The 551,710-nt window shown below is 41.0% G+C and overlaps 5 protein-coding genes and 4 long non-coding RNA genes across 18 annotated transcripts; 4 read left to right on the forward strand and 5 right to left on the reverse strand.

Annotated features, from left to right (window-relative positions):
• Positions 1-24,630: 24,630 nt before the first annotated feature.
• CEP85L (centrosomal protein 85 like) lies at positions 24,631-167,734 on the forward strand. Of its 8 annotated transcripts, none has more exons than XM_061460041.1 (14): positions 55,839-56,097; positions 72,730-72,895; positions 88,974-89,021; positions 98,989-99,643; positions 135,877-135,998; positions 148,635-148,752; positions 150,821-150,997; positions 153,150-153,302; positions 153,563-153,717; positions 155,303-155,420; positions 155,749-155,799; positions 161,136-161,243; positions 161,582-161,795; positions 163,230-167,734. In XM_061460041.1, exons 1-14 carry the CDS (start codon positions 56,049-56,051, stop codon positions 163,391-163,393), a joined length of 2,298 nt encoding a protein of 765 aa, XP_061316025.1. In that variant the 5' UTR covers positions 55,839-56,048; the 3' UTR covers positions 163,394-167,734. The 8 variants fall into 8 exon arrangements, with proteins under 8 accessions (XP_061316024.1, XP_061316025.1, XP_061316023.1 ...); XM_061460045.1 differs by lacking the exon at positions 55,839-56,097 and adding an exon at positions 59,674-59,823 and having other exon boundaries at positions 98,877-99,643; XM_061460040.1 differs by lacking the exons at positions 55,839-56,097; positions 88,974-89,021 and adding an exon at positions 24,631-24,757 and having other exon boundaries at positions 72,730-72,891; positions 98,877-99,643.
• PLN (phospholamban) lies at positions 110,043-119,021 on the reverse strand. Of its 3 annotated transcripts, XR_009744506.1 has the most exons (4): positions 118,690-119,021; positions 118,081-118,126; positions 113,640-113,674; positions 110,387-110,500 (listed from the first exon to the last, which is right to left on the reverse strand). XR_009744506.1 is itself a non-coding variant. In XM_061460047.1 (3 exons), the coding sequence occupies exon 3, from the start codon at positions 110,375-110,377 to the stop codon at positions 110,219-110,221; it is 159 nt and encodes a 52-aa protein (XP_061316031.1). In that variant the 5' UTR covers positions 110,378-110,500; positions 113,640-113,674; positions 118,690-118,841; the 3' UTR covers positions 110,043-110,218. The 3 variants fall into 3 exon arrangements, 2 of the variants coding, with proteins under 2 accessions (XP_061316031.1, XP_061316033.1); XM_061460047.1 differs by lacking the exon at positions 118,081-118,126 and having other exon boundaries at positions 110,043-110,500; positions 118,690-118,841; XM_061460049.1 differs by lacking the exons at positions 113,640-113,674; positions 118,081-118,126 and having other exon boundaries at positions 110,043-110,500; positions 118,690-118,826.
• Positions 167,735-212,905: 45,171 nt separating the features above from the next.
• On the forward strand, positions 212,906-218,168 carry LOC133273409 (uncharacterized). The gene is made up of 3 exons (XR_009744777.1): positions 212,906-213,117; positions 214,477-214,512; positions 217,956-218,168. It is a non-coding gene; the product is annotated as an uncharacterized LOC133273409 (long non-coding RNA).
• A 576-nt stretch (positions 218,169-218,744) lies between these two features.
• On the reverse strand, positions 218,745-460,500 carry SLC35F1 (solute carrier family 35 member F1). The gene is made up of 8 exons (XM_061460050.1): positions 460,046-460,500; positions 323,104-323,279; positions 270,193-270,320; positions 256,778-256,937; positions 252,358-252,514; positions 248,231-248,283; positions 242,833-242,987; positions 218,745-222,864 (listed from the first exon to the last, which is right to left on the reverse strand). The coding sequence occupies exons 1-8, from the start codon at positions 460,249-460,251 to the stop codon at positions 222,640-222,642; spliced, it is 1,260 nt and encodes a 419-aa protein (XP_061316034.1). The 5' UTR covers positions 460,252-460,500; the 3' UTR covers positions 218,745-222,639.
• On the forward strand, positions 222,858-224,717 carry LOC133272659 (uncharacterized). The gene is made up of 2 exons (XR_009744507.1): positions 222,858-223,886; positions 224,509-224,717. It is a non-coding gene; the product is annotated as an uncharacterized LOC133272659 (long non-coding RNA).
• On the forward strand, positions 261,958-263,242 carry LOC133273410 (uncharacterized). Its single transcript, XR_009744778.1, has 2 exons — positions 261,958-262,108; positions 262,738-263,242. It is a non-coding gene; the product is annotated as an uncharacterized LOC133273410 (long non-coding RNA).
• Positions 460,501-469,646: 9,146 nt separating the features above from the next.
• LOC133273411 (uncharacterized) lies at positions 469,647-478,844 on the reverse strand. The gene is made up of 2 exons (XR_009744779.1): positions 478,721-478,844; positions 469,647-470,107 (listed from the first exon to the last, which is right to left on the reverse strand). It is a non-coding gene; the product is annotated as an uncharacterized LOC133273411 (long non-coding RNA).
• A 37,386-nt stretch (positions 478,845-516,230) lies between these two features.
• On the reverse strand, positions 516,231-532,299 carry NUS1 (NUS1 dehydrodolichyl diphosphate synthase subunit). The gene is made up of 5 exons (XM_061460051.1): positions 531,885-532,299; positions 522,144-522,266; positions 521,150-521,302; positions 517,182-517,281; positions 516,231-516,463 (listed from the first exon to the last, which is right to left on the reverse strand). Exons 1-5 carry the CDS (start codon positions 532,282-532,284, stop codon positions 516,373-516,375), a joined length of 867 nt encoding a protein of 288 aa, XP_061316035.1. The 5' UTR covers positions 532,285-532,299; the 3' UTR covers positions 516,231-516,372.
• Positions 532,300-534,336: 2,037 nt separating this feature from the next.
• On the reverse strand, positions 534,337-545,898 carry LOC133272661 (nephrocan-like). Its single transcript, XM_061460052.1, has 3 exons — positions 545,111-545,898; positions 538,483-539,384; positions 534,337-535,281 (listed from the first exon to the last, which is right to left on the reverse strand). The coding sequence occupies exons 1-3, from the start codon at positions 545,297-545,299 to the stop codon at positions 534,834-534,836; spliced, it is 1,539 nt and encodes a 512-aa protein (XP_061316036.1). The 5' UTR covers positions 545,300-545,898; the 3' UTR covers positions 534,337-534,833.
• Between the last annotated feature and the right edge of the window lie 5,812 nt (positions 545,899-551,710).

A 551,710-nucleotide genomic window follows, 5' to 3' on the forward strand; every position in this document is an offset into this window, starting at 1 on the left:
GAGCCTTTTAAAAGGCTTTAGAAGGCCATTACCCATAGTCTATGTCTCTACTAGAAAGCAGAACAGGACCAGGGCACTGACCTGCAATCATGCGTCTTGTTAAATGGTTACAATGCTCCATGGCATGGATTTTGTCCATGCCAGCTAGCGGTATTGCAGGAAAGAAAAAGGATTGTATGCCACAGACCTTTCCTAATGGGTGGTTCAGATAAGACCATCATGTCTGGAGGCAAAAGAGAACAGTTTAGCTTTGTGTACATGTGCCGGGCCATGTTGCATTGCTTCAGGCTACAAAAAAGTGTCTAGACTGTTTTATTTACTAGCAAAGATAGCCTAACAGTTTCACCCTTAGTGCTGCCACTGATTTTGGAGAATACTATCAGTGTGGGGCTTTGCACATCTATGATGCTGACCCAAGGCTGCTGGCAACATTTAATGCTAGGTTAGATATGTCTGCAGAAGATACAGTTATAGTAATGCTTGTGGTGTGGATTTAGCCTGGGGGGCAATCTTAAAAAAGTCATTTAATTTTTTTTTTATGCCTTTAAAAAAAAAGTCCCCAAAAGAAAACAAAAAAAAAACCAACCCTTCATAGAACTGTGAATACTGTGGTAGGGCTGTATTGTAATTCGGTCAGGCTGGTGAAGAGATTGTCCAGGTAGGAACAGCAGGTCTGCAGACAACAATGCAGCATCCACATGTTGTTCCAGACAAACCTGCCCGAAATCAGTCAGTTTGTTCTTGTTTCTTCCTGTAGCTTTACCAAAAATCAGGGAAATATGTTAAATTGTTTATACTAGTAAAACATTAACTACTCACTTGTCTTTTCACTAGTAGTGAAGAAAATATACCTTTCCTAACTGAGCTGCATTATAATCCCATCAGAGGCTCCCTGGTTAACAGTACTGAGATTTCAGGTTTGTGAAATAGGTTAACATGCAACTTTATTCTCCCTTCAAGGGCTTATAGAAAAAAGTTTCAGAAACTGTTATATCAGTGTTATTATGAAAAAGATTTTATTTTATGCCTAAGAAGAGCAAAGATGGTTGACTTTATATGAGCAGGTCATGAATCTCTCAGATCCTGTGGACTGGTGATTTACTTGTGAGAGAGATGTCAGAGCAGCCTCTGGCAGCCCGGTGTTTCCCTGCAGAGTTCTGGGCTCCACCTCCTGCAATGCCACTGCATTCAGAGCTCCTGATCACATGGGCATGGCCCTTGTTGGAGCCCTCAGCAGTGATAAAAGAGGCTTAGGAGGGAGGGTTTTGGCCTTGCCCGACCATGCTTCTTGGCACACACCTCTTCCTTCTGCAGAAGGGCAGCCAACTGGATCCCCAACACAAGCACTACTTCCAGAAGGGGTTATAGGAGTGCCGAAGAGAAAGTTAACTTTTAGCAGATGTGCTGTGAGACACCGAGGAAAGCAAACACCAGAATTTCTATACGCTTACTTGTTTTAACTTCTTGCGAGTATGCAGGTTTCTGGGGAAAAAGATGAAGGAACTTGGAAGGGTCAAGACAGATACGTATTAAAGCAGTAATAGTCTGACTGAAGGTCTATCTAGCCCACGTTTTGTGTATCATTGAGCTGAGCCAGGGCATTACAGAATGGGTAGGTGCTGAAGGAAACTGGAAGGGAAAGTGTTGTGAGATATCAACAAGAGCAACAAGGTCCTGAGGCAGTAGCGAGAGATCCCAGTTGCACTGAGTGCTTGCTTCAGCACGTAGGGACAGAGGCTAAGATGCTATGGAAAGACTAGAAAGGGCAGGACCCCAAATGGATGCTGCTTAGTCCAGAAGAGAGTCCTGCTGTGACAGGAAGCAAATGAACTGGAGGTAGTCCTCTGGAGAGAAGCAGATGAGAAGTTCTTGAGTTCTCAAGCATGGACCAGACCAAGTGTGAATCCTGGAGCAAGACTAATGAGGAAATGCAGCAGAAGGTCAAAGAGCAAGTGCCAAGCATCCCTGGTGTTGTGATAGCCAGCTTCAGGGTGCTCCAGGGCAATCAGAATTATCAGGAACTGAAGCCTGCTGTGTGAAAGAGACTGGCAGGTGTAGAGTCCTACTAGTTGAGTAACTATTTATTTAGTAAAGATAGATAGCTTGGTGTAAAAGGAAGAAGTAGCTGATGGAAGACCATAGCAGCAAGTCAAATGTCTGTGATGCTTCTCCCTAGCTGCTTCCCAGCCTTTCTGCATATTTGATAATATTTTGTGGATTTCCCATTCACTAATTTGTCCTTGAGCACATGTAGACGCTAAAAGTGAGAAGGGCACACAACTATAATGTGGAACTGGCAGCATGAGGAGTTAAGGGTGGCTACAGGAGTGGGAGAAGCAGGATGTAAAGGTGATTAAGATGATGAGATTTGAATACCTGAGACCCTTGGTCACCAGCAGCAATAGTCAGAGTACTTCATGTGCCGGTTGAGGGGATCCATCAATCAGATCTTTGATTCCTGTGAGAGATGTACATGCATAAGAAAACAGGTATTGTAACTATTGCATGCACATGCAGCTGTGCTGTGCAGGCAAGGAAGTTCTAACACTAGATAGCACATCAAGCACATAAACTTACTTGGCTTAGGCTTAAATGCCATCATTTGGTGATTACCTAATTGCTTTGGAGGTGTGGGCCTGGCTCATACCAGCAATAGTCCGCTGGAAAGTCCGAGTAGAGTAGAAATGAGACTGCACTTACTTCCTGCCCAAGTAAAGTGATGTGAGAATGATTATGGTGGGGTGGAGGTAGGAATCAGGACTTCCAGCCCCCTACTCTTGTAGTGTTTGTAGGAATTAACAGTTGGATAATATTCATTATAAAACCATAGACCTGCTTTTGTCAATAATATATTTGACAGCATTTTTAAATATGGACTCTGTGTTGGCCTTGTTAATCACCACTTTGAGAAATCCCTTGCATTTGGAATCTCTGCGATCTCTGGGTTTGCATGGCAACGTTTTGGTGGGGGGGGGGCTACAGGGTGGCTTCTATGACAAGCTGCTGGAGGCCTCCACCAGGCCCGATGCCAGATAGTTCCAAGAGGGACCCACTGCTGGCCAAGGCCAAGCCCATCAGCGTAGTGGTAGTGCCTCTGGGATAATGTATTTAAGAAGGAAGAAAACTTACTGTAAAACAGCAACTGCAGCCAAATAAAGGAGTGAGAATACGTGAAAGAAACAACCCTGCAGACACCAGGGTCAGTGCAGGAGGGGAAAAGGTGCTTCAGGTGCAGGAGCAGAGATTCCCATGGAGGATTGGACACCAGAGCTGGGGAATGCCTGAAGGAGGCTGTAACCCCATGGGAAACCAGCTTTGGAGCAGGCTTCTAGCAGGACCTGTAACCCTGTGGAGAGAGGGGCCCATGGTAGAGCAGGTTTGCTGCGGGACTTGTGACGCTTTAATCTTGAGATTAAAAGAAACTTTAGACCATGGATAAGAAACATGATATGTGGAAAAAAGTTCTCCCTAATTTTTTTTTGCATTTATTTGAAATGGTATAATGACCATCTGTTTCCCAGAACCTGTACACAAGATTTCTGTGCACCTGTTTTTATTGCAATTAATGTCTGTATGTTGTATCTCCTATTATGACAGCATCAGTCTCTATTATCTACTATTACTGCAAACTGATTTGTTCCTAATAATAGAAAATAGGTTAAAATGAATGTCCTAGATTTTTGCTGAATTAGGGCCCCAAAAAGTGGAGCAGATTTAAAGATACTTCTGAGGTTTAGATACTGCAGGGAAAGGTGACAATTATTATTTTTCAGACCAAAGCCTTCTTAAAGTGCTTGTTAGACTGTGTAATTTTTCAGTGCTACTAAAAATTTTCTTTCTCCTTGCTCGAAGTAAGGAAATAAAGAAAAAAGTGGTCCAGCTTTTAGGCTGATTGCATGGCTGCAGTCACGAGGATGTCAGCAAGGCTTTTTTTTCCTCACAGCCATCAGGACCTATCGCACAGCAAAGTAGCAGCCTCTGAAGCCCAGTCAAATTGAATTTTTGTACATGAAGAAGCACTAAATTGTTCAAGATTTCGCTGTCTGTCATTACTGACTCCGGATTGACATGAAATAGCAGCCAGCTGCTCACCAAAGGTTTTGTTAGACGTTATCATAGTTTTCAATAAAGTGGAAATCTACTCTTTAGAAAATCAATAATGGTAATTTTCAAGTGGCCACCCCAGCACTTCAGGCTCTCCTTCTCCTGTGCTGATTCAGAGGCAAGGAAAGTAACAGACAACGTGCAGCAGCTGAAGCCCAGTCAAAGTGAGTATTTGTACATGGAGAAGTATAACTGTTCAGTGAAACGTTTGTTTCCCCCTTTGTTTAAAATCTCAGAACGTTTCTGTTTCTCCACAGTTTGATGGAGATGGCTGTGAAGAGACAGGAGCCTGCTGGAGTGCAGCACAGTGTTGAAGTTCAGAGTGAGGACCTTGCTTGTTTGGTACGGTCACATTGAAAAGGAATCTGGGATGAATGGTTTTCTTTTCACAAGCCCCTTTCCCTGCCCGTATTTCACAGACAGAATTTTCAAGCCATTTGTGATACTCTGAAGCTGTTTTCCAGCTCCTTGGTTTCCTTCCAAGTATGATTGTCTGAAAGTTCTTCACTTGTTAGCATTTGTAGGCTGTGAAGTGTATGGTAGGTAGCAGAGAAAACAGGAAGTTTCAATGTAATTCCCAAAGGTTACGTGTGGGATTTAAACCAAAAACTGTTTTATGTTTGGTTTGGCCCACGTTGCTGGAACCTAGCACTGTGGAGTTATTAATGTTCAGCAAAACATCGCAGTGGGTATGTACCCATGAACCTGCTGACTTCTTGTTACTGTATTTAAAGAGATGCTGTAGAAAATAAAACCTACTTTATCTGGTGAACTTTAACAGCACAGCATCTGTTCAGGTGTTGTGGTTTCTAAGCATATGCCTTTTTTAGAGCTCCTGTTACTTTTTTGATCACTCCCTGGGCCAGGACACAGAAGCCTTCATTCAAATACAGTCTGTTTTGTACATTCCCTGTGGGTTATTTATCTGAGAGGAGGAAAAGGAAGGGAAGCAACTCTGTCAATTCACCTTCTTCAGTACACTGAAGATTTTTCTCCGCGGAGTTCTTCATGGAGTTACTTCCTGCAGTGTGGCATGTGTGGCTCTCCAGCACAGGTGGAAGCTTTTGTATGTTCCTTCATCCACTTTGAGCCTCCCTTTGCAAATGCTTATCACTGGCTCACCGTCTCTTGACCTATATACTTAACTTCTACCTTTGGTTTTACACCACAGAATGGAGTCGGTATCATGCATATGTTCAGTGATCAACTCTGTGACCAGCATGAATAAAAGAAGATAGGGGGTGTGGGGGGGGGGGGTGTGTGTTGAAATAGTGCATTAGCCAAGAACAAAACCAAAACTCATTCTGATCTGTGATGAAATAATCTTTAGAAGTTCTCTCCATACCCAGAATTAGAGGCTGTACTGTGTTTAAAGCATGAGGAGACCAAGGTATTATCCTGTAATTGTTAATGATGCTGTCGTGATTTAGGGTCTGCCTGAAACTGAACAGTGTGTATCAGCAGTTGGCTCCCCTGGGAAAGTAGCAATGTTTTGTGCCTGTCAATTGGAATTTCTGGTACTAAGGCCTCATACTGGATTTAATTAACACTCTCACTGGCCTACACCAGCTTCTGAGAAAGTTCTTGTGTGGGTCTTGTAATTATATCTCAGGGTATCTGTAAACACCCCATGCTGTGGAATGCTATTATTGCATAGCTTAACAGTTTGTTCTTTTGACTCCAGTGTGTCTTTCTCTCCTAACACAAGAGAAATTTAATGATAACATAAAGAAAAGATTTGTTAAAGCAAGATTTCAGGTAAGGTGACTGAATTGGAATCAAGCATCTACAAGACAGATACAAAAATCAATCCTTGTCTGCTTTAGCAACTAAATATTGTTCAGTTTCTTAGCTTCTCAAATTATTTTATCATTTCTGAATCATCTGTTTTCTTTTTCACATGCTGCCCCTTTGTATAATGCAACAAGAGAAATAAACTGACTTTTGTAACATCCCAATCATCCCAACTAACAATTCTTTCACATGAAACTGTACCCATTATGTATAATAACTTGTGTTCATTTTGCTACCCTCTCATGTATTTAGAGCTAGAAACCCATACTAGAACTTACCAGCCCAGTTAGAAATGACAGCAACACATTAAGGAAGGATACATTTTCACATTTCTTTCCCCCAGTTCAGCTCTATGCTAACACCTTGGGAAGGTGTGGAAGATAATTGTTTTATGGTAGGTGGTGGCTAGAAATTGTCTGCCTGTGTGGGTTCTTTCATCTTCATTGTACACTGAACAGATCTAGATAGTAATTTGTATGAGTAGTTCAGACTGGAAAAAGATATGCCCTACCACAGCTTACCTTAAAGTTTTTACCTACTAATTGAAATTTATCTTCCACTTAACTGCCTTCGAAGTCATTAGGATTACTCAGCCAGGGAAATTGTAACTGAGACTGATGGAATTAAGAGCCAAATGCAAGAAGCAATCAAGCTCTTTTTAGTAACTGAATACCCCAGGTATGTAGCAAAGTTTAAATACGTGCTGGGCTATGCTGTCCAATAATGAACAAGAAACAAAGCTTTTTGCTGTAGCAGTTGGCTTTCATGCTGTCCTCATTGAAGGTTTGTCTGAGTAACCTCAATTCTTGTCCTTGTTAGGTATTTCCTCATAGTTGATGTCACCTCTTACAACTCAGGGCATAGTCACAGCAGAAACCTCAGTGGAGACAGAATGTGGGTGGCTGCTGACATGTTACATACAGGCTCATCTATCCATGTTCCAATGGATATGAACAGTGACACGAATTTGTATCATTGGCGTATGGTTTCTGTGGTGGCTATACCCCCCTCTTCTCCTTTCTTTCTCTTTTAGAATCATAGAATAGTTAGGGTTGGAAAGGACCTCATCAAGTTCCAACCCCCCTGCCATGGGCAGGGACACCTCACACTAAACCACCTCACCCAAGGCTTCGTCCAACCTGGTCTTGAACACTGCCAGGAATGGAGCATTCACAACCTCCCTGGGAAACCCATTCCAGTGCCTCACCACCCTAACAGGAAAGAATTTCCTCCTTATATCCAACCTAAACTTCCCCTCTTTAAGTTTTAACCCATTACCCCTTGTCATGTCACTACAGTCCCTAATGAAGAGTCCTTCCCCAGCGTCCCTATAGGCCCCCTTCAGATACTGGAAGGCTGCTATGAGGTCTCCAGGCAGCTTTCCCTTCTCCAGGCTGAACAGCCCCAACTTTCTCAGCCTGTCTTCATATGGGAGGTGCTCCAGTCCCCTGATCATCCTCCTGGCCCTTCTCTGGACTTGTTTCAACAGTTCCATGTCCTTTTTATGTTGAGGACATCAGAACTGCACACAATACTCCAGGTGAGGTCTCACAAGAGCAGAGTAGAGGGGCAGGATCACCTCCTTCGACGTGCTGGTCACGTTCCTTTTGATGCAGCCCAGGATATGGTTGGCTTTCTGGGCTGCAAGTGCACACTGAAGCCAGCTCATGTTCATTTTCTCATCAACCAACACCCCCAAGTCCTTCTCCACAGGGCTGCTCTGAATCTCTTCTTTGCCCAACCTGTAGCTGTGCCTGGGATTGCTCCAACCCAGGTGTAGGACCTTGCACTTGTCAGGGTTAAACTTCATAAGGTTGGCATCAGCCCACCTCACAAGTGTGTCAAGGTCCCTCTGGATGGCATTCCTTCCCTCCACACAGCTTGGTGTCATCGGCAAACTTGCTGAGGGCGCACTCAATCCCACTGTCCATGTCAGTGACATAGATGTTGAACAAGACCGGTCCCAACACTGATCCCTGAGGGACACCACTCATTACTGGTCTCCAGCTGGACATTGAGCCATTGACCACAACTCTCTGTGTGCGGCCATCCAGCCAGTTCTTTATCCACCGAGTGGTCCATCCATCAAATTGATGTCTCCACAATTTAGAGACAAGGATGTCGTGTGGGACAGTGTCGAACGCTTTGCACAAGTCCAGGTAGATGACATTAACTGCTCTACCCCTGTCCATCAGTTCTGTAGCCCCATCATAGAAGGCCACCAAATTGGTCAGGCAGGATTTCCCCTTAGTGAAGCCATGCTGGCTGTCACCAAGCACCTTGTTGTTTTTCATGTGCCTTAGCATGCCTTCCAGGAGAATCCGCTCCAAGATTTTGCCAGGCACAGAGGTGAGACTGACTGGTCTGTAATTCCCTGGGTCATCCATTTTCCCCTTCTTGAAAATGGGGGTTATATTTCCCTTTTTCCAGTCATTGGGAACTTCACCTGACTGCCATGATTTCTCAAATATGATGGCTAGCGGCTTAGCAACTTCTTTTGCCAGCTCCTTCAGGACCCACAGACTGATTTCATCAGGACCCATGGAGTTGTGCACATTCAGGTTTTTAAGATGGTGTCGAACCAGATCGTCTCCTACAGTGGGCCTGAGGTCTTCTTTCTCACAGTCCCTGTGTCTGCCTTCCAAGACTTCCAAAACTTCCAAGACTTTTATTCATATTCAAATGAACCCTTTCATTTGTTCGCACTTTTTTACTTGTTTCAAGTATGCCAGAGCAGTAATGATTTACATAAAGGAGTTTGCAGAGTGTAACCTCTCCAGGTGTGACAGTTGTTAGTGATATGTCCTCTTAAAAATCCATTCTTATATCTGTAAGGAATTAAAACCAAATGCTGGAAAGTTTTGTTGCAACATGCATGTTTCAGTGAGACCTATCTGTGAGTTCTGTAACCAAAATGTATGGGTTATTAAAACACCCTACTCAGTTTCCTGCATTTTGCCTGTAGATCTTGCGCTATTATAGCATCTTTTCTCCTTTCCAACACTTTTTCCCTATGTTTAGGATGATAGCTAGCAGTGAACTGTGCTTCGCTGATGAGTTGGAGGAGAAAATCAAAGAACAGGAGTGATTTCTGTGGGAGCAGATTACCTGCAGCACTTGCCTTGAATAATCTGAGCTCAGAAATGCTTTCAGTGTAACCCTTGTTGCTCTGTCTCATTAAATTGAAGGGAAGAAAAAAATTCAGCTTCATGATCTAATTGTCAATATGTGGTTGAGTCATTAAAGGATTAAAGTTACAATACACGTTATATCACTCTCATCTTTTTTATCTGAGGAACAAGTGTATTTTTACAGCCTCATTTACAAAACTTGCTCATCCTCATTTATAAAATCTGCTTATCCCTATACAGGAAAAAAAATTAACTGCTTTTCATTACTATGGATTTTACTAAATAGTGCTCGTAAAGGAACTTTAAAACTGTACTCCAAATTCATCTCCCATGTAAATATGTATGACTCCTTCCAAAGCACCAGAGGGTGGACTTACCTGTAAGTAAACTTTCCCTATGAGGCTGATTTTGGCCAGAGATTTCTACATCCCTCGGCTTATTAGTTCAGGTTGTGCAGAGCCTTTTGAAGATCACTCCAGTGAAGTGTGAGCTGCAGCAGCCAACTCTGTGCTCCAGTTTTACATAGCCATGTAAAGCAGCAGGGGAAGCAAAGATGACAGATCACGCTCGCTGTCACTTCAGTGAAAAGATTAGTATTAATGGATTTGGAATCCAATTAGCCACTCCTCTTCTTTAGCAGAAGCTGGCATGTCAAAGGTTGCTGTCTCTTGAGAGAACAGTGGGGCGCAGATGGCTGAAATCCTGACATGCTTTGAAGCAAAATAAAATTTTGGCCTCATCGATTTGTTTCCAACTTTGGAGCTCCTGAGGAAAGCAATGCTGTCACTGACTGGCTGGGCTCCTCCACGCAGCCACTTCCATCTGTAGCCATCTTTCCACTTTAATCGAACAGATTTCTTACCCAGATTGGTAGCTGTTTGCCAGACAGTGTTACGGTGCTGTCAACAAATGGACTGCAAATCAGGCTTATATTTGTTTAAACAAAGTTTCCTTTCTTGTCTTTCACTCATCTTCAGTGAGGTTCAAGGTCAGCAGTTAGAAACTTCTAAAAAAAAAAAAGGTACAATACTGGTTTATTTTGGTTTTTTTTTTCACTTTGTGTCTCTTTGCAGTTAGTTTTGTTTTTTTTTTCAGATGCAGTTTAACACTGGAGTTATTTCGATATTGTATCCCCTATATAGCAGTGTTTCCTATTTACCTATTCTGAGAATTCACTTGTACCCTCTAATGAGGCATTCAGAAGTCTTTATATTTTGTTAAATCGTTAGATCAATATTGACCATAAAACTTGCAGAATTCCTAGATATTAATCTGTGCTCTGCTGGGCTTTGCAGTGACTGTAGAGGGATTTGTCAGAGTAGGTAGTGCTTTAGTTCATCTCACAGTGGCTCTGACATTTTGGTGCTCAAAAAGATGATGGACACTTCGGTGCTCCAAAAGATGATGGACATTTCTTAGCCATTGCAGGTCAGGTCCCATTTCACAAACTGCCCAGCTCACTGAAGATTTTTCTTCAGGTTTCTGGTGAAGAGGAGAAATGAGTCCATCCCAACCTGAAGTTTCAAGAGAATTCTTGAAACTCTGGGCTTTCAGTCTTGAATAAAAAATGAAATAGCAGTTACATACCCCATAGCAGGATTTTTAAGGGCGATTCCATTTTATTTTTTTTTTTTGGCAAAGAATAGGTCAAACTATTTCATTTTAACCAGAAAATAGCACCATTAAAAATAAGATGCAAAGCAGGGGACAGAGTAAAGCCAAACTTCCATTTTAAAGGAGCAGACTCATTTGAACACCTCAGATGGCCCTAGCAATGTGAATAAAGCTCTAGTAAACATCCATACTTTATCAGAATACCTTCCTAACCTGTGAAGGTTTGACTCCTTAGTGGATAACTAATGTTTTTCTATTATAACTCAAACTATGATAGGACAGAGGAACTTCAAGAAAAGCATATGGCAGGGAATGTTTGTATGTTGTAGGACAGTGTAGGGTTGACTTTTTTTTAGGCTGAATGAAAGGCAATGTCAGAGGGCATTGTTCTTGGGAGCAGTTACAGAATCTCTTTCTATTTTCTCAGTCTCTGAAGAACATACAACACTGAAAACTGTACTTCTGAATCTCTCTTTTGTTCTGAGCTTTGTTTGACTACTGTAATGAAAGGTTTAAGAAATACTTAGGTCTGACCAATCCACTTTCTGTACCTGGCATTAAAACTGACTTTGACTTTTGTGAAAGCAGATGCAAGTTGCTGTTGTTGTTCCTCAAAAGTTAATAAATCTAATGCCATTAGAAAGAGACCTATTATGTTACTAAAAATGGGATCCATTTTATAAATACCAGGCACCCATGTACTCCAGAAAGGTCTATCACCATGGAAGTGCTACGGAGCAGAATGCCTTCACACAAGCTGTGCTACCTGAAGCTTCTTAAGCCCTAGTCATCAGTACCCAAAGACTTAACGATGTCTTTTCCTGATGATTGTCACAAAAGTCCATCAGACTGTAAAAGTGGCAGAAGCATAAATCTTTGCAATGCTTGGAAACGTGTAAACAGCCCCTCCAGGGTAGCTACTAACAAAAAGCAATAAACAAAATAAGTTAGGATAAAAGGATAATATTTTACACCATTTTCTATTTTACTGTTTTGGTTAAATAAACTGTGCTGTAACTTGGACACATTCTGTATTGAACAGCCATCATGTCCTTCATAGAGTCTCTAAAATTGAAATAATTATGTATTCTTGTAATTGTAATTCAATATCTGTTAGCTTGTTACACTGCCTTTGGACACCCCAGACAAGAAATAAATAATGTATATTTCAAGCCTAATTTAACTTTCAGTGATTAAAAAGTAATTAACACCAGCTCAGGCAATCTGCACAATCACATTTCTTGCCATCACTTTAGTTTTCTTGGAACTGAGAATACTAACAGCTTTTTAAATTAAACAAAACAAATGTCGTTTTAGTCTTTCCAGACTGTTCACGGTAAATCCTGCTACCCTCATGCCTGAAAGTAGTTTCAGTAGTTTCAGTGAAATCCCTCACTTAATATTTAAGTGGAACTGAAACACAAGACCCTGAGCTGCAAGAGTAAGTACAAAGGAAGCTGTTTCAGAATTGTTGCTGGGCCTGACATCACAAGTAATCCTGCCAGCTGTGCTGCTGTGCCTCTGCTGACCCATGCTCTGCAGTGGAGTCATGGGCACCTGCTGGGTAGAGCCTGGCAGATGCAACACCCAGAAATACAAGCTCCAAACTGATATTTCTGCCTGTTTTATAAGCACAGCCTTTGGCTTATGGTTTCTTTTTGGTTGTTTTCTTGTCTGGCTCCAGTGTTTCCTACCTTCAAAGACATGGGTTATGGCGACCACTTTTATCTGATAATGTCTCCTTTCTTTCTTCATTTCTCTTCCTCTGTCTCTTCCTCTCTGTTTTTCTGTTCAGGCTTGCAACCAAGCTTCTGTGTACAATTCTTAGGTTAAGTTACTCCAGAACTGGTCAATTGCTACCAGATCCTCTGGAGGTAATTTTCTTTTTCATTTGTGTCATGCAGATTGAACTATTTTCTGTAGCACAAAGATGGTGCATTTTAAACAGCTGGTATATTTTCTAAAAGAGTCAGCGCTGTTTGTCATTGTAATGATGTGTGTACTTGCTGAGCGTTGTATCGGTACTAAAGCATGGTATTGCAGCTTATCTTTTCAGAACATTTGGAAGTATTAGTATTTATCTATCTATTACTGTTTATATTAAAATCTATGTAATTAATGGATTTTGTCAGTTTAAAAAAAAATAATCAGTTCTTCTGTAGAGGTCTAAAAGGGAATAAAGAGTATAGTACTATAAAGAGATCATTAAAGAAGAAGCTGTAAACATTCATTTACCAGTTCTTGAAGTGACAGTAATTGCTCTACAAGCAAACATCTTTGGTAATAAATCTTTCCATTCACGTGCTCTAGGAAACAAACAAGGAAGGGGACCAGCAGACCTGATTCCTGTCACAGCTTTTATCACTGCCCTGATAAATCATCTCTGGTAAGTTTGTTTCACAGATCTTTTCAGACCAAATCTTTATGAGTGCAGAACAAGAATTCCCAAATGATATTATTTTACTTATAATACTGCTAGTAAAATTGTTTACAGAGAAGGTCCTCACACTCAGATGATTCATGAAGCAGTAAGTATGACATTTACAGCTGTTAGATGTGGGGGTTTTGTCATCTGACTATTAATCCAGATGTTGAAAGGAGTATAACAATGTGTGACTCTAAAAGTTATTTGCATTTTATCCTGGTGGTATTCCTTGGCCTAATGCATAACATAGAAATCGGTCTGTTTGGAACGCCAACTGAATATTGCCATGCATGGAATCAAAGCAAAACAAGAATTCATTCACCACTTCCCATGGGCAGGCAGGTGCTCAGCCATCTCCAGGAAAGCAGAGCTCCATCATGCGTAATGGTTACTTGGGAAGAAAAATCCCATCACTCTGAACATGCCTCCCTTTCTTCTATCTCCAGCTTTATACACTGAGCATGATGCCATATGGTATGGGATATCCTGCGGTCAGTTGAGATCAGCTGTCCCAGCTGTGTCCCTTCCCAACTTCTTACCCACCACAGCCTGTTTGCTGGTGGAGTGGAGTGAGAGAAAGAAAAGGCCTCAATTCTGTGTAAGCCCTGCTCAGCAATACCAAAAGCATCCCTGTGTTATCAACACTGTCTCCAGCACAAATCCAAACCATAGCCACATACTACCTACTATAAAGAAAATTAACTCTAACCCAACCAAACCCAGTGCATTCTCCACCCCTTATTCCATACCACGATCAGGTCCCATATTATTCAGTGCATCCTTATTAACTACCACTCCTCTTCCCATCCTTTGATACAATACACAGATATCATTCCCTTAGGCTATGGACCACCCCTGTAAAACGTCTTTAAAATGTCCCCAGAGTTAATTTAGTCCATGACTTTGGGTTCCATCTGTTAACAGTAATCACTCAGGACAGGAGAAGTGATGTATTGCATGTAGTTATTTGTCACAAAGCCAGCTCAGGTGTGGTCACTGCTGCACTTGCACTGTTTCTTGGAAGGCTTGTACTCCACTGTTTCATGCGGACCCTGCTATAGGACATGCAACTCAAATCATGGACTAAAAACGTGTAAATGTACAGTCTCCAGCCCTGGTCCCATTGAACCAGGCTAGAGGGTTTAACATTACAATGAACTACAACTACTAAAACGTAAAAGTAAATGTCCATTTAATAGAATAGAATCATAGAATCATAGAATAGTTAGGGTTGGAAAGGACCTTAAGATCATCAAGTTCCAACCCCCCTGCCATGGGCAGGGACACCTCACACTAAACCACCTCACCCAAGGCTTCGTCCAACCTGGTCTTGAACACTGCCAGGAATGGAGCATTCACAACCTCCCTGGGAAACCCATTCCAGTGCCTCACCACCCTAACAGGAAAGAATTTCCTCCTTATATCCAACCTAAACTTCCCCTCTTTAAGTTTTAACCCATTACCCCTTGTCATGTCACTACAGTCCCTAATGAAGAGTCCTTCCCCAGCGTCCCTATAGGCCCCCTTCAGATACTGGAAGGCTGCTATGAGGTCTCCACGCACCCTTCTCTTCTCCGGGCTGAACAGTCCCAACTTTCTCAGCCTGTCTTCATATGGGAGGTGCTCCAGTCCCCTGATCATCCTCGTGGCCCTTCTCTGGACTTGTTCCAACAGTTCCCTGTCCTTTTTATGTTGAGGACATCAGAATTGCACCCAATACTCCAGGTGAGGTCTCACAAGAGCAGAGTAGAGGGGCAGGATCACCTCCTTCGACGTGCTGGTCACGTTCCTTTTGATGCAGCCCAGGATATGGTTGGCTTTCTGGGCTGCAAGTGCACACTGAAGCCAGCTCATGTTCATTTTCTCATCAACCAACACCCCCAAGTCCTTCTCCACAGGGCTGCTCTGAATCTCTTCTTTGCCCAACCTGTAGCTGTGCCTGGGATTGCTCCAACCCAGGTGTAGGACCTTGCACTTGTCAGGGTTAAACTTCATAAGGTTGGCATCAGCCCACCTCACAAGTGTGTCAAGGTCCCTCTGGATGGCATTCCTTCCCTCCACACAGCTTGGTGTCATCGGCAAACTTGCTGAGGGTGCACTCAATCCCACTGTCCATGTCACCAACAAAGATGTTAAACAAGACCGGTCCCAACATTGATCCCTGAGGGAGACCACTCATTACTGGTCTCCAGCTGGACATTGAGCCATTGACCACAACTCTTTGTGCGTGGACATCCAGCCAGTTCTTTATCCACCGAGTGGTCCATCCATCAAATTGATGTCTCTCCACAATTTAGAGACAAGGATGTCGTGTGGGACAGTGTCAAACGCTTTGCACAAGTCCAGGTAGATGACATCAACTGCTCTACCCCTGTCCATCAGTTCTGTAGCCCCATCATAGAAGGCCACCAAATTGGTCAGGCAGGATTTCCCCTTAGTGAAGCCATGCTGGCTGTCACCAAGCACCTTGTTGTTTTTCATGTGCCTTAGCATGCCTTCCAGGAGAATCCGCTCCAAGATTTTGCCAGGCACAGAGGTGAGACAGACTGGTCTGTAATTCCCTGGGTCATCCATTTTCCCCTTCTTGAAAATGGGGGTTATATTTCCCTTTTTCCAGTCGTTGGGAACTTCACCTGACTGCCATGATTTCTCAAACATGATGGCTAGCGGCTTAGCAACTTCTTTTGCCAGCTCCTTCAGGACCCACAGACTGATTTCATCAGGACCCATGGAGTTGTGCACATTCAGGTTTTTAAGATGGTGTCGAACCAGATCGTCTCCTACAGTGGGCCTGAGGTCTTCATTCTCACAGTTCCTGCGTCTACCTTCCAAGACTTGGGTGGTGCCGTCAGAGACTTTGCCAGTGAAGATCAAAGCAAAGAAGTTGTTAAGAACCTCAGCCTTCTCCACATCCTGTGTAGCCAGTTCTCCTGAGAGCTTCCTGAGGGGGCCTACATTCTCCCTAGTCTGTTTTTTATTTGTTATGTACCTGTAGAATCCCTTCCTGTTATCCTTAATACCCCTAGCCAAGTTTAATTCTAACTGGGCCTCAGCTTTCCTAACCTGGTCCCTAGCTTCCCAGCCAACATCCCTGTCTGTCCTTGCTTCCACCTTTTATAAGACTCTTTTTTCATTTGAATTTTCCTCAGCAGCTCCTTATCCATCCAAGGAGGTCTCCTGGCCCTCCTTCTGCACTTCCTTCTGGTTGGGATGCAACACTCCTGAGCTTGTAGCAGGTGATCCTTGAATATCAACCAACAGTCTTGGGCCCCCCTGCCCTCTAGGGCTATATCCCATGAAACCTTACTAAGTAGGTTCCTGAAGAGGCCAAAGTCTGCTCTTTTGAAGTCCAGGGCAGTGAGCTTGCTGCATGCTCTTCTCACTGTCCTGAGGATCTCAAATTCGAGCATCTCATGATCGCTGCATCCAAGGCTGCCCTGGAGCGTCACATTTCCAACGAGCCCTTCCCTGTTGGTGAGCATGAGGTCAAGAATGGCACCTCTCCTTGTTGGCTCCTCTATTACTTGCAGAAGGAAGTTGTCTTCCACACAATCGAGGAACCTCCTGGTTCCCAGCTTGTGCCGGGCCGTACCGTCCTTCCAACAGATGTCAGGGTGGTTGAAGTCGCCCATGAGAACAAGCGCCTGTGAGCATGAGGCTGTTCCTATCTGTCTATAGAGTGCTTCATCCACAGGTTCTTCTTGATCAGGCAGTCTGTAACAGATAATACCCAGGGTGCAGAAAGTAGTAAATTTTCCTGTCTTTCTGTGTATCTATAATTAGGCTTTTAAGACTTTGTTGCCCTCAGGCAACAGAGTGCCTGTCTCTAAGCAATTGCACATGCCACATTTCTTACTGTTTCCCTATCCTGCACTTTCTATTTTTTTTTGTTGGACCATTGCTTAACAATTGATTTTAATTCTCCCAGTGAATTCTCCAGAAATAAAAGGTTGGAATAACACTTAAACAGTCAGTTATTGTAATTCTTTGTTTATTCATTCCATCAACAGCTTACAGTTGGTAAAAAAAAAAAAACCACATTGGCTCCAAGACAACAGTCAGTTCATGCACTCCCAATGTGAATCCTTTCCCAGCAGTTGCAAAGACCCTACAACAAAGTATTAGTGATAGATTATCAGTGGAGGCACAACACCCCGTGTTTCTTTCTTTCTGAATTATTTCTACATTGAAAATATCAACTGGCAGGCCCAGAGGAAGTTGGTCTAGACAGGTATCCATTTATAGCAGGGAAATCATTATTTCAAAAGCCAGTCTCTTACACAAAACTAATGCAGTGGACAGTACTGGCATACCATACGTATGCTGAGGTACTGGCAGAGAGAAGCTGCTTCAGTGTGAAGCAAGTCTGCTTTCTAAGTAAGTTAATTGCTTCATCATTGTTATTGCAGGATCATGCGTATGCATAGCAATTTATGCAGTCATTTCATGTTGGTTATTATTACTAAAACTTCTGTCACTTTAATTAATAACTTTAATTAATAACTTTCACTTCATTGAAAGCATATTTTAACGAGTTTGAAATGCAAGGTGATTTAAAAATCAGAAATTACTGTCACTGAGGTAGGGGTTGAAGGAGGCAGGCTATTAATGCGAGAATTACAGTGATGTGAGCTTTAACTCCTTGGTGTGATCAACTTTTAGTACTCAAAATAACTTGCACAGTTCTGAAGCAGTAGTATCAATGCTGAATAAAATCTAAGGAAATGGTGATTAGGAGAATGTGACTGAGAAACTGCTACAAAAGACAGCAGGAGAAACATCGTAGTAGTTTATTAGTGTAAAATTTAGGGGACAAAAATCTTATCTGATACTGTTAACTGGCAAAAAGGTATCTGAAGTCCTAATTCTTCAAAAGCCATATAAAGAGAAATATAGAATATATCTGGGTTTAGAAATATAAAATACAAGTTTTAAGGTTTGAAATAAGTCTTAGTGTTTAGATTCTCTATGCCTGTAAATATGTAAACATTTACGGTATGGCTCTTCAGTGACCTATGTTCTGACAAAAGAAGTGCATTGAGAGATGATTTAACCAGAGGCTAAGCTGTTCACATTAAATTCTGCATTTCCTAGAAAGAAGTTTTTATGCATATGATAATAAATTCTATGTATATTTTCATGGGGTGTCCTGCACTGTGAAAAAATTCCAGAACCTAGATATGTCTTACCAGTAACGCTTAGTTTGCCATTAACTAAACCGGATTTGCATGATGAAACAAATTTGATGTCAACTCCTAATGTTACATTTACTGAATGAATGCAATACCCTTTCAGAAGTCTTTAAGGGGACCCATACGTGTGAAAAAAAAAAAAAAAGAAAAATCAGATGAATGAGCCAGTGCTGCTTAAAATGTGCCTTTTCTAAATTATTACTATACATTTTTAGGTTCTATGTTTGTCTCCCACTAAAGAGGAGCTCCTTTTACTGAGTCAGACATTCTAGGTTTACATATAGGAAGAAACGCAGGGTTGGGTGGCCAAACTTGTAAAATCAATTTGATACCTGAACTTTCAGTGAGTTTTTACAGACTGTGCACAACCAACATAAGATGTCTTTCAAGTGGAGTTTGGGAAAACTTCAGGAAACTTGGGGAATGCCGTGACTTGCACTGGTTTCTATAAATTGTAAGTGAAAAAGCCAAAGTAAGAATTTTTTCATCATACACAATGTGGAATAGGAACAATGGCTGTTCCTCCTCTCTTGTGTTGTTTCTGTAGGTCTCAAGGAATTCAGGAAAACACAGAAACTTATGATGTCAGTGAAAACAGTGAGCTTAGCTGAAAGTCTGCAAAGAGCAAACCACAGAAGTGTGACTCTTCCTGTCCGCTTTCTGTGTAAAGACACATTTTAAGGCAGTGGATTTTGAACTTGTGCACAGGCCTCATAAGGTCAAGATAAACAGAAACAGAACTGGCAAAGTGAAATGAATGTTCTTTGTGGTTAGGTAATTGCCTTGAGTGCTGAGAGGAGTTTCAGCCATGTAAGACCACAGCCAGAGATGCTAGAAATACAGCAGTCTGACAGGGATTTCAGGTTTTGTGTTCTTGCTGAGGTAAATAAAATAAATTGGATTAATTTTGTTTGTATTGTGCACATTTGCAGCACAATGTCAGTATGGCCACATTTCTAAAACTCACCTTAGACTGCCAACCATTCCTTTACAATGCTCTTAATCAATGTAGTGGATCAGGAACAGTCTTTCTGGTTTTCATTTTCTTTTTTTTTTTTTTCCTGTCAGATGCACCATGGGTATCCCTGCTGAATGAGTAATTATTTCCAGCTGTGTTAATATATTTTCTGAAAAGATGACAAGAAATTGTTTGGATGTTGTCATTTAACTGGCTAAAATCAATTCTGAATTTGAAAAGGAAGTGTCTAGTATTGATTTCAGACATAACACTTTGCAAAGAACTAGCAAGTATACTGTGGGGAGCAAATCTTTACAAGGAGTGGAGGAGGAGCAGCCCTGAAACATTTCTGTGATTCAGATATTCTTCAGAAGTTCTTCCTTAAAAAGGGCACTTTGAAATGAAAATGCTTCCCTTTTTAAAAAAGAGGAGGATTCAACACTAGTGCTTGATTTTAAACTTATCCTTGTTTCTTCCCACACAGTGAAGCCACATGGTTTGAATTAAAGAAACAAAGTAAGAAGCAATAACCATATTTTTAAAATGTTGCTCAGGAATGTGCCCATTAATGAGAATAGCTAACGTGAAGAAAGAGCTTTGCATAACTGAAAGGCTGAACTCCAAAACAATTCCTTATTCATTCAAAAAATAAACTTGCATAAACATCTGTTTACTATTGATGGTACTATCAGCTCCAGAGAACCACAATTATAATATGAATTGCTGTGGTTTGGTTTTGTTTCAGGCAGTGCTTATCAAAACAGACTCTTTAGAGTAATTATTTACCCTACAGGTATTTGTGTCTCCACTCAGTGAACCTCTACAGTCTTCATTTTCAGACATAAATTACAGACCTACATTACAGATCTGGTTTAGCAGATCTGATAATTCTGAAAACTGCAAGAATCTGTTCCACAGAGAAAATGGCTGTATTCGCAGTTATCTTTGGGTAAGGACAGCAAGGTGTCTCACCAAGTGAAAATAATTGCATCAATGCAGTGGAGGGATTTGCCAATTGGCAACTAATGGCCTAGTGTTACCCAAACACAATCAGTGGTAGCAAGTTCAATATTTGTCTCAACATTTGACTGGGTCCCAAGAGTAAATGGCAGTGGGTAAACCCCATTTAATCCCATGAGGAGATATATCTCCCAGCAAGGAAAAAGATTTCAATGTTTCATTTAGCTTCAAGAGTATTGCATCAGTAAAACAAAGACTTGAGCATCTGAGTTAAAAATTCTTATCTTCAGAACCCCTGAAGTGCTTCTGCACAGTGCAAATGGGAGTTTCTGTGTGCCAACTTTCCAGCAGTGAAGGTCCCTCAGGAGTTAAGTGCATGTTTTGTGTACAGTCTGTTGCTACCTAGTGTATGTAGCTAAGCTACAGTGAGATCTTCATTTTAAGCAAATGTCTACTGAGCTTATTGGTACGACTAGAAACATTCAGTACTCAGTGAATCAGGTTCAACGTATGAGACATTTTCCCCATTAAACAGTAGTTCAAACACTTGCGGAAGTTCTTGTGTTCATGACTTTTTGAACTCACCTCTATGATGACTGCTGAAATTAGCTACATAATGCTATAGGATGAGGCAGCTTTAATCTTTTTTTATTGCAAAATGGAAGACTTTTATTAAATAGTTAGAGAAAGACAATAACTTCATGACTAGACCACTTGTCTAGATTGGCAGAGGGAAAGAAGACACAGGTTCTTCTGTCTACTCTTGTGAATCATCGAATCATAGGATAGTTAGGGTTGGAAATGACCTTAAGATCATCTAGTTCCAACTCCCCTGTCATGGGCAGGGACACCTCACACTAAACCTTTTACCCAAGGCTCTGTTCAGCCTGGCCTTGAGCACTGCCAGGGATGGAGCATTCACAACTTCTTTGGGCAACCCATTCCAGTGCCTCACCGCCCTCACAGTAAAGAACTTCTTTCTTATATCCAATCTAAACTTCCCCTGTTTAAGTTTTAACCCATTACCCCTTGTCCTATCACTACAGTCCTAATGAATAGTCCCTCCCCAGCATCTTTGTAAGCCCCAAATACTTGACGTTAAGAATCTTATCAATAAATGGGCTTCCCAAAACCTAGGTGAATGCTCAAAAGTCAAGTCCAAGAAAACTCAATGTAAATGTGTAAACAGTCAATGCAAAGAGCAATACTTTCAACGCAGGGAACCAAGAGAACCCCATCCCATGCTGAAGTCAAAGTTGGTAGCTCCTCAGGACTGTGTTCGCTTCTTTTCCCTGTGAACTGAACTGCTTCCAGGGAAGTTGTATGTGACTTTTCAAATGAAAATTTTAATATGCACTTAAGGCCAGCAATATCTTGTTTCATAATCTGGTAGAGCATCTAGATAGGAAAACACATGTTTGCAATGCTCTATAAGGAGGTAAAAATGGAATCTGAATCTTCCATATACTGGTTCAAGTAGTGGATTATTAAGAACTGGAGGTCTTCTGAAGGTGGCACCTGCAATAATGTGTGTAAAGAAGCACTGCACAGGTGTTCTGGGTTCAGCAGTAGCAATCATTTTTCTCCTCCTTGGTAGCTGGTGCAGTGCAGTGTTTTGACTTTCGGCTTGAGAACAGAACTGATAACAATGATGTTTTAGTTTGGCCAAGGACTTTGTGAGCCTCATGCTCTGCCAGGGAGGAGGGGAAGCCAGGAGGAAGCAGAGACAGGACACCTGACCCAAGCTAGCCAAAGAGGTATTCCGTACCACAGCACGTCATGCCCAGGATGTAACTGGGAGTTACCTGGAAGGGCTGGTGGACTGCAGGTTTGGAGGAGGTATCGGTCGGAGCTTGGTCAGGCTGGGGGGGGCAAGTTATCGGTCGGCTGGTGGTGAGGTGTTGTATTCTCTTCCCTTGTTATTTCCTTAGTTACTAAACTGTTCTTATCTCAATCCATGGGAGTTGCATTCTTTTTGATTTTCCTCTCCATCCCTCCGGGAGCAGGGGGAGGGCAAGAAGGGGGGGAGTGAGTGAATGAGCTGGCTGGCTGGGTTTAAACCACAACAACGGGTGTCTAGTTTCAGGACAGAGTTCATGTCTGTGAGTGTAGAGAGGATGGAAGTGCTTGGATGCAGTGAAGAGCTTAACGTGTAATACCCTGTGTTTCAAAGGAATCTTACCAGCAGCTTGTCAGACAAGCAACCACCAGAATCTGCATTTGAGCCCCTCACAGAGCTTGGGCTAAAAGCATTCCTCCCTAGTAACCTTCAGGTGCCTCTCCCTTTTAGCTGTTAACCCCATGCAAGAGTTAGGGCTGTGAAGTTAAATAGAAAGCTGGTCACTTAAGAGCCAGGTATTGCAACATATGCATTCTTTTGTGAAGCATGTAGCAGCTGGGTCCTCTTTCTCCTCTCATACTGCTGTTCAGTTGCATGCATGCCGTACTGCTCTGAATAATTGGTGATCCTTGGCTAGAGTGGTGGGCTAAGGGAGAGAGGGCAGGACAGCTGGGTGAGCTTCTGTGGAGGAGTTCACAATGTTAAACTGAAGAAAGAGAAATGGTCAGGTTGAATGGGGCTCTAAGCAACCTGATCTGGTTGAAGATTGCTGGGGAAATTGGACTAGATGACCTTTAGAGGTCCCTTCTGACCCAAACTGTTCTGTAATTCCATGATTCTAGGAGTAAGAGGGAAGTTAAGGAACCGTAAGGTGAAGAGTCACTTGAAAAGGAAACAGTAAGAGGGTTAAGGCAATAAGAAGAACCCAGAGAGGAAACAGAATATGAAACTCAAGAGCAAAAGGACTTCTGGATCGACTGCAGAAATGTCTGACTTGTCAGGGGACAGCCTTTTCACTTCAGCTACTAATATCCACCATTCTTGTCAAATCATCTGGTGCATTTATCTGCTGATAAGACAGTAGTGGAGGTAGTGGGGTGGAGGAGGAGAAGGTGAAAGTGCTGCTTTTTGTCTATGTTTGCAGGTCCTTCAGAGAGTGGCAAAGTTACCTGGTGTATCAAATGACCCGCATGGCGGGTGCATTTGGTGCAGGCAGGTATTCCACAGAAGTGCTTTTCCAGACACTGCTGTTCAGATCATCTGCACATGCAGCGGTAAAAGACTGAATGTGTTTAATGGGAAAAAATGCAAAGAAACCAGATGCATTTCACTGAAGCTAGGGAAAACTTCTCCTTCAGGGAATCTCTATGCCCTTTTAGTTGTGTTAAGCAAGAGCGCATTGCTAACTTGCTTTAGCTGGTGGCACAGATGTTTCCCTTTGCATGTGCATCTCCAATGATTTCATAGCCTGCCACGTAGCTGCATAAGCAGGGCCTCCTGGAGTCTATGTCGTGGAGCTGACTCAGCATACAAATAAATACTTTTCCCTAATCACTAACCCTGCAGTCAGACTGATCCTAAAGGCATTCTGCAAGTTTTTTTGACTTGTGCCCAGAAACACAGGTTCTATAGGCTAGGTCTGCCCTACAGCAATCCTATACAACTGCTCATTTTGGTAATTCTGCTGTCTGTACCAACCATCCTGCAAGAGTTGTCAGGTGTCACAGAAGTGAGAATTTGTTCTTGCAGCTCCAACTTAGTTATCAGGATTTCATCCACTTGCATGAATATTTCATTGCTCTGCTGTTAGCCTCTACCTTTTCTAACCACCCAGTGGGTACTAAACTGTTCTTCACAAAAATGTAGATTTGAAAGTATAAACCTTGTTGAGGCAGTCTAGTTATTAAAGACATGCCAAACTGCCTGCAATATCTGATGTTATCAGAGCTTTTCCATGAGTTCACAGTCTTACATACATACTTCTGTGAACTGGATATTAATTGCAGTTTTCTGCATCTGTCAGATGCTAATTCAGAAACAAAGAAGAGATTGTAGTTCCTGTCTTTAAGGCTGTGGGATACTGGCATGGTTTCAGCTAGCTGTCTGTCCTACTATGAAACCCTCTTGTAAGAAGAAGATAGGAGCAGGGTCCTGATTCACTACAGACAACGTTCTGTCTCAACTCAGAAAGCAAAAGCATGTGGAGCTGTCTTTGGACCTCCTCAACCCATGAGTGTGCAACTCTCTTCTCAGTACCCTTTCTCCCACATTGCCACGGGAAACAGGACAAGAGGCGTCCAAGATCATCCCTGTGTGACAAAGAAGTAAAAGGTCAGTATTGCCTTTAAGAAAGTCAGTGAACACCTGTCCAGATAAAATCAGTAATAAATGATAGTACACCTAGGATGCTTTTCACCTGTAGGTCTCAGAGCACTTCACAGAGGTAACTTCTGAGCATAGAGCTGTCATGAATAATAAAGCCTTTTTGCTGATATATTTCATGTGGATCTTTGTTAAAGCCACTTCTCTCCACATGGAGCCTGTTTAAGATTTACGTGCAAAGTACAAGAAGAAGGGGAGGCGGCTGTAGTTGTTGCTTACCAATCCAGTGCTGACTGCCTTTGCACTTTGCAGCGGGTGGTTTGAGCTGCAAACACATAGCTTACCCGTAATTACCACAATTTCCTGTTGCACTCATTTGAAAAGACAATGTTCCTGAGGAAGTTATGAAGACGGCAAGTAAGTTGCTTCCTTAATTTCTGCATGTTTGACTAAGAGTTCTGTCTTAATTATGCCAGATAGAGCTTATTTACTGTGCTTCTCAAAGGGTGCTATCTTTTGGAGGGGTGAGAAGGTTTGTGCTTCCAGATAACAGATGGGGAAATTTGGGTATTCTGCAGTCCTCTCAGCTCAGAAACAGCTGCAGAAGGTCATGGCAATTCTTTCTTTTACTAGTGCTGAAACTGTGAGGAAAGTAACTTAAATATTCAGTTGCAAGATACTGCTGCAGCTGGGATGTCAGATAAGAAAATATAACTACTAGTAAATCTACTGTATGACAGTAAATGTTCCTTAAAAGCAGTAACTAAAAAAACAATTTCATGTGCTCAAACTAGCATTTTTTTTTTTAAAGTACTGAATTATTTATGTCGTCAGCTGGACTATCCTGATGGTTGTGAAGTGTGTGCTAGAGAGCTTTCTCACAGCTCACAGAGCAGGGTTTTCAATAGGAAGGATGTCTGTACCTTTTTGCTAAAAGCTGTGGCTTCCTGCCTTTGTTAGGGGAAATATGGTGGAGGGACACAGCAAGTTTGCTATCTGTCTGATGCACAGATAGATAACCTGTTCAGGGTGCACTGCGCTGCTGCGCAGCTTGCAGCACAGACAGGACTGCTTTGACTTTGCCCGCACTGTCTGTCATGACAGCACTTGCCTTGCTAGTTAGAGCTCCAGTGTATATGGAGTGCTAAATGTAGCTCTCAAAAAAGGAGATTATCCAGAGAGAATAGGTGCTATACTTTTCTTCTGGACACACAACATTTGTGAGGAAATGTTGTGGGAAAAGCTGGGTTGCTAGGCAGTTGTTTTGCTGGTAATGTGGGAATTAAGCCAATACAGAGCAAGCCGTAGGGGCTGTTCTTTTCAGGCCACAGAGGAGCAGAGAGCCTCAGCGTGTTCTTTGCACTCTGAGTTTTCCTCTGTGCCTGAACGTTTGGAAACCATTGATAGCACTGCTCTTTAAAACTGGTAAACCACCTGCAACAACTCTTGTCTCCACTCACCATGAAAGTTTTCATTTCTTTAATACATCTTACGAATTTTTAAGTTCCAGTTTCAGTTAAGTTCAGCATGTTGGACTAGACGACTTTTGAAGGTCCCTTCCAACCCAAACTATGATTCTATGTTTCTGTTGTCATTTCTGGAAAAAGTGAGATTTAGAGAAGAAAAGAAAGCTACTAACTTGAAAAGTTGTAAATGAAAAAAAAAAAGCAAAACCATTATGTTTTAGTGTATGAAATGGGTACTGGAGAAAATAAATTATTTAGCTGCATGCTCATCAGTGATACTTCAGGTTTCCTCTCATTGTCATTCCGCTTATGGTAGAGCAAACTAGAATGCTCCTCTATACACTTACACTAAGTTAAAACGTCATTAGCTGAATAGGAAGAGATGTGTGAAAACCCAGAAAGATCCCTGTAGTTTGTGGGAGGAATCGCAGGATCCAGAGACTTATGACAGTAGCCGTAATAAATGGGGACTAATTTCCATATCTGACATAGAAATGTACAGCCCTTGGGCACTGCACTGTATTTCAGTGAACTGTGCTGGGCAATCTTACGTACTTCAGCTGAAGAACTGGAAATTTAATGCCAGACAGTGGGAAGCCAGAAAGCTGCTCCCTGGGAGAGTCCCAGATACTGTACCGACACCCTGACTCTGAATTAAAGAAAAGAGAGGGTGAGAAAGGGTATTTTCCAGTATCGCTATTCATGTTGTCTCCATTGTCTCTTGTGACTCTGCAAAAGGCTTCAAGTCAGAGAGAGTACCATTAGACTTGGTGCTCATGGGTATCATGACTGATGATGCCAGCAGGGTGTCATGGCCAGACAAGTGTGGAGAACAGGATCTTCCATTCTGAATCATCTTCCTGCTGCCTGGTGGTAAATTTTATTTCAAAGGATTATTGTGGTGGTGCCATCCCAAATCTCTTTCAGTACCACGGCTGGCAGTGATGTGAATGGTTTGCCGTGAATGCTCAGGAGGAGGATGAGTTCATTTCTGCTGCCTGTAATGCAAAAACTCTTTGTTAGCCTGAGAAACCAGAAGCTAGGTGTCATCTTTCACAATTACTATATGCACCTTCCTTCATTTGCCTCATTGTATTTCCTTTAGTATTTCCCAAGTAGTGGCTAAGAACATTATGGCATCTTTTTGGCTTACGTTGTTAGTTTCAATTTTAGCTACCATATTAGCTGAATATAAACCCCTATTTTCTTCACACACAAATTCAGCTCTTTTCTTACTGCACTTCATAAATAAGTCAATGTACAGAATTGTATTACAGAAGCCCTACTGAATAATAAATAATGCATTTGTTTTGCCATATGATTCTGTTCTTGTCTGTTTGCCCAGTGCTCCTCTATTTCACAATTTTTTTTGTCATAGGGAATGTAAGTTAAGATTAGATCTTTCATTGTACCTTTCATAACTCATGCTTATTCTGAACTAGATGTTTCTGCAAAGAATTTATACAGGGCAATAATATACAGAGCAAAAACCTTTATTTATTTTATAAGTTAGAAAACTTCTCTTTGAAGTTTTAGTTGTGCTGGGTTGAGGCTTGTTTAACGTTTTTGTTATGAGTCAGTGAAGTTTGGAGTTGATAAGCAGAGTATTCTCCTAAACCCCCTTGACTCTTGCAAGACCAGGTTGGATGGGGCTTTGAGCAACCTGGTCTAGTGGGTGGTATTCCTGCCCACGGCAGGGGTCACAACAGGATTTGTTTTGCAAACACAGAGAAAATAAATTTGAAGAGTAAAGTCAACAGCTTCACCAGACTGGTGAATTGCCGGTCAGTGTGTAGAAGGCATGGCAAAAACAGTGGCCTGCAATGGAAATGACAAGAGTTACACAAGACAGTGGCATGGCTGATGGGCATAACACCTTCTGCGCAAAGGCAGCCTGATCACAGAGGATAGCAATGGTTGAAGAAAATCATGAGGGACTGCTCAGTGGAGAGGGTCTTAGCTTATGCAAGGTCTTTACAGAGAGAGAGATTAACAACTTTCAGCCTGTAGTTTACAAAACTGTGGGGAGGTATGGACTAAATCCATGAAATACCATGCAAAAAAGCAAACTTTGGTGTCAGTGAACTTAGTATTTGTGAAGAGTGTTGAGAGAGCAGGGAAGAGGATTAGTGGAAAGGACACAAGGAGTAGCATGTGTTGCCATTTAGTTCCACCTACGAATGACTGGACCAGACCTGTGAATCTCACAGCTCTCCCTGGCCCTGTAGCTGAAGTTGCTCTAATAATACAGACCTAGCATTTGCCTTGAATCTAAAATGTTGCTACCAGAGCTTTTAAAGAGAAGATATTTTCCAGTGTGCAGCATCAGTACCTAAATTGGGGCTGGACCGCACAGTGCCTTCATCATCCTCTGAGTCACTTCAGGCACTGCTCATGCCTCCATCTCCTTCTCAACAGTCTTCCAGAAAGCAGAGGATCTTATCCAAAGATTAGTGCACCTACTGCTGACTCTGATGGGAATACAATAGCCTTACCTTTAAAATACTGGTGACTTGTGTATGGCAGGATAGCATTTGTTAAAATATTCTTCTGCCTTGTTTATTTAATTTGTATTGCTTAGTTTTATTTTTTTCCATCTGCTGCCCTCAGATTTATGGCCAGTATCATGGTGTCCCCTCTGAAAGCACTCCTAGAAATAGTTTCTGCAGCAGTGTCTTGTGAGGGACAAGGACACAGGGTATTGAAATCTTATTAGCCCTCACATGAGCCGAAGTCCTTCCTGAGAGATTCTTAAAAGCATGTCAATAAAATGTCCATAAAGCAGATTGGTAGGAGGAGCTCATACAGCAATGAAATACAGAGGGAGAGAAGGTTGTATGGCAAAGATCTCACTAACAGTGCTAAGAAGAAAGTAGATGTAGCTACTACCTGCCTTTTAAGGTATTCACCTTGTTTACCCATTTTGTCTGTCACCATATACATTCAGAGCTGGTTGCTGCTAGTTATTACCATACCAACCTTTTCAAATGCTGATGACGCATTTCTGTTCTCATTTCCTCCTCTGCACACACGCATATGTCACACAAACACCATGCAGTCATATTCTGGTGAACCCTTTGAGACAAAAATGATAGGAGTTACACAAGGGAAGGGATAAAGTAAATGGCTCAGAGGGTGGGAGCCTAAAGTTTTAAACAACAGTGAGAATTAAGAAACTGATGGTATAGGGATGTGAAGACATTTTAGGGCATGAAAAACTGAGCCTTCATTTCTGATTGTGGTTTTCAAAGCAATAATGGTTTCCTTCCCCCACTCCTCCCAGCACATACGCACATCTTTCCCTCAAAATAGCAAGTTATAATGACCACAGTATAGAGAGAGAGCCAAAAGATTTGCTAATATATATTCTGTGCATACCAGTGGTGGTATGTCTATGTCATACAGAAAAAATGCGTGGGATTTTTTTTCCCACATTTTTAATAGCAGTAACCAACAGAGGTCAGGGCATTTCCTAAGGATTTATTGACTGTTTGGATTTAATATCCTTCACCTTACTTATGGACCACCATTTGCTTCTATCCAGCCATTAATCTTCAGGAAACACTCTGCACCATAGCCACTGTTTCCTGCATGACAGTAGAAAGGGTGTTTGAAGAGTGGGTAGAAGTGCTACCCTGCACCTAAAATGCATGACATGTGCAAGAATAAGGCCAAGATGTGAAAGCTTCTTGTGCACAGGACCAGACTGATTCTTGTGGGACATAACACTGTCCCTCAGCTGAACAGTCAGGGAAATAGGCTGACCTCTTCTGACCCTCTACACAGTAGCCTCATCACCCACAACCAAGTTCCAGCAGGAAGCATTACTTGACACAGCAGCACCTCAAGATGGGGAGACATAGAGTCTTTTCTGCCACCATTGCTTTTTATCCATTTTTTTATCCCTCTCTTGTATGGGATGTAATAATAAATCAGCTAATGTGTTGTCTTTGATGAATGACATTTCTTCATGCTTGCAGTTTGTTCAGTCTATGAATGAAATTACGCTCAGTCTCTGAAAAATTACAGGCAGAGAGTAAGTGCAGTGTAAGAAGGATGGTCTCAGGGAGAGCACAGATGGAGTCTGACAGAGCAGAGCCATGGCAACTATATAAATAAAGCAGAACTGTTTATAAATATTTCCCTTTTTTGGGAGTGGGTGTGAGCAATTGCATTATTTGAAGACACTTTTCTCTCATAACACTTTTTTCATCCCTGGCACTGCAGAAGGTTCCTATGGAACACACGGCAGCAGCAGTGGCCAGGATGGCAGTAGGGGGCCCCCTCAAGGAAGACAGCCCAGCAGAGGAGCCCCGGGAGCCCCCAGCTGGATCTGCAGTGGGAGCCCTGGCATGGGGCAGAGTCCTGCCTTGCCGAGTGCGCTCTGCTGAGCAGCAAAGACAAGAGGTTTGGACAGCCCCTTCGCTAACGTGACTTAGCTGCTTCCAGCAACCAAAATAGCTCTTGTACTGCCGCCAGCTGACTCTTGTAGCCAGTCCCATCTTGTCACTCAAGTGGTTGCAATTGGAGCTCTTAGCATGTAATTCAAAGCTGATGTGATGAGGAGGGTGTTACAGTTTCACATAACAGAATTTGGTTTTACTCGAATTTACAAAACAAAGGATTATAAGCAGCTAGGCTCAAAAATTTTCCTAAAAGAGCTTTGCTTCCAGGCCAGGAGGTGGCTTTGATCCTGTGAAAGTGCATGTTTCCACCTTATGTAAGCCACCTTAGACCTTTCAAATGCTGTCCATGCTCATTAATTCAGCCTTCCAAAGCTCCTGGGGCAAAGCTGAGGGGCAGCACCATGGAGGGGAGTAGAAGGGAATGGAGGGGACCCCCAGTGCAGAAGTCTCACAGCAAAGGAAGCTTCTCCTCTAAGCAAACACCCAGGCAAGGCAGATGATGATACGGTGAAGGCATGACCTCAGAAGAGGATACACAAGTAGAGCGAGGAGGAAGCTGAGAAGAGGATGTGATTGACCAGAGAAGGGTAGGTCACAGTGAAATAACAGCCAGGCTCATGAGAGAAACTGAGCAGAAAAAAAATAAAAGAGTTAGTCTCAAAAACACTCATGAAATATGTGCCTGTCCTGGGTTCAGCAGTAGCAGTCATTTTTCTCCTTCTTGGTAGCTGGTGCAGTGCAGTGTTTTGACTTTCGGCTTGGGAACAGAACTGATAACAATGATGTTTTAGTTTGGCCAAGGACTTTGTGAGCCTCATGCTCTGCCAGGGAGGAGGGGAAGCTGGGAGGAAGCAGAGACAGGACACCTGACCCAAGCTAGCCAAAGAGGTATTCCATACCACAGCACATCATGCCCAGTATGTAACTGGGAGTTACCCAGAAGGGCTGAGCCTGCAGGGTTGGAGGAGGTATCGGTCAGTGCTTGGTTGGGCTAGGGGGGGCAAGTTATCGGTCAGCTGATGCTGAGGTGTTATATTCTCTTCCGTTGTTATTTCCTTTATCATTGTTATTATTGGTGGTAGCAGCAGTGATTTGTGTTATACCTTAGTTATTAAACTGTTCTTATCTCAACCCGTGGGAGTTGCATTCTTTTCGATTCTCTTCTCTGTCTCTTAGGGAGTAGGGGGAGGGAAAGAAGAGGGGGGGACAGTGAGTGAAGGAGCTCTGCCTGGTTTTAAACCACGACAGAGCCCAAATGACAGAACTGCTGGTATGTGTCTGAATATTTCTGGCAGCTATTTCTTACAGTTTTGAACAGATATTTCTAAAACATAGTAGTATGATTTTACTACATTATTATATTATTTAAAAAGCTTTTGGTTAGTTCTTTTGCACAGTATCCAAGTGAGAATAGCAATGTGTATTTTGATGCTTTGTTTTGGAAATCTTTTTTACACTTCTGAAAGAAACACATCTCTGCAGAGTAGTATTGCTGGAGATGGTGAGGACGAGTAACCCTGCATTGGTATTCCTGCTGGAGCTACCCCTCTGGCCCCAGTCAAAAGGTTATACAGACACAGGGTAACAGAAAATTCTGCTTTGGAAAACTCACAAGGCTTTTATTCTCCTTTTATTCCCTTGCTTTTAAGCCTGGGAAGCAGAGCGGATGTCATGAGGGCCTGGCACTGGCATCAGGATGGGCATACATCCCAGGCTGGAGGCCAAATGATGGGTAACACCCACATGGGAGTCTCCATCTCAGCCCAGGGCACTCCTCCCACCCTGCTCCCACAGGGCCAGGAACTAGTGAGATCCCATGGCTGCGGCTTGGGGACATGTGGAAAACTGCATATCATGAATTAAAATCTGGGAGAAAATAGCATTATGAAAACTTTGAGGAGCATGCTCAAATGTGGCAATGTTTTCCAGGACTGTTCTGGCTGTTCACTATATCTGCGTCTCCAGCCAGGCCAAATGTCCACTCAGACTTTCCTCAGGTTTAACTGATAATTTCCTGGAATTTCCCATTAGCTACATCAGGAGGAAAAAGCCTTTGACAAGCCTTAAATCAAAGATAATGAAGTTCACTAAACTGGAAACTCCTTTGTTTGTCTATCTGTGATGATCATGGGGCAGCTTGGGGAAAGCTAGGAGGCGCACAGGAAACAGGCTGCTTTGCCGGGCCATGGCTGGGGCCGTCACTGGGCTGCAGTAAACCCTGAAAAAGCAGGAAAGTGGGTGACCAAACTGAGGAGCAGGGCTGGACACCTGAGCCATGGGGTAGGACACTGAACTTTGGAGCAGAAGATTGCGGGATGAAGTGGTTGGGTTGGGGAAAAGCTGAGAGCTGATCTTCATATAAATTGCTGGGGTACACAACCTTCCTCTCCTGTTCCTGCCTTAACCTATATCTGCTTTTGGCTTTTAATTTTGCTGAAGCACAAAAGGAGACATGGTTTGCACCAACTCTTATGGCTTCTGATTTAGGTTGTACATTGGCGTGTGGAAGAAATAAGTGAATACTTAGCCAGGGTGTGAATATAGTTCCTTAGTTACTCTGTACCCTATTCTTTATGGATATCCTTAGTATGCAGTAAATATTGTGTCAACTTACTCTGCTTTCACAGTGACCATATCAAAGCCTAGTACAGGTTAGCTGCAAATTCACATTGTAGCTACTGCACACTGCCTTATTCACTGTAGGCCGAACGTGACTTAAACCAGCATCACTTCTCCGCATGGATGAGGCTTATTTGCTTGTGCTTGTAATTCCTATATGATTAGACATCAACTGCAGCTGGAGCATCTAAATAGTTCTGTAATAGAAGCAGAATAACCAGAATAAATTTCCATTGGTAGACTTGGCAGCGTTAGGTGTACTCAAGGATCTTAAAAGTCTTTTCCGCCTTAAATAATTCCATGTCTATGATACTGTGATTCTAAATTGATTGTGTCACTGTAAGCACACTTTCAGATGAGGTAAAGAAAACCCTTCATTTGTAAGCTGTTAAATGGAGACATACATAGGCCCAGGTTGAGTCTTTTATTTCTCAGAGAATGGTTGTGGCTATTTCTTATACTTGCCAGCCTGTCACAGCTCGGGTACAGTTCTCCCACTGGTATTTCAAGCACTATTTTGTGTCTGGCTGGAAGAATCTGCCTTTTATATTTCCTAAGTCCTGTTTGCTTCCTGTGTGTCTGGGAGCTTTTGGCTCACACCACTGGGACTTGAGGAAGTAACTGTGAAGACAAGTGATGAGATGGAAGCATCTTCCTTCAGTCTATTCCTGTTTAGCCCAAGCTCCTGTACTTGCAGAGCTATTTGCAAAAGCCAAGAATGCTGCTGTGGAGACAGCCAGTCCCTCCTTCCTCGAGCTATGAGAGAGTCATCACTTGGAGGCATCATTGAGGGGAGCAGTTTTAATGTGATGAACAAGCACCTCAAAGAGTTCCCTGTATTGGACATGGAACGGAGATAAATGTTAAATAGTTGGAATTAATTCAGTTATAAAGGCAGAGGTAATTAACTCTGTGTTTAATTAGGACATCATGTATGTGAAAAGGGATGTTCCATGTATCAATAGTTTCCTGTGGTGTATAAATGCCAAGTCCAAATTAAATAGGTTGGTAAAAGCAAATGCTGAGGTGAAGGGGTAAAAACACACAGTAAGTAACACACATGGACTTGCAGTAGCAGAATTTATTTTGTCCTGGAAAAAGACAGAAAGAGCTTGAATATTATCATTTGAGTCTGGTAAGCGACACTTGACTGCTCTATCATTAATCAAGTGCCACATTTTGAGTTCATTTTTAAAAGGCCATTTATTTCTCTATAGCCTTACAATCATGAAATTCTCTTATTAAGGATCAGATAGTTTTAAAAGAACATTACTTGTAAATAATGCTAGCTCCCTAGAAGCACAGTAGACAGAATGACACTCTGTTTGGTATCATTACAAGATCATCACAACATCAGAGAAATTGGTCTTTTCACAGGGTTTCTGGAGCCACTTTTTGTGTTAGGAATATTGTATCAGGCTCCAATATCACCAGGTGAAGCTGTGAGAGGGATGTACTGCTCCATGACAGAGGTTATGGAGAGTGCTTTTCTAAGGGAAAACATTTGGGGTAGTGCAAAGCAATGAAATTCCAGAGGTGTTTGGTAGTATTGTCTCAGGTACATGTCAAGGGCCTGGTCATGGTTTAGGGTTTGAGGGGTTTTTTTGTTCCATTCAGAATGACGTGCTTTTTTCTAAGCACGTTGGATACTAGGACTAGGCTGTTATTTTACAGTCCCAAGGTCAGCAAACTCTGTCTGCGATCATGGCAAGAATGTAGACCAATTTCCTGAGAAGTGCCAGAAGCTGGATGGCTCAGGACATTGAGAGGATGCTGGAGAAAATAATGTTAAATAAAGAAATATCATGATATTTTGCAGGGGGATAAACTATGTCACTGAGGAAGTTTCTTCCAGATGTACGTTTTGTGATACTTTGAGCTAGAGAACAGGATCAGAAACCAAGATAATAAGGTAGAGCTTTCCAAAAAGGAAACCTCTTTTCTTTTTGTTCCAGCAATATTAAAGAAGATTGAGGAAAGAGAAACTAATTGTTGTCATCATTGGCTTTTAACTAAAGTCACGTATTGTTGCTAGCAAAAAGCTTATGTAATGCTGTCTAAAATGTCTTTGTGCTCAGGAAAGGTCATAAGTAAATGAAGCTTAATCAGTGGAAGTACAGGACAATTTTTGTATTTCTTTATAAATCAAATGAGGCCAGCAGAGGTACTTTGGATTTACAGTAGAGTAAGTGTGTGCAGAATATGGCTTCATGATTTTAGCTGTGCAGATATTACACGTTTGTTTGGAACTTCCATAGAGCAATTTTAAAGGAAAGACTCGATATGCCAAAGCATAAAATAATACCCATAGGACAAAAAGTGAAAAGTTTAATATTATTTAATATACAAAATGTTTTCTAGTGTTTCTACAGCAATTTGTAAAACTAGAGAATACTTTATGTAGAGATTACAGTGGCTAGTTTTGTATGTAGGATGTTTTAGAACAGGATTTTAAAGTATAGCCTTGCTGTCTTTATAGTTGTGTTTGTCTTCTTGACCCATTATCTATTTTCGTGATCTGTAGGCAAAGCCATAAAACCATTGTAGAATGAATCACAGAATCACAGAATCACAGAATCCTAAGGGTTGGAAGGGACCTCAAAAGATCATCTAGTCCAACCCTCCTGCAAGAGCAGGGTAGCCTAGAGTACATCACACAGGAACTTGTCCAGGTGGGCCTTGAATATCTCCAACGTAGGAGACTCCACAACCCCCCTGGGCAACCTGTTCCAGTGATCTGTCACTCTCACAGTAAAGAAATTTTTCCTGATGTTCACATGGAACCTCCTATGCTCCAGTTTACACCCATTGCCCCTTGTCCTATCACTGGACATCACTGAAAAAAACCTAGCTCCATCATTCTGACACTCACCCTTTACATATTTGTAAACACTGATGAGGTCACCCCTCAGTCTCCTCTTCTCCAAGCTAAAGAGTCCCAGCTCCCTCAGCCTCTCCTCATAAGAGAGATTTTCCATTCCCTTAATCATCTTAGTTGCTCTGCGCTGGACTCTTTCAAGCAATTCCCTGTCCTTCTTGAACTGAGGGGCCCAGAACTGAACACAATATTCCAGATGCAGCCTCACCAAGGCAGAGGAGAGGGGGAGGAGAACCTCTCTTGACCTACTAACCACACCCTTTCTAATGTACCTTAGGATGCCTTTGGCCTTCTTGGCCACAAGGGCACATTGCTGGCTCATGGTCGTCCTCCTATCCACCAGGATCCCCAGGTCCCTTTCCCCTTCACTGCTGTCCAGCAGGTCAGCCCCCAGCCTGTACTGGTACATGGGGTTGTTCTTCCCCAGATGCAAGACTCTACACTTGCCCTTGTTGAATTTCATCAAGTTCCTCTCCGCCCAGCTCTCCAGCCTGTCCAGGTCTCGCTGAATGGCAACACAGCCCTCTGGTGTGTCAGCCACTCCCCCCAGTTCAGTATCATCAGCAAACTTGCTGAGGGTACATTCAGTTCCCTCATCCAGGTCGTTGATGAAAATATTAAACAGCACTGGTCCCAGCACCGACCCCTGAGGGACTCCACTAGTCACAGACCTCCAGCTAGATTCTGCCCCATTGACCACAACTCTCTGCCTTCTTCCTTTCAACCAGTTCTTGATCCACCTCACTACCTGATCATCAAGCCCACACTTCCTTAGCTTATCTATGAGGATGCTGTGGGAAACGGTATCAAATGACTTACTGAAATCAAGAAAAAGCACATCTACCACTCTACCATCATCCATCCACCTAGTTACTTGCTCACAGAAGGCTATAAGGTTGGTCAAACATGACTTCCCCTTGGTAAAGCCATGTTGGCTGCTCTTAATGACCCCCTCATCCTTGATATGCCTAGAGATGGTGTCAAGAATAAGTTGTTCCATCACCTTTCCAGGGATGGAGGTAAGGCTGACTGGTCTATAATTACAATGAGATGAGAGCAGCTCTCAAGAAGAGCATGGTTTGTCAAGTTTCTTTTGAGGTAGTTTAGATCCCTGGGTTTGTTGAGTTTGGGCACTTACATAACAGAGCACTTTCACCATCTCAGATTGCACAGAGGAAATCAGTAGAGCCCTTTGCTTCAGGATATAAGTGTGCCGTTGGCTATGCTGGGGAAGCAAAGGCAGCAGGAGGAGAAGATTTTCAGCACAAGTAGTCTATCCATTTTTTGAAGCAGCTGAGAGTGAAATTTGATTTGAACCTGTAAAACAAATCCTGCACTTCTGTATAATAGCTTATGAAGAATCCACTAAAGGTGAGACTTCAACAGAGAATAAGAATCAGAAATAATAAAATAGAATCACATCTGGATTCACAAAGCTTATGTGCAGGTCTGGGTCAGCACTTTCATAGAAGTCCCTGCATTTTTATCCCAAGCCTCAAGCTGTTTCAGTACGAAGAGGAGTGATGGAAAATAGAGAAGAGGGGAAAGAAACCAGAAATCTTCTGGTGGAAGGCAAACATAGCTCATCTGAACCACTGCATCTTTCTTGGGATTCCAGTGTGTCTTTTTGCAGATGGGGCCTATAGGGCCTTACTAATGCTGAGAAGACTGCACCTGCTGCCTGCTTCCAGAGCCAGGGCACTTTCAGCATCTGGGACTAAGCTGGGACACAGAACATGGCCCTGGGAGTAAAAGATAAAATGTCAGGAAGGGTTTGCTCAGTGCTCTTGTTTTAGAGATGCATTAGGCCGTGCAAAATTCAAAGGGGTGGGTTTTCCTGTTTCTTTGCTAATGATGATTTTTACAGTGTGTAAATATGGGAGGTGCACAAACCTGCAGTCATTTTTCCTGCAGAAGCATCATGGAGCAGTCAGATAACACGATACAGCTAATTAATTTAGGAGGGGTATTTGAAGCTAAAAAGTTGAACAACACAAATGACTGTTAAATTCAGTGCCAAATGCAACAGCTTTTGTGAGTGCTCCAGAAAAATTATCATAAATGTGTCCACATAAAATCTCTTCTATGTTTTGCTATCTTGCTATAAATAAAAAAATTCCCTTCCTCCTGGGAAAATTTAGTGTGATAGTGACTTTTTGAGCAAGTCTGGTTGAGAAGTCAAGGTGCAGCTGCGCTGTCTCAGGAACAAAGGACAGTGTTCCTAGGCATTTCCTGGCCTGGGCAGAGTATGGCTCCCCTCAAGAAGCCTGATGCTCTGAGCATAAAGCTTGCACCTGTTTTGGCTGGCCACCTTGCTACATCACAGAAGCTCCCTGCCAGGTGCCAGAAGCAGTGCTTGTACACTTTCTGGCAGACCTACCCTGTAGAAGACCACTGGGTGCACTGGAATACAGGCTTTCTGCAGCAAGATGTCCTGTTTTCAAGTTCAGCAAAGAAGCAAGTGGGGAGGCAGCCTGGCTCAGAGTTGACTTCACGATGACATGCAGGCCTGTCACCTACCGGCTCAGCATACTGCCAGGCCATCCCAGCTCCAGGGGTGGCCAGACAGGACATGAAGCAACTGCACTTATCTACCGATCTCCACGGAGAACAAGGCCACATCTGAATTGATCTCGATTTATTCCCCCCAGGGAAAAAAAGGAAAGTTATCCTGCTGATGCTACACATGCGTAAGTGCACTAATAATGCCAATCTAGGAATGGGTGGTGTAACATTCGTACTTGTCTTCTCTTAGCTTAGTCTAGTCCCATGCATGCAATGCTTTCTCTATCAGTTACGTGATAAACTGTCATTATGAATTACCCAGTGATTGTGGATATGAGGTATATGCAGTGATTCCTCTGGTAAAACAAGACAAGAGAATTTATATTGGACAAGTTTCTGAATAAATAGCGATGGAGTGTCATTAGAGATGTATTCACATTGTGAAACAGGCAGATAAATTTTAAACAATCTTATTTTACTAGGCTTAATGCTGTACTGGCAGTGCCGATGTCGGTTGTGGAAATGAATTTACATTTCATGTAGACATCTGAGTGAGAAATTTGTTGATAGTGATCCTTTGTTTTAATTATAAGAATGTCAATCATACATCGTATGAAACAAAATAAATTCTGAAACCATTAGACATTTGGGTCTTGTCTGCATGTTCTGGTGGCAGGGCTGTGTATAGTGTGAAGAACGTGACCAGAGCAGCTGGTTTCCATCAAAAGGCATCATGATGGTATAAGGGAAGATAAACTGGGCCCTGCTGACTCTCTTGTTTATGCTCTGCAGACCAGCTGATGTAATTGTGCCTGATGGATCTCTCTCCCTCCCTGTAGTGTCCTGGGGAGTTGCACTGCAGCTGTCTACTCATGCTGTACATGACAGATAGTTAAGTGAATAAAGTGCACCATCCAAAAAGGCTTCCCATTAATATTCCTGTGTGTCCTTTCGGTAAGTTCTAAGGGTAAAAACATATGAGTCTGGAATCTGTTGAGCAGTTGTTATCTTACAGACATGGCAACATTGATGTAAGGTCATGTGATACAATGGGTTTCACAAAATAATGCCATGTCTGCTGGCCATCAAACTCAGATTTTATACTTCTCTCTTTATAGACCAGTGACTTTGTGTCAATGGCAACATTTTTTATTCGGTGACCTGGAACCTGATCTGTAAATGTGTTTGTCTGGCTTTATGTTCATGTGCATCCTTTTGTGTTTATTAGTATACTAGAACTGATATAAACATGCTTCATGAAGCAAGCGCCTTCATTAGATCTGGGCTTGTGTAAATATTTTGGTTTATGTACACTAAATTACTTCTTTCAGATAACCGCATTTTCTTGCTTGTCCAATATAAAAGCTTGCCAAGTGCCTTGCACTCTGTTGCTCTGTTGCCCAGCTACTACAGCTTTAACTCTCCCACAAAAACATTTCCATGCAGTAATGGTTTTGTGCACTGTTTTTGCACTGTGTAGTAAACACACTGCTAGGTGACTACTAAAATCTATTTAGTAAAAATGTGATGAAAGAATGTAAATATTGTTTAAGAGTCAAAGCCATACTTCACCATGATTTACCAGAAAACTTTTGCCTGACAAAAAGCTTATATGTAGTGGTAAACTGTAATAATGCTGTAAAAGAAAGAAAAGATTTTCATAAAAGAAATACAGTAACAATTTCTGGAAGTCAAATCCTTGACAGCTTCTGCTTAAATTAAGTCTTCTTTAAGAGCTGAAAAAATAAAAAAATAAAAAAAAATCACTAAATCGTTCTCTTTCCTTCCCTGATAACTTGAAACCATGCAGAAAAGTTTTTAGATATGTTTTCTCTAACCAAATAATTACATTCTTTAAGAATCTGCAAACAGCTAAAACATGACTTCTTTTTTAATCTACATTGCCAGCAATGATGAAGTTAAATAGAGATGCTGCAAGTAGCATTTATAATAGATGGTACTGCAAAAAAAGCAAAACTTTGAGTGTCACCTTAACTGGTTGGTTGTATTCTCTATTTTTCAATATGAAGAAAATGAGAACATACAGGGCAAAAATGCTCAACATGTCTTTTAGGCAGCAGCTTTCAACCTAATTGCATGAAGAATGATATGCAAGAGATCATTACACAACACTTAAGTCAGAAGAGTGTCACTCTCACTGCATGGCTAAGGGCAGGGAGATTACAACAACCATCTTGTTCCTTGGCCAAGCTCTTTATTTGGCCTCTGGCTTGAAAGAGGTGTGAGTTCTAGATTAGAAATCCAATGTATTACATTCTTTTGTGAGTAATCCAAGTTAGTTTTAAGTGACTTCATCTTCTGTATGTCCTCAGATGGTTACCTACAAATCCACTGCAAGGAAAATTGCTGTGGACTCCTATGCACTTGTGTCCTGGGTTCAGCAGTAGCGGTCATTTTTCTCCTCCTTGGTAGCTGGTGCAGTGCAGTGTTTTGACTTTCAGCTTGGGAACAGAGCTGATAGCGATGATGTTTTAGTTTGACCAAGGACTTTCTGAGCCTCATGCTCTGCCAGGGAGGAGGGGAAGCTGGGAGGAAGCAGAGACAGGACACCTGACCCAAGCTAGCCAAAGAGGTATTCCGTACCACAGCACGTCATGCTCAGGATGTAACTGAGGGTTACACAGAAGGTCTAGGACTGCAGGGTTGGAGGAGGTATCGGTCGGTGCTTGGTTGGACTGGGGGGGGCAAGTTATCGGTCGGCTGGTGGTGAGGTGTTGTATTCTCTTCCCTTGTTATTTCCTTTATCATTATTATTATTGGTGGTAGCAGTAGTGATTTGTGTTATACCTTAGTTACTAAACTGTTCTTATCTCAACCCGTGGGAGTTGCATTCTTGTCAATTCTCTTCTCCGTCCCTCTGGGAGCAGGGGGAGGGCAAGAAGGGGGGACAGTGAGTGAACGAGTTGTCTGGCTGGGCTTAAACCACAACAATTTGTCAAACCATGAGGGAGTCTGCAGCAGCCATAGTCTGGAATTGACTTCAGTCTCTTGCAGTGGCATTTGGAATGTGAAGTGGTCTGTGAATTACTTTTTAAAAGGCTGCATGGTGCATCAGCTGGAAAAGGATTTGCTGTCTCTCTACAGAGGACACTGATCAAGACAGACAGAAACACATTTTCTGGTGAAGTCTGTGATATAAAACCTGGTGAAATAGTAAGTGGATGCAACGCCTTAAAGCTGTGCCTGCCTATGTTGGCCCCTTGGGACCAAATCAGACATAGACCATGAACACCATTCTCAAGTGAGGTTATAAAAAGCTGGGGAGCTTCCGGTCAGATGACACTGCCCCGACCCAGGTGCAGGACCCTGCACTTGGCTGCATGTTTCTCAAGTAAGCTCCAGCTGGATTGCTGGGACTTTGCTGTCAGGAAGGTTTTCACTTGAGTGCCCTGAAAATCTGGAACCTGTCATATTCAGTACCCATACTCTGTTTTATAGCAAGGTTTTTCTTTCTTCAGTTGGAGCTGAGAACACGGACGTTCACCCAGCGTGTTTCCTCTGTGCTGAAATATTTTTTCTATGTTGAATGACTAATAAGACTGAGGAACACTGTGAAGATATCTTTTCATTACTAGTGCTCAGATTTTCCATTCATTGTAAGACACAGCATCCATTTCCAGCAGTAAATGTCATGCACACAATAGCTCTGCTGTCGGTGTGAAACCTAGCTTAACCAGAGGAGGAGGCATAAAAGATCAGAGCACAGCCTCTGTGTGCTAAACTGTACAGTCCAAAATATGTCTCATACTGGCAATTCAAAATAGATTGCTTAGATAAGGTTGTATCCTAAGGCTTCATTGTCTGCCTGCATCAAATGTTACTTTTCTTTTTATTTGAATCATCTTTACGTGTCTAGGCACTAAAACCGATTATGGTCCTTATGTGGCCAAAAGAAGGCAGCGTTTGAAGGAAGATTTGCAGACTACAAGCCTGACTGCACATGGTTTTCACCTGCGTGAACAGGGGTTGCGTGAACATTAGGAGACATTAGGCTGTTTGTTTTTATCCAGCTTGGAGCAGACAATATTCCAGGAGTCGTGTTTAAGCAAGCAGGAGATGTGAGAGACAGAAACAGAAGATGGTATAAGACAAAGGAAAGTAGAGCGAGCAAAGTCTCAGTGCAAGACAATGTTGAAAACAAACCCTGGGGAATGTGTTTGAGGTCAGTCACTGAATCAGTAGCAAGACCCAAATCAAAATCTGAATCTTCTGTCCTGTAGTTTGACCTTCACTGCATTGTCTGTAATTGATTTAAAAGTGGTATAATTCCTTAGTGCAGAAGTGTTTCATGTGTATGAGAATATTTCTCCAGCTTTATATAGTAAGCGACACATAAAATCCGATTTGGAAATAATATAGTGTGCAATGAATAAATGATATGCTCTGACATTTGGTGGTGTTTGTGAGATATAAGTCTATTTCTAGTGCACTCCAGGCTTAAATAGCCAACTGGTGTTTATAAGAGATGGGCTGCTGCATTCCTTTTCAGTTTGCTAATATGTGCTAGTCTACTGAAGTCAGCCCTACACTGAGTAAACACATGGGACTCTGCTCATCTATAGGACGATGTGAATAAACCATCATAGTTTCACTGGAGATCTATGCAAGCATCAGGTCATAAATTGTGAAAAATTTAAACAGAATTGGAACTAATTGACCATGCTCAGTGGATACACTCTCAGCCTGCATGCCTTAGTTTACCTAGCTGAACTAAAAATAATCCGTAGATGGAAAATCCTTGTGATGGACACTGTAAAAGTCCAGTGAGATGATTATGAAGCATAGTTTATTCTTGTAAAACACTTTAAGATCTTTGTTTTAAATGTGTTTAAACAATAAATGCTGCTACGTGTTTGGTTCACTGTGGTTCAGTACTTTCAATGTTGCATCGTTACATTAAGAAAAAGGGGGCATGTTTTCTTGACCGGATTACCGTGGAAAACTTTATTCTGTATACTCCACCAGCTGGAGCACAGAAACATGAGTTCTTGTGTACTGGCAAATGCACTAGACAGATGGGGATACTGGGATGTGTAGTGCTACCACCAAGTAGTAGAGGCAGGTAAAAGATCAGGTTTTATGACTGAACTCATGTGCAGCCACTGGAAAAAAATACAACCTAAGACAATGGGGCAAATGTTAATGATTCTTCCTTTTCAAGGTCATTTTGGCTTGTTACATTTGGCTACATCTAAAGTACTTTAGGAGATTGTAACAAATATTTGAATTTGCATGTAGATTCGGCTCCCAGTTTTACAGTGGTTCTTTTTCTCTACAGTGGCCTAAACAACCCCCCCAAAACTATGTCTGAACTTTTCTCAATGCAGTTGATGCAGTTGAGGTATCAGGTTTTATTCTGAATCCTGCTTTCAGCCTCCAAAAATTCAAAACCCATCTAGCTGAGGCAAAATCCTCTTCCATTTCTACTTGCATCTTGCTTGGGTAGTAGCTAAGTAAAAAGCTTCATCCAGTTCTGATAAAGCAGCTTCCTCCTCCCCTTTTACTGAGAATCATTTTAGCTGAGATAATTGCTGATCAGTTAATTAAGCCAGATAGAAGCATGCAGAGAGCCAAAGCATGATTTTCACTTGCAGCATCTATGTCTTGAGAAAATGTTAACATGTGGTACTTTCTTGCCACTTGGAAATACGTAATTGTGCTTGAACACTATTTCACTGGAGGGGAAATCTGTAAGTGGAATTGCAAACCTTCCTAATGGAAACAAGGACAGATCACGAACAAGGTAACTGAAGTGGCTGCTTGATTGATTATATTAATGCCCAGAAGGGAATGTGTCCATTATATTTCTACTGTGGCTTTCTATTGTGTCCTCTCATTTAACAATGATCCACATACAAGGAAGGGTAAGGACAATGCAAATTGGAGGAGGGAAATAATTGTTATTAAGCAATGCCCTTTTGCTTTCAGACTAGCTGGGATTGTTTTTCCTCTCTGCTAGAAACCCCTATGTATAGCCAGTGAGCAGGGCTAGCTGCTTGGTTTGAATTTCTCTTTGTCTATTTACTGTGACAAAAAAGACCTCAGCTTGTAAGCAGACTGCAAAGCACTGAGCAAGGATGTGTTCTGAAGGACAGGAACAGCTGAGCCTTGTGGAGGCTCTACAGTTTACTGGTTAGTGGTCTCCAGGCTGCTTTCACTTGCAGTTTTATGTATGTGAATGATATGCATATCCAATTTTATAAATTATTCCAAAGAGGAAATAATGCTGCTCTCCAAGCTTTCTTCTCCCCTCCCCAAGATGAAGGAATTGTGTCTCCAAAACCACATTATCAGAGTTTTTTTTCTCTTTCTCTCCTTTATTTTTTCCTCTCATTCTGTTTGTTGTTCTCTTTCTAAAAATCACTACATTCTTGTGGAGGGGACAAATAACATTTACGTTTTGTTTGCTGCTTTCTGAAACACTCTTAAGATCTAAATGATCTAAAAATGTATATCTTGCTGATGGGTCTTTTGACCCTATGTGACTGTAGCAAACCAGTCATCAGCTTGATTTGGAACAGGATTGAACCCCCAAAATGGATTTCAGTTCTGACTGCCCATACTGCATGAAAGTAAGCATTGAAAAGACTCATCCATCCACTTATTTGTCTGTCTAAAACTTTTACATCAAAGACAGCTTGAACAGTTTCTGAGCTGAAGAGTTTTTGAGGAAGACATGAAGACTCTAGAAGCTGACACTGACATATTTCTGAAAAGGCACTACTTCAGAGTACAGACATATGTTTCTTTGTAGCATTCAGAAAATTGTATTTGACTGTGAGAACCAAACTGTATTGACTTAGTGAGATCCAACAGCACACTTCATGCTGTTTGAGAGGCGAATGAAAATCCACGGCCTCCTACCAGGAGCCTGTTTCTTATTTCTGAAAAGCTAACTATGCTTTAATTGTGGTCTGGAAGTTAATGTTATTTCAGAATTGTCGTCTTAATTCCCATCATTCCAATTCTGCAGATGTGGAAAATCACCCTCTTTACTATATTGCCCATGATGCTCTTCATTACCATCTGCTAAGGTTTCAAAATCTGTTATGAACTTGTTGCTAATTTCAACTTCCTTTCCTTTTTCTGGGAAAAACAAAGAAAGCAAACCAAACAACCAAACCCCAAACAACATAGCAAAACAAAAAAAAATCCCAAACCAAAAAAACAACCCACAACAGAAGACAGCCCATCTGTATAGCTGCTGAACAGCTTACCCTGCTGTAATAAAGAACTCCTTTCAGAGACATAAGTCAATACTTCTGCTTAGGTCAGCCAAGAGGAATTGTCTTTTCTTGAGTACATCCTATACCCATCTCTTCTTTCCAAGGGAAAATGGTTTTCACCAGGCAAGCTGATACTCTGCCAGCCAGAAAAACCTTCAGCGTTTGAAAAACTAAAGCTGTCTCTAATAAAAACCTCTTTTCTAGTATAAGGATTCTTTTTTAGCCAGCTCTGTAGTATTAAAGTGTTCAGGAAATAGAATTTAACAGTATTATGAAAACAGAATTTTTAAAAAAAATGCATTAATTTTTCATTTATCTTTTTCACTTTTTTTTTTTCTGATAGCTAGGCACAGCATAGAAGTAATTGAACTGTTTGGATTCTCCCTGTATATTTTAAAGGATTATAATTTAAATGATAGTCTTGCAACTGCTGAGTAATAATGACATCATTGTTGCAGCAAAGTCAATTTTTAGCAAAACCCCAGCTTACTAGGTTATGAATACACAATTCTGTGGGTAGCAAGTACATTTGGCATTGTCTAACAGGAAAGCATTAAAACTGGAGAGCCCTGGGCTGTTGTGTAACCAGTTTTTGTCATCTTTGAAAGGGCCACAACAGGATTCACTCCCACCGGTTTGGAAGTGATGTCTGAAAATATAAGGTGGAATAACAGTGTAAGACTTTGAGGAGAGGCTATATATCACGAAGGCCTGGAGAGACAGATATATTGCACCATCTCTTTGAAAGCCTCACCAGACACGTATACACACACATACATACTATCATGAATAACTCTTATGATGCATTTGCCAGTTACTTCTGCAGATACTAACAACCCACTAAATGAGCTGCTTACTCACTTGCAGTAGTTGAACAGGACTGAAGCTGTGCCTGCATTGAAGCTGAAATTTGATGAAAGGATTTGTGTTGTACATTGAATGGGGACAGACCTGCATCACACTCATTCCTCATCCAGCAAATGCTGCTTCCTAACACTGTGATACGTTTACTGGGGCAGGTCTCTCTCTATTTTTGCTGAGCAGGAAGCCCATCCAAGTCTGCCACTCTTCTGTTAAATCAGTAACACTGTGACCAACTGTCAAATCTCAGGAAATTCTATGGAGCTAGCTTTGTATTTAAAAATAGAGCTGATAAGGGTGGGTGGGGGAAGAGCACATTCAGAAATCTGGCTTTTTGTTCTTTGCCAAACAGTCACACTGTCTTTCAAGTGTATTTTACAAAATAATAATATAATAATATTATATATAATTTTGTTCCCACATGGGCAACAAGGGCTTGGGAAAACCTGACCCTGAGTTCTTTTGAAACTGTGTTCTTCTGAGATGGTAAACTGTGTGATTAAGTGCTACAACTGATTGGATAATTTTTCATACAGTCCTCACATGCTTATTGGTCCTGCATACAATCACTGGAGTCAATACTGAGGTTCAGTCAGTCAACTACTTCTCAAGCTTTTGCAAGTTTGGGTACCCTGCAGGTGCACAGACCAGAGCCCTTGTCCTCTTCTGCACTGAACCAATAACTCTTGTCTCTTTTTTTTTTTTTTTTGTAAATCCAACCACAGTGCTTCAGGGAGCTTGTAAGTTTGTATTGTTCTGCTCTGCATGGAATAGTCACCAGACAGGGAGGCCCTGCTGTATGAACCCTATGCTGTGCGCTGTGGAAATGCTTGAAGTGGGTGAGATCCAGAGGCAGTAAATCCCTATATTGCAGTCACTGCTTGCATAATGAAAACGATTTCTGTGGGAAATCCTTGCAGCTATAGATATGGTTGATCAGGGTTCTGCAAGAAAGTCCATTTCAGTGACTGCTTGCTTACATCTTAAGTGAATGAGTCTTTAGTAAACTAGCCTCTTACCATATGGCCCGGTTTAAGTACCTATATATACTTAATGTAAAACTGTATTTGAAAATCATATGAAAGATTATGTTAAAAAACCCAGTGAGGAAAAATTAGACTTTATTAGATAAGGAAATAAGGAAACATAATTCATAGCCTCTCAAACTAGACAGCTGGATATGTTTGGTCCAACTCTGATCACAAATTGATGTGCTAACCCAATGAAAATTACTGTATTTACTAACTTACCTTCTTTTGTTAAAAAAGGAACTAATCTGCCAATATTTTCATCTGTGTTCATCCAGATTTGAATTAGCAATAGGTCATGTCTTGTTCATGATGGTGACCTTCATGAGCGTTATCTGAAGGAAACAAAATGTTGATAATTCATATGAATTTTAGAACCTTCTTGTGCTTCAGAATTGATGTGTAAATCTTTCAAGGTGAAGCTTTGTTTTAAACATTCAATGTGCCTCATGATGACATGATGAAAAAAAAAACATTTTTTGCAGTGAATTTTTAATGCTTCTCTAGAGGCAGTTTCAGCAACTAAAACACAGCGCAGCAAATGCTAAATATAGACTCAAGTAAAATGGTTGGTAGTTTTTGTTTCACACAGCTCAGGTTTCTTATCTCTGTGCAAGGAAGAATGGTTTACTTAAACTGAAATACATAAGCTCGAGGATATGGAGCACTGATTAGATATTACTGTTTGATTATGTTCTGCTTTTAGAGTTTGTTACATACTTCTGGGGTTTAGATCTTTCAGATTACCTTGGAGGTCTATTAGAGTCACCTTTCAGAGGTCACATTTGCATGCTTTAAACTTCTGTGTTCTTGCATATCAGTAACGTTTGAGAACAGTAACATATAACTGCAGCAAATGTGTTTTGGAATATGCCATCTAATTTATCATTTTTTAAATTAGTTCTTGAGTTCTATCCTTAATACAATGCAAAATACACAGTTTTCTCATGGCTTTAATCCAAATTTTGTGAGCTTATCCTTGCAGCAATTATCTTCAAACAGAGAAGTGAGAGACAAGTAATATTTGCATGTATTTAAAGAGCCTTTATTACAGCTGTCTGCTTCCTTTTCATGTCTTATTTTTTTGTTCTGTCTTTTAACTGCAGTGGCTGTGATAAGTAAAGATCTTGTCATGGTGACTGCTGGGGATGTGTTCCAGCAGGGCCAACATTGTGAAATGCTCATGTAATGTAAGCTCAGTAGTGTCTTTGAGCAAGGGCTTCCATGAATGAACTGACTTCATGGAGCATTTACTGGAGTAGTATACAGATGGGAGTGTTGTGTATGACTGCCCCTTGCACTTTCTTAATGTAATTTGTAACTGTCCATTTCAGCTTCCTGAACTGCTTGTTATGTACTGTTTCAGTTATTTTTTGTTCTTGATTTTCACTTTGGGGATACAGCTAGTTCTGAACAGACTATCTCTTACCATTAATGCATTTCATTTGATACTTACCTTGTGAAGAGATGGCAACCATCCTTCCTTCAGAAGCTAGGGGGGTGTTCCCATGTTCTGGATTGACCTTCTGATGCTTGGCACAGAAAACAGTAACACTAAGAACTAAATTACCGAAGTATAGAGCATATTTGTATTGTACTGCCCTGCATGAACCAGAAAACTAGAATTATGATTCTTCAATTTAATTTTAATTGGTTTAACCATATATTCTTATTTGAGGTATAAGAACGGTACAACAGTGCACTACATGATGTGCAAGTCTTAAACCATGGGATTCCTAAATTGGTGGGACAATACCCAACAATTTAAGCAGCAAAACTTAAACTTCTATGTTTCTTTTATTTATGTACATTTAAAGTTACATGCTCGTTTAGAAGCTCAGTTTCCTGTTTTCTCTGTGACCAAACATCAGGTTGCATATTTACTAAAATGCCTCCCAGATAAACTTCATCACTCAAGCAATATGTTAAAAGTAGAATGCTAGAGAATGATCTTACAGCCAAGCCAGAGTTTCAAAGTTACTTTTAATAAACAATCTTGTCTGTGTTACTTTTAAGTCAAAAGCAAAAACAGTCTAAGGATACTGTGGTGGTTTCATACATATGTCATATACTAACCCTGACATCCCGTGAAACAATTCTGATGGGCACTGTGGTCAGTACAAACTAGTACAGTCCATTTTTTGCATTTCAGTCATTTTCTATTGTCTTGGGTGAACTGGGTTTGTCTAAAAAAGTGTGTGCTAATATATATGTTTATTAGTTTAATGTGAGAATGTTGTTAAAAAGCCTGAGGGATATGAAACACAAGATACAAGCAAATGGTGCTTGGCAGTCTCAGGGATAACAAAACCAGAGAGTTTTCTAAACCTGCCTGTCCTGCACACTGGGAAGTTCCCAGCAGTGCCACAACTGATGGCTGCTGGCCCTCATGTATTGCACAGGGAGCAGGGCTGTTTCTGAAACATCTGCAGGGGGTGTGCTGGGTGGGTCTAAAAGTTTCCCTTTAAACTGGATTTTATTTTAACAGCATAGAATGCCACATCATTTTAGTCATGGATTGCTAAGAGAAAACAGAGTAGTATAGCTTTCAGTAGGATACTGATCCATGATTACAGTATATAGTTGTGAATTATTTTAGAATTGATGTCAGTAATTTTTGTAGAATTGGGAAAAAAATGGGGTGGGGAGCTTCCTGAATTGAATTGTATTTATAGTTAAAAGTATGAAATAAATTTTTCCATCCAACTTTTATATATGGGCATATGACAGCATTGAGCTGACTAAACTGAGCACTGGCATAACTCCACTGACTTTACTGAAATTTCATCCCTTTGCAGCAATACTGGGTTTGGCTCAAAAACAAGTGACCAGATAATTTTCTGACTGGTAATGTTCGTAGCTTGTATTTCTGACTTGGAGTAAACAAACTACATATTTCAGGCTATAAGAAGATAGTGATGGTCACTTGGAAGAAATTTCCATTTCCAAGTATTCAGACAATGTTGCATTGCTGGCTGGTTTGTGCTCTAGTGTGTTTGGCCTTCCTGTATACATTTGTTGTAATTTTGAATTCCGTGTTTCTCGAAAGTTACATAATTCACTGGGAATGTTAGTTGCAAGAGGAAAACAGCATTTACACCTTTCTGGGCTGAGGTAGACATAGAACAGGGATCCTCACTGTATGGTCTGATCCTTTGTTTCAGTGACAGCATACAAGGGGAATGCTTTTTGATTAACCTTCAAAGCAAGTAGGTTTTAAACACGTCAGGCTAAAGGCTGTTTTGTGCTTCTAATATGGCGGTTACTTCACATCTGAGGTGGAGTTTAACCTACATACAGAAGCTTAAAAAAAACTACAAATTATTGTATACCGATATCATTCAGTGCTTTACCCTTCCACACTCGTTTGTGTGTAACATAGAGTCAGACAAGACTGCCTTGAAATAAAAGGCCAACTGTAAAAACTCAAGCATGGCCAGTGGCAGTCAGATAGAAAACCTGAACTACAGCACTGCTGAGGCTTCTTAGGTTTTACCATAAATTTTAGGAAAGTAAAGAAAATGCAAAATGCTCAGTATTTTGATAATCCCGAAATGAAAGGGTTTTGATATAGACATTTTGAAACTGAAGTGTGCCTGCCTGGTCTGATGACTGGTAGCGGTTATTTTGTGCCTTCATTTTCTTAATTTGGTGGGTTTTCTCTGAAGAATACCAACAAATGCTATCAAGCACGAAATTATCATTTTTTATTAAATATTACAAAGAAGTTTCTAATCTGCAACAAGTCCCAGACATGGCCTTCATCAGATGTTTCAATGTCATAATATATGTAAAACATCACCAAGAGGTCTCAGTCCTCTCTCTTAAGAGAATTTACAGCTTGCTATTTCCTTTTGTCTTCAACCTACAGGGAAAAAAAGCATAATAATACTGGGTGCTCCTAAAATCAGATAGTGTGTTCACAGAACATAAAGGTGACTGAAGTGGGATCAAGAACAAGAGAACCACAAAGACTGTAAAAAAGTCATACAATGTGAGTAGGAGAAGCAATTTTTCAAAAACTTTAGCGGAACTCTTTAGTGGAAGCATAATGTCTTGCAAGGAAGCTGGATATGTTAGTGAGTCCCATCAGGGTTAGAGGAAGAGGCTAGCTGCTCTGGTACAGGCACATAAACTTTTCAGGAGCTGACCCTGGAAGGAAAAGGCGTGTTGCCAGCCCATGGGTTTTAATACATTCTCGCTATCTCCTTCCAAAGTATATATATTTCCCCTTCTTTCCCACTGCCTTTGGGAGAGAAGGGTATTCAGAGAAGGGAAGGTAGAACACCAGAACTCAAAAATTTCCCCTTGAGAAAAACATACCTGGGAAATTCCTGGTTCTCTCCATAAGCTGCTGGTTAGATGTCACTGGATCCCACCCCTGCATATATTCTGCTTCCTGTGGTATCAGAGTTGCTGACACAGAGTTGATCTAAATCCCCTAGACTTGTTTTAAAATCATATGACACACAAAAAAGTGTTTGATCTACCCACCTATAAGGAGCCATGTGAAACCTCTGACTCCCAAAGGTCTTCTAGCAATTATGTCAATAATTTTTCAGGTGAAAATCCAATTCTGAAATCTGGAACATTAAGAAGAACCTGAAATTTCAGGGACTGGTAATAAACCATAGCTATGGTAACAACAAGCTGCTTGGTTTGATTTAGTCCCATGGTATAAGCTATTACTGAAAACATGGCACAAAGCGATTCAAATCAGTATCAATTTGTGTTCCTTTGTGAAAGATGTGAGCTTTCATTACCTTGTAGAGTAGGCAAAAAAAACCCATGCTGCATGCACCGCGTTATTTCATGGTACCTGCTTGGCAGCCCTTAGGTGACACAGTTTATTGTTAATGTTGTGCACAATGCACACGATGTACTTTTAGTGGAACATTTCAGTGTTCTGTAGGCCAACCTGCCCCTACCAGAAGGGATGCAGTTTATTAGGGAAGCCAATCTGCTCTTAATTATAGTGCCACCCGATGCTGTTTAGCATCTTGCTTTGTAACATCCATAGTTACTTTTTTTTTTTTTTTCAAAACGGGAGGAATTTCTCAAAGGCTTCTCAAAGGCTTTGCTAGGACACAGTGTTCAACTGGAAAAGTTGTGGGTAGAGGAAAAGGATTTCTGTACTCAGTGAAACAACTCAAGAACTGAGAATTTGTGATTTTAATTTCAAAGTTATTTGCAATATAGATGTGCTTACAGAAATACCACTGTTGCTTTTTTGACAGAATGCACACATGCTTGATTTCTTAATTAGATAGGGGAAATAGTCTGCATTCTCTTAGAACAATGTTTAGCTATTTAACATTTGAAGTTTTTTTTTACTAATCTTTTAATTCTATTAAACGAAAAAGCAAGTGCATAGAATGAATATTGAACACATTTCTGGCTTTATTCACAGAAAAATGCGGTTTTCAGAGGTTATGCTTCCGCTTAATTCTATTTAGAGCATCATGTTTTTACTTGGGAGGAAAAAAAATGTGATTTCTGAACCTGGAAATAGACCACAAGCCCTTGGGTAAGATGTGCTGCAACTGACCTTAATGAGACAGCATCTGCCTAGTGCCAGTGCTTACTTAAACTGTTACTTTCAATTGTTATTTTTCTTCGTTGATTCTGCCAAGAGGGTGGAGTACGTGTCAGAAGAAAGAGGTGAGGAGAAAACTTTTCAGACAATAAGAACTTGAGTCCATTCCTTGTCTGGAGCATCACAGCTCCCAGTAATTACCTGGGGATGTGGGCTGTTTCCACTTAACATTGATTCACGTGTAAAATTACAGGACTTTTCTCTCATACCATTCTTCCCTTCTCTAGGAGTATCAAGACCTTTACACCCCTCTTGAGCAGCGCACAGACTGGAACAGTCCCAGACTCTGGAACACAGACTGCTACACTCCTGATTCTTAACCTAATTTAGTGTAAGGTGTCCCTGCCCACGGCAGGGGGGTTGGAATTAGATGATCTTAAGGTCCTTTCCAACCCTAACTATTCTATGATTCTATGTAAGAGGTGATAAGCCAATGTGACTCATCTTAGTGTAGCTTGGCTGTACTAGGTGCAGCGGGACAAATGGACAGAGAATGGACTGGAGCCAGTTACTACCCACCATCCCTGAACAGTGGAGCCTTGTAGGTGGGACAAGAGGATGAATGTGTCTTTGGTTCTCTCATCTGACCGCTTAAATCTGTTTGGTTTTTTTTCTGCTCTGAGCAGCAGCACTGTCAAAGCACAGATGCCCCAGCAGGGACACCTTAGGAGACATGGTGTTGCTGTCAGAGGTGATTCAGCCACACAGCTTTCATATGCTCTGCCACACTCATCTTGGCTTTTTTACCCATTTGTGTGTTTTGTTTTTTTTTCCTCTGTGGTATTATTCATGAGGAGTTACATAGGAAATTGTAAAGCTTCCATGAACATGTAATACTGAGGTACATAAAAACACTGCAGTGACATTTACTAGGAGATGGAAGAGCTGCTATCACACTCTTTCCAGACATGCCGCTTTCTGGGGTCATGATACGCCTTTAGATGCTTGCAGCTTCATTACAGGGCAGCATCACAAACTCCAGAGCTCAGCAGCTCCTCACCTGCTGCTAAACGGCTTCACCTTCTTGATATCCAGCTTCCTCACAGCTCACCGTGTCCCCGTGTAAATATTCAAAGTGCATATGCTTATCCAACAAACAGTATGCCACAAATGTTACACACAGACAGCTACTTTAAACAGGTCTTGAACTAGCCTGTTTACGTACGTCTTGGTCTTGACTGTTTTGCAATGTACTTTAGCTCTTTCTGTTCTTATATTGATGTTTACCTACCATGCTCTCTCTCACAATCATTGTTCAACATTGAAGCTGACTTCAGGATGGACAGCTTCATTGAGGTGTTATCAACACTAATCTAGATTCCTGGTCTTTTACTGTAAAACAGTAAAATGTAAACTATTATCATTCAAAGGACCTCTAGCAACAGCCTGAAGGTTTTGATGGGATCTCCAGGAGTTTTAGTATTTGTTTTTTTATTCAGGATTTACTAACTTCTAAAAGCCTGTATTTCTACAACTCACCTACAAAACACCTAGTGACAGCTACGCTGCATAGTTAAAACAAGCTGGTGAGGAATGTACATTGTGTCAGGTCTTCAGTGAGCATGTAAGGGCTTTATATGGATAAAAGAGAGGACAACATAACAATGTACAGCATTTCTACTTGCTCATGCAAGTACTTCTGCGGCCTGTCTTTTTACAGAGTACATTCTGAATACCTAGGCATAAATAAAATATGACCTGTGCTGAAACACAACATATAACTTTCCAAGGAGATAAAAGCTATTCTGTGATCATCAGCTACCAATTAAAAATGCATTGGGTCAGCAAGAAGTGTTTGAATACGAATTTATTGATTGTGAAGATTTCCACATGAACACAGAACTGCTCCTGTTTCACCTCACCTCCCTAAGTTGTCATGTCCATCACACTCTGCAATGCACCGCTTTTTGTATCTTGGTGGTGATGGCTTCTGTAATTTTTGTATAGTTACAGTGAAGCTGGAAGCTGTCCAAGTTATTTTCTCCTCTTCGTGTTTTTGTCTGATAATGTGGATTGCTGATTGAGTCAGGGTACACTTGTTCAGAAGTCAGTTTAGAATGGGGACCATTGGGCTGCATTGCAAACAACAGTAACATGAAGGCTGCTATTGCAGAGTATCACTTGAAGTACTTGGACCAAACTCAAAGCCGCTTGTGGTAAGGGGAGGGGGGAGCCTCTTACTGTGTTTGAATTATCGCTGACGGGAGCATTTTGTTTCCAGTTCTGTGGCTGGAGGCCTCCTGATGGCACTGAGGATATTTTGGTGGAACTGATCACTGAAATTAATGTTATGATACTTTTTTCTTTCCACTTCATTTTCTTACTAAAAGAAAGTACTGGTAAATTCTTGCTTTATGAACTCTGTTAAGTCTGTAACCTACTTGCCTTGTGAACCTCAAATGCCATAATTCTGGAGTAAGGCATCTCACTTTTCCTTACCAATTATACCAAATGAAGTGCCTTCCATTAGGCGTTTCCCTGATGACAGTTACACGCCGTTACTAACGGGTCCCTTCCCCGATCCGGCGGGCTGGAGGCTGGGGTCCCGCTGGACAGCCCTGGGGGAGCGCGGACGAGTAAGTGGACAAACCACACCTACAGCCCCACCGGGCCTGAGCGAGGGCCCGTGACCGCCCCACCGCCCACCGTGGGGCCGTGGTCTGGAGGCTGGGCAAGGCTGGGCCGATTAGCCCCCCGCCCCGGCCCCCTCCTCGTGGGCTGGGTTATGTAAGCGGCCTGTCCCCTAGCAGCGGCAGCAGCATTTTGCGGGGCTCCCGCCCCTGTCTCCGCCCCCCTCGAGAGGCAGGCGGTGGCAGCGCAGTAGAGCAAGTTTTGTCTCCTGCCAGGGGGCCGCTGGGTTTCACGGCCCTCAGCCGTCGTGGCCCGACCATGGCTGCGGCGTTTCTGGGGCAGGCAGCAGCCCCCACCGCGCCGGCGGCGCCCCGCTAACCTTCCTCGGCAGCGGGAGCGGCCGCCTCCGCCGGCCATCTGCGCCGGGGCCGCGTGAGAGCGCGCAGCTCCGCACCGCCGCTGCTGCCGCTGCCGAAGAACTGCGCCCCCCCCCTCCTTCCCCCCCCCCCCCCCCCAGCCCGGCGCGGCACCATGTGGGGCGGGTTGCACCCCCAGCTCGGCTTGCGCGGCTACAAGGCGGGTAAGTAGAGCCCCGCGGCCCCGCCGCCTCCCTTGCGTCCCGGCGGGGCGGGAAGGGATGGGACCGAGAGGACGTACAAGGATCCCGTCGCACTGGGGCAACGGCGGTGGCGCGGGCGGGCCGCGCCGTTTCCTCTAGCCGCAGCCCGGCTCCCCTCAGAAACGTGTGAGGAAGCGGCTTCCTCCTCGCACGGGCGGGAAGCGTTACGGCCCCCGCTGGCTCCATGAGGGGGACGTGGCGGTGGGGCCTCCCGGAGAGGGCGCGGGGGCCGGACTGCTGCCGCCGCCGCCCGGGTCCCGGCCGGGAACAGGCCGTCCGTCCGTCCGAGGGTTCGGTGTTTGCTTAGCTGGACCTCGCAGCGGAGGGTAAAAGCTGAGCTTAACCTCTATAATCCGTTTCCTTGTTTGGGTTTTATTTTTCCTCTCTCCGTTTTGTTAGTGTAGCTTTAGGCAGGGGCTGGAAGCGTGCTTTGCTTTATGCGTCTCGTTTTTAAACTGCAATAGATAAAGCCTTTTTTTTTTTTTTTATTCCCTCCCCCTTTTCTGTCTTAGCGTTAATTAGAGCGTAGTTCCTGCAGGTTTGCAGGAAGACATTGAAATGTTATGCTTGGAGTTAGGTTGTTACTGAGGAGACATGGATCTGTAAGCGAGGGGCTGATCCCTGCCGTAAAGGCTCTGTCAGAACTGCCAGAGGAGAACTGGTGGATTGATTGCACAACAGCATGAGCATTACTTTTAGGAGGGTAAGACTGGGTACCAATTGTCTGGGATGCCCTGTTGAGGATTTGGAAATGTTGTTATCTGCATCACCTGCTTTTACTCTGGCAGAGTTCTTTCCTGCAGATACTTTGTGGTATTTTAACTTACTGAAGCTAATCGATCACTGGTGAAGGTCTGTGGTTTGGCTTGTTGTTACAAGTTCAAAGTAGTGCTGTTGGAGTAATACCCTTTTTTTCCTTAAGAAATTTGGATTCATGTTTTAATTTTGGGATTACAAAAGAGGCTGTTTTATGCTTGTACAGTTCACTTATTTAAATGGCAGGATTGTTTTGCTTTCAGCTAACAGGGTTTTTCTTGCAAATACAAGAGCTGCTAAGACGTTCTCAGCAGCTGCCTGAATCTCTACAAGTAGTCTAATGTTTCGTCCCTTTAATGTGAAAGACGACGTTGTTCCTTTTTGTCTGTACTATTGTGAATTCCTATGTATAACACGTTTGCCTTGTTGAAGTGTTTCTTGTTGGGGTTTTTAATTGTTTTGTTCTGTTATTTTTTCAGTGCTTCCACAAAAGAATGGAGTGACATTATCTTTGTGCACCAGCTTGCAGAGATGCTGGGTGTTCTGAACATTAGGTGCAGAGATTTCAGTTAATTTGGTGTAAGCTGCAGCAATTCAGGGTGCTCTAGTTCTCGATTATTTGTGTCTGGGGCAGGAATATCAGAAGTGTTGTATCACAAGTGTGCACTGGCACTAGCTTCAAACTGTTGAAAAGATTGTTGGTGTTCATTTTTCATTTGTTTCAGAAAACTTTGGATTGTGGCATTCATGACACATCCCTTTTGCTTGGGATGAAATAAAGGGGGTTAGTACCATGCTGAATTTGTCAGCAATTCTGGTCAGTTATTGGATAGATGTTTCGCTTGGGTTTGTTTGTCAGAATTGTCTTTAAGATTTGAGAATTAATTTTGGGTATTGCTTTTCTTTCCTCCCCCATAATCTTTCTTTTAAATACTCAGGGTTAATATGAAGTTCAACACTTTATCTGTAACCAGTAGAAGTGTAAAGTAGCAAAATTTGGAGAAATATCTCAGAGATAAAACGGAGTAACAGAAGGTGGTGGTTAATTAGAAAGCAAGTAGATAAATGTTTAGGCTTGAGATATGATCTGTGCATTATAATTTCCAACATATATTTCAGTCCCTTCCTTCATCAGCCTTACTTTGAAAGAGTCAAGAAGCTGTTTCAAGAGGTCCATAATCCCTCTAAAGAAGAGGAAGTTAATTAGCTCCATGCAGGTTTTTAATGAAGGGATGATGGCTACTAAGATCTTGGCTGTTACATTATTGCTGGATTAGGTTTTTGGTGTGGTTTTCTTTTTTTTCTTCTGTAAGAGGAAGCTGTCCATGGGAAAAGTATTTTGTTGCAGAACGGTAGCCTCTTAGTAGAAGGCAGAAGTTTAGGCATTTATTTTTCAAGATGAAGGAAGTCTTAATTTGCCAAGATAAGTTTCATTCTTTAACGGCAACTACTTGCTATGGATTCTGATTGTCTTTTAAATATTGGCATGGGAGCATAACAGTTAGTGACTTGTTAATTCTTATTAAGCTGTGTTTATTACCAAAAGGCATTCTGTTTTGCTAGTTGTGTTCTAGTTGTCTATGGATATGGGTATCTAGAAGTCCTATGTTTTGTTGAAAATCTTGCAATCCCCTTACAAACCTAGGTGTCTACTGAAGAGTTACTAGATTTTCAGTAACAGATGCAGATTAATTCTGATTTTCTTAAAGTTTCTTAAAAGGTAATAAGCAGGAACACTTTTTAGGGAGTATTTGTGGCCTTCATTTTTATTCCTTCCTGACATTTCCAAATTGTTTGTTCTTTTCTATTCAATAGGAGTGCTTTCTCTGGGGGGAAAAAAAAAAACAAAACAAAACTAAACCCCAAGATAAGTCTTGTTTGAATCCTGCAGCGATTTAATGACTTATTTTGCAGGGGCAGCAAACTTTATTAGTAAGTTCAGCTTTTTACAGTCTAAGTATCTGTTCCAGAAAACTAAATTGCTGGTTTTGGAATGTATACGATTGACTTAGTCTTTCAGTCATTTTGTACATAAATGGTTTATAAAAACCTTGCAGCATAGTTTATACCTCTGTAAAGACAACAGCTGCTCACTGCGCTACAGGAATTTAAATAACTGCAGTGAAGGGCATACAGCATGTAAGTCCCTTTGCTTATTCACCTAGACCATCATTTAAGATGCACAGTTGGCTAATGACTTTTTTAAGACTATGAAAGTGTTCACCTAGATGTGTTGTCCCTCTAGGGCATGCAGTCATCCATTCAGGCTGTATGTGTCAAATGAATGCCTGGGGAAAGTGAAACAAACATGCTTTAAAATGGAATAACAAATATTACTTTCAGTAAACTGTACCACCTTCAGTCAAGCTTCTCTCCACCATCCAGTGTTAGCAATAGTTGGCTACTACTGAAATTTGGCTGGTAATAGATGTTTAGGTGACAAAAGTCAGAAGTGGTGAAAACTAGAAGTAAGGTGCTCAAAATGATGTGATTGACATTCCATAAAAATAGCCTGTATCCCTCTGCTCCTAGAGCCCTTGCAATGTGATTTGTTCCTCTGGCAAATCCCAGAAGACCCCTGTCTTCTCATACTTAACCCTTGTTAGCAGTGAACACGGCACATATGGATCTGAAGGGTTCTGTAATGGTGTCACAGTCAAAGTGCTAGCAACAGTAAGATCACAACACACTGTAAGGCCCACAGGATGCTGCCTCCTTTGAGTACCCATAGGCTGGATGTGCAGCTTCACAGCACAGGTGGGGAGGTGGGGCTGATGACACACTTCTTCATCCTTTGGGGTGGAGGAGGACAGAAATCCAGTGGTTTTATCTGTAACAAGGTTTATTGGTCTGCTGTTGGTCTGCAGCAGGGAATGTGCTAGCTCTTGGGACATCTTGAGAAGGCAGGTTTATATTTTCAGGCTAGGCAAGGTAAAAAATGGTGAGTTAGTTACCCTTACCAAGGGTAGACTTCAAATTGCTTGCCAGTTACAAGTGTGTGTGTGTATGTATATGTATGCACACTTATGTATATGGTGCACAATGAAGATTGATTGCCTGAGCCTAAAAATCTTGCATCTGCAAGACTGGCTGCTGGAGTGTCCTTTGCTATCTTCCGCAGATCACAGTGATGTGAATGACATTCTGTGTTTTAGTGCTAGTGAGCAGGAGTTAATTACTTCTCTTCAAAAGCCATGCCTATTTTTCCCCCCGCCCCTTCCCTCCAGGCAGCTCACTTTTATGGGCATAATATCCACTCTTTTTAATGCATATAAAAGATGAATGCCTTAATTGCTTATCAAGAAAAGTGTGGTAGATGTAAGAGTGTGTTAAATTGTTGGTCTTAGAGGTTATCAATTGTTCTGATCTCTTGTATGTTAAACATTTGCTGACTGAGTATAGACATGTGGTTTTGGTAATTTTGTGCTTGTAAAACTTTTTAATTAAAAGGAAGTAGTAAGTTTAATGATTTTTGAGAACAATGCTTTGATTTTAAGCGGGGTGCAGAAAAAGTACATAGTAAAAAGCAGTCTGAGCCATTGTGTGCAGTAGTGAATAGTGGTGAAAGATGTGCTAGTTAGGGTAAGAGCACCTGGAGTTTCTCCAAAGAACACCTAGGATTTATGTCCAGCAAATATTGCTTATTAAGGTTGCAAATTATTTATGCTCAGATTTTAACCACACATTTAATACTTGTTAAGAACCCCTGTGTTTCAAAATACGGAGAAGTTGCCAAACATATCAATAATGCATGGTGGTAAGAATAACTGAAAGCCTCCTAAATCAAACAGATCTTGCATAACTTGAGGTTGTAGCCAGAGGTGATTATCTATCATTGTTGGAAGTGGAGCCTGTTTGTTATAGACAGGTTAGTTAAGGAAAAGAGGGATGGTACTACATTTGTTCAGTATAAACTTTGCCTTTTGTATTCTTTGGACGCTTGTTCTTGTCATATAACTTGCCTGTGGTTTAAGAGTTGAAGAGTTAAACTAACAGCCAAAAAATAGCCAGCATGGGAATTGACAAAGTGCTGACTTGGTTGTAGTTGTTAGTAGTCTCTCAGATGCCCAAATGTGTCTTGAAATTGTACACTGACAATAAAACAGTCTCGTTGCGTTTGCGATTAGCTTTAAAACATGTTCAGTGTATTTGCTGTGTGATTCAAAAAGGGTCTTTTTCCAGCTGACTGATGCAGTGGGTTAACCTTGGCTGGCTACCAAATGCCCACCCAGCCGCTTGTTGCCCCTCAGCAAGACTGTAGAGAAAATAAGGTGGAAAAGAGATGAAGAAAGGGAGATGATTTACCAGATACTGTCATGGGCAAAGCAGACTTGATCCTCTGGTCCGCCCATGGCAGCTCCTCTCTGCTCCTTCCTCTATGCTGTTCCCCTGCTCCAGCCTTGTCTCTCTAGGGGCTGACAGGGAATCTTGGCTCAGGTGCCCATAGCTCCTTCTCCTCTCCTGCTCTCACATCTGGGCTTGCAGGCCTGTTTCTCATACTTCCCCCCCATCATTGCTCCCAGGCAGTGTTTCAGTGTACTGAAGTGTAATAAGGTTCTGGTTTCTGTCTTGGGCTCCCACATGAGAGTTTTCTTGCTGACTACTGCAACTTGAGGTTCTAAATGTGATACATGCGACACTGCAGATCAGCTTCAGAGGCTCAGGTGGATAGCTGGGGAACAGGAGGAGGACATGCAGCTGAGAATAACTTGTGTAAATATACTCACAAGTGTGCTTAGGTTTGTGTTAGTCCTGATGCATCTTCCCTCATGTGCCCTGAAACTGCTGACCCCTGTGGAATCACCCCTGAGCATGTGAGCTTTCCCTGGGCACTGTTCTCTGCAGCATCTGGCTTGGTTGCCTGTGCTTGAACATCCTATTGATTGCACAGCTTTGCTCAAGTGACCTTCTTCTCTGCGGCCAGGCATCCTGTAAGTGGCACTGCATCTTTCTCTCCTTGTTTTCCTTGGGTTCTTTTCTGTTTTTTTGAGACTCGGATGGCCCTCTGTAAAAGAAAGGCAAGTACTGAGATTTTATTGGGTTTTTTTTCTTTTTTCTTTCAAGGTATTGATAGTCCCTAAAATGTGGAAGGATGTGACAGGGAAACTCTCCCTTCAGGCAGAAGGGAAGAGCTTATGTGGGTGGGTTGCAGGGCATGATTTCATTTCGTGGTGAAGACTATCTAGTGGATAGTTACTCCCACCCTTCTGAGTACCCCTGTTCACTTATCCTTATCAATTCCCATGGGCTCACTCTAGCACTTGCTCAGCCTTATGGCAAGCTAATTGAGGATGCTTGTCCAGGAGAATACTAATGTTAAATAAATACTGAAGAAGAGATTTACAGGTGCCTGACCCTGGTGTGAGACACTGCTGCAGGAAAGTGTTGGGTGGGTGCGGAATACCTGGAGTCAAATGGGCTGACTCTTCAGCTATCTCCTGGATAGTGGAAAAATCTGGTGGAATCTTGCTTTACCACTCCTGATGACATCAGGAAGTATATAGCTAATCCACAGACGTACTGTGAAGGCCAAGGAAGATTAAGAGAGAGGATCAGGAAAAAGTGACATTAATTCCATTGGACAGTGTAGCTTCCACCAATTAGTGGCCTTGCGTACAGGTTTAAACAGGTCCAGAGTAATGGGTAATGACTGGAGAGGTAGGAGGAGACTATCTCAGTCTTGCTGAAGAAGAGCGGTGCCAGTAGTGTCAAGGAGAAGTCATGCTTTATTCATTAAAGTACCTGAAGTAGACTTACCAAACGTGAGTAGAAAAGCAAATGATGACTTCTTAATATGTTAAGAGACCTTTGATGTAGTACTTGGACAAGAAATGTCTTGAATCATCCTGGAGTCACATCTGAGATTCCTTATAAGGTATACTTATGTTTTTAATGTCTGCTTTATTCCTTTTGTAGCATAGTTTCCAGATGGTGTGAAAAGTGGCTTTTTCAAATGTTTCTGAATAAATAAGGCTTTTTTTTTTAGGCATTTTTTTTTCAGTATTTCTTTAAAAGATGGTATTTTCTCTCCTGAATGCCTGCTGTACAGCAAAGCTATTTATAAGTTTTGGCAATTCTTTGGAGATGTTCTTATAATTGAAAATTAATGCTTTGTATCAAAGTTTAGTGACCAGCACAGAGCAAAAGCCCCATGGTTCTGTGGGTAGTAAGAAAACAAAGTGGGAGTATAGTGACCCAGCTAGAGGCACTAAAAGGCATTGAAAATACTATTAGTTAAACCTTTATCACTCTAGCAAAAGAGATTTCACAGAAAACAAAGCCAACATTTGCAATCTCAACATCTTTCTGTTCACTTAATCATCTGAAATACCAAACTGATGCAACAAGGGCTTTGTGTGGTCAGTGGAATTATTGTAATGCCAAGTTTTGGTTTAAAACTGATGTAGGTGTGCTGATGGAAACACAAGAAGTACTGGTTTGAACTGGGAGTATCCTAGGTAGGGTTGGTGGTGTACAGTGTGAGGGATTTTTTTTTCTTCTTTCTTTAAGCTATTGCTCTCTCTTTTTAAATTCCAGAGTACTGTCTTTCCTTATATTGAATATGCGTGAGCTGAAGCTGAGGTTAGGGAGAAGTTGTCCTGTGACATGTGCACTGAAAGACCGTAAGAAAAATCCCCATACGACTTGAGTGAAGCCACTTAACCCAAACGTAACAATATGGGAACTCCCTTACATGATGTGCATACTTCTGTTTGTTAGCATGTACTCAAACTATAGTCTGGGTGCTCAGTCTCTGGTGCATCTGTATTAAAGTAGGTTCTGTTTTGTGTAATAATGCACATTAGACCTCTGAAAAATGGTGGAAAAAATTCTGTCATTGTTATACATGAGCGAAATATTTCGGTGATTATTTTTTTTGTGTGTGTGTGATGTTTGTCTTCATTTATTTTAGCATCAAGGATGTCTTCAGATCTGATACCTGATTACAAGGAGGGGAGAAATCATGTACTTTGAAATAAAAAAGACTGCTAGACTCCTTTATTTGATCCACTTTGGTACATGTGGGAACTGCTTAAACAATGTAGAATTTTTTGATGCATTCTAGCAGCTATGATTACTTCATTTTCCCCCATGCTTAGGGGAGCTTGAATTAACTCTTTAAAAAGAAAGAGGGAGGACAGAGGTAATTGTGTAAGAAAAAATGTTGGAATGAGAGAGTTTGGAGGGAAAAAAAACACAACTTACCAGGTTTTGAATACCAGTAAAACGTAACTGCAAGAAGGGCTATAAACCTAGATGGTAATCTGTGAATATTAGCTTTTTTTTTTTTGGTAGGAGGATTCAGCTGGTCACCTACAGGTACACAGCTTTTTAACAGACTAGGAACTGACTGCATGTCCTCAGGGCCTGCTGTTTGAAGTTTATATTATCTTTAAGCATAACTTAATATATTTATTTTCCTAGAGGTTCACCTCCTCATATTGTAAGTGATAAACTTTCCAAGTTTAAAAGGTAGCCTTCTTCTCTGCAGTTACTCTATGGAAGTGAATGGAAACTAAGAATATATTTTTGTGTTTCTGTGGGGTGAATAGTACATTGACTCCAAAGACAAACAGGCAAGCCAGCATAGCAGGCATGAGGTAATATATGTAGTCTGCATGCCAAATGTGAAATAATAAACATCTGCAGTTTGTATTTTGAAGTTCTGTTTTATGCAAATGCTCTGTCTGGAAGCAGAAAGCTCACAGGAGTGCCATCAACAATTGGACTGAATGCCTGGTCTTGCTTCTGTCAGTGATGCAATAAAGGCAGACTTCTTTCTTTCCTGACAAGGGTAGGTATTTCATTGTTAGCCTGACATTAAATAACTACAGCGAAGTTCTGTCTTGTATAAAAATTGTGAAGTGTGTTACAGATTTGAGTTTGTTTTGCATACTTTGTAGAATGGAGATCAGGAAAGTGAGTCCATTATTAGATATTGTGTCAGTCTGAGGATTTTGCTACTTACTTAGCTAGCAGAATGCTGTGTTGAACAGATTTTGTTCTCTGCAGCAAAGCCAGCAGAGATTTATGCCTATCTCACTCCAGTTTAGAATCTGCCTTAATGTGTGATTTGGCAGTAGGGATAAGCCTAGTTACTAGCTGGTTGCTGCTAGGCATCAGAAGTATGCCTGTATGTTCCCACTCCCTCCTTGGCAATGCTTCTAGTCTGACCCCTTGCTGAGCCAGTTTAAGAAATCAAATTAGCAGATAACCATTCTTGCAAGCGGGAACAGTTTGTTCCTGAACTGCTTTCTGTGAGGACTGGAGTGGCAGGGCTTATGCTGGGGAGGCAGCAGTGAGTATGTGTCTGAGAGGGGTGACCAGCCTCTGCATAGCAGCTGACCACTAGATCTGATTAGCTCTAATGTCAAATAGCATTCTCAACTCAAACCCATTTTAGCTGGGGGTGTTAGGTAGCTAGCTGGACTCTGATGGAAAGACAGAGCTGGGCACCTCTTACTTTCTATGGGCTTGGGGGTGGGGGTTGAGAGAGAGCAAGCTAGCTGATTATGTCCTCAACTGCCATGGCAAGGTTTTCTAAAGCTCATCTGTCAAACTGATGTATTTATTCTTCTTAGCTCTCCTTCTCCCATTCTTCCTTGCATGAGAAACCTTGTAACTTGTTGTAAAGTTGTAAGAAATTGCAACTTACGAAAGTTCACACTGAAGTAGTGTTTTGTATGGAAAACAAAGGTTTTATACCTATAATTATCATGGAGAGAAATGATATATTTAGCCACTTCTGGGGGATGTGGAACCAAAATAGTTTAACTGTTATTAGGAAATTGCAGAGGCAAAAGAAGTCTGAGGTTTTGTGACACTATTTACTTAAAATTTATCATTGTGAAGAAGTTGGAGCAGAAGTTTATATTCCTTAAAATAAGACCATAGTCGGGTTCATCTAATTGATACTGCCAATGAGGCATATGTTTACTTAGAGGATTGTATTTTTAGGAATTTCCTCTTCGGGTTTCTCTTCTTTTTTTCTCCTCTAATGTTTCAAGATTTTTCCCCTCCCCATAAGTGAATTCTTTGTATGGCCTTTGTATACCAGGCAGTATGTTACCAGGCTGTATAAATAAAAATATTGGTCTGTCTTAATATTCTTCTGCTTAAACTCTTGCATGCCTTTTCTTCTTTCATTGCCTCTCTATATCTGAACATTTTTATCTTTCTTCATATTTAGGATTTCTCTAATCAGTTTCCAACTGAAAAATGAAGAGAACTTAGTTAACTAGCTTGCAGGCTCTGTCAAGATAGCATGCTAATAAAGGATGAGAGTCCTCTGGATGAATCATACTTTAGCTATCTGATGCTATAAAGTGCAATTGAGAAACTGAAATGTAAAAATTCAGTAGTTAGGGCTGTCATTTCATCCCAGTTTGCCCTGCTCCTGTTTGCACTGTGATTAAGCTGTATCATCCACCTACTCTGCTGCATTCATGTGAGACGAGGGACTAGGACCTTCTGGTATGTCAGTTCATGGCCATCTGCTAGAACTTCCTGAAATTTCACCACCTCCAGAGTGTTTGTTGAAAAGGGCCCCAAAACTGTTACCTGGCTGCCTTCCTTAAAGCACCAGAAACCCTCTCTTACCAGTGTACTGCTCATCTCAGCAGAGAAGACGTTGCATTGTAAACCTGGAACTTGTGTTGGGCATGTGTATTAAGTTGCAACTTGTTTTGCAGGAGGATCACAGGGATGGAATGCATCTAGCAAATGTCTGTCTAGGTGTTAGGGTTGGATGCCAGTTCTTTAGCATTATTTCAGGAGTATTTATTTGATCATGTAAGTGTTTTTTTTTTTTTTTGTCTGTGTCTGCAAGGAACATTCATGTGCCTGGTTCTTTTTATTCAGTCAGGATATCAGATTGAATGAATCCAGCTAAAGTTTTTGCCTCACCTTCTGTTGAAGGAGCTTGCTGTTGCACCATTCCATCAGCTGACCATCACCTTTTTTTTAAAAAGAACCCTGCTATATAAATATGTTGGTGTGACATCTACTTTTTGGAAAGGATGTTTTGCGTTTTAAGTTCCCCTGCCTCCATTTCCTTTTCTCACTATTTGTGTCATCTTTCTGCAGTTGAAAAAAAAAAAAGCTTAATTATCAGCAAAGAATTGTTGTGCATGAAACATGCATCAAAGTAAGGTTTTATTTAATCTTTCAGCAGTAATGATCTCGCAGCTATGATTAGTAAACCTAAAATGGTTTTCCAGCTAAAGTATGTTTACTGCTACAATATGGCAAATAGTTTGCTGAGAGACCGTTTGTGGGTTTGTTTGTAGACTCTTCCCTTTTGAAGAGATTATGGTTATTTAGCCAGATTGGAGAGGGAGAGAGTGCAGAAGAGAGGCTGAAAAACCTTGAAGGATTTGTTTGGGGGCTGGGGAAGGGAGAAATTGCAACTGCAAAAGCTCAGCAGCATCAGGGGACTGCATGAGTAGGCATGGGGGAATCGATTTAAAGTGAGTTGTCTTCTTTCAAAACACTATTGTAGGATCTGCTAGCGTAACTAGTAGGGGTTTTGGTAAAGCTGTTGATGGTGAGGCTGAGCCAAGTAACTTTGGCAGTGCAGGTTGAAAGGACTTTTTCCTTGGAAAGAGCCTCAGGCAGTCTTCAATGCCATTGTGGCATGAAATATTATTGTACAGCCTGGTCATATCTTTGGGCTGGAATGAGCTTTGCATAGTTGTCAGGTTTGTTAGTAGCAGCATCATTTGACTGTATAAATTTACACTAGCTGTCACGGGTGATTCACTTCTGGTCACAATTTATGTCAAAATCATGGTGTGACTGTCAGGATACTTAAGTTAGGATGTATCTGCTGTGAAACCCACTTTTGCTATTGCTTTTCATTCAGTGTCTAGGTAAAATAACAGTATCATAGCTGTCACTTAAAATAATACTTCGCACCTGAAAGCATGTTAGAGGTATTTTGGGAACCAAATATAAAGACAGTGGTGTCTATTATTTTTGTATGTCATGTGGGATCTGTGCATGCCACTGAAATTAGAGTGGTAATGATTCAGAATTAACTATGTGCCTTTCTGCCAGCAGTAGCTGACAGCAAAACATTATTTTCTGTAATACACAGAAAAAGATACATGTTTTTGTGGAGTGAATTTCAACTACTGTTCTCTTTTAATAAGTAATCTACTTCCTGCACTTTACATACATAATTGTTAACTGGTCTGTTTTAAATACCTAGGCTGGAAACACAGCACTATGCCAATATACTTAACTGGCCACATCCAAGGACACAGTCAACTGTTTGTATAAACAAGGCTCCTCCTGAGATTTAAGATCTTGGATGTATTTTATTTGTCATTTTTGTCATTGAAAGTTACAGCCAGATACAATGAAACTTCTTTCTTTTCTATTAAGTCCCTTGAAGGGTAGATTTTCCTGACCCAGTAAGGAATGATCCTAGTCAGATGGCAGTATACAGTTGATCAGCACAAATATCTATCAGAAATCTTTGCTTTTCTTGCCCCACTCTGTGTTTTGGGCAGATGGACAATAGCTGTTGATTGGCAGATTTGAGGTTAGAGCCGCAGGGTACAGCAGGTGTGCTAGCTGAGCGGTGTAGGGGCTCCTGTGTATCTTTTCACGCTTGATTCTTTTAGTGTAGGCTGCTTGCTCTGTGAAAGTCTGTATATTTACAGAGAGCCGTTGAAAAGGAGATCGGGGAGCATAGAACAGGGTGCACAGCTATTGGTGATATTTCAGGATTTAGCTTGGGTGGGCAGTTTCAAATAATGAAACTAGTAAATGAATTATTAAATAATGACTTGGACTAATGGGGTCTATCAGGTCTTGTTTTATGGGTTAAGTTTCCTCACTGCAGTTTGTGTAATTGTCTTCCCTCAGCAATGGAGAAGGGGGTTTGCTCTCTGGCAATACGAATTTTGTACATATGACTTACTGTTGGGTGGTAATTATTGAGTCCATTTCTTCTGTCTTGTTGCTTTTAGTTGGCCTTTTGGCCTGTTACAAGAGTGGGTTCAGTTAGCTTTGAAAAGCTTGTTTTCATGTAGACAGTTTATTTTTGTAATGGCTTTTGTGAAAAATCACCATTATGTCTGCAAGGTAAAGCTGTGCGGATGCACAATGAAACATTAAAAGTTGTAGACTCCTCAGATATGCCTTTAGCTATCTAAAAAAACCAAACCAACCAAACCCCAAAACATCCAGCCATAAACCCCCAACCAGCAAAGCAGCATGTTTAACATCAGGGCTTCTATAGGAGGCAAGGAGAAAAGTGTGTCTTGAGGTGATTGTATGCAACCATGTTCTGATGGCATGTCTAAAATAGGCCAAAAAGCACGTACTGTTTATCTGTTTATATCTGAAACCAGTTCTCTCTCTTGGGACATATCCCTTTTAAATGCAGAGGCCACTCCTGAGCAGTAGAAGCCCAGTAAGGAAGAAAATTGGGCCATTTCACCCCATCCCAGCCCCCCTCCATGCCTCTGTGTACAGGATGGCTTTGAGGGAAAGGTGTGATCCTAGTGACATCACCGTAGGTGTGCTCCTGCTGCACACAACCAGCTGTGGATTACAAGGGGCAGTGAGAGGGGGCACCTGAGTGAAGAGACCCTTCTGGAGGCCAGAGACTTGAGTATTTCCTTGGGGAGCCAGGTGGGATCTGGCAGGCCTGTGCTGAGCCAAAGCTAACAAACTCTTGATGGCCTCATGGTGACCTGTGTAGCTATGGATGTGTACCAGCACTTACCTCGTCAGGCCTGCCAGCTTAGGAATCAATGTTCATGAGTTAACTCTGAAATGCTGAGATGTGCCTGAGTGCAAAGTTGCTTCAGGTAGTGTTGCATTAATTCTCTATTGTGCCAGCAAGTCCTCCTGGACCTGTGCTTCAGCACCACATGTGGAGCTTGGGATATTGCTAAGCTGGCTGCATGTAGGTGTATAATTGAGAATACATTATAGTGTGGTTTTTGTGACTTTTTTTTTTTTTTAATTTCCTCTGTTTACAGTACTTGTAGAGATCCCAATAGGGATGAATGTCTGCCCCCTCTGGTATGTTAATCGTTTTTATTGGGTCTAGTAGTCCTGTATTGTTGCATCTTTTGGGATATATTGCAGCAATATGTTTAGAACTTGAGAGGCTCTGATGAGATATTAGGAGAATCTTCTTTGCACAGAGGATGGTTAAATGCTGGAACAAGCTGTGCAGAGAGGTTGTGGAATTTGTGTCCCTGGAGGTGTTGAAGACTCAGCTGGATGGGGCCTTTAGCAGTCTGATCTAATGAGCCTTGCTTTGAGCAGGGGGTTAGAGTAAATGACCTCTGAACAGCCTTTCCTATGTAAATTGCTCTTGTTCTGTGGTATTTTTACCTTTTGCTGCTCAAAGTTTCACCACAGTGGAAAGTATCTCTCCTTTCTCAAGGACTGCATATGAATGGTTATAGGTTTACATACTGAGCATTTGTCTAACCAAGAGATCTGAAGAGTTTTGCACTTAATGCTGTGTTGATTTAATTTGCCCTAGTGGTAGCATATCTGATGTATTTCTTTTAACACTCTTTTAATGCCATAAAACCCGAAATGTCACTAAAGAATCATTTTGTGGCGAACATTATCATGAAGGGTAAATGAAACTAAATTTATCTTCTATAAATGTATTTTAAATGTCTCCTGAATAAGAACTGTCTCTGGCTTAATTAGTTTGGGCTCCCATAAGTCAACTTCACTCTTGCTGGAATACCTAGGTGCAGCTTTAGAAGTATGAAGGTGGAAGTCTTGTGGAAAATAGGCCTATTTAGAGGAATGGATGATTCCCAAAGCAGCCAGAGTGTTTAGTGAAAAATGTGCTGGATGGTAGGAGATGAAGTGTCCCAGTTTCCATTACCTGTATGTGAAACTATTGTGTTTCAGTATGTTAGATGATGACAGAGAGGATGGTATGAAGAATGACACCTGGAGTGGTATTCAGTTAGGATTTCTGGGACATCCTTACAGGGTGTGACTGGTGAGCCATGGGTGAACCACAGGCAGTTGTGTTCATGTCTGGCTCTCCTGGTCTCCTTTTCTACTGCCTTATCCTTGGATTTGAAAGCTACTCAATGGAATAATGAAGAGTTAAGTTACTTTTGGGGAGGAAAAGCAAAAAGTTTAAGGAAGACAAGGAAATACATTGCACAAGCTATGACTAAAGTGGAATGAAGGGGAAGGAGGATCAAATGATTTTAAAGACCAAGAAAAGATAGGAAAATATGTTAAAGGGAAGAAGAGGTGGTAACCTCAAAGGAGAATGAAGTTCAGACAAATGAGATGGACAGGCACACTTAAGACCTCCAAGAACCTACTTACAGAAAGTAGGGTCTGTTAGATGTCATGCTACATTTAAATAGTGCATACAGTAAGGAATTATATACTGTATTCTTCAATTTACAAGTGGTTTGGTGAGCAGCTGCTATCACTCTGGCTAGTAGGTGTAGTGATTTGGCTGCTATATGGGGAGTATGTATACATATATATGTGTGAGTTATAGATATACAGATGTGTTCATTTTTACATCCTTTTCTAAACCATTAAATTTATTGGGAAACAAGTACAGCTGGAAATAGCTATGATCTGCAGATGTCATTGCAGAGGCAAATTGCTGTTACAACTTTGGATGGATGTTGCTGAAAATGTTGAAATGACCTAAAAATAACCTCATGTAGCATAAGGGACATTGTATGTGCACTGATACTTCTTCATGAGTCATTTCCTGCTGAAAGTGTTATGCAAAGCTAACTGCTAGAGGGGGTGTATGTATGTGGTTATATATAAAATAAGGAGCAGGCTGTGCATTTTTACCAAGGTGCTTTATGTGGCTCTGCTGGCTTGGAGTGTGAATGTGATGAGTGGTATTCTGCCTATAAAGAATGCTCAGCTTTAGATATTGGCTATTGGAGATTGTGATGGCCCCTTGGGGTTGTACTCTGTGATGTCTTTTCCCTTGAGACTGACTATAAAGTAGGCCACACATCCTCAAAAATTCCTTGAACAGAGGAACTATTTGCTGCTCTAAATTGTGCTTTACAATTTAATAATTTAATGATTGTTTAAAATAAAATAACCCAAATTAAATCATTGGATGGATAGATGTATCACAAAGATAGCATGTGTGCAGCCACTGTGTTCCTGCTTGAGTTGGTAGTCTGTCTTTTAATAACTGAAAACTACAGATAACAGTGAAACATTATGAATGACTTTAGATATCGGTGTTAATGATGCAATTGCTCCTTCATTTAACCACTTAGGTCATGTGGTTTATGCATAGTTGGGCATGACTGCATTTCACTGGCCAAATCTTCAACTGCTTTCTCTCCAAAAATTCATTCATCTCTGACTGTATTTAAACACTTGCAATGCAAAATTCTGCTGTGAGTTGAGAATCAGTTTTAGAATAGGAATTGTGTTAAGTGTCCTGTTAAAGTTAGTGCAAGAACAGTTTGGAGGTCATGTTTTTTTAATAGCAAAAATGTATTTACTGGATTTTTTTTTTTTGGAAGCTTCCACCCTAGCAAAAAGGATTTTAATTAAAAACAACAAAACAAAACCAATCAAACACCAAACCAACCAGCCAGCCGAAGCCCACAGCATACACAGCTCCCCTCTCCAACAACAAAAAACAACCAAACACCAGCACCTCACACCCCACCTCCCCCCCCAAGCCTACAAAAAATCTCAACCCAAAACATTGGCACAGTCTGGCTCCAACCTGAACTATGAAACCTAAGATTCAGTTTTCATTTTGACCGCTATTTTATTGTTGATTTCTGTATTGTATCCATAATGACAGACTTCTGGCTTCCTTCTTTATAGGCTCAGATTATTCCTCAGTGGGATGGTTACCTGGTACTGAATCCCTGTGGCAGTCCACAACTATTTCATCAAGCAGTCAAAGCAATCCTGTCAGAAGACACAGTATAGCTTCCGACAGCGGTGACACTGGGATTGGTACCTCCTGTTCTGATAGTGTGGAAGGTGAGTTGACACTGTTTTGGATGTTTCCGAGAGAGAAACAATCCAAAATGTTTTAAAGGTACGTTTCCCAAAATAACAGTACTTTTGCAAACCTGTTGAGCGCATACAATTCTTTGTGTTCCTGGCTGGACCAAGTAATTGTTTTGGTGAGGTTTAATTAATTTACTTCTGCATGAGTTGTATGTATTAACTTGCATCTCTGCCACAAAGCCGGTATTTGTGTTGGATCTTTTGATAATCGCAGTTACAAAAAGTGCCAGATTTGTACAGAGAAGTAATATCCTGTACTAGAGCAGTTGATAAACAAGTGGTAAAAGCAGAACAACTTTTGAGAGAGTTGATGAAAGGACAGTGCTTTCTGGCATGTATTGTGTGTGTCAGGAAAGAAAGTTTGCTCATTGTGGTTGGGAGGAAAATGGGTGTGTTGCCTTCTCACTTCTTCTGGTGGGAGGTGTTTGCATTTTATGGCATGGCATTTGACACAGAGTCAAAGATCTTTAAGGAGAATTAGCAGTATCTATAGATTGTTGAAACTTGTTTTGGAGTAAATCATGATTACTCAAAGCTGATCATATCAGGGAGGGTTTCAGCCTCTAGGATAGCATCATCTCCGTAACATTGGCACCCTTCCTATGGAATGTGTCACTGAATTAAGCCAGAATGAGAAACACTAGACAGTAGTAAGGCTTGAGGTTCTTTTTGCACAGCCTTATTTCCCACTAAGATTTTCCAGACTAAGGTGATGACAGGAGGACTGTGGTGTATTTTTCTGTATCATCTTTCTATGCCTGGTAAATTTTCCAAAAGGGGTAGTTGAAGAAGAAAAGAGAAATTAATAGAAATCAAGTAAGGAATGCTGAATTAATGTAAGGGACAGAAGTCACTACAGGGGGGCTGAGAATTCCTGAAGAGAGGTTCATGATGCCTGAAGAGTTAAGTATGTCAGGCCTCTGTGCACATGAAGAAATCCTTTCCATGCTCTTCCTGCTGCATCTGTCAGTTGAAAAGGAACTCCACAGGAGATGCCTCATAGCTTGCTTGCTGTTTCCTTTAATTTCTAAATCTTTATCAGCTTTAGCAAAATAAAAATTTTACTCAAGTACTCAAATTCTTGGATGTAAAACTGAAATAGTAAATTGATATTAAAGAAAAAAGCAATAAATTTTCTGCATTAAGAGATGCAGGGGGAATAAAGCTCTCATGATGTATATGTGTGTGTGTGTATATATATATATATTTACAATCAGATTCGCCCATGTGTTGCACAATGCTATTTTAAGATGCAGAATTTGAATTAAAAACATGCTCTCCCATCCCCCCTTTGAGGGCTTCCCCATTTGAGGAGTGGGAGAGGAAATGAAACAGCACCTCCTCATCAGATGTTGTCCTGGCTAAGAGAACAGACCAGCTGTTCCTGGGGACAGGGAGAGAGGGGGATGGCACAGGAGTACAATCACAAGTTTGATAGGCAGTTGTTACTACTTAACTCTGATTTGCATGCTTTTCATAGATCATTGTTACGAGCTACATTTAGGGTTTGTCAAAGCAAAAGAAGGGAAAAGTTGCAACAACAGGTAGTTCATGAAGTTTATGCCTCTGGTGATGATTGACAGTGGTCAGTTCTGTTGTATCTTTACTGTTACCAATTTCCTGCCACCTTGTTTGTAAAACTTCCAGTAGCAGAAAATAAAATGTTGAAGAAAAAAGGGGAGGGAAACCTAAATGTAAATCGAAAGTTAACGGAAGGAGCATGTGGCAGATTTAGAAATGGAATGTGTCTGTACATTTTTAGTGGAAAGTGCATTTGCCTATGATACCTGCTTGTCTGCGTCTCTCATGCTGTCCCCACATCCACAAAAAGAGTATCATTGTGATTTGTGGGACTGCCAGGCCCCACTGGTAATTGCAGACTTGATGCTGGCCATCTGTTCTCAGTTTGGTGCTTGGTAAGAAGCCATTGGGGATTTTTTGGAGGGGAATTTTTTTCACAAGTCAGCAGATCATTACAATTTTTAACAATGCTTAGAGATGGAAACATGGCCTTGCTATTTCCTTTCTATCATGGCTACAAAAAATCTAAGCCTTACTTTTAGAATTAACATCTGCCTTAGTTCTGGAAGTGCAGGTGAATTCATTTGTGCAGATGTGTAGTTACTAGTGCAGGGAATTGAGCTCAGATGCATTTAAAATCCATTTTACTTGTTTTCTTTGTATGTTAAATGTTTCTTCAAATTAATCTCATCCTTCATTTCATGAACACATGTTCTTTCTGAAACTGCAGGGCCTAAAAAATAGGGCCAAGTAGCTGTTGTGTTAGGCTTGAACTTGCATGGTTTGGAGAGGAGATGGGCGTTAACAAAGACAAGAGGAAGATTTTCTGTTAAAATGTCTTCAGTTGGTTGTCATATGTTGTATTGTGCAAAGGTAGGAAAATCAGGAAATAAAATAACTAGTGGGGTTCCATTGTTGAAGTTGAGCAATGTTGATGTGCACTGGGGGAAACTGAGGAGAGAAATTTAGAAACTGTAAATGCAGGGATGTTTGTTTGGGTAGAGTAAGTCTAAATATTTTAATTTAGAGTGCTCTTAATGTAAGGATAAAAAAAGCATTTTATGTCTGTGTAAACTAAAGTTAATGTGGTTGCTTTTTTGTCTGTTTGTTTCCTGTTGGTAAGTGGTTCTGGATTCAGGTCAGCTTTAGAGTGAGATAAAAATAAACACTGTATTCTGTATGGAGCAAGAGGAAGAGATTTTAGTATGGGTTTTGCCAGATTCTTCTAAGTTCTTTTCTATTTAAAGTTACCTTTATCTGTAACTCAGCTCTGTTACTAGTGTTTTCAGCTTGTCCTGTGCAAGTCTGGCAGAAGAGTTTATGCTTGGGCATTGGTTGTAACTAAGTCTTCAGAAAAATCTCATTCTCTGTTTAGAAATATGGAGGAAGTGTAATGTAGAGCTCTATGAAACTGTTAAACTTCCTGCATTTCTGGTAAAATAGGAGGTTTGTGTTCAGGATAAGTTGTGTAGAAGAGAAGGTTTTAGTTGGTGATGGGCAGCTGATCAACAATCAGTAAAGACTATCTGAATGGGCTTGTTCTTGTTTTCCTGGCAACTCTAAAACTGGCAGACATAACATTTATGGCTTATGGTTACTGGGACAAAAGATGGCTCCCAACATCAGACAGCTGTAATGTGTGTAGTCCTGTAGGTTTAGGTTGTCTCTTGAACTTCAGGCTTTGACCAAAAGATTTGTTGTTACTACTTCAGACCTGAAGCTAAAAGAGGAAACAAGGTTAGGGACAGGTGGGTGTTAGGAAAGAAAGCCTCTCTTGTAATGAAAAAGTGAGGGTATAAAGTTGTGAAAACTTTGAGCTATGGGAGCTTGTGTCTTCAGGCAACTTAGACTTTCAAACGGGAGCAGATTGTGGTAAACGTCTAAATTATGACTTCTCTCATTCTCTACATTAAATACATGGTCTAGATTAAAGTGCTTCTCTTAGAATTTATAGTGCCTATTAGGAAAAGGTGTGGGATACAGTATGTAAATATGCAGTGCATTCACAAAGCATCATGTTTCCTATTCTCCATCAGTGGTAACAGAGTTTAATAACCAGTGTAACTCTTGTGCCAGTTGTCATCAGTCTCTGCATAACCATTTCTTTCCTTTTTTCATAAGAAACATGAAGTTCATATTTTCATATTTTTTTGAAACTGCTTTTATTTGGGTTACCTAATTAGAAAATCTGGTTCTTATCAGAAATCATATAGGCTGTAAACCCCAGCAGAGCTTTTCCTCCTGCACAGATTCTAAGTTTTGCCTTTTGGACAGGAGGGATAAGAGCTTGGCACTGATATGACAAGTTACAGGACTCATGACTTTGGCAGCCAAAATCTTTTCCACTGTCAGATATAAGCTTGCTATGCAGTCGGAAGTTCCTTGTAAAGCAGATATTTATCCCTGACTATTAAATACTATTCTTTATTTAACCATTTTGGGTTGCAAATTAATAGACATGACAATTCATAGAATATTGCTTTCTTGGAAAAGAGAGGGGATGCAGAGGCTCAGAGTTACTACTCTTTTTACTGGGGAGTTGATGTTCCACTAGTTTAATGTTTAAAAAACCCTTCTTGATTAACACCGCCACCCCTACCATTCCACCCCGGTAGAAATGTTGATGTAGGATGGATGGGTAATTGTGTCTCTTTGTTTAGAAACCTGAATAAGTGTGGTCTGTTTACAATATAAAACCCTGTTCCATAGCTTTGTATAGAGGCTGCCTCGGGGAGAGGAGTTGCCCCCTGAGCCACCACTTGTGTATAGGGAGCTAGGTATAGCATGCTGATACATTGTCACTGCATTTTGTGTAGTTTAGTCTTCCCTGGAACTCCTAACTGAATGTTTTAGTGTTATGGGACCCAGAGCGGTCTCTTGTCTCTAGTTTGAACCAAATATGTTACCTTTTTGACAGATTTAAAAAAAAATCTAATTAGTTCAGTTTAATTGTAGCGTTTCTTGGTACACCAGGGAACCCAGTACAGCCAGCTCCAAAGTTACTTGATTTTGCTGTTTCAAGCACTTTTCTTCCAGCAGGTCTCAATCATGGTATTTTGACACTTGTTTGGGTATTTTTTCTTTTTGCTGAAGGAAAAGAGAAAAGTTAATAAATGGAGCTAATGAATGTAGTGAAAGGCAGAATTGAATTTCAGGAGACAAAACCTATCTATGAATATCTTGGGGGGATTCTTTTGTTTAGCATGTCGCTAAAGATAATGTGATTGAGAATGTGTACAGGCAAATCAAGTTTGCACTTCTAGTTTTGATGTCAGAAAGGTAAAATAGCACAAGGATCCTAGATCTTGTGAGCTGGAAATGTAGTTTGTGTGCATTGTCTGCTGTACTCTGGAATTTTAGATGATGACAGATTTTTGGAGAAATCCCTGAGCTTAATCGAGTTGAGATAAATCTCTGTGCCTTTGGATCCTGGCAAGTACTTGCTTAAGTTTGAAGTAGGTTGGTTATTTGGAGGGTAGAAAATAGTTGTGTTTGAGGCATTCTTCCTTGGTTTCCTTCCTCCCTGCTTGCCAGATCTCACTTTGTGGAGCTGTGTCCAGCCCTCTCTGAGTCAGCCTTATTGTGTTACTTGGCTATTATCTATTCTGACAATCAGGAATGTGCACTTCACTTAGGCCTATATTAGATTCTCTTCTTTGTAGAAGAGGTATTGTCATCCCTTGCTAGAATGAAATGTCTATTTATGCATGAATGGAATAGAAATATTGTTTGGAACTTGGGTTTTTATTTTCTGAGGGTTTTTTATAGGATTTGGACAAAATTTAAACCTGGGTTCTTTCAGAATTCTAGTAACTTGTTTCCAGGATTTAGTGGATAGGGGAAAAATGGTGCTAATAAATTTCCACTAAAATAAGGCATGGAGAAGTTGCTTCAAATGAGAATGGTATACTCCCTCTGTGAACCTGTGTACTCTGAATTTAAAATCAGCTTGAGCTAAACTAAAGGCAGTCACTGCTTCCACATTTGAATGTTCTGCAAAGAGAAAGAGATGCTGCCTTAACTCATACTTTGCCTTCTTTTGCAATAGCCTCTCTGTCGAAACAAGCTCGGGGTGTGCACATGCTCAGATTGTCTCACATCAAACAATACTAGCAGGATGTTTCTCCAGCTAGCTAATAGTACTTTGTCTAGTGAACTTGGTGAATTTGGTCAATTTTGCTGTCAGCTAACATCAGTGCTTGGTTTTTAGGAAGATTACTTCTGGTCTAATAAGAAATAACTCGGTGAAAAGAAATTGTGATTACTTAGGATTTGGCAGCATTCACTTTGCTACTGTGCAAAAAGTTATTTCTATCATATCTATTTTGGAAGCCATGTTGGAGTTTATATTGGAATTAATGGGGTTTAGAAGGTGTGAGGGCTTGTCCCCTGCTGACAGGTAAGCCCCCATGCAATCTGACAAACTGACCCTTTCACCAGAGGGATGGGGGAGAGGGTCAGAAGAGCAAAACCAGGGAAAACCCCCAAGCCCCTGGGCTGAGATAAAGACAAGTTTAATAAGTGAAAGGAAGGGGGGGTGGGGGGTGGGGTGGAAATCAAGCGATGCATAAGCACCACCAGCAGACCTGTGTCCAGCCAGCCTCTGAGCAGCAAATACTTTGGAAAAAAACCTGCCCCAGTTATATATATAGTATGGAATCTCTTTGGTATTTCAGGTCAGCTGTCCCAGCTGTGTCCTCTCCCAACCCCTTATGCACCCCCTTGTTGGGGTGATAGGGGCTTTGATGCTGTGTAAGTACTCTTCAGTAATAGCTAAGATACTGGTATGTTACCAACATTGGTTTTGCTCACCAGTGTAAAACACAGCACTATAGGGGCTGCTGTGAAAAAAAATTAACTGTCCCAGTTATAAACCCAGTGCAGTCTCTGCCCCTTATTCCATATCATTTGTGTCATGCTCAGATGAAATCTTGGGGATCTGTTTTTAATATGTCCTGTAATCTACGTTTTTTTGGAGTGTCGTGGATATCTGACATTCTGATGGGATAACAAAGAGCCTCATAGAATAATCTTGTGTATATTTAGGCTACAATCATGAGACCTGAGTATATCAAGCATTTTACATCTTTGCTGAGAGATTTCATGAAGGACTTTGCACTTTTCCTTACTACTGCTACATCAAAGAAAACTCTTGGGCCTGCATTCAGCAGCTCTGTAACTTGGGATCTTGTGAATCAAACAGAAGTGAGATCAGTTTCAAAACAGTAAAAGAGGAATGTTTTGAGCCTTAAACTACCTTTGTATGAATACTGGGAACGTTCTATAGCTACCCAATATTTAGTGTACATATTCAAGTAGCATTTGTAGCCTTATCTGAAAAAATCACTGGCCTCCTTTTTAATCCTTTTCATTACAGACAAAGTAGTATGCTTTGTGGTAGACTGTAGTCACTTTGCATGTAGGCAGTGAGTTGCTTATAGCCTGCTGCAGAGTGAGAAAAGACCTGTTGCTGCTGCCTGGAGTTCTGGCTTGGGACCTGTCAGGCCAGACTGATTGTATCCACCCCCAGAAAGGTTTGTAAATCCCTCTTTCTTTTTTTTTTTTTTTAAAATTAACAGTTTTACAACAGCACCACCTATTTCTGGAGGTCTTATGCTTGCTTTAGTCTTTATTCAACAGACCTGTTTCTACCTTAAAATATTCTCAAAGAATGCTTTTTTTTCCCCTTAGTGTCAAGTCCAGTTAGTGTGTTTAATGTCATCCTTTATTTTAGCTGTGATTTCAGTGTACTGATAAGCAATTTTAGTAAAAAACCCTTTCAAGTAGAATGTAAAAGCTCCTTATTAAAGAGAGCCGTTTTCAGGGCCTCACTTGTGGTCCTATGAGCTTCTGTGTTAAGTAAGACTTTTTACATCAGTTTTAGCAATATAAAGGCAGCAGTGAGAAACAACATACAGAGACCGCTCTTACATGAAGCGTATTTACTCCCTTCTCATTTCCTTCATCACTGTCTTTGTTCAAGTTAGGGGAATGAAGTGTTGGTTTGAGAAAGTGAGAAACAGGCAGGAAATGACAAGTCTGACAAGCTAGCCTAGATTTTGGGTGGAACGAAACAGTTTGAATTGCGGGCACTGGTAAGGGGGAAAAACCAAACAACCCTGAAAGAATGCTTGCCCCTGTGCTCATGGTTTTGGAACTTGAGGATTTGTGTCATTCTTTAGGTACACTTACATACTTGTAATAGCTGACCTACCCAGGTTTACAGTTCTTCTGTATTTCCAGCAAGTGTAAAGGTAACGGCATTAATTCATAGTAAATACAAGAAGGAAATAGAAAGATGACTGGGTGCTGAAGTGTATTAATCATAGAATCCCAGAATCAACTAGGTTGGAAAAGACCTTCAAGATGAAGTCCAACCATTAGCCCAGGACTGCCAAAACCACCGCTAAACTGTATCGAGGCCCTCATTTTGGGTCTTAATGGAAGAAAAAAAAGATGTTCGAGTGCAGAAGTGTATAAGCAAATTTAATTTCTTTGTTAGGTTGTAATTTTGCTGTTCTTTGTTCTTACCATTAGCAAGGTTTTAGAGATGAGGTGAAAGAAGGTTCAAAATCTGTTTCAGAGGAACTGGTATGAAATACAGTCAGGAGATTGGAGGTGAGAACATCTCATGAGATGTTCCTCCATTTGAAATGTAGTTTTATAGCTGTGTACAAAAGATAATATTGTAGATGCTATTTTAAAATAACCTGGAAGAAGTCTGTATGTAGTCTGAAGAATGGTCTTGGTTACACAAAACTCAGACAAGTCCTTTCTCCAGTTTTTGCCAGTGCCATATAAACTGTTTACTGTGTTCATTTGGATGTGCCAGGTAGCACCACGTGACCTGTTGTGATGTGGTATTTGAATTGAGAGCTGCAGTGAATTTGGAACTGGGCTGAAATAAACTTGTTGCTTAGGATTTGTTTTCTTGCGGCTCTGTTAAGGTCTAGACAGTATCTGTAGTGTTGGTACTGCCAGGAGAAAATATAAAAGCTTAAAAACTGGAAGCCCTGTGTTCCCTTCTGGCTTCAGGATGGTCATTGAAATGTGGCAGTGCAATAGCCTTTTGATTGCAGGGCAAGTTGGGACCTTTGTCTGTTTCTCCCTTTTTTCATTTGAGAGAAACTCTTTTCACATCTAATTTCCCAATTAAAGAGCAAACGCACTATCCTGCAGATAGGACATCTGAATATGCTGCAGGTTTAAGCCAGAAAACGTTAGGGTATGTCTCAATAAAAAAACCTTTTCTTGCCTCGTGTTGTGGTGACTGATCAGGGATACTGAAAAAAGAACGTTTGAAGTTCAGAAGGGTAGGTTTTAAAATGTGGGGGGTTTAATATATATTTGTATTTGTACAATAAATCTTGCCTGCTGCTCTTCAAACTCCTCAGTTTTCTGCCTGTGACTTTCTTTTTATTGCACTTAAAATTTGGCTTAAATTTAGATCCTTTTTGTCTGGGTATAGATCCTGGACTTACTTTTGTCCAGAGTGATATTTACTTAGAAGGTAGAAGTTGAGCCTCATCCTGTGGATGGCAGAATGCTGGTTCCTGTGAGAGGAAGCTTGTCTTGATTCAGCTTCAGTTTGCTTTGTTTTGCTTTTTTCCTGTTGCTGGCAGTTGGTAAGTTTTTATTTTGCTCTTCTACAACCCCCAGGCAAACTCCACAGCTCTTCTCTTTACTGTGAACTGCTGTTCCCCACCACCACAGTTATAGCAAATCCTCTCCTGAAGTGACCACACGGAGTCTTTGGGAAGGTTTGATGGTTTATTTTAGTACCCTCTATTGATAATAAACATCTTAAAGTGTTTTCTCACCTGTTGACTACTTTGAAATTGTTGGAGGGGAAAAGTTTCCATTAAAGATAACTCTTCCACTGCAATTTTATGTTCTTGTAGTTTTCCTGTGTAATTGGCTGAAAAATTGATGCCTCATTCTGCTTATGAAAACAAGTACAACTGATATATAATGATTAGCTTTTTAGTGATAATTCAAGCTTTTTCTGCAGAAAAACACTTTGCGGCATTCCTGGTTGGAAGTGTTACTTGCACAGATTGAAAGAATACCTTCTGTTTATGTGTGTTCATTGTTTTAAAACTGGCTATTAACTAGCAAGATCAGGGAAAAAAATTCAAAAGGCAGTTTAGGTATACATGTAAGAATAAAATTACGTGTCGTCTGAGAGGGAAAAAGGTGATTAGCAAGAAAAAATGTGATGTGTTTTATTCTTTCTAATGCAAAGACTTAACATAAAGATGATATTTTAGTCTTTGGCTTGGTAAGGAGAATTGTGGGTTGGGTTTGAATTATTTTTTTCTTTAGCTTCATGCAGAATTGGTGTAGTTCTAAGAGAAACTGATCTGGTTTTGGAAACTGGAATGAGTGTTGTGATGGAGGACTAGACCAAAGATGCTGCTAGTGGTTGGATTCTGTCAGATTATTAGGAACTCGAGGGTTCTTGTAAAAGATACAGGAGTAACTTTCCTCATCTTAGGTCAATTTCTTCATGTTTAGTGTATGTCTGGTATTCCTCTGGCGTTCAAGAATTGCATCCTCTTCTGTGCACTGTTCCCCATGCTGCTCCTCCTCCATATACTTAATCCTTGGCATAGAAAAAGTGGTAAAATGTACTTGGCAGGTGTTAATAATCAGTTACATTTATGGATGACATAAACATAAACTAGCATTTTCCTCCTTGCTGATTGTCTCTACATTCCAATACATTTTTTGTTCCTTGAAATGACTGTGTGGATTTTTTTATTTTTTCCCGCTCCTGTCACAGCATCAAACAAAGTTTGTAAGGGTGTTGTGCTGCTAACAAATTGGATGAATTTTCTTTCCCCAGAAATCACATTCCCATTTTGAGATCACAACATATCCTCCTTGACAGTATGGTTCTGAAATAGGGATGGAAGTGAAAAAACCCAATTTTGCTCTCATATTGCTAGATAATAATGTAGCTGTGACATGACTATAACCCCTTAAATGTATGGCACACCTGGCACTGACTGCATGTGGGTTTAGGCTGGCTCCTTGTAACTCACTTGATGGTTGATAATTTAAATGCCAGAGTCTAGCTCATCTGAAAATAAGAAGCACATAATTTAGACTTTTTTCTTAAAATGCAAAATTAAGAACAGTTTTGTTTTCCTTGGGAGAATTTGCACTGGATATTTTAATGCTGACAAATCACAGAAATGTTGTTTGGGAAAGACTGCTGGAGATCAAAGATTCCAGCCCTCAGAATCAGAGCAGGACCATCACCAGCACAGATCAAGTCAGCCATGACTTTGTCTTGCTGATCCTTGAAAAAACCTTGACAGGTTCCTCAGCCTCTTTGGGTAACCTCTTCCAATACTACTTGCAAGTCTGTGTGTGTGTATATATATATATATATATATAGAGAGAGAGAGAGAGAGAGAGAGAGAGAGATAAACTTTGTTTCATAATATAAATATATGTATGTATAATTATGATGTATCTTTGAAGTACAGTTCTGTTGTTCTTCAGCATATTGGATGATTTTAATTCTTGATGTTCATCTTTGAATCAGAAGACTCAACGTCCTGTGCATGTTTCTTAAATTGTATGAACTATGGTAAATTCTTAGTGGCACATTCTTTTACAGCAAGGGTTAGCCCATCACTGTCAAAGGCTAAAAATATCTTGCATTTTCAAAAATAGGACAATCTTTATTAGGCTGATATAAGCAATGGCATTTTCTAAAAAGTGGCAGGAGGTTTTCAGTTTTACCATTTACAAGTTTTATTATAGGAGCAGCTAGAGATTCTGGACAGGATTGCAGTTTATTGTTCTGTCTTTTATATAGAAATTCTAAAGAAATAGACTTTTAACTGAGTGGGAGATGTTTTTGGAAGTAAGTTTTTCCTTTGAGAAGTGGTATGGTTAGAAGTACTCTTTATGTACTGTGTCAGCTGTCTGTATGCGCTCTGCTTTTGACAGTGATGGCAAGATCTTAATTCTAATGAGCTCAGCTTAAAAAATTAGCTAAAAATACATAGAGAGTGCATAGAAAGGGGCACCCAGAATCAATAGTTGTGGCTCTCCTCACATGTTAAAGAAATTTTAATAGGTAAAAGAAGACTAAAAATATTTTGAACACTATTAAGAATTCAAATGAGATGTGCTGAGATTCTTTTTCTTTTTTTTTCCCTTTTTTTACTTTTGGCAGTAATAAACTGAGAACTCACAAGTTCATGGTGCAGATATTTAGTAAAGGAAGCATGCAGGTAGAAGATTGTCTAGTATAATATTTATCGTTGTGTTTTAATGGGATAATTTTAAAGTCATTTAATAGGATAATTTTAAAATCAGACTTTATTTATTACTGTGTCAAATGTGTGTAATGCACACTAGTGGTTTGTGTAGATATCTAAATGTCATGATCTAAAATTAACTTGAATAGGTACTAAGCTGTGAATTAGGATGTTTAAATGCTGTATGACCTTATGTATATGCAGGTGCTGTTGGTATAGAGTGTAGCTATTTTCCATCTGGGAAGATAACTTATAATAAAACAAAAAAACATTAGTCTTCAGAGTACAAAGATCTGTCCCCCAAATGTGGTTATTTTCATGCTTATGTGAATCTGATGTCATAGATCCGTGAAAGATCATTATGGATTGGAACTGGATGGAAAGCCAAGCTGTTTGCAGGTTTGATGGACAACGAGGACTTGGAAATCATTGTTTTTCTGTAAGTTTGTGAGTTACGCTGGAAAAGTTTGTTCTGTTGAGTAATACTGCTTGTGGAAGAAAACTCTTACCTTATCTAAGCTAGGAGGAAAAAAATACTTGCGATGGAAAAATTCCCTTGTGAAGAAAACACTTTTTCTGTAGGTTGCTTTGATATCTGTTTAATATAGCTTCTAAAAAATCCTAAGTGAAGTGATTCATGGCTTCTGTAGAACTGGAAGCATGCTGACTCAGTGAAATGTGGTCTGAACTTGATCATATGTTACTTTCTCCTTGCAGTACCCATCAGGGTCACACCAGCTTCACTGTTCCTCGTCAGGTCTTGTTACTACCCCATCTTCTCTTCCCAAATGAGGTCGAGAGAGAAGAGAAGGAAAACTAAACCTACTTGAAGTAGCCCACAGCATAGGTATGCTTCCTGCATTCAGACCTTTCTCTTGCCTCCACTGGATGTTCAAATGATCTTATGCTTTGATGTTGAGGAGGGCTATGGTAGAAGACTTAAGTACAGGATATTCAACTGGGTTATATTTACATACACAACTATTTCAGTTTGTTACTATTCTATTCTTTCAGTGTCAGTTCCTTTAAAAAAAAAAGTAGTGAATGGTTAGTTCTGGCCAGAGTTCCTATTTTATGATCTTTGTCATAACTTCTGATGTTACTAATGGCTCAATTCTTGTAGAACTTGGGTTTTGAAAATCATCTTTTGGCGTAAAAAGAATAATACATGATATAAATTAGAGAAAAAATGACATTGATCTATACTGGTGGGGTTTCTGCTTTTAGAAAATGAGATGGTGCAGTAATACTTTCATACTTTTCTTACTGATGTTTTTTTTTTTTTTCTTTTTCATGTTTTCCTTTGTAAAATGAGGTCTGGGAGAGTTGCACTGCTTTTCTGTATCTTAAGACTTAATATCATGAAGTAATGTAATCAAACTCTTGCAGGATACAAAGGTGTGATATATATATATAGAGAGAGAGACATAATGAGTAAACAGGAAAAAAAATGAAGGTTTTGTGTTTACCCGTGAGTTTAATTTTTTAGTGGAAACTAAAATTTATTTAATCCTTAATGGAAATAGAGATGGAATATTTTGGAAAAGGATGAGGAATGTGAAAAAAATCAGAAGGTCTTAAATAAATAATTCTGGAATTTTGCAGTAAAATAGGAATTTGAGAGTAGGCATGAATATATATGAATATTTACTTTAGTTCTGGCAGGTAACATAATCCAGTAGAATTAATATAAGGTGACATACTGCCAAAAGTTCATGTCTGTATGGCTCTGGGAGTACTATCCTCTCATAGGAGTAATTTACTTAATTGCTGTATAAATTTACTGTAAAAGTTGAAGAACATTAATCAGTTGCTTGCATGAGTGGATATTATCCCAGCTGTTGGGAGGTAGGTGTGGAATTTGATGGAGAGTGTGACACACGTGGTGGTGTTCTGTATTTCAGAGGTCATATATCAGTCTTGGAGAAGTGTGGATTTTTTTTTTCCCTCTGATACTTGATGATTTGTGAGTCTGGTTAATTCATATTTTATGTGTACTTCTATAGATACTTTATCTGTGCTTATTTACACTTACATAGTTCAATTAATGTATTATATATGAGTTTTTATGGGTGTAGATACATAAAACACAGGTTAGCATGCTTGGTTTTCTAATGTAATTAATCTTTTTGGCCTATAATAAGTGAGAATAAAAATTGAAATCTAAAGAAAAATAAAAAATGTACAGAAAGATAGCATAAAGTATTTGGGGTTTCTGTTAAGAAGCTGTTCTTGCATTCAGTCTTTATAATTACATTATTGATATAGTTCTGTTTTCACTTCAATATTGTAATTGTGCCTAATCTGCATGCAAATGCTGCAACAAGATGCAAAAGGAAATTTAGCTGTGGTTGATTATAAAAAATATTTTATGGATGTGAAGCATGGTAGCTCTGATTTATCAAAAATCATTTATATCAACCTCTCTCCTGAATGCTGAAGTGCAACAATAGCCTTCTACCGCTTAAGTGATGATGTGGTTATCTGTATGTAGCTGCTGAAATTGCTACCCTTCGCAGGGTTTCATATTTCATGCTGGTAGCTCGGCTGTGGGCTGAATGCCTTTACAATTTGCTATGTTAGGGATTTACTGGTGCTATTAAGTAAGACTGAAGAGCACACTAAATATTGCATTGTGCAAAATGGTGCTCTCTTGTTTCTCAGGGGTGAGAGATGACTTCAGTTATTAACATCATTAGACAAATGTAACTTTTTTTAAATTTAAATACTTGCTGTAAGAAAGTTCAGGCTCTCTGAGCCTAGTGGTTATGGAGCTGACTTTATTTCAGAGCAGGTCTGGCTGTTTTCTCCTGTAACAGCTTTTATTATATGCTTTGTTCCCTGCTAGTTTTGATCAAAAAGTAAGATCTGAAATTGAGTTGAGCTTTTAAAGAGTTCTGTTTGAATTTCTGGCGCATGCTATGCTAGCAATACCACAGCTGAGGTGTTTCTTAATAGTTTAGAGCATGGAGAAGAACAGTTTTATATTGTTTTGCATGGGTCAAGGCACTGCTAATGTGCTTGGATACCATAGCAATGAGTACTGTAAATATTCAAATAACATGAGCCAACAACTGGAAATTAATTTATAAGCACTGAATTCTTTCCACTATCAAAGGCAGTAATTGAAACATTCTCTGCTCTCCCACCTCTGGCTCTGTACCCATAACTGCACATGGGAAAATAAAATGGACATATAGACTCTCAGTCTTCTAATTTTCATGGAGTGCAGAGAGAAGTCATTACTAAACTCTTTGAAAAAAATGTCATTCTGATTGTGTTGAAGCTTGTTAGGTGTTTGTAAACCTCTGTTTGAAACCCTCTTCTGTTTTACTATAAGAGTTAGTGCTCAGAAGACTGGATAGCATTACAGGTACTAGCACTTAAAATAAGACTGCAATTCTTATGTCATATGATAAGTTTAAACATGGAGGCTGTGCTAGTACTGCTGGACATTCACTGGATACTCAGGGAAGCACGTTGGCATGGCACTAGCATCCCATTTAGGTGCTAAGGAAATGACACTTTTGGGAATTTTGATGCCAAACTGATTTCTAGAATTATGGTGATCAACCCCCAAAACTTTACTAAGGAAGGATGTGTGGTGTTGTCTTTTTGTTTTGAATGCTTTAGTATGCTTTAATTTCTGTAGTCATTCAAGGTATCTCAAATGAGCAAGTTGGAGTTTGGTTACAGTTCTGTTCTCTACAGTGGATCAAGTCTTTCAAGCTGAGACTGTTTATATCATTTACAGCAAGCGTTGTGTTTCATGACAGGGAGGATGGGTTTGATGGACCAAATGGTGCCCAAAATATATAAATATATGTATAAGTTGGCAGAGGAACTTTTGGTCTTTGAGGGTGAGAAACATTCTTTTAAAGCATTTGTCATAATTAATGACTTAACATTCTCTTACTCCTCTGGTGTAGTTGGATTTGTCACTTTCATGTCATTAGTGTGCCAATTATAACATTTTCTAAATTATAGTAATGTCAGGGCACTATTCCCTTTTGCAGAGGCAGTGGGGAAGAAACAATAACATTTAGAAATAAATTGCCAATGAAATACTGAAGATACAATAAACTGTTCCTAATGGTTTGGGTTTTTTTTTTAGAAATTCTTCCAAATCTGAATATTTTCATTAGGAAAAGCTGGGATAAAAGGCTGTGCCAGCTGTTTAGTGTTTCTCTCCTAATTTGGCATCTGTTTGTTTAAATGTGGGTTATAGTTAAAATCTGATCTTTCCGGCAGCCTTTCCAAAGGACACAAATGGCCCTCAATTTTCAGAATACTTCTAAAGTAAGTAACATACATATTCAGATGATTAGTATATAATCATCATTACTTTATAGACAGACTACTAGGAGGTAAAGAAGAGCTGTTAAGCATTAAGGTCTGCATATATATTCCAGGAAAACATCAGAAAAACTTCAGTTACATTATTCAAGTGGTAACATGCATGAGTTTGGGGGTTCCCCCCCCCCCCCAGCTTTAATGTTATCTTTTGTAGCTTCTTTGATAGCAGACATCTAAGGAAGCATAGTTCCCTTGTGGGGGTGAGGGGAGCAGCCTTGTTTGTTACAGTACAGAAATCCTCCTAAGAGTGTGAGATTTAGTTCTAAATATAGCCTCTGAAATAACACTCCTAATTTTACTACTGTGTTTATTCACATTTGCTCAAACTATCAACTGTCCTCCAAAAAAAGTGAAATTAAGTCCTTCAGTATGTGTGGGGAAGATGGAGGTCTTGGAGTGAGGGTTGTTTGTGGGCATTAGGAAAATGTGAATCCCTCTGCATGCTGTAGAGACATGATGTGTTAGAAATTGAGCAACATTCAGTTATTATCAGTCTTGGTATCATGGCTTCAAGGTGTGTCTGAAAACAATCCTAGAAGCTAGAGTCAAAAGGGTAAAAGCCAGATGATGTAGGAAAACTGAGAGTTTTCCACATCTGTTTACTATATTGTCATCAGTTTAGTAGGATGGAATTCAGTAACTTTTTCATATCTTCTTCTTGCTGCTGTTGCTTTCAGAAATGTTTCTGTTAGTAACAGGATTGTCGAATTCCTTTGGCACATGTCAAGTTTTTGGTTGCTGTAGAAAATCTCTGAGAATTCCAGGTGGGTCTTACCCTCCCTTCCCCCCATTTTATTTCTTCTTGAATTGGCAAAGTTTGAAATACATACAATATACCAGGGTAGTCAGTATTGCTCAGTGTAGATATTAGTGGGAGGAAACAGGGAAGGTTTACTAAGTGACTTAAGGGTAGTTGGTGCAACATTTTGCCTCCTCTTTATTTGGGAAATAATGATGCTTAATTTTTGAAGTACAAAAAGTGATGACTTTTGTAGGATATAGAGCTATGCTCGAATCCAGTTTAAGGTTAATCTTCATGACATGAACTGGCTTCCAGATGGTGACCTACATATGGAGTAGGCTGTTGATTGGTTGAAGACCTAAAGTGCTCAAGAAATCTTAGTGGAAGAAGAGTGTCTTGTATAGTAAATGAAGGGTAACAAAGCAAAGAATGTAAAAGCTAGAAAATAAGAAGCTAGATCTACTTCTGCAATATTGTACTTTGCTCTTTTATTTCTTGCTTTGGTTGTGTGTCTTTTACCCGGGGGGGGGGGGGGTGGGGGGGTATGTTTATCTGGTTTTGGTTGTTTTTTTTTGTTTGGTTTGTTTGTATTTTTTTGCTTTTTATTATCTTGTCTTCTCCCAAGTCTTAGTAATTACATAGACAAAGACTTCTAGGTCCTCAGCAGAGCTATTCCAGTTGAATATAAGCTACTGTTACAATACTATTGTTACCATTTGGGGGTCAGTATCTAAAGAGAGGAGACTTTCCCAGTGAGCTAAATTATTCTTGAGGCAGCAGCTGAATTTTTCAGGATTCCTAGGGATGATTCTTGGCCCTTGAAAGGCATTACTGCTTGATGTAGGCATTCCCAAAGTTTATTAAGTAAATCGCTTGTGGTACATGAACCACTTACAAGTGGTACGTAGCAGCAGCAAACTGGCTGTGTTTGACGACCTGGCCTGACCTTCGCCTGCAGCAGAAGGAAGGAAACAGACAGTCTTGCTATGAAGTAATAGGAGAGTCATCAAGGAGTAACCTCCTGCCTCTCTGGACCAGTGGCAGCCTCACTCTTGTGCCTATGTACAGCACCTGCTTCTGCCTGTGAAAGGATTTCTTTTTCCATCAGAGTAAAAGCTCATACGCATGTGCTCTTACTGTAGGCAAGCCTGTGTGATGCTTGGAAGGGTCACCCTTTAAAGGGCTATCAGATGCTGGAACAGGCTGCCCAGGGAAGTGGCTGAATCACAACCCCTGGAGGTATTTAAAACACATGTAGATGTGGTGCTTAGGGACATCGTTTAGTGGTGGATTTGTCAATGTTAGGTTAACAGTTGGATTCAATTATCTTAAGGGTCTTTTCCAACCTAAATGATTCTACACTGTGATTATGACTTCGGGCTGAGGCTCCCAAAGTGAGAATGTAGAGGTAAACTAGGAGGATGGTGACTATGTAAGGCTCAACTGGGGGAAACCCATAGAAGAAATGGTGTTGAAGTATGAGATTGGACGAGAAAATAAAGATGGTGTGTCCTCTTGTCCACACTTGCACATAGCCTTCCATAAAGCTGAAAGCTGCTGCTCCTGTTAGAGCTGGTCTTGGGCTATGAACCAAGATGGAGATCTACTGCTTGCTGGTGAGCAGAATGCATACTAGATGAATCTAAATATATCATTAAGCTAAAGACCATCTTAGTAAGAGCAGAGATTAAACTTTCACTAATGGATAATGGTCTCAAAAACATAGGCAGGACCTCCAGTCTCCTTGGAAGAGGATAGTGGGATTTAACCTTCTAAAGTTATTTGACATCAAATTGCAGGCTCTGTTTCTGCCTTTACTTACGAATAAAATTTAAGTGGTTGATACACACCTCAGTGAGCAACAAAGTTGTAACTACATGGAATGATAGTGCTCTGTGAGAGCCCTCAGGTTTTGCTCTGGTCCCTCAAGTTGGAGTGTTCCTTGTGTGTGTCTCCTCACATGCACTGCACCTTCTTTTTCCTTCATGTTTTAAATGAGGTGGTTCTGCTGCTGAAAGGCATCAGGTTGGCTAGTCTGGGAATGCTCCTGGTGGTGATGGTACCTGGAGTAAGTTAGAGAGTTGGGATAATACAAGAAAGTTTCCTTTGGAGCCTGAGAAAGTATAGTTCCATCTGTCTTGGTGCAGAATGAAAATACCTAGCATTTCACCCTCTTTGGAGGGCAGGGCTGGATTTCTGTTTGGTGGGCCAACTTACTCTCAATTTTTGGGACTTATCCCTAGCTGGGGATGAAAGAAGTAACGTGAGCAAGAGGGAGTTCAAGCTGCTGAAATAGATGGTATCTGTGGGCTGGGTATCTTGCAGATTCAGAAAGGAAGGAGGACAGAAATTTTAACAGATGTAGTATTCCCCCCCCCCCCGGAGCCGTTATTTTTAATGAAGGTCCTAGGGGGATATTTGATTTCTGCATGTCTTCACTGTTAAGTGCTTGTTGGAAAATGGAATTGGAAGCTTTAGATGGCCTTCATAAAAAGGCAAATGCAAGTTTAAGATTGAGACTTTCAAAAAAAAAAAACAACCAACCACAAAGGAAAAAAAAAATTCCCTGTGGCAGTATAAGTTTTCACTCATCCTTTCATTTCAGCAAAATGAAGTTGCCTGATTACGTGGCTGCTGTTCTGGAATACTGCTTTATCCTCTTATTTGTGAGGGGAAAGTAGAACCTGTTAATCTAAAAATTGGTCTACTTAGTTATATAACTATTTCTTAAAAATAGCTCTAGATGGCTGAACAGAAGGATAGACGCTGCAGGCTACAAAGTTTCTCGTTTCCCCAGTTTTTGCTCTTAAATAAAACATCCATATTTATACATAGTTTATTTTTTACTACTTTGTGGTGGGCAGTTGAGTGCCATACAGCACACATACACTTGTACAGCAGCTTATGAACATTCTGTAGCACACGTATCAGATACTGTATATGTGTGGAAGTAGTAATAACACCAAAGCAGAGTGATGAAGAGCTGATAGGTAGGCAGAGAGGTATACAAACAGAAAGCATTGAAGGTGGGTTATCTCTTCATGTGTGTCTCAGTTACTGCTGTGAAACTTTAACTTTGAAAAAGATTGTTCGGAATATCCTTTATTATTTTGTATTTCTAAAAATCACAATTACAGGTGACTGTGGGCATGTGATATCCTTGGGATAAGGAGGTAAAATGCATAAATCAAAGGTTTTGTTGTATTCTGGTAAAAAAAGTTCATTTTTTAAAGATGTATTTCTATCTTAACATGCACAATTTTCTCATCTAAAGGGATTTTATTTAAGTTTGGTTACTCTTTGTAGATTAATTTAGCAGATGGCCATTGCAAGCTTGGACCAATAGCAGTGATAAATAATTTGTTCGCAGCAAACGATATGCAGTAAAGATTTGCTCTTGGGCTTATCTGCTATTTACTTTAGTCGCTGATCAGTTAGTGTTTGTGAAAACTTTCCTGCTTTAGTTTTATTTGCCTTGTGAGCTTTTAGTGAATCTGTACTTCCACATTTCTCTAACCATGGACATCTGTAGTAGTTGAATACAGTACGGAAAAGAAAATCTTGTAGCAGTTGACTCTGCTGTACTTATTTTTCTCTGCTAATATTTTCCTGTAAAGCATGTTTCACCTGCTGCTTTTGAAAGCTGTCCCTGTTGCACAGGACTGAGACCTGACTTCGTTCTGGAGTGGCAGCATCCCACCTCTATACAGTGCTTCTCTTTTTTACAGTCCCTTGTTAAATCATCTTCTGAATATGGGCTTCATGTAAGTGAGCTAATTTGACCCAGAGTAGGAAGTTATTAAATTTGCTTGAAGATGTTTCTCTTCTGGAGTTATGGATTCCCCATCTGAGTATTATTAGCCTAAATACTGCTGGGCAAATTGTCGCTTCACAGAAGTACTAGTAGGCAGCACTGTTTTGTATTAAATCTTAAAATATCAGTTATGTTAAGATCCCCTAAGCAGGATGGCTGTACTCTAGTGTCTATGTGATATGTTGGGGACTTGGACTTTTTTTCTCTTTCTTTCCTCATATTTCAATATAGTAAACTTGAAGTAGTATGAACAGGGCTTTTAAAAAGGATGGTGAAGATTTCTAGACAGTCAAAAAAAAAAAAGTAAATAAAAGAAGCCAAGCAAACCTGAGCAGTTCTGTGGCTGCTACTGCATTCTGGAGAGGCATGCTTTTGCTTCCAGAAGTTGATGAGTCAGTGTCTTAAGGGCTTTTTTGCTAGGGCTGGCCTCTTGCCTGTCCATTCTGAGATTTCTCGCCTCCTCTGATTATCTCTGCTGCATTAAGGCTATTTCAATTTGTAAGTAGGTAGTATGTGTAGCATAAATACTGCTGTCATGCCATGTCATCATGGTCTTTGTTTTTCCAGTAACTCCCAGGAGAGTTAGACCCTTCTGTTGTTGAAAATAGCTGTTTTGGAGAAGGTTTCTGGGAATCGACGACGTTTGTGTGGTAGAATGAAGACTCATGGCCTGTTCAGCAAACTGTACGTTGGATTCTGGAATTCTGGCTTGTTGCTGGGGTCCGTTCAGTTCATAGTTCATAGTTACAGAGCAGTCCAGAGAAGCATTCAGAAGAACTGGCATCCTGTAATAAATGTAAGAACTTTAGTACACTAAACTACAGCCAAATTCAAGGCCTTGAACTTGTATAATAGAGGCTTGACTTCCCCAGTTTATCTTCTGCTTGATTATTAAGAACAATTCAGCATATTTTCCTGGATTGGAGTAATCTATGTCAATGTTGTGGGAGGGCAGAAAGAGAAGGTCAGCTGTTTTTAATACTGGTGTTTTTCTCCTTGGCCAGGGCTTTCTAATTATACCCTGGATAAAATATCAAACTTCAAAGTCCTTCACACAAGGAGGGTTCTCTGTTTTCAGTGGCATTAGATACACATGCATCACATAAACATATGTATCATATGCATTTTGATTTGTATTGGGTAACTGTATTACCTGATTGCTCTGCTCTTGTTTGATAGTATCTTATTGGGAGCAATGAAGATATTGGTCACATACAGAAGTGTATCTTGTAGACTTAGTTGCATTTTGCAGCTGAAGAAGTTATTCAGGGTTACAGTGAACCTTCTCCATCTCTTATGTGTTATGACTGACTGCTGGACAAGAGATAAAGATTTTAAGAAGCTGAGTGGTGGTGTTATGTATCTGGCCTGAGAGATGGATTCAGAAATTTTCTTCTAGTTATGATAAAAACATAGTTCCTTCTACTGTTTTTTAAAAAGCGTAACACAGGAAAAGTAAATGAGTAGGTGTTCATTAACTTTATATTGGAAGCTTGCTTTCTTCTCTCCCTTAAAGTGTCTGCTGTGCTGTCTTCCTGCAATTAGCTTTTATTACGACCAAAACTTATTCTGTTACATTATTTTCTATGCCAGATATGCAGTAATGAAATAGTTCAGAAATGTAACACAACACTGTGAGAAAGCCATTATTCTGTCTGCTGCTATTATGTGGTAGAAATCTTGTAGTGTGTTTTATAAATATATTTTTTCAATTCTCATTTATGTGGTTTGGGAAGTATTGAAGGAGATATTAAAGTGTCATGACTACTAGAAAAGTGCTCTAGGGAGTTTTGTGGTGGTGTGCCCACCTTCCCCCCCCCCCCCCCCCCCCAAGTTATTGGGATAACTGGAAAGCAAAATTTGACATACAATCTTGATGCTGTTCAAAGAAAAGCCAGTAGTAACCAGCTATGTCTTTTTGCTTATCCTTTTCTACCACTCTGCTCCACTCTTATGAGACCCCACCACGAGTACTGTGTTCAGCCTAAGGGGCCCACAACATAAGAGGGATGTGGACCTGCTCAGTTGAGTCTAGAGGAGGGCCATGAGGGTGATCAGAGGGCGGGAGCAACTCTCCTATGAAGACCAGCTGAGAGAGCTGGGGTTCAACCTGGGGAAGGCTCAGGGAAGACTTTAGAGCAGCTTCCAGTTCCTAAAGGGGGCATGCAAGAAAGTTGGAGAGGGACTTTTTACAAGGACATGTAGTGATAGGAGAAGGGGCAATGGCTTTAAACTGACAGAGGATAGATTTAGATTAGACGTTAGGAAGGGAAGCCCAGGGAAGCTGCAGGTGCCTGATCCCTGGCAGTGTTCAAGGCCAGGTTGGACACAGCTTGGAGCAACCTGGTCTAGTAGAGGTTTCAACTGCCTGCCCACGGCAGGGGGGTTGGAACTAGATGAGCTTTAAGGTTATCCTTTCCAACTTTAACCATTCTACAATTCTTTTAAGTTTTCAGTGATTAGAGCAGTCTCAAGCATTGAAAGAGTCTGGATTCACACAAGCTATGTTTAAGAATGTAATCCTCATACACTAGCTCAATGACTATGTGATGCTGAGAGGAGAGCACTTTTAATCCTGAACTAGGCATTCCCTGGCTAAATGGAAGGGAAAATCTGCTTCTTGGTTAAAGTATTCTTTGGTCAGATGGAGGTTATTTCTGTGACTACAGAAGTAATGTCTTTCAACTTCCAGGGTACTTTCTGTATTCTTTCCTGTTGTCAGTGAAATTTCGGAATTTTATGCTTTTTATGCTGTGAGATGTTTCAGAGTGCAGACTAGCTCTTTTTCCAGCTGAGACTGCAGTCAAGGCAGACTGAAGCAATATGCTCTGAGAAGAAGTGTGAATTTTCTCATATATTTCAGTGAGCATTAATAGGAAGACTAATTAGGAGGACTTGAAGCCAAAATTGCTTCCATCAGCTGTAGTTGGATGTACGTGGCATTCCAAGTTTAAATCTGCTTGAAGAGTTTGGAATCGGGAAGAAAAGAAGTTTAAATCTAACTCGGGGCTTAAATTTACAGTAGAATCAGGAAAAATAAAAGTCTAACAGAGTTAGCATATGAATAACTCTGTACTCTAACAAAAATGGTGAAGGAGATCATATATTTGTAATTACTGGTTTCAATTCTAGTTTCAAGACCACATATAAAAATGGTACCTCGCAGTTATTAGCAACATGATCCATCAAGCAAAAAGCTGGTAGTATTCTACTCTCCATTTCTTTTTGTCTGATGTGAGCATCATGTTTGTATTTTATGGCCATCATCAGTACCCTGTCTTAAGTTATGTTGGTCCATTTCAACCAGTTCTGGCAGTTTGAAGTCTTGGAGAGATGGCTGTGTGCTGTAGCTACTATGAAAGTAGGTGGCTAGGTAGGGGCAAGAGACAATGTGGTGTCAGCTTGTCCCTTGAAATGGGAGTGTACATGGTGGAACAGGGACTCAATATGAGGCAGGAAGGCTTCTGCAAGAATTTCTACCTTCTTAGGAGCCCTGGCTCCTTTGGAGCTGGAAGACAAGTATGTAATAGACAGGTACCAGTCAAGGAACTCTTGTAATTTTTTGTGGACAATAATGCATTTTTTTTCCTTATTTTCTGTTGTCCTGCAAGTGCAAGGTGTGAGAAAGTCTGGTCCCAAATAGGGAGAAACGCTAAAGTTGAGGTAGAGGATCTTTATTTGGATGCGTAGAAAAAGAAGTGCTGCCATTTTAAAAAGTGGTTGCACCATTGGAAGCTCTCTTCTTTTTCCTACCTGAATTTTTTAATCAAAGCAATTTCATACTGTCTGCCATGAACCTAAATGAGCAATATGAGCTTGCTGAGGTGTAGCCGTGTGACTCAGTGAGAGCTGATCCTCTAATGAGAGGATTAGGTGTTTATTTCTGGTTGTCCAGAGCCTGTGATGCTCAGCACATGTCACTGGGTATATGAGAGCTCTCAGACAGTCCTCAGTAACCTCTCTTTTACCTCTCTCATTTTTGCTTTTCCATCCCCTCCTGAATATCGCCTCACAGATTTCTCTGTTCCTGATATTTGAGCTTGGGATACATATAATAAATCATGCTACATATGGTTTCTGAGTGCTGTTGTATTTGGTCTGCAAATAACATATAACCTAAATGGAACATGAAATTTTTGTCTTGTTTTTTAGTAAATCACCTGGGGGAAGTGTTGTGCTTTAAGCCCAGTTGACAACTAAGTGGCACCACATGGCAGCTCACTCTCTCCTGCCTCCCCCCAAGTGGGATGGAGGAGAGAGTTGGAATTATAAGCAAGAAAAAACTAGTGTGTTGAGATAAGACCAGTTTAGCAACTGGGGGTAGATGAAAGGAAAAAAAAAAGAGAAATTAAACCCAAGAAAGATGAATTATGCAAATGATTACAGTTGCTCACCACCAGCTGATTAATACCCAGCCAGTCCCCAAGCAGTGCCCTCTCCACCAACCTTCCCCCAGCTTTATATGCTGAGCATGACACCATATGGTATGGAATATCCCTTTGGTCAGTTGGGGTCATCTGTCCCAGCTGTGTCCCCTCCCAGCTACTTGTGCTGCACCCTCAGCCTCCTTGCTGGTGGGGTGGGTGACAGGCAGAAAAGGTCTGTCTGTGTAAGCCCTGCTCAGCAGTAACTAGAACATCCCTGTGTTATCAACACTGTTTCTAGCATAAACCCAAAGCATAGCCCTGTACTAGCTACAGTGAAGGAAGTTAACTCTGTTCCTGCCAAAACCAGTACAGGAAGTATATTCTGAATCGGTGAGATTCAAAAGAGATGAAGAGTTATGTCTGAGATGCCATCATTAAACTGGCTTGTTTCCAGCACTGCCATTTTAAAGTGTATTTAGTGTTAGTGATTTTTTTTTTCATTTTTTTAATTTTTTTCCTTTAGAAAATGAGAAGAGGGGAGATGTAAGAGGAATCAGTCCTGGGACTCGTGAATTGTGATACTTCTACCATTTGTGATATAGAAGCTACCTAATATTATGTAGGGAGCTGCTGTTGCCACTGCTTACTGCAGTTTTGTTTTTGTAATGATGGTGTCTGAGCAAAATAAATTTGAAAATCTCCCACTTAATGTTTCCATTCTCATAATCTTGAATGGTTTAGAAGATCTTATTTTGTCAAGAAACCTGTTACTTTCTTTTTCTGCATTTCGCCTTGAATTTGATGTTTTGCCCTCTGGGCAGTGGTGTTAGTATGAGTTCTGTGTTGTACTTAATGTGGTAAATCTTTCTTCGCAGATCATTCAACTTCAAGTGGTACATCCTCATTTAAGCCCAGCCGGTCACTGGTTTCTATTCCTACTGCCCATGTGATGCCGTCTAATGCCAGATCTTCATTTTCCAAACACAGGGAAGCTTTCAAGTCTGATGGTTCAAAATGGAGTACAAGCTTTGTACGGTCAGGAGGTGGCAGAAATCAGGGTGCCCTGGACAATTCTCTTGACATGAAAGATGCAAAACCTGTGAGAAGATGGTCTTCCTTGTCTAAACTCAGCTCACCAAATACCTTCAGCCAAGATGGCAGTAGTAGTCATTCAGTGGACTCCAGGGCTAGTACAGACAAATCTGTGTCACCACAATTAAGGACAAACGGGCCAAGTTGTTTGCATGATAGCATGGAGTTGCTAAAAATTGAGGACAAAGAAACAGGGAAAAAACGATCTTCTCTACTGGACTGCAAATACAAATTTGAAACATGCAGCAAAGACGATTTTTCAGATTCCTCAAGCAGGAGACATGCCTTAGACTTGACCTACAGTGCCTTACCTGAAAGCAAACCTATGGCAGCCAGCAGCGAAGCTTTTGGACAGAGATATGCAACTCTAGGACAACAGACTGTGAGTGGAGCTCCCATACAGCCAGCAGTGAGGACTCAGATGTGGCTGAAAGAGCAGTTACGTGCAAATCCCCTGGAGTGCAGGACTGCGGAGGAGCCCTACGGCGTAGCTGCATGGCACGTGCAGCAGCTTGAAGATTTTAGAACCGGAGGCGAGCAGCCTGTGCAGGTAAGGCTAAAGCTTGGTGTTCGCTGCCACCATGTGGCATCCCGAAGAAATAACATCAGGCAGGTTCTAATGAAATAGGAAAGGAAGTCCTTTTAACCAAGTGATAATGTTTTAAACTTTGATTAGGGATGCTGCTGCTGTTTCTCAATATTGCCTGAATGTCAGGGTTTTTTTTGGCATCCACTTATGGTTTATTCTGTTTGTTGTGCCATATCTGCATGAGACTAGCATCTCTTTTTGTGAAGCTGGACACAATAAGAGGTCCATCAAATAACATTTTCAGTAGTTCTTAAGAGAGTCTTTGGTCACAGTGTTGTAGGGAAGCAGGGGAGGAATGTGATTTTTTTTTTTTTTTTTTTTTTTATCTGAGTAGCTTTACAAAGATGATGCATGTTTCAGTCAGCAAAATAATAGGGTCTCCTGTGTGCTGCAAGGGTGAATATTCAGATTAAGTGCTAGGCATAGTGATATTGAATTCCATTTGAAATTACTGCATGTTTTTAACTAATTAGAATCAACTAATGGTAGTCAGTTAATGTGATTGCCTAAAATAATATATGTAAGTATTGTGTGTCATACTTGAAGTATTTTCATGTAGAAAATACCAAGTATGTGGTTTTGAGAGATGGAACCCTTTCTAATGTGACAATTTACAGTCTTTGTTTCCAGCTCTTCCCTTAACAGCAAAAGATACCTTATGAAGGAAGGCAGTATTTAAAATCTAAATGTTGCGATGTACCTATGTTAGGTAAACTTGGTTTGCCCAAAACTTCCCAAGCAGATTACAATAGCTAGGATATTATGTGAGCAGAGATAATCTAGCTCTGTGTGTAAACTACTTGTTTTCTCTAGCCTGAAGATATATGAAGTAATTTACTAAGAGCTTTACTTAAATTTTGTTGCTTCCTTCATTGTATATAGAAGGAAAGATAGACAAGTGTAGAGGTTCTTCAGGTCTAATTTTGCTCTTAATGGTGATCTGTGTTTTTTATTTTATAAAAAAAAGCCAACTAATTTGGCCAAAATTACAGTAATCCTTAAAAAAGCTCTCTAAAGACCTGATACTGTTCCAGGGAGCCACCCATTCCATTACCCTTACCACTACAAAACCCCCTCATCTTTCTTTAAGCTTTTTGAAGATTCAGTGTTGAAAAATTCCCCATGTAGAGGCAGAGGCTGATGGGGCTCTTTCAGAGCAAATGTGACAGAAACTGGCTTATTACCGAGGCTGGATCGGGGCACTGCCAGTGGGCTCTTGGCAACTCACAGCTACCAGTGGTGTCAAGGAGCACAGGAGGGGTTAGGATGTAAACCTCCAAGTGCTTGTCAGAAAATGGAAGCTTTAGATGGCCTTCCTTAGTTTAGGTAAATGTCTCTTCATCATTTCGTATGGACCTTTTGTTTGGGATGGGTGTTCTAGGAACTTATTTTTGGTTAAGTCACAACAACTCGCAGCTTTTTTGATGTCTGGCAAGGACTTTTTCACTGTTGATTATTATTAAATACAGTGTCTCTTTCTTGTATGAAGGCAAAGTTTCATGTTTGAAATGGCTGAAGCCCTGTATACGTTATGGTGGTTATTTAAAAACTTTTGTGCATGCAGGCATTGATACTGAGCTGTGTTTTAAGGGCAGAGCCAACAGAGGGAGCACAAGCATTAGTTATGTTTTTGGCTGAATTCATAAAATAAAAGGTGCTTTTCAGGTTTGTAAGACTAAAGCATGAAGTTTTGCCTAAACACTTTTTTTTTTTTCTTGTTATTTTTATATCTGTATCGGTAGCAATTATATATATTACAGGATCCATCTAGCCCTGGTTTAGGAAGCTGTCGGCTGTTTGGTCAGCCCTGGAAAACGGGGGAAGTCCTTGAATCTGTGGCCTTTGCTCTGCTTACCCTGACTTCCCACTTGAATGTGAGGGGGGCCCCCAGGGACTGTGACAGTGATTAAGGACACAAGGGGTGTGGAGGAGGCTTCAGGTGGCCTTAGCAGGTGGAACACCTCTTCAGAGAAGGTGCATCATTCCACTGTGGGTGTGATGTTTGTACCTTTGGAAATAGACTTCCAGGTGGAATCTGGTCTATAGTTGTTGTGCAATATCATGGAGTTGTATATGAAAATAGTTTTCCCTAGCTAATGTGTACTATTTAATGTATGCTTTTTGAAGATAAGCATTCTCCTATGTGTTTCCTAGGAACAGATTTTGACAGTAAAATAATTCCCATGCACTATTTTATATTTTACCATACACAATTTATATTTTAGCATACACTTAATTATTTATTCTCAGTATATGGCTGATCTTTCAGCGGGCATGACCGTTGTGATACCTTATTTACTTTTTTAAACTCTCAGATAACGCACAACAGCGGTTCCCATTTACTGAACTGGGAGGCTGTACAAATCTAGATATATGAAAATGCACAGTCTTTTTAAAGGCATTTCTCAAGGCCAGATCCTGTTATCTAGCTCATTATCTGAATGCACCTAGGTAAATACTGTGTGCTAGTCCACAAGTTGGGTTTAAAAAGAAAGCATGCTTTTAAAATTGTGGGAGATAATACAGTAAGAAGAAAGGTTTCAGAAGGTCACAGATCTACTCACTAGCTCTGTACAATGTTGTAGGCATCACTTTTCCATTGTATGGGGTATCTGTATGATTTCTTCATGGTGTGCTAACTTGTGTCAGAATTTAGCAGAGCAAATAGATGGAAATTGCTTAAGTGCATCTTTTTCCTTTAAGGTATATGGTTTACTATTTTTTCTTTCATGAGGAAAATACTGCTTTGTTAATGTATGTGGGGGTAAATATATACACACCGTGTATATAGAAGTTACTGGAAATCGAATTTTAATGCAGTGAGAGATATAGAGATACTACAACAATCTTCATTTCAAAACAGAAGTAAACTTCATGCATACACCTAAACACTGCAGAACAAAAGTTGTGAAACCTTACTTGAAAGAAAAAGGTAAAATCTTCTTCAAATGCTATTGTTGCCACAGAAAAGTTTATTCTGATATCAGCCGAAAGCTAGTTTTTCTTATGGTCCTGACAGTTAACTGAAAATTATTCATGTCAACATTTTTCCTGTGTCACATGTTGATAAACCGTACTTTTCAGCAAGATAAAACTTTTTAACATGAGCAGTTATCACCTTTGCTTAGTGGAGTGAACTTCTTCACTGCGAGCCACAATTAAGCTCTTCTGTTGGTTGTGAAGTTGGTAGTCCAACAACTGGGATTCTGTTTGTTACATTGTGTATGTGGGCTTAGTCTGGAGTCAGCGCTAGCAGATGATGGGAAGCCCAACTTGGACCATGCTTGATTGCAGAAAGAGACTTGGCACTAGTTAGCTGATAACCTTGCCAGTTTTATATGTCATCTTAAGAAAATGCGTATTTCGGTTTGAGTGACACATTTCAGCAGTTGTTGACTTCATTGATGGTTGAGAGGAGGCTGCTGGGGTTGTATATTCTTCTTTCTGCATGCTAGCAGCAGGGTTTCTTACGTGCTTCCTTTGTATGTAGTTTTGGATCTGGGAATACATGATTGTTGATGACAGTAGTAGTAAAAAGGAATGTATGACTTGGTTTTTGTCAGGACTACCTCATTTATCTCATTTTAGCTATTAAATTGTCACAGTGGTTTCCTTAAGATAGGGAAACCTTCGACTATGCCTACAGACAAATAAGCTTTGTACAGTCCTGAGCTGAGTATCAGTGAATAGCCATTTTGTTAGGAAAACATTTTTTATTCTTTAGATGAGAGTTGGCTTCATGTCAGTTTGTGTGGTTCTGGTATGCTTCAAGCCATGTATGTCAAGCATCAGCAGAAATCTTCCAAAGTGATAGATAACTCTGTAACTGTTAGGACGTATATCCCTTGTATATATTTTTTTTAAAGTAGAATATTTCAAGATTATCAGAGTATTTAGTAAAGTGCTTTCAGTGATGTAGCTATGCAAAGTTTTCTGCTTTAAATGCAAACAGGCAGGAACTGATATTGCTATGTCAATATTAAAAAGTTATAGATATGTAGTTTGCAGAAGCTGTTTTAAATGTTTATTGCACATAGAGCAGATGGGAGAAAAGCTTTTAACTGTCCATGCTGGCCTAGCTAATTGTGCTGGTTTGAATGGGCTGAATTTAATTTTCCTCACAGTAGCTAGTATGGGACTAGGTTTTGGATTTGTCTGAAAACTGTGTTTTCAGCCCAAACCAGCACACTAATGCTGTGTAAGCTTTGGAGCAGGTAGCATAGAGCGGAATGTGGATGCCTGTTAGGGGTAGGACTGGTATAAGCTGTGTTTTGCTAGGCATACTGCTGTTTCATAGAAGTCTTCTTGTAGCTCCAATGTAGATGAGTCTCTTCCAGATCACTGAACCACCCACAATATCCAGTAATCTGGAAATCCTGCGGATGAACAGGAGTCAATCAGCTCTGTAATATACTTGGGATTCTGAGAAGTGCTGGATCAACAGTGGATGTGCTGAATTGGGGATGTGCTGTTGGCAATAAAAAGCTGGAAACTGGGGCTTCCCCTCCCCATGAGCAACGTCGACCTCATTTGCATGTGTACAAAAGACTGTTAATGTGTGTATGTATGGCATTAAATTCACTGTACAATACATATGCGTTGGTATCTGTTCCCATGTTGTCCTTGGGAAAGAGGTGCTTGTTTGGCTCCAGTGTAATATGTAAAATGTACTTCTGGCCACCTTCTTTCCCAGAGTGTATCAAGTGTATAGAGCTGCCTGCCTTCTGGGCAAATAATTCTAGCAGAAGTGAGCTCTTGGTCACTGTCCTTCCAAGGAGCTGTGGGGAAACTGCATCCTGTGAAGGGCCATAGAAGGCCATGTAAGAAGCTTATGTTGCATGCTGAAAGTGAGGACAAGCTATGGACTGGATGATTGCACTGGCAGGTAACAAGTGGTGTGTCAAATATGGCTTGAGGGCTCCCACACTGCCCACTTGACGTGTGCTTGAGTGGTAAGTCTGGCTTATTGAGGCTGTAGGACACTTCCTGGGTTCATGCAGATGCACCTATTGCTTGAGTGCAGGTCAGTGTTAAGGGCTTCTAGGGAGTTATGATAACCCTTGCTAATGGTAGTTTACTTTCCAGTTGTTTTGACTGCTGCTTCTTTTTGATACTGTTGGATAACACTAATGTCTTCTGGCTTTTAAGGTGTTGCTGTGAGCTGTAGGTGGTCAAAAGAGGTAAAATAATTTTGTTTTCATATTTAAACTTAACTTATCCCCATGTCAGTTGCTGGAAGCTGCTTTTCATGGATACCCTTGTTTCCCTCTACAGCATCTGTGCTTTTGCTCTCCACAGATAACTTGGTGCGTGCTGTCAACCCAGTGTAGGTGTTTCATTCTGCCTTCCTGCTGTTTCTGTGTCATTTCCCATACAGAAACTCCATTTAAAAAAAATCGACTTCTGCTGTCCCTTCTTGCAGAAATGATGTTCTTTGAAGGCTGCATATCTTTTGCATATCTTTAAATACAAGTCGGCTGTAGCCGTGAGAAAACTACAGTAACTGGCACATACTTGGATTTCTTCAGGTACTCAGCAAGGCTCTAGATGCTTTCTTTACTCAGTGGCAAGCAGATGATGGTGGACAATTTTTAGGATTGCTTTCTGATAAAATAGGCATGTGGATACTTTGTCATGTATTCATTCTCTGCAGGATTTGCATATTTGTATTCAGATAGTTTGAAGTGTCTATATTATCATTGCAAAGCAAGACTTGAAGCAGAACTTCACAGAGGTTCACATCAGCTTCACAAGGATAAATGCGAGCACCAGAACCAAGACAATAAGCAGAAAATTGAGCAGCAGGTTGACACCTCTGTTGTTAGCAAGATCCATGATGTGCATCAGTCTGCCCTCTTGTGCTTGCTGCAGACTCTTGATGGTAGATTTGGGTTGTTCCTGCAGTAGTAAGCAGTGTAGAATCACACTTAATTTCATTGTGTCCTCTGCTGTTTGCTTGGTTTTAATTTCTACCACTTAAGAAAAAAGCTTTACAGTAACTGTTTCCCCCTCCCCCCCAACAAAGGAATGTGGATGTTCCTTCAAGTCTAATTTTCCAAATGCCTTGAAAGAAAAACAAAGTTAACGATAGCTTTCATCTTTGCAGGCCCATGTGATTTTTCAAAAAGAATAGCTGTTCTCAACACCTACTTGTTTCAGCAATGGACTGTTGAAAATTTGCTTCTAAAAGATCTCTGTAGGTGCAAAAACCACTCAACTTCCTCATCTGTGCAAAAAGTCCTGCTTTTAATAGGAGTGTTTCCTACCCTTCTAGGGTTTGGCATCATGCAGTGCAGTGGGTGATGTTTTGCCAGCAGTGTGCTGTTTGGGATTAATTGCAACTTTGCAAATGCCTTAAGAATCTAGATTGGGCTGGCAGAGGATGCATCCTTCGTGCTTTTAATAGCATATACACAATAGCTTATTTTAAAATAGTATTAATAACTTAGCAATTGTGTTTTATCTATAGAAAAAATAGATAAAAATTAAAGCAACGAATAGGATTGCTCAGCCCTAACAGTGAAATGTTGCCAAAATGTCCTTTTAATAACCAGCTGAAGTTTTAGGAAATGCCACAAGAGGGCAGTGTTTTATAGTTTTATATTTTATTAAAAAATCATTGTACTTCTGTATTCTTGTATCTTACAATACAGTGGGCTTAGAAAGCAATCTGTTTGACTGAACTGTCTGATATTACAGTAAATCTAGGGTCTGGTTTAAATAATTTATGTTACCAGGGCTCTTGCTGAGATGAGCAGCAGGTTTGAAGGAATCCTTATTTATAAAGTGCTCTGGTTTAGGCCTTGCAATGAGCAAGAGGCTTTGCCTGTATCCTTCCACAACTAAAACAGATTCTTTTTTCTACCACCCTGTTTTTAACATCTAGCTAAAATGAAAAGGAAAAACTACATTTGTGGTGAAATAAAAGATACCTGGATCTTGTTGGGCTTAACAAATATTTTCTAGTTGTATTCTGACAGATGCTGTTTATTAATAGCCATACGAATACAGGCATCTGGCCTGTAATCTATAGTATAGCAATATGCCTCTTGATATGAGCAAGAATACACCCTAAATGACTGCTTTTGTTACTCCTCTCTAATTTTGCCGGAGAAGATATAGGTAAAGTACATTTTGGCATGAGTGTGTGTGTCTGATGTGACTATTGCTCTGTGTGCAGTTGTAGCAAAACTTGCATTAAAGATCTTTATGCGGGGGGGGGGGGGGGGGGGCAAATATTTTGTGCAGGTTTTGTGAATAATTTTGTTTAAGCCTATTTTACACTTGTCTTTCCACTGAGTGGTTCGCTTCTGCTCGGAAGTGCAGTTGTTGGTGAATTGGTGCAGCAAAATTAAGAACGGCAAGCACCTGCTGCCCTCTAAAATGCCTCACTCTGGCTAGGGTTGGTTAGAGCAAAATTTCAATGCTGAAATGGGTTATGTCTTCACCTAGAGAAAAATGGGTAGATGTAGCAGTTTTTGCTGAAGAATGGCTGAGGAGACACATCTTTATAACCAGCATAATCTTGTTCCTGATTTGGCTCTTTTCCAGAGTAAAATAGCCACTGAAGTTTGTCTTTTGTGTTTTTTTTGGGTTTGTTTGTTTTTTTTTTTTTGACGAAGAGTAATACCAGATTGTTGCCTCTTTGGCTGTCTTTATTTACTGTCAGGATATAAGATAAATTTAGCCTTGGGTAGAGTGGAACAGAGAATTGAAAACTTAATCCAAACTACATGCTGTGTTTGGAATTTTTATTACAGCTTATAAAAGTAGTGAACAGTTTCATTACACTTACATTAAATTCATTAGGCTCTCATGTGCACTGGTTACTATGAATTATGTGTAAGTGATTTGGACATCGCAAAATAAGCAAGATTACTGTTGAAAACCAAAACAGAATAAACAGAAGTATCAAGAATTGTAAAGCTGGATGATGATTGGCTCTTTTTTACATAACTTTAAGTAGATGATAGAATGCTTCTAAATGGAATTGTATTTAAGCATCTTATTTCACACAATATATTTTCAAGCAGTCATTTTAATAAATAAAAATACAGTAGATGTTAGTTTTAACACCCATATAATTATACAAAGAAGACCGTACTATATACAAAAGGTTTTATGTTTGTAATCTCTGGCTTCAGTTGAAGAGATAGAGGATGGTAGTGAGGATGGTAGCAGATTTTGTGATCAGCAAAATCCTGAAGCACAAATGAACTATGCAGTACCTGCAATTTACTTGCATTGCTGTAGAACAGTAGGGTTTCCAGTTTATTTATACTTTGGTTTTGTTCTTAGTTGTTAATTGTTGGTTTATGTTTTTTTTTTTTTTTTAATAAATAATGGCCTTTAAGCTACCTATGAGGAAGCTGGTGGTTTTTTTATGAGAGAGGAATGGGAGTTTTATTTTCCTAGCAATATTTTACTTTGATTTTTGTGTATTACTGATTTATGAAACAAATAATCCCAGCGTGTCCTCAGAATGTATATACTGATATTTTACTCTAACACCTTTTTTCTTCAGGAAACTTTCAGTACTATAAATAGTTTCTTGAAACACCTCCACAACAAACTAAAACTGGAAACCCTATCTATCACAAAAACACAGATGTAAAAAACATAAGAAGGTAGCTTTATATTTTTCTGTTTCCTTCCCACCCCAAAGTGTGCTGTTTGTGGCTTTCCTTAAGAAGAAGAATTAATAGGAAACTGCGATTGCTAAAATCTCATGCATTTAGGAGAGTGGTCAGAATGAATGAAAGGGAAATTAAGATTATTTTGACAGTTTGAATCTGCAATAGTCATATACTAATTTGCAAGTGGGGATGTGTGTTGCCAATCTCATCAGCACTTGCCCTAATCCTCTTAGAGTAGCTAATTAATTTCCTCTAGTAATTAACCTTATTTCAGAAGTCTGGTCACTGAACATTTTGTTCGCCAAAGAGGAAGCGCATTGCCACTGGCCTTACTTGCATTCCATCAAACACAGAGGTTTTTTCCAAACACTTCTTCCCTTCCTGCTTAGGTGTTCAGCATCAACCTCCACTCATGGAATATTAAGTTTTAAAGTCAGAATGCAAGATTAAGGTAAACTTGTTTTAATTTCTGTATTTATCACTAGGGTTGCTTATGCAAAATGGTATAGAAAGATGCCTGTTTAAAAACTGGATTTCTCTTTGCCCTCTACCTTGAACTTTCTTGAAAATAGGAAACTGTATAAATTTTCTAGGAATTTAGCTTAATACCAGCAACTTATAGGAGGGTTAAAAGTCTGCTGCCCAGTCTTGTTACTGAAAACTGTTGGAGTAGAAACTTCATCTTTTATGGGTGTAGGCTGTGATTTATATGTTGAAAATATACTTCTGCAATGCTTTATGTCCTGTGCTTAACTGTTTATATGTATGATTTATTTTAGGGAAATACTTGCCTTTTTTTCCCCAAGAAGCGTTTGCAGGTGTAGGTGGTGGTGTTACTTGAATGATACACTTCAATACATTAGTAAGGTTGACCTAGACCTTCCTCATTACCATATCAGCTACAAGCTACCTTGTGTGACATTGGCAAATACCAAGTTCTCTGTAGCTTCAAGTTAAGGAAATTGTTAAGTTATAGCAGGCCATAATAAAGGTGTCTGAGACCAAATATTAAAAACTCTTGAGAATTATTTCTGGGTTATGCCAACTGTCATGTCAGTTAAATGACTATAGAAAATTGAATCTTTGATACCAGTGTGGAAGTCTCATTTTTTTTCTGCAAAACACAATGAAAAAACTTTTCAGATGTCACTTAGTTCTGTAAGGATGTATCGAGTGAAAAATACTGTAAATGAAGATGCCTTTTTATTTTTTTTCTTCCTTCTTTCTCAAATCCAGGTGTGTGGGTTATATATATATACACACATACAAGACTATATATATAAAAGATCCCTTAAACAGGGAGGAAAGCATATGAAATGGGATTTTATTTCAGGGTTAGAAGAGATTTTTGGTTTATTTTCATATTTCCTTAAAAAAAAAAACACTAAACCAATTTGAATGCCTTCAGTTGATAATGGAGAGATACAGCATCTTGGAGTAAGCAGAGCAGAAATTTCCCTAGGATGCATTGAGGGCTGTGTGCCTGTAAATGTTTTTCTGGCAGACACAGGTCAAATTTGGAACCCCACCAAGTTAAGGACTTTCAGAGAAACCTGAAAACACTCTGCTTGCCACAAAAGTGAAGTTCCTATCTGTGGGATGTAGCTGAAACATTGAGGAACTTACCAACTCCATGAAGAGCAGGTACTTTACCCCATTCAGAAAAGGCATCTCTTGAGACATAAGGTCATGCACAGCTTTGTAACAACAGGCTCTAAACATCGTTCTTTACAGAAGTAGTATGTTTTTAATACATGTAGCAAGTAGTAAGAGACAGTGCGATAGTTGGCATACAGCTCTAGTCCAGGTGCTAGCCCCTCTCACAAGAGGATCTTTGCATTGGGTGTCTTCCCTCTGGGGGCGACTCTCTTGGAGGACAGTGCAGAGAAGTGCTGGAACTTCAGAGGAGCATCACAATGATACAGATCAGCAAGAGGCAAATTAAAATCAGGCAGAAATTCACAAAGAGCTCTTGGAGCCTTTGGCGTGCTTGTGGGTTCACCTCAATAGTTGAGGCTCTCCTCAGAGCAGAGCGGGTTATGTATTGGACCTTCTCCATGGCAACAAGAAAGCAGAGGGCACAAATCAGAGGTTTTAAGAGGGCAGGAAAGAGGAAAAGTTGTCAGGAACAGTGCAAAGTGCCTATTATCTTCTCTTTTTGTTTTAGAGAGCCTTTGTGGAGCTGGGAAAGCAGGAAAGTGAAGAGTTAGAAATACAGAAGTGTTTTGATCAGTACAAATAGAGATTGTTTTAAAGTTCTAAAAATCCTGAAATTAATAGATTACCTTTACCATGTTTTTAGATTAGAACAGTATTTTTTATAATTTTATTTTTTAAGTTTAGGTCTGTGCTGTATTGTGCTGCTTCTCCTGAAGACTATGGAACACCTGCTTCTTAACAGTGCTGGGGAATTGTAAAATGGAAGTTGTGGATATGTGGGTTTTACCCACATCATTGATATAGGTCCTGACCATTTGTCCTGGGTTCAGCAGTAGCAGTCATGTTTCTCCTCCTTGGTAGCTGGTGCAGTGCAGTGTTTTGACTTTCGGCTCGGGAACAGAGCTGATAGAGATGTTTTGGTTTGGCCAAGGACTTTGTGAGCCTCATGCTCTGCCAGGGAGGAGGGGAAGCCAGGAGGAAGCAGAGACAGGACACCTGACCCAAACTGACCAAAGAGCTATTCCATACCACAGCACGTCATGCCCAGGATGTAACTGGGAGTTAGCCGGAAGGGCTGGGAGACTGCAGGGTTGGAGGAGGTATCGGTCGGAGCTTGGTCGGGCTGGGGGGGGCGAGTTATCGGTTGGCTGGTGGTGAGGTGTTGTATTCCCTTGTTATTTCCTTTATCATTATTATCATTGGTGGTAGCAGTAGTGATTTGTGTTATACCTTAGTTACTAAACTGTTCTTATCTCAACCCGTGGGAGTTGCATTCTTTTCAGTTCTCCTCTCCGTCCCTCCGGGAGCAGGGGGAGGGCAAGAAAGGGGGGGAAGTGAGTGAACGAATTACCTGACTGGGTTTAAACCACGACACCATTTCATCCTTTACAGTTTATAAAAAGGCCATGGCTGATTTCCCTCCCACCTCCACTTCATTTGTTCAAGCATAGATGAAAGCCTGATGAAATGGCTAGAGTCACAGATATTTCAGCAAGGAGATCTGGATATTACTGCTGGCTATTATTGACCTGGGCAGATAATCTGATTTACCAGTACCTTATTTTGGAAGGTGTTGGGGCAGGAAATCTTGTTGAAGCATTTGCATTCCAAATAAAAATTCTTTAGGGCGTGTAATTAAAAGCTAGTGCATCATTTTTATAGGGAATTTTTAGTAATACATTTCTCAACAGACACAACAGAGGAAGGACTAATGTGTATTTTGTAATACACATCTAGGACAGTGTGTTACTAAATGTAGGTGCAAAGGCAGAGCGCTGCCATGAGGAGCAAAATAAAACTTGTATATAACTTTGTCTCTGAATTGTTTTATTTTAAGTATATCTTAAATGCAGATGAAGCATGGGGTGCCAGTAATCTTAAAATTGTCAAAGAGTAGTTGCAGTGTAAAACCCTCCTGTATGAACTTTCTGTGACAAGAGGCTGGCTTGGACATATGCATGCTTAGTTTATAGTGAGGTGGAATCTGTAGGTGCTGCCACAATATGAAAATTTGGTTTTCAAGATGATGTTGAGACATGTCTCTCCCAAACCTTGCTCCTAAACCTGCACTGAAGCTATTCTGTGATTCTATGAATGTTTTGTAAATTTATATTGTGATCATCTCTTTCCCAGGCTTCTCCTTGTCAGATATCTGCTGCCCAAATAACATGATAAGCATGACTGAATCGGATACTGTGTTGTCCACGAATTTGTCTTTAGATGTAGCTAAAATGGAAAAACCTTAAAGTAAAACAGGAGCGTCTTTCAGACTCTTCTTTTTCTGTCCTTCCATGTAGGCCTGTAGGGTCAAATAGTACTGTATGAGCACAATATATGTGCTGCCAGTGCCAGTGTTGTATTTAAAAAGAGGCTTTCAAAGGAAACCAGATTACACATGGATATTTTAATAACTTTAGAGGATTCCATGTGATGACATCTCCTCCTAAAACTGAACTTCAGATTTTGTAACCATGCTTTGAGCTATAATTGATCTTAACTTTATTATGAGTAAGACACAAACCAAGAACTTACTTTTGTAGTGACTATAATTTTTCAGCTTTGTTTGACTTTATGCGGTGCCTGGTTTTGTCTGTTTAAGCAGTTAAAGTGCTTGCCAAGTATTCTGCTTAGCTTTTTGATTGTCACTGTCTGCCCCAAGTGCAGTAAAAGCAAAACATGCACAGTAATTCTCAGGTGGCTTGGCTGAAAGTACATTTGTTCTCCCAGCCCATGACGGGCAGGGGTGCATTAGGCTGTTTATCTTTTTCTAGACAAGGCATGTTAGATGAACCACTAATGCATTTACAGTAGTACATAAAAGTTTGTGTAACCAGCTTGTGTGACAGACACTGCACAGAGAACAGTATTTCTTGTGGATTACTTCAACAAAACTTGTTGCATCATTTTTTTTAATGCAGGGTGTATGCAACCTGTGGTCTTCTGGCAGTGTGTGACCTGTGACAGAAACATATCTGTCTTCTTCCTGACTTCTTGGGGCCTTGTAAGGATTGGAACAGCACAAGTTTTTCCCAGCATATATGCACAATAAGTCCATTTCTGTGTGCTGCATTAGATTTAAGTGCACACGTGCTGGCACCTGCACTGCTACATTGCTGCCTGTTTCACTTGGATGTTTCAAGGGGGAAGGACCTGGGTCTCTGAAGTACTTCCAGATAAAACAGTATTAGCCGATTGGGCATTGCAGATGCAAGGCCAAGACAGGTGAGGAGAAATAGTGAGATCTCTCTGTGAGGGGGAAAAAATACTCTTCCCTTTAGAATGGGTGAGAGATGTTGCTGAGGGAGCAGGCAGTAAGTCAGAAGGCTCAGTTGAGCTGAGCCGGCATTATCTGTTTGGACATACATGACCAGACAAGCAATACAAAAGGATCTTAAAAAAAGAAAGGTAGTGTAATTTAAAATACATACCTTTTACAGCTAGAAAGTGGTGTAGGGAAGAGATGAAGAAAAGTCAAAATAGAGTAACTTGGTTTTCTTGATTTAAAAGCTCATATAGGTATTTTGAAATGCCTGCCTGTTGTTTTACCCTACTCAGCCTGTCTGGGGGATTTGTTTTCTCATAAGCAAAGGAAGCAAATTCTGTGTCTGTATCACAAAAAGTTTGTTGTTACAAGCACATGGCTTTAACTAATAAACACATACCTTCCTTGTTAATCTTCCATGGCGCTGTCACCCACCTAAAGTACGCATAAAGAGAAACAGATTCAGTAATAGAGCTGCATATGGGTGGCTACCAAGGTCAAAATGGACAGTCTGAAAAATAATTACACAGAAATAAAGGCTGATCATTGCCACAAATAGTAGCTCTTCTCCCTTGTTTAGTCCCCTGACTGTGTTTTAGGTCACTGTTAGGAAGTATTATTCATGTACCTCTTCTTAAAAGTGCAGTGAAAGGACAAACTATATTTGACCTTTCTTTAAAGTTGTGTTACTCATGTGTGACAAGACTAAGTATTGCATAGAAGAAACTGTTGGCCGCACTGCTATGTAGCTATGTGTTCAATCCAGTTTGTTAGTGGATGTGAAAGGCTAGTCTTACGCGCAGTGTGAATCTGCAGGTAGAGATCATGGGGCTGACAAAGTCTGTTTCCATGTAAGGAGTCCTCTACACCTGGTGCCCTAGAGTGAGTCACGGATCACAATTGTTGTGTCCTCCTTCCCTGACATGTGACTGTTTCCCTGATTTGTATTAGGTTATTTTTATCTTTGTTCCTGGGTGTCCTTCACAGTGTGAGGAGGTATGTGACCAGAGAGAAAACTGTGGGCCACCCTCGTTCCTGGTACAACTACATTGACTCCATTGAAAGTCACACAGGATAAATTTGTCTCCTTTGGAAATGCCACAGCCATTTGGGACACAGATTGTTTCCTGTCATATGTTTACTAAATGCAGCAGTGATATCAGTGGAATGGAAGAGGTTTGACACACTTGATTTGTTGCTGTTCTATACAACCAAGTGAAGCCCTGAAAGGGCATTGTTAAAAAGTATTATTGTGTAACAGTCTATCCCATAGATTTTAAAATGAGATGTCCCCAAACCCCAGTAATTCAGCTTCATCCATTGAAAATAAATGTGTTAATAACCACAATGCAGTGATGCAAAGCATACCATCAAGTTACATGATCCTTGGTTGTGTTTAAAACTGTTACCAAAAATTACCTGGCCTAAGAAATTTCTATAGCAATTTGCAAGCAGTGTGATACTCCTAAATAGGAAGGGAATCTTCTACGTGTTCAGAGGAGGTAAGTTTAAGATTTGAGTATATAGTGACGAACAAAAAGGAACTCTGCATGCAGGGCTAAATGCTGTTGAACCTGAAGACCCTTGTCACCATTGTCTGTAGATTGTATGGCCCCCAAAGAGGACATTGCAGAGTTCTAAAGCTTTGCCTGGGCACAGCATCTGCAGTTGATGTGTAGGCATTGGTGACTGTCCTGTGTTCATGTATGTGTCTTACTCTAAGTTGCATTGCTTTGTTTTGAACCTTGGTGTAATATACCTCATCATTGGCAGTGTGGAGTCACTGTGGTTGAGACCTTCAGGTCTGAAAAATCTCATTTTTTTAGGGGGGGGGTGAGGAAGATGAGAAGTGGGAAAAGAGTGAAGCAGGAAGTGTTAATTAACTTGAGACCTCTGGAAGGTCTCACTGCTGTCACTTCAGTCAGTGAAAGTTCCCAGTGATAAAACAGAAGTTGCTTACAGGTTTTCAAGTACAGAAGTGATTTATAAAGATATGTCATAATTTTTTAGTTTTGTTCTTTTTACAAAGAAACCCCAAGAATTATGGAGGTGACTTGCTAGGATTTACCCCAGCAGCTTTATTTTGTATTTACCTATGCTAGGGGTACAGAATTCTGTTGCTTATTCTCATGCTAGGCTGAGAGTTGCCCTAGGCAGTTGTGTCAGTGAAGAAGGGTATTAAGGATATTAACAAATTCAATAGTTGGGTGAGGGCAAGAGTGCAGACACTAGTGCAGGAGAGGACAGGCTGAGGAAGGAAAGTATAAAAAGCTGAGCAGAGGAAGAGCATGGAAGTATAGAAAAAAACCCAAATAACTGTGTAAAGGAAAGAAGACTGCAGCTGGAGTACATTAAGTCATTGAAGAGTTAGTGTCTTGTACTGTATAATGTCATTTTCTCAGTCATCTGCAGAAAGCGCTTCCTTGGGATGGGGCAAGAAGCAACAATTAGTCTCGGAGTTTGGCAAGTGCTGGTAGCAGGAAAAGCAAACTCAGTTTTTCCTCCTTTTTACCTTTATGTTTTAAAGTCTCTTTTCTACTGAAGTGTCAGTACTTTTCATGTTTGGGAGAGGACAAGGGAAGGCTCACACTTAAAGTTGTTTTTCTCCTCCCCATCTCATTAATCCATTACTTTTACAGTCTTCCTTTTGACTAGCTTTGCTGTTTTCAGTGTCCTAGAAATAAGATCACCAGTAAGAACCTTTATCTGTATTTCAAGTCCCTGAGAATGTGGCAGGTGTAGATACCAAGGAATTACGCCGATGAAGAGTTGAACACACCAGGCTTGGTATCTTTCTTTTTGGAAGTTATCCACATACCTCATGGATAACCAAGACTTTTGTCTGTGTGCTGGTTCGTTAGAGTAGCTGGAAGCTAATGCTTTGGGCTAGTTTTCAACTGGGTTAAATTCCCTGCAACTGCTGCAGGACCAGGCAGTGGGATCTTGAGCAGGTGCTTCAGCCTCCATACTCATCAATTCCCCTCATCAAAATAAGACATTAAATAACCATGTTTTTCCCATCTGTTGGTATGATTTAGCTTTTAAAAAGTAACTTTCTTTTATGAAATTAACTCCTTCCACCTCTAGATGCACCAGGTGCCTAACACCTTGTTGTTAGGGAACATAACATTACTTTCCTGTGGAATTTGTTTCGTCAGTTGGGGTACTTTTCCTAAATCAAATTATTCTTAAAGCAAATAAAAAGCTGCTCTTGTAGCTGTGTAGTTATTTCCCATTTTTCTTGTTTGTAGTCTGAAAAAAGTCAGTGACAATCACCTTCAAGCTGATTACAGCCTGATTTTAGTGAGTTCCATATTGTCCAGTGAAGACACTATATTCCTAATGTATTCCAAGGATAAGAAATAAATGCAACTTTTAAAAATAGAAATGTGGTGTATATGTAAATCCAGATCTCTAAATGCAGGTAACATAGTTGTCATGGCAAATGAGTGGCAAAAAAAAAGGCAGAAAATTGTTACTTGCTGTGAATTAAATGGGGTATTTCACATCTGATTTGTAATACCACCTGCTATGTAGCACATGCTTCTGTCAGGACTGTCGACTGTTGTTACTCAGCATTTGGATTCCTGTGATACGGGATGTTATCAGTGTGAATTTTTTAGGTTTAACTTAACAGCTGAGCCACGCTGTCGTCTTCTTTAAATTACCTAACTCTGTGGCAGAACAGAATTCAGGTGAACAGGCGTCTAACCTCCTGCAGCTATCAGTGCAGTCCAGTAAAGGGCTGCCTGCAGGAGTCAAGTTTCTATGTATGTTCAATCTGTGTGTGTACACATAAACTACGTATTTTCAAAGGTGTGTGTAGGCACTGTTTGTGTTAGGAGAGAAGGATGCTCTGTGGGGCAGAGTAACCTCTCTCTTCACTGGAAAATATATTTTGTGTAACACTAACCCTGAAAAGAATCTGTCTATCTCTCAGGATCATCTTGCTCATTGTAGGCATTGGTTTGAAGGCACTGGGAGGTCTGAAGTGGTACTTCTGCCTACTGGAAACAGCTTCTAGAAAACTTGGTAATAGATTGTTTGCCTTGGGAGTAACAGGATGTCCAGAACTTCCAGTACTTGTCTATTCAAAACTGGCACAAGGCTGCTGAGCACAAGCCCAAGCACCTGCATGTGTTTTTGCCTGATGCCTACCAGTCATTAATAGGAAATGGAATTAGGTATGGCTGTTCAGTAACAGGGAAAACATGCCTCCCACAATTAAGGTCTATATTAAATCTGACTTTTCTAAAACCAGAACCTTAAGCGGACGTAACTAGTAAGGTGTGAATTGATAGAAGGGGGAACATGTTTGTATGGAGGAGGAATTCCTTGAAAACCGACATATTCATGAATCATAATCCTTTTAAAAATATCTGTATATCTACATATTAAAATTCTTTATGTGACATATTTCTGTTTGAGATGCACTCCAGTGATATTAAAACTGGGGTTATATTTTGTTGCATAGTGTGTTACATGCTTCCATTAGTTGAAAAAAATTACTTTGCATTTGAAATTAAGTTCATGTTACAAATCTTAGATAAATTATTTCTCTGTTACTAGAAGCATTCTATGACAAGTTTGGCAGTTACAATGACCAACAAGAGAAAATAAGCCTTTAAAAACATTCACAGCAAAAATGTAGTTTGAACTGCAATTCAAGCAATTCAATGCATGCTTGAACGTGACATAATTTCTGTTCCAGTACTGCTATACACTGCTTACATTTTTAAATTAAGGGTACTTTTTCATCATACAGCAAAAAATGTTTTCTCTCTTGATGTGTTAGATCAGAAAACTGGTCTTATGCATTAAATGTGGTGAAAGAGCTTTACCTTTGCTGGGCTGTGCTTGGGCAGCTTTGGGGAAACAAAAGTGTTTCTATAAAACTTTGAGTTACTCTCTTTGTGTATTTTGTATTTAAAACCAAGAATAATAATAAATAAAAAAAAAACACTAAACAAAAACCCCACCAAACAAGGGAAAAAAAAAATAAACACCCCAAACCAACAAGGCAAAGAAAAAAAAGCCAAAAAAAAACCACAACCCCACCCAAAACCAACGGAAAAAAAAAAGCCAAAACAGCCCCATAACCCCAAATCACACAACCTCAAACCCAAAACTTGATAAATTTAAAAGGAGACACGAAGGTCTGAGGAACATGTTAAAAGCTTCTCACCTTCTAGTGTAATGCTACTTGTGTGAATCATCTACCCAAGGAAAGCTGGTGTCCCACAAGCATGTAGAAAAGTCTCAGTTGCCTTTGTTGTTGTTAATATGTCTCCGCAGCACTACAGTTTTGACTCGGAGCTGCAGTGCCCACATTTCTATATTTTTGATAACCAATTGTAACCTGCCCTTAAGTACAGGCATTTTTGTACAAAAGTACAGCTACAGTGCCTTGCTGAAAGAACGAAAAGCATGAAAGAAGAGAGGTTCCTTACCTCTGGTGTGACTGCTAGTGAAGCACAGCAGAGCCTGTTCCAAGCTGTGGGAAGTATCTGTAGATCTCTGGCAACTTCTCTGAGTCTGTGACCAAGTTGTGGGAACAATTGAAGTAGGCTGAGGGGGGAAAAATAACAAAAGTTTCAGAGGCAGGACTGTCGGTGTCATTCAGCAGCTTGCAAGTTGTGATTGGTTCTGTTTCTGCCTGCTGGCAGAGGCAGTTGCTCCTTTAAACGTGTTCACAGTAATAATGTATTAAACATGGGTAATATTGTCCCTCCTTGAAGGGAGCTGTGTGCCAAGGAGACCACCTGCTCAGGCACAGAATTAAGGAATCTGGGAAGTGGTGTGCTCCAGTGGGGTAGCAAAGGGAGCTGCTTGTTCACACCATGCCTTTTCTTTAACAGGATCATAAATAGGAATTTTTTCAGGGGGCTCCTTTGGACATGTTACCTCTGCTACAGCAGTGTTTCTTCATCATTGAAAACCTACTCTCTAGTGTAGGTGATCACAATTCATGTGTTGTGTTTTTTTTTTCTACTTGGAATGATCTTCTTTTGTACAGGGGGTTTCTTAAACTATATTTCCTGTATACATAGTTCTGATAATCCTGTTACACAGCTGGTATTCAGTTTAGTGTATATTGTGCGTTTTCCAGTATAATCTTTCTTCTCACAATGCTTGAACTGAAATAATTCTGTATTTCAAGTCTCTTCCAACCTTTCAGTTGATCTGTGGGTTAGAGGATTTTTTTTTTCTCCAAATAAAATCCAGTGATAAATTACAGAGATAAACTTACCATTCCTATATAACTTGAAGTATTTACTTTTCCTTTAAAGCCCAAGCCTGCTCTTCCCCCTTACTCCCCCCCTATTTTTCTTTTTTTGTGGCTGGAAACTCTCCAAGTGATTTCTTAAGAACCTGTTCTGCTAGTTCGGACAGGAGCAGCAGTTGGATGCTACTTCCCAGGTTATCTTATGTATGTTATCCTGTGCTGGGAAATGACAAATGACACCACAGTGCGTATACGGGGTAGGTTTTGTGAATCCAGGAAGTAGAGGATTTACTGAATGTGAAAGGACTGAACTGTTGAGTGTGCAAGCATTCAGCGTAAGGCTTTGCATGTGGAGGCAACTGACAGCACATGCCTCTTTTTCTTTGGGAAATTGGAGGCAAAAGTACAGAAGCTCAGCCTAACTCTGAACACTTACAGGTCTATTTTTGACAATAATTATTTAGCATAGATTAGTGCTTGGCTTTGAGCAGGAAACCAGACATGGTGGCTTCTTTTTCTAATTTATTGGGTTTTTTGGGTTTTTTCATTCCCTTTAGGCCTTGCTGTGATACATGCTTCAAACCAGAGGCAAAAAGACCTTGGATATGATGTACCACCTTATTCCAAATTGAGCTCTATTTTTATTTTTGTAAATAAGATTTAGCTCTTCTGGAAAAGTGATAGTAACAGAGTTGAAGTTGGCAACTCAGTTTTAGTATAATAAATCTGCCTTTCTGTTATCTTTTAATATCAAACCCAGAAATATTGGGTCACATATTTCAGTTGAAAGTTAATTGAAAATCTCCACAGTGAGGAGTGATAGTTCTTTACCAGTGAAAATGGTTTCATAATTTACTTATAGTGGCATTGTTAACATTATAAATCTCTCACAGTCAAGCAAACTGTAGTTGGGCTTTTTGCAAGGGAAGCTTCACATTTTTATTGCATGCTGTCATCCAGCAAAAGTACTGCTATCATGGCATTGTTTGTTTCTTTTAAAGATGCAATATGAAACTTGTACTATTCAAATTCACTTCTGTACTTTGTTATTGAAGTCTAACTCCCAGCACTGCAGTAGCTGTGATGCAGGTTTCTCCCTTTTACCAAGTCTCTGTAAAATGATCGTGTTATTTAATTACTTCACCCCAAATTATCAGCTTTTTTTTTTCAGTGAATTGGACTGAAACATCATGTTAGAGCTTTTTAGGAAGAAGAAGCCTAAAAAGAATGCTGGTTTTGTTTGTGAGCTGCTGACACAGTCACAGCTTGGTCATCTTTTTAAAGAAAGGTGCTTAAATATGCAAGGAAATCAATAAAAATAGCACTATGTCATCAGAAATATAATACATGCCTTCAGTAAATGTCTAACTCCAGTAAGAAATTGTAAGATAGAAAATACATTTGTTAAATAGCAGTAGCATGTGCAAGTTCAGACCATGCAGATGTTGTAGACCTTGTATTGATGTTGTTTCTCTGACAACAAGCTTGTTTTGGGTACCCTCCCTGGAGAACAGTTTTCCAGTTTAGTATCACTCCTTCATGTAACTCATGGGGAGTTTGGTGGAATTCTGAGGCAGATGACAAAGTTGCTTATGGGACATGTCAGTCTGACAGGTACAGACAGGATATACGAGCACATGCTGTATTGTTTGATTCACCCCCTGCGTGAATGGGTCCAGACACCCCTGTATATCAGAAGGAGAAGCTTTCTAAACAGAATCTCTGTTGGAGGTTCTGGTCTGCTTTATTTTGTTCTGGGAAACAAAAATGTGCAGCTGTTGCTTGCTTGCCCCTAAATGGAGATGATCTGGGCTCTCTCCAGTGGGATTAGAAATCTGCCACGAGAGCATGTTTCTTATAAATTTATTTAGAGATCTGGATGATATTTGGGATGATGTCCAAAAAGAAGTGAGTTATATCGCAGCATACCAAGTCCTTTATTTAAATAACGGTAAAAATCCTCTTCACACTGGACTATGCTTGTCTTTCATATACCAGTTTTTAAATTTCCAGCTGTAGACATTGGGCACCTCTATAATCTATGTAGAGTTTGAGATGTCTGTATCTGGTCTGTTGGTAATCTGTGACCCTGCATAGAAATGAACCATAATCCAAGCACAGTTGTAACACACAGGTAAAAAAAAATCAGCAGTACGTCTGAGAAGTCAGGCTAGTGCATAATTTCATCGTGCTGCTGCAGTTTTCTCTCATACTGAATATATTACTGTGACACTACACTGCTGAGGTTCTTGGGTTGCACATGTTTGGTTTAAAAGTAACTGAAAATGAAGAGAAGGGAGAAATGGATGCTCCCGCAGACATGCATCAGTTTGTGTATGTGGGCCAGAATAACACGTTTTGGTATTGAAGCTGAACATTAAAATGAGAATTTCCCCTTGTGTAACCAGAATTTTTCTGGTCTGATTGCAAGATGTTTCCTGCAGCAGGTGTAATTGCTTTTAGCCATCCAGGTGTCAGCAAATGTGGCTTACAAGATGCTTTTTGTCAATCTCTGCTAGGGTAAAAGACTCTAGCTAATTGTGCATTTGTACTACAGGTCTAACACAACCTAAAGGGAGAGAGCAGTTTTTTCTTCCTTCTGAAAGAAAGTACAGGAAAAGCAGTTATTTTCAGCTGCTGTCAACAGCATTCCACATTTATACCAGATAAGGAGGTAGCCTAATCAATTCAGAGATAGCAACATTTTTTTTTATCACTTTGAGGTTTTTTACTTGAATTTAATAGATTTGGCTCATGTTTGCATGTTTTGCCTCATGCCTCCTTTGGTTATTTGACTTCATTGATTCTCATATCTGGAATCTCAGCAGTTTTTGGATGAAATTGTCTTTCTAAGGCTGAAGATTTTCCTCCTTGTATAGTGAGACTTGAAATCTCTGTTAGTGTTACAGGACAGAGCTCTGCTGAGAAATCTAGGTTTTGCATCATGTTATTCTCCTCTGGGACAAGAAGTGTTTACTTTTCCTAAGCATTGGACAATCATTAAATTAGTTTGATCTTCACATTCTGTTCTTTACTATAAACAAGGAGAACTTACTTTTTGAAGGTGCAACTTGTGAAGCATACCATTGCAAAGTGATTTAAAAACCTGTACTAAATAAATTAATGGAAAACTGTACAGCTGGGGCTGAAATGTTTCTCATTTTGGGAGTGCTGAAGGCTCTGGCAGGACTAGTCATCTGATTTGTTATTAAGCAAAGATGTTTTCAGAAAGGTCTTCTTGAATGTTTTCGTTTCAGTTGCTGTTACTGGCATGAACTTTAAACCATTAAAGTCGATCACGGGGCTCAGAAGTGTGTAACGCCTGTTTTTTTGTCTTTGGTGCTTTGACCCCATGTTAGGAGAGAAGCAGAGAAATAAGAGATTTTGCCTGGCTCTTCCTCTGAAAATCCACCTTACCCTTCCTCTTCCCATACCCCCGCAGGGAGCGCTTATTTCACTTGGAGCCAACACAGCAGAGACTTGACCTATGTAGCCTTTTTATTTTGAAGCAAAATATTGACAGCACAGAAAACCATGCTGTTTCAAATCCCTGGTTGCTTTCATATCAATGAAGTGTACTTTTTTTGCTAGATTAATGAAGGTCAAATAATTGAATAGTAACAATTAATTGCAGTGGTACAAAGTGTCTTCAAAATAGCAACATGCTAAAAGTTTGATCTTCATTGCAATGGAAATTTTATTTCTCTGAAATGCCTGGGAGAACTGTATTTTGGTGTTTACTGATGTCCTCAGTTGGTTAAGCTGAACAATGTGCTTTAGGTGGTGCGCTGAGATCCTTATACCTAAGAAACTGTGTTGAGTGTCATTGAGATAAACTGTTCTAGGAAGCACAGAGATTAGTTGTGTTATTTGACATGCTATGAGTGATGGATGAACAGTGGGACAAAGGCATATGAAGGAGAGATAAAGTTGGGAGACCATGTTCCAGTTGCCAAGTGGTGGTGCTGGATTATCTCCATTAAAACAGTAACTGCAGGATGGGGAGAAACAATTGGGGTTTAGACTTAGCTGCTACTTATTATCACCTGAAGGTTGTACTGAAAGGAATGCATGAAAAGAATGCTAAAGGAATGCATGGAAATTAGCAAAATGATGAACACATTCGCAGCATTTAGAAGCTGAAAGGTTCTCTCATGCAGGGTATTGCAGTGACTGTCCTCATGTAGTGTGGAGGGGGAGCTGCTAGGCGAGTGGCCTCGACGACTTTCCTCACTGGGATCTTCATTCGTATCAGCATGGAGATTGCATAGATCACATATTGAAAGTTTTTATGCTAATTTTCAATTGGTCCTACTTAAAGATGAGCAGATGGGAAATGTGGACCGGGAACACCTGTCATTCTCTTGGTTGGCATTAGAGTGGTGTCTTCTTCGACTTACTACTCACACCTATTGCCCTGCCCTTTTTGCTGGGTTTTTTTTTCTTCATTTCTATGGAGTGGCTATAAATAAGACTAGCGCAATTCCCATGGTGTATGTCAGCTATCTATCACTTCCTTTCTTTGTTACATGCCATTCATAGTGAAAACTCTAAGGGGTTTTTTTTTTGCTTGTTTTTTATCTTCATCAGAAATCACTGAAGTTTATTTAAATAACAGAATATCTTTTGCTTCTTCAGAAATTAAGTGCTGTTTTACAGTTAACGTATGTAGGAAAAAAATCCTTTAAGATTTTTTTTTCTGCTCTTAGCATTCCAGAAAATTAGGATCCTAAACACTATTACTTGAGAATTGGAGGTACAAAACTTTGTATTTTTCTTTATTCTATTGTAGAATGTGCAAAAACAGTAATGTTGATCTACTCCTCTGGTTTAAACCGTCTCTGAGTAGCAAAGAAACTACATAGAGATGTACATACAGCTTTTAACTAGTTGTTACTGAACCAGCTTATAGTTCTTTCCAAATGTTTGGTATTACGGATGCACTATTAGTATACAAGAAATGGTTTGCTGCAGATGCCCCACTTCTAGCAAAGTGGCACATCACTACTTTGGGAATCATCTTCCCCTCTCATTCTCTTAGTACTGGACACAAAAAGGAGTCTCCAGCTGGAGCACCAGGAGACCTGCCTCTGTGTGTGGTGTGTGACGTTTTCTAGCATGCTGAAAAATAGATTCAGATCCTCCCAAAGAGAGCATGAAGCTTCATCTCCATTTTGGCTCCAAGGATGTTCTGGGTGGATAAGGCCTTGTTTTACTTTATAATTCAATCAAAAACTTCATTCAACACATGTTTATATTTCTTTAGGTGGGGATAATCTCACTTGTTTCTGTTAAAACAAGTATTTTGCTTACGAAATGGTTTCCGTGCTAGAGAATCTGTTGTGATTTAATGCTCTTTTGAGAGCCTTGGGCAAATTGTCTTTTCTCTTGTCTCAGTTTTCCTTTCTGTAGAATGGGAATTATAAGGCTAGTTTCTTTTCAAGGTACTTTGAGACCTACAAGTGACAAGTACTAATTGCTGGTGATGGAAACGACATTTATTTTTCATGTGAACTTTTTCTACTCTTTCTGCTTATATTAAGAAGGTGCTAGGACTTCCCCCAGTTTATCTCCTAAGGAAGGAAAACACTTTCACACAGTGACACAGATGTTCAAATGCAGCCTTACATCATACTGCTACTTTTGTTAGAGACAAGTGCATTTCAAGTACCCCTCATAAACTCAAGTGGGAAAGGTTCATAGTCTGGATCGAAGCCAAACAGTTTAAATATCTGTCACTTACTCCACACACAAATTGTGTGACTATCTTCCATGCTTGTGTGATGCTCAGTTTTACAGACAGTCCAGTGTTAAACTGGCTGCCTTTCTTCTGTTCCTCAGTGGCACGGAGGTTTCAGGCTGGGATTTTCAAATGTCTGACTTTTGAGATTCCAGGACCTGATTTGTCAGAGGCGCAAAGCCTCTAATTCCCTCTGAAATTTAGAAAGTCATGTAGGTACATGGTATCTCCATGTGATTTTAAAATTATTATTTTTTTCCAAAATAATTATTGTTTACATGGTGATATATGATACATGTGATGCTGTAAAGGTGGCTTTACGAAATCCCCCACTGCTGTTTATAGAATATCCTTGTCCTTTTTTACTTTTTTAATCTGTGTTCATGGTAATGAGAGCTAGAGAGCAAAGGTTGGGAGTGGCATTGTTGGGGGCGTGTGTCTTTATGTCTGCTTACTATTTTGGTTTATCAGTCTAAAAGAGAGTGGGAAAACAGTATATTACCTAATCGTTCCTTCTCCATGTGCTGTCAGTTATAACATGTACAGAAGTTGCATCTTCAAAACTTGGCATGTGCAGGTTCCAGTAATTTGGCTAGGCTCCTTTCTTTTGGCAAGTGCCCTTAGAGACCAGTTGTGGATTGTCATTTTTTACACCAAGTGTGCCTTTGTGAGTTTGTGTGAATACTTGGGTTTGTTGTCATATAAGTATTTTGAACATTTCTGCTTTAATTTTGTGGGAGTGTTTTGTTTTTGAAGTTCAGTTAAATGTGATGAATATTGCACTCATGGCTCGTGTTTCTTTTAGTCATGAAAAGTTGACACAAACAGAAGCAGAATTGAGGCTCAGGTTTCTGATTCAGCGACCAACACCCTTCACAGAATCTACAGATCTTCCATTTGAAAAGTTGGGATCCTTGATAAAATGCAGAGCGTCATTTTCCCCCAAATGTGTACTACTGCTTCACACTAAGCTCAGAGTGACTTCTCTCTCTTTAAGTGTGTTTGCATGTTTTGATAAGAAGATCTGATGCTCTGTGCTTATTAGTCTCTCTTAAATCTTTTTTTTTTTTCCAATTACTGCACAGCAAGCATTCCCTCCCTCCCCCCAGTAATCACCAAAGTGGCACTCTCTTTTCCTTATCCTTATGGTTCAGAAGGGCTGCGGGCGGTTTCTGTGCAAGACTGACGACCAGCTCTGCTCATCCTTGCAGAGTTTGTGCAGGCTCGTAAAAAAGAGAAACCTTTTTGTTTTCTTTCTAGGGCACTTTTTCCATTCACTCTTTTTTTTGGCTTTGAGCAGGAGTAATAAGTAGTGAACGAACAACCAACACTAGCCCTTAGTATGCTGGTATTTGTAGATATTAGCAGTGTAAATTTTTGTAAATTATCAGAACTTGGTTGAAGATGCCCGAATGCAATGCTTGAGATATTTCAGTTTTAGGGGCACTTTCATTCATGGTTGATTTGTTCCTTCTCTTGTCTTCCCAAGTATTCATTTTTTTTAAATCTATTTCTGCCTTGTTTGTACAGCTCATAAATTTTTGTAGTGAATAATGTATGTCCTGCATTTGTACAGGACTTAAACCAGTGGTGTTTTTGTGATATCTGAGTAACTGGAGTTAGTTTTGGTCATGCTGCTTTCTATGCCAGAGCAGGAAACAAAAAAATAAAATCAATTTAACAGTGAAGCTTTCACTAAAAGCTTATAAAAAGGGGGGTGATGTTACAGTTGTTCTCCTTGTGGAAGCTCCCTTTCATCTCCACATTTATGTTAATTTTTTTTAGTAACAAACATTTGAATTTAAATGTAATGGGAAGATAAAATGAACACTTAATAAAACAAGTGCTTCTATACTTAGGAAACACCCAGTTGTTATCAGTGGAAAATTCCAGGCACTGTTGCTTTTAACATCATATTAAGTGGCATGTAGAAGTGTTTTGTGTTCATAACATTTGCCAGAATATAAATGGAAAGGATTTCTGACAAAAATAATGTTGGTGTTGTGTGGAGTATAAAGGAATGTTATAACATCACATAAAAGCAAGAGTAGTGTCATTGTTCATACGAAGATAAGCAGAGGAGGGTGTATAATCTAGCGTGCAGCTCTGGGAGTGCCAGTTTCACCCTTTAAGAGCATAGTAGAGTAAGGTGCCAGAGACGAGACGGTCATGAAGGACTGCTGAGTGGCTGCAGCCTCTTGTAATGAGACTATCCTTGACTCGTACAGTAGCAACGTGCATCCCTAAGGATGTCTTGCAGAGTCTCTCCAGAGTTAATATATTGACTTCATATTTAATTGTTTGAGGCTTTTGCACAATACCATCAAGGGTGCTGCAGGGAATGAAACCTTGCTAGTTAAGCAGTGGCCAGCATTCCAATTCACTTCCCTTACTAATGCCCTGTTAAATTCCTGTTTTATTCAGAAACCTCCGCTAGATGCGGATTTTGAGCACGTACAGATCTTTCACATTTAGTCTCTGACTATAAGCCAGGACTGTGCTGCTGGTCCTGTGTATGCACTTGTAATTCAGATAACCAGCACAGGCAGGATATTTCAAAAGAAAGTGCAGGAGGTTTTTGTTTTCATTCTCTCATGTCACCTTCATGTGGAAGTTCCACCTGATTGCATATCTAAATACCAGGACACTTGACAGTGTCACAGCAACTGCGTAGTAGTATTTTTTTCAGAAGCTTAGAAAATATCCAGTCTGCAAACTCATGGAGGGTTTGGCACTGTCTGGAGTTGAGATAATTCAGCTTGCAGTTGTGTGTTTGTACTAATCCAGCACAAAGATGTGCCACTGTAAAACGTGTTGTCTTGTATGCTGCTTTTCCACTTAACAATGTGTGCCAGCGCTAGATTTCACAGGGTCTTGTACAATGAATCTGGTAGGAGCCTGTCCCAGATACAAATAACCCTCGAGTATGGGATGACGGGAGAGTGTAGGACTAGGGCTGTCGGGAGGGAACTGAAAGGTATAGATGTTTGAAGTGGTGAGAAATGGCAGGAGAACAGCCCCCCGCCCCTTTAATAGCAATGTAAATTTTCATAGAAATGCCATGGTTAAGTGACCATGTGTTTGCTATCAAATCCCTGTAACTATGCCATCAGTAGCAAATCTCTGCTTGCTTTTTTAAAAGTTATTATTTTCTTCCCCTGCATGGTGAATTCTATACCTGACCGTAGCATTTGTTTTCTCCCATCTCTCTTAGTATCCCAGCAACCATGTAGCTGCTATGCTTTGCTCTTAATTCATCTGTAAGCTATTGTGCTAAGGGATCATGTCTTCGTCTCTTGCTGTGGTTATCAAACCTGACCTTGATAAAGTTCAGAAGCCTCAGCTGCAGTATAAACAGTGCTGGGGAAGGAGAAAATGTACAAAACCTGGTAACTTGTAAGACAGTCAAATTCTTCCCTGGCTTATGTGGGTCAAATTTGTGAGGTCTCTTAATAAAGCATGTAATGCCTTCTGTGCAATGGGGATTTCATTTGTGAAGGAGGCTTCAACATTCTTGTAGAAGTGTAGTGGGTAGAGGGAGTGCTGCTTTTAGGAAGCATTTTAATGCCATTACTGTTTATTGTTTTCCTTTTTTAAAGCTTTCTACTTTCTAAAAATGGTAGTATTGTCTGTAAATAGTCAGCATTAGCATTTTTTTTTAATTGGAAAAGCTTTAAAAAGTCATAAAACAAATGCAATAATACGATTCCATCTAACCAAAGAGAGGAATGTTGCCCCCCCACCTTGCAGAACAGAACAACTCATTATCATAGTTTTAAACGCTGCAAAGAGGAGAAGGAGCAGGTTAGTGCACTAGCAAAGGGTTTCATGTGCTTGCTTTGTAAAGACCTGTATGATATTGCAAAACTGAATGGGTCTGATTCTTACAATAGCAAAAACCCTGCATGAAAACAGCAGGTGTGGGGGAGTGGGAATTGTCCTTTATTTGTTGTAGTGTTTGCCAATTTTGAGGTTCCAAATTCCCAACACTAATTTAGGATACAGCAAACTGGGATAACGGTTTGTGTGTCTGTCATGCTGGCTGCTTATTCTGTGGAAATCTTTTGTGTAGCATTCATTCAGTAGAAGTGCAGCTATATATTTTTAAAGTGAACAGTTTCTTGAATGAGTTTTGATCTTGGTTTTCAATCTGTGAAGTTTGAGCATAACTGTGATTGACAGTTCTATCCTTAGTCACATGTACTTGGGCACAGCATAATTTAACACTAACACTGAGAAGTCCTGATGCATCATCAAGGACTGGCTTGCCCTTCAGTTCCTAAACTTTATTCAGTGTAGATCCTAAAATCTGAATCTTCTTTCAATTGTTTGTGAGATGCTACTTTTCTCCCAGTTTTTAATTTCCTTGGGGTTTTTTTGGTGTTTTTATCTTTTTCCTCCCATACTTGTACCCCAAATTGTCATATTGTTCTTCCATCAACCTTGGTTTGTGTGAACTTTCAGCCTAGGAAACAAAGTATTTGTTGGCAGATTTCATGTCTCTTTAGCCTTTGTGGTATTTAGCTCTTTACTTATCACTCTAAGGTTTTTAATCTTTAGAGTTGTTCTTCCTTGAACATGTTCCACTATTTCAGTGACTTTCTGGTAGTACAAGGCCAGAACCAAACATGTTTTTCCAGCTGGATGTATTTCAGAGCTATTTAAAGTCACTGTTTTTTCTTCACCCACTTTCTCCATGATGCGACATATTGTACATGGGCAATTCAGACTTGCATTAAGCTGATTTTCAGGCAGGTTAAATTGTGAACTCCTATCAAGTTTATTCCCCCTGTTAGTTGTGATCCCTCTTATATTAATTTGCAGGTTGCTTGTCTGTGTAAAGTATGTGTTAGGGATGTTTTTTTCCAAGCCTTACTCATTTTATTTATTTATGTATTTTCTGTGCTAGATTTCACCACTTCGGTTGGCAGAGCTGACCTCTCTGTGATTCAACTTTATTAATCAGTACCTCACAACTCAATGATGGCTCAATTTTGATTTTAATTATGTCCTCCATTTAAAAATTCCCTAAAGATTGCCACGTGTACCAATGGCTGGAATAAGGGTCCAAGGGCATGATTAAATGTTCTCTCCCTCATGACTGGTGGAGATTTGTGTAAGTACAGCAAAATGTGATGCAGCCTAGGTATTGCTGCCAAGAATTGCAGTGGTTATATCCTGCTGAGCAGAAACACTGTCTTCCCTAAATGGCAGCAGCGGAACAGAGTGGAGTGGTAGGTAGGTGGTGGTGAAATACAGATACCCCAAGTCAGGATTTTTTGTCTCTGTCCATTGCCTTGTTTTTACCCATCTGGGAATCTGTTGTGGTGCTGCTTTGTGGTTGTTCTTTCTAGTAGGCACTTTCTGTAGAAATGATTCCTTGCCTTCCTTTTAAAGTGATTTGCAATTAAGGCCTGATTCCATGGTTGCAGCCTCCTCTCAGCTTTCCTGCATGAGAGCCCCTAGCCCTGTCTTGTTTTGCTGGCAAGAAGATGGATGGTCCTCGGGGTTGTCTGAATTAACGTTGCTGTTGAACTGAATCACTTGGCCTGATGTTAGGAGGAAATCTGGGTGGGAAGGAAGCAATGGGTAAACCCTTCTTTCCTTACCCAGGGAAGGGAGCAGCTGCAGAGTTCATCAAGGATGTCTGCTCTGCCTTTACAGATCTAATCCTTTTCCCATCACAGGGAAGCAAAGAGCAAGAGGCTTCTCTGTGATAATACTCCATTTGGGCTTGCTGATGCCACATCCACCTCTTCTTTCTCCCTCATTGCTCAGTGAGGTGGTAGGGCAAGTGCTGTGTCCCTGAGGCACAACCTGTGAAGACACTTCTATACAAACACTCCTATTCCTTTCCTCCACTGTCAGATGAATAAAAGGAACCCTTTGTTCTCTTGCTGACGTTGGTTGTGCAATTTTTTTGCTTTGGATTAGCTGCTGCTAAGGAACTCTCTCTCTCCTGAATACTGAATGCCTGTAAAATGCAGAGAGAGAGAGGAATGATACCTGCAGAGGGGGGTTAATGATAGCAGGGCAGCACAGGCAGTTGGCCGAAAGGGATCATTTACTTTGCGTAACTTTTGTTGCTCTCCTCGCTGTTAGTAATGGGCTGTGAAAACTTTACAGCTGTAGTAGAGATAGTGCTAAATTATTTAAACTGCAACTTTCAAGGAAAAAAAAACGTTAAAATCCATTGCTGCTTTTGAGCAACCTGGTCTAGTGGAAGGTGTTTCTGCCCATGGCAGGAGGCTTGGAGCTAGATGAGCTTTAAGGTCCCTTCCAGTCTCAACCATTCTGTGATTCTATAATTCCACGATTCTGTGAGATTAGCTCTTACTTTGTCATTTTTGGACTACACCTTTACTTCGTAATACAGCACGCTACAGGGAGTGCTGTGCTACTCTGTGCTGAGACACTGAACTGCTTTAGGCTGAAACGACAAGCATGTTTGGAGGAGATTATTTTGATTAGCACAAGTAAAGCCGCAGCCATGATTGGCCTAACTTATTCAAATGTCATTGTCCAGAGACAAATTATTTTCCCACTGTTAAGAAACATGATGGAATCAGTCAGTAATATGTGTTCTGGTAATAAATATTTGCATATAGGCTAACATAGGAAAGATTTTCTTAATATATTTTTTCCCCCAGCAGCTAGCTGTGCCTCAGCAGTGACTTGAAGGCTTGCCAGGTTGTGAAAGTCAAGGCCAAGCCCTCGTCAAAAAACGAGCTAGTGTGGACCTTTGGACGCCACTGTGCAAAGGATACTGTTTTAACTGAACAGTAGGCTGATAACTCTTGGAAAAGGTGCCAGGTGACAAAAATAGTTGTATTTTATAGGGCAGATGGAAAAGAGTGCTGTTTTCAGGCTGGTATTTTGCTTTGTAGCTGTGGAGAATTCAAGTTGAGGACTTTAAGTTGTGTATGGCTTTCTGTATATTAGTCCTAAAAGTGTAGCTTGCTCTCATTATTTGGTTTGTGTACTTGGGAGAGAAAATACTTGAGTGTAAATGGACCACTTGTATGTTGCCACACCATTCAAAGCAGTTAGAAAGCTGTTTGGAGTAGTCAACACCACGTGCTCATAAATGAGTCAAGTGTCTTGTAATTCTTGGAAGTGCTAAGAAGTAATTTTAGCTTTTTTTTTTTTTATTTAATTGGCTGAAACATGATATCAGAAACAATTTTTTTTGTTCTTGTTTTCATCTGTTCAGAGTGACAAAGTGAAGCACACAGTTATAATACAAAATATTCTATTTGTTGTTACATATGTATATACTCCATAAGGTTAGCTATATTCCAAAGCCAAAAGCACCTCAATCAGCTAAGGAGGCCTTCTATAATAAGTTAAAAACCAAACCAACACCACTAGTAGCATTTAATGGACAAAATACTAGTCTGTTCTTAAATTTGCAAAACTTCTTGCCTTGGTTTTCAGCAGCTTTAATGTTTAATTGGCTTCTTGTATAAGCACTTATTGTACCAAAGTTGAAGAGTTTCTTTCTAATTTTAGGGCAAACTATTAAGTTTGCAAAGGTGCTAGATTGAAGTAAGGGGCTTCCTTTGAAGAATTTTGCTAGAGAACCACTGGTAACTTCTAGAATTCCAGTTAAGATGGGTTCATACTTAAATAGTTGTGTTTAATCTCTTCGTTTCTGTAGTTTAAAGACAAAATTCACCCTAAAAGGGTTGATTTGCTTTATAAAGCCATATATTTCTCGTTTATCATGTCAGACTCTTGTGGGATGTTTCTTTTGGGTAGAGATGGAATTTCTGGCTCTGAAACTTATCTAATCACAACTGCATTAAGGACTGTTTATCTTTTTTTTTTTTGGCTGTGGTGTAATGCTGTTGAGGGGGATATAGAAAAGCATTCTTCAGCACTGTAGTGGGAGAAGCAAAGGAAAAAAAATCATGACATAGTGTACAGTGATAGTTCCTGATGTTGTCACTTTATATTGCATGACATGGCATCTGTGACTAAGAGGCTTTCACTGAAATAGTTTTGAGCTGGTGTCTATTAATTCAGCCAGTCATGTGGATAACTGTAATACAAAAAAAATATGTGACTATCCTAAAGTATTCTGTAAGCACCAGACACAACTTTGAAGTTTATCTGGTCTGGATTGAGTGACCCAGGCAAGGTTAAATTTAGATTAATTGATCCTTAAAGACTCCACACAGGTCTTACTTACAGGAAGAGTCATGACTTGGTATCTTTCCTAAGTCTTATTAGACAGTTGCCCAAACAAAAAGGAGCTAAGGTGATGCCACCGAATTATGATTTTTTTAATGGTAATATTGGTCACTGTGCATGAAAGATGAAGCAAGACAGCTGTTACCTCCATCACAAACGAGTAGATCTTAATCCAGGCAGCACTTAGCTTCGCTATTCCTTGCCTCCTAGTAGAGCACAGTGCCATCTTTAACATAACTTCCTTGAACAACCATGAGTTTAATGAACTGACTTACCAGACATTGCAGATGCTACAAATTTTATTCCCACAAAACTTTCAAACCTAGAATGTGCTTGCAGTAAGCAGTTCTATAGGTGCTTTTCTTTAGGCACCATATTTGAGAGAATTTTCAAATGCTTTCTGTTAGTCTTATTGCTTGGGGGATGTAATTATGAATGAGTATGGAACAAGGAATATTAACCGTAGTCATGTGAGCCAGCAGCCTGTGCTTGCAGCCCAGAAAGCCAACCGTATCCTGGGCTGCATCAAAAGAAACGTGACCAGCAGGTCGAAGGAGGTGATCCTGCCCCTCTGCTCTGCACTCATGGGACCTCACCTGGAGTATTGTGTGCAGTTCTGGTGTCCTCAGCATAAGAAGGACATGGAACTGTTGGAACAAGTCCAGAGGAGGGACACGAGGATGATCTCCAGGAGACTGGAGCACCTCCCATTTGAAGATAGGCTGAGAAAGTTGGGGCTGTTCAGCATGGAGAAGAGAAAGCTGCATGGAGACCTCATAGCAGCCTTCCAGTATCTGAAGGGGGCCTATAGGGATGCTGGGGAGGGACTCTTCATTAGGGACTGTAGCGACAGGACAAGGGGCAATGTGTTCAAACTTAAAGAGGGGAAGTTTAGATTGGATATAAGGAAGAAGTTCTTTACTCTAAGGATGGTGAGGCACTGGAATGGGTTGCCCAGGGAAGTTGTGAATGCTCCGTCCCTGGTGGTGTTCAAGGCCAGGTTGGGCAGAGCCTTGGGTGCCATAGTTTAGTGTGAGGTGTCCCTGCCCGTGGCAGGGGGATTGGAACTAGATGATCTTAAGGTCCCTTCCAACCCAAACCATTCTATGATTTTATAAATCAGTGAACCACTTAAAGATAAAATTTCCCTTTAATATTATTTTACTTTTCCTCAAATGCACTGTTTATCCCAAGATTAGGGGAAGAGGAGTGTGTGTGTGACAGTCTTGAAAGATTTTAAAACTAGCAAGTCATGTCATTTTGTCTCTGATTCTAAGTTATGATGAAAAGATGGAAAATGTGTTTTGGTCCATTTTAGTAGTGGTTCCTGACCAGCACATTATGGTTTGGGGCTTTTATGCAATGAATTCTCTCCATTCAGTATTAAAATTCACAGGAAGAAGCATGGGCTGCTTGACAGTTGTTTACCTTAATTGCTGATGATATGTCTTGGTCTTAATACAGTTTATTGTAATTTCAAATTAAATTTAAAACATTTTAGAGCAGTACAAGTACAAACAGCCTAAAATCTATTTAAAATAATAAGAAAGGGATATTTTATTTTTCACCTTTTTCCTTCTGTTTTCTCCCAAAAACTTAAAAAGGCAAGATAGGCCAGGGTGCCTCCCAGAGAATAAAAAGATAAATCTTTTCTTCAGGATTAAAAAAACTGGTGGAGGATGGTGATACTTCGTGGTAGCTAATGCTGGGATCCCTCATTCTGATCACGAAAGGTCAAACTAAAACTTTCCCTTATGTGGATTCCTGATACAAATATTTGTAAGACTTTTTATGTTTGAGTATAAAAATTTTCTGGATAAAACGTCCTAGTTAGTTGTTTACTTTTCTTCCGAACCATAATGTTGTTGGTTCATATTAAGTTCAACTGTAGTCCTCCATCCGTTGTAAGGCACATAGCCTGGCTTTTGTGAAGATGAACGGAAAGCCTGAAACCTGTTACTTGTGAAACGTTTATTGTTGGAAACAGAATTTAACCAGAACTGTATTCCCATATTCTGTACTTTAAATGTACACACATCAAGGGGAATTTCTTTTTTTCTATATGCTAAAGTTACAGGTGGGAGTCAAGCAAGTGAACGTTAACAGCTGTCTGCAGCTACCAGCAGGTCTAAAGCTATCAAGCCAACTTGTTTGCAGTGCTTACAAGAACTGCAGCAGGATCTGAACATTTTTGTGATGTTTGTTGTAACTATGTAAAATGATTACAAAAAAAAAAAAAAATGTTTAAATCACTGGCACTGGGCTGAAGTTTGTTTCAAGAAACTTTTTTATAAATAAGATTGTTTTACATAAAGCAAATCTGAATTAAACTGAAAAACAGTTGTCAGGTTTCTGAAACAACAAACCGCTTGTTGTGTCAGAATCTAAATGCCGCATCTAAATGCCCAGATAGGTATCTAGGATATTATTTACCTCTGTTGTTTAGGAGGCTAATTTTACAATTATTTTATGCAGGTTCCAAGTGGAACATCTCGTCAGAGTTACCCAGCTACCAGCTATCAGGACTTCAGCAACTGGGAATCTCTAATGAAAATTAAAGAGGGTCTGCTAAGACAGAAGGAGATTGTGATTGATCGGTGAGTAACCTGCTCAGAGCTCCTGCTGCACTGATTAGATGATGTAAAAGCTATGATGTAGAAACTGACTTGCAGGAGAGGTGCTTACTCAGTAAAGTTGTTAGGTTCCGGTCCATGTATTTGTACAAAAATACGTGAGAGCTAATCCTTGTAGGAATTCTTGATGTTTGGATAAAATGAGGCCTTAACCCAGAAAATGTGCTTTTAATAAAGGGCTTGAGTTTGCTTGTAGGACATTTAAGAAGGGTGCTTATATATTTGACATAAGTGTCATTTGGCTCAGTCTGTGTTTCAATAATAAAGTCTTGGCTTGTGGCTGAGGGAAGAGTGGTTGATCTTGAAATAGTTGCGTCCTCTTATTGATAGTTTGCTCTACAGCATGAGGAGAGCTGTGTAAAGCAGGTGTGTGTTGATCACAGGAATGTCAGGCATTCATTATGAATGTTTTATACTTCATGTACCGGTTCCTTTCTTTTAATGGGTGGACATTTTGGGCATAATTTACTTTGGGATCGGGAGGATTATGTTTGTGCAAGATCTTTTCCTTCCTCTATTGTGACAGAGCAAGGAAATGCAGCAGTTTAAGGTGTTTCTGTCCCCTAGTAATCTGTTCAGTAACTCTGCTGGCAATGTAGCGATGATGCTTGGCATCAGCTTACTCAATTCGATGGGGCGTTTAGTGTGCGTTTATCTGCCTCTGCAGCTGAAGATGGTACACAAAGGTACAAGCTGCAGGACCTGTGGCATGGGCACGCCATCGCACTCTGCCAGCCCTCTTGGAGAGGTGGTGATCTTCCAAGCAGATGAGCAGTTAAAATGGAAATATCCTTTAACTGTTGCTTCGATCTCCCCCGTCAGAGCCTTTTGATCAGCTGCTTAAAGGCTATCTAAATTACAGTGGTTTTTTTCAGGCTTGCTGTATCAATATTAATGCTGTATAACCTGCAGCTCACCTCTCGGGGCCCAAGCTGTGAGCAGCATTTGGAAATATGTTGCCCGTGATGGCTAGCAGCAGTCTTTGGTGTCTCTGCAGAGCATATAATCCTCTGCACTCTGTATGAAGGCTTGTTATCCAGTGGCAGCTACAGAGGCAGTTCACATTATTCTTTTCACACTGGAAAGATGCTTACATTCAATGGTGAAGTTTCTGAAGTGACAGCTTATAACGTAGTTGCCTGCTAACATTACACAATACTGTCCGTGTTGAGGAAGAAAAGCTATTTCTTGATATCCACCAGCAGTGTGCTGCTTCTTTTTATGTACAAGTAATACATTTGTGTAACTTAACAATAATGAATATTGTACTTTCTGGATTTCTGACCAGAAGTTGGTTGAGATGATTCCTTTTCATTTCTCTGAAAAGGCAGAATACCCCCTAGAAGCTACTGAAGCAAAACGAAGACCACTTAGTGATGTTACAGGCATTTCCTTTAAATACACTTGGTGTCACAGTTAATCATGTTGTAAATTATAATAATGTTATATAGTAATACATCACAGAAAAAGCTCTTTTTTAATATGGAGTCTCCATTTAGGAAAAACATTTGCCTTAGAAGTTACTATTTTAGAGTTAAATAAAATCACATGAAATACATGATTTGTATTATTTAAAATTAGTATAAAACAATGTTTCATATTTAAAGAGATAATTTTTAATTTTAACAGGAGATAGTGTTTTCTATGACAAAATAATTTTGGTTTCACTCATGGAGAAAGCAGTACATTGCTGCTGCTCAAAATCCTACAAACAGAACCCCATTATAAAGTGATGGCGTTACATTTACTAGATGGATATTAATAAAAGTTAACTGTGAATACTACCTTTCTTCAAGGTAAATGAAGGGGAAAATTTGATATTACCCATATTTAACATCTGGGGACACAGGCTTTGCACTGAGAGTCAAGATGATGTTTGAGAGTAAATCTAGGTCTTCCAGCTCCTGGTCTTACTGTGCTTATAAACTTCTTTTCAGAATTTGAATTTATGGTGACTTAAAATAAAAATATCAAGTTTGCTAAAGTGTGGTTAATTAGGATTCAATATGGTGGTAGTTAAATTATAGAATTTATGCTTTCAGGAAGCGGAGGAGGAATTCTTCCGTTGACTGAGGTTTGGTAGTAGCTGTTTGCCGAGAAGACCCTTTCGTACCTGTGGTTTTCATGGAGTTTTAAAAGGTGTAGCCATATCCCATGGTGAATTTACAAACCGGTAACTGGAGGATGCCTACAAGACTTGTTTATTTGTGGCTAGACAGAAGCTGTCTGGAAGCTGTTGGAGCAGGTTAGCAGCCCACATGATGCTCCAGTCCCAGCTGTTTGCTGCTGACGGGTACAAGGAACAGCTGGATGAAAACAAGCATACGAAGAACACCTTTCTCTTGCCCTTGTCACCATCCTCACTTTTCAACCACAGGGACATTACCATTTTTTTTAAGCTTAAACTCTCTTCTGTTGGGAATTACAGTGGGGTGCTGCTAATCCAGGAGGTGGAGGAGATTAAAATCCAACCACACACCTTGTTCTGCATGGCAGTGCTTAAATCTGCTGATAAGTAAGCAAAGGGAGCTCCGTATGGGGCAGTATCCTTAAACTTTTCTACCTTTATCTTGTTGAGAAAGGGAGGAGGTGCCAGGGAAGGAAAAAGAAACCTGCTGCCTGCTTCCTTTCTTCCCACTCAATGATATAAAAGCAACAAAAATCCAGCCCTTCCGGACTAGATTTTTAAACATCCTTGCTTTGCATCAGAAATGTAGCAGTTTGGAACAGCTGCAAGCAAGTTTCAGATAGTTGTTAAAAACGATGCAACGATTCAAGGAATAATGCTTACAATGCAAGTCATCATTCTTGGGTACTTTGGTGTGTCACTGGAAGGTCAAAGCTGTGAATAGAATATTTAAAAAACGCAAACAGCCATTTGCTTCTCTGACTACAAGTGACTTGATTTTTATTGTATACACTTTGTTGAACAGCAGATTTAATAATAGATTAGTTAAAAAGATTTGTGTTGTGTTGTCTGTCCAGCATAGCAAATGCATATTTAAAATGTACAGAGTAGCATAAATGGGTGGTTTTAAAAGTGGGTTTGGGTTAGCTTTTTAAAACTGCTGTAGGAATCACAGCCAATCTAATGAATTATAGCCTGAGGATGGTTTTTAAGTCTGCTTGTAAAAAACAAGGTGGAAACTACTTTTAGGAAGCTAGAATGTGGCATGAGGAAGGGAGCCTGGTATGTGTGTGTATGGGGTCACTATCAGTGTGTGTATGGGATCAGTTCTTCAAGGTGTGTGTCTTATATTCTCCAGATAAGCACTATTGGTACAGGCTGTGAATAAGGACTTACGGATTTTACCTGCAGGAGGAAATCTGCTGCTGTAACACTTATTACTAGAATGTCTGTCACCTACTGTACAAAATAATTGGATTATATCCTTGCCTTACTTCTCTGGTGGTTCGTATGTAACACTACAGTATATTTAGCACCAGAGGGAGCCAACAGTGCTTGTATTGGTTTAGAAAATTACAGCATCACATTTTAATTCTTTGTGTGGCTCCTCTGTTCAGTACATTCACGACCGTGAAATTACAGTGTTTGGTACAATTGTGAACGTCTCTTGAGGCTGGCCAGCCACTGTGAATGTCTCTAGTGTGGTCCTGGCGCTGTTTGTTTGGCAGGAACCGTGTGTAGGGGGTACATGAATAAATGCCAAATATCTGAACATATGACATAAGCTGCTGAGAATAACGCTGCATGCAGTCCAGGCTTGTGCATGTGGAGCTGAGTGCTGTTCTCTTCCAGACAGCTTAAGGGCATTTGAACAGCTTTTTAAAGAAAGGTAGATACAGAAGTATAATTCTAGTGAGTGGCTGCCATTCCTCAGGGCATAATAATATTTGCATTCTTAAAACAGTTGCTAAATCATTAGCTTTCCATCCATAGGTGAACTGTGCTTGTTTTCACCAGGGCAAGAGAATTAGGTTTTCCTTGCCTTGTGTCAAACTGTCCTGACTTAAGTCACTGACATCAAACTGTATGTGCTCTAATAGTGCTCATGTTACTGATAGTGTAAAGCTATATTTTTTTTTTAATTTGGGATGGTCTGTTAAGATAATCAGCTTTCATATATCCACTTGAGTGATTTTTGAGAAGGCTTTGAAGCTGTATTCCACCAAGGGTCTGAGCATATGCATATATAACTGTGAGTCCTGTTCAGGGAGTAGGGCTGTGAGGAACCTTCTCAGAGTGCCTTGCTATGTGTAAAATGTTCTTTGCTTGCAATAAGCCTGGAAAGGGTACATTTATCTTTTTCTGACACTACCCATCACCCAGGTAACTTGTGATTGAAGCTTTTGTATCTTGGGCTGGTAAACTTTCAGGAAGATTTGGTACTGCATAGTTTTGTCATGAAATGGAATTTGTCAACATTCATTTTCACATAATAACCTTAAACTTGGCACTAATGAGAGGATGTAGGGCTACAAAGGACCTGTATGCCAGGCCCTAGGGAGAACATGCTGCGTAGTAGTGTCACTCCTGGTAGATGTCAGTGCTAATTGCTCTCTGCAGTAGTTAATATTCTGCCTTTCTGGGTTGGACAGTTTGGTGATTTATTAGCTAAAACTTTGAAAACTTTTTCTAATATGACTTAGTCTTTCCTCCTAGGTCATGTTTTCTAGACCTCTGTTGGCTTTCATCTTCCTTGAGACCTCTCCAGCTGATTAGTGAACCTTCCCTGCCTGCAGTGTCCAAACTGGCCAGTCCAGGCCTCCCTCTGGTTGGTCAGCTGTAATCCCAGATCTTTGTCTGTGGAACTGGTGCCAAGCTCTTTTCTGTTCTGTAGATAAAAATGCTTTTAGAAAGTTCTGATATTTGGCAGAGCTGAGAACAGCAGGGAGGTGCAAGGCTTACTCTGTATTCATCTTATTGGGAGACTGCAGAAGTGGAAAACTTCCCACCATGGGAAGGGAGGGTGCAGTCCTCTGAGCAGACAGTGTGTCCCACTCATGCCACACACCCCCTTGACAAAGTAGCCCACAGCATACTGTTGCTGACTGTGCTTTTGCCTGCCTTGATTCAGCACTAGCTACCTCCCATGGGTCAGGCTAGCATTTCAAACTTCCATCAATTCGGAAAAGTCATTTAAAAATAGCAGCTGAAACAGAAAAAAATCACTTCTTGACTCTCAGAGGTAGTGTTCCCCTCTTAAGTTGTTACTGGTGGAAAGGTAGTGTTCACTTTGAACTGCAGGCTCTTAAAACAGATGTTATTGCATAGGAAGTTTGAGATCATCTTTTCTCAAGAGCTTTGCTGGTATTGGAGTTCTTTGGCATTGTCTTCCAAATTATGAAAAACATATTCCCATTGTTTTTAGGACTTTTTTTACTACTGATCTCTTTCCCTGTCAGTACTCTGCACGTTTAGACTTGTGGTCCCAAGGGATCATGCCTTTAGAACAAAGGGATATAAAAGTTAGTGTCCAGCTTCTTAAGCAACGAAACAAAGCAGCATATCTCCAGCTGCCATGTGGAATAAATTGCAATACAGAAGGATCTATATTACATTCTACTTTCCATCCCAATTCTGAGGAAATCTGCTCAGGCGTTTTTATATAAAGCAGCTCCTTCTCACTAACTCATAATTTTTTAAGGTAAGCATCGATTGTCATTTGGTTTGTTATGAAGTCACTAGTGTTCCTTCTTTAGTGCTGGGGAAAATGCTGTTCTAATGTTCCTGAAGTCTTTGTAGATACTAGACCTATACAGGTCTATCTATAGAAGATAAAGGGATTTAGTAGTAGCGGGACTATGTAGTGTAGTGGGGCACCTAGATTTACAGTAATTTAAATCTCTTAAAAGTTGAGGGGAGGAAGTGTTTCTCTGACAGACATGGATTTCTAAAGGCTTTTTCATGTTAGAGTAAGTGAGGGGCAAGATGAGTTTATGGAGAATAGGTGAGTTAATGCCAGGTTGAAGAAAATGTAAGTTATTTCCAGATGAATGCATGTATGAGTGTCTGTAAGCATGTGTCCACAGTTGGCTTGTCCTGTGTGAATATGAGAAAATTATGTGAATGTCAGTTATGTCCTACTATTATTTTTGAGACATACAGAGAAGCAGTTTGTATATTAAGCAGTTTATTTATTATTGATGCTGGTCTCTGAAGACAGGCTTGTACATTGAGAGCTTTCAAAGGGGATTTTTTGAGCTCAAGGACAGAACTACAAATGAATCAAAATCAACATCTGCCTCCCCCATTGATACTTTACTCTTAACGGCTGTAGCTTCTTTTTTTACTCGTTTAAATGGATCCAGTTATTGTGAAGTGGCACCAGTGGTTTTCCTCTGGATTCTAGCCAGTTTTGTAAGTAGAGTCACAGTCATCCAGGATGAGGGAAGCTTGGCTGCCATGTTTGTCTGCAAATAGTGGCACAGGGAATATGCACCAGCAGAAGCAGCCCCTCGCTGTTTGTGGGCAGAGACTACAAATTTAGCAGACACGTAATTGAAACACATATGCAAAGCCTTTTTTTTGTCACTCCCTAGCCTGCCTTTAAGAGTTTTCTGAGTCTGACCTTTAAATACAAATGTCCTGATAAGGTGGTGCACTTATCACTGAGGCCATTATTTGGCTTGCCTTTCTCCCTTGACTGATGTGCAGAAGAGCACCAGATCTCTGGATTGCATAGCACTGCTGGGGAGGGCCGCGGCAGAAGTCCCTGTTCTAGTGATGGCAGCTTGGCTGCATGGTACCCACAATGTCCAGGGAGGGGAAGGAGAGCCACAGCAGTGTTGTTGCCTGGGCTCTTGTCTCTTCAGCATTATTGCAGGGCCCCAGCTCTAGGGACCAGCCCCACAGTTTTACTCTGAGCTAGCATTGTTCATATTCATAGAATCATCATAGAATGGTTTGGGTTGGAAGGGATGTTAAAGATTATCTAGTTCCAATCCCCTGCTGCAGGCTGGGACACCTCACACTAGACCAGATTGCTCAAAGCCCTGTCCAACTTGGCCTTGGACACTGCCAGGGATGGGGCAGCCACAGCTTCTCTGGACCATGTGTTCCAGTGTCTTACCACCCTCATAGGGAAGAATTCGTTCCATATCTAATCTGAATCTCCCCTCTTTCAGTTTAAAGCCATTCCCCCTGATTCTGTCACTACATGCCTTTGTAGAAAGTCCCTCTCCATGTTTCCTGTAAGCCCCCTTTAGGTACTGGAAAACTGTTACAAAGTCTTCCCTGAGTCTTTTTGTCTCCAGACTGAAAAATCCCAACTATCTCAGCTTGTCTTCATAGGAGAGGTGCTCCAGTGCTCTGAGCATCTTTGTGGCCCTCCTCTGGACTCACTCTAACAGGTCCACATATTACCACAAGCCTGTCCCTGATTTTTATCGTAGAGCTTCTTCAACCTCAGTAACTCCTCACTCTGCTCCCTCCCTTCCAGCCCCACAAGGGCCAGGGATTGCCAGGGAGCATGAATCCATTAGCCAGTGAGGTGCTGAGAGTGCCAGGACCCAGAAGGGATGCCAACAGCCTCTCTGCAAACAGACAGGGCAGCACAGTGTTAGTGCATTTTCTTCTTGTCATCTGCATATACCAACTGCAAGTGAGCTCCTTATTTACAGACCTGGATTTAGGCAAGCTAGAAACAGTTACTTAGTGTTAGGGCACAACTAATGCTCATTACAAGAAAATGGGATAGTTGATGGGCTCTTTTTTTGCAGTTTGCAAAGGCTCAGAAAGTGTTTTTTTCCTTAGATGTGTAATTGGTTGAAAGTATTCTGGGATTGACTTTTGTCCCCCCTTCCGTTAGCATCAGAAAGATAGAAGTTTGAGCTAGATTTAGTGAACCACCCTTTTTGTACACTTGATGCTCAGAATTTACTTTCTCCCCAAACACAGTGGCACTCAGGATCAAGGGCTTTTGCTTTCGTCAGCAGGACACTGGCAGAGACCTGTCAGAACTGTGCTGACATATGTCACTTCATTGCTTTCAGTCTTTTGAGTGTGGGCTTTTAGCAGCTTCCTGATGATTGACATGCTTCGGTTTGATTTAAATTGTTGGGCTCAGCACAAATTACTCTGTGGGAATGGAAGTATCTGTGGCAGGCAGGAAGTCAGATAAGGGGAACTGCTCTCCTTAAACACCATAAAAATAATTACTCAGATTCAACATCTTCATCAGGTGGCCTGTTCTCTACTGCCAACAGTTCCTGTAGGGATAATAGCTGGTAATGCTGGGAAAGGCAAGAGAATTGTACCATCCGCCATGACAGGTCTTTAACTTTTCCTTCCTTTACAAAGTATCATTGATCTGCAGTAGTGAAACACAGCTGAGCCTTGAAATTTTGTTTGCAAAAATAATGAATGTTTGAGGAAACAGAAGAAAAGAGAACAAAAGGTGTGTGTGTTTTACAACAACTGGAAGCCAAAGTTGTTACTTTGTAACCCTATGTGTAGGGTTTTGTGTAAATAACTTAGCTAGAATGTAAATGACTAACGTGGGAATTGAGACAAAAGAGCTGCCTATAGGGGACCATAGAGCAAGTAGCCTCCACTTAAGTCAAGTATGTTGGATAACCTGTCACTTCAGCTGCATTCCCTGGAAAAGAATGTATCTGGGAGCAGCGCAGGGAGGAGTTAAGTCTGTACACTTTTCATGACATGTTCCTCTGAAACATCAATTTAAATAAGGAATACTTGTAAGTATCCCTCCCAAAAAGATGTTTTTCATGAAAATGAAGATAGGCTGAGAAAGTTGGGGCTGTTTGGCCTGGAGAAGAGAAAGCTGCGTGGAGCATAGCCGCCTTCCAGTATCTGAGGGGGGCCTATAGGGATGCTGGGGAGGGACTCTTCATTAGGGACTGTAGTGATAGGACAAGGGGTAATGGGTTAAAACTTAAAGAGGGTAAGTTTAGATTGGATATAAGGAGGAAATTCTTTCCTGTTAGGGTGGTGAGGCACTGGAATGGGTTTCCCAGGGAGGTTGTGAATGCTCCATCCCTGGTGGTGTTCAAGGCCAGGTTGGATGAAGCCTTGGGTGACATGGTTTAGTGTGAGGTGTCCCTGCCCATGGCAAGGGGGATTGGAACTAGATGATCTTAAGGTCCTTTCCAACCCTAACTATTCTGTGTTTCTATTCTATGTTTCCTGCCTTTTGTGACTTTTTTGTTAACAGTTTTCTCCACCTTCTACATCCCTTTGATTGGCTGATGATGTTAGAGAAGGGTATCGCCTCCTTTTCTCTTTATGCCTGAGGGGAAGAGCTAGAGTTGTGTCAAGGCAGACATTTGAAGTAAAAGAGTGTTTTCTCTTTGAACAAAGTAGTTGAATGAAGCCATGTGAGAAGTGCCATGACATTTACATAATATGCCAATAACTCTTACTTTGCCATCAATATAGAATTGTAACATTCGTGGAAAAAAGATTTGCGAAGGAGAGCAATTTCTGTGGTACCTAGGCACAGTAATTTCACTGAACCTGGTTGTGTGAGCTACAGTCTGGTTTCTGTAAATGCAAATCTCAAGGTTGGGCTTCTGTCAGATTTTCCCATATCTTGAGCTCTGGCTGCAGCCTGTGCCCACTTGTATGCAGATGGCTTCTGGAATCACAAAAGATTGAGGAACTCAATGTCTGAAGACATCAGTCCTGTATGTAAGACTGGGTGATTGGAAATTCCTGTGTTGAGTTACAGGAAAAAGGGTAGGTGCAGTGTAAGTGCAGCTGCATAACACCAGTGTCAGAGGGAGGGAAGGTGGTGGTGGGGGAGTTAATCTAGGGTTTTTTTAATCTTCTTGAGCCCCTGGGGAGACTTGGTGATGCTAGCAGCAGAGAAAGGGAAGAGTGGAGGAGACTCTGGTCACAGCAGTTAGAGAATTTCAGTTTGCTCTACTCTGGCCCTCTGTGAACACAAAGGATGCATATGAGGTTATAAACACTGCATGTAGAAACATACAAAGTGAGAGCATCATTCTCATGAGAGTATACCTGTCTAGAAGGTAAAATACCTCAGTTTCAGGATCATTTATATCTGGCTTTGGCCTACTCAGAGGGGCAGTTGCCATGTATCTGAGCAGAATCTTGAAAGCACCTAAATGCTGAAGGTTGGTTGTTTTAGGTTTTTTTTTGAAAGTGTTGGGATGATTGACTGGTGCTAGGGAGGCTTCTGGGGATAGTGTTCCTGCTGTAATACGTGAGCTGTGTTTGTGAGAGCCATTTGAACTTTCCACATTCCCTTTAAATAGAGCTCACAGCCTGTGGTTATGCAGTGGATTAATAGTAACAGCAGTGGGCTAACAGAGGATTAAAACTGTCTTAGCATATGAGAACATCAGTGATAAAATGCATCTGGTATGAAGTCTCCAAAGACTTATGAGATTGTATGTAAATAGTAAATATGTTTCTATGGTGTTTATCTTCTGTTCTGCTTGTGACTGCTGGGCTGTTTTCAGAATTTTTGTTCCTGGGTGCCATGAGGTTAATGGTATTTTCAGAGAGGCAGTTATGTGAAGAAGTATTGTGTGGGATCTACACAGCCTTAAAATATTTCTGTGGTGTGTTTTGTTGGCAGGGTTTTGTAACAGTGGAGAGTTTCATGCTTTGCAGAGTGAAAAGAGGCAAGCTGGTTACACTCTGTGCTAGAGCAGCTCTGTTTCATCACGGATTAATTTGTCTCACCTTTTTTCCTGCAGGGATTTGGTAGGGTAGGAAAAGGATTATGAAAGGAAATATGGTAATGTAGTTCAAACTACACTGGAAGTTCAGAAATACTCTGAAACATTTACTCCAGGCTGTGGCGTTTAGTTCAAGCTATTGAAGTGAAGGAAGGTACTGCTGAGTTACAATCAGCCACAAACAGAAAATCACTTAGTGCCTTCAAGGGATAAGTGACAGATGGATAAGTGATTTTAAAGCACATGGGGCAAGGGTATTTTAATAGATCTGTCTAGTAAGTAATAAGGTGATAAAAAAATTAAAATTACTTCTGTTCATAGGTTAAGACAACTCACACTAAATAATTTTGATATCTGTGACCAAGCATGCACAAAGGTCATAAAGGTTTTCTCTTTTCACATACAAATATACAAATTATTGAGCTCATATAAGATCTGTTATAAGTTAAGAGCATATTCTTTTACATAATCTGCAATTCTGTTTCTTCCAAAGTAAGTTTGCAGCTTTTTGTTTGTAGTGCCACCATAGGGACACAAACCAAAACTGTACAGACTTTCAGTGTTAGATACTCCTTTTACATTTGTACAAGCTTGTTTCATCTAGATATTGGAACGGTGTCTTTTCAACTAATACATCTTTTGTGTTTGTTTATAGATTGTATAATATGTGTTCTGTATATTCATGGTATTTCCAAGATGTTCTTCCTCAACATGGTCCTCCCCAAATTTTTTAAAAAAAGCAAACTGACTTTTGGTCTTTTTCTCTACTTCAGGAGGATTTGCTTTTCCAGTGTGTGCACAGGCAGTTCTTTTCCCTTGAAGTTAACCTGTATTTGCTGTTTATCTCCTCTTAAGATTGGGTTTTCTCATTTTGGTTCAGCATCATTATTTCCATAAAAGCCAATCATACTGCATGCTTAGAGATGATGCTTTGAGAAACAGTTTGCATGCTTGCCTGTAAATACATCCTAGTATAAAACAAGAAGGAAAAAGGGAAAGTAAAGGAGTGCACAGAATTCGTTCTAAGTTCATTAAGAAAGTTGCTCTGTGTGTTTCTGATGGGTGCTGACAACTCCAGTCTGGAATCAGTTACTGAGGTACCTGTTGCTCTACAGAGAGTACAGCGCACCTCACAGGGCTCTCTGATTTGGGCATGGGCTGAGACCTGGCTTGTATTTGCCCTGCAGTCATGCTAGTTCAAATGCAGTCATGATTTAAATAGTGATATAATTTGTGATATAATTAAATAGTGAAGTAGTAGTGATACTGTTTCTGCTGCACACTGGCCAAGTGATTGCTGTAAGAGGTTAATTTTGGTTTAGTACGCAGTATGGTATTTTACCGTAGGGGTATGGTGCATCTTGTATAAAGCAGTTGTTTGAGAAAATCTTAAGCAAAGCAAAAAGAAAGATTTTCCTGGGAAGCTGTGTTGACTATCTTATATAATGACATTTTGTTCCCCTTGATTTAGAAACCTTTTAAACCTGTGTCAAAAGTCAGCTCTGGCAAGAGAGTGGTTAAACAGAAATCCAAGTAAAATGAAGGTGTGAGGGGTTTCTGTTTTCATTCTGTTTTCTCTGTACTTTTTCGTGTTTACACTTCTGGCCCTATGAGCAAATGACAACTAAAGCCTCCCACAAAATTGATAAAGCTTTCAAATCTGCAAGATTTGCTTATTATTGCCAATTGAGTACTGGTTCTCTGGGGTGTACTTAAGTGAAAGTTACATGGCAACTGTAGTTTAATAGCTCATAACCTGATGAGATTCCAGTTCTAGTGGTAAACTAGACTAGTTGCTGTCTGGCTCTGATGGGAAAATGCTCACAGTAATGTAGACCCAGGATAGTCAAATAGCATTGTTACAGTATTCTTAAGAATACTGTACATTGTTACAGTAGTCTTAAGATCTATGTCTTTTTAATCTCTGTTCCATTCTTTTTCTTTTCAAACAAAATCTCTGTATTACAGGCAAAAGCAGCAAATTAACAATTTGCATCAGAAGATAAGGGAGAATGAATTACGAGCTCAACATGCAAGACTGAGCCATCTTGTGAACTGCGAAGAACCTTACCTGACTAATTTGCAGGTAGAATGGGTATTTTTCTTTCAGCAAAGCTTTTCATTGCCCGGTAACTGACACCTAAAATCATGTTCACAACTTACTGCAGGCCAGAATGTGGAGGGTTTTTTATTATTGATGGCTGTGTAATTGTACAGCCATAAATTGTATGGAGGAGAATACTCCTGAGTGTTGTAGTTTACCTTACATTCACAGAAATCTAAGTTATGTTAACGTTTTGTACATACTTGTTTTGAAATCTGATAAAAATGGGGTAAGAATGAGGGATTGTGACACTGTACAAATAAGGATTTAACAGAGTGCATGTAGCACAGTTATACAGGGAGATATTAGGTGATAAAGTAATTTGAAAGGAGGATTATTTAAAACAATTGATAAAAAGTTTTCTGAAGAGGAGAAGGAGTTACTATCCAAAGGAGTGGTTAGGCTGTATCAGTAGACTAGATGGAAGTCTATTGAGAAGCTTGTGAGAAGGCAGACTGGTGGAATAACTTTGCACAAGATGCCTAAAAAGAATATGGATTAGTATTTCTAGGGAACACTTACTCTGAAAGGGAATGTGTGGTGGTATTTTGGGCATACCTGTCCCGCTTTTTACCTAACTAGTGCAAATAACAGAAAGTGTAAAGCATTTTTTATGGTTAGCATAGGCTAACCGTGAAATGCAGATTTTAGGACTGTGGCTGCTACTCTGTTTTCGTACACACTTTCCATCTCCAGACCTTGACATATCTAAAAGGCAGGGCAAAAAGAGAATGTTAGAGGCAGGTATGCAGAGAAATATCTTTTTTTCCCCATTTTATTACCGTATCTTTTTCTGTCAAAAATGCTGCACCAGGATCTCAGCTAGCATACTTCAGCGTGACATTAATTATGTCCTTGGAGTAGCACAGCTGTGCATCAGGTGAAAATCTGGTTTGTGTGAGACAGGAGAGAAATTTCAGTGAAGCCTCAGTGTGAAGTTAGGTACCTAGAAACATTTTTAGTTATATAGGAATGTGGCTTTTGGTGCTTTTGGAAGTCTTTTTTTTTTAGAAAATGCTTCAAAATTCTGTCAAGATAAAGGTTTGGGGGGGGGGGGGGGAATACTGCAGAAACTGAAATTTTAGTTTACATATCTTAGTATACTGTAGTAGACTTCAAATAAGCAGCAGATACATTCATCTTCCGTAGTTCAAAGAGTTTAAAAGTTTATAATGTAATAGGATTTCTGTTTGATTTGTGTGTCTCCTGTAAGATTAGCTTACAAATGCAAATCTCCTTTAATGGAGGTTTTAATCTCTTTTAATGCTTTGCTGGAGGAATTTTACTAGTTAAAAATACTGTCTATAACTTCTTTAAAGATACCAATTTATGTTACTTAAAGAATCTTGAAACTGAAGGCCTAATGGGATGCATCTCCTTTTTAATCCTACATGCAGCTGATTTCCATTTTGTCCTCTTCTGTGGGCAGTGGAGGTGGAAGAGTAATTTTGAACTTCGTGAAATGGAAAGGGAGGAGGGGTTTGGTATACAGGGCAGAAGGTAGGAGGCCTGCCTTCTGATAGCTGTAGCCTCAGGTTTGTCCCTGCACCATTCTGCACCTCAGATGTGATAGCTCTAGGGTTTGACTACTATTAATGTTCTGCTTTTGAAAGATCTTGAGATTGGAGTATCTTTTACTTTAATATATTCATAGCCATTTTATAGAGTGTTTTTCTTCCTAGGGTATGGTATGATAATGCAATGGCAGTGATTTGTTTTGAAAAGACTTTGTTTGGTTTTTCAAGGGGTTCATTTTGAAAAAGTCACATCTGTTCCAGAAATCTGAGGCGGAAAGTGGCCCCACACTGTTCATTTCCATGTGTTGTGAATGTAAATGTGTCCAGATTCTTTTTTTTTTCTTATTTCGTAATTTTTGCTCCAGGTCCCTGAAATACATGCTGTTACCCATGTGTTTCACTGTTTGAAAATCAAACCCCACCCTTCCTGGCAGTGGGAAAAAAAAGTGCAGGACTGTGTTCTGCTGTGCTGCTCAATTATATGGTGATTTGTGTGTGTTCATTTGTGTGATTATTTTCTTTCTTTTCATAAGCAACCACAGTATGAGAGTGCACCGCTGCAGTCTCATGTTTCAGAAAGATCAGCATCCTACCTTGAGGAGCTTGAGCGAAAGTTTGTAGCATCTGGAAATACGGAATTACAACTCAGTGAATTTATAAAACTAATTTCAAACAAATCCAGTGAGGACAAAAAGAAGATGGAGGAGAAAGTAAGTGTCTTTCATGTTCCAAATTTCCTTTTGTTAGAACACTGTTAAAGCAGTGTATGTTTTGTTTTGCTAGAAAGCAACTTAGTATGTGCATTGCTGAGCTATTTTCAAATGGTAGATAAACTACCTGTATCAAAAAATTGATAGATGGTGATTGTAGGTGTTGGCAATGGATAAATCTGAGCTTGTAGTTAATGTATTCCAAAAAGTGATACAAGATGAAATAGCAATCATGCTGACTGTTTTAACCAGGTATCAGTTAAACTTGCCTTGAAGAAAAGCTGCTCAGCTCTAAGAATTCATGTAGCTTGAAGTATAATTACAGTAAATATTGTTTAAAAACATAGAAAGTATGAAAATTAAATCCCTATTTTTAACATGGTTTGTAGATGTGGCTCTCATGATTTGAGATGCACTTACCAGCCTTTATGTGCCTACTCAGCAGGAGCAATTCTCTTGTAGCTTTGCTAGGATGTGCAAAGTAGACTTTAGTCTCATAGAAGGAAGGGGCTTAGATAGCTGTGTTCTTAGAACTCTGTTGACAAGGGTTTTTTTTTGGAGGCTGAAGCAATATCCAGTGGAAGTTTTGAATGTCTGACAACCTGCCTTTATTGCAAGCAAGAATATGCTATCGACCAAGTGGTTCCATTAAGTGGTCTAGGGATACATTGTCACTGTTACTCTCTCTTCTTTCATCACTGGGCCTTACTACTGGGCTTGTATTTATATTAATGTAGGTGCCAGGGGTAGGAGCAATGAAGTGACGTCTAACACACAGCTGCCTGTGTATGGAGGAGGAAGTTCAAACAAACAAAACAACAAAATCCAAAGCTTGTTTTCCCCTCATGAGAGTCAGCAAGAGTGAACAGCAAGGAAAAAAAAAAGGCAACAATTTTTTTTCATCTCAGCAGAAGGTGGAAAGAGTTCTAGGGGTGATGCTGGGGATTTAGAGAGGGTGGGAGGAATCCAAGGCAAACACGGTAGCTATTAGAAGGAGAGAAGTTGCAGATGAGGAAATTCCCTATGCTGTGTATGCAGGACAAGAAGATTTGGAAACCATGTAATCTTGTCACACAGTTACTGGAGTATTCTGACTGGTCAGCTTGTCATCCTTAGTGGTATGTGAGAAACAGAGAAAGGATTCACTTAGCTAACTGTCAGACTCCTGGCAATTCTGACCGTGCAACATTGTCTTATGTGTGTGTATTTATATCACTGCCTTAAGTTCAGTTTTGAGGTCTTGATAAAATAAAAGGTATAAAGATTCCCAGCCTTTTGGCAGTCCTGAGTTTTGGGCCCCACCTAGAAGGCTATCTCTGGAAAAAAATTCCACATATTACGGAGTTAAACTTTTCATTAGGCTCTGTTAGTGAGCTCTGACATTGACAGTGTCATACATTTGTTTCTCAGTGAGATGGATGTCTGAAGCACTGAAATAAAAGTACACTTAGCGCTTACTACAGTGACAAGTGTTTGTTATCTGTGAATTACTACACCTTAGTCAAGCAATAAAGATACTGTTTCTCATTAAATTTCATTATGACTGGAAAATACTCTTTTCTCCCCTGCCTTCCACATTTTTGACTTAGGTAATAAAGCAAAGTAAGTACCAGGAATGCAGGCAAAGATAACACAATATAAAAAACCTTTTGCAGGCTGGTGGACAGTTAAGATTTACGTAGGAAAGGTGTTAAAAAAGCCACTGTTCTGATGTCCTCTGATGTAGTTGTCAGACTGCATCAAAGTCAGGTTTTTGGCTCCAGTTCTTGTTGGGTGAAGTTCTTGGTCCCTGTCTTTTGTTTTCCTAGGCCAGAGGAAGAGGATGGACTAAAATATTTCCTGACCATTTGTTGCATATGAATGTCTCCATTGGTGGAAAAATTAAGAATATTTTTAATTGTTGAATTGTGTTTTCAGTTTACAAGGCAGGTGGAGTGCTCTGGAGAGAGGTGAAGCAACTGTGGTTTGAGGTTACACGTGCATCTATGACTTGGAGCTGCTGGGATTAATCATTGTTTGGTTTTGTTTTCTGTAGTAACCAACCCTTTCATGCAGCTGAGAGTACAATTCTTGAAGAATGACCAGGCTCTGCTTCCAAAGCAGGTTTATTTTTCACTGTAATCGTAAAATATGTACTCTTCATTTCTTCTAGCTTAAAACTAGAGACCGATACATTAATAGCCTGAAAAAAAAATGCCAGAAGGAGTCTGAGCAAAACAAAGAAAAACAGAAACGGATTGAAACCTTAGAAAAATACCTGGCGGACCTGCCAACGCTGGATGATATAGAAGGGCAGTCTAAACAGGTAAAGGGATTTTGGTATACTTTTTAAAAATACAATTAAGCTGCCTAGTATCTGTTATCAAACATTACTGTTTTAACATATTTTTCCCTCTGTTTAGGAAGAGAGGTATTTCAATGTTTTAGAAAGCACTTGTAGCTACTAGGGTTTCTCATGCTCAGAAATGGGCCTAAGATCATATAGAAGGTAACTGCAAGGCTGTGGCCTGCTGTAAGGCCTTCTGCAAATGTGGCATCATGTCTAACTAATGTAACCTATGTTAGCTGCAAATTCTAGAAGAGAAGAACAAGCAACTTCAAGAAACAATGACTGAGTTAGAAAAGAAGCTTGGAGAGGCTCGATCACAGTGCAGAGAGAGAGAATTGCAACTGGTGTGTCAGAAGAAAAAAGAAAAAGAGCTGGTCACAACAGTACAGAGGTATGAACAGCTGCTTGGCCTGTGCCTGGGAACAAATGAACTTTCCTACCTGATGTTATTTGCGCTCTTAATCTGTTACAATGCTAGTGATTTTTCAGGTATTGCTATGCAGAATGACAGTGTAACGCGGTAAAAAATTCAACAAGATTTTTATTTTTGTCAAGTTGCAAGTAATACCACAGAGAAGAAAGAGGCTGACTTAGACACTCTTCTCTACCTTTCTTTAAAGATGTGGAACACCACTGCAGTGGCATCCCTGCTGCCAAATAAAGGATGGAATAAACATGTGCAGCAAAGGGGCATTGCATAGGGGCTGTCAGCACTCCTATTTGATAACTAATCCTGTCACAGCTGTGGAAAAGCTCCCTGGAAATAGCTGACAGGTGTATCAGGGAAGGGTCAAAGATTTAAATAAATTGTAGCTGTTTCTTACCTTTTCACTGAGGATGCGGGTGTTTACAGGGAGAATCAGATGTAGCTGATCTGCTGCCATTGGACTTCCATAACTGCAAAAGAAATGGGACAGATATCCATGAGAAGATTTCAGATGAGGCATGGAGACATTTTAGATCAGGGGAGCTACTTAAACTCTTAACGTTTTTAGAGGGTGAAGGGAGAAGAAGGAGAGAGTCACTTTTAGTAATTTATGTGTGTGTTACTACAGTTCCCCCTCCCTCCATTGGTTAAAGGTGCATGCCACAAGAGACTGAAAGTGTTTCCATGATGAAAGGAAAGCTGGTTGGGACACCTTGCCAACCAAATTGTTGACACATTGTTTCCCTCTTACCAATGAAAGACCTTTTTTCTCCATGCCTTCATAATCTAGAGGGGGATCATTTCGATCTTTCTGAAAGCCAACAAATAGCTGAGGTGGCCTCTGGTTTCTAAATTAAACAGCAAGATAAACACTTATAAAATGTATTTCCTTTCTGAGACAAGGTGAGCAGGCAAAGGCTCTAGCTACACCTAGGAGCTTGAGTTAAACTGCAGAGGGTCTGAAGATTATGCTCCCTTGTGTGGGAGCAGCTGGCAAGAGCGGCCAGCTCTTAATGCTCCCTCTTAAAAGTCACAGGGGGCTTGAAGCATAGGCCACCGGTAGTCAGTGCAACATCTCATTCTGGACTCCGTTTTGAGTTGTGTATGCCCCTTTAAGAGAGTCTGGTTTTAAAGCACCTGTAAGTTTGGGAGGTTTGAAGATTCCATTGATCTATGCTGGTGCTGTCTTGCCTCCCAAAGTAGCGCAGAGCAGCCATGAAAACCACAAAGTTTCTTTGCTTCTGTCTGCTTTCTTTTTCTACACTGAACTGATGGAGCTGTGCCTTTTGGGAGATGTAGCACAAAATCTGGCCTATAAAACCTTTCCTGCATGAATCTATTCCTGACGGTGCCACAGACACTTCAGTAGTTCAGGATTTTTCAATCATTCATCCACTGTTGGTTTGCTCTTCTGTAAGTCTGGATTCTGCTAGGTGTGGTTTAACAGTTCTGGTTGGAAGATGGTGCAACTGTCTAATTTTTCCCTAGAATACACAGCTCTCCTCGTTTCTCTCAGCACACTTAATTTTTCTTTCATGTTAAATGACAGCTTACAACAAAAAGTAGAAAAATGCCTGGAAGATGGTATTCGCCTTCCCATGTTGGACACAAAACAGCTTCAGAGTGAGAATGAATGTCTCAAAGAAAAGAATGAGAAAGCCAGTAAGGTTAGTCTGCAAGTAATCCATTGTTGGCATCTTTAACCTTGAGTTCTTTATTTCTTTTTTTTTTTTTTTTACTTTAGAAATAAATTTCTCACTAAAGAATTACACATCTGTTGCTAATTCAGATTTCTTTTCAGTGTCTGTCTGTTTCTGTACACTGCATTTATTTTGCATGAATTTCCTGTTCTGACAGAGTTAAACTCTCCTGTCATTTACATTTTCAAATATTCCATTAAAATCTATGGCTACACACCTGTAAGCTGATTAAACAAACAAACAAAAAAGTATTTAGAGATTCCAGCCTTTTACATTACTCACTTTTATATTCTAGGTCATAGACAATCAACAAAATCAGATAGCTGGACTGATTTTAGACATGCAGGTAAGGAACAGTGTATATTCTGTTGTTTACTTTTGTACATTTTCAGTTTGTAAAGATAACATTACTGAAGTGTGAATTTCACCAAATATCTTCCCAAATAGGAGACAAAGGTAGAAATTCCAAGAACTTAATCTTACGGCCTGTAATTGACGTGTTTTCTTACAGGCTCATAATGTGGTGGGCACTGATGTTTGTATGGTTTAGTACTTCTGGTGCTCCTGATAAAGTGAAAAACTGTTGCTATGTAGTATCCTTATTCTGCTGGTCTAGTGGATATCGTATCAGAACTGCCTGTTTCAAATGTGAGGACTGTTTCTGTAAGTAACAGTAAAGCCTCTTATCCAGCTTTGGGGTTCAGATGATATCCAAAGTACAAAAGGTGATATTGATTAGGAGCTTCACTGTTGAGCCCGTGGTAGAGACAGGTACCTTTCTAAACTGTACCACTTTGCATTACACATCATTTAAGAAAGTCCCTGTTCAACTGGTTTCTGACACATCACTCACTCAGATATCTTAACTCTCTTGGCAGATCTTGGGCACCTAGCTTGGAGCCAAGGATTTTTCAAAACAGCAGAGGTTGTCAGCTAGGAGTCAGTTGCAGCTCTGTGGATCAGATTAACACCTTGGGCTCCTGAGACTTCAGAGTTACTTAGTGACCAGTGTTTGTTGTGGAGAAAAGGAAACATTATGCAGGTTATAGCTAAGAAGGTATGACTTGCTTTTGAAAAAGCTGAGCATTTAAAACACCAAGCATCTGTTTTCAGCCAATACTGAAGCCAAATTCAGTAAACTCTAGTTTCTGCATACTTCTAGATTGGCATTTGTCTCCACACTTTTTGCTTCCTTGCCCTCCAAAGGGACTGAAGTTACAGGGTTGTCCCTTGAGAATGAAGAAGGTGCTTCTGCTTTGGCTGAGTAGGTTAGCGTTGGAAGAACAGCAAAATGGTAGTAACCAACCAGCCGAATGCCTGCTCCTTCCAAAGTGGAAAGGAGCATTCTGTGGAGCTAGTATCCAGATAATCAAGATACCCAAAACAGCTTGCATAACACTCACTAAATGAATGTGCTTTCTTGTTTGCACACTAGCGCCAAGTTTGCTTATTTGTAGCTGTTGAAAGTAAGTTGCCTTCTACAATTAAATTGCTTCCATTCTCTACCATGCAGGTAAATAGCAGGCCTGATTCCTTCAACAATCATATTTTTGTTTGATGAAATTAATGTATTAAATACATTTTTAGAGAAGTAGTAGGGGAATTTAAGTTGTAGCATAGCATACACCAGTTAACTGAAAAGCAAAATCGATCATTTAAGCTTCTTTAGGTTTGAAGAATACAATTTATCAAACTGATGTTTTCATGGAGAAGCCTGTTACATGCAAAAATAAAGATTATTGACATATATACTGTGTGTATATGTTTATTAGAAATATGCTTTTAAGAAATATGCACAACTTGCCTAAATGTATTATCACGAATCTAAATTTTTTCCTAACCTTTCTGATCTTTTTCTAACCATCACCTTCATCTTGAAACTAGTGATCTTTGTGCACATTTATACAGTTAGCTGTTTTGTGTGCTTAGTCTGAAGTGACTTTGGGGAGCTGAGAGTAGGAAATGCTGAATAGTTGTGACAGTCTGTGAATAGTGTTCTGTTCCCCAGAACTTTCTTTTATTTTTTTTCTTCTGAGGTATTTTGTATAAGGACAGAAAATAAGATTTGAAAATGATGTTAGCCCTCAAATTACTTGTAGACTACAGCAGCTTCTTTGAATCCTTGACCTCCCTGGCCTTCCATGTTTATTCCTTGGGAAGCATTGAAAATTAAGTCATTAGAAACTGAAATCCTGTATCAGCAGAGAAGTACAATTTATCTTCAGCTCAGATCTCATTTTATTCCCTGTCGTCTTCTGCCACATTATAAACTTATGCTTGAGAATGTTAGTTCACTGTTTTTAACTTGCAAGCTGGAAACAAGTTCTGTTTCAGACAGCAGCGTATGAAGCAATGCTAGTTTCTATTTGCTCGTAATTGTGGTTGCATATATAGGGCATCTTCAGAAAAAGAAAAACTATAGATTGCAGTGGTGTTCAAAAAAAACCTGTATTTACACCATTAATTTCAATATCACAAAATAAACATTTTTTTGGTACAAAATAAAAGACAGTGGAAATAAATCAGATTAAACGATGTCTGTGTTACCCAAAGTACATCTGTCAATCCTTCAGCCACAATAAACCCAAACTGTGTCAGGCTGGGGGTAATGCCACCAAACTGTAACTTTGGAAAGCATATGGAAAAATTAAGGGTGAAGTACAAAGGACTTGTAATACTATGAGCAACTGGGAGGTCATAGCACTGTGGGCTCAGCCAGGCTGGTAAGCACATGCGCTTAAAATTAGGGTAGCAGAGAATGATAGATGCTAGGTTATCTTTTAGAAATAAACAGTGATTTCCACATCTAATAGTTCCTGTTAAAAAGTGCAACTCATGAGCTGAACATGTGCACATAATTAGGAATGCTCTACTTGGTTTTGGAGTAGTTTGCAAGTGATGTAAATTTAATGACAGGTGTAGTTCTGAAAATACACTAGAGGAGGTAATATTTCTGAGCCTGTCTTCCCAACCTGAGCCCATCCTCAGGAAGGCTGCACAGTCAAACCTATAATGTCTGGTGTTGACATGAACATTAGATGTGTAAGTGCTAGTACTAAGGCATGGATTGTAACTGGGGCTCTGGGTGTCCCTGAATGTGCTGTTCATCAAAGACTTAAAATTTTGAGGATACTTGTAAGCTGGGAGGGTGTTTTGGGCACTTGTGTTGCCCTGTTCTCCTTCCTAATCATTCAGTGCCACAGACAGAACTAGAGGGACCTTCAGTCTGAACTAGTGTGGCCATTTTTGTTAGTAGATAATTTTAAAAAACTAAAGACTGTTCAACACCACTTACAGGTTCTGCTCATCTGCAAGGACAACAAAGGAAATGCCTGAAGTAGAGCTACTTCCTGCCCTCTCCCTGCCCAGGGTGTTTCCTTTGACGTAGTTCTGGGCCTTCTTTCTTCCTCCCCGTCCTCCAGTTGGAGTGTGAACCTGCGCTTTCTCACACCGCTTATCTTTAGGATGCACATTACTTCAGCTCTTCCTTTTGAGGGGTGCGGTGTGGATGAACTGAGAAGCAGGTCATATGTTTCTTTAAAACAAGTAGTTGTTTCTGGCTTCTGCCTGCTGATTCTTATTATTTATATGAAAAGAGGGGGGGGTACTGTGTATTAAGTGAGTATATTTTAGCACCATTGTCGTACTCGTTGCAGAACTGGAAAAGAAAGTACTTTTTTTTTCTCACTGTTTGTGCAGTGCAGCATTGAATGTGCAGTAGTGAATGCATTGGGAAATTCTGTCAAGGCTGCACACCTCCCGTGAGTGGGAAGGCCATGAAAAACTCTGCTCTGAATTAGTCCTGCCTTGCCTCTTGACAGTTCTAATTCTTTCAGCTGGCAAATCAATTACATAGCTTCTCATCCACCCTCTAGGCCACAAACATGGTAAAGGGCAGGCCTGTACATAGACAATACAGTCCTCAGTACTGGTACCTGAAAGTTCTATTCTTTATAAATCTTAGGAACAACTCCCGCAAGAATAAATTCCACATATTTTCCAAAGCTAAATAGTTTTCCTAAGACCCCCAAACCAGCATTGATCGACAAAGTTTGTTGTAGTTCTGTCAAGAGGGGAGCTTGGTTTTTTTTTTCTGTCTCTGATTAAAGTTACAGAGTCATGGTGCAGTAATTTAAACATACTTTTTACTAAAGAGTTACTTTGATCTTTCTATAGCATTTTATTTAAGCTACCATCTAGAATTCCCCATGGGAGAGCTGTCTGCTTTGGAAGAACTTTTAGGATTGTTCCTACAAATATTCAAGGGAAAAAACAAAAAAACAGAAAACATTCTTCTGGGACAGTGTCATTCCATAAATTGGTTTATGAAATGCTTCTTTTCCTCCCCTCATTATGGTCTATGGTTTCACTCTTTGGAGGGTTACAATCAAAACTGTGCCAGGGTGTACACTGTTGTTACCAGTGCTTCAGCTGTATTTTGAGTGTGATGGGATCGGATTTGTATCTTATAATTGAGATTGGGCAACAGGTTTTACATATCAATGTGCTGAGTTAGAGACGGAGAGGACACTTTGTATGCACTGTGCTAGCACAACGTTGGATTTGTGAGCAATAACATTAACAACAAAAGAGGGTTTTTTTCTTCATGAAATCTGAAAAGATACCTCTGTTTTAAAGCCTCAGGAGTTTATATAATCACTATTCATTGTTATTAATATTCAGATAAGATGGTTTGACTATTCCTCTTTCTACATTTTGCCAGATGACCTTGAAAGACATATATATTGATCTAAAAGCCACTAGAGAAATAAATGCGAGTGCTTTTAACAGCAGACACCTGTGGCCATGCTGAATTCACCCCAAAAGAAAATCTACTTTGGAAATATCTCATGATTTCTTGGTTTCAGCTCTCTAGGCGAAAACTGTGGAATTGACAGCAGTTGATGCCATGCTGCAGTGCTTGTTCATTTGTTGCTGCTTGTGACTGGTCTGGAAGTCAGTCATGGAAAGCTCCAATACTTAAGTACAACAGCATCCTAGAAATTTGCTGTTTACATTACTTAAATAGTAATTATTGTATCTGTTAAAAATGACACTGTAAACTACAAATAAGTTACTTTTTTGTCTGCAGTTGTTTTTTCAACAGAGTTGTGTAGACTCTTTTATCTTGTATGTGAATGTTTTTAAAGATGCTGCTGCTGTGTATCAACTGTCAAAGGCTTTCTTCTCAGCTGTTTAGAAGGTGAATTCTGTATTACAAAAGGTTGAAGGAAGTCCTGCCATAGTCTGTGTTGAAATGAGAGGCAAAATAAAATCTCCAGTTCCAAAGCTGGAATTGCACAGTGAAGCTTAGCTGTCATCAATCTGCTGTTTATTTCAAAGGAAATTTTTTTGTTAAACAATATTGCATGGTTATTTTAGACTTCATGCATTCCATATTAGAGTAAGATTTTGCACACATACAGTTGTCTTGTTTCTAAACAGATGTTACTTATTTAAAGGGTTTTGCTGACACTTGGAATAGCTGTGTTAGTCTGCAGAGAGATGGCAGGGTCCATCTGACTATTACTAGGTGCAACATGATAGAAAATAAAAAAATAAGAATTAATACAAAACAATAAATACATGAAGCATACAAATTTACTATGGATGCTTTTTTGTCAGTGCTTGATATAAAGTACAAAAATTTAAAATCATTACCTGTGTTTTGATTCATTTTAGTCTATGCAAGAGAAGCTTCTGCAAGAAAAGCTGATTGTTCAGAAGATGACAAATGAGCTTGAAGAAAAAGAAAGGAATATAGAGCAGTTAAATAAAGCTCTCTCTGAAGTAAGTAAAAACTCCAGTAACCCAACCCCTCACCACAGCAGCTGGGAAGTGCCTTGTAGAATGGTTATAAAATCCCATGGTAGGGCTTTATGAGCTTAATTACATACTTAACTGTGCTGCAGTGTCTACCATGCAGATGTAACCTTAAGAAGTGAGAATTTCAAGCAATGGTAACATGAAATAGCCATGTAAAAGCTGTCTATCTGCCATTCTTTGAAGGGGTACAGAAATATGGATTACATGCATAGAAATTAAATATTTATTTTTTGTGTGGTTTGGAACAGAAAACTTATGGTGCAGACTAACTTTCCCCTTTTTCCCATTTACTTTTCTTGAAGAACCAAAGACTGATGGAAGAAAACGCCTGCCTGAAGGAGCAGGTGCGGCAGATAGAGCAGTCCAGGCAACCAGTATCTGAGAAGATGCCTATCGCAGACCAGTTGTTCAAGGAAATGTCCAATTGTTTATTTGACTTGAAAGCACTGTGCAGTATTCTTACCCAGAGAGCTCAGGGCAAGGAGCCTAACCTTTCCTTACTGCTGGGAATCAGATGTAAGTGATGTTGGCATTCCAGTGCTTAATAGTGTTTTGACACAAAGGAATAACAGTTTAGCTGAGTAGTGCTTGAACTTGCCAGCTGGACAGGCCAGTGTCCCCCTTTAATGCAACTGGAGCAGCTGGGTGTGAACTGTATGCCTGGAGCACTCTAGAAAAGCTGGGCTTACAGGGCACCTGGGCCATTAAATGCATATAACTACAGAGGTCCTTGCCAAGTCAGGAGAGCTGGTAGCTGGCTCTTCATATGGCCCAGTCATGGATATGTTCACCCATTAGAAAAGAATGGCATGTAGCCAGGTGTCCATCCCTCCCTCCTGAGACACACTGCAGTCACCTGAGGGCTAATGGATGCTTTTTTGTCAAATGCGTTCTGCTCTATCAACTCATTATGCTTGAGGTGAAGCATGTTGTGGCTATATCATGTGGGTTTGTTTTTTTTCAAAGCCTTTGGGGTCAAGTGATAGGAATATACATCCACTGTTGGAACATGTTCATGTCTAGTTTGGGGTAGGGGTGTCTATGTGTGTTAGATAAGTTTAGTGCCAGGCAACTCCATCTCCAGTACTATTAATGGCACATCTTGTATTCAGCACTTACTAAGCTGTTAAACTTAACCAAGGAAATGAGAAGCATACCAGTCAGACAAAGCTTCAGCATAGTGACTTTGTTGGGTCTTTTCTTTTAAGAAGCTTAATAGACAATTACATGGTGTTAACCTGAACGTATCATATTCTGTTGTTTCTGAATGTTAATTAGAATTAACCAGATGGTCCAGTTCAGCAGTGAATCTATCAGCAAGGTAGAAATGTAAAAGTACAGTGTCCTCTGCCACAAGAGCTACTACATACCACATAGACTTACTCATCTGCACTGTAGCCCCCTAAAGTACTGAGGAGTACAGCATATGCCCATCTCAAAGTCCCTGAAGCCATTGTCAGCCAGCAGGAAGAATAGTTTGCAACATGTCTGTAGTGCTGTCATCATCTTACATGGCCTCATTTCCAAAGCCCTCCTATCCCTCTTTTCTAACCGGCGTTAGTAACCTCCAAAATTTCTATGAAATCACAGTATCACAGTATGTTAGAGATTGGAAGGGACCTCGAAAGATCATCTAGTCCAATCCCCCTGCCGGAGCAGGAACACCTAGATAATGTTACACAGGAAATGGCAGTTCTACCCATTTTTTTCACTGCTGTTGAGATCCATCAGACTTCAGAAAAGTGTCTTTCAGAGGAGCACTGATGGGCTCTGAATTGACTTACAAGTTCACATGGTACCATGTTTTATTGGCTTTTTCATCATACTAAAGCCCGGTTTGTCTTGATGTAATTAAAGTGGCCTACCCCTTATGTCAAAGGGGACTGACTAGTTGAAGCATTCACCGAGTACAGTTACTACAGCTTTAACCTTGGGTGTTGTTTCTCGTAGCACTGAGCTGTTCAGCTGAAGAGAATGAAAATTACCACAGCACAGAAACTCTTTCAAAGAAGCTCTTGGATGTTTGTCAATTACGAAAAGATATTGATGAATTAAGGACTATAATGTCGGACCGTTATGCTCAGGATATGGGGGACAATTGCATCACTCAATGACAACATTTCATCTAGTAGTAAATGACTTATTAAATGCTGCTGTGTGACAGGTCTTTGCATTTCTATTAAGGAGCCATATTGGAAGACTGCAAATAACGCCTCATGTGCATCTGTCTGAGGACTGTGCGTATTTAATCTCCAGAATCTGCTGGGGAGGGGAGAGTCATTGTTTGAACAGAGTGGTACAAACTACAAGAAACCTTTTCTCCAAACTACTGAATGTAGGAAGAAGCTGTGAAGAATGATTCAGTTGGACACTGTTTCCTTCATTAGGGTTCATTTTATTAATTTACCTTATTTCTGGAATCGGAGCATCAAAACAGCCCTGCTGCTGCTACTCTCAGTCCTTTCCTTCATCAAAGGTTTGTATGGGATTATCTGTGTTCTGAGAGGAGAGTATCAAAGGACCTGTAGCTGTGTGTGGGGAAGCCAGAGTCTTCTGCAGCTGCACTTCACTCTAGGAACTGCAGTTGGAACAATCTTGGAGCACTACAAAATGTAGTTGCTCTTCAAGTTGCATAAAAAATTTGATACAGGGAAGATGTTGGTTTTAGGAATGGATGTCTAGCTTGTTTGTCCAAAAGCAGAAGACCCAAGTTTTAATTCCTTTATGCAAATGAAATCCATAAGATATAGTGCTTTCAAATTGTTTTAAGCACTTTCACATTGCTGTAAGAAGTTTTGATAATGTGAAGTCTGTGACAAACCCAGAGAAGTTGGAAGGCATGAAAATTCAGCATAGTATGTGGCTGTTGGGGAAAACACCCACTGTACTTTTTGGTGTTTGTACCATACTTACTTTTCCCTTAGGTCATCTCACTTTTAAAATATGGGTGGTCTGTGTTCCATCCCTGAAGGCCTCTCAGGTGGTTGTGAACCACCTCAAACCTTTTTTTTTACCACAGCTACAAAACGAATGTTTGGCACTTGGCAAAATTAGGGCTCAAGACAGAATGTTCCCACTTAGCAGTATTAAGTATTCGGTTATCTGAGGACTGCAAAATTTCCCACATTGTCTGGGAATTCTTTATTTCTCCATTTATGTAGGAAGCAATTATATTTAAACAATTAAGATCATATTCCATAGTTTATTCAGTGAGTGTCACTTGGCAGTGCTGTTTCACTCCTCTGCGACAGATGACATTAAGGCTTCTGATTTCCTGAAACGTTGCTGCAAGTTATGCATGGTGTAAAATAGTATTTAACTGAAGGAAACAAATACCTGCAAAGAGCAAAACCACTCTCAGATCACACTGTGTATGAGCATCAGCTACATAATGTGGTATTAAAAGAAAGTTTCAAATGACTAAGTTTCAAGTCAGTCAACTGACCCATAGTGTGGATAATGGCAGAAATCTCTTAGAATGTTTAGCAATTAGAACCAAGAAAATTCTAGGGCAAGATTTTTATGGCAGAAGTGTTAATATCTTCAGTTTTCTGATTATATTTGTGTTAACAGGAAAAAAAAAAAAGGCATAGCAGTGTAGACCGGCTACCAGTTTTAACTTGGTGATGTTTTGCTTTCTTTTCATTGTTGAACAGTTAATGTTGTTTTTATAATTTAGTGATTTGATTTTTTAGCTATATGGACTTATTTATTTGACAGTTTTCTCTATCCTGAAACATGGACTAATTTGTGAAAAAAAAAAAAAGTGTTGTTATTTATGTTATTGCTACAGGGTATTTTCAGATAGATTAATGTGACTGGTTCAGCGCCTGTGAGCAGTAAAACAGCATCTAGATGAAATCTCAAGTGAAATTGCCTAGTGTGTCTACTTCAGGGTAAAAGAAACCCAGGCCATCTTATTTTAAATTTCTGTGCTCTTTCTGTAGGTTTGAAGGTGTGCTTTTATACTAGAGTGCAAAACTGAAAACAAGGATCTTTCTTTGCACAAATGGGCTTGTACAGTTTCCTGTGCCTCTAACAGTACCGGCTTTTGTGAGTAGGGCCTCGGCTCGTTCCTTAGGTGTAGTTCATTGGTGGTGGTGGCCCTGCAGTGACATTATAGTCTCCAGTTCATGATACCTGTCTCATATCAGAATTCAACAATAGCATTTCAGAGAATAAACTAGAAGTGTTAGGGAGAGAGGCAACACCCAAGTTGCATGTTATTGTTTCCTTACATGGAAATGCTGTACCTATAAAAATTAACAAGCAACGTATTTTAGTAAATTTGGTGGAAATAATGAGTTTAACAGAGCAGTTAGGGAGGAGCACGAGTTTTTTTGAGTCCCTTTGAGCTTTTAAGATGGTACCTTGGCTGGTGTGCCTCCATCGTCCCTCCACTTACATGGTGATACTGTACTGCAGAGTTGAGATCAGTAATTTTAGATTTGCAAAGCACTTCAGGAGCTTTTATGCTCTTCAAGTATTAGTTGGAAAGTCCCTCAGAAAGGAGGACCCATTTTAGTTGTAATACTTTTATTACAGTGCTCTAATCTTGCACTGTCATATTTTTATTATGAACCCTGTAATATTTATGTTGACCTTAAAGCACTTGATTTTAAAAAACCCTGAGTTCATCTGCCTCAGTCAAATTAAAGTAGGGAGAGAAAGGATGGATGTATGAGCCAAAGATGCAGACTACCAACTGACTGTCTACAGTGATCCACTATTTTCCTTTGATTTCTTAAAATTTGGCCTGTTGTAGTAGTAGCAATTATTATATCTGCATCAGTTTATGGATGCCTCTAAATGGAATAAACTTTGTCTAAGATATGCATGGTTGTTGGTTAAAATGTAGTGTGTGTGGTCTCATTCAGCGTATTTAATACAGAGTTGATTAACGAAAGTTAACATTGGAATTGCTTAGATTTAGTCATGACAACTTCTTGCTGTAGCTATTAGACAATCTCAAGGGCTGAAAACCAACTGCTCATGAATGCATACTGTACTCTTCTGGCTGTCAGCAAATTTGTACAGTAATATTCTGCATAGTTTCAGATTGAATTTATACAATCCTTTAAAAGATATTTACAGTAACTACTGTATTCAAGAATGTATTTTGAAAAAGGCTTGGAAAGTAACTGTCTTCAGACAAGCTATAGGTGATGCTATGTATTTACTATATAGTATAGAAGTAACGCGGCTCAGTTGTGTAAGTGTGATTTAGGTTGCTCGCCCCTGCTCTGCAGCTTTGTAGTGTGATAGTTGTGTGAAATTGTGGAGATTGCTGTAACTATGCACTCGGGCTCCAGCATTTGAAACTGCTGGTGGCCATGAAGTCATTATAAGAGCTGAAATTTCGTCCATTTCACTTACAAAGGTTTCCTTCCTTTGCTCTTGTTGCCCACCTTTTGTTTGAAATGAAGGCAGGGGAGGGTTGACATTTCCCTTGCAGGGTAAGAGCACAAGGAAAAGAAGCAAACCCCTTTCTCTGTGACCTGCTGTCCTAGCACAGGCAGCAACGGCAAGCTGCAGTCTCTCTGCAGGGGCATAATTTGCTCCAGTTTTCCTTGTCCTTATCAGTGATGTTATGCAGGGGGAGCTGGAACTATAATTGGGCTCTTCTCATTGATCTGAGAAGTTCTGTCATGAGTGGGAAAAACATCATCTGAACTAATCTGCATTCTTAGACTGCAAACAAATCAGTGGTCATTATCTAAAGGAATGACTTCTTCTCATAGCTCATTAGCAATATTAATTCCACAGCTGCATACCTTTGTGCCTTTTTTTGCCTGAAGTGTATATTCCCTTGAACTTTAGAGGAGTTATTAGGATGCTGATGACTGCACCTTGTTTTCTTCTTACCTGCCGATATTTTGTTCATAAGCTTTTGTAGTCAGAACTCTCGCATGATGTCTAGAAACAGAAGTACTTAAACTGGGTACTAGGTGTACACTTTGAATGTTAGGCTGGTTGCAGTATGCAGCGTGAGCAGGAAACTCCAACCATAATGTGTTCATTTTGCTTATATAAATTGCAGTGTATCATTAGTTCAGTGGGGAGGAGCATCTGGAGCTATCTTTTAAAAGCACAGCTGACATATGTATTGGATCAGTCCCTGAAGACTGGTAGTTTTGTAAATTGGGTTCAGTTTGTGAACCGCTCAGAATACCTCAATATGTAAATAGAGTTGTCATGACTTAATCACAATGTGTTCATTGTAAAAAGTAAAGGAGCCACTGGCTGGCTCAGCTTTAGGCTTGTTGTTCTTGCCTCTTTTTGTAATTTTTTTTAAAGTAGGGTTTACAGCTAGAATTTTGAATGCCAAAGTTCTATTTATTAAATAATAATAAAAGTTTTCATTGTTGATGACTGGTATTTTTCCACTGGAATTTGTTTGTTGATGTTTGGGATTTATATCCACAGAGAAAAAATAAATTTTGTTACAAAACTGATTTCTTCATGTTTCTCATTTGTCCAATAGCTGGCATGTGACAGAAGTGACCAAAGCTGGACTTAAGGGCAGGAGACAAGAAAGTAATCATGAAAGATCTTCAGAAAGTCTTGGGAGCAAAACTACTGTTTCAGTGTAATGAAAGGGTTTTAGAGCAGAGGTCCTTGTAAGGTCCCTGATGCTTTTATAGGGAGTTGTACCTGTTATCCATTTTGGTTGCTGATTAAAGATGTTGCAGGTAGGAGTTTTTAAAAGACTAGTTTGGCACAGCATAATCAGTAGAAGTGTTATGAAAGCAAAGCTGATGAAAGATTCGTCAGCTTTGGAATAACATGGCAGCCCCAAAGCCAGTCACACAGGGCAAGAAATAAAATTGGATGGTGAATTGAAACCAGCAGTGGGCCTGGTACCAGGAAGAAAACTGGTGATCAGAAAGGACATGTGTTTTTAATTATTGCTTTTCAGTTAGCACAAGCAGATGGCTGGTCAGACTGAGCAGTAGTTAAGGCAGTCAGAAATCCCTGCTGCATGAAGTACTGCAGGTCAGTATAGTCCAACACAACCAAGCAACATTGATTTCCCTCCCGTGTCAAATTAGCACAGTCTGAGGAAAAGTCAGAGGTTAGGGGTTGTAATCAATGTGACAGGAGGCTTCACAAATGCCAAGTGAAGTGGGGTCACCCCAGAGTGGTTTCTTCTGACAGCTGCTTGTGAGAGAGTGTAGATAGAGCTTGTTTGAAGCATTGAGTGCTGAAGGAGCTTTGCGTGTAGAGTGGTGTTCCCCTTGTCCCCATCTGTACTACATCATGCAGAGCACAAAAGTTGACACTATGTAGTCTTTTCAAAGACACAGGGAAGTTCATTCCAATTAGCTAATGCATTATATATGGTAGAGATCACTTGCTTTTCTCCAGGCTTGTGACTGAACATTGAAAGATGGGCTTCTAACTCAATTAAAAACATTCTGTGCCCCGCATAAATGTATGTAAAGGGTTGCACACATGCCAACTTTCCGTAAGATTTCTGAGGGTGACCTTTTGTGAACTGCCCAAAGTCAGGTTTGGGTTTCAAAGTATCATGATTAAAGCACTGCTAACAATAGTAGTGGTAGAAAATGTTCTGTTGCCTTTATGCCACAAACAAAATACAACTCCAAATGTGGATGAAAGTGAAATGTTGAGCACGAACACTGCACATAACACCACTGCATCTTGAATGAGGACAACTTGCAACAGCTAAATCTGCAGCAGATAGCCTACATTATGTAAATTAAGCAACTGCAGGATGTGCTAACAGCACTGGGTCGTTTGTTTTGTAAATGAATGGGTTCAGTAGGCCCAAGGAGAAGGGCCAAGTGGCAAAGGAAAGCGTATACTGTTAACAGTGATGTTTAATTACACTTTGGTACATGCATATTTCTCTTCCTACTTAGTGTGAGTTAAGCCCCCTCTGGGGGCAGCTATTGCTTTTCTTTTTCTTTTCATGGTGTACAGGTGTGAATTCCATTGAGGTAAAGGCATGCCTCAAGTCCTGGAGTTGAAGCCTGCTCAGTTTGTGAGGAACCCGATAGGTTCAGCTAATGCTTCATGGAACTTTCATGAGCAGTTTGGCAGCTCCCCTGAAGAACACAACCCAGAGGTATTAATAGACAAGAAGGCTGATTTACTGGTGTATGTACCTGTGAAAGCATTTGCCTGGAGGAAGGAAAAAGGAAACCGTTGTCATGTTCTGGTTGAGAAAAACGGTATCTATTGCTGAGCAAGTGAATTGTAACACTGGAGGTTGTGGTAAGAGACTTTTCTAACTGAAAACTCCTCAAGGCGGAACCAAATAGAATCAAAAAAGCTTGTCTCATTTACACTAAAACTGAGAATACAGGTAGTTCCTGGCTGCCCAGAGATGCCACCCCCCTTCCTCCACCCCCCCACCAAATGGGTTGTATTGAGCTTTCTGGTGGCCTCAGGTGCCAAACTGGAGGGTACTGCAGAGCAGTACTTTTGTCAGCTGGCACTGGGGTGAGGGCCCAGCCATACCCTGGCCCGGTGCAGGTCTGGTTCCCCACTGCCCCTGCTCCCAGGGCTGAGCTCTTCCTCCTGGGATCAGGAGATGGCTCCAGTCACGGTGCTCCAGAGTGGGCTGAGCCAGGAGCCAGATTTTCCTGGTTTCTCAAGAACCTGTCTTGCCCTTTCCAGCACCAGCAAGACGCAGCTCATTAAGGATGTGGGCTAGCTGTGAGACAGGTGCTGCAGCCAGTTGCTTCAATCACAGAAGGCTTAAACCTTATCACTCGTATGTTAAAACACACTGGAGGAAACAGAGTGTGAGGCCACAACAGCCTTTTACCTGTTCCCAAGGCTGTTGTACTGAGCCAGCAGAGGAAAGTAGTTAAAAATGTCTGCATCTGCAAGCAACCACTTTCTCTAATGAGGCAACAGTTCTTTATCCTTATCAATTGTAATGACTTAAAGAAAAAAATCCCCTCTTTAATAACTACATTTGAATAGGTTAAAACATTTTCTATTGATCTTTGATGACAAATTAATTGTTATTCTTTTTTTCATGGCTGGTATTTGAGGCCTGTTGTGGAGCAGACATATTGCAGAAAACGATTTGGCTGAGATCTTTAAGCTAATGCAGTAATTGGAGCAAGGACTCATTATATCTCTGTAATAATATCCATTTCCATTAATTTACCAAATTATTTCCCAGGACTCTGCAATCACTTTCAGACTTTCTTTTAAAGTTTGGGTTTATGTTTCTAAGCACAGGGATCAGGTGCATTACAGCTGGGCTTGGGGCTGTCTGCTTAGACCTGTCTGTTCACGAGAGCAAGTCAGTATGCCTTTCTAAGGCAGTTTGGGCAATGGGACTTAATGGGCTGATATATTTTCTAACCTCCTACTATTTTTGATCTCATAGTGGCTAAATCCGACAATGCCAAATTCATTCGCAGTTAACCTGAGGGGGAACCCAGTGATCAGAGTGGGTGATGACATGAACTTTTCTAGATGAACCGTCTTTCCCCAGTGTGCAGACATTTGAGCTGTTCAAGAAGCTGGTCTTGTGTTGGTACATTTGAGCCTGGTGTTTTAATGTGGCCCAAAAGCAATGCTGGTGCGTGTGGCAAGTCTGGAGCAGTGGGGCAGCCATGCAGCAGGACAGGATGTACTGTTGAAGACCCTCTGTCTTAGTGCACACAAAACCAAGCTGTGAGGCAGGTTCTGGAGCATGACACTTGCACACTGCTCCAGTCTGTGAAAGCCCCACTCAGGCACCCTTGTGGGGCTCGAGCCTTGAGCACAGCCACCCAAATCTTTATTCAGTTCAGCCTCCTCCCATGGAATCTTCAAACCAAGCTTTCTCTTCTCGAAGCTCAGCTATGCCACAGCATGTCGATGGCCATCACCCTTCCATTAATCCAGACAACACCTTGTTGTCCTCTTTGTGCCAGAGCTGGGGTGGCAGGACGCTGTTTCTGGACCCTTCTTAGGTCGGTAACTCTGGTATGATAAATATGATTTACTGGCAGGTTAAAACTACTAACCAGCCACCTCCCAGAAAAATAGTCTCTGAAGTATCATAACAATGACCAGAGGATCATCATTCACAGCCTGCCTTTTGCTCCCCTCATAGGAGCTCTGGGGAGAGAAAATAAAGGTTACAGCTGGGAGGGAGCTGGTGCAGGCAAACACAGCCCTGCAGGGAGCTCTGCAGTAGGAGGGAATGCTGCAAAGGGGTTTGATTGATGTCATAATCTGGTCAACCCCCAGACATGCTTCATTATACAAGCCAGTGACAATCAGATCATTAGTTACATTATTGCCCACTGCCTCAGTGCCTATGAAATTGCAAAGATAAGTAATAGGATTTTTAAAGTTTAAATTATGGTTTGAAAATTTTTAATTAAAAGCCAATTCTAATCAATCTGTTTCTAACAGCCTTTCCCTTGCCCTCATTTATAAAAATTAATTACTGCCATGAAGAGCCAGTGAGTGAGTGTATCCTGCTCCTGACCAGTGTCAGCCTCAGAGCCCAGGTTTGCTGCTGGCCAGGTGGCTGTGAGCATGGAGGCAGCCCAGATTGTGTGCAGTGGTGAAAACAGTCATGCAGGGCAGGTTAACAGCCTTCCTCGAGCTGGGCATGGCCCAACATGGTGTGGAAGTCATTTACACAAAAGATATGATCTGCTCAGGCCCTAGCATCTCAGACATCCATCTGTGTCTTGGAGGTAAGAGGAGCAGAAAACAGCTAGATCTTGCACCAATTTAAAAAGAAAACTTTTCTGAAAGTGCTGGCATTTTCAAAAAGTCCCAAATATTCCCCAAAGTGCAGCTGCAGTGGCTATGAAGGTCAGCACACAAACTACCCCAAAGGGCTGAGAGAGCAGCTAACAGCATGGGGGTCCCAAGCAGCTGAAAACTGAGTGTGTGCAGCCTGACTCCAAAATACACTGGGAATGTAAGAATAAATACAAAACGGATCCTTTTTTAAGAAAATTAACCCCAAGTCATTGGCTAAACTTCACATTGACCTTCTCAAGGCTCATCACTGATCCCTGCCTGCATAAACAAACTGAGACTTTGTCCTTAGAATACCTCATTTGGGAATTAAACTCTACAGCAGCTCTGGAGTCCAAAGCAGAAACGCTTCCTCTGCCAAAGAGAAATCAGCAATTTTAACTGAGGACTTTTCTTAATTGTCAAAAAAAAAAAAAAAAGGATGCTACTGTCGTTTCCCTGTAAGGGGATCTGGTGTACTGCATCCATCAGCAGGGCTGGTGTGGGTTTGAAAGAAGGAAATGATTTGTGTCCTGCTGAAAGCAGTCTTGTGTCCTTGCTGCTATTTACAGCCCCATTTACAGGCTGATGTTTGGGCTATAGCTTGAACATGGTTGAGAAGGCCATCTATGCACATATATGCACCCAGAGCCCACTTTGCAGCTTGGTTCCCTGCAGGGCTTGCATTATTTGCATGCTGTTAGTGCTTAGCCTAACATTTCTCCGTGGTCACCTACAGCAGTCTGCGAGAAGGGCTTCGCACCGTGTGGCAAGGAATGGGGAGTCAGGATAGACACCCAAACACAGAGCGGGCGAGAGTAGAGGAGCTGGGAGGTCCACAGCAGGAGAAAAGGAATAGGGAAAGGCCTTCACCTAGTGACAGATGGGTTGCACCAGAGGCAAGCAGTCAAAGCTTAGCTCTGCTGTGGGTGTCTGGAGACAAACCATTTCTGTGGCCATTCAGTCTCAAGTGGTTGAAATGGGGATATAAAGGTGGTTTCATGGAGAGGCAGTCAGAAGCAGCAGCAGTGACATCTTCTATGTGTTAGGTTTAGGGCTGCACACAGATGCCCAGAAAGAATTCCCAAAAATCTCACAGCACCATAGTCCTGTTCTTTATATGCACATTAATGCACAGCACAACACAGGTTCTGTTTAATTATTACATAAACTGACCTTCTAATAAAAATACATTAATTAGCCCTGCACTTAGACATTCTAAATCTGACTTCTAAATGCATTTTGGATTGTTTCAGTGCACAGTAAAGAATTTGTTTCTTCTTCAAACAAACGGACAAGAAGATGTCACCCTTGCATCTGTGGCATGCCTGAAACGTGTTTCAGAGGCACCACGGCCTGGAAAATAGGCACAAAATGCCCAAATGTGATGCTGCCTGTTCTGTTTAGAGTGAGCTGGACAGCTCTGGGCAAGTCGCTCATCTCGGTGCCTCTGTGTATGTGTGTGTCAAGTGGAGATTACCCAGGCTCCTTTGACAAGCCCCTTGACACTCTGGATGAACATTTCCACGAGAACTGAACAGAATCTCCTCTAATCAGCATTCACACATGAGATTGTGTGCTAAAATAATGAGTGGTTTTCAGTGTACCCACAAAATTGGGATACTGCATCCTCTGTCTTGAATCCCATACCACCCTGTGGCAGTCAATAACCCAGGAATACTGTCTTGCTCCCAGAACTGAGATTAGTTGAACTGCACAAAACTAAATCCATTTACAATAGGGAAAAGAAAAGAAAACTAATCCCCAAAGCCCAAGCTTTTAAAAGCTTACTAATTAGTACCCAGAGAGTCAAATTCAGCCAAAAAGTTATCATTTCATTTACATACAGCATGATTTCCCTGGATCCACAGGTACTACTGCAGGAAGACATGAACTCTTTTCTCTCCTGTAGAGCTAGCACAGAAAGCAAGTTTTGTTTCATCAAGTACCAGAGCAATTTGTTAATTGCTGGATTCTCTGGGTTTGCTGGATTCCCCATGGTAGGTTCTGCTGGCCACTGTTTGGAGATTGTCACGCTGTGCCTGTATATTGCAGCAGTGTTGCTGCCTCACGTGCTTGCAGACGGATGATCAAGAGAGTGGAAAAAGCTAGCACATCGCTCAGGCATCTGGCTTTTTTGGGAAGTGATCCCTTGGGAAGTGAGTGCCACGGGAGAGCATCATTCAACATCGCAGGGCTGTTTGTAGCGCTGCAGGCAGCTGATGCCTCCTTTGCTGGTCTCTGTCTCAGTCTATCTGGCCCTGAATTTACACAGCAGCAGCTCCCAGCACCGCTTCCTTCCTGGTCCCTGGTGCTTTTCGTTCCCATTCTGCAGTGCTGGTAGCCCCCCTTCCAGCCTCTCCTGGTGCTGCTCACCACTTCAGGCCTGGACCTGGGTGGTGAGCACCACCATGGGAGTGATGGCTGTTGCACATCAGCATTAGTCCATGCTTTAATTCTCCTAATTGAAAGACCCATGCTCATATGTTCAGCAGCCTGTTGGTGCTTCAGGCTGTGCATGTGCGAAGTTAAATGGAAAACGAGCTCAAAACTATTATGAAAAACTTCAAAAGCTCAGGCTCAGGCACAGCTATTTGATCCCTTGACAAACAGCCAACAGATTATGCTCTCATTTCCAACCAGGAGAAGGAAAACCAGAATTACAGAAATAATGTAGTTTCACAAACAAACAGAGATTTGCAGCACTGATGAGACAAAACACACAGGACAAAATGTACAAGATCAGTTTAAGTGCAACTCCAGATTGCGTCGATCACAAGTGGTGTATTTATAGTGCTCTTACGTTCTGTCAGATTATAAAGAAAATAGCAGTCGACTTTGTTCCCTTGCTTTGCACCTGAATGTCAGCAGCATGGGATCTTAACTACAGTCTTAACCACGCTCCCATGGGAGCCTATCAGGAGGTCCTTCTATCTGCGTATCTAACCCCATTTTAGGGACCAGTCTTTAGCTGTGGCAAAGGAATAACTCTCTTTCTGCTATAAGCTACATTTCCTACACTCCCCATGTAACTGGCTGCTGATTCAATTGAAGAAAATGCTCCCAGATGCAGGTGAGGCCTTGCTGCACAGAAGCACTATGTTCAACAGGGGCTTGTCCCAAGGTACACGCAACTGGCACCACTCATCTGACTCCAACAGCCACTGTAAAAATACTCTCAGCCTTGACTCAAAGATTTTCATTATCACTTACAAAGCTTTTCCTAAGTGTTAACAACCCTCCACTCACTCATCACCGTTGTTACACAAGGGAGCACAGCAAAGCTTGAGTGCACATCCAGTGTCTCACCTCCTGCAGATCCTCCTTGGTTATACCTCATGCACTGGGGGTGCACCTCAGCATGTTCATTGCCTCTACTGAGCTGCAGCAGCTAAGGGGACAGCAGAAGGGATACTTCACTCAGTTTGCCTTGAGCCAAAGAGTGGAAGGGCCCTGGGAGAGCTCTTGTTGCCCATATCTTACACAGACAAACCAAAGCAAGGGTTGAAGCTGATCCTGACTTAAATTCCTGTGCATCCTGCTTGCCTGCACCTTTTTCTTGTCCCATCAATTGCTCTTCCATCCACTTGACATTTGCTAGCTAATGAATAATGTGTCTGACCTTCTTCAAAGGCAGATTCAACAGCACAACCCTTTGCAGGTACAGAGGCAAAAGGTGGCACAGTCCATTTTAAAAACATCCATTTGTCTCTGGCTGAAAGCAACATGGGCTCCATTCAAGTAACAGACTCTCCTTTACAGAGGGACAGCCTTGAGGAGCACAGCTACAGAAAGACTTACTAGCTAATATAGTGATGGCCCACATCTTCAGAGGTTTACTTTTGAATGCTTTTGGTTCAGCATTCAGTGATGGCACTCATCACTGAGCTGCCCAGCAAGGAGTCTGTCCTCACCATGGACTACACTTGTACCATCGCGAGTTACAATGGTAAGGGCATGCAAATACTGAGCAGGAAGAAGAAAACTTATTCTGCAAGTGAAATAGCAAGTTATTGTAAAACAAAACCTGGAGAAATTACTATGAAGTCTTTAAGACTCAGCAACTATTCTAATGCTGGTAGCACCAAGCGTCCTCCCATGTAAAAAACAAGCAAGGCTCAGCCTTTTGGCTCAGTTACCGGCTTTATTCCCAAGTTTCATTTCATAGCATCAACAGGGGTGAACCCTGAACAGCATAGGCATGCTCACAGTACAGCCTTCAGGAGAAGAGATGGATTTCTGGTCTCCTTTTCATTGTCAGCATAGACATGGCTGTAGACACATCTTTGGGAATAATAATAGTAAGACTCTTTCTGCAGCCTTCAGGCTTCATTTCTGCTCTGTAATTTTCTCTGAATACCCAACAGAACTGTTCAGATGCCTGGACCCTACAGCAAGAAAAGGAGGGCTTGGATTACCGTTTGTCTTGGATGAACATTTGTCTTTATTAGTGATTTATCACCAGTCACTATGTAATTGCCAGCAACATTCACCTTTGCAATGGGCACATGGGCTACATTATTAATGGAGTAAGGAATTAGGTTCCTCCGTTAGCTGTGCTGTTTCTCTTGCAAAGACAAAAAAAAAAGTGTTTAAACCCATCTTTGGGTCCTAATTCATCTCCATAACTACAGCTGCAAAACAGTTTTCCCTGATGGCAAACATGGGTGCAGGAGGCCAGAACCCTGTGCCACTCCCAGGCTCCCACTGGTGTTTGGCACTGGCTTGAACGGGGGGAAACACACAGCTACAGCTTCTTCATGGTGACACCAAATCAGCACTTAAGAAAACCTGCCCTGCTCCTGCTGGGGATTTCTCTTGGCTGGAGATGGGAGACACACGAGGTTTACACATTTTACCAAAACTTAGGTTCTTGTTCAGAGGAGAACGGTCACATCTCACTTCTCCGTAAGGAAGTACAGGAGCTACTAGAGATGTTTGGCACCAATCACCATCCATCTCACCCCCTGGCTCGCAGCTCTTTTTGAAGGGATGTTCAGGGACCTACTGAAAAAAATTCACATTTAGTTATAGTAGGCTATTTATAAACCTGCTCTCCAAAGCAAGTTGTGCAGGGAAGCAAAAGAAAAGGGGTCACTCCTGTTCCTGGAAGGGTTAAATCTCTTTTCCATTAAAATCCCAAAGACAAAGATTTAGAAAGAAGGCCACATAGGTGACCCTGGGAGGGCAGGAGCTGGGCACTCCACTGGGGGCTTGCACAGCTGCTCATGCTGCCCTGCTCCCCCCCTACCTTGTCCCAGCCTTCCTGCCCTCCTTGGGCTGAGGGGCAGAGCCCAGGTCCCTGACCGAACCACCACTGCTCTCCAGGAGACAGTGTACCTGGCCATGAGCACACACTGCCTTCTCTTTTCGTTTCCAGGAGGGGGTGTGGAGAAGGGAACAGAAGCAGCTTGTCACCTGTATGCATAACACATACACGATTTTATAGTGAACACCGCTTCTCCCTCACTGAGTTTTTGACCCTTTTGGTGAGGCAGAGGATACAGAGGGATGGTGAAAGGCAGGAAGCTGTTCCTCCCATGGGGGCGAGCACAGTGCTCTGCTCTCTCAGAGTAAAAAAGAATAAAATTCAACATTTGTGCAGGATGACCCAAATTTCTCCTCTAAAATACGCATGAAGTTTTATTCTTTTTCCTTCCCCTGACATATCATTGAAATTCAGAGCAATGGAGATGTCTATAACCTGGCAGACACTCAGCCCATTTCATTCAAGGTGCTCATAAAATATTTCACATGCTAAGCATGGCTGTCACTACAAAGAGCAATTCCTACATAACCGTAGAAGTTATTATGATAGCATTGACATTTACATATTATTTCACAATATATTTTTCTTCTTGCTAAAAGAAAAATCAAACAGGAGTACAAACGGCTTCACACCAAGTACCTAAGCCTTCACCCTGTAACTCATTGACAAAACATAATTCATTTGTGCTTCACAGCCGTGATGGACATTTCTGTTTTCAGCCACCACTTGAATAATCCTGCAGGTAGGGATGGGGTTTGTGGTTGCTCTCCTGCAGCAGCTGAGTGCAGAGACAGCCACCCCAATGCCAGCTCCCCTTCTGGACCTGGAAAACCTTGTCTCCTGCACCATACCCACAGCTCCTCCTGATCTTACCTAACCACTAGTTCACCTGGGAAACCAGGGTCATGATGGAGTCAAACTCCATCAGAGTCAAAGAGAAGCCGTAACCCAGATTTTCCAAGTCCAAAGCAAGCACTCTGGCACATACTTGTAGGTTATCACGGTGGAGGAGGAAAGAGAGAAAAATGCATAATGCCAAGCCCTTGTGTCCCAGCTATGGAACTAATCTGAAGACACTTAACAGACAGACATTGTGAGGCCTCCAGCCAGGCAACTGGTCAGATCTACTTCCATAGCTAGGACAAGGTTAGTGGAAGGCATCTGAGAAACCACAGCTTCAGATTAAGCAGGTTCATGTCACTCCCTCTATGGCCAGTGGGGACAATTATGCCCCTAATATGAGGCTTTCCATCACTCCTCACAGCCTTCAGGAGCTCCCACGTTTTTCCATGGATTACACACATTCCCTGGGCAGTATCCACATTTAAAATCAATGGAGAGAGGAGCTTCAAACTAGTAAGTGTATCTTGATAGGTCTGAGTCCAGTCCCTCTGGATTCCACAACCATGGTCAAAAAAGCCATCTAAAAATCCATTAGTTTTAAACCTCTTTGCCTCAATGTAATTGAAATGCAAATCTCAGCAAAACATCTTGGCTAAACTAATGAGTTTCTCTTTCACTCACACAACGATGCCTTTCTTACAGAACAATTTGTTTGACAAAAAGCACACAGGCTCTGGAGACCTCAAAATCTACCAGCACTTAAGCTTATAAGTGATAAAATTGCCACATCAAAACATGAGAAATTAATCGCTACTAACAGCAGGACTTGTCAGATGTACTCAGTTTAAACTGTACCTCTTTCAGAATAACATAAATTGCTCCTTTAACGGACTTTTTTACATGGGGCACAATTGTAGCAATGACTTTAAGACCTCAAACATTTGCAATAGCCTCAGAAAAAAACACACCAGAGCTGAAACAATGTTTGGGACATCAGCAACTTGGTGAGATGGAGTCATTTTAAATGAACTTCCCATTATAAAGAGAACCAGAAACAGCAGATTATTTTGTTTTTTTAACCCATTACACCAAAAGATTTAAGTGTCTGACTCACTCGATATCAGCTTTTCAAGAGTTCACTGCAGATAAGGATAAAAAAATCTGGCATATGCAGTTCACATTTATATACAATTTACATGTGATTTACAAGTGTAACTATGTAGTAGTATTATTAAGTAATTATTAAGTAGTATTATGTATTAATATGCTATATAAATACACAGATATGTACACATATATAATGCTAATTATGCATGCACAATAACGTTTAATTAAAAAAAAAACCAAACCAACAACTTGTGACACAATTCAGAGATTCCTGACGAAAAATTTAAAGATGCTTGAGTACCTATACAAAAGTCATAGTCCATTCGGATGTTGCATCATTCTGTATTATCTATATGGTTATAGCTAATAGTCTTCTTTCTTGTTTTAAGGCCAGCATCTAAAATGGTTTTGGGTTTCTTCAGTGCAGGTTCTTGCACCTTATCTGATACAGCACTGAACCACATTGAAGGAAACTAACCATAACGTCTCTAACCCAGTACAGTTTAAATCACTGTAGGCCTTGGAGTCCCCACTGCAGCTTCCCTTGTAAGTTACTGTGGAAACCTAGTTATGGCAGCTCCCAGGTAAAGAGTGAATACACCAAAGAGACAAGACAGTAAAAAAATGGGATTATGACAGAAGTGTTCATCATATACGGTAAGGGCAGAGGATGAATTCCTTAGCTGTTGCTTAGTGCATCCCTACTGCATTAACCACCATGAAACCACCTCCCCTACCTAGCTGAAAAAAGCACTTGCACTGATGTTCGGAGTATTTTGTGAGGAATACTGCCCAGATGGGAAATAATCCTTTGTCACATAGCATTAGAGATGTAGGTCAAAAGGCGTGACCTGTGCTGAAATTTAGAACATTGCCTGGTGCCCATGAAAAGGACTTTGAGGATGGAATCAAAAGAGGAAAAACAACCCTTAAGTAAGTTATACAGAAATCCTCAGCTGAAAAATTGTAGGATCCACATTGTTCAATATTAAGCTATCAGACTGCAATAAGCTAATAAAGTGTTGGAAAATACTACAAATGTGCCCTACAAGTGGGTTGTCTACTTGACCTAATGCTCCCAGTCCCTTTTTGTGAAAACAGGGATGGAGCAAGCAGGCAACAGCAATCCCAACCTCCATGAAGCAACCTGCTATGCCACGGAGAGCTTGTGAGTGGAACTGTTACAGTGCTAAAATACTAAACAAGAACAATGGAAATGCTGTTGTAGGCTTCCCACCTAACACCACCTATGTCTGTCAGGTGCTGATCTCTGACTAATGAGACATTCACATCTCATAGCAGAAGTGTGGTGTAATTCTTCAAGTTCCACTTCAAAACTTCTGGGACTCTTTTTTTGGCATCTGAAAGGCAGGAAATAGATCAGGGTCTAAGCCTATTTACTTAGCTTGATTTAGATGAGATATGAAATTGGTTCCTACTGAGGTTTTAAATTATGATTAAATTTGAAATGTCACTATCAGCCTTCAGAAAAGTGAGAGCTCCGGCAGGCGCTCACAGCCTCTGGAAGGGAGTGGTGCTGAGCCACCTGCAGAGCAGACATCCATCTTCCCAAAAGAAAATCATTACATTCTTCTACCAGAAGCTGATCAAGTTACAGGACTTTTAACAGAGAAACCTTCTAGGTGGCGTACTCTGTCTCCCTGAGAGAGAGTGGCAGAAGTTTCCAGATTTCATTAGGGCAGGGATGAGATGGTTGGACCTTGCATCCAATGAGCTGTAGCATCTGCACAATACCTTTAGCAACCGCTGCTCGAAAGAGGACAGCAATTTCTCTTTTAGGTGCTGAAGCCAACTGGAAAATTGGTGACACAGCTCCAGATGTTGGCAGGCAGATGGTTAGCAGTGTGCCAGGTGGTATAAAATGTAGAGCTTCTTGAGGCTTGAATCTTCTGCCCTCATGACAGCCTTTGTCCAGGCTCAGCCTGCTGGTTCTTGTGACCTCGGTGATGTTCATTAGTGGCACAGGTGGGAAGAAAATACAGATTTGACTTTATGTAGACAGTTATTCAGCATGATCTGGACTGGAACAACCTTCTTTGCATTGAAACTGAGTCTTATCAGGGCAAGGAAAATGCTAAGAACTAATAGATGTCTCTCTATACCCCAACCTTGCCTGCAAACAAAACCTTGCAGGAAATGAAAATAATGATAAATCTTTTAAAAATTAGATAAAGCTCCTTCATCTCTACTCAACCACTGCCAGCCCTGAGCTTTTCTGGCAGGCAGTATTAGAAACTTGGTTTTAGCAACTCCTTTTCCAGTATCAAAATTAATTACCTTTCTTATGTCAGGACATTTCTTTTTCCCTCCCACTGAAGATAAGAGTCACTTTGGTGTGAACACTTTTCTCCCAGGTGATGGTGTTGTGGATGTGCACTATGTTCTGTATTTCATTACAAGTACCCAGGCTCACTTGCAGTGCAAGATAGCTGAGTGCTTAACAGTGACCCACCTTGCCTTCTCTATGAAGTGAAGGCTTTAATGTTCTGTGTATTCAGATCCGAGCTTACTCGCAACTTGCTTGTGAGCAACAACATAGATGTTTTTCGTCTCTGAATGCTATTTTAACCTTGCTAAAGGCATATCAACAGCAGCTTGGGTGCTTCCTTTCCAAGTGCTGGGTTGCTGGTAATGAAAATGTTTTGGAGGCACGACTGCCCCAGAAGGCCCCCATTGCAAAATGGGTTGTCTGGGAAAAAGCACGCAAAGGGCAAATGGGAATGCTGGAGCGATGGCAGTAGAAGGGGAGAAATCGCTACAATAGAGTTTGGTCAAATATGTTTTCAAAATACATTTAGGGACTGACAAATGATAGGACTCGTACAAGGGGTACTTCAAGCACTTTGAATATGAGAGGTTTCCAAAGTGCTTGAAAGTCGGTCCAGTGTTGGATCTCATAAAAATGAGAGCTTTCCCATGAGCCATGACAGAAGTCTGAGCTCAATGCTTACTTAGTTCCTCTTGAAACAGTCCACCATAGACATCTGGTGCACTGAAGCAGTATTCCTGCACTCTCTCAAAGACAGTTACAGAAGCAGATAGAGAAGCAAGGCTAAATTTGTATTTGGAGACACATGCAACCTTCCAAGGTGGTAAGGAGATCAGTGGCAGAGTTAAAATCAAAACCACAGATGAAAGGCAATACTGTTCTTATTTTGCTTAATTTAAAGGATTAGTATTCAGACATTCACCCATAGAGGAAATTTTGTTAAGAAACAAGGTAGACGGCGTAACTGCGTTAAACCTTTAGAGGGGCATTGAGACAATTTAGATTGGCCACTTGGGGAGAATGGAGCAAATCAAAAATCACAACATGGTCAATTGCTGAAGTGAGCAGCTCGAGAGAGGACGCCTTCAACACCGGAGCGGGGGCAGATCAGCGTCCAGGAGCCTCAACCCAGAGCGACAAGAGCCACCGAGGGAGCCTCGAGTCCTCGACAGGACCTGCCCAGGAGCCGGCAGCTCAGCTGACGGGAGCGAGCAGCTGACTCACAGGGGGCGGAGCCAGGAGCAGCGGCACCAGCCCTGATTGGGTAAAAACCTGCCCCAGGGAGCGCGACGATCAGGGCGGGTGGGGGCAGGTTGGGCGTGGTGGGTGCTCGCTCTATGAGCAGGGCCCGGTCCGGGAGCTCTGCTGTGGCTGCTTGGGCGGTAGTCAGCATAGGCACCCAGACAGAGCCGATGAGAGGGGAGGCTGCAGTGCAGAGCTCGGGGTGCAGAGAGTGCCTGCACTGGTCTGGTGAGGGGAGGGTGCACAATGGGCAGGGCTGCGCTCGCTGCTCCCTGGTGGAGGTCCTCCTGCAGCAGGGGCTGAGTTGTTAGGATGCTGTTAATAGGCTGCAAGATGTCAGGGAAGCGGAGAGGAAGCAGGAATGCTTGCTCCAGGCCCAGACTGTGCAGGGGCCTCGAGCTTCCCCTCTACCTCATGAAGGAAAGAAGGAGGCCGTTAACCTGGGAAGCTGAGAATTAGTGACAAAAAAAAAAACAACAACAAAAAAAAAAACAACAACAAAAAAAAAGAAGGAAAAGGACAACCAAAAACAAGGGGCTTCCCCATAAATCTGTTGTCCCAACGCAGAACCGCTTTGCTGTCCTGCAGGGGGCTCATGAGGAAACGCACTCGTGCCAGAAACAGCCGGCTGATGCCCTGGTAAAGAAGATCTCTACTGGTGCTGCCAGGAAAAAGCAGCTGGTCGTAGTAGTAGGGGACTCTACACTGAAAGGGACAGAAGCACTTGTCTGTCGGCCTGACCCTGTCTCAAGGGAGGTGTGTTGCCTACCGGGGCCACGGATCAGGGATGTGGCAGAGAGGCTGCCTGCTCTAGTAAGTCCCACTGACTGTTACCCACTTCTGGTGATACATGTGGGTGCTAGGGATATAGATAGTAGTAGCCTGGGGAACATAAAGAAGGACTACAGAGCCCTGGGGGAGCTGTTTAGGGGCTCTGGAGCTCAGATATTCTTTTTGTCAATTCTCCAGGGTACAGGGGAGGACCCTAAAAAGGCTAGGAGGATCACCCAGGTTAATAAATGGTTAAAAGGGTGGTGCCATAGTCAGGGGTTTAGGTGTCTTGAACACAGGAGCCAAGTTAGCAGGCCAGGTCTAGTGGGGGCTGGTGGAGCTGGTCTGATAAAGAAGGGAAAGAGCAGTTTTGGCAGGAGGCTGGCCAGACTGGTCAAGGAGGCTTTAAACTAGATGTGTGGGGGGAGGGGGGCATCATTCCATCCCAACACACCCAGTCAGTTGCCAACACCTATAATAAATGCTCTGAGCAATGTAGAGATATCCCCCCCGCTCCACCCAATGAGCTGGCTTTATTTGGAGCTCAGCTCAGATGCCTCTATACAAATGCCTGTAGCATGGGGAACAAGAGGAATTAGTGATGTGTGCACATCTACGGGGGTATGATATAATAGGCGTCACAGAAACATGGTGGGATAGCTCCTATGACTGCAGTGTTGGAATGGAAGGTTACAGGCTTTTTAGAAAAGACAGGCCTGGTAGGCGGGGAGGGGGAGTTGCCCTTTATGTTAGGGATAGGCTGGAGAGTATGGAACTCTGTCTGGGGACAGGTGAGCAGTCCACAGAGAGTTTGTGGGTCAGGGTTAAAGGGAATATAGCTATTGGAGACATTACTGTGGGGAATCTGTTACAGGCCACCTGATCAAGGAGAATCTCCAGATGAAGCACTCTGTAGACAGGAACAGCCTCACGCTCTCAGGCCCTTGTTCTCATGGGTGACTTCAACCACCCTGACATCTGTTGGAAGGACGGTACGGCCCAGCACAAGCAATCCAGGAGGTTCCTCGATTGCTTAGAAGACAACTTCGTTCTGCAAGTAATAGAGGAGGTGACAAGGAGAGGTGCCATGCTTAACCTCGTGCTCACCAACAGGGAAGAGCTCATTGGAAATGTGACGCTCCAGGGCAGCCTTGGATGCAGCGATCATGAGATGCTCGAATTTGAGATCCTCAGGACAGTGAGAAGAGCGTGCAGCAAGCTCACTGCCCTGGACTTCAAAAGAGCAGACTTTGGCCTCTTCAGGAACCTGCTTAGTAAGGTTGCATGGGATATAGCCCTAGAGGGCAGCGGGGCCCAAGACTGTTGGTTGATATTCAAGGATAACCTGCTGCAAGCTCAGGAGTGTTGCATCCCAACCAGAAGGAAGTGCAGCAGGTGGGCCAGGAGACCTCCATGGATGGATAAGGAGCTGCTGAGGAAAATTCAAATGAAAAAAGAGGCTTATAAAAAGTGGAAGCAAGGACAGGTGGCATGAGAAGAGTACAGGGATGTTGTGCGGGAAGCTAGGGACCAGGTTAGGAAAGCTAAGGCCCAGTTAGAATTAAACTTGATTAGGGATGTTAAAGATAACCGGAAGGGATTCTACAGGTACATAGCAAATAAAAAACAGACTGGGGACAACATAGGCCCCTTCAGGAAGCTCTTGGGAGAACTAGCTGCACAGGATTTGGAGAAGGCTGAGGTTCTTAATGACTTCTTTGCCTTGGTCTTCACTGGCAAAGGCTCTGACCAAACCACCCAAGTCTTGGAAGGCAGGTGCAGGGACTGTGAGAATGAAGACCTTGTGCCCACTGTAGGAGAGTATCTGGTTCGAGACCATCTTAAAAACCTGAATGTACACAAGTCCATGGCTCCTGATGAAATCCATGCGTGGGTCCTGAAAGAACTGGCGAATGAAGTTGCTAAGCCACTGGCCATCATATTTGAGAAATCATGGCAGTCAGGTGAAGTTCCCAATGACTGGAAAAAGGGAAATATAACCCCCATTTTCAAGAAGGGGAAAATGGATGACCCAGGGAACTACAGACCAGTCAGTCTCACCTCTGTGCCTGGCAAAATCTTGGAGCAGATTCTCCTGGAAGGCATGCTAAGGCACATGAAAAACAACAAGGTGGTTGGTGACAGCCAGCATGGCTTCACTAAGGGGAAATCCTGCCTGACCCATTTGGTGGCCTTCTATGATGGGGCTACAGAACTGATGGACAGGGGTAGAGCAGTTGATGTCATCTACCTGGACTTGTCCAAAGCGTTCAACACTGTCCCACACGGCATCCTTGTCTCTAAATTGGAGAGACATCAATTTGATGGATGGACCACTCAGTGGATAAAGAACTGGCTGGATGGCTGCACACAAAGAGTTGTGGTCAATGGCTCAATGTCCGGCTGGAGACCAGTAACGAGTGGTGTCCCTCGGGTATCAGTGTTGGGACCAGTCTTGTTTAACATCTTTGTCGCTGACATGGACAGTGGGATTGAGTGCGCCCTCAGCAAGTTTGCCGATGACACCAAGCTATGTGGTTCGGTTGATACGCTGGAGGGAAGGAATGCCATCCAGAGGGAGCTTGATGCACTTGTGAGGTGGGCTGGTGCCAACCTTATGAAGTTTAACCAAGACAAGTGCAAGGTCCTACACCTGGGTCGGAGCAATCCCAGGCACAGCTACAGGTTGGGCAAAGAAGAGGTTCAGAGCAGCCCTGTGGAGAAGGACCTGGGGGTGTTGGTCAATGAGAAAATGAACATGAGCTGGCTTCAGTGTGTGCTTGCAGCCCAGAAAACCAACCGTATCCTGGGCTGCATCAAAAGGAGCGTGACCAGGAGGTCAAAGGAGGTGATCCTGCCCCTCTACTCTGCTTTTGTGAGACCTCACCTGGAGTATTGTGTGCAGTTCTGGTGTCCTGAACATAAAAAGGACATGGAACTGTTGAAACAAGTCCAGAGAAGGGCCAGGAGGATGATCAGGGGACTGGAGCACCTCCTGTATGAAGATAGGCTGAGGAAGTTGGGGCTGTTGAGCCTGGAGAAGAGAAAGCTGCGTGGAGACCTCATAGCAGCCTTCCAGTATCTGAAGGGGGCCTATAGGGATGCTGGGGAGGGACTCTTCATCAGGACTGTAGTGATAGGACAAGGGGTAACAGGTTAAAACTTAAAGAGGGTAAGTTTAGATTGGATATAAGGAGGAAATTCTTTCCTGTTAGGGTGGTGAGGCACTGGAATGGGTTTCCCAGGGAGGTTGTGAATGCTCCGTCCCTGGCAGTGTTCAAGGCCAGGTTGGACGAGGCCTTGGGTGATACGGTTTAGTGTGAGGTGTCCCTGCCCATGGCAGGGGGGTTGGAACTAGATGATCTTAAGGTCCTTTCCAACCCTAACGATTCTATGATTCTGTGATTCTATGATTCTAAACGATGGGAAAAATGAGGAACTTTGAAAGGAAATCAGCATGGCTGTGTGCCAAGCTAAAAATATTACTAAAAGCAAGAAAATACCCTTATGAACAAACAAAAAGCCCATGGTGTCCTTCTAATGAGGACTGCAAACTCTGGTAGTCTACAGGCCAAAAATGTGCAAGGAACAACTTGTAAAGTGTATTTAAAGAACCCAGACCAATACCTTTTTGAACACATTCAGGTTAGCATCTAAAAGATATGCAGTTGACCCATATGTGAAAGAATTTCCTAGGGAAAATACATGGTCAAATGCCTAAGTGAATCTCTGCAAGTACCATTAAGTAGCTTGAAGAAGTTCTGGTGCTGAACCTGCTCACTCTTGTCCATCCACCCTTATTTTAGTAGAAGATACAGAGGTTCTCTTTCCAGATGCAGAATTGGAAATAAAATTAGGGAATACTGGACAAAGTAAAGGGGAGGTAAATGGACAGAACAAGCAGTAGCAAAAAGCCAGGACCCAATTGTGTTCACTCTGGAGTTCTCAAAGAACTCCAAAATAAAACAGCTGAACTGCTGCCAGTGGTGTGCTCCCTCTCACCTGGCATCAGAGGGAAAGGGAAGGTGGAAATGTGATGACAGTATTCCTAAGAGATGCCAGGGAGGTTGGCCACTGCACACCAGGGATTCCCAACTGGCAACATCAATGTTCAGTGCTGTGAAAAAGAGCACTGCTGAGCCACTGCAGCAGTTTGTAGAAGACCCAGCCTGGGTTTTGCAAAGGGAAGCTATGCTCATGTATTGTCACTCAACCCAGACCTCCTTGTCCCAGAAACGTCCCTGGGACAGAGCCTGTTTTTCCAAAAAGCCTTCTCAAAGTCTCCATGGGTTCTTAAGGGACTCTGGTGCCCTGCTGGTGAATGGAAATGGTCTCACATAGACTGACAGCTTGTTAGAGGATTGGAAATGGGGCAGAATTGAAGAGAGTCATTTACAGAGTAGAGTCAGACCTCACAGGAGGAGAAGGAGAAGGAAGAAGGAGAAGGAGAAAAGAGAAGGAGAAGTCACTTGGAACAAGGTACAAACACAGATGTAAAGCTGTAAACCCTGCATACCTCTGTACCCTGAGTGCTGTAGGAAGTTCCACTGTCTTAGCGATGGTAAAGAAAAAATGGGTAAGTTTCTTAGAAGGTCAGCAGATGCATGGAGCTGCTTTCAGGTGAGCAAAAACTAAAGTCACTAAGACTCTTCAGTCTAACAAAAGAATACCAAATCCCCACAAAACTGTATTGTCTATAAAACTGCAAGTGTCACAGAAGAAACAAGTAGGGGTATTTTACATCCTTTCCAATACAAGTAAATGGGGCATCAAGTGACGCTAGCGAGTGTCAAGTTCAAAACAAAACCAAGGTTAAGACCTTGACTGCCACACAGCATGAAGAGAAGATGATAAACTTGTTGAACAATGTTATGGATGATGAGACATTTCTTGAGGCTCAAAATAGGAGCTGGAAAATTTCATCAAAGAAAAGTCCATCACAACCTATTCTATATAAGTCACCACCACTAGCTCAGAGCTCCCCCATGGCATTTCTGCCGGTGGCTAAAAATGCGTTTTGGAAATTGTTGCTCCTGGCTTACCTTGACCTTATTGTCTCCTCTAGGCATCTGCTGCTGATGGCAGAAAACTTGGTTATAAGTGTCTTTGGTCTGGCCAAGAACGGCCTTTCTTTTCTTTTAATCACTCTAGTCAACAGAAAACAGTACAGACCTGTCCTAACAGGAAGAATAGAGAAATGTCTAAGTGCAATTAAAGAAATATATTATCCAAGTGAAAGACAAAAGCTCTTATTGAATCCATATATGAAACAACATGTAAGCAGTTTCTGTCTGCATTTTTAATCAAATCCATTTTCATCTTTTCACTCTGGAGCCTCAAACCCGTTACTGAGTTTCATATAGGATGCTAATCCCTGGAACTGGCTACATGAGCACTTTTTTCCAAAATGGATCAGAAATAATCACAAAGAAGGCTAGAAGATTGGGTGCATTTATTATTCCTTCCAATGGCAACCTTATCCAGAAGATGTCACCCAAACACAAGCAGTGCTCAGAGTTCCTGGGACAAGGAATATGAATAGTAGGACTTCAGACTTGCATAAGAACCACTGAAAAATCATGAAGGATGTTGAAAGAACACTTCAAAACCTGTTGTGTAACAGCTGAACCCAAGACACACAGAAAAACTGGTGGTTAGTTAAGGTCTAACCAGTACCTGGAGCAAAGTCTCTCAGTGCTTCTGAGAGTTGGTCTAGCATGGCAGAAATGTTGTCACTGCTATGACCTCAAGCAGATCAGCAGCCCGTATCTGACAGGTAAATGTCATTGCACTTCTTTGTGACAGCTGAGTGCAGGTATGAGCAGCATGGATCATCTTAACTAACACACTGTGGTTCAGAAGAGAAGCCGTTGCTGGCACAAGTTCAATAGAAAGCACACAGACCAGGACATCAGCCAACAGGAATTGTCCTCAGTCTTGAGCTTTGGGTTTAAGGGTTCTCTTGACCCTCTCTGGTACCAGGAGATGAACCCCATGCCATCACACTTAACCTTCTCTAAGAATAAATCAAACCAAATCTACCTGGTGATGTTAAAATCCACAGATGCTTTAGGACTGACAACCTGTTAGGGTGTATCACCACCTAAGTATCACTTTCCAAAGACCTCCCAGTGAAGGTGTTCTAGGAGCAATAACAGTACAAATCACAGAGCTTTTAAACTCAACAGCTCTTTATTCAGGTCTTGTTTGTACACATGACTGCCCAAACAACACCATTTTGAGCATGCAGTTAACATTCACTCCAGTGATTTGCGCTGTCATGCAAAAAAGTTTTGTAAGAGGTGCTGCTAGGAGATTGTGCATAATAGTTGCGTGATATGAGATACCACTTTCTTACAATGTCAGTTGACAGATTTAGCCTAATCTGTAGGATTGATGGAAATCTCATCTTTGAGGCTGATGGAATGTGTGTCCTTTCTGATTCTGTGTTAATCAAAACAATGGAATGAGGCCAGGTCTGCACTAAGAAGAAAACAAAAAGTTACCTTGAAATCTGAAGGTATTTCAACATGAAGTTCCTGTGTCCAGAAGCTAGCTGTAGTCTAGACAGATTTTGATTGATATATATATATATTTACACATTATTTGGAACAGTCCATTTCCATAGTTAGTTTTGCAATCTACCCAACGCAATAAAGAATTAAATAAAGATTGATTCTACTTCAAAGGGTTGGCATCTTGCACCCACTAAACAAAAAATTTTTCAATTTCTAAAAATTCATAAAAAATCCTGCCAGTAATGAGGTGAAATGAAACCTCCTTTACACACAGAACTTGTTTGGGTTTCAAAAGACAAATAGCATGCTTCTTGGCTGAACAAGTTCATATTGTAGGCCTTAAAAAGAACCAGTACATTGAACCTAGCCTTGACGCTTGTGTCTGAACAATCAAAGCACTGTTTTGTTTCAAATAAAGAGAAGCAGTTTCCTTAGCAATATCTGGAAGCTAAAACAACCACAGCAAGAGAAAAATGGTTTAGCTGCATATACATGTTTAAATCAGTAATAAAAATGCTATTCTACTTTCCTAGCATGTTGGATCCCAAGTGATGACTAACAGATTAAATCAGTATGTGAGACACAACATAGTCCCGAGCTCCTGCACAGGGAAGAAACTCCACAAGGAGAGAGGGTCAAGAAGTTAAAAGCAGAAGTCAGCAGTGCTATAAATGTAATTCTCCAGTGTTTGTGGAGAGGAGCTGCCTGGTTCAGAGAGTCCTTTTCAGAAAGCTCTTCTGATTTTCCTCTTTCCATAAGAGGGGTTTGCTTTCTGTTTTTCTGAGTAAGAGTAAAGAGAGGTGGAAGGAGGGGGGCAGGTTATTGTTTCAGTGTGAGCTAGGACTGGACATCAGGTCGAGTTATTGACAAAGATTCTTCTTTTTGTCACACATTAAAAGGACCATATAGCTTTGTATAAGGGTAAGTCTACATCAAAATCTAATGCCTCATTAGATATAATTTGGGAGATCAGACAGTGAACAGGAATCTGGCCTTACAGGGTAGAACAAAATCAGAATTTCAGGCTCTAGAAAGCTCTGTTCACAGATCGACTAGGCAATAAATCACTGGGAAGGCACAGGCTGTTTTATGACAGAAATCCTCCTCCATTCCATTAAACCATTTCTTGCTCTCTTGGTCATAGCCTAAAAGACAATGCTTGATAATAAACACTCACAGGTCTGATTGATTAATTTTCTGCTGTTTGTAAAAACCTTCCTGGTTTCACATAGACCTGGACAACCAGTATGGTTAGGAAGTAAGATCTGAGACCAACCAGAACCAGGATGGTTATCAGTCAGGTAACCGATGAGATCTTTGCAATTTTCAAATTTAATAAGCTTCAGTGTATACTTCTATGAGCAAAGATACTTGCAGAGAAATGAAGACAACGCAAGGGATGCTGAAATCTTCTCCCCCTTTTGTTATTTTGTGAGCAGATCCTATTCTGTCACAGCTGGGCTTGCTCGTGGACCCCAAGAAGAGCATTTACCATCCTAACACACATTCTTTTTTTGGGGGAAATGCTTTCAAATGCAACAGTGAGGAACCTGAGCTACTGTCAGTGACATGTAATTGAAAAGTCACATTTTACTTCACATGCTGATCATTCAGTATTCTGTATTTTCAACCTGTGCTTAGCAGTATTCACAGGTTGTCATGTACACTGCAATTAAAGACATAGTTATGAGAAAACTACTAGTTCTTTAAATTTACTTTTATCTTTGATTCTTGCGCTGTTGTCTATATTGGTAGAGAATGTGACTGGGTGTTTCTTTTTTTTAATCTCTTTTCAGATGTCTCTTTTTTCTAATCTCTTTTCTGAATCTTTTATCATATTCCATCACGCAGTACTTGCTGGTTTGTATTTCTTGTACTCTAAGGAGCTACAGTCATGGAGTTTCTGTAGCCGGTCTACCAACAGTACTGATCACTTAAAAATGGGATGGAAAATGTGATTTAATAAGTGTACCTTCAATTTAATTCAGAGTCCTCCTTCTTGAGGCGGTTACATTGTATCTGACCTCTCAGTTTCTTCCCTTCACTGCTGGCAAGGAAACAGAAGCTTTAGTTCAGAATTCACAGTATTGCAGTGATGGTGATCCACTGCCAAATTTGGCACTGGTGCCAGGGACAGAGATTCTAGCTGACACGAAGTCTCAAGGTCTTTTAAATTAAATTGGCATCAAATACGAGAGGTTTGTCGCAAGTACAACAGGCTGGCAGACACAGTGAGGGCTGTGGTATTTTTCTCTGTCAGCCTGGTTTCTCAATATTCATTTTTCAAACATACCTCCTTTTCCTATGTTGCTCCGTTTGAGCACTTAGAGGATGTGGAGGTGGCTCCTACCCAAAATACAGTGGATATGAGACTGGGTGAGCTTCCCCTCCTGGTCTTGACTGTGCAATTTGCTTTCTTAGAAGAGACACTGCATCAGTGATTAGAAATAGCAGACTTGTGGGTAATATGAAAAGAATCTGTATTATTTCATGGGTTAAGAACATTGGCCACATCTGTGATGTTACGTGTCTCTAACAATTGCCACCCCGGCAGCAGTACTTCTTTTGTCCTTAAATCAAGATTTTCTCAGGGGAAGGTAGGTATCTCTTCTCGAAGATCAGAGAGGAAAAAGAATTCTGAACAGCACCGTAACTAATTATAAGATACTACTAGGGAAGATGGAAAAGGTTAACCTAGTCTCTGTGACCATTCAGATGTTTAAGGACTTGATAATTAAGAGGCAGGATAACTCACAGGCTTAACCTGAAGTACATAATTAAGTCCATGACTGCATGAAAGCCTGTATTGTCAGAGTGTATTGTCAACCACTCTGACAGCACTGGCAGCATCTGGTATTTACAATGTTTTGTGGTACAAGCTAATCTGAACCCTTAGTTTGTTTCATGAGTAAGGCCATGAAGAAACTTAGATTTTAATAGCTTTCTGTTAGCATGAATACTGGATGGTTTTAGATAAACCACAGTAAGCAGGAACATACTGGATAACCTATACACTCGACACCTCAACTCATGCATCTGTTTCATTATTTTTAAAACAAAACCTAAGCAAAGCAGAAATGGGGAGGATCATCACCTTTTGAAAGATCATTCTTTTTTATTTGATAAATGACAGCATCATTTCACATAAAAAAAAAAACCAAAAAAAATCATGCTGATCAGCCACCCACACACTTCCTTTAAAGCTCTCAGAAAATGGAGCAACATTTAGAAAGCACAGCAAGTAGTGTCATTTAGGTAATATGGTAACAGTCAAGCTGTGTTAGTGAATATGTATCCTTCCTTTGTGTGTTAGCTTCCCTATGCACATGGTGGTATAAGACACTGCTCAGCAATACAAGAACATGATTTTCATGGGAATTTCACAATTAGAAATCACCTCTTCCTTTATGCACACGAGCAATGTAGTTAAGCTCCCGCTGTCCCCAGCACCAGCTGTTAACAGAGCTGCTCCACCATCCTGCTGGTGATTACACAGTTATGCTCTGAGCCCAGCATCTGCATCTCTCAATGCAAGATGTTAGCCACAAGCTACCTGTGCACAGTGGACTTCTTGATCCTCCCACGCCTCAATTTAAACTGAATTGGAACCTGACATGCCTTGGGAACATCTACAGCTATTGCTGTGCCATATCCCTGCCTCATTCACAGTTCACTCCTGTATCAGAAATACGTATCCTGTTTCCAAGTAAAGACAGATTAAAGAAGATAGAAGTATTGTAGGGTTTGCTCAGCACCGAAACAGATGGTTGTTGTTTCATCCTTTTTCATATACAAGGCAGCTGCATGAACACAAGCTTTTTGTTGTTTTTTTGGCTCCCTATTTCAGGGAAGCCATTGTGAACAGACAGTGGTGGTCTCTCATTCTGCTGCTCTCGCCATTATTTAATGTTTGTGTAGTGTTTACATTCTTGCACACTAATTTTAACGTTGCTGTGTTTTGAAACACACGCACAAACTCAAATTGTAGGATGATCTCTTTATAATAAAGAGGCTGATCAGATGCATTATTATCCCTTAAAAGAGCGCCAAGTCTTTAATGTTTACCCTCTTTATTGCCAGCCCCTCCTTAGCACCAGTCTGATCTCCACTTGTTGGGATGTTTAGGGGAAGAGGGTGTCTTGAATTTTCAGGCTGAAAGTAGCAAGTTATTGTGATTTTGTTACTATTCCAGCTGAGCCCCTCCGAACCACCATGGGTAACTGTCAGAAGATACCTTGCGCAGGAATATGAGCTGGCTACCTGCTTCTGAGGCACCACAAGGAGAGCAGTCTTCCCAGGAGGCCACCCCACACTGGCCCCAAAACTGAGCATTTTTTGTGAATGGAAACCCCAACACATAAACTAATATTTGCATATGCAGGAAATACGTCAATCAACACGAGTCTTTAGCTAACCTGGATTTCAAAGCCAGGATACACACGTTGAAACAACAGACCTACTGCAGTTGGCTTTCCATTCATGTCCTTGCAGTCCCTTTTGGAGAACATTAGCTCCTAAAGGAGGGCAATCAGCAGTCTTTTGAGTGTAGTGAACGCTACTTTCTGGGGATGTAGAAGCTGAAAATGTTTATAATATTCTCTTTCAGCTTGAATACAACTGATGTTTGTGTCAGAGTTGTTGGGGAGTGATCATCACAAGCAGTAATTTTGATTTCTTTGATCTGTATTGTCTGCGTGCAAAATCTTCACAGGCTACGAGAGACAGGCAAACATGTGCTCTGTGAACAAGCAACCATTGCAGCAGGTTTATTTTACATTCCTTTGGGAATGCTGGGACAAGGGGACCAGCATGGGGCAAGGCAGAAAGAGCCCCTCACTCTGCACTCCCCAAGGGTAGATGGCAGCTCTGGGCAAGGCCATTCTTCTTCTCTGCCACCCAAAAAGTGCACAAAGGCTTACATGTCTTATAAACCCCATCTTATGAAAGTTAAGGAATGGCTTTGGCAATGGCACACTGTCTCTTTAAATAGAAGTCATGATGCCTGTGGTGGGATGCTGGGTCCTATCATCTGCACTCAAGGCAACATCTGCCCACTCACAAAGAAGCCCAACAAGTTTGATCTGCTTGGGCTAAGCAGGGAATATGCAATTAATTTCACTCACAAGTGAATTTAAAGCAGAGTTTAAAACTGGAGACCCAGAAAATTGATCTTAAAAACCCGCTCAACTCTGTGAAGAGCTCATAAACCTAAAATTAAAGCTCTAAACTAAATGCAAAAGCCATGAGCTACTGCATTATGTTTTTCAGTTATACCAATTTAAAATTTTCATACTGAGATAATCTGAGTAGCCCAACCCTGTGTCAGTAATATCACCTACACTAACACCGTGCAAGCACAGCAACAAACCCTCTCAGTCAGGAGGCCAGGTGCCAGCCCCAGCTACTGAACTCAAAATCAATTTTTTCTCTCAAGTGTAACTTTATTCATGTAGTCTATGAATATATCACTGTGTGCAGGGGTAGCTGTACACACATTTCACAGAGATAAGTAAGATGAAACCACTGACTTAATAAATTCATTTTTTATAGCTGTTTTGTACTTCTATGCAGCTGTGTAACATGGAGCAGGACTGAAGCAAAGTAATGCAAAGTAGGAAGAAAGTAAAGACAAGGAGATACTCCAGTACCTAGAGGGGGCCTACAAGAAAGTTGGAAATGGCCTTTTTATAAGAGCAAGTAGGGATAAAACAATGGGGGATGGCTTTAAACTGAAAGAGGGTAGATTTAGATTAGACCTTGGGAAGAAATTCTTCACTATGAGAAGAGTGGTGCAGCACTGGAACAGGTTCTCCAGAAAAGCTGTGGCAGCCTCACCTCTGGCAGTGTTCAAGGCCAGGTTGGATGGGGCTTGGAGCAACCTGGTGGAAGGTGTTACTGTGCATTGGTGGAAGGTGTTCCTGTGTTCTAGTGGAAGGTGTTCCTGTGAATTTTAGGTGGGTTGGAAGTACACAATCATTAAAATCCCTTGCAACTCAAACTATTCTGTAGTTCTATGTTTTTTAAGATCTGTTACATTTTCTTGCTCTGGAAAGGGTGCTTCTTTCCCGCAAGCTTTATTGTCTCAGTAAAGGATTGCTTTGAGGTTGAGGTTGACTACAGGCTTTATTTCTCATTCTCTTTTAACGCACACAAACAAGCTGGTATTTGCATCCCCAGTTCTCCTTCTCCCATGTCACAAAATTTTACATTTACCTGGCCTTTAAAGTGCCCCAGAATAAGCTGGATTTGGGATACCCTTTGCAGATTTAAAAAAAAAGGGGAAAAAAAAACCCCAGGTCAACCACATTATCCTCTCTGTTAATAAATGTAAATAATTATTTCCAATACTGAATTATAGCATATAAATTCACTCACCAAATATTTACTTGGAATTGGAGGGGAAGAGAATAAGGATGAAAAACCCATTCAGACTAAAGAGAGCTGACTGCAGAAGCTGGCAGTTAATGCTTTGCTGGCAGCAGGCTGAAGTATCTGCATTTATTCTAAAAGCCAGCAAAATGCAAAAAAAGCAAGGTCTAATGTACCACTGAAGCAGTGGAAAATGCCCTCTTATAACCTCCTGTTTGTAGTCATATCGTTAATAATATGAACACCTATTTTTCCACCCATATTAGTCCACTTGAGCCTGACCTGAAATTGTTTAATGTTCTTCTTTCACCACTAGAGTTAGTTAATGGTTCCCTCTAACTTCAGGGTCACACATCTCAGCATAGTTCAAGATGACGCTTTTGGCAGAGGTATCCCTCACAGGAGGCAGATCTGCTCACCGCTGTGACCATTTGATGATTTTAGAACAAACAGAGGTGTTTAGGCAGAAGTGCTGTGGTCGCCTTGCTCTAATGGCTTCATTATCTGGCACGGTGCCTGGCATCTTTTGATGCCTTGTTATCTTGTAAAAGCAGAACAGCTGCACACGTGGTACAGTTATTCCAATGAACAAGTCACAAGACTCTCAAAGATATAACTGGTGAAAGGCTGTTGAAATGCTTTTAGAATTATAATGACAACTTATCAATGCTTGGAACAAAATCATCCTTTTACCGATTAATTCACAGGCTCTGGGAATAGCGTTTGCCTGTGAAATCGCTTCTGCGTTTGTTTTTTTTTTTCCCCTTCCTTATTTTCTGCTGGTGATCTGTAAAAAGGGAATGTTAAGAACAGCACAGCCATGGACTCTTCTGAATTTAGCCCTGTTATCAGATAGCTTTCTTGGGAGACTAATAGATAAAACCAAAACATGACTTTTCTCACCAAATAACAACTGCTTTGACATGCACAGTTTGAGAGATAAGCGGCCTGTGCATGTCAGCATCTAGAGACCTGAGATCTTTATACTGCAGATGTGTTGCCCACTGGGTAACCAGCTCTTAAATGTGGGCATCAGCCCACCTGTGACCATGAAGAAAAGGAAACTCTTTAGGACTTTTCACATGAGTAGAGATTCCCTCACATGTGAGCTGGTGATACAGAAGAGCTCCAGATGAAACTGAATCAGGCTTTTATCAGTAAGCTATAGTGAGAGCCTATATTTCAACCAGTTGCCAGTAATTAAAGATCCCTTTTACTCAATGCACTCAGCCTTAGGCAAACATAAAGATCTGAACCTGCGCTACTTGTTAGCAGATATTCAGCTGATGGACTACAGACACTAAAAAATTACTCTCTAAGAAAACAGAGATGATAAGCAGTGGAGACTCAGTATTAGATAAATTTTCATGTGGAGGAGAACTTTCCTGACAGGCCTGAATCACACTCTCTGAGGGCAAGCAACTCCACATCATTCCAAAATAAGCCACAACACAGCTTGTTTCAAATAGAGGAATGACTCAGAGGGTGCCACTGTCACCACGTCTGGCTGTGAGTCCTTCAGAAGTCACAGTGACACCCTCTCTCACTTTGAACACTGGATGACAAAAGCCAGAGTGATCTTCACACTTCAGGCTGCAGAACAGCAGGTGGTTTGCATTTGTATTTAATCCAAGTGGTACAATAGCAGGGTTTATACAAGCTCACCCAGCTGATAATTACAACCAAAAAAAGCCCCAGAAGCCATCCCTCCCTGTCAAAACCCCGTGCTAGAGAGTCTGTGCAGAACAGCTCCTGTGCTATTACCCTGAGACCTGGCTCATGCTAAGGCTTATTCTGTCTGGAAGCAAATCACTGAGAGAAGAAAAGAACACCTTGGTATGTTTCTGAGAAGGCAGATAAGAGAAAACTAGGCCGATATTTGCCTTGGCTGAAAGAGGAAGTGTGCCATAAAGACAAGTCTCTGAGTTTTGTCTGTGGCACTCCAACCTATGTCCTGGAAGGGAAAGTCCCTCAGGGCAGTACTATATGATAACACTGTGGTTGCCATTAGGTTATCAGAAGTTTCTTAGTTTCAGTAGTGCTTTTCAAGTCCACCTACAAGGCAGGGGAGTACTGGCAAGATATCATGGCACCCAGAGGGACTCTTACCTCCTTGAGGAAAGGAGCCCAGTATGTGTTTGTCAGCCTTTTGAAGTTACATTTCTAAATGGAGAAAGAAAACACTTTGTACTGGCTCCCCAGGACAAGGATGAACACTTCTGTGTTGAAACCTCTGCTTTACTTGCTGCTCTGGTTATATTTCATTTTTTTACCCTGTCTGAACCTGAAATCATCTACTGTCCCCACTCACAGCAGAAGGTTTATGCAACGTCTTTCACAGTCCAGGCACTCGGTCCACAGAGAAATAAAGCAGAGATGCTGGCATCCATAAATAGCATCTGCAGGTCACAAACCAGAAAGCCCTCTGCTCTGTAACTGGTCACAAACTAGCCCTCATGTCCCTCATTTAATCTCTCTTGCTAAGCTCCCCGTCCTTTTTGTTTGGTTTCTCTTAGAAATTGACCTCACTTGTTATTTCAGTTACAAATACTGAACATCGCATTTGAGATTCTTTGCAGACAACCTTCTGCCTACTGACTGTTATTTATCAAGGGCAGATTGTCTGCAGATGCCCAATATGTGATTATGAAAGACTAAACAAACAGTATGGAAACAGCTTTAGGAATCCCAAATGCCAGTGCTGATGATGCATACAACCCCTGCTTTATTGTCAAAGAGAGCATGATACCAGTTGATCGGGTTTTTCCCTAAATTTAAAGGGCTAGTTTGATTTCTAAATTTCTAATATTAAAAAAGGCAACACCTTTCTCAGCTTCCAAGCAAAGTCCCCAGGCAGTGAATGGCATAGTCACAAAAAGCATCTATCCATTCATAGATTAAATAGCAAACAAGCAAACAACTCTCCCATGACTAGGATGAGTGACAGTAATCTCTCCCCGACTGGTTTGCTTGTTATCTTTTCCGACATCCATACAGTGTGGGAAACTGAGCACAATTGTGCTGCTTTTTGCTGGGTTGTTTTGGAATGTGCTGACTTACAGCTCACCTTTCATTGGCTCCTTTGACATTTTGGTGACATGCATTTTATGGAAGTCCTCTAAAATAATACGTAAAGACCAAGTCTGTAGATGTTGAATGGGAGGAAAAGAAGTTGCACGTTCTCTGGAGTGAGAGAGCTCACAGGAAGATAAGCCATGCTGACTCAAATGGGGTCATCTACAGCTTTGTGTTTGTTTTGCCTCGGGTTTTTCAGCATTCCCCCTCTCAAATCTTCTTTATGCAGCCTTTGAAAAGGCTGTCATAGACTGATACCACATTGATAAGAATTACAGAGTGTAAACAAACATAATGAACTCCATCTCAAAGCTGTTTCCAAGAAACTAGGGTACATATTGAGTAAGATCATAAATTGCACACTTCCATTTGAACACTGACTGTAGAGCTGAGAAGGCAAAGAAAGTACTTTTATGGGCTAAAGATCAATTTTGTTTGCTTGCACTGAAAAAAGACATCTTGCCAGACATCTTGAGTAGGATACTTAGGCTTTTAGTCCCATTAGATCAGCCACTGGTTTATTTCCAGTTTGAAGAGTCTGGAATGAAGGGACTCAGGTGTATAGATCCAGAAGCAGCTCTACATATTGAACAGATGGTCACTAGGGTCTATGTCTTTTTTATTGATGGCAATAATTAACCTCAATAAACTGCAGGAGTTTTCCAAATTGGTAAAGTTCAGGCAGCAGTGATGTGGCATTACTAATACAGGAAGGCAAATATTGTATTAGGGTATGAATTATAGTGAACATCATGCACATAATCTGAAAATCATGGCTCAGTGCTGACTTCTCATGAGGTTTTGCAATTTTGCCATAAGACGCTACCCAACCAGGGAGCAGAACTCTGAGCTCTTTATTGTTTGCTAATGCACACCACAACTGTTAGAGACAGCTTCTACAAAATCTAACACTGTAATATCTATTTTGACAGCCATAATCTTGGGATAAACAGCACTGAACATAATGTGATTAGCAGCTGTAATTTCCATTTGATGTGACTGCAATAACCCTCACTCAAATCTAAACCAGAAAATTAGTAACTGAAATTTTCAGTGAGTCAGCCCTGGAGATAAATTTAAACAGAAAGTACCCACCTCCATTGTGGAAACTGTCTTGAGGCTCTTGAGACCTGCTCAGCTGAGCCCCAAGGAATACCACTTCCAGTGAAGACAGTCTAAACACCTCATATCAATTTAACTGTTAGCAGAGTAGCAAAGAATTTTCCGAAGCTTCTGATATTTTTATACAGCATTAGTTAGCATAGGAAGAACTGCTTCCTGAGTAACAAATGTTATTATTGCCAAACGCCACTTTTGGAAATGAGGGACAACAAGCACCTGGTAGGCTATTGACAGTGTGCTCTAACCAAAGAGATTTTCTTATCATCTTTATTTTTATTTTTGACATTTTTTCTTACGTTGTTTTAAACACCTCAGGCAATGCAGCTTTCTCATCATGCTTTGTCATAGCCATTCTAATTTGATAAGTAATAATTAAAACTTTACCTGCAGGCTATTTTTTTTGTTAATTAGTTTAATATAACTGATTTCAGAATATCTCTCCCCACTTGACAGTCAAGCCTTCCAGACACTCAAGAAAACTCACAGTTATGGACAGATAGTGCTATTTCACCTACTTGTATAAAGCTTCTTTTTTTGCCAAACCCAATCTTTCCACATTTCAGACATTCCTGACAGTTTCTGAAGACTTCTGACCCTTCCTGCAATTACTCAGATTTGCCGGAGCCAATTCTTTGGAAGTCAGAGATCAAAGGCTAGGCTTGGTGCATCTGTACATAAACTAGCACCGGCTGAACTCTGCTTAATCACACAATACAGCAGACATCTGAGGAAGTAAAAAAATCTTTCAGATATTATTATTATTATTACTACTATTACTTTTATTACTATTACTATTATTATTATATCAAAGTGAATTCTGCTCACAGAGAAGACCTTTTTTTTTCTCCCTTGTTTTTCTCACAGTCTGAAACTGAACAGCAAATTTTTACTCTCTGAAAGATGTAGCTGCCATTATGGAGTGAAACTAAATAAACCTCAAAACTGAAATGTGTGTACTGGAAAAGAAGATAGAAGACAAACGTGAGGATTGTACAAAAGGTGTTCAGTGGTCTTATATGCTTCATTGTGCATGTAATATAAGACTGCAGGTAGCAGTTCAACCCTCAGCTTGAGAGGTCCTGTGTGTATCGTATCAGCAAAAGACAGTTGATCAATTGTCCTGAATATGCACTGTAGAAATCTGACACTGATGGCTATGACAAGTTGTTATTTAAGGAGACTGTCAAAAACTCTAACTCAGGACCGTAGCCTTACATAACCCTGCAATGTACTCTATATACATAGGATAAATTAATCTTTATTTAATAAAGTCAAGCAGACAGCTCCAGTAACACCCTATTTTTATGCTGCAGTCATTGAGCTCTTCAGCAAGCCACAAGCATCATTAATTAAAAGAGCACAAGCATTTAGCAAGAATTACTTTGAACAGTTCAGGAAACAGATGTGATGTCCTAGCTACTGCCACTGCTCCCAGAGCACACATCAGAGCCTTCTTCCTAACAGCAGCATGCATGTAGCTACAACTTCTGCCTTGTATGTTATGTTCAGCTCTTTCTCTTACTTGGATTATGCTATGTTTTGTGGACTCCATTCACTGTGACTGGGGACCTGTTGAAGTAAATTGTGTGGAAACCATAACCAGAGAGGACTGGTACATCTCCGAGCTTACATCATTTGATGTGTGGGTAGGGCACACAAGCAAACACAGCAATTCTGGCTTCCAGGTCAGATGGATCCTCCTTCCACCTTCCACTGCTAATTCCCTTCTGTCTCCTGCATTTTTATTCTTACCTCCCACCTCCTGTTATTGGCTCTTCATTATGTCTCTGCCCCTTCATGAACAGTAATGTGGTCTTTAAAGTGCACATGTTGAGTATATATCCATGTAGTTAGCTACTTCATATCTTTGCATAAATGAAGAGGAGAGATACGCGTGTATATACATATCCTTTTGTATAAAAGATATACTCCTAGCCTTATCCCATGACAGCCAAGATAAAAATCAGATGATAGATGCTGCATCTCATAGAAATGCAAAAGACCGTGCTTTCAAGATCTGCTGTGTTTTCCTGAGGCTTTCTTACACACTTAAATTTCAAAATCAGTTAGGAAAACAATTTTTTTTTTGACTCACATCTAAATGACAATTGTCAGAAAGGCTCTAGCTACTTACTTCACTACAAAAATATTCTGCACCAAAGTCTTTCAGTTTTCTATGGCATTTCTATTAAAACCAGTCGTATCTATAAGGCACTAAGGCACACATTCATAAATTTCTTAAGGAATAAATCCGTTGTTTGAATAATTGTAAACGAAAAGTTAAATGCTGAAATTCAATTTCAGTGTGAGTTTTCACTGCAGGCCACAATGTTCTAATAACCAAAACATTAGAAGAACTGAAAATCTACATAGCAATGTAATCTCCATGGAGAAAGAAAACTTCAGATTCAGCACAAGCATTTCTCTCTTACAAGTACCACATCTTGTTGGCATTTGTAATCTCCATTGTAGCCCTATGTTAGCTTAAAATGAATGGTGGATTACAAGCCATATGATTTTGACATCAAAACAAAAATATTCAACAACAAAACCAAAACAGATGAAAAGCCACCATTTGATCGCATAGTGAAGAATGGTCCCATCACAGCCACTGCATGGTAACCAGTGAAACACAAACTCACATCTAACCTTCACTTGCCTGCCTTTAATCCACAGACAATTTGAAAATGTTCCAGCTGATGGACAGAGGTTTACAGAAGGCTTTCATTAACCCACAGCAGTGTTCTCAATCTACACATTTTCCCATGGTCAGGTAAGAAGATGAACAGATATTAAAGTAAGGGAACTGAAAGCTGTTGCCAATTCCTTTGTGTAGCACGAGCAGGAAAGGTGTTTTTGATGCAGTAACTGCAAGGATTTATAATCTCAAATGCTGTTGTAGGAACTAGACAAACAGTAATGTAATTACAGCCACATCATGGCAATTTCCAGTTTCTTCCCCACCCCATAGACTGCAGCAGTCAATGCTGCAGATAGACCAAGCAGAAATAGAGAGTTCTGGGGAGAGAGGTAAACATGGAAAGATTTCCTGAATTAATGACTTTTGGTTTGAACTAGGTGAAAGATGTGCTATTGCTGTTGGGATTACAGTCTATTTCTTACATACATAGACTCCAAAACTGGTCAATAGAACTGTAAGATATTTTTTCATTGTTAAGCCAAAACCCAGCCTAGTAGATAGGAGCAGAGAAAGCTTTAAACTGGTGGGATAAAGCAAAGGTGGAAAGAACTTGTGACAAAAGAGACCTTAACTACTCTTGCTTTTAATGTTTCTCTGAATTTTAGGGCTTGTGTTAGTAGCTGGAACTTCAAGGTTGGATTTTAGTAAGGAGAAAAAAAATCAGGCCTTAAAACTCATGTAGACAAAATTCAAGACCTTGGGAGGTTTAGAACTAAGACATACAGGAAGGAGGAGTCTAAATGGTCTTTTAATCAGTGCTCTTCATACCTGCAGAACAATAATAAAAGTATTGGATTTGAGGGAAAGACTGTATTGTCAACTTGCAAAAAGATAGCATAAGAAAGTTGGGTTGGAAAGAGAAACTGTACATTTTTTTCTATCAAAATTGGTTTTGCTAATTGTGGAAAATAAGCTCAGAACCAGAGTTATTTCACTGGAGGGAATGGGGAAGTAATGCTGCACAGCACAGGACACTGGATAACGAACATCTCTCTCTTCTTCCACACATGAACACCTATCATATACTCTTTTGATGACAAATACGTCACCTATTTGAAACAGTGTAAGCTTTGGGAGAGCCATAAAGGCGACTCACAGGGAATCCACCCTCTGATCATCACTAAAACTACAGTCCTCTTCCTCAGGCAGACTCTCGGGGGCTCAGTCAGTATTGAGCAGCTACTTCATCAACACAGATGCAGCTGACCTTCTGCCAAAGGATACTAATCACTTCATTTTCCAAATTAGCTATCTGCATAAAATCACCAGTGTCCCTCTGCTTTTTTACTTCAGGAAAAAAGCACTTGAACTGGAAAATTATGAAACAGATGCTAGAATTATTTGTGCTGTAGAAAGAACTTCTGGCATTTTCAGTCTCTTGGCCACGGTGACTTGTTTAACGTTTGTGTTGCCATCCTGAGATTTTTTTATAGGCCCTCACAATAGGGGAAATATAAGCCAGTCATGTAAAACCCAAAACAGAACTGAAAGCCTGTACATCTGGTTTATGTCCTGTGGTATTAAATATTCATATTAGCAAAAGTCCAAATGACCAAAATAAACCATCATATTGAAAAATTTAGCTCTACTTTGCAGTAGACTGTAGGTATAGAAACAGCACGATTTGTCTGAATGTGTCTGCCTGTGTGTGAGTGCACCAGCAGAAAATTAAGGGTTAAAACAATAGCAGATAGCACTCGATAACTGAATACATGAGGGGACAGGAATCACAGGGAGGAATGTGTTGTTGTCAGGGTGCAGGTCTTCTCATCTAGATGTAAACAGGAGGATGGCAACAAGACTACATCACATGTGCCATTCCCGCCCCTGTCATCCAACCAGAAGTCAAGTTACAGCCAGAACCATAACCAAAACAAAGAAGTAAAGGCAATGGACAGGAACTGCTCCAAAGATTAGTAGAAAACAACATAAGTACAGTTCAGAGGCAAAAGCTTGTCCCATGGTAACGGTTGAGTCCTCACATCAAGTCTGTTCAGAAATGAATTTTCTCTCCTGACAGATGTGTTGAGGACTTGGAAGATGAAATCATAGTTCTTGGTGTTGTTTGCTGCTGATCTTGGATGGCTTGTGATGGGTGTGAATGATTACAATCTATGAGACAGTGAGTGTGACTGGTGGCAGCGGCTTAAGGTATCTCCTTACCTTCTGTAAGGTCTTACACAGACTTCTCTTACATGAATTTACTACAAGATTTCAGGTACTTGAGGACTGCTCTATCTGAAATGAAAGAAGTAACTAGTTTCCTTATACTGAGAAAACCTTTAAAAAGAACCCCAAAACAACATCCACTTGCCTGATGCCAGCTGAATGCACACTTCAGTGATAAAATAATGAGGAGCTTCTACTGCTGGAGACACTTGTGCTAATTACTTTTCCCCCTCCTTATCTGCAGCAGAAGCAGAACAGAAGTGGAATTGATCTCCTAAGCGCTGTGCCCAGAGAACAACCTTTAAGGAGAAACGACTTTAATTAAAACCTGGATGAGCAGCAGCATTTCTTCAGGACTGCACACCCATCGAAAGGAGCAGCTTCAGGACTAGAGTTCAATCTAATTAAGAACAGAGATGAGCAGATCCGATGGGAAAGGGCTGAACAAGGCTTAAGCCACACTGTCCCCCACAAAATGATGTCAGAGAGCTGCAGACAGTTTAGTCTGGCCAGAGAGGGCTGATCTGAACTTGAGAGGAAGGTTTGGGAGTCATTAGCATTCACCTGGCAGATGGTGTATGAACAAGTTTACTCATGTATAAGATGCAGAATGAAGAGAGAAAGCAACCAAGGAATTAAACTCTTCAAGACTTAGAAGAGAGCTGGAGGTGGCACAATTAAGAGCATTCAGTTGTGAAGCTGAGAAGAGGCAAACCAGAAGAATGACAAGTTTCGAGATCTCAGTGGAGCATGTGATTGCCAAAGAGACTTGCTGTATAATCTCAAAGTTATTGCCAGTTTGAATGAAGACAGAAAGTGCAGGATCAAACGTGTTCATGAAGATCTTCCCAAGGGCTGGGCAGGAGCCATCCTGAAGCTTCAGCAAGATCTGGCAGCTGGGCAGAAGGCAAAGGGATTAGCTGCTGCCTAGCCAGCATTTGCACAACGCACCTCCAGAAAAGGTCAGAATTTGCAGCTGTCTGTTATCAAACAGCTTTCTGCAGAAGTTGTTCCATATGCACAAATGCCTGAAGGCATCATCAGGGGATGGAGATTGGAGGGTGGCATCCAAAATGAGAAGCTAACAGCTTACGGGAGGAATGCATTTCAAGAATAATCTATATTTGCAGCAGTCCTCTTCTCTGCTTAAATGCAAAATCTATTAGGTTCCTCATATTTTCAAATACAACACATCAAACACCACCCATTCACTGGGGATAAAAGTAGAAACTTCAGTAAGAGCAATCCAGCGCTTATGGCATTAAACACAACAGCTATGCCATATAAAATGTGAGAAGGACAAATGTGTTTCAAATACTTAATTCCTTTGTCATTTTCAGTTGTGTCCTTTAAGGCTTTTAAGTATTTATAGAATCATAGAATCGTTAGGGTTGGAAAGGACCTTAAGATCATCTAGTTCCAACCCCCCTGCCATGGGCAGGGACACCTCACACTAAACCGTATCACCCAAGGCCTCATCCAACCTGGCCTTGAACACTGCCAGGGACGGAGCATTCACAACCTCCCTGGGCAACCTATTCCAGTGCCTCACCACCCCAACAGGAAAGAATTTCCTCCTTATATCCAACTCCAACCTAAACTTACCCTCTTTAAGTTTTAACCTGTTACCCCTTGTCCTATCACTACAGTCCTGATGAAGAGTCCCTCCCCAGCATCCCTATAGGCCCCCTTCAGATACTGGAAGGCTGCTATGGGGTATCCACGCACCCTTCTCTTCTCCAGGCTCAACAGCCCCAACTTCCTCAGCCTGTCTTCATACGGGAGGTGCTCCAGTCCCCTGATCATCCTCATGGCCCTTCTCTGGACTTGTTCCAACAGTTCCATGTCCTTTTTATGTTCAGGACACCAGAACTGCACACAATACTCCAGGTGAGGTCTCACAAGAGCAGAGTAGAGGGGCAGGATCACCTCCTTTGACCTCCTGGTCACGCTCCTTTTGATGCAGCCCAGGATACGGTTGGTTTTCTGGGCTGCAAGCACACACTGAAGCCAGCTCATGTTCATTTTCTCATCGACCAACACCCCCAGGTCCTTCTCCACAGGGCTGCTCTGAATCTCTTCTTTGCCCAACCTGTAGCTGTGCCTGGGATTGCTCCAAACCAGGTGTAGGACCTTGCACTTGTCTTAATTAAACTTCATAAGGTTGGCACCAGCCCACCTCACAAGTGCATCAAGCTCCCTCTGGATGGCATTCCTTCCCTCCAGCGTATCAACCGAACCACACAGCTTGGTGTCATCGGCAAACTTGCTGAGGGCGCACTCAATCCCACTGTCCATGTCACCAACAAAGATGTTAAACAAGACTGGTCCCAACACCGATCCCTGAGGGACGCCACTCATTACTGGTCTCCAGCCGGACATTGAGCCATTGACCACAACTCTTTGTGTGCGGCCATCCAGCCAGTTCTTTATCCACCGAGTGGTCCATCCATCAAATTGATGTCTCTCCAGTTTAGAGACAAGGATGTCATGTGGGACAGTGTTGAACACTTTACCCAAGTCCGGGTAGATGACATCAACTGCTCTACCCCCATCCATCAGTTCGGTAGCCCCATCATAGAAAGCCACCAAATTGGTCAGGCAGGATTTCCCCTTAGTGAAGCCATGCTGGCTGTCACCAAGCACCTTGTTGTTTTTCATGTGCCTTAGCATGCCTTCCAGGAGAATCTGCTCCAAGATTTTGCCAGGCACAGAGGTGAGACTGACTGGTCTGTAATTCCCCGGGTCATCCATTTTCCCCTTCTTGAAAATGGGGGTTATATTTCCCTTTTTCCAGTCATTGGGAACTTCACCTGACTGCCATGATTTCTCAAATATGATGGCCAGTGGCTTAGCAACTTCATTCGCCAGCTCCTTCAGGACCTGCACATGGATCTCATCAGGACGCATGGACTTGTGCACGTTCAGATTTTTAAGATGGTCTCAAACCAGATCCTCTCCTACAGTGGGCCAGAGGTCTTCATTCTCACAGTCCCTGCATCTGCCTTCCAAGACTTGTGTGGTTTGGTCAGAGCCTTTGCCAGTGAAGACCGAGGCAAAGAAGTCATTCAGAACCTCAGCCTTCTCCAAATCCTGTGTAGCCAGTTCTCCTAAGAGCTACCTTAGGGTGCCTACATTCTCCCTAGTCTGTTTTTTATTTGCTATGTACCTGTAGAATCCCTTCCTGTTATCTTTAATATCCCTAATCAAGTTTAATTCTAACTGGGCCTTAGCTTTCCTAACCTGGTCCCTAGCTTCCCGCACAACATCCCTGTACTCTTCTCATGCCACCTGTCCTTGCCTCCACCTTTTATAAGCCTCTTTTTTCATTTGAATTTTCCTCAGCAGCTCCTTATCCATCCATGGAGGTCTCCTGGCCCCCCTGCTGCAATTCCTTGGGATGCAACACTCCTGAGCTTGCAGCAGGTGATCCTTGAATATCAACCAACAGTCTTGGGCCCCTCTGCCCTCTAGGGCTGTATCCCATGGAACTTTCCGAAGCAGGTTCCTGAAGAGGCCAAAGTCTGCTCTTTTGAAGTCCAGGGCAATGAACTTGCTGCACGCTCTTCTCACTGTCCTGAGGATCTCAAATTCGAGCATCTCATGATCGCTGCATCCAAGGCTGCCCTGGAGCATCACACGTCCAACGAGCCCTGCCCTGTTGGCGAGCACGAGGTTAAGCATGGCACCTCTCCTTGTCAGCTCCTCTATTACTTGCAGAAGGAAGTTGTCTTCTACACAATCGAGGAACCTCCTGGATTGCTTGTGCTGGGCTGTACTGTCCTTCCAACAGATGTCAGGGTGGTTGAAGTCACCCATGAGAAACAAGGGCCTGCAAGTGTGAGGCTTTTCCTGACTGTCTACAGAGTGCTTCATCTGGAGGTTCTCCTTGATCAGGTGGTCTGTAACAGATCCCCACAGTAATGTCTCCAATAGCTATATTCCCTTTAACCCTGACCCACAAACTCTCTGTGGACTGCTCACCTGTCCCCAGACAGAGTTCCATACTCTCCAGCCTATCCCTAACATAAAGGGCAACTCCCCCCTCCCTGCCTGCCAGGCCTGTCTTTTCTAAAAAGCCTGTAACCTTCCATTCCAACACTCCAGTCATAGGAGCCATCCCACTATGTTTCTGTGACGCCTATTATATCATACCCTCGTAGATGTGCACACATCACTAATTCCTCTTGTTTGTTCCCCATGCCACGGGCATTTGTATAGAGGCATCTGAGCTGAGCTCCAACTGAAGCCAGCTCATTGGCTGGAGTGGCTGGGATATCTCTACATTGCTCCGACCATTTATTATAGGTTCTGGCAACTGACTGGGTGTGTTGGGATGGAATGATGCCCCCCTCCCCCAACACATCTAGTTTAAAGCCTCCTTGACCAGTCTGGCAAGACTCCTACCAAAACTGCTCTTTCCCTTCTTTATCAGACCAGCTCCACCAGCCCCCACTAGACCTGGCCTACAAGCTTGGGTCCCGTGTTCAAGACACCTAAACCCCTGACTATGGCGCGACCCTTTTAACCATTTATTAACCTGGGTGATCCTCCTAGCCTTTTTAGGGTCCTCCCCTGTACCCTGGAGAATTGACAAAAAGAATATCTGCGCTCCAGAGCCCCTAAACAGCTCTCTCAGGGCTCTGTAGTCCTTCTTTATGTTCCCCAGGCTACTACTATCTATATCCCTAGCACCCACATGGATCACCAGAAGTGGGTAACAGTCAGTGGGACTTACTAGAGCAGGCAGCCTCTCTGCCACATCCCTGATCCATGCCCCTGGTAGGCAACACACCTCCCTTGAGACGGGGTCTGGCCGGCAGACGGGTACTTCTGTCCCTTTCAGTGTAGAGTCCCCTACTACTACGACCCGCCGCTTTTTCCTGGCAGCACCAGTAGAGATCTTCTTTACCAGGGCATCAGCCGGCTGTTTCTGGCACGAGTGCGTTTCCTCATGAGCCCCCTGCAGGACAGCAAAGCGGTTCTGCGTTGGGACAGGGGATTTAGGGGGAAGCCCCTTGCTTTTAGCTGTCCTTTTCCTCCTTTTTTTTCTTTTGTATTTTTGTTTTGTTGTTTTTTTTTTTTTTTTTTTGTCAGTAATTCCCAGCTTCCCAGGTTAACGGCCTCCTTCTTTCTTTCATGAGGTACAGGCGAAGCTCGAGGCCCCTGCACAGTTTGGGCCAGGAGCAAGCATTCCTGCTTCCTCTCCGCTTCCCTGACATCTCGCAGCCTATTAACAGCACCCCGCAGCTCAGCCCCTGCTGCAGGAGGACCTCCACCAGGGAGCACCGAGTGCAGCCCTGCCCATTGCGCACCCCCTCCTCACGGGACCAGTGCAGGCACTCTCTACACCCCGAGCTCTGCACTGCAGCCTCCCCTCTCACCGGCTCTGTCTGGTGCATACCCTGGCCACCGCCGGGGCAGCCAGAGCAGAGCTCCCAGACCGGGCCCTGCTCATACAACGGGTGCTCACCACCCCGCTCTGTAACTGCCTCACTGCGCTCCCTGGGGCAGGTTTTTAACCGCTCAGGGCTGGTGCCACTGCTCCTGGCTCCGCCCCCTGTGAGTCAGCTGCTCGCTCCTGTCAGCTGAGCTGCCGGCTCCTGGGCAGGTCCTGTCGAGGACTTGAGGCTCCCTCAAGAGCTCTTCTATCCCAAGGATATTCAGAGCAGCGATGTAAATACAGCGGAAAAAGAAAAAAAAAGGATATAAAATCATGGCAGGTTAAATTATTAAATCATCACCGTGGCAAGACCCAGAAACAAGACTTAGCTCTGCCATCACTCAGAATTAGCACTGATCACTTGCTTCAGTAGGAAGTATGAAAGCCAAATGGGCATAGTACACGTGTCACCCACAAGATATATGGAGCAATATTGTGTGTACAGCTATGCTGTATACAAGCTCTTACATATAGCTTTGCAAGCACATAGAAACATTCAGATCTAGCGATAAGTAGCATGTTTCTCCAGGTGACAAGTCAAAGTCTTAGACTTTGTAAGAGACAAGTAAAATATTCTTTCTTTTGAAGCACTACTGGGTAGCACAAATACCTCCAGTATGCAAATGAGCATCACCTGTTACATCCTCAGCAGGCTGAAAAGAGTTTTGCTTGTGTCTAGGTAATATAATTACAAATAGTTGCATGTTAAACTGCTAAAGTGAAAATCAACTTTGTACATGCAAAGGCCAGGCTTAGATGACCAGCTGCAATTGAAAGGTCCTTACAGAAAAATCTATTCACTGGGGCTGTGGATTGATGGCTTTGCCTCAGAAGTACAGCAGCTCTCACAGAAGATGTGCTTTGATCCCTAGCAGGTGCTATTTCAATCTGAGGTCAATTCTGCATAGACATCCTCCATTTGGGGATCATTCCTTCTGCACTTGTCAATTGATGATGTGACCATCTGGTTTATTTCCTGAGCACCACACCTTTCATTTCATAGAAGTCAGAATTCCCAAGCATTTTAGCTGTGTTACTTCTTCAAAATGCATGAGTGACATTTACAGATTCAAAAAGGTCTTGGTCAGTGGTTGCCAGCTTCTGTTCAGCGTGCTCTCATAGGTGCTGCTTCGCTTTTTTTTCTTTATGGTGAATCAAAATGGACCCCTTTGGCTCTGCTATTAATGACTCTGGCACACCACTAGGCCTAGGGAGACGAAGAGCACAGGGTAGTCATAGCTTTCCTGCCTTATGAACCTGCAGTTACAGAGATGAAACTGTCACACAAGAGGCCCACAGAGCCAAAACAGTTTTTTCTCCCTTTATTTCTCTCCACTCATTATTCCTTCTTCCTGCAGAATGAGCAATGAAAGAAGTGACACCTTTATTTCCTAGCTCTGTTGCAAGCAAAGTAAGGAGATACGCAGGAGGGGAAACACTGAACATAAGATCTGGGAGTTGTTTTTGTCCAGAACTGCTGCTAACAACACTGAGTTATTTTAGAAGTCTTAAAATTCTTCCAAACAAAATATTTTGAAATAACTAACAGAAAGTAACCATCACTTCTCATTAAAGTGTCAGTGGCAAACTCCAGGCACTACTCTTACAGTACCTCAAACACACTCCCCAGTTGTCATTCAGCTTGTGCAAAGAACAGTCAGAAGACAGGCAGTATCAACAATGTGAAATGAAAAATAGCAGACTAGGGTGGGTTATTTTCCCTCTGCTCAGACATACTGGCCATCTCACAGGTTCACAAAGATGACCTCTCTCCAGAGGTCATCATACAAACACCTAGTACAGCAACAATATTTCCTCATACATCGACACACATTTTTAGGAGTTAGCTTGAGGTGGGGGCCATTGGTAGGAAAAAAATGCCAAAAAGCAGGGCAACAAGAATACCTCGTCTGACAACGAGGACAAAGTCCCTTGCCACACTGTCATTCTTGTTTGAGCAATTTTTCTTCTGACTTTGGCAACGTTTTTTGGTACGCACACATCCAACGCAAGCAGTTTAAGATACAGCTTCTAAAGAGGAGCCACCTACACATGCAGCTCATTTCTATTTCCACCTTGATTTCAGAAGAAGGTATGGTATGTATGCATATGGGAGCCCCGCAGGCAAAGCACTGCCATGTGATAAGGCAGGCCATGCCATAGCACCCGTAAAAGCCAGTTGGAACAGGTAAGAGTAGAACTCCCTACTTTCTAGTGTTAGTAGAAGTCAACAGAAGTGACATTGTGGTGTGGAAGAGACTCTCCGCTTTATAAAATCAAGAGACAGCTGCCTGAAGCAAGGAGCAGATGCTCCTGTGACAGGAGGAGGTGAGGATGAGGACAGAGCACGTTTCCCCTGCAGCCACTGCTGGTCAAGGGGAGAGCTAGAGCCTCAGATTTTTCAGTGTTCATAGCAGGCAGGATGATGAACTTCTCTACCACCCCTCTTCAGCCTCTTAAGTATGTCCCCAGACAAGATCCCCTCTGCCCCCAGCCTTTCTTTCCTTCACAATTCATGTTCATCCTACGACCTTTTCCATCCCAAGAGACCCCTCTCCCCCTCTGCCCATAATCACCACTTGCCTCTCTTCCCCACTGCCGTGCCTTTACCTTTCATGACGGTAAAGGTACCTCACCATCACAAGGAGCTGCAGGAGTCTGGACCTGGCCTTGCAGATGCCTTCTTGCCTGGAATGCTTACTATGCAAAGGAGGTGCAGGACTGAATTTCATGTGACTGAAAGTGTCTTGGGCTGCCAAAGATTTTTTTTTTTAGCCTTTCTGTATCTGCATTTTACCTTAAGTCTCCAACACCAACGTGGAAAAGATCTCCTGGTGCCATGTGTGGGCAAAAAGCATGGCAAACTCACAAGGAAAATGCACAAGTTAAAGTGGGAATGCTGCTGTTTTTCTAATGAACATGTGGCCTCTCCCTGATATTTCATGAGGCACGCTCAAAGCAAAGTCCATCAGTATTCCCTTGTCATGTTAGAATACCTGTGCTATAGCTGGCAGTGATGTTTCCCTTTCCACAGCAGTGGAGACAAGCCGTTGCTAGTGCAGCTGCTGCAATTACTTTCTTTAGCTCAGCAGCTTACAACAGTAATTCCAGCTAAAGTAAACCTGTGGAAGGTGCCAGGCTGCTGGCTGTGCTGAGCATGGCCCTGTGTCTAGACACAATTTGAAATCAAGCAGCTGTAGCAGCCCAAGGTTTCTCTCTCTGTCCTGAGCTCATGTCCTTCCCTCCCTCACCCAGGGGAAATAAAAAAAGCTCAGCTGCGTCTGTCTCCGCACCCTCTCTCATTAGTTGAGGTCTGAGGTAGAAGTGAAGATTTAGGTTTGGGGGCTGAGTATCCACAGTCCTGCTCCCAGCCTGCCATGACAAACACCAGCTCAGCCACAGTTCATGTTTGCACCAAATATGGCTCAAAGGAGTCACTTGTACAAGGAGAAAAAGAAGTTGTGAGCTTTCAAGCACAGTTATACCTTGGATAAATGCTGCCTTTTCTTGTAATTAATAGAATTAAGATTTTCCTTTATATGACCAGCTGCATAGAGGCTGGAGAGGAAAACACAAGCTGCAGGTGAGATGTGGGAAGAAGAAGCCAGTGAATGGATTGTCAATGTAATCTCTGTAAATAATTATAGTAATTACAAGGTGGAGAAGCATTTTGATTTTTATGCTTGTATTTTCAATCAGGAAAGGATAACCTAGGTTACCATCAGTTGCTTAGTCCAAATGTGTACAGCTTCCTTTGTTACTGACTTGTCAGTGACTTCAAGGATACCCATAGATCATCCTTCACCAGCCAACCCTCTTAACTTAAAAGTCAGAGACAGCTTTAGCAAACAAGTTTTCACCTTCACTGTAGGTCAAATGGCAGGCAAAAGGACATGAGTATTTTGAATCTCTTATGACTGGTTGCATACCATAAGGTAGATTGGAAGGAGGGGCATTATAAATTCAATCACACACACATCCCCCTTCCAAAAAAAACCCCTCCAGTTGCAATGGAGCAGGGCTGGAATTTGACATTCATATAGATATCAAAAGCTCCTATTCAAATATTCCATGGCCAAAAGCCCATTTGGCTGGACTACACAAGCAAGAAGGCAGAAAGATGTTTGTTTGAGGGGTCACAGAGCAGGCAGAGGACCCACACCATGGTGGCAGACTGTGAGGGAGAGACAGGACAGCTAAGGGTCTTGAGGATGTGTGTGAATTCATTTAGGACAGAGCTGCAAAAGGTAGCGTGACTAACTTGGAGCAAAAGGGCAGAGAAGATGAGCTTAGCAGTTGTCTTTGCCATGTGGAAATAGGCGGATGGTGATTGACTTGGGGAAAAAGTTTGTCAGATGAGGAAGCTAGGTGCTATCCTCTTCGTTTCATTCAATACATGCCTGTTCCACTTTAAAACCGTTTCCTTTTGGTTTTTGTTGTATTAAGGCTCAAGACTAAACTAAAGATAAAATTTTGGGTTTTCAAATGCTTTGCTGGCCAGTGTGGCCCACTTGCATGGTGCACCCTACCACAGGAGGTGGTGTGCTCCTAGGATGCAATGTCAAGGCAGGGCCTGCAGTGCTAATGTTCCTCATCAACTTGCTCATTAAATAAAGCTTGCTGAGCGAGGCTGAAGGGTGGAAGCGCTGAACTGCAACAGTTCAGGACTAATGTTGTCATCCTGTTTCGTGGGTACTCTCTTTTAATTAAAGTGTAGGCTCACAGAGGAAGTGTGGGGACATAAAGACTTCTGAAATACACTCCCCTGGTTGCATACATGTGTGACCTATTTACCATCTGCAAAGTTGTTTAATGCCAAGAACTACATCAGATAATTCAAGCTGAAGCTCAGAGGGAGTCACGTAATGAGACTTTTCAGACTGTTGTCGTGATTAGCCCATTCCCCTCCCCCTTCTCACTTAGGAAGCTCATTTAGGCAAGTAGTCATTTTAAGAATATGCATACGCCGATTGCCTGTTTCCTATGGATGTGGGAAAAAGCCAGGCTTCTGTGACAGTGGCCACTATAGTCAGTGTGAAGTTAAATATGTGTGACCTCACATAACATTGATCTGTGGGCTCACAGGCATTCTGCACCTGTAAAAGTCCAAGCTATTTTGTATGCAAAGCGTCTCTAGCATTTTAAGTTGAATCACATAGTGTTTCAGAGCTCAGTGATCACGTAAACTCAGCACATGTTCGTTATCTGTCTGCTTTGGTAAGGTGTGCGAATAAAAAAAGTCCTTTACTTATCCATGGTAAGTCAAATACTTTGTTCTTGACAAGCAAGTCTGTATTTCACTTGGCAAGGAGGGGAAGATTTCATATGGACAGCTTTGTAGTTATGTTCAGATTGGATGAGTCCACTGCTGTTGAGACATGGGGAGTAAAATGCAATAGTAAGTATAAATAATGTATTTTTTGCCAGTAAGGAATTAATAATGCATTGAGATCAGGGTAGCACTGGGCAATTGCCTGAGGGCATTGTACATAATAAGGAGGCACAAAAACTTAACTATAGATGAAGGTTATAAATCAGAACCTAAGTAGTATAAAATCTAGAAATCCACTAAAATCAGCTCTACCTAGTCTTGATTTAAAAATATTTGGATAGCATATATGATTACCTGTACTCTTACAGAGATTCTGCCAACATAAGACTATGCATAGAAGGGCAAATTCTAACCTGATGAATACCAGAGGAACTCAATACAAAATTTTCAATTAAAAATGGAACTTCTAAGAAAAAAAAAAAAAAAGCCTCTAAATAATAGCAAATGTGCACTTTTACAACAGAAAGGACTGCACAGAGTGCTGACATTTAATCATTTAATTCTGAGCCTCAAGAGTTACTCTGAGCCAAATTTTTTTCTTCCACCTGGTTGCTGTACAGTAGCAGTGGTAGCAGGGGGTCCTGCTTGCCAAGGGAAATGGGAGTGACAGGCAGTGCAGTGGTTCCTCCCTTCACCCAGCAGGGACCTGATGAGACCACAGGGCACCTATGGTGTTTTCCAAGGCTGTGGTGGCTGCTCCGTGCCAGCAATGTGGCCTGCAGAAACACTGTGGGCTTTTTACTGAAACTAAAATAGCAGCTGCAATGCAAGTAACAATGTCTGAGGGTTACAACTGCCTTTCTGTAGTCAATTTGTGGGGTTTTGTCTCCTGTTGGTGGCAACTAATCGCTGGTTAGTGATCCCAGCCCTATGGAACTAATGTCCTCCATATAGCAGGATTTTTTATTATTAAGTACCACAGTCAGTCCATGACCCTGCACTTAAAATTGGAGGAGGATGATGACATGGCCAACACTCTTATTCCAATATCATCATCACTGCTGTGTTGTTAACATTTGGTACCCACATTGCAACTGCTGTGAAACCCGTCTATGGCTGCATAAGTGTTCCCTTTTGCAAAGGTTTGGTGCATTTTTTTCGTCTTAAAATGGTGGAGCAGACTTAACAAAACAGTTCTTGAGACTGTAAAAAAGCATCACTTTCTTATTTGTATGCCATAGCATATTGCTGTTAAACATTCAGCTTCGGATTTGTAATATTTTGGAGAACTAGCTCTAAATAAACAAAAAACAAAAGGGAGATGGGTAGGTTTAAGCTGATTGAGTGTCCTTCAGTGTTGAAACATGTTTGATTTAAGCACAGAAGGATCCATTAATGCCTATTTATGATGTATTTTTAGAGTAATTCCAAGCAATTACTATTCATATGACTCAAGCACCCATGCTGAATTCCAGCCAGGCAACAGAAGGAGATTTTTGTAATGCCAGAGAGACTCCTGAGCAGATTCAGAGGAAAATACAAATCCAACTGTTAGGATGACAAAGCCATGCACACCAACTCAGTTTCTGGAGCTCTTGATAGCTTAGGAAACATTCCCACTGGAAAATCAGACATAAACCAGCCCATTTGTGCAGCACTGCTGGCTTTGTAATGTCAGGGGCTGCACGCAATTATGGTGCAGAGGAAGGCTAGAAATGAGCTCACCAGTCTCTGTTCCCTTTTTTCACTTTCAGCAATGAAGTATGTGAGAAATACCAATGAGAAACTTCTCGAGAGACATCAGGCAAGGAGAGATGGGCAAATGGGTGTGCTGGCAAACACTCTTAGAGGTGAATGCATGTTCACAAAATCCCTTGCTCTCACACTTAGGATCTTCCTTTCCTTTCTTCCCATCTGGACTTCAAATGAGCCAAAGTCTCATTTTCTTCCTTTCCTCAGTTCTGCGCCTCCTGACAATCCTCCCCCCCCCCCCCCCCCCAGTATCTAAGTTTTGTCTCTGTTTCAGGACTCTGCTGTGAAGAGTGCTGCAGTGCAGGGCAGGGCAGCCAGAAGGGAGGGCTGGGCAAGGCAGCCGTAGACACTCAATAACCTCTGCCAGATAAGCCCTTTAACATCATACACATGCATTGCCCCACATTAATTCTAGATTGATTAATCATTTCTGTAAGGCAGTGGGGGGAGTGCTTTTGTGTCCAAATGAGACCAACAAATATCAGGATACCTGAGCTAGCCATAGGGGAATGGCAGTTTACAACAGAGGGTGCACAGGAGACCTGTTATCCTGCACAGGAAACCTCTTAGCCTTCTGGAACAGCAACTGGAGGCCAGACAAGATACCTGACGGTGCCTAATGGCAGCAATGCCAAGACATCTTGGATGGAGTTGTAGGTGAACCGCATCACAACAAAAAGAAATCCTCAACGCAGCAAAAGATTATGTCCTGCAGTAAGATTTACCATCAGAAAAATTGTTTCAGGCTAAGAAAATACAAAGGAAACAGGCAAGGAAACCAATAACCCTGCTTTCATAAAGCATTTATTTTTTTTTATTTGAAAACATTATACAGGCATTACATTGCCACAGCCAGTCCATATAGGTGCATGCAAATATAAAAATGGAGAAAGGTTTGTTCAGCTTTTTGATGCAGGACTTGGGGTTGGGATTCTGTTTGCTCAGTTTTGGTTTTGATTCATATTTCCATCTGCGTTGTCAAGATTAGTGTGCTTTGTTATGGCATTTAACAATAAAATCCTACCCATGGGGTAAAATTTGTATTTGTAGCTAGCTCAGGAATACTAAACGGTTAAAAAAAAAAGGAAAGAAAACGTTACTACACGCTTGTCAAAGTGTTAATAGCACAAGTTAGCAATCTCTACACTATACATTGAAACTTCTTATGACACAGTGGTGCAAAATCTTCAATTGCTTGGTCTATCGTTGTGTGTTTCAAAACTTTATAGCTGGAACAAAGACAAGGTCTGTCTCCCAGTGAAGATTTTCATCCAGTAGCAGAAAATTACATCAGTCTTGCCAAAGGCTGCTCAAGGCCAGCAGTATAACAAGAGTTTCAGTTTGTTCAGGCAAGGAGCTATACAGAGATAGAGACGTCCTACGTGACACAGAGAGTAGATAGCTGCCGGTTAGATAGCAGAACCTTTGCTGGTGCACACAGGTCTTGAACTGCAGAAAACAAGCAGGTAGAAGTAATGTTTTCCTTTACTAGACCTCAGTTTTTCAGTCAACACAGTCACTGGTAAAGCTCTACTACCGTTTTCCTTTTACAGTTCATCCAGCACGAGCACACTGGTGCTAACTCAAGTATCCACCTTGTTCAACAGGAGACACAGACAGTGTAGCAGCCCCACTTTGCACATCAGACTCCTCCTGCATGAGTATCACAGGGGATGCTGGCTGGGTGCAGAGTACACACCGAATCATTCGTAACTTCTTTCCGTACAACAGAGCCTTTGAAGATAGCCTGTAAAAATTGCTTCAGATGGCACCTCTCAGCCACTTGTGGATCACAAACCCTTCTAAGTAGAAACTCCCAGCCCAGTGACCTGGTCGGCAGATGCCTCCTGCCCTGCTGTTTCTGAGAAGACTCTAACAAACATCTACAAGTTAGGGTCAGAAAAATGAGGAGGGGGAGGCAGAAGGACCACAAACATTTGGCTTAAAAATAAATACTAATAATGGAATAAACCAAAACAATTATGCAAAAGGAAGGAACTGTAAACATGAAACACACACACACACAATCCTCAAGGTTCTCAGACCAACACAGGGACAAACATTCAGAGAAAGGTATTTAATTGGTATAAAGGTAGCAAAAAAGACTGAAACGACAGGTTCCCATCAGTGTGGTTCTGAGTACCTGAGGGAGCCATAGTGGTTGTAACCAGAACCCCTGCTCCTGGGAAATGTGCAAAACCCACCTCAAGTCGAAGCTCTGCCAGGCTTGACTGGAGGATGCTTGCTGGCCCCTGTGCATCAGGGCTTCACCTCACTATGCACTTCCCACCTGGACTTTACCCTATGGACCTTAATGTTTCTCGTGTGTTTTTATTTATTTTTTTTTTAAATCCTGTAGGATTTAGACTTTCTTAGCATCGCCAAAACGTGGACTCTTGTTTCTCTATAGGAAGCTTTATTTGATTTGAATCCTCCACGATTTAAGAGAAAAAAGCTTAGAAACATCAGCGCTAAAAAGATTAAATAAACAGAAGGTTGGGTGGAAAAAAGTCATGTATTTGTTTAAATCCAAGCCATCTTAACTGAAGCTTTTGGGTCAGTTTTGGGCACAGTTTGTGAATGCTGCAGACCCTTCCCTCAGCTGCAGCAGGATGGTGTCAGGCAGCCTAAACACAGTGGGACAGAAATCTCCTCTTCTCCTCCACAGTGACAGTAAGATACAACATACTTCTGCTGTTCAATAGCATTCTGGCATTTGCCACTTCTTGTATATTATGCATACATACTTCTCCTAGTCTGCTTCAGGGAAGTCCCTTCTATATTAAAGCAGAGCAGGACTATAAAAGATGAATGTTACCTCAGCAGAAATTGATCCTGCTTGGTTGAACTGTGTGGCCTTTCTAATCTCCAGAGTACAGATAGCTTGATTTTCTTTTTAAAACAGAAATAGGTAAGTTGTATTTTTCAAACGTGAAGCCCTACATTTTCACTTCAGACAGGCTTCTTCAGCAGAACAGCATTCAAATCAAATTCATCTTCTATGCCCATAAGCTAAATATTCATCAACCCTGTCATAAACTCAATTTTCAAATACAATGAATGTATACACACTTTTACAGTGCTATTGTGTACTTAAACTCCTTCCTTCTGAAGATCCCGAAGCAGCTTAAAATAACTTGGTCCCATAGCACCCCTGTGAGGTAGGTAAAATATGATTATTCCCATCTATAGAGATTGGGAAACAGCCACACAGAAGGTAAGTCATGCCCAAGGATCATGCAGAGATGTGGCAGATCTGTGAACAAAACTGAGCTCTCCTGGATCCCTCTCCTATGTGTTAGACCTAAGATCACCTTTCCTTCCTTCCTTAATTTTAAATTGCAAATAAGTGATGGATATTGAAATAATAATTTCCTTTTATTGAGCTCTCGGAAGAGCAAACATACAGGCAGAGATGGATCCTTTGTGGTGGTGACTGATATCCCCCATTCTGATAAGGCTCTTGGGGTAGAAGTACAGTTGTGGAGCACACCGTTACAATTTTCACATGTCTCCAGGAATGTAAGTAAACTGGTGAATTCTTCTGCTAGTTTTGTAGTTGGTGAAAAATAACTGGCTGCACCCTGCTGGTATGACTGCCTTTGAGCTACTGCAGCAACACCAGCAGATGGTCCACACTTTCAGCTCATGAATTCCTTCCTTAATCTTCCTGATTTTTACAATTTGTGGGTTTTGGTAAAAAAAAGCAGACACATTTCTAAATAGCAATTGTTAGAATAGTGAACCACAGGAGATTCAGCAAACTGGAACAGCAGAAAGTGCCCTCGATGCACTGAGTATCTAAAATGAGTGCCCTGATCCACATGGTTTGTCATCTTACCATGGAGAGGTACAATACATAGGAAACTAGAAAATGTGTTTTTCTCTTTACAGATTAAAGTTTAAAAAGTAAGAAATCCGTGTTAAGTCACGACTACAGAGAAACTAACTCCCCATCACCTCATGCAGAACCTCAGCTGCTAGGAAATCTGCCATGGTTCACAGAGAGGTCAATGCTTGCGTACTTCACTTCTGCAAATATAGAAAGGCTAAAATGCTCGCCTTATACCTATTCCTAGAATAGAGACAGATATTGTAAGTTGTCCCTTCTCTGGATTCATGGAACAGATTACCTAGAAAGGTCAACTAGACAGATACTACAGATGAATTAATTGTCTTTTCTTCACCAGATCCAAGGAGCTAGTAAAAGTGTGTCAGGCTGTTGCTACCCTGACTAACCCATCTACTTTATGCAAACAACTCTTAGAGAGAAATTAACAGTGGACTGCACAAGTGTATTTGCTGTAAAAAGGCGGCTTTTCCACAACTGGTGTGGCTTAGACATAATATCGCTCAGTGGGTGCAGAAACACCCTTCTGTGAACTTCTTTATGTAATTTCATCTTAGATACCGAGTATCTTTCACAGGCAGTTTGACATTAACTGATTCATATACAGCAGTTTGTATTGCAAACATGCTGCTCACATCATAAATGAGGGACTGGCATCTCCTTGCAATGAACACTCTGGAACAAGTAATTTGTATTTTTATGAGCTTTCCTTATTTGCTACCTTGCAGCTCACCGGTGTAACTGCACCTGGTAAATACCTTTCTCTATGTACAATACAGAGATAGCGGATATACGAGCTCCACTGAATCATCAGTAGGTGATCAACGGCCCTGCGTTTAAGCAACTCTAACATGAGGCTCCTCTTCTGTCTCCTGCCCCAGGCTGGTGTATGTTACTGAAGGCTCCAGCTGGCCAGTCGCTGGCAGGTCTACAACAGGTCCTGAAGGGTTTCGAAACTGCTTGTACACCCGAGGATCCTGGGCTACATAGGTGGATGTGGAGGAGTAGAGCACCAGCCCAACAAGGATGGTGAAGAATGACAACAAGTAAAGTCCTGAAAACTAAGCAGAAATAAGAAGAGAGTCATTAGACACAGCACCAGTTATCTTGAGCTCACGAAGGCCCACAAGCAGAGGTACACACAGATTCTTGTTTTGGAATGCACTGCAAAGAACAAACCCCCTACCACAGCAATGATGACTTTTTATGGGAATGTCTCTCTGAAAGTTGTTTTGCTCCCATCAACTCTCCTGTCTTCCATAACCAACAGATAATCAATGCCTTGCCATGGTCCAGGCATACTAAGTAGATGGGACTTGGGAAAGCTGGATTCTGGTCACAGATCCAAAGCCAATTTTGTCATGCTTTTAGACAAAACTACTTCTCTGCCAACTATTTATCTGATTTCAAGTTTCTCTAGCTCCAGTGTGGGGTACTATTATCTACAGTTGTCTGACAGGTAGTAGACAAATCTGAAGTTGATCACCCCTAAACCACATGTCTGTGAAGTGTAACATGCTGTTGGTAATATAAGAATATAATTAAATAAACAATTAAACAAGCATTGAAAACCTATATACTTAAAAAAAATACCTATTTTCATAAAGGCAGGTTCTCTGGCTTGTAAAAAGAAAGCAGATGCTAGAAGATTTAATGTGAGTTTGGACAGGATGAATTTCAGCTGTGAAATATGCTGTAGGCTGACCTCAAGAGATTTGAAAGTATATATGGATGGCAGTTAACCAAAAGCTCAAGTACACATATATTGGCACACAGCTTCACTGGATCAGAGGTCAGCCGGAATTTTCTGACATGTACAGACTCATTGTGCCTGGACTAAAAATACAACACGAATAACGTTTCTGGCAGTACGTTAGTTCTTGAAGATAAAAGTAAAGGCAAAGGCAGGATTTCAAAAGCACAGACCACTGTATATTATCTTTCAATACTGGGTTCCTTCTATGGGGGACACATAAACAGCTTTAAAGACCATTTGACTTGTTTCCTGATCACAGACGAAAAGTTATTTCTTCTTGCATGCTGTGTGTGAGAAGCCATGAAGGACAAATTGCTTCACCAACAGGTTGGTAGGGATATAGAACTGATTTGTATTCAGTGGGAGTTTAAAACGTGTCTGTATTCTGCAACTATCAGGGATCTGTACTTGAAAATCAACAACCAGCTGCAACCTGTTACTAGCTGCTTCATGAAGTACCTCACTATTTTAAATGAAGGTATCTGCAAGTCTGTTTTTCAATCCTAAATGACTATGCTTTGATGGATGCTCCATGTATTTCTTCTGGATCACTTTAGCATGGCACAAAATGGATAGACTGGGTGGACTGTATTATCTTGGAAGCTTTTAGCAATTCTGCTTTTTGTATTTAAAGAAATAATCATGGTGGAGAAAGCAAATTTTACTTAAAACTTTACTTAAAAAGCTAACTTTTTAGTGATGCTAATTTGTTGTCATTTAATAACCTATAAAAGGAAGCGTTTGGCTTTTTTACAGAATCCACAGTATCTTTAAAAGCTTTGGACATAGAACCCATGGTGTTACACTGGATATGGAACCCATGGTGATATATCTGTATGTGGTTCTGTTTCCCACAGCTAGTATAGTAATGGGGAAAGTTTAAATTGTGTCATGATTGCAGGGTAGGAAGAGTGCTGCTTTTTATCAGCTCTTAATTGCTTTTTTCCAGGAGTGTCACTAGGTCTTCACGTGTCATCTGGCAGTATGATTTGATGTAATAACCATCCAGCTGTCCCATCAGGCACAAAGACAGTGTGGAACCTCACCCTGCTTCTGCTGAATTCCTCCCACATGACACTGCCCTGAAAGGCCTGTTTAGGCTTAGATCTCCCCCCTGTGGCAATCAAACCCAAGTCAATAATTTCAAAGCATTTTCCAGGTTTTTTTTTGTCCCCATTTTCAGTTCAATTTTGCTCTCAGCACTTTCCTCCCCATTTCCTCTTCGCATGTGAACTTGTGTACCACTTGGCAACAGTGGATTTGACTAAGCCATAGCAAAACTCAGAAGCCAACTGCATCTAGTCTCCCAAGCCAGGAACTAGTTCCCTAGTTTCCCACTGTCCCTCTTTCCCACCTTATGCCTGAATTTCTCACCCTGAACAGCCAGTTGGCTTTGCTTTACTGTATAACCAGAGTGCCAGCCAGATTTGTGATTGCCTTGTGTCCTGCTGTGAGGAATCTGTGGGGCTTTCAGCAGCTAAATGTGCTCTTCTTTCTTGCTCTAGTAGCTGCCTAGCCAAAACCAATTCACTTTGCTTTAGTTCATGGCTCCAGCTCTACCATATATCCTTCCTCCTGGCCATACTTCTCATTCCTCTCTGGGGCTTCCTGCCAGTGGGCTCTTTTGCCTGGTAATATTCCTTCCATGGCAGTGTCCCCCATAGTGGCAGCTCTCCAGCCTGGGAGAAAGGATTTGGACAAAGCCGGGGGAAATCTAAACAAAGGCCTGTGAATCATTTGTCTTTGGTATCTATGCACAGCTAGTGCAGAGACCTGCATCCTATAGCAAGTCCTACAACAATTCCATCTTTAGCTTCTTCAGAAACAAGGTTAAGGCTGAATTGTTTTCTCTAGCAGCTCTCCGCAGCACTGGTGTAGAAGGGCTGCTAGTAAGGTTAATACAGGAGTACATACTGTAGGTATATGAGAGATCTCTGGGTTTTCTCAATACTCTGTCAGATTGACTCAAAGCCCCTTGAAATCAATGGGTATTTTCCTCCTATTAGTATGGCAGTGAAGCCCGCAGTGTGATGGGAGGATGCAGACTTAGTTCATCAAATACAAAAACTGTTGTTCACTGTACTGTGTTCCTTGGCCTCTAGCTGAAATCTTCACAGTTTATTGAAGGTAAGGTTTACAGGCACACTGTACTGCTATGTCTACATGTACATTTTGAAGGGTTGACCTGGTAAGATTCACTATTAAGAGACAGCAAGAGAGAGACATTCAAAACCAGCAGAAAGAGCTATTCCTAAGAAACTGAGCAAGGGAAGATCAGTTTTTAATTGCTACCCTGCACAAAACTGCAGTATCAAACTGCAGGATCTCGGGAAGTGTGCAATTCCTTTCTTTGGCGAAAAAGCTACTTAAGAATAATATTGTGCTTCATTTTTCTGACTTGTTTCTTACTTTCAACAAATCATATTTCCTCTAAGAAAAGATGTTTTCAAAATATCCAAATCTGTACACCTCTCCAAATCCCACTTCCCTCCATGTTAAACAGGGTAACTCTAAGCTGTTCAAACAGTAGCATGGGTAGAAGTTGTTCAGCTCAGATAAGCTAAAGGGTCTCACACACCCTACAGTAGGCAACCAAATAATAACTCATATTTTTGTATCATTAAATAATTTTACTATAGATCCCATAGCTATATAGATAGGTACATATGTACATCAAAGAATCATAGAACAGTTTGAGTTGGAAGGGACATTAAAGTTCATCTGGTTCCAACCCCCCTGCCATGGGCAGGGACATCCTCTACTAGACCAGGTTACTCAAAGCCCCATCCAACCTGGCCTTGAACACTGCCAGTGATGGGGCAGCCACAGCTTCTCTGGGCAACCTGTGCCAGGGCCTCTCCATCCTCACAGTAAAGAATTTCTTCCCAATATCTAACCTAAATCTCCCTTCTGTCATCATAAAGCCATTATCCCTTGTCCTGTCACTACATGCCATTGTAAAAAGTCCCTCTCCTTCCTTATAGGGCCCCTTTAGATGCTGGAAGGCTTCTTTAAGGTCTTCCTGAGCCTTCTCTTCTCCAGGGTGAATAAGCCCAACTCTCTTGCTTATCATACAGTTTCTTGAGAGACTATGTGATTTATGATTAAACCAATGATCTAACACTCCCAGGTCCTGGGACTGTTTATCAGCCTATGAATTCTTTCTGTGAATCAAAATGATTTTAGATAACCCTCAGTTTCTTCTCCATTTAAAAGAGACAGTAACAGTTTGTTACTGAATAAAGATGGGATTACAGAATAAAAATGGGAAATAGGGATATCATCCTCTAAGGAGAAGGCAGAGACTTCCTTTTGCAGAGAAAACCTAAGGAAGTGTCCCAGTTACCATAACATTTCAGATTTCATCACTGATGTGAAAGGCATCTGACAAAACTTATGGAGTAGTCAAATCAAGCAGTTAAATCGGCCCTACACATCTCACGATGGATTCTCCACTCTGCTATCTGGGTGTCTATAAATGCTTTCCCAACTGGAAGTATTCAATATGGAACACACAATAATATTTACAAACATTAAAAAATTAGGAAAACATAAAAACCATCTCTTCTCTAGACATGTTATTACCTGCTGTGAAAATAGCTTACACTAAACTACCATTAATTTTAGGTGTATAACAAGACAATTTTAGGTGCCTGTCAGTTTGAAGATAAACAAAGCAAAACCCAGACAAATGCAACAAGATAACATCTGTAACAAGGACTTGTTCAGTGTATCAAAACCCGCACTGATTCTAGGTGAGTGGATGTTTCTGGTATTTATCTAAAAGACATTCTTTAGGGACCCAGTACTTGAATGTATTCGCCAGTCAGGCTTAGCAGAAGAGCTAATGGCATCTGGTAACTTTTAGCTGCAGGAGCAGGCGGCTCGCTCCTGCAGAACCCTGCCAGAAAACCACTGCTGCAGTAAGGTCTAGTTGACCACACTAAATACATGGTGAAATCATTTTGATTTTCTATTATCCATGCACAAAATCTTTTACATTAAAAAAGAGCAGAAACCAAACATATCTGCAGTGGCTTGTTGTGGTTTTTTATCTGTTTTTTTTTTTAATTTTTAATGAAATACCTTACAACAATGCTAGATACAATTGTGAATGAAGTTTACAAAACTCATTTGAAATTTAGTTTATACACAGCATTTTTGTTGCAAGTGGATCAAGATTGTGCATTCTGGAAGTCAAGCACCACAAGATGCCTAAAGTAAAGATGAATATGTAGGCATCTGAATGCTTACAATTTTAAAAATCTAGAATGAATTATTCAACTTTTCAAAACTGACTTCCCACTAGTTCTTGTCCTCTACTTCTTATTATATCTCCATTGAAAACTTGTATTTCGTATATCATCAAACCACTAGGCTAAAACACTTCTACTATTTCCACTTGACATTCTTATGCTTTAAAGTAATCCACCTGAGAAGGTGGGTGCAAAAGAAACTTCTTGATGGGGAGCAAAGAGTATTTGATTTCATCATCTTGAACAGTGATAAGACTGTAAGGATAGAAGGAAAAAGAAAGAAAAGCTGTTCAGAAAGCAGTAAATTCATGCCTGGGTCTTGAGAGAGAGAGTCGTGCTTCAGTACACAGGTCAGGAATTTAGAAGGGAAAGCCTGGGGAAAGGGCATAGAGGAATTACTGTTATCACAGCTAGGAAATGCTGCACTGACCATTGCCTGCTGCAGAGGGAATTTGCAGACAACTAGTTCTGACTGTCACAGATGTCCACATCCACATTACCACTGACACTAGGGCAAAACAATATTCAAAGTGACAAAAAGAGACAGATGCGAGTCTGCAGAAAAGCCCACACCGACAAAGAAACTCAGTGTTTTGCTAATTTTGGTTTATCACTCAGCTATCATGATCATGATCATGACCATTATTACAATGGTTATGAAAATGCAAATTCTTTTTTACACGGTCCATTGAACTGAAAATAGTCTACAGGAGCAGACTACTGGAGCTGCAGTGCTCCAGTTCTAGTTGTATTTGACAACAGCAGCCACAGAGTGCATCTCTTGGTTGGTAACATGAAGCCCAGCCCCTAGCCTACAGAAACCAACTGTGCTTTTTAAGACTTCAAAATTAATTTTGTTTTGTTATAGGACTAATGAAAATTTAGAATTGTCATGAAATGAATTAACTACCTTCTCCCTTAACCTTGTCTAGAAATTCTCCACATTTTAACAAAAAAAAAAAAAAATCAGGTCTATTAATTCAAATTTTAAATATTACAGAGAAGTGATCTCCTCAGAATTACACCGATGAAGAGGAACAAAATGTACGTATCAGGTGAAATTCACTTAGTTCCGTATTTCTGCTGACACTCCCCATGCTCTCCAGGCAGGCTGTTCCTATCACCTTCCTACTGCCATCAGTGGGTCTGTACAGTCTGATGAACTTCTCTGTTTTCTGAACTAATTCAGTTTGTAGCATATGCTGCGCAGCCCATCAAAGATAAGGCCAGTAGGGGTTCCTGCACTGACTTATACTTCTTCCCCCTGGGCAATTTCACACATGAGTACCTGGGCAGGATGAGCGAAGGGAGTTAAAACCAAATTTCTGTCATTATCTTTTGTACAGCACACAGATATTTCCACCCAGTTTGATGAATTGATTGCAAGACTCAGCTTCTTTTCACACTCTTTTCTATTTTCGCCTCTGGTATAGCAAATGAAGTTCACTGTGACCAAGCCCAGAAGCTGTGCTGTGGGATGCATACACTCTCCAGTCAGCAGCAGTACCAGGAAGGGTGAGGGCTCTGAGAGCTATAGATTTGCACAGTGCTTTCACTTGTGTAGCTGGATATTACAAACATATTATTTTATCAATAGAAATGGGAGCCAGCATCCTAGTCATAGCTCATCATGCTCTGGTAACTCCCTCGGCTCAGACCCATGAGGATCTGGACAAAATTATCTTAGGCTGGGATTGTGATTTACTGAAACTATGACAAACTGGTTTTGTCCCAGCCTTTGAGGAAGATGTCCCTTAGGGATTCAGGTCTGCCCTGCTTTTTATCAGGAGAACAATCTTCTGGTTCAGCCTCAGTTACTTCTGTCTGCTTTCAGGGATGAGAGACAAAGACCTGACCTTTGGCTGATCACTCATCCCAGGTGGGAGTTAACAGGCAGAACATTTCCTAGGAATAGGCAGACATTTTCCCAAGTGGACTGCAGAACTAAGCTCTAGGCAGGTGATGATACATCTTTGTCATAAACAGAAATTAGGGCAGCCATTCTGTAAAACCCAAATAGAACCAAACACCAGAAAAGCTGCTGAGTTTTCCAGACTGCATTTGAACAGATAAAACTCATCCACCAGAACCTTTATACATCCTGTTATATCTCTCAGATCTTTAATCTAGAGATCTCTGAAGGGACCCAAACCACTGAGGATACGGTTTAGCATGCCTTCCCAGCTCTCCAACTGCAGAACCTTGAATGCTTGAGTGTTGTTCCCCTGCTGAGAAGGGTACCAAGGGGCACTGGACAGCTTCAGTAACAATGATAATTTCTGGGCAGTGAGTCTGTATGCTACAGGCAGGATGGCATCACCTTCACACTTTAACAACCTCCATCTATTTCCAAAGAAAACTGTGAAGATACAATCTTAAGTGATGACTTAAGCTCCTATCTGGCCCTCCCAACGCAGCTGGGATTCAAGGTGAAATTTGTAGCTAGTTCTTCCACATCTTTTTTCTTTTCTTTCCTGCCCATTGGCAGTCACATAGAAAATTTTCACTGGATGAAGGAGGCTTGCACTGCAGGCATGTCTCAACACATCATTGTTACTCATGCCGGTCAGAACCCAAAGCAAGAAGCATCTGCCTTGCTTCAATGGCAGTGAAAACCTGACATTGGCCTCAGTGTCATTTAGTGAAAACAAAGAAGCTAAAGGAAGTTTTCTCTCTGTCATTTCATGCATGAGAGAAAGGCCATACTTCTCAATTCCTTCTGCCTGCTTGCATCCTCAGCATGCTCTAACTCAGATGAAATGCTATTACTATGACTTACGCTGAATCACAAATGTTGCATAGAAATCGTGATGTAAAGTAATTATATGGCACATTTTCTGTATTTTCCAGTTGAGTATCTAGGATTTTTGTCCTAGTGCGTTCATATTTTACTGTAGGTAAAAGATAGTGGTCCATGCCTTCTGTCATACAGCAGCACCCTCTATTTTAGTCCTTGCATGGTATTTGCTGATGGGCACAGTTCAACTGGTAAGACAGTGGTCAATGGGAAAGTCCTAACCTCTCAAATGATGAGGTTACCTATATAGGAGAAAAATGAGGTGGTTACCAGAAAACTGTCACCACATATTCTGTTAAAATTTGTGAAGCTTCATAGTACTCCTAGAGTTCATTGGTGGAATAAAAAACTGATAGCATTTGGAGAAAAATCTCTGAGCTGTAAGGCAAATACTGGTTTTACAACAAATCTGCATGATTTCACGCGTCTCAAAAGATACCATTAGAAAAAAAAACATAATTGTCTGTCCTTTCTAAATACGTGCCTGTTAGGGCAACATATTTGTGTGAAAAGCCTTATCTTCATTTCCTAGGTGCCAGGAGAGATGGGAATGCTGCTTTGTCTTCTGTTTTCCTTTGTTGCCTCTGCCATCAGATGTAGAGGCAAAATGAGCCCATGTTCAGTACCCCTGTGGTACCAGCAGTCTATCTAATTAAAAAGTGCAAGGTAGAACGAATCCTGCAATCTGTTTTAATCTTACCTACATAAGACAGAGATTTTTATGTGAAGTTAAAACACTCATATTACATTGCTCTAATTTCCTGTGAGCATCCTTACTGTGGGACGAGGTTATTTCTGGTTAACTTTTCTGGTTATTTCATACCAATCACTTGGCAAGAGAGTGGTAAAGCAGTTATCCTTTTAAATATTCTTAAAAAGGAGGAACACAATAGAAGAGATTATAAAAATAAAATCAATTTACCCTCTCCACTTTCAGCTTTCAATATTTTTTGCTGGTTTGCCCTATCGGCTCCCAGTTGCTCCATGTCCTTCTGGTTTTGTGTGCAAGTATTTAATATAGTAGCAGTTGTCTGCTCTACTTGATTCTCAAATAATGTGTATGTGGCTAATTGTGTTCAGTGTGCTCAAAACCAAGGTACAATAATTGATCCATCTTGGATTATTTATGCTTTCCTGCTGAATCTAACAATATATTCCTACAGCAGTCTTCCAGAATGTAATTGTTTTCTCTCAGCCATAAAACAGGGAGCACTCCTACCCTGAGAAATGAGGAATACACAGCTGCAGTTACCCTTACCATGAGTGACTTTGTAAGCTGTCTGAAGGGAGCGTGATGCGGCTGTTTCACACTGGGGTTCTCCATAGTCTAGCATGTTTGCTGCCAGCAACATGAGGCCAAACTTCAGGAGTTCCAAGAGCTCTCAACTGAGTCAACTCACAAGTCAGGCACACAAGGAAGCCATAACAGAGAGCGTGTCCTAAGCCACTGAATCCAACCCCACCCCCTCCTTACCACATAGTCAGATCACATATTCCACCCGCCAAATACCCCCTGCCCTCCTGCAAGCATTATAAGGGCTTTTGTCCACTCCCCTCTAATCTATTCGAAGTCTGCTCTGGAGCCTCTCTGCTAAAATAGCCAAAAAACCCTCCTAATTTCTAAATGTACGCATTCTCAGATTCCACCCACATATTCTTACATCTTTAGCTCGAATAATTTTGCTTTCATTCCTGTGAATTTACAATTCAATTTATATATGTTGAGGTACCATAGTCCCTCCCAGTTCATCAGAAATCAAAGCTATGCTATATACAACAAGCATTTTTTAGGATTTGCACATTCAATACATTCTTAGCAGACACAAACTCATTCTGTCAAGGCTTTGCGGCAGGTAAGACAAAAAGCTCTGTTTGGCCCTCTTGAACTTGACCAAAAAAAAAGTGTGTAGCTACAGTGAAAAAATGCTGTTCTTATATGGTAAGTTGTCCTGTTCTATGGCATTAGCACTTCTCTATCAATGCTAGAAATACCTAGATTGTCGCATTTGGAAACAGCTTTGCCACAATTGTGCTTAAATTCCTCTCCTCTGTTGCCACTGACATTACCTTGCACTTTGTGCTTCATTGCATTTCACTATACAAGGCGAATCTTCAGACCAACTCTTTGTGACTTCCATCAGCGAAGAGGTCCTTCAAGCAAGCTGTTTCTCTCTCAGCATGTTGCCTTGTCCTTTATCCTCATTAACAAGTTTCTCACCTAGCTTTCTATCATTACAGTGCTAATCCTGTTCCTTAGTTTAATTGATAATTTTCTACACTGCATTGTATAAAAGCCTTACAGATTAGATCTACATTTGCCTTTTGTCTACAAAAAATTGTTAAATTATCAGACACAAGATTTAGATTGGATGATTCACCTTCATGTGTACCAGGTCGCATTTTATCCAATTTTCCATTTCTCTCCATGTGCCTAATTATTTCTCCCTGGTGTCCAGTTCTGATTTTAGTTTATTGCCTACTTCATATACAACTCTTCCAACTGTCTATATTCCCACGCTTGAAAGAACTCAGATTATTGTGTTCTGTTTCTACTTCTGACTTAGTAATTTATATTTCTATTAACTACTGTGCATTGCTTTCCTATTTAACTCTTGTTCTTCCTGAATATGACCAAAAGTCCTGATTTCATTTTGGTTCCAAACTAAAGGTTGTTTAACTTTAGTCTCTGCTGTCTTTCCATAGTGAAAGTATTTCTTCATATACAAAAATAACTTTTAGCTGTTTGTTTCACTGTCACCTTCGTTGCCAAGCTTGGTTCATCTTTTACAGCAATTACTTCTTTTCCTTTTCACCTGGATAGTGTCAGTTTTCTTTTGTGATTAGTTTGTACTCACTGTTTTCTACTTATTTCTAGCTATTTTTTTAAAAAGGTGATTTGCCCAGTTGCATCTGGAACTCTCCCCTACAACTTCTGCTCTTGTACTTAAGATACAAAATCCATATTACTTTAGATCTTTTGATCTATTTTAAATCTCCTTCAGACTGATTATGATCCCTTGGAACACCTGAAAGAGCAGATACTCTTGCTTGCTAAACTTAACACATGCCAGTAGTGGAAATAATTCCAGAAGTTTAGTCCAGTTAATTAAGTTGCTTAGCAGCAGTTCTGATGACAAGCACCTATCCCATATTATGGGTTTGAAAGCTTACAGTTTAGTGGGAAGTGGGAGTTTAGGCACAAAGAAGATGCTTTTTGAAGATGTTCTAGCTGTTAATAAAATATCTTACTACTTAGATTGAAAGCATGTAGAAGCGATGACTTCTGACTGACATTATGTCTGCGTGTTGGCCCATTCTTTCTTTTTGGTAGGAAATAAGAGGTAATTTGGATGCTTTAACCCTTCATGTCTGTAACATTCATTAATTTGGCTGCTAGAAGGCACAACTGGAGTAAGCACTTCAATCCAGTTAGTTAATCAAAACAGAGAAATTAATTAATTTCCAATTTTATTTTTCTTTCTGGTGGCTCATAGAGCATGTGGATGGCAAGGCACAATTCTTAAGACACTTCCTAAATATTCTCTTCTTTTCTGGAAACAAGGACTTACTCAATACTGTGAGAAATCTCCAAATTTACAATGCAGCTATTGCATTTAACCCTACCATTTACTTTCCGCATCTCTGGGGAACTTCCAGGCTTTGTTTCCATATGCTAAGATAGAAATAGCATTCAACTTGAAGGATCATATTTTGAAAATCTTTGTAGATGCACAGTAACTGAGCCTTATTTAAGCTTTTGAATGCAGCTGCTGCTTTGCTAATTCATTACTTTTTTTTTTGTTGTCTCCATTGGGTTGCAAATTACTGCTGAGGTATGTAGCTCGACAGATTCATTGTACTCACTTGTCTTTAAAAGTATGCTTGACTCCGGAATGCTGAAGTCCTCATTTACTTTTTAATATTTCCCCACAAATAATTATGAAACTGAGCCTCCTGGTCTTTGTTTTCATATTCACTGAGTATCATTTAGAAAAAGTCTGTTGTGATAAGATCCAGCTTATTTAATAGCATATCTGTTATGTTTTTTTTTTGTCTGCACTTTTTCTTATAATGATGAAAAAGGCAGTATTTGTTACAATATTTTTTGCTTTCTGCACTTCATTCAAACCATTTTATTGTTCTCTGTTGTTACGCATTTCTCTTGCTCCACTCTCCCAAATTTCTCTTTTCAGCCCTGCTCAACAGCATCTTTAAGACCCATATGGTTTTGTTGAAGATTTATCATCCAAGAGTTAATTATTTCCAATAACAGGAAGATTTCTGTTAATATGTCTGTTTTCATATTGGGTAGGAATTATAAGCTCACTTTTACCTTTCCCATGACTCTTCACTACTTTATCCAAAACACTATTTCCTTCCTTCAGAGTCTAAGAATTAAACTTCATCATGTACTCTGTGGTATATTTAAGAGATCTCTGAATAACTTTTTCCTCATATTGAAATGAAAAACTAATTCAAACAAGGTAATGTGTGTTGACTGTTATTTGTCTCCAAGTTCTCAAAGGCCATTGTTACCATACCTGCCTTCTTGCATTTCTTCAAGTTAATAATATCCAAATATTAACTCCAAATGAAAACGATGGATGGAGGCCTTATGCTAAATGTAAGGTTACCATTGCATGTTCCACCAGTACAATGCCATTGCCTCCCTTTGGTCGCTATAGTGCCCATGTCTGGATCATTGTTGAGCCTGGGGGCAGAGGTGGGGACAGAAGAGACTAGTGGGATCACCTCTTCTGTCTGTGGGCAGAAGACTTCAAACTACATACAAAATAAAACAGTATCCTGAAATACAATTCCCTAACCATTTCTCACTAGTGAGAAACCTATTTCTCCCTTGTTCCTTAAACATCGCTCTCCCTTACCTACTCCTGTGAAAAAAGCAGTGAAGACTTAGGGATGATGGACTCAGCATTCTGCAAGGTGTTAAAAATTCAAGTCTCATGACAGTGATGTGAATTACCTTTTTCAAGTAGTCAAAGCATATTCTTATTTTTTTATCCATGTTCAAATCATTCTCTGAAGACAATTCTTTTTATTTCTTATTAGTATTTTATATTTATTATTATAGTGCATATTCTATTAGATTTATTTATTTTATATTAATTATATATTGTATATTATATATTTATTATCATAATATTATATATATTAGTATATAGAAAGAGTATTTTATAATAACTGAAAGCAATACTGAACCTCAGCATAACATTGTCTGTATTTAGAAATGTCAAGGATGGAAATCTGTAATCCTGTGGTTCCTCTTCATTTTGCATAAAATATTAGAGAAAACTAATAGACTCTATGCTAGGACTTAAAACTTTTGTTTATGATTTTGATTGAAAAATAACAACTTCTCACTATAAGGTAAGTAAACCACTTTCCTAGTGTCTTGTGGGTCAGAGCACGTAAGTGGTTCATTGCAAGCAAGTCTGAGAATCAATTTAAATAGATTACACAGGCAGATATACTGTCTCTTTTCTTTCTCTGGGGACTGTCTGTGAATGAGCTGATTTTACACATCTTTTTGCTACAGTTAACATTTACATTCTTTTTTCATTTCATGTTTTCTTTTGAGTAGTCAATATCCACTAGGCAATTTGCTATCCCATATGATGAAAGGCAGAACTCAGTCATGTAGTGGGGCTTTTTTTTTTCCCCTAGCTGGTTGGATTGTCAGTATAAACTACTTCAGTCTGAAATTGGTTCTATTCAATGATTACATGAGTTTCAACTGGCCTCAAACACATTTTCTACAAATGAAAATGTACTTGCATACCTACCTTATGCATGTTTTTAAAAAGAGTAGAAATACATCAAATTGAAAAGCTCTTTTGAAATCGCTAAGAAATCTTTTAACATTTTAATACTTAAGCTCTGCAGGAAGATGTGATACTGAGACATAAAAAGATTTGATTCAAACATTACACACAATATAAAGGGGGGAAAAGTGGAGAAAGAAAAGAAATATTATGACTATCTAAGCATTCATACAAAAAACCTAAAACCATACTCTGAGTTGACAACCAGGTGTTGAGTAGCAAAGCACAGAACAGCGGTGCTGTCAGTAAACCTTATCAACCAGGCATTCACTACGAATATTAAGAAATCTAAATTACATAGTTAGAGAATATAAACCCATGGACAGTTAGGTAGATAAGCTCCTTGCTGTAATTATGAACTAGTTCCTGGCTAGGAAACCAAACGGTATTGCCTACTGGAAACTCTGGCAACTGCTGACTGCAACTGACAGGATTATCTCCATGCTGGATGCCTGGAAGCCTTAAAAGCTCCTTCTTGGGGTTCTAGGCTGCCTAATACAGAACTGAGATTTGTTCTCCACCTTCCAGTATTCATGACCTGCATAACTTGTGTTTTCTGTGCCACAGATCTTCCAGTTCTAGAATACCTGTCTGAAAATGTTGGAAAATGTGCACTGCTGCAATCTCTTAGATGAGAGGGCAAAACAACAGTCAAGGTCTGAGAAATGCCAGCTTCTGTTTCCTTGGGAGCATCCTGAAAACAGGATTATTTCCACTTAGAATTTCTTTTGATAATTAGCCGTTTCCAACAAAAATGAATTTTGCTATAAAACTCCCAACCAGCTCTGGTGTGAGCTGTCTTTTAACATGAGACAAAATAAAAATCCCAAGCTAAGAGCCATTAAAACAATCTATGGAACTTGACATTTATGATGAGCTAGTGTCTGAAAAAATAAAATTGAAATTTAAGCTTTCATCATAACTTTTGCAGTATGAATGCCACATCCTTTATTCTCTTTCTGACAGCTTCAAAACAGTAAGTATCAATGTTTCACTATTCATGCTTTGTAACTAACGAATCTATTGCAAGATAACACTGTGAAAGGAAGAGATATCCTTTCAACAATGAAATATTTTCACAAAGCTGCCATATCTGTGCTGTTTTGTTAAAAATCTACTGCCAGACTGTGCAACATCTTGGTAGGAGTAATCTAATTTTCCAGCTTCTACTATTTCTCATCATTTACTTCATAGCTTTTTTGTTGTACAGCATCCTGCACCCTCAGACAAAGGGTGAGTGGATGTGGCCCTTTCTATCAGAGCAATATACATTCAAGTATGACCAAAGACAGACCTAACTCATTTCCACCTCAAGGCAGATCTGTAAACATACACAGCTAACTATTTTCTAATTTATTATTATAATATGGAGGAAGAAATGCAGATAAATAAAAGAAATAAATGTAAAGAAATATGAAAAAGAACACTTTAAAATGCCAGTTAGATGAAAGGCATATGGACAGTACAGCTTCATGGGAACACAGTTGTTGAGAGGGAGTCCCACTGTAGGAAATTTAGTATGCTGGAAAAGAAAGAGAAACATACAGATCGGTTTCTGCACATTAGCAATGGCATAAAGAATTAACTAGTAATATGATTTACCTTCATTATCAAAAGCTTAGAAGCCTTTACTAGGATAAAAGCCCAGTGAGATTAAATTCCATTCAAACAGAGTTTATGGGTCAAGCAGCTTGCATATCAAGTTTCATCAGGAAAATATCCAAAATCTTATGACTGAGGAAGTAATAATGTAAAAAATACATTTTTACAGTTCAGCCTGCACTGCCTGCTCTACTAGAAATAATGTTGTACCATTGTTTCTCAGTGAAGCTCACATAAATCCCCAATTCATGGACATTGCTTAGGATCTGTGCTGGCAAAAATTAAATTGGAAACTATTGCCTCCAACTTGTACCCTCTCTTCTCCATTATGCTGAAATCCAGTCTCCTTCACAGCCTGTTCCTTGATGTAGTCAGAAGGCTGTTATCTGCTCCCTTCCACTGGAGGGACTCTGCTGTTAGAATTAGCATTGAAAAGTCATTTTTAGAAGCGTCAGTATCAGCAAGTAGGGCTTCAGCTAGTATAATTTCAGATTTCTGGTGCTGAAAGGTTTTGAGTATCATGTTTGGCTGTGTATCCAAGTCTTTTGAACAGATACTCTGCATGAGTCTAAATCAAGTTATGAGACTTCCTTGATTTATTACAAAATATATGTTTTCTCCACTTAGAAATTGCTACTATAACCAGAAATTCTGAATTTTTATAGCTCATCTTGGATAAAATAATGAATGAATGTGCCAAGGCAGAACATAATTGATTGTGCTTGGCTTGTTAGGTAATGATATAATACAGTGTGACTCGACCTGCTGGTGCAGAACACCATCAGTATGCATGCTCTAGCTGGTGGAAAACTTAAAATAAACTGCTTAGATTATTTAGTGAGAACCCAATTTGCTTAGAATGACTAAAGCACAACATACAGCTTGCCAATGAAAAGTATGAACTTTAAAAATTCACATAAAAATGAAGCCAAGACTGAAACTAAAACGAAAAAAGGAACATGCCATAGGCAAAAACCAACTGAAATTGTACAGAAGTGTCAAACCATACACTCAGAGAACTGGCCCTGAGTTTCTCACCACCACTGGTGTCAGCATATGCATGACAAAGAACAGCTGTTGCAGTCTCTGACAGGGCAAGGCCAGTCCTGTTACTCAGAACATGAAATTTCTTCCGTGCTACGCTGAGACATCCCTCTACACAGCATATGTCACACTTATAAGGCATCCTTCTCGTTCCAAAGCTGTTTACCACCATGTCTATAGGCAAAAAGCATGGATGAAACCCGTCCAGCAAAGCAGCCCCTTGGGTCTTCTCTGCAGACTCATTTCCCACACCAGGGGAGGGCACTGTGGATTCCCTCCTGCTTGTGTAGGGTGGGAAAGAACCCTATGCAGACTGGCTTTAGTACTCCTGGGAACACTGAAGTTCACAGAAACCAAGAAACCAGGGCAAATCAAAACAAAAGATGAGTCTGAAAGACAGGAGTTGAAGATGAATGTAGAGGATAACAGCAGCAATAATAATAATAACAACAACATCAACAATAACAATAATAGTAAGTTTGTTTCTCAAAGCAGAAGATAATTTAATTAGAAGGTGAAAAGGTGAAAAGAAAACAGTTAGTTAGGAAAGTTTTGAATATCAAACCTCTATAAAATATATCAATACGGTGAGAATATTAACAAAGAATTGAAGATATGGAGGTTTATACTTAAATCCTACAGCAGCTGCAAATATTCAGCCACCAAAGAGGCCAGACACATTCCTTCATTCACTGGGGTATCTGGAGTCAGCTACTGATTACAGAAGAACTAAATAGAGAGCTTTTATTTGGGGGATGCAGATAATTTTAAGAATGATGCACTACAATTTAGTCATCTACCTCCAACTGAAAGTCATAAATCATTCCATTTAAATGCAATAAAAGCTTGAACAGTTAACATCTTGAATTATACGTTAACTGTATACCTGCCAAGTTAACATGCTGTATTTCTAGCTTCTGTGGGCCTGGGAAATGTACACTGCACTACAAAGATACCTGCATATGCGGTAAGAATATAAATATAAACTCATTGTCCTGCATGTCACGACGCTGCAAGTCTGTATGATAAAAAAATTAAATGCTAGCAAATCCAAACACTTCAAGCACAGTCTTTTCCCAGTTTGGTTTCAGAGGCTCTAAAGCCCAGTTAAAGTAATTTCTTGCATTTTCTATGGATTTTCACAGATTTCCTGTTATAGGTGCAATAAACCCACCTGGTGATAAAGGTAGCAGCACAGGGAAAAAATAATAACTGTTTCTTGAAAGACTCATAAAACTGTATTCTTCAAGGGGTACTAAACCACTCAGTTGATCCTAATTCAACATAAAGCCATTTGCTTCCCAGTGAAGTGGGGCTGTGCACATTGGCCAGAGCAGCAATAAGCAGAAAGAGCTGTGTGCCTAAAGGAGATGCACAGCTGAGCTGGGAACGCCACTGTTTTTTAGAAACTGGAAAACAAGCAAGTGTACAGAGTCTTAGGAGGGGAATTTAGAGCATTTAGGGATAGACTTCATTACTGACTGCAAGTTGCACATTTCACAGTTCTACTTCCTCACATGAAATGTTACCTGATAGTAAACCAGAAAGAAAAGGAGGAGGTAACCTAAGGATAAAAACATGGCAACTAAAGAAGGAACCACATAACTAAGTGGGTTTTTAAATCTCGATCATCTCTGAATATAGCCTCTCTTTCTTCTGCAATCGAAACTGTATGAAAGGAGATGCCGACAGCTTGAGAATTTGATACTACATTTCAGGTGAAGTCCCTTTCACAAAGTCCTGACAGAAGTCTTTTCTGTATCAGCGCTTCAGCTGGGAAGAACAAAGGGGAGCTCACGTGAGTTATATGAATTGCACAGTGAGTACAAACCATGAAGGAAAAGCAGTGATGAAAAATGTAAATATAGTTTTACTCTGGGGTAACAGGCTTCCTGGAGAAATGGAGAGACAAGAGCATTGCGCCAGGTGCTGGAGGGACCTTTCCTGCTCCTAGAGTTGAAGAAACTACCTCAGGAATGATGAAATACAACCAGATAGGTGCAGAGAAGGGTTTGCTCTGATTAGTGAACTAGGGGCGTGGAGAGGATACAACTGCTGCCTATTGGTGCGTCAATGGAGTAAAATGCTAAGGAGACAGGGGCATTCTTTATGCTGAGGGATACTCCTGGCAGAAAAATGAGTGGACCAAAAGCCACAAGTAAATTTATGCTGAAAATAAGAAGGTTTGTAACTGATGTAGTCATCGTGTACTGAAGTAAGAGTTTGATAAGAGTTCATGAAGAAGACTGCATGACACATACATTAACCATGGCAGAAAGATCTTCAGTTTTCTAATTAGATGAGTAAGTGGCAGAGGAGACCACCAGCTACTTCAGAGGTGGAACTCAACCAGTTATCAAGACAGATGATGAAACCTTGCTTTCAATCAGAAAACCTGCCAATTCTGAGTCTTCTCTTCTGGCCTGAAGTTTAAGGTTTGGGTTTTCTAAATTGCCGTTTTTGTTAGGTATGGGAAATGCTGAGCACAAAGCTGTCCAACCCCCACTGCCTTTGAGTCTCTCCCTCTAACAGAGTTTGACTTTGCTAGAACACCACCACCACCGTTTTCAGAATTAGATTTGCCTGTCTTTCACAGAGTAATATAGCCATTTTTCTTAGAAACAGTGAACTAGCACAGCTAAAAATATTTTGCTATGGGTATCAAATGAAATTATTAACAGGAGAAAACAATATTCAGCTAATACCTAATGTCAAACACTTTGGGTTCGAAGTGTCAGGCAGAAAGAACAAGGAATCAAATCACCATGAGAGACCCATGAAGCAGCAGACAACCTCTATATGGTTTTGTCAGTCAAATTTTTGTTTCTATACTTGCTTTTCCTGCCTCTGCAAAATTCTTAAAGCCATAAAAACAAAACAAAAGGCAATAGTGAAAAAAATTAATTTTGTATTGAACTCTGAAGCTTTGAACTTTCATTGTCTTATTCAGATTCACTCAGGTACCATTACTATCACAAAGTCTGATTTCAGTTGGTGAGATACTCAGAATTTTAAGGCTTTCCTTTACCTAACACTTCTCTGGACCACCATTTTATCTATCAAGTAACCTCCCTGTTATGAACAACTGATGGTGTAAACCAATCGCCTCCAGCATCCTGATGCTACTTGCATGCGATGGACACTCCGGGGATACTTGTGAATAATGAAGTGCCATTTCTTTTAATTGGAGACAAAATGTGTGCCAGATGTTTTAGATATTAGAACACCTAAGAGGTAAAAGTTCAACACAAATCTGCTGCACAATTTGGCATTTACACTAACAGGAAAGCCAGTGGTTTGGTTGACAGGAAAGGTGCAATTCATGGATAATTATGAGTTATATTTCAGAATTCAGCATGTCCCTTGTTCTCAGGAAAAAAAAAAAAATCCTATGGGATTTTTAGAAGAGTCCTTGCCTTCATGCTGCCACCCTGGGTCTGGTCACAGCAGTTGAAAGTTACCTCTGATAAGTAAAATAAAATTAGTGATACAGTTGCTGATGAACAGGTACTCAAAATTCACATCAATAAGACCAAATAAGCCCTCTTTAAAAAATGGGAATCATAAAATAAAATTCATTTTGGTGTGGGAAACCTCAAGTATAAAAGAAATCTGCACTTTTACCATGCAGATCCAACAGATCTTGGAGGCTTCTTTTGTTTCATTGTTCTGCATTGACATTTCTTCAGGCATACTGCTATTACCCAAATGCATCTGTCATTTCCACATACCTTGTAGTGGAAGAGGAATAATCCACAGAAGAGGCTGTACAGGTCAGCTGTGAGTAGGGAGAGGTTGACGGCAGTAGCACTAGTTTTCTTTATGACCACTGGCATAAAGCTGTAGAGGCCAAACATACAGGCACTGAAGCCAACATACAACAAGCCTGCAGAAGAGAAACAAGAAGCAGAGTGACCCTTCACAGCCTATAGAGATGACTTGTGTTGGTAGGAAGAAGGCTGTGTTTTTGAATAATGCATTTTCAAAGAAACACGGATTCAAATTATTAAGACACATATAGAGAGAGAGACTAAGAACATAATTCTAATTTTGTAAGAAAAATAGTGAAAACCATGTCAGCAGTGGACACGAAGTCCTTTCTCTATCCTCTCCATAACAGCAGTGCAGTTTTAAATTGGTGTTTTTCACTACTAGTGAATACCTCATTTCCAGCATAAATTTGAATGAAACTATGCATTCAGACATGTCAAATCTAGTCCCTGAAAGAGATGAGTGTCCACAACACCGACTGTGTTCAGCTGAGTTGGATGGAGCACATAATATTTTCTGGGAACGGACCCAAAAATTGAATTCAAAAGTATGTGCAGACAAATTAATGAGCCAATAGATGGATGCATGAGGACAGCACTCAAATGACAGAGGTCCTAGTTCTATTTTGCCACCAAACCTGACAAATCACTTCACAGTTTTGCACCTCTATTCCTCTATCTGGTTTTGTCTGCCTTCCTTAATAAAGCTTTCCAGAGCTGAGAGTCTTTCTTGTTACATGTTTACAGACTGCCTCACACAAATTAGATTGTTAGACACTAATATAATAAAAATACATTACAGCAGAAATCTAATTTCATTTAAAAACCTAAATAACTTACTGGGAAAGAATTCATTGCTTCAGTTATTACTTGATAAATCCCAAGGCAAATTAATCAATATGAAGTTAAGAAACCAGCAAACACTCCACTCATCTGCTCTCATGCAAATGATATTTCTTAGGCTGCTGTATGCTGCGGAATTCCCAGCTGATATGTGCACAAACCTAAATTTAGATTCACTCTGACTCTTCAGAGCATGTTGTTATCGACTAAAAGTTGCAGAAAATCTGATTGCTAAAGTCCTGAAAGGGATTAGAAGGGAAAAGAAACAAAAAAAAGCCCATATGATTTGTATCTGCTTGAAGATCCACTTAGTTAAAAACTCTTTAGAAAAGGTATCTAAAAGACAAAATCAGCTGTAACAGCTTAAGTCCCTTAGAAGCATCCAAGTGTACATTCATCTGAAAAAACCACAACAGAAACAAAATGTCAGTGTTCAAGTGTCTACGTATCAATTGTTACGGCATGATAAAGCATTTGAATTTATATTTATATTCAGAATGTGGATAATATAAGAACTGCTTTTACTAACAGGTAGCAATTTTTTCAGGTGTACAATGTATATGGGTAACAACAGAATCAGTCTTTGGCAGTGTTTGAAACAGTTGCTTTATGCAAAATCTGCAGTTCTTCTGTAGTAGGCAAACAATTGCATCAAATGGAGCGTAGTTTTGATAAATGAAAAATTGTCTGCATACATGAGCATTAAGTCAGCTTTTCTTCCAGGCTTAAATCAAGAACAGATCAGGCACAAAAGACCTTTTGGACCCAAAGTCAGCATTCTCAAAGTACAGTCTGCAAACCACCAGCTGGTCCACAGAGCTCCTGTTAGCCTGGTTTTAACACATATGTTCAAGTGCTCTGCTGGGTTGCCCTCTCAACCAACAGTATAATTTCATGGTACTGCCTTGATGTTCACATTATTTGCCAGCCAACTACATGCACTTCATGGGCTGCTTTTCCAAAGGGCATTTCAGTTCCAGTGGAAAATTGCTTAAACCATAGCTGTCCTGTCAGAGGTGAATATAAAGTGTCATTCATTTACATCTTAAATTACATGTAACATCCGCCAGCTGGACAGCATTTAGTGGTGACAACAGCAAACTGGAATGCAACATATGATTTTCAGATAATGCTTCTTAGACAGCCAGTTTTCAGACTTAAAATATGTTTGAAGTCAAAGGCTTGGAGCGTCAGCTTCCTTGAGAACTGCAAGTGGCAGCCTTGGGAATTGTTACTACTGCTGCAGTTCCAGGTGCTGGGGCCTGTCTACCCAGGCACTGAGTCACTGGTATCAAGTGACTCAGTGCTCAGACACTGAACAGAAGCAACGTGGTAAGTTAGGAGGTGCTTTTGTAATGACCTGCTGATCAGCTGGTCTGTCTTAAATGCTGAGAGGCTCATAATGCATAACTGTCTCCTTTCAGATGTCCTGGCATTGTCCTGAACTGGCTTAATGGGCATAAAGGCAGCTATGAGTGGGATTCGTTACACGCAACTCTGGACACATACTGAGGATTGGTGGTCAATGAAGCGACTGGGAAATTTTAGGGTGTAGACTGTCCAACCTCTTTTAGACGCCAGCTTTAGCATAGTATGATTTGTATCATGCCTGTTTATCGCTGCTGATGTAAAGGGAGACTATTAATTTAAGTAAGATGTCTACATCCCAGGCATCTAAAGTTGGTGGAAGGAATCCCGCCTTGTCTGTCAGTGCTCACCCTAGTAGGTAAGGTCACCAATTTTGCTTGGTTGGGTGTGAATGTCTCACAAGTGTCTGTATTGGGCACTTAGAAAAACGTGCGGTGATTCAGGCTGGAAGGAAGCCATAGCTCAAACCCTGCTCAAATCAGGCTCAGCTGTAACATCAGAACAAATTTCTCAAGACTTTGCTCAGCCTGGTCTTGAAACCTCTGAGGATGAAGACTACAAGACCTCTCGGAGCAAGCTGCTCTACTGCCTGCCTGTCCTCAAGGTAAAGATTTTCCTCTTATTCAGTCTGAATCTCTCATTTTGGCTTCCACCTGTTGTCCCTCATCCTCCTGCCATGCCCTGCTGTGAAGACCTTGTCTGTCCTTTTGATAACTGCTTTGTAGGTAACTCCTCAAAGACTTCTCTTTTGCAGGCTGAACAAGCCCCAGACCCTCAGTATTTCCCCACTTAAAACCAGGCATCTCCACACAGATGGGCAGGATCTGCCTGCAGGGACTGCTCTAAAGTAGCCCAAGTACCACCAAAATTAACCTGCCTTGGGAACTTTCGTTTAGTTCCTGAGCATGCTGGTTGAATGTCGCATGTTTTAGCTTTCACATTTTTACTCCAAAAGCTATCATTACATCGGGATAAAACAGAATCAGTTATGATTTTTCACTGTCTTCTTCAAATAAAGACCATCCAGAAATATTCAACAGCCCTGTAAAAAGGGACACTTCCTTGGAGATTCAAACTGCCTTTTCTCTTAAATAAAACTGATGTTAGTTTATTTGCTCTTATTTCACCTATCACTCTACAAAACACGTCATGGTCTCATATGAAACCACTCAGAGCAGTATAATCATTCTCCTTTCAGTCAGGTTGGCAGCAAGTATTAACACTTAAACCTTCAAGGTTTCAAACAGAGCTACCCTGATTTATACTAAGTGTGAAGATTATGCTATATATCAGAGGAATTTCAAAAATTAAAACCAGGAGGGCCACAGCCTGTTTTAAACATGACAGACATAACAGATCAGCTTTAGATCACTATATTAAAAAATAATTTGCATTTTACATCAGTTGAAAGGTAGCTCATCCATTCTTAATAGCACAATTATGGCAGATGGCAACAGGCCACCTTGAGTTATTTATTAGGTTGTCTGTTTATTAGGTAGTGACTTTACCATTCAGAAGGCTGATGATTTAACTCTGCTGGACTGCAGGTTTGAGTCTATCATAGTGGATAACTATTCAGGACAAGGCTGTGAACACCCTGACATAGATCTGTCAGTCACTACTGACAACCTCGTATCACTGCCAATGCAATGGAAAGCACACCAAGTGCAGTGGAAGCCAGGGAAGAACACACAACCGCACATAATTGTCACCATTTCATCCATATTCAACTACATTACATATCCAGTTATTGCTCTAACAAAACAAGTACATATCTATGATGCTCTTGCCAAGATGATCTCCTCCTTATAAAGCATAGGGACTCTTCAGAATTAGTGACTAACTTTCAATGACATTTTAATGGCATCACGGAACAAGTAAGACTTTAGTTTAATTGTACATTTAACTGATACTGAGTAACAACAGAACTCCCACGGAAGTTTACGTGAATAGCAGATTAATTCACTATGACCACTGCTACTTCCATCAGTACCAGATTAATTATGTCCCTGAGCTCCTTATCATGAAGTATAAATAAACACTGATGCAATTATGCTAATTATCTCAGATTAAAGACGGCCAATACACTTATAGTACACAGTTGAGTGTGTTTCTCCATGGATACTTTAAATTGATTTGTCATTTAGTTTTATAGCTCAACCATCAAATCTCCAAGACTTCTAGGTGCAGTGTTTTGCGAAAGATGCACTGTTTTTATTAAGGGTTATGACAATGAGAGGAAATTGTGAAATAAATTTAAAGAAAAGAACATGTATCTCCTGTCCTCAGGGATTCCCCACGTAACAAGTTGCCTTCTGAGGTGTCATTTTGATGCTCGTTCTGAAACTAGGTAACAAACTATTGTCAAGGTTTTACCAAAGCTTGAATCCTCTGCTAAGTACATAAGCCCTATACCATGAGTATTCTTTTATTTTTTCCATTGTTATAAATAGTAAAAAAGTGATTATAAGGACTGTCCTAAATGCTGATTTGCTTTTAAAGCAAGTAATTTGTAGGACTAATAAGAAGGGAGTCTTAGATCATAAACTCAGCTTCCAAACTGAAATGGGAAAATTCAATCCACTGCATAGCAGAACATTCTAAGAGCTTCATTGTGCACAATGCTGCCTAAACTTGTCTAAAAGACACATCTGCTATATTCCACTGAAACTACTTGGAAAGCAATTAACCATTTGCATACAGAAATGCTCCCCTTGGAAATGAGTTTATGAGGCTATAATATGCAATGGAAGTACTTTTTTAGGTTTTTTGTTAGGTTCCATTTTCTTTCTTTGACATTCATTGAAAAAGGTTTGGCTCTTAGTGACTACCTCGTTTACTCGTCCCATGTGTTGCACTGAATCTTAGAACTGGAACCCTTATTATTGTTTAACTTCACAGCTCTCTGCATAATTATCTTACGGCATACATATGCTTAACCTAATGGTGCAAGGAAGGCATAGGATGGCAGTGGGAGGACATATCATTTTAGAACAGTGATGAGGCATGTGGTTCAACCTTTGGCAGTAACTGGTGGAAAAGTGACAAACATCGGTTCCTGTGAAACTCTGTGCCTGCTTCCCCAAATGATGGATGTCTCCATGCCTCCTTCAGCAACTATCTGCAGTGAAGTGAAGTGTTTTCTTACCTATTTGCCAATCCCAGGGAACTTTCAACAGCTCTTTGTGTTCCATGATTGCACTATAAGAGAAGAGAAGGCAAAATTTGATGGAAGAGAACTGAAGTTAAATTACTTCCACTCATTCAATTCAAATGCTGGACAAAACAACATAAATAACCTTATTACAAAAAAATCTCAGTAGGAACCAAATGCAATCAGACTTTGCTAATCCACTCTGTCATTATCCCTGTGCCTATGTGTTTGAAAGATCTTCAGGGCAGTAATCAGATGTGATAGAATAAAACTTCCACAGGTTTATTTCCAGCTCTCTATACCTGCCCAAAGGGCCTATCCCCCTATATGTACAATCCTCATGTACTCTTCTGACTTAATATTCTGAAAGGTTTTGAACTTCAATAATTAATAATGTATCTGTCTGAGTTATTCACCCTTCAGAGCAGCTCTGCTGTGTCACATAAATAGATATTACAGGCTGGCTTTGGTGAGAATACTGTTACTTGTTACACACTGAGAGAGATCGAATAGTCACAGCAATGAAAGTCAGGAAACAAAGCAAAGGATAGGCCAAACCACAAAAGTCCACTTTCAACATCTTGCAAGTCTTGCATTATACGTTCACATCAAAATCCCAGATCCAGAAAATTCTAAGGTGGTAACAAGTCAGCTCTTCCCAATACAGGCAAATAGACCCTTGGAGATACGGTATCTCGTGATCTAGGTCTTCACTCAGCTAATCACTTTCTCTGATCTGTGGTTTCCAGGTAACTCCTGCTCTGCACAACTCTGCATGCTAGTCTGGACATCATTTTAAACAAGTATAAAACATGTAATTACTCATACTGAAAAACAAAGTACAGAAGATGGCATGTGGAAGACCAAGTCTAATGGTAAAACTGCAGGAACTCAGTGCTTTCCAGATTAATCCAGTCTACAGAGTTGCATACTGGAAATTTTAATTTGCTTGATGCTGATTTGTGGTGAATCTAATACTGTGTACAGAATAATAATATTATTTTGTATGAAAAATAACTAAATTGTAAGTGTCTTTGATGCGGAAGGCATATACTTCTCTTTTATCAGCAATTCCTGAAAACATACTGCAACGTCTCTTCTTCTGGCAAACAAGTTTTGTTATAACTTAAACGTAGGAACATTGCTTATCTGATACAAAAGAGATATAAAATAATACAGTATAGTCTGTGATTCATTATGCTCTGTGAAATAAAGAAGAGTAAGAGCAATTCACTGTAGAATTGGAACCACAATGATCTTTGAAAGGTTGTGGTGATTGGAGTAGGTCCCTGATGACTGAAAAGAGACAAATGCAACATCCAGTTTCAAAAGGAGCAAAAACTATAGCCTGGCCAGCCTTATGCTAACCTTTGGGAAGATTACGGAGCAAATCTCATCAGACGACTTTGCATGAAATGAAGAAGATATGACTGGAAACAGCCAACACAGACTTCTCAAAAGTAAACTGTACCTGACCAAGCTAACTGCCTTCTATGACTGGCTCAGTAAATAAAGGGGAGGGAATGACTGAGAGGATGAGATATAACCTCCCTGGACTTTAGCAAAGCTTCCAGCATGATTTCACGAAAGATCCTTAGAGATTAAAGAAGCATGGACTAGATGGGTGGACTACCCACAAGGTAGTCTGAAGAAAAGGGCCAAGAGAAACCTTGTGGGGTTCAATAAAAGCAAACATGAATGCCTGTACCTAGGAATAATCCTATTCAACAACACAGGCTGGGAGCTGACTGTACAGAAAGCTGCTTTTTAGAAATAAACCCTGGAGTCCTGGTGGACATCAACCTGAACATGAGTCAGTAACGTGTCCTTGGAGCAGAGAAGGCCTACAGCATCCTGGGCTGTGTTAGTAAGAGTCTGGACAGCAAGTTGAAGGACATGATTTGCGAGACAGCAGCTGGAGTACTGTAACCAGTTTTGGGCTGCCCAGAATAAGACAGACATTGACAAATTGGAGAGAGTAAAGCAGAGTGCCATCACAATGGTCAGGCAGCTGGAGCACATGATGTAAGAGGAGATGCTGAAACAGCAGGGTTTGTTAAGTGTGAAGAAGAGAAGGCTAAGCCAAGGGAAAGGCAGGTGAAACAGTAAATCTGCTATCTTTACTTTATGGGTAGTTACTGAAAAGATAGGATGGATGACAATGGACCCACGTTGCAATTTGGGAAACTCTGATTAGTTATAAGGAAAAAAATATTGGTCAAACACTTGAACAGGTTGCCCAGCAGGACTGGAATTTCAGTTCTTTGAGATATTAAGAAGTCAAATGCACAAGTTCCTGAGAAACCTGATGTAACTTTGAAGTTAGCTTTTAGTTGAGTAGTAGCTTGAACCAGATTACCTTCAGGGATCCATTACAAAGTAGGTTATTCTAAGATTATGTGATTCCATCAGACAGCATCATTTCCATTTGCTAGGTAGTTGCTATATCCCCAAATCCAGTCAACTAATTTCTACTCTTTTTTAATATACAGTTCTTCCCTGCTTTAATCACATTCAACCCACTAAACTTCTCTTTCCACCATGCCTGGGTAGTTAGCCAACTCCTTCCTCCACTGTTTGCCCTGACACCTTAGCCCTTCATTTGCTGTCCAACAGGCATTAACTGGGTTTATTTTGCCTTACGGTCTAATATTAAGCACTCTTGCTAAACTGGTCCAGGAAACAACAGCCTACTTGAAAGCCTTCATGGAGACATAACCCTGTACTAGGGTTGAAGCACGAACTATCATAAACCACCCACTCGTATGCAGATATTCGTAAATATACATGGAATAAAAGGCAAATACCACAGCTTTTTGCAATTATATATTTTGAGATCAGTGCGTGTCAATAAAAGGGACATTCACCTGTGGGTATCGTTTTGTGTTTCATACAAGCAGCATAGCCCTACATACTTTTTGATGCTTTCCCTTCTTCAGAATTGTACTGTTCCTTGTAAACATAAGACTTCAACCTCCAGTGATACTAGCACACATCTTCCCCATCCTCAATCACTTTGTGGATGCTAACCAAACTTTGCTGTGTCTAGCATGCTGGGAAATGGCCCTGTTTCTGAGACATTCCTTCCCTAGACTACTTCAGTTTATAGGACCTAAAGGTTCTATGTTGCATCAAAATGGCCAGTAGTGTTTCAGAGAAAGAGTCTGCTATTTTAACATGGGGAGCTGGATTCTCTTTCAAACAACTGATATATTTAGTTAGATTAAACAACTGTGAACACATAACTATGTGACATCTGCTCTCCATTATAGGTAAAAGTAAGGAAGTGTTGAATGGCTACATGGAACCAAGTGGGAATTGGTGGGCCATTGTTTTGATCAGTCTCTGTTCTTAGAAGCTGAATAGCTCAGATATGCAGAGGAGCAACTTGGTTTTGACTAATAATCAAAAGTTATTCTGTATGACAAGAACCAGTGAGAGATCTGCATAAAATGTGGCAATCTTGCATGGCGACATTTGCTATACTTTCATCAGTCACAGCATTACAGCACTGGGAACTACCTTTTAACTGTTAGGCTTGCAGGTGAGTTGCTCATTAGTTACGTGTCAGTATAGACAGGTCTCAGCGGTTCCTGGAATCTCTGCGACAATCACCTGAGTACTAAGCATTTTGAAGTGAAAAGGCCTGTTTCTTAAAGGCATTTTAATTATTTCTGCCATATCATAATGTAGTTACACAGAACAAGCCAATTAGTAAAATGCCTTCTGACTGGACATATTTTCTACCTGTTTAGAAATCTAAATGACTTTTTAGAACTATGAAAGAGAGAGCTGTGTATTTTGTTATTCACAGATCAGACCAACATGTGAAGTATCTACTTGTCCTCCATAAACAAGACGGTAGGATGTATCTTCTATTCCTCCTGCCACATGTGACTACTCAATGACACCAGTCCTTGAATTAGAGTACTTATGCAGAAATTTGTGTTATTATTCAAATCCATCAATCAGAAATATGAAAACTAATGAAAATTTCGGAATTACAGGACACCTATTCTCCACAGGTTATGGCTACCTTCAAAGAGAGGGTTACAGCACCTCATAGGAGGGTAAATCTGCTCTTATTTGAATGACCTTGGGGCTCAAACCTGCTCACTTACAGCTGAATTCCACTGAAGAAAGAGCCAAAGAGTCCGATCATGCCCAAGAATTCCACTCGACTCAGATTTCGGACGATATACTCTTCACAAACGTTTGAGATGCCGTAGAGTGTTGCTCCACCCAGTACTAAGAGATCTCCTATCAGTTTATTTTCACCTAGGAATAAACAGGGGAAAAAATCAGAATGCCTCAAAACAACCATGTGTTGTCTAGAACCATTGCAAAATCTTTGCTGGAGATTTCAATCCTCAGTCATTAAGTAGCACATATCTGGGTTATAAACTGAATGCAAATGTCCTATCAATTCACCAGCTGTCATTCAATACCCCAGCAAAATCTAGCAGAAGTGAAGGGAAAGCATCATTCTTGCTGTAGATAAGAGAATGTGAAAGAACCTGAAATATTTGTAAAAAAATATAGAAACCAAGTGGCACATTTCAGTGACTACTCTTTTTTATTTTACTACTATTATTTTCTTTTTGCAGGTAGAATGTGACTCACCTATATAGAGCAAAAAAACTTTTATTCCTTAAAAATACCTCTTGATTTATCGAGTTCCTGCCTTTTTTGTTATTATGGATTTGTAAAATACACACTGAAGTAAATAAAAATGGAAGCTTAACATTCCATTTGGTTCAAAATGACCTTTACAACATTTTTCCTTATGGTGTTCTTTTAAGCCTTCAGTTTTCATTCCAAGCTACAGTGCTGAAATTTCCAGTGAAAAGAAACTCATGAAAATAAGTACAGTTATAAGAGGGTAGACCAAGGGTTCATTTACCCAGTATCCTGTCTCTAAAAACGGCTATAAGAGCCAGAAAAGTGTAAGTTGTTTAGGGACAAATAGGAATGAGGTAAAGTTTAAAATACCCCCACTAATGATGTTTTAGTCTTCACCATTTTTAAGCTCAGAGGAGATGTGGCTTCTATGTATTTATCAAACATCACTAGATTTCTCTTTCACGTACTCATCCAGTCTCCCACTGAATTTCTGTTTCACATGTACCTCGACTGACAGCATGTTTATATTTGACAATTTATCTTTTTAAGATTTGGTAGCTATTTTCCTTTTAGCCTGCTTTTGCAGTCAGCCTCAGAAGATGCCCTTAATTTAAAATAAGCATCAGCACTTCACAAAACCTCTTCCTATCCCTGATGCATTTGATGTTCCAAAAGAGGCTCCAATCATCCCTCACTGAGCTCACTCATTTGGTATTTATTACAGCTGCTCACTGACACTTTGGGGAAGTAATGCTGAAAAAGCTTTTGACCTTACAGCTTGGATGTGCTGAACTGCTGAGACAAAAATATCATCCTTTTACATCTGTGAAACAAAGCTCAGAGGCTGAGCATTTTCATAGAAATGGGATGGCCCCAAGCACCACACCGTGATGGCCCTCTCCAAAGCACACTCATGATCAGAGTGTAAGCCTCAACCTCCAGGGCTCTCCCAGAAGAGGAAGCCAAGATCTGGTCAAAGCATGGGTCTGCCTAACACAGAACCCTCCTCTGGCAGCACAGGGTGGCTGAAGAAAGCATAAAGAAATAGGGAAACACAGGGAGATATTTATCAGCCAGTTCTCAGCAGATTAGGACTTTTCTAAGATGGAAGTTGCATTAAACCATTAAACGAAGTTGCATTAAACCATTAAACTTCACAGAAATTGAGGCACTCTTCACTAATTTGTGTGAAGTCTGTATATTTTTAGTCTATCATTAAAAAGGATTTCATGTGTTCAGCTTTTAAGCCTGGTACCTCAAAATTATATTGGTGATCCCATAATTTCCTGATTATGAGAAATATTTAAGAATCAGTCTTTATTGACCTTCTCCATACCAGTGAAAACTTCGTGTACCTTTATCTTATTCTCTTTGTTGCCTTTTCTGAGAGATAAAAGGTCACAGTCTGCTTATCGTCTCTTCACCCTGAAACCATTTTAGGCCCTTGAATAGCTTTTTCACTTTTCTCTATTGCTTCTATGGGCTTATTTTCTGGTCATTTCTTTTTGAGATGCAGTGACTAGAGCAATATATGGTACTCAGGAAGTCAGTGTATCAAAACTTTATATACTGGTATAAAAATGTTTTATATTTTTGGTTTCTTTACTAAAAGTTCCTAGCATCCTGCTTGTCAAATGTCTTTTCTTTGTTCCTCAAGGGGCTGACTTCAGAACTTTCCCCCAAACCTGACATATCCTAACAAACGTATTTTCATGGATGCAAGATCTACATGTGTCTACATTGCTAAGGACTGACTAGAGGCATTTTAAAGACTTTAAGGTTAATACAGTTGCACTTGACCAATTTAATGGTGTAGGTCATTCTTGTGAAGAAACACAAGGCATAGCTTGGCAAAACACATCTTGCATTAATCATTATTAGCATTTTTAATGTTCTCTGGAAGCAGAATTCATACAGTCCAGAGAGGAGTTAATGTTTTGTGGACTATAGTGTAGCATAAATAATTTCAATGTGAACTATGTTCTGACATGATTGCTTTTCATACTCTCACTTGGCCACTTTGCCACATTTTTACCTTAAAACCCAACATTATGAGGTGTTTCTCTTTGCTTTTCCTTGTAATTATCATAATATCAAAATATCAGACTCAATGTGTCTCATCTTAGACAAAACATACGCTAATATACCTATTAACAGGACTGAAGGGACTGTTTTTCAGAGACTGTGGTAAGCAAGAGCTACGAAGTGCTTTGCAAAATCTGGATGGAACACTCAGACCTCTGTATTTTAGACCCCTGTGCATTACAGGAGCACAAGTACCAATGGTATTATTTGAGGAAAGTGTTATTTTAAGGTATACTGGACACGTAAGGTCACAGAGCACAAAGTAATTGCTTTTCTTATTGAATAATGTGTAAAACATCAGTCAGGATACAATAAGATGAGGTAAGCTACCACAGATTTTTAATGTACAGTTTTACCCTTTCAGATAAATTATACCAGCTGATCTATTTTACTTTGCTAAGGACAACATTAATAACACTATTTTGCCACTTAAAGAAAGTTGCAGTCTCTCCACATAGTGATAAGCATGGATACAGTTTTTCATGTGTAGGTCTGAATTAAAAGGCAATAATGTATGTTAACAGATTTTTTTGGGCAAATTTACCTAACAGCTATACCTGTGCTTTACTAACCAATATATGGAAAATAATACCTAATTATTGCACTTTGATGGCAAAGTGTCAGTGTTCTTCAATCTGTTCCTTGTTTGCTGAGGTCCATTGGTCCACACACTCCTGCTGATCCAGAACTCACCTGCCCTACCATGTTACTCTCTAGATTACTGAGCACAGGATGTTTCCTCTGGAACCCAGGGTTGAAATCCCAGTTTCTCTGAAATCAGTCATTCCGAATGCAGCTTTGGCTGCCTGATTTCACAGTAGAGAGTATATTCTTTCCTTTTTAGCTGGGGCAGGATTATTTCTGGAGGAGACCAATGAACTGAAAGTCCCCTTTCAGGATAAAGGACAGGGATAAAAGGGGGCAGGGAGATATGTGAGTACTGCCACAAACTCCCTTGTTTTATTTAGTAGCATCCTGGCAAATGCAGTTCTTACAGCACTTGCATTTGTATTCAGAAAGCTGAGTCAAGAATTTTAAATCCCGGTGTATTATGCGCAGCTCACAATTCAGTGCTTTTAATTAAGAATGAAAACTGTGCCTAATTGACAATCTTTGAAAAGAATTTCCAGCCTTCCCACATCATTTGGGTTGGCACTAGAGAAATCAATCTGACAGGGAAAGTTGCTCAATGAAATCTAACTCTAGTCTGCATTAAAAGCTACACACACATTATTCATATGATGCTGCACATAAAAAAAAGAATATTTTACACACAAGAAGGTTCTCTTCAACAATGACAGAGGCAAATCCCAACCTTTTATTCTGGGACTGCTTGCAAAACCCAACTGGTACAGTCAGCATGCAGGTTCAGTGTCTCTTAGCATCTACCTAGTGACCCTGCCTCTGTACAAAAAACAGAGCAAAGTTGAGGAGAATTTAGGGTACACAGTAGACAAAAGAGGTGCTTATGACTCAAAGATGTAGCCAATTTGGAAAGGAAGCAACTGAGATTTGCAGTCAAACAACTAAGCCAAAACAGAATAAAACTACAAGTATTTAGCTTGTCCCCCCTGCCTGAACAGAGGATGACCTGTGTTGAAGACACAGAGCTCATGAAGTCCATTTGCAGCAGTGCTGACTTTTAAGTGTTGACCCATTTTTGTTCTCTGTCCCTCCTGACAAAGAAGGAACTTCAAATACTGCTTTGGATCCATGAAGGCACAGGCTTTCTTGCCGATTTCCCCCCCCCCCCCCCTTTTTTTTTTTGTTCCAGTCTGGTCAATGTTTTCTCTGAACAGTGCTTGGTCATACAACCCAACCATCCTTACTTACCTGCTCCTTGCTGTCTCCCAACGAGGACATCTGCTCCTGCCATGCAGCCCATGCCCAGAATGCAGACCACAATCCCAATGAAATGTACTGCCTTGTATCGTACCAGTAAGAAAAACCAGGAGAGCAGTATCACCACTGGGATGACAAAACAGTCTAGGAGCTGTCAAGAAAGAGAGGATAAACACCAACAAATCAACCTGCTAACACTTTGCTTAAAATACTAGGATAGATTCCAGCAGAGAGGAGCAGGGTTTTATTAGTTAGTAACGGCATTTTCTACCAGAGAGAAAGTATATTCAAGGATTGTATCATCCATCAGACAGGGCAGGGCTATAGTTCATGACCATTCCACAAATTCAGGAGACCTGTTGCTCTGCAGTAACACCCAAAAGCACTGCTTTACTCTTGGATTCAGAGGCATATTTCAAATCCATGGGAAGAAAACCTGGGCCAAAAGAGAGCCACACCACTCCATCTGGTCCTCACCTCTGGTGATTAACAGACAAAGACTGAGGGCAGTTTTCCTGCAGTTTAGACATATGCTTTAATTCAGTAATTTCACACCCAAATAGCAGGAATGTTCATAATGTGCAAGTTGACCAGAAATCAAGAAGGTTCTGCATGTAGAATATTTATGGAAAATCTGCCCCCTGTGGGGAGGGACTGTTAACTCCTTGAAAATATAGCCCCATATGCCTCTGAAGGAAAAAAAAAACAAAACAACACATTGCCTGCAGTACAAGAAGCAAAATCTTCTTGCCAATAGACTCTAGGAAAGAGATTTCTCAAAGTATTATGAAACAGTCTTTAATTGTGGTTTGTGGCTTTGGGTTTTATAAAGAGGCACTCATCAATAAACCCAGAGAACCCGTGATAAAAAAGAAAAGCACCAAATATTTGTGAGAGGTCCTTGAGACTTTAAAATTAAAAGATGTTTCAGAAACTACCAGTATGTTACCAGGAAATAAAAATCATGGGTAAGAAACATCCAAAGAAACTTGACTTTAATCTTACTTCCTAAAAAGGATACAGATAATTAGGAGTTGTGATTTTGTGGACTAACAATAGGATTTAATGAATTGTGCAGGGCACACTGCTGTTCAATGCCAACTGTACAGCAGGAACTAGAGCTATAGGATTGCATCTTTTTCCTAATGAAAATGTCTGGAATAGCCAAAGGAGAAGACTATGTTCATAGTTCTGGAAAACTGCCCCAGATGTTGCTACCTTGATTTTCGATGATGCAATTTGGTTTCTCTTCTTTTTGAGCCTATTACCTGTGACTTGCTCTCGCAATGCGATTCACCACTAAGCACACTAAATGGTATCAAATAATGATCGCATCCCTTTTAACTTCTTTGTCTGTTCACACATTGTCTGAAGAGAACAAGATTTTTGAATGATATGAAGAATTCCAGAATTCCAGTGCTTAGAAAATTATTATTTACATGTGAGATACCTATGTAACAAATATTAAATTTGGGGGATCTGCAAAAATATAAAAGCCAATTTTTGGACAGAGGAAAAATTGCCTGAAACTTTGTTTGAAAAACAAGAGTGTGCAGTGGAAAGCCACCCATTTCAAAGATTCTCCAGACAGTGAGTGGCAAAAGCCTTCAGAAGAGAACCAGTTCTGCAGCGGGACCATGCTGCTCTTGGGAGGCTCAAGCAGCTCTGAAGAGCTGCAGAACAGATGAAGGAAATTACAAATGGGAAAGATCCATGCCAAAAGCAAGTTCTGTTTTTAAGATGAGAGCTAATAATATAAAAGGCATGGACAGGCCTCTTTACAGTGAAATCTTCCTTCAGCAGTCCTCAAAATGCCATCATTCACAGACCAAAAGTGAAAAGGGAGAAGGTCTGACAGAACTGCCACAAGATCCTTCATCTGCACAGGACATCTGTTCTGCCCCTGAAAAGCCTGTAATGTGTACGGCATATAACACATCTAATAGCAACTAGTCTTTGCAAAACCATGCATACACAAGACACAAGAACAAATTCAGAAGCCACACTGCTGGCAGCAGCTGTCTCCTGGGGCAGGGAGAGATGATGGCAGGACTCCTGGGCATACTCATTAAATCCAGGCATATGGTGCAGGCGAGGTGGCACATGGCCTTCTCCTGGCATTGCAAGGAGGGACAGGGCCAATCTAGCCAGAACAGATGGTCACTGCTGCAAGGATAACATCCTCTGCACATTTCTCATTTGCTGTGGATTTCAGCACTTTACTAGTGCAGCCCCAGCATGCACAGGCAATAGATGGCACATCTGAGGGAAGCTCACTCTTCAGTGTAACCTATGGGATGTGGACAAAACTTAACACCACCCCTCTCAATCCACAGCTCATGTCATAATGCTGGATGTGTGCTCTTCATCAGCTGCACTGGAAGACAGAGCACCCATCCTCTGTGCTGAAGATGGAGGGAAGGTGGTACCAAACAGCGGGGGGGAGTTACTCCTTACACTGCTGACAGTTATCCCTAACAGTGTAAATACCTCCATCCCATTCCCCTACTGTGCAGCACTGAACAGGTGAGCTTAAATAACAGTTTTCTCACCTTATCATTGTTTTCCACTACTTAAAGAGTGGTTATGAGAAGATGAAGGCTCTTTCATCACTAGGAGCCTTCATGGGGAAGACAAGGAGAAATGGGTACACTGAGGAAGGTTTCATCTTGATGTAAGAAATAAATTTTTTACACTAGGAACAATCAATCATTGGAATAAACTCCCTAGGGATGTGGTAGAGTCCCCATCACCAGAGTTTCCACATCACCAAGATGTGATCTGACAGGGTGCTAAATAATCTCATCTTTCCAAGCAAAGGTTGGACCAGATGATCTTTGGAAGTCACTTCCAAGCTAGCCCATTCTACGAGTCTAACTTCACCAGCAGTTGGCACCAAAACAAGGTGGAGAAGTACATGAGCAGGCACTTGTATCTTCTTGGAGAAGGCAAACAAAATCTATCACCAGTAAGAGCCACTTGGCTCAGTGCACATGGTTTCCCTTCCACTGTCTTCCTGGAGTCACCAGTAACCAGCAGATTATACCAACTCTATTAACTTTGTACTGGAGAAGAGAAGCAGCACCTTTACCCTTGATTCAAAGCTGAAAATGAGTAAAGCAGGATGAGCCAGAAGTACTGCACAGTCTGCCATTGCCTTCCTCAGGCGAGTACCTAAGATTTGAGCACCCTCTTTCCCATACATGCATTACATACCACCTCAAAGACGACGCTGCACAAAACAGAGCAGAAAGCCTTACCAACAGTTAAGCACAGAGGTGTTTTAAGAAACCACTCATAAGTCAGACAGTAAGCAGCCGCATGCATCTTTCCAGTTCTTTTCTAAGCAAAGGCAAGTGAACCTTAACCATCACTGGATGATTTGATTTTGCAAAATCAGGAGCTCTGGTCACTCATGAAAAGAGTGTTTAAGAACATATTTAAAAGTATGAAGACGTCACCTTTCAGCCACTAACTGCTGTCTCTCAAGAAACACAAACTGACTCAGTGAACACTTTTAACATCTAACATCTGGAAACCCTGACTCATCTTTACACACAAGACATTACTCTGTATGTTCTTTGTGGGACAGGAGTTCTGTCGAGGGATGCTTTACTTACTCCAGACAAAGCCCATAAAAAGAAGATTTTATTGTGAATATATTAGAGTCCTAGTGTGATTTCAATAGCCAGTTTTAGATTGTTTGTACCTGCAGCATGTGTCCTTCAAGATGCAGATTCTCACAGTTTTTCAGTGGAAGATTTTTAAAATTCCTCTCATTCCATAAATATTTAAACATACCTGTGCTTTCAAGTACGTGAAGATGTGTCTTTTAGTGCTAACATGAAGGGATGCTTGAACAGAACCTGTCACAAACAAGCGACACTGACAGCAGCTGGAAAACGCCCTTTTGGGGCTGGTAGTCCAAGGTCTAATCCACAAATTGCTATTTGGAATACTGTAACATCAATAGATATAAATATTAAATGTAGGTAATATTCACTGACGTTATACAGTTCTTGAACTGTGCTTAGTTTAGACCTATAATTACACAATGGGATATAAGGAAATAAATTAGGTTGCTACAATATAAGCAATAAGATAACTTAGTATATCTTGCTTATGCATTTTTCAGTTATTGCTTTACATTTAATTTCTTTAGGACAAAATTCCTCCTGACTTTCTTTTTTTCCTGAGATAATCTGCCTAGTAGGAAGAAAAATGTGCATACATTCTACAGACAAAAGACGTGAGATTGTGATTTGCAGTCGGGCTTTTTTTTTTTCTTTTATTTCTTTTGTTTGTTATTAGTTATTTCAGCTATTTATAAAAACCCATTATACCTAATTGTCATTTTTCTCACTATAAAGCTTTTACAATAACAAAGGTAAATTATGCTTAGCTTGAATTTCATTGATAGTACATAAAGGTAAGTTGTCTACCAGTATTTCCCCAAGAATCACCTTTGATATTTTCCTTCTGACCTTGACAACCCTGTCATTATGTTAAATTAATGAGCTACTGTGTTTGTCTGTGGTTTTCTGCAGTTACAGCTCTAAATTGTGCTCCTTTATAAGGCAGGATAAAAAAATAGATAATCTATTCATGTATCACAGAAACTCCTTTCTGTTATAAAAATGCTGTGCTATTGTAGGAAATGAAGATTATTATTTGACTCTAAAAAATATCACACTGCATTTAAGTCTGTTGATGATACACAATGTAGAAATGTATTTCCTCCAATGACTTGTTTGTTAAATTACATTGACTTTATTATAGAATCACAGAATCATAGAATCACAGAATAGTTAGGGTTGGAAAGGACCTTAAGATCATCAAGTTCCAACTCCCCTCCCTGGGCAGGGACTCTCTTGCTACCAGTGAATATCCAGTCTCTGATCTCACAAATTCAGTATGCGTTTGCACATCTATAGCAAGAATGTTCTGTTAGTCAATGGGAAGGAGAGCTGGAAAGCTTTAAAAGGAAGGTCTGTAATACAGAGGTTGAACTGCTGATCTGAAGTAATACCAAAAAAAAAAAAAAAAAAAAAGCTGGGCAGCAAACTCCCTATGGGAGCAGCTGAACTGAATTTTCCTTTTTAAGGATTCATTGGATTTTTTTTTTCTCCCAGTTATAAGCCCCTTTTTTCACATTAGGGGTTTCTCATTAGTGCTGCCCTCCAGCAAATCATACAGAGAATCAGCTGCACCCTCTACTCAGCCTGCTTTCCATAGCAGAAGGATCAGTAATATCTGTCGCATTCATGCAGTGTTGCATGGTCAAGTACATGTGATGGATACTGAATTTCAGCATGCAATGTGGTAAGTTTAATACAACAGCAAGTGTTATATCCAGTAAGAGACACACCTTCTGACATTTAGTTTGTTTTTCAAAGGAAGAAAGGGTTTGCTGCCTATTTGAGGGCTTTCTGTTCCAATTTTCACACTACCTTCACAATACCACATACACTTGACTCAACTGTACAAAAGCAGCCATGATGTGAACCCTCACAGAGCTGGCTGCTGGCTGCCACGGGAACTGTGTGGCAATTACTCTACCCTGTGACTGAAACCTTCTGCAGCGAAGGTGTGGATGCTGGCAGCATTTCTGACAGTTATTTCAAGCAAGTCAAATAAAAAGGGAGCATTGTTTTTACCTTTCATGTTTCTATTCACTGTTTCATCAACACTTACTTTTTTGCATGGTTTTTATATAATCATTAAACTGATTTAAAAACTATTACTTTTTTCATTCAGCCAAAATACATGGTGTTCTGGGTAGGGAGATTGGTGAAAGAATCAGTTAGTGATGTCATTTGTTTAGGGAAAAAAAAACCAGGAAAATATTTAATTTCCATGACATGAAGGAAACAAAGCCAGAAGGCTGCTCCCAGTCTGAAGCCTCTTTAAAACAGTATTTTGCTCAAAATACCTCTATGTTTTTTTCTTAGGGCCACAGGACCAATGGTTCTATAACTGTTCCCATCATTCCTTTCATCTGTTCTCAGGATTTTCCCTGCAAACACAGAAACCTGTTCAAAATTTTTACTATTGAAAGACCTTCCCCTACCAATTATCTGCATGCACCAACACCTGAGATGGGGATTATCACAGCTCCAGCTTTCTCTGTACATACAAGGAATTCACCAACTTCCTGAAGTTACGTTAAATGAAAGGTGGCGGTCACATCCAACACACAGCTCCTCTGCTCTCAACTCTACACATGGACATGCTTTACTACCAACATGAGTAATCACACTGGCTCTTGACAAAAACCTTCCTTAGGACACAACTCTTCATCCTCTCCTCTCATTACATGCACTGCAGCTGTGCTTATGCAAGGTCTGCTCAAATACTTGTAAGATCTACCAGCAAACTGACCACTGAAATGGCCTTTCCTATAATTGCCTTCTTCCTCCGATTTTACATACTACTGTCAGAAACAGATCACCCTAAGACAGCAGACAGCTCTGCCAGCAGCCACATGTTTCTGCAGAACTATTTTCTGTTTGCTTCTCTCTAAGTAAGATGGCTGGATACGAGCTTTGAAGACCATTTTCTCAAGGTTACTTATTAGAAACTTCTCCCTTCTCTCCTGGCCAGGAAAAATTATGGATGTCTCCTGCAGAAAAACCTCTGCTTCTGCATTTCACCAGTAAGAATATGTGAAATAAGCAGAGAACACCAAAATCTCTGCTGTTGTAATGGTCCACTGACTTTAATGAGATTTTGCGTATTTTCATTAGCAAAAAGTTTGGCTCAGGGTGAATTTTACCATTAGAGGCAGGAGCTCTGGATACAGAGAGCTCAGTTGACTCCAAAAACACGTACAGAGACTGAGCATACTGAGGGGCTGGTTTGCGAACCACAGATGTGTTACACAGTTAAAAGACAGAACACCAACTCGAAGTGTGATACTTAACCAGATGCAAGATACACCCCACAGACTCCTACAGTATAAATGTATGGTATGCAAGACTTGTGCACAACGCTGATCTATCTGCAAACCTTAACATTACACTATTCTCTCACCACCCTGAAGCAAAACAGGAAACTATGGTCAATTTTACATGCATAGGATTGGGGAGAGGAAGGGAAGGAGTAAAATTTATCTCTGTTTTTGAGATATTGCCCACTTCAGTGGGCACTGGAAACGGTGGATCAACAACTTCAGTACTGCACATCCCCTGCTCCTCACCTACCAGATTTGCTTCAAAATTATCTCAAAACTTCTGCTTCAACGTATATTAGTCCATAGGGACTGAGCACAAAGCAAAATGTATTGCCATCCAGCACTCCTATAATAAGCACTTACTGCTGACTCCTTTCCTTTTCCAGTGGCAGTTGTTGAGGTACGAAAACTGCCAGAGGTAATTGGAAGTATGATGTACTGCCGAGCGTCACAGTGATATAAGAGCAGATGAAAACATTGGCATTGTAGTCTTTACTGTCTGTCTCCTGGTGTCTATAAATCCTAGCTTTTACTAACTTTGTTTTCATCATGCCAATCAAAGGCTTGATTGCTCAAAGCATCAATTACCAGATAAATCACTATTTGGGAACACAGCTCTCTCTCGGACAGTGCCTTACTAGTGACATCGTATGCATATTCTACAGTACCACTATGCAAGGCTCTGCAGAAATAGTCCCATTTTTATGTGGTATAACACAGAAAAAGGATAGTATTTCCTCTGGAGAGTGCAACACAACAGTGTAATATGGAGGTAGTAGAACAGTGGATTGCAGCAAGGAGAGCTAATTAATGGGACACTAAGGGAGAAAGGAGAGGGCAGTCTGCCTCATAATACAGCTTCGTACAATGAGAAAGCACTTAACTAGCAGCAAAGCTTATAAATGTTAGCATCATAATAGGCTTAATGGGAAGACATTATGGACTTGGTAGAATGTACGTGTGTGGTACATTGTAAATGCTGTACAGGGAAGTCATAACATAGTTTTAAAGAAATCAAACGTCTAGATCTAAATAACAGCAAAAATTTTGCAATCTTTAAATTCCCTCTGATTTTATCTGCTGTGTAGAACGTGTCCCTAACCGTGGTTAAGATGCCCTTATTGAATATTTATTAAATCTTCCACAGCTCTGCATCAGGGTTGTTTTAAAAACCATTTGCATTAATATGGAAAGTATTACCACAGGCAGTCCTGAAAGTTAAGCATATAGTCCATGGGATCAGGCGCTGGTGTACACACAAGGGTGTTTAATGTACTTTCTGCACCTGCTAGAACTGATGTGCAAGAAGGCTGTAAAATCTACATTACATTACATTACAAAGTCATATTAATGCACCAAAGAGAAACTAAAGAGAATTTTGTGAGTTTTTTGCCATCTGGGAATTGGGACATGTGTCAGAGCATGAAGTGTGACTGACCTCTTGCACTTCTGGCACTTCTTGAAATACATGGTTTTGAATATCAAATTGATCCATCTACAAACTACTGTGCCTTTTACCTGGCATATACTCACTTTTCAAATGTACCCTCTCGAGAACAGTCTTCACTTACTAGCCTGAGCATTTTCATGGCTGTGGGAAGCCTGAGTTTCAATCCCCACAGCTAAGGTGGAGCTAACTCAAGCCCTTTCTTTGGGCTACTGTTTTCACGGGTATGACTTCATGTAAAAGGTGGCTCCATCCTTGCAATTTGGAGAGCACTGCAGGCTTTTTGTAAGCACTTGAGGCATCCTAAGATCATAGCTAACAAACTGAGTTCCTTGGGGTACTCTGATGTAGGAATATGTGGCTTTTGAAATTTAAATTGGAGGCAGGTATTTAGGCATTTGTCTTCTTCAATACAGAAGCGCTCTGGGCAGGCAAAGAACCAGAACTTAAAGCTACCAAAGAAGGAGCAACCTGAGAGGCTGAAACACATGTTCTCATGTCCCTGGATTGTGCTCTGAGCAGCAGGTTAATATACATAGAACCAGGAAAATTAGATGTCTACAACATTCTAGATATGTAGACAAGCAGATGTGGTTTCTTGGATTGTTCTGTTAAATCTAGTTGCCCCCAGGCTGCACTGCAGGTACCTAAGGCTAACTTGGATTTTATCCTTAGCAATTAGCCTACACCTTGATGCCTGAAACATAAACACTGCATTGGTTTTCAATGTAATTTTTACGTCACCTAGTTTATATGGGAGGTCTTTCAGTTTGTTTCCTTTTTATTTTTTTCAGGGAAAATCACAAGTTTTAGGCTTCACAGTACTTTGATTTCATCTTACGATGGAGCTGAGCACCACATTCTCAGACAGTAATTATAGAGTCCACAAGGATTTGAAATAATCAAAAGCACGTCCAAAAGAAAAAGTACCATATTAACCTCTGATTTATGCCTCTGTGTCCTCATTCACTGTGGTTCTGAAAGCACCCAGTGAAAGACATATAGGAAGGTTTATTAAAAAATTCTGTTTTCCCAGACCCAAACCAAAAGGGAATTTTAAAGGAAAGTATATGAAAGATAGAGTGTGAAACAGTGGGGAAAAGTTGGGCACCATTTTCCATCTTTTCCTGGAATCATAATGAGATAATGTCCATTAAAAAAAGAAAACGGATGGAGTTTAAACTAGAAACTTCAACAGTCCTAAGATTTTAAAGCTGCTGAATCCCTGGAGCTTTTTTGTGAAAGCAGAAGAGCAAATCAATTGCAATAAAGGTATATTTTTACAGTTAAACTTCAGCTTTTTGCTGGGAGCAACTTAATGTTTTTTGCCTAAAAGCACCACAAACCCAACACACTTGCATATTAGTTTTGCATGATGGAGCAGATATCATGTGGAAAAAAATATATATGCTGTAAACCTGATTTCCTACTGAAATGGTCCATGTGCCACCACCATAAAAATACTGCAAGATTTCTCATTTACTGAAGTGAAAATTCTGAAACATCTTACATTTTCCCCATCAAAAATGCCTTGGTGTAAAGCCTGTTGAGAATAATATCCTACTAAATTGACTTGATTCTCAGCCAATGCATACACTGGGACAGCTCCCACAGCCTTCAGTCAAATCCATGCTGATTTGTGGTAGGCAGCAATGGATTCTCAGGTCTCAGTTCTGAAAGGATTTGAACTCTCCTTATTAAGTGTCAGCGTGCACTTATGGCCTCACAGGTAGTGCTCTTGCAGGACCAGGCCTTTCAGAAAATGCTTGAGAGATTGGTCCCGTCAGATTCTTCAGAAATCAGATTCTAGGAAAGTCTTTCTCTCTTCCATCTTTTACTTTCCATTTCCCCGGCAGGGGGGTTGGAACTAAGTGATCTTAAGGTTCTTTCCAACCCTAACTATTCTACAGTTCTATGATTCAGTCTTCCTTTCATACAATAACACACTTTGACCAATGCTGCTTAAGGCTGAATAATCCCCCGAGCTTTTTCGGTTTCATTGTTAAATATGGTGGTGTTTGGCTACATTTCATAAAAAGTGTCATTTGATTCAACATCTTAATGGATTACCTCATACTCATCCCATTCTCACCATATCTTTGTGCTTGTCTACGTTTAGAAGCTTATTCAAATTAAGGCATGAATTGAATTTAAAATGCAATAGGTATTCCCAGTCACTCCATGTATATCCAAGCAATCCAGGACAACTGTGGGAAAATGAGATACTCCTGAAAGCAAGCATTTGAGCTTCCACCTCTTCCTTCTTTCAAGCTACATAAGAAAGAGACCCAAACTCTGTTGTAACCTTTATGTGGAAGAGGTCTAAAATGGACATGATGCTGTCAATGCCCTATGACAGTTCTGTTCCACCCTTCCTCTCTTTCAATATGAAAAGAGACTGAGGTTCATTTCAGCTAACAAATTCCCTGCCAAGACACAGGTAATGCTGTTGAACTCTCCTGCCTGCTTCCTCCTCACACTGTAGGCTTTGATTGCTCACACTAATGGCTATGTTCATTGCAGAAGAACATCTTCTGGAATTGGAGTTTCATGGGTCTGGCCAAACAAACCTCTGATATGTGCTTGCTGGTGGCTGTAGGAGATGGGATTTAACGACCTGCATTGTCTTGCTCAGTCTGCTATTTCTACCTGCTATGAGTGAACATACAAAAGCAGCAAATCAGCTTTTGCTTTTCTCTTTGAGGCTTTTAATAGCTATAAAATCAGACAGTGTGAGACTTAGTGGATTTATGCTTTACTTTATACTGAGTAATCTGATTTGAAAAAGTGTTAAAAAGCAATATTACATTGTCTGGGCACATATCAGAATTCTCAAAACAACATTCTGATGGCAGAAGCATTTGTGAATATTTAGCATAAACCTCATACTCAGATTCCTTGAATTCATACTTTTCTTTTATTTTTGCTTCTTATTCAGCTAAACAAGCTCAATATTTTCCAGTATCACATTTCAGCTATGGAAGTGATAAAAACCTAAATTAGCTTTGTTTCTGCAGAACACTGACTGATGCTTCTCTGTTTTACTCACTCTAATACAAACTTCAGGAAAATAGGGTGTAAAATAAACTGAACACGATGCAGTGCTGCCTAGCTATGTAGAGACAATGTAAAAAGGGAGTAGGTTTGCTTTACAACAAGTAGCAATGAAGTATGCAATGTTTTCCCAAGGCAGACATTTTCCAGGCTCTTGAAAATGTCTCTATTATTCACTTCTCTGCTTAAATTGGAAGAAGCCTGATTCTTTTGTGTTTGTATTTAAAATATACAGGTTGGATCTTTGCAGAAATCGCTACCCTAGCTTTGGTTCACTGCATGTATAATTTTTTAAGGGAGAGTACACTTTTTGACAGCTGAAGTTAAGCTGTTATATAACATAAAACACCTAACACGTAGCATTAAAGTAAGAATTCTTCATCATAACTACATTCATTTTACTTAATGACAATTTTTGCACTCAGATATAATTATGGATTTCTAAAAGCCTGAATTGGGTTTGCATGGCAAGGGTTTGGGGGGGGGGGGCTACAGGTTGGCTTCTGTGAGAAGCTGCTAGAAGCCTCCCCCTGTGTCCATCAAAGCCAATGCCAGACAGCTCTAAGATGGACCCACCACCGGCCAAGGCCAAGCCCATCAGCAATGGTGGTAGCGCCTCTGGGATAACACAGTTAAGAAGAGGCAATAGCTACCATGCAACAGGAATTGCACCCAGAGTAAGAATATGCAAGAGAAACAGCCCTGCAGACCCCAAGGTCAGTGCAGGAGGGCAGGAAGTGCTTGAGATGCCAGAGCAGAAATTCCCCTGCAGCCTGTGGTGCAGCCCATGGTGAGGCAGCTGTGCCCCTGCAGCCCATGGAGGTCCATGGGGAAGCAGGTCTCTACCTGCAGCCCATGGAGGACCCCACGCCAGAGCAGGGAGATGCCTGAAGGAGGCTGTGACCCCATCGGAAGCCCACGCTGGAGCAGGCTCCTGGCAGAACCTGTGGCCCTGTGGAGAGAGAAGCCCATACTGGAGCAAGTTTGACCCCTCAATGGAATCCACGTTGGAGCAGCCTGTTCCTGAAGGACTGCACCCATGGAAGGGACCCACACTGGAGCAGCTCACGAAGAACTGCAGCAGCTCACGAAGAACTGCAGCAGCTCACGAAGAACTGCAGCCTGTGGGAAAGGCTCACGTTGGAGAATTTCATGGAGGAATGTCTCCTGTGGGAGGGACCCCATCCTGGAGCAGCGGAAGAGTGGGAGGAGTCCTTACCACAAGGAGGAAGGAGCAGCAGAGATGTGTGACCACAGCCCTCATTCCCTGTACCCCTGTGCCACTGGTAGAGAGGAGAATTTGGGAGTGAAGTTGAGCCCAGGAAGAAAAGAGGGGTGAGGGAAAGGTGTTTTTAAGATTTCGGTTTGTTTCTCATTGCCCTTCTCTGATTTGATTGGTAACAAATTGAGCTGATTTCCCTAAGATGAGTTTGTTTTGCACTTGATGGTAACTGGTGAGTAATCTCTCCTTGTCCTTATCTCAAGTCTTTCATGACACTCTCTCCTGTCCAGGGGAGGAGTGACAGAGCAGCTCTGGTGGGCACCTGGCTTCTACTCAGGGTCAACCCACCACACAACATTTGCACTCAGATCTAATTACGGAATCCTAAAAGAAGTCATTATATTTTCCTCAAGTACAATATAAAGTGAGAAAAACATTCCAGCCCATATGAAAATATTTCCTTAAAGGACCAAATTAAGTAGATAATGCTAAAAATGTGATCATTAATAGTTTAGCACAGGAAAATAAAATGAAAGCCAGTATGTTTTTGTACAGTTTGGAAAACACTGAGTAATAAAAATGGTCCAATATTAAAAAATGTGTTTTATAAAACAGCATTAAAAGGTATACAGAAGACATAGTAACTAACTGTTAGTGCACCACAGCAAATGGACACTGCACCAGTGACCTTATTATCTTACCTCAAAAGGGAGAATCCTTTGAGTTCTTACCTGTACACTAGTAAGAGTGGTGTATTGATAAGCTTTGACTACCAAGTAATTGGCTTCTATATCTATTATTCCCAGGATCATGTACTTCCACCATCTCCTTTTCAAAATTGCCAGCAAGTTTTCTTCTCCTGTGGTAAGAAACAAGAAGAATTATGTAAGAGTTAGGTTTCAATGCACAAAATATCCGCCTGTCAAGAAAAGTTATCTAGCACATCTCTTGCATTTACAATATGCATTTCAATAGCACCATAAACAAAGAGATACTGCAAGGACGTGAAGACTAACATGCCCTATTTGTCTTGCAGACATTAAAAAAGCCAGCTTGGTGAAGTAATACATGAGGGTCAGACTGACTCTTCACTTAAGATGTAAACAACACTGGGAAAAACAAGTGCAGTTTGGGATTACTGTAAATATGTTCTTAGTTTTATATATACACATATGAAATCACAGTATCACAGTATGTTAGAGATTGGAAGGGACCTCAAAAGATCATCTAGTCCAATCCCCCTGCAGGAGCAGGAACACCTAGATAATGTTACACAGGAATGCGTCCAGGCGGGTTTTGAATGTCTCCAGGGAAGGAGACTCCACAACCTCCCTGGGCAGCCTGTTCCAGTGTTCCGTCACCCTCATTGAGAAGAAGTTTCTTTTCAAGTTTAAGTGGAACCTCTTGTGTTCCAGTTTGTACCCATTACCCCTTGTCCTATCATTGTTTGCCACTGAGTAGAGCCTGGCTCCGTCCTCATGACACTCCCCCTTTATATATTTATAGACACTTATAAGGTCACCCCTCAGTCTCCTCTTCTCCAAACTATAGAGACCCAGCTCCCTCAGTCTTTCCTCATAAGGGAGATGTTCCACTCCCCTAATCATCTTCGTTGCCCTGCGCTGGACTCTCTCCAGCAGCTCCCTGTCCTTCTTGAACTGAGGGGCCCAGAACTGGACACAATACTCCAGATGCGGTCTCACCAGGGCAGAGTAGAGGGGAAGGAGGACCTCTCTCGACCTACTAACCACCGCCCTTCTAATACACCCCAGGATGCCATTGGCCTTCTTAGCCACAAGGGCACAGTGTTGGCTCATGGTCATCCTGTCGTCCACTAGGACCCCCAGGTCCCTCTCCCCTACACTGCTCTCTAACAGGTCGTTCCCCAACCTATACTGGAACCTGGGGTTGTTCCTGCCCAGATGCAGGACTCTACACTTTCCCTTGTTATATTTCATCAAGTTACTCCCTGCCCAACTCTCCACCTGTCCAGGTCTCGCTGGATGGCAGCACAGCCTTCTGGCGTGTCAGCCACTCCTCCCAGCTTAGTGTCATCAGCAAACTTGCTGATAGTACACTCAATTCCCTCATCTAAATCATTGATGAATATATTAAATAATACCGGTCCCAGTACTGACCCTTGAGGCACTCCACTAGTTACAGGCCTCCAACTAGACTCGGCCCCATAGACTACAACTCTCTGGCTTCTCTCCTTCAGCCAGTTCGCAGTCCACCTCACTACCTGATCATCCAGTCCACACTTCCTCATTTTAGCCGTGAGGATGCTGTGGGAGACTGTGTCAAATGCTTTGCTGAGGTCAAGGTAGACCACATCCACCGCTCTGCCATCATCCATCCACCGTGTTATTTCCTCATAAAAGGCTAAGAGATTGGTCAAACATGATTTCCCCCTGGTGAAGCCATGTTGACTGCCCCTCATAACCTTCTTATCCTTGATATGCCTTAAGATGGTACCAAGGATAAGGTGTTCCATCACTTTCCCAGGGATGGAGGTGAGGCTGACCGGTCTATAGTTACCCGGGTCCTCCTTCTTGCCCTTTTTGAAGACTGGAGTGACATTTGCTTTCCTCCAGTCCTCAGGCACCTCTCCCGTTTCCCAAGACTTGGTAAAGATGATGGAGAGTGGTCTAGCAATGACTTCCGCCAGTTCCCTCAGCACCCGCGGGTGCATCCCATCTGGACCCATGGATTTATGGATGTCCAGATTGCTCAACTGTTCTCTAACCCATTCCTCATCGACTAAGGCAAACCGCTCCGTCGACCTGACTTCATCTAAGGTCTCAGGGGTACAGGGCTCTTCAGGACTGCCCGCAGCAGAGTAGACAGAGACAAAGAAGGCATTCAGTAACTCTGCCATCTCTTTATCTTCTGTCACCAGGGCACCCATCTCGTTCATCAGTGGGCCTACATTGCCTCTGGTGTTAGTTTTGTCTACCATGTATTTGAAAAAGCTCTTTTTGCTGTCCTTGACCCTTCTTGCCAGGTTTAATTCTAAGGATGCCTTAGTCCTCCTAGCTGCCTTCCTACATCCTCTAGCAGCAGCCTTATATTCCTCCCAAGTGGCCAGCCCCTCCTTCCATGACCTGTAAACTCTCCTCTTCCACTTGAGCATACCCAGCAATTCCCTATTTAGCCACGCAGGTCTCTTGGCCCTCTTCCTTGACTTCCTACGTGTCGGGATGCTCCGATCTTGAGCACGGAAAAAGCAGTCCTTGAATGTCAACCAACTATCTTGGGCCCCTTTACCTTCAAGCAGCCCTGCCCATGGGACTTCCCCTAGCAATTGCTTGAAAAGGCCAAAGTTTGCCCTGCTAAAGTCCAGGGTTGCAATTCTACTTGGTATTCTACTAGTCCTGCCACACAAGATCCTGAACTCCACCATCTCGTGGTCGCTGCAACCAAGGCAGCCCTCAACCCTTACTGCTTCGACCAGATCCTCCTTGTTAGTGAGGATGAGATCCAGCAGCGCTCCTCTCCTGGTCGGCAAATTATTACATACATTTATACTTTCCATACACACTGACGAATGCTGTATCACACATGACACAGGAGGGTTTTTCCAGAGTGGCAGATTGTAGTATTTGCAAATATGATGGAATATTACAGCATCACCTTTGGTCAGATTACAGATCCTGTTCCAAAGATGGTTATTATCCTCTAGGACAATAACCATGTTCCAAGGATGGTTTTGATCCGAGAGGTTCAAACTATCAGACTTGTTTAGAGAAAGGTTGTACTGAGACAGATTCTCCGTGACAGATTGTTCTGCTACCAGGATCGATTTCTGAGGGAGGCATGTGTGCTACGTTCTATGGGGGCCATGTCAATCACCCAAGTACTTAATTTCCACCATGAAGACTGACAGTACAATACAGCCTGCAGATCAAACCTGCAACCTTCAAAAGGTCAAAGCATTCCTCATGCTAGGAATTATTACTGTTCTCTGTTCAAAAGAAACCAGCTCATTAGTGAGGGTGGGCAGACTGTTACTTATTTGCATTACAGTAAGCTCCAGACATGATGAGACCCCACTGGGAAAGGGGTTGGACATACCAACTGTGGCTGAATGCAGTACAACTGGAGGTCTGCAGCCTAAACAGGAATCCAAGTAGGGCTGACCTGTACCGCCGAAGTATCAGAAATGGAATTTGAACCATCTTTAAGTTTAAAAAAAAACCCACTATTTTCAGATTTGTTCATGTTGCTGCAGCCGTTCTAAGCTCCTGGGATCATCAAAACTAATGGTGAAGAAGAAAAGGAACGTTATTGTCAATTGCCACTAAAACTTACTCAGGCTTCTCAATTCTCTCTCATCATTTTCCTTCATCACAAGAGTGTTTGCTCTCTGGTTCAAACAGACCTGGTGATATAGGAGCTTCCATACTACTAGAAACGGCAGGCTCCCTATAGTACAGGAGTATCTCAGAACTTGTAAGATGTAGAAAAATAGGTAATTACTTCAAAAGCTGATTCAGAAATCTTACATGTTAAATCTTGGCCCCACTGAGTGACTTGAATTAGGATTTACCTAAACAGAAAATCCGAATCATTTGATGTTTGTTCATTAACAGGTGCTTACACAAATACGCTTCCAGTGGGATATTATTAGGCAACAACCTAATTATTTGTTAAAGTGAGAATGACACTGAGTGCAAAACCGTAAATGCTAAAAAGCTTTCCTTCCTTCCCTCCCCTCTCTCTTTCTTTCTCAATAAGCAGCAGAGAAATAGCAGAAATAATGTGGTGAGCGGGCTATTTAAGACCCTAAATAAGAAGTCGGTGCATTCAACCATAACAAACTTTACTGTTACCACCAACTTACAGCAGAACTCATGAAAAAGAAAATTCCACCCTTTGGATATTAATTATGGCTGCATTTACATATTTTTTATGATGATTTGAGCATGCAGAAATATTTTAGATCTTTTGTCTTGACACATTTAGGGAGGTATTTTCAAAAAAGCATTTGAGATTGGATGTCCTAATTCCTACTAAAACCAGTGTAAACCACACAGATCCTTTTGAGGTACTGAAACTATATCTCTAATTTTAATGCTGCACAGATAACACCTTTAAAACACCAACTGGAAACCAGCAGTTCAATCTAATAACATGGTCAACATTTCAGAGGAATTTTTTTTTTAATTGTAAAGAGAAAGTTTAAAAGATTTCAGACATCAAACTCTAGTCTCTATCTCAGTAGTGAATATCCTACCTGATTTTGTTACAGTAGGATCTTGGGGGTACCTACAAAGCAGAAAGTAACAGCAAGCTCAAGAAATGTACAGACATTAGGTTGCCTGAGCAAGGACTATTGACATACATCAAGGACTCTTTTGGTGCCTTTGGTTTGTTAGCACTATCTTTCTCCAGCTTCAGTTTCCAACCACAGATCACTGTACGGCTCAGACGTGGCCAAACAAGTTTGCTTTAAAAACAAATGTACGGCCATGACCTCTGGCTAGCAAGTAAAGCCAGAGTTTCCAGAGATGGAAACGAAATCCACAATTTTAACTGATGTATGGGGTTCTCTCTTTTGCTTTCTCCATCCATTCTTTGCTAATGACAGAAGAAAAATATTTGGCAAGCACTATTTTATCTTTGATTAACAGCTCTGAGATATTCCGAACTGCAGAAGATCAGTTTCAGCTGAGAAGGCTGGGCAGAGCAAAAAGCAATGCCAAAATAGATTTATGCAGGCATCCTTGTAGGCCCCCTTCAGATACTGGAAGGCTGCTATGAGGTCTCCACGCACCCTTCTCTTCTCCAAGATGAACAGCCCCAGCCTTCTCAGCCTGTCTTCATACGGGAGGTGCTCCAGCCCCTGATCATCCTCGTGGCCCTCCTCTGGACTTGTTCCAACAGTTCCATGCCCTTTTTATGTTGAGAACACCAGAACTGCACACAATACTCCAAGTGAGGTCTCACGAGAGCAGAGTAGAGGGGCAGGATCACCTCCTTCAACCTGCTGGTCATACCTAGACAAGGGGAAAGCCTTGACTTAACTTGCGAAGACTAAAATAAAAAACAGAGGAATCAAGAGCTTTATTCAAAAGTCTACATCCTGAATAGAAACATCACCTTTGCATAAAAACAAAGTGGGGGAAAAAAATCACACTTAATTAAGAACAAAACAAAAAGAGACAATCTGTTGTTTGTGGTGGTTTTTTATTTCCTTTGATGACAACTCAAAGCAAACTAACTACGCAAGTCGTCTGAGTTGTAAGCATCGTAGGCCAAATGGACTGAATGCAGATGCCTACACCTGAAATAGCTGGTAAGGCATTTTTAAACCTTTTTTCTCCTAACATCTTTCAGATTAATTGTTTAGGACAAGATAACCAGCATTTTGAAAAAAAATACCACTCCCACTAAATGTAAAGGGAAGAGGGATTACATCAGATCATGTGTTTTTGTTATTATCTCAATAGGACTCTGAGTAAGGCTACCAGCCAGTCATATAAACAAATATCAAACCATAAAGTGTGCAGGTTAGCTTAAAGAAAACATTTCCAGGGAGCCAAAGCACATACTAATGTCGGTGAACATGCATTTATATGAGTGCACAGAGTATTACCATCTTCAGACACTGCTATCTTTTGGTGGATATCCCCTTCAAAAAACAAACCCCTAACTTCTCAAGCTTTTGAAAATATAAGCCTTCCTATTCAGTCTAAACCAAATGTAATGCAGATTTAAAAGCAAATTGCGTATTAAGAATATTTTAAGATTCAGAAATCTAGCATGCTGTTAACACAGAGAAATATGAATCCCCCTCTTTGCCCTTTCTAGAAGGATAGGTTCAGGTTTTTACATTTTTTACTGATTTTGCACCAAGACACACTTGACAGTTATATATACAGAGGAGCTCTCAGTGTTTGGAAGAAAGCTACAGCTTTGCCTCAGCTGGCTGAAATTAGAAATCAACAAATAAGCTGCTTTATAGAAGAGTTGGTTCTACATCATATAATAAGGATTTACCCTTGGGGGGTTACAAAATTAAAAATAAATTAGAGAGAAAATTAAAAGAGGCTTTGGCTGTGCAGTGCCTACCAGAAATACATATATAAATGTGAAAAACCCTTTTCACATTCACCTGCACAGCTGCAGAGGTACAATAAAAAAACCCAACAACAGCTATTAAGACAGCATATTCCCAATTTTTTGTGTATGGGCTTGGGATACAGGCAGAATAATAGCACTGATAGACCTGAAAATAAGCATATTGCTTCTCTTTCAGCCCCTGCAGTCTCTCTCTTTTCATTCAGACAACAACTTGCTATTTAGATCCAGATCATTAAAGGAGCTGTGCTTTCCTTCTGTTTTACAGAGCTTGGATGAAGAGATCTAAATGTGTGCACGAGTTTTGCTAGGGGAAGGCAGCGAGGAGAGGGAGGGCTGCTGGGCACACTGGTCCTTCCCCTACCAATAGAAGTGCCAAAGTCAAGTGCTACATGGTAAAGAAGCAATAGTCTCACAGAAGATTAAAATTATACCAGAATTTACTTATTATCATTTCCTTTGAAACTCAGTTACAAAACACAATTATACGATAATTGTTTCTTTTCCATTTTCACCCATTGTAGCAAACTTCGCAGACACAGAACTACACCAGTACCAGTGTTGCTTCTCTACAGACTTTGTAGTCCTCCAGACCCTGCACAGGAGAAGCAGAAGGAGGCAGTCAAATGGGGCAATAACATGTAGGGGTAACAAAAATCTTCTCTGTATTACTATGCCAAGAGGCTCCCATGGCAGAAACAGAAAACTTTGCTTATCTCCTGCTTGGCCAAGTTTCTGGTTCAGGGGACTTAAAACCTGTGATAGAAAGCTTTCAGCTCTCCACAAAGCTCAAGAGACCTGTCCCTCTTCTGTGTGACTAGAAATCTTCTGGCCCAAACCTTCTGACCCTTCTTATTTCCTCATATCTGCTTGTATTACTGATAAATACTTTATGGTAATACTGTTGCCTAAAGGCAAAACAACATCACTGTTTAATTATTTATGCAATAGAGAAAATATTCTCCTACAGGAACGCTCCTCCAGTCTGGCTTCACAAAACACCTGAATATACTGTGTTCACCTTATGAATGACTGCTTATAGGCTGCACTGCTTTTGCTCTATACCATGTTTTCAGTAAATCTTTGGCTAGACTAGATAAACTCAGCTCCTTCTGCCTCCTCAAAACATCTGATTTTATCCAACCTGATCTTAACCAGACCTCCTTTCTGCTTCCTCTCCTGTGGTGGGAAAACTGTGCAACCCACAGACATGCTGCAAACAGTTCAGAGTCACTGCTGCCAAGTGCCTTCCAGCTGCTGGCCATGTGGTCCTGCTGCTTGTCCTTCGCCAGCATTGTTGCTTTTGGGGCTGCACAGTGAGCCAGAGCAAACAACTGACCGGAAACAAAGGCTCTGGGTTTTCAGATCAGTTTTCATACCATGTCCTGAGTGATCTGTGACCAAATTAATGTTAGTCCTGTAGGAGGTGAGAACTGAGTAACAGTGGACCCACACAAGGACAACTCACAGGATGTGAGCTGGCTACACACCTCACTGGTGGTGAGCTATGTCATGGCAATGTATTTTCAACTTTCTAGGAAGTAAATCTTATTTAACAGTCTCAATCAACAGAATTTTTCAGTTTTGAAGGGGTTCTTACTCTTGTCTGTTTCAACTCCATAGTGTTTGAACGTCTACCTATCACAGAATCACAGAATGATTTGGTTTGGAAAGGACCTTAAAGATCATCCAGTTCCAACCTCCTGCTATGGGCAGAGATACCTTCCACTAGACCAGGTTGCTCAAAGCCCCATCCAACCTGGACCTGAACACTGCCAGGGATGGGGCAGCCACAACTTTTCTGGTCAACCTGAGCCAGTGTCTCACCACCCTCACAGTAAAGAACTTCTTCCTTGTATCTAATCTAAAACTAACCCCTTTCAATTTAGGAGTTATCCTACTAACATTTATTTGGCTGGCATTCTGGAAAAAGGTATTTTATATAACCTCTGATCTCCAGATTACCACAGGAGTAGCACAAATTGAAGGTAAGGCTTATAACCCCTCTGTCTGCTACTTTTGTAATTTTGAGCCTCCTCCTTTCTATAATATGCTTAGACCATTAACAGGACATGCTTTCCAGTTACTAAATCACAAGCTTATCTGAGGTATTTAGACTTCTTAATTCTTTTTAGAGATTTTGCAGATGAATCTGGCTCGATTCTGGATGTAAATCATAATAGCTGAAGTCAGATCTAGGAACTTGAACGTGCATTTTCAAATAGCATGAAAGGATTAATTTCTCGTGCCTTGATTTTGATCCAGCCTAAGCTCTGTGGTAAGATCTGATAACCTTCAGACGTCTTCTTATTTCATGAGATTACTGGTCATACAATTTACTTTTATGAGTAAATTGCAACTAAAACTAAAACAATAAAGTAGTCAGTGATTTTGTTGATGCCTCAGTTTCTCTCTACCTGGCTGTTCACTTGATTACATACAGTTTTTCCTTTGGTGGCAGACACAGCGCTGTATATTACTGCCAGAGATTACTGCGAGAAACAGACGATGACAAGTACTGTTAGAAACCTGAAGAAAGCTCTGAACAACACTATTTTGAAAACCAGACATCTAAACTCCCAGCCCTTTAAAATGCCAAGATAAAAACCACTGATATTTCTTGTACAGTTTTCATTTAAGTTATCTCCCAGCCTAAATTTAGGCAAACACCTTTCCTGAAATGGCAGATTGTGTCCTGGGAGAAGCACTTACACCTCCGTAATGCAGGACAGGACCACACTGAGAAGCCAAAGTCTTCCCTTGAGTCTGAGATTCAACTACGTCCTTTTGTCTTCATGCATTAAATTTTCAAAATTAATTTCTGATCTACGTACTGTCAGATTTAAGTTGCCTCTTGAGCTAATACTGTAGTCTGTCAGCTTTTGGGATTCAATCTGGCTCCCTTTCATGCACAACTACTTCAAAACAAGTAGTTGGAAGAGATCATCGTTATAGGTTAGTCCTTCCAAAAGAAACAATATTCTCTGCTGTTCTAAAATAAACCTATCGTTTTACTCCATGAACTCCGCAGTTAGACCCTTTTTTTCATTGTTTATCCTATTTTATCTGCTATGAAGCTACTTACAGCACTGCAAAGAAAGATTCTGAGAAGAAAAAAAATCTCATTTTCAAATTTATCAGGGTATTAAGTGAAATTAAATAAATCCGTATGTATCTCTGCACATCATTTATAAATCTGAAATTTGCATGAATATTTTATCCTGCTGGATAATCTTGAGCATGTTAATCATATTCACAAGACTTACCTAAAATCAAATAATCTTAAAGAAATAATATTCATTGTTTAAGGCCAAGGAATAAGTTAGGGTCCATGAGCTTTTCTTTTCCCTTTCATCAACTGATTACAACTAAAGTTGGTTTAGGCACCTACTCACTCTGTGACATTTTTTCCCCCACCATACAGATATGAACAATGAATTATTACTTCTGATCCCTATACAGTTTATTTCCCAAAGCACAAGATTTGCCTGAGACAGTGAAAACAAACCAAAAAACAACCAACAAAAAAAAAAACAACCCCACAAAACCCCTCAAATAAAACAACAACAAAAAACCCCACCCCATGATGCAGATTGTTGTTACTATTAACCACCCAGAGATCAAGCAGATCCAGCTGAAACTGAATTTCTAGCCTTGCCTTTAGAAAATAGTAAGAAGAGAATAAGTAAATTAAGGAGCGTGTATCTTTCTCTGCTTTCCATCAGTAATGTTTGAACATATTGATCCAATTTAAAACTAATCTGATAGAGTGCAAAGATATTTGCTCCTAAGGTTTACTGTGAATAGGTGACTGAACAGAAGAAAGAAAACCTAACATCACTGACACTAAGTATAAGCTTGACGGTAAACCCAGTTAGATACCAGAGCCTGGACTCTGCATATTCTTAGGCACCAGCTCATTCAATAAGAGACATAAATTCCTAAGAGATCAGGTGACACCAGTTCTGGGACTCACCAACTACCTAGTAGCAGGTGCTGACATATGAGCAAGGACTGTACGCAACATGCAGTAAACATGAAGGAGAACCTGCCTTTTACAAGCTATGAAACCTAAAGATATCTAATAAAGAAATCTGTCTGCTGATGACTAAGAGGACAGAACTATTAAGAGGAAAGAGGCTACTGGTGAATAAATGAAAATGGGAGTGTTGTATTTTGTGTTATGAGCCCTAAAGGCACACACAAGCACTCCAATACTGTGACGATTTCTGTTAGCTTAGCAACAACTAAACTAACATTTAAAAGGGCTGTTTTAAGTAGAATAAGATGGGAAGCTGATGCTAAAGAAGCACTGCTGGCAGAATTAAAACTTCTGGAGTCAACAGTGTTAACCAATAATACATAAAATCCTAATACCCAGCATTATTTCACATCATTGCCCAGGGCCAAGAGGAGAGCCAAAGAGTTCAAAATAGATGAGGGCTGGCTGGCTCAAAATCATTATAGCTTTACAGACGCTTCATGATCTCTAGAGGGATTTCCTATTCTTCTGTGTTAAGAGGCTGCAAATATGTGCTAAGTCCTCTCGGAGTATCTATTTGTGGTAGCAGCCATGGGAAAAAACTAGCAGAGTGATTCCCCTTCTGGGACTTTCCTCACACCGCTGTTGGTGAACTGGAATAAGGCTTGATAAACTTCCAAATTAAATATTATCCCTTGAGGAATATACAAGTTTTGGGAACATGTTGCCATCATGGCTTATAGTAAAAGCCTCAGTCTGGAACAACCACAGATTATTCAAGAAATGCCACTAATAACACATGAAGCAGAAAATGTGGGAGCTGCCGCTTGATTAAAGCAATTGTGGGGCCTGCCCAGGACACTTGTCTCCAAGGTGACCAGCTGCAGAGGCTCAAGAGAAGCATGTAAGACACACCAACCCATTGTGGCTCCTTCATTGTTGGCCACAGCATGAGCACCTTGTTTTATGCATGGCAGTAATTCCAAAAGGCATGAATGAACCCAGTAAAGAAAGGAGAAAATGCAGGCATGAGCACATAGAAATACATGAAACAGAGTGGCTTCAAGTAACACTCAGAGCTGGTGTATTCAATAATTTGCCTATTTCATGATACTATCAGAGTCACGCACACCAGAAATCTCAGTGTTGCATCTATAATAATCAAAAGTACTTAATCCCCCTCCCTGTTTATATCCTTTGCAAATACAACTGACGTATGTCACTAAAAGCATAAAAAAAAAAATCACAAAACTATGCTAATTAATAGGAACAAGGCATCATAAAGGTACGGGGTCAAGTTGACATTTATAGGCAATTCTGCTGAAGATGCTGGGGATTCGTTATCACATAATCCTGAATGAGTCACCCAGAATGACAGTTAAGATAGAAATCAGGCCAGTTATTTTTTTTGGATGACAAGTTTTTGGAACAGGTGGTATTTCGTTGCATACCTGTTGTGTACCTAAAACAACGGGGTCTCAATGTGATCTTTGGAAATGTAGCAATGTCATTATCAGATAAACAGCATTACACATCCATGTATCTACATAACAGAGCAAGCAATCTGGAAGACAACAGGAATGCTGAAGAGCAGCCCTCCATTCAGGGTACCCATAGGGCATGCACTTCTCTCCTCCTGAGCTGGCAGAACTGGGCTAGAAAAACCTTACAATGAAGTCACATCCGTAGCATTTCTGAATGTTACAACACATTTTCTCCATGATTCAAACTGTAACAAGACAGCTTACAGGTTTATGAAGCACCTCTAGTACATGTACGGTCAGTAGTACATTTTCCTTGTCAGTACTACATCTTCCTGTATTTTTGCGGTTTTCACAAGCACAGTTGTCAGGACTAGCCCATAAGTGCACTTGTACCCAGAAAGGTAGAGAGCTATGCAAGATGATCCAATGCAGTTCAGACATTGTTTTGCTCTACATAGAACATTAAAAGTTAATTAAATGCTCAGTTTGTACCAGCTTAGCTTCAGTAAATCGGTCAAATCAGCTTCGTAGCAGGGATTGAACCTCACCTGGTCTCATTTTTGAGCAAAATAAAGACTGCCGTACAAAGTGACAACCAAGATCTATAAATAAAGGAAATTTTGTGTCCCTGCTTAGTGTAGTCTTAAGCTAGTTTATGAAGCCTGAAAAATATAGAATCTGATTATTGTAGCTGTGCAACTGAAATAATGAGGAGATTGAGAGTGGGACTAGTAAGCAGTTAGATGCTATGCTACCACGCTGGAGGTCTGCAGTCCCCTAAAAGTCTGGCAAAAATTACCTGCAGTGAGATGTACAAACTGGGAGATATTCAGTAGGTGTATAACCTGAAATACGCATCTAGTGCTACTGATGACTGGAGGTTGTGCACATGCTTAAGGTACTGAAAACGTAATTAATTTAACATGCCTTATCTTTCCATGGTAGAAGGCGATAGTCAATAAAAGTATGATAGAGAAATCCAGGATCTCGTCAAATATACACAATAAAGCAGTATAGTATGGATCCTCAGGTATCACGTAGCAGGAAAGCTAATGCCACTGTGCTGCTACTTAATCAGTGAAAGATGAACGTGACACTTACTACTCACTGTATTAGTGTAATAGAGAAACTCCATTAATTCAGCCAGTGTGAAGCTGAACTGTGAATCTCTTGGAAAAGCCAAGTGTGGTTTTAGGATGAGCTGGTGCTAGAGGCAGAATCTGGAACCAGCACATAAGCAGGGGCAGTTTGGTGCCCACTCGGGTCCAGTTCCCGTAGAGCTTTGAGTCCTGGGAGGGCACAAAGAGATCAGTGAGGGAGGCAGCCACTGAAAGAAGTGGTCAACACCCCCATTTTGGCTTCAGGATAAATGCAAGTAGATTGCAATGATGTATTAAGATCCCTTCTAAAACAATCAGCACTTGGTACTTGTAATCTCTGAAACTGTCACTTTCTGTAAACTCTCTGGTAACATGTGGTACTGAGTCATATAGTGCTCAGCAGGGCACACTCCTCCTCACCGACTCAACATCTATCTGAAAACACTACTGAGAGGTATGCAGACTTGACAGACCAGCTGTGAGGAGTGACCGCTCCTCTCCTGGTCCAAGCTGATTGCCACAAAGCTCAAAAAATCTCCAGGAATAAAAAAGAAGTGATACTCAGAATAAGCAACCTTATTCTACGCAAGTATTTCCTTTACAGGCATTCTGATTTATAAGAAAAATGCTGAATACGTCACTGTCATTTATCTTGCCATGTTGCCTGTGCTTTAACAGCAACTGACACTGTAGCCTTTCTGCAACATTAAGAAGACCTTACACCTATTTAGAAATATGCCCAAGTCCTTTTTTAGGATAAGAAATACTAATGTGTTAGGAAGATATTCTGCCTGATAACTGCAACATAAAGCTCTATAATGTGAAGCAGCAGGCTTAGAATAGGAGAAACTTGCATCATGTGCAATTAACAGCCAAGCAGAAATCCCATCAACTGATGAGGTATCCAACCATTAATGTGTGAATTACAACCATGTATTACAACAACAGGATGCCTCCTTGCACATCCAGCTGGTTAGTTACACCAACAAAACCTTTACTATTCTGCCACCTATCATTTTGTCCAGGAGTGCATCATCCTATGCTCTCAAGCATATGTATCTGACTCAAACACTACTGACATTCTTTGATAATTTAATCAATCCAGTTGAGAGAGAGTCATCATTTTTCTCCCTTTCTCCTATTCCACAGCTGAAGCCCGGGGGCAGTTCAGTCATGCAACAATTGTTCAGCGCATGAGAAAAGGGAGTCAATGCACCTTCCTAGCACAAGCTGCTGGGAAGTGACAGAGCACTGAAGGCTGCAAAGCACAGAAAGAGAGAGCATTTTGGTATTTTATATGTGAGAGTGTTGTATTGATGCATCCAATGCTGAACAATGCATCGGAACAATACTTCAGGGGAAGGAAACCATCCCCAGAGTAGGGGTCACGTTGGCAATCCCACCTCTCAGAAACCTCATCAGCACAGGCAGAATGAAGGTATACCACAAAAGGTGAGGCAGTCAGAAAGCCTGAGCAGGCTGTACAACCTTCTCAGAGAAGAGATGTTACCTCAGTGTACTTCATCATAAAGGCCATGATGGATAAGTATGAAATTGTTAGTAACAGTAAAACAGCCCCAGACTGTGAGAGAAGTGAAATAATAAGCTTTCAGGAAATTCAGTTAATATAATAATTCTCATAAAACACTGGGTGGCATCTAGCATCAATAAAACCCACTGGTTTTAAAGATAAACTGGATGGATTTTTTACCTTTTTTTTAATGGAAGCCAACTCACAGATGATGAACCTAAACATGAATTTGATGGGAAAAAGAGGTAGTACCTGCCACTGATCCCTGAACTATAGATGAGAAAGCCAAGGGTTCTGCAACCCCAGCACACAAGAATGAAGCCCCCTCTGAACATCAAGTACCTTTCCCCATTCTGTGATACTTAAATACATAGCCAGATTTTTTTTAAATTATGACCTTGATTTTCTGCTGTCTTGTGCCCAGTGAGTGCAACCTGGATAAGGATGAGTTACACCTGCTTTGTCCAGTGTGGTAGTGCACATGAAGCGCACAACAGCAGAGAGTTTGGGCTCTCTGTGGTGTGGAAGCAGCACTGGGTATCTCCAGCTCACATCCTCTACAGCAGATCTATAAACTGTAAAACGTATTCCTGCTGTGAAGGCTCAGCCCTCCAACAGTAAGACAAGCTGTGCAACGTGAGCACAGGTTTCAGGGGAAATTTATGCAGGGCAGCCCAAGTGAATTAAATCCTTTGGGATGTTCACACAGTTGTCAGTTTCTAGTTGCAAGCACCAAGCTGAGCTCTTCTAGTGAGAAACTCCCAAGAGGCAATTAATATTTGATGGCATAAAATTCAGCATGCCAGACAGATGGCAAAGGAAGAAAATGAAAGTAGCATTTAGACATAACTATTGTGCTTGGACATATGCATTCACCTGTTAAAACCATACATGCAATACCTGCATAATAAGGCGTACTTTGCTGGCAGTCACATTAGGCTTATGTAGGAAGTATAAACTTGTGAGCCCCTGAGATTTATAGGCTGATCATGAGATCTCTATCAATCCCCAAGCAAGTGCTGTAGCTAGTTGCAGTCTCAAGTGCACTAGTAGGAGTTCAAAAATCCCTTCTTTTTATTTCATTCTCCTGTTCTGTTTCTCTCTCTTGCTCTCTAGACTTTCATGGAAAACCACAAAAAGCCTTTCACGGTCTCATGGAATGGATCAGCTTATCATTATGCTTTTAATCATCTCCCATGCATAAGCAATAACACACACACACATATCTTCAGTCATTTCAGCCTGGCAATATGGATCATAAAAGACCTTTGCCACCCCTAAGTGAGCTAGAAGACAACACCAATGGGGTGATTAGGCCTGTTTATGGGATTAATTACAATTCAATTTAGTTTCAGACATATGATTTATATGGCTTTGATTTCTAGACAGGAATTAGTAACAAGCCATTTTTAGTTCAAAAATAGAAACCATCAGTTCTTTCTCATGTTGTGACAGCAAAAGACTACAGAGCTCTCCTGACAAACTCTCTTTCTATTTTTCAGCCCCAGATCCATAGTAACTATTCATGTCTGCTGTGATCTGTCTTACACATCTTCTCTAAAAAAAAAATCCTGCTTCAAAATAAATTATTGCATTTAGAATTACCTACCAGTTTATATAATTTGCAAATAAGGAAAGTTGAAAAAAATATTCCTGGGATTCAGACTTCTGCATAAATTTCACCAGTCAAAAAAGCAATAAAATTTGCTTAGACAAAATGAGAATTTTAATGAAAATTCAATGACAACTCCAGTGAGGAGAAAATATAAAAATTTCTGCATTAAAAATATTTGTTTTACAAGTTTGAGATTTCACTTTTTTTTAGTTAATTAATTTTTCATGGTTTTATTATTTACATACTTTTAGGAGAAGCAATGTGAACTGATTGATTCATGGTACCATCAACCTAATAGTTGGAATACTATTTTTATCACATGATCCTTTTTTAATAAAACAAAGACTAAATAGAGAAACTTTGATTTAAAAAAGAGCATAAGCTTCCCCTATGAGGTATCAAAATAAACAAATATGAAATAAAATAATATTGCAAATAATCACTAGGCACAATGAGTATATTCTGAGATGTGGCTGTACGTTCTCAGCTCCTGCTTCAAACCTGCCTTGAAATGTGCAGTCCTATGTCAGAGTAAAGGGCTAATGTGGATGGCTCTGCCTGGGCAGGAAGGGCATCAGTCACAGTATTATTTGTTATCATCTTACTCTGTGATATCATATATAACCTTACTTACTGCAAATACAGTGATAGGTAAATAATTAAGATTTATTAGAATTAGAAAAGACACTTTCTGGAAAGAGGGTTTGATACCAACAGGCCTTTAACAGCTCTTTCAATCAGAGTATTTTGTGAGCTGGAAACACACACACTGATGTTTCCAAGTGTTGGTTTGATTTGCATTCTGGGAAATTCAAGAATTCAAATGCAAAATATCCCTCAAAATGATTATACACTTTCCTTCATTTTCCTGTTCATACCACTTCCCCTCTTTGTACTTTTTGCCCTGCATGCCCACTGCAACTTTACTTTTGCTTTTCCAACCTATTTCAATTACTAGATTCAAATACGAATGTATCCTATATTCACATGGCTGCTGTTGCAGTCAGCCTGATGCAATTCAGACTAGCACCTTCCACCATGCCTCCCCTCAGCGAGTGACACCAGCCTGGAGCCAGACATTTTTCCTTCTGGGTCAGGAGCAGGCATGTCCTTAAGGTCATGCTCACAACTGTGGCAAAATTACCTTCCTCAGTCAGAAAAAAAATGCAGGGCCAGCAGCATCCAGCTTCTACAAGAAAAGCAGAATCTCCCCTTGCTCCTGAAAGGGGAAAGCAGCCACCAAGCTTCTCATTCAGAGGTCTAAAAGCAATGAATACCTCCTGGCCTGGTTCATACTGCATATGCACATGGTTTCATGCAAAGATTTATTTTCGTCCTAGTCACCTCTAATATAGTACCAGAACAGATTGTTTTGCCCTCCCACAAAAGATAGCAGGAATTATGCTGAGCACTAGTTGGTATTAATGGCAACTGCAGATTATGCCCCATATGATGTGATTACTTGTTTGATCCTCTACATGCTATATGTGTACACACACAAATAAGAGCAATAGGGACACAGTTACTCACCCAAAGAAAACAAGCACAACCTGCTTCAATTTCAGTATTTCTGTAATTCTAAGTCTCAACTCTTGGCTTGGAATCATTTAGTTTATGCTTTTGTCTTTTCCTCTCAAGACTAGCTGTAACAGAGCTGTTTCTTCTCTTGGCTGGTGTTCATCTGAGTAGCTGCAGCTGGCAGACAGGGAGGAATGAGTGCGTATATACTTCTGTGTGCATGCACATATGGGTTAGCACAGGCATGTTACTGCTCAGGGAGCTCTCCACACACATAATGCTGAGGGTGCCTTCACATCTGGTCCTTTTCTGTCCTCCTGCAATAGCACTCGTTCCTGTAACACAGTTGGTGCAGCCCAGAAGTAGAACGCAGAGACAGACCATACTTCATGCACTTTACTCTGCCAGGGCTGCCAGCTGCCACTTCTTCCCGTATCCCTCTTTCCTCCCCTCACTGCTATGCAGCTGATCCTCTCTTCTCTGACACTTGACAGCAATTCAGGGCTCTTTTCAAAAATCAATTAAAATGATAAAGTTTCCAGCCAGCAGGGGTCAAATGACTCAGCTACTCACAGTATCCTTTTCTCATAAACAGTATGCATGTTTAATTCCTCCTCCTTTGACAAGCAAGGCAGCTCTTGTGTCTCATCCACCAGACGAGCATCTTAGACCGCCAGACTAAGCTGTTTCTTGTCCGTCTCCATATCTAGCACTCCAATATGAGGCAGAAATACTCCCAAATATTGCTATCCCTTACTGTTTCACCTCCAATGTACCTTGTTAACCACCAGCCTGAGCATCAAGGTGCAATTTCAATGAACTTCTGTAATTTATAGACAAGCTACTACTACAGCTTAGCTGCTCTTTAGAGGGACACAGTTAGCTCTAACCACAAGAGTCATATTTAAAGAAAAAAAGGATTGTGATGAGTGTGTTAGCTTCCTTTAATAACATCTTTTAAAAAACCGCAGTGATATTGCTCTAAAAAAACTTCTGTACATAAAATTCTCATAAACTTTATTATTCCTAGAGCATTAGTCAAAGTTTAAGTAGTTCATCATCTCTTATGCAGTGATTCACTCACTATTGAGCTTGACACTGGATAATAAGGACTTATGCAGCAATACTTGACTTTTTAATCTGATAACTTTACTATAGGCCTTAAAGATACCATATCTCTTTTTTTTTCCTAGCAATTGCTTTTTTCTTGTAGCTTGCAGCATCACTGTTTTCCTAATGTAAAATTGTTACAGAAACACTGATCTTCAAGTTTTCAGTCTTCCCTCTCCAGTTGCCTTGACCAAAACCTCCCTCTCCAATACTGAAAGGACCTTCCTTCTGTTTCCTTCAGAGGTGGTGTGAAAGCTGTTGTAGGCACTATTTACTGGGTCTCAGATGTCAATCATATTTATAATGCTCAGTTTATTATCACCTAAAAAAGAGAAAACTGGCAATTGGACCAGATAAGATCCCAGGTCATGTTTTCCCACAGGGATTTACACCCATGTATGGATCCAATTTAGCAGCATGAACTCATCATGACACGTGTCCCCTCTGAGAAATGTTCACCTGAACCGTTAGACACATTTGTGATCTGCTTGCGTTAGGCAGGTGAGCTCATGTTGTGGGTATCACCAGTGCGAGGTTGTTTAGGCACTATAAATTAATTCGGTCGAAAATGGTACTGTTTTAGGCATATGGGCTAGGCATATGGGCATATGTCTGACATTCACTTCTCTCAAGATAAATAACCTAGAAACTATACAGAAGACAGTAAACAGCTTTCCTTTCTGTTTTATGGAAAACAAACTTACTTTACCATTACTGGAACTACTATAAAACATGTTTATAAAATGCACACCAGTATATTTAATAAAGATTGAGTGAAAGGCAACAGGCCATTAATCTAGCTAAATCTGCAAAATTAAAGTGCCAGCTTTTACTGGCACCACAGAAACACTGCGCTTGGACATGGGTATTAGTTATTTTTACTGCTACTAGTCTTCAGTGCCATTTGGGCAAACAAGAAGTAACTTGTGACCTTCTACAGGGCACTTTACTCATTTATCTGATTTTTAAGACCACACAAACACCACAGGTATCAGCTCTCCATCTTTCAAGAATGTGAGATCTCACAAAGACCTGCAATAGCAAGGAGTGGAGCAGAACTGCCAGGTGCGTGTGCTGAGCAGGAAAGCAGGGCAGTGGCAAGAGATCTAGATTCAACAGAGACCTTGGCCATTAAGACAAGTGTACAAACAGTCAAGTATGCAGATAAGAAGCAGCGACATATTTTCAAGTAGCATCAGCAGTATTCTACCCATGAATGACTGGAAGATAAAGTTGAATTAGGTACATATACAAGCAACGATGGCAGTTATCATCTCTACACTAAAACTTTTTCCACTTCGAGAACATTTTGCAATGCAGCTAATGATTCCATAACCAAGTAACTTCTCAATGCTCTAACATCATTAAGAGGAATACCAAGTTTAATGGCAGCTAAAAAACACACTTAAAACTCATCCAGGCAGAAGTGGGTCTTACTTCAGAGGCTTCCATATGCTAAAGCATTCAACATGGGATGTCACCCATGGCAGCTAAAGGTGCATGCTCTTTTTCAGTATGTTATATCCTGTACCTAGGTAGTAGCTTACAAAGTAATTTTACTGGTGCTTGACAGACTAACTGAGGGCAAAGGCAGGAATAAAGAGATTACTTTCTTCTGTTGCCCTGATACGGCTGCAAATGTGTCCTGGATTAAAATACATAGCACATGTATGTTACTGTATATGGATAAATACGGAGGAAGTCATCATACTGCTAACACAGGACTAAGGGTTCCTCACCTTAGTGCTCTTAACCTGACACTCATACCACAGAGATATGGGAGGGAGCTAGGCTTTTGAGGCACCTTCATCGTCTTTCTCCACAAGTATGTTTGAAGGAAATGAGAAAGTGACCCCACAGTGGTTACATGCTAGAATATAAAACTGAACAGTGGAGAAAATGATCTGGTCTTTATGCTTGCCTTTTCTTTTACAACCAAGAATTACAAATACATTTAAATTATTTCACATTTGGAACTGTTGTGCTAAAAAAAAAAAAAAAAAAGGGCAAATGAATTGCATCTGCTAGGTCAAGCTTCCCATCCCCCATCCCAGAAAATCACCAACCCAAATGTCAATTGTCTGCGTTGGTTCTCACAGCAAGCAAACCGTATATTACATTCCCAGTGTCCACGTATTTCTGCAGCTACTAAATAGCTGGCTTCCCCAGACTGCTGTTGGCCAGATTTTGGTTCTCTTCCAGTGCTGAAAGGCAGAGGGTAGGAGATGTCCTGCTGCTACTTTCTTTTCATTTAGAAAATGGAGAAGTTGTCTGGCTGCCAACCTGTCAGTGTAAATAAGTCCCCTCTGCAGACCTTATCAGAAGAATCCCAATGTGAAAACTTTTTACATATGAATTGCTTTACAAGGAGGGCTCAACTCTTTTCAGAACAAATAGGAAAAAGAACAAAATAAAGGAAATGAAAAAGTAAAGAACCTGCTCTGAAAGGTCACTTCAAAGGAACAAAAGTCCTTTTGGACATGGCTTCTTTCTTCTGTTCTCTTTCTTTCTTCACAGTTGGCTCCCCAGCATCTACATGCTGCTTCCCTAACTGCTGCAGGCTTAGTCACCACAAGCCTCATCAGTTGTACGATTAATTACTCCTGTTAATCAAAGCTGAAAGGCTGAAGGAACTAGAGTGCCCAGCAGATTGGTAATGCAATATTGTACTCTCATCAGTGCCAGAAGTCCACCAACAGCCTAGGTAAGTAAAGCCAAGAACAGCTCATAACTACCAGGTTTTCAGCAGCCTAGGCAGAATGGCTAGCTGAAGGGAGTGTCAGCCTGTAGGAGAAGTAATGCTTATCCTGGAAAATCACCAGCACTGCAAATGGTAGCCAGGACTGTTGGTTATATTAAATTAATATTGTTAGTCACTTTATTAAATATCAATCTGAGAGAAAAACAGAGGGTTTTTCTGTCTCTGCAAGAGACAGTGTAATCATACACAAATCAATTCAAATTCCCGTCTGTAAAACAGATGATAATAATATTTCCAACTGTCCACCTTTCGTAAGCTTGTATCTCTAGGCAGGCTTCTTAAGTCACCTCTCATGTTGCACACATATAGTATAGCCTCCTAGAGGCTCGTGCCTCTAGTAATGGTACAGATGAAGAGACACAGCATGGAAAGGTCACAGTGCTTGCGCTGAAGCTCTAGGGTCTCACCAGCTCTTGCTGGTTGAGAAGCAGGAAGAGCTTGAACAGGAACAGGAACAGTAGAACCACTCACAGTTGAACTGGACCTCCTTGAAGCAAGATGCGGCCATTAGATAATGAAACTCAACAGCCAGGAGCACAGATCCTATAATTCCAAGTGCATTACCCAGTCTTTGAAAGAAGACAGTAATTCTGATTAAGAGCTATGTGAACCAAATAGTTGAGAACTGACAGGTAATTCAATACCTCAGACTGGCACACCTACCCGGAACACCTGCAGTTGAAGGTGTTAATGAAGAGAACAGTTAATGCTACTGAGGTCCATCGGATGGATTGTCTCATTAGAGAAGTCAACTTGAAGTAACAGTGGGTCAAAATTAATGAAAGCACAGGGAAAAATTTCCTCTTCATAAACAGAATGCATTTGGAAAGAGCTAAGAAAGAAAGAGGTAACAATTTAATGTTAAAAACAAACATGAAAAAAAGAATGAGGAAAGGAGAAATCTTGGAGTAATTAACTCTGAAGGAGTTAATATTGAATTAAAGAGTTAAAAGTACAGGCCTCAGCTGAGGTGGCAGCTAAACTTTTGAGTGATATTTTGACCTGGGGACCCATATGTATGAACATACATACCTACATACATAGATGACAAATGTGATTAAAATACACAGAAATGCCACCTCTGCACATGAATCCTATTTCTGTCAACCGTACTTTAAGCACTCCAGAATACAACTGAAGCCTGAACTCCTGACTTAAGCTTAAGTACATACTTAAATGGCTTGCTGAATTGAGATGAGCTGATGAAATGTGATCCCAGAATACAGTAACTGAAGGATAGATGAACTCTAAGTCTAGCCAGTCACAGAGAAATTGTCTTTATTCTCCTGACAGATTCCTGTACCATGTTCATTTTTTTCTTCCTAAGTACAATTCTGTGATAATAGGAAAATAAAAAGCAGGACCACATTCAGACTCTGGGGCCACTCCCTTTCACTCAGTGAAAAGCCCCTGCATGTCAGTCTTTCAGGTCCCAGTAATTGAAATCACCCTTCCTGAATGGATGGTAAGCCAGGTGAAGTGACACTGGCTCAGCAGAAGGCCACTGGGTGAGGTAGTGCCCAGCACTGATTGCAGCATGGTGCTCTGTCCTGAGCTGTTTGACAGCTCAGAAGTACCAAAGCATCAGAACTCATTTAAGAGCGCAGTTTACCTGGAGGGCAGGTGTGGATTTTCTTGTACATCTCTGAAGAGCTTACTGTGTAGGAAGGAAATAGCAACATTTAACTAATAACAGGAGCTTGCTAATACTGAATATGAGGCAGCTGAATTTCACAACTGATTGAAGCCTCTCACCTATACTGAAGTCAAACATTAAGCCAGATTTTAGTACTATTACAACTCTAAAACACAAAATAGAAGGTACTGTGCATGGAACAGCCAGGCTTACAAGTTACTGTGCAGGAAGCAAAAGTCTTATACTGCTACACCAAAAAAAAAGAAAAAAATCAACTTCCCTTTAAGCTCAACAGCAGATAAAAGTGATTTGTGTTCCATCTAATTTGTTTTGGTTTTCTGAACATATTGCCATTTTGTATTTTTCTATTTGATCTTCATTCCCCTTTTAAGGTTGGTTTATTTCTTCTTGATGGTTCATGCTAATTTGTTACTCTGTATTTTACTGGGGTAATAGTTTCATAAGTTCTTTAAGAAGCTAGTGATAGACACAGATCATGGGCCTGTAGGGAGATCAGCTTCCTGCAGAAGTTATACGCTCACACTGACTTACCCCATGGTGGGGAAACTGCTCAAGCAGAGTCAAACCTGGATAGCTATAGCCAGCAGTAAAACTACAATAATGCCTGCTGATGGTGATAACTACAGGATTTTGTGATCTCATGGTGCATTCTTAGCCGTAAATTATTAAGAAGCTGTAGAAAAAAAAATCACGAGAAAAGGGACCCTGTTGATGGGTTACTGTTAACTTTCTTTACTCTGGACAGCCCTATGAAAATAGACTTGATGCTGAACAGAAATCAGCAAGGTGTTGTCTCCAATACAGTAATTACCAGCATGGCATACATTGCAACTTCATAAATCCATATGTAAGAGATCCAAATCATGAAAGAAAGATTAGTTTTCATTATATCCTTCCTAACATGATCATTTCAAGGGCTAATTGTTTTCTAACAAGTTTACCATAGGCATAATACAGAATTTGTTACTTTTTCAGACAAGGCTCTCACAAACAAGTATGTCAAGCTTCGTATATGTTACTACATCTCATCTGCACACCAGAATGGTGAGAACAAAGCCTTCAGAAATAGCTATTGATGTGGGTTGTGAAAGCATTAAAAAAAATAAGAGTCAGGTCAAATACTTGCAGGTCAATTAAAGAACATTTTGGCCACCAATACAAGAAGATGGAAAAAACAAACAAAACAAGCCTGAGTGCAGGACCTGAACTTCAACTGGAAGGTCTCAGTGATAACTCCACAGCAGATGGTGCCAGACTGTTCCTAGTCCCTCTCTGATGGAGAGTGAACTTCCTTTCTTTGGGAGGCCCCTATAAGGGACATGTGGGAGACGCAGGACTGATCTCTCAACGTAGGAAAAGACAACAGGGATGAGAAGGGCTGTGGCATGCTTACAATGATGTGAAGCTATGAGTATAGTATTCTAACACATGGTGGGGACCACTAACTAGGAAAACATTTGCGACACTGCCTTCACAAGAGGGCGACTCTCACTGCAAAGACTGTGCCATAGGATAAATAGTACCGTAACCTGGTTGCTGCCCAAACAGGGCCACCTGCATTACTGTCATCCCTGCTGTCACTCAGGGGCCAAGGCAACATTCCCACCTATTTTGGGATGTGACAGCAGCAAAGCAAAGGAGAAATAAAAACAAACAAGTTTTCTTTTGAGAGGTATTGGCTAGAGAGGTAGAGACTAGAGAGCACTAGCTGAAACACCTTCACATCAGGCCAGCAGCCAGCAGCCAGCCTGATTCAGCTCTGATTTTCTGAGTGGACCTCCACACACTTGCTCTATTTCTCTATAGAAAATTACAACCGTCTATCTGCTTACCTGACAACAGTGGCACCGTAAGCCCATGTAACTGAAGTGCAGAAGCAAGCCTGACACAGAGATAGGCTTTTTTGCTGGTCTCCATCAAGACAAACAACAGAACCAGAGACCTGTTTTGCAGCTAAGGACTAATGTAATTTATCCACAGATTCTGTTCTGCTCAGTGCTATGTCTCCTTAACCTGTATTAAATTGTTCAGCAGACTGACTTCTTGTCTGCCAGCTGCTGCCCAGACCAAGCTTCCCCTAGCAGAGCATCTCTATAATCTGTGTGAGCATTTAGTCTGTTCTGCAGCCCATAATGACAGAATATCATCAATTCTGATACCCTAAATCTGCTAGGTTTCTGAAATTAGAAAAACCTTATATATATCTTGCATTAAACATAAGCAGTGAGATCAAAAAGCTACTGTGCAGTTTTTCTCTCCATCTCCTTGTTATTCCCAACATGGAATGCTATGAAAAGCAACAGCTAAGTTGGCCTCATGTGGGACTGCAGTCTTTAATTGGGAATGGGACCGATTTCCTTCATAGCTGTTCTCAGAGGAGAGAAAGCCCCAATTCAACTCTTGCTTTTCCCCACATGAGCCACAGAGCAAAGGGAGGTAGGCTAAACAACAATAGCTTCAATCATCCACACATGCATAAAACAAAGGGATTTTTTTTTGCTGCACAGCCAGAAGAGGAGGGGTCTGATTGGCATTCAGACTTTGCAGCATCTCACTGTGGGAGACAGGTCTTCTGCAGTCATTACTCTCCTATGGTGCTTGTTATTGACAGCACTTTCGACTGACTCTGGCAGAGAATAAAAGTATACCTCTCAGTGATATCATTCACTTCTCCTGGTTGCTGTTCCCTCTCTCTGTGCCTCATCCAGAGCACATGTGCATCTGACAGACTGAACACAGAGACCTCTAAATAAGCAAAATGCTTAAGGACCATCTTTTTATTTGCTCTGCTGCCATAGCTGACTGAAGCAATAGCTTGGCCAGCATTTTGCTTATGAAAGAATGCACTAGTTTGCAGCAGTTAGCCCACAGATGGTCAACTGAGTCTGGCATCTAGACCTCCTATTTAGTCTCACAAGTAATCTAGAAAGCATGTAGTTTAAACTGATGAAATACTGATGTTCAAACAGTGTGCACCTGCTTCTACTTTCTTACAACAGTTTGGAACATATGTCAATGTGCTGAGCATGGAGTAGAGATGATTTAAGGGAAGAGTAATGTTATCAGATTACTTTTTAGAATTTAGGACTCTAGCACTTGGCAGTCAGAGTTTGCATGAGTGAAGTACAACTGATGTAAACACATATTAAAGAGCAAGCTTTACTCCTACTGTAGATCCAACACTGCTGAACTTCTGTAGGTCATACATGTGAAAAAGAAGGATTCACCATTTCCATTCCTTTAAAATCACAATGGGGACTCCTTGCAATAGTAAGAATAAACATAATTAACTATTGCTCATAATTGTTGAGCACAATGCTCTTTAGTTGCTTTCTGCTTTCTAACATTTATGATCTTAAAGCTCACTTTTTCATTTTAACACTAAACTGGCATGTTTTTTAAACTTCAAGACCATAATTTGCAAAATAGACATGAAAATGATTAAAATACCAGAAGAAACAGTACTGCAGAGTATGGAGGTAGGTCTGATGAGGCTTATTTGATTTGCTGCCAGTGATTGCTGGGAGGAAGACAAAGACAGTGCCATTGTCTGATGAGTGTGTTTACGCAGGGCTTGCTTCAAGGACCTTGTAACACAGAAATAAGATTCCAATTAATCACAGACAAAATTTAAAGAAATCAGTAAGTCAGTGAAGTATCTGGGCATGTCACTATACATTCACGGTTCATGCTGAGCCTTCCTTGTAGAGTTAAAATCATTCTTATTTCATCTTTACATTGCCATCCTTCCCCCTTTTCATTAGAGAAATTCCTACATTTCTTATACTCATTTAATCTATCCTTGTATTCCTACTAGTAAGCTCATACTATCTGTTGGCCAGTGACTTCTTGGCTGTTTTAGCTGGAATAATGCTTCCAGATAACTGTAATCACCAGTCCACTGACAAACAGAGCTGCAACAACTTCAGTGCTCTTGGGCCTGTGATGCTGATTGCTTGCAACAGATCTCCTGTAAACACCACAAAACACCCAATTCTCAGCTCATACAAACCACTGTAGCTAAATTAGGTTAAGTGTGTACTTAATTCCTACCTGTCCTGAAGTCCTAAACTTAAATCCTTCTGTAAGCAGTGAGAATAGTAACAAAACTTCCCTCTGCAGAAGCTTAAAAAAATATATATCTAGGTTTCCATTATAGTTTGTCATTACTGCTGAATCAAAACCTTGGAGCTTTTGTAATGACAATGAAACACAAGAATATCACAGCCCACAGCAGGGATGAAGATTCAGTAACTGTCTCTGGTTAGTATGACTGTTAATAACTGACATGTATCCTAAAGAAATTAAAAGTTGGCTGCCCAGTAAGAGGAGATAAATGAAGCAGGCAGATGGATAAAGTGAAGGGGGGAGGGCTGAGGGGTGGAAAAAGTCTTTTTAAGGGCTTGTGTCAGGAAAGGGAGGTAACGGATTGATCAGTGAGATTTTTAGTGAACTTTCAGCAAACCTGCTGCTCAATGAAAGAGAGTCACTGGCACAGCTTTGTTCGCCAGAGAGAAGTGAGGATTGGTTCTGCAACTGTGACCCCAAGAGACACTTGTTCTCTCAGAATCAGCCTTACAAGGTCCAGATTAGATGCTTGAAGTGTCAGCCATCACTTCTGAAAGACAGGAGCTTGGAAAACAAGAAAAAACCCAAACCCCTAACAATAAAAAGAAAAGCAGTAACCGGCAAAATCTTCACAGATAGGTGTGTTTGTTATCAGTGCTAAAAGTTACTGAAAACTTGAATAGAGAATTCAGTATGTGCGCTGCTTTAACCATCAGCTGCCTTAGAAACCTCTATGGTACAGCAGCCTTGTAGCATTTCCTCTTGTAGGAAATAAAGAAGTGTGTTAGTGCTGAATTCTGTAAATAATCACTGAGAAGTGATAAGAACTTAAATAATTCATGCTTTAGTCCATTGTTAAGTATGTAACCCAAGGACATGTGGTACTATATCATGCATGGCTTCACAGCATATGACTTCAAAGAACCTGCTTGCAATTTATATTTACGTAAAAATCATAGAATGGTTTGGGTTAGAAAGGATCTTAAAGATCATCCAGTTCCAACCCCCCCTGCCATGGGCAGGGACACAACATATTGCAATGCAAAAGGCTTAGAAAACAAATATTTTGCTTTGAAACTGCACTCTGAAGTTTCACCATTTTGATGTATCTCGTGATTTAAATAAGGCAATGAACAGTTTCTTCTAAAAAAATACGTGAGCAACCTTAGACAAGAACAAAAAAAGAATTTGTATTTAAGACACAAAAAATTCTAATGTCAGGAAAATGGTCTTGAGGGTATCTGCAATTGAGGAAAACGTTACTTAAAGTGCTTTGATTGTTTTCATCAAGTGTTTTAAAATACATGTAAACTATTTAAAAAAATAATGTCTGTCACATTTAAGAAAAAAATAGTTTCATTTTGAAAAATATTGAAAGTGTATTCTTGGACTTCTAAGGAATTACAGTGTGAAACACTTGAGAAAAATAACAAATTCCTAATACATTTCACTGCTGCTGACCAATATTTTCTTTGTAAAACACTGCATGAACAAAACCATCCCTCAGTTCTACTTACAGTATTTGCTATTTTCCTCAGCATACAGTTTCTGCCATCAATTCAACTTGCTTCTATTGGAATCTCCATTAAAACCTGAACCCAAGCACTCACTTCACACAGCAAAACTTGAAAGTATGGATTACATGTATTCTAGAAGTTAAAACTTGCCATCAGCCAAAAGGCATCTGGAAAGTATTATTCTTAGAATTCAGGGTTTTTCATTTGTTTGTTTGATTATTATTTTTTTAAGGTCAGCTGCATCGTATTTGAAAAGTAAAGACTGACAAATCTGGTACCATAAACACAACAGAAATATAAATCATGTTTCCCCAGGCTATAAATAAGAGTTACTGAATAAATGAATTATACCCTGAAGCTTGTAAGAGAAACAGAAATAAGCACTGCCTTCTAGAAATCATGACCTTTGGGAGCATTGGGAATGATCACGATAGTATCAATAAACTTTCTGTATGGTAAGAACTTTTTTTTGGGAAAAAAAAACTCTATTCAAACCCAAATACCTTTGAACTGAGGCAAAGTGAAAGTCCAATTTGTTCTTCAATTCAAATTTTAAGTAAAGAGCTCAATGAAATATAGAGAAGTGAAAACCAATTTATATGTATATAAATAAAATTTGAAATGTAATCTAACAAACAATACAAACCAACCAGATATATAAAATACTACTTCTCCTATACAGCTGCAAAAGCAATTTCGGTTTTCACCAGATGGAGATGAAGGAACTGCTATTTAAGGCAACACCTGCTTATATCTTCAAGTGCAATTTTTCATTTGAATTGTTTCTAGTCACAACTGATTGTACTCAAGCACACAGAAGTAAATTAAAGAGGTGAACAGAAGTAACTCAGCCTCCAAAAATCAGTATGTGCAAATTGTTCTTGTAATTAGTGTTAACTACAAAAAAAAAGGGGGTTGGCTGAAGGTGATTCTTAAATCAAGGGTCAAGACGATTTGTTGCCCAATGGAAAAAACAATCCTTATAGGAAAACTGTCATCACCTCTATGATGAACATGAGTAAGTCAAAGCTCTGAGTAATCTCTGTGGACAGAGAAGCTGCACAAAACTAGTATCAATAAATGATCATTTTAGTAAGAATGTTAAACAAACAAATCTAAGGCCTCTTTATTTTCTTACCTCAAAGGGACAGTTTCTTTGCTGAACAGGTGATTAAAGGACCTACCACTACAAGATGAAGGCTGCATTTGGTAAAGGATATGCAAAGCCAGGCCTGGACACAGTCTTGAGACTGTCTTTCCTGCTTCTAAATTGCAGGATCCCACTCACACATATATCAAAACAGAAGATGAAGCTTCTTCCTGATAAGAATAACCTTAACTGATCCAAGATTTCATGTGGGAAGGAAAGTTGCAAGCAACAGAAAAGATACTGCAATACTGAATTTGATGTGGGACAGCTTATCCTGAAAGGAAGGCATCATCTTCCTGTCCTCCAAATGCCTTAATGCTCCCTTATTGAACACTGCTTTGCTTGTATGGTGTTATGTGACTTATCACTCATGATGTGAAGAACCATATTGTGAATGATCTACTTATACAACCACATTATATAAATGTGCACTAAGACAGAAGTCAAAGTGTTTCACAGCATTATTTGAATGGGCGTCTTTGCATTTCAGACATACTTGCCTGAAGTATATTCATATTATCCCCTGTCTGCTATTCATACGTTCATACATATTCCCTGCCTGTTAGATTATGACATAATAATCTATTTTTGAATAGGATAGTTCCATTTTCTTGGTCAAACAAGCACTTCTGATATCTATTATAAAAACAAATGCACTTTTAAAAAATTTTGGTATGTATCTGCTGTTGGGCAATATTTCTTAGATGCCAATGATCTAAATTTTAAATGAGGATAGCAATTTTTATTGCTTTCGTCTCAGAGAGCCTTAACTGATGGGACATCTGTGAATGGAAACCTACCCACAGAATTTTATGCCCAGCTGAGTTAAGTATGTCCAATGATCCACTACACAGACAAACAGAAAATGCTTTCTTCTCTGTGCTCATAAAAATTCATAGTATATTAAGTAGCCATTCTACAACCAAACTCCAAAAAGAAGCTGCCAAACTGCAAACCACTAATAATGCTGAAGGAAAGTTTCAGAATATTTTTTGCAATGCAAATATGGATGAACCTTAAGTCAAGAGTAACTGTTTTTTGGAGTCTGTCCCTGCCTATTTGTAAATATACCGCAGCTGGTGCACTTATGTCAACAGGCTTCATGGAATACCTGTCTGAGAAACATATCTGGTTTTAATAAGCATTTTGTCTTGGAAAATTCAAACAGGACATCTATTTTGCTCTTCATTTAATCTCTCCTCCACTACATTTTTGTCTCTCAGGTGAGAGCAACTGCACCACCTAACAAGTGCGTGGACATAACTGACTGGCTCTCTCTCAACCACAATTGGTTGACTGCTTTGTTAGAGTGCACCAGGAACCCTAACCCTAACCCTAAAAGCAATTATGATATTGGCTACATCAGGAGGCCCTGAGCAGCTACAAGATGTCTTAGCATGAGGCCAATTTATGATGCTTAGGTTGTAATGAACTAGAAATTGTACAGAAAAGTAAACAATTTAAAAATATTAAAGCTTTTGGAGCTTGATTCAAAATGAGAAAATTTCTGTCCTATTTTCCAAGCAGCAGAGTACTCTGTGATTCAAGAATAGGCTTTTTCTTGAGAAACAGTAAAAATTGCTTTAAAATTAAATGGTCCCATGTAAGAGCCAAAAAGCAGGACTATATTAAGCTTGACAACAACAGGGGACTTAACCCTTCGTCCAGTACAGAACCAATACTCTGTAAGAGCTAGGAAGCTCTAGGTAATAGAAATGAAGGCCAAAATCTGATCTTTATCCAAGCTGTCAAATAAAATCTCCTTAAATCCACAAGCACTGAAAGAGCCTGAACAGTAGACACCATGGCAGAGGAAGAAATGGTGCTAACTGTAATCATTCAGCAAATGCACTGAAGTCAAAAGTTCAACTCCCCCTTACAAATTTTGTTGTGATAATACTGATTATGATGTTAAGAAAACTAGTTGCATCATGGTCAAATATATTTATGTTTTAAATACAGTTTTCTAATTTTTTGATCCAACTAGAGATGATGCTCTTAAGAAACATGTATCACTAGTTTCACATACCCACACAAAATTAAAGAACTGACTGGGAGGTTCTAAAAGGCCCTTAAGAATAGAAGATATCAGGCACATGGAGTGTTATGAAAGTATTGATGCAACTAAGCAATAACCTCAGAAGTCAGAAATCTGTAAAGGGCAGTGACTATGTTCTTTGATATTAATATTTATCACAACATTATGCAAAATACTGTAAAGATGGTGCTCTTAAATATAACAGAAATTGAACTCTCACACAGATCTGAGTTTTTTTTTCTGGTAGATTTAGAAGCAGTCCTGAGAGGACTGTGTCGGAAACTGTTAAATAAACAGCCAAAGATGAAAGTCAACTGCTTGTTTCTTCTGCTTCCTAACTTTCCTTCAATAAAAGCTTAAAGGAAGTTCTCATTGCTGAAATTTCCAGTGAACTAGCTAGAACTGGGCTGCTACTGGCAATTACGGCTTTAGCTCAAAAGCATTAAACAAAGATTACTAGAAATTGCTTAGGTTTTAAGAGACAATCTCCTCAGTGTGGATAAATCAAATATACTCCCTAAACATGAGTTTGCTGCTTAAGGCCATCTCACCCTGAGCTGTGAAGAAGAGCAGAAAAGACCATGGGTGCTTAGGGAGACTCCATGGGAGCTTAGTTTGGCTGTTTCATTTCCACCCCTCAACTAAAAGTGACCCCAGAGTGGAGCAGACTGGAGATGCCAGCAGCCAGCCAGCTCCCAGGGAGCAGGGGAGCCCTTCCCTTGGCCCCTCGGGAAGGGGGGTGGAGGAGGGGGTGGGGGGGTGGAAGGCAGCTCTTGTCCCCTAGGGTAGGGATGCAGAAAGCACCCTCGGAAACTGTGGCTCAGCCCTGCCCTGCCCTTACAGGGCTCATACAAAAGCTGGGGGAGGAGGGCACTACTGCCCTGCCACAGCAGGGAGTGATATCAAGGTTGGTGTAATAGATTGGGTCATTTTCTGCCTCTCACATTTCATTTTGTTTAAAACATGCCTTTAATTTCCTTTCAAATTGAGTCATCAGTAGTGACTTCTTTTTCCTCCCTAAAGTATTTAGATTCTTAATTTGGGAAGAATGCCCAAGAACAATATGCAGTAAGTCCAGGCTGCTTCATTAAATTTAATTTAATTCTGGTGGGATGATGAGTACTGACCAATTTGCTTGCAGTTAGCTCCTTGCCTATTTCACACCTTTCAAATACCTGCTCACTAGCACAATGAATCCTTCTTTTGGCTATTAACACTAAAAGGAAATATCCCATTTTGGTTTTGTGAACCCCAATCTCACTAGAGTTAAACAACAGAATTGATGTTGCACCAGCTGACTTACACTAGAGATCCAAAAACAGCAAGGAACATCATTAGATAGTAGTGCAGGCCCACTGAGAAGGATGCTAGAGATGGAGAGTGATACCCAACAGGAATAGCCATCCAGACTCCTTTCTACAGGACACAGAAGCAGCCTAGAAACATGTTGAATTGCCAAGTGGACTACGCTTTCCTTAACTGTGGGGCATTTCTTCTTTTTACTCATGAAGGTACAAATTACAAACAGGTTGAGTCTTTTCCTTCTCCAAAATATTGTTCATAAACTAATATTAATTCTATAAACCAGCATGAAACACAAGACAATAAGAAACTGATTTGAATAATCTGTTATTGAGAGCACCTTAACACTGTAAGAAGCAGCACACCTTTGATTTACAGAAACAGTCCCCAAACTCTTTGAATCCAGCTCTTTGTTGCCATTTATTGCCTAATTTACACCTGCATTAGCACAGTGGAATCAGATTAGAGAAGTGAGAGAAAAATAGGAGTTTTACAACCTTGTTTTCCATTAGAGAACCCTCTAAGGACAGCATGGAAGTTAAGTACCCACAGGAGATGAAAAGCTGTAGGACCCCTACTTTTGTTCACAAAGAGCACTCACTTGAGAGACTAAAATGCTTGGGTTTACACAGTGCCCTTAAGCATTATTACTTATTATCATTTATGTGCTTACAAGCTGTGTTCACAGCAATAAAATAAGGCTAAGCTTGGGTAGCATTAATAGCCCAACTAATTACACAGCTATAAAAGGTTTATGGGTGGTATAAATTTCAATATTATTACTACCATACCATGACACCGGCTTTGTCTAAAGGAAGCATTACAAAAGCCACCTCCATGTGCTCTATTTTCACTCAAATTCATAAACAATTAGTGAAGACAATAGGATATAGAAACATTCCCACCCAGCTGAAGTGCCAACTTAAGTCAGGTCTAATCCTGCAGCTACAGTAAAACACGTTATCACTCTGGATTCCTGTTTAGAGAGGGAAAAGACCAAAAGTTTTTTCTCATTTCTACAGTCATTTGAAATCCCAGCAGCATTACTTCAGCTGTGCCCAACCCTGTCAGACATCAAGAGATATTCAACTGGAAAATTAAAAACTCTCTAATCTCCTACTCTGTGATTTTGTTCTTATTAATAGACTTGACCCTACTTTTATCTAGACTCAGAAATGGCAGAAGATTCATTTAGGCAGGATATACACCACCTTTAATGATACTGCTTTGTTGAATACTTCATACGTTCTAGGCCATATTACAGATAAATTTGGAAATCACAAAATGATGCTATGTGGTTTCAGCAAATCAAAAAATCTTCCTTGAGATTATTTCAGCTTCTTGAGTAAAAGTAAGCAGGTGAAAGCAAAATATCATGGAACTGAATCTCAAAATTTCTATATGGTTAAGAAAGAAGGCTCTGAGTTCATTCAACACTGTTCTACCTTCTGTATCAAAACAAACCTACAAAAAATGGATAGTTGCTTTTTCATCAGTAGGGAAAACAACCTTCTAACAAGCTACCTGTAGTTGCCAATGGGGCATTTGAACCAAGCAGAAAAGTGTAAAATGGAAACATGGGAGTGCCTCTTGATCAGGTGGCTTTTCTTCCATGTTATCGCAACAACTGAGCTTTTTAATATGATGGATTTAACAAGGCAACTGGGAACAGCAGGGAATGAGGAGCTGCCAAGGCAGTCTGCCAAGGCCAGGCAGAAAAATATTGATGGTGATGATCCAGAATCAGGAAATGAGGATTCAACTGTTACTGGAAGGAACACATTGCCACATACTGTTGCTGAATGGGAGGGTGAGATGGTAAAGTCATTACAGCTGGCTTTAGAAATGAACAACTGGGGCCATTGCTGGGGCATCAGGCCACCAAAGACTGAAAGGGATCTTTTAAATTGGAGGGGAAGTGCATGTCATTCAGTGCATATCTGCATCCACATTACTCTTCGCAAGACGAAGGCTGCAAACCCACAGGGGCTTCTTGATACTGGATTCCAGCTGGAGTACCAAGCAACTCATAACAGTCATGTAGGAAAACAGAACTGCTTCAGTATGTTCCTAAGAGTTTGTTCTACAAGATAACCATCAAAAGTGGCAAATAGCACCTTGTCCTCCTTCATATTCTGTACTTGATGCCAGTAGGCTTTCTTTCCTTTACAAGCAGATGGAGCAGGTTGTGTGCTTTTTCAGGGGACTCCTCTGCACTCAGTGGAGGCTGTGCAGTCCATTATATTTCTAAAAGCTTGGATCAGAGGGCAAACTAATGGGTATGGGGTAATAGATCAGTGGGCATGGGTAAAATACCAATAGCATTGTTCAGTCTTTTCTCTGGTCTGACACTATTTTCTCATGCTTGGGCCAAGAAGAGCACAGGCAAATGTAGTCTCCGCTTTGGAGCGGCAAACTACTGAACAATCATTCAGGCAAGTACTGCTCTCAGTACAGCCAACCACAAGCATTCAAAAATTTCTTTGAATGAGATATCTTATTAAAAATTTTAGAGAGACCTTAAAGAACCACATTATTTTCTGAGATTAAAAAAAAAATAAATTGTGATTCCATGTTTGAACACTTTTCTTTGCCAACATGTAAGAAACATGCTTCTTTACTTCTTATAAAACTCAGAGGAGATGCACTCAGCTTACAAAACTAAATGAGGGTTTTAAGAAAAAAACAGACATGTTTATTATCATGAATCTCTTTAAATTACAAATTTGTTCTATAAAAGTTGGCAACATTACTTTACTTACAAAACACAGTCTTTGGCAGTTCACTTCATTGCCTCTGCTGATTTTCTTTTCCAGTCCACAGCAGACAAACAAGAATAAGATTATACTTTAAACAACTTGTTCACTGTAACACACAGAACAAAAGCTAGAAACAGAATTTTGCTATTTTAAATGCATTTTGTAATATATTTGAATATAAGGAGTCTAAAATAAAATAGCTTTTAAAGGCACTCAGGTGCTACAGTAATGGACAGGTGGACAGGCAGATACGCTGTGTGTTTTTGATGTGATTTACTGCCTTGCAGGAACCTGCCCTGTACAGCACTGACACTGAAAATTCCCTAACTCTGCTTGACTGAACTCTAACCACAAGGGGCATACCTTTCAAACGTAACTTCATTAATTTTACTACCATGGCAGCAGCTATGAAAAGGTTATCCTGCTCAGACTTAAATGGACCAATATTTGTGATATAAGGTTTAATCGTCAAATCTCTGTATTTATATTTATTATAGTTCAAAAAGACAGAGATACAGAGAGCTCAAAAGCTCTGTATCTTCTACATTAGTAAAATGCCTGACTTCAAAATAGTCTGTTTTCTCAAAATTCATTTTCTTGAGAAATTCTCATTACAGCTTAAACATAAATCAAATCCTTGTGAAATGTCATTCAACGTCTGTCTGTATTTCAGATGTGGATGTGATCCATTATTGGTATAGTGAAAAAGCACCTTTGTAACAAAGAAACATTATGTTCTAAAATGGAGGTTCTTTTCCTTTTTCTCTTGCTCTCCTCCATGCTATGATTCCTTAAAAGCCCCTGATAAATTGCCTCAGAATTTGGCCTTACTGTATCATCTCTTTTGATAACAGCGTGCCTTGTACAATCTGCTATAGCTGCTCTGATGTTCATTTCCCCTCCTAAAAACAGTAAACAAGTTGCATCCATATGAAAATGTGTTAGAATAAAAATTATTCCTGATATGTTAAACATGGAGTAGACAGTCTCACTCAGAATCAAATGCATCATTTGAGGATAATTTCAGCTATATGATCAGTTGAGAAGCATTTTCCATCTTAAGGCAATATTCACAGTAAATTACAAAAAGGCTTATAGGATAAGGCAGGGAAGCAGGGAGTGAAGCCTAACACTACTGAAAGGACTCAGAAAAAAGGAAATCAGAACATGAGAAATGAGAAAGAAAGCTTTGGATGTCACTGATAGTAGAGACAAGCAGCATTTTGGTATGATGGGGGAAAATGGAATCAACAGGGAATTCCTCTGATCACAGATGCAACACAAGGCTTCCAAATTAAGCAGAGGATGAGAACTGCTGCTCTCCAGGCATACTGACTCACTCAGCTTTCTGCAAGCCTACATCAATGTTTTGGTCTCAGTTCCCACTGCTTATTACAACTTTGTTTTCTTGTTTTATGTGTCTGTTTGTCTGTTCAGGCAAACCCTTTACAGATTTCTTTGTATGTAATCTCAAAAATTGCCCAGAAGGCTATTCTGTGATTCTATGAAGACCATATTGTATTTATGTTCTGAACGTAAGATAATAAATCACTTTCTGCTGTACTTCACTTTTGGTCCAGTCCAAACCCTAAACCTAGATCCCATGTTTAAACTCATGGCCACCTCTATCTCAGCCTCAATTTCATTTTGTCTTTTCAGCTGGAACTGGACAAGGTCAAAAGACAATTTTTCTCTGTACAACTATTCCCTTAGGGAGTCAGGGAGTTAGAAAGGAGTGCCATCAGCTCTTGCCCTCAAACTGAGCTACTGCCAAAACCACCCACAAATTTTCAGTTTGGATAGGGATGGTCTGCTTTTTAATAACATAAAACCCAATCCTGACTGTCCAAACAGCCAGCCACCATGTAACCATCTGGAGACTGTGCCATCAGCAAATTCTGACATCCAGAGCATAAGGTATCAGCCTGTGCCCAGTTGTTAGGTCTGACAGAGGTAAGCACAGACACATCATAGAATCAGATTTCTACTTCCACATGCTGGAATCACTACCCTTTCTGTTCCTCTTGGCCATTTCACTACTGGAAAGAGTGCCAGCATTTACAACAGATGAACACTGACCAATGTCACTTTGTGATTCTGGTGCTATTCTGAATTGGGAAAACAGAGATCAGTACTCTGGGAAGTGTCCTTGAGGAACTAGTCCACTTTTGTGCCCCTGTCTGCAGTCCGTTTCTATAGCAGTTTCCTCACAGAGTCTTTTTGTCAACCAAACCAGCAAAAGCAGAGTTCCAGCAGTCAGATTTCATATCCTCCTCATGGTGACATACAGCTAATTGAGTATTGCTTTCCCATGCTGGGAACACTTGACTAGTAGAGGGGAAGAATGACCTAGGCAGGTCTTGGGGAAGGACTTGGACAGTACTGATGGAAACACTTCTGTGTTTTCTTTATTTAAAAGAAAATGCTGACCACAGTCTGTGGGATACCTGTTTTGTGACTGTATAACCCAGCCAGGGATGACTGTCACAAACCTGTCAGCCTGGTGCTTAGGGCATAGCAAGTTAAGGATGCTCCTGTGATGCAAGGGCAGTCTCCAGAGCAAATATTTGCATTTCCTGAGCTTTCCAACCTTGTTGATGTCTGACAACTGTCCTAAAAACTCCTTCTCTGACCATGTCTCCCTGAAGTCTCATCAAACTCTCATGTTCATCAATTTCTCATGTTCTATTTTCCTTACCTACTAGATGATATCCTCCTTTGAGATGAAGCACTGTTTGTGTTTGGCCAAAGATTTACAGAAATATAAATCACCTAATCAATCCCCTTGCAAGATGATTTCCTGTATCTATGTATTATCTATAAAAGGTATTTTTCTGATATTGGTTCTTGAAACTAGTTGGTGATTGCTGATGCAGTGGTTCAGCTGGGTTGCATAATGTTCTCTGCAAGTTTAACTTTCAATTTTTTTTTTACTTTTTATGACCATATAACCATCAGTGATAGAATTTTGGAAGAAAGTGAAGAAAAAAAACCCTTCTTGCAATCATTTAAAGCTCTGAAATTCTTATTGTCAGTGTATCTATTAAAACAATTATAGTCCTTGTTTTGAAGTTAGCAATGTTAATAGGTAACAAAAATAACTTGTAATGACGAAATTAGATTACTAAATTCCATGAAAGGGAATGTTTCACTCTTCAATGCTACTTTGCAGCTAAACTGTTGATATGGGATATGATTCTCGGTTGAAAATCACCATCAATGATTTGCTCAAAACTGTTTGATATAGATATATTTTGGCTTCTACAACTCATTAGTTCCAACTAACAAATATGAAGCTTTGTCTGTAAGACTGCAAAAGGCAATGACAAACATCAGTGCTATTGATCCTATTACTTGCTACTTCTTAATTCTACATCTTTTCAGACCTGTCAATAATTTCTCTCTTAACACCTGGGTTTTAATGAAAAATTCTGCTTCTTTTCAGTGTTGCTTACATCTGTAACCAATAACCCATCAAGTCCATTAAATACTCTTCAGTACATAACAGATTAAATCCATAAAACATATTAAACAGAGATCAAGACAGTACAAAGCAAAAGCATCAGTGGGAAATATTAATACTATGATAGACCTATTTTTTTAAAGAAATATAGTAAAGCAGATTCTCTCTTAATATTATAATTAACAGAAAATAGACTGTTCCCCCACCTATGCAGGATTAGTGGAAATCAGGGAAATAAACACAAGCCTCATCAAATGCATGAGAAGGAATGCCTCTGCACCAAATATGACAGACAGGTGACAATGAATTTCCATTTTTATTCTACTGTTCAAAATATTAAGAAATAAGGAGATGACATTTCGTCACACTACTGACAAAATATGAAATACATTAGCAAGGACTAAAAAAATGAGTCTTCTGTGAAAACTGAGAAGGCAAGTTGATAGAACCTGACAATCTGCAGTAAGCATCTTCCAATTAGGAATGAGTTGCTGCTATACTATCAAGTGCACATGTAACAGAAATTGAAGGCAATTGTGAAACTTTTAGAAAGAAACATCCTGCTTAAAACTGAAATATGTGATTTTTTTTTTTTTCTTGTGTCATTTGGCTTGTGTTTATTTCACTTTAACCCAGGACTTAGGTGCACCTACTTATAAATGTCCACTTAAATGTTTGTTGTGTAGACTTGCTCAGAAATGGGCTTTAAACTGAAAGAGGACAGATTTAGATTAGGTATTAGGATGAAGTTCTTTACTGTGAGGGTGGTGAGACACTGGAACAGGTTGCTTGGAGAAGCTGTGGATGTCCCGTCCCTGGCTGCTCAAGGCAGGTTGGACAGGACTTTGAGCAACCTGGTCTAGTGGAAAGTGTCCCTGTCCATGTCAGCGGGGTTGGAACTCAATGATGTTTAAGGTCCCTTCCAACCCAAACCATTCTATGATTCAATCAAACAAATACTGAAACCAAGCATTCTGTGCTTTTCCATACAAGTATGTCGACACAGTACCTCTACATTTTAGACCCTCCTCCTTTTTCCATGGAGAGGGCTATCACTGTCTTTACTGCTTGAGAAATGAAACAAGCACCTTGCTTTTAAATAAAGATTGTTTTTACATCTAGATGATTTTAAATAAAAATCAATGCTCCATAAAGATTACATGTCTTTACGCAGCTTTAGGCATGGATACTATCCTTAGAGATAGAGACACTGAAATACAATCCACGTATGAAATAAGTCAGCCCTGCTAGAAGTGATTCTGTCAGCCCTGCTAGAAATGTTTCTAACATTAAGGCCATAAAGGCATAGTAATGGTGCAATTCTTTCACAGACATTCTAGGAGCTCTTCCTTACAATCATGTGTTTCTGTTAATGGAAAGACAAACATAAGCAGCAAGAAGTAGTTATGTAGACATGTCCAAACTTCTGTGTTACCTTGTATCTTATATTTATCTCAGTGGTTTGCATTATGAAAATATCTTGGTGAGTATGATCTCTATTTGGAAAACGGATCCTCTTCAGCAGTCGTTATAGCATTAGAAAAAAAAATAAATGTCATCATAAATACCACAGTCATTTGTCTTCTTAAAAGCAGGCTGTTCTGAGCTACGTCTTGAATTCCCTCACCTTGAAACACTATCACATTTCTTTTCTGCAGTATCCCATATCCTTTAAAGAACCCTAATTTCTTTTTCATGAGTTTCATTTCCCTTCATGCTTCAGAAAAATATTATTCTGATAAAGACTATTTTGTATTTACTAAGCAAATAACAATTGAAGACAACAAACACATTCAAAATCCTCACTAAATTAAAAGTGACTGGATTGCCACATTTCTAATACCCCATTCACCAGAGAAAAAGCAAGTAGTTTTGTGCATGCAGATCTCAGACCATCACACACTGCAGATCCACAAGGATTTTGAAGTAGCATTATCCATGCAATTTCAGTGTTACAGCTGCAGTGTGGAGAGAAAGGTTAAGTAAAGTTTTAGTCTTTCTTCAGCTCAGTAACTTTCCCCATACATCCTCAATAAGGCACTTTCCCACAGAGAGAGGCAATCTGCTGTAGGAAGAGAAAACACCACGTCACCTGGGATGTGATAGTGATATATACCAACCACATTATCATCTGAACAGGAGCTAAAATACCCAGGCATGTACTTGTTGGTACAATGTGCTTGTCCCTTAACAAGCACATGCGCCACCTTGCCCACCTGACATGCTGTGGTCCCTTGCGTACCAGCATTCAGGTGTGCACCATAGCCAGCCTCTACTTAAAAATGTGTTTCTCGCTCAGACTTCTGACTGTGAAGCTGCCCCTGTAACTTCAACTCCTGCCAACCTGCCACCCCCTCAGCCAGATGGTTTTCTAAGAAAGCGCTCAAACCAGTGATTGCAACCCAGTGACTGCTGGCTGACTAGCTCCACGGTCAAGTCCATTCTTCTTTAGGAGGGAGCAGATCGCAGCAAACATTTCTACAACATCAATTCTGCCTCAGTGATGAAGGCATCAGAAATTTACTAAAGTCCTTCAAATGTTTTTGCTGCTCTCTTCAGCTCTGGAACACAGTTCTTAACACAAGACATCTTTTAACACAAAATTTAATGCACAGTTTTAGTATGCTGTTGCAAAAGACTCCACAAGATCCTTCATCAGCGTCCATGCATTCAGGATTTGCTTGGGAAGAGCTCACTGTCAACTTGGTTTGCTTGGAAAACCTTGTTACTTGCAAGCTTCTGTCCCCTTCATGGCATTTTAGCTCTTTGAACTGTTATAAAAGCTGTGAGTGGACATGAGATGTTCCTCGTAACACCATGGCCTGCCTGTTATCGTACTCCTGCCTGAATAAGCATGAAGCCTAGCTCAGGAACACCAGAAGTTCACTGGGATCTTGAGATGATAAGCAATATAAAATAATACTAAAAATAAATTCTACTGATAATACATAGGGTTTTTTGGATATGTGCATATATATGTGTGTGTGTGCATGTATATAATTAACTATGTGTGCATGTACACACTCTCAGGATCACTCACACTAGGGCAAACCACTACAGATCCCTTAAAATGGAGCCAAACGTCTTACATGACAAACATAGGAAATAAGGGCACTAAGTAGTTGTCCCTCTTGAACACCAAGCAGCTGAAATCTTAATAGGACATTCAAGAACATGTTCAAACCAAAGATTTCAAATACCAATGAAAACAAACAGCATATCCTAATTTATGGTTAAAATATGATTGATTAATCATGATAGATATATATATAATAGATATATGAGATTATGTATCATATATACATTAGTTGATTATTTATAGCATACCTATATGTCATAAATTACGGCAACTCCTTCACTTATATCATCAATGGTGGAAATCAGTGCAGATCCATTTTATAAAAGCAGTAATAGCCCACCTCTACCCTGAGATATTAAAACCTCCTTTAGAATTAAACAAAACAAAGTATCAGACCACAGACAGATAATCAGAGAAGCAAAGATAAATGACACTGCTTAAACATTCTAGTAACTGCACAGAAGCAAAGTCATGAATATTTTAACTCAGAAAAGGTACAAATGCATAATTTTTCTTTGAAACCTCACTTGCTATATTTCTGCATCAGTTACAAAAATATCCCTATGAACTGACTGTTGCTGTCATATAACTGAAAACTAAAGGGTAAGTGTTCTTGTGAGACATGCACGTGGTCTCTCCCTCTCCTTATATTCGGAGCGCTCACTACTGCTGTCAGCAAAGCTCCCACCTTCCATCAAAAATTCCTTCTCCCATCAGGGAAATGTGTGCAAGAAATGGAGGAGGCTGCTAGACGGCATATGTTATCCTTCTCCTTTTCTCTAATGTTAATTCAGGGAAGCTGATGTAGGGATAAGTTCTAACAGAGCTGGTTGCTAATGATCCTGAGCTACTCTATTGAGTAGCAACCTGGCTCTAAAGCATCCCCGGTGTTTGTGAAGGAAAGCTGCAGCCAAAGGGAGACCTAAGTCAAGAGGTGATTCCCCAGGACCCTGAATTCTGAGCATCTTCCAGAAGTGACTTGCTGCTCCTGTCTGTGCTTGGATCTTACAAGAAGGGAGAGCATACAGCACAACTGCAGCTTGCATACAGAGTGCTAAATTTGTACACATTTCTTCAGATGAAGCTGTGATTAGTATTATAGCACTATCATCCAGAAATGCAACAGGAGTTCAAAGTAACCATATGCCAATGGCTAACAGCTCAGCTAAATATAAAAGAAAAAATATGCTTACAAAATGGTGGAAAACCTTACAGGACATTTGTATATTTTTGCCTTAAAGATGTATTTAATTGTAACAATAATTATTACCTGGTAATAAGGGAGATGAAGGAAGAGAAACTTACTGCTTGTGTTACAGCTTGGTATTAAGTGTGAGCCAAAAGAGTAAGTTGAAAGCAGAGTTTTTTCCTACTAGCATAACTTTTTATTTCCTTGATTCATGTTGTCTCATAGAGTGTATTTTAGAAAAGGTGGTTTACTTAGAGTAAGTTTTATAGCTTACTTTATAAGCTGTGGCTGTGAGTTACCTGAAACATCACATACTTCAGTTTGCTCTTTCCTCTGTCCCCGTACGTTGTTAACAGAAACTAATGAAATACAAAAAAGAAAATGGAGAGGTGGGATATTTCCCATGTGAGAGAAATATACTGTACTTCCAAGCCTTCGAAAAGGACTGTGCTGCAAGTCTTGTGTACAGTTTACAACTGGGGTCTGCAAAATGGGATGCTGGCGAGTCCTTAATTTAGTGAAAACTTCAGAAGGCAATCCAATTCACTGCAGGAACCACTTTGTTCTTTCATTATGATTCTTTTTTTAATGAGAAAGGCGATCACAAGGATAAACTCTATTCCTCTGAATTTTTACACTAATTACATACAAAGCACCATTCTGACAGAGTGGGACTTACCTCCTTCAGGCAATACAGTTATCATCTTTTAGCCACATTTCAAATTTCCCGTATGAATGTTGGAGCTACGTGCGCTGAATGTGGATCTTGCTACCCTGGCTAGCTGCTTGAATTGATGAATGTTTAAGTATTCAATAAGTCACAGGCAAATACTGATACTGCATGAAGTGGCAGAGACAACCCTGGTACTCTGCATACAGCTGTAGGATCAAGGGTATGCTATTTTATCAGAAACATTAACTTTCCTCATTGTGGTGGGAAGGGATGGTTGCTTTTGTAAACAGCACTTGAGATGTTTATGTATTAAGATGAATCAGACTCGTATACTAATACTACAAAGGACAGTTATCCTTTAATTCTACAGAAAATCAACTGCTTGTGATTCAGCTCACACCCTTAAGAGACAATTTCTTATTTGACAGACTGTGAGGCAATATGGGCTAGATAGGGAGCTGCTTTACCTTCAAATAAAATTACTGAGAGCCACATTCACCCCTGTGCAACACTCTGATACCGTGGACCAAATTACAAAGCTCAGTATATGCTCACTGCCATGGTATCTGAGCACTTCCAGGGCTGTACCATACAATGCCTGCCTCTCCACGTTTAAAAGACTTGATTCTTTTACCTGCAACATCTATGCCCCTACCTGAATGTGTGGTACAAATACATAATGGCAGCTGCAGAGATGGGGATGCAGATCAAGCAGCAACATGCTCGAGTATTCAAACTGTACTTCCTCAGAGTTTCCCTGAGCCTGCCTACTCATCCTCCTAGTAATGAGGTTTATCTTCCCAAACAGGTACTCACAGACTTGTGTTCAGATTACTCAGGGGTTTGAAGGGCTGGTATGGCTCCTGGAAAATTGTCAGAGGAGGGAGTTTCCTGGGGTCAGCAACAAAAATCTAAATGCTGATCCAAACATACATGCTTGCAAATATGTGTTGCCTATTTGACCCAAGTCTCAGATTTGGGTGCTGGAATCACCAAGAAAAGCATCACAGTATAAAACAGCACACTGTGATGATTTTTTGATTTTGCTAAATTCCACTCGCTACCTGTGATGTTGCAGCTGTGAGCTGAATAACTGCATGACCTCCATTTTATTGCATCTGTAGTTTCTATTTATGGGCTTACTGGCATGGAATGGCCACATCTGGCTAAGTGTTCCTAAACTGTATGTAGATCTACCTCCAGGGTAAAACTGACTTATTTTCAAGTAGTATATTCAGCACAGACATTGCCTCACAGTGATGATGCAGCATCTTGATGCAAATATGGTTCGTCCCCCACAGCTTCAGCCAGCCTAAAGCTTGGCAGCCTTTTTATGCTCATTACACTTAGTGCCTGTAAGGTTTTCTCTCATAAAACATGCACCAGTCTTTGAACCATGGTGCAAATCTGAATCTGTTTCTAGAAGAAACCGGGTAAGGACATAAACCTGGCAGCCAGAAACGTGACCAAAAAAAATTAGGTGCTCCAATCTTTTCACTTGATGCCCTTTTGCAGCTTTTGTCTCTGATGGCACAAAGGATACTTCTTTGAGCAGCAAAGCTATTTTGAAACCTAGCAAAACAAGAGGCACCTCTGGACTGAATGAGTTGCATCAGGGATCATGAGATGCTACTACAGAGAATGCTACAGCATGGATGCTTGATTACGCCTGGCCGTTACTCCTTTGGGGTCATCATGAGTGTATTAGTGTTTGCATCATTAAACCACGACACACAGAGCTCATGCTTAACTGCTGCCCCCTGCATCCTAAAGGAACAGTACTTTCCAATTTTCAGTTTGTATGTGCTGTGGGATGCACATCATTTATTCCAATGATATGATGCAATGACTGTGCTGCTTTGACCAGGATTAAAAGGACAGATATTTCCTAACACAGGACTATTGCTGTGGGTTTGGACAGCAGATGTCTGACCTAACAGGAGCACAGAACTGAGAAATGAAAACACATACAAAGAAAGGACTGAGGCTTCCTTTCAGTCTTTGCCTGCCAATGTATTTTCACTATGTTTGGGGCCAGGATTTCTCTCCATAAATGTTTATTTGTGCAGCTGGCAAAGCAAACGCACCTGATGAAAACGAAAACTGACTAAGCCCTGGGATGCCCTGAGATGCCTGGTCCCTTGTGTGTGTGGAGAGGAGCAGCGCGGCCAAAGCAGAAAGCATGTGTCTGCTGGTTAAGTGTAACAAGGACAGATGACAGCGAAAACCCCATAGGATTAAAATACCCCACCCAACCTCTCCACTAGGAATAGCAAAACAGAACAAAACAAAAGAGAAAGGTCAAGTCTGTGGGTTTTAACCCTGCCTTTGTATCACCAATATGGTCTACCAGATTTTCACCCTGTCTTCCTACCAGCTATGTGGAATAAATTGTACCCTGTAGAAATTTCACCTGTTTCTGTATTATGACTAAGAATGTGAGAAGACTTCACTGGACTGGGAAGAGAAATTCTATGGGTTTGGGAAACTGTCATAAAGAAGAAGATCCCAAGGTCCTGTGTTGAAACTATACACACAGGAGAAGTTTAACACCTCACTGAACTGTAACCACCTACGGAGTAAAGTAATAAAGGTTCATGCAGTATAGAGCACAGCAGCATTCAGCATTTTAGAGCAGGGAATTTTTAAAACTCGATTTAAAGTAGAGGGAAAATGCAAACATGCAAACACAAACACAGTGATTATGTAGATGGCACCTAACAGGAATCTGGCTCTGGTCATACTGTCTTTTTCTAGCTAGTTTGCTGCGGTGCCCATGATCTGATAGGCAAATCCTGAACACATAACACGTCATAATTCTTGCTCCTGTGAGCATGCTATCCAAACCAGAATATTGCATGTTACAGAAAGATCCCTGCAATTTGAAGCGCATATAAATATCCAGCATTCTAGTTTCATTTCTCCTAAAGCACAGAATTCCCTCTGAATATGAAAAGGGCGCTTCAAAACCCAGACAAAAGGACTGTTTGGCTCACCATTTTCATAATAAACATATTCCACACAGTTTGGCATCTCTAATTAGAAGCCCAGAGCAATTAGGAGAAAGTGCACTGCAGACTGCAAAGCACCACACAGCAGGGAGACTCTGCAGTGCTGTTATGAGAATACCAAAGACCTGAACGTCATTATTTTTCACTGGTCCCAAGCTATGCTTCTGCTTTGTTGCATTTTTACAACCCAGGGTTAGCCTGGCCCCTTGAAAGGATCTGGGCCACCTTGATGTGCCTTCCCCCATGCTTCAAGTGGAATGCTGTTGTTCTTTGCAACATCTGCCATGCATTTGCAGGCCAGCATGTGGTCACCTTGAGGGACTGAGGACCACTTCTGTCACAGGCAGAGAAGGCCATAAGGCTGCCTGGCTGCAGCTTATGCAGGTTATGTACACCACTGAAGGGATAACCAAGCTCTTTGTTGTACAGCAGAGGCATAAGACTATTTAGGAAATCAAACAATGATGAAATGCATCTTTTCTAATCAAAATAACACCCTGTCATCCTCAGTGAAGAGAAAGTGTCATATTCCTGGAGGCTTCTCACTGAATATGCTGATGGGATCAATGCCTTTTCAGAAGACACTTTATGTCAATGGTACAACACATATTGCCCAAAGTACATGACATCTAATACAGCATGATTACCTTAAATCATGTACTGTCTTTCTTTCCTAGGCATATTCTCATGGGCACTTGACAAAAAAAAGGTGTTAATAGTGAATAAATTCTGGTATGTCTACCTAAGTTAACTGTGTAGTACTGGTTTGTGCCAATATAACATTGCTAGTGGAATAAAACTGAGTAAAAATTTACCCTTCTGATCATTCAATAAATTTACTCCTATATAAAAACTCCTATATAATGCTTCACTTTCCTTCAAGAAGCCTCACTTAGTCGATTTTGAGTAAGTAGGAAGGATATTTGGAGTGGGGGGTCATGCATATAAATGAAGATACGTATTTGAATAGCAAATAAATCAGGAATTTATATATGAGTGTGATACCAATGTCATAAAACAATCCTAGACAAAAAAACATAAAAAATAATATTCCAGTAAAAGGACTTCAATCCTTAATAGTCCTACAGGATTCTCTGGCTGACTCAGGGGCACAGATCACATTTGATTATATGTCAAAACGAAGACATTTCAGTTACTCTAAGGAAAACCATATTTCCACTGACATATGCTACAACCTCATCACTTAGCTTAGAAGCAGAATTCATCCAGACAGATTCAAAAAAACTTTTCTGAACTAGCAAATTATTTCCAGCCCTCAGTAATGGTGGGCTGAAAATACTCGGTAACTTGTTACAGTAAAATTAAGGGAACAGTTGCCAATGTGGAGCCCTGCTTGCACAGAATCTGTCCCTTAAGGATTTATGGTTCCCTTCTGTTCAAAAGACATTTCTACTGCTCCTTCATTTCTGGTTTTCCAGAATAACAAAAAAATAGCAATTTCATATTTTTTTCCCTTTAATGATGTCTAGTAGATGCGTTGTTTTCATTCGTAGCATATGTGAGGTGTCTTTTAGACGTAATTCATTTTTGGTGGCAAGCTGTTGATGCTTGCACCCATGTTGACTACCAATAATTAACACCTTCTGGTCCACTGTGGACAATTTCCCACTTAATGCTTTTTAAGGTGTTAAAACTAATCTCTACCAGCTCTACTTCCCATAGCTCCATTTCACTGATAGGAGGCTTTTCTTCCTGGAAGCCAAGGTTTTTCTTTTCCTCAATGAGTAATAACAGGCAACTGAAAGCGTCCTGATAAGCTTTTGTTAACCAGCATCCTCTGTTGATGAGGGGACTGAGCTGTGATAATAAGTGTTAAAATCTTCTTCTCAACTCAGAGGTGTTACCATGGACAAATACAGGTTTTGGCTGTGAAAACAACAGGCATGAGAGGAAGTTACCTCAAGAGAAAGAACTGAGGGGATCCTTATTAGCTATTAAATTTTTGGCATATCAGCCAGATAAAACATAATGACGTTCAATGCCTTATAATGCTGCAGTAGTGACATTAATTTTGTAGCACTGTTCTCATACAAAAAACCCCTAATGAATTATATTCAGACGTCAGCACTGGTGTATTAATGAGCACTGGCCTGGAAGCTCTAGTGGATAGTCTTTATAGGTAAGTGGCTACTGGCATCTATATGCATGCCTGGGTGTGCGCATGCCTAACTAAAGAACCTCTGCACTCACCTCTTTGGGTAAACAGTAAGTTCACCTTAAATTTACATATAACAAAGGAAATCAAAATTAGCATTAAAAATATCCAGGACAAAAGAGAAAGTTTTCTAGATACCGAATTCACAAATTAACGGAAACTTTAGAATTCAACTGACTGATAGAAAATGTGGTTGGATTTTGCACCAGAAAAATCTCAGTTTGTCCAAATTCTTTTCCTTTTCATGCCCTTTACCTGAGTAGCACCTACATTTTAAGGCTTATATGAAAATCTCACAAGAACAGATCTTTCCTCCTTTATCACTTCCGCACTTTTACTGTCTTCAAACTGATTCCACATTTAGAACTACAGGACATGGGAATGAAGCTTAACAGTACTCACAGATTCTGGCACTAGCAGGACTTGTGCATGTCCTACACTGACTGATGACATGTAGATTTGTTACATAGTGGTAGTGCTAATCTTTGCACCCAGTAAAGGACTGTGATAAAATTATTTTAGTAAAAGCATCTTGATCCACAATATAAAAATGTAGTGGAAGCTGCTGGTTCCCATGGACTAATTTTAGGTGCTGGAAATTGGGCATTCACTGCAGAAGGCTTTAGTCAGGAGAGCTTAAGAATCAGGAGCTTTAATCATCTGCTAATGGTGATTTTCAGAGACCACTGCAAATTCTACCTTTTTGTTATCATTCAGGGAGCTTATATGGGGTGAGATGAACAGCAAGGGAAGATAAGTCAAAGGAGATCCACAGTAAATCAAAATTTGGTAGAAGCCTCTAGAGAAAGGGGAGTTCCTTATGTCTCAGAAAATTATAGTTTTCAGTTCTACAGTGAATTAAGGGTGTTTTTTCTGCTATCTCAAGTGACACCTCCTAAGCCAGTACATTTCTGAAAAAAAACCCAGAGATTAAGAAGAAAGCAAAGAAAAAGACAAAAGGATTCAGCTATTTTTGACTACAAGCCAGCTTATGATGGTTTGATTTCTAAAGGAGAAAGAGGATAATTTAAAGAATCTTAAATCTTGCACACAGGGTACAAGAACCACACTTGAAAAAAAAAAAAAGCGCTTCTGATGCTCTCAGCACTCAGAACAGAATTATCCCATATAAAATTAATAGCATTATTATGTGATTTCCATCTGCTAGCGATGCCAAATGACTAGAACTGCTAGAAAAGCCTTAGTGGAACAAACACAGATAATGAATTTGAATAAATACACAAGCAAAAAGACAATGTCAGGCTCAATCACTTGGCAATATTAAACGCCAAGTAAATGAGCTGGCTGTGTAATGCTATAGAATCCAGCAGCAATGTTATGCTGAGTGCCTGGATCACTGCTTTCATCGCTTCAGTAGCCGGTTTTGCTCTGGATTTTTCTTTTCTCCCCCCCTTTTTTTTTTCCTTACCAAACCATCTTTCTTTTTCTGACAGCTTCTTTCCCAGAGTATTTCATTGGCAAGCTTTATATTGTGCTGTGGTTGCTTGTAAGGTCAGTATTCAACCACAGGCCCATTCAAACACCTTCCCCAACCTTCCTCACTTGTCCAGAAAGTATTTTGCACGTATCCCTAACACTTTCCCCATTTGCTTCCTAGATATATCTTACTGACACAACAGAAAGCTCTGACACTAGCTCTGACAACCTCTCTTTAGTCCACCACTGTATTTTTAAACAGTCAGAAAATTATTTATAAAGTACAGTTTTCATATATATTTTTATATGTGTAAAACAGGACACTTCATAGCATTTTTGAAATGTCAATCTATATCAGATGTCAAACATTATTCTAAATAAACCCCTGTAATGCACAGCAGTATGCTGGCCCTTATATCCTCTCACAAGCTAGCAGTTTCAAAAAAGTAAAATCTATTTAAAAGTCACAGGAACTTGCCTTCCACAGCTTCAAAATCAATCCTGAGAAGGACATTTCTGGGACAGAACTTGGGAACATCTAGGCAATCCTACACTCAGAAGAATTATTTTTAAATCCAGTTCTCCAGAAAGATGCTACTAATACAAGTTTTAAACCTCTTGCAGAGCAAAGCATATGGTGATGTTCCCCCCTCCCCCCCCCAAAACTAAAATCCTAAGACAGCAAAACACTGCCTGAACAACCTCTCCTTATGTAAGAGCTGACATTTCCTCCACAGACTGAACTTCATTGCTTCCGAAAAATGTCAATGGAGACCAAGGTATATGAAACTTAAGTTGTAATACATTTAAGTGCTTTGTACTGGAGCACAGTGGTATATTTTTGACTGTTCATTGTTTGCATGGAAATTAAGTCCTTGCTGTTTTGGATCACTTTACAGTATTGTATCACAGACTGGACCATGAGTGAGGAACTTAAGCTTTAGGGTTCTCAAATCATTAAAAAATGTAACATCAAAGAACAATCCAAAATGTTTGTTCCCGTAAGAAAGTGTGAACCTCTCACTAAGCTGATAAATACATCATGGCCTAATACATTTTGTGGTTCTTCTCCTCCATAGAGCCCTTCCCTACTTATGTCAGGAGAGCCAAGTGAGGAAAGCACACAATATTTTTGTTCTTTTATTTTGCTTCTAATCCATGCGTTCTGTGAAGGTGAATAAATAAAACCATTACTAAAAATGAATGGGTAAGAAACGTATTTAAACATGTTCACCACCCACACCTTATCTAGACATGAAATCTCAAAGAAGGGAGGGATAGGCGGGAAAGGTACAATCCCCCTGTATTATACATTGACTGTCAAGCAGTTTCAAAGTGTACTATAATGCTTTTGTCACTTTGGAGGTCAGGCTGGTTACACAAAGCCTGTTGCAAAGCAGTGGCGGCTGTAGAGCTGCTCTGCCCACATAGCACCTCAGGGAGATGACACCCCAAATTCCCTCCCTTCATCTCCTACTTCCCAACAACTAAAAATTGGCTATTTTTTTCTAACAACAGGTGAACTACTGAATGGCTGTAACCAGAAACTACAACTAACAAGCTCTTCTTTGTTTGCATCTGTGATCTCCTTAACCTACACAAGATGTAAAGCATATTAGTATTTCCCAGCAAGGCATGCAGTGAAATCCAAAATGAACCCTGCGTGTGTGGTTCTGGTGTCACTGGTAGGTATAGGAGGAACATTCCCATAAGAACAGTTAGAAAGTCAAAAGTACTGATGTTTCTTTTTCCTTTCAGGTTGCATCACTATCCCCATCATCTACGGATTCATTCTTTGCTGATGAACATTTGTTGGTTTTTTTTTTTCAATTAATCAGATATGTATTACCAGGTAAACATGTAGCACATGTTAATGGGATATGAGTATAAATTACATTGTGTGCTGTTTTCCACAAAATAATTTCAGAGATGCACTTACCTTGTCTGACAGCTAGTGTTGTTGTGTAGACCAAGAACAGAAGAATATAATTGAGGAAGCTCTGAAAAACAGGTGTGTTGGCATGGAAATCTTCTGACAAATACTTGCTTGTGAGACCAATGCCACAGATAAGGAGGGAGAGTACTTGGCCAAGTGCCACAGACAGCAAGAGATCCCTAAAATGAATGAGAAAAACACAGACATAAAACACTCAGCCTCCTTGCCAAGGAAGAAACACTCATCCTCCTCCAGGAATCGTGCTCAATAGTGCTAAGACACAGGAAGAAACACTATGTTTCACTCAATGAGGGAGCTGTTGGGTGTAGCCGACATAACATTTCCATTATTTGTGCTCTTGTCATGAGCTTAAACATTACCCAAACACACTAACTTTTATTCACATATTAAACAACAGAAGATGGTACATCTCTACCATTTAATTTCACATTTCACAAAGGATAAATGATAGTTTAAATCAACCAAAATACAGCACTGCTTCCTTCAAGCATCTTCTCTAACAGAAAGACCCAGGAGAATCATTCAGACAGAGCAGTAATCACAGCTCTTCCAGGCCTTAGTAGCCACAGAGAAAAAGCAAAGAAAGGATTTCATTTTATTTTACTATCAACATGAATTTATCTTATAACTTCCTTCCCCTCATTTCATTTCCATTTCATCATATAAACTATTCTTTCCACTTACTGTGATACTGTATGTATCTTTTCAACTTTGTTACTGCTTAGTTCCTATTCTTTTTGCCAGGAGCAGGAGGTTCCACTTTCTCCTTTCCCAACTCCTTCTGTTTCTGAAAAATGTATCCCTGGTTTGGTTTCTTGCTTTGATATGCTTTTCTTGACTTCAATCTCCAGTCTCCTCTGCATTCCCTTCTTACAGTGTTCCCCCTCTCTCTTCCCACAGATCTCCAATAGTTGCTCCTTTCCTGCATGTTCTGTCTTCCTATAGTTTTCATCTCTTTATGCAAGAACCCGCTGTATCTGAAAGCCCTTTTCACTTCCAACTACCTTTATCTCTTTCACTCTTCTCACAGATTTATTATCTAACCGCACCACCCAACTCAGTCCAAGCAATACTCTTTTTCCAATTTTTGTCATAGATTTCCTACACCCACAGCACATAAATATGTGTATTTTTAAATAACTTAAGAGGTTATCCAGGTTCCCAATGTGTCAGTACTTTCATGCTGACCAGGCCTGCTTCAGAGCTACGTTGTCTCATGCAGAAGAATGATATGCAAAATTGCTGGCCTGGAAGAGGAGCAAGCACGACTGCAAGGGAAAGCAAGAGGACATCTAAAGGGGACATCTAGCCGAAGCCCTGCCAGCTGCTGCTATTGCGGTCACCAGCCCCCAGAAAAGAGGGGCTGCAGATCCCTGGGGAAACCACTGAAGGAGAAGGGAAGGTGGGAGAGGAGCACACTCTGCAATGTCTCATTAAAGCCTAGTAAGAGGAAAGGGGATTAGGCAATCCCAAGAGAGGAGAGGAAAGGGAGCACACTCTGCTCAGCTGTAACTGTATTTTATGTGTGTTCTCCTCTGCCAGATGGTTAAAAAAAATGCTTCAAGGCTGCTTTGCTTTCCCTGACACATTTCCCTGACCTCGGCTGCGCATATTCGGCAATGATGAGCATCTGTGCTCCCGCAATGACTTTCCTGGTAAACTCAAGTGTCAAATCTATTTTCACTTTTTTCATAAACAATCCTCCCACTGATGTGTGTTGGTGTCAGTCATGGCATGATTCAACCACACACTGTAAAACACAGGAGGCTGGGTAGTTATGTTCAGCTAACATATCTCACTGACAAACAGCCTAACACAGACAGTAAGAGAACAAACTTTATTGTGCTAAAACCCCATGTTTTGATGGGAGGCTGCTGGATAAATAGCAAGTAAAACTCCACAACTGCTGCCTCCCCTTTCACATTACTCACTCTACTGTGAAACATAACCATGGGAAACAAACACACTCAATGGAGATGATATCTGACACTATGATGCAAATGTTGCTAAAACTATATATCCTCAGTTCCTGCTGTTACCTGCTATACTGTTGACATGGAATAGGAAATTTGAATAGTGATTGAAATTTAAATCCACATATTAATCTTGTAAACATGCTTACAGCTATTCATTTAGTTGGATGGTGTTTCCTATGTCTTTCTCCTGCAATAAAGTTTCACGCAGGGCTGCCTTCTTACCTACTGCAGCTTTTGTAGGTTTATTTCATTAGTAAACTAAATGTTTGCAAATCTGTATCTCTAAATATGTTGCCTACTTTACATGGGATGTAAATAGTTATTAGCTGTTTTCTGTATCTCAGCTATGCCCATGAGCAAATGTTGTATTACAACCATTGTGGGACTGCACCTGTTCTGGAGAGAAGAATCTTGGATCCTACTTAGACTTACAGAAAGCTAAATGCATCCTCACTCGTGAAGGGATTTTTGCAATAATACATTCCATGCTCCGTGTGACAGCTAGCTGTTGGACATCACTAATCATTACATTTTTTTCAGACTGGTGGAAAGTTTGACGAGATCTTATAAAGGGCATAATGTTTTTATCTCAGCTGTTTGGTGTGTCACCAGGCCTAACCAGGCAGTATTGACCTATGTATTAAAAATCTAATCAACAAACAATGAAAAACACCAGGTAATTTTCCAAGGCTCTGTATGATAACTACAGCTCTCTTTGAAGTACATTTTCATTCTGTCATTGCCATTTTGCAATTTATAAATTGGACATACTTTTTATAGTTGATTCTTTGGCAAGTCACCACATCTAAAAGCGGCAGTTTTCCTAAAGAGTTCAAGCAGCTGTCTACAGCCTTACATATATAGGCTGTCCTCAGCTTCTGTATTTTACATTTCCTAAACATACAAATAAGAATGTAATTCAAGGTAATTCAAACTTTATGGTCTTCTTCCTATGAAGTCATTTACAACAGTTTTCTGTGTCTTCGACCAATTGCAAAATGTCAAAAATTCCATTCACTGTTGTCTTACTCAAGTCATCAATGAAGACAAAGGGTAAGTAGGAGTTCAGTAAAAACAGACATCAACAAGAATCACAACTATGAACCTGAACACCTTCAAGTATGTAGATAAAGGCTGGATATGGATCAAAGTATAACCCCTGTAGCTTGAATTGTGCTTTGGATAACAATAGAATACAAAAAATGCAGAAAATTACTTTGTGGAAGACCGGTGCCAGCAGTACTGTCAATGCCACCAGCTTTCAAAACAATGACTGCATAAATGATATTGAATACGTACTTCTTGTCTCTGATTTTTGCACACATTTGGTATTTTTAATTGTGTAAAAAAACTCATTCTGAAATCAAGCAGTTCTATTTCTCCTCCAGTCAGAACTTAGTTAAACGGTTCACAGATGATGTATGACATAAAAAGAGCCATCTTTTATTCTTATCTAGTCAGTGCAAAGAGTAGCATACATTAGATGCTTAAGCAGAACTAATTCAAACGTCCATGAAGTACTCAGACTTCAAGGAAAGAAGATACATTTTATACAGTATGGTTATTCCTAAAATTGTTCAATGTCCACGTTAAAATACCCTGCCATTACTAAAGATATGTCCACTACAGACATGAATGATATGTAATGGCAAAGGAGATTTGGTATGCTCCCCTTCTCTCATCAGTGTTGACTGCAACAGACAATAATGACTACCAAAGAAAATGGATGAAATGAACAGATAAGAGAAACCAAAGCAGAAGATCAGTAAAATGCTGATTGTTGCCTTGGGTGAATGGAAGAGAACAACTCAGCTCTCTCCAAGCAGAAAATGTAGAAAAAAATCTTAAATGATTTTTTTTTTCTTTTTTAATTAGTGACAAAGTCAGCAGCAAAGAATACACTGCTTGGATAACTTTAATAACTAATGTAAGATGCCTGAATTGTACAGAAAATGCCTGATAGCCTTATCTGTGTTTTGTTTTTCCTGCCAACAATGATCTAATAATACAAGAGTCTTAGCTCCTGAGCCCTTAATACCTGGATAAGAATAATAACATATCCATTCTTTTTCAAGAAAAAGCAGCAAGAAAACATTTAAAAGAAGTTTTCAATATCTGTGGAAAACCTACTACTTCCTTTGTACACAATAAAAAGCAACTAACTCACTGCTGTCATCTCCAGCACTGAGTATCTTTCCTAAATACCGTAATACCATTGAAGCATGCAACATAGCTCCTATCTACAACACTTTCCTTGTTGGTTTTCATACCCTTCACTACTCAAAGACTGGCACAAAGTATGATTTATTCCCTAAGCCTTTGGTCTATCATGCTGTATTCAGTAGTACATTCATTCACTGAGGCTGCAACATTCATTACTATTTTGAAGAAAAGCTGTATGGTTGAGGGCCTTCAAACAGAACATAAAAAAGTCTCACAAAAAGCTTCATAAAAGTGAGGTTTTCTGACTTTCAGAGTCAAATTTCTCTTTAGGTGAATGCTATTCTATTTCTCTACTTGTATTCTATTTAAATCAAATAAAGCAATTCTTCATAAATCCCACTTTCCCTTACTAAGATCAACAATGACTTTGAAAGCCAAGTTAAAATAGGAATCTTCAGCTTCTCTCTAAACTTCAGTCTCATGAATGCACAGAATAGTTTATGTTGCAAAAGACTTTAAGATCAAGTCCAACAATTAACCTAGCACTGCCAAGTCCACCACTAAACCATGTCACTAAGCACCACATCTACATGTCTACCTCCAAGGATGGTGACTCAACCACTTCCCTGGACAGCTTGTTCTCTTGGTGAGGAAACTTTTCCTAATATCCAGTCTGAACCTCCCCTGGCACAACTCGAGGTCGTTTCCTCTCATGCTGTTGACAGTCATTCACTAATACAGAGCAAATAGAAGACATTCTTCTGCAAAATATCAGTTTAAGGCCTGCTCTTTGAATTCTTTTGCTTCAATTAAAATCCTACATTGGAATCAATCAAATTCATCCCACTGCAGCCAAACTTGCTAGTTAATTTGTCCAATGCTTCCTATTACGTCAGATGAGTATTTTGAAGTAAGAAGTAGGTCAGAATTAGCTCTAGACCTCCAGGTGTTACACTGCTAGGCATCTATCATGGTTTTTCATGATATCCTAAAAGAAATTAAACAATACTTCTTTATTGCCTCTTTAGAAGTGGAGCCAGATGACAAAGTCTCACTTTCGCACTGGGAGCCATTTCATTCTGTTAAAATGCCTGGGCTGGTAGCTGCTGTGCATCATTTTTACTTACTCCTTCAGGCATATGGAAATTTCTGTCACTTGCATTTCTCCTTGTTTATCAGACACAGTAATGCCACTAAATTTCTGACATTCTTATATCAAAGAACTCTGAAGCTACTGCTTGGTTCTCAGCACATACACGCTGCTGTGATATGAAGTACTAAACAGCTATCTTCAGGTTCCCCTGTAATTACTTTCGATAAAGCTAAACATTTAGCTTTGACTATTAGTTCAGTTCCATGCCCCCCACCCTCAACAATGAAACACCATTCAGAACACAGAATCAACACAGTGCAACATTCAGAGGAGGCTGCACAATTACAGCTGCTGAATGCTTGAGAATAAGTAACATGCTGCCAGTGGCCAAGTGATTTAAACATACAGGCTTGTTTTCTTCTGACACTAAATCCTGTTTTAAAGTACTCTCCATGTCACTTTTTTTTTAACTTAATTGCCTTCTATCCTCTATTTTGCACTTTATTTGGTCTCTTTCCACTGATAGGTCCCCACTGCATCAATTAAAGAGTATCTCAGATGATAAAGAACAGAGGCTATGGCTACATTTTATCTCCAGCATGAGGCATCCTAATCCTTCAGCATGCTACAGGCTCCAGCAGATGAGAGATTAGCAGTCTGTTTCCTGAGTTGAGATTTCACTAGAGGAACACATCTGTAAAGCCTTCTCCATAGCACTGCTATGGGCCTGCAGGCAGGACCATGCTTTCTCTGTGATGGTAATGAACTGCTATACAAAGTTATAGCTCCAAATGTTCCAAGCTTGTATTTAAAAAAGAGAAAGAAAAGATACACTTCATTTAGAGACTGATTACTGCTATGTAATCACTAAACATAGTGAAGTTGATGATGTCTGTCACAGCACTGTGGGTTTGCCAAGCTTCTTCACTTGAGTGCAGTTTAGTGTGTTTCTATAAAAGCACAAGGAAAAATAAAACAAGGTCTTAAAAACTTTACTTTGATTCAAAGTGAGCTGAAGTTACACCCCTGTAAGAATCCAGTCAGGTTTATTTAAATATTTAAAGGTAGATGTGAAATCTATCTTAAACACCTACCAAGAAAGATGTTTAACACACATTACCATAGGAAAAGCAGGAATAGCACACATGTCAGAACCTCAAATATTAAGGGCTTTGAGCCCTTCCAGGTATGCCAGAAGTACAAAATTAATTTCTTCTTACTGCATTTAAAAGTCTTTATGCCTTAACTTGGGGAGAAGAGAAGAGCTCTGGACCTTCTTGTTCTCATCACCCTCTCTTGCCAACTCCCCAGCTCCCCACTGCCTCCTTTCTCACACTGCAGCCCTGAACTAAACTTTACAGATATTTTTCTCATTGGAGTGAAGCTCCCTATTACATGGTATGAGCTGTACTGGCATGTCCCAGTTATCCATGATGTCTCCAAAACATGTCACTGACTTGGATGAGTCCCAAAGGAGGGAAGTGGAGTTGTGGTCTCCTTCAATGGCCCCAGAGAGAAGGTTGTGGGGACATCAAGGCCTGAGTAGGCAGAAGAGGGACACTGCGCAAAGCCAAGGACTTCAGTTCACACAGCATCCCAGGGATGAATGGCCCTGAGAAGCAGAGAAGGGACAGCCAGACTTGGCCATGTGACTGGTGCTTCCCGAGAGCTGGAGAAGCCTCAGCAGTCACCATCCTGACTGGAAGGTCACACTGGCCAATGGGAGAGCTGTGTGCATTTCTTATCCTTCACCTTCTGGCTTTCCAAGTTGCTTTGAGCATTTTCTTTTTAAAGCATTAAGGTTCTAATTTCTATTCCAGTACAGCTGGACTTGAATTTAAAAGCTTTTTGGGGAGCTCACGAAAATTCAAGGCCTAGGTACATCTGCCTCAAAGCTGTGGCTGACTCAGGCTCTGCTACTTTTAAGTGACAGCTTGAGGGACCAGCAGAGATTGCTGGCTTTGGACGAAAACAAAGCAGAATCATATTCAGCAAGTCTTGGGAGTCTCTGGAGGAGTATTTAAGATGAGATCTTACCTAAAAAATTTCCTAGCTCTCGTATATTGCTGATTACAGCAATTCTTGAAATGGGTTTCATTTATAAGCTTTTACCCAGGCTTCACACACACATGCTCACGAATACTTGTGGTTTACAAGTCTTTAATATGAAAGGAACTGGAATTTTTTAAAGACTATTCTTAAACAGATAAAACACACCTCTGCACTTAACGTATAACTATATAGTGCTGAGACAATTCGCTGCACTGATTATAAGTGCAAAGAAGGCACCTTTTAAGGCACTTAAATAAATACATTAAAAAATAGCAAAGGAAAGTGTAGTGACAAAATTTCCACGCTATTATCTTGATGGAGTCCAGTGATAAATCATTACAGGTAAATTGGAGGGGTGGGGAAGTGTTGGTGCAACTTCCTAAAAGTCAGCTTCATCCTACCAGCGAGCAAACAAAGACAAAAAAAGGAAGTTTATCCTAAAAACATGCCTGTTTTGAAACAACCAGCTGCCTTCCAACCAGCTATTTCTCAGTGCTTTTTCAGCTACAATTCACAGGACTTGGAGCACCACAGGCTTTTTCTCTTTGAGAGTGAAGGTCTCTCCATATACAGTTCTTGACAGCTTACCAGGGAGCACCAGATAGACTGAAAATATTCCAATATTTCTGATGGAATCAAAAATATAGTTACAGATGACCATGCAATAAAATAATTGTATTTCAGGTCATTTTGGCCATATAAACTGACTGAAGCTAGCTGCAGCCCATAAATTTTTATAAATAGTCACTCTCTACCCAGCTATGACTAAAGAAATTAGGGCTCCTAGATCTAAAGATTTGATCTAGACTGGAATAATAAATTGCAGAATTAACTTCCATATGAGAGCTTACAAAACTAGTTAGAAACCCTAATTGAGGAACACAGTACTTTCAAACAAGTATCTCTTCTTCCACAGTTTTCCAGAAATTAATTCAAAAAGGGATACTTACAGTCTTAGAAACAGAATAAGGGATTCCAGGATGCATTAAGAGTGAGCTGTAATTTCTCAGGCTAGAGCTCCTTATGAAATATGACAGCTGCTGAAAATACATTTTAGCCTATGAAAGCTAGACAGTCATTGGGCTGCTGTTCACTTTTATTTTTATAAATCAAGAATAAAGTATACAATAGATGTCTTTTCACAAAATAGATATTTTTTTCTTATTCTGTTCCAATGCACCAGCTTGAGCTTTCAGTTGTTGGAAGAACCTGGGATGCGGAAGGACTGTCAGCTCTCTGTCTCGGAGAAAACAAAGTTCTCTGTCAAATTTCATTAGTTCATCTCACTTGCAGTGGTTTTTATGCCTGAGGCTCGGTACATTACAAATACAGTGATGAATATCTTTAGATAATATGAGAAACAGTTTTAAAAGTTTCAGGTCAGTTAAGATCATCATTAGCTCCCAGTTTTCTCAGAGGAGCTGAGAGCCTATAGTAATAGATCTGGATGATTCCCAGCATCAAGAAAAATGGCTCACTAGTGCCCTACGAAGTGCAACATCATTTCTTATTGCTCTCTTGCCATTACTGTACAGTACTAATACAGTTTAAACTGATGAGGTTTTATGGACCAAATCTTACAGCTATTGAGAGACATCTGATAAAGGATGTGGAAAGCATCACAGCTCCTGCGATACCCCTGCTACTGATATGCCAATTCTGACTGAATGCTGTGATGGAAAACAAGTTTAAACGACTCAAGATTCCTCAAGTAATAGATGCTACTGTAACTTAATTCAGTGGTATCAGAAACAAGACTCAGGGGCTTGGGAAATTAGGCAGTGTTCCTAGAAAATGGTATTTATGTGAGTCAGTATGATGGTATGATGGATGATTTCAGATTTATTCCTGATGATACTGAAAATTGCAAAAGTTGTTTTGGATTTATGTCCCTGTAAAATGCATAACTCTAAGCATACACCCTTCTGAGCACTGGTTGTGCATCCACAACTGGGCATCTAAAACAATTATAATTTATTTGTTTCCAAAGTAAAATTAGAAGTTAAAAGGCTACAGGTATGACTATTGAAAGTACAAAGGTGCATCTATGATGATCACGGCTGGCTTTTGGAGAACTAAAGCTACTAGTTCAATTATTACAAGATGTAGAATTATTTTTTTTTATATGAGCACATCTGCAAAATACAGATATTAAATAACAGTGAATGTTCATTCTAGAGAACATTTAATATCTAATGTAAAAGTTTAAAAATCAAATTGATCTGCTTGGATTTTGAAAAATTTTTTGCTTGACTAAAACTAACTCTGTATCTCTAAAGAAAGCTTCACAACCCAACTACTGTAAGAAAGACTGAAACAGAGAAGAAATGAAAAATCCCTGCTTCAGTGGGCCATGTTTTCTCCCCAAGTAGGCATGTGCAATTCCGATAAATTTGAATCTTCTTTACAGTAAGCTCCAGCTATCATCTACATGCTTAGAACACATAAAAGAAACATTAAAAAAATTAGTCCTGAAGTTGGCCCCTGCATATAGCCCCTTTAATTGAACCCCTTGTACAGAAAGACAAAGGATATCCACATTAGCATTTCACCATGGATGGCACTAAGCTGCTGCACACTTTCCCAAATCTCGAGCTACTTCAAAGGAGAGATGCTCATGTGCTTGTGGCTCATTCTGATTTTGACTCATCAAGGCCCTGACCTTCCTTCACTGTTTCCCACTGTGGGTTAGTGTTGTTGCTGCCTCATTCTGCAACCCCTCAGGCAGAAGTGATGCTTTAAAGTTGCTTGTTCATGGATATTATGACAAATGTAAGGACATTAAATTTTTATGCCTTTTTTTTTGCCCAGCAGTTCCTGAATGAATGGAGGACAGGGATTTCCCATTTTGGGTATCTTTCTCCACCCTCTTCTTTCCTGTGAAGCCTGCATATTTAGTTTCATGGTGGCACAACTTCATTAAGGAGGAACAGAAATCATCCACATCAGATCTACCATTAACCTGGTGATTAATACACCACATGACGTAGAATATGTGGGTTTGAGTCCTCAGAACGAGACCACTGAAGCCACTTAGGCAAACAATTTAAAGGTTTGGCTGTTTCACAGAGCTGGTTACCCCCTTCTGGAAGAGAACTCTGTGCTCCAGTGGAACTGTGGGGACACAGCTGGAGAGTGAATTCCTGGCTTATGTAGGTAACTACCTGGGGACTACAGCAATAAGGGTTTTCAGTAGAACTCAGCTGGATCAATTTTGAGGGCCCTGCTTACAGGACTTCAAAGGTATTGTGTTTTCTTCTATTTCTGCTACTGGTCCCTTCTAAAACAAGGTACCTCTAAGGCACTTCGAGTGTCCAGAACTGATACTGGGTGCCCAGTGATAACCCTGTATGTGCCTTCACAGATCCTCTCTGCCCCTCTACTTCTGTGATACAGCAACATACGTGCAGGAAGGCAGCCTCCTCAAAGGGATGTGGAGTACAGGTGCTTCCCCCTCTCCTTGCTTTTGCTCTTTGCTCATCACACAACGATAGCCATTACCCAGCCAAAACTACACAGGAGGTCCAAACTCCAGCACCTTTAAATTTCTATTCCATACAGCTAAAACCAGTATTTTGAGCATAAATTACAACAAAAGACAATTCACTTCCTGCTAACTGAAAATTCCAACTATCTGCAACACGAAGTTCATTTTTAGGTATGAGTGTGATGGCTCTGTCTTACTGCCCTACTCTTAGGCTCCATCCTTCCTCTCTTCCTTTCAATTCAGTGAAAGTGTGACTACCTCTGTCAGTGCTATAAATTTACTAAAGACCTGATACACAATGATGGAACAAGCTCAGCTGAAAAAACATAAGGGCACTGATCTCATTTTTGCTGGTTTAATATAGTGCTTGAAATAAGAAGAAAAAAAAAAAAAAGGAAAGTGATTTGGGAAGGTATCAGCTGCAGATATTTAGAAGGTCAGGACAGGCCTATAGGATCCTGATGCAGTGCTAAATGTATGACCAAAGCCACCAATGACCTAAAGGATGAGCATCATGACTCAAAGTAAAATGAAACTTGTGAAGAAAGGTCCTGTTGCAGGAGATCATCTGAGTCTGACATTTTGACATAGCACTGATCTGCCTATGCTCCCTGACTCCCAACTTGCTTTACTGCAATTTCTTCACAATATTGGCATCTATATTTCAGATAGGCAAGAAAAGAAAACTCACAATAGATTTTCTTAGTGAGATTTGGGTATAATTTTGCCTTCCCAGCACTGAACTATGGAGTCACAGAAAGGTGACAAGTGGCTATAACCAGGTGATTGAGGGTCTCCTCAGTGTATGTGGCTGATACGCCATCTCCTTCCCGTACAAAGTGTGATGACAGGCCAAAATGCACTCCTGAACCAGGAGAACATGGAATCAATGTCCAGCTGCAGTACATGAGATCAGCCTCATGATGCTTTCCCAGTTTATGCTGTGAAGTTAATCAGCACCACACTACCCTCCTGATGGTGGTGGGTACAGAGGAGGCATAGCTCTGTTCTTTCCTTAGCCTTCAGATGTACCAACCTCCCCATTACTGGTACTGGAAAACAGCACTCCTGTATTATCCCTTGGGTTGCTCTATGTGTAGTGCCTCATGGGTGGCACTTGTATTGGTTCACCTTCATGTGCACAGATTAGAGAGCTACCTACACATGCTGAAACTGCCCTCTGAAGAAGCTTGTCTCCTTTGAAGATAGCCATGCAGGATGATACTCCAGCTCCAGCATCTCTCCAAATGACAGCTTCTCAAAAACAGAATAAAAAGTCCATTGAGGCACAGGGAGGCTTCCTTACTGATCAGCTGCTTTTCTTCAGCAGAGGATCTTTTGCCTCCCAGCCATATACAAGTGTGGTCAGAACCTGCAGATGTTAAGCTTGTTTTATTTCCTCTCCCAGCACAGTTTAGATCTATGCTTGGAGCAAAGAGAGCAGGGGGTCAGTCTGACAGTTGAAATGAAAAGTGTGAGGAAAAATCAGGGATTAAATCATTTTCTGTGCACACATGACATTTGAGAAGCTCTGGTTTAAAGCTTTACACAGCTACTGTTAAAAAATACATGCATAAACCCACCGTTAGCATAAAAAAAAAGGAGGAAGAATTTCTGTGTTATTCAATAGCTTTTGTTCTCCAAAAATCACCCCTCTGAAATGTGTCTAAGGCTGTAGTTATCACTGAAGGATGAAATCCCAGCCTTAGCTCTTATTTCCTTGCCTTTCAGAACTTAAGTTAGCCATTAAATAGGATTTCACTGTAACAATATAAATTTCATTTTCCATTGATTTTTATTTTCCTTCTAGAAAGAAGAAACACAAATGGAGAAAAGACAGAAATTTTCTCGTAAGACACAAGAGTGAATCAAATGATATACCTATCATATACAGCACACACGCTGGGTTAAGGGATTATATTTATGTAGGCCATACTATGACATGATTGTAGGCATCTTACATGTTGCTTTTGAGCAACATGCACTTGTTAATTTATGTGTGGAAGGGATTATCTGACAAGGACCATAAAGGGCTGTAAGGCACCTAAACACTTCAGAGATATAAAAAAATAAATTAGCTTTTAAATTCCTTACTTAGTTTACTTACAGATTAAATTAAAATTTAACTCAATTGTAATTAAATTTTTCTGTATAAGTCAAATGTTTTTCTTTACAAAGCCCAGTTTGAACACACAGTTCCACGTTTTTGTTGAGTTAAGCAGATGCAACTTCTTTGGGAGCTTCCACCACTGGTGACCTGAGGCTGAAATGGGGCTCGTCGTGAGCTGGGAGCATGCTTCCACAATCATGTCACATTGCTGTTACAGCTTCCTTACTGCATGCATCTTAATATCATCAATGTTTTGCAGGAGCCTCTTGGACTGTGTGTGTTTAGCTGTGCTGCCTTTCCAGCAGGTATGAGGGTGTGTCATGGTTTAAAACCAGAGAGACAACTCGTTCACTCACTTCCCCCCTTCTTGCCCTTCCCCTACTCCCGGAGGGACAGAGAGGAGAACTGACAAGAATGCAACTCCCACGGGTTGAGATAAGAACAGTTTAGTAACTAGGGTATAACACAAATCACTACTGCTACCACCAATAATAATAATGATAAAGGAAATAACAAGGGAAGAGAACACAACACCTCAGCACCAGTCAACTGATAACTTGCCCCCCCCCCCCCAGCCCAACCAAGCACCAACCAATACCTCTTCCAACCCTGCAGTCTCAGCCCTTCCAGGTAACTCCCAGTTACACCCTGGGCATGACGTGCTGTGGTATGGAATACCTCTTTGGCTAGCTTGGGTCAGGTGTCCTGTCTCTGCTTCCTCCCAGCTTCCCCTCCTCCCTGGCAGAGCATGAGGCTCACAAAGTCCTTGCCCAAACCAAAACATCATTGTTATCAGCTCTGTTCCCAGGCCGAAAGTCAAAACACTGCACTGCACCAGCTACCGAGGAGAAAAATGACTGCTACTGCTGAACCCAGGACAGGGTGGTATCAGAGAAGGCCTCATATGCAAGAGTAGGTAGTACATGCCCTTCAAACGTAAGAGCAATCTGAGAACCAGATACTATTATCTCCTGGTTTTCAGTTTACACTGTTGGGAAGTTTCACACTTCACCTGTGTGTACTATACAACTAGTGAGGTGAGGAATATCACCAGTATCATATTACGGTATACATAGAAACGCTTGACTAATTCGATTATGCATATGCAGGCATACTTGAGAGAGATCATGGGTCCAGATGAGAGAGATTTATCTTGTAATTAATCGTGTGCTTGAATTTATCTGTTTTTATTATTTAGTACCTGTGTCAACCACTTAATTTGCCTGCAAATCATTTTTGTGTATAATATTAATGAAACATGCTATACCAAAATTCATAAAACTATGGAAATTAGAGATTAGGAAGAGTCATTACATCATCAATTTATTGTCTCCTAGTTCAAGAGCTCTGGCTTCAGAAACCACTCCTTCAAGAAGAGTATTTCAGTTCAAGAAAGAGCATTTGTGGCACAATGGACCCAGAATTAAAAATCTGATTTACGCTGTGGAGCAAACTATTTATGGGAGTCTAAATTTCATTTCTTTCCTCAAACAAGACTTCAAGAAGGAAGAAATAACAACAGTAATATTAATTTCAACACAAACCTTCCCCAAAGGTCAATGTTTTTACAGCTCTATACATATGATATTCCGAGCAAAAAAAGAACATGAGATTTACACAATAATACATCTACAAATTTCACTGCACCACCTACTCAAAATAATTCATGGCCAAACATGGAGATGGGATGCCTTGGGGTGCTGACGGCTGCTGACCGAGCATAGGGAGAGATGAGAAACATCAAAATAATTGCTGTTAAATCTCTCCTAAATTGCTTGCTTAATCTCTGGGTTAGTCTAATGGATGTTTAGGGCACCACTGAACTACTCAGCTGGGAGGGTGCACTGCTGTATTTCAGGAGTGTCTGGAATTGAGAATGGCTGGGAATTGGCACTGCTGTGAAAAGGGAAAGAAATTGCTAAAATGAGAACAACCTCTTGCGTCTTTGGGGGTCATACTGGGTCCAGTTGGGATAAAGTACCTTTATCTCAACCCCATAATTTTTCATCTTACTTTATCCCCCAGTCCTGCTGAGGAGGGCGGAGTGAGAGAGCAGCTTGGTGGAGAGCAGCCAGCCAAGGTCAGCCCGCCACAGGGGTGGGGGAGACTTTGTTGTGGATGGATGTGGGGGAACACCAGCAAGCCTCGCACAACCACAGGTGCAAAGAAGTCTCACCTTGAGACACTTCTGCCCTCCCTCTGCCTTCGTCCAACATCAGGAACTTGGAAGGTGCAGCAGCAACCATGCTAAGGCCCCACTTCCTGCTGAACTTGTATCATAACAGTGTCAAACAGTTAAGAAGAAAAGCAACCCTGCATCTTCTGACTTCCCTGGTGAGCTTGTTCGGCTTTCTATTGCGTCTATTTTTGCAAGGCTGGACAGAAGCAACACTCCTGTAGTCCAGCCTGGTTTGTGGGATGGAAAGTATGGTCCTTGGTCCAAAGGTCTTATGCTTGCAGTGGGGATCAGAAAAAAACAGGCAAAGGTTTAACTGTGGGATTTTTTCACTAAGTTCTATTCCCAGAGCTACGACAGAACTGCCATGGATATTTTTGTCTCTCCCTGCCTCTATTTCCTCTCCAGTAATGACTGTTGTGTCTGTTGAAGTCATAAAATCTCAGGGAAAGGACTCTCATACATTAAATGAGCACCTATCAGAAAGCCTTCCTTTCCCTAAGAAACAGACTAGAAACTGAGAGGCAACGCAAAAATGGTTTCCACAAGAAAACTCAGCAGAAGGTGCCCACCAGTGTCAGTGGTTCCACACCTCTTAACTCCCTGTGGACAAGGCTTTCTCATCCTTCAAAGATAAATGTATTATATTGTCTTTGTAACTACGGTTTATATTTCACAGTTACCTGGAAAAGCTAAAGCCTTAAACTTTCCTTGTTTCCATTTTCAGTGAACTTTTTGTTGTGTGACAGCTTTTGGTTCTTTGTAATAAAAATGCTTTCATTGACCAATTATATTGATCTTCAGTTTCCTGAAGCTTTATGCCTTCCTTCTTCTAAGGTTTTGCTGACACAGCTTAGGCTGAGTCTTACAAACCCATTTCCTTCCTGCTCCTGACTGAAGAAACAGTTCTGAGGAAACTGGATGAAACTCATCAGGCACTTAAAAATTATACCAGTTCAGCTCAAGCCTTCTATTTTGTCCATTCTTTTAATCTCTTCCATTTTTCTCCTGGTGTTTCATGAAAGGAACTGAATGAAATTCAGAATATGTGTTTTAAAAGCAAACCTCTTCCTTGGTGAACTTGTTTGCAGAAAATTGGCTTGTTGCAAAAGGATGAGGGGTAATGGTTTTAAACTAAAAGAGGGTAGATTCAGACTACAAAGAAGAAATTTTTTACAACTGAGGGTGTAGAAACATTAGAACAGGTTGCCCACAGACGTAGTGGATGCACCATTCCTGGAGAAATTCAAAGTCAAGGTGGACGGGCCTCTGAGCAACCTGATCTAGTTGAACATGTCCCTGCTCATTGCATGGGGGTTGAACTAGATGATATTAAAAGATTCCTTCTGACCACCAATAGGGCTTTTTATGTAATTTTCTTCCTTACAAATACACAGGTACTGAGGTTAGAATGTAACTCGCAGGAGAAATTCACACTGACAAAATTCAAAGATGGCCTGTCCAGTCTCACTGAAGGTGAACCTGGTGCTGTGTCTCTGTTTCTTACTTCGATCCATTTTTAAAGGACACAGAGAAAGCCAGACTCTTTAAAGAGAAATCTGAGTCAGGCTTGAAAGCCTCAGCAGCCAAGCATTTTTCTTGTCATTGAGAAATCCCTAGAGAAAGTGGCAATGCAAATTGTAAGGGTAAGTGCACTTCTATTTCATTATCAAGAAAACAAATGTCAGGCATAATTTCATATTAAAAGTACACAGGAATCACAATTTGAGAAGAAACACACAAAGAATAAAATTTTTCATATATCAGTTAACTTGCATCTATACCAAGAAGTAACATTTCCATATTTTCATATTGCAGTAGGTTTTCACTGTTACCTGGCTAGTAAGTCTTCTCAAACTCTCCTCCTGCACTAACTTTACAAACACAATGTAATATTTAATCCTAAAATCCCTTTTGAGAAGAGTAAACCATCACAGCATAGATGTAGGTAAGACCAAATGCAACCTTCAAATTATCCTAACATTATTTTTTCATAATTCCTGTCACTTCCTTAACAAGTTTAGTATTTGCCTGTTTGAATTCCTTTACTGATCCCAATGCTAGTATTCAGGTAGCTTCACATTAAACAGCTAACCTGAGTAGCACAAGGTATTTAGAAAAATACACAGCTCGGTACTTTTCATGCCATGATATTGACTTTAAAACGGAAACAATCCATTCATGCAATCTAACTCTGGGTTAACACTCTACAGAACAAATTCAGGATTGAAATCAGCACGTCTTGAACAAAAGCCTCTTTCAGAAAGATATCCATCTTTTATTTGACTTCAGGACATGGGAACCTGTCAAATTCCTAATTAAGCTGCTTGAAGAAATGCTTATTGAACCTTATTTATCGCATGAATTTTTGTAGTTTCAACTTTCTACCACAATATTTTGATTTTTGTCAGCTATTATACAAAAAGAAGTTAGAAAAAAAAGGAAAAAAAAACCCTAGCTATAAACTTCAAGTTCAGCTGAAAAATCTGAATATAGCTCAAAATACACTGCAGGAAAATCAGTTTCTCTGAAAAGCTTTATGAGGTACCAGGGGCTGGCTGGCCACATAACCAGTTGTGCTCAGTGCGATCTGGCATAATGGCTAAGCTGCTTCTGGTTGGGAAGCTACACCTTTTTTTCAAACAAAGGTTTTTCCTGTGAAACTGTCTGCTACAGTGACAGTTAACAGATATAAAATGAAACCTAAAATGAGTGTAATTATTGCAGGTACTTATTCTATCCTTTTTCTTTTTTTGCACTTGACTACTTTGAGCCGTGTGTAAGTTCCAACACATGAACATAGATATAATAAGCTAAAATGTCAGCAAGGATCCACATGACCGTTTAGTTTCACCTCCAGCATAACACAGGCCATGAGACCTCTCTGAATTAATTCCTGTTTGAATCAGAGTACATATTTTATAGAGGCATTCAATGTTGCCCTAAAAACGTCCAGCAACAGAGAGACTTGACAAGTTGCTCCAGAGATTAATTACCTATTAAAAATCTGCATCTATTATTTCTAGGTGGATTTTGTCTAGAATCAGCTTTCAATTTACCACTGCTTCCTGATGCTCTATTACCATTTTTTGCTTAACATATGCAAAACTCTACCAAGTCATCCTCTAGTCTTATTTCTGTTTAATTAAACAGGCTGAGTTTCTTCAATGCAGTCGTCCCCTATAAGCATTCTTCCTATTAGGGTTCATGTGGATCTTCTAGTAAACTTGTCTAGTTTATCACTATTCTTCAATCTTGAACAGAATGGGACACACTGTCCCCAAGCCAGTCACACTGTGCGCCAGTGTAGTATCTCTCCTCAAGATTCCCTTGTTCACATAGCAAAAAATCTCATTATCCCTTATGCACCACACACTCACAGTAGGCGGTTATGCCCTGCTAAATCCACATGCAATGTCTCAACTCTTACTGCTTCCCAAAACAGGTGGCCATAACAGAAGATCAGCAGGGGAGACGAAGGGTGGCCATGAGGGAGGAGGGGCAGTTGTGTGGGATCAGGAGGGGAAAGGAGGGGTGGTCATGAAGGGAGATCATGAGGGGAGAAGAAGAGCAGCCAGGAGGGGAAACTGTGAGGGGAGACAAGGGGTGGCCATGAGGGGTGAATAGCAGTCTTGAGGGGAGATAAGAGGTGGCCATGAGAAAAGATCATGAGGGGAGAAGAGGGAAGGCCATGAGGGAAAATCGTGACTGGAAAGGAGTGGTGGTCATTATTGGAGACCACGAGGGGAGAGGAGGGACAGCCATGAGGGGAGATTGTGAGGGAAAGGAGGGGCAGCCATGAGGGGAGATCATGAGGGGAAAGAAGGGGCAGCCATGACTGGAAATCATAAGGGAAGATCATGAGGGGAGAGGGGGAGCGGCCATGAGGGGAGATCGTGATGGGAGAGGAGGGGCGGACATAAAGGGAGATCATGAGGGGAAAGAAAGGGTGGACATGAGTGGATATAGTGTGCAGATGCAAGGTGTGGCCATGAGAGAAGATCGTGAGGAGAGAGGAGGGAGGCCATGAGGGAAGACAGTGAGGAGAAAAAAGGGATGACCATGAGGGGGAGATCATGAGGGGAGAGGAGGGGCAGTCATGAAGGAAGATCATGAGGGGAGAGGAGGGGCAGTCATGAAGGAAGATCATGAGGAGAGAGGAGGGGCAGCCATGAGGTAAGATCATGAGGGGAAAGGAAGGGTGGCCATGAGGGGAAAAGAGCAGCCGTGAGGGGAAACTGTGAGGGGAGATGAGAGGTGGCTATGAGGGGTGAATAGTGGTGGTGAGGGAAGATCATAAGGGTAGAGGAGGAGCAGCCATGAGAGAAGATCATGAGGGGAAAGGATGGGTGGCCATGAGGGAAAATCATGACGGGAGATCAAGGGCAGCAACTGGATGTGAGGGGTGGCCATGAGAGGTAAAGGCGGCCGCTATGCAGTGTGGACCACTATGGGGGGCAGGTGAGGGGTGACTGTGAGTGGAGATTATGAGGGACAGCCATAAGGGGAGATCAGTTTGCCTTTAGTGACATGGTTTAGTGTTGGTCTTGGCAGTCCCTGGGGTAACAGTTGGACTTGATGATCTTAAAGGTCTTTTTCAACATACTTGATTCTGTGATTCTGTTGTAGAGCCAACAATCCTATCAGCATGGCCCACAGTATTTATTGCTATATAATTCTTTTATTTGGCTTCATAGAAACTCCTACTGCTTTCTTTCATTTTGTACACAGCAATCAGGACAGACCACTCTGTACAGTAACTTGTTAACTATTATCACTCTCTTTAATTTTGCATCATCTGCAAATTTTATGTGGAATGATTTTCTGATTTCTTCCATATCCACTGAAAATATTGTAAAATAGCATGCAATTCATCATCCTGTTTGTTCAAGTAACACATTTAGGTTTAGAAATTGCCATTAAGCTGGTTTAAAAACCATTTAATGTATGCATGATTTAGATTTTGGATCATATGACTTCCTTAATCAAAAAATCGTGTAACACCAAGTTGAAAAGACTGAGATTTGAATACGCAACTTCAAGACCATCCTTAAACTAGCAACCACCTCAAAAAAGAGCATGAAGCTATTTTGACAAAAGGTATTAACTATAAATCCACATTGATTAGAACTAATTATTTTAACCTTTCCTTGATATTTGATTAATCAGATCCCAGTTGTGCTACCATTTCAGATCAGTAGCAAGGTGACAGGACAATGAATATCTGGATCACCTGTTAGGCCCTTAACAAACCAGTACAACACCAGCTTACCTACTCTTCTCTGGAACCTCCCTACTGCAAACCAGCATTAGTAGCATAGAGTGCTCTTATGGATGCAGACTGCATTAGCTTGCTCACTTACAAGCATCCACCTTCGGTTTTATATCTTCCTTAATTACTGCTGGAGCAGAAAGTATTTAATCATTGCCATACAGTACACCACCTAGTAAAATCCTTCTACTTTTCTAATGTTTCTCTTGAAACAAAATCAGAAAACAACTTCTATGTTCCCTACAGGACACCACCATCAACTCCCAAGCAAAGCAAAATCAGTTTTCCTCCTGTTTTCTGCCTTGCCACCCCTCACATACTTTCAACAGTGTTTGGCCTTTGCAGCATGTAAATTTCCATGTGCTTTCCTTTTCTTTCACTGGTCATCCATTTTAAGTCTTTTTTTGTTAAATTTTTTAATCTAATCATGAAAGCACAACTTATGGGAAGGAGGAGCATTTTGGGTGTTCTTTTAAGAAATACATTGAAGTACTTGTCAGGAAAACTAAAAAGAGGTACTCAAAGAATACCCAAAAAACATCTAGAGAATGTTTGTGCTCAATCAGAGAAATCCGTTCAAAGTGCAAGTAATGCACGTAAAAAAAAACAAACAACAAATGCAAGTAAAAATTTCTCAGCTCCACTAAATATCAAGAAACTTTCAACCTTCAAGTCTTCAAGTCAAATTTAGTTCCGTTACTCATTTGTCCTGATCTTTCACTATATGGACTGCATATTGTTTTCCAAACACAATTTGCATAGGGATGAATACTTTGCTATACTGATCAGTGAGGAATGAGCTTTTACACTGTGAAATTTTTCATGATAGGGAAGAATAACACTTTTTTAATAATTCCCCACAGCAGGTAAAGACTGCTACAACTGTGAGATAGCTTATTAGAGTTACATGAGTCTAATTGATCTGTTCTGGTAATAAAAGACTCATTTTCTTTTGCACCTGAACATGCAAGAAGTCTATACTTCTTCTAATCTATTACAAATGGAAAAAAAAATCATCTTTGCACAAAGAACCAGCATAATTAATTTTAAAATGCTGTTTGTGTCATCAAAGGAGGACTTAAAAAGAAATTAATTGCTGGAAAGTCCTTGTGAGGCTCTTCATGCCACAGAATGAAATCTTGATTTCCCTGAAATCAGTAAGAGAGAAATCAATACTGACTATTGAATCACAGGTTTTTAGCTCCTTATTATGGCCTGCATTACCATTTGAAATTCACTGTAACAACAGCTGGATTCAAATTAAAATCATTCTCCCTCCTGCTTCACTGAAATAACAGTTGTATTGCTCTTTAGTGATCCAAAGGAATAAACCTTATCTTCACTAGTAAAAAAGGCTGGCACTTTATCAAACAAAAAATACGTGTTGATTCTGGTTTACTTCTCCTGTAAAAATAATGGCTTATACTTTGAGAAAGCGTCTATAGTAAAGCCAAGAGCATAGTTCATATATTTTTACTGAGAAAGCCACAGAATCATAGAAATGTTGATTCAAGGGGATCTCTGGAGGGCGTCTAATCCAACCTCCTGCTCACAATAGGACTATCACCACCAGCAGATCAGACTGGCTTTACTTATCCTAGACTTAAAAACCTCCATGGATAAATAATCTGTAACTTCCCTAGATAACTAGTTCCTGTACTACAGTACTCTCCTGGCAAAGAAGCTTTCCCTAATGTCCAGTCCAAACCTGCCAAGCCACAACTTGTCCTACTGCTGCTTTTCATGTAGAAGCTCCAGCCAATTCACTCTACTAGAACCAAATACAGTGCCTGATGTCACAGGACACTGCTTGCCATACCCTCCCATAAATCAATGGGAATTTAAAACCACTCAGACTGTTAGCTGAGAGTGTTTGATTTCTCAGGGGCTTTTCCACGATCCAGCAGTACTTATTTAGCGTGAATAATGCAAAAGCCTATCGAGTCCATATTTACGCAACAGCTAGGTCTAAGCACTACATTCCCCAGACATGCAAGTCAAAGCTGCACTATGGGTAAGATGCAGGGCTGGTCTCCGTATTTGCTCTAAAATGGCTCAAGAGACTAACAGCAGTTTTCTTTCACTCAGGTTTCTATGAATATTATCAATTTCTTCAAGTACAAAAATGTTAAGAAATGTGTCATCTTTCAAAACACATGTTGTTCATGTTCAAAACGCAACATATATCCCACTTGCCTTACGTAAATAAATGCTCTTGATGGAAGTAAGTATGGCCCTATACACATCTTATTGTCTACTTTTCATCACTCTTAGTTCAGCTTGCTGGCATGCACTAAAGGAAAGAAATAGTATGCCAAGATGTGGAAACCCATAAACTTGATAAAGAGGACGTTGTTCAGCTTCTATGGGAAGTTTAGCTGATGGGAAGAGAAAAGAAAAAAGCTTCTTTATTCCCCTCCTTTTTTAAGAACTGTGACAGCTACAAGGGTATACAAGGCTAGCAGTAAATGGTGGAAAAAAAATAGCAAGGAAATGAACCAAACTGTGCCCATGCAAGTCTCATAATACTGTCATTTGGAATGTAATTAGAATTATTTATATTCCTGATTTCAGCTGTCCCAGGAAGCAAATATCCCCTCTAAACACTCTCAGCTACATGAAAGTCTACATATACATACATAGGATTTGTCACTGCCATCTGGGTTGATAGGCCTTCCTCAGCCATTACTTCCTGCTATATTTCGTGCTCCGTTTGTAATAAGTGTGCCATTTCTATCAGCCCTGAGCTGAACAAAGATAATGAAAAGAGATATGCCTGCAGGACAAGTTTAACAAACATTATATCTTTATCCTAGAAAAGGGGTGCTGAAAATGAAGGCAGCAAGAACTACGAAAGGATATTAAAATGCATGTGATGAAATGGGAACTCAGTCATCTGTGCTTCATCCATTTCAGTAACAACCTTTAGCACCAGAGGAGGATGAAGCCTGACTGGGTACATCCCTGTCCCGTGGGGTTATCTGCTCCAAGCCCTTTTTTAATTCAGGAACATTACCCTCCACTTCATGAGCATCACCGTGAAAAGGGGACGTGACCCATGCTTTCTAACGACAAGCAACGTGTTACTGCCTTTCCTCTTGACACTTGGTGTATAACTAAAAGCAAACATGAAGAGACTTACCAGACATAATGGAAAAGACAATTAATTAACCATGTCCTGAATGAATTAGCAGCAACAGTGAGTGAAACCCACCTGCATGCACAAAGTCTATAACCCAGCTGGACTTTTCAAGTGTGATTTGAATGGTGCCTAGGCTTCCTCTGTTTAGCTTTTTTAATGGATGCTCTAGACCACCTCAGAAAAAGTGAACAGACTTTTGAGGACACTGGCAGTTGGCAACTTGAATGAGCAAATGAAACCAAAACACTCCCTGCATGATGTGAATCCTACTCAGCCATAAAGCCCTCTCCTTTTGGGGAGCAACAATAGCTCTTTGTGTGGAACACAGCAATATTTCAGTGAGCAAAACTATAGGTTTTCCTTTTGTTCTTGGTGATTTTACCAGATGAAATTCCCTTTGACATTTTAATGTTTAAGAGAGAGAAGTATTTGCATATAGTGTTCCCCCCCATTTTCTCCCTGGTTGATGCTAAGCTCTGGCATCCCCTCCTCAGGCAATTCTTAGCACCCTTCTTCTGCCTCACCAAAGTGAATTTTCCCATGTTGTGATCTGCTCATCAAATCACGGTCTGAAAAGGGAATCTTTCCACTGAGGAAAAAGGGTGGTAATTATGTTAAATGAATGTTAACTTCTTGCTAATGAATGCATTACATCTCTCCTAAACATTTCTGGAAAAAGAAGCATGCAAAGAAACAAAAAATAATCAGACATGCCATTCATTTACCAGAAGTATTAATTACCAGTAATTAAAAAAGTGACTCATTTTTGAAGATACAAGATTCCTAAAAAGAAATGCAGAGGTTTCAGCAAGAGCTGAATAGAGCTATCTGTACCAAGTGGATAATACTGTATAAAAATACAGTATTACATATGTAAAGGTTTTAGTTTAAGGAAAAAAAAAATCCAGTCTTGAATTTTAAATTTCCAATGATAATAATTTATAACTGCCATGAACTGTATCAGTATCTGATTGTTTTCACTGTTCAAAAGATGTGCCCAAGATCTAATTTGCATTTACCTAGATTCACCTGATTTTGGATCTTGCCCACCTCTGGTAGACCAAAGATTTCCCCACTATTTATTTCCTGCTGTTTAGCCCTTTGTTGGTTACCATCTTTTCTCCCTATGGCTTTTCCCTTCCAGCATATATCAGCAAACATATGATATGAAATAAGGAAAAATCTTCTTCCCCTTTTTTCACCTTTTAATGATATTTCACACTCCCACAGATTTTTAGTAAGATCACTTTAGTTATACTATGAATTTCCACAGTTCTTGAGTCTAGGCAAAAATTAAGCTGAATGTATTGAATTGTATCATATAATAATTTGGGTTGGAAGGGACAAAACATCTTCAACTAGATCAGGTTGCCCAGAATCACATCCAGCCTGGCCTTGAATAACTCCAGGGATAGTGCGTCCTGTTCCAGTGTTTTACCATGCTCATTGTAAAAAAATTTTTTCTTCACACCCAGCCTGAATCCGCCCTGATTTAGTTTAAAACCATTACCCCTTGTCTTATTGCAACAGGCCCTGCTAAAAAGTCTCTTCCCATCTTTCTTATAGTTCCCTTTTAGGTACTGAAAGGCCACAACAAGGTTTCCCTGGAGTAGTCTTCAGGCTGAACAACCCCAATTCTCTGAGCCTTTCTTTTGGGTCTTTTCTGAGTCACCTTCCAAAAGCCTGTGTGAGATGTGGTGCAGCTCCCAGCAGGTGGGTGTGGCTCTGGGACTTGCAGCCTGGCCTGCTGTTCTGGCTTTTCCAAAATCCCTGTTTCACCAACATCCACAGACGTGCCAGGAAGCTCCAGGTCTCCCCATCCCCTACAGCATTTGACCAGCATACGCATCTTTTTTTTTTTAACCACCAGATCACCCTATTACTAAGGCCCGCATAGTTATTTTTTAATCCATTGGAACACAAAATACTTCCAGCAACAGCCCATGGAAACATACGTAAGTATTCATCACTTATTAAAAACCATTCACATTAGCCAGCTTCAATGTGAAACCCTGTGGCTACTGAACAGCTCTGGGGAGCACTACAAAACCAGGTAAGAAAGAAAACGTCCAGCTATGCATAATGGAAACGGTAGGGGAATTCAGCTGCAATGCAGGACAGGACATTTGTCGTGGTTTAAACCCAGTCAGGTAACTCATTCACTCACTCCCCCCCTTCTTTCCCTCCCCCTACTCCTGGAGGGACAGAGAGGAGAATTGAAAAGAATGCAACTCCCCCCGGGTTGAGATAAGAACAGTTTAGTAACTAAGGTATAACACAAATCACTACTGCTACCACCAATAATAACAATGATAAAGGAAATAACAAGGGAAGAGAATACAACACCTCACCACCAGCCAACCGATAACTCGCCCCCCCCAGCCCAACCAAGCACCGACCCATACCTCCTCCAACCCCACAGTCTACCAGCCCTTCCGGCTAACTCCCAGTTACATCCTGGGCATGATGTGCTGTGGTATGGAATACCTCTTTAGCTAGCTTGGGTCAGGTGTCCTGTCTCTGCTTCCTCCCAGCTTCCCCTCCTCCCTCGCAGAGCATGAGCCTCACAAAGTCCTTGGTCAGGGTAAACACCACTTAGCAACAACCAAAAACATCGGTATCACCAGCACTGTTCACAGGCTGGAAGTCAAAACACTGCACTGCACCAGCTACCATGAAGGAGAAACATGAGTGCTACTGCTGAACCCCGGACAACATTCCTGCCTGCCTTAGCCCCTGTGTCTTCTTCAGTAACAGAGGAGGAATTGGTCTAACTCCCTAAAAGGTGACACCAAGGCGCCCCTACTTATGCAAACCAATGAATCTTGGCTGTTCTCCCTTTATTGAATCTTTAATGCCAGTATATCTAGCATAACCAGAGAGCAGGAGCAAAGCTGCCAGGCTACTTTAATCTTTGCTGTGTGTGATTCTTGATACCCATCAAATAGTAACAGTTTATGTTCTAGTATTGTTGTACTTCAATTCCTATGTACAGGAGAGGGGAAAAAAAAGGAGGAGACTGGAGGAAAATTGCACTTACAAAACAAATTTGACTATTATTTTATTATAAGACACTGTTGCAGCCTAATTTTGTTGTGGATGTGACACCAAATAAAAAAAAAATAATATCACTGCCTGGCATTGAAAAGGGGAAGTAGGAGACCCTTCTATTGGCTCTGCAGTTCCTTAGAGCTTTATTCACTGTGTGAAGAACCTGCTTTAAAATGGAATCTCTCTTTTCCTCAGAGGTCCTAGTGGGAACAGTAAATCTCTTTTACAGAAGTGCAAGATGAATTCCCAGAAGTGTTAGAGACAGCACAGAAAATGCAGCAGGGTGCAGTAGCACATCTATTTTTTAAGTTCTTAAAATACGCATAGAGCAAAACACTACACAGCAATTCATTGCACATTCATATGCATACACTTAAAAATGAAAAAGAAATGTGGAAAACAGTGGATAATGTTAAATGCAAAAAGGAGGGAAATACTTTCTATGGAATCTTTGCTATCATTGATGGTTAGCTTAACCTCACCATTTATCTCGATACAAATGGTTTGTATATTAAATCAAGCATATGCTTCCAAACCATGTTATATTTAAATATGAGAGCCAGATTCAGTCAGGCTACTGACAGCATTGCATAGCGCTTGGCATTATGACTTCTATTTGGAAACATTTATTCTATCATGATTGCTCAAAGAGAATGGGAATGCATTATCTGACATAAAGAAAGATATCTACATTTGATCCTCAATAAATCTGAGGAATAGGGTTTCTCTTCATGCTTCATTGCCTTTATCTAGGAGGTTGGTTTTCCTACACACAGTTTTATTTGTTCAGCACTTTAGGATGAAAGAAACATGTTAAACCATCCCTAGAGAAAGATGCACGCAGTCCCTGAAAGGCTTCTCCTGTCATATGTTCTGCCCTGGAGGAGGCGTGAAGTATGTAGGATGAGGATTTGCTCTAGAATCTTACCGCATACAGAAGCTCTCCTTTGATAATTTGCCAGTATCAGACAGCATGCTTTGAAATAGTCTGCAAAACCACCCGTACTTGATGAGTGATCACAAGAGTTTATTAATAAACTTGACTGTCAATGCTCCCATCTTCCTACAACCATTCCATACATGTTGCACAGGGACACTGTTTTGAGAAGTCCACATAAAGAAATTTTGTCAGCTATACCACCACTAGTTTCCTACTTGTTCCTACCTTTTTACTCCTCAGCTTACCTGCTTTCTCCACTATCAGCTACTGTCAGCTTGGCTGCTTGAAAATTCTGTACTCAAAGCCTTGGAGAAATGAACAAATACTTGCATGTGCTATCAATAAAATTAAGTTCTGCTTTGTTGACCATTATTTATCAAGTTTTCTCCCTTACACTAATATAATCTCTCTGCTAATATTGTTGTGGGGTTACTTCCCAATCTTTTACAATCTCCAGATTTGTTTGGTCATGTTTCTCTGCTTGATATCGAATACAATATATATGTGTGTTTATGCATTTCTATATGTACACTACATGTAAATCCAATTTATTTTCCCCTGTTTTGCAGTCCAAATCTCATTATTAAAAAGACCAACATGAATGTCCTTTCACACTGGGACCAGAAAAGAAAAAAACAAACTACTAAATATAGAAAAAAAAGTAACTCTTAGTAGAAACATGCCAATAGCCCAAACTATGGTTTGAAAATTTCACCTTAAAAGAACTATTTCTAGAAAAAATGTTACCAATTTCATACTCTGGCAAAAATGATTGTGATATGTGTTATGTGCAGTTCACACACTGAAAATATATTCTTTTCTAGGGCACCCTCAGAGCAGTGCAGGGGTGGATTTCAATGGACAGCAAGGGTGTACGTTTGTTGGCAGATAGCACAGCTCCTACACAGCTGGCTTTTTTTTCCCACAATTTATAAACTGTAACACTGTAGGGCCAGGTTGTTAGGCTTCACATGCAAGTGATCCACTCCATTACAGGAGTACCATTATTGCAGGTACATTATTTCAACTTCAACCAACTTGAATATTGTACTTTCTTACTTTTGTTGACATAGTAATCAGCCTTGGGAGACACCATTTTTACCCTAAGCACAGAATAGAGGAACATAATGATACTTCTGTCATGCGCTTCAAATGTGCGTGTGCTCTGAAGGACTCACATGTGAATCTGGACTTCAGCAAGTGTACACTTGCTGCATAGACTATTTGAAAGAAACAGTCCATGTCAAATTCCCCATTTGCTAAGAAGGACAGTCTTTGTGTCTCTGGTGCCATCCATTCCCTTTAAATGTAAAGGTTAGAAAAAAATCAGTTTTTTTTTCTTCTGTAAGAAGGGAGCACAACTTCCCTGGTGACCTGTCCTATTAACAAGCATTGAATCTCTGCGTTAAGCTGTAAAGGCTCTGCCGTCACAGTGGGGCAGACGTTGCTGATTAGATCTACCCTGGGCACTAGCAAAGTAGAAGTAATTGTCTCAGTAGGCAGTCAGGGCAGCTGAGGGTCTTGGGAGAAATCCTTTGGGTCGGATACTTTAAGATGACAGTGTATGCAGTAAGGATGCTGTAGGACCTCCAGATCAGGCCTAAGGAGTGATATTTGTACGCCTAATAAGCAGGATTAGCCAAAAGTGAATGCTCTTATTCAAACTACTTTATGTCCTAGTCCACATCCCACCCTGTTTATGTGAAGTTCAACATCACGTCCCATCTCCTTGTTCATCTTCAAAGCTTTCTAGGCAACCTGAGTTCTGCACTTAGGTAATCCCTATTTACTAGCTGCACCTTCAATTCAAAATGTCAAAGGTCAGAGCACACATGTACGATGTGAAAGACTAGAGTACAATCCTCATCAGCATTCCTGCACTTCCTTTCCTGGACATGGGCTTCTACTATGCCATGTTGAGGCTGCGGCATAATACAGCAATTAAAGGCACACATAGGGAAAACTTGAAGAGAGAGTTTACAGTGATAGGAGACTAGGGTATTCACTTAGGTACATTAAAATTTCAGTCATACATGGGGTTATGTAGGTTATAAACCATATTTGATATTCCTTTTAATGTGATCATTATAACCCTTCCTCTCTGCAGGTAGCACTGCATGTACTGCACTGCTCTTACCAAAAACAAATATTTTTTTCTCCTTTCTAAATACGTATCTCAACCTGACGCATTCCAGGAAACTGAACCGCTTTTTTACTACCCAGCCTCCAAAATAATGTATTTTCTATAAGCTTAGACATGAAGACTTAAGCGATAACATGGAACAATAACGTAACAGAAGAACCAAGTATCGAGATCTTAAATTCTGTCTTGTATACTTGGTATATTACACAATAAATCTTATTTGTACATCCAGACCACTATACTTAACTATGAAAAAAAAAAATCTGCAGTTTGAAATATACTCGATAGGGAAGAAGATTTAACTTTAAAAATCTAGCATTCTGACAACTGTGCATAGTAGCCTCATTTAACTCACTTTTAAATTGTCATTTTACAGTCTCTGCCCTTTAGTTATCTGTGAGTGACCAGCTAGCTTTAGAAGAAGCTGAGCACCAACCTTATGCTTTTCTCTAGTCCTTTATCTATCTAAATTAAGAATTAAGTCTACGTCCGTTCTACTGCTTCTTTTGGCTGAGTCACAGCTGATATAATCAAGCAATAAGACATATCAGAAGTATACTCACGGGTATCAGTATCATACCATAAATGGCAGGATAAGATATTAAACTTTAACTATCCAAAAAGTGCTGCAATTGTCCAGAGATATTGTCTGAATTTCCTGTGCTATTATTAAGAAAATGAAACTACTAGACACAGAAAAAAGAAAGAAGACTGGAAGGTTTGCATGGTATACCTTCGCAATGGGTTAGAGATGCCTGGGTCAACACCTGCATAAGAGGCAACAGGTGGCCTGCTTTTCAGTTGTGCTCGGCTTAACATTTGAGAAATTGCTGCAGAAATCTTCTGCTTGCACCTTCCCAGAGAAGCTCCCTAGAAAGTCTCAAATCGGGTGATGAGACTGAAGGCATCACAGCGGTCAATAATCAAGTTTTAAACTCCAACCATTTCAGCTAAAGTATTAACAATGGGAAGTAAACAGTATTAATGATGTGAAGCTTCACAAGACACACTGCTTCAGTTAATCTTTCCTTGGAGTTTCACCCCTGTCTTCCCACATTGTCTGTAACAGTGGGGTTGTTGCAGTTTCAGCACTAGACAATACTAGGGGTGCTATGGGTACAGCATCACAGCTCGCAGCCAACAACCCAGTTTCTTCATCCCTGAATTATTTTCAACTGTGTAAAGAAGGGTAGCTAGGCTTGGATCTACTTTGGGCAATGACAAAATAAAGATGGTGGGAGGCATGTGGGTGCCGAACAGGAGTTACACACACACCTGCATACTGCCAAGCATGTTTATCAGTGGGCTATTGCTACATGGAAGTGCTGCAGGGGTCTGGCCGCAGCCCTGGGGCACCTGGGATAGCCCATTCAGAGGGCAGGTAGGCAGCCTGTGGTGGGTCTACAGGCAATAACACAACTTTAGGTAAAAGGAATCAGGAGAGAAACATTCATTTTTGCCCACTCATGCTGACAGGAAACCCAGAGTGGTTTTGCTTAAGAAAGCGAAGAGGTGGGCAGGCAGGAAAGGCCTGGAGTGTATGTCCTGACCTCTGTTACTTGTGGGGAGCAGATACCGGTCTCGGTCCATAAGCTGCTCTCATTTTCAGAGTGCAGTCATTAAGTAACCCTAAAGAACACCACTACACAGGTAACCACAACGAACAGGCACTTGTCACTGGCCCTTTATTTTCTAACTGAAAAAACCACCAACAATAGGAAAGCAAAGCCACTATGTCTTCTCAGACCAAAATTGTATCACGTTTGTTCTCATACAAAACCTTGGCTCCTCTCCACCACTTCAGTTTCTCCTGAAAGCAGCTATTTTTCAGAAATTCTTCCCTACTTCCAGTTTTACATTACAAGAGGTTTCATCACTTTTTAAACACAGCTACTGTTAAATTTCTAAAGCCCAAACCCTCTGGGGCCCTAAGATTCATGGCCAGTACACATTGCCACTATTCAGAAAGGGCTTCAAAAAAACAGCCCTCTATTTATTTCTCTGGTTATGCTATACAGGTGTGCAGTGAAAAGGGACCCACTTTCTTCCCCCTCCTGGTGGGCAGCTACTGTATCTACAAGCAGCTCTGGCAGTTGCAGCTTGACAGCCTCATCTACTCACTGCATCCCCCAAAGAAAAATCTTGCAATAGCATAGAAGATGGCACTTGTCAACACCAAGATAAAATATCATGACGAGGAGCCAGATTGTACTCGGGCATTCAGACTAGCCAGGAAAACAAAACAAAACAGCCCCAGAACACCCAAGAGACATTCCTTTTCAAGATCTCACAGTCAAAGCAAGCTACAGCAGTCAACACTGCAGAAATGTCTGATGAGCTGGTGTGCAGGCAGGCATGGGGGAGGGCCCTGATTTCTAATGAAATGAAGTAAATAAACAAAAAATACCACTTGATATTATTAGAGGAATAATTTTCATACTATACTATGGCAAAAAAAATTATACATTCATTAGAATTCAGGAAGCAAAACTCTTTTTCAAATACAGTAAGAGTTGGCCAAACATACCTGAATGAAAGCCACTAAACTGGTCATCTGCAGCATGTGGACTAAAAACAGTTTAATCAAATAGCTACAGATTGAAGGAAACCCCAAGCAGCTCTAAACAAACTAAGGCTTGTTTCAAGCGAATCCTGAGAAAAAAACATTTTCATTGTTTCCATATTACATGAGTTAGCAATATATGCAGGCTCAAATACATGGAATGCATTACTTTTTGTTTGGTAATTTTGTCTTCTCCCAGTGCATAAAGTAAGGGAAAAGAAAAGGAGGAAGAAGGATGAAAGGCATCCAAGCATCCAACATCCTCAACAGCATTTACAGGAAAGAAAAAGAAAGGGAAAATTGGAGGAAAAGAATCAAAAGCCTTATAAATGTATTGTGGTGCCCTTCCACTACTTGAGCTTGTGGCAACAGCACAACCCCACTGATGGACAATAGCCCTACTTATAAGCTACTAAGCTATGGACCCTGAATCAATTGATTGTACTATACCAGTGCCCAACAGAAGACAGGGTATCATGTACAGCATAGAAAATCCAGTAGTCACCAACTGACAGAAAACAGCAGGAATACAATGTCTAACAAGAGGACAAAGAAGTAAAGATGAACTAGGAAGGAAACACCCTGGGCTTCTGAAAGAGTATTAATCCTAACTGACTGGACACATTGGTCCCGAGAATCACAGCAGACTGCTAACGGACACACTAAAAGCCATGATATTTGTAGCTGCATTGCCCTTGTCAGGTGCCATCAGTCAAGTAGACAACAACAAAGAAACCACAGGCAACAGCACAGCTATTGGGTGGTTATGATGGGCACTGGCACATTTCTAATAGAATGCCTCTTGTGCCACTGCATATTAGGATTCTGTGGTTTTCTCACTGAGATACAGCGGCTGAACCTTGCTTTCGACAGCATATGGTGAACAATATGCATTGCTGGTATAACGAACAGTAGAACTGCATCAACTATGCTTCTGCCCTGCCCTACCATCCTACCCAAACAATGAGTCAAGCTGCTGTGCTGTTTTGCTCTCACAGCAACATTCCATGGGTCAGCAAAATTCATGATGGTGATGCCTCTTATTCTTAACTCTGTCCACACAACAGCTGCAGCAAATTTGTGACTAGGGTCTATTTTGTTTCTAGTGCCTTTATGTTACTCTGATGGCAACCAGGAACCATCTCAGGTCCCACCTTGTTGGAGCTCTCCTTAGGAACAGATGAGCCCTCTGCCCAGTGCTACTCTGCTAGCTCTTGATCTCTACCTTTGCCCCATGAGTGAGAATACAGTCTGTTCAAAAACACTGGCTCTCCTCCCCTTTATATTGTCTCCACATGGCTGTAACTTCCTCCAAGTTTTCACAAACAAAAGTCAGGGGATAATCTTATCAGTTACGGACCAAATTATGCAGAACATAAATGGCATTACTTACCCAACAACACTGAAGAAGCATCAGATTATGCTAACAGAGAATTTGGTTCTCTGTATGAAATTATAACTGTAATCAAGCATCTGCCCAGATTTTAGTAGGCTTTGATTTGGACTTGCATTGTATAAATGGACAAAACTGTAATCTGCAATCCTCTTACAGTTCAAATCATAATTTCCAGGCACAGAAATTAATTTCAAAGGAATCAGAGAAATGGTCTTTCTAAACACTTCTCTCACTATTTCTTTTTTTCAGGGGCTATTCAAACAGCCATTTCTTCTACCCTAATACCCACACTGCCTTTACAAAAGGAAGAGGTCTATGACGCAGGAAAGGGACTCTTCATCAGAGACTCTAGCTATAGGATGAGGGATAATGGGTTTAACCTTAAACAGTGGAAGTCCAGGTTAGATATAAGGAAGAAGTTCTTTACTGTGGGATGGTGAGGCACTAGGACAGGTTGCCCAAAGAAGTGGTAAATGCTCAATCCCTGGCAATGTTCAAGGCCAGGCTGGACATGGTTCTCTGTGAGGCATCCCTGCCTGTGGCAGGGCAGTAGGAACTAGATGATCTTAAGGTCTTTTCCAACCCAAACCGTTCTATAAGTCTATGAAAAGGGTTCAAAATAGCCAAGTATGAAGCCACTATAAAGCAAACCTAGAGATCATTAGGCAATGCAGATTCATTAGCACAATATATTTGCATTTTACTATCCAAAAGGGGGTCTTCTCACACCCCCTCAGACTCCCTGCCACACAGCCTCTCCTGTTCCACAGCTCAGTGAGCACCTCCCTTTCTGCTCTGTCTGGGCTTTACCCTGATGGTGCAGTGCACACTGTACCCCATCTTATATCTGCCCTTCTCAGATTTGCTAATGGCTGAGATGGACAGAATAAAAAATAACTACAAGTGGACCACTTCCTTGTTGAAATGATGAATGGGTTATTCTTTAACTAAAGAACAGTGCTTTGTTTAATTTGATTTTTTTTTTTTTTAAACGATGAAAACTTACTTAATCTTACTTGGTTATAAAGAACTTTCCTTTGGTAGATGCAACAACAGGAAAGGAGGTATAGAATATGTGAAGTAACTGGTGCTTACACTCAGAGGCAGTGGGAAGTTTCACACATAATGAATTTAGCATCCAGCACCACTTAATTTTCTTATTCTAGTTAACTGCAGACAAAAGCAATGTACAGGCAGCAGCAGATGCTCCAAGGACAGGCTTCAAATAGTAATGGTAACTGTGAACTGGAGTTGTGCAGGCTCTGAAAACAATTTGTCCAAGAGCTATTGCTAACTGCTCTGCAAGGTCCTCTTGCAGAGCTGTCGCTATTTTCTGCCTGAGAAATTAAAAGATTTTACCTGTGATCTCAAGCAGAGCTTTAAAAAAAAACCAAACAAGCTTCAATTCACAACCATAGTGTCATTTAAATGTTTTTTCTACTACACACTCATTTCAACTGTGCAGCTAGTATCACTAAATATATTTCCATTTCATAAGTAATTTCTTACAGCATTGCTATTGCAAAACCCAATCTGATGATAGCCAAAGGGATTACAAAGACCTCACAAGAAACCCATTATTTACCATAAACCCCATTTTTTTAATAACCATTTAATACAAGGACAAAGAAACAGAATAATCTGGGTCTGATCCCTGCTTCCAGAAGCAAAGCCTGCCTTCAAGTACATCTCACCCAGCATGGATGAAGAGACACTTCCCCAAAAAAAACACATCCCCCTTTTATTAAATTTTCCATGGATCATCCAGATCAGATGAATGAGATGTGCACAGCCAAGAGAAACAGATGTGGGTAATCTTCTTTAGAGCATTCTCTGTCTTGAAACAATAGAGTCTTAACTAAATATTGCAGCCCAAGGAAATAACTGTTTTAAAGCAATATTCAGCTTAGGCTCCACTCCTTTACTCCTGTCAGAAAGGAAGAAAGGCCATGTATATTAGGGTGGTCGAGAAACGGGTTTGTAGAACAGTGTGAAAGGACCAGAGGTGTTCAATAGCTTGGTAGATAAAGCTGTGTTTTGAAAGCTAAGAGAGTAATGGAGAGTAAAGAAGTCTGAATACTTCATCAGCTATTTCCTGCCCACCAAAAAAGAACAGAAGGGAGATACCATCTCTGGCAGTTTACACAAGACTAGAGTCTGGCATTGCACTGGATTTTGAGTACAGTCAGGTCAGACGCTGTGACGTGCCTGTTTGGCACTCAGTGCATTTCAGTTCAAGGAGGGACAGAGATAAGCATGTGCAACTGCTGTGGCTGAGATTCTGCATGCCCAGACACCCCCTGTCAGTCAAAGTACCTACAACTTCTTTATCCCATCAGCAGCTCCGGCCACCAGGAACACTGATCACCACCCTTCTCCTCTATAAATGCCTGAACTAGATGATCCGAGATGACCTTTTTTTTTTTTTCTTTAATCACATCAAAACCCTCCATTTGGATGACTGAGTGCTCACAGACAAAAGCACAACAGCGGCTGCTGGTGCTCCTAACTAGCCTAAAACTTGTGGTCCCCTGCTCCACTCTGGAGAACAGAGAAGAAAGGAAGAAGCAGGGTCCTAGCCCCAGAGCTTCCCCAAAAGGCAGCTTGTGGTCCTTCTGTGACACCCAGCTCAGCAGGAGGGTCACTGGACGTCTGTAATTCTTCCTGCTGTGCACTAGATGCCACTGCACAGACTGTTTTTAGCAGCCAAACAGCCATTGCCTTTTCTCAGGCAGCCACACTCCACCTGTTAGAAGTTCCTCATTACCACTGGCTTGGAAGTTCAACACGCTTAACCTAGCAAAGCTCCCATCAGTTAGGGCAGGACTATCATTATTTTATAGCACGGAAATTGGGGAAAAGAGACTAAAGTGCGATTTTGCTGTAGGTTGGGTATGGCAAAGCTGACAGAGCATGGACTTCAGCAGCAGTCACCTGCATTCACCACCAGACTGAATCCCATTGAGCAGGCTTCCTGGCTCTCTCCCCTGCCATTGCTGAAGCCAGATACAGGTAAAGAGATTAACATGGAGGTAAAGGAGAGAGGATGGGTAAAAATAGTCACAGTATTGTCAACAACAGCAGTGTGACCACCTAATCACAAATCAATTCAACCCTGCATAGAGGTTCCATGGCCAGCCTCAGTTTCTCAACCTCCTATTGCCTGCTTAAGCTCCTAGTCGTCTCCTCAGGAACCACCTTCACAGGTCTCACAGCCAGGCACCCCCTCCTCTTCCCTCTGGGCACATCTCCACTTTCCTTCAACAGCAAAACTTTCTGGTGATAAGCAAGGAGAGGCAGCTGAAGAGATTTCCTAGGAAGGCTAGAGAATCTTCATCATTCAAGGTTTTTAAGATTAAAGGCAACAGAAAGCATCCCCAAACAGTGACACTCCCCCCATTTCAAAGCAGCTGTATGGGATAAGGAGGAGCTGCTATTTCTGCTAGTGACTCCAAAAGGCAGATGAGGCATTGGGAACCTCTGCAGTACATGATCTCTTCCCACCCTGTTTTCCTTTTATTCTGGGGACAGATACACAGAACATGGAGGAACATCAGTTTCTTGTCCTCAAAACCAATTTCCTGAAGGACATTTAACGTGACCCAGACATGGCAGCTTCTCACAGATGTCATACAGCAATCCCAGACACCTTCCAGCACACCCTCCACTCTGATCCAGTCTGCTGGACTCTTTTGCACAAACCTGTTCCAGAAAGATACGCTAAACCACGCGCATCTCCATATCTTATGCTTGTCAGTCATTGGTGGAGCATGTTCACTACTAGCTGAAGGTTATGCAACATCTTATTAATAATCTTCACTGTAGCTCACTGGAAACAGTCGCATACAGCTGAGAGTTACAGTGCCACTGGTACTTGGAGGCCTGGTCCCATTCCTCCACCTGCTGCAGTGTGTGAGCCCTGGCTGAAGGGGGCACTTTTAGACACCCTAAGCCCTGCCTTCTACATTTCACCTCCCCACACAATCTAAGTTCCTAGTTTGTGGACAGGTCAGAAAACATGGCTAGGCCAAAAAATACCGCAGCATCCCAGCATCAGCCCTGAACATTTGCACACTTGCATGAGTTTTTTATGTTCACTCTGCCAAGTGAGCTGATTCGCAAATTCTGTTCCTACAGCAGATTTTACTGGCTTCCAAAAGCCAAGCAAATAAAATTAAGGACTCTCTGACAGAAGCACACTAAGCCGCATGAAACAGAAAACAGCCTCAGAGTCTAAATTGAGGTCTTCCTTGAGGTCTGAATCAATTAACCACAAGGGCTGTCAGAGCTGAAGCTGTTACAAAAGATTCAACTACGATAAATAGTCGTGTCGGCGGTTTCCTTCGCAAACAATGAGTTTTTAAAAGGTACTTTCGTGGCAATGGTAATCTGCAGTTCTGTTTTGGTTTTTTGCGTTTTATTTCCACTTGCCAGCTGAAGAGTCTTGATTACTGTTGTTGTTGTGTGAATTTTAAAGTATACCCTCACTTGGGCAGCCACTGGGTAGGTCTCTATAGTGGAAAGAAGGACAGTCCCAGAGGCTGAGGGATCAGCATCATGCATACAGCCACGTTAGTCCAGACGTGAGCAGCCACACAACCCAGCTCTGTGCTGCCGGTGGGGAAACGAGCCTTGTTGGTTATCACACCCAGTGTGGCTGCCACTCCCCATGTTGCCCACAGCGCTTCCTCAACCCAGTGTAATTGGTTACTCCCCCTGCCACTGCATTTCTCCCCCAGAGCCTGCACACAGCTTCCACCAGTGGGGACCCCCTGAGCTTCCCCCTTCCCTCCTGAGCCCACTGGAGCCAGCAGTCACATGCTGGAGCAAAGAAGTTGGCTGTGATGAGGCACATATTTGGCCACCTCACCAACAAGGACAGCCTGCGATGAGAGGCATGGCAGGAGCAGCTGGAGACAGTACTAGGTCACTGCTTCCAACCCACACCAGCCTGGAGCTATGCAACAACTTCCATTAGTGGTATATACATGAAGCCTCCATGCTGTCACAACAGGGTTTACATTTGCACTCTGCACTGTGTAATTGGTATTTTTTTTCCTGACGATTAGTAAAGCTTTTACATGGGGGTTATTTGTTTATTTTGTAGATTAGCATATTTTGCATAGCTGGTGTCAAGTATTCCTGTTGCAAGTTTATCAGCTATGACTTGCTGCCAGCTAAATAATTCCGTAAATGAGGTTTATACAAACTCTCCCATGTAAGTAAAACTACATACAGAAGTGTCACTCCATGAAAGCTATCACTTGTTTGGTAGGTGAACTGTGTGTGCACACCCATCTGACATTCAGGCCATAAACAAGGGATTAGTTAAAAATACAAAGCAGCCTGCAGGAATGCATGTAGTGGGCTTTTTTTAATGCATAGAAAAAAGGCAGCAAAGGAAACTATGAATGCTAGTAGGAAAATATTCTTAAATAAAACAAAGTGAGAGAAACAATAGCTACTAGAACAACATGGCTTTTCTTATTCTACAGTATTTCTAACACCAAGCATCCAAATTATGAGTTATACCCAAAATCAGGGTGACAAGTTTGGTGGGTCATTGCTTTGAGCCTTCATGTAAAATCTTTAATTCAAACTTCACAAAAAGAGATGAATCCAGACCTCAGAACCTCCAGACTGTGGACCTGCCACAAAATGAGTGGCATCAGTCTGACAATATAATGGCATTTCCTCTTTCACTTTGCTCTGTGAGAGCTCAGCAATTACTTTGCTTCTTTGCCACACCAAATAACTGGCACAATCAATTAGAGACCAGCTCAATTACAAAGAATGAGTGAAACATAATTTCAGGTACAGTGGTCCTTTTGTCCTCTATTAATTTGGGGGAGGGGGTGGGGGGTGGGGTGTCTACAATTTCTTCAGCCTTGTTAAAACAAAACAAAAAACCTACACAAATTAAAGGAAGAAATGGCTGAATATATCAAGGAAAAAAAATAAAAGTAGCAATACATATGGAGTGTAACTCACCCCCTACAAAAAGATTACCGTAAATATATCTCTCAAATTATGGCAAGTTATAAACTGCAGAACATTTTCTACTTATGTGTAGGGGTATGGAGTGATTGCTTTCCTGTCTGGTATTAAAACTTTTAATTTTCATTCTGTCAGACAAGTTGAAAAGCTATCTGTTACAGCAAGTATCTAAAATAAATAAATGTATTACATTGACTCAAGAGATGAGACAAGCAGTAGCATACTCACTCATCTGATTTAGGATGCTCAAAAAAATATGTAATTAACATCTGCCAATAATTTTGACAAATCCTGGCAGAGGCTGGAGAGAGATGTAAGAGATTTGGTATATTGTCTGTCATGGCAGATATCCCACTAATAAACGCTGTCTACTTTTCTCTCTCTTTTTTTTTTTAAAGAAAATTAGTTTTCTTTATAAACCAAACTTTACTCTTGGTTTTACTCTTGTTTCTACACCAAATGTTCAGGTATCCATACCATGTTTCGGTACAACTACTATTTCTTTAAATCACTGAGACTATTATTACAAATTATCAAGAATAAGAAAATATTCTTTGGTTAGTAATAGAACAAGGACTGTTGTGTATCAAGTCACCAATACATGGTGGCTCTATGGTATAACCGTAGATCCTCAAGGAAGTACCAGCAGTATCTACCAGCATTCATTGTTATTAAATTCAAGTGAATGACTACGGTTAAGTCCATGTTTAAGTCTTCTGCTGAGCAGGAAAGAGCTACCGAATGAGGATCCTTCAGAAAAACCAATTCACACAAAAGTTGTTGCTAAATTATAATTTTTTTGCTAATCAGATAAACAGTTTACAGATGCAGCAGAGATAAGTGCAACAGTTCACACTCAAGCTAATGCTTAGCACACTTAAGTAGTCTATGCATACCCAATATATCTGTTAAATAATTAAAGTATGTATATATTATAGAAAAAATACTGAAGGTGGAGAAGGGATGCTGTTTATGATCATGCAGTCCAGCCTATCTACTGCTTTTCCTTTTTTCAATGCTTGACTAACATAGTCAGTGAATAACTGCAGTTGGTCAACAAGAAGCATATTTATTCCCCAGAAAATGGTGAGATTTAGAAATTTTGAAAGCTCAGAATTTTCACACAGCAAATAACTGCAAAATAGTCAGTTCTGAATCCACAAGAGTGTTTCATTTGGATATTTTTCAGTATTTATTTTATAAAAAATACTACAGTATAATGTATCCAAACATTACAGCTTACGTGAGCTCACTGAATCTCAAGGAATTATTTGAGTAGTTTATTTCTACAAATCTAATTACCATCATTACATTTCTACAAAATGTTTTAGTAAGCTAGAATAAGGATTTTTTGTTGGTGAACCCCTCTCCAAAGCGGTTTGCAGGCAGCTGCAGATCACACCAGGCTGGCTCACATGGCCCAGGAGCAACACAATCACAGTACATGCAAACCTGAAGCTTCCTGACCATAACAGTGTCTCCAGACAAATGCATACAAGCAAATGTTTTAAGAATTCTGTTAACAGCCTGCTTGAAAACAAGCACTACCAAACCAAACACGCTCTCATACTTCCAGAGCTCAAAACTGATTTAACCCAAAGTTTCCAGTGGCAGTGTATCAGTGCTGTTCTGACTATCCCAGACACAGAGTGCCTTTTGTAACGTAACCCACTCTTACAGAAGTCTGTGTTTCACTGCGTGGCAATGCTTTTAGTCAATATACCACAAATGCTGGTAACAGCAGATCAGCTCCATGCTGGTAACAGCAGATCAGCTCCATTTGAGAAAAAAAAAAATGCTGCAAAGACCAAGTGGTAGACTTTGTATAAACCTTTGGCTACAGACTTACATTTTAAGCATGGAAATGATTAGGAACATAGGCAAAACTGAAGAGCTTCCCAACTTCTTAATCACCATTTCATACATAGAACAAGCATCAGCATATGCTGCACGCACTTCTGTGGTATTTCAAAGCTGGCTCAGTTTCTAACAGCTTAATTAGGACCAGAAAAGCCATTTTCCATCAGAAGGAAAACCAGCATAGACTTTGATAGCTCCCTCCAGTGGGTATCTGGTTTATTCTACTTCATAACGTTTTGTAGTCCAGCAAGGGCACAATACATAGGGATATGCACGTTTGGAATCATGGAATCATAGAATGGTTAGGGTAGGAAAGGATCTTAATACATCTAGCTACAATTCCCGTCATGGGCAGGGACACCTCACACTAGACCATGTTGCTCAAGGCTCTGTCCCCCTGGCCTTGAGCACTGCCAGGGATGGAGCATTTACCACTTCTTTGGGCAGCCTGTTCCAGTGCCTCACCACCCTCACAGTAAAGAACTTCCTGTTTGTATCTAAGCTCCTCACAATAAAGAATCATGTTCTAATGGTTGCATATAGATTCTGCAACATAAATAACAGCCCTGGTATGAGCAAGACTCAAAAGAGCGTGGTCCTCTAAGGTGAGACATGGTGGCCAGGTCATAGGTCAACATACCGTGTCTTCATAAAAACATTTTTGAGCGAGACCAGTTTTACAAGCTACAATGCAGTGCCTGCAGTTTCAACAAGACTTCCAAGTTACTGTAACAACAGCTTTGACAATTCTAGCACTCACTGCAATTTTATTCACTGATTGATCCATTTAGAGCCTAGGCTTACTTCTCCAAGGACTGTCTGTACTACAGTTTTCTTTTTGTTAATATCCTTATAGATATCTCTTACTTCTTTTTCTATCACTATTTAAGTGAAAATACCTTAAAAAGAAGCCTTCTAGGCTACTGACCTTGAAGAGACTTTTTGTATAACTATTTCACCTAAAAGAAAGGAAAGAGTGACAATGTAAAAAACAACCCTACCAAATAAAAAACCTGACATCTGATAACATCAATGAAATCCAACTTAGAGCTTTAAAATTCCCAGACATCATCTATCAGTGCTCCTCTGAACCCAGGTCAGTGCAGAAGCATATCTCTGCCTCTTCTAATTGCACGGGTCAAAACTGAACTAGAAATCCCTTTAAATGATCTACCAAGACTCATATAGAAGTATATTCACTCAGACAAAAAAAAAAAATAATTTATGCCATCAAACCCAATATACATTGTAGAACAAATTTCCACTTACGCCCTATGAAATGCAATGCAGCTATTTTATTCTGGGTAAGTATTGAAACATGGGGGCACAAAATCACAAAATGGAATATAGAAACCTTTAGAATTAGATTTAAGTAATGTTAAGTTTGATGGCTTTGTAACAGTAGCAATGGAAAATTACTGAGGTGCATGATACATAGAGAAAAAAATAGAGTACAGCTAGAGAACATACTGAGAATTCTCACAGGATAAATCATTATAGTTGTGACATAGTTTAAGAAAAACAGCCTAGAAGAACGGGACACAGGGATAAGGAGTATCTGGGAACCGCAGGTGTCCAGGGTGGGCTACAGTTAAACTAACTGATAAGTAGGAAGATAGGAGGATTATTATGTCTCTGGTGCTAACGAACCAATTAAACTGGTATGAGCATCTACTGCGTGTGCTTCAAAGGCTGCCAGAAGTGATGAAGATTGTTGGAAGAAGTAAACGACCCTCAGAGACCACCACCACAATTCTGTACACATGCGGGGAACTTTCTGGAAAATTATGTAATCCATACGTAGCCTCATGAATATGTATGTATGCCCAGTGGCTATAAAAGGATGGTTTGTGTGGCAATTGAGAGACACACATTAGGAGGAGCTATCCCCTCTGTCTCCCGGCGCCACAATAAAGTATACCTGCTTGCCAGCTTGAAAACTCTGTTGGCAACTTTGTTCCTGGAGTTTTCTCCGAATCAGTATGCCGCTGTGTAAAGAAGAAATGCATGTCCGTATACAGACCTCAGTTCACCACAATACTCAAGTACATACCTAGATTATAATAATATTTAGAAAATCCCCTAATTAGACTTTAAAAGCTTCATGCAACCAACCAAATATACAAATTAATATATATTATAAATGTACATACATCCACACAAACACACATACTCTATTAGCCAGAGTTTTCCTGTTGGTGTTATTCGCACACCTAATTATAGCATCAGTCAGTTTAACATTTTCATTACTCTTTCTAATACATACTGGGATGCAGTCATCTCACTCATACAGCTCCTACTGGAAAAATGTGGTTTATGGGACCACTGTCTCCAGTGTACAGTTTAATAACATTAAAAAAATACCAGCATAAAATTAATGACTAAATTTTTCATGAAGGGAGCATTACATTTCCACTTAATGGGGGTTCAAGCAATTATTTCTCTATTATTATTATGTTGCTGAAACTAACTTTCAGTAGCCCATTCTATGATCCAACAGAGAATCCAAATTACTATTGGTGCTAATGATAAATATCCTGAGAGAGTAAATGTTGAGCCAGTTCTAAACTGACTGTATTTCAGCCAGTGTAATGAAACCTCTTCTGGTGGTGTTTGATTAAATAAGACTTCAGTTACTTTTCTGTATCAAAAGGAGTATTTTCAGGCTCTGTAATTTCAACTCACTACAAAGTGAACACTTTCAAACTGGTGCTGGGCTTCAACATCAACACCTGGCATCAAAAAACCTCCCTCATCCCATTTAATTCCATACAGTGCAAAAACAGCTGACTGAAAAGCCTGAGGAAACAAGTGTTGTATCTCCCAAGAGGAGGCCCAGCTTGGAGAGCATGTGCAAAATGCTCTGGGGTGCTTCCACTGTGGAAGAGTACAGATACTCCCTTTTTACCTCCTCATTCTTTACCACAAAAGCAGGTTCCAACCTCCACAGCCACTTCAGTTCCAGTTGCTCCACACATCCCTGTCTTCTATTTACTGCTCATTCCTATATGCCTAAAATCTACTCTCTCTTCCCCTCACTGCTCACGTTTTTATTTCCAAATGCGACTTCTGTGACCTTATGGCCTTTCTAATTCTTGCCTACGTTATTCATAAAAATAGATTTTCTGCATAGACATCTTACTTCCTTTTTGCTTTATTCGCATTACGTCCTCTTTCTTCACCACTCACATTCCTTATCTTAAAATACCCTCCCTAAAATATTAAAAATAGATTCTGAACACCCCTTTTTCCTCCAAGTTTTCTTTTGCTCCCTGTCAGTCAGAGAGGGATGCTGTCTTATGCCTTTGTTCCGCCCAGTTGCCCTGCTGCAGTCAGTGTCTCTGGTGCTGCATAAGCTGCTTTAAGCCATTATCTGTTCTCTTCTAGAACTGCCCAACCTCCACCACCCCTAATGACCACAAAGCCTAGATGACCAGGCAGATCAATCATCCTGCTCTAGCTTCTCACTTGCACGCACACCCTTCAGAAAGAAAAAGTTTTCTTTCATTAACTGGGATAATAGCTTCTGGCACAAACACTTTGCTATCCATATCTCCTCCACCGCCATCCTGCCGCCATGGGACCTGCCCTGGTTGATCCACAGCACACACCAAACAGGGTTTAGTTTAGTGTTCTGGTCAAGGACATGGGTAAGAAATGATGCAACTACCATAGGTAAGGGACAGCCACCTGCAGCCAGGGTTGTGAAGAGTGGACATTCCTCCTCATTGAAAAGGGAAAGCCAGGCAATGGGAGTTCCTCAACCTGGCTGAATCCCAAAGGAAAAAAAAAAATAAAAAAATCAGAGCAGGGAACTGCTGCCTAAGCCACCAGCTCGGTTTTCCATGTAATTTCTGACACTATGATACTGGTGTTTACCCACAAGGCCAGTGTTGTGAAGCAGAGCTAGTGAAAGCATCTGGTTTCAAATAACTACAGCTGCAGACTGAAGCTGAACTGATTCTGATTTGAGAATGAACCCTTCCTTTTCTAACTTGAATGCAGCAGTTCAGCACTGCAGGCCAGGACCATGAAGCAGCACAAATCTAAGCTGGGATGTCACTTCTTTACTGGCAGTATTTTAGTTAATGCTATTTATACCTAATTTATACTCATTAAAAGTAAGTATTCACAAATTAAACTTAGAAGGATGGATGTGGAAAACTAACCTGATACTTAACTTCTGATAAGCTGAAATATTGGCTCATGGCAGTAAATGGATGACAATCTGTCATAAAGGCAAAAAACTGGACAGAGAGACTATGGGAAATGGTTTCTTGGCTTGTGCACACGTTTACAAAGGCCTAGTAGAAGGAAAAAACACAGAGGGAAGCTATTCCTACAGACAAATTTGTGAAGATTTACCACCTAGTTTACCACATATAAAGCCTGTGATTCCCCACTTAAATTTGTAAACAGCCCAAATGTTTTTCATGCCAACAAGAAAAATATTTCCTCCAAATTTGCATTCTATGTATATTTAGAGATACTTTTGAACAGTGACACTTCCCACTCTTCTTGTTAAATACTTGCTTTTACTGACTCATTTGGATGCATCACATTTCCCCACATGGATATTTACAATTTTCCCATCATTGGGAATCACAATTTATTTCAATGGTTTGGCCCGGCATAACACTGTCTGGAATCCAGTCTTGCAAGAATACAGAAAAGCCTTTACTCATATTGCTCATTCTTTTTCCAATGGGCAGAGGAGTACACATGAATAGCTACCCATTCATAGAAGAGCTTATATACTTCTGTCATTAATAACAAAATAGAAAGACACACCATCAACATGTTCTGGGCAAGTTGGCTTAAGAAGCAGAATACATCTTTTCCCTCCAATTCAAATTGGACTTGTTTCACTGACTTGATCATACTGGGCTGAAATGTACAGCTTCCCAGAGGCTGGGGAAGAGTGATGATGCTGACATGTACAGTTAGAAACTTGAGGAGGAAAATGGGCAGTAACATTGTACTTAGCGTACAGCCCCATTCAAAAGATGGCTCATAATCTTGCTTCACACTTTTCACTTTTGAAAATGAACATTTTCATATCAGAAATTAAAAGAAGCCCCAAGGCACTGCAGAAATCAGTCACTGTTCTTTTTTTTTTTTTTTTTAATTAAGTTATAAAAAAATAAAAATCTTTGTGGCCAATTCAGGATGCTTCAGATAGGCTCTAAAGCAAATGGTTCCCTGAGCTAATCCTTTGTCAATCGGATCATTTGCTTTGTGTAGGATTTTTCTTCCCAGCACAGAACATGCAGCCCAGATCCCCTTTAATTCTTCTCGACTAAACCCAGATCAGATCTTGCTCTGTGACAGAGCCATAGGAAGTATAAATCATTGCAGAAAACAAGTAATAATTATCTGGCAGCTTAGTTACTGGTGTAGATGTTAAGTTGCAACCCACTCCCGAAATGTCCCTCTGCCACTCACTATAAACACACATTCCTACAATAAAATCAAAAGACTTTTAAGTCCCATCAGAGCACTTGGAAAGCTGGCAAGCCATGCAAGACTGCCTGCAAAGTTTATGGGGGTCTGTGGGACAAACAGGAACTATAAGATGGAAGTTAAAATACCCATAAGGAATAAGGATAAAAATTTCCCCTGTAAACTAGTATAAACATTGCCACCCCGGTCTGAGCTCTGACCAAAAGTTCTGTATATCATAAAATTATATGTTCAGGATATCAAGACAATTCAAAATATTTCCTACGTTTCCCATCACTCTCTGTAGATACTTCCCATCCAGTTGTCAGAGCAGTGAAATGGGAAGCCAGCACAGCCATATCATGGGACAGACCAACAAATACTGTCTGTTGAATCAAGCATCAGCAGATGACTTTTTCTCCATCCTACACCATACAATCCCTGCTCCTAGAAGTTCAGACAGCAACTGCAAATTTTCTTTCCTAGATATCCTAGCGAGCCTCCACCAGTAATGACTGTCTGATTAGAAAGGGTGCCACTATTAACCAGACCAAAAGTATACCAAGCCAGCTGACAGCAAGGCAGGAAGAAAGAGCAACGTCCCAACCATGAAATAATACACCAACAAATTTTATGTATGGTTTCATTTGTTAAAGTCCTTTTGCCTGGTGACATTCAGACCTTTTTCTCCAGCTTGATTTCTCATAACATGAAAATATGTCTTCATATTTCAAGGTCAAGTGCAATATTGTCTATACATATTCTTTGTGCTGGGTTCAACTTGTAAAATTTCTCTGCTGCAGATATAATTACACAAATGTGGGTTACCCCTTTTTGTATGCTAAAACATACGAAACATATTTCTGTGGCAGTGTAGCTGAACTCACATTTAATCACATATCCACAGTATATATTACTGTGATGAACTTAATTTGTAATCACAATGCAAAGGAATAAATTGCAACCTTTTTTTTAAAGCCAGAACCACTTATGTGTAGAGACAAAACCTCTCAAAGCAATAACTATAGGGAAAGAACTGGATTATCAGCTTGAAAAAAAAATACTTCTAAATAAAATTACTGTCTACAGTTGTGTCCTGGGTTCAGCAGCAGCAGTCATTTTTCTCCTTCTTGGTAGCTGGTGCAGTGCTGTGTTTTGACTTTCAGCCTGGGAACAGAGCTGATAACAAGGATGTTTTGGTTTGGGCAAGGACTTTGTGAGCCTCATGCTCTGCCAGGGAGGAGGGGAAGCCGGGAGGAAGCAGAGACAGGACACCTGACCCAAACTGACCAAAGAGGTATTCCATACCACAGCACGTCATGCCCAGGAGGTAACTGGGAGTTACCCGGAAGGGCTGGGAGACTGCAGGGTTGGAGGAGGTATCGGTTGGTGCTTGGTTGGGCTGAGGGGGGCGAGTTATTGGTCGGCTGGTGCTGAGGTGTTGTATTCTCTTCCCTTGTTATTTCCTTTATCATTATTATCATTGGTGGTAGCAGTAGTGATCTCTGTTATACCTTAGTTATTAAACTGTTCTTATCTCAACCCGTGGGAGTTTCATTCTTTTCGATTCTCCTCTCCGTCCCCCCGGGAGTAGGGGGAGGGAAAGAAGGGGGGGAGTGAGTGAACAAGTTACCTGACTGGGTTTAAACCACGACAAGTTGCTTCTTTCTTCTACTTATTAGAAGTATGGTAAAGGGAGGAGCTGGGTGAGCAGTGTTTCTGGATGTAGCTCATCTCCTGTACCTCAGAGATGAGGGAAATAACCTGCAGAGAAGCAACCTGGAAGAAAATGAATCCTCAGGCTTTCTGTTTTGAAGGGACAAATAAAGTCACATCTTTTCTTAGGTGTACAGTTTGCCCTGACATCTTTCCACTCAAGGCCAACTAGCTGACATCTCAGTAATGGTTGCCTCCTCTCATCTGCACCTGCATCCTTGCGAGGGTCACTGCTCCTAGCACCTCCCTTCTGCAGCTCCACAGCCACACCATGCTGGCTGCACAGCTATGGCTTTGCAGTGGGAACAGAGGCTTTGACCTTACATTCGTAAAGCACATTAAAAGCTTGATAGTATACTCATGCAAGAGGAAGACCTTTAAACCTTGCCAAACTCCAGGTGAAGTGCTTTCCAGGTACCTGGCATACCTCTGTAAATATATTCACTGCCACCTGAGTGCCCTCTGCCTTGAGAGGAGTTATTATGAGATGACATTTAAGATTGATCATCTCAAATATAGCCAAGTACAGCTTAGGCAATTGACTATAAAATGGGAAACAGCTACAATAAAAAAGGAAAAGCAGCAAAAGTTATAAAGGCAATCAACCTGAAACTCAGATGCGAGGTGGTGGCTGCACAGATTTCTTTCTTGGGGCTTGTCTCTCTAGGGGATGAATCTCAGCACATACTCCATCTTTCCAAATGTAACCTCTGAAAGACAACCCCTTCCCATTTCCCATGGCCTCTCTTTATCAGTTACATCCCACTTTTTGAAGTGAGTGCTCAGTATGAAGACCCTCACAAGCATATCTGGGTCCCTGACTTTTCTCTTCCTTCTATTCCATTCATCAATATGAATGTGTACTATCATTCTCTGCCAGACAAAATGCCAGGGAAACGCTGTCTGACTTGACCAAAACAAAACCACTTGGAAACTCTTCTGGATGCAAATGATTCCTTTTCAGCTCGCTTCCCTGCCCATGAGCCTTAGTTTCACCCAACATCTCTCTTTCCCATACAATGTAAATATGTCACTTGAGGATCATCTGGAAGCTATAACCAGCTCCACTCAAAGCCATTCTTGCATAACTGCATTACAGTTAATCCCATCCCTGTACAAACCATATGACTTGGTAACCATTTAAGCACATCTTATAGACACACACTTCTTATTGGCCATACTGTTTTCAGTTTGTCCCTAGCAGTCCAAAAATTCAAAATGTGACAGAAACAGGGATCTGAGACTGGGGCAACAGGGACTGAGCAAATCCTTCCCTTCTTCTATGCACAGACAGGGTTAGGGCAGTCAGCACTAGTGTGAATGCTTTTTCCAAAAGACAAAAAAGATAAATATTCCAAGACAGTTTTGTTGTTCTCTCTCTCTAGAGGTTCCGTTCTTCCATAAAACCAACGGAAATCCTGATGAAATGCTAGAGCACTTAACTGAGTACCAAACATGACTTATCACCCTGGGGAAGTTTCTCCCAGGCGTTCCTTTTTTGCAGATAACATCTTCTGGGGATTTTATTAGTGCACGTTCTCACAGTTAAGTCTTTTTGCTTTAGAGATATTCCTGTTCACTCTTTGGGGATTTTCTTTTTTTTTATTTCAAATTAAATGACTGCCAATTAACTGAAGCTATTTGACATCTTTGAAAAAGCAAGTCAGAACTCTCCCCAAACATTTGTAATGCACTACAAATATATATAGTCTGGCTTAATCTGATCCCTAAAGTAAACTAGAAACGTTTGTAGCATACCTTTAAAGATTGCACTAATTCATGTTTGACAGAGGGGCTTTCACTTTCTGGAGAAGCTTAGCATCGAGCTGGGTTGCCCTCTGGCATTTTATACTGTGGGGTGTTTTTTTTTGTAAAAACACAGTTACAACTTCCAAAATTCCAGCTTTGGGGCCTAGGCCTACAGAGCTTCTTTTCACTAAATAACTTTTTCACTTTAAAAGTGCTGGAGTTTAACTGTAATGGAGCCCATAACTGCCCAAAGATAATTTAGCAACTCTTAAATACTAAAATTAAAATTAAAAGAGAAGTATTGTGCACCTGGACAGCGCAAGATGCAGGGAGTATTTTTAAAAGTACCCATAAGACAGAATACATTGTGTAAACAACCACAGAAGTATTTTTTGTGTTACTTGATTATATGCAACTTCTAATATGATTTTGAATCCCCATCTTAATTTTTTCTACAATTTAATAATGTCAAAGCAGGAATATACACAATCTCTTCTTTCATTAGAATTTCATTAGCATTTATACTCATTCAATCTACATGTATGTTTATTTACTTGACTGGAGAGAGACATCATGTTTATTGCAGCAATTAACTTTTATCATGTTAACTACAACTGTAAGAAATTCTTTCTCCATCCCAACATGAACAGGCTATTTTGTCAAGAAATTAATCTAAAAAGGTTCATAGTTATTTTTTTGCTTTCTTTTCCAATCAGAGGTTTACCTCTTCAACTATGGCTAATTTATAAAGTAACTTTTCCAAGTTGAGAGGCATAGCCACCTTCTTGAACGTAGTAAGTGTACAGAAGAACTGCCAGTTCAAGTTAACTCTGATGTCTCTAAATGGGTGGGATCCATCTTACCTTTGTAACATCTAAATGTAGTCATTTAAAACCTCAGTAGCTAGTTTAAGACCGCTGTTCAAGTGCTTTCTCTCTATATAGATAAACATATACATCCCTACCCTAGAAAGCAGCTGATGAGATGTAGCACAAACCAAGTAGAAAAGGATTTTCAGAGAACAGGTATTTACTCAGCTTTCATATAATGGTTTCCCCTAATCTCAAGACTCGATGTGCAATTTGATTAAATGAGGATTATTTACAGTAACTGGCAGAGTAGAAACAAACAAATCTCTAGATTTACACTAAAGATCACCAAAATTCAGTGTTGGGTTGACTTGCTGTTGCTTTGAGCTGGCAGAGTGATAGAAATCCATAATACTTGGAAAGATTAGACCAAGCTGCTTAATGGCTATAAACTAGGCTTCTGTATTTCCTAATGTTTTGTTTTTAAATTTCCCATGAATTCTAGCCTTGTGCTATTACTGACAGGCTTTAATCTGGAATGCTCAGAAGATACGTTAGAAACATGCAAACTATTGGCAAAACATCCATTTCAAGCCCAATCAGCCTTCCCAACAAGAGATTGCACATTTCCCCTCATATTTCATTTACTGTAGCCACCTGACAACCAAATCATACAGGTCTTCAGGGCTGCTTAAAATTTACATTCATATGTACCTTACGCGTTACTTATTTTAGCCCATAATGTCTTGGAGAAATGACTTTTCAGAGTCTGGAATATCTTCTTGCTAGCCCACCTGACTGACATAACGCATACCCAATATTCTCACTTCCTGACAATCCAGGATTACTTTGGATACAAATGTTAGCAAAGCCTTGGAGTTCCATTAAAGAACAGACACATGGAACTGTTTTCTCATGTGTTTCTGTAAATCTCTTCTGTCCAATGTTTTCTTTATTCCAGACAGAAGCAAAGCCCTGCAAGTGAACTAAGTGTATCTCAGTGTATAAAGTGAAAGCAGAGTCTGCAACTATCTCACTAAATTAATTGTAGAAACCTTTATATATCACAATTCTGCTATAATACAGGTCCATAACAAGTGCAAAGGTAAAGTTTTTTTCAACAGCAGGGAAAACATCGCTAGTTTCTTCTGCTACAGCCCAAGGAAGTTCCTGCCATAACTAAACAGCATCAACATCCTTCAAGAACCTACTAAAACCTCCTTAAAGAAGTGGTAAAATTCAGATGAAAGGTTTTCTGGCCCTGGAGGTCTATCATTGTTCACATGTAGCATAGCTTTGAAGAATTAGCCTCTCATAATTTTTCACAGAGATTTTGTAAATATTTGCAAACCTCCCATACTGAGATACGTTTGAATAACCTCTGGTGGGATATCTGAAATACACAGGTTTCCATCATGACCAGGACAACTTAGTGAACGTGTGTGCTTGACAGACGTATCTGCATTGATAAATGCATGCTATTACATTCAATTTAATAGACTTTCTGAATAAAACTGATGTATATAGGTTAAAAGAAAAAAAAATCACGCTTGTAACATGCTATTATTCCGCTAATTTCAGGAACTCAGATAAAAATCATCCACCGAATTACAATGCCAAGCTTCTATTTCTAATGGCTAGTTTTGCTTCTAATAATTACAAGCAACTTGTGAATATTATAAATTACACAAATAATTTATTTTTTTTGTAAAGATAATCTAGGAACTCAGACAAGGAGGAGACTCCTATGGTCTATTTGCTTTTCTTAAAAACTATCTGCAGACATTTAGGATTATCAGCATAACTTTTGTTGCAATCAGGAATTAAATAAGTCACCAGTTAGAAATAAAATTTTTTACTATTTACTAAGTCATGAAACAATTACATGGAATCATCTACAGCTGAAACATGCTGCAGATCTACTGCACGATACGTGATTCACAGCAAAATCTGTGACCCACGTGACCAATGCACTAGCCCATCATGAGCTCTGTCATACTGCTCCTCTTGCCTTCCACCTATCCAGCCCTGCAGCATTGCAGCCTTTGGAAATAAGCACTGAGCACCTGGTCAGACTGCATCCTTTGGTGCAGTGATTAACTGCTACGCTATAGGGGTTTCGGTGCACAGACATGTGCATCACTATCCCATAGCAGCTGTCCTTGTAGATCAGAAACATCTTCATGGAGATCTTCATGGGAGACATGAAGAAGGTTATTAACGGGGTTGCACAGACGGACCCACATACCTACTCTTCACTTCTTATCCACACGCACACATATCCCAGAGTTCAGCATAGAAAGGGTTATTTTGACAAACTACAAGTGAAAGGTTTACTAATATTAATTTGGGATAGTCTGAAAACAACCATAAAGCCAAGCTTTTTACGATGTCTGGACTGTCTTCTTCCATAGAAAAGTTCCATGGTGGTATTAAGAGTTGTGTTTTCTTGCATGTGGTTTCTTCTTATTTCTTAGACAAGAAGATGGTGAGTAAGCATCTGAAGAATATTGGTGGAATGTTCTTTTAACACACTGAAAGATAAATGGAGAAATGGGAAATGCTAAGGCTGATGATAAATACCTACCTTTTATGATAAAACAACCACTCACAGTATTGTATATGACCTTTATGAGACCCAAGAAGAGGACCTCAGAGATGGATGGTAGGAAGAAACAGGCAGATTAAGGTATTTCATACCTGGTGCACAGGGCATTTTTAATCCTACAATACATACTGGAAGATTAAGGCTATGAGGTTTGAGGCTGCGGCTTTCATGGAATATATGCTGTGATAGCCTCCAGTGTTTTCAAAATGGTACCCACGTGTTCTTTGACAGGTTGAAAAGATCTAAGTTCTTCCCTATTGGCACCATAGATGTTAATGACAACAGTGGCAGGACCTTCTATCAACATGCAGTCACACCTCCCATAGGAGCTGTGGAGCCTGAATGCACACATAAGCATCCTGTAACTACTCCTTACAGCGTTAACACTAACAAAGCTTTTTGGCTCTACAGAAAGGAAAGCTGGTGCAACATACAGCAGACAAATTTGCTTCAAGCTACTCCAGTATCTGGAAAGGCCACAACAGTCTCAGTCACAAGTTTTAAAGAAAATATAGATACATCACTTTTTTTAAATGAGAACATCTGGAGATGTCCAATATAATTCTCTTTTTGCTGGTGATGAAGCACATGGTTAAGCGGTGCAGCTTAACAGCTGATATGAGCAATTTGTGCAACCTGTAAGAATTGAGCATCCAAATGTGATAAACAATAGGATGGGAAAGGGCTACTTAAATGCCTGTGAAACAAGACAGACAGAAAATAAGTGATTCAAGAAGTGATTCTTTCTAACCAGGCCAAGTTAAGCAATGACAAGAACCAGGTATGTGAAAAAAAACATGTAAGTACTGATTTGTTTCTGATAACTGAAAAACATTATTTACCTCTGATTTCTGTACAAGTAAAACCTAATGTTTTCCCCGAAGCAGAGAAAACCTCTGTGAGGCAGAAATTCAGAGATCCCAGGTAGATCCGATCCTATCTCAGTGTAACTAGACAGCCACGAACAGCATTCTTATAACACAGCCAAAGCTCCTGGCCTCTATGAGGGCAGCACAGGTGGTCGTGGTGGTGTCAAGGCTTGCCGAATCTGGAGCCCAATAAAGGGGAGGCTGCTGAATATCTGTGTCCCCACACCCAGGCAGAAGCCAGGCTGAGCAGGTCTTCCCAATAAGGCAAGGGTGCACATATTCACGCAGTGTATAGATATATCTGTGTGCAGCCACACACATTGATCCAGCCCATGAATACAGTACTAACTCAAAGACACAGAGCATTTACAGCCTGTCCAGATACAAGCACTAACCACCCCTTGTTTACATGTGACCAGACCCCTTTAAATCCTCTTCCTCTAGTTTTCCATGCTGGTTTCTCTCCCAGTCACTCCCTTTTCCCACTTTTGATACTCTCCCCAGACATCCCACAGTAAGTTTTGTGCACCCCCTACATGCTGTTTCCCCAGAATGAGCCCACACCCCTGGCAGTGACCCCCACGCAGTCCACAGGTGATCTCAGCACAGGCTCTCCCGCTGACAGCAGGCAATGGCTGTCCACCCTGGCAGCCAGCACACAAGCAAGGAAGTGACATCCACCTAAAATCAGTCATGGAAACAGAGGACAAATAGCAAGTGGGAAGGCTGAATGAGCCACACAGTGAGGAAGGTATGGAGGCAGCAGATGCACAAAAGATTTGTCAGGAACAGGATGCATGACAGTTGCTGTGGATGGGAAACTCCCGTTTCGCCAGAACAGGGCTGACAAATCCATGATTGTTGCACAGAAAGAGGAAACACAACACATTATAACTTGAGCAAGCCTGTAACTAATTTTGACTGCACATGAGCTCTTGGTTGGAAAGAAGTAAACCCATTTCAAAAAAGCAGTTAATGAAAACAGAAACACAGCTCCAACCAAAACATACCAACAGGTTCACAGCCCAGTCCCCTAAAAAAAAAGTTAACAGAAGGGCTGCCAGCATGTCTAAGCTATCAGCAGCTTCCCTTAATTAAATCTAATTGCTACGCATTAACAATTCCAATTGACGCATAGATGATGAAGCCTCCAGCCAGTCTGGAGCAGAGGCAGATTCCAAGCACATACTTACACTCCCCTTTGAAATGGAAAAACTGGTCGCTGATAACATCAGCCTTCTCCCTACAAACTAGGCCAACTCCATACTGGTGGCAAATAAATACAAATTCTGTGTGTTCTTTGAATTTTAAGAGACAAACACCCTTCAGCCATGCTTTCCCAATGGAGCAACCGGTGATGCTTTAATAGCTGTTGGTTGATTTGACAGTTCACAAATGGATTGGGCAAGTAGATGAAAGAGCAATTCTTTCCGATTTTGCAAGCATGGGACAGGTTTGTAGACTATGCACGCTACACGTACAGACATTAAATTTACCTTTGAAGTAGTACCAATGACCTGACATTAGAAATACTTATCAAGAATCAACCAGCACTAATAAAGAACTGCTTATCTTAAATTTTTGATTCTTCTCCTTTGTGCATCTGGACAGTATGAGTTCAGGAAATTATTCCAGCATGTGCTTAAATCTCTCTGAAGTGAAAAGAATGTCAGTGCAAGCTTAGTTAAGTGAATACTTATGTAGCCTTCTGAGAGAGGGGAGCACATTGGGGCCATAACCTTTGAATCCTATATTCCTCCAGTGTTATGACATTTCTCTAAGGCTGATAAGCATCTTCTTGTCACAGGTACTTTTTGGCTGGAGTCAAGCATAATTCATGAAAGTAAATCTCATCCCACAGTAAATTTTACTTCCAGGTCCTTCTATAAATTAATGAAAATTAAAGTGTTAACTGCAGGCTTGTGGCACACATAACCCACTTGGGCTTGCACGCCCTGATTTATCACAGTTTTACAGACAGGGCGCTAGGACCCATTGATCAGCTCCTCTGAACTGGGAACTTCAGCTGTCAACAGACCTGTGGGTGCCCCTGGTCTGCTGAGAGAAATGTCAACTGGATCCACACACTGCAATAGCCTGCATGGTACTAGGGGATCACAAATGCTTGCAATCAATTTTCTGCAATCAACCCTTTTTTCAAGCTATCTTTTTGAACCCTGCTATCTCACCAAGAACACTATCTCTTCTGCCCTCTGTTCTAGAAAACTGATTTCCATTCTCTTTCGCCCCAACCTCTTAACTGCTCAGGAACAATGATCAGTCACACAAACAGTATCCTGCAAAACCTGCATACATATATATATACCTACATACACACACACACACACACACACACACACACACACACACACATATTATATAACCCAAAATAAAATCATATGAGGACCAAAAGATATTACTTAAATGGATCAACACTATTGTTGTATCTGCCTTTGGCGGAGAGATGATTAATTTCTATTCGTGAATCAAGGCACGAATGGATGCTTAACAAAGAAACTCAGGATATTAACAAGTGGGGAAATGGCACAAGCAGTCCTTGTACCTGGCCTGCTGCTATGGCCAGCTGAAAAAGATGAAGGAATGTTTCTAGGTCTACCTGGTGACTGCCAAGATAAATCCCACTGTTATGCAGACTGGAGGCAGCAGAAGCATCTTCAGAATTTCCAGGCATGGTAGGGCTTTCAGACCAGCTGGAACAGGGACACTTTCCCAGGCTGACATACTGACCACTGGTGAGTTCACAAGAACAAATAGTTTTCTTGAGTGTCTGACCTCATCTTTGCGTCTCTGGCTGAAGCTATACAAAAAGCAAGAAAAACAAAGAAAGATGGAAATAGCATGTGCCTTGCCACCATTCATCTTACTCAGGGACTACTTTCAAGCTTAACTAATAAGCATCATCAACTCCAAGCACTAACCCCTGCATCTTTTGGCAAAAGCTTTAACTGCTTGTAAAATGGGGCTGAGTACAGGTTACTAGTGAAGAATCCTTCCCCCCAAGACCTCCCTGTCACCTCCAGGAAGGTCTTGGACCAGGCCCAAGAGCAAGACTAGTTTTGGACTGTTCTCTTACGCCACAGTCATGCATGAATAGGGGCCAGATACAAAGGCAGCACTGTATCAGCTTCGTTAGGAAGGTTGTAGCCTCTCTCCCTTCCTCCAAGTCATCCTCCCGACACAGGAAGATTGCTGCAGCTGCACAGGAATGCTGTATTATGGACACAGTATTTTAAAAGTTCCAAAAATAATTCCTGTGAGAAGAGAGAAACTGTTTGAATCCTGACAGAGTAACAGACAGGCTGAAGCTGGATGGTGAACAAGTAGATCAGAGACAGAGCAGTCACGACTACTGTGCTGTTGAAAATCAGAGGAGCTAGACAAGGTAAAGTATCTGCAGTCTGGGGGAGAATAAGGCTTTTTTTCCCCTCCTACACAGAGCTAGGAAAGAGAAGAAAAAAGCAAAGCAGTCCTGATAATCAGAGATCTCTGAGTTATAGCTGCACCCAAAGCCCACAAGTGCTAAGTTTTTGATGAAGTTCTCAAAGCCTGTTGATAAACAGGCTCGGGGACAAAGAGCGCTGCTGTTAAATGAAAATGAAAGGCAGGCAGCCCATCAGTGAGGCAGACCCAAGGCATTTCACAGAAGCATCCCAAAAGGCATCTACTCAAAATTTAGAGATGACTTGAGAAAAACTTTGAAAAGTATGCCTCGTACTTGCGCTGCTAATTGCAGAGGTGCAGACCACACTGTAAAGAGCTGCTGGGCTTAGACCCCCATTCTGTTTTGAAAGATTGGTTGCAGATTCAGTAATGTTGACAGTGAATTTTCCTTGAATTGCATATGCTGGAGTTCAGCCTCCCATTGTATTTTCATTGCAGTGAAATTAAATTAAAACTGATCAAACGATAGCTGAGGATTACAGTCTATTTTAAGAGGCTGTTCTTTCACTTTGAGCTATGAAACATTGCCAAGGGCTGGCAGAAAAATAGCAAAGAGGGAACGCGATTAAAAAAGAAAGCATTATTACAAAGACAAATGGCACATTTTGCACATCAGCTATTAAAGATACTTACAGTCTTTACAAAAATAAGGCTCACAGCTACTGAAAAGGTGTTTTCAGGCAGGTGTATTGGATTACAAAAACGGCTCTGGGGCTGTTAAAAAGGGACAACCCCTCTCCTATAGGCAAGGGAAATTAGAGAAAGGCTTTGTACCATGCACTGCTGCCAATCCATCAGGGTATAAACAAATCCAAACAGCAGCTCTCACTGAGGTGGTCAAGATAAACATGTCTACGCTTCACTCCCCCTCTTAATTCTCACTGGCGTGACCCATATGCCAAGTGTCCATCTGTGCTACAACATGCACCGTCCCCAGTATCCCCATACTGGAAGAGAAATGAACAAAAGCCAGAGCTGGTGCAAAGGGCTGGAAAACTCTCTCTCTCAAAAAAAGGAAGAAGCAGAAGCAGCTTGCTTTATTTCCCTGCTTTATGAAGGGCTGCAAGTCAAAAATAGCATTAAGAATAATGGATTTTCCACTAATGCTTTAAAAAAGTTCATGAACACCTTGACCAGCATCTCTACTGATGGTATTTTCTCTGGGTGACAAATCCCAACAGAATTAAAGTATGGTTTGACCTTATTTTTTTCTAGTAGTTGGTGCATTTAAACCTAAAAATCAAGGTGCCATTCAGGTCAGGTAATAGGCCTGGTTGAAAACAGTGAAAACAGGCTTTCTGGAGGCAATTTTGCTGAGGCAGCTGAGTGTTTTTGACAGGGTGTGCAGATCTGCCCCTGGTTCGAGGGGGACACCAGGGCAGGCAGGGATGCCTCAGCACCTGGCTGGGATGGATGGCAGAGAGCAGAGCTGGAAACCACTGGATCACAATGCAGCACAGCTGTACTGTAGCCAACATGACATTACTTATTAAGAAAGCCTATTTAGCTGACATTTGCTCTGTGTGCCATTAAGACTTGCCTGCACTCACCCAGTTGGCACGTATGTAAACGCACAAAAGGGTACCCATGCTATGGCAGCCTTCCCGGGGTTTCAAAAGGAGCTGGGCCTGGCACTGCCACCCCAGGTCCTGCTTTATTCCAACTGTAAATGGCTTTTGCTGCATGCCCAATTGGCATATCCTTTAAAGTTGAGATGGGGTGGGATGGAGGGTGTTTGCTTTCCTAAGTGAATTAAGCAGTTTTGAAGAGGCCAAAACTTGCAACGCTAGAACCAGACTTGTGTTTAGCTGCAGCCCAAACAAGGGGAGCAGAAGGAAAGCAGCCTTTCCCACACCGTCTCCTGGGACGTTTTGACACCAGCCAGAGGCACCAGGCTGGCCAGGGCAAACGCTGCTTCTGACAACCAAGGTGGCAGTTCAGCACCAGCCATGGCAATGTTTTCTGTCATTTATGCAGCTGTCCTGGAGCAACTGGACTGCTGTCACCTACTCACTTGCCACCAGACCTTTACCAGCTGCCTAACAACAACCATCTTTGTTACTTACTGGTTTAAACCAGGAATTCAGAGCAGAAAGACAAATTGAATTACTACGCTCCTGAACTAGACTGCCTTCCCCTAATATTGTTAAAGCCTTATGTAAAATAATACAGGATGAATTGTGAACCTCTTCATCGGTTTCTGGGAAGATGGCTTTAAATGCTAATCATAGCTAATTAAATTACTTAACTTCATTTGCCTCTGCCAATGGGCCATGTGATAAGATGACTTCAGAAGACAGTGCTTTCGGAGGCTGTGGCTCTTATATTTTACACCAGGGCAATGTTAATCACCAGAAAATGTAATTACCACATTATTGCTAAATCCATCTGTATGAAATAAAATGAACTCCAGCAATGGGAAGACATGAAATATCAAACTTGTTGAATAATGAGAAGAACTGCTATTTAATCTCCTCAAACACTCAATTCTTGGATAGTAGGGAAGGCTCACAGCACAAGAGAAACATGTTTATGACCAAACTAATATTTAATATATGTATTAAAAGTCTCCTCCTCTCCACAGGAAGGGGAGTGCCTCATCACACAAAATATTTTTTCAGTTTCCACTCTACATCTGGAGAAGCTGAGGCAGACACATTGAAATCGCTTCTCCTAGCTATTGATACAAAGGCTCTAGACTGCAGCTCGTAAGATCTTGGGCCTTATTCTTCTTGCACCTTTCTCCCACATCACGCTGCTATCTTTCTGCAGATCAACATCATGTTCAAAGCCTGGAGGCTAACGTCTGTATCACCAGCCAGCTGCACTCGTCAGTTACTTTCATCTCTTCTATGCTTGCGGGCCTGTCATTTGAACTACAAGAGCGCAGGTGAAGCACTACCATCATTCTGTATTTATATTGGTATGAAAATGCTTACGGATGATGACTGTTGAAGCCAGGAATAGAAATTGTGCACAGATCATTGGCCAGAAAGCATAATTTGAAAACACTAGTGCCTGGCCATTGAAATTTATCACTCAATTTCCATCCCTTGCAAGAGCCTGCTAAAGAAAACTCCTTCCCATTGCTGCCTAGCACACTGGCTGGCTACAGCAGTTACGACAGCACAATATACTATTCAAATGGGGGAGGTTCAGTCTGTCCAGGGTCATCAGCATCTCCCTAAGACTGCCTGCTCTAACCACTTATTTTTAACATCAGCATTTGTTCACACTGCTCTCTTTTTCCAAATGTGGCATTTTTTACATAGTGGTCGTTTGTTCAGTCCTCTGCTCAACTTCTACTATCCACTGCTGGGCTTTTGCAGTTACACATTCATTTGCTCTGTCCTGTATCTGCTGCAATAACTCCCACCCTCACCATAATCTCATACACTTACTACAGCCTTGCAATGTGAAAGGCTGAGGCCTCAAGCTCTGCAAACGATGAGATCAGTTAGTACTTGGGCCTTCCCATGGTCACAGCAGGATTTGTGATGCTCTGACTCCACCAGCTTAAGAAAGCAACACAGAAACCTCCCACGTCTTTCTCCTAATGATGCAACTTCCCCAGCCAAAGCTAGCTCCTAATCACAATCGTATGTTACGTGGCAGCCAGGAAAGTGAGTGCACACATCCAGATTAACGTGGAAGACAAAAGGAGAGTTACTTGTGTGAAGAAGGTAAAAACTTGTGCTGAAAGCAAGACTTGGTGAATTCAGTGGTAGTGACACCCTCCATTGGCACAGCCTGAGACTCCCACCAGCTGCTGTATGGCAGCAGGGCTATGCCATAGCCTGCAACTGATGGGCTGCCAGGGATGTTTCTGTTCAAAGTATATGCAAACATACCCCTCCGAAAAGGGGTATATTGTGTATTTATATAATTGCACACAGACATCTCTAGGTTTCCCCTTGGGCCATTTTAGGAGGGCATGCAATCTTCCCAATACATTTCCCATGGAAAGAAGCAGACAAAATATCGAAGTGTTATTACTTTGTGATATTTTACTAGCCAAGATTGTGAAAAAAAAAAACAAAAACAACCTCCTGACAATATGTCACCATGAGGCACTTTTAATCAAGAGCAAACTGACTAAAACGTTCAGCCTGGATTAAAAACCACTCTTTTGCCTTAAATATGCAATCAATCAAAGCGACACAATTACCTGGCCTGAATAAAACCACTCGGTGATTTGTAGCTCAAACACAGGCAACTCCACAAATACAATTATCCCTTTAATATTCAGAACGAAAGCAAAACGCTTCTGAACACTTAATAAATCTTCAGACAGAAAATTTAACATTCAGTAACACGTTATATTGGTTTTGCTCCCAGTTTTATAAGTACCAATTTGTCTCTTCAAAAAGAAAGGCAAGACTGACAGCATTTCTTAATTGAGTCAGCAGCTTTGCCAAAATGCTCCACACTACTTCTTAACACAGAGGGGGAAGAAAACCCTGCTCCAAACAGAAAAAGTTGTGCCAGGCAGTCTTTGAACGTAATGTCTGCACTGAAAAGGCCAAGGAGAAATTCCAAGGTCCTTATGATCAGCTGAGAACTGACTGAAGACTGGAAGATCTGGTGCTATTTCATTTGCATACACGGATATTGTGCAGAGCATAGTAAGCTGACTTGACTTGGTTTTAATTATGTTGTCCCATGAAGCTGCAGAAGAGAGTTCCACGAATTAAGGTAATATTGAGATACATGCTAATTGTCTAAACTGCTTTATATAGGTTTTTTCTCCATCATTTGTTCCTGTTGTGAATTATAAAAAAACCAGCCATTGTTGCAAATAGCTGTAATTAGGGTAAAAAGAGGCATTCTTGCTTTCACCACGTAATTAACCAAATGTTCTTTCTCTGTTAGCTAGAAATGAAAACACAATCATGTAGACTACTAATAAGCATTAATAAAGAGATTTAACTGTACTTAAATCACTAAACTCAATATAAACATTAACTTCAGTTATACACCATGAACCATACATCCCCGTCCCAGGAAGACAACCAGTTTACAAGCTGCAGATTAGAGAATAGTGAACCAAATATTACTGTGATCAGATACAGTCCTCAGTCAGAATTCAGTGGGTTTATATCAGAAATGGGTTTTAACTGAGAGTATTTAAGTAAACTCATTTTCAATTTTGTAAAATTAAAGTTGTAGCACTTGACTGCAGCAGCAATAGAAAGGTATCTCTGCTTGTACTGCAAGATCATGCTTCTGTAGGAATACCAATGCCAGATGATGAGACATCAAAGTGTATTGGTCACATATTAAGATCTTCTTTAGAGTGAAATCTTACCAGGAGGGGTTTTTTTCACCAGCAAATACTCTGTCAACATCATGTTATGCCTCTAATGAGTGCACAAAATTTCTCAAGCAGTGGCAGCCAGGCAAAGCAAAAGGAAAACAGAGCATAACACACCTGTATCTCACATTTTTACCACACCATTTCAGAGTAAAAGCCAAAACTTCATTCCAACAGCTGCTGTTTCTAGCAAGTGAGAACTGGGGAAAAGGAGTCTTGGCTGCAGATGAAAGTAAATCAACTCCATCCATCAGTCTCAGGGGGCTGGGGGTGGGGTATCTATTTCATCTTGAAGGGATCAAACAAGACACTAGACTTCCTCTGCACAGCAGCAATGCTGTGACATTATTTGCATCATGATGCTGCAGGAGAAGTTACTGGGGGAAAAAGCTGGGTATGTACTAGGATGTAATTCAAACCAGTAATTTGTAAGGAGATTTACCAGATGCAATGCATTTGACAAATATCCAAGAGGAAGGGAACCCCAGAGTATTTGAAGACCTTTTTCTGTGGGTGTACAAAAATTCTCAATTTCGAACAATAACAGTATGATCAATGATCTTCATTTAGATTGACAACAGATCGCTTGGTATACACCGCTTAGAGGCAAAGTTGCATTGGACAATCTTCCCTCCCATTTTTCAAACCAAAATCTGACTTTGGATTTCAGCTTAGCTTTGTAATTAGTAACTTAGCTGAGCTGTAGAAAGATGATGATATATCCATCAAACCTTGACTTCCTTTACGCAGAGGACCTGCGTAAGACCTCACGGCATATATATATCTTAGAGTGCTTAGATGGCAGCTTTAGAGTTGTGGCAAATCTTTTCAAACTAAGAATTTTTGCTAAGTTAAATTAACATCCAGCATGTAAAATACTGAATTAGTGACCCTTGTAAAGGTATATTCTATTTAATGAGATATTTCACAATCCAGTGCTCTTGCACACATGTACTTACATAAATCCCTTACTTTCCAGAATTACAAGCATGTAATCATAATCTTTTCATTAATGGATCCTCTGGGATTAAAAACAAAAAGAGTTCACAGGTATAAATGCAGAAATAGCACCCTATTGCTACTACCCTATTTGAGAATCATAGACTGGCTTGGGTTGCAAGGGACATTAAATATCATCCAGCTCCAACCCTGCCATGGGTAAGGACACTTTCCACTAGACCGGGTTGCTCTAGGCCCCATCCAGCCTGGCCTTGAACACTGCCAGGGATGGGGCAGCCACAACTTCTCTGGGCAACCTGTGCCAGCGCTTCATTACCCTCATAGCAAAAAAGATTTTTTTGCTAATACCTAATCTAAATCTACCCTTTTTCAGTTTAAAGACATTCCTCCTTATTCTATCCTTACATGCTCTTGTAAAAAGTCTCTCTCCAGCTTTCTTTTCTAGTCCCCCTTTAGGCACTGGAAGCTGCTCTAAAGTCTCCCTGGAGCCTTCTCTTCTCCAGGCTGAACAAGCCTAACTCTCCCAGCCTATCTCCATAGGAGAGGTGTCCATCTCTCTGGTCATCTTCACGGCCCTTCTCTGACTCACTCCAACATATCCATCCTTCTTATGTTTGGGGGGGGGAAGGGAGAGTAGCCAGAATTGAACTGAGTACTTTGGTGGGGTCTCGCTGGAGTGGAATAGAGGGACAGAGTTCAAAATTTCACTCTGAGTATCTGTGTGCTTCTATTCACAAATGTTAGGAATTTTTCTTTAAATAGACTTCCTCTTACAGTTTTCAGAGGGTTGTTTTTTTTTATACTATGACCACTGTTAATAATTGTTATAATTTCTAGGAATAAGGAAGAACCTGAAAGTCTTAACGAGATTTCAAGCAAAGTAGCTGCTGTTCTGCATCAATTACAGCCTTATCACTGCTGGTATAATTGCCTTCACTCCTTTTTGTTCTGCTATCTACTATAACAGCTCTATGCTTCATTGACCCTCTCTTATTTTCATAAACTGTACCAACCATTTACCTTTATTTGCTCCTCTATTGCTACATTAAAACAGTTCAAGAAGATAAATCAGGCTCCCTTTGCAGAAGTCATGCTATTCTGACCTCATCTTAGCACGATTTTCCAGCTGCTTGATAGCCGTATTTTTTTAAATCTTTTTCAGTTTAATCAGTTTGCTGGTTACTGAGATGGGACACACTAATTTGTAATACCCTGGATCGGATCACCTTCAGTGCCTATAAAGAATACAAACACTAGTGTGCTCTTTGCCAGTGTTCCAGTATGTGTTGTTTAACCATAAATGATAAATTTTATCAGTTAGCAATCTATTTTCCCAAGTTCCATTGCTCCATGTGTCCATAGCAAACAGTACATCAACAGCTATCGCTGCAGTATGGAAAGACAGCACAGAGAAACCAAGGCTGGACCAGACTCAAAACGGAGGCTAGAGCCTCAGCAGCAGAGCACAACTCTGCTTCAGGTGGGCACCGCTGTTGATGCCTCTGTGCTGCCCAGCAGCTGCCTGCATGGCTCTGTACAATAGCCCATTGGTATTAGCTGGTGCGCTGCTTCAGGCTGCTGCCCTGAGTGGTCTGGAGAGTTAAAGAAGCTGTTGCTATCACGTTTCATAGCCCACTTTCCTTTAGAACTTAGCCAGGAGTTCAAGCCACAGGCAACAATGCAGGAGTCTTTGGACAGCGGTGCTACCACCTGGACCATGTAAACACTAGCGTCTTCTAAAAATGCAGGAGAAAAAGTCCCCTACTGCTTATCATTTTTAGAAGCTTCTAAAAATAAGCTCTGTGTGTTGCTGAGTTGGAGATCTACAGAAAGAAGAGCCCACCTGTTACTCACAAGTGAGCCTGCCAGACACCACACCATAGCATCTGCTTAGCACTACCTGTAGAAGGCAACATAGCGAATGTGCCTGAGCAACAAATACTTGTTAAATTTGCAAGGGCTTTTCAAAAACTGAAAGGCACCTGTAAAAGAAAATAAATTTTACTATTCTTTCCAACATTAAAAACATGACAGCTAAAGCACGGCAGGTTAAATTAAACATTTATCCAAAGCCATTTTCTTATCCAGCTTGCCAAGGAAATAAAACAGTATTCCATTTCTGACCTGACTTTTTTTCACACTTGGGTAAGCTAATTCACACCAAAAAGTAATTATTCACAGAGTATTACTTTAAAAAATTGTGTGCATGTGTGATATCCTTGCACAGCTTCAAGTTTCTAGCCCAGACCCTAGAATTACAAGAATTTTCAGTAACTGTGAAGTTTGGGGTTCTTTTCTAAATCTATTCTAAGATATAGCTGTATAGAATCATAGAATTGTTAGGGTTGGAAAGGACCTTAGGATCATCAAGTTCCAACCCCCTGCCGTGGGCAGGGACACCTCACACTAAACCACCTCACCCAAGGCTCTGCGCAACCTGCCCTTGAACACCGCCAGGGATGAAGCATTCACAACTTCCCTGGGCAACCTATTCCAGCACCTCACCACCCTCACAGTAAAGAACTTCTTCCTTATATCCAATCGAAACTTCCCCTGTTTAAGTTTTAAACCGTTACCCCTTGTCCTGTCACTACAGTCCTTAATGGAGAGTCCCTCCTCAGCATCCCCATAGGCCCCCTTCAGATACTGGAAGGCTGCTATGAGGTCTCCACGCACCCTTCTCTTCACCAGGCTGAACAGCCCCAACTTTCTCAGCCTGTCTTCATATGGGAGGTGCTTCAGTCCCCTGATCATCCTCGTGGCCCTCCTCTGGACTTGTTCCAACAGTTCCATGTCCTTTCTATGTTGAGGACACCAGAACTGCACACAATACTCCAAGTGAGGTCTCACAAGAGCAGAGTGGAGGGGCAGGATCACCTCCCTGAACCTGCTGGTCATGCTTCTTCTGATGCAGCCCAGGATACGGTTGGCTTTCTGGGCTGCGAGGGCACACTGCCAGCTCACAGAAGTGAGACTGACTGGTCTGTAGTATCTCGGGTCTTCCATTTTTCCCTTCATGATACAGATTTTGTAGAAGTAAAGCAAGCATGTATTCCTCTCCCAGGAACTCCCTCTTATCCCAGAAATAAGTCCTGCAGACAGAGGCAGTTAGATAGGAACACTTCAGCCTACCTGGTCAAAAAAATACACCCTAGTAGTTAAAACTAGCTTAAACAAGATCTTAAAATTTAAGCCATTAGGTAATATCAACTAGATTTGTCACGAGCCATGATATGTAAAAAAGCCCCAAAAGGCCGTAGCACAGCAATGGTTTCAGTGGAGTGGTACTGAATTACATGAGCCTGCAATCTACCCCAATGCACAAAGCAACTTTAAGTCATCTACCACCTGACTAACCTGTCACACAGTATTTCCACAGACATTACAGACTGGCATACCAGACAATCAACCAAAGACTCTAAGAAGGGCATGACAAAAATATTCCTGAAAGTAATAACAGCATATAATCACAGAATCACCGAAACGTTAGAATTGGAAGGGACCTTTGGTGATCATCCAGTCCAACCCTCCTGCTAAAGCAGGGCCACCTAGAACAGGTTACACAGGAACATGTCCAGGAGGGTTCTGAATTGGGCACCTCTTCTTAAAGGTGTTAACTTTCTTTTATTAAAAAAAACCCCACAGAATCTAAACCAACAGATAAACATTATTCTTTCAGGACACATTCCTAGATGGAAGCTATACAGACTACGCAGAGAAGAATGAATTAATACAGTCAGTAACATCTCATTTGTTTTATATAGCTTTTAAAGATGGTCAAATTTATTCTTCCTTCCCTTGTTCATCCATAAGACTTAGAGGATGATGCTGACTTTCCAAGAGATGTGTCATACCAGGGTTGTTAATACGCTTCTCCATTAAATGTGTGTAATGCCTGACTGATTCTAGCAATGCCATGGGTACATCTCAATACACAACAGCTCAGTAAAATCAGATGATGAACAAATGCAAATTGCCATGGTCAGGTTTCTAATGTGTAAATGTATTTGTTAACTGGACTCCATAATTTGCTAATAGCATGCAGACATTAATGACATAATCACAGGAAAAAATAGGCATACTAATTCATTATGTAATAGTCTGCAAAATAATCAGCTGCTTCATAGCAATTTACATTAATGCACTCAAAACTCCTTTAAAACCTACCAAACAAAAAAACCCAAAACTGAATCTTGCGTGCCTAACAGTTTGTATTTGGCTACAGCTTATTTAATTCAAGCAATGAATTGATATACCTTTGTACCATTAGAAAAGCATACCAAACACCTTCCTTACCGATCTCTTCAGACAACCGCTAAGTCACATTTTGAAAAGCATGGTCTCTCTTGCAGACACATTTTTCACCCACCACTCTGGACCACTGGTAAGCTGCAAGTGCAAACTGTTGCACCAGCAGCTATTATACCTGAGAAGGATCTGGTGACAAAAGCTCAACTGGGCTGTTTTGACCCTACAATTTATATATCAAGTTATCTGCACCAGTAACAGGGTTACAGTTTATACCTATAACCCTGTTTAAATACCTGCCTGCCTTGGAAAACCCTTCTTCCCATAGCGTCTAGCTGTGAGAGACCTAAACCGTCATCCCACATCCACGACAAAGCAAGGTACAGAGCAGAGCAAGATCAGTCACTGATATCAATTCTTCAGAAGAGGCCCTCATGAGAAGAGTGAAAAGGTCACTAGGGCATTATACCCTCTCCCTGCAGCTCTTCTAATGAATCTAACAGAAATACAGCATGAACAAGATAAGGAAGCACATTTTTTTCAAGACAGCGCTTGGAAAAATGATGTAATTCTGTGTCTCTGCAATTACAGTATCCGCACTGCAGACTGACAGAAGTTCACACCATCAAGCGTGGAACTAAAGCAATCCTTGAGATTTATGCTCTCATCTGAGTACCAGAAATACAAGCACATCTTTATTTCTCTACAGTGGAGAAATACATGTTAGGGGACAGGAGAGGAGAAATCAAGGGATCTTTGGGGTGGGAGTGCACACCAACCATCAGAGCCCATCTCCTATTGGAAAGGGAAGAATACATTTCCTGATGGGTCCGCTTTGAGTAGTAGCATCTGGAATTAGTAACGTGGAGGAGAGGGAAATCACAATCTCAATCCTAAACCCTGAATCTCTGCCCTATAGTTTATGCTCACATCTCAGAAGACTGCATTTTCACAGCTTTCTTTGCCACTCCTTATATGAAAATTAGTACAAAGTCACTGTGCTCAAGAGACGGGTGAAGTTATTTATTCTCATAACTTGTTTTTTATTGCAAATGTTCTGTGCAGAGAACACATGGCTTGGTTTTGTAAAGCTCAAGCTAATTTCTTACATATGCTCAGAATCTGCTCTAAGGCAGCAATTCTTTCAGGTGAGGTGGGCTATATGGGAAAGATGACAAAAGCCTCATGATGCCACAGACTGTTTCAAGTATTAGCTTTTAAAGCACTGGTGTACTTCAGGCACTCTTTTATTGTATGCTGGGAAAGTACATGCATTCATCAAAACACAGAAGGAGTCAGGTCTAAAGCAGGGTACCTGACATTTAATCCCACCAATAAAATGCTGCTGGCACCGTTTTTAGGGCAGCTAGGGCAGCCAATAAAGAGCCCTTTTCATCCTCTGCTGTCTGCAATTACTCTATCCCAGTCAGGAACAAGCAGCACAGATCCTGTCCTGCATATGTGTCAGTGCTAACAGGAAAGGGTAAATTTAGTAAAGAATATAGTTTAAAAGCAATCACCGACATCAGAGAAGCTATAAGGAAAACCATCTAATGTTACATATCAGCAAACATTATCACGCCTACTTAGGTGCAACTCTTCATCACCAGTAATTTAAATCTCTAGCAAAGCAGTTGCTTAATAGCACCTTCTAGCAGAAACAGAAAAGCGAAAGAGAAGGCAGAAAATGAAGCACAAATGCAGAGTTTGGCTCTTCTGCAGATGTGGTGCATGAGGAGGCTGCTGGCTCTGTTTCCAGACACCTCCATCACGCAGCTTCTCTCACACTTCTGCAGTGTACAAGGGTGGCTACAGAACTGAGCTTCATAGAGCTCATACAGGCAGCAACAGCCCCCAGAGACTCTAAAACGAAAGCGCTGAAGCATCATTCAAGAACTCTGGTCAATCGTTTACAGCCCCATCTGGTAAACACAAGATGGACAGAATTAGTCTGCTGCACATTAGAGAAATGAAGTGTAGAATAAACACCGTTGTGAAACTGCAACTTCAGTATTTTTGTGCCACGGAATATAGGAGCTATCGAGGACACAATGAAGTTAACGCACTCAACCAGTACCATTGCAAGAGTGACCCAGAAATCTGCTTCTGACCTATACAGGAGCATGAGTCACTTCTGCAACTTGCAAAGTCTGGGTCAAGAGGGTGGCGCTGCGGTGAATTTGTTAGTGACAGACAGGACACTGACTCAGATACAAACCAACAATCTCAATGTTTAGAAGTTTTAGAAGCATTTGACAGCCTTTTATTCAGACCTTCATAAACAGAGTCAATTGCCAGGCTTTCAGTTGAGCTGCATGGTCACTCGCTAATGGGTTACTTGAGATTTTAAGCACAAGAGCTTCTGGAACTCAGAGAAAAAAAGTGTCAAGCATCATAATGCGGCAGAACATACTGTCTTTTATAGTGGGCAGAAATGTATGGCACAGAAAAATGGAAAACATATGCCGGTAGTGAAAATTTGGTAAGCAGAAAGATAGAGTTTATCAGCAAATTAACCAGTGCCTGTTGACTCTCCTGTGTAATAGCATATTATGAAAACTTATCATCCTATGCCCAGGGCAGGTACCTCCACCCATGAGGCTCATCAACACCATCTTCCGCCTTCTTTCCTATCACCCTCAAGCAAGTTTGTATCTTGGGTCAGCAAGGTGTTACTGGTTTGAGACTTGTTAAAATGCAGACAACCAGCTGGGGCAGAAGAGCTGTCAGCCAGTATTTCTCCCAGTCCTAAGAAAAATAGCTTACTGATAAACTTTGCTTACAGCCTCTGAAATTTCATTCTAAAAGCACCTGAATTCCCATCTCCATCAAAGGAGACAGACATACTGAGGTCCTGGGATCTCTTAATGCTGTTCTGCAGTCTGCAGGCAGCTGAAGAGTCTGCTGGCGGACTCCAGTGGAGACATGAATGCATCATCCAAGATTTTCATGAAAACATAAATCACAGCTTCACCAATTTTAAATTCAAGGGAGACTAGGGAGTGGGAAGAAAGTGACCCAAGAAGACAGGCAGGCAAACAAACAAATGAGTATTTTAAATCTCACAGAAAACATGAACACTATGATATGATTTTATGAACACGTCAAGTAACCTCACATCATATGAAAATTCTTGCTTCAATGCCCATATATTGCTTTCATGAAGATTTGTCCTGACTTTTAGCTACCTTCAGCAACCCAAACAGTGATCCCTGCATAGGTTTTCCATCAAAGCACTACAGTGAAACATTTTTTCCTTCACTTGACAACATGGGTGGTGAGAACAGTAGCAAGACTCCATGCATATCAGTGATTTGATTCCTGAGGAGCCTTCCATCCATCACACACCTGCTTGGCTGAACCCCCACAACAAACAAGCTGCTTTAATCCATTTCTGTGACACCTCACGCTGAACAGCGCAGCACAGGCTCCAACACAGCGCCAGCTGTCTTTGCCAACTTCCATCACACTTGGCATTTTATGGATGCTTCTCTGACGGCAATCCGTCAAAACAATTTGATAAATAGGTAAGGAGTCTCAATACAGTAATGAGGGCCAAAAAAAAAACCCAAACATGTAAGTTGTACTTGTAGCCTTCAAGAAGATCTCTCAAAAAAAGTTATTTTAAGTGCCTAGCTAGTGGGAGTCGGGAGGTAATAAGTGCGTGTATCTGCCACCAGCAGAGTATACGATTTTATGCAAAGAAAAATTGGTACTGCCTTAGAATGCAATATATGAGAAAATTACCTGGTAATGTATGGGCCTTGAGAATGAGAAGGCAGAGGGAAAAAAATTGTTGCCTGAAGGAGGCCAAAACTAGAACTGCTCTGCTGCTTAGAATGAGAATGACAAAATTTCACAACAAGGACAAGCAGTATCATTTGCTTTAGCACTGTACTGTTAACCTGAAAAATAATTCCGCATCAGGCTCACTAATAGAAAGAATGCATTGCAAAGATATTATTCAAGTCTTTTACATGCTTATCTAATTCTAGCTCTGTCTACAGGAAACACTTGTAAAGATGATAAATAACATCAAAACAAAATTCAAACCTTAGGAAGGAACAATCTTATGAGTTGGATACCAACTCTACACAGCCTTAATGGTGGATGTTGACTGATCCCATGTGCCTCACCATGGAAACTTCACATTTTCTTGATGTAGGAAAGATTTTCTTTGGAGTTTTTTTATTCTTTTAAGATAGTAATGGACATATATACACTATATTGAAGAAAGCGTTTGGGAGTCTTAGCAGGATCAGAACCTTGATTTCTACTATTTATTTTTTTTGTCCTCTCAATTCACTACAACACTTTTCCTATTTCATGCACACACACCCCCAACTATATGCAAATAGTGAAGAGCACACTTCTAAATTGTCATTGATGCTCCTTCACCACAATCCATCAGTTTTAGCAGATAACCTCTATTTCTATCACAGCTTTCCTGAACATTCCAGCAACTTGGCTGATTTTCTCAGGCATGTGACAAAAACTACATCTACACACATTTTTACGTAAAGCAGTTTCTGAATGTTGACCAATTTTAAGCTTAAGGAATGCAAGTGCCATAACTTAACAGGTAACAGTCCCACAATCTCTGTGCATGTCCAGCCAGAGAAAAGTGTGAATTCAAAATTATTTCTTCTGGATGCACCATGTGAATGGAAGTTTCCTGTTCCAGCAGGTTCATCACTAATCTTCTCCTCTTTCAATTTCTCCATAACAATTTGAATGAAACTTAAGTGAGACATTCGCTATCACTTTCAGTAGGTATGACATTTACAAAGCAATTTCCATTAGGCGCTCCTACTCACACACTGGCAAATTTCAAAAAGAAATCTGTCTCAGCTTTAAAAATTTCCATGGTTAGTTTCTGCTCAGAATTGTATTCTTTATCTGCAGAGCGAAACTGCACAGGTAAGAGGTGGGGGGCTTTTCAACCCTTTAACACTTGGTGAAGAAAATATAACCATATTTCCTAACTGTAAATCTTCTGATTTATGAAGCTTGTCATGCTGAGGTTTTTCCTCAAAGTCAAACCTGTTAATCTTGCTACAGGCTTGTGTGACTGAAGCGTCCAGACATATCCCCCTATTACCACATCCTGAGTCTTGTGTGGCCTATGCACCACCCAGCAACACAAGGTCATGGATCCATCCTCTGAACTCATCGTGGAAAGAGAGAAATGACTGCAAAGCCTAGGAACTCCACATGACAGTTCAAATGGTCAGTCTGTCTGAAATCATCTGATTACTGCTCCAACTATTCAGGACGATGGAAAGAGTTAAGTCATGGTAAGCATTTCATGTCCTTCAAATGCTTGGATCATTACATGGCAGTTTGAGAATGTACAGCAGGGATAAACACATACGTTAATTAAAAAGGGATAAACACGTATGTTAATTAACAGGGATAAACATGTACGTTAATTAAAAAGGAGTGAGATACGTTGGGTTTGGGTTTTTTTTCCAATATTCTACTCATCAAATACATTATTGAGAACACTTGGGTTTTTTTACTGATTAGAAGTTAAATAGAAAAGGAAGTGTTAATATAATCTCATAAAAGTCAGAAATGCCAATACACTTTCAATAACTGTTCTCTTAGCAATACTAATTCAATCTTACTACTAGTATTTAATATTTTTCATCTTGCTTTTCTCTAATTATAAAGCTTAGCATTTTACACCATTTAACAAATACTGTAATATATGCAATACATACAATAAGACAATGTTAATACTCTTGCTGGAACTTTCACTTTTTGATGTTTGGTGATCTGCCTTTTCATCTCAGTGTTACATTAACAGTTTAATATCACTACTGCGTTGAGGCTGAGCGGGTCCAGCTTCAGCAGTTGTTTCTTGTAGAAAAAGCTTAATTTCTGACCCTTGACCAACGCTGGGCATTCCAGAGTCCTTAGTGTGAATGCTCAGCCACCAACAGAATAGGGCTACAGCCTGGACTGTGTGAAGATTTATGAATCCAAATTTTGCTGCATGCCTTCTTGTATTGGCACTATTCTCAAATAGGTAAGCATATAAGAGATCAAGACCAAGGGAAGGTAACACCAGTTTTGAGGCAGATCAAGTACTGACACCAACGCTGCTTATTTTTGTTAATTTTTTTTTCCAGTGAATCATCAAGTAAGCAATGTTTCCATAAAATCCTTGACAGAGTCATGTGGGAACCAATTTATCTATTATCTATGATTTGCTTTTTATTTCCAACGTACCCATGAAATTGATTTAAGAATCCATTTGAAAAATAATCCTTTGCAAACGTGCCACAGCAATAGTTTATGATCAAAGAGGACATCAAGCATTGAATGAGGGCTATGTGAAGCAGATGGATCCATTTCAAAAGAACAATAAGGATGAAGGAGAATACAGTAGCTTTAGAACAGCATGAAATGCTAATGATTTATACTGAAAATATGGTATATAAACTATTTTTCTAGGCTTGCACAAGAAAAAACAAATCTATTTGCTGCATCTAAGTGGCTAATGAAAAAACAAAATCAAGCTTATTTCAGATAAATTCCATTTTCGTTGTCACCTGGTGCCCAGCCCACTTAAGAGATGTCATTTTATTTCAAAGCCTGAGCTATTGAAGAAGCAGATGGGACAGGACCAGACCATTCCCAGCCCATTAAGTCTATGGGAGGTAGGCTGTGCCAGTTTATGGAGGGCTGTACTTAGTCTTACAGCTTTTTGCAAAATACTTATCTGCTAACAGCAGCTACTGTCTCTCATTAGGCTTGGTCCAAAGCTGCCTGCCTGCAGACAATGTCAGCCTTCCCAGCTTTCAATTCAAGATACCTAAAATGCCACATACTAAATGTAAAGGTAAGAAAGGTTTGTTACGTAGCAAGGCTTGGCATTCTCTCTTGTACACTGAAACACACAGGTATACAGTTGTAAGTTTTATAATGAGATGTTTCATTTCCCAATACCTGGAAGCAATTTTGGAAGTCATATGGCCCCTGTTTTGGAGGGGGAGAAGAAGGAACGGCCACCAACGTGCAAAGAACAACAGAAACAGCAGAGAAGCTGAAGAATCTGCAAAAAGCTTCACAACTGGCAATGCTGCCCATGAGAGAGTGTAAAACCAGCAAGTATGTATTAGATCCTGTCTATAAAGATCCCATCCAACAATTAGATACTAGAAGAGCAGTCCATACTCTGAGAACGAAGTGAAGAGAGTGACAGCAAGACCAGAAAGTGTAAGAGCTCATGGTAAGCGCTCATTATTTGACTTGGGCAGGAAGGAGGAGCCTTGCCACTGTCACAAGGCCAGCAAACCCTGTGTGGGGAAACCAACCAAACAAAAAACCCCCAAAACCCAACAAAACAACCTATAAAGGAGTCAGATTCCTGGGAAAGCTACTGCTACTAGCAGAACAAAACCAAAAGTCCTCTTGTAATTCCTCAGGGGTTTGCAACAAACATATGGACTTGCATTTGCTCACTTGTATTGTGAATCCCAGTTGAATATGCAGATTGTCTACAGATTTTTATGAAAGACCATCATTTCAGCCTAAGAATAAACAATCTGGGCTCTTTTCCAGTAGATTTGAATTGTTTATTTTTTGTAAGAAGCAGAGTCTCCTTCAGGGGAAGTCTGTCTTGGCCACAATAGCCATGGGCAAACCTTCTTAGAGGAGTTTGTGCCAAGCCTATCAATTTTACCCAAGGCAGTTCCAGGTAATTTACTAGAGAAAATTAGATTTTTCTGGAACTATATTTAATATTTTCACCGGCTAGAAACCATCCAGCACTGAGCAGTGGTTAATGAAATCCAACTATAAACTTCAATACAGCTTGTGGATGGCTGCAAAAATGCAACCACTCTTGTGACTGAACCTCCTATGGCCTCAAGCAGATTTCTAATCCTGAAGAACAGGTGATAGACTCAAGTCACAGTGTTTCAAACAGAGCTTTTCTTTCATTTCACACGAAGTGTTTCCCATCTACAGGATTGCAGGCAGCCACACCATGATGCTTCCTAAGGAGGAGCCAGCCCCGCGAAGTGCGGCTTTCATGGGTGCACAGTGCTATCAGCAGGAATGGAATCAAATTCCTGTGATTTAAATTGATATCTGTTTCTAAATTACGATTTGCAGATCCGTATGCTGTGACTCATTGAAAGCTTGCTAAGATATTATCAATGTTAATGAAACTTGAAGAGGCATACAATAACAGATCTAAGCTTCATGTGAGACCCAATTATCCTCTACACATAAGGGGAGGTAACTACTTTCAAGCCTACCTATGCATTCTTCTTTGCTATGCCAATAAAAGTACTTGATAATAAAGCTCCTGGAAACCTGCAAGTTCACTTTATGTCCCATTACTGGAAACAAATTTATTTTGTTTTCCAGTATTTGAAAAGCATTTAACACTATAACCTTTTAGTAATTCTGAACCACTACCAAGAAATGATATTGTATTATATGCTTTTTCAGTGGCATTAATTTGAACCATTTTGCTAGCAGCACAGTAAAATGCTTGAATGCCAAGTAGGTAGAAAAAAAGAGGACAAGTCTAAACAAACAAAATTGACTAAACCAGTCTGATCAACTGTTGCTTTAATTCTTTCACTTTGGTTCCACCCTCTTCATAATCATTGATGGCCCTCTGACTTGGCCTACTAAAGTATGTTGTTAGCTTTCTGTACTGAGAACAGCTGGAGAAGAACACCTTTATTAAAAAAGGAAACTAGTTGTTCCTTAAGTGGAATTAAGAGAAATAAAACAAACTTCCATAAAAAAATAATAGAGAGCAGCATTAGCGTTACTGATACTCTGAGAAGACGAGGAAAATGTGTGAAGATGGCCCAATAATCAGAACCAAAAAAAAAAAGAAAAAAAAGTATTTTCTTCTTCCTTTGCCCACCACTTTATATTATCTGTATCATTAAGAGTATTAAAGGGCCTTATGATGGATTCTGGTAATCTTGCACCTAAGTCAGATACTCCAATACACAGAAAACAGATAAAACATTCAATGTATCTTTAGGAAAATGTGGAAAGTGATTGTGAGCCAAGGGATTTTTTTGGGAGAGATATGCTATCCCCTTCTTCCCAAGCATTAACCATATGAAACCATCTACATAAACTGTGATAATCTGTGACCATCTTTTTAATAAACAGATAGAAGACAGACGTCACTGGATTGAAGAGTATAAATTAGCTTCAAGCAGTCTAGGTTGTAAAACTAAAAAGACAAACCCTTAACATCCCACCTCCCCGAAGCAACATTTAGCTCATCTTTCCCATCTTCATTTGCTAGCTCCATATGCTGGCGTTTGCTTTCCAGATTTCCCATTTTCACTACTTCACAAGCAGCATCTATAAATGCACACTAAAATCTATCTGAAGAAAAACCTTGAGTAGCTGTGTTTACAGAAGTCTCTCACTTGGGCTGAAGGGAGTAAGTGATGGCTTTGAAACTCCAACACACAACAGGAAAGGGAAGAGATCTGAGCTAGGTGGCACTACATTTGCCACGGATTAATTCATTTTGTTTTGTGCTAACCTTTATCTAGGTATTTTGGATTGGCATTCATAGCATGATCATTTAATAGGTGTAAGTTAAAGCAGAGAAATTTGCGAAATGACAGAACCAAGAAAAGAAGCTGGATGTTGGCTCCTCCATCCCAAACAAACATCTGTAACCATGAAGCTACAGAAGCAGCCTCTTCTGCAGGCTGTTGGGTGGCCCTACTCTGTAAAGGACTATCAGTTGTCAGGCTACACTCCTGTAAAATAGATCTAGGTCCCTCAGGCTGAAAACCACCCAGAAGCTTGTGAACCCAGAACCACCTGTGAGCTTCCTGGATCATCATCTCATTACCTTAATACCTGAATCCATGGCAGTCCAGTCTGAGCTGCTGCAACTGCTGCTCCACGTCACATCCTACTTGGCTGAGGGAAGCCAACAGGCCTTTCTAATACCTGCAGAAAAATAAGGTTGCATCCTGGATGGCTGGTTTTGCCTAATGCAGGATTGATGACTACTGAAGGACTGTTTGGAGCAGAGCGACACTGCTATGTGACACAATACCTACCTGTCACTTTTCATTTAAAGAAAGAGATTAGACAGAAATTTCACACACCCACAAGCTGCTTCAAAACTCATTAAAATTCTACAAATGCTCCTTTTGCCTAATTCTAGCATGCTTTACTCCATTATTCATGGGCATCAGTGCTCCTTTTAAATGTTCTATTAATTGGAAGTCCAAGCAATCATCAAGGAAACTGTAATTATGATTTGTGTGTTGTGGAAGTCACCAGTTCTCATTTTCATTTCAGCCTTTGATTTAGTGACAAAATAGGCATCTTTCTGCATGAAATGGAATAAAACAAAATAAATCTTTGTTAAAAATGACAAAACTCCAAGTCCTGTAGCTAGCATACTGCAAAAACAATAAGGTGATTTTAATGGCAGAAAAATCACCAAAAACCACAAAAACTAACAACCAAAAAAAAAAGCAAATTTCATTCAAAAGCAAAATCATAAAAATGTGGTTTAGATCTGCAGCATAAGATTAAAAATCTGCAATGAACTTAATGTCACAGCAATCTCATGCACCAAACTGATGTATCACTCCAGGCAAAGGAGGACAAGTACTGCTATTGAGGCAGGCACAGCTGAATGCCAAAGTCCATATTTAAACAGTGCCTAGTGGTCTTCTTCCTCCTCTGGGGTATTTATCAGGGTTTCTTCAGCATATTTGCAGCCTCCCTTTCCACTACCCAGCCCTGCCGGAAAACGGGAAACAACAGCCAGTGCTGCCTGCACATTCAAAGGAGTGCAACCACAAACCAACATGCTCCAGATCAGCGCTGTTGCTTATATTAAAGCCTACCAAGTTTGACTTGGCCTTAAGGGCAGCCTCTGACATTGAAAGGGCTGCGACAAAATTGACTCTGTGAATTAAGACATCCCCAGAATAGTGCCCTGCCCACCTCTGCCTTCTTAATAGTTGCCATTCCTTAAATTTCTCTTTTCAAGCTGTGGTTCCTGCTGCAAGTGCAAATATATTCAATATAACAGTACATTTGGATGAGGGATGCTACAGAGTGATAGCTACCCTTTGTTACAGCATCTTGCTTGAGGTACTGCTGCAGACAGCCCTAAAGATTCAGAGGCCTAGTTAAACTACTCCTGACTGCACAAAGTAACATTACAACTCAGGTAAGGATTAAACAGAACAGAATTCACCTCAGCAGAGATCTAAACCCCTCAGTTTCAAAGTTTTCCATGCAAACAGAAGTTTAACACAAGCACTGAATGTCCACAGTGCAGGGAGGAGGAAAGGACCTCCTCAGATGGCAAGGACAGGACTTGCACAGCTACAAACCTGAGAGTTACACTAGCATGAAGCCAAAGTAACCACACACAGAGCAACCTTACCAACCAGTTGGGCCAGCAAAGTAAACTAAACCTTCCCACCCTCTGAACCTTGAAGAGAATGGGGGAACACTACTGAAACCTTTGCTGGCTCTCCTGAAAACAGAAGCAGCAGCCTCCAGGCATCCAGCAATGCACAGGCATGGGAACAGTGAAAACAGCCCAAAAGCAAGGAGACCCTGACTGGACAGAGGGTAGGGTGTGAGAGACCACTTCCAGTCTTCCCCTCCAACGCTAACGTATCTTGGAAGCAAGATGGAAGGCTGTGTAGGATCTGAATAGCACAACTGGAAAGGTTCACCTAACAGGTTTTGAAGATTTCCATTTCAGTGAACACCTCCAGCTTTTCTCTTCTTTTTCTTTCCTTTAAAAAAAAAAAAAATAAATAAATCTGTCACAACACCACAATCATCCTTGCAAGTCTTACGATCGCCACAAATTATTTTTAACACTTATTACCTACAAAAGTGAAATGATTCCTTCGTCTCTATTTGCACCGACTTTTAAAGTGATAAATCCTTTCTTGACAGGCCTTCAATGCACAATAAATGGAAACGACTTAGGTAGCAGCTATTACTCTTTCCTAAAGCTTCTGGACCCTGTTTCTTAAGCCAAGAAAGGGATCCAAGAGGGAAAAACAGGCAAATCCAAAACATACAAAAACGCTTATGGTCTTCTGACAGTTGCTGGAAAACCAACCACAGGGATAGCACAAGATCCAATTAGCTGCTCTAAGATCCCAGCTTTATTTCCCTGGCTTCTGAGAACATTTGGCTACATTTTTACGGATTTTCCTGCAGGAGGCAAATCTTTCACATGAATATTGGATCGCTTGTAACCTCGACTGAGCTTGCCAAATGAATACAGCAAAGCATTGCAAGGTTTACTATGCCCTGCTTGGCTGAACTGCATTCCTATTAGATTCTTAAAAGAGAAAGACTAAGTGGAATAAAGTGAAACGTGCACCAACATGCTAACAGGAAGCAGCAGATGGATTAGCTTCACAAGGCAGGACGAGCGTACAACAGTGACAAAGATGAAACATCTTGTTCTCTGGCCTTGAAAATACCTTTCAAGATGACATGACTGAAACTACAATGGTAACTTCTCTTTTGTATACGTGTGTGTATGTATACACACACCCACAGGAAATGCCAGAGGAATAGGACTCCACAGATGACCGAGAACATTTCCAAATGCAGGAAAACAGTCTAAACACAAAATAAAAACAAAAAAGGGAGCTAAAGAATAACTGAGGCAGTAAATATGGGCAAAATATCTTCACCCCACTGTAAAATTTTCTTCTGCACCAGCTTAACTTCAATCACTACCTTCCTTACCAGGAGGCTTTTATAGACTTTTACCTAATGAAAGATTTTTCTGTGAAGCATTTAACATTTTAGTTAAAGAAAATGTCAAAGATAGATACATGGACAATTTGAAAAGGGGCACTTCAAAGGTCAACCTTCCCCCACAATTTTGGTTCCTGTGAATCAACATTTGCTGATAGAAGAAACCCTTGATGGAAAATTCCTGACCAAGTTTATTTCGATTGCACAGCCACACAGTTAATTGCTGCATGAATATTTTATCTGAACAACAGCAACCTATTCATTTCATAGTTTCTCCACTCACATGCTGAGAGGCTTCATTATTTATTGCTTAGGCAAAGCCCTATTGACTTATGAGCAAGGATTAAGTGGTATTTCAGCGTATTAGTTGCCAAGGTTATTGTTGTCTTTGCTGTCACAATTGAAGTGCAGTTGAAGCACAATCTCCATCCCCCAAACTCACCCAAAACAAAATCTTGCCAAACGAATGAAACGCATCAGTGACCCATGGATAAGCACGTGTTTGTCTGGGCATAACCACCTCTTCAGTGCTCACTGCCCCACTACAAGCAAATCCAATCTTAACCAAGGGCTGGTGTCATGAGGCAGAAGAACTTAGTCAAGCAATGAAGTGGAGAAAATGAGTTGTATTAACAACTAATGTACACAGGAGTTTCAGGTAATGCTGCATAAACTAGAACTGAACAGCACTGGGGCAGAAACAACAACGTTGATTCCTGACCTGCCATATGTAAACAAAGAGAACTACTTTTCCCATCCAAATACACTATTATTACATTAAAAAAGTAGAGAAAAGCAAGAAAAAAAATTGCATGAGGTAGAAAACTAGCATCTTGTATACGAAGCCTTGAAAAGATCTATTAAGGTCACACAGTCAATACAGAAGTACTGACAGTGCAGTATTGTCAGTTTCATGGGCTCTCACTAAGCAAGACCACAGTCTAATTCAACTCTTCCATCACTGGCTCTTTAGCACTTAAGACTGTGTGTGTAAAATCATTTGCCTGAATTTAAAAAATCCTAGATACTATCTACTATCTTGTATATTGCCTTGGCTGAGATGCTTGCAATATTAGTGCGTAACACAGAAACGGCAAGGCTCAGGAGGTCAAGTTGACATGAGATAAGGAAAAAGCATGAGAGAAGCAACACATCGTGCTCTGCTGCTGCCCCAAGAATGCCTGAAAGCAGAGCAGCAGCCCTTACTATTCATTAAGCATGCATCCTGCATGTGTGTAGAAGAAAGTTATCCATAAGACAAAGTTGATGAGGCACAGGGAATGCACAAGACATCTTCTGCACACCATGCATGCAGCACTCCAAATAAAGAAAACAGGAAAGAAGGTTTCAGTAATAAAAGCGACTAAGATAAATATGTTCCTAAGTAGCTCTATCCCAGCAACTGTATGTAACCTCTACATATTGTTGTCTAAGATAATGTTCTCCATGATTAGTGCTTAAAACTGTCCTAACATCACTTACATTACTGTAATTAGGACCTCTTTTTTGGGGTATAATTTCTGCTCCTTCAGACTCAGCCAGATCCACTTATATCCACTTAGTTACATGTAACTTATGCTTCTTCATCTGTCAGCTCTGACTTCAGCACATTAATTTACCTACTTCTGCATTTAAATTGTGCTTGGCCTTCAGTTTCATAGTGGAAGTAGCCACTTGTTCCTTGCTGTGGCTCACGTCTCATTTCTTTGACTACAACAGCTTCAGCAAAACAACATAAAAAGAGCTGATTTCAAGTACTTCAGTCAATGAGTACCTTCTACAGAAGAGCACTAAAGTAACACCACTGGGCTAAAATAACACCACTTCCACATTAGGACTAACACAAAAAAGCCTACTGTTGATGAACGATAGAAATGTAATTAGTACGAGTTCAAAGCATCGCTTAAATTACTATTATTTAGAAGAGCCCTCTATACTTACAGTTAGGCTTTTGACATACTCTGAATTTGAGAATCAGTAGTAACTGAAGGAAGAGTGCCCCAGAAGAGCTCACAATCATATGAAATCAGAGGGATTTCATTAGCTGATAACACACCGAGCCCTACCGCTGCTAAGAGATGTGGCAGCCAGAAGCTATGTTTATCACATGAAGCGTTGCAGCACACTGAGAAGGGAGGGTATGTGCGTGCTCTAGGAAGAGTTTTATCTGCCTGTTCAAGAGGCACTGCTATACTGCCAGGCATCACAAGTATGGGCTGGAACCACAGCAGCTGTCAAATTCCTTCCATGTCACCTCAGAAGAACAACAGGCATGTATCTAGAAGAGATACAAAGCAATATTGCGCATTTTCATGATTTCCTGGTTATTGTGGTGTTAGCTACCATTGTTGATGATCTTTCCAATGGCATTAAAGGTGACAATTACAAAATCTTCAGAAAAGTTCCGGAGATAAAGCTCAATAACATTCCACAAAGATTCTGCATCCAGAGTTAATGAATGATAGGAAAAATAAAGAATAACCTCCAGGGAACGCAAAAGCATATTCCAGAAATTAGTGATGTAGCCAGACTCATTATAGCATTTCATTTACCGTGTACCTTTAGTAATGCAAACACAAATTGTAACTCAAAGTTGCCATTAAAATTGAGGTAAATACTAGATTTATTTTATGTTTATGTCTTTGCCACCTTTTCTCTGCTTCTGAATCTATGTTACCCTATTCATAACGTGCTACATTTTTCCAGTACAGTGCTTCTGAACCTCCAATGACTCTGTCTTTGATTTTCTGCAGATCTAGACTGGAATTTTACAGGCCTCTACTTGGTATAAAGAATGTTACTTTGGTTCTTAGCTTAAATGTTACATTTTTCTGGCACATCAGCCTAGTTCTCTTACTTTGCTCCTAATTTACATCATCGCATGCATACACTAAAATAAACTCATGACTGAAATCAGAAATTTTGGATGTTTTAGTCTTTACAAAGCAGCCTGCAGAATAAAAAATTCTGCTCCCTAAAGAATGAGAGCCTGGCAATTCCAACGCTATTTTGAATATTTTCTTTTTTCTTTAGGGAGTTCATTTTCTACTCTCTTGGGATCTTGTACACACCCCGCAAAAAAAAGTCTTCCAAACAACCTTCTAGTTTTATGCTATTTCTGTCAGATTTTAATGACCTTTCATACTATTGCTTACACAATGTTCACATTTTATTCTGGTGGGATATACAATGTAAGAAATATTTCTGCACTCCCCAGCCTTCCCTGCAGAAAGCATTCTAACATGGTACAAAGGGAGGACAATCTTGTGCAGGATGCTGGGAGAGCACCCAGCAGACCTTTCTCTGTTTGCCATCTACATCAGATCATGAGGGAAAAGGTTTGGGGTGATGATGTGCCTTTGGAGCAATGAGCAATACACTTTTCTTTTTTTTTTTATAAGACCTTGCTGCCTGACTTTCCAAATGCCTTCTTGAAGATCTTGGACAAAAGACAGCTATGTGCCAAAGAGATAATGGACCAAGAGAATTGGTACCTTCATGAAATAGAGAAGCCAACATGAAATACTACTGAAACAAAGAGAGAAAACAGTATGCAGACAGGATTATTGGGTTTTGAAATCCTACTGGCTATCTCAGTATTTCTAAATGTCCAAGGTCTTTTTTGTTTTGTTTTGGGCTTTGTTTGTTTGGAATATTTTTGGGGTGGAAGTTTTTGTTGCTGTTTTTCAGTTTGTTTCATTTTTTTAAATAAATTAAACTAATTTGACCAAATATATGATACAAAATCTCCAGTTATCACAGCATCCATAATAGCTCATCAAACAGAGCACTCATTTATGTTCTGGTTCTTCCCCTTCTGACAGAAGAGACATTGCAAGAACAGGAACAATGTATAAGGAAGGCACAGCAAATCTTCCCAGGGTTTCACTGACCACACACCAAAAGCCCAGGATGGGGATGTGAAATTCCTCAGTACAAAAAGACTGGAGGCAAAGCTAGTTTGAATTAAACTGACATACTTTAGACATTCATGCAAGCATAAACTGAAACAGTGGGGGATCTCAAGAACAGGCCTACATTTTCTTACTTGTGATGATAAATTTAATACAAGTGATTTTCTTAGCACCCTGAAAGTTTAAGCTGTTCACAGGGGAGGTAGTTCCTTCAGAAATAGCATGCAAGAAGGTAATTATATGACATCTCACCCAATATGACCTTAGGATTCAGAAGCCAATCAGTTCAACGCTGCCCTGTTCAGCATTTTTAACAGTTTCTTCTGGTATGTTATATATGGAAAAATTGGCACCTGGACAAGCACCAAAGTCTCCCAAACTGGGTATTAGAGTGAGCTCATCCCATCGTGGTAAGAACTAATCTTTGTTCTCAGTGTGACATCTTGCATTAATAGGAGATCATTTTCTCACAATCACCGCCATTCATCTGGAGTGCAATGGGGTCTGCATCGAACAACTCCTCATTGAATTGCAGAAAACAGGGAAATAACTGCCGAGTTTTCCCGGTTACGCTATTGATATTTAAGTGCTGTTCTCTGTAGGGACATAACAGCTTAACTCCAAAGAGGCTGTGACCTATTTCCATGATTACTGCTGCGCTAATGAACAAATGGTTTCTAAAGAACATAACTGCACTGCAGAAGTTTGGAGAAAGATGGACGCTCCCAAAAGAACAGGCTGGGTTAGATAAAAGATGTAACTCCAGGAATTAGTTGCTTTAATTCTATACTGAGCAACAAAATAAAGGGCTGTGCACACATCCATACTTTCGTATTACACACTTTCATAGTACACATCAATACTTTCATATTGATTCTGTGGTGTAGCTCTGAATCCTCTTGACTTTGAAGCCATTCTCACAGCATCTTATGTTTGGAGGAGATGGAAGGGTGAGGATCTGAAAACACGTGTATTGGCCACATGTCCAGCTCCACCATGGCTGTAGAGAGTGATAAAAGAAGTCCACGCTAACACAAAACACTTTTCACAAGACAGTGTCTTCTGTGTTGTGTTTGTTTCACTAAGGAAAGCTTAAATCACAAACAAAAAAAAATATATCTAATTTTCATTGATAATCTACCTTTTCACCCGATTCGGCATCAGGGGTGTCAGGACTAAAAGATCAGCAAGATCACAGAAACCCATGAATGAATTTAAAGTAGCACCAGAGCTCATTTGGGCTCCATGACCTTGTTCTACATGAAACAACCATCCAAGTTGCTTTATTCATGAGAGCACAGTTACATGATTCCATGACTCATCCCTAAGAAATCATATTCAATCTCTCCTAGCTGTGGATTGAATTTAAACAGTACTAGATAAAATTGGCTCAGTCATCTATGTGAAGAGCTGCTGGTTTGTTTGAGAAAATGCTTATGTAAAAACCCACCAATTACTAGAAAGTTTGCAAGTTTAACTTGAGTGGAAAAAAGGCTTCTGTGCTTCTAACCAATGACTGGGCTAAACTCAACACAGAAGTGCAACAGACAAGACGCTGCGACATGAGTGATTTGCTCAAAACAGAACAAGTGGTTATACTTTGCTAAGTGACAGGGATCTGATCTGCTCAACAGGGTGCAAATGATCATTTGCCAGGTTAATGGCAGAGATGTGCAACCAAGTCCAGCTGTGCCCTTCCTAGGGAGGGGGAACTCTACGTAACACGTAATTTTTAAGCTCATTGCATCAGTTTCTTTCCTTTCCATATAACTAGAACATAGATTTCCAAAGCAATTTATATCCATAAAAGATTTAAGGAATAGACACTAACTGTTTTAAAATGACAAAAGAATCGCATCTCTCTGACATTAGCCCTGCAGAAGGGTTCATCTCATCCAAGATTTGCATCTGGGCTTGCTCTGCAGTTCATGGGTGAGACAGGAACCTGAAGAGGATAATTCCTCTCATTTGTCTTGCACAGCAGTATCCACCACAGACGAATATCCTGGTTCTTCACAGATCTGTTCTGACCAGATAGTCAATCTGGCACTTCAAAAGCCTTTCCTGGGGAAAGTGATGCTAGAAGTAGTGTGTTCCCCAGGGTGCAGTGGTTCTGTTGAATCAGTACTTTCCAAAGAAAGTCAGTTTGTGCAGACATAAACCAGCTCTCCTCACTTAGGCTCTTCTTGCCAAGGAACTAAATCAGCAAACCTCTACAAAGGGCTTTGTCAAGTAAAACAACTTTAAAAGGGGTGTTAACAGTTCAGAGAGAATTCCCTCTAGCTGCATGTTTCAACCACTCGCCTGCATCTGCTGCTGCTATTTTCTGCATCTCAAACAAAAGTCTTGCTCAAACAGCTGCCACAACCTCTTTGCAAAGTGGCCTGTAATAAAATTCAGTGCATGCGGATTAATACATTTATCATACCTGCACTCTGATCTTGGGCTGCATCAAAAGGAGAGTGACCAGCAGGTCAAAGGAGGTGATCCTGCCCCTCTTGTGAGGACTTCACTTGGAGTATTGTGTGCAGTTCTGGTGTCCTCAACATAAAAAGGACAGGGAACTGTTGGAACAAGTCCAGAGAAGGGCCACGAGGATGATCGGGGGACTGGAGCACCTCCTGTATGAAGATAGGCTGAGAAAGTTGGGGCTGTTCAGCCTGGAGAAGAGAAGGCTGCGTGGAGACCTCATAGCAGCCTTCCAGTATCTGAAGGGGGCCTATAGGGATGCTGGGGAGGGACTCTTCATTAGAGACTGTAGTGACAGGACAAGGGGTAACGGGTTAAAACTTAAACAGCGGAAGTTTAGACTGGATATAAGGAAGAAGTTCTTTACTGTAAGGGTGGTGAGGCACTGGAATGGGTTGCCCAAGGAAGTTGTGAATGCTTCATCCCTGGCGGTGTTCAAGGCCAGGTTAGGCAAAGCCTTGGGTGACATGGTTTAGTGTGAGGAGTCCCTGCCCATGGCAGGGGGTTTGGAACTTGATGATCTTAAGGTCCTTTCCAACCCTAACTATTCTATGATTCCTTAGGTCATTTACTAGTGAAGAAGGAACACAGTTTGGAAGTAAGCCCTTAGCAAATTTCTCAATAGCAGTGGATTAATTTCAAAGTAAAATGAAGACTATGCAACTTCCTTGTTAAACAGTGAAGAACTGCAGATGGCAAACCCTGGAACAGGTTGTCCCAAAAGGCAGTGGATTTCCTACTCTTGCAGATATTTTTGACCTGAACTGCATAAGGCCATGAACCACCTGATACAGGTTTTCAGTCAGTCTGAGCAGGCAATTGGAGGGACTGTCAGAGGTCCCTTTCAACATAATATTTCAGTGATCCTATAAGGTCCTCCAAAAGTCAAGTTTTGTGTTTTTGTACACATTCTCCAATTTGAGTTTGTCACTGATGGATGAATCAGCCAATGTTAAAAAAAGTTAACCAAATATTTATATATTTGCCTTCACCTCCATTTACATTTACAATCTTATTTCCTTGCTGCAGGGAACTGGAAGGACAGGGGTGCAGCGGGGAGGTGATAGTGTATAAAAATAGACCTTAATGTATGAAAATCAGAAGCACTACATTTGAGTTTTAACTCACAGAAGTTCATGAATATGCAACAGAATTTCTTTCTTTGAGTTTTACCGCTTAAGAGTATAGCATATTTAACTCAAGGATAGACAGCTAACATAAGTAAATATACATCTCTATCAATATTGAATTACATATAATTTGCCACTAAAGAGACTCTATACGTGTGGATTTACTGATAACTGCCTTCAGCAATTATACCAAGCAGAGGGCCATTCAACACTGCCATCATTATATACTGCCTAGTCTCCTGAAAAAAAATTCCCAAGTTACAAGTGACTTCTGACACACTTTTCCCTAGATTTGACCCCTAAATAGCACAGAAATTGCACAAAGATTCTAAGTGCCCTTAAATCCATTATACACGAGGCAATTACAAGACTTTAACTGAGGATGATTGCTCTTTTATTATTCTCAAACAATATTTTACTAAATACTTGAAACTGAATAAATAAAAGTTGTTCTCTTAAGATAGATTCAAAAACAGGGCTTATAAATACAAGTCATGGCTAATTAGATAAGCTATACTAGTATTTTTAAAGATACTGAAAAATCTCTCCATTGTTAGCGTTGCATCTTATTTATGCCCACTCAGTGTCACAGAGCATCCTCCAGGCTAGGCTGAGTAGGACCCTTTGTTCTATTTTCTTTTTTCCTGTCTTTACAATAAAAGGAGTGATCCATTCTTAAAAAAATCAGACTTTTCAATCAAATTACTTTTTATTGCAGTGCTCTAGGTAACTGATAATATCCCTAATCTATCCTGCAGTTTTCTGTGGCATATTATTATTACCTAAATTTTGTATTATTCTTCCTGAGAAATGTATGTATACTGTAAATTCTTTGAGATAGGTCTGTTTTGTCTGGTTTTGTTCTATAAGCTCTTATTTTTCTGAACCCTCCAGTTGCTATTACAACATCAAAGTTAAATAATGTTCCAAATGTCCCATCCTGGTCACACTGCAGCTGAGAGATTTCAGCAAAGATTCTGGAATGCTTCAAGATTTCTGGTTTGTAATAAGTCTGTTCAGAGCCATATATGATCTCACCTTTCTGTGTAATTCTCCTGCAATCAACATATAGAGCATGTGTATGCATATGCTTTTTAACACAGAATAAGTCAATGAAACTGAGCAGTTCAAGCTTCCCCCTCACTGTTTACGCAGCCAAAAATCAATAGCCAGACCTTGTTCTTAGCTCTTGTTTTGAGCTCTCAGATTCTGAGATGTTTTCTTGCTAAATGCAGACAAGGGAGAGACAACTACAAATGAGCTATTTTAAGATACCTTCTAAATTCAGTGGCTATAAAAGTACTTTCAAGGAACAACTCATTAAAATCCTTTTATTATTTTTCCTTCCCCATTTTGCATGATATGCATCAATCCCAGATTCTCTGCACTTACTCCATGGAATAGTCCAGACATGAGCTGAGATGTGTCTACCTCGACACTGATGATTCCTCAACACTTCTGCTAGTCTTAAACCATGTGTTACCCCTCCCATCTGACTTTCCTTATATTAAGAAGTGTTTCTCAGCTCAGAAAGGTGATGAAATAAAACCTTCCAAGGGTGACTGGAACACAGAGAAGTTATGGCTGATTTTGCAGTACGCTGGCGTAGCAGAGTAGAATCTTCCATAGTTATTTATACTTATTTCCATGCTGCCTGAACTTGCAATTGATTGCTCTTTCGAGAAATCATCTGCCACAGAAGGAAAACATAGAAAAACTTTAAATCAGTGTTTGACAACGCCAATGCCTCAATCTCATGAAACGTGAACCCCTTAAGCAGTTTTCTAACCCAGTCTTCCTATTTCTGGTGTGAATTATCAGGATGCAGACAACCTTTGTGACCCTAGAATCAGAATAAAGGAATAATGCCTATATTATCCTTGTGCCTAGAAGTTCCCAAGTGACTGGTGGCTCTGGGTGTCTGCCTCGAAATACAGAACAGGGACAGACATTAATATATTGTAAAAACCAATGCATCTAAAAATCACTGCTCTTTTCTAAAACCCTAGGCCATAGCCAGCTTAGCTTCTTGGCACATTTGCACACCAAATGTTCCTCAGCATACCAAAATGAAAATTATTTTGATTTCATTCCTGTCTCACTGCAGTCCATTTTACATTTGTGCACTGTACTACAGCAGTGCAGTAAAGCTAACAGGAACAGTATAGCTGAGAAGTGACTCGTGCTGCTTCCTTTGACTAAAATTTTGCTCTCATAACACCACCACTCACTGTCGGTTTGCCCAAAATCCATCCATGGAATTTGGGAAAGCCACTTTCAGTGCAGCACACAAACATAAACTAAACAATTTACCTACATGCTCAAAATTCTACAGTAACAAAGCTCTTTATGATAGAGAAATTCTCCTCTGCCATACGAGATCTAACAGCCTCATGCAAACTGTGGATAAAACAAACAATGTAACAAGAAGAAAATTATTTCTATTATATTTCTATTTATATTATATTATTATTTTCTTCAGCTCTTATGAAAGTGCCGAGGTTTGTACTATTCATCCGTGCTTTGAAGGCAGCTCTGTCCGAGCAGAAAGACACCTTTCCCTTGTCCTTTCTGGGCCTAGTCCCCTGAGACACTGACTTCAATAAGAGGTACTGGTACTTAGCAGGAATGGGCTTTTGTTAACAACTGGTGGAGAAATACAATCCTAAATCTAGTAATTTTGCTGCCAACTAAGTGAAGGCATTAGCACACTGATTCGATACATCCAAAGGAGCTGCATTTAAAGTGCCAGTCCACTGGGACCTCCTACCTTTGCCAAAACCCCACCTTTGATCCCAATCTATCTTCTTCACTGCTTCTCATATTCCTTCTTCCTGTCATTTATAAGGTAAATTCAACAGTAAAAAGCTACATTTCACTTCTCGCATTGGATCTGCTGTTCCCAGCAATTTCACAACTGCCCCTTTTACTGGTTTTTGAGCTCATCGAAGTCTCCAGCAATTTCTTCAAATTTGAGGTTTCAACTTAATCTCCATCCCCTTTAGCCGATTTATGACATTTGACAGTCCAGATTCAACACAGTATTATGATTCACACTATCTACTCTCCTTGTGCTACTGCACTGCCAGCCCCTTGTCTAACAATTCTTGTTACACTTCTCTATAAAGCACCATGACTTTGTTGCTTCCTCCATTTCCTTCTTACCCACTTAAGTCTGGGATGAATAGTTTCAATTTTATTTATTTGGTTTTCTGTGGGGTATGTTGTAAGGCTGTTCCGCTCTAGCTGAGTGGGATGCAGAAAGGGAAGGTCTCTGCCTACTTGCTTCCAGCTGTGGTACATTGCAGGGGGTGGAAGTCACTGGTGGGAGCAGGATGCTGTTCCTTCCCCAAAAGCAATGGGCTGTGCTGCCCTGGGGGCAAAACCTTCCAGACCACAGGACAGGCAAAAGTAAAAGACAAACAGGAAGCTGGTAGGAAGCTGGTAGGAAGCCTGGTGAGAATCAGAGGTAACACCAAGACAGAGGTTTTCCCTAGAGCAGCAAGGAATTCTATAGAAACTGTTGAAACCAGGAAGTCACTAAAATGAGAAAGATTGATGCTGCAAAGACAGAGTGAACAGGATTTACTTTTTTGTGCTTCTATTTTAGCCTGTTTCTATTCAGAATTCTCAGTGTTAACAGAGTTAACTGCACCCGGATCACTTTTACCACCACTCAGTCAGTATGCAAGAAACCTTCTCCATGTTCTTGCCCTCTTGGGTCTACCACATTGAAGCCATATCCAAACACTGCCCTATATCTTTCTGGAAGATAAATTTCTATCCATAGATTCCCTCTTCCACTAACTTCAGTTGCCACTACTGTCTCTTCTCAACTTCAAATTGATTAGTAAGCCCTTCTTCTATGATGTATAAATTAAAATATTAGGTAGGTGGCAATGTAAATGTGTCCATCTTGACCCTTTGCACTATATATTGTTCTGTAGAACAGATGTTGTAAAGGGAGTAAGACTCATTTAGGTGACCATGCACAGGTATCCACAGAGGTACCAGCTACAGTTTAGGATTATAGTTGATGCAGACCTAGCCAATACAATCAGTGGAGCCTAGAGAGTGATTCAATTTATGTTTAAGTCCACATCTAAGGTACAATCCACTTGTCAAATATAGGACATAAACAACTCGTTATACATAACTGTCTAATTTCATAATAACATAAATACCTGTTCTAGCTCCCAGCTGCCCGTCCAAAGGGACATGTAGCAGGTCTCCTGCAATCCTCTATGGCACCTACACACCCACAATGACATCTCATATTCTCTAGTGTGTCTCAAATACCTCTATACATCTCTGTTTAGACAACTGAATTGAGCCCATACTGGTAAATAACTGAACCACTGCTCTCCAGGCTTTACTGACTTTGGCACTCAGTACACACTGCAATACTCAACGTAGGTGTCTTCGCTTCAACCCAAGTTATACCTGCTGTGTCCTCCAGGAGGCACTGGCAGTGCTTTTGTGGATGCAGCAGGAATTCAGCATGTAACAATAGCAAAAAAAAAAAAAAAACAAAAACCAAGTAAATTAAAAAAGGAAAAAAAAAAAAGAAAAACTGTCCTTCTTTCTTTTATTTCACTGTGCAAGCATTTACCTGTTCATCTACAATTCAGGCGGATCTATCCTGTACCTTGCTCATTAGATGGATGGGATGAGGGGGTCTGCCCTCAGTGGCAGCAAACTTCTGAAACTGCCGGTAGAAAAGGAGAAATTCTTGCAAAACCAGTGTGATAAATAAGTCACTTCACTTTCTTTGCATGAATGGATTCATTATGCACAGATGTTCGTTGCACTTCTACAAGTTTTTACGGAAGAACAAGTCACATCATTATTGTGTTATTTGACCAGAAATGAAGCATGGACTAACGCCATCCAGGGCAGGGGATGAAGAAAAAAATACTGTGTCTTTGAGTTAGAACCTTAGGCAAATCTAAAAGATATGCCCAAAAATGAGCAAGAACATACCTGGAGATGACTCCTGTGATGAATAACAGTTCATCAGAAAATAAGAAACTGAATTTTTCATTACTCTGCTGTCTCTGTAATACCCTTTGATCTGCTTCAGCAATTTCACTTCAACATCCAGAAAATCACTTTAAACTGTACTCTGATAGATCATCTCCAAAATGAAGAAAAAAATTAAACACAAACTATTTCATTACTGAAAGCAAGGAAGCTGAGCATCTATGGCAATTTTCTAATTCTATTTATGCCTTATATTTAAAAAATGTGACTCATATGAGTATCTACACTGGCAGCTACAGGAAAAAAGCTAATTATAAATTGTATCTCAATACTTTCATTGAGTTATACGACAGAGTTCCTTATTTTCAAATCTTATGGCAGTAGAGTATGAAAACCCTCTTTCAGAAACTACTGACATCTTTTTAGGTTAGACAAAACAGTAACTCAGAAGCACCCCCATGTACTAGCAAGGAATCAGACCACCACCACAACCACAGTTTTCTGATTTCTTCAGCCACAGATATGGTCTAAATAGAAAAACATTATTTGGGGAAAAAAACACCTCAAACACTGCAAAAGTGATGCTAGAGCAAGGTAGCTGATGAAGAAAATGCTTTACAGTGAAAAAGCATGGTTAATTAGGACACTTTTTTATTAGGAAGGACAGACATCAGGGGAAAGAAAGTGTTGTCAGGACCCTCTCCAGTACAGGCTAGTACTTTAAACTTTCCTTGATTAGTCTATGATACTAACCCTGTTCGAATACAAAGTTTCTAATTGAGAGTGAGTAGGAAATATTTTTTCTACTAACAACCAGGCTGAACCCAGCAAAACAGAAATCTCCAGACAACAGTATAATGCCATGTTAACCACAGCCGGTATAGAGTTAAAATCCTGTGTGCATCCTACATCTGATGCTTAGGTGCCTCAGCAAAAGACAAAGAATCATAGAATCATGGAGTGTTTATGTTGGAAAAGACCTTTCAGATCATAAAATCCAACCGTTAACCTGTCACTGCCAAGTCCACCACTAAACCATGTTCCTAAGCACCACATCTACATGTCTTTTAAATACTTCCAGGGATGGTGACTCCACCACTTCCCTAGGCAGCCTGTTCAGTGAAGACAGCCCTTTCAGTGAAGAAATTGTTCCTAATATCCAATCGAAACCTCCCCTGGTGCAGCTTGAGGCCATTTCCTCTTGTCCTCTCACTTGTTGCTAGAAAAATCCTCTATTGCAGATGTTCAAAACTGTAACTCTCCGTGTTTGCAGTAGGGCATTTGAGTTTACAATTCTTCTATTTATTTTGGCATGTGATTCCCTGCAGGACTCTATAAAATACCAAAAAAGAGGTGTGGCCATACTACAGAACCATTTAAGGACAGGTGTTAACTGGACATCCTTCACTATGGCACAGGGCAAAGAACCAGAAAATTTATCCCCAAATCTATGGACACTGTACATGGCAAGTTAGCCCTATCTAGTTTCCGGCCACCCTAGCATCACTGTAAAAGATTTACAGTAGAAATTCACTCTAGCAATTACCTTCTGATTGCATGCAAGAGGTCTGCTGCCTGTCTACCCAAACACTACAGCTAACCTATGCTCAACCTAGGAAGGCACCAAAACTGGGGTTCTACTGAAGGCAATAGATCCCATTACGCTGTTTAAAATTGAGAAGATCTTTAAAGGGCTTCCTTCCTACCATAAACTAAAAAAAAAAACAAAACCAAAACAACAACAAACAACAAAAAAAAATCACCAGCAACACCCCCCCCCCCCCCAAACTGCTAAATTAAAAGTATCCAATGTAAACAAAATTATACTACACAGTATTTGGTTTCCAGAGCACAAATCATAGCTGAAAGATACTCATTACAGCACTACTGCAGCTGTATTAATTACAGCTACATCAATTAGAGCAAATTTCTGTAATTTAGCTAGGTTGGCACTTAAAAGTTTAGACCTTTGGTCCATCTCTTTTCAAGAGGTTGGTGAACTTTTAAGTTAGTGCTGTGGGGGTTACAGAGGTAGCCATTCAAAGGAGTTGATGTTTCATGAATGTCATGTTTTCAGCTGCCCTTGTGTTATCAAGGGAGCTCATAAAACTGGCTTGCAGGCGTACTTCAGCCTGTTTGAGCTATTGCCTGCTACAACCCTCTGACACTAGGATTTCTTCTCTCATTTTGGGCCTACTCTGTCAAGTGGTAGCCTACAGCATTCTTCATTGCTAAAGAGCCTTTTAAACTCAAAGCGATAATTTCAACAGCCACCAAAAAACCCAGTTTGCCTTTACAGGCTACATGAAACAGGGTAGGAAAAAGAGAAAACCTCTGGGTCAAGTTTCCCCAAACGCTGCAGAGTTTTTAATCAGCCCATGTTCTTTTTAATAAGACCACAACACTGCAACAAGGGAGACATTTCCCATGCAAGGATGGGGTAAAGGAGAAGTGAGCAGGAGCCAGATGTCAGGAGTTAGCTCTTTACATGTGGTCAGTGCCTCTCCAAGTTTTTTACATTCCAGCACAGTCATGCCTCAGATGAGGCTCTTGCCAGCCCCAACACTTTTCACTTTTTAGTTATTAAGTAACGCTGAAAAAAAAGAACTTAATGTTAGCACATGCTTTCTCTCCCCTACAGAAATGAGAACCCCACACTGGGCTCTGCAAGCCCGCCCCTGCTCTCTCAGACACCCCGCAGCCACAGTAAGCAATTATAGGTCAGTACAATGGAGTGTGCAAAAACTCTTTATATTGCTGTCACCAGTGAGACTCCAGAGAAATTTAATCTCAGACAGTCTAAAGAACAGAGAACCAGAGACAGTCAAACTAACAAACAATTTCCTATCAGTATCAGTGCTGTTAGTGACTTGCATCCCAGACATTCATTACAGGGCAGAGAAGAAAAAAAGCAGATCTGGATTTTCATATTTTTTAACTCTGTAAATAGCACAAGTTAAATGAAAATAGAAGTTTTAAAGGGTAGGGTTCTCCTTTTTTGTTTTCCATATAAATGCCAGCGATTCATTAAAGAATATGTGCAGGGAACCAGAGACGAAGCGTTCCTACAATTGAAGTAAGTGAACAGGAGCTAAGGTCTAGTAATTATATAGGACAAGGAACCCTTTCACCTTTCTATTTTATGGCCCATTTTATGGCTTTGGCATTGCATGGGATACTGCTGAAAGGAAAAGAGAAGTGGTTATAACTACTCCTTAAACAACTCAAGTTACATACGTAATACTCAAGCCCGTATTTTCCCTCTGTCTATTATCCCATTGTGACTAAAACTATCCTATTCTGAGTTCACACCGGAGTGTTTGCACAAAGCTTTATATAGAAAAAAAATCAAGGCACTACTTATTGCTTAGACTTTCAAGCAATACCAAGAGATCACTTTATTTGTATCAGCAATAGAAAGCTTTAGCACTTGGCAATTTGCTTGGCAATTCAGCAGAAAATCTGATCTGCAATAATTACTATGGAACACTGTCATTTTTTTCCGAAATCAATCCCCCTGTTATTAATTTATAGCCAAAACTGTAAATATGCTTTCATTTCAGAGTAAAGGCTCTACAAAAAGTGATTTTTTTTCCTGGACTAATTATATCTGAATATTTACTCTGGAATAACTACCTCAGTAAGTTTCCGATTGAAGACAAAGCCCTTTGCCACAACAATAACTGGAGCTCCCCAGGAAATGCTATTTGGGATTTTTTGCACTTAATTTTTCAGCAGTTAAAAGTTTTTACGTGAACTGTAGCTTCAGCTGAAAGAACGGGTAGGACAAACAGGGTACTGAAACTTTCTAGCCACAAAGTACTGCCCTGAAGCACAAGTGCCATCAAAACCTTCCTTCCCAGTGATTGGTCAAAACTCTCTTAAAAGAGCACTAGGGCCACTTTTCTTGGGTGAAGGTATTTCAGACATTAAACTTTTCATTCATGCCTCAGTTTCAAGACCAAATTCTACATTACATCAGTCAAGTTCACCACGGTGCCTCACTAGCAGCTAGCCAAACCAATTCACTGCACACGATGTGCAGCTTATTTTATTTCACATTTTAATTTACCTGTATCATTAGTACAGGTAACAAACTTTGAAACATCTCTTCCATATTTAAAGACCCCAGTGCCATGCAGGAAAACAAGAAGGATACTGAACACAGACTTTTCTCTGAAACCACCAAGCAAGAAAGGAACTTCTCAAAGAGGTCAGAGATGAAATATACAGCATTATCCTGGTGCAAGCCTTACTGGCAGGCTCTTCTTTACTACCAACACTCCAGATACTGCCCTCAACTGCCACAGAACATACCTATTATACTTCATTTTATACTGTTACATGCTTCAATAGGACCGAAAAATTAGTCCTAAATAGCATAACAGCGTAACTGATAAGACCAAATAATCCATACATAGCCAGAGATGAATCACTGGAAAGCTACAAACACTGAAATAATAGATATCATCAGAGGCAACCCTTCGTTTGGTGGTTCATGCATAGTTTTTAACTTAATTTCACTAATGACATCAACTTTATCGTCCAAGCTGCCGCTTCACACTACACTTGATGTCTGACAATTTCATTGTTGAAAATTATACCCAAGAAAAATACAGAACTGTAAAACTGTGAAAGTTATTACTGAAGGTGTGATGACACAATATGTTGATTTTCATGTAAGAAAATTTCATTTTGCACATCCCACATTTTGGAGGTTTGTTAAGACACAACCAAGCTCAAATTAGGGGCTGAGAGGCATAGCTAGAGAGAGAGAAAGAAAGATGAATCTGAGGATCCATGCTCTGTGATGCAAACTACAACAGCATCTTGGAATGAAGTGATCTAGTTAAAGACGTCCCTGCTCATGGCAGGTGGGTTGCAGTAGATGACTTTTGAAGGTCCCTTCCAATCCAAACTGTTCTATGGTTCTACGAAAAACCAAACTCATATATGGTTAGTTTTGCTATTTAGGTAGGGATACACTAATTTGCAACTTTACAAGAATTTATGACCCACGGAAATGAACAGATCCTGACTGAAGATGTTAAAAGTCATCTGAGAAATCTCTTTGAGACATAAGAAAGCCACAAACATTGGGAGGTTTTGTTTCATTTTTTTCCCCTCACAGGTAGTAATAGTTTTAGGAAAAGCAAAATACATACTGAAAGATTGTTTCTCTGCAAGAACATGACCTTTGAATACAGAGTGAAATTTCCAAAGGCAGAAAAGGCACCAAGATGCCTGACTCTCAGTGAAAGTCAACAGGAACTGAGTGCCAGATTGTCATTTATGTTTCATTCTAATGAAAAGCAAGAGCTTAATTATAGGTAGTCATGGAATACCCTCAACCCTCAAACTGACTTCAGTGAGGGTGGGAGGAGAACAGTCTGATCAGGCTTTTAAGTTACAACTGCCACCCCCAAAACAAACAAATAAATAGAAGTGTTGGGTACAGTGCAAATTGACCACTTTAATGGGAAAATTAATTACCGTGACCCCAATCAGTAACAATGGTCACCTGATACAAGGAACTCTGCCCTCCCAAAACTGATCAACCACATGAACAGTGTATTAAACTGTAGCTGCTGCAACATGTGAGCAACCTTCCACTCTCCAGCAGCTGTGCTACACCCCAGCATCTGCGGTACCACTGTGAAAGTACCAAAGCACTATATTCACAGGAAAAGCATATTACTGAACTTGGTTTTCAATACCCACTGTCTCTCCCTGCGAGCAAGCAACAGCGGTCAACATCAGACCTCTGTCACTCTCTTCTTTTTTCTGACACGCTGTGAGCAAACCACAATGCCTAAGTTCTTGCACTAACATAGAGCCGGCAGCATCAGCTCTCAACTCCAGTCAATAGGCAGGCAGGCTACTCTAAAGTCCCTGCACCAACCAATTTGAGATGCATGAGCTCCTGGCAGCAAAATAATTATTTCCTCAGAGGTCCTTATTGTCTCCAGCACGCCATGAATTCTGTTCAAGTTCAATGTCAATTTATCACTCTACACTACTGGCAGCAGCTGACATCATGGGTGCAATTGTTAAAGAAAAGGGAAATTATTTCTGCCCTCGTACATTTAGAATCCCTTCCCTCCCCCCCCCCCCCCCAAGCACAGTGAAGAGAAAAAGCTTTGAGCAATCTAAAATCACAGAATGCCCCTTTTTATAAAAGCATTGCACTTGTCCAGCAAGCCTCTCTATCTACCACTGCTGAATAATATCAACTACTAGAGAGACCTGAAAAGGAACAGAGAGAAGTATGACCTGCAAAAAGGTAGTATTTTTGGAGTGAAATGTGGGTTTTTTCTCTCCCTCTAATATGTAACACTTGCTTTGGGCTTGATACAGCAGGGTGCTGAGCATGCCAGCCCTTCTCTAGCAATGCATGGCAGTATGTGCTACTTACTAAGCACAGCCAGCCTGGCACAAAATAAAGTGCTCTACTGAGGGGAGACCAAAGTGCCAGCACCTCACAGGCTGGAGCCCACCAGCCTCCATGTCATGATTCTGATACACTGCAGAATACGTAAAAGCCTTATCACCATGTTCCACTAATTAAAGGGTAGCTACAAAGATGACCAAGTCCTTTCTTACAAGGAGTCACATGGAAAAAAATAAGAGGTAATGAGCAAAAATTACTCCGGGGGAGATTCTGACTGGACACAAGAGGAAAATTTTTTGCAATGAGAAATACCAGCCATTGGAATCATCTTCCCAGGTGGAGCCCCCAATACTGGACGTTTTTAAGGTTCAGCTGAACAGGATGCTGTGACATCTAGTGGGGTAGTAAGTTGGCTTAAAACAAATGAGAACCTCACAAAAAAAAACCACCCAAGGGACTGTTCACACATAGGGTGTGTTACTCAGTGTCAGTACAACAATATTTACCTTCACCTAACATCAATCTTCAACTCTGAATTAAAAGCAACTTAAACCACCATTTTGACAGGAAAAAAAACACCAACCCCAGCACTCAGAGACAGGACTCATTTCAAATAACCATTCTTAAAGTTAGCATTCCTATACTTTTTTCTAAAGGAATTAAGCAACTTCTAAGTAAAAAGATGAAATAGGTATCAGACAAGTCCTTCACAGAATCCAAACATTCCATGCCTGCCCCTGAAACACTGTAACCTGCTTGACAACATGGAAGTCTTTTAAAATGGAGTAAGCATGCCCCGACAATGCAAGAGATGGAGAAGGTTAAGTGACAAGACTGATTTTAATCGCCACTAAAAGGCAAGACTAGAGCATTTATTTAATTCGGTGTGCATAGCACAACCCCACCAGCAAGCAGTTAGAGGCCAGCTGGTACCAATTCTTCTCACTGGTGCCCACTGGCAAGACAAGAGGCAGTTGGCAACTACTGAAACACATGAAACATCTCAAGACAAGACAACTTTTTTACTGCAGAAGTGGTCAAATACTGGACCAGGTTGCCTAGAGAGGTTCTGAAGATCTGACAGGCTTACCTGCCTACTCACAGTAGTATTAAAATTTCATCAAAGGATAAAAAGCTCATTATCTTTCAAAACCAGATAATGTCACAAATAGCACAGAAATTCCCTTCCGTTAGGAAATTAACCTCCATGGTTAATTCTTAAACTTCAAATGTGCTTCATTACTGACTGCCTAAGCTAACTTTCCATGGCCTGAAGGAATTTCCCCCCTCTCCCCACCTTTTCTTTTTAAATGTTCTCTCCATGGAGATTCTTAAGCAGCAGCTTAGCCTGTAAACAGCAAGTTTTGATAGCTCAACGGATGTCCACCCTGACCCTGTATTTAGCATTAATAGCTAAAACACTAAATCCATAAGCGCTTGAATGCTTGCCACTTTGAAGCCTGTATGACTCATTCTTCAAGGCAGCCTCTGACACCCCAAACTGCTGAAACACTCCTCTTCCATCATGCAATTTCCTTGTTTGCTGGACCAGGGCAGCAAAGCTGTAGTACAATACCTCAACACCATCCTGAGCAACTCCTCCTGCTTACTTGGGCAGAGAATCTGCAGCATGTGATTGTATGACCAGAATCACATAATGGTTTGGGTTAGAAGGGACCTTAAAGATCATTTCGTTCCAACCCCCACCACAGACACCCTCCACTAGACCAGACTGCTCAAAGTGGGGGAGAACCACACCACACTGGGGAAGACAGGCTCACCACAGGGCAGCAACAAGTCTCAGAATATAGCAGATCAAAAGAAAGGGGTCAGTACCAGGTCCCCATCACAGGCAGAGGTGTCAGACCTCACCAAACTCACCAATGCCTCTGGAGTCACTCTACTGTACCTGCAGCCTCTCCACTCCACACACTGCCAGCTTGGTGGAAGCTCTGCTTGCTAGAAATAACCTTTAACTTTGCATTTTTTTCCTTTTCACACTCTGTACTAGTTATGGCAAACACAGCTCAAGACGAAGGAGCAGAACCGAGTTCAAACAGTACAGGCACTCACTGGAAGAGCATGGTGAGGAGGTCAAGGACAGCCTTAAGGTCTGTGATTCTTACTCAGATGTGGTGGCAACGTGAAAGATTTATCTGCATTTCTAGAAGTAAATGGATAGCCCCTTATTATGATGGAGTTGCTACGTACTCCTCAAACCCAGACGCGTAGGATTTCACTGTACTGCGGAATACCACATTCATCATTCTGCTGTTTTTTTTTTCACTAGTTACAGAATTAGTCATTGGTACTATGGCTAGTAGTAAAAAGAAGCAGTAAAATGAAATATAGACAAAACCAAAATACACATATGCTGTCGTGGTACTTATTCTTGAAGCAGTTAATAATGCCATTTCTCAGATTACATGAAGATGGGAAACATACCATTCCCCACCAAATCTAAGGCCTTTGCTGTATCAGTTTAGGGATAAGGGGCCTACAAGAAATCTGGAGAGGGATTTTTTGACAGGACAAGGGGCAATGGCATTACTGAAAGACAGCAGATCTAGATTAGATATTAGGAAGAAGTTCTTCCCTGTGAGGGTGCTGAGACACTGGCACAGGCTGCCCAGAGAAGCTGTGGCTGCCCCATCCCTAGCAGTGTTCAAGGTCAGGTCGGATGGGGCTTGAAGCAACCTGGTCTAGTGGAAGGTGTTCTGCATGTGTCAGGGTGGGCGGAACAAGCTCATCTTTCAGGTCTCTTACAACTCAAGCCACTCTATGATTGCTAGGCCTAAAATTTGCAGAGATAAGCCATAACAAGGCAAATTTATGTCACAGAGAAGTTAATTTGCAGCTACATGTGATGTTACGGAACAATTTTACCTTGCAGACTAAAACTGCAAATATATCAGTACTCTGAGACTGCAAGTCAGCAAGTCTTTCTGAAAGAAAAGCAAAGACAAGTCAAGTCCTCAAACTTGAACTAGCTGCTTTCTAAAGAATAAACTGTACCTGTACTACACACAAGAAAAAAGAAAGAAAAATAAGCAGACAAAAAGATATTGATGACTTGGAAAAGTTTATTTGAAAACTTGAGGCTTGATCTAGCATAGGACTCTTTTTACTGTTTTTAAAGTCAAGGCAATGCAAAGGTCAGTCTGTAAAAAGATGGCTCCACTGCAGAGAGAAGGAGCTAAAAAGTAACCAAATACTGACTTTATGTCTCTCTCCATATATATTTATATGCACACTGCATTTCTCCAGTTTTTTTTCATTTAAATAAGATATAAAATACAAAAAGGAACAATTAAAATATAGCATATAGAATAAATTCCCATAACTGCAAGATGTAAGATGTATAAACATGTACTCTTGCAAAATCTGTTGCTTTTCCTCTTCACCACAGCCTTTGACAGAAAGTTGACTGACATTTGAAACATGCATCGATGAAATGCTTTGGTAGTAAAAGGAAAGGTCAAACTCAAGGAACTATGAGAACACATACCTAATACAGTATTTTCACTACTTGGTTAAAATAACATGAGAGGTTCACAAGGAAGTGGTATCAATGTAAATGCGTTTTGCATTGTGGTTTGTGCAACCCTTTAGTGAGTATTGAGGGGGGAAAACCAATTATTTTTAGCAGATATTCCCTAAAGCACAGTTTAAGACAGTTCTGAGATTAAAGCAACTGACGTCTTTTCATATGCTGTTGACAGGTTGCTGGGGTTTTTTTAAATGTATAGGAAAAACCTCGAGCTGCAGGGATGCCTTGCTGGCTGGATATGCAAGCATTCTCCTAAACTGGATCGTGTGACAGCTGTCTGCGCCTATTTCTAACACTCACCTCCAAAATAAAAGAAATATAAAAAAATCTCCAGATTACTTACTATCCTTAAAAAAAAAAAAAAACAGAATTTGTGGCTGTGGTAGACTATCGGCTTGGAGTCCTGGCCCAAATCCAGCTTCAGTAATTACTTTGAGATGTGTCCTGTTGCCCTTAAGCTGCATTCAGCAATACTAGCTTGTTTTCATTTTCCTCCCTGTGGTTACAGGGAAAATGGTGTAAATTTTGTGCGTATGTGTGTACTCTCAAAAAAGAACTTCATTGAAGTTCTACACATATACGGAGAGAACCTCCTCCAGAAAGCTTTCCATCAAACCCATAAATTACACACAATAAAATCTTGACTAACCCCACTTCATATCAATGATTAAAAGTATAATCAGTCTTCCTTAATATGACAGAGGAGCACAGGCTGGGAGACAGCTCTAGCTGCTTCTAGTGACCTCTGAACGCTCCCACATGGACAGGGATTATATTTATCACCCAGACAAATGAAAATATAAGTCATTTTTCTCACCTGCAGTGATATAAGCTACATGCTTCAAATGCAGAAAGTGTAGTTTTAGCATAACTGTGCACATTTTAAATGCAGTGCAATTATGGGAGATCTGTATTATGAAAGATGCAAAAGAAAGACTGATTGCCTATTGGTTTTGTTTAGAAGTTATTATTCTTAAAACAGCTTGGTTTTGGTAAAGCAAAGAGATGTGTAGGAGTAAGAATAACAAGATTATGAGAAATTCATTAATTAAAAGGAGCGTGAAAGCAAGCACAAAGATGTGAGGTGGTCAAGAAGCATGCCAGAAAGGACCAGAGAACCTAGGGAGTGGTAGAAAGTCTGGCACAGAGACAGGAAACGAGCGTGTGGAGAGCACATCGAGACCGGTTCACAAGACAGCCAAAAGGTACAACATCGGAAAGAAAATTTGACTGAACGCGATGCCCCACGTTGCGTCCACCCTTCTGCTGAGCAGGGAGGACCCCAGGGAAGGGTTTCCTCATCAACCACTGGACAAGCTTCTCGCAGCAGGTGGCTTTCTCCAACAAACTGAGAACTTAAGTGACTGATCCAGTCTTACTTATTTGCACCCTGACAAAGGATATCCAGCACTTGCAACTTTTCCTGGTTGCACCCTGGGTGAGGAATCACATCTTCCTACCACACAGTCAGTGCAGGCAAAGCAAATCAAACTGCACCCGACCCAAACCTCACTGAAGCTGAGGAAAAGCTGCTGCTGATCAATGTGGCATTATGATCACAACAAACAAAGTCTGAAAAGCAGAAGGAAAACATGGTACTGACTTAAACCTTGTCCCAGGCTCCTATCTGGACAATGGGACCTGCACCCCTTCCCAGCTTCCTGCCCCACAGCACTGACTGTGCTGCCTCTGCAAGTCCCTTCAGACACCCCTGAAGATGAGAGTGCTTTAAATTCTTACCTTGCACAAAAAAACCCCACCCATATAACACATAAAGCCCTTTTAACTTCATCTTGCTTTGAAAGTGAACTGCAGGGCATTTTATAATTAGCTACTAAACCAGGGAGCCAATGCTGAGGTATATCTAGGCAAACAGATTCTTTATGAAAAGGCCAACTATTTGGAAAAGGTATCAACTACAATAAATCACCATTCCCCATTGGCGCAGGCTGACTATCCTGACGCCTTGGGATCTGTAGCAGCCTGAAGACCTGTATTAGCTACAGACCAAGCAACCTCTGTGCCCAGTAACTTTAATGCTAAGTAACGGCATTCTGCATTATTTCAGCCACAGCAAAGCGTAACTTGGGAGAACCCACAGGACAAGGGATTAGTGGGAGGATACTGGATACGCAGAGAAGCGTCCAGTTCGTAAAGGTTTCTAGCAGTACTCTATTTATTACTGACAGCTACTGCAATATGGCAAATGCTTCCTGCACACATGGTCCTTGCTTAAAAAGCTCAAAGTCTATCTTCTCTGTTACAAAGCACAAAATTGAATATCGGAACAAACAACGAGGGGAAGAGGACACAATTGTCCTTTCAGATTACAAATGGTTTTGACGTCATCTACCGCATTCTAATAGCATCAAAACCACAGCAAATCACTCCTACTATAAAAATTCCAAAAAAATATGCTTTTGGGTATGTATTTCTTAGAAGTATTATTTGCCTTTTATTCCTCTGTCAGCATGCGTACCACTTCATCAGCCTCCCTCTGATTTCCTTTCCCTCTGGAAGAGAACACTTCCTGCCTTGCCCTAGAAAATATGAAACCTTTGGAACAGAAAAGCTCCTTTTTCCACTTCATCAGATGCTGCTGCTGTTCAAACTCATCTCAAGAAATACTGCCTTGTGTTTGTGGTCTGCATGGTCTCTCATTTTCCCATGCCAAGAAATCAGCTATAAATGCCAGAGACAGAATTTCTTCCTGCTTCTGTCCAGTTCACGTGAAAGTCAGCTGGAAACTACCACTATGGTTGTTGTGGAAAATCACGTAGAAAGCAGTAAAAAAAAGGGTGATGCCAACTTCAGTAAAAAGAATCTCTGTTCCCCTGTGCAGCCTTTCAAGATTAAAAAAAGGCAGCTGTAGCTAAGTGATTTTAAATTGCACGCATAAATCAGATTCAGAATTCAATATAACCCACAGCCCACCTGTGTCTAACAGAGGATCTGGCTACTCAGACACATTACTGCTTTTTGCTAGGGATGCTGCCTGTAACAGTACAGCAGGTGCTCACCCCCTCGTTTGCTCTATCACATCACTGCATCAAGTTCTAGCTCCCACTCTAGGTACCAGGCACCAACAGCCCCCCTGAATAACCACCAGAGATATCTTGTTTGCAGGAACTGGACCTCAGACACCAGCACTGAAGCCTGGCAGCACAAAACTCCTAAACTTTGAATGCTGATTCACAAGCACCAAAACCAAAAGACAGGAAGAGCAGGGGGGAAGTTCAAAGCCACACCTGGCGGCCACTTGGACAGCTAAGTCTGGAGAAAGCACTTCAGAGCATGTGCATGTGGAGTCCAGATGGAAGCAGCAGCAAGTTTCATCTTGTAAAACCTCCTCTGTGGAATGCTGATCCCCAGAATGATACACTGGATTATACAGGGTTGCTTTGTGATCTTTACAGTACCCAAAACTTGTGTGCAGGCATAAAGAGACATGTTTAGTCATTTATTGAGTACGTGCAGGTGTCTATAGTTCACTAGTTATTCTCTTCAAAGACATGTCTTCTCAATACACAACTTTCTTTTCAGTAAACTTTACATCATATGATCTGTATCCAGAGGACAAGAGCCAACAAGTGGGCTGAGTTATGGTTCTCCTTCCTGAAAAATAACAGCTTTTTACTTAGGATACTTGGACAACATAGAAACAGTCTGTTATGTCTCTTTCCTCAAAACACATAACAAAGACCCATTAGAGAAATACCCCAAACCAAGGGAATGTTCTTCCAAAGCTGTTGGCATCAGCAAAGCCTCCTTAAAGGCTAAACAATGTTCACTTCTGATAACAACAGAAGCTGCTACTTTAAATATTCTAGAGGGTATGATAACAACTATCTTTTACAGGACCATTGCAAAAACTATAAATGAGGTTTTAAACTCGTTCACTAAATTTAATGTTTGGTTTTTTTAAGCATTGTTGGTTTTGCGGTTGGCTGTCTTTTGGCTTTAAGCCAAAGAGTAAAGAAAAATCCCACTTGTAAAACTTGTACTGGTACTTAAAAGAGGCCACAGAAATCTGGATTTCTCTAGACATAAAAGGAGAATTGTTCCCAGCCCATATCTCAGGTTTACAGAGACTAACTCCATGCTTTTTTCACCAGCTGTCAACCATTCTACTATTCTGTGATCTGGAGCCACTACAATGTCAAAGAACAGAAGACCCCGCATTCCCTGTACTGACAAACAGAATTAATTTTATTAACTTGATCTATCAATCATATGCTTTATATTCTTTTTTCTTGCAGAGGCATCTTGCTGGTTGATGAGAAACTTAACATGAGCCAGCTTCAGTGTGCACTTGCAGCCCAGAAAGCCAACTGTATCCTGGGCTGCATCAAAAGGAGAGTGACCAGCAGGTAGAAGGAGGTGATCCTGCCCCTCTACTCTGCTCTTGTGAGACCTCACTTGGAGTATTGTGTGCAGTTCTGGTGTCCTCAACATAAAAAGGACAGGGAACTGTTGGAACAAGTCCAGAGAAGGGCCACAAGGATGATCAGGGGACTGGAGCACCTCCCGTATGAGGACAGGCTGAGGAAGTCGGGGCTGTTCAGCCTGGAGAAGAGAAGGCTGCGTGGAGACCTCATAGCAGCCTTGCAGTGTCTGAAGGGGGCCTACAGGGATCCTGGGGAGGGACTCTCCATTAGGGACTGTAGTGACAGGACAAGGGTAACGGGTTAAAACTTAAACAGGGGAAGTTTAGATTGGATAGAAGAAGTTCTTTCCTGTTGGGGTGGTGAGGCACTGGAATGGGTTCCCCAAGGAAGTTGTGAATGCTTCATCCCTGGCGGTGTTCAAGGGCAGGTTGGACAGAGCCTTGGATGATATGGTTTAGTGTGAGGTGTCCCTGCCCATGGCAGGGAGTTTGGAATTAGGTGATCTTAAGGTCCTTTCCAACCCTAACTCTTCTATGATTCTGTGACATTAAACTATAAGAGAAATCTTTTGCTAAATGTATTTGGTGAGATAAACCCTTATTAGAATTAGCTGCATTATTGCAGCTAAAGACAAGGGAGGCCCTTCCTTTCCCAAATTTACAGTTTTATACTCAAGTATGTCAATTAAGATTTAACCAAGATTTCGCAGGCTGTAGCTGAGGGTAATTACTGCAAAGTCACCGAGGTACAGATATGTGCGTTATTTTTCTAGAAGCTGAATTAATTTTATCTAGCTATGTTGTACAGCAATCATCTTCTTTATGAGACTTTGCTGCTTATTTGCAAGATTCTAGACTTTCCATTAGCAGGCCAAAGGATGGTACTGTTGCACTAGGGGAGATTTTATATTCTTCACTGTTAAATAAAAAATAAAGTAAAAATATCTTTTATTTGTCCATAGGAAATCTGAAGATCTGAATGTATTTTTCTTTTCCAACTCTGATGCTGACATTTACGGTACCACAGTTCCAAGTCAGATTTCCCAAACTCGGGTCTTGTTCCTGAAGACAGAAGCATATTTACAGAGCCCTGAAACTCCATGTAGGAGACACACTTCTGGGGGTTGCAGATGACACTCTCAAAACATTAATTTACAGGCTTGATCCTTAAGTGATCCATGCTCTGCCAGAACTAAGGGGGTTTGAGAATGGGAAACATTTCCCAGGAAAAAGATTCTATCATCTCAACAGATAGATGCCAGACATCTATCAAAAAAACATGTTGATATCAATCGATGGTATTTTGATGTTTTTTAATTGATAGATAACAGTAAAATGGCAGTGATACATTAATATCATATTGACAATGAAGGCAATTTGGGATATGGTATCTATGGGTTATGATGGACTATCCATGTTCACTATTACCTCTTTCCCAATATTAACAATTATTTTGAAAAGCTAAAGAGGAGAAAGATGCCACTTTTCTCATGCTCTGTTAGGTGGCTGTATGGCAGGGTTACTTCAATAATGTAGAAGATATACCTGTGTCTTATTAGAGGAATACCTGAAGTCTGGTGAGCTGCCAGCACAAGCTGTATTATAGGACATCTGTATGTAATTTGTGAGTTTTTTGAAAGCGTAACACTTGGCCAAATTAGAGCAAGTTTTCATAAAACAAGTAGATGGTGCTCCTCAGCCTTCACACCCACTTAGTGTTCAGGTATCTCTGAAAGATCTAAAGGGCTCTGCTGATACGAAGCTTTCATTAAGTTACGAGAATTATTAAATTATGTAGGTCTAGTACTTACTGCTGCTTTTCCACAACACAGACACTCACCTAAAATTACCCAAAGCTGAGAGAAATGAAAGGGGAAAGAACACATTACATATTAGCAGCAAGGATAGGTTTGACAGCTTTCCACAACTATTCACTCATCAGCATGAATGGCACAGAACTGCCCTGGTGCTACCCAGATGAGGATGTTTTCAAAGCTGTCTTCAAGTACAAGGCAAAACATGGGATTATTTTTGCAACTGTTCAGAGCAGTAAGCCCGTATTAGCTGTACAACAGCGCAGTATTATCACAAAACATGGCAGCATGAAATATAGCAGAAGTACAGGAGCTAGGAGAAGGAAATCGATGGGTATTTAAAACACCATTTAGTTGATTTACCTATAGCACAAAGCACTGCCATTTAAAAATCTCTCATGGAGATGTCTCTTCCCCAAATAAATGTCTGTACCAAGGAGATTATTTACTAAAAGACTTCCAAGTGCTGCTATTAAAAGCAACACATTAAAATCAATTAAAAGGTTTTACAAAAACAGCATTCTGGTTTCCTATGCTTTTGCCAGCATCATTCTACCCTTCTCTATTCCTACTAAAGCAAGTAACATGTTCTTCTCCAATTCAAATAGTACAGAAGGAACCATATTCTACAACAAACTTTTTTTGGATAGCGCTCAAACATTCCGGATAGGTGCGTGTACTTTCATCTAACTTAAGTGCTCTGTTGCATAACATAGGTTTTCCTTGTTTGTATGTTGGGGAGGAGGTAGACCAAGTCTCAATCAGGTAGCGTTCAAAAAGGCAATCTATTAGTATTAATTTAGGAGTGGAATTCCTCCCAACGAATTTAAGCCATCAGAAACTACCTGTCAGGTCACTTCCCACTCTTCAGTGAAGAGGGAAAAGCTTGTTCAGAGGGCAAGTAACCATTTTAAGACAGGACAAGATAATACTCTGGGAGGGCCTATCTTCACCCACTGAGCACAAAGAAACAATGTATTACCAAAGGCCCCATCTAGAGATGGCCAACATCCAGCAAGACAAAACCCAATCTACATTATGATTAATAAACCACTCTTTATACATGGGTTCACTATCAGATTTAACACTATGTCCATGAAACCTGGCAACATTTGGTGATCACTGAAGTCTAGGAGCAAAAACTGCAGAAGCAGCATAAATCACTTGGGAGTCTAAACCTCATTTTGCAAAAGCCGTAGTGCTGCTTAAGCTGTCACACAGAGAGCACAGAAAGGTACAAAAGTGGGATCTGTGACTTCCCCACTGGCCAGATTTAGTGTAAGTTTTAGAAACTTACATATGGTAATAAAACATGTACCCAAACCCAGAGATTAAAAGAATACATTACTGGGGACGGAGGGGAAGGAATCACGCTGGCAATTTATCAGGGAAATTATTCACTTTTCAGCACTTTCCATCTCACAGCTATAACTCAGGTGCCCAGTTGTGACAAGGCTGCTTGGGTGGAAAATACAACATTTGCACAAGAAGAAAGGACAGACAACTGATGGCTGCATTACATTTGGTATCTTGAGATAGCCCAGAAGTGAGCATAAGTTTCTCCTCTTTTTCCTTCTATGCCTTTTTTAGTTTGGCTAACCTTGGGGAACTGAAGTTTTCTTCCTCTGTTCCAGTACAAAGATGCCTACTCTAAGCAACAGCTCTATATCTGCATCAGCAAAAAAACAGCTACGAGGAAAACTTCTTAAGCCTCTATCCACCAGCATCAGGAGGCTAAAGGTCAAACAAAGCATCATGCATTCAGGCACTATAGCAAAGAAAAAAGCAAAAAGAAATGGAAGAAAAAAAAAAAAGAAGGTGCAAGCTCTGCATTATTTTTCTGCTTAGCCCATGGAAAGGAAGCAGCCTGAGAATTCCCAAAGGAGCAAAATTTAAAATTCACTTTAAATCACAAACTAATTTAACAGTTCCACTTGTAAATCTCAGAAAATCATTATGTGCTCGGAGTTTGTGTGGTAATTTGAAAGACATGCCATTCCCCATTCATAACCAAGCAGTTGGATTATCTGCTTTAGAAGAAAAATTCCACTCATTCACAGCCTCAAAGTGCGACTGGGGCTTCTAAAAGAAATAATGAATAGGGAGAATGTACCCAAACTGCTGCCACTCCACTAACTCAATGAAATTTCACCCATTTATTCCAGATGCAGTATGTGCTCTCAGGACAGTAGGCAGAGACATACTCACTTCACGCTCAGTTTATTTATTGCTTGACTACCGGGACATAGCCATTGCTTCGCATTATGTTTGAGGAGAAAATCAAAATAAAAAAATAACACAACACCCTTGTTTTGTTTGTTTCATCTTTCAAAGCAGCCTACAAAATGCTATTTCCCCTCCTCATGCAGCAGGTCTCTGCTACATTTCTGCTTTCAAACGCCCCCAGTTCTATGGAAAAGCCATCAGGGCCCCTAAGTTCATGGAACGTTCTGTGCCAACACATTATTTTAACACAAGAGATGGGACCTGCTTTGAGGTTTTACAAGAGGCAACTGCCCAGCGGCTGGGATTACGGGACAGAGGGCTCGGGCAGCAGAATTTGGCATCAGCCAGCCTGTTGCAGAGGCCTGGATGCACTCACACAAAGGCATCATCATTCTTTCAGGCTCGAGTTTTATCAATGAACTGAGCAAATTCCAGGCGCTGTTCCCCCGTTGCCTAGCAAAGGGACACTCGTTGAGGATTTAATCACAGTTTAGGTGCCACAAAGGAGAGGACCACAAGACTGCAGCACACAAAGCAGCTCAGCAGCACATCAAAGAAGCAGGAGCTATAGCTGTGCCTGCTCTCATGTACGCTCTCCCAGCCAGCAGCAGCCACCAAGAAGGGCAGTGCTGCCCTGCTCCCCATCATGGGAAACCCCCGCAGGGGGTGACCAGCCTGGTCTGAGGTGCTGCTCTGATCTCCTTCACTGCTTGGATTGAGGGGACAACCAGAAACCATTGCTCAGGGTCTCCTACCTGCCCATGCACAGGGAGGAAGCTTGTGACACGCTGCAGCCCTGCACCAAGGGCAACAATTAAAAAAAGGCACATCATAGCGATATAACAAGACTTAGGTCTGAATGCAAATCCTTCATCTCTTCCCTTGATAGTTCTGAAATTGAAGCCTTGACAAAGAGCTAAAAAAAAAAAAAAAAGGAAATCAGAGCTACAAAGGACATTTCCTCCCATCAGCAAAGAACTGTTTCCTCCACATGGATTTGAAAGAGCTTTCTGTTATTTACCTTGGAGGATCTCTTTTTTTTCCATGAAATGTTAGTTCACATTCAAACAGATATCTCATCAAGTCCTGTTTTCTATAACCCAGCTTTTGTACCTATCTCATTAGTCCCAATTGTATCTTTGAGAAGTCACAAACTCCTTCTGCTACAGCACAGAAAGTAAGACTAAGATTTTTATTTAAAAATGGAAATGAGTAGCACATGCAAGCTAGCTAGTACACATTCTTTCACATTCTTCAGTCTTCCTACCTCAAAAATTAATATAATCTTTTTTTCTAAGAGCATGTTGCAAGATAACACAGAGGTAGGACTTAACATAAAAAGATGGTATCACAAAAATGTCTAGCAAAGACAGAAAAGAGAAAATTTGATTAAGACCTAGGGAGCTTTTGGGGGCTAAGTCACCCTTTGATGTACTGGAGCGTACAGGTCCCCTCAGTGCATTTTGGGGCTAATTTTTTTTCCTAAATCAGCCAGCAAAATTCAAGTTGCCACATGAAGCAGTAATATTTTACTTAGGAAGTTGGCACATCTTGTGTTACATTATTGCTACAGCCCAGAATGAACAGGAACATTTTGCATAGAAGCTGGTTTTCATGCTTATGTCATGACACCCTACACAAACACCGAAACACTTGAGGATTATAATCTCTGTGATTTCTTCACTTTCTTCAGACACCACAAGATGCGATTGTTGATTTTTTTCCTACTTCTGCAGGGCAAAACTCCACAATCTTTACAAGAAAACACCTGTTTTACTGACACACACTCTATATCGATCTTTATTTTCCATGCAGAAGCCAGTCTTTTTTTAAGACAGAAATTTCAGACTCATTAACTGCAGTTAATGCTAGCTTGTCAACAGTTCTCTATCGTCCAAGTACCTGTGGATTTGCGTTCCCCGGAATCTGAATCTCAAACATTTTTGCTTATCTGGCTTTATGAATGCACATATTATTAGGCTATCATACCACAGCCAGACCTCGTATTTGTAGATGGCTATTTTGCCTCTGACAAGGGGGAAAAAAAAAGATCATGTTCCGTTGCTTAAGCAGTAGATACCAGTGCCTCAGAGACACTGAGCCAAGATATGGAACAGCAGTTTCCTCGTGTTAAGGAGGACATGGAGGAGGTGATGCAAAGGACATGAGCTGCAAAGTAGGCAAAGAAATACAGCTGCAGACACATTTGGATCTGGGGATGGACAAAAACCTTCTGCTCAGGTTTGGTATTAGTGTTCCAGGTCAACTTTAGGATGCAAAAGCTCTAGAAGTACTACATTCATACGACATTTTACTCTTAGTTTTATTCTGTTAAGAAGGCGTAGTCTATTTAACACTGTGTTGAAGGCCACTCATATTGTTGTGACAAGTAATTCCAATGGTAAGAGAACTGAAGGAAGACAACAAAGCTGTCAGCAGAACGGCTTATCCCAATGTGGGGCATCTGTGTGGTCAGTCAACACAGGGAAGTATTTCAGATGCAATCTTAGAATACCTACCCAGCTGAGCTCAACATTAATTTTAAGAGTCATAACAGTCAAGGGATAACTGTATATAATCAGGTCATGCAAGTAAATGAGGAGGCAACTTACTTACAGAGACTATTCTGTTGGCAAGAAAGAAAGCATTACCAAAATATAACTAATCGAGAACTCAGTGCCAATATTACATATAAGTCAACAGAACCCAAATTACATTGCCCTTCTATGTTTTCTTGAGCTGTAGCAAGATACGGAAAAGACACTTCCATATCTGTGACATGGCCTCTATAGTTTCTTACTCTCCTTCATCGTGGCTGCTCCTCTCCCTCGTACTTACAATACACATTAGAAGCATTTATAAATCTCTTTCCCCTCTCCCCTTTTTTTCTTCTTCATTAAACAGTCCAAGTCTCCTGATGGTAGGGCTGGTGTTGCATCCTAGTTGGAAAACCAGAAGCAAACCAAGGAATTGCCTAGCTGAAGAGGCAGGGACTTCATGTCAGAATGTGGGCTAAAACTAAAGAAGCTTTGTTCTATGCTCATACCACTACACTGTAATTATCCCATTACAGCATTAATCTTGACAGCTAAAAATAACTTAACAAGGGTGTAAGTGAAATCAGAACCGCTCTTCCACTAGAGGGGACATTGTGCCTCATGTAATTCTCGTGGCTGGAAGATCCATAGCCTCGAGTGCATGACACCAGAAGAGCAATCCGAAGCCCTGCACACTGCAACAGTAAAGCTGCTGCCACCGATAAATCATTTCCAGTCCAATGGTTATTGTCATACTGAAAAATCTCAACCACAGAAACCAAATCTTAACCTAAGTTTGCATTTATTTTTAACCAGGTATCTTGCTTCTGTGAGACATGCTGAACAGATTAAAGCCATGGGAAAAAAAGACCCAGATGACTTCTGCTCTAAAAGCCCCTTCAAGCCCACACATGTTTAAGCAGGGCCAACCACCTCCACAAGAGGCCAGAGTCGGGGTAGAGGATACAGGATAGCAAACTCCTCCCAGCAGGCACCAAAAAAGCAGCTGTACTATTTCAGTCTCAAAACTAACTACTTTCCCCAAGAGACCTGAGCATCTGACCCTTACCTAAGAATATCTTCTTCTGTGGGAAGGGCAAGAAAAAGAGGCAGCCAAGCTGGGGAGAAGAAAGACAGGGAAGCTGCAGGTGAGGGGGTGAAGGGAACAGCAGCCACAAAGAACAGAGGAAAAGGGACAACCAACTACTGCTTCACAAAAACACAGCACTGAAATGACAAATGCAAAGTAAAATTGCTCCTCAGCACTGGCCCCAGGGCACGCAGAGCAGGCATCATGCGTAGAGCTCAGTGCAAAAGCCATGCCATGTGAAAGGTGCAGGCAGGGTCACAGCCAGCAGCAGCTCCTGCCAAGCACCATGGTGGCTCCTGCCAGCCATCTGGCAGCCCAGAGATGGTAAGGACCCAGGGCTTTTACCACGGAAGACTCAGGTATGGACCACTCAACACACAAGACTGAGATCTCTCTTCCCGCCACATAGGCTGCACTGCTCTCCACCATCCCTGGCACATCTCAGCTTCAGCTGGCGAGAGACTGCGGGAACAAGCGGCTGCCAGCTCACTCATACCATACCATGGTTACTGCTCTATCGTATAATACCAGTTGGTTTTCCCCTATCATACATCTTCATAAAATTAGGAGCTATCAGCTCTACTGCGTTCAACATGCAAGCACCTCACAAAGTAGCTTTCTAGTATAAGAGATGTGAGCAAGGTCTTCCCATTGACTTTGGAGAAGCCCATGCATGCACTAAACACCAGGCCCTGCTGGCTGCCCTGCTGCAAAAGCTGCTGGGAGCTACCAGGCTGGAAAGCACAGGATGGCATCTACAACTCTCAAACAAGAGCAAGCTTCTTCTTCGCCTCTGCCATCAATGCAAGAAGCTGTTACATGTCATTCTGCTGGGCTTCAAGATACTGTAACTAAAGAGAGCAGCCTCAGCTTTATGCTATCACATCAGGGTTATCTCCTCCTAGCCTCTCTGCACAGTCCCACTGGGATCTGGGGGAGTTTCACCTAAGAAAAAGCCCCTAGAACCTGGCCCACCATTTCCACGTAGGGGAGTCCTAGCACTGCCACAGATGGAGAAGGATGAAAGGAAGTTTTCAGGGCTTCTGCAAGAATTCAGGACAACTGCTGAATACAATACAGTTATACAGGTTCTGCACCACACCAGAACCCATATAACCACAGACGTATTTAAGACAGGCACTGCTCATGTACACAAGGCTGCCTGGAATACTTTTAGTAAAGCGAGAATACCATCACAATATTATATTGCATAAAACGGGGGGGGGGGGGGGAGCGGGAGGGAAGGGGGAGAGAGGGAACACACCACCACCTTGTATGGGGGGGGACACAATACAAAACAAAAGAAAAAAAACCAAACAAACAAATGAAAAATACGGGCTTCAACAACATTTGTTGGGAAGAATAAGGAACCAGCCTGGTAGTTCTGGCAGCAGCATGGATGTGGGCATTCCCAAGTTCAAATCCTTGTTCTGACGGGTAATCAGAACCATCCCGGATAAAGAGCCGCCATAAATATGGCAGGAATTGAAACCCACTCTATCTCCCATCCCCTTTAAGCCCCCTTGATCTGGATGCTAAAAGCGGGCTTCCAAAAGCTGGACAATGATACCTTTTGCCACTTGTATCTGCTACAAGGACTACTAGCAAAGAGAACAGGTAGCACCCCAAAAACACCATCTGCCTCAGTGTCTTTGATGAGTCTCTGCTGACCAGGAACAACGCAGACCTGGTAAAGGAATTTCCACAGGCCCCATGAAAAGGAAGGAAGGGAGGGAGGGAGGGAAAAGAATGCTTTCTTTAACTGGTTATTATGCTTCCACACAGGAAAGCTGACCCTGGGGGATACATACTTAATAAACAAGAGCTTAGCCTGCAGTCCTTGAACAGCAATCTTGCACACTTTCAGATTATAACTCGTTGATAGGGGAGAGGTAATGGCCGCAAAGCCACAAGATGTGGGTTGTGTCCTTTTGGATTACTTCTCCTCTAGTTGCTCCAGCTTGACCAATCCTGAAAGATTGTAGAGAAGTGCCATACGTAAGATGAAGCAGGACTGTTTCTTCAACCACAGTTTAATTATCAACAGTATTACAAGATGCTTGTTAAAATACAGCAAGCCAATATTATGCTTCTATAGTTCTATAAAAGGTATATTCCCATGTCTGTGACTAACAGGACTAAGCTAATCACCCAAACCCAGGATATATAGCATGCACTGAGTGTGCACAACTATTAACGTTGCAGATAATCAAAGTTACTTAATCTATTTTATCACATTTGATTCTGATTTGTTATACCAAGGAATGCCAACATCTTACCCGTTATCTCCAGTAAAATTAATTGCAAGTTTCCACACACATATGTTGTGTATACAAATGTGTATGTATCGAGATGACATTCATTAAAAACAAACAAACAAAGAAGACTATATTGAATTGTAGCTGTCCTTAAGGCTAAGAGAAAATATTGTGTATTTGATAAATTAACCTTTTAAACCTGTTTTCCTTCATGGCATTTGGTTTTGTTGTGGATTTGTTGGGATTTCTCTCTGAGAAGCAATATTCAAGGCAACAGACTGCAGTGCCTCTAAGGAAGGAGGAAAAAAACCTTCTCAGACTTCTGGGCAGATTTTCTAATAATGTACTGAGGAAATTAAGACTGCCTTTCCCGTGAACAGGGCTTTAACCTACAGAAAGACTTCTAAGAAGTATTTGTGTTCACTACTATTCAGGTTTCTGAAATAAAGATATAGTAAACATTGCCTATTTCTCACCCATTACTTACGCAAACAGACAAATACCAAGTACAATCTTGCTGCAGCTGGCTTTCATTTCCATCATTGTAACAGTAATTCCCAGCTGTTCTTTTTAAGGCACAAAGAAAAGCCAGAGACATACACATTAACTGTCTGGTATAAATCTTCCCATAATAAGAATAAATAACTAAAATAAGGGAAAAAAAAAAACAAACAATAAAAAATTCATGCATACCTCTCAAAGACAATGTCTCTTACATTTCCAGGTACACACAATCGTGTGAAGACAACATGCATTGAGCTGAAAGCCAGCACACACACACCCTCCCCCCATGTTGCAGTTGTTCTTCACAGGAATTCCCTGTGTCTCAGCAAGCCCAGGAAGGTGAAAGCCAGTCCAACAGCATGTACCACAGTTATTCTGGCTTCCTTTTTTTTTTTTTTTTTTTTGACTAGTTGGGGTTAAAAAAAACCCAGACATCTCTCCATCCCACCTTTTGGGGTAAATTAAATAGAAAGGTGCCTAAGGAGCAGCTTAAACCAGGTTCTGGGCAATTTACAGGGATTTGTAGTCGACACCAGCCCTTAAAAAAGCAGTGATTAATTGCTATGACAACCAGGGCATCACACTACCCGCACTTCGGCTGGGATACAGGGACTGCAGAGTGCCCTCTTACCCACACAAGCATCTCAAAAAGGTCATGAGCTCCTCGAGGGGCTGCATTGTCTGGGCACAATTCATCATTCATAATAGACCCTCTCCACTGGGAATGGGAGACTCTGCCCATACTCCCCCTTCCTTTACAGGAAATCTTCCAACTGTGGTGCTGCTGTGGCTTTGGACCCAGGCTGCATGTACAGGGAGAATGAGGAAAGGAGAAATGTTGGCCATGTAAAGAAGACACAATTGGGGGTACCATGTGTTTGAGGATCCAAGTAGAAAATCATGTTAAGAACTCATGTGTCACTTTTTCCTGCAATGCTACTATATCTTCTTCACTCATACAGTAGGTCTTTCAGACAAAAGAGATGATCCATCACTTTCAGTACATCACCACCACTGCACTTATAAGAACAGCCAATGTTTCTATATTATATCCACACATGCAAGCTAGTTCATGGCAAGCCACATGACAGTCTCTGCTTGCCTGAAGTCAAGCCATATCCATTACGATCACACAAAAGGCAAAGTAATAGGTCCTTCCTCCCTCTTGACAATTTATGTCTATGCCACAGAAGCATACTCAAACACAGAGATGAAATGAGGCAGAGATATTAGTTCTGTTGCATCTCCCCAGTTCAAACAACAGGGATTCAAACACTGGCAGGATTTACCTGCCACAAAGAAGCTTCTGCTTATTCCCTGGCTTCCTGCTCACTCATTTTGGTATTAAACCAGGAACTGCTCTATATTGTCCTGTAGCACTTTTGGTTTGTTTTGTGTTTGTTTTTTTTTTTTTTTTAATCAACATAGCCTGTACTTCTAGTGATAGAGACCTTCCCTGTCTGAACACAACTGCTTGACTAGCCCACAGATACCAACCTGGACTGTGTTTATTTACAAGTGTTAAAGCTTTAACTGAGAGCAGGATATGTGGCAATGGTTTCAGCTTCCCTAAAACAAGACCAGCCCCAGCAAACAATCTGAGTTGGTGCTGGGCAGTAATCCAGAGGATAGTGGGGAACCGCAAACCAGAGAAATTTTTAGAGTTCAAGGCAAAAAGAAAGTATCGCAGTTGTTCCATGGCCAAACTTGCCTTTAGTATTGTTGCAAAAAAACTACTGGTGTTAACACCTAGACCTGTACACAGCGACATATTCAGCTTGTACTGACAGAAACACAGTCCTCTGACCCAAATCACAAAACCAAAACCTCCTAAAATTCCACCTTGGGGATCAGAAAGTGGTTGTCTACCACCACTCATGAAAATAACTTGCCAAGAAACTCCAGTACAACCTCACAGTTGCTAAAAGCTGAATAAACTGCAATGTCCTACTTTATTTATTTTAACTTTTTGTGAAGAGAAAGTCACAACCTAAAGAAGCTTTAAGTCCTGATCTGGAATTTCTATTATCACTTCCATCTTTTTTCAATAGGAACATAATGAAGAACTAAGCAATGAGAGACATCCTCTGTCTGGATTTGTTAATTCTTTATTTCTCTCCAGGCACAGTATACAACCATACCTTTTCATGCTTTTTTGTTTTCTACAATACCTATTTTCCTCCTTACCTCTGCCTGTGCTTTTGGTGCTCTAAATACAACAGTTTTACCTGCAGCAGGAGAGGAGAGGGTGCTGTGAAGTGATACACTAGAGCTGGGCAGCACAAGGAAAGACTTTTAGCAGGGCCTGCTGCAATAGGATGAGGGGATAATGGTTTTAAACTAAAAGAGGGAAGATTCAGGCTAGATCTGAAGAAGAGATTTTTTTACAATAAGCATGGTAAAATACTTGAACAAGTTGCCCAAAGAGGTGGTAGATGCACCATCCCTGGAGACATTCAAGACCAGGCTTGGATGTGGTTTTGGGCAACCTGATCTGGTTCAAGATATCCCTGCTCACTGCAGGGGCAGTGGACTAGATGACCTTTGAAGATCCCTTCTAACCCAAACTGTTCTTGTGACTCTATGTTGTATTCTCCCTCAAGAGAATACAACAGTATGCTAGGATGATACAGGACCGATTTGGGAAGCAGGACTAATAAACAAACACTCACAGAAAACTATCTTTATATGTCAGTACAATCTCTCTACCCAGAAGGAGCCCTAGCGTGACCATTCCCAAAGTGCCCAAATTGGTGGAGGTTTTTCTTTTAAGAAATTCTTTCAGTAACTGAAGCCATTGGATTACTAATCAGAGCACCCCGTCTAAGGATGGCTTTTGGGAAAGCAAGCACCTAACTGCTGGCTCTAGGTAAAGAAAGAAGAGAAAAATAAAGGCCAGGGAGCAGCAATACATCTCCAAGGTGACACTGGCCAAATAAAAATCACATCAGCTATTCACAGTGTGCATTATAGGAGAAAGCTGAAATACAGAGCATGCTGTCACAGAAAGCGAGATGAACCAGTCCAGTGATCGCTGATCAGTTGCTGTTTTTCTAACCATCAGCAGCAGAAAAGTTACTGCACACCACACCAGACAAAAGTGAGTCATAAAGCCCACAAGGGCACTGCCACACACTGGGTACAGTGATTTTAGACCTGCTGAACATACACTTCTCTTTCAGTTACTGTGAAAAAATGGTACCAGGGATAAGACTTCTAGTCCATCTTCTAAAACAGAAACACATAGCATACATATATTAAGGTTTTGCAGAAATGCCCATCCCCACTGAACTCAGTCCAGCCTAAAAACAAACAAACAGAAGGTGCAACAAGGAAGACATATCCATTCAGGGCTGCATCACACCTCCACCATCACCTCCAACAGTACAGCACAGCAAGTACTTACAGACTTCAAACCTACAACATGCATTTTTTTTTTTTTTCCACCAGCTCCATCCAGATCTATACTATCAAATACCAAACCACCTTCTCTTTTCCCTCTCTACAATCACATCACTTACCCCTATTTGAGTGGGGAATTGGCTACAGCTGGCTGTTTACCAACTGCTGATACCCACCAGTTTCAGCTGGGGTCATCACCACTTTTCTCAGGAACATCAGCACTAAAGTTTATAACAAGGGACAAGGTAGGACAGCAGGAAGCTAAAGACCCTGGCAACACGCAGTTAGCTCAGGCATGCTATTACAGTACAGATGAGACAAAAAACATAGAAAGAGATATTTTCCCTTCCTTCTTTTCAATTTATTTCCAGTCCCTGCTTTCTCCATCTCCTCTGTCCCTGTTGCTCCCTGTTCCCTGCCCACAGGCTCCTTCCTTTCTCCAGTTCAGGCACTAGTCTAATCAAAAGCTAGCTAAAGACCCAGCAACAACAACAACCTTTTTCAGCCAGGTTAATTCTCTGCTGTTTTAGTGAGCCAACTGTGAGATGTGACAGGAACCAGACCTGGCTTAGCAAAAGCAGCAATTTGGCCAGGAGCAGCAAAGAGACAGAAGTGAGACCTTTTGGCAGTTTGTGAAACGGTGACTTAAGAGCAAACATATTGCTCAGGTTTATCTTACCCAGTCCTGTGAAATGGCTGAAAGGGTGAATCTTTGCACCTGGTAACTCACTACCCTCTCCTAATAACTTCCAGTTACTAAATCAGGAGCTGCTGATTAGGAAATGGTTTCCTACGCACACTTGTTCTTTTCTTAATAGTCCCCTATTAAACCAAATCAGTATGCGTGTATGTGCGTTGTTCATATAGCACCATACATTCATGTCATAAGTATCCCAAATAATAGCATCAAGATGCAAATCTCAGAAATTATTACAGGCTCATCTCTGGCACATCTTTAGCTCCTTCCCCCTTGTTGGCAGTTTCGTACGCAACATGGTGAGCTCCAGCCAGCATCACATCTTCACCACCTCTTATGCTGCCATACACACATCTCCAGTGAAACCGGCATAACATGTCTCAGGAGGCAGGAAAGGAGGTCAGCTCACTAACACACCTCCTAACCCCTGCAATGGCAGCATCTTCTGTGTTTGGGTAACATGGTTTGTGGTATCATCTCCAGTGTCAGCAAGCATTCAGCAGCCTCAGCCCTGCTTTTTCTCCATGCCTGTTCTCACCCCTGTATCACCCTATTCTCCATGCTAGTCCATGTTTTTGTCACCACATGATAAACTCCACTGGAGAGAAGATACATCTGGAAATACAAACCAACAGCAACAGAAACTTTTTTTCATTTTATTTCCCTTGTGCTTCAAGCCACCAACATGATTCTCCACGCCACCATGCAAACACCTCCACCAGCACAACAAAGGGGAAGAAGGCTGGAGACAGGGACAAGAATGAGCAACTGGGAGTGGAGCAAAGTGCTCTTCTATCACCGGTCAGAGCCCCCTACTGCAGTCCCAGACTCATCCGACACCAGTTTCAGTGCCAGACCACTGCAGGTATGCTCAGGAAACTTCCCCTTGTATTCTGACACGAGGTACCTCAGGGAAGTTAGATGCCTTTGAAAGGATGCCATCCCCTTGTCTCCCAAAGCCTGCACGTACTGCATGCATCAGTCATTTTGTTTCTTGGCAAACGGTTGCCCATAAAGTTTCAGAGGAGCACTACAGTAACCGCAGAGCAGATGCTTCTGAGCACTATGCTGTATTTTATAGCACTGTATAGCATTTTATAAGCATTAACTAATCAACAACTCTTTCAGGTAGTTAAGTTTAACTATCCCCATTTTACAGGTACTGAACCAGTCCCTGGAAGGTTGAGAGATTTGCCCAAGGCTGAAAAACCAATTGGTGTCCAATCCTGGACCATAAATCAGGATCTATTACTGTATGTAACTTCTTCCCAAGTCCTTCAAAACACAGTACTTCCCTTTATCTGCTGCTGCAATACAAGCTTCTTCCAAAAACAAAACAGGCAAAAGGCCCACCCCTCCCTGCCCTTCACTGCCACGGGCTGGTTGAGCTGCTCTTTGTCCACCAGGTCTCCTGTAACTTTTAGTCAAGCACACCACAAACCATAACTCTCCGGCTTTCGTCCCAAATCCCACAGCTGAATCAGACAGTATTCACAGGGCATCTCCCCATCTCTCTAATTCCAATGCCTACTTCTGCATCATGATGGTTTTGGGGGTGAGGTTTTTCCCCTCAGTTTCCCTCTCTCACCTGACTGGTCCTTTTGTACATGTTGTTTTTTGTTTATCAGGCTTGAGCTTTTAATGCCCAGCAATTGCAGTGGTGCACAAGCAGCAGCTACAGTAGCAAGAGGTAAGTACAAACCAAAAAGTGGTAAGATGAGCAGCATACTGGGTGTATAGAGCAACTTCTACTGGAAAACAACAAAGAAAGGCTGGCCAGAGAAGAGTTAGTTTTAAGGAGCTTCACCTCGCAGACCTCTGGATGAAACATTATCTCTCATTATCTCGCTTGCAGCTGCTGGAGATTTCTCACCAAAATGTTTATGAGCTGCTCTGGATGAGGTTGGGCTGAGGTCTCTGCAATTCTCTTCCTGAGAGTTACAGAACATTTCTGGTCCATCCAAAGGAAGGAAGGATGGCATCTACAAGCACTACCGATGCCGTGATGGGAACAGAAATGCCCATGCTTGGACCACATGAAAACTGATCTCTCCCTACCATCAGTGCTGTCTGTCTTGAAATGCTGGCATGGGCAAAAGTGACCAAACCACTTTCTTCCTCCATAGTTGCTGTAGCCTCCACCTTCCTCACTTCCCATCAAACTTTCAATAGCTTCTGCCTGACGCTTATGCTCTGGAAGCAAGCAAATAAGCCTCACATCAGCTATTCATTCTGGCTGGTCTTTGCTACCACCTCTCAAACACCACTGCTTCCGAAGGATAATGCACACATGGCCACTGCTCAAAGAAAAACATGCAAATACACTACATTTGGTAGACAACTTAGTTGTAAATAGCATTTTTACCTTTGTTTCCTCTCTTGCTTTGGGCCTCCCATGCAGAACAGCAGCCAAAACACATCTCAAAGATTAGGTCTGGTCTCAGAGCCTGAATCTCGCAAACACTAAGTTGCCCCAGTGACTAGAGTATGGTCATGACTCGTTTGATGCTTGATGCATGGCATTTAGCTCAAACAGAGCCCACATACGTCAAAAAGAATCATGAGAGAACAAAGAAGAAAGACACAATTGTTGGAGTGTATGGTTCAAAATAAATTGCAGCTAAATACTCTAAAGTGTAACAGTATTTTGGATGTTAGTAAGAGGATTCATAAATGAGAAAAGAAATTGGTATTGATTTGCAGGCTCATGTCTCAATACATCTATACATTCTAAAAGTGTAGGAATAAATCTAATAAATTAATCTAGCAGAGTAATGATTAAGTTCCATTAACATGGTAATACCTATCAAATCGATATGTATGAACAATTTCAGACATCAAATTTAGCAGAAATTCTTCTATGAGTTAGAATGTGCTGGAATTTATTTATTTATAACAGGATGCTAAATTTAGGTAACTTGCAGTTCATCCTAAAAGATCTCACATGCTTACACACACAGACACAGAGTCCTTCTTTCAAGTGAATTATTAAGGAATTACTTGGTGTCTTAAACAATTTTTACTTGGTTAACATAGATGCGACATAACCCTTCCACAGACAGGTAGGACAACCACCATACCACCTTGCCCCTGTGCTTCTAGATTAAGTCCTCAAATGTCCTGGATTCTATTGAACCTCTTCAATGGTCTTCTATGATGGGGCTTGGCCTTCTATGATGGGGCTACAGAACTGATGGACAGGGGTAGAGCAGTTGATGTCATCTACCTGGACTTGTGCAAAGCATTCGACACTGTCCCACATGACATCCTTGTCTCTAAATTGGGGCGACATCAATTTGATGGATGGACCACTCGGTGGATAAAGAACTGGCTGGATGGCCACACACAAAGAGTTGTGGTCAATGCCTCAATGTCTGGCTGGAGACCAGTAACGAGGGGTGTCCCTCAGGGATCGTTGGTGGGACCGGTCTTGTTCAACATCTTCGTCACTGACATGGACAGTGGGATTGAGTGCGCCCTCAGCAAGTTTGCCGATGACACCAAGCTGTGTGGTTCAGTTGATACGCTGGAGAGAAGGAATGCCATCCAGAGGGACCTCGACGCACTTGTGAGGTGGGCTGATGCCAACCTCATGAGGTTTAACCATACCAAGTGCAAGGTCCTGCACCTGGGTCAGAGCAATCCCAGGCACAACTACAGGTTGGGCAGAGAAGAGATTCAAAGCAGCCCTGAGGAGAAGGACTTGGGGGTGCTGGTCAATGAGAAAATGAACATGAGCTGGCTTCAGTGTGCGCTTGTAGCCCAGAAAGCCAACCGTATCCTGGGCTGCATCAAAAGGAGCGTGACCAGCAGGTAGAAGGAGGTGATCCTGCCCCTCTACTCTGCTCTTGTGAGAACTCACCTGGAGTACTGTGTGTGCAGTTCTGGTGTCCTGAACATAAAAAGGACAGGGAACTGTTGGAACAAGTCCAGAAGAGGGCCATGAGGATGATCAGGGGATTGGAGCACCTCCTGTATGAAGACAGACTGAGGATGTTGGAGCTGTTCAGCCTGGAGAAGAGAAGGCTGCGTGGAGACCTCATAGCAGCCTTCCGGTATCTGAAGGGGGCCTATAGGGATACTGGAGAGGGACTCTTCATTAGGGACTGTAGTGATAGGACAAGGGGTAACGGGTTAAAACTTAAACAGGGGAAGTTTAGGTTGGATATAAGAAGGAAATTCTTTCCTGTTAGGGTGGTGAGGCACTGGAATGGGTTGCCCAGGGAGGTTGTGAATGCTCCGTCCCTGGCAGTGTTCAAGGCCAGGTTGGACGAGGCCTTGGGTGATATGATTTAGCGTAGGGTGTCCCTGCCCATGGCAGGGGGGTTGGAACTAGATGATCTTAAGGTCCTTTCCAACCCTAACGATTCTATGATTCTATGATTCAAAGATGCCATATCCACCACCACCACAAACTGGACAAAGAGTATACTGTCAAAAACCTGCTGGTGAGTGCTAAAACCAAAGCAAAGCACCTTTGGTAGAAGAACGTGAAGAGAAGGCAACAGAGCAAGGTCTCCAGGGCTAAGCACAGGTGTTGCCTGCTCTGGACAAGCTGGACCACACTTCTGCAAATGGTGATCACTAAATTCCAGAAAAATAGTAGTTTCTTCTACAAAGCAGCCCCCTCAGCACACCAGGCACTCAACAGAGGGGTCAGGTATCCAAATCTAGCTGGAAGTTACCTGTGCACATCAGGTAGGTCATGCAGCAAAGTAGGCACTTGAGTCTGATCATTACATATATTGGGTGCCGGCTCTTTCCCCACCACATTAGATGAAGCTTGGAGACTGATGGTACTTAAGCCACATACGCAGCCTGATGAAAATCATCTCTACAATATTAAAGTTTTATTTCCTTCAAGTATCAAATCCCATACCCATGAAAATATTTCCCAGCTCCCTCCTCAACTCTTCACAACCTACTCGCTATTTGCTGTCCTTCCTCACTTTCAATTTATACAGAAGAGTCCCTACAGACCTCAATATACTGGCAACAGGGAGTTAAAACAAAAACATAATCAAAAGTATTTCATGTCTGTAGCAGAGAGAGAAAAGGAAAAGAGCAACAGGAAAGAAATGCTCAGTTTCATTATGGCACTCAGCTTCCAGTAAGAACAGATTTCAGAAGGTAAAAAGCCTAAATCAGGCTGCAGAAACCACTGAAAACACAGTGGCTCCATAAAATACCTGGACTTAGGATAGCCAAAAGGTAATTAATTTAATTTTATTAAGTATTTTCCAACATTTGTCTGATCATCATAGAGGGGGGGGAAAGCAAAGATCCACACAGAAGAATCCTGCACCCTGGTAAAAGAAAAAAAGAAAGCATACGATAGGGTACAGCTTATGCCTTATCCATCTTGAATTATTAGGCCCTTCCTGTCAGGCCTCCACTTCAAGAGTTAGACATCTAACTCCTCTCTTCAGTAAAAGGCAGAGATAAGTTCCATGGTTTCTAAATTGTAGCCATCACTCTCATTCAGCCAATATACCCCAAACTTCCCCTTCCACTGAAAGCATCTGAGCTAGCAGCCCCAAGGCTACATTAAAGATCTGGATTTTAGTTACTAGGCGGGATATATCCAGGAGTGGAGCTGTGGAGCTCTCTTCCTCTTCACTGAGGTTGATGAAGTACCAAAGCAGGAACAGATTCTGGTATCTCCCTCCAACACTGCCGATGGCTTCCTCTCCATTTCACCAAATGGCAGGAAACATTTATCATAGACTGGTTTGGGTTGGAAGGGACATTAAAGATCGTCTAGTTCCAACCCCCCTGCCATGGGCAGGGACACATTTCCCTAGACCAGGTTGCTCAAAGCCCTGTCCAACCTGGCCTTAAACACTGCCAGGGATGGGGCAGGCACAGCTTCTCTGGGCAACCTGTGCCAGGGCCTCTCCATCTTCATAGTGAAAAATTTAATCCACACTTAACTGATTTCCACATCGGGTCACATCAAAACATTTGCCAAATGAGAAAAGTAATGAGAATGAATGTGGCACGGAAGACAGCACCATTTTAAAATCAATGCAGCCCAATAACAGACAGTGAAGCAGGCTTCTGAACACACGTGCAACAGTTTCTTTGACAAATGACCACCAGAGAGGGCTAAGTAATGGCCATCACTATAAATGTTTCAAATTTTGGTTTCATTTTGTCACCACTTAACACTGGCTCACAGGTTGCTATTAACATTAGGGCCTGGGAAGTAATAATTATGGTTGTGTTACTGATAAGAAATTACCTCATTTATCTGTATTAGAGATGCAGCAATCTGTTTCAAGCATAACATGCTATTGTAAATGAACACCTTGAAGCCGGAAATGCCTTGAGAGATGAGCTGAACAAAAAAAGCATCTTCTTGTCCCGAACTTTCAATTTTCAAAATTTTGCATTAGGACAGAACCACAACCTTTTGAGGTTCTTCATCTCAAGAGGACATCACAGTCCATGTGTTTGCAGCAGCCCTCAGGGATGCAAAGCAGAGCACAGTTAAACCTGATCTCCAACATAAGTTGTTCCCATCACTAGACTACCATTAAGTCTTACTTGCTTTCCATCCAAAAAAATCTAGTCTGGACATAAGAAACTCTGCTGAACATGCAGTCTTGAGAAACCCAATCCTTCTTGCCAAGATTTTGACTCATCTCCATGTTCTGACAGGAGTAAAAGTTACAGCAAACAAGAAGATTCACTATAGGCCTCTAAGTTCCTACAGGCTGCCTCAGGTCAGACCTGCCTGAAGGTGAAGCATTGTCTTCCACATCACCATGGGAAAAGGCAGTGTAAGGAAGCAACTGACCACCACACCAAGGGAAAATGACTGTATCAGCTGCAAACAGAAGGCTGGCTTAATAAGTGTCACAATTTCTTATGGTGGCACCCAAATGGTGTCATTTGTGGACAGACCTTTCTTGTGAGACCAAGGGTCATCCACCCTGTCTAGGAAATTATCTGGCTAGCGCCATGTACCATGGCACATCCCAAAAAGCAGGCACACTCTCTGCAGAGGTATGGCATGGTATTGCCACACAGGTGCTTTCAGGGAGCACTGCCAGGATGCAGATTCTCCCTCCTCTTGCTCTTTAGTTCCAGCCACCAGGAGGAGAATGTGATGCATGGGGGTCAAACCTGCTAACTCAATCACTTGGTGCCTCTAGGACAAAATGACAGAGAGTGAATATTTATTGAAGAATGCTTTCTTAAATCACAAGAGAAACCAAGTCAGAGAAAGCTGAAAGACAAGCTTTGAAACTGGTGTGTTTTCAGCAAAAATCCCAGAGGGACAGATGACAGATATAAATAAGCAGAGACAGGTAGGTTAGGCGGTTCACAGCATGAATTTCACAACCACCAATACGTACACACTTTGCAGTCGTAGCAATTTACAAGTCCCCATACTGCTATTCTTGCAACAGGTGATTTCGGCTGAGTTTAAGCTCAGCTCACAAGCCTTTGAGCACGAGCACTCTCTTGTTGTTGGGTTTGGGGGGTGAATTTTTGTAGTTTTTTTTAAAGTTAAGCTTCTTTAATAAGTTATTTTTCCTAAGCTTTCCTGGTAATTAGCCCTAATTGGTATTCAAGTGCTGATCTGTAAGGCTATCTGCTGACTTTAAGGAAGGGAACACCTCACTAATAGACCCAGTGTTTGCCTCTGCCTGCAGAAACAATCTCGATAAGGACAGAGACTCCAGCCATCTCTAAAGAGACAGAGCCACAAAGAGTTCTTATGATCAGTGCTGGCATCTGGCCTTCCCCTCATTAGCACATTAAAGCTGCTCTGTCCATTCCATAAGAGCCACTCTGTCCATTCCGCTAGCTTTCTCTATGGAGCCATTTACAGTGCTGCTCCTTTGAAACCCCCTAGTTCAAGAGGCAGTAACCCCTTCCCAAAGCCCACGGCACAGCCAGTGTCAAAAATTCCCACTTACAGACACCCAGTAAGTACCAGCCTTCTGAATGTCATAGGTAGACAGAAGACACCCACATATTTCGTCTTGCCACACTGACCCTCCTAGGAAAAGTCTCTTCCCAGTCCCAATCAGTATGTCCGCTGTCAGGTTCAGACTGCAGTGCATTTACAGTATCACTATTTCAGACGAGGACCAGCAAGGCTGCTACCTCCTAAGACGCAAATTCTCAGGAGCAAAAGCAAGGTGAGGGGGACAATTTTTCATCAGTTGAGTTCTAAATCCTCTGCTAGGATGCTTTCCTATGGGCAGATATGACCTTCCCACTTCCCCGACCAAAAAGAATAGTACTAACAGGCACAAGAAAGACAACCTAGTTGCTTGATCTATGCTATGAACTCATTTTCTTTGATTTATTTCAGAATGTTATGAGCATTTTTACCTAAAAGGAGAGCTACAGCTATCTGAATTGGGCTCAGACTCATTCTTCTACAGTCACTGTTATTCTGGGTGGACTTTGAGAAGCTATTTATACTTTTTGAGAATAAAAATCCCAAAGGAAGCCAATCCTTTTGTTTTGAAGAAGAAAGCAAAGCAACTGAAGGTTATGAATACTCACTCTTTTTTTGGATTCCCAAAATGGTATGTTTGATCCTTGACTTGCTTTTCATTAAGGAAAAATGCCATAAATTATTTGATTTGTTTGCCTCTCTGATCAGTCAACTGAAAGACGGTATTGCTTTGGGGCAACAAAATACGTTACCTCAATTTCATTATTATTCAGTTTCAGGTTCTTTTTAAGTATATAAACTCCCTCTGCCTGATTTTCTATGTGGATACATGTTATTAGGAAAAAAATCATAGGGTTATAGCTTTTGATACTTGCACTGTCATTCAAACAGCTCTCATTTCTGAATTTAGTAGCCTTGACACACAATTCAAGTTCAAAGTTAGTCAGCTAGTGGGACAAATTCTTCCTCAACTCCATTATTAGGGATGAATTTGGCCTGTAGCATATTAAAAAGGCAAAAGTTTCACACAGACTGTACTCAAACAGCAGGCTTTCTGACAAGAAGAATCTAAACTGGTTTTCTTCATATAATTTTGCTCAATAAATCCCTACCTAGCTTAATGAATTAAAGTTATTAGCAACATTCTTTTTTCTTTCTTTTCCTAAGAAAAGAAGTGGCAATTAGAGCATACACTGGCATTATGCACAAGGCTGAAATTTATTGGATAAAGTGAGTAAGTGAACAAAGAAGTACAGAAAGACTCACACTGCTCGAGAGACAGCTTTCACAATCCACTAGGACAACTACAAATCTATTTAAAAGATGGCATGGGACTAAGTGCTTCATATTACTCTTACTCCATTTTTTCATATCAAGTTGAATAAGCCTCTAATATTCTGATGTGATTTTTAGGAAACTTCTGAAAAATACGAAGCATATGAAGATACCCTTGAAACAGCAAGATAAGGCATGGCTAGATCTTATTCCTTAAGAAAGTACTATAAGATAGAAGTGGGTAAACCCAGAAAACTGTATGTGCCATCCAGCTTTCTCATCAGGGAAAGCAACACAATAGCAGAGCCTCAGATGTTACTTTGGAGACCTGAGTTCATTGGTGAGGCTATGGTATTTTTTGTTTACCAGAATATTCACATTTACTTAGGTAAAATAACTTTGTTACACTATCCAAAGATATTAACTTATTTCCTTGGAAAAACTTCATTTCCCCTCCTTGTCCTGATGCCTAGGACTAAAGAGATCATGCCCACGTCCACAGTCATCTGCTGGCTCTCATTTAGATAAATAATTTTTAAGAATTCCCCACAGAGATCATGTGGCAACCCGTTCCCCCTGTGTTTCAGCAATGTTTATTCTCTGCGCAGTTCCTCTGCAGAGGTGATGACCAGTCTTTCCAACAAGAGATCCATGCTTCAGAAGTCTTCAGGGGCCACTGGCAACATTTGACAGGTGATTCTGTGCTCTTGAGCCTTCAGGTCAGCTAGGGAGAGCAGGGAAGGGACACAAGATCCCTTCTGTGCTGGGAGACAGACACAGAACAAGCGCTGACCCACCAACAGGTACCTCTGAAACAGGCAGCTGCTGGGGTGGAGGCACGGAGAATCGCAGAACTCCAAAGCACATGATTTTCTCCTTTTATTCTTGCTTCCTGCTATAGGTGGGAGGCAATGAGGAGCAGGTGAGTCACTGCTCATCAAGTGGTCCTCTGCAAGCAGAGTTGGTGGAGTCCAATTTTGTCTTTGCAGAGGCTGTGTGGAAGCAAGCAAGCAATCAAACAGCCAACACTGTTCTTTCTCTCCCTTGCAATGTAGCAGGGTAGGGTCAGCCAGGGACAAGGAAGGTACCAGGCAGCACCCTGCAGTTGGGATTCATGGACCATGGGTGTGAATCACAGGTCCAGGAGCGTATTTGCAGTATGTAATCTGCATTTCCTCTTAACGCAACAGCAATTCCAAGCCATCCTTCCCAGACTTCAAGGATAACAGGAAGCTTGTTCCTGTTGCAGCAGGTCCCCTTCAGGACCACTGGCAGCTCAGGATTTATATCCAAACTGTTCCAGTAAATCCCACAATTTCATCAAGCATTTCCTGTCCTCCATGATTCTGACCCTTCAGTTCTGTGGTTTACTTTTCTCTCATGGCCAACTTTTTCACAGAGCTCAGTGTTTGCTGCGATCACTGAAACAGACTGTTACAGTCCACCAGCTCTGCTTTCAGTATGTTCTCTTTTCAAATACCCTGTGGAGGGGGGTGTTCCAGTGTTTCTCTATTACCTCAGGATCTATTGAGTGAACAGGGAGGAGAGGTTGGGAGGTGAAGTTAAGATACGCTTTCATAGCTTGTAAAGCAACTTTAAGAGAAGCCTCTGAAGGCAATTAAGGAATCACGAAGTGCCTGGATGACCAAACTCTTACATATAAAGTGAGAGAGAAATGATGCTCAGTTTCTGCCAGCGTCTGTGCCCATTCTCCTGCTGTCGTATTTCCTCCCTGACTTGTCGCTGGGGAAAGGCTTTTTAGCAAGGCCCATTGTGATAGGATAAAGGGTAATAGTTCTAAACTAAATGAGGGTAGGTTTAGACTACATATATGTAAGCAATAAATTTTTCACAATGAGGGTGGTGAAACACTGGCACAGGTTGCCCAGAGAGCGCTGGGTGCCCCATCCCTGGAAACATTCAAGGTCAGGTTGGATGTGGCTCTGAGCAACCTGATCTAGTTGAAGATATCCCTGCCCATTGCAGGGGGGCTGGACTCAGTGACCCTTAAAGGTCCCTTGAAACCCAAACCATTCTATGATTCCACCAGCTACAAGCAGGTTTCTGTTGTCAAGCTTTTTGTTTTGTTCATCTTCCTGAGAAGCCCCCATTTTGTCTAGCAGAAAACAGACGTACAAGAGCTCAACCCAATGAGTCAATCAGAGATCTTTCACAAATGGGTCTCAAGCAAATAGCGCACAAAATGGTAGAGATAGCACAGAGAAAGTGCTACCCTATTCTAGCAGAACAGCATTAACTGAAGAAGCCAATGCTTAGTTTGTTCTGGGCTCCTGCTTCTTTAGGAATATACCACATATATTTCTTCCTTTCCCTTACACATTTGCATGTTATTGTTCCCACAGAAGATGAAAACATTTTCATTGTGTGAGCATCCATTTCACTGTGTCACTTCACTCTATCAACAGAAATATTGCATGAAAGCCATGACCTTACATGGGCTGTATCATTAGATCCCATGTAAAGACAAAGGAAACCTAACTCAGGCAGTATTTCCCCTGATACAGACTTCTGGATGTGCTGAGGATTCTCTTACACAAGGAAAAGGCTGCTTTAAAACACCACAGTAACAAGTCTTCTCCCACTCCACAAATCACATATATTTGGAAAAAAATGACTTTCATTTCATGCCTGAAGAGGAGAAAAGAACATGTTCATGAACAGGTTCATGAGGGCCAGAGCACCTCTTCTATGAAGACAGGCTGAGAGACTTAGGCTTGTTCAGCCTGGAGAAGAGAAGGATCCAGGAAAATCTTACAGCAGCCTTCTAGTACCTGAAGGGGGCCTGTAAGAAATCTGGAGAGGGACTTTTCATAAGAGTTAGTAGTGGTAGGAGAAGAAGTAATGGTTTTAAACTGACAGAGGGTAGATTTAGATTAGATATTAGGAAGAAATCTTTTACTGTCACATTGGTGAGGCACTGGCACAGATTGCCCAGAGAGGCTGTGGCTGCCCATCCTTGGCAGTGCTCAAGGCCAGGCTGGACGGGGCTTTGAACAACCTGGTCTAGTGTGAGGTGTCCCCACCTATGGCAGAGGGGCTGGAACTCAATGATCTTTAAGGTCCCTTCCAACTCAACCCAAACCATTCTATGATTCTATGAAAAAGTGACAGGGCTCCTGTTCATTAGGGTGCTCTTCTGGGCAATGGGAGATCTCATTTCTAGATTCAAGTTTGTGAAACAGACAAAGATTTGAACTTCGGTCACTGGAGCCAATTTCTATCCTTTCTCCCTTAAAAAAAAAAAACAAAACAACAAAAAACTCTATATTCTCATTTCAATCATTTATCTAAAATAATACTTACTTGACTCTTTTCTATGGCTGAGAATCATATACATGCATAAGCATGGTAAATGCTTGACCTATATGAATTAATCCAACATCTTCTAGCCATGAAGACCATGGTCAACTTGATGGCTCCCTCACTATTACCACCCCTGAACAGGAGTATATGTTGCTTGTTATCTGATCCCCTCACCACATCTTAATTCCTTTCTTACTGCCCCTGAGAAAACTTCTTTCCTCTAGTGTCTTGTTTCAGGATGGACACACACCTCAGGATGACCAAGCAGAAGGAGAGCAGGATTTTGCAAGCACACGACAGCCAAAATGACACAAGACAGCTGGGTTGAGGAATTGAGTGAATTTGACTATGGTGAGAGTTACTAACATGCATGTATAAGGAAATGTATAATTGAGCTGAAGCAGCTCTTACTTGTTTAAACTTCTTTTCGATCCTTCTCATGCTTGAATAACAAAGGATAAATATTTCCTCCCTTACTGATGTGTTTGAAGATCCTCCTACAATGGTTGCAGTTAATTAGCTGCATCTAACAGCAGTGATCTGTGAACAATCAAATACCTTCAGGTATCTATAACAAAGATAGTAACAATCATAATTTCCTAATGTTTAAAGGCTTGAAAGAGTAGAAGACATTCACCTTCAAAACTAGTGTATCCAGATAGAACAGCCGTTTTTCTTATTAGCTTATAAATACTACATGTGTCTGATACTAAACTGGGGACAAAGAGGCCGGCACTGATAGGCACCATCACATTGCTGCCCATAACCCTGCAACCGCTCTATTCAGCACATAAAAGTCACTGGGCAGAAAGGGATAGCTTCAGCCGGCTTTTCAGGCAGGAGCGCCTTTTGGAGAAGTGCAACCGGTTAGGCTCTGGATAGACAAGTTTTATGGCAAAAACCTCAGCCCTAATCAAATGTAGTGCAAAAGAATCAACTGGCAAAGAGCGTAAAGGATTTGAATAGGGTGGTTCCAGTGTTTCCTTGTGCGTTCGGTGATTATTTACCCCTAGCACCTTGCGCTTCCCTCGTTTTGCGCTGGCAATCCCGAGCCGCACGCACAGGCGAGAGGGGACAAGCCACAGTCCCGCCGGCAGCCCGCTCCCGCAGCCACAGCACACTGCCCGCGACACCTGATCGGGTCCGGGCAAAGCCCCGCTGCTGGCGGACCCCGCCGGGACGAGGGGCGCCCCTTCCCTGCCGCCCTCCCGCCCGGCGCCGCCGTTCCAACTCTCCACCACCGGTCGGGCTGCGGTACCGGCTACGTGTGGTCCTTCCTCCCCGCCGTGCCCCTGGGCAGGGAAGCCGAGACAGGCGGGAGGCGCAGGGGCCCCGGTGTGGGGATGTGCCTGCGGGCAGGACAGGTGCGACCAGCATCGGCCCCGGAGGGGAAGGAGGGAAACGGGCCGGAGCCGCCCCTCACCCCGCCGCCTGGGAGGCAGCAATGGGCCGGGAGAGGCTCCGCGCCACCGCCCCCTGCCTCCGCGGCTCCTGCGGGGAAAGGCGCTGCCCGCCCGGCGCAGCAGAGCGAGCCGCTCTGCCGGAGCCTTCGTGCCCACGCCGCCGAGGGGCCGGGCCGGGCCGGGCTCACCCGACGGCCGCCCCCGGGACCTGCGCTCCCCGCGGCGAGCGGCGGCGGGGCGGAGAGCTGCGCAGAGCCGCCCGAGCACATCCCGGCCTCACCTGTTCAACACTTTCCTGATCCTCTGGCGCACGCTGGAGGAGGGCGCGGAGATGCCGCTCCTGCCGCCGCCGCCGCTGCCGCCCTCCGCCGGCAGGTTCTCGATGGTGGCCACGACATGGCTGGGCTGCGGCGGGTGGTGCGGCGACGGCGGCGGCTGCGGCGGCGGGGGATGGCGGTGGTGGCGGTGGCGCTCGGGGGAGAGCATCGCTGCGGGGCTGCGCCTCAGCGGAGAGCGGGGCGCATCCCGGCGGGAGGGCGGCGGGGCGCTGCTGCCGCCGGCGCTGGCTCCCTCGGCTTCCGGGCAGCGCCAGACCCTCGCCCGCTCCTCCCTCACTGGGCTGCCATGCAGCGAGGGGCGGGCTGCCGCCACCGCCTCCAGCGAGTGCCGCTCACGGTCGGCGAAGTGGCAGCAGTTTGGCGACCCTCCTCCTCCTCCTCCCCACACCCCCCGCGCCCAGCCAGCCGGTGCCTCCCCCCAGCGGAGCCGCCGCCGCTGCGCCGCCCCGATCTCCTTTGTTCCCGGCTCGCCTCCGCCCCGCGCACCCCCAGCGCACGGCTCCCGACCCGACCCGGCCCGGCCCGGCCCGTCACGGAGGCGGCGGAGTCCCCTCGGAGCTGTGTGTAGCGGCGCCCGCCCCTGCACTCCGCGGCTCCGCCGGACGAGCGCGGCGGAGACCGCCAGGGGGCGCCGGTGGCGGCGGCAGCTCCTCCGCCCCCCCAACGCAGGGCGCTCCCCGGCGTGTTGGCGGTCGGTCGGGATTCGGGGGATCCCCGGAGGAGCGGTATTCGGGAGGGGGGGATTCGGGATGGGGGGTACCTCCAGGCAGGCTGGTGCCGCCGTCCCGTCCCCTCCCTCTGGGGCGGCAAAGGGAAGGCAGGATAGCGCTGCTTATCCCCAAACTTTCCCTCATTAAATAGCCGCTGTTTTTCCTCTGGGGTGTTTAGCAGACTTTGTGGTGGGTTGTTTTTTGGTAGTCCACTGACTGTTGCCTACAGCCAGGCAACAGGGCACCTCCTCCTCGGCTGGCCGGGAAGGTGCGAGCACTTCGGAACTGCCACCCATCTGCCCTCTGAAACGTGGTGTGGCCTGCATTGACTCCAGTGAATTGGAAAAAGGCAATAAAAAATGCTCCGGGCCACCACCCCTGCTCTTACACTGCCAGGGAAGCCCGTAAGGGACCGCAGGAGGGATGGCGGCTGCCACCAAGTTCAGAGCTCCATGCATTTTCTTCAGGGATGGGGCACTTCAAGTTCATGCCAGGGTGAAGCTTGTAACAGAGTGTTGTGTGAGTCTCTTTCAAATACGGGACTGTCTCTCAGAAGATGTGGTTTGAATGTGGGTATAATATTTCGTATTCTAAAGAGTAAGATATTTCACTTTAAAAATTGAACTGGGCTCGGAGGAGGTGAAAAGTGTCTGTATCTTTTACATCGACCGTGTCTCTTTGAAACCTATTACATGGTAATTTTGCAAAGTCCTTTAAGTGAAATAAATTTAAAATTTCACCTTTTCCATTCCATTGTTCCCCCTACACTTATTTTTGTGAAAGACCCCTTCCCTACATTCCTGTTTGTGTGAACCTCATACAGAGCCGTGAAGGTGAGAGGAACATTCTTAAAAGGCAGGGAAATGTGGTTCTAAAGCTGTGGAGTGTCCCCCAGGGAAATCAGATGGATGTAATACTCGAAATTACTTTTGCCTTTTTTTTTATGACTAGATTTCAGGTCGGTGATGTCTGTTTATAGGAACTATTCCTTTTGCCAGTATTAATGTTTAATATGTCGGTTTACTCTGAGTACTTCAGCAGCCTCAGTCTAACAGGTCTGCAGACGACATCCAGTGGAGCATGTTGCTGTACCAGAGGAATGCTTTTGAAGATGGGGCTTGATCACTCGAAATCCTCCAAAGTTCATTCTCTCTTCTGGGCAAAATTCCAGCTGTTTTCAGCATGAACCGAACCTCAGTTGAATCAGATTATGCTACTACAAGATTCTCCTCTCTCCTATTCCCCCCCATGGCAACCACATTTCCCTAAGAGGAGAGATGAGCTTCATTCTCCTTGGCAGCTCCTGGAAGTGGAAGGGGCAGAGCCTCCAGAGCCACCGTGTCTGCAGCTGGGGCACTACGAGGATATAGGTGGAGGGCTGGCTGCTCCATGCAGCCATCACTGCTGTGTGCCCTCACTGCGTGGGTCCAGCCGCAGCACCTTCAGCTCACATGCTCACCTCTGTCCTAGGTACCTCCAGCACCCATGTGCTAACACTTCCATGCCTGTCATTAAACGTGGTGTTTCTCCAGACTGCAGCTGGATGATGACTGCAAGTATTCTGGAAATACTCCCTGTGCCAGTGTGAGAGCGGTTGGGTAAGAGGGGTGTTTGCTTCTGGGCGCTCAGTGACCATTTCAGACTAACCTGGCAGTTGAGTGGATCAGAACAGTATTTGTGTAGCTTTATTCCTCCTGATTGAACCAAATGGATGCATACCTGAAGTCCAGTTTTGCAGTCTGCTGATAAATATTGGGGGGCTCTAGGGAGCTCCTGTCCTCGGGATAGCCCCCTTATTTGGCAGCCCCCTTTTTACCGATGTGGAGGGAAACTGTCGTGCCATGGAGACAGCCCTGCTGCCGATGTGACAAGTGGATTTCTTGCACACGCAGGTCTATCATAAATACGATGCCAAACGTTTGCTGTGTCCAATAAAATTGTTTACTTTTCACTTTGTCTCAATATCATACCTCATGTATAGCATTACACCATCCCATAGCTTCGTGTGTTTAATGTTGCAGTTTATCCTCACTGTTTTTTTTCCATGATTAGACAAAATTACTGGGAGGAACAATTATTCTGGACGTATTCTGTTCAGTAATATCAGCAGTTGACTGCATCATACAATCACCAGTGACTGATTGGGAGCAGCATTTTTTAACATTTTAATAATTACTCAAGATGCTGTTCGAGTTGCTCAGTATCCCACACAGTCTGAGCACTCAGCCTGATTCTCTCCAGGGATGGTGAATCCACCACTTCCCTAGGCAGCCTGTTCCAGTGCTTGGCAACCTTTTCAGTGAAGACATTTTTTCCTAATATCCAGTCTAACCCTCCCCTGGCACAACATGAGGCCATTTCCTCTCCTCATAATGCTTATTACCTGGGAGAAGAGACCAACACCCGCCTCACTACAGCCTCGCTTCAGGTAGTTGTAAAGCATGATGAAGCCTCTTCTCCAGCCTCCTTTTCTTCAGCTACGTAACCCCAGTTCCCTCAGCGTTTCCTCATAACACTTGTGCTCTAGATCCTTTGACTTCATTGCCCTGCTTTGGACACTCTCCAGAATCTCAATGTATTTCTTGCAGTGAGGGGCCCAGAACCAGGCACTGTATTCAAAGTGCAGCCTCACCAGTGCTGAGTACAGGGGGACAATCACTGCCCTGGCCCTGCTGGCTGCGCTGTTTCTAGAGTAGGATGCTGTTGGCCTTCTTGTCTGCTTGGGCACTCCACTGGCCCATGTTCAGCAGCTGTTGACCAATACCCCCAGGTCAGCCACTCTTCCCGAACCTGTAGCATTGCGTTGGGTTGTTGTGGCCCAAGTGCAGGACACGGCACTTTGCTTTGTTGAACCTCATACCACTGGCCTCCACTTCTGTCCTCCCACTGGCTCCTCACTCCCTTGTAGCACAAGCAAGGAGAAGCACCCCAGCTGTGTCTCACAAGGGGTAGGAAGGTTGTGGGCAACAATGCCTATTTTTCTCATGCATCATAAAAATGTTTTATATTTCTTGTTAGTTGCATGAGGGAATATACCAACTGATTGTAATAATTTTTGCTCTTGTAGGGGAATATTTATGCACACACAAAGAGACAGGGAGAATTACATTGCGATACCATTGGAGCCTGAATCCAAGCAGCTGAGTTCATATAAAAAAGTACATTATACAATACAGAAAGGGTAAAATTAAATAGAGTTTATTCATTTCCATCACCTGGGGTGAGCAACAAGTATGAATGCCTTAGCACAAGGTTCACAAGCGGTTCAGAACCAGAACATCTGCAGCAGCTCAGTTTCTCTGGAGGAGGATGGGGAGAGCTCCTGTCTCACTTATGATTGCCTCTTCTTCAAGATTTCACTTGCTTCACTGCTGCAGCTATCTTTTCAGCAGAGTTCGTAGTAGCCATGCCTTCACCAGCAGATTTTAGGCAGTTGCAAGCGTTACATACTTGTCCTTCTCCTAATTTGTGTAAAAATAAATGAATCCTGCAGAGGTTAATTAAGAAGTGTATTAACTTTCCTGCCTTGCTTGTAGCATAGGTCACTAACAGACTGAAAACCTCAGGCTGGAAAGAAAGCTGAATCTCAAAAGAAAGCAACAACAGCTCATCAACTCAGAAAGCTGCAGGGAGGCAGACTGTTATTTCCCTCGTCAATATTCAATACCAAAAAAGCAAGCGTGAAGAAGTCCCTAATATCCTAGCAAAAGAGAAATGAATTTGTAATAATCATGTGATGCTATTTTTTCCGCAGCCCAATAACATTTTCAATCCAATTGTTTTTTTCAATATTCCACTTTAAAGTTACTTGTATTTGTTTTATTGTGTGCTTCCTCTCCATCCTCATTACATAATTGAATGTCAATTATGTGCACTCTGATTTAAGTGCCTCTACTTATCCAGAAACAAAAAGTTTTTAAAATAACCCTGTTCCTCTATGGAACAACAATAACCCTTTTCAACAGTACCCCTCTCACTGTTCAGCAATCAGAAAACGTGATACACAGATGTGAAAAATCAAACCAATTCCCCTTGAGACTGAAGAAACAAGTCTTGAGAAGTCCTTTCCAGAGGGAATATGACAATCTAATACTGGTTTATTTCTTTACTTCTCCATACTGTTTACAGAAAACACTCAGTCTTGCAGACTTAGTTCACTCCTGCATCATCCCTAGCTCTCGTGCCCACACTTGGGAAACCCTTTGCCTGCCATGTGAAAAGGGCACTGCTCTGACTGATGCCTCTGGAAGGCCAGGCTGCAGAGGAGGGCTCTTCTCTGCCTTGGGACCCAGGGAGCAGGTCAGAGGCACACTTTGACTCACAACTTGGGAAACATTTTTCGGGTCTAACACAGTAGACTTAGCCATTCTCTTTGTCTAGGAGCCTTTTTCCCTGCCTTAGGAATAAGCCTTGCCCTTGTCCCTCCTGCATGCAGAGCTATCCATATATCTAGGTGCCTTATGGTGAATTAGGCATGCTAGCCCAAGGATAACTAGAAACTGACTTCCTAAAATGGGAAGGGAGACACACTTCACAGCAGAGGTAGTTTATTAGTCCATTTGCAAGAGATAACCAACAGTCTGCCAAGCAGAGGTTTGCAAGAAGGAAGTTGCCCTTGGATAAGAGCCATTTCACTGCTCCAGTTTCATCACACAGCTTCAATACAGAGGTAACTCAGTGAAATGTAGAGGCCTGCAATGTGTAGGAGGTTGCATAAGTTGATCTTGAGGTCCTCTTGGCCCATCACTCTCTTGAGGTGAGAGGACAGAGACACACTGCCAGACTCCAGGGTGACAGAGCAGTTTTGCTGGACAAGAATTACATTTAGAAAAAGGGTTTCAACATCTAAAGCAATTCACATCAGAAGAACAGGAGTGCATTTTGTCAGGCAGGAAAGCCATTAGACAGCCTATGGAGTAATTAAAGGGGCTTCCCAAACAGCAAATGTGCTAAACTCTAGGGAAACCCAGCCATACATATTGTATGCCTTAGTGTTATTATAACACATTTCATTGAAAGACTTTTGTCCTAGTTAATAACGCTTCACTTTCAGAGGTCTCTGGGTTTCTAATTACTGCTGTCAAAGCTCCCAGAGGAAACAAAACCTAAATCAAACCTCTTGGAGGTGCAAAGAAGACCCCAGGGACGGCAATCCCAGCCCAGATAAGGGTGAGAGCATCACGGTCCTTCTCCAGGGTCCCGGGGCCATGGGGAGTGGCATCTGACTATGGGGAGAAGTCCCTGGTCATGGACAGGCTGCAGGAGGCAGAAGCAGAAGGGTCATGCTTTCAAGCAGTAGCTGTGGCAGTGCTGACAGGTTCAGCTTTTCCCTCTTCATTTTGTCTGCATGGTCCATCCATTTGGTGTGACCACATCTGCATCTCTACTGCCTTTCATGTTCATTCAGACTTCTCATGGTTTTACTTTCTGGCCTTGTGTACCTCTAGTCCCACCTGCCTTGGCTCCTGCTGCACAGAGCTGCCTTCTCAGAGCTGATCCATACATCTGTGATAACACAACAACATCTTAATTAATTCTATAGGGGGAGGAAGACAACTGACCTTTGTGCGGCCTTCTGTGGGGTTTTTTTGGTACAGTACTTGGATCAGCTATATTGAAGGCAGAATATCCTGTTGGAAGCAAAAAAAAAAATGGCTTTCTATCATTTCTAACTTCCTGGGGCCACCTGGGACTGTCAGGAGCTGTTGGTTACACCTTGAGGCTGCCCTAAAGTCTGGGATATACAAGAACAAACAGGCTTTTTTTCTAGTACGATGATGCTCTGAAGACACCAAATCATAGCATCTTTAGGTTACAGGCTACAAGAACTCACAGCTGCTTTATTAATTCCATCAAGCAATGGCACAGACTGCCAAGGATAGAAAGTCTCCATCCTTAGAGGTTTTCAAGACCAAACTGGAAAAAGCCCTGAGGCAGCTGGTCTCAACTCATGGTTCACCCTCCCATGGGTAGGAGATTGGACCAGAGACTTCCTGAGCTCCCTTTCAAGGAAAATTATCCCACAGTCCTATGAATTATGATGTTCATTGTGGTGAGTTGTGTTTTGACAGGCTGTGCATGTGTAGCTGTAGTGAGGTCAGAAAACTCTGGAAGGCAAAACAGCTAGGAAGAGTAATCTTTTCACTATTGTTCACTTTGTCAGCACAAAGTTACAGAAAAACTCAAAAGTCTGAGTGTAAAGGAACTTATTCCCACATGGCATTGTACAAGAGTGAAAATAAAATTAATGTAAAGCAACAACAAAGTGCTTGACCAAAGGAAATTCTTAATTACTCAAATTTATTGGTAGAAACAGTAGAGATTCAGCTCTTTTGCAATAGAGTTCTCCTTGCTGAACTGGAGAGATGAGCACCTCTTGGGGTTATTGCCTCAGTCAAGAATTGAAAGTGTCCATGACCAACTGACCATTTAGGGTATCCATTAATAGAGGTCACAGCTAATAAAAACAGACAAAAATTAGAATACTTCCTTCAGGAGCAACACCATTTGGGCATATTTATTGTTGGTTTTCAGTGATTCTTTATGTCTGGCATATTTTTGCAAAATATTTTAATCTTTTAAAAGTAAAGGCTGTTCTCCAGATACTAACACGTTCTCCTTGTCAAGTGCAAAGTGCCTTTTCATGTTATCTTTTTCCATGTATCATTCTGTTTTGCAGGCCTCACTGGCAAGACAACTGTAATTCTGCAAGGGAGTCAGAGGAGGGATTGATGTTGAACCAAGTCCAAAGGCTAGTGTTCTGAAGGACTTAAAAATGAAGGTGAAAAGCATTGCTTTGGGGGGCAATAGAGTCACACCTACTACTCACACTTTGCAAATAGTTCAGCCTTTTGGGCAATTTAAGGAAGTTACCATCAGGTTCAAGGCTTTCTTCAACTCTTATTATTTTAGTTCTGAATTACTGAAATAGCCACAGCAGACATGATTAACAGAACGACTCATGCTTAGGAAGGTATCACCTAATGAGCTCATTATGTCAGCATCATTAGGAGTGTTCAAGGTAAAGATGGATACATGGGAAGTGGGATTATTTCAGTGGTTAATCCTGCTTGGTTCCAGAGGTTAGATTTGATGATCAAAGAAGTCGTGTCCCACAGTACCCTCTACAGGAAGTTTTACAGTCTGAGAATATGCTAATGGCTAATAAAGATTTCTCTGAATGAACACTGAATTTCAAAAAGAGATATGGAAATCAGAGTCTGTGGGTGAAAGCACTGGACCAAATTCAGCTCTTTTTGCTGACTGGGATGCTAGCTCCTTTTGACTTGCTCCTTTTAACTTCTTCTCAGATCCCGTTCAACTAGCTCCCAGGATAAACAACAGATGCAGGACTTAGGAGAAATTTTACCTGGTTCCATCCTTTTGTTGCAGGTGCATAAACTGCTCTGCCAAACACAGGCTTTCTTCTTATCCCTATGCACGTTTATATGTAACTGCAGAGCAGGCGCCCTGCCCTGCTCTGCACTTAGGGCAAAGAGCAGAGGAATAGGATGAAGAATGTGCTTGCCCTGATATACAAGCAACCAGATTTGCTCCATACTACACTGGGATTAATGAACATGCCTATCATATTCTGGTGAGTATTTAAAGATTTAACTGCCATGCCAACTGAAGCAAGAGCTGTCCTCAGCAATAAGGATATCTAATACTTAGCAGACAGATGTAATGCCTATGTTGAAGTAAAAGCTAGTAAATCCCATCATAATGTGCTCCTGTACATACTATGAAATCCTTCAAAAGGAAGCAAGGCCTGGGTAACAGAGTTTAAATCCAGTTGCGATGACTGGGACTGCCTCTTAGCTTTTTCAGACTCAGTATCTCAGCACAGGAGTACTGGAGACCAAGTACCAGAAGAGTGCTATAGATGCAAAACATTTCACAGCTTGACTTAAAGGCTGATTTGTACCCATTAAAATGTATTGCCTGACATCTAATCCTTTAAACTACTGCCTACTGTCATAAGAAAAGCCTGCCAGATACTGCTGGTCCTTCTGCTTGCTGAGTCCTCCCTTTCCTTGGAGAAGCACAGACAGCATCTACAGATTCAGATTCAACTCTCTTCACCTCAACCTATCCAAAAGATTTATCAGAAAGAAAAATGGCCAGTAAAGCCCAAAGTTACTGCAGGGTGAGTGTCCTTTCAAAGTCTACGAAATGGCAAAACATGATTCAAATTTTATATCAAAGACTTTTAGTGAAGAATGGAAATCTCTTATGCAAAACCAGGACCCATCCCCATGCTTGAGACCCTCTGAAATTGTTCAGGAGCTTTTGAAATTACAAGGAAGAGCAGAGGGGTTGATGCAAGAAGCAGGCTCAGTACTGTGGTCTAGGAAAAAACAAACCACAAGCTGTTTACTGCTTTGCAGGTAAAAAGAGAGTTGATGCTTCCATTCTCCAAAATACTGAAAGTGGTCAATGTCACAGCTGTGCATAGGATACTTACTTTCTCCAGATGAGGAAATTCTGGGTCTCAAAAAGCTGAACATCCAAGCCACGCTTCATGTCAACACAGTAACTTGTGCATTCACAGTGAGTTCATGTCAAACAATGTACAAAAGCTGAACTGAAAGTAATTCAAGGAATACTATCATAATTGATTATGGTATTTCCACCTGCTGGACCACCTGCTGAACTAGCAGTCCCTATGGGTGATGTTCATCCCTGTATGAGGAGATGAGCACAAGAGATTATATACTCCAGTCATTTTACTTAAACTAAAAATATTGTGCAAGTAAAACACAAGCTATGTGCCACTCCTTCCCAACGGCCTGGATTTCAGACAGAACGAGACAATGTCTTCTTCTTTCACAAACTACTTCAAGGCTGCAGGATTCAGAGGAAGTGTTTACACCAAGTAGCTGGACATGAGCTCTGGAGATGCGTTCAATGGTAATGCAGCAGCAATCTGTGTATAGAACAAGGTAGAAATATTGGCAGGCCCCTTACCAGCTGCAAGGTTATGTTGCACTTCAGTGTAAGCAGCTGCAGCAGCTTTCTGAAAAGTCTGGAGGGTTTAAAACCTACATTACAGCAACAAAACATACCCAGATAATGCCAGCGTGACAATTTCACAGGCTTTCATCGTGAAACCCGGAGACCCCCTGAGCATACTGGGGAAGCCCAACCATATTTTTTTTCCCAAGCCTTACCATGTGCTTGACGGTCATCACCACTGGCGTTTCTGACACAGGGAAGTCTTCAGAAGTCTCTCATGGTGTTTTGGAATGCTTCCACAGTAGATTAAAAGGATTCTCCAGCACAGGGAATTGTCTGTGTAAAGAAAAAATAATGATGAGACATGACAGCTAAATGAGCAGTGCTTATGAGTTGGAAAATACAGGATTATGACTATCATTACTGCTCTGATTTTTTCCTACTCCCCAAACACTGTCCAGCTATGTGTGTTTTGCCTGCTTCTACTACCTCTGTGCTGCCTTCTTTCCCTTGTTCCACCATTTCATGTGCTCTTTGTAGCACACAACATGGTATCAACAACCTGCAGTTTGCTCCAGCAAAGGAAGAAAACCTAAGCTTTGACTTTCTTTCCTTGCTTGTGACTTTGCCAGTATTAGACAAGTGCACTGGTTAATAAGCATGATTGTCATTCATGGCAGGAGCAGAAGTGATGCAAGATAAATCAATATGAACATGGGTTAAACCAGCTTCATAGTAATTTACATAAGTTTAAATCAATTTAATTAAACTGACTCACTTTTCTGATAGAGACAAGGCTTTACAGTATGCCAACTTCAATCCATTGACTGGATTAAAGTAACAAAAAAGGGGTGGCTGGTGACTTTCAAGTTCAAGATGATGAGTGGTTGATAATGTCATGGAGAAGGAGACATATGAAAATGGCTGGATGTGCTCTTGGAAGAAGAAAATGAATCAGAGTGAAGATATCTCCCTTATGGTTCAGTGGGGTGTAGTAATCATCATTACTCTGAATTGTTAACTTTGTGCATTATCGATACCTCTGTAACCCTTGCCTCTGACAGACGGTCACCTCTAAGGAAAGCAAAAAGCCCTTTCCTATGATCAGAGACAGCATAACTCATAGTTGCATATTCTTAGCTGTCCACTTTCACAAGGTAAAATTTGTTGGTTTAAATCACTTTCCGCTTTAAACCACTTGGTTTCTTTCACTGTTGCATACCACCCTGGGGAAGGTGGAATAATACAGTGTATGAGTTTTATGTGAAAACATGTATCAGTTTAGGCACCTGGGCAGTTAGCTGAGCTCAGACAATTAGTGTGAACTTCCTAAGTTGTAGTTAGAGTCTTCTAAACCCTCTAGGCCGGCCTAGACTTTGCTGCCTATCTGCAATACTTCCAAGTAGACTGTCATTTACAAGTTTCTGTGTCATGGGATGTATTGGGACACACCAAAATGTCCACCAGAGATACCCGTCTGAAGCACTCATAGAAGAAAAGTGTAGCCTATGAAGCCCTGCCCTTTCCATGGAGAATGTTTTGCTTATGGCTGGGACCAGTGTAATTTTTACCAAACCCAGTTCTGTAGAGCTCATCGGTTACAATCAAAGAATGACTTTATGGGAAAACTCTTCATTATCCTTTCTTTCCATTCCACAGGTGACCTCCAAGGAAACATCATTTTCAAGCCCTTCCATTCCAATGAAGATGATTTGTTGACATGTCATTATTGCTGGCATATGCCTGCACTGAGACCACCCTGGGGCTCACATCAGACACTGAAGCTGTGTTACTAACAGAATTTTCTTCTGTAGAAAGTTCTCATACAGCTACTTCTTTTAATCTCTAAAATTCAGGGGTCTCATTTTATTTGGTCCACTTATTCCTGTCTGATTTCTGACTCTGCTTTTTTCTCCAGAGTCTTCCTTATGTCTAAGCAGCGCATCATGGCAAATAGCTCCTGTCTTGTCTAGCTAATTGCTACACTGACAGTATGAGCAACAGCAAAAGAAACAAGATGGGAGTTTGAGCAACAATAATGCAAAATATCTGGTAAAACAGGCATAAAAAGCAGAAGAGAGGTCTAGGAGATCATTGGTATTGCAATTGTATCACGATCCTCTGACTGTGTTTAATAATTCCTTCTCTTTATCACAGAACTGATGTCACAGAGCTTCCTCAAGATTGCCCATTATATTGTTCACTACAAATAAGTACATTTTGGTAGTGTTAGACTCCTAATTATTGGCCACTACTATTGCAATAGTAGTGTGACACTTTTCTCCATCGTCTCCTATCAGGCATTTTTGTTGTGTCCTGTTTGCTTCTTTTATCCTTTTTTCAATGTGCAGTTTAGGATCAGATGGTTTTGTCTGCCATAGCAAAGGTCACAAACAGCTGCTGCCAGCTTGAGTTTTATGTGGTATGCATTTAAAGTTTTACCAAGATTTTGCCTAGAATGATAAAAAGGGAAAGGTTCTCACTGTTTTCCTTTACCATGAAATAGTCTTCAAACATATTAAGAGCTCTCTTACAGTAATTTGCTGTTTAACTGTAGTAGTCTCTCAAAAAGTCAGGGGTTTAGAGCTGACAGAAGACTAACAGCAAGCTACATGAGTGGGCATCACCCCTTACAGCAAAGAGGTTACAGAGCATAAGAAATGATGAGTTTGGATTTGGAGAGCACTGTCTCCTGCACCAGTCAATAGGTACGGCACTGGCTCAACTATTAGGGCTCTTGACAACAGCTAAGAAAATACAGGTGGAGCACAGTTCAGTCCAGCTGGGCTCCAAAAGTTTGAACTGGTAAATTCAAGCCCAAATCTGGGTATGCTGCAGGGGTAAACTCAATTTAATTGAAAACTTTGTTTCAAAGGAGGGAGGGGCTGTTAAAAGTTGGACCCTGAAGTTGTAGCTTTGTTAGACAAGGTCTTTGGTAGCAGTAACAGCCCAAGGTGTTGATGGCCTCCCCTCCTTTTCCCCACTGCCCTGTCTTTTCCTACCACTCCACTCAAACAAACTGCCACCTGAAGTGTATGGGGATGGCTGTTCCCACAACACTGTGAACATGATGAAGGAATCAACAGAGCTTCTGGAGGGATGGGTTTTGTGGGTCATTTTTTAAGCCGTCCAGTTTCATACTGAGTTTGCATGAAAGTCTGGTGCCTGAGGGGAGTTGGGCAAGCAGTGGCGAGTGGGGCAGCAGCCCCTCAACTCTGCTGGTAGTGCTGCTGTTGGAGACCTCATGTCATGAAACCACAGCTGGGGAAAGGACTGCCAAAGATCTGGTGCCATCAGACTACAAAGGCACACAGAAAACCTGCTGTGATCCCCCATCACTTGTGGTTTTCAGATTTCCACTCATTCAGTTTACACAGAGTGGCACTAAATTAAATACTTGACTATTAAGGTCAATAAGTGAACTCATTTGCAGAACCGTAGCTGCCACTGGTGTCACATTCAGGGTTGGAAGCCAAATTTCTGGAGGTACTTTCCTAATGCATGGACCCAGATTTGTTTTCTTGCGGAACAAACTCCAGTAGAAAGAGGCTTTGTGTCGGCTTCAGGAAAAACCTGACTGCTGCTTGATGTTCGAGTAGGGAGATTATCTCTGCTTCCTCACCTGCAAAAAGATAATTACACTGCCCAACTTTCTAAGGAGCCTTTGCGTCTCCAGATAAAATATACTGCAGAAAAGCACTACATGAATTATTCAGGCTAAAGTAAATTAATGAAGACTGTGGAAATTCAGTTGTTTTTTTTTTCTTCTTCTCTGTGCTGGGTTCAGATCCTGCAGTGGCCTTTGTGGTCTCAAACTACGCTGAAAGCAGAGCGCTGCTAGCTCACTGCTCAGCTGAAAACATTTTCTTCTTTGTCTGAAAATATATTAATTTAATTACTGACGAGCCCATTTGTGAGCGGGCTGTTGAAGCGCGACCAGCTCACCACAGTGTTTTTTCTAACCGTAGGCTGCCACAGGGAGTGAAGAATGAAAAGTCAATGCAATATCTGTGAGACAGCAAGATGGATTTAGGAGGAACTACAGGCTGGTTTATAAGGGAAAAAAATGATCACTTAGTCAACAATGTAGGATTATAAGGACAGTCTTTGCAGGATCCAGGAAGGGCCTAGGCAGAACACATACAAGGTCAGTCCAGGATACCTTTAAATCCTTTCCTTTGGTGCTTTTGGGTTAGCTGTGCTTATCTCTCTGCTCTAGGCCTCTCTAAGCAGCCCCTCTCTCTTCTTCTATCTCCAAGATGCTAGGAGATGCCTCCTTCATGAAATTCTGCTATTCTTACCCCAGAATTTGGGAAGTGGGGTTGCCAGCACTAGAACACATAAAGGTCTCCTTCTGGTAGCCAGAAACAGCAGCCTAAATGACATTAAAATATGATCTATTTTGCCAAAAACTGGACAGTTCTTACGAAAATGTAAGAGGTGCTTTACACATTGTTACTCAACTTTCTTTGCTGGGGCTTAGGCAGACCTGGCATTTTTGTCCAGTATGGAGACCTGAAAGCTATCACACTTGCAGTCTGGTTTCCCTGATTAATTTATTTGATTTTTTAAATATACCTTTATCCTGTCAGCTTTTCCTGTCTCATGTAATCCCCTGCCCTTTTCTGGAATCTCAGAGGTGTTAGGGGCTCCTTTGAAAGCAGGCTTGGCTACTGGAGGAGTCTCCCAGCCTGGCTGGGTAGAGCCAGACATTGATACCCTCACTCCTTTGAAGCTGCGTACCTGAGCCTAGCTTAACCAGGTCATTATTTTACTTTTTCTTGCTCAGATATATAACAAGCCCTTTATCTCTTGCTTTCAATTAGCTCTATGAATTCAGGCGAGCAGCAAGAGGAAGTGTGGGGAGGGGGCAGGAGTAGCTGTATAGCATTAATCAAAGGGTTGTGCAGGCATTTTCCCAGTTTGCCCCACTTTGTTATCATAGGCTTCCACGTGATCATGAAAACAAGGGATTCTTGCCTACAGCCTGTAATAAAGGACCTGCCACCACTGGGTTTCTGTTTATTTTAATCAACAAAGGGCTTAATTTCTGGCTGGCACACAGTGGGGTGGAAAGGCAGGCTTGGCCATGCCACCCCCTTCCTGCTGCTCCGGGAAAGCTGCACTGAGCCATGGTGCCAGATGGCCCCCACTGATCCCCAAACCATGCTCAGGGCTCTGGATGTAGCTGAGGCATGGCCTCTGTCCCAGGGAAGGGCAGGGGATTCATAATTCATTGGGAAGTACCTACCTACCCGCTGTCCAAGCCAGCAGGTTTGTTTTTCTAAAGGCAGACCTCAGACCCAGACACACACTGCGCTGCTGGAAAGGGCTGAGGAAGGGAGGGAAGAAGGGAGAGAGAGGGAAGAGGGGGCAGCAACTGCTCAAGGTGAGGTTTTGGCAGCCACCAAGAGCATCCACAGCTTCTGTGCATCCACGGGCACAAAGATGGAGCTGAGTGCAGCCTACCCAAAATCTGAAGGGGAGGGATTTTTTTGAAGCTAAATATGAACAAGATGGTGAGCATGTATGCATGTTCTTGGTTAGCTATCTGGTGAGCTAAGGGTAGGGTTTAGACTTCTTGTTTCCCATGCAATGAGCACAATGGAGTGAGTTGCCCACTCTCATTACCTGATCACCTCCAAAAATAGGTTCCTGTATTTTTCATCCACCAGAAAACTTTGAGGGAGAGAAAAGACCTGCTTTCTTTTTCCTGCTAGTGTGCCTGAAGCCATGCAGCACTATGAACAACTACTGAGCAGCTTTCATACATCCCCCTGCTACGCAAGCAGTCAGCTACATAGATGTCAGGGGCCATCAGTGTCTGCCCCAGTGTAGTGCTGGTTGTATGTTTGGATCCCTCAGTTGTATGTCACACCCTTGTCTCTGGTTCTGGCCTCCATCCTCCTCTCCTTTAGCTCCTCTTGGAAACCTCTGGCCCTTCTTCACTTTCCATCTCAGATGTTGTTGATAGACCTTGTTATAGCCATCATCTCTGCCAATTGATGCCTATAGCCATCATCTCTGCCTACTTCAGGCCAGAACCTGTGGGATGACACCCACTGGTGGGGGCATGGCCTGCACAAGGATCACCCTCAGGTTCCAGCTCATCCCCTTTTGGCAGCAGCTGTCTCACCAAGCAGCAATGAAAACCAGCTTTGACAATACAAGTGTGATAAAATGATGGCAACTAGCCACCTTCATCTTGTAGCATTTCCATGTGCAAACAGTAAACATGTCTATAGTGTGGGTCATGTGCATTATGGTAGTTTTGCACAACACCAAGAGGGAAAGGATAGAGTTCAGACTCCAAGGTGTGCCTGTTACAGAGCCATCTAAAAGTCTTCTAAACACCCCTTTAAACTATCTGTCTTGTGATAATGTGTAGTTCTAACAACGAATAAAAGGCTAATAAATCCAGTCCTCTTAAGCCTTTCCTTATTTGTCACCCCTAACTGTCACAGCAGATCCTCTCCATTTTGTCAGTCTCCCTCTCGTACTGGGGGACAAAACTGGTGCTCCAGCTATGGTCTTGCAAAGGCCCAGCCATGGGGAGAAACTGCTCCTCTTGGCCTGTAGTTGCCCTTTGGCTAGCACAGCCCAGCTGCTAAATGAGCCCAGGTCAGCCAAGCTCACTGACATGCTCATGTTTTCTCTGCCCATTCACTCCTTCTCCTCTGAACCCCCTCCAGTTTATCCATCTTTCTTGAGGATGCTTAAAAATAACAGTGATGCCCACCTGTGGAGCAGGTATGTCATGTGGCATGATACAGCTCCTGCACAAGGCATCAGTCGGTGGATACTGAAGGGACAGGGACAGGTCTGTGAAGGTTTGAGTTACCTGCGCATGAAGTAAACTGTATCTCTGTGAGAGCTGATCACAAAATGGACACAAAGCTCAGAAGCAGCTTGGGGAATACAAGCAAGATAGTGGTAATGATGACTGATCTTGTGACAAGTCACCTTGTTAATTCTCATTTTTCCCCAAATATAGAATTGCTGACATTTCTATCTTTTCTGTAAGAAAAAGTTGCATAACTTCTGAACAGAAGAGCTAAAGGCAGACCTCCATACCCTGCTTAAATTTTGTTATCTGTCAAAATAACGTTTGGTAGAAACAAGACTGTGACAGAACAGAGATTTTTATAAATATTGCCTAAACTGCACCCCTAACTTTCACTTCTTTCCTTCATTCTCCATTCTATTTCTTACTTACGCTCTTCCTTTCATCATTTTAACTTCCTTCTGACTCTTTATTTTGCAAAATCACTGGTCCTTCTCCTAGTTAATTTAAGCTTCTGAAATAGCTATGGAAAAGCTGTTTTTTCTCAACGAAAAAATAAATTGCTGACGTCAGAAAATAAGTCACTTCTAAGAATATCACTACTAGTATTTCGTATTCAGCAATAAAAGACTGACAAGAGGCAAAAAGAAGTTAATTTTTTAAAAGTTACTAATAAAAGTATGGTTTAAAAAATGTTATTAAAATAAAATTCATATTTAAATATATGTAGAAGAACTGCAAGGTGTCTATTAAATGTAAGTGGGAAACAGACATCTGGAGTATCAGATTCTTAGTCTAGTTTTCCTTCTCCTTATACAAATTAATCTTTTTCTTCAAAAAGATTTTATCGCGCACAAAGCAGATATTCAATTTGCCTTTGATTGCCCACAGTACTCCCCAATGATACTGAGTCAGGAAATACTCAGAGGAACAAATTCAAATTATGAGGTGAAATGTGGGAAAAGCAAGAGAGAGCAATGATGAGTGAAATATTAGATCTTCAGCTTTATGTTTGCAAAATCTTGTCTCTTCCAAGTTTTATTCAGAGAGTGCAATTCACATGACCTAACCATACCCCTGTAGGGCTGCCTGAGCTGTTGCAGTGTCACACCAGTCTCCAGCTGCTGGTCCAAGCTATGTAGCAAGTTTTGTGCCATGGCTTTCATCCTTGTGCAGATGTTTTGTGTACATGAAACAGCATGAGTTCCCTCTGTTCTAGCACTTGAATTGCTTTTTTAGTCTTGATATTGCAAAAATGCCAGTGGCAGCCACACAAAACTCCCCATGTCAAAGGACTGGTAAAGACCAAGAAGCTTGCAGGCTTGTGTCTCTCACCTTACTGTCCATATCAGCAGATTATTTTAATAGTGCCATGAAGTGCAAAAGGAGATGGATGCATTATGGAGAAGATGAGCATAGTGAAAGGCAGTCCCAGAGACTGCACACAGCCATGAACAGATCCTAGCCTTAGCCTTGTGCTTCTCTGAAGAAGAGGAAGGTCACACCGTTCCTTCAGTAGCATGAACCATGCCAGCCTGTTAGGCATTACACAAAACACCAGAGAAGCAGGTCAACACGACGCCAAAATGTAATCCTGATGTCTTGTTTATCTGCTAGAAGGTGAGAAAAGATGCTGCTGCTGGATGGAAATGAAAATGTGTTTCAGTACAATAGTGCTTTCTGAAGGGTTTATTGTATTCACCCATCATTATTGGTTAGCTACGTGTCCTGGCATATATTGTATGTGCTTCAGAAAGCTCAGATTCTTGACATTTCCTGTATTTCTAATACTTAAAACTATCTGATCCCCCATGGGACAGCTGGATTTGCAGTGCTATTGAGCAGTCACAAGCATTCCTCTTGGCATCTCGTGTAATACTGAAGGGATGAGCTACCACTATTAAATGAAAGAAAATGTTAGCACATATTAAGAAACCAAGGGAAGATGAGGCTTTCTTGCAGGACACTCATCTGCTTGATTTTGAAATCCCACAACTTCAAAGAGACTGAGTATTAATGACAAACTGGAAATATCCTTTGCTACAAAAGGGAGGAACTTACCTGTATTTCATAAGCCATTAGAATCCAAATTGTGAATGCCATCAGAAGCAAAGGATGCACAGTCTGTTAATTGCAGATTAAGTTTACTGACACAACACTCTTACCTGGGAATACTTACACCACCAACAGAGATTAATGCCATCTTTAACAATCTAACTTACTGGGTGCCAGTTTTCGCTATAATCCACCCAGCGGCTCTGTGTCCACAGGTATGCCCTCTTCACGTGTAGGCTTGCTGGATGAGTAACTTGGGAGTGGAAACAAAGGAGATAGTGAGTTTTCAAGGGATTTTTTCAAGAATGAATTTATCCATGATGTTAAACCCCACAGTAATCTGTCCTGTCCCCAGTGTGCCTTTGCTCAGTTGAAGTGCAGGTGATAGATGGAGCCTAATTAAAGCAGTAGATTAATCTTCCCCTAACAAGTTCCCCACCTTTGATTTAGGCTGTTTTCTTCTAGGTGCCTTTTTTGGTAGAGAGGACTAGAACATCCATTATCAGAAAAACAACGCAACCCACTCCCTTTACAGGAACCACATGAGAAAATAGCAATTAAAATTTATTTGTCCCTATGCCATTCTTAATCCCCACTACAAGAAATAAATCTCAGTAAGGAAGCAGTTCCTGCTCCCATCCCACTGCTGGCCCACCTGCAACATCTGACCTGGGGCAGGACAAGGGATGGGGAAGGTATCCTGGAAAGAAGCACAAGATGCTTCAAGAGGCATTGCCACTGTAAGAAGTACATAAATAGAAGCAGGTGTCTTTGAGGGATGAGACCCATGGGCAGGGATGCATCTTACTCCTTGTCTACCTCAGGGAGGCCTAATGGAGCATGGCCACAGGTGAAAATAAAAAATTATGTTATGGGGACTGTTTTTGCCCTGTTTACATTCCAGCAAACTTCCTTTTAATTTCTTCTAACTTTGCTTTCAGGTCATTAAAGCTCTCTTGGCAGCAGTTTGTGGGGCAGACGGAGGGCTCCTAGCACTTGAAGTCCAACAGTGCATCCTGCGTAGGGGAAGGCTCAGCAGTGAAAACAGCTTGCCTTTCACATTGCAGCACAGGAACAGAGGCAGCAGAAATTCATTTTACGCTGAAGAAGGAATTCTGGGTACCAGCAACTTCAGCTTTATTTTGGCCAAAATTGTTTCTGTAGTTTTGTTGACTCACTTCTATACCTTAGGATTCACAGTAATAGTAGTGCCTAGCAATGCGAGTGATGCAAATTTTACAGTGCCATAAGTTACCTCCCAGAATAGAAAGCTAGTATTTCTTCTGTTCAAAACGCTATGTGACCTCTTTTAATAGTTTTGTCTCCATTGCCTTTGTCTTCTCTGAGTGCCTACAACATAGGGTGGTAAACAAAGGCATCATTTTCCTTATAAGAAGGCATTGTGCAGACAATACATTGCATTTATCTTCAGGCTTCACTGGGGTGCTTTGGGGGATGTCCAGCCTCCTCCATACTGTGCTTTCTTTCTTTTCTTTTCATGTGATTTTGGAATAATCACTGTCCCTGGGGTGTCTGTTACTCCTCTTTCACTCTTTCTTCCTCATTTCAGAATGTGCAACCCTCTTTTTAATTCTTGCCCTCTTTTTGTTTGCATTTGCCTGTTGAGAAGGTAGGAAAAAAAACAAACAATGGATTTGTGAAGCATGAAGACCTTTTAAGAGGTGCATATGACATAAGCAAAATAATTGCTTTCTCAAGTCAAATTGGCTCAATTCTGGGTGATTACTCTTTTGAAGGTCCATTTCAATGCAACACTGATCAGACCATCCATTTCCCATAGCTAGTATTTTTGGCCTGTGTATTATTTTAGGCATACCATTGCCATGGGACTTGAATTCATTTGGCATTCATTAATAATCAGTGTAATTCCCTTTCATTAGAAATCTCTTACTGGAATAGCTGCTTGTTGTGACAATTCCTATGAAGTGACCATCTTTGTAGCTATACTGCCAGTGAGGATGAATTAATTAATTAATAATAAAATGCCTTGATATATTCCATGCATAGTTAATAGAAGATTAGAAGGATGAAAAGTACAATTGTGCAATTGGAAATAGGATCATTTTCTTGGTTATCAGAATTCCCCTTTTTTGGTGTGGTACACTAGAGGGATTTTGTGTTACATATATATGCATCTTTCTCTGCTCCACGTATTTTTCTGCCATGTGTAATGGAACTCACAATGAAAAAGATTGACATACCCAGTGAGGACAGAGCCCTTCCCAATATTAACACAATGGCTGGCAGTTCATCAATGTCTAAAGAGAAGATTTTGTAATCAAGGACATTGAAAGCCTGTGAAAGAGGGGGTTAAGAAAAAAAGAGCACTTTGTTCTTGGAGCATCGACTGCAGTCTTCTCTGTTTTTCTCTAAACTTTCACTGAGCAAATGTATCTATATCTTGGCCTTCTTCACAAGTTAAAGTTTTTGTAGAAATACTTGCACACAGGCTAACAAAGCTGTGCACAAGTGTTGATGCTGCTTTCAAGGCATGTCAGTATGTCACATTTCCCTGAACAATGAAGGGCTGTCGAGGGGGAAGAGATTTTAAGTAGTTTTGAGAGAACATGGAACATTTCCCTTGTTTTGTACTTCTGCCATGTGTGTAACAACTCCAACATGTGATGGAAAACACAGTAGCTCTGGTTATATTTGCTGAGAATGAGATTTAAGAAAGAGCCTTTTCTATAGGTGCACTTCCACCAATAACTTTTGAATTCTTTTCTGGAAGACTGGAGGAAAAGGGTAGTCAGCCAAAGCTGGGTCTAGAAGCAGATTCTCTTATTTGAAGGAGGGTGAGGACAGGAACAAGGGCATGTTCCATGAGCAATTAATTGACTGTTTTTCTGTACAGCTGGATTCTACTTCAAAGATGGCAAGCATCTTGGGGCAAAAGTATCTTTCAAATGTGTGCAGTCACCAGTAGCATTTCTGTTACAACAGATCAGGCTGTTTTCTCAAGAAACTCATGACTGCCTCTAATAGTGTTTGATGTCTCCACCTTCAAATAACTTCCATCATTCCTTCTACCTCCATGGCTGTATGCAATAGGAAGCTGCCATTATGCCATTCATGTTGGCTTTACATGTCAACTTGAGTCACAGCAAAATAATTCGCGCTGCACCACTGGCTGTACCAGAGAGACAATGGCTCTGTGCCAGGCAAAGGGCTGCAGTTCATCCACCCAAGTATAATGTGGACAATTCCCTGCAAACTGGTTGTCTAAACCCCACTTTGTCAATGAGTCTTCTCTTTCTAAAGTGAGCTTTTTCACTGAGTTCGTCAGAGATAACTCTTACCCTGGAAGTGCTGGTTTCTCTCTATGTACCACAGTGAAAATATAGCTGGCACCTTGGGAAAAACAGGGCTGCAGAAGTCAGTGCCATCCCCAGCCACAGTGCCCTGGGACCTGCCTTCAGTTTTCAGCAGGAGGAGGTGAAGCTCCTGATAAAGCAGAGAGTTTCCTTAGACACTTTCACAGCTCAGATGCGCTGTGAGGAAAGAGACCTTCATCGTCCTAATGAGCAAATGTGTTCAGAGTAAATGCACTCCTTGAAGAGCGTTAATGCTTTCATCACCGCTGGCTAATGAGCCTGAACTTGCACCTTGTACTAGATACTAATCAGATTCCTCTTTCTGCACTTTCTGAAGCAGCACTGTTCAGTCTGCCAGCTGGCAGTGATGCTATTTTAAAATAACTGCACATGGGTGTTCTTATTCAACATTTCTGTTAACGGAGTTGGTAAAGGTCTAGTCCCAGGCAAGACTGGGGCCCGTTTTAATATGCATTTCATTCTGTATTTCTTTTAAGGATACTATTAACTTATTCCACTTACAGAATCAAATAATAAGCTTTGTAATTGAAGAGTAACTAGTTCTTGTGGAATGTAATTTGATTTTTTTTCCTTCAAAATTTCAAATTACCTTGGTCCTGTTTCTTTTTTTTTTTTTTTGTAACCATTTGCATAATCTACAACACTTTCAGGACTTTCTTCCTTTGCATAAATCAATTTCACTTCTTGTTCACTTTATCACTTTCAAGGGGATTCTTTTCTGCTTTACTGGACTTAAATTAATCCTCTGGAGGAAGCAGTGTCATGACATGGCCAGCATCAAAATCCGCATAATGAAAGCAATTTTTTTCCATTTAAATTGACACTCAAGATATCACTGCTCATTAGCAGACTTTAGATCTTTGATTTCACTTAAAGTGAGAAAGACAATAATTCTTTCTCTAATATGAATTTCTTGCATATGAATTTATTCAGAGACCTTTACGTTTATTGCAGTGCAAGTTAGGTCACTAAATACCTTTAAAAAACAAATCTGTGTGATTTGTAGAGAATTAACATCACTAGCAAGACTGTCAAAATTGCCATGCTTGATCAGAGTGATGATCTGTCTCATTTGGTTTCTCCCTGGGATCAAAACTGATCTGAGAAGATGGCTGAATAAGGGATAGATGTGGAATCACTTCTGACGAAAGGGAAATTTCTTCCCAATTCCAGGCACTCAGCATGCTTTTGCTGGTGATGATCTCAGATGGGGCTTAATATGAAATCTGTATTGAAAATTAGAACAGTGCTCAGTATAACAGAAGGAGAGCTTCAGGAAAAAGGCTCTTAGGCTGGAAGGGGCTGAGATTAAAAACCTGTGTTGCTTATCTCTTGGGTACTAGTACACAGCTGCAGGGCAGCCACATCTGTTTCATTAGAAGTCTCCAGGGCTATTTAGCCTTCTAAGGTAGATGCCCTTACCCTTTCCTGCAGGCTGAAGGCTTCATCATTAATAATTCTGTATTTATCTTTCACAGTTTCAAAAGAAATACCTGTCTCTGGGGAGGAAGAGCACTTCTTGCCCTTGGTCCTGTAACACAGGTGTAGGATGGTGCAGCTTGAGATCTGCATGCACATGCAGCCTTGGTCAGGCCCAACAGCTGGAAACTGCCCACTGCTGGCTTTTTTCTGGGGCCTTGCTCAGGCTCCAATACGCCTGTTGTGCATGACTCAGCTAAGGCTTCCCCCTCACAATGCTACTGTTTTCATGATGCCAAGCGATCTGTGGTCCATACTGACCTTTCCCGTTCTGCCCTGTCACATTTCCTCACAGAATACATGTTTTACTGGGTTTGGTCCAATTGTGAAAAGTAACATTTCCTTTCTTTGTAAGATGAAGATTATTTTCATGACTTTGCAACTCACTGTTTCCATTTAAATATTTTATGGTATCAAGTAGCAATGACATCTGCTTGCCTTTTGTTAAGTTTCCCCAGTTATGAAGGAGAAGTTACTGTTGTCTGCTAAATACAATGATAAAGACCATTTAAACACTCAGAAGAAAGTGTTGATGCACCTACTTCTCCTGCATAAATGTGTGCTTTCCAGTTGTTGACTATTTATTTGTCATTGCTATGATGTAGAAGGAACATAATGGAATAAACTGAACACAGGGAGCCTCTGATAAAAAAATATATGTTTCAGAAACAGCATGGAAGGTTATATTTAATTTGGTAACATTTATAAAAGACCTTTTAAAATTATTTTGCTAGTTAGTATGTATTATTCCAAAATGCATGCCTTTGATTTTGGAAGTTGTCAGAAGAAATGAATAATTTTCCCATAATTGTTAAATGTCTTGTTTGTCTGACGTAGTCTGTGCCAATAAAAAAAAAAAAAATCTGTTTATGCAGAGTTTATTTATGCTAAGTCTTGAAAAAGAACTACATGCTAGAAAAGTGGAAGACATGATGATCTTTTTTATTGCAAGACTCGTTAAAAACAAACCTTCGGTCTGACGTATTTCAAGGTACACATTTTTGTTTCGTCTTTGATCAGTCTTTCCCTAAGTCCTGATCTGCTGCAAAATAAACATAAGAGCAAAGTAAGTGCTTTGACCTAAAAGCAGCATTGTTTTCTAGTTTATTTGTCAAATGTATTTCAAACGAGATACCTTGGCTGGTCAGATGTATAACGGAGCAGAATTAATCCATATCTTTGGAAAGCTGTACTTGTGAAGGCACTGCATTCGTGGACAAGATGCCTGGAGCTCGGGTGAGAGGAAGAGAGTGGGAATAGTGACAGTCTACCATTTGGACACTGGCAGGTCACAGAGGGGGAAGCTGGGTTTGGGTCCTTCACCCTGTGTTGTTTCAGAGCTTATGATGTTGTAATTCCAGGATAAAATGGTTAGTGCATATAAAGGCATGGTGTAACTTGCATCCTTTAAGTCCATTTCCTTGATGACTATGCCAAACTCTGCGTAACTATGCTATTGAAAGATAAGGACCTTGCTCAGCCCTTTGGATATTAATAATGTCAGTGAAGCATCCATACACTGCATAGCTCTGACCTGTAGATAAAGGTACCTGCCAAAGAGATGCAGGCTTTTGGATTCAGCCTTGTGGTCAGCATTTTCTGTCTGTCAGCCCTGAGCATCCTCCTGCTGACAGTATCATGACTAGGTGCTTCCTGTTCAGGTTGCTGTTTCCCTAGTCTCTAACCCTCCCCAAGCCTGACACAGCAGCGAACACAGTGGTTCCCCTTCATGTATGTACTTGAAAACATTGAATTTAACTCACTGAATAAAAAAAAAAGCTTTCTACCAGCTCTCAGGTTTTCAGCCAGAAGCAAACAATTTGACCATGTTATGCCATTGCGAAGAGCAGATCCTGGGACCATGGGGGGGGCAAGGAGGACAGTATACTGAAAACCAGTAAAAAGCCTACTGCAAAAACATTATGGGCCTAGTAGAGCTGGATCACCTATGGTCGAGATGGAAACTCCTCTATCTCCCTGAGGTCAGGTGACCATATAGTTGGAAGCCAGAAAAAGACCCAGGTACAGAGCAGTCAACTATGGCAGACTTTAACACTGGGGTTTTTATCTTATATTTGGTTTAGGTTTTCAAATAAAAACAGAGAATAAGCTCTTCATCCCAGGAGCTTTCACCCTAATAGGCTGTTAATGAGCTATCAATTACCTATGCAAAAGGAAATACACACATATGCACACATTACTATTCCTTAGCTGAAGGTTTGCTGGTTTAAATGCTGAGGGCCCTACCCCCCTCACCTGGGTGGTTGGCCCTACATACATCTTCATCTGCATTCACTCTGTTACAAGGAATAGCATGTAACACTTCAAGCAAGATGTGTATCTGAGGGTCGCGGACTCGTGCTCTAATCGCATGCAGCATTGGCAATTCCCTGGGTAAGTTGATACGTAGCACTTCTCTGCTACCAAGCAGTCGCAGTGTATTAATCAATCCTTGAGCCCTCTTGTGAAGCACACTAGCTGTTAATCTTATTTCTAGAGGCACTGTCCCCTTCTTGACTGTAGATTCTTGAATTACAATGGCTAAAAAGCATTTCTGTCCGTTCACAAGGGGACCAGAAGCTAAACTTTCTTCCATCCAGCCTTTGTCATTCACACAGTGAGGACTGATCATTGTCATGAGCTTGACCTTGTAATGAAATCGGTGACCTTGAAGGTGACACAGGCAATGCAAATCCTCTTGTTCACCCCAAGTTTAGAAGCCGTTTGCCTGACTCCTTTGATCAGCTTCCCCATGAATGAGGAGCCCTCAGCAAGACCTGCCTGAACTACTTAAGTCGCTCCCTCCCATATGGTGCAGAGGAAGCATTTGTGTGGGCCAGTGGTATCAGGACACAGATTGCTAAACTCAGTGCTCAGGCTGCTAAGGATCCTTTTTTTTCCTCAGGCTCCTTCCTCTCTTACATTTCCCTGCATATTCCACTCCCTATTAACCCTGTAGTTGTTCTCAGGGTAGCCTTCAGCCTGGGGAGCCAACAGCATCCTACCAGTATCACCTTCTCTGCCCCATCTCCTTTACAGACCTGCCAGAGCTCCCCATGGCCAGGCTGCCTGGGCAGAGCAGCACACAGAGGTGCTGGCAGTGGGAGTAAAAAACAAACAGAAAGCATAGAACAACATAGAAAGGAAATTTTTATTTAAAAAATGCATTGTCTTTTCCTGCATTTGTGTGTGTATGTGTGACTTAGACCATGACAAACAAGCTTAGCATCCTGAAATTAGCCAGGCTGCTGGGGGTTAAGGTATTTATGAACTTGTTAAGAGATGGAAACATTATGCAGTGTTCACAATGTTTAACTGCCATGCTAGAAAGAATCTTTGATTACATTATCAGTTTATTCTGACTGAATGTTAGCTGTATCTTTTTTTTTTTTTTTTTTTACAGTGCTATTTCTGTTTTAGGGAAGATATTTCTCCTAATTGCCTTGAAATAGAAGATTTTAATTAGTCAACCTTTTCACACAGAGAATTACAGCTGCTGAAATCCTGAGCCAGTATAGGGTTAAACATCAGCTAAAAGATTAATGACTTAACTGAGAACATTTTATCGCAGATACAGAAAATAAATCCACTCCCAGAGAGTCACAAACCATGTGTGCCATTGAGGAATGGAACTGCACAAACCAATAACAACTGATTGCCCCTGCACCAGCAAACAGCAGCGAGAAGACAAAAATCATTATAAGGATCAAAGTCGCTGAGCTCCTTGGCCAGTGCTGATGCTGCAGGGCTGAAATATGCCGTGTGCTGCTTACCTGGGGGTGATTTTCTCAGGAGTTGCTTAGCACCTGTGCCCTCAGCTGGCTCTCTCAGCACAGGAAAGCAAGGTTGTGTGCTTTCATGCCAGGTTTATGGGAGCAAGAATACCCCTTGTTGCTGCAGCAAGAAAACAGGTGCTAGCTTTTGTCTAGAGTTTACAGCTCTGGTTTGGATTCTCTGATGCAGCTGCTGGGATGGACACCATGCAGACTTTGAGCTTCAGGGCCTCAGACAGACACATATGGAGGGGCCAAGCATATCAAATTTACAACAGCTCTGAATTAAGCTTTTTTGTTGTTATTGTTTGTTTGTTCATTTTTGCAATTTCCAATTTCTTCTCCTTCCTTAAAAGTAATGAAACATCCCCCAACCCTACATTTTGCCACACGCTTTCGTCTTCCTTGTATCATCAACAAATAGCTTGCTACAACTGCCAACAAGATGCAGCAAACGATGCACCTACTGACTGGCAGTGTCAGTAGGTGTCCAGAGAACGTGCAGGAGCAAAATGGGCAGAAATCTCTCCTGGTGCTCAAACTTTTAGCAGTTATGAGAACAGCACACTGAATATTACAGAAACGTTTGGCTGCATGTGTTTTAAGGCTTGCTTGCCCACAGAGAAGGAAATTAATCTGATGTTTAGATTAGGTTCGTGTCTACACACTGTAAGTACGGATTTAGTGGCTTTTTGGCCAGAAATGAAATCAAAGAGTCTCAAAAACACAACCTTTAAAATGTTCTCTATTTTTCAGGGCTAAATCCTTAAGTTGTTAATTGTCAAACAGACAAACTGTCCTCCTTCATGAGGACAGAAAAATATCTCCACCCACAGAAAAATATATCTTGGGTGGGTGGGTGGGTGGCTTCTCTGAAACTGCAGCCTCACTGTGAACATTGACCAGCTCAGGGAAAAAAGGTATATAAATGTAAGTCCTTCAGGGTGAGAACTTCACTGTCTTACACTATACTTTCACTCCTCAATGCAAGATTGCTCTGTAGTTTTGCAAAAGCAGCTCTCTGTAGTAGGAGCCATCTTTACTGCTGCAAGGTGAGAGGCATAAAAAGTCCTCATTCTCAAGGAAGACACTGCACACTCATTCCGTGGACATACACAAAACTCCCAGCTACTTCAAAAACATTAGGAAGCAAAAACCAGGCACTGGAAAGAAAAGGCAACGTGGCAGTTGTTTGGACAACTTTAATTCAGTCCACTTGCATGACTGTGTTACAGCACAGCCTTAGACAACCTTTCTCCCTTGGTCCCCTGCCCTGTGAGGTACATGAGAGAAGGTAAGGCACTTGTTGAGCAGATGGCCAACGTTTTATTTTATTTCCTTTTTTTTCTGCAGCTTGCAGCCCCATGCTTTGTCTACTGCAGAATTTTCAAACCAGCTCTGAATAAAGATGTGTCTATTTTCCCCTGGCCTTTTCTTTAGCCTTCATTATTATTACCTCTGACTGCTTCAGGCACTGGCTTATTTGCACTGTATTGTAGATACTGCCTTCTTTAATGGGTGGAGGATTGAGGCATTGAGAGATCAAGGTCGGGGTGTTGTGTGCCTGACTGAGGAAGCTCCATCTGCTTTCCCTTGCACTGCACATATAAGAGTATCCCAACACAACTCTATCCCACCTGAAATCAGGACATTAGCTTAGCTGTTCAGGACATTGCTCCCTTATACTTCAGCTGCACGTATTATCATATCTACAACAGAGGGGAAAAGGGGAAAAAAAGTGCTCCAGGATGATCCCATAGAGAAAGGGGAATGGCAAATTCATGACGGTAGGTTAAGTGACTGGACTTTGCAGTGATGAAGAAGAACAATCAAAGGATGATTCAAGAATAGCCAGCCACCAGCTGGTACTGCTGCACTACAGAAAGCCTGTAACAGAAGCTCTGCCAGGCGTCAGCTGCTGTTATGCACTGGGCAGCACCAGGCTGGGGCACATCAGAGGAATTTAACCTGTCCCAGTGTGATGCTTGTTTTTTTCTTCCCAAAGACAAAGCCCATGCGAGAAGACTTGATGCATCACACATCTCAGCACAGCTGCCTGTTCCTGTGACAGCTGGAGGGTCAGGAGATCTGCACTGCATGGGGTGAAGGGGCACCATTGCCTTGTGTGGGGAGGGGTCCCATTGCTACAACCTTGGACCCCAGTTCTCCTGTACTTTTTCCTCAAGTAGTGAGCTGTAAGAAGGAATCTTCTTTTTATAGAAAGTTACACAAAGGAGCTACACAAGTTCTTTGGTTCTGCCTTTGCATCCCAAAATATACAGCTTTCTTCCTGATACTGTATGATCTTCAATCACCATACAAAAATAAATTATCTGCAGGAGAATGAGGGCAAGCTGAAAACTTATTTATCACCCAAGCATTATAATGTGGTTGATGATCAAACAACCTGTGAAGCTGAGATAATTTTCTTCATCTTCAAGTAGCCACTGGAAAGCCTCATTACATGCCTGAAGTTGCATTGCTTAGCAACAACATTTCAGAAATTCAAGTTATCAGCATGATCACTAATAAGACAGTAAGCTGCAAAAGAATCCTGAATAAACTAGATGCATTTGCATTTCAAAATAAATGAGAGTAAATGTCAGATTGTGGTTTGGAGTATATGAACTCTTCTTAGCACTGATATATTGCATTTACTCAAGCTTTTGTCCAATGGAGACAAATCTGAAAGGTTTCTCAAATTTTATAAATACAGCATGTCTGAGAGCTCCAGATATTTTAGTACTCTTTGACTGTTAACTTTAACTAAACAAGTCTGTTGTCAGAAAAGCATGCTGTCAAAGTATGGCACACACAAGAACAATTAGAAGTGGTATTTTCATTAGTGTGCTGCAATGTGCAGGATCCATTTGGAGGACCATTTGTTTTATTTAACCACAGTTTGGGAACATGTTTTTAAACTTTACAAAATACTCAGAGAAAGAATCTGTTAAATGTCCCATGAAAAACCTTCGTGGCCTCTGTGTAGAACTGTAGACCGTGAAGAGAGGCATGGTTCGTAAAACCAGAGTAAGTCTGGGACTTTTCTGTAGCCATGGATTTCTGGTGAAACATACAGAAAACAGAGCCATGGGAATGCTCAGTGAAAGAAAAGTGAACTCAAGCCTATCAGTGACATGTTGCCTTTCTCAGCTGGTCATAATATAGAGCTGACCAACAACCAAGACCAAAAGTATCTGACAGCAACGATGAAGCAGCTGGTTTGAACTTGTTCTTGTGTTGTCTCCAGAGAATTGATCTTGAGACATTTCCTTCACTTATTCACCCACAAAAACAATATTTAGGAGGAAAACACCCCACCTACTCCTATTCCTTCTACAGGCAAGCATAATTTACCTTGAAGGCAGAGAAGAGACATTGTCTCACCTACCTACTTGCTAGTAAGCACCTTCTCTAGCCAGCATGTATATGGATATTCAGATATTTCCAAAAGATGCCACATCCCACCCATACAAAACTTCATCTTTAGCTGCAGAGGAAACCTCCTAGCCAGCTTTGACTCATTGCTTCAAAATGTGCTCACTGAACTAGAGAAAATGAATTTTTTTTCTTAAGAACACTACCAGGGACAAGTGAAGCCAAGCACAGCAGTGACAGCTTCAAGAGCAGGATGTACAGGAGTGACCTTAGAAGAGCAACAGGGTGTGAGGGAAAGCACAAAGAAAGGAAGAGTGGCCAGGGTGAAGGCTACATGTGAAGCTCACCACAGCAGGACTTTTCAGGACACCTTCTTTTCCACAGATCCTGTTGCTTTATGTAGGATATGCAGTATTCCCATGAACAACAGTTGAAACTCTCAGCTTTATTTAGTAAACAGTAATCTTTATTCATTTTAAGCCCAATTTACTATTTTATTCACTGTGGTTAATCTCAATAATTTTGAAAGTTATCTTTCCAGAGCACTTCAGAGGTGTGAGGGAAAAGAGTTGGATAGTCAGGTTTTACTGTTGAGAGACTGATGTACAGGGACATTAATTGGGGTGCTCAGTCTGAGAAGTCTAAAAGGTGACTTCTCAGAACTCTTAGCAATATGTAAAGCTCTCCTGTGTCCAGAGCACAGCTTATCTGTCTCCATTATGTTGGCAGACATGAGTTCTCAGCACTTCTCCAGTCAGGTACCAGGGTCTCAGTCTTATCAGTTAGGGATTATCTGTGGAAAGTCTGTCTTCAGAATTATTGAATTACTTAGTTGCAAGTGTCAGATAGGCTTATAAAAAGACAAGGCTAGTGATGCTACCTAGACCAAAAGCACCCTTTTGCGCCCCTGATGGAGGGACCTTATTCCTTTAGCAGTGTTAAGATCCATAGTTGTAGAGTGTGTTTTTATAATTCTACCCAGGATGAGTTAGGTATATCCTTCTCAACTTCCTCCCAAGAAAAGAACAAGACTCATTCTTCAGGCTTTCTTTTAGTATTAGATATCAGCAAATAAAGACAAATTTCAAGCCAAGTTTTCTCTAGTCTAGAGGTCATTCAGTGGAAGAGCTCTTTTTCCTGCAAGGGAAGAACATGAATCTGAATGACAGGCAAACATATCTGAGGGAGAGAAAAAGAGCTTGGCCTTGCAACAGACAGAGGTGAGGTTATTTGAATACTTCAAGAGTATGAAGATGTATAGTTTAAATGCCACCCTTCCGTTGTCAAAATATGTTGTTTTCTAAAGTACAGAATTATTGCTTTGCTGTAGTATTCAGATCTCTTCCAACCTGAAGACCTATACTGAAGTTATTTCATCCTGCAAGCAGATATTAATTTTTAAGGAAAGAAGTATATACATGTGAAGTGTTATTTTCCCTTATTTCAAAGCCTAATGTTGGAAATAGTTTGGAAAATGCTATAATTTGAATACTGTGAAACCTCTTGTATTTTAACACCTACACAGAGCTTTTCTGGCCTACAAAATAATGAAAGAATGGAAAATAGCTCATTCTAAACTTCAGTCATGTTTAATGCTGAAAATAAAACATGTAGACAACCTTATAATTCTTATAAATAATGATTCCGTGGTCCAGAGCAATAAATGTGAAAACTATGGTTTATGATAATGCATTCTGCAGTGACAGTAGAAAAATAGGTCATAATTTTGAAAGGAAGGAAGCTATCTATCATCTTGAGCACACTAACAGGAAATCTGAAGTAGTTTCAGAGACTTTTAGTGCAGGATATTGTTCTTCTGACCCCCGTGTCCCTGAGCACAACACACGCATGAACAGCTTGTTGTGCCCACTGTGCGGGGAGGGTTACTGCATGTGTCCGCCCCAAGGTATTGCAGAATATTGATCTGGATTAACCAAACCACATGAGTTTTACTGAAAAAAAAAAAGGAAAATAAGAAAGGAAAATAAATAAAGGTGTTTAAAGAGCAGACCTTACTATCGTTAGCTACATGAAAGGCATAGTTAACTGCAAGCTCCTGCAGGTACAAGCTAACACAGAGCAATGAATCAAATTTTTCTTTACCCAGCTAAGCACAGTTGCCCTAATAGGTCTAATTAACCAGTTTTCAGGAAGATAATTAATGCTTTGGTGGCTGAGCTACAACCTAAACCTGTGGTTTACAGGGAAAAGTATGTTCAATGGGAAACTCTTCATTAGCGTTAGGTGAAGATGGTCAAGTTTCTGGCAGAATTTGGTTTGCCATTGTCAACAGATCTCTTCAGCAATATATTTATGTTTGCAGGTGTAGGGCATGGGGCATTTTCACACAACTAGAGTAGAATTCTGAGCTTGTGTCTTACTAAATATTTGATACAAATCATTTTCCAACCACACAAAGGCAAAGGTTCCTTCATTTAATTGATTTCCTAAACTGTCAGTGTCTGATTAATTTTATTCTAATGCTTTAATTTTCTGTGATAATTGATTTATATGTCTTATGCACTTTATCTTTAAGTTACAAGAAAGGAATTTACCAAATCCCATTTTATTATGCTTTTGTTCTAGGCTTTTTTTCCCCTTCCACCCTATCTAAAGCAGCTGCTTTTCAGCAGGGAAAAACCTGCTCAGACTTTTCCTTGCTCTCAGCCTTGTTTATCTTTACGCAGTGTTCCTGAAAGTGCACTGCTTATTCAGTAGCTCGGGAATAGTCTGCTTCTGCAAACTGATCTTTGCATAAACTCACAGAAATTGGCCTCCAACAGCCAATTTAAGAAGTTTGGTGAAAGTCTTGCATATGAAACTAATTTTTGAATAGAAAGTGTAATAGCAAAGTCAACTAAGAGCCATTTGCTACGAAAGTAAAAGTAAACTGATTTGTCTTTAGTTGCCTTTGCATCAAACAGATGCTTATAAAAGGTCCAACAATAAAAATAGTTCTAAGAACATGGAAAAGGACATTTCTAACCAGGAAAGAAGGGCCTCTGCCCTCTGGCTATGTCTAAAGGTTTGTTGTCTCAGTCAATACTTTGGGCTTTCTTTGTATGTAGCCTTGAACAAGGAGCTCTTCCACAGGTCTATTCACTGTCCCTACTCTCAGACATCTTTTTGTTCTGTGGCAGCAGTGCCTGCACTCCTCTTTGCAATAAACTAACTGGCTCCTGTTTCATCCACCCCATTAGCTACTTCTACATAAAGATATATATTAAGACCCCGAAGGTATTCTTGCAAAGCTGTCAGGAATTTCCAGTAAAAGATTTTATGAAGATGATTGATATTGCTGAAAAGAGAAGTCCATCACACAGTGGGATTGTGGCATGCCTGAGTCATGCTCTTGTAGTCAGCTACTGGGTTTGATACAGAAAAATTAATTCCTGGATTTTTTGTTTAATGGGTTTATTTGACAGTGGTTGGGATAAAAAGCTAAATTCAATCTACCTAAGGTGTCTTGAGGTGGTGGGTTCCAAACAAGCAAACAAAACATGCCCAGGTTTTTTTGTGTGTTGGGGTTTTTCCCTCATTGCAAGGTTTGGACTTGACTTAGTGTAATGCATGAAACCCTTCTTTGCAAAAAAGGGCCTTTAGAGAAAGGGGCTTCAGGTTTCAGTTGCCAGAATTATTATTATGAGGCTTGTTCTTATTTAATTCAGTTACTGAATGGAGAGGCTAGTGAGTCATCGAAGTACAAGCGTACATACATAGATGTTTAGATTTTGTATATATTCAAAAGCATGTAACAAAGAGTTATTCACATGCCTAAAAAGAGTCTTATTAATAAAGTGCAATGTTTAGTGTTTCCTGCACAAACAACACTACATGATGAGAAGATCTCTCTTGCTCCATTCATTAAAGTGGCCTCTCCATCTAATTTCTTAAATATATAGGTGTCTTGGCTCACCTTGGGCTTTAATTCTAGGCATCTATGTTCGAAGTGTCCTAGTAAAAGTGAGAAAAAAGCCCTAAACTCTCAGGAACCCAGACCACCACCCAGAGATTTTCCAGCAGAAGCTGGTAAGCAGATTTCTCCCAAGCATGCCAGGTCACAGTGGTAGACCCTTCAGATGTCCTTGCCATCAGCCTATCTCCTGATGTACCCCAAAGTGTTGTCTGAAAAGGCTTCAAGGAGGAAAACAGACAGGTCTTTTATAATGGGAAAACCCAAAGGAGGAAGGAATTGGAGGAAAGAAATCCATGAGGGCAGACTTGTCAGAGACTTCTGTGTTCTCCCAGTCTAGCAGCAGGAATGAAACAGGATTGAAGTAAGTCTGGGAATTTCCTCACCCCAGGCAGTGACAGCAGCCAGTTCGGCATTATGGGGTTTGTTTATAGCTATATATATCTAGTATTTTTCACAGCTGCAAAATGAACACGGGGAGATTTCAAATTTCTTACTGTCTGGCCTTCAGATATTCTCTAGCAGCAGAATTCACTCCAACTTCTATTAGCTCAATTTTACTTTGATCTATTTAAATGTTAAGCTAAAGAAATTTCTCCTTACATATATATAATATATGGATGCCATAACTCTTAAAAAGAAATATTTACTGCTTTACTTCAACATCATCTCAGTTAGGTTGGCATGTGCATGTGTAAGTATGGAACTGGGCAACTGGGACATGATATAAAAATCTGACTGGGTTCAGAGGAAGTTGTTATCAGTGCTGAAAGAGAAATTACCTCATCTTTTTCTTTCAAAAACTATCCTAGAAGACTCTATGGTGATCCTAAACATAACTGCTTAAGAGAGCAAGCTGCTAATAATTTTCATTTCAACTGTTTTCTCATGGTTATCTTGTGGTTTGACTAATAGGACACCCAGGGATTTTGGTGCTACTGCATGGATTTCCCACACAAGGTATGGTATGGGTTTGATTTTTCCCAGAGTGCACACGGCTGTAGTTGTTAACCTCTGCAAATTCCCACTGACTACTTGTGCACCTACAGTTCTCTCCTTAAGAGTTGGTTCAGTCTGCCTCCTCTGTCATTCCTTTTGCAACACTCGGAAGATGTTTTAAGCCATTCTGGAAATAGACTTCAGGTGGTGGGCTCAGACCCAAGAAAAAGTATCTCCTCCTTATTTCCCCGTGTTTTTCTCAGAAAAGACAGTTTTCTGGCCAGTGAGGAAAATAAGGGGGGTGTAGATCACAAAAATACTCCAGAATATGGTATTTAATGTTTTCGTTCCTACTTCAGCAGTTGGCATCTTCTTGGTTTACACCTTCTTCTGTTTCTCTCTCAAGCTCTCTTTCATTTATATTTGAGTCATCACTCCATATTACGTTAGACTAAAATTCACCATATCTGCATCATTCCTAGACACACTTGGGGGGCGGCAGTGCTTCCTTTTCTTTCTGGACGATATTTTGCTACAAAACTATGATTCAGATCATAGGAGTGATGCCTATCCTCCCGTACTCCCCAGGCACAGACCAGACTGATCACACGGGAGACTCTTGAGCTCCATCTTCTGGAAAATCTGGGACAAACTTGCTTTTCCACCAAAGCTGGGCGGGTTTGAGGCAGTGGCCAGTGTAACCGGGCAGAGCACCGCAGGGCAGATGGGACCGGGTTGCCATCCAAGGCATCCTCCCCCTTGCACTCCTTTTGCCTATGTTTCCAAAGAAGAACCAAGGCTTCTGCAAGGCATTTGGAACATGCAGGAGGTACAGATCCAAGGCAGGTACCAACCAAGATTTGGGTGAAAAGCCCTTGTGATTTTGATACTGAACAGTGGTGTCACATGTGGGTGGAAATGGCCGTGCAGACCCGTTGCTCTGAAGAGTTGGAACATCACATGAGCAGGTTCCTGCAAACCAAATGTGAGCACACATAAATATCTTCAGTTGTGGTTTTCATCCCACTGGATGTTTTCCATGCCTTGGCTTCATTGAGGTGTAGGTGATTTAAGTATGCCTGGCCAGCACTGACAGGTTGTTTCTCTTTGTTACAGGAAAGGCTGAAACAACACTTCAGATTACACTCTTACCTTGATCTCCGTTACTCAGCAACTTGCTTTTTGTGCTGATTTCAAAACTGCACCATCAATTTTTAGAGCTTCTCTTTGTTTCTTCTGGACCACTTTTCCCCGGCCAGAGTGAATGCAGCCTCCCTCACCCCTGCTCTGAAATACCATGCAGCCAAGCAATGCAGGCTGGAACACTGGCACTGGCTTTGCCAGGCTCCACCACAAGAAATCCTGGTTGCCACAGACCGCTCCCTCAGGGATCACAGCACCAGCTGCCCTAAGCAAGAGGGAAAGAGAGGAAAGATGGTCTCCAAGGAATCATGAAGGTGCTTTGGTGCCAGCTGGTTCTTAAGAATGTTACTGATGTCCGCATCGCAGAGAGGGGCACTGAAGCAGGACTGTACTCCTCACATGTGCAAGGGCCAGCACACTCCGAGGTACAGTCAGCCCCCAGGGATTCTCAGGCATTAGAGCACTTTTGCTCCATGGCACTGTGTATTTAGGGATCCCTTGTCCCATCTGCACTCCATGGGGCGCAGCTGAAGGGAGCATGGGAGCACAGCATGGGAGCACAGCAGCAGCAGTGTGGCAATGCTGGGCCTGATGGGGAGCAAGAAGAGCCAGATTTGTAGAACACTTGTTGTGGCAGAGACAGCAATATACTCAGTTGTCCACCTGGGACATGCTAGGAGAAATGTATTTTCATGACCATAGGAGTGCCCAGAAGCACCAAACCATGAAATAGGCACATCAAAAAGAGATGGTTACTGCCCAGAAAAGTTTAAGGTCTTAGTATAGGAGGAAAGTTGGATATGATATGGGCATCCATAAGTGGAGAGATGTTACATCCTCAGTAGACTAAGCAGGGTTGTTTGAGGTTAGTTAAGAAAAGGCAAATTTTTATTTTAAATATTTGACTTTCTTCAGGTTGGCTGGGAGCAGGAGGGGAATTTACAGTATCACAGTGTCACAGTATGCAAGAGATTGGAAGGGACCTCAAAAGATCATCTAGTCCAATCCCCCTGCCAGAGCAGGAACACCTAGATAATGTTACACAGGAATGTGTCCAGGTGAGTTTTGAATGTCTCCAGGGAAGGAGACTCCACAACCTCCCTGGGCAGCCTGTTCCAGTGTTCCGTCACCCTCACTGAGAAGAAGTTTCTTCTCAAGTTTAAGTGGAACCTCTTGTGTTCCAGTTTGTACCCATTACCCCTTGTCCTATCACTGTTTGCCACTGAGTAGAGCCTGGCTCCATCCTCGTGACACTCCCCCTTTATATATTTATAGACACTTGTAAGGTCACCCCTCAGTCTCCTCTTCTCCAAACTATAGAGACCCAGCTCCCTCAGTCTTTCCTCATAAGGGAGATGCTCCACTCCCTTAATCATCTTAGCTGCTATGCGCTGGACTCTCTCCAGCAGCTCCCTGTCCTTCTTGAACTGAGGGGCCCAGAACTGGACACAATATTCCAGATGCGGTCTCACCAGGGCAGAGTAGAGAGGAAGGAGGACCTCTCTCGACCTACTAACCACCGCCCTTCTAATACACCCCAGGATGCCATTGGCCTTCTTGGCCACAAGGGCACAGTGTTGGCTCATGGTCATCCTGTCGTCCACTAAGACCCCCAGGTCCCTCTCCCCTACACTGCTCCCTAACAGGTCGTTCCCCAACCTGTACTGGAACCTGGGGTTGTTCCTGCCCAGATGCAGGACTCGACACTTTCCCTTGTTATATTTCATCAAGTTACTCCCTGCCCAACTCTCCAGCCTGTCCAGGTCTCGCTGGATGGCAGCACAGCCTTCTGGCGTATCAGCCACTCCTCCCAGCTTAGTGTCATCAGCAAACTTGCTGATAGTACACTCAATTCCCTCACCTAAATCATTGATGAATATATTAAATAATACCGGTCCCAGTACTGACCCTTGAGGCACTCCACTAGTTACAGGCCTCCAACTAGACTCGGCCCCATAGACTACAACTCTCTGGCTTCTCTCCTTCAGCCAGTTCACAGTCCACCTCACTACCTGATCATCCAGACCACACTTCCTCATTTTAGCCATGAGGATGCTGTGGGAGACTGTGTCAAATGCTTTGCTGAAGTCAAGGTAGACCACATCCACCGCTCTGCCATCATCCATCCACCGTGTTATTTCCTCATAAAAGGCTAAGAGATTGGTCAAACATGATCTCCCCCTGGTGAAGCCATGTTGACTGCCCCTCATAACCCTCTTATCCTTGATATGCCTTAAGATGGCACCAAGGATAAGGTGTTCCATCACTTTCCCAGGGATGGAGGTGAGGCTGACCGGTCTATAGTTACCCGGGTCCTCCTTCTTGCCCTTTTTGAAGACTGGAGTGACATTTGCTTTCCTCCAGTCCTCAGGCACCTCTCCCGTTTCCCAAGACTTGGTAAAGATGATGGAGAGTGGTCTAGCAATGACTTCTGCCAGTTCCCTCAGCACCCGCGGGTGCATCCCATCTGGACCCATGGATTTATGGATGTCCAGATTGCTCAACTGTTCTCTAACCCATTCCTCATCGACTAAGGCAAACCGCTCCTTCGACCTGACTTCATCTAAGGTCTCAGGGGTACAGGGCTCTTCAGGACTGCCTGCGGCAGAGTAGACAGAGACAAAGAAGGCATTCAGTAACTCTGCCATCTCTGTATCTTCTGTTACCAGGGCACCCATCCCGTTCATCAGTGGGCCTACATTGCCTCTGGTGTTAGTTTTGTCCGCCATGTATTTGAAAAAGCTCTTTTTGCTGTCCTTGACCCCTCTCGCCAGGTTTAATTCTAAGGATGCCTTAGTCATCCTAGCTGCCTTCCTACATCCTCTAGCAGCAGCCTTATATTCCTCCCAAGTGGCCAGCCCCTTCTTCCATGACCTGTAAACTCTCCTCTTCCACTTGAGCACACCCAGCAATTCCCTATTTAGCCACACAGGTCTCCTGGCCCTCTTCCTTGACTTCCTATGTGTCAGGATGCTCTGATCTTGAGCTCGGAAAAAGCAATCCTTGAATGCCAACCAACTATCTTGGGCCCCTTTACCTTCGGGCAGCCTTGCCCATGGGTTTTCCCCTAGCAATTGCTTGAAAAGGCCAAAGTTTGCCCTGCTAAAGTCCAGGGTTGCAATTCTACTTGCTATTCTACTGGTCCTACCACACAAGATCCTGAACTCCACCATCTCGTGGTCGCTGCAACCAAGGCAGCCCTCAACCCTTACTGCTTCGACCAGACCCTCCTCGTTAGTGAGGATGAGATGCAGCAGTGCTCCTCTCCTGGTCGGCTCATCCACCATTTGCAGGAGGAAGTTATCATCCATACACTGGAGGAACCTCCTGGACTGCGGCTGGGTTGCCGAGTGGTCCTTCCAGCAAACATCAGGGAAGTTAAAATCCCCCACGACGACCACGGCCTGTGACTGTGAGGCCGCTCTCAGCTGCCTGTAGAAGGCCTCGTCAACTTCCTCACCCTGATCAGGTGGTCTGTAACAGACACCCACAACAGGATCCCCCCTGCCAGCCTGCCCCTTAATTCTCACCCACAGACTCTCAACTCGCTCATCACCTGTCCCTGGACAGAACTCGGTGCACTGTAGTTCCTCCCGCACATAAAGAGCAACCCCACCACCCCGCCTGGCTGGCCTGTCTTTTCTGAAAAGGACATAGCCCTCCATGACTATATTCCAGTCACGTGAGCTGTCCCACCACGTCTCTGTAATTGCCACCAGATCATAATCTCCTGACTTAACACAGGTTTCCAACTCCTCCTGCTTATTTCCCATGCTGCGCACATTGGTGTACAGGCATTCCAGGGAGCGAGCTGAGCACACCGATTTCACCCTAGGATTATAGGAGGCCTCCCAGTCTTCATCAGTTCTGGAGCGCTGCCCCACTGGGGCAAGCCCAGCTACAACCCCATCCCCCTTCGAATCTAGTTTAAAGCTCTCCAAATGAGCCCTGCTCAGTATTGGCTAAGTATATGTGTGCAGCCCCAGCATAGGGTACGACCTGTAAGAACAGGCATGCCATAGATGTTGTTAATACAATGTTCTTATTTCCCCAGCACCTTCAGGACTATGGGGTAAGTGGAGGTCTGGAAAAAAGCATTACTTAAAGGAAGGGATGTGAGTACTCTTCCCCTTTCCTTAAGATACCCATCAGAGGGTGCAGCCTTCTGTCCTACGTGCAGCTGCACAGCAAGATAGACTCTTTCATTAATATAACAGCAGGCTCCCAGACAAAAGAGAACTTCTCTTTTTCCTTCTCAAAGACATGCTGTTGAAATGGGTCTTGGGGACAGCTTGTTGAAAAGAGCTTGTGGAATGCCTTGTGGATTAGAGGTGTATGGGACTAGCACTGAGAAGGGCAGCTGGCTGGTGGCTGAAAGGGAGAGGGAGGAAAGCACTGCGTTCCTGGGGTGAGGTGGGACAGCCTCAGAAGCCACTGGCCCCTGGTGGGAACAATGGGGCCAGAGGCTAGCAAACCTGGGAAGAGGGAGGTTGTTCCTTCCTGCCCCACGAGGAGGGAACTGCAGCTCCCCACATTCCACACCTGAGGCTTCAGATGGAAGAAGGCTGGGTAGCTGCCTGATGAGGGTTCAGGTATCATCCTCACCACACTTCACACAGCATTTCCAATGTGTTGAGTGTGAAATGTGCTGTTTGCTGTAATAAAGCAGCTGGGAATACAGAGTTTTCTATCCCTTTGAGGTGGTTTTAATTCATTTCCATTACCTGGGAAACCTTTTCATTACCTGGGGAGCTTTTCCACAGCAAAGGCAGGATCACTTTTCTTGTGGACACGATGGTTTTCTGCCTGTGTGGCCTTGCACACTTCTAAATGCAAGCACTTTGGCAAGGAAAAGGTGAAGAACACATTTTCTTTTCACCACAGAATGAATCCACCAGTGATTGATTTTCCTTAAGAAACTAGACCCAAAGGAAGAGAGGGTTTTAAAACTTAAAAAGTTGGAAAGGAAGGCTCCTTGCCTTTTCAGTTCCAGTGCACAGAAATATTCCATGATGAATAATGCCCACAAGAGGTTTTAGTCAGCATCTTAGGTAAGTTTTCTCCACCCAAATCTTAGCTGGTGTAAACCACTCCTGCTTAATCTAGAGCCAGGAGTCTGGAAGGTGAGGAACAATGAAAATAAAACATCTAGGCAGGGATTAATTATTTCCTATAGGAAGACCACAAGTTTCCTATAGGAAATTGGGGAGAGATTGCTTTCTCTCCCCACACCCCATTCTTTGGAGAGTAAGTTTAAGAAGAAAGTGAAAAAAAAACCACAATGTAAAAGCAACCTCTTTTTTGAATCATTTACAGCTTGGGTGACCGGGAAGTGCCCCACAGCAGTGATCCCATCCCTAATACGTGTGTGTATTTCCTTCAGCACTTACTCTATGTGCAAGTTGTTGTTAAGGTTTCTTGGCTTTAAAAGGCAGTCCTTTTTGCCTTCTCATCTCTTTCAGTGCTGGTGGTTTTATTGCTTTAGCTATCTAATTTTTCTCCTTTCTGCTTAGCTAGTTTTTGTGGTAAGTTAAAGTAGTGTGCATGCTTTCCATTACATATATAAATTCAAACATAGAAATAATTTTCAATTAATTTGTATATCCTGAGTACATTTGAAAAGCAGCGTGCCTGGCTTGAAATCCCAATTTTGTGACATTCAGAAGCAACACCAGCAGTTTCGGCTACAACCCTTTTAATTACTTTTTCTTTGATTAAGACAAATTTATTTCCCAGAGTTATGTGTTTGCACAAAATGTAAATACAGAGAGATCCTATATCAACAAAATGACACTGGTTTTGCAAACTACCCTGACTGCAAATATTTATCACTTGAACATCTGTCAGAGCTGTACTTCCTAGAAACATTTATACCAAGTTTTTGCTTAATGCAGATGGAAGGAAAGGTGAGGAAGGGAGCTTAGAGGCAAAATTATACAGCATAAGAAATACAATCTAATCAAGTGTCTAAGGTACACGGATATTAATTTTGTCTGCTGCTCTTTCCTAAATAATGCTCAAGGCTTCCTTTGGTTTTTTAAGTTTCCTTCTCTGTTGCCTCAGTACAAGAGGCTCAAGTGGAAAAAGACACTAATAAATTTTTGAACATAATTTCAAATAGAGCTAAAATTGATTTTTTTTTTTTTTTTTTACAGTGGTGCCCAGATAACAGCCACAACCAATATTACTTTTTTATTTTTTATATGAAAAATTCCTCGTCTTATCAGAATTCCAGAAGGTGTGTGTGGACCTGGGAAGCAATTTTTGAAGAGGCCATTCTGTACCTGCTCCAGCCCAAACGATCTAGCTGTTGTCCACCCAACATCCATCTCTTGCACAAGCTTTTATTTCAGCTCCTATGGTCAAAATAAGAAATGGCTAATAAGCTTTCATCCCATGCTGGAAATGTAGTGTGCTCTCAACAAACACTTTTGAAAAGAAGGCATTAACCAAATGGTTATTCACTGGGAATAGGATTGTCCTAGTGGAATAAAATACTGAAGTAGCCTTCTGGATGTTACTGACTGCAAGCTACAGCTTGAGTTGCTCTTGGGGGGCAAAGTATGCCAGCACTGTATGCCAGATCTCTCAAGACAAATGTTTCATAGGCTTAAGGAGATTTCTAGGTTTGTTATAATAAGAAACTGAGAATGGCCCTACTGGGTCAAACCCAGGATCATGCAGTATGTTGCCTCTGGCGGCAGACTGCAGCAGCTGACTAGGGAAGAGCATAAGGCCTGGGTAACAGTATATGGTATTCTGCCAGCCTCCACTTGTGTTCAGCCCCTGAGTTAGAGGTGTTTTCTTTGCATTTTACAGACCACAATGGGTTTTTCTTCTGTGATTTTCCTTCTTCAAACTCCTACAGACATTTGGCATTGTCAGCTCTCTCTCGGTCATACCCACAATAGTGATACATTTGTGTGCCACCACCACCTGGGCTGGTATGGGTATTTCTGAGTGGGTACATAGACAAAACAGTGTACAGGTGACTGTTCTGAACAGTCACATGTAGAATGATTCTGAGCATCAGAAAGGCAGACTGGTGTAGCAAAATCACCACCAACCTGGTGCAAATGAATTAGAAACAACATCCAAGGAATAACTGGTATTTTTGTTCAAAAGCATGTTTTAAATTTCACAATGACCTTAGGCCAGGTAAGGAAGACCAAGTCCCTGTACACCAGGATCAACAGAATTGTCCCTCTTTGTATGACTCAGAGGTAAAACTGGCCTAGGAGGCCACTGTACTCTAATCACAGCACACATGCCCAGCTAGGGGACAAGTCATGGCTGTAAAATCAAAGGGTATCTTCTATTGGCATCTGACTACCAATAAGTTGATTTTTTTTCTTCTAAAAGGATGCTTTTGAAAGCTGAAAACCATTTTGGACTAGGAGGAGTTTTTCCTGCATGGAGTGGCCCACAGCTTCCTTTTTCTGTAGGAAAAGTAGCCCAGAATTTCTGACTCTGCTTTTACAATAGAGAGACACCAAAACAACAGTCTCCATCCTCCTTATACCCACAGCAGCCTTTTGATTTTATCATACTGTTGATTCATAGCGTTAGAAATTCTATTTTTAAAACCAGGAATATCAGGTATTTCCCAAGCTTCCTTGTAGAGCCAGCATATTCTCTCCATAGCTTTGAAATCTGCTACACTCGTATCTTTTATTTCTCCCCTATATTTTACTATTGTAACCCTTCATTGACCAAAAGTGCTCAGGTGCACTTAGCTAAGTACTGAACCATAAGAGCTGTAGTAGCAGTATCCAAAGCTAACAGCTCCGTGGAGAAGGGAACTAGCTACTAACACTAATGCAGTGTAAAGGTGCTATGTTAAGGACAGCCAAGACTCTGCACCAAAGTTTGAAAAGCGGTCAGTAATGTGCACTGTCCCAAAAGGCCTGAGGAAGATGCTCAGCACTTTGTAAAAAACAGTATTTATTCCAGGCGAGGTCCCTGAGAGCATGAGCAGGTCTTGGCAGGTCATTTCTGCAAGTGAAGGTTTTTTGATGCCGGCTCAGCATTGTGCTGAATGCAAAAAAAGTATTATGCACTAGTCATGGAAAAAACAATGCCTTTTGGGTTTTTCTTCCACTTTATTTGCGGGGAATGAGGAGGAGGTGGGGGTAGTGCACCTGCAGCTTCTGTTTGGTCAGAAAATATTCATTCCTTTGTTATTTAAATTTCTGACTTACCTGCAAACTTAACATCTTCCTATATCCATCCCCATTCACAGTCACTTGTTGATAAAAAAACATGTTACTGAGCAATTTGCTTTGAACACGCTCCTTTTTTCCCTTTTAACATCACTGACTTTTGTTTTTTGCAGCTTGCAGATTCTGCAGCACACGATGTCCTTCTGTTGTCCTTGTTTCTGATGTTAGAAAACCTGCCCCATCCCTTTGCAAGCGACTTTCTTCTCTCAGCCTGCAAACAACAAAAGAAGCTTTAAAGATAAAAGGAAAAGGAATCCAGATTCACTTTTTAATAGTCTGGGGACTGGGCACTATCCCCTAGAACAGTAGAGCTGGACTGCAAAAACTTAGAGATTATTAAATTAAGCTCACACATGTAATGTCATGTTCCCACAGGACAGCCCCAGGTGAACTTTCATCACCACTCTTGTTAGAAAGAGATATATATATATCTAATAAAACCAAACCAAACCAACCAAACAAAACCCCAAGCCCAGTATGATCTGTAATCAATATGATGCTCTTTCCTTTTCTTGCTTTCTTCTGTGCTTCTTTCAGCCCAACAATACTGTAACCTTCAGAATCACCTCTGCAGAGATCCAGCTCCCTCCAGAGCAGTAGCTCTGCAGCCATTGGCTTCTTCCCTAAGGTCAGACAACAAAAGTTTCACATCTAAACATTTGTATCTTCTCATTTATGCTTTTTCTGGCTGAACTTGTAGTTTGCAGAATCCTGTGTGTTAAAAAAACGGTACAGATCTAAACCTAAGATTTTCATTTTGAATGCTCCTTTATTCTCAGCATACTATGGTTCAATTTGTTTCAACAACCTTCCTAGATTTTCTTCTTTTTAGATGGATGCTGGTGCCCCCTATGTTCACATTAACTCTTTCAACATTAGCAATTCCTTATTCACAAATATGCTTTCTTAGAAAGCTGAGGCTTTGTTTAACACATGGTGCACAATTTACCCTTTTACTCTTCATTCAGACATAATCTTCTTCAACTGATAATCTAAATTATTAAAGAAGATCATGTTATCACACTGTTTAGGAATACTGCAATTTTGCATCAATTGAAACTGTGGCTTTTTTTTCACCTGGAGAACTGGGCTAGGCCACTGAAAACAAGCATGTATTTTTGGAAAGTATTGTTCTAAACACATCAAAGCAGCAGTATTTATTCAGTATTTGTATACAGTGGAAATTGAAGTGATACAATCATGCTGCAGTTTTTATTTCCTGCATTAAAATAAACTGCATACTACAGATTAGGGAGATCAGATGACACTTAATTGATACCCAATTCAAGAGGCGTAATGATCAAGATAAGCTGACATGATGCCCTGAGGAATCATATTGTGAGCAATTTAAGGTCAGAATAATGTTATAATAGATCGCTCGTGGGCCTGTTGTCAGATGATGTATTCTGGCCATGGAGATTCGATTTGCCTGAGCCATCTTTATTACAAGTGTAATAAAAATGAATAAGAGTAGGTTATGTCTCCCATTCACAGATTTAATGTCAAAGCTGATGCTATCTGGTAGTGGATGTCTTACTGTAAAAGACCTGATGACCTGTATTTTCTAGCTTTTAGTTGTTTGCAAACCAGTAATTGAAGGCAGAATTGATTCTTCCACATTGATCAGCAAAATGCTAAAGATTTAAAGAGGAGATGTTCTCCTCGGGTCAAACCAAGAGCTGGTCTTTCAGGACACAGTAACACTGGGGCTATCCATGCAGGTTTCCCAAATATGCCCTCTTTTTCCTTCTGGTTACTTTGTCCAAGCAGAATTTGGGCACTTCCTCCATCTGTCTGTTTTTTTCTGGACCAGTGACCACCCTGTAGAGCTCTCACACAGTAATTCAAACCAGGCACAGTCCCTAGCTAATAGAAATAGGTGTGAAGCAGTTATGCTGCCCTGTTAGTACTATGGATGCAGTGTGAGGAAATGGGACTCGGCTGGAAAGGCATGATAACTCTCTTTCACATTTTTCTCCTCCAAAACCACATCTAATATACTTCCAGGTATTGATACTGAAGGAGATTCTGTTCTTAAGGCAGTGAAAAAAACAACTAACAAGATAAATTTTGTTACAAGCAGACCTATTTCTATTCATTGTACCAAGTGGGATGTTGAACTTACCAACTGTTGTTGAAAGTAATACGAATGAACATGAAGGTGATATGAAATTGTGATTAGAATAGGCACAGCTCCTAAAAGCTGGACTAGATAGATAAATCTAGCCTCCGTACCAGAAACGACAACACAGTGAGCAGCAGGGGTTGTGATGGCTCAGATGGATTTTTGCAGCATGTTTTAAGTGGGTGAGCTTTGCCTAAATAGCAGTTACATCTTCCTAAGAACCATTTTAGCTGCATACTGCAAGGAAAAAAAGATCTCCTAGCATAGCCAAAACACAGAGTTGCACTACATTTCCAGGGCTTTTTAAGATGCTATAACAAAATCAAATCATGTTATCATGTAAAGAAAGGCTTGTGATAAATCAATACAGAAGACCAGCCTGCTTGGTTTTGGGGAGCTCTGCACATTTTGAAGCACACCACATCCTCAGGACTATTCGCCTTGTGTGTTCGGGGAGGATCTGTGCTTCTCCTGTTTCATGCCCTTGGTTAGCGGAGGCTTGGCTTTTTCGACTGAGGAACCAAAACCTGACCTGTCACACGTTTCCAGAGGTCAGGAGGAGACACTGCTCCACCGCCATGCTCCAGTGATCCTGCAGGTGAGACCTAGCGAGGAGCTAGAGAGGACAAGTTGCAGGTGCAGGGCTGGGCACTCCCATTGATCCTTCTGGGCCTGAACTGCAAAAAGGGCTGAGGAGGCCGACGGGGTGATGAGTGCAGTGGGCCTGAGCAGCCTTACCCTGCCCTCTGCTAGTGCCATGTCTGTCCATGCTGTGCTTAGCACCACCTCTGAATGTCAACATCTGAGACATGGTGTAGAACGCTGTCTTAAAGCTGGGGCACATCTCCCATAGGCCCTTCATTTCTCTTTTGCCTCCTTAATATACTAGGAGAAAGAGTTAACTTTATGAATAAAACATAAGTGAGCCTCAGAGGTGGGTGCCCCCTTTGTCCTGATAGTTAGCCTCCCATAGTTTAACAGAGCTGTTACTGTAATGCATTGGTGGCCTACTGAGGGCTGCAAACATGATGAAGGAGCTTTCTGAAAGCTTACATTTATTTTTCAGAGCTGATAACTCCTTTCTTGTGAAGATATTCTCATATATAACTCTGCTCTTGTAGGTTACACCTGCCCTCTCAGCAGGGTCAGAGCACCTTAAGAACTGAAATAGCTTCTGGATTACAACCGGCATTGCAACTTTACTGTCCGCTGCCTCTGGCATTTATAATCACTTTTAGTAAAGCTTTAGCAGATGCTTCACTGATTATTTAGACAATTAATTTACTTCTAAGTCTATACATAGGGAACTAACAACTGTGAGGAGCTTGGTGTGCAGTGCCTTCCACTTCCCTGTTCCCCTAGAAAACCAGCACTTTCACAGACGCTGAAAAGAACAGAGGATAACAAACAGCAAGCTTATTTGAGGTTTGTGGTCACCAGCACAATACCAACAGAAGTGTCAACAAGGTCTCTGAATGTGAGTGCCAGACTCTCAGGCCGGAAGCTGCCGTCTCTTGTACCTGCAGGTCTCCGCAACCTTCTTCACAAGCTGCACAGGCTTGTATGCAGTGCAAACAACAGTTGCAATGGTTGCTCTCAGCTCTGTGCGTGCCTTGTGAAGGCAAAACAAATCTCACCTCCAGTGACAATCACAGGTCTTGCTTCTCATGGAGGAAAGTTGGATTAATTTTCCCTGGTCACAATAAAAACATAGGATAAACTGGGACAACACAGTCTCAGTGTATTAGGATTTAAATGCCACCACCAGTAAAATGAGGGTGAGCAGGAGGCAATAAATCCCAGCAGTACTAAACTTATTATATTGCACAACTGCTGTGGTAATAATCAGATGGTTTTACACAATTCGACTTGCACTATCAGTGTGTGCAATGCAGCTGAGCTGGTGTCAGTGTAAGAAGTTTAATCTTCTTACTCCCATTCCTATGCACTGTTAAATTCATACTAGAGATGATGCATAAATAGAAATCTTTTCCATCGAAAATACCCTCCCCCCCAAACCTCATCTTCCAGCATTGCTGTCACCTCCCACATATTTCACGTACTTTAAAGATCCACTATGAATAAATGACACACTCACATTCAAAGTGAGCCAATTTTAATTTATTTTGGGAAAAAAACTCGCTCCTTGATGAGGACAGACTTCTTGATTTGGAGATCAAGAACTTGAATGCCTTCAAGTGAGGGCTGCAGCTGCGGCACACAGCTGCTGTTGGGAGCGTGGAGAGAAGCGTCCCTCCTGCCTTTGCCTGCACAGGGGGACCCTGCAGGATGGGGGGCCTCCAAGGGAGAAGCTGGTGCTCAGCACATTCTCTTGTCAAGTGGGTTTGAGTCATGCGGGAGCATGAGCAGGGTCAGGTAGAGGCTTCCTGCCCACACAGAAGTGGGGTTTGGCACTTCAGCAATAGGCAGCTGCGGGAGGGGAGCCGTAGCTGGGAGACATGAAGTAGGCATGAAGGGCAACTTGGTGCTACACTGGCAGGCACCACCCTCACCTCAGCCTTCCCCTTGAGGTGGGCCAGCCTGGCTGTGCCCAGCTTCTTCTTGGGCACAAGCAGACAGAGAACTAAGTCAACACAACCTTCGGAGGAGTGTCTGGAATTGCTTTGAGCTGGAGGAAGCTGCAGGTGTTAAGGATAGAGATTACCATAGTCAGCCAGATAAATAAAACATGGTCAGAAGCAAATACATGGAGAGAACTGCAAGGCCATGATCATCATCAGACATGCTGTTTTATGCCTGCACAATTTACCCTCAGAGAGGCTCCTGCAGATGGAACAGAGCTTCAGCAATGAGGATAAGGGTAGGAAATGATCTTTGTATTGCTAGACAACATGGGGAAAGTCCCGCTAGTCCTGTGCCACTGCCCCTGGTGTGAAGCAACGGGTTGGGCACTGAGCTGAGCCTACCCTCCAGTGCTGGCCAGCACTCCTGTGACAGGAGCTGAGCCCAGCTGCACAGGTTGTCAGCTGGTGTGTGAGGGAAATGACAGATGTTTTGACCAGCTAAAAGCACTTTTGAATATATAAACTACTCATAACATTTGCAAGTTGAGTCTGTGAAAATGCAAGGTTCTGCTCTGAAAGATACAGGGGACCAGCAGCCACTTCTGTCCAAAGGGGAAGGGTTCCTGCCAGGGCAGCTCCCCGCACCTCGATGCTTCCTCTCCAACCCCAGAAGCATGTGGCAGCCTTGGTCTGGCAGTACCCACAGCAAACACTTGGCCTCATCTCTGAAACCTTCCAGAGCTTGCTTTCACACCTGAAAGCTGGCAGTTCGGGACGCTGGATTATAGCAGCCCAGCTCTGCAAGTGAGAGTTTGCAGGGACAGAGCGCTGGAAAAGGACTGAGATTGGATTAGGAGGCTCCAGCTATCCTCCTCCTCCTCCTGAGCAATGTTTTTCAGCAACTCTGTAATTCTCATCACTCTTACTCTGCTTTCTGTCAGCGCCTCTGCACTACCAAGAACTGAGGCCAGCACAGTGCTTAATTCTATGTAAGGTATTGTTATTTCCATAATGCCAATATGCTCTCCTGGGTTCCCGATTCCAACAGTGTGACTCCTTCGTCGCGACACATTTTACCTGGATTTCAACTTTAAGTATTGCATATTGCTGAAATGACCTGTGACATCAGTTTAACAATAAAAGTCACTGCATCGCAGATTTAGAGAGTCCCTTCAAAATGACATTTTCAGCCACCTTTGTGCTCACAAAAAATATTCAGCACCCTGCCAACAAAGTGGCAGCTTCTGCAGAATTATAGAATTCAAAGCTTAATGAGAAGCTTTTAATGTGGAGAGTTGACTTGGAGAAATTTTCCATAGAAACTACAACAAGCACCCGCAGCCAAAGAGCAAGACAAAAAGTTTTGTTTCAGTTTATCAGCTACTCAGCTTCTACATGTTTACAACGTGAGCTGTATCACAAAACTGTTGTACTAGTCGTGTTTAGTTCAATAAACATTACCCTAAAACATGTTTTCCATATGATCAATCCATTAGGGTTGTCACAGACTTGTTAGGGTTGGAAGGGACCTCTAGAGATCATCTAGTCCAACCCCCCCTGCCACGGCAGGGACACCTAGAGCAGGTTACACAGGGATGCGTTAGGGGGGGGTTGAGTATTTCCAGAGGAGACTCCACAGCTTCCCTGGGGACCCTGTTCCAGTGCTCTGCTACCCTCAGTGTAAAGAAGCTCTTCCTCACGTTGAGGCGAAACTTCTCGTATCTTAGTTTATGGCCATTGCTCCTGGGCACCACTGAAAAGTCGGGCACCATCTTCTTGGCACAGCACCTTTGAGATATTCATATGCATCAATGAGATCCCCTCTCAGTCTTCTCTGGACTAAACAGGCCCAGCTCCCGCAATCTCGGCTGTGTTTTTCTGGGGAGGGGGGAAGGCAGTATTTCTGCAGACCAGGGAGGTGCATGTAGAAAACAACAGCACTGAAAACTGACTGGCTACACAAGGTCAGAGAAAATATGCTGCATTAAAGCTGCAAGGCTTGTCAGGGAGATGAAAGAGCCCTAGCTTGTGTTCATAGGCAGCCAGTTAGTACAGCAAAAACCTCAAGGCAAACGGTTTCATTAAACATTAATTTGTGAAGTGCTTCAAAGTTAAGGTTGAGCATACTTCTGCATAATACATAACATTACTCATCATCTAAAAAAGTTGGTTTGGATGCAATTAAGGAATAATCCTATGGCTCCCAGCAGTGATTCAACAAAATTCAGGGAAGTCTTGCACCATTTAATGCAACCATACAGCAAACGAAGGGCTTGCAAGCCTCTCTCCCTTTTAATGTAGCAGATCTGAGGAAAAGAAGTTCTGTAGGGGTTTAAAGCGTGGCCTTTGATTCATTTGGTTTAGCATTTCAAGCTTACCAAAGTAGTTTAGCTCCTAAAAGACAGCTAGAAGTTGTTTGTACTCATTCATGGTGTGCTGAAAACTGGGACGAGTGGTAACCTTCACAGCAAGACTAGCTGGACAGTTTTGCACAGGGTGGGCTATGGTTCAGCCTTACGCTCCAGTCCAGTTTCTTCCTCACTGCTGAGCTGAAGCTGCTTTCCAAGAAAGTGCCCAACAAGCAGAGCACAGCAGAGGCTGTGACCCTGGAGAAGATGGCAGCCAGCAGGCCAGAGCAGAGCCGTACCCGTGTCCCCAGCATTCCTCCTGCCAAAGATGCTGGCTGGGCGGCACAGTCCTGGCTGGCGACACGGGGCAGAGCTGTCCTGAAAGACAGATAGTACATGGGGGTCAGCAGGCAGGACAGAACTACCAGCATGTACCCTTTGGTTTTTTATAGGTGTATATACCTGTCAGTGCCAATGAATAAATACAATTAATAGTGCAACATTAAATCAATTGTAAAGACAGAAAATGTTCAATCGGAGCAACTGGGATTATTCAGAAACAGGATTTCACACACAAGGTGAATTCAGGGAAACATACAGGAAATCCAACCAACAGATTATTTTTTCTTGCCATTTTTGTGAAGTATTTCAGAACGCACTTATTTTCCTCTAAAAAGAATGACCATTACATTCTACTTGCTTACAAGTCTTCACTCAGTGCAGCCTGCTATGCTGTACAGTTGTTCAGCACATGTTCCTCACAAGAAGTTCTAAAAATCACTGTAATTTCAACAACTGCTTTGCAGACCTATTTCCTGCTACAGCTGTGTTACTGACTATGTCCCCAAATTCCCTGCTGCAAAGCAACTATTCCAGAATCTCATCCAGCTCCTTTACTCAACATCAACAACTGGAATGGAAAAAAGAGGAGGAAAGGTGTAGAAGCTTTAATTGTTTCTTAAGAGAGTAATAGTTACTGTGAATAGGGGCTCTCACACTGGGGCAGGTGAAGATGAAATTTCCACCACACAGTTGTAGTATTCTTTGGTATTGAACTTACAAATCAACTGCCGCGAGCAGCCATCACCACCTCCATCAAAAACCATGAGGTAGGAGACTCAGTTCCAGTTTGGAAGCTACTGTTTTAACTTTTACAAGAGGGTTGTATCTGTGCAAGTAGTAACACAAAATGCACCAGAGGAACCCAAACAGCTTTCCAAGAGCCAGCCTAATGCCTGCGTGAAACTATGCATAAGATAATTTGACAGAACATCATACAAGTTCACCTACATGACTGTCCACCAAGTTACATGGTAACAAATTTCTGGAAAGGTCTAGAGTATACCAAAGAATTACCTTCAGCAACACCACAGTTTTCCTACCAGGAACTTGCATATCTAAGGAAACAGAATGCCAGCAGCACTAGAGGGGAAGGAGAAAAAGAGAAAAGGAAGGAAGGAAGGAAGGAGGAGAGATTCTGCCCCCCTATTGTTGTTCTGAGACCCCTCTTGGAGTACTGTGCGTTCAGCTCTGGGGGCCACAACATAAGGACATGGAGCTGTTGGAGCAAGTCCAGAGGAGGGCCACGAGGATGATAAGGAAGCCCAGAACTGAACCTAGTGCTCCAACTATCTTACCAGATCTGAGGAGAAAGGATTGCTCACCTCCCTTCACCTGATAGTAACACTGTTCCTAATGCAAGCTGGGAGAATGCTGGCCTTCATGGTCAGCTTGCTACCTACCATGTCCCCCAATGCTTTTTCAAAGCTTGCCTGCACACCACCTTCCCCCATCAACAGAGGTCATTCTTAGCACCCACGTGTCACTCCAATTGCATAAGTTTCTTCCATACCACACCCTCACTTAACCCATCTCCAAGGGGAGAGCTGGCAGGAGGCCCAGGTTGTTCATGACTCAGCAGCAGGGAGAGGAAGCAAGCTTTTCAGTAGCCAGGAACAAGTTTAACAAGTTCCCTGGGCTATAGTGTAAGTATCTTTACAGTAAATGCTTTACTAGAACAGATTTCATAAGAGCTTCTAAGAAGTTGGACGTGGTAGATAAAAACTGTCCACTTTTTTGCAATACAGAAAGCAATTAAGGAGCAGCACAAAGGAACACACCATTTGAAGTGATCTACTACTTCCCCAGAGCGATGTAGCAGTATCAGTAAGGCTACATATCCCCAGTCAAACCTGGAAATGTATTCATGCATCACCATAGCCTGTAGAAAGATTATAGTCTTTTATTGATTTCTTGGTTTACAGATTCAGATTTAACTTTCAATAATAAAGTTCAATAAATTGATTCCCTAATCATAAAAACTTGTTTTACACAATATGTACAGGTACCCAGAGACTACAGCCATACAGCATGTCACAGCTATACCACAGACCTTCACACAGAACAAGCCGGGGAGGTACTAACTGCAATGACATACATTCAGAGATCAAGTTGTGGCTATGCACAGTGCATTTGGCACAGATTGCTGAAGACTGCCCACACAGGGACAGTAAAATAATCCCAACTAAGTGATAATACAGATTAGTTCAACTACATTAATTCTGGGAGGAACACTTCAATCACAATTAAACAAGCTATAATAGGAGATTTGATTAAATTGGATCAAATGCAGCTGAACTAATCAGTTTCATTAAGCACCCCTCTATAGACAAATCCTAAACCTTGAGATCTGTCTCCAGTATAAGTCAAGTCTTTTTAGTTGAGATATGCAGAAGTCTGAGGACTGAGGGGAGCTCAGGTATGAGAGGTATTCTTTGGCAGTTTAATACAAATATAAAAAATAGATTGATTTTGAGGACTAAACTAAACTCTTCCCATTTTATATCTTTACTGCCAGCACCAGAACTGCTTCAGTGACACACTAACTTGCATGTGGTAATTTAAACACAACCTTAAAACTTAATGCAAATAAAGTGAAATTTTATACTTAATACTCAAGATTCCAACAGATTATCAACTCCCCACAAAAATGTTAAGATTCAGTGAGAAAAATTTCTTATAGCAATGACAGAACCAGGAAACATTTCACAATTGTTCATCTTCTCTGCAATATGGTAACTGGAAAACATCAGAGACCAGACCACAAAAGGCAGCCAACTGTACTCTGAGCGCTCCAGCTCATATGGAATGTTAGCTGATGTCAAAACCATTAGTTAATTGATTAAATATCCCTTTCTCTTTTACAAGATAAAGTAGATTGTAGTCCTCCTCTCCTGTCACTGCAATCTGACTTTAGTATGACAAAACACTGCAGCTAAGAGTTTAGGCAATCTGCTTTTAACATTACATCAAGCTACAACAGTTAAAATACACTGTTTCACAATGAAGCAGGCATTCATTTAAAATCTGGCACTTCCCTCTTAAAAGCAGTAGTTTTCCCTTCTAATGACATGCCTATCCTTAAGGAGGTAAAGCCAGACTTATTTTGAAGAGGTGGAAAAAACAAAGTAAACACTTCCAGAATGAAGCGTCCAATAGTTCTACAGCCTGCAGGGCAGAAGGCTGCAATATTAATGTTTGTCTTCAGCAACACAGCTCTCAAGATATTGCTTTGTCCAAATACTGCTATAAAGACTTTCAAATTACGTCCAACAATAGGAATGTAACTCACACAGGGCATTCCACAATGAAGACCTCTTAGTTAATGAATCTATTTAGTTATCTCAGTTCAGAGATACTGTAGAGAACCTTCATCTTGTCTGCTGCAGATTCTGATTCAAACTTCTAATGTGCAGTTGAGAACAAACCCAGTAAAAGGCTTAAGCAGACTCCCCTGTCAGGTATATGAGCACAACATGCAAGTTGCATCAGCCATGGAAGTGGACCTGGTCCATTTTCAGTTTTTTTCTGGCATTTTCAAGTGATGCCAGAGCCAGCTTGTCACCTTAGGTGAGAATTTTATGGGGAAAATAGGTATACAAACAGTACATAGTACTGTTTGTGCTTATTCCCTATGGAAAACTGACCTGATGCTATGAGAAGTTTCACTCAGGACTGTAGGAATACTTTGATTTTACCTCTTAAAGAAAAAAAAACAACAACAAACCACCAGCAACAAAATGAGGATGGAGTGTGCCACACGGATCACCTAATCCACTTACCATAGAAGCTTCCATTCCTTTTTTATGAAGCCTTCTCAGTATTTCTAGAACTTGACACCTACTTTAAAAAGAAACAAGCTGACATGAGAGTTTTTCCTTGGATTTAAGGACCTCCAGGGCACGGAACTTCTCTTTATACTGTCCTGTAGATTTCACCAGATTGAATTTTTATATATTCTTTTGGTCATGAAAGTGAGAGTAACTCAGCTCTGAACAGCTTTCCTTGCAAGAAGTGTATTTTTCGTTAGGGAAATCTGAATTTCCCCCTCCCCACAGATTCTCACGCATTCACACAGACTCTCTAGAAAGGTAAGACACTTTATTGAATTTGTTGATAAATTAAGAAAGGACTATGAACCAGACTTATGGGTCACAGGTGCTTGTAAACAGACATCAATTCCTTCCCACAGGAAGCATGACTCCATGTGCTCAGCCAGAAGTCACTTCCCCCAGCGCTGCTCACAGGCTGCATAGTGACGGAGGGCAGAGAAAAAGTCTTCATAGCTGATGTTCAGGTGGGAAGGCAAAGAACTGAGAAGGCAAGTTAAAATAAGCTTTTATTACCCCACATGATTCCATGGCCAGCCAGGTATATCACTAACTAAACCAAACTACTGTCCAAGTAAACTTTTGAAGCTGTTCTCAACACTGTTGCTGTCACTCAACTTGAGTAACTAAACCAGCTTTTAGTATCTCGTCATGCTCTAAATCAAAGCTTACCCATTAGAGCACATAGGACACTTCAAGCTATTAAGAAAGCTGGAGAAGCACACATCTGCCCAGATGTTTGAGTGCCATATAAATGTTCTCAGATTTAATAAATACAGCAACACTAGTCAGTTCATTTATTGCTAAAATTGGAAAGTAACCCAGAGGCACAGTCATCTTACATTATTCCATTTCCCTTATATCCCGTGTTCCTGTTAGAAAACTGTAAGTGACTCAAAATCCACATAAGGAACACCAACAGAGCTAGGACTGGACTGCGAAGACTAGACAATGGTAGAAGTTGTTCCTTAAACCTGAACAGTAAATAAAGCCTGCTGTTGCCTCATCATGGATGAAGGAACAACAATGAAAGTTTGACAGATTTAATTAAACAATTTTTAAACACCCTCAGATCAACCTCCAGGCACCTTTGTTTAGACTTATCTCCCCTCGTGGCTATTTCCATGAGGTAAGTCACATAAAGACTTGTTTAGTTAGATTATTAATCCCACCTCTTTTGCAGTATTTATAGGTAACTCACATAATCTCTGTCAGTCTGATGTGCCACGGAAGAAATCCTAATGTACTGTCCACAGGACCAAACTTCAAGACCAAATCAGGATCAGGAAATCCATTTGCACCTGTAAGATCAAGTTAAATTAGTTGGGTTTCTTAATTAACCACAAGACTTGTTTTAATTCTAAACCTTAAGGCATCTGCTTTTTCATTAAATGCATTTATTTATTTATTTATTTAAATCAAGTGAAGCTCCTGAGGACATGTTAACAGTTAAACGCCCAAGAGGACAGACTGGTCTTGCACCAACTGAACAAAAGCTTAGACAGCCACTGCACGCCCAGCTGGACTGCTGTTTTTATGTCAGGTGCTTTTAAAAAACTTGGTAAGGGAAGTGATAGGATCAGTTACATTGTTTTGAGTAACAGCAAACCTTAACATTGCTGTTTAAACTGACTTGTTCTAGTTTTGTCTTGGCAAACTTGATTTTAGTATTGTAGAACATGCTGTACCCTGACCTGTAACCATTACAATCCTAACTCAACTATGTGTAATTGCAGCAGAGTAGAAGGACCATTAGCACAAAAAAACCTTATGGAGGTTCCACTGAAGAAAAGCTTGGTTTCACAGACAATCAAGAAAACAAGTTGTACAAAAAAATACCCTGTCAGATGAGCTGTCTCTTTCTCAGTGAGAAGCTAGACAGGCAATCTTAAAAAAAACTTTCACTATGAAATTTCAGACAAACTGTTGCAGGTAACATCTGTCTTGTTACATGAGTGAGGAAAAACAGGGCAATGGTTTCCCTCTTCCCCCTCAGTTACTAAGTAGGCAGCATTACCCATCTCAGGGCTAGATAACACTGAAGGACTTCCCTAGATGCCCACACTCCTACTACCCATACCTCAAAACCCCAGACACTGTCATTCCACTACTGAGAGCACCTTACTGACCACTCAAGGTTGAAGGCCATCAGTGGCCCAGTGATACTGTCTCTCTTTTCACATGCTTCTGCCATGCCTGAGCCATTCAAGGCCAAAACTGACAGCCAGGCAACAAGCTTAGAAAGAACAGTCATGTCCAACTTCCCCTGATAATTCTAGCCCTAGTTGATTAGGGAGACATTTGAAATCCAGTATAGTATCCCCAGGGGACCCAGGAAAGTAAAAGCTGGTTTTTGTGTGCCTACCTAGCTCATCTGAAAAGCATTTCAGCAGCTGTAACCCTACTTTGCTACAATGTTGCATGTAGTCATAATGATTGCATGTTACTACTTCTTGTCACCCCTTCCATTATTCACTAAATCTACAAGTGAATTGCAAGAGTACTTGCACAGCATAATGCCTACCTTTAGCAGATAGAATTTAATACTATTTGCTCTGAGCTTCAGATATTATTTCTCAATTATTTCTCATTTGCTTAAAAAAAAAAAAACAACAAAAAACCCAAACAAAAAAAACCCCAAAACTCAAACCAACAACAAAAAATATCACACCAAAAAACAAATGCAAGCCAGTCAAGAGCCTTTTACAAGTTTAAATTTAGTCGTGGAGAAACTTCGGGAATAACGGAAGAGGAAACCAAAGCCCTATTAGATTTCATTCTATCCAGGATTTGCAAGAAGTTCACATCCTCCTCCCCACTGAATCATCACAATAGTAATCCTTTTACCAGAGGTAAAGTTATTTTCACAAGCACTTGCATTTCTAAGGAAGTATGAAGTACTTAGATACATGTGCCTTGTGCCACAGTCCAAATCTTGTCTCAAAGTTAAAAAAAAGAACAAAAAACAAACCAAACCTCTAAAGCAAAAGCTACTTATGTGTTCAGAAGCTAGCATGTTAGTATGAAAGAGCTTTGCAGGGAAGTAGTGGATACTTAGAAGTGGGGGCTCTGGAGGCAGTGGACAGCTTTACTCATCAGCTGATTCAGTAGCTGAGTACTCCTCAGCTGGCCAGTTCAGCGACAGGATCTTCAACACTGCAATGGCTTTTCAAACAGGAAAAGACCTTCAGAGAGCCCAGTTAATGCTAACATTTCCTTCTGGTTCCTATCTGAAGGAAAATGAAAATGTACACTGTAGTATTATTACTGTTAAAACAGCCTATTCAAAACACAGTACTGTGCTTTCCACTCTGCATCCATTTCTCTACATAATCATAATTACCACTACACATACTTCACATGTGGAAGCTCTCTCCCTCAGAATTGCTGGAGTTACAGTGCTCAAGTTTAGCCCACACAAGATACAAGGATTTAGGAGCAGACTCCAAAAAAAAGGCCAAAAGACTTGGACGCTCAAGGGACAAGAATCTGGCAAAATCCCTTCTAGATCAGGAATTCTGCAAGGGCAACACAAAGGAATTTGTAGAGCTGATAGCACTACCCTTCTCCACATAAATTTTATAGGGCAACCTGAACAGCCATAATTGATAGTAGTGTTCTTTATTGGGAAGGCAGATGGCAAGTAGAGACAGTATGTGAAAACGCAGAAACTATAAAGTCACTATAAACACAAACCCTAAAAATATCTATCAAGTACTGCTTTTCAAGAACTTGCTCTCAATTTAGATCAGTAACTCACAGATGTTTAAGTCATTATAAAGGATTGTTCTTTACTCCCAACTGTCCTAAAAATTCAAACCAAGCAAATTAATAAGCAGTACTAGTTACAGATACTACCCTTAGTTATTAGTCACACAGATTAAGCAGCCTGTTTTCAAAGTGTCCCACACAACAATAGATCTGCTCAATTTAAGACTGCACCCAATACTTTCATTATATCTGGGCACTTACATGCACAGACAGAAGATCATGAACAAGTGTTTGAGAAGCTCCAGTTAAACACCACTGACCAAAATGCACATGTATCAACTGTCACCAGTTCTTTACAAAAACAGTGACCTGTTTTAAAGCAGCAGTTAGTCATTTCTTGTTAAACTGCCTTTGGGATATAACAGGATAGATGTCTAAGTCACTTCTTCACGTGCTTTGTTAAATATGTTTAATAACTCCATTACAGTGAGAGCCTATCATGCAGTATGCTAACAACTGGCACACAATTCAGTTTTAAATTAAGATTAAAGTGTTAAAGTGTCTAAACTGCCACAGTGGCGAGTCTGCCAAGCAATTCAACTGACCACCTACTTGGGGATAACAAAAACCAAACCAAACCAAACAACCCCAAAACCAAACAACAACATAACACTCTCAAAAATCCAATTATTGAGAGCCATGCTACAGTAACGTGCCTGCATACATCCAAGCTGAAGTGTGCAGTTTGAAACCTGAACCCTGCCCCAGCTAATTACAGCTGCAATTAACATGCATGGACCACCTAAGAAAGCTGAGCAAGTATTACAGCTCTACAGCACCACTGGAGTAACAGAGGCTTGTTCTACACTATTTCTCCCAGATGCAAGCGATATCAGGCAGCCCTGCCCCTTTCATAGCTACTGCACCTAGCCATTTGCTTCAGTACAGAATCACTAATCTGCATGAATTAGTGATGAAGATAATTAAACTACTGTGGGTTATACAGCAACAGAAGATGAGCAAGTGCTCTGTCATCTGCACTCAGGGTGATAGTTAGGCGGCAACAGCTTTAATTGCTGTAAGTAGATCTGAGAAAGACTCTGCCCATACCCAGGACTGCAGCATGCTAACTTGCAAGAAGTTAAAATGAGTTAACTGTCTAGTTTCAGGTGACCCCAGCAGTATTTTTTTTTTCCCAGAAAGCTCATCACAGAACATCCCATAGAGGCTATCAACTCTGAAAATCTGAGACTACAATTTAGTTTAATGTTTCAATTTTACGTGTAAAAGAAAAGCTCAAGAAGGGAGTAAACCAGTAAGAAACAGCAGAAGCCTCAAAGCAATAATCAGACTAAGCATCATGACACACAGATTCTAAGCAATAAATATACTAGAAACCAAATCCATTATGAATCAAATTCTCTTTCCCCTCCCTCCCCCAGACCATGTCATACTTACTACTTAATAAGCTGTCTAACACATTCACATCCAGGTCTGTGTATGTTCTTTGCTGCTGTGCTACCAACTGACAAAAGTTCTGAGCAGCTTTTACTATGTCTGCTTTTCCATCTTCTGGAGACAGTACCTTCAATGTAGACTGGCAATTTAAAACTGAAAGTACAAAACACAGTTTAAAAGCAATAGAAATATGGTTGTATTGAGTGTGCTTTAGACATTAATTGGATATGAGTGAAAGCCATTTGCAGTGTACTTCACATATTATATACCTAATCACAGATACCTATTTCTGTAAGAGATGGATGAGGTGTGTTTGCTGTATTACTAAAACACAAGTTTAAGGTAACTATTTTGAGAAGTCTTGTGAAAGATCATTTAATTAATATCAGTCTTGAAATGTAGTCTTCTGGGAAATTTGCATTTGTTCTTACGACATCAGGCAAAGCAGTGAGAGGAAGGTGCCTAGACAAACTTTGGGGGTGGTAAGTAGTGTGGAAAGACTTGCACTTCAGGGAAAGGAAAGAAGATCTAATCCCTACCCTAAGAGAGGAAGGTGTTTGAACAGCTACCATGAACATTCATGTGACACAGTGATTAAGTTGAGGCCCTCCCTGAGCATGATCAAGGAATCTTTCAGCAAGACTTCAAAATTGATGCAAGAATTACAATATTGATATAAGATTACTACAGAGACACCAGGAACCAGATAACAGTACCAGAATTCACTCAATGTGTAATTATATCTGACTTCAGAGGACATCACGCAACAATCTTATCGTCTACACTATTGTGAGGTAACAGTCTTCACATACAAGAGCTGACAGTGCTTCAAATCATGTAGTAAGGTACCTAAGAGGTAAACTTACCAAGGAAGCTGAAGCCTACTAAACTGAAGGAAAGGTCACTGTACACAGGCATTTTTTTAAGTAAAAGCAGAGTTATGCTTTATATAAAGCTAAAGTCATATCAATCTCCCCCTTGCAGCTCATCTTACCTTGATCAACTTTGTCCTGATTTGCAAATTCCACGGTGTATTTGGAGCAATCTAATCCTAAGAGTTCTTGCTGCTGTTTTAAGATTTCATCCATCAGTCTTGAATTATTCCTCTTGAAAATACCTCAAAAAAAAAAAAAAGTTGCATGTCAGCCAACTCTTTATAGGAGTGCTACAACATAAATCTGACACTAGGCAGGAAGGAAAAAGAATGAGGGTAGTCAGTACTGGTTTCAAACTGGAGTTCACAAGTATGATAAGAATCCATAGCAAATGATACTGCACGTGACTACTTCCAGTGACCTTGGAAAGACAACCCACATGCTTTTGTTCCTCTTTATCCTTATTTAAGTAGTAAGCTACTATTGCATAAGGGATAGTACATTGTCCTTAGTATGCTTGCAATACTTTGAGATAGCAACACCCTATCACCACAGGACCAAGTCACATTAACATCAAGTTTCTTTAATACCCGTGCTCCTGTAGATTTACATCTTCGGTCTGCTACCACTTACTGCCACACCACTAAGGCTGCAGGCTAACAAAGCACGTCACCACTAAATCAGTGTTTCAGGCCACAGTAACTATCCCCTCTTACACTATGGCAAATGTCATGGATTTCCTAATAAAAGGATTTCACAAACTGTATATTCCAAGGAATTAATGCAGTCTTCAAGGCCTTTTTATACTCATATGTTTATGGCAGGCACATTTTGAGTGCAGGAATTATGAAAATTTGCTTAACCAAACATACTTGTTTTCCTGTTCTAAAATAAATTCTAGCCCTTGAGTAAAACTGTTTCTAATCAAAAAAAACACAGGAAAAATTAAGTTCAGCAGCTTAAATATTTCCAGTGCAAAAGCATGGCTAGGCATATTTACTTAGGAACTGATAATGCTTTTATCATGTTGTATTCTAGGCTTGTTATCAAGAGCCTAAGTTCCATTCAGAAATCCTACGGTAAGCACTTCCGTTGATCAGTCTAAAAATGCCCACACAATAACCTTATAAAAATCACTAACTTGTATACATTTTATATCAGGCTTATGACTCATCACTTCAACCTGATTCTGGGATGAGAAACTGCTAACAAACAGATCAGCTTCCAGATCAGTAACAATCAAACAGTGTATAAGTATTGGGTTAAGACCATAACACATTAGGATTTAGTTTATAACATGAAGTGACACAATGCATTTATTTACACACTAGCCTTTTAGGCCTGGTGAGTTTTTATACAGGCTTCATTAGAGGTTTTAACAAGTGGAAAAGCATCTGGTGTGCTTCCCACCCTAGATACTTTCTGCAAAAAAATATACTTCATTACACAAGTGTTAGAGATGCTTATAACTGATTTCACATGTTGACAGACCAGTAAATCTCAGTAAGGCAGCAACCTTGATACAAAAAGAGCGTTAGAATATACTAAGTCTAAACTGAAGTTAAATCATTATGCTATGTTCCTGCTTACTAGTGTATATCCATACATACTGGAAATTGAGAATGCTGCTTTGAATAATACTGCTTGATACAACTCTGCTTGGTTAAGTTTGTTTAGTGCTCCAGTTAGCACTGATTGTTTTCCTTACACTTAAGGTCAGCAGCAGTACAGCTATTTACTGCAATTGCTAATCCCACACCACCTTCAGTCAAGATCCGTACAAGGTTACGTGCGCCTCATTTCTAAGAGTCACTTGACTTCCATCCACCTTCCAAGATGTGAAAAAAAAAAAAACCAACCTATGTTCAATATTCAGAACGAGAGTTGGCATAACTACGAGAGGTTCCCAGTATGGAAAAAAAGATAGCTGCTCTCTTCTTCCCCACTCAACCCTAATGATGTCATTTTTTTTCTCATGAGAAATTGATGCCTATTCCTGTCAAAGTTCAGAAGAGCAGATCTAAGAATCTGCACTCCAGCTCTCAAGTAAATGAAGACATTGAGGATAACAGGTAGAGAATAGACTAAGGTGCTTACTGCTCAGTAAAATAGGGTAACAGATAAAGGACTTGGTCCAGCTCTGAAGTGAAGATTCTTAATGCACACAGCAGATATTGAAGACACTTTGGATGGGTTCTTGAGATTTATCTGAATATCATGAGCATTTCCCTTCTACTCATATATCCAACTCAACTCCTCAGTTGTTGAAAACCAGGGTCCTGCGTTGCTCTTGTAACAACAGTTTAACGCAAGCTGGAAAGTAGCTGGAAAGTACTGTAATTGTACTGTAAAGTTGTAATATGTCTTTCCTGTAAAGACCTCCTCAATGAAATTCCAACTGATGTGCCAAGCTTGACACACCTACAATTTTCCTGCAGAGGAGATCCTGAAGCACATCAGAAAGTTGTAAACATTCAAACTAACTGAGATTTTCATTTAAAACAAACAGCATTTGGGAACTTTACTCCTTCAGTGTTTTGCCCCTCGCTCAATGCACAAGAGTCCTTTTCTTATGAATGCTTGTGATAGCAAACACAGTCCTGCCGGAAGGAATGTACACAGGCCAAATTAATATTTAACTTTAAAAATGATTTTACATAGTTGTGTCTCAGACTTACACTCCCTTCTCTTACAGGATCTTAAAACCCCATTTGTCTAGAAGGTGCATTTTTTTTAAACTTTTAAAATATATCCAAGTTACTTCTGGAAGATGCTTTTGCTAATTTATACATGATAAAGTAAAGAAGAGTGTGTGATGAGATCAATTCACTAACAGAATTCAGGTGTTCTCATGCAGCAAGACTTAAATCTTTATTTAACGCTACCTTCCAATTTTGTTCATAGTCTTCCACATAAGTTGAAAGCAAGCCCATAATCTGATTTTAACATTATGGATAGTTTTTTTGGCAGAAGGTCTAGAAGTTTAGCAATATAACAGCTGTTTGCTGTTGAATGGGGAAAATTTCAGCCCTAGTACTGTGTTTCTAATACAGAACAAAAACATGAAATTGACACTATTTCTCATTAGAAGCAATTTTTGGCTTTGTAATGCAGAAGCAGTTTTGTTCAGTCACAACAAGCGGGTTGCAAATATGTATATTCTAGCAAATAGAGTTTTAAGAATTCTGCATATTTAAACACTATAATTCCTATAACAAGAGTATAGGACTTCAGGGTGTTTGGTTTTGGTATTTTTCTGGTTTAATTTTTACCACTGAGAACTTGTGAGCTGTTTCCAGGGATAATTCTTGTTTTTACAACACAGACTGCAAGCCTGTTATTGATCATTAATCTCCATTACACTGAGGCAAACCACAAGTGATTTAGCTTCCCACAGTAGCCCTCCATTTACATGGATCTTCTCTAGGGCACGTGCCTTTTACTCAGTTTTACAACAGCTACAAGCCATACTCCTTCACAGTCAACTGTGGTGTTGTAGCACTTTAGGGCTAGAGGGTGACAAATGCAATCTGTAATTAAGGGGCTGCAAGTTCAGCAGAAGAAAGGCTCGAAACTGCCAGGAACTGCACACTGTGAGGGGAACACTGGCACAGAGAAACACCAGGTGGTGTCAACCAATTGTTTGCCTGCCAGGCTGCCACAGCCACCACCTGCTAATGCCTTGGGAGCATCTCAACATTCAACATTCTCGCTTGCTCTGCTTTTTAAAGCAGCAAAACCTAGCAAATACGCAGAATACAGTCAGCTCTTCCTTACAATGGAACAACTTAATCAAAGTTAAGCTCAGGAAATAACACATCTCCATAGCATTTCAGTTATTCCCTTTTTCTCAACTCCCTCCCAGTGTCAACAAGGGAAGAGTCATAAGGCAACAAGTCTGTTTAAAGCCAAGCATTAACAGTTTGAGAAACATCAAACTGTAAACCAAGTGAAATAATGTACAGCAAGAAACTGTTTTAACACATCCTGTTGGATCATGCTAGTTGATATTACAAGGAAAGTGGGGGTTGAATTATTAGAATCATAGATTAGTTAGGGTTGGAAAGGACCTTAAGATCATCTAATTCCAACCTCCCTGCCATGGGCAGGGACATCTCACACTAAACCATATCACTCAAAGCTCTGTCCAACCTGCCCTTGAACACCGCCAGGGATGGAGCATTCACAACCTCCCTGGGAAACCCATTCAAGTGCCTCACACCCTCACAGTAAAGAACTTCCTCCTTATATCCAATCTAAACTTCCCCTTTTTAAGTTTAAGTTTTAACCCATTACCCCTTGTCCTATCACTACAGTCCCTAATGAAGAGTCCATCCCCAGCATCCTTGTAGGCCACCTACAGATACTGGAAGGCTGCTATGAGATCTCCACGCAGCCTTCTCTTCTCCAAGCTGAACAGCCCCATCTTCCTCAGCCTATCTTCATACGGGAGGTGCTCCAGCCCCCTGATCATCCTCGTGGCCCTCCTCTGGACTTGTTCCAACAATTCCCTGTCCTTTTTATGTTGAGGACACCAGAACTGCGCACAATACTACAAGTGAGGTCTCACAAGAGCAAAGTAGAGGGGCAGGATCACCTCCTTCAACCTGCTGGTCATGCTCCTTTTGATGCAGCCCAGGATACGGTTGGCTTTCTGGGCTGCGAGCACACACTGAAGCTGGCTCATGTTCAGTTTCTCATCAACCAACACCCCCAAGTCCTTCTCCGCAGGGCTGCTCTGAATCTCTCCTCTGCCCAACCTGTAGCTGTGCCTGGGGTTGCTCCGACCCAGGTGTAGGACCTTGCACGTGGCATGGTTAAACTTCGTAATGTCGGCATCAGCCCACCTCACAAGTGTGTCGAGGTCCCTCTGGATGGCATTCCTTCCCTCCAGCGTGTCAACCAAACCACACAGCTTGGTGTCATTGGCAAACTTGCTGAGGGTGCACTCAATCCCACTGTCCATGTCACCAAAGACGTTGAACAACATTACACCGGACCTCACAGGATACAGAGAGCTAGAAAAATGTACTAGGATTATCTATTCCAAGAGCCTAGAAAAAACATAAACCAAGTTTGAAAGTGGAGGAAGTCACTTAGGTTTCACCACTTAAAGCCACTTAAGTTAGCACTAACCAAATAAGAAGAATTCAAGATAGAATTTATAATCTCATAGGTGACCTGTTCCTCCCACATTTCTTCTTGGAAGGACATTCTGTACCAGGAGAACAATTGCTCAGAAACAACTGAAAGAAGAGATACTACTTCCACATTACTCATATGCATAAGGAGGTTACCTTCAGCAGATTAGCATTAGCCCTTTTAATAAATGTGGTCTGAGGACTCCTCTCAACTCAACACTAAAATGCAGGTGTTGTACATGAGGTTTCTGCCCACAGCAGATGCGACGTGATACTCACAAATGTGTGTGACACAAAACCACAATATATGTTATCTCCCTAGTGAAAACACTGCACACCCCGAAAGCTTTATGGATTGATCAGACTGGCTAAACTATCAACTAATTTGGAAAAGACTAAAAGCGTACAACTGGGGGCAATGAAATGATTTATTTTGCTTACTATAGTACCCTATCCTTTCAAAGTTTTTTCCAAGATAAAATTGGTCAGGAGTAAAGCAGTGCTATGGAAAACCAAACCCAGGACAAAGAAAGCTGAACTTGTAAACCAGTTGTACTATGGGCTTTAAGTAACCTTCAACCCACAGCATCTATTCAGGAACCCAAAGTATTCAAAAGCCAAGATTCAAGAAGCTCTCCAAAAGCACCCTAGACTTGTCACAAACTATTTCAGGAAAGCTTCATTGATGGACAAAAGTAACACTCAAGCAGGCTCTCGGGTGACAAAGTAACAGAAGCAAGTTGAAATATGTAATGCTGGGCAAAGGTTTCTGCTCCCCAGGAGATACTTTATATGCAACTATAGAATTGCATAATCACTGCCTTCTGACTGACAGAAGGCTGCATTATTTCCTCAGAGATAATGGCTTAACCAGCATGGCTGGACTTCTACCAAGTAACAGTACTGGCAATACAGAAGTCCACAGAAATAAATCCTTGATCAAAACCCTAATCTTTTAGTCAATCTGGATTTACTAACCCTAATGGTGCATACTGTATCATTAAGTTTATTATGTGTTTGTTCTGCTGCTTATCAACGAGAACTGGGAGAATGAAAATGGCCCCTACACATCAGGGGCAGTAGAAGCATGACACCTTAGGCTTCCAAACCTGCTGGGGCAGGATGGGGAAATCTCAGGTCTAAGCATTACAACTCATATCACCATATATTCATTACAATACAAGACAGTTACCTACTGTCCTCTTGCATTCTTCAAAGACCTTTTTACTTGAGTCTTCTGGTGTAATGAGCATCATGAATTCAGATAAGACAGCCAAATACTTGATCATGTTTCAACACAGTTGTAACATACTGGGGTCTGTAACTGCCCATGAGAATTAGCATAACTCCTCACAAGTTGCCCTTATGGTTACTGGTGCAGCTGCTGTTAACATACTAGCGTCAGTGGGGATGCAGCTATTTATTTTGACCCTGAAGAATACAGAAGAAACCTTCTTCTTAGTCATTTTTTTAATGACCAATATAAAATATACAGATTAACTACTATAAACAAATACACTGCCTATCTGACGCTTCTTTAAAGAACTTCATGCTTCCATCCCTTCCTACAGAAAGGGCAATTAAGGACACATTTTTAATTCAAGTCTTCTGCAAGAAAATAGTATTCACCTCAGAAAACACAACCATGGAAGACCACTGTTATAATCAAAGTTTCCTGTTGCAATGAGGAGAATCTCAGTACTACAAGTAAGCAATGAAAAAAAAAAAAACAAATTAAAGTGTACCTAACAATTCAGAACACTGCTTCCTTCTTTACCACAGCCAGCACCAGCAGGCACAAGGTATCTTTGGCAAGTCAATAGCTGGTAAAATGGTAAGAACACAGAACCTTACTGAAGCAGCTCAACAGAGCAAAAGTAAGTCTCACCACCTGAGAAGATGAAAATAAGTGCACAACATAATTAAGGTTCACCCTCTGTTACTGATAAGAGCAAGCTATACCTGACTTTATTCACCCTCACTAACCAGTGCAGGTTCCAGACATCACTATTATTCAGAACAGGATTTCACAACGACTGCAACATCCTACTCAATGACAGCTCTATCTGAAAGTGTTGTATGGTCAATCCAGACACCATAAAGAGCTTAGCACCAAAAGAAAGGTGACATACCTGCTATTACCAGAAGTAAGCATATACTTAAGCAATATGAATGACTACTTGCTCACCCTCCGAAACCCATTTAAAAGGCTCAGATGACAACATAGTGCACAAAAAAGCAGTTGTGGCTACTCTCCCAGATAACTCACTGAACACCTGTGAAGAACATGCATGCATAATGACAGGCTACTCTCATCAACTCTGAAAGTCTGACAAAAGCCACTGATTTAAAACACTTCAGTTGCTCTGCACTGCCTTGCCTTTTTCAACTACATTCCAACAAACTGGAATTCAAGTTGGCAATTAAACCAGCCTATTCTGGTATCAAAGGACTAACAGAAGAATGCACTACTGAAAAGCATTATGTTTTGACACTAACGCCATAAGATCACAGCTGTATTTTCAGATTTCAAAGGTGTTAACTTCTTAGCATGCAAATTTAGCATGAATGTAACAATACACAGGAACAGCAGCAAATAATCTCCAAGATATTTCTTTCCAAACTGCTAACAAAGACAATTGTTCTGCAACATTATTTCAGTTCCACTGCTCTTCAGAGGACATAACCTTGTAATTTCTGGTTATCATATTTACAGTCTTGTAACAGCCAGCCTTAGATCTGATAGGACCTCAACATGCGCTGAAGAAGCAGACACACAACCATGTCTGACACTACTACAGCAGCTGCTCCCCCATGCCAGACAGGATCTCAGCGACAGTGGCTGCCTAAGCATTGACTGGTACCTTCTCCCTCTTCTGCGTTGAATGGTTGCACAGCAAACAAGCCGAAAACCAAGACAACCAAGAAGCATGGCTCAGGATTTCTGCAGCAAAATGCAGAGATCTAAAAAGGAACTAAGCATGCATACGTAACATATTAGGCAATGCTGCGGGGAGCTTATTTGAGGCTGGACAGAAACTGTGTGGTAAAAATCTCTCTCTTCAGGCTATGAGGATAACTCTCACTCTTGTTTGGTACTAAATTTTGCTCTGCAGCACTTAACCCGGCTTAATGCTTTCCAAGTTGAGAGCAAAAAATATCAACACATGAATGGATTTTCAGAAGGCTCTGTTTTCTGTGTCACTGAGATGGTATAAAATATTAGCATAACATTCCTTGACTTCCAAATGAGGAAGTATTCTCTCACTGAAACACAACATAACCAAGAACCACAACAGCCCTGCACAGATGGCCAGTTTAAGCTGCTAAAGGACTAGTATTAAGCCTAGATTCTTAAAAAAGATCTTGGAGAATTTAGTGAAAGTCAAGCCAATTGAGTCTTGTATCTCACATGAAGAACAAATATGAAACAGAACTAGCAGAGGCAGTGGTTTAAACAATAAATAAAATCACTAATGCCTAAGCTCCAGGAAAGGCTTGCATATCTCAGATGCATTTGCACAGTTAATGACAACAGATTCCACCTACTTACATAGGATGCACTGTGGAGTTTTTCCTGAAAGAGCACTAGAACAGTATTGCAGACTGTACCTCTAGCCTGGCATAAATTTGCAGTTAACCTAATGTGCATGTCATGTCTAGACAGCCATAAGAAGCAGCTCAAAACAGCTAAACACTGGTCTCCTGCAGTCTCACCACTGACAACAAGAGCATGGGATCTTCAGCTTGAAGCTGTCTCCTCCGAGAGGACAGAAACAGGACACAGTCCATCTTATGTATTATTCGTACTTCCGATTTGGCAGCTTGAGTACTCTCGCAGATCATCTCTCAACAGCTGGGTAGAAAGTTTCACCCAAGACTACCTTGAATATGGTTGATCTCATCACCTCAACAGGAAAGCACAGGAATTAGGAAGATAGATTTGTACCATGATTATTCCACAGAATGTTAAATCTAAACCCTGACCTTATAGTTGAGATATTCAGTGATGTGGAATCAATGTATCTGCAAGAGTGAGTTCAACAGTCTTACAACTGAGATCCAGTAATGAATAAAAATCACACAGCAGACATGAAAAAAAAAAACAAAGTTTTCACAGGCACCAGCTCAGAAACTCAAACATTAAATAGCACCAGTCATTATACCAAATGCAGACAATGTAATTCAATTTTACAAAATTGACAGCATGCAGAACACACGTGCTTATGTTTAGCTACCTGTTTGTTCACATGAGGAAGAGTACACGAAAATAAACGGCTAATGTCATTCAACCATTTCTGGCAGTTCAGACATAGTCCATAAACTCAGCTCCCAAAAGTACGTAGCCTAAAGTTCTTACTAACAGCCTGTACAATGTCACGACTCTCAGATACCAGCAGTTCCTGTCAGCCCAGGGCTGGGAATAAGACCCTAGACCGGCTCCAAGACCTGCCCCCTGCCCAGGAGCCGGGCCAGGAAGGCGCTAGACATTCTCCTAGCTTACTATGGCTAGAGACTGTTCAGAGGTCAGGCAGCTTCAGGGGACGCACAAGGAGCTGCCACAGCGAGGCTGGCACCCGGCTCGGAAAGACCCTGGGGCAGGGCTGGCCCCTGGCCTCACACCGGTGCTGTAACGAGTCCCTGCCGGGAGGGGACCGCCCGCGCCGGACCTCGGGGCACCACGCCGAACGACATCCCGCTACCACCAGCGCTGCTCACCATTATGGTCGTAGACGCTGACATAGGAGATGCCCACCGCCATGCACCACACCACCAGACTGGCCATGTCCGCGTAGCTCGGCTCCTCCTCGGTCACCACCAGCCCCATGTGCACCGGTAGCTTCTGCAGGGCGCGCCCGTCCGAGCGCCACCGCTGCCGGCTCTGAGCCGCGCCTCGAGGCCGCCGCCGCGCCGCGCCGGCTTTGCGGAAGGCGAAGGCCCCGGCGGGTGCGAGGAGCGCGCAGGAGGCGGCGGCGGAGGCCGCGCGGCGCCACAGCCACGCGCGGGGTCCGGCGGCGGCGCGGCCGCGCAGGCAGGCGAGCAGCGCGCGCTGCAGGCAGAGCAGGGCGCGCAGCACGGCGTGCAGCGCGCGCCACGCCAGCCCGCCCGCCCCGCTCATGGGGGGGGGGAGGGGAGCGCGGCGGCACCGCCACCAACCGACAGGAGCGCGCGGGGCAGCGGCGCGGGAGGGTCACGGAGGGAACCGGGGTGCCTCAGCCGCTACGCGCCGTCCGCCGCGCCGCCGCCGCCATAGCACTCACGGAGCTAGCGTCCCCCGCCCGGCAACAACCGCCTGCGCCGCCATCTTCCTGCCGCCCCGCCTGATCTTTCACCTCTCACCCCGCCACATGCAAGGCGGCCGTTGGCTGCCAGGCAGCCCGCCGTCACTTCCGTCCGCGGATCGCGAATGACGTGGCTCTGAGGGATGGGACGGGGCGGGGGACAGGCTGGGAACGGCCCGGGCGGGAGGGGCGAGATGAGCCCCGCCCCGCCCCGCCCCGCCTAGCCGGAGTGGGCAGGGTCTCGCCGGGCCGCGCCCCCTGGTGGTCACTGCTGGGGCGGGAAACGCGGGCCAGCGGCGGGGGTGGCGTTGGAGTGGAGCCTGCAGCCGCTCTTGCTCTGCTCTGTTGTCTGGTCCTCTGGGCGCCTGTAGCACCTCGCCTGCGCTGGAGTGCGGCATGGGGGCCGATCTGATCGCCACAGAGGCAGCCGTGCCGCATGGGTGTCTGTGTTAGACATCATGTTTCACCCTCAGGGCACCCTGCGAGCACTCGGTGTGTGATTCTGCAGTGCGGGCATGGGATACGGGGGGTAGCGTGGCACCTAGAAGCACACTGAGCGTGCCCCTGTGGTGGCTGAGGCAGTCAGGCCTTGGGGGTGCATGCCCTACTTTGCCCGCTCCCACAAAACCTGCACTTCCCAGGTTTTGGCTCCTTGGCTCTTTTGGCTCCTTTCTGCTTGTAGTGGCCCACAGATTTGAAGATACAAATCCCACTGCAGGCAGAAGATAGAGTGAGATCTAGGGAGCCAGCCCTCTGCTGCCAGATAGGTGGGCTGATGTGGCACAGGGACGTATTTAAAGTGCTCAGTTAAAAGAATCCACCAATGTAAAGCTGAATGAAAAATTCTGTATCACAAAAATATTTTTTTTTGGCTCAGAAAATAACTACTTCCAAGGCTTGCAATACAGACCAACACTAGCCCGCAAAAGCAGCACAATCAAACCATGAGGAAGGCTTGTGCAGTTTCATAAATACCTAAATCTTCATCTTCCAAACATTTGGGTGGCTAATGGTATGTAAAAAAGTTAAAATGTGAAGGAAAATTAAATCAAGTGGTTTTATTCCAGTTGTTAATGCGTTGGGTGCCTAAGAAACCCAGGTGTCAATTGCATTTGCATAGACAGTATAACCAAATAGCTGCACTGAGACACCTGACAAAACAGCCTCCATGAATGTGAGCATTACTCAGTTACTGACTGCCAGCAGAAGATAAAGAATAATAGAGACTGTTTGCTTTGAAAAGTGATTTGCTGGTGTGATTACTCCTTGGTTATCAGCTGAGATTATGGACTGCCAGGAAACCCCTTAGGTTGCTGTTTGTAAATCACTGGGTTTAGTGGTCTCAGTCATTCAGTTCTGTTTAGTTTTCAAGCACTTTGGAAGCTGTTCAATAAAATTTGTCCATACATCAGAGCTGACGCATGTACCATTAAGTCCTTTATTTTTCTTGCAGAAGTCTGGAAGGTCACTGCCAGTGAAGGAGGGCACTTGCAGTGTGTACTCACACGTGAAGTACACCTAACCAAAAAGTGTACACACACAGCATTGTAAGCTGTATTGTAGTCAGGTAGCTATTCAGCTACCAAAATAAACCCTTCCAAACACTTTGTTTCACTTGATCTTATCCCAATATTTGGCAGAGGTAAAGAATCTGAGAACTCAGATCCTGTGAATCTCCCTTCTTCTATTTGCAACAGTAGAATCATGTCAAGTTGGCCCCAGTGTTTTCATTCCTCACTATTAATTAACTTTGGAACTAGCATTAAGTCTCATTAATCGCGACACTGATTCTTCTTGCATTTGCTGTGATGAAGATTAGCCTTCCTTGTTTTGCCTGGTCCTCTGCTAAATTAGTCTGTCATTTGAAGTAGTCTAAAATAAAGAGGCAAATACTTCAGGAAAACAGAAATTTAATTTCTTAAAAGCGATAATCTTTGAACAGTCCTGAGAAGTTGGTCACATAGGTGTAACTCCATCTCAACTGCAGACCTGTGAGTTTAAATGTGCTGAATGCCAGACTCCTAGTAATAGTATCTTGTGGTTTTGCAGGATTTTATTTGTGAAGTTTTATGCAACTATAAGAATGTACTACTATAAAAAGGTCCATACAGCATTACAGACTGCTTTTCTAAGAGTTAGCGATTGTATTCTTACTTGCCTCAAACTACATAGTACTAGTGGGATAGAAAAACAATTTGCATTTTTTATGACTTTCAGTTTACAATGGCATCCTTATTAAGCCCTTCTGTCACTAGCTATTACCTCTTATAGCACAAGCTAAAGAGGAAAAGTTAGTGTCAGGTCAGCAGACGGTTGTCAGTAGAGATGCTGGTGGTAGTTGGCAGCTCCAGACAAGCATGGGGTTGTCTAATTCATAGCCATGGCATCAGTCTAATTCATAATCATAATAGTCATCATCTGCGTTCACTCCAATGCTGGAGGCCTCACTGGGTTTTATTTTCTTTCTGTCCTCTTTGCCTCTTTCCATGGAAGACAGATTATCTTCACACTGCTGCAGAATCTTTTTGGAAGACATCCAACTTTCTCCTCGGCTTTCTGCTGGCGCCACGCACTGCCCTCCTCTAACATCGGTCCCTTTGGCCACCAGTGCTCTTCTGGTTCTGAGAAGGTCACATGTGCAGTTCCAAGGGTTTCCGTCTAAATACAGATGACGAAGACGGGGTAAATACTCTAAGACTTTGCGATCCAAGGCAGATATCTTGTTATTCCGTAAATTTAAAACCTGAAGCTGTTTCAAGTCCTTCAGCTCCTGTTCTCCAACATCCTCTATGTCATTTCCCTTTAGATCCAATCTAGCAAGGGTGTCTGGAAGTCTGAATAAAAACAAAGCAACACAAAGGTGTTATGTTCATCATACTGATTGTTTGTGTAAGTGGTGTTTGGCAGTGAGTATTTGCCCAGGAACATCTGACATATTAAGATAATACTCTCATTAACAAAAAAATGCAGTCTTCTGCAAAATAGCATGTTGTCCTGAAGTGTTCATGTCCTTTTCTTTAAGTTATAGGAATAATGTCTATGCACACTTGAACTGTTTTCTCAGTTCTTACCTGTGTTTGTTCAACTGAACAGCAGTCCTGCTGCACTGTTATGAAGAATGTGTTCAACTGAGTGTCAAGCTTAAAAATGCATTTTGTACTTTTGATGCCGTAAGTATGCCAATGACCAAATCATAGCACCATGAAAGATCAAAAGTTTAGAGAAACATGGCAACACTACTCCATCAAGTACTTTTATGCATAGTTTGTTTAAAAAGAGTTTTTAGTTCATGAGCTAGAATTTTTCCTCCATTTTGTTCTCCTGATCCCATCAGATTCAAACATTAATCATCACAGAGGCAGCCTGTCTGATGATATTCTGTTTAAGAAATCAGCAACAGGGAAAATAGAAGTGGTTTTTGATGGTCTTTTTAAATTGTACTTTAGAAAATAAGAACTGGTTACATTTAAAAGGAAAAAAAAAGCTGATAACCTCTGGATATGATATTAGACTGGTCAGTACCATTCTTATTTTCATACATCTTGCATTGTACATCTTGTATGATAAGACTATTTTATTTCAAAAGTTTTGCTCACTTAGAATCTTCTCATTTCTTCCTGCTATATGTAGTTAGTGACAAGCACTTAACAGAAAGCCACTTAACTGACGTGGTCTATCTTTAATACAATGAATTGGAAAGTAGCTTAAAAATCATTTTACTAAAGTAGTATTCAAAGTGAGGAAATTAAGAGTCAGATTTTAAGGAAGCTTATTCAGTAAAGCTCTCAGGGAAATTATAGACGGTACTACCAAGAGCTATTTAGAATAGAACAGTATACTACAACAACCAGTAAAGGTTGATGTGATAGCTTAAATCAATGTAATGATAGAAGATACCTTTAAAAATTACCAAGAAGTTACATCATGACCCTCAGTGGATGTTTTTTGTGAAGCTGAGTTTGACCTCTTAGGCTGAAAGGTGGTTGCCATATTTGTGTAAATCTCACAACTCCAGTGGGACTGTTTCAAGAGTGGGGCAGTTCTGTATCATGCTGTATTTCCTGGGGGAAATGAGAATTTCATGTGTTGGTACTCCACAAAAGTCAATCTTGTGGCTGCATTAAATGTTTTGAAACCTAGCCACAGGTGATGATTGTAGTTGCCCAATGTGATATTGTAATGTCAGAAGGGTATGCTGGGGTAAAACTAGTGCCACTGATGTCAAAAACCTAGGATGTTTATCCAGACTGATTACAGTCTAAAGCCTGACCACCAAGTCCTTAAACCTGTGAAGGGTCTTATATACTAAAGTTAGACTTTGACTTTATGGCTATATTCTTTGACTTCAGGCTGTGTTAGTCTTGAGAAAATAATGGCACTGGAGTATATGATGCATGATCCTGCTGATGGCAGAGAAGCCGCACTCACCTCAGAGCTGACTGTGGCAGCCATATCGTGCTGCTGCCACCCCAGGGAGTATCATCAGACTCCTGCCTGCATTCTCACCAGTCCCTGCAAGAAGTATAGGCCCTTTTCTACAAGTCCTGAAAATACTTGGACTTGTGGATTATTTTGTTCTCAGAAAAAAAAACCCAACAAAAAACAAAACAAAAGAAGCTTTCTTTTTCCCCGTTCCTACTGAATAACTGCTAGGATCCATTAACTGTAGCACATTAACTGTATTTCTTAACCTTTGACACTGCTGACTGAGTTCTCAGGTAACTGTTAGAAGCAATACTTTTATTTCTGTATATCCATGCATACCTGGTGATCATCAGATAAATTAAGTCCATAAATTTTATGTCTTGTAATTTTTATTCCCCTTTTTGATGCTTACAGCCTCCCCTTCAAATCTGCATTCATTGTTGAGCTGAAAATAAAAAGTCCCCGATATTTCCTTAAGAGCTGTACTGTTTATGGGCTAATAGATAACTCCTTCCTGTTAATTCTCTTGACTGTGAAGGTTGTAAAATAAGATGGATTAGACAATACTAAAGTAACAAGAAAGCATTAAACATTCCTGTCAAGCTAGACTGAAATCAAATATTTATACACCACTAAATCACTTTCTGATTATAAAGCTGCTGCCAAGTAGATTCAAATGCTAAAGGACCTGATGCTAAATGAATTGAATTTTACTGCATTATTTATTTGGGCTAGTTAAACCTGTCCACAAGCCATAAAAAATAAAATGTAATAGTGCAGTTGTGTTAAAGGAGTTGATGTTAGTGGAATTACTTTGCTATTTTTATGCCGTTTTACTGCACAGGTTTTTGAAGTAATAAAATTGCCACTTTATATCAGACCAGCCTCCATTTGGCTTAGTATGTCATCTCTCATAATGGCCAGGACCAACACTTATATGGACACGAGAGAACCTGTAAGCAGAGCATTAATGAACACAGCATGCCCAAGGGATGTTTCTTCTGTGTTCCTTTGACTAGAATTTTACTTATAGCCTGAGGCTGGAGAGCTTATATGCATTCCAAATACTTTGTAATGTGGGAATTTAATGAAGTTGCAAATGCTAATATCCACTGAAAAGTGCATTCTTTTTGACCAGACTTTGCTCCTGAAATCTTAATATTTTAACAATAATAAACTCACTGTGGGTTGCTAGAAACATCAGCTTTAAAATTGCTGCCTTCCCTTTTTATTGAATGCTCTATTAATTTCATGTTATGGGGGAAGATAAATCTAAGCAGCAGTAAAACTCCTCTGTAATAATTCTGTTATATTCTCCTAGCAGGTTCCTCTTATTTGCGTGCTAATTAAAGAAAGTAGTCTTACTGGCAGGGAGGTACATGAAATGAGTAAATTCACTTGGGACTGCAGAGGTAATGAAAACAGTTCTATGCTGAAACTGCTAACAAGAGTGCTAATTAGTGCCAGTTATGGCAATGGGTTTATGGTGTGGGTAGACTTCTAACATGACTGGGTCTGAATACAATTTTTTTTCCTATTTGGCTGTCATTCTCATAATGTAAGGAAGGAGAGGTGACACCTGGGAACAAGTTCTCCTCAGATTCACTTGCCTCAGAGGAATAGAAATGAGGAGATTCTGTTCCAGCGCCAGATTTGAAAGCTGCACACACTGCTGAAGAGCTCCTGCCTCAAACATGCTAACAGCGTTGTTGTCAAGAAACAAGTGCTTGAGGTCTTGTAGTCCTTGGAAGTCCTGTGCTGTCACCCTTTGAATCAGGTTACTGCTGCAGTCGAGTTTCTGCAATCTGCCAGGCAGCCTGATTGGCATAGTGTGGAGCTGGTTCTTAGAGAGCTCCAGTGTTGTTAAGTTAGGAAGAAGCTGGACACCATCTATTGATGTTAGCTGATTTTCTGACAGGAAGAACTCATATAGGTTTTCTAGGTGCTTCATGTCTCGAAGTCTTATTGTTTTAAGTTGGTTTTTCTCTAATTTTAGTGACAACAGGGATTTAGGTAGGTCAAGAGGCACTTTTGTCAGAAAGTTGCCACTTAAACTGAGAAACTGTAGACTCTGGAAAGATGCAAAGAAGTTGGTTTTGAACGAGTTCAGTTTATTATCAGCCATGCTCAGATACTTCAGCCTAGGAAGCTTAAGTGGTGCAGACACAGATTCCATGTTGTTGCCATCCAGAATCAGACTCTGTAAATTCAAAAGGGAAGAAAATGCGCTTGAAGGCAGAGTTGAAATCAAGTTGTTTCGAATATCGAGCTCTCTTAGTTTCAGCAAACCTTCAAAATCAGATACATGCAGAGTGTTGATGGAGTTATCAGCGAGTTTCAAAATTTCAAGGCCAGATGGGAGGAAGGTGGGTATTTGTTTTAGCTGATTTTTGTAGAGTTCCAGGGACTTCAAGGTGCTCAGAGCTTTGAAGGTGTTGTTTTCTATTGATTCTGTGCCACTGCATGATAGGACCAGCTCTTCAAGGGCTGACATTCTCCTGAAGTCAGTAATCTTAAAGAGAAATAAAAAAGTCATGTAATAGTACACCATCTATTTATGGATCTCCTCACTGGGTACTTCTTCTGAATGCTCTGACAATTGCTAGTGTATATTAAGAAACTATATTTATATTTAGAACAAGACACTAAGGGAAATGGTAATGATAGAAGTGTTACTGTCGGTACCTGCAGTTTGCCAGTATTTACTTGCATTTTTAGAATTTTGTTAAGTTCATATTGTGTCTGGTTTTGAACAAACACAATGTTTGAATAAGGAATATTCCTTTTACTTCTTCCTGGTGGATAGATAGCCTTTATAAAATGGAGATCTAATATTACCATTAAATGGAGATCTACTATCACAGTCTTTGCAGAAAGCAGATGGTTGTTAATGTTCACTATGCTCAACAGAGCTTGCTGGAGTAGTTTTGAGTTCATCATACAGCCATTTCCATATATCAGCAGTACTGTCACTGCAGCGTGTATTCCCCAGGGGAAGTATACATGGATATCATCACTTCTCCCTACTATAAAGTTTTTGCAGGAAACTAAAATCTGACATTTGTATTTCTTCTCTCCCCGCACCATCTTCCCTTTGAAGTAAAAACCTCACATATTATTAAGATGACCAAACCAAAAGTGTCAGATCAGCTTGGTCTGAAAATCACCTCAGTGGAACAGACTGCTTTTACACAATCTTAGGTTTTTGTTAGTTGGCAGTAAACATATGCTTTGCAGTGGGAAATAGATGTTGACTATGACTATAATATACAGAGGCATACTAATTGCTTCATTATATTTCTTCTGTGTTGGAATGTGCTTGTTACCAAAGCTTGCAATCCTGCGTCTCAAGTTAAAAAACAAAATTAAGTGAATCTAGCAGTTTCCTCCAAGCCAAAATAAGAGGAAGCATTCAATGAGGGTGAATCTGGGAGTCCTCTGAGCACACCAGTTCCTTAAACAGTAATATTATGAAACTATCAGAGATGCTGCCCATTGGCCTAGGTGGTTGATTTGTAAAAATTCATTTATATGGGAACCACAGAAAGCTCAGAGCAAGATAAGCAAGTGTTCTGCATGGGAGAGGTGTGAAGGAGTGTCTTCATTCATTTTCCATTCCCATGCCCAAAAAACATCTCACTACAGGTTTCACGAGTACCACATCAGTAAGATATATTAAACTAACACTATAGTCTTTATGCTGTTTCTCCCAGAGACAGGTAGCTACCACCACATTTTATTCCCATTGAGAGAAACTATAAAGCATGCTGTACAGCAGAATTACCCAGGGAACTATAGACCAGTCAGTCTCACCTCTGTGCCTGGCAAAATCTTGGAGCAGATTCTCCTGGAAGGCACATGAAAATCAACAAGGTGCTTGGGGACAGCCAGCATGGCTTCACTAAGGGGAAATCCTGCCTGACCGACATTGTGGCCTGCTATGATGGGGCTATGGAACTGATGGACAAGGGTAGAGCAGTTGATGTCATCTACCTGGACTTATGTAAAGCTTTCAACACTGTCCCACACGACATCCTTGTCTCTAAATTGTGGAGACATCAATTTGATGGATGGACCACTCGGTGGATAAAGAACTGGCTGGATGGCTGCACACAAAGACTTGTGTCAATGGCTCAATGTCCGGCTGGAGACCAGTAACGAGTGGCGTCTCTCAGTGATCGGTGTTGGGACCGGTCTTGTTCAACATCATTGTCACTGACATGGACAGTGGGATTGAGTGCGCCCTCAGCAAGTTTGCTGATGACACCAAGCTGTGTGGTTCGGTTGATACGCTGGAGAGAAGGAATGCCATCCAGAGGGACCTTGACACACTTGTGAGGTGGGCTGATGCCAACCTCATGAAGTTTAACCATACCAAGTGCAAGGTCCTACACCTGGGTCGGAGCAATCCCAGGCACAGCTACAGGTTGGGCAAAGAGATTCAAAGCAGCCCTGCGGAGAAGGACTTGGGGGTGTGGTTGATGAGAAAATGAACATGAGCCGGCAGTGTGCGCTTGCAGCCCAGAAAGCCAACCATATACTGGGCTTCACCAAAAGGAGCGTGACCAGCAGGTCAAAGGAGGTGATCCTGCCCCTCTACTCTGCTCTTGTGAGACCTCCCCTGGAGTATTGTGTGCAGTTCTGGTGTCCTGAACATAAAAAGGACATGGAACTGTTGGAACAAGTCCAGAGAAGGGCCACGAGGATGATCAGGGGACTGGAGCACCTCCCGTATGAAGACAGGATGAGAAAGTTGGGGCTGTTCAGCCTGGAGAAGAGAAGGCTGCGTGGAGACCTCATAGCAGCCTTCCAGTATCTGCACGGGGCCTATAGGGATGCTGGGGAGGGACTCTTCATTAGGGACTGTAGTGACAGGACAAGGGGTAATGGGTTAAAACTTAAACAGGGGAAGTTTAGATTAGATATAAGGAAGAAGTTCTTTCCTGTAAGGGTGGTGAGGCACTTGAATGGGTTGCCCAGGGAAGTTGTGAATGCTCCATCCCTGGCGGTGTTCAAGGGCAGGTTGGGCAGAGCCTTTGGTGGTATGGTTTAGTGTGAGATGTCCCTGCCCATGGCAGGGGGGTTGGAACTTGATGATCTTAAGGTCCTTTCCAACCGTAACTATTCTATGATTCTATGATTCTATAATCCCTCATCCTACTCAGGAATGTACATGGAAGGCAGTGCAATTCCTTTTGCTGTGCGGGTATGGGGTAGTAATTTTGTTTTATGAGCCTGATTAAATACATTTGGATATTATATTTGTGTATGTGAAATCAGCTTATAAACATGACTTTTAAAATATTATTTCCACCTTCATTTATCGAACTCTTGGATGTTTTGGGGTTGTGTCTCTTTACCTTAGCTACAAACTCTGCATTTTAACTTCTGTTAAAATTAGCACCCACACAGCTGTCAAAGGAGAGTGAGATTTCATTCTGCTTTGGTATCCTTAGTCATCGCTACTTTCTGTTTATATTTATTCTGTCTTGTAAAGTTATTTCTAAGCATTGCACGATTGATGCAGCTAGTGAGAAAGGATAGATATGGAACCTCTATTAATGCAGGGTTCTCCATGAGTTACTTTTTAGCTGAATGAGGGAATATACCTCCATAAAAACAAGCAAACAAACAAACCACCCTACATTCTCAACAGTAAGTAATGAAGTTGTCCATTTTCTGTTTTGTCTATAAATGCAGTTTTGTAATCTATATATATTTCTCTATAGCAATCACAGAATTGCATGTCTAGTTCTGGTCATGATTAGGAGGCTAATGTTTCAAAGCTTTATCATGAGAAGTGCCGTAGGAATGAACTGCATTGGTCATGAGCAGAAAAGCATAGTCATATTTAAGTGAGAAAACAGTCTTAAGGAAATAGAAACAAATGTGAACCTTTGAAAGTTCAACACATTTTCTGTTATAAGTTCAAAACCAGTATTTCCTGCTTTTCCTTAGTTGATTGCTGTATCTCACTAAAAGGCTTAATTTTCATTTTACGAAGTGACAGATAGCTACACGAGAGTCAATTTACAGACATTCATTCTGTAATGATGTTAGGCTTCTTAATGTGGATTATTATAATCTGTTTTCCGCCTATTTGGTATGCTTTGCTAGGCTTTGTGGCTATGCAATTTTGAGACTTGAACATTTGTCCATGCTGTTACAAATGACCTAGTCTTTCTAACATGAATCCAGACATATTTAGACGCTTACCAGCTATCTTTTTGCTACAAAGTGATATTTTATTCTCTAACTGGACTGCCTGTAAAGTGATACTAATACAGTTTTACATTTTAAAAAGTAGGTCTAATAAAAATGGATCTAACATACTGTTAAAATAGAAACATTTTAATAATTTTGTCACTTTTTAATGACCTTTTTTTATGAACTGGGATTTGTTATAAGCAATTTCTTAAACTCTAAAATTAAGTAAGTGAAGGAATTTAAAAACCAGACAAACAAAACCTCCTATGGAGTTCTTTTAGCACTTCCAAACATGCACTTTGCAAGCAAAAATCAAATGCTGTTTCTACAAGTAGTGTGATATCTGCCAGTTGAATTTCTTAGCTGTGTAAAATTAAGCATATGCATTTATGATGTCAAGACCTCAGAAGCATAATTTGTTGCATGGAAAGAAAAGTGAAAAATATATTCAGAGACCCAGTCTAATCTTAAGGAAACAATCTGCATAACTACAAGCAGATAGCATGAAAGGACTTACTACTTTCCAGTGCAAAGTCAGTAGTATAAGTAAGGTATACTGATTGCTCAGTTGAATGAATGTATAAAGTAAAAAACCCTTAGATGGTTTCTTGCATCATTTGTTCTGAACAGTCATAAAACATTTATTCCACTGCTCTATTCACTTATATCCAACATTTAAATGCTTTATAACACCTGTGTTTTGCTCTAGTCAGAACCTAAGGCCACTTTATTAGTAACTGAGAAGCTGACAGGTATGGGCAACTAGCCTAAGAAAGGACACATGGCTCATCTGCCTTCTCTTGGAAAGAAAATATTAATTTTTTTTTCTTTTTTTTTTGCGCACAAAATGTATTTTCTAATAAAAAAATCATTTGACAGATCTTTTGTTTAACTGAAGCACATCAATATAGCTAAATCACACCAGTGAACTTCAACCCCTGTAGGTTTGGGAGCTAAACCAAGAAAACCAGAGATACTAGTAGCAGCTAAATAAAAGTAAAATCTTTTCAGAGTTAAATTGTAAAATAACTATTTTTCAGTGAGCAAAAGCTATCCCAAATGATGCTCAATTTCCCTTCTAACCTATTTAATTCAATCCTGAGAGCAAAATCAAAGTTGCAGTTCAGAGGAATATTCTTTGTAGGAGGACAAGCATACTTGAGAGAAAATGTCTCTCTTGAATCAAACATTTCTTGTTATCTGTAGTAAATTGATACACAGCAAGCACATGTAAAATTGTGTTTCTCTTTTGTCTATCAGTAGAAGTTGAATTTATTAAATGAAAATATTTCAGGGTAGAAAACAGAAGAGCCGTTCCAGAGCATAATGCAAAATTAGTATAAACTGATCATGCCTTTAATAATGGGACTCAGTTATGCCTCAAGAAACCCAGAATGAACATTTTTAACAACACAAATAGCTGACAGCTTCAGTTATAACCTGCTACTGTTTATATGAGTTATTAGATAAGCCTAGCATTACTTTTAGAAACATCTCACATTCTGCCTTAAAGTCTAAGTTACTTAATTCCTCTGCCATTTCTAATAGCAGTTGTACCTGACACTTGCAACTGCAGAGGGGGGAAAGAACTTCAATTTCATTTATTAAGGAAATTATTCTAATACATAAAATCTTTCCATGTACTCTGAAAAAGTATTATATTGTATCAAAAGTTGCAAAAGCTTTTAACAAGTTAAACAATTACTCTGGAACTCGGTTATTTGGGCATGTAAAAACAAGTCAACATTTGTCTCCTAGTTGTAAATTACTATTTTTTGAGTTTAATACAAAATATCATTGTGGCAGTGTGAACTGGTGCTCAGAGACTGCAGGCTAATGAAAACCACATAGGAATATATTTACATATCTTTAAAAAAGTAAGTAAAAATAAAACCAGATCTGGCAGGATTTCATCAGTTTTTAGGACGTGGAATAAGATTCTTTCTTCACTTGAAAGCCACCACCATCTGGGAAGCACAGCTTTCGGTTACAGTGCACTACAAAAAGTATTTTTACTGGATTTTTTCCTACCTGGAGTTGTTTAATTTTGCTGTGACTGATGTAGAGTCTCCTGGTGGCAACAGGAATCTCTCTGGGGATCTCCATAGTTCTGTAGCATTGCACTGACAGGGCAGGGTCACAACTGCATCTTCTTGGGCAAGTGGTACTTAGACCACTGTGAAAAGAAAAGACAATGACTAAAAGGTAAGACAAATACATCTTCCAAAACAGGAGCTCTGAAATTGTCTCAGCAACATGCAGCTTGAATTAAGTACCAAAGTCCTTTTATACCATGAAATCTGATAAAAGGATATTATGACTGTGTATTTTATCCCAGTGAAAAACCAGCAAAAACAATACCGTAATTTGCCTGAGTTAAAATGTTGGCAGGCATTACAAAGAGTGAGAAACTTAAACAGTGATAAGGTGCCTTTACATTTGTAGGTATGCGAAATTAGTGTTATTTATTACCTGACATCAATCTGCAAACATCCATATTATCTCCAGTTTCCTAGTTTTGTTAAATGTGACACCACAGAATTAGTGGAGAAAAGATAAAGAGCTGTTTTATAGTGGGGCTGTAAAAGCTTTGTATATCTTCTGTGACCCAGTATTAGAAACAGTAAAAACACAACTAAAACCAACACTGAAGCTTTTTCACTCTTCCTTTTGCATTATTCAGACCCCTCAAAAAAAAAACCCAAACTCAGATAGCTGTTATTTTAAAGCTAAAAAATTCTACTCACTTTCTGAATATCTGTGGTATAGCTGAGTTCTGCTGATTAGTACACGTTTTTGAAAGACTAGACAAAAATCTAGTTACCTGTGTTTGTGTAATCCCCATAAACCCATAAAAGTTTACTTATTTTTGTATTTGAAATTTACAGATGTGAAATGCTTGAAAACATTTAGTATAAATCAAGTGGTAGATGATCAATAGGGCCTATTTACTCTGTGGCAGATGGAAAATACTAGGGTTCCCCTCAGAGTTTTCTCTCTACTTGTTAGTGCTTCTCTCACATACCTACTAGCTGTGCCAGCTAGAGATGTAAAGTTTTGAAAGGCTTACAGTTTGGCTTTTGATTATTTTAGGAACTTTCTACGCATAGTTTTTTCCTGTGTACCCAGTGATTTACAACATACAAAGCAGTGCATTTCAGACATCTTTGTATCTTACCATATTGATCTGATTTGCACTGTTGCCTGCTTCCTTCCATACTCTCCATTGTATCTTAAGTATCAGCTAATCCTGCTCCTTGAATGCAGAACTAAGCCAGTGATTTCTCCAAGCAGAAGATAATGTTGAGGTGATTTGACAAATAGATAACTGAACTGGGGACAGTTCTTGACAGGAATGCCTATTGGATTCAGCTGGGTTTACACTGGACAATTGTGCATTCCCTCATGGAGATCCTTCTGTCTCCTTAATCCTCTACACTATGAGTACAGAACTGCAACCCAGCATCTGCTAAACCAAACGGCAAGAGGAGAAACCTTTTCCTAAAGCAGCCTGTCAAACTGGCATGCTTAACAAGTTACGCAGAAAAATCCGCCAGACCTATGCCATAGTGATCAAATGAGCAAAAATGGGTGGGTGAGCAGAATTAGCGATGGTGTGCTCAAACAAGTATTTTAATGTATCTTGATCTAGGGTTTGGTACCTGGTTAGTGGGTTTGCTTTTTTTTTTCTTTTTCTCCTCCTTTTTTTTGCAGGGGAGGGTGCTGGAAGGGACATTAAAGATTGTTTCCTTTGAACTCCCCTTCCATAGGCAGGGACACCTTCCACTAGACCAGGTTGCTCAAGCCCTGTCCAACCTGGCCTTGAACACTGCCAGGGATGGGCACATCCGCAGATTCTCTGGGCAACCTGTGCCAGTGCCTCACCACCCTCACAATGAAGAATTGTTTCCTAATATTTAATCTAAAAATCCCCTCTGTCAGTCTAAAGCCATTCCCCCTTGTCCTGTCACTCCATGCCCTCGTAAAAGGTCCCTTTCTAGACCTCTACACCCCTTTTGGGTACTAGAAGGCTGCTATAAAGTCTCCCCTGAGCTTTCTCTTCTCCAGCATGGAACAGGCTTTGATCTGATCTCCCAGGTCCTACTGAGTTGAAATGCTGAAGAAACTAACACAGTAATGCTCACAACCTCATGTAGGAATATGTGTTCCTCAAAAATGTCACAAAAAAAAAAAACAACAAAAAAAAACCACAACCCCAAAACCTGCTTTTTGTATATAAAACCCAACAGTTTGAAGTTTAGCGCTCTAGAGTACTGCAGAGTTAGTCTGAGAATCCCTTCAAATAAGACCCATATACTGCGTCCTTCCCTGTTTTGTAAATTTAAAGTCGCTCAGCTGGTTAGAATTCACAGCTGTAGTTACAAGGTAATGCCACAGTACGGTGCTATATTCTTAGCTCTCAGCATTTTCGAACTTTCAAACGAAGGAAAGGAAACTTTATTGGTTCAATCGTTCATTTATGTGATATAAAAAACAATGATTGAATCAAGAATTATATATCCATTAATTTCTGATATATGTCTGGCTTTTGTATTGAGTCTAGAAGACCTGATGGCAACAGAACTGACAGTCACAGGACTGTATAAGCATAAGCATAGTGGGAAGATGTGAGATACGCTGAAAAAAGGAAAGGTGAATAAACATTCCAGGGTCTCCTTGTAGATGCAACACTGCTGGGCCATGAGCTGCACAGTTTAGCAGGGGGGTGTTAAGAAAGTCAATTACTGGTGGTCATTTCCTGCCAGCAGGTTTTATGCAAACTCTCCACACCTTCAATGGGCATTCCTGTGTGGGCCTAAAGGAATGATACTCCCCTCCATCACTTGTCAGAAAGAATGAATGATAGCACCAGTAACCTGCCTGCATGAGACATCTGAGGCACATTCTAGGTTTAACCAAAGGTAAACAGATCAAAACCTGTTAAACCCAAAGTCAGTGTTGGACTCTTTTGTGGGGTTGTTGGCTTTAATATGGACACTAGTTGTACAGTATCATGGCAAAGTAGTAAAATATATTGGACAGATTTAGATGAAACATAAGCTTGAGTTGATGGAACTTGGAAGGTCTTTCAGGAGTGCTGCTTTCATTTCAGATTGAAGAAGGGCTCATAAAGGACTGTAAATGCTGGGTTCTTTGTTTTGGTTGCTTTGGTTTTGTTTTGGTTGTGTTTTTTTTTTTTCAAATATATATCAGTTAGTCTAATAAAAATACTATCATTTTGTACAAACCTTACCTCACGCAAGATTTCAGCATCTACAGTATTGCTGTTTGGGCCTTTTGTTTCTTTACCAAAGTCAGAGGTTTGACAAAAGCAAACATATGTGTGTCAAGATATAATTTTTTAAGCTAAAATTATGTTAGAAAATCACATAAATGTAAGATGTCATTTAAATTGGAAGAATTAATCTGCAAAACTCGAGTTATGAAGTGTTTAGAAATATCTGAGTTAAGACAACCCATATAACCTGAAGGTAGATCCCTTGTAATGCACATGATGGCAAGGGACCACACAAAGGATGATGCAGTCTTATCATGAAAGACAAGAAGCTGAGCTCTTGCAGTCGACATGTCCCTTGTCTATAGAAAGGAGAAATTGCAGGAAAAGACCAGCTTAGGGCCTGCAGAGGGCATGAGTAGGAGCTTGGTCCCTGAGGGATGTCACATGCAGAGGCAGTTTGGCAAGTATGAGCTGCTAAGTGATGGCGTATGCTCTGAAGAGTCCTTGGCATATTTAGCTGCCATATGCTATCAAGTGCCTGCCACTGAGTATGTGTGAATTTAATAATACTTTCTTTTTCCCTTTTTTTTTTTTTTTCTTCCCTGGAGGTTTTAAACTTGGATTTGGACCAGTTTTTCATAGGGACAACAAATGGCATTTGTCTGCTGCAAAAGTTACCTCCAGTCAAGCACTTCTCTCCAGAGTGGATCAGGCTGCTAAGGGAAACAATCATAACATTGTTTTTAAAAACATGATGCTTTAAATACACAGGTCTATTGTATATGACCATTTATTTAAGATCTGTAATTAACCTAAGTGAGATGGGGCCTTGTGCAGTACCACCCAAAAGTAAATTGGCAGGGTTGGATCATCCAACTGATACTGGAACCAAGACGATTTCTGTTTCTGAACCACACAAAAGTAGTTCAGGTTAGTAGTTAACAACCATGACTTGTAAGGACTTTTCAGAGTCCTGTATGAAGCAAGCTAGTTCTGGCCCTTCCATTTCCTGTGGGTGTCTTTAGCCTTTAAGAGCAGCTTAAAACTAAAAATTGTCTATCTTCAGACTGTGAGGCACAGACTTTGAAACAGCATTTCTCTAAACTCTAACACTGTGTGCGCAAAAGGAGGTTTACATCCTTTCAAACTATAAAAGCTGGACGTTTTTGTCACATTTTATTAATTTAAAAAAACAAAACAAAACATAAATTCAGAATGAAAAGAGTGAAGCATAATTATATACATAGAAATAAACATAAGACTAAGACCACAATAAGCACTGTAAAAAAAAAAAAGCTCGTCCCAAGAAGTGACTTGTGGATGTCATCTTATGTAAAAAGAGACCAAGAAGGAATGAATGTTCCCTCAAAATAGTAGCAAGTGAATTGTTTTACCCATGGACTCACTGCATGGACTGTGAAATGCAGCCAACTATGAACTCTCTAGGCCTGCAAAGCAGGAATCACCTAAAATGTAAAAAGCTACAAGTCTAGCAGAAATTTTCTGTAATGATGACTGAAAATGTATATCCCTTTAAATATCAGTGTGGGTGGATAACTTCCTCTGCTCTAAAGTGCTTCAGAAAGGCACATTCTAATAATCTAGTCTGACTCCTTTTTTAAAGTATGAACATCTTGCTTTATCATCTAAGTTTCCTCCCATACTTTTATACTGTGAGATAGTCTTTGGTTTTTGTCTGTTTCCCCTTTGGTATCCTCATTTGTGACTGTACAACCACCCATGCCATCAAACCACTCAGGATGCTTCAGTGCTAAACACACAGAAGATAGCCTTGACATGGGCATGCACTGCAGCCTCTCACGCACAGCTGGGCAGCTGCAATTACAAACGTTTCTGGGTGAGCTGACCCTCATGTGCAAACACACATGTTTATATTGTAAGTTCTTAGTGCAGAAGCTAGGTCTAACCAAACATTTGTAGAACATCTCACACAACACTTTCCCAGTATTGGCATGGACACTAGGTACCAAATATACAGCAGTGGAGACGTTGATTAAAGTATTTTTTTTCTTTCTTTATATTTGAGTATTACTTTGCTTTGTTTTGTGTGAAAATATGTCCTCCTTATACTTAAGGTCATTTACTCTTTAAGCACAAAGTAAGTTTTCATGTAATTTATCAGGTACACCAGTAATCAATTATAGGTTTAAATTTATGAAGTACTGTTTGTATTCAAATACACTTAACAGCAATGTAACACAGAAACCTCATATCCTCTATAACTTGTCTAAAGTAATTGAAATTATGTGCATAAATTATATGTGAAGAAACTAGGTGGTGATTAGCTTCAGCTCTATGACATAAGGTCAAATGTGCAGATCAGGGAACTTTCAGTGAAGTCCTTTTGACATTAAAAGTATTCAGTGAATTTAAATTCTTCTTGATGTATAACTGGCTGCAAGTATTTGATTGTTAGGAATGCCTCTTGAGTGTAGAAAGGATTCTTACTGCTAGACCAGCTTTAAAAGTTCTTCAATTATTCTGTTGATATTAGCAGGGTAGAGTATACTACAGTTTACTTTAAATCGATTTAATCTAATTGTAGGCCAAAACTACTAACCTTTCTTAGGTTCAATTCCATAATTACTATATAGCTTGCTAAGAGAATAGAGCTACATTTGTCTGAGGGCTTTTAGCAGACATTTCAAGGGTAACTGGAATTGATCATAATCTTCTAAGGGACCTACAAGTACAGTTTTGAGATAATTGAATTATTCATGTCTCAACCCTTATATCAGTGATACCTGATTTTAAATTCAACCCCTTTTTTACAAATTATTTCTGGTGAGGAATATAAATAGTACCTAACGATAACTACATTTACTAAGCTATAGTGTCACAACTGCAAATTTTCTTAACAATAGCTAGCTTTACTTCTCATTTATCTGTAGTCCGGTGTTAGAGAGATATTGCACTGCAGGTAGCCTTCTAAAAGAATTGCATTTGAGAAGCTAACCTTTGAGTGGAATAAACAGACAAATCCTTGCTTGACTTGTGAAACATAAGGACATACAAAACAAAGGCAACACTGATAAGAATTAAAATTAATGACTGCAAACCTCTGATACCACTGTAAATAAAGACAATTTAAGATAGAGCTGGTCCAACCCCTAAGCTAAAGGAAAAGGTCACAAAAAAATGAGAATATGCAATTCTTTAAAAAGAAGCAGTCATAGGTAAATTACATTAAGTGTAAAGTTTTAAGGCCAGTATTTCCAATAGATATGTTGCATAGTAAATATGGGAAACTCCCTTCTCACGGTAAGCAGATACTGTCCAAATGCATGATAGAGATACATTAGCAGACAAATCTAATGTTTGACTAAGTAGTAGATTACTGTTCCGTGTAAAAAAACCTAAAAGACAAAGAA

The sequence above is a fragment of the Pezoporus flaviventris genome, unplaced genomic scaffold, assembly GCF_033815535.1.
Source record: "Pezoporus flaviventris isolate CSIRO_AGI_PZ_B2104156 unplaced genomic scaffold, CSIRO_AGI_Pfla_v1 ptg000031l, whole genome shotgun sequence".
NCBI classification, from domain to species: Eukaryota; Metazoa; Chordata; class Aves; order Psittaciformes; family Psittacidae; genus Pezoporus; species Pezoporus flaviventris.

Excerpts from the sequence above, each read along its gene's own strand:
- CEP85L (XM_061460039.1), top strand. The coding sequence starts at position 56,049 with ATGTGGGGCGGGTTGCACCCCCAGCTCGGCTTGCGCGGCTACAAGGCG. Across the intron at positions 153,718-155,302 it reads CTGGTCACAACAGTACAGAG|CTTACAACAAAAAGTAGAAA; the intron begins GTATGAACAGCT and ends GTTAAATGACAG. Across the intron at positions 161,796-163,229 it reads CTTACTGCTGGGAATCAGAT|CACTGAGCTGTTCAGCTGAA; the intron begins GTAAGTGATGTT and ends TGTTTCTCGTAG.
- PLN (XM_061460047.1), bottom strand. The coding sequence starts at position 110,377 with ATGGAGAAGGTCCAATACATAACCCGCTCTGCTCTGAGGAGAGCCTCA.
- SLC35F1 (XM_061460050.1), bottom strand. The coding sequence starts at position 460,251 with ATGCTCTCCCCCGAGCGCCACCGCCACCACCGCCATCCCCCGCCGCCG. Across the intron at positions 256,938-270,192 it reads CCACTCTTACTAGTGTACAG|CTCCTAGACTGTTTTGTCAT; the intron begins GTAAGAACTCAA and ends CTTTCTTGACAG. Across the intron at positions 252,515-256,777 it reads TGGGAGACAGCAAGGAGCAG|GTGAAAATAAACTGATAGGA; the intron begins GTAAGTAAGGAT and ends GTTTATTCCTAG.
- NUS1 (XM_061460051.1), bottom strand. The coding sequence starts at position 532,284 with ATGAGCGGGGCGGGCGGGCTGGCGTGGCGCGCGCTGCACGCCGTGCTG. Across the intron at positions 522,267-531,884 it reads CAGCGTCTACGACCATAATG|GTATTTTCAAGAGGAATAAT; the intron begins GTGAGCAGCGCT and ends TTTTTTTTTGAG. Across the intron at positions 521,303-522,143 it reads TCAGGACAAAGTTGATCAAG|TTTTAAATTGCCAGTCTACA; the intron begins GTAAGATGAGCT and ends TTGTACTTTCAG.
- LOC133272661 (XM_061460052.1), bottom strand. The coding sequence starts at position 545,299 with ATGTATTTGTCTTACCTTTTAGTCATTGTCTTTTCTTTTCACAGTGGT. Across the intron at positions 539,385-545,110 it reads GCAAAATTAAACAACTCCAG|ATTACTGACTTCAGGAGAAT; the intron begins GTAGGAAAAAAT and ends TTTCTCTTTAAG. Across the intron at positions 535,282-538,482 it reads CTCATTTCTATTCCTCTGAG|ACTTCCAGACACCCTTGCTA; the intron begins GCAAGTGAATCT and ends GTTTTTATTCAG.